Below are 576,716 nucleotides of genomic sequence, written 5' to 3' on the forward strand. Positions count from 1 at the left end.
CAGTTCGTTACGCAAAAAATAAGTCCTCGCATGGCTTTATTGATGGGAAAAAAAAAGGTATGGCTCTTAGAATAAGGTAACTCAAAAAGTTAATGATTTTTTACAAAACGTATTTTATTGTGCAAACGCCATAAGACGTAAAAAAAGATAAACATATGGTATCGCCGTAATCGTATCGCCCCGCAGAATAAAGTGAATATGTCATTTATAGCGCACGGTGAACGCTGTAAAAAAAATAGAATAAAAAAACAATAGTAGAATTGCTGTTTTTTAGTCACGGTGCCACTTAAAAATAGAATAAAAACTGATCAAAAAGTCGCATGCACCCCATGAAAACTACAATGAATTCCTCAACGTGTCTAGTTTCCAAAATGGGGCACTTTTGGCGGGTTTCCACTGTTTTGGCACCACAAGACCTCTTCAAACCGGACATGGTGCCTAATAAAAAGGAGGGCTCAAAATCCACTATGTGCTCCTTTGCTTCGGAGGCCGGTGCTTCAGTCCATTACCGCAGTACGGCCACATGTGAGATATTTCTCAAAACTGCAGAATATGGGTAATAAGTACTAAGTTGTGTTTCTCTGGTAAAACCTTTTGTGTTATAAAAAAAAATGGTATAAAAAGGATTTTCTGAAAAAAAAAAAAGTAAATTTCACCTCTACTTTGCTCTAAATTCCTGTGAAACACCTAAAGGGTTCATAAACTTTCTAAATGCTGTTGTGAATACTTTGAGGGGTCTAGTTTCTAAAATAGGGTGTTTCATAGGGGTTTCTAATATATAGGCCCCTCAAAGCAACTTCAGAACTGAACTGGAACCTAAAAAAAGAAATAAATTAGGCAATACTTCGCTTCTTACATTATACTGATAATGAGCCGTGCCCACCCCGAGATGACCCCAGTTTTGACCGTTTGTATAAACGGAGACCCCTATTAGACCGTTTCAGTGCCCGGTTTTCCCAAGCATACACCCCCTGGAATTTAATTTCTATTGATGAGTCCTTGGTAGATTTTAAAGGGAGAGTTCAATTCCGCCAGTACCTGCCGGGTAAGAGGGCAAGGTATGGCGTGAAGATGTATATGCTGTGCGACAGTGCATCAGGCTATACCTACAAATTTAGGATATATGAAGGGAAGGACACCAGTATTCAGCCCCCAGAATTCCCCCCCTTACTGGGAGTTAATGCAAAAATTGTGTGGGATTTGGTGCACCCACTGCTGGACCAGGGTTACCAACTCTACCTGGATAATTTTTATACCAGCGTCCCACTCTTCAACTGCCTCACTTCCAGAAGTCCTGCGGCACTGCTAGAAGAAACCTGAGAGGCCTCCCTAAGACTCTGCTTGGGCAAACACTCAGAAGGGGTGAGAGCAGGGCACATTCTAGCAGCAACATATTGTGTGTCAAGTACAAGACAAGAGAGATGCCACACCAGTACCCATGTACCTGTATGAGGTACCAGTACTGAGACCCCCAAACCAGACTGCATCCTGGACTACAATAGGTACATGGGAGGGGTGGACTTGTCAGATCATGTCCTGAAGCCCTACAGCGCGATGCGGTGTGGTATGAGAAGCTGGCCGGGCACATCATACAGATGGCATTGTACAACGCGTACGTGCTACATCGATGTACAGGCCAGACGATAACTTTCCTGGAATAATGTAGTTTTTAAAACGGGGTCACTTCTTGGGGGTTTCAACTGTACTGGTACATCAGGGGCTTCTGCATACATGACTTCGCACCAAAAAATCCCCAGTAGGCCAAATGGTGGTCCTTTCCTTCTGAGCCCTCCCATGGCCCAAACGGAAGTTTATCACCACAAATGGGGTACTGCCGCACTCAGGACAAATTGGGCAACAGAATGGGGTATTTTATTTCTTGTGAAAATAAGACATTTTCAGCCAAAACTACATATTATTGGAAAAAATAATTTTGTTTTAATTCCCAGTCCAATTCAAATAAGTTCTGTGAAAAAACTGTGGGGTCACAATGGTCACAACAACCATAAATGAATTCCTTGAGGGGTGTAGTATCCAAAATGGGGTCACTTCTGGTGGCTTTCCATTGCTTTGATACCTCTGGGGCTCTGAAAATGCGACATGGCACCTGAAAAGCAATCCAGCAAAATCTGGACTCCAACAAACACATAGCGCTCCTTTCCTTCTGAGCCCTCCCATGAACCCAAACACAAGTTTATCACCACAAATGGGGTATTGCCGCACTAAGGACAAATTGGGCATCAAAATGGGGTATTTTGTTCCCTGTGAAAATAAGAAATTTTGATCAAAAAATGACATCTTATTGGAAAAAATGTAATTTTTTTTATTTCACAGACCAATTCAAATAGGTGCTGTGAAAAAACTGTGTAGTCAAAATGATAACAACAATCATAAATGAATTCCTCGAGGGGTGTAGTTTCCAAAATGGGGTCACTTCTGGTGGGTTTCCATTGCTTTGATACCTCTGGAGCTCTGCAAATGCGACATGGCACCCGAAAGGCAATCCAGCAAAATCTGGACTCCAAAGAACAAATAGCGCTCCTTTCTTTCTGAGCCCTCCCATGGGCCCAAACGGCAGTTTACCACCACAAATGGGGTATTGCTGCACTCAGGACAAATTGGGCAACAAAATTGAGTATTTTATTTCTTGTGAAAATAAGAAATTTTGAGCTAAAACTACATATTATTGGAAAAAAAAAATTTTTTTTAAAATTCCCCGCCCAATTCAAATAAGTTCTGTGAAGAAACTATGTGGTCTAAATAGTCACATTACCCATAAATGAATTGTTTGAAGGGTGTATTTTCCAAAATGGGGTCACTTCTGGTGGGTTTCCATTGCTTTGATGCCTCTGGGGCTCTGCAAATGCGACATGGCACCCGAAAACCAATCCAGCAAAATCTGGACTCCAACAAACACATAGCGCTCCTTTCCTTCTGAGCCCTCCCATGGGCCCAAACGGCAGTTTATCACCACAAATGGGGTATTGCCACACTCAGGACAAATTGGGCAACAAAATGGGGTATTTTGTTCCCTGTGAAAATAGGAACTTTTGATCACAAATTACATCTTATTGGAAAAAATGAAATTTTTTTAATTTCACAGCCCAATTAAAATAGGTGCTGTGAAAAAACTGTGTGGTCAAAATGATAACAACAACCATAAATGAATTCTTTGAGGGGTGTAGTTTCCAGAATGGGGTCACTATTGGGAGATTCCTATTGTTTTGGCACCTCAACACCTCTTCAAACCTGGCATGCTGCCTAAAATATATTCTAATAAAAAAGAGGCCTCAAAACGCACTAGGTGCTTCTTTGCTTCTGGGGCTTGTGTTTTAGTCCACGAGCGCACTAGAGCCACATGTGGGACATTTCTAAAAACTCCAGAATCTGGACAATACATATTTAGTAGTGTTTCTCTCGTAAAACCTTCTGTGTTACACAAAAAAAATTGAATAAAATTGAAATTCAGCAAGAGAAATGAAATTTGCAAATTTCACCTCCACTTTGCTTTAATTCCTGTGAAATGCCTGAAGGATTAAAAAACTTTCTAAATGCTGTTTTGAATACTTTGAGGGGTCTAGTTTTTAAAATGTGGTGTTTTATCGGGGTTTCTAATACATAGGCCCCTCAAAGCCACTTCAGAACTGAACAGGTACCTTAAAAAAAAGGCTTGTGAAATTTTCTTAAAAAAAAGAGAAATTGCTGTTTATGTTCTAAGCCTTGTAACGTCCAAGAAAAATAAAATAATGTTCAAAAAACGATGGCAATCTAAAGTAGACATATGGGAAATGTGAACTAGTAACTATTTTGGGTCGTATAACCATCTTTTTTACAAGCAGATGCATTTAAATTCTGGAAAATGCTATTTTTTCATAATTTTCTCAAAATTTTGCAATTTTTCACCAATAAACACTGAATATATCGACCAACTTTTACCACGAACATGAAGCCCAAAGTGTCACGAGAAAACAATCTCAGAATCGCTTGGATAGGTTTAAGCATTCCGACGTTATTACCACATAAATTGAAATATGTCAGATTTCAAAAATGGGCTCTGAGCCTTAAGGCCCAAACTAGGCTGTGTCCTTAAGGGGTTAACATCCATTGTGGGGAAAATGTTTTAGGGGCTATTGAGGGACTATATACAGAATTATGTGACAATAAATAGTATTACAAGTGACAGCCAGCACGGTTTTACTAAGGACAGAAGCTGTCAAACCAACCTGATTTGTTTTTATGAAGAGGTGAGCAGAAGCCTCGACAGAGGGGCCACTGTGGATATAGTGTTTTTGGACTTTGCGAAGGCATTTGACACTGTCCCTCATAGATATCTAATGGGTAAATTAAAGACTATAGGTTTAAAAAGTATAGTTTGTAATTGGATTGAGAATTGGCTCAAGGACCGTATCCAGAGAGTTGTGGTAAATGATTCCTACTCGGGTTATAAGTGGTGTAGCACAGGGTTCAGTGCTGGGACCACTATTATTCAACCTATTTATTGGATGGGATTAATAGCACTATTTCTATTTTTGCAGATGACACCAAGCTATGTAATATAGTTCAGACTATGGAAGATGTTCGTGATTTGCAAGCGGATTTAAACAAACTGAGTGTTTGGGCAAATTAAGTTTAATGTAGATAAATGTAAAGTTATGCACCTGGGTACGAACAACCTGCATGCATCATATGTCCTAGGGGGAGCTACTTGGGGGGAGTCACTTGTTGAGAAGGATCTGGGTGTACTTGTAAATCATAAACTAAATAACAGCATGCAATGTCAATCAGCTGCTTCAAGGGCCAGCAAGATATTGTCGTGTATTAAAAGAGGCATGGACTTGCGGGACAGGGATATAATATTACCACTTTACAAAGCATTAGTGAGGCCTCATCTAGAATATGCAGTTCAGTTCTAGGCTCCAGTTCATAGAAAGGATGCCCTGGAGTTGGGAAAAAACACAAAGAAGAGCGACAAAGCTAATAAGGGGCATGGAGAATCTAAGTTATGAGGAAAGATTAAAAGAACTAAACCTATTTAGCCTTGAAAAAGACGACTAAGGGGGGACATGATTAACTTATATAAATATATTAATGGCACATACAAAAAATATGGTGAAATCCTGTTCCATGTAAAACCCCCTCAAAAAACAAGGGGGCACTCCTGCTGTCTGGAAAAAGAAAGGTTCAACCTGCAGAGGCAACAAGCCTTCTTTACTGTGAGAAAGGTGAATTTATGGAATAGACTACCGCAGGAGCTGGTCACAACAGGGACAGTAGATAGCTTTAAAAAAGGCTTAGATAATTTCCTAGAACAAAAAAATATTAGCTCTTATGTAGAAATTTTTTACTTCCCCTTTCCCATCCCTTGGTTGAACTTGATGGACATGTGTCTTTTTTAAACCGTACAAACTATGTAACTATGTAATATGTAACTATGAATACAAGGGGAACAAGGTACCTATTGTGTCACTCCTCCCATTTCATTTTGATTCTAAGCTCTTACGGGAAGGACACCTGCTTCGGCAAACCTATGTAATTCATTGGACCTTTTATTCTTCATAAACAAGGACTAAATGAAAAAATATAGAGTATAAGCCCGGAAATTTATTACGTGTCATTTTACTTAGTTTGTTGCTTCCCCAATTGTAAAGCTCTGCATAATATGTGGATGCTATATAAAGAAAGGTTATTATTATAAGTAAATGAAACACAATTACAGTCGAGATCTTTACATTTCTTTAAGGCTACATTCACACGACAGGAAAAAACGGCCATCACATGGACTTTCTCAAAACAATCTAGTTCTATGGCTGTATTCACAAGGCCATCTTTTTAACAGCCCCTGAATATTGGTTTTCAAAAAATTGGACATTAATGCAAATAAATTATTACAGCCCAAGAAAAAATTGCAGACCAATAGGAATACAATAGCAGCAAAAAGGAGATACAGGCAGCACATCCAAAAAAGCAAGGAACTTTTATCCACCCATGCAACGTTTCAGCTCGACAGAGCCTTTCTCAAGCATAGCACAGTACAAAATGTGACTAGTATTTAAGTGGTAACAGACCCAATTACAATATATAAGGCAATTAATACAAATACGTAAAAAACAGATATAATAAAAGTGTAATATGTATGTATAACAAAATGTACCAGACAGATCAAAGACGTCAGATATATGTGTGAATCGAAAACATGTGATAAACACAGTGAAGTATTAAGGATAGTCTTAACTATCAATCATACACAGATGTGAATAAATTGGTGAATAAATTGAAAAAATACCCTGAATAATTAAAAAGCCCAGTGATTCGACCATCAACTCGAGGTACCCGGCATCTACTAGTCCCAACTGCGCATGTCAGTACCAAAATGTTCTATTGGTTTCTTTTAGTACTGACATGCGCAGTTGGCACTAGTAGACGCCGGGTACCAAGAGTTGATGGTCAGATCACTGGACTTTTTAATTATTCAGGGTATTTTTTACCACTTAAATACTAGCCGCATTTTGTACTGTGCTATGCTTGAGAAAGGCTCTGTTGAGCTGAAACCTTGCATGGGTGAATAAAAGTTTCTTGCTTTTTGGATGTGCTGTCTGTATGTCCTTTTTGCTGGTAAAAAATTGGACGTATCCTATTTTTGTCTGTTCTCACGGCCAGACGACCACCATAGAATATCAATGGATCAGTCGGCAACGTTTGGCAAGTGTTGGCAAAGCTTTGTCCGGGGATTCCGCTACTGGCATCACTATCGATATATGGACAGCGATGTCAGGGGATCCTTCAGAGTGGAATCCCCAGCCAGAGCGTCGTCGAAACTATGGCTGGTGATTCTGGTCCTAGAGGGTGCCCCTGGCGTCACTATCTATATATGGATAGTGATGTCAGGGGATCCTCCTGGAGCGGAATCCACGGTCCTAGCATCGGCAACTCTCTGGCTTGGGATTGCACTCTTTGAGGGAGGCCCAATGGCACTATCTACAGGGGAGGGGGTGTAGCGTTATCCACAGCGTCGGGTATGTGATGCTATCTACAGGGAGGATGTCTGGCGCTATCTACAGGGGGCGTCTGGCGCTATCTAAAGGGGGTGTGGAGCTATCTACAGGGGATGTGTGGCACTATTTTCATTGGGGTGTGGCCAGGGCGGTACTTGGAGTTGGTGACGTCTCCGATAACGCAGCTTTTCCACCGCAAAAATCGCAACGTGCTAATTGTTGTGATTTTTACCTCCCCAGTGAATTCAATGGGGAAGACCTGCAACAGGAAACCAGTGATCCTGTAGCAAAAAATGCACCGCAGGTCAATTTCTAAATGTTTTTTTCGGTGGGTTTTTTCTGCAGCGTGTGGATGAGATTTGTTCATATCTCATCCACTTAGCTGCTACTGTATTATGGTTCACACGCACTGTTTTCAGACGTAATTCGGCATTTTACGCCTCGAATTACGTCTGAAAAAACGGCTCCATTACGCCTACAAACATCTGCCCATTGCTTTCAATGGGTTTTACGATGTTCTGTTCCCACGAGGTGTAATTTTACACGTCGCTGTCAAAGAAGTGCATGTTACTTCTTGGGACGTTTTTGGAGCCGTTTTTCATTGACTCCATTGAAAAACAGCTCCAATAACATCCGTAAAATACGCCCTGTTTTCAGGCCAAAACAGCTCCGTAATTTCAGACGTATTTTGCTACTGCGTGTGAACATACCCTTATGCTGCGGATTTTTCACAATGAAATCCGTTGCGGAAAATCCGCAGTGTTTACTCTACGTGTGGACATACCCTAAAATAAATGCTCAGTGCTACCCCATTAACATTCCCTCCCCTGCCCCCCACATGAACACTGGGGCCAATTTCCCCTATTATTGATCAGATCACAGTTTATTATTTTTTAGAAAAAATAAATATATGATTCGACGGTTTTATTTTCAATAAAATGGTTAACGAGGGTTATTTGGGGGTTTTATTTCAATAAAATATTTTTTCTGTGTTGGTGTTTTTTTAACTTCATTACTACTGCCTTAGTAATGGTGGCTGACTGAAAGACAGCGTTTATTACTAAGCCGGGGCTTGGTGTTAGCCGGTGAAGAGGCTAACACTAACCCCACATTATTATCTCGGTACCCACCGCCACCAGTGGTGACGGGAAGAGACGGGCACAATCCAGTACCCAACCATCTGAAGTGACGGTGCCACAGGCTGGTATTATTAGCCTGGGAAAGCCCAAAAACAATGTCTCTTACCACCCTGGTAATGCTAGCCTGCTACTGCTGTGTTGTATCTGGCTGGTTATAAAAATGGGGTGGACTCCATGTTATTTTTTGAAATTATTTATTTTTTAAAAAACGACTTGGGGTTCCCCCCATTTGTCATAACCAGCCAGATACAATAAAGCAGCAGCAGCCTAGCATTAACCAGGGTGGGAAGGCCCACTGTTTTAGGGCTTTTTGAGCCTGATAATGCCAGCCTTCGGCCGCCTCAGTGCCCGACCGTCACTTTAGATGGTCGGGTCCTGGATTGTACCAGGCTCTTCCTGGCATCCCTGGTGGCAGTGGGTACCGGGGTCATAATGGGGGGTTCACCGGCTAACACTAAGCCCTGCCTTACAGTAGTTATGGACGCTGTCTATCCGTTAAAAAAAACACAGACACACAGGAAAAATATATTTTATTGAAATCAAACCCACGTCACAACCCTCATTAACCAATTTATTGAAAATAAAAATGCAGTCATGGAAGTAGTCCTCGAATGTCCAAAAAACACAAAAAAAAACATTCGGATCATTAATAAGTAAAAAAACAAAACCATTATCATACTTACCTTCCTGGGTCTGTGACAGTAAACTAAGCAGTGACAGCTCTAAGCTGTCATTGGTTAGTTTGCATCACATTGTTCCAGGTTACCTCAGGTCATTGGCCCACTTTTAAAAGTAGGACAATGAACTTAGGTAACCGGCCACCAAGTAATGTAAACTAACCAATGACAGCTTAGAGCTGTCACTGCTTATTTTACAGAGCCTTGTATGTGGCGCAGGATCACCCGAGATGCGATAGAATTTTGGCGTATCTAGGGTGCATGTGCCACTATGAACTAGTGCAGGGACTCCTTCTGATACAAAGGAGTCCCCACGCTAGGAGTTACTAGTGTCGGTGGGGCTCCGCAATTACGTTTCCGTTGATGCAGGCCAAATCTTTTTCATCACGTCGCCTGCGCCACTAGAGGGCACCGAATGATGAGGAAGGGAACTAATTCCTAAGGACACGGATATAATTGAAGACAGTACATTACATTAGGGTTGTCACGATACCAGAATTCGGACCTTGATACCGATACTTTGTGTAGTAAAAAAAAGTTCTTCCATTTACTGATGTGAGGCACGTGGTGTGATGAATTTTGAACCTCCATGTGCCTCACATTAATAGATTAACCCCATCGTGTTTCTCACAGTCATAATGGACAACATTGGGTTAATGTGTGAGGCACATGATAGGGTTAATTACTATTAGGGCAGATTTACACGAACGTGATATACGTCCGTGCAACGCGCATGATTTTCACGCGCCTCGCACGGACCTATGTTAGTCTATGGGGCTGTGCAGACTGTCAGTGATTTTCACGCAGCGTGTGTCCGCTGCGTGAAACGCACGACATGTCCTATATTTGTGCATTTTTCACGCATTACGCACCCATTGAAGTCATTGGGTGCGTGAAAATCCCGCGCAGCACACAGAAGCACTTCCGTGGGACGCGCGTGATTCGCGCAACAGCAGTAAAACTATGATTGAAATCAGAAAAGCACCACGTGCTTTTCTGTTTACAAACATACAGAGTGTCATAATGATGGCGTCTGCGCGAAAATCACGCAGCCACGCATCATACGAGGGTGACACACGTGCCGTGTTTTTTGCGCGCACAAAACGCACACGCTCGTGTAAATCCGCCCTTAATGTGAGGAAAATGGAGGTTCAAAATTCATAACACCACGTGCCTCACATTAATAAGTGAAAGAAAGCAGTTTTTATTTTATTTTTTACAGCGTTCACATTATAAATGACGCTATAAATTTGTTGTGAAGGGTATTACGTCACGACGATACTGAATATGTGTATATGTTATATAGAGGTTTATTTTAATGTTTAATGTAGAAAATGCGTGTGTATTTTATTATTATTTTTTTTTATATAACATTACTTTATTTTTACTTTTTAAACGTTAATGTACTGGCATATATCCATATGCCAGTACATTAGCCTGTGTAGTGATAATACACAGGCAGTTGTTAGGACATACCTAAGTATGCCCTAACAACAGGAAATATGGTCAGACAGCCCTGAGGTCCTGTGACGTGATCCAAGGGGCATCTCCCTTCTCATTTTACTCTTGAATACTGCAGTCAGCTTTGATCGCAGCATTCAGAGGAATAGTGGCGGAGGTCAGAGGTTTCTCTGATTGCCGTTAGAGCGGGGCTGTGACTGTGTAATACAGCTGTTTCCCCGCTCCTGACAACAAGTGTGTGTGCGCGCGGTCAGCATAAGTTGATGCGACTAACGAGTGCCGGCACCGGCACTGAAGACTGAACATGGGGGTGTTTTGCAGTGCGCCTGCCATGTTCTCTCTCTTCAGTGCCGGCGCTCATAAGGCTGGGTTCACACGACCTATTTTCAGACGTAAACGAGGCGTATTATGCCTCGTTTTACGCCTGAAAATAGGGCTACAATACGTCGGCAAACATCTGCCCATTCATTTGAATGGGTTTGCCGACGTACTGTGCACACAACCTGTCATTTACGCGTCGTCGTTTGACAGCTGTCAAACGATGACGCGTAAATTGACTGCCTCGGCAAAGAAGTGCAGGACACTTCTTTGCAACCTAATTTGAGCCGTTCTTCATTGAAGTCAATGAAGAGCAGCTCAAGATTTACGAGCGTCACAGACGCCTCGCATATTACGAGGAGGAGCTTTTACGTCTGAAACAAGGCAGCTGTTTTCTCCTGAAAACAGTCTGTCTTTTCAGCCGTAAAAGCCTCTCATCGTGTGCACATACCCTTAGTGCAGCACTGTCTGCATCACCTCAAGCTGACCGTGCGTTCACACTTGTCAGGAGTGGGGCAATAGCTGTATTACACAACCGCAGCCCCGCTCTGACTACAGTCATGTATTACAATATTAAGATATGTGGTCATAGAGCTTAGTATCGAAATACATGAATTAACGGTATTGAACCGTTTGAGGGTGCACGGCATCAGAATAGTATTGATGCATCGTGCAACCCTACATTACAATACACAGAACATTTACTTACCTGATCTGCTGCAGTGCACTCCTGTCCTGCTCTGTCCTCGGTTCCCCACAGCGCTTCTTAGACTGAGTCTAAGAAACGCCCACTATTCTCAGATTGGCCACAGCTGCTCACTTGAGCAGTTCAGGCCAATCCACTAACAGAGGGCATGTCTTACAGCCTAAGGGGCACTGGTGAAGCGCCCCCCCCCCCCCTGCCCTGTGAGTGACCTAAACGCTGGCCAGAGAGGTCACAAGATAAGTTTTTAATTTAAAAAAAACAAACAATCCTGCAGCTGACCCTCTGCTAGGCACACAAGGCACTGCACCCCCAGTGCCTAGTGGCAAATACAGCCCTGGTTGTGGCACTATCTACATGGGCACTATCTGGAGGGGACACTTTGGCGCTATCTACATGGGCATTGTGTGTGGCACTATCTATGTGGGACTGTGTCACTTTATATGTGGGCACTGTGGAACTATCTACATGGGCATAGTGACACTATCTACAATGGGCACTGTGGCACAATGTGGGCACTGGCACTATCTACAGTGGGCAATGTGACACTATCTACAGGGGCATTGCGGCGCTATCTACATGGGCACTGTGGTGTTTTCAGTGGGTTTGCACAAAAAAAACCTGACAAATTAAATCCATCAGTTTTTTTAATGGCCATTAAAAACTAACAGACGGACTGGAAATGGATGAAAATTTGGAGGCACACGGATGCAAACGGCCATGACAGTTGATCAGTTTTTAATGGCAATTTTTTTTCACTGTCGTGTGAATATGGCCTTAGGGTATGTTCACATGCAGTGTTTGGGTATGTTCACACTGCTTATTTTCAGCCGTTTTTCGGACCATAAACGGCCCAAAAAACGGCAGACAAAACGGAAACATATGCCCAGTGATTTCAATGGGAAAAACGGCGTTTCGTTCTGACGGGGCTTTTTTTTAAGCCGCTGTTTGATAAAAATGCGCATAAAAAAATGCCCCTTAAAAAGAAGTGCCTGTCACTTCTTGAGCTGTTTTTGGATCCGTTTTTCATTATGTCAATATAAAAACAGCTCAAAAAATTGCCGCAAAAAACGCATCAAAAAACGTTTGTTGCTTGAAAAACGGCTGAAAATCTGAAGCTGTTTTCCCTTGAAAACTGCTCCGTATTTTACAGCCGTTTTTACTTAACATAACCTTACACTAAGGCATCATTTACACGAGCGTAATATACGCGCGTGCGAAGCGCGTCCTTTTCACGCGTGTCGTACGCACCTATATTAGTCTATGGGGCAGTGCAGACAGTGCGTGAATTTTGCGCAGCGCGAATGCGTTGCGTAAAACTCACGACATGTCCTATATTCGTGCGTTTTTCGCGCATCACGCACCCATTGAATTCAATGGGTGCGTGGAAAACACGCATGACACACGGAAGCTCCTGCGTTGGATGCGCGTTTTTCACGCATCACTTGTTATGTCCATGAAAGTGAGTTTATAAAGCTGGGCCAAACAAGCACAAACCAGGAAGTGCTTGAGTTTCCTCTGCGAGTGGGCCAGACTGAAAACTCCACCCAGACAACTGCAGGCATGCCGCGTGGGCTGGATGTGGAGAGGCTTATCAGCCTGGTGCAGGAGAAGGGCGAAATATGGGACACCCGCGCGGAGTCCTACCACGACCGCACGGCCAAGGAGGACGCCTGGGAGCAGATAGCCCAGGCGCTGTTTAGCTCCAAATGGGAGAGCAGCAGGACCCGCGACCGCACTAGGATGGGTGAGTACATGTCTTTATAAACGATGCAATGTCACCCCTATTGAAGTAGTGTGTCCCTATCTGTGTCTTTAGCTAAATGCCCAACTTACGTTTTGTGTTGCTGCCGCATCACCGTGTAGCATGTCATTTGCTGTGTAGGGACCCTCATGTATTTTAGGGCCAATTTCTTTGTGCGTTACCGCAATGTGTGACCATGTATTTGTTTTTCATCCTACAGTCCTGGATATAAAAACACACGGGCGGAGCTGCAGGGACCAGTTCCTCCGTGAGATTGGCGACAGAGGGCGAAGTGGGGATGGGGCTTCCCAAAAGCGGCCCTATATATACACGAAGAACCTGATGTTCCTCAAGGACATCATGGAGATGCGTTCGTAAGTAAATGTGCTATTGCATGCGTAAAATGTTTGTTTGCACAGGTCATGGTCGCCATCCAGCTTTTTTTGGGCAATTATCACTATTGGTTTCTCATTATGTTTTACAATTTCAGAACCACCGACAACTTGAACGACACCGAGGAGGAGAGTGACCTGCCAGAGTCTGGGCCGCAACCTCCCGGCAGTCGACTGGTGCCCCTTACCCCGGAGCCAACACCCCAGGACCCAGCCCCAGTAGAGTCGGCCCCTGCCGTACTCTCTCCGCCTGAGAACCCCCCCCCTGTGACAACCACCAAGACGCCGACGCAGTCAGCAGCCCGCCGCCGGGGGCCCAGGTGGATTCTCAGGTACTGGACTACCTTCGTCGAGCGGCCGACGGGGACGGGCAGGATTTCTTTGCCCGGGGAATTGTTCCCCTGCTGCGGAGGGTGCCTGAGGATAGGGTGGCACGCCTCCACTGCCCATCATTACCCTAATCGATTGCGCCACACCCCCCCACAATCCGCACCACTGCTTCACAGCTATCGAGCAGTGGCGCAGATTCACCGTGGCTAGCACCACTTCCAATTTCCCAGCCCCATACCACCCGCCCACCCCCAGCGCACGGCCTCACCCTTATTACCGACCCATGGCTCCCCCTTTCCCTGGACACAGTTTCCAGGGCCATCATCAGCACCACTATGCTGGAGAGGAACATCCTCAGCAGCTCCATGGCCAGCATAGTGGTGCTCAAATGCCCGCATACTCCTCCCCGGGCCACCAGTACCATCAGTTGTAAAAGTGCCTGTGGGCTGTGCGGAGCAATGCACATGTGTGAAGGGCTCTATAGTCTGCCCACATCCATTTTACACCATGTTGGTGTGTTGTTTATTTTATTTTGTTGTGTTCTTTTGCACCCCTTGTTTGCTGTGCATTCTAAACAGTAAAACGAGGGTGTTGACAGTTGTAATTGCGTGGTGTTTTTTCTTCAAACCCCTCCACACAATGATTTCCGCAAATATATTTGACTGTACACTCACACACTGCTGGGCTTGCCCCAAAATTCTTGCACACGTTCAATGAGGTATTAGTTCATCTTTAGGGGTTTGCCATTGTTTGTAAGAGATGTGAAAGTTGCCGTGCTGTCATGTGACAATAGCCACACAAAGGACAGTCGCAATTGGAGTAGCCTAAAATTTGGGCAACCATAATTCATTCTCATGCAAACAGTTTCAGGAATGGAAAATGGCACGATCAAACCCCAACAGATGTAAGCTCGCAACCCACGTCAAGGGTCCTCATGTATTGCGAGTCCCTAACACTAACGGCCCCTAACCTAAAACAACAAACACTGGCCACTTGGGACGTGTGGATAGAAAAAGCAAAAAAATATGCGACCCTTTAAATGACATCAAGCCCCCATGGTGCGGCTCCTGATGGGCTCTCAAAATATGCCGCCAAACTCTCCCGCACTCGAAGTCCGGATGTGAGAGATCTCCCTAGTGGAATAGCCGGGACAGTGTCGCTGTTGGCTGCATGTGTTAGTATATATTGTGCATCAAACGTAGCATCATGAATGCGGCAGAAGTTATGCAGAACTACACATTCTGCGGGGACAATTGCATTGTCGACAGAAACACCCGCCACCTGTTCGACATAATGCCAAAGGCACATTCCACACATCTTCGAGCTCGGCATAGGCGGAGATTGAACATGCGGCGACGCTCATCCAAGCCCCTTCTTGCAAAAGGCCGCATTACTTACCTTGTCAGGGCAAACCCCTCATCCGCAACTATGACATATGGGATTGGTGGGCCGCTGGAGCCAGGGAGGATGGTAGGTTCCGGCACCGACAGTTGATTATTCAAAAGTCGTTTACCCATTCTTAATCTTGATGAACGGAATATGCAGGCATCTGCAGAGCTTCCATACGAGCCTAAGTCAACAATTGTGAAACAATAATTTGTGTCCGCCAAGGCCAACAATACCATAGAAAAAAACTGTTTGTAGTTATAGTATCGCGAGCCACTGCGTGGGGGTTTCTTCACACGAATGTGTTTGCCGTCTAGGGCACCAATACAATTAGGAAATTGAGTTGCTCGAAGAAATCCCTCCGAAATTCGTAGCCACTGTTATGTCGTGGGATGAGGCATGACCGTGGTCTTTAAAGAGGCTCTGTCACCAGATTTTGCAACCCCTATCTCCTATTGCAGCAGATCGGCGCTGCAATGTAGATAAGAGTAACGTTTTTTTGGCCAAGTTATGACCATTTTTAAATTTATGTAAATTAGGCTTTCTAAAGTACAACTGGGCGTGTTTAAAGTAAAAGTACAACTGGGCGTGTATTGTGTTCGTTACATCTGGGCGTTTTTACTTCTTTTACTAGCTGGGCGTTGTGTATAGAAGTATCATCCACTTCTCTTCACAACGCCCAGCTTCTGGCAGTGCACAGACACAGTGTGTTCTCGAGAGATCACGCTGTGACGTCACTTCCTGCCACAGGTCCTGCATCGTGTCGGACAAGCGAGGACACATCGGCACCAGAGGCTACAGTTGATTCTGCAGCAGCATCAGCGTTTGCAGGTAAGTAGCCACAGCACAACACAGGTGGATGTTACAATGAAGGAAATGGTGGTCACTCCCAAAAGAAATTAAAAATGTAACGAATGGTAACTATTGCCTGTGGCCAGAAATCTAAAGGCAAGAGAAAACCAAAACAATAAACAACACATGTTAGGGCGGACTTGTAAAACATACAGCGTCCTTGAAGAAGTAACTGCAAGTGCACACATACCTCAAAGTCACAAGCAGGCGTTCCTCTGGGGAAATGCAGAGTCTCATGTTGGTATTCTGGTAGGTGATTCCAGGGCGAATCTGCGCAAGCAGAAGATCAAATGTGGACACAGAAATGCGGCAGAACGCTCGAAATTTTTCGGGGTGACGACGTAAGTCTTCATAGAGAGTATGAAAATGCCCTTTGGAGGTTCGTTGGGCCACAAGTGGATGAACCCAAATGCGACTTCTTCCACGCGTCTGGTGCTGCAGCATGGGTCGCCGTTCGCCAAAACGACGCAAAATCATCCACGCAAGAAGCACACGTGCAAGCGACTAAGAAGGCATAATTGTGGCTTTCAAGTCAAAACACGTGTCAACTGTTGAAACACACACTGGGGTTTCTGCAGAGGCTGCAATAAGGCGCACAACCTGTTTTCCCAGCAAGCAGGGGTTGGGCCAGCCGGCCTATTTGTAGGCTGGCCTCGCATTAACTACCCCTGCGTTAAAAACGCAACAACGCTGCGTATACGCATGCCAAACGCAATGGCAACACGCGCAATATGCAGCGTGTTTTATGCGCGCTAAACGCACATGCTCGTGTAAATAAGGCCTTAACCATAGTAACCAGAATGAAAACATCCAAGGTTTAAAACTGCTGGCTGTTTATAAAGACCTGGCAAATGTGCAAAATAGAAATAAGTTTATAATGCATTGTTGCCTCTTTTTTTTAATTTTTATTTTTTTATTTCATTACTGAATAGTTGTATTTACAAAAAAAAGGGTAAGAACTCCATTAAGGCCTCGTTCACATCTGCGTTGGGGTCCCGTTCTGATGTTTCGTCGGAGGTTTCCGTCAGAACGGGACCCTGAACAGACACAAACTGACACGAACGGAAACCAGAGGTTTCTGTTTCCATCACCATTGATTTCAATGGTGACAGAGCTGGTGCCCATGGTTTCCGTTTGTCTCTGTTGTGCACCGGACCTGTAGTCGACTGCGCTATTGCTTCCGGCAAAACGATGACTTTGTTACCAAGCCAAATTTCTCTAGCCTTTCATTATATGCGACACCTCCCATCCCATTTAATAATTGAGTCGCCAAGAGTAGTGGTCAGCAAATATACACTAGCCTAGCCCCTTATATTTGAGCTTGTAATATAAAGTGCTAAGCTGGTAGATATGTGCAGACCAATACTCGTAGCATAAAAACCAGAGCGTAGCGGAAATGTGGTGAAAATAACTCAGTTTAAAAAGTATTCCCCTTTAAAAATCCTGTGTTTGCCCCTGGTGTAGATTATGAAGAATTGAACACCTGCCTTTTTGTTCTTGAGAATCTTCATGTCTATTTATTGTGCACAGCTCTAATATTGGCACTAAATATCTGGCGTCTTGTGCTGTTAACAAAGCCAAGCAGGGCCAGCATGAATAATATGCATGAATCATGCTACAGCCTTTACAAAAATGGCCAAATAGCAGGTTTACTCAAGGACAGTACAGTTACATAACATATTGTATCAGGAGTCAGGACCCCATTTCCTAGAAAAGCTTAGATAGGAGTGGCGATGTGTCGGGCTGTCCAAGTCTTGTATAAAACAACTATTTTGTTTTTCAGCACTATGTGTTATAAATTGCTTTAACTATTGATTGTGAACATTTTATGCTCACGACCCTTAATAGGATTTTACTTTTAGGGTATGTGCACACACACTAATTACGTCCGTAATTGACGGACGTATTTCGGCTGCAAGTACCGGACCGAACACAGTGCAGGGAGCAGGGCTCCTAGCATCATAGTTATATACGATGCTAGGAGTCCCTGCCTCTCTGCAGGACAACTGTCCCGTACTGTAATCATGTTTTCAGTACGGGACAGTGGTCCTGCAGCGAGGCAGGGACTCCTAGCATCGTACATAAGTATGATGCTAGGAGCCCGGCTCCCTGCACTGTGTTCGGTCCGGGACTTGCGGCCGAAATACGTCCGTCAATTACGGACGTAATTAGTGTGTGTGCACATACCCTTACATGGAAAACAAATTGCTTCGAACAAACTAATTGGCAACAACAACAGAAAGAAAATCCATTCTAAACAGTGCCATGCTACTCTAGATATTTCACCAGTTTATCTATGTACAAAATACAGTCCTGTGCAAGGGCGGATATTTATGTGCACCCTATGCAGCTCCCCCCTCCATTACCGGGGTGGACAACGGAAAGTGTGGCGCTCATGTTTGTACGTTATACGCGTTAACCGCTTTTGGTGCTGACATCAACTACAGTGAACGAAACCATTGGAGCAGGCAGTGACCGGTTATTGCCCTGGATTTTGTTCAATTTAGCCAAAACATATCCCACTGTATGGCATATAGTGGGATATGTTGCCCGGGGAGTGGAGCTTTCCCAGGGCTGGAGTCCCTGGGCAAATCTTCTACTAGCACTCTGCTCAGCGTCTCTGGGGCTGTTCCTCATGTCCATATATGTAAGGCTTCCCACACACGAGCGTGTTCGGTCCGTGAGATACGGACCGTATGTTGTCAGTATTTCCGTGACCGAACACAGTGCAGGGAGCAGGGCTCCTAGCATCATAGTTATGTGTGATGCCAGGAGTCCCTGCCTCGCTGCGGGAAAACTGTCCCGTGATGTAATAACATTTTCAATACGGGACAGTACAATACATAACTATGACGCTAGGAGCCCTGCTGGCTGCACTGTGTTCGTTCCTCGAAAGGCGGCCGACATACGGTCCGTATATCATGGACCGAACACGCTCTTGTGTTTGAGGCCTAAGGCTTTGTTCACATCTGCGTAGGGATTGGTTCATGGGTTTCGTCTGACTTTTCTGTCAGGGGAACCCATGAACGGAAACCAAACAGAAACAAATGGAAACCATAGCTTTCAATGGTAATGCATCCGTTGCAAATGTTTTCCATTTGTCACTGTTCTGTAAGGTTTCCGTTGTTTTGAGGGAATCAATAGCGCAGTAGACTGCGTGGTTTTGATGCATTTTTTTTAATTGCACCTCAAACGCTACATGTAATATACCCTCCCCCGTACAAAAACTATAACTAAACTTTTCCCTCGCATAACATCTACAGCAAAGCCTCCCTACCCTACACAAATTAACCACAAGGGTCTCTTCACACGTCGAGGTCAAATCACATTTTTTTGCAACAGTTTTTATAAAATTGCTTTATAACCATGTCACTTGCCATGGTTTTGCGAATATCTCTGTAAAAAAAGAAAAAAATTAATATGACCGCAACCTATAAATATATGCTAAATAAGTTCCCCCACACATGACATTTACAGTGAAACCCCCCCTCCCCCACAAAACTATTTAAAGGCTACACTTTTTTTTCGGAGTTGCGATTTTTGCGGCGTAAATGCTGAGATTACACCACAAACGTCGCAATCCTTGGCTTTCTGTTGCGGGTTTTGCAACCCCATTGAATTCAACAGGGAAAAACCGCAACAGAAACAACCAAAATGCAACATAATTTGACATGCTGCGGAATTAATTTCTGCACCGCAGGTCAAGCAAATTATTAACATTTATAAAATGCTATTCTGCAAATGTGCGTGTACTGGCCCTTTAAGGCCATGCATGGGCGGGCACGCGCGCCCTGCGGGATACAGTGTCCGGACCAGGAAGTGCCAGTGTCTCCAAGGAGGGAGATGCCGCCGGGAACTCGCTCGTCCATGGCCGCGGACGTCAGAGGGAAAGTCAGGACGACGGTCCGCGGTCATAGATGTTACACCATGTAATAGGCAGTGCTGCACAAATCCTGGCTCACCCCCGCTCCGCGGCCGGCACGTAGAACAAGAGGAGAAGAATGTGAATTCTTCTTCTTCTGTTCTGTGGCGGCGGGAGTATCGTTGGCAGCGGCATCCGAGCTGTGGTCACACAGACTTGTCGTCCTTGTCTGCCGAGAGCTGAAGAGTAAGAGCTTGGGCACGCGCCCCCACACGCGGGCACAGCTCTGACGCCGCTGCCGACGATACTCCCACTGCCATGGAACAGAAGAAGAAGAATTCACATTCTCCTTCTCCTCTTCAGTTCCGTGGCGGCGGCAGAGCTCTGCGTGCACTCGCTCTCCTCTCCATATCTTGTCTGACAGTGAAGGAAAGACTCGCGAGAGAGATCACACAGCATAAGCAGCAGTGACACTGTCCGTAGCTGATTGGACAGTGTCACAGCGATAGTAACACACCCCATGTCATTTACACGCCCCATTGACCGTTCAGGGGGTTATTTACATATCGGCGCAAAATATAACGGCACCAATATCTAAATAACGGAGGAGGATAGGAAAAAAATGTAAAGTGAGTCAGGGTTTGTGCAGCCCTGCCCATTACATGGTGCACTCAGCTGCATATGTATGGGCAGGTGAAAGGTTCTCTTTAAACATATATTTTAGGCATTTTTGATGTATTTTTTTTTCCATGTCATCTATATTTAAAAATAATTCTGAAATCTTCCCGTTTTCACTCAGGCCACTAAGCCGCACAATAGACTGACACTTCCTGTTCTTCAGAGATCGCTCCTCAGCTGTTATCTCATTATCATCACAGGCAGGATTACAATGACAGGTAATACCTCTATATAGATAACACAGGATCCACCATTAACAATAGGTGATGCACACAGCTCCACTACTATACCTTCCTGCGCAATGACCTTTGCACAGGTCACAAAGCATGCCTAGAAAACTCTCCCATAGAAGTCAACAGGTCAGCTCCTGACTATTGTTTCCTATGGCTGCTGTAGAGCATATCTCTTTATGCTGATAATAGCATCTCAGGCAAGATGGCTACCCCTATAATCATGTACAGAAAAAATAATAGAAAAGTCTACAATCAAAAAATAAAAACAGATTAGAATAAAAAGATTATGCTTCAATATGTGGTTTTAATTAGGAAAAAATATAAATAAAGGCGATACATTTCCTTTAAGATTTGTGGTGATCACAAGCCGCGGGTAGCAGGCCTTCTGTGGCGCCCACTGCAGCAGGAATTACTGCTAACTGTGCGACCCCTAAGGCCGTCCCTGGCTGTATCTACATAAAAGGATGAGCAGAAACTTTAACCATATAATCCAGCTAGACAAGTTTTTCATTCTGCTGAAGGAGCTTTAAGGGGTCTATGAATATTTATGGCTTAAGAATTTGATATGTCTGAGGGCGGATGTACACGAACGTGTAATATGTCCGTGCAACGTGCGTGATTTTCACGCGCCTCGCACGGACCTATGTTAGTCAATGGGGCCATGCAGACTGTCAGTGATTTTCACGCAGCGGACATGCACGACATGACCTATATTTGTGCGTTGTTCGCGCATCACGCACCCATTGAAGTCAATGGGTGCGTGAAAATCACGCGCAGCACACGGAAGCATTTCCGTGTGACGTGCGTGATTCGCGCAACAGCAGTAAAACTATGAATGAAAACAGAAAAGCACCACGTGCTTTTCTGTTGGCAAATATACAAACAGAGTGTCATAATGATGACGGCTGCACGAAAATCACGCAGCCACGCATCATACGAGGGTGACACACGGAGCTGTTAAGTACCTTTTGCGCGCACAAAACGCCACGTTTTTTGGGCGCGCAAAACGCACACGCTCATGTAAATCCGGCCTGAGGACGCTTTTCCTGAGAAAAGGACTGTCTGGTCTCCTTTACCCAGCCGAAAGATGGCTGTGTGCTAACTGACTGTATTACAAATAAAGGGGGGATTCACACGAGCGTGTATTCGGTCCGTGCGGGCCGCGTGGTTTTCACGCGGCACGCATTGACCAATACAAGTCTATGGGGCAGTACAGACAGTCCGTGCTTTTTGCGCAGCGTTTGTCTGCTGCGCAAAATACGCGACAGGTTCAATAACTTTGCGTATTTCACGCATCACGCACCCATTGAAGTCAATGGGTGCGTGAAAACCACGCATGTCGCACGGAAGCACTTCCGTGCGAACTGCGTGTTTGCGCAACAGCTGTCAAAAGGATGAATGGAAACAGAAAAGCACCACGTGCTTTTCTGTTTCCAAGCATCCAAACGGAGTGTCTTTGCGAGGAGCGAACCCCGACAACCGAGGCAAACTTCACCGGGTTCGGCCAAACTCGTTTTGGCCGAACCCGGCAAAAAAATTTCCGGTCCGCGACGTCGGGAGAGATTCACTGTGCATGGTGCTGAAAGAGTTAAACTGTTTCAGCACCATGGACAGTGACTTGCGATCCCAAAATACATGAACCTGTAAAAAAAAACGAAGTTCTAACTTACGATTACTCCTGTCTCCTTCCTGCAGTCCGACCTCCCGGGATGACACTTCAGTTCAAGTGACAGCTCCAGCCAATCACAGGCCAAGCACAGGCTGCAGCCAATCACAGGCTGCAGCGGTCACTTGGACTGCCGCGTCATCCAGGGAGGTGGGGCCCGATGTCAAGAGAGGCGCGTCACCAAGGACGCGTTACCAAGGACGCGTCACCAAGGCAACGGCCGGGAAGTTCTCGGTAAGTAGGAACTTTATCTTTTTTTTTTACATGTTTTTCGCTGTTGTGTTCGGCATTCACTGTCGAGGGTGCTGAAAGAGTTAGCTCTTTCAGCACCTTGGACAGTGACGGGCGTCGACAAGCCTCATCTCTATGATGCCGGCTGCGCGAAAATCACGCAGCCGCGCATCAGACACGCATGACACACGCAGCTGTCAAATGGTTTTTGCGCTCGCAAAACGCCGCGTTGTTTGCGCGCGCAATAACGCAACGCTCGTGTGAATCTCCCCTAACTCAGGGGTCTCAAACATGCGGCCCGCGAGGCTGTCATCTGCGGGCACCGAAGTTCCTGAGACATCCTTGGGACATTAGAGGTAAAGAACTTCCGAAACCGACTCCTATTGATTTCAATGGGAGGCGGAAGCGGTTTTTTTTCTGCGGCGGTTTTTAACCGCTCGAAGTAAAAAAAAAGTGGCATGCTCTTTCTTGCCAGAGTAGAGTTCTGCCTCGGACCTCTCACTAAAATCAATGGGAGGTAGAGAAAGCGTTTTTCGCTGCGTTTTTTGCTCAATGCCCACAGGCGAAAAACGCCACCAAAAACGCTGCGAAAATCATGTCAAGAATTTGCAGCAAGATTTTTCTGCCTGCAAAAAAACTCTGTGTGAACAGGGCCTTATAGTAGTTCAAATAACTAATTGATTAGCAATAATTTTGTATTGTATCAAATTTGAAAGTAATTCGGCCGTCAACTTAAATTATTATCTATGTGCGGCCCATTAACCCGGCTGAGTTTTAGACCCCTGCTCTAACTGATATGCCCCAAACATAATTGTGGAAAAACTTCTCTAAGATTACGTAACGAGAGTTTTCTCTACTGCTGGGAATTCAATTTGAAAAATCTGTCTCCCTCAATAGACCCTGGTATAGAGTACATCATGGTTGAAAATATAAAGTAGGTTTCCAAAAGGGAACCCATTATTTGTGAGGCTCAGTTCAGATGCAGCGGATATATTTAGTTACATGCAGGTTTTGCAGCGGATTTTACAGCATGTATGCTGTGGATTTCACCCTTTGGGTATGTTCACACGAGGTCATTACGTCCGTAATTGACTCCGTATTTCGGCCGCAAGTACCGGACCGAACACAGTGCAGGGAGCCGGGCTCCTAGCATCATACTTATGTACGACGCTAGGAGTCCCTGCCTCGCTGCCGGACAACTGTCCCGTACTGAAAACATGATTACAGTACGGGACAGTTGTCCGGCAGCGAGGCAGGGACTCCTAGCGTCGGACATAACTATGATGTAAGGAGCCCGGCTCCCTGCACTGTGTTCAGTCCGGTACTTGCGGCCGAAATATGTCCGTCAATTACGGACGTAATGACCTCGTGTCAACATACCCTTTGCATTACAAAGTGTAAAATATATGGTGAAAATCCAAGGCAAATCCACAAGATAATTAAATTTAAATATCTGCAGCATGCTCTGAATTTTTTTCTTTTCTACTACTGTATTGTACTATAATTTGTTGCGTATTCGTCACCTCTAAATGTGGCCTTAGACCAGGGGTGGGGAACCTTTTTTCTGCCAAGGGCTATTTGGATATTTATAACATCATTCGAGGGGCGTACAGAATGATCAACTTAATAATGCCCCCCATAGCTGCCCCCACAGTATAATGCCCTATAGCTGCCCCCACAGTATAATGCCACCCATAGATGCCACATACAGTATAATGCCCCCATAGCTGCCCCATACACTATAATGCGGCCCATACAGTATAATGCCCCGCATAAATTATAATGCCCCTTATAGCTGCCACATGCAGTATAATGCCCCCTATACAGTATAATGCCCCCATAGCTGACCCATATAGTATAATGCACCCATACTGTATAATCCCCCCCCCCACAGTATAATGCCCCATACAGTATAATGCCCCCATACAGTATAATGCACCATAGCTGCCCCATACACTTTAATCCCCCATACAGTAGAATGCCCCCCCATAGCTGCCCCATACAGTATAATGCCCCCATACAGTATAATTCCCTCCATAGCTGTCCCATACAGTATAATGCCCCCATGCAGTATTTTGCCCCATAGCTGCCCCATACAGTATAATGCCCCCATAGCTGTCCCATACAATATAATGCCCACATAGCTGTCCCATACAGTATAATGCCCCCATAGCTGTCCCATACAGTATAATGCCCCCTCAACAGCTACTATATGAGCCCCCCTCCCATACCCAGTATAATGCCCCCATATGTATGTACCTAATAGAAAAACAATAAACATAATTACTTACCTATCCCCGTTCCCATGACGGGTGGAGGATCTTTTTCCTCTTCTGCACTGTGCTTTGAGTGACTCGGCGCAGACAGCCGCGATGACGTTACTATATCGTTCCTGCCTGCGCCAAGCCGCTTGCGGCACAGTGAATGCTGGAGCAAGGCTCCAGCATTGAACCCAACTGAACGTGCGTCCTGTGGATGGATATAAGCGAGACCAGCGCAATTGCGACCATTAAGACCCCTATAGCTACGCCACTGTCGGCCCAGGAGTGGACCAGTCCGGTCACCTGACCTCACGTCACTCACTCAGGTCAGGAGACCGGACTGGTCCACTCTTGGGCTGGCACGCACCAACCTCACTCAGACCGCTGCTGCCGCCGTCATGTTTGGCTCCTAAATGTGAGTGAGTAGGGCGGAATCACGGCGGGCCGGACCAAATCATCCCGCGGGTCGGACGTTCCTCACACCTGCCTTAGACCTATTGATATATACTCCATTACCAAATCCTGTTTAATAGGAAAGGAATTAAAGCTGTAAAAAGGGGTTGTTTGAGAGATTACCTTAAAAAGGGTCTGCTTTTTTCCCCAGAAACAGCTCCAATCTTGTCCATGGGCTTTGTCTGGTAACGCAGTCCCATTTAAGGGGCTAAGTTGCTATACCAGGTACAGCCCATGGACAAGAGTGGCACTGTTTTATGGAAGAAAAAACATTAAAAATAAATTTCTTTCTAATCTAATACAACCCTTCTTAACTTTAAATAATTCAGAAAGATTAGAATTAGGCCGGATTCACATGAGCGCTGCGCATCTCGGACGTGAAAAACTGCAGTTTTTCACGTCCGAGGTGCATCCGTGCTCTGCGCTGTGGGATGCGATGTCTCGCATCCCCCATAGATGAGAATCTATGGAGGGATGCGTGATCCGTGAAAAGATGGGACATGTCCTATTTTCCCACGGACCCTTCACACGGTCCGTTGAAACAACGGCTGTGTGAACGGCCACATTGAATAATTTAGGTCCGTGGGACGGCCGCTGTTTCAACGCCTGTCCCACGGACGTTTAACACATTCGTGTTCATAAGGCCTTAAAGGAACAATCAACATAGGAAATAAAAGAAAATTAGAAAAATATCCCAGAAATATCTCTTTTAATTTCCTCTCTTCCTTTGATCCTATTTTCTTATATTGCAATTAATACTGAGAAATATATAAAGAAATCTTATCTTTCTGTTCCGGGAGATCAGCCATTCTCCCCTACTTCTACTCACTGCATAGATCTGACAAACTCAGACAGCCACAGCATTCTATCTGCCTGGACTGTTGGCCCGTCTAGAGCCGTCACATCACAAAGAAAGCGGAAAAACACGGCTCTACTCTGTGAGGCGGAGCTCCAGCCGCAGGATTGGGGCCTGGGACAGCATGTGACATCGCTCTCCTATGCCCTTAGGGCATGGCCAGACGTGGCGGATTTCCTCTTGAATTCCGCAGCGGACACTCCGCAGCGTTAATCCGCAGCGGAGCCGTTTCTCCATTGACTTCCACTTTTATTTAGCAGTGTTTGTTTAGACGAGGCAGAAAATTCCGCTGCGGAGCATAGGCTGCGGAGCGGAATTTGGTGTCCGCAGCATGCAATGGCTGTTGCGGAGTTGTGGCGGACTGGTTGCGGACTCATGGCGGAATTTATCCATTGACTTCAATGGAGATTCTAATTTACTCACCTCCCGACGCCCGCAGCCATGGATCTGTGAGCGCTGGCCTCCGTCTCCCTCCTAGGAGATGCCAGCGCTCACTTCCGCTCCGTTCGGCTGGATCCCGTAGGGTGCGCGCGCACGCTCGCGCCCGGCCTTAAAGGGCCAGCGCGCGCAATTAGGAAATCGTCATCACCATCAACTGCCACGATTTCCTGGTCTATAAGAAGGCCCCTGGCCTTCTAATCCTTGCCTGAGCGTTGTTAGTCTTTCCCAGTCTGTCTCGCAAATGGTTCCGTAGTGTCTCCCGTTCCAGCTGTTACCCGTACCCTGTTACCGTTCCTGTATTCCGTGTTGTTCCTGTGCCTACCCGCGTTCAAGTGTCTTCTGCCACGTCAAGTGCCATCTGCCACGTCAAGTGCCATCTGCCACGCCAAGTGCCATCTGCCACGTCAATTGCCATCTGCCACGTCAAGTGTCTTCTGCCACGTCAAGTGCCATCTGCCACGTCAAGTGCCATCTGCCACGTCAAGTGTCTTCTGCCACGTCAAGTGCCATCTGCCACGTCAAGTGTCATCGGATACTGCCCGCCACGTCTGGCGCCACTTGCCGCACCTGCCTCCATCCGTGCTGAAGCCACAGCCACCGCCCGGACTATTTCAGGTACCCAAGCATACTGTCTGCCATTTACTTCTGCTTAGACTGTGACCTGGTCAGCTGCCTCCCCGCTACGGCGGAGCGGCCTAGTGGGTCCACATACCCTGTGCCCGTGACAGTACGCTCAGGCCATGGAACCCGCTGGCCAGCCCAAGACCCCAGTACAGAAGATTCAGACAGAGATGCAGGACCTCCGCACACGTCAGGATCAACTCCTTGAGGCGGTGAATTCTATCCTGGTCCGCCTGGATCTACTCGCTGTTCCACCCCCGGTTCTTCCCCCTGAAGCTGTTGCCGTGCCACTGCCTGTTGCTCCCCCTGTTTGTTCCAGATCCTCAGTTCCTCTGCCTCTTCCTCCTCGCTACGACGGTGACCCCAGAGCATGTAGAGGATTTCTCAACCAATGCACAGTGCATTTTAGGCTACGGCCTCATCTCTTCCCCTCCGAGGAGGCCAAAGTGGCATTTATTATCTCCCTCCTCGCTGGCAAGGCCCTCGCATGGGCAAACCCAATCTTGGAGCAACAAGGACCTGTATCCGCGGACCTAGCCTTGTTCCTGCAGTCCTTTCGTGCCGTGTTCGAGGAGCCGGGTCGAACATCCTCTGCCGCAGCCACTCTGCTGACCCTCAAGCAAGAGGGCTCCACAGTAGGGGAGTATGCTATCTCCTTCCGTACCTTAGCAGCCGAGCTGGCATGGAACAATGAGGCACTGGTGGCGACCTTCTGGCAGGGACTGTCCTCTCACATCAAGGACGAACTGGCAGCCCGCGACCTTCCTTCTACCTTGGATGCCCTCATCCTGTTAGCCACCCGGGTTGACATGAGAATCCGGGAGCGCTCTCAAGAGGTTCGTCAGGAGAGCCGGGCCCACAGACCAGCACCCTCTGCCCAGAGACCACTATTGTCCACTCCTAGTGCGCTACCTGAGGAACCCATGCAGGTAGGCAGACGCTCCTCTGGACTTTGTATGTATTGTGGCCTCAAGGGTCATTTTGTGCGCCAATGCTCACAGAAACCCAGAAACTCCAGTACCTAGGGTTGATTGGAGAGGCAACTCTAGGTGGAACATCTCCAAACGTTAAAACCTCTTCCAAATTGTCGATACCTGTGGCCATCGTCACCGGACAGGCATCACATCCTTCCTCCGCCTATCTTGACTCTGGAGCGGCTGCTAATTTTATCCACCAGGATGTAGTGGATCGGTTTCAACTACCCACAGTCCGTCTGGAGAGACCCCTGGCAGTTGCTTCTGTGAATGGTCTACCGTTGCCTGATCCGATCATGCTCATCACTGAGCCGTTGACACTACGGGTCGGAGCTCTTCACTCGGAACAGATCTCCTTCCTGGTACTACCCAAGGCTATCAATCCTATCCTGCTGGGTCTGCCATGGCTCCGTCTACACGCCCCGACACTCGACTGGAGTTCTGGAGAAGTTCTTCAATGGGGTTCCAGATGCCATAGCCATTGCCTGTCACAACTACTATACCTAAATGGAGGACACCAAAGGGCTCCCTAGAAGATACGTAGAGTATAACCTTTAAATAATGAATGTGTGGACTCACCAGGGAGCCGGGCTGCCTGGAGAGTCCACACATTCATTATTTAAAGGTTATACTCTACGTATCTTCTAGGGAGCCCTTTGGTGTCCTCCATTTAGGTATAGTATTGGCATTTTTTCTGTTTCTTTTGCAGATTCTGGGAGGTCCACCAGTATGGACTTTAAGGCCAGGGAAAAATCCTGGTTGACCAAATTAGATACGGTCTTTAGAGATGAACCCACAATGGGAGATCCTGACACCCGTGGAAATTCAGCTGCCGTTAAAAATAGCTTCAAATCACTGCTCCACAAACGCACCAAGACATGGTGGAACAAAGCGTTCCTAGAAAAATATATCCAAAGGGGTCTTATACCCAGGGGGTTACGGATTCAAGTATTCCCATCCCTTAACACATTAGATGACAGTTTCATGAGCCGATGGGAGGAGAACTGTAGGTTATCATCTCAGACCTTTATGGAGTTACTAATAGGTCTAGATAAGCAGTCTCTGGAATCCTTGGATAGTGAAATTGTAAGAGTACAGGCCCAATTACAATCCAAACTGAGTGATGATGAGTGGAATAACACTCTCCAACATCTTGACTCGGAAATGGACAAATGGGAGAAAAATATACAAGAAATTAAGAGTCGGAAATTCCAGCGAGACCTCAATGATAAGACCACCAACCGAATGTACAAGTGGCAATATGCCAAACAGAATCGGGGTGCTACCAGTAGATCTCCCTCAGTTTCCTCAGCGAGTTCCATGTCGGAGCCCGAGGACGACAACTTGAGAGGCAGAACAAGAAGTGGTATTGACTACAGAAGACAATATACATCAAATAAAAGGGGACGGCAGAGGTTCCGTACAGATGAGCGACGCATGCAACCCTATGACTTTGACCCCACGACGAGACAAAGAGGTGAAATCAGGCGAAATCAAATACCGGATAACCAACGCATGAAGGTAATCAACCTCTCTAGTCATCAATTGTCGCCTGTAGATATTGGGGTATTATCCAGGGGGCTGACATTTGCACCATCAAACCATTTTGATGCTTTTACAGCGGTGAAGGATCTGCACCTTTTTGCCAGAGGCCTGATCTTTAAGCGATGGTTCCACAGGAAGGATGACAACATCTTTAATACATCAGAGGAAAGAGAGGCACTCCAAGCGCTACAACAATTACTCAACGAACAAGAGAACCCATCTCCAAGTTTGATTCCGCAGGTAATTAGGAAAAGATCTACTAAATTTCCCCCATTCACCATATGCCCGGCAGTTGACCTATTTGTTAAACTAGTCTCTAAAGATCTGGAGAAGTTATCTACCGGTATTAGTCATGACAATTTGACTGCGGTTGAACGAAGCAGTCTGAAAAGATTGAAATCGCTCAAAGATATAGTGTACAAGCCGGCCGATAAGGGTGGCAACATAGTGATATGGCCGAGAGAAATGTATGAAAGGGAGGCGCTTCGGCAATTGAGGAATGCTACTTGCTACAAGAAATTGACTTACAATCCTCTTTCTTCCTTTAGCACCTCCCTTTCTAACATTTTGAGGGAGGCCGCAAACGCTGGCACCATCTCCACTGCCTTATTAGAATGTCTCATGGTACAGGATCCGGTGGCAGCAACTCTATACCTTTTGCCGAAGGTTCATAAAAATCCGAAACTACCTCCGGGTCGCCCCATTATTTCTGGGAGAAAGAACATCTGCGACAATGTCTGTAAGTACATTGACGCAAATTTGAAACTCATAGTGGAGACATTGCCATCCTATTTGAGAGATTCGGCGGATCTTCTTAAAAAACTGGAGGGGGTTCAATTAGAATCCAACATGCTGTTTGCCACTTGTGATGTCGAATCATTATATACGAACATCAGGCATCAAGATGGTCTACAGGCAGTGGCGTATTTCCTGAGGATGTCTGATATTGATTCTACGATGGCTCAATTTATCCTCACCCTCATGGAGTTTGTGCTCACCCACAACTTCTTTACCTTCAATGGATCCTTCTACCTACAGCTCCAGGGAACGGCGATGGGGGCGGCCTGCGCACCCTCATATGCCAACCTATTCCTGGGGCTGTGGGAGAGGGACCTTTTCCTCTCGGATCGGATATCATCAATGAGTCAAGTTGTCCTTTGGACCAGATTCATTGATGATATCTTTATCATCTGGCAGGGTACTCAAGAGGAATTCGATGGATTTATGGGTGAACTAAACGTTAATGATTCCAACATACGCTTAACGTGGAAGGTAAATCGTAATGCCATTGATTTTCTGGACATACTGATCAAGCGTGATGATGTCGGTTATGTTCAGACTGATGTACACCGGAAGGACACATCGGTCAACTCATACCTGCATGCTTCCTCGTCACATCCTAGACACATGATCAACTCGATCCCGATCGGCCAATTCCTAAGGATCAGGAGATTATGCTCTTCTAGGGATGATTTTGAGAAACAGGCATCTGACCTTAAACAACGGTTTCTGGATAGAGGCTACACTAAAAGATGCATTAATAAGGCATACGAGAGGGCATGTAGGTCCACGCGGATTCAATTACTCCACCCTGTCACCAAGAAATCAGATGATCTTAAAATCAGGTTAGTAACTACATACCACGATAGATGGGGGGAAATGCGGAAGTGTTTGTCCAAACACTGGTCTGTCCTACAAACGGACGGCATTCTATCAGAAATTTTGCCCCCGAGACCTGCAGTAGCATCAAGGAGAGCAAGAAATCTCCGGGACACGCTAGTTCATAGTCACCATCAACCACAATTGCCCAAACCAATTTTTGGGGCATCAAAACCACGATGGGGTTGTCGCCCATGTGGTCGATGCATAGCGTGTCCAAATATTGTCAGTGGAGATGATTTTGTGGACTCTTCGGGTGATAAAACGTACAAGATCACCTGGCCCATCAACTGCAACACAAAGGGAGTAATTTATTATGCATGCTGCCCCTGTCCAAAAATCTATATAGGCCTCACAACAAGAGAACTTAAATTAAGAACGAGGGAACACGTCAATAGCATTGAGGCAGCCAGGGGGACGTCTCCTGACAATATTGATCTTCTGAAAACTCTGCCACGACATTTCTTCCTGTACCATAATTGTGCATCCAAGGACCTGAAAATTAAAGGCATTGATCATGTGGAGCTTAACTTGAGAGGTGGTTCGCTAATGCAAAAATTATTGCGAGTAGAATCCAAGTGGATTTGGAAACTCAAAACACTACAACCAAAGGGTTTGAATGAAACCCTTGGGTTTGCAGCTTTCCTATAGGGGTGTGGGGATCTCTCACGGTGTTGTTTTGTTTTTAACCAATGTGTTATGTGTACAGTAATAGCCATTTTTTAACATATGACTGCTTTTAGTTGTTCTAGATTGCCATTTGTATATGGTGCACGTGCTGTGACACGACATTCTACTGACCTTCTGCGCCTATGATGACTTATTTTCCTCCACCATCCAATGGGTGTTCAACAGGCCGGTGTATGCTCTGTGGACCACGTATCCTGGCAGCATGAATCTTCATCCTGGCACAACACTTGAATATACCCACTCTGTATCTGTTCTAGCCTGTATGTCAGTTTTTTATTTATTTTCCTTTATTTTTTGGTTTGAGTAGATAACAATATGCTGTATCCATCTACGTGGGTATATACTATATAGCTGTTATTGTGATCTTTTTTCTATTGCACCACCACGGGTGTGGTATGACTGCTAGTTGTCAATGTTTCATGTCTGACAGACATTTTATGATGTACTAACCTCACAAATTTTATTAACTGGTATTTTTAACATTTTTACATTTTTTGTCATGTTTAGTGATGTGAAGTTATCAAGTGCTAGTTTTTGTATGTATGCAACAATTTGTGATAGATAAACTTGCACAAATTATATAAGGGATACGGGTGGGGGCACTTACGTTTTTTGCACTGATGGCAACTTCATCCTCGATGATGCTTAGGACATCTGTTTAATATTATATACTTCATCTATGATCGTTTTGTCACATGTTGTCATGTCCTTTTTATTAAAGTATTGGTCACTGCACAGTATGACCATTGTTTTATATTATGTGTACTTATCACTCATTATTATTGGTTTTGATATTTTTTTCGCATCACTCACTAACATGTACTTATATTTCACTTTTAATATTTCACACCCATATTTGTATGATTTCAGCCACCAAGTTTGTCATGTCACTTGTTCAGTGTTTACTGATTACGGCCTTAGTCTGTAAATTCCCTGGTCATTGCTTGCTCCTCGCTCACATGTCTCACATCCACTAGTTTATTACAACATATGGGCTGTCTTTGCAGTCCGTTTATAGTGCTGTCATCAATTACTAGCCACGATATGGCTAGCTATGTAACACATATACACGTATATGCATCAGCATTAAGGTGATTTATATATATATTGGCTTAATATTTACATTTATGCGGTTGTTTCTCACATGTTTTTCAATTATTTACACTATGTAATTGACTGTACTTTTTAATATATAGACAAATACACTTTGTATAGTTGTTAATCAATAATACGTGTATATCTCTACTACACGGCCATTGTAGTGTGTTGCATTATGGGCATATTGATAGACTGTTATATAAAATATATGCCATCTGGCAACAAACGCTGGGGTGCATCTGGCACCGCAACATGTGTAATTCGGTCTTTGGCATCGGTGATGCAAGCAGCAATGATGCGTAACACTCAAAACCATGGCTTTTTAGCCATTCCATACAGTATTTGGTTACATTATGCATTAGCTTTACACTTATGTATATTCTTTTTTCATTTATTTATTTATATTTTTCATTGACTCCTTAACATTACCTTTCGGTACAGGCCGATGAACTTTTACTTTTTCTTTTCTCCTTTTTATGCCCTTCCCCTCTTTCATTATACTAGCTAGGGAAAGGTTAGGGACAGCTATTCTCATTTATTTTTCATCTGTGGGTTTTTTGTTCTAAATCTCGGGTGCAGTTCTCATGGCGCGCCCCTAGCGGGCGCTGCGTGTTGTTGCCAGTATCTTCTGGCATACAACTAGTCTTACTGAGCGCATGCGCGATGTCGCGCTCCGGCTTCCGGCCTTTGGCCTCCTGTTCCTGACCCGGACGCCTGACACGTGGGTCCCATGCTGTCGGCTTCCGGGTCTGTGACCCGGATGCTCTTTTGCCGGTCCGTCAGATTGAGTGCATAGTCACTCGGCAACTGTATTTCTTTCCCCTTTGGGGATTGGTGGGGGGTCATTTATAAGGCCGTAGGTCACTTCATGACACCACCCCTAGACGAAGGCTTCCGGGCCGAAACGTGCGTCGGGGAGGACACCAGTCACGTCATTTATGGGTAAGTGATATGCATTCACTGTCGTATCATGACATTTCATGGAGCTGTAGTCTCGTAATTGCACTATTTATGGGCTTTGTCCCAGTTACTTACATTGAGACATCTTACAGCATACTCCTCATTACTGTATACATTACCCAGCGGTTTTTCAGTGTTTGATATTCGGCTGCTTGCACATTGATTATTATCAACACATTGTATTACAGCTGTGCCTTAGCCTATGTACACAGTGCCGCTTTCTACCCTTTTATTTCTGGTTGTCCATCTTCTTTCATGTGGTAATCATCTCTATGTTGTCATATATGTTTGTTCATTTTAATTGATCCATTAAACTTTCATTGTTTTACTCATTGTTCTTGTGCTAGACTCCAATTTATAGGTTTTATTGCCTGTCACAAGTCCGTCCTGTTGTGCCTCCTCTGCCTCAGTCACTCTCCGATCTACCTTCTCAGTATGCCAGTTTTGCGGATGTCTTTTGCAAACGAGAGGCTGAGACGTTGCCTCCACATCGGAATTACGACTGTCCCATTGAACTGGTTCCCAATGCTTCTCTTCCCCGTGGACGAGTATATCCTCTCTCCTTGCCAGAGACTTTATCGATGTCAGCCTATATCAAGGAGAACTTGGAGAGTGGTGTTATTCGAAAATCTTCCTCCCCGGCCGGGGCAGGATTCTTCTTCGTTAAAGAGAGAGATCGATCTCTCCGACCCTGCATTGATTACCGTGGTCTCAATCTGATCACGGTCAAGAACAAGTACCCGTTGCCACTCATTTCCGAGCTGTTTGATTGCATACGAGGAGCCAAATTTTTTTCCAAGCTAGATCTGCGGGGGGCCTATAATCTAATCCGGATTCGCCGGGGTGACGAATGGAAGACGGCATTTAACACCCGCGATGGGCACTACGAATACCTAGTGATGCCCTTCGGACTGTGTAACGCTCCCGCAGTAGTTCGTTAATGACATCTTCCGAGATCTCCTCTATACGTGTGTTGTAGCTTATCTCGATGATATTCTAATTTTCTCCCCAGATCTGATGACCCATCGGAGGCATGTTCGTCAAGTTCTTCTTCTTCAAGCCCTTCCTGGGCTATGTCATCTCGGATCAAGGCCTTAAGATGGACCCTGAGAAGCTAAAGTCTGTCCTGGAATGGCCACGTCCTCAAGGCCTAAGGGCCATACAGCGGTTCCTGGGTTTCGCCAACTTCTACCGGCAGTTTATTCCGAACTTTTCTTCTCTGACGGCCCCCAACTCTACCCTTACCAAGAAGGGTGTGAACGCCAAGTTGTGGACTCCAGAGGCAGAGTCCGCATTCATTAGCCTCAAGAAAGCCTTCACCTCAGCTTTAATCCTCCATCACCCTGATGTATCTCGGCAGTTTTCACTGGAAGTGGACGCTTCCTCTGTTGGTGCAGGCGCACTTCTGTTCCAGAGGAGCTCCAAAGGAAAGGCAGTAGTATGTGGCTACTACTCAAGACTGTTTTCCTCTGCTGAGCGCAACTATTCCATTGGAGATCGGGAGCTACTGGCTATCAAATTGGCCCTGGAGGAGTGGAGACCCCTTCTGGAGGGCGCTGCTCACCCCATCCTGATCTTCACCGACCACAAGAATCTTACTTACCTTCAGTCTGCTCAACGACTGAATCCCCGTCAAGCCAGGTGGTCACTGTGTTCTTCACCCGTTTCCAATTTCTGCTCCACTACCGTCCCGCTGACAAGAATGTGAGGGCCGATGCCCTGTCCAGATCATTTGAGACGGAAGACACGGTGGAGTCCCTTCAGACGATCATAGACCCATCCTGCGTTGTCACCGCCAATCCTCTGCAGCTTAGAAATATCCCTCCGGGGAGAACTTTTGTTCGGTTGGCAGACCGAAAAAGAATTCTCCGCTGGGGACACTGTTCTAAACTGGCTGGGCACGCTGGTGTCCGTAAAACCCAAGACCTGGTCGCTCGTCACTTCTGGTGGCCCACGCTACCTAAGGATGTTCTGGACTTTGTCTCTGCTTGCACGGTGTGTGCCTCCAACAAAGTGACTCACAGCAAGCCTGCCGGCCTGCTTCAACCCCTGCCTGTACCCAGTGCCCCCTGGCAGCACATTGCTATGGACTTCGTCATGGACCTTCCTCTCTCAGCAGGATGCAACACCATCTGGGTGGTGGTGGACCGGTTCTCTAAGATGGCACATTTTATCCCGCTGACCGGCCTACCCTCTGCTCCTCGACTGGCAAGTCTCTTCATTCTGCACATCTTCCGCTTGCATGGCTTGCCTCTTCACATTGTGTCCGACCGGGGGGTTCAGTTTACCTCCAAGTTCTGGAGAGCCCTCTGTAAACTCCTGGATGTGAGTTTGGACTTTTCCTCTGCCTATCACCCCCAGTCCAATGGGCAAGTTGAGAGGATCAACCAGGTCATGGAAAATTACCTCCGCCACTTCATCTCTTCACAGCACGATAACTGGGTACAGCTTCTTCCATGGGCGGAGTTTTCATACAACAACCACACAAGTGAGTCCACCACTTCCACTCCGTTTCACATAGTGTACAGTCAACATCCCAGAGTCGCTCTTTCTGTGTCGACTTCATCTCAGGTACCCGCTGCTGACTCTGCATATGGGGACTTCCTGCAAATCTGGCAACAGACCCGGTCCTCTATTTTGCTGGCGGTCGAACGCATGAAGCGAAAGGCAGATACTAGGAGAAGAGAGCCGCCTCAGTATCTTCCGGGGACTAAAGTCTGGCTGTCCTCTCGGAACATTCGCTTGAGGGTGCCCTCATACAAGTTCGCTCCCAGGTTCCTTGGTCCTTTCGAGGTCCTGCAACAAATTAACCCTGTCTCCTATAAGCTGCGGCTGCCTCCTACCCTCAGAATCCCTAACTCCTTCCATGTGTCCCTCCTGAAACCAGTGGTCCTGAACCGCTACAGCAAGATCTCTAGTTCCACAGTTGCTCCCAGCGGTCCTTCTGATGTATTTGAGGTAGAGGAGATCCTGGACCGCAAGAGAGTAGGAGGAAGGACTTTCTATTTGGTGGACTGGAGAGGGTTTGGTCCTGAGGAGAGGTCCTGGGAGCCAGAAGAGAACCTCAGTGCTCCTGCTCTTATTAAAAAGTTCCTCTCTCACTCTGGCCCCAAGAAGAGGGGGCGTAAGAGGGGGGTTTACTCACCTCCCGACGCCCCGCAGCCATGGATCTGTGAGCGCTGGCCTCCGTCTCCCTCCTAGGAGATGCCAGCGCTCACTTCCGCTCCGTTCGGCTGGATCCCGTAGGGTGCGCGCGCACACTCGCGCCCGGCCTTAAAGGGCCAGCGCGCGCAATTAGGAAATCGTCATCACCATCAACTGCCACGATTTCCTGGTCTATAAGAAGGCCCCTGGCCTTCTAATCCTTGCCTGAGCGTTGTTAGTCTTTCCCAGTCTGTCTCGCAAATGGTTCCGTAGTGTCTCCCGTTCCAGCTGTTACCCGTGCCCTGTTACCGTTCCTGTATTCCGTGTTGTTCCTGTGCCTACCCGCGTTCAAGTGTCTTCTGCCACGTCAAGTGCCATCTGCCACGTCAAGTGCCATCTGCCACGTCAAGTGCCATCTGCCACGTCAAGTGTCTTCTGCCACGTCAAGTGCTATCTGCCACGTCAAGTGCCATCTGCCACGTCAAGTGTCTTCTGCCACGTCAAGTGCCACCTGCCACGTCAAGTGTCATCGGATACTGCCCGCCACGTCTGGCGCCACTTGCCGCACCTGCCTCCATCCGTGCTGAAGCCACAGCCACCGCCCGGACTATTTCAGGTACCCAAGCATACTGTCTGCCATTTACTTCTGCTTAGACTGTGACCTGGTCAGCTGCCTCCCCGCTACGGCGGAGCGGCCTAGTGGGTCCACATACCCTGTGCCCGTGACAGGATCAAATACTTATTTCTCTGTGCACAATGCAAATAAATATATATAATTTTGACTATGTGATTTTCAGGTTTTTTTTTATATAATCTATCTCTCACTGGTAAAATTAACCTAGCCTAAAAATTCTAGACTGTTGATGTCTTTGACAGTGGGCAAACTTACTAAATCAGCAAGGGATCAAATACTCATTTACTTCACTGTATGTACTGAGCTCGGTTCTGTTGCTGTATATATGTACTGAGCTTGGTTCTGGGGCTCTATATTTGTATTGATCTTGGTTCTGGGGCTGTATATATGTACTGAGCTTGGTTTTGGGGCTGTATATATGTACTGAGCTTCGTTCTGGCGTGGTATATATGTACTGAGCTCGGTTCTGTTGCTGTATATATGTACTGAGCTTGGTTCTGGGGCTGTATATATGTACTGAGCTTGGTTTTGGGGCTATATATATGTACTAGGCTTGGTTTTGAGGCTGTATTTATGTACTAAGCTTGGTTCTGGTGTGGTATATATGTACTGAGCTGGGTTCTGTTGCTGTATATATGTACTGAGCTTGGTTCTGGTGCTGTATATATGTACTGAGCTTGGTTTTGGGGCTGTATATTTGTACTGAGCTTGGTTCTGGGGCTGTATATATTTACATTCTCTTAAGGTAAAAGTAGATGTTAAAATCTACTTTTACCTTAAGAGAAGGTAAATATATACAGTAAAAACTAAACCCCAAAAAACATGGAGGAATCAGTTTTTTCCAATTCACCCATTATATGGTACTTTATATGGTGCCAATAAAAACTACAACTCCTCCCGCAAAAAATAATCCTTCACACACCATTCCATTGACACAAAAATAAAAAAGTTATAAAGCTCCTGTCCACTTTAGTGTCTCAAAATATTCTGCTTTTTCTCTTCTGTATGGCTCATTCTGCTTTTACAGCTAATTCAAAACCGTTCCAGATCTATGGCTGCCTAAACAGAAATCTGCAAATATATATGGTACAGCGTCTTTAAAGTTCTGTCTTCGGAGTTCGGGGGGGGGGGGGGCAGACTTGAAAAAGTGCCCGGGGGCCCATGGTACCCTTAATCTGCCAGTATCTAAGTCTACCATAAAGAGAAGACTTAATGAGAGCAAATACAGAGGCTTCACCACAAGATGCAAACCATTAATCAGCCCAAGAGTAGAAAGGCTAGATTAGACTTTGCCAAACAAAAAAAAGCCGGCCCAGTTCTGGCACAGCATTCTTTGGACAGATGAAACTAAGATCAACCTGTACCAGAATGATGGGAGGAAGAAAGTATGGAGAAGGCTTGGAACGGCTCATGATCCAAAGCACACCACATCCTCTGTAAAATATGGTGGAGGCAGTGTGATGGCATGGGCATGCATGGCTGCCAAAGGCACTGGGTCACTAGTGTTTATTGATGATGTGACTGAAGACAGAAGCAGCCGGATGAATTCTGAAGTGTTCAGGGATATACTTTCTGCTCAGATTCAACCAAATGCGGCAAGGTTGTTTGGACGTCGCTTCACTGTACAGATGGACAATAACCCAAAACATACTGCGAAAGAAACCCAGGAATTTTTAAGGCAAAGAAGTGGAATATTCTGCAATGCCCAAGTCAATCACCAGATCTCAACCCAATCGAGCCTGCATTTCACTTGCTTAAGACAAAACTTAAGGCAGAAAGACCTAAAAACAAGCAACAACTGGAGACAGCTGCAGTAAAGGCCGGGCAAAGCATCACAAAGGAGGAAATTCTTCGTTTAGTGTCGTCCATGGGTTCCAGACTTCAGGCAGTCATTGCATACAAAGCATTCTCTACAAAGTATTAAAAAAAAAAACATTTTATTTATGGTAATGTTAACTTTTGAGCCCCTGAAATGAGGAGGCTGTGTAGAAAAATGGTTGCAATTCCTAAACGTTTCACAGGATATTTTTGTTCAACCCCTTGAATTAAACCTGAAAGTCTACACTTCAATTGCATCTCAGTTGTTTCATTTCAAATCCAATGTGGTGGCATGCAGAGCCCAAATCATGAAAATTATGTCACTGTCCAAATAATTCTGGACCTAACTGTATATCTATATATACATATATATCTAAGAACCTCCCTTTTGTAAGTAGATTTAGCTTTAGTGCATATTTATTTATATTTAGCGGTTTAAGTTACATTAGTGTTCGCAGTGTGCTGTCGCCATTTTTTTGTCTGCTGTATATTTGCAGTCACAGGTGTTCTTGCACCTGTATACACGTTTTGTATCATTTTGATGGAATGTGCTGTTCAATCTTTTGTTGTGTTTATGTGATCCATATATGTAGGGTTAGTGACTGCCTCCACTTGTTGTTCTTGCACTCCTCCCATTCTGCCCTGGGTGATTTTAATCAGTTCAATGCTGGTTCCTACCATCCCCAGATATATATGTAGGCTTAGTCCCAATTCTGGGTGTATGTGCAGAGTAGGTCCCCACCTTACAGAGGTCGCCTTGTCGTGGCAGGTGGGCAAACACTTTTTGATCAAAATGTGCACTAAGAACCTCCCTTTTGTAAGTAGAGTTAGCATGTAATGCATATTTATTTATATTTAGCGGTTTAGGTTACATTAGTGTTCGCAGTGTGCTGTCGCCATTTTTTTGTCTGCTATATATATATATATATATAACAGCATATCGGTAGCACTCTGACCCTATAGCTATGGATAGGATTAGGTACATTGGTTCTGCAGATTTTATCACATATGATAAGCTTAGATATAGGGCCCAGCTCGATGACATTGTGTCTCCTGCGTTGGACCCGGGAAAGGTAAGTATAAGAATTGTTTTGTTTTTTTATTTGTTACTAATTTTTCTTTGTGTGTTTGTGTTTTTTTACAGGTTCGGTTGTCGTACTACTTCGGATTCAAGGACTACCGTATATGTCGGCGTATAAGACGACTGGGCGTATAAGACGACCCCCAACTTTTACCCTTAAAATATAGAATTTAAGATATACTCACCATTTCGTGCAGGAGCGCTTCACTATGGCCATCGGCGGCAGGACCCAGGACTCTCTGTCTCTTTGAACTCGCGCATGCGCAGATAGGCTGCTTCATCGCGCGAGATCTGAGAGGCAGGGAATGAGAGGAAAGGGCGGGCCAGAGGATCTTACAGAGATGTTCCCTGGCGGCTAATACCGGCTTCCCTCAGATCCGTGGCGGATTCCGTGCATCCCGGGAGCCTGTGTACCGGACTGCAGGCTCACAAGGTAACACACAACCTGTTTGTAGACAATATGTAGACTAGGGATATCACGATACCAGAATTTGGACTTCGATACCGATACTTCGTTTAGTATTGCGATTTCAATACCAATTTCGATACTTTTGCCAACAGTAATAAAAAAAAAATTCTTCCGTTTTCTGATGTGAGGCGCGACGTGTGATGAATTTTGAACGCGCCTCACATTAATAGTAATTAATCCCATCATGTTTCTCAGTCATATTGGGTTAATGTGCGAGGTACGTGATGGGGTTAATTACTATTAATGTGAGGAACATGGAGGGTAAATTCATCGCACCTCGCGCCTCACATTAATAAGTGAATGAAAGCCGTGTTTATTTCATTTTTTTACAGCGTACACATCATAAATGATGCAAAAACATTGTTGTCCGCGCCATTACTGAATGTGTGTATTTTATGTATTGAGACTTATTTTAATGTTTATTGTAAAAAAGGTGAAGGTGTATTTTTTTTAAAATTTAACAATACTTTGTTTTTACTTTATTTTTAAACTTTAATGTACTGACATATATCAGATATGTGCCAGTACATTAACCTGTGGACGGATAATACACAGGCAGTTGTTAGGACATACTTGGGTATGTCCTAACAACATGAAATATGGTAAGACAGCCCTGGGGTCCGTCAATAGACCCTGGGCTGTCTGCCCATATATGGTATGGCCCTTGATCGCGTCACAGGAATTCCCTGTGACGCGATCCAGGGGCATCCCCCCTTCTCACTTTCCCCTGAATGCTGCAGTCAGCTGTGATCGCAGCATTCAGGGGAATAACGGCGGAGATGAGCGGTTTCTCTGATCTCCGCCGTTATAGAGCGGGGCTGCGGCTGTGTAATACAGCCATTGCCCCGCTCCTGACAGGAAGTGCGCGCGCGGTCAGCATGAGGAGGTGCGGCCGGCGCTGCACTAATGAGCGGCAGTTCAGGCACTGAAGACAGAACATGGGGGTGTTTTGTAGCGCGCCCGCCATGTTCTGTCTCCAGTGCCGCCGCTCATTAGTGCAGCGCTGGCCGCATTGCATCATCCTGACCCCGCGAACTTATCATGACTCAGGAGCGGGGCTGTGGCTGAATTACACAGCCGCAGCCGCGCTCCCATACATTCATGTGTTACTATACTGAGCTGTGCGGCTGCAACGTGCATCCCTAATGTAGACAATATCCGGCATATAAGACGACCCCACACTTTTGACATTTTTTTAAGGGTGTAAAAAGTCGTCTTGTACGCCGATATATACGGTACTTCGATGAGAGCTTTTTTTTATTCTCAATAAAATGCTTACAGAGGCTCTGTCACCAGATTCTCAAATCCTTATCTCCTATTGCATGTGATCGGCGCTGCAATGCAGATAACAGTAAAATTTTTTTTTTTTAAAACGTTAATTTTTGGCCAAGTTATGAGCTATTTTATATATATGCAAATGAGCTTTGAAATGGACAATTGGGCGTTTTTTTTTCGTTATGTCCAACTGGGCGTGTATTGTGTTTTTAACTGGGCGTGTTTACGTGTATGATGCTGATCAATCAGTGACCAGTCAGCGTCATACAATCCTCTCCATTCATTTACACAGCAGCGATGTGCAGCCACATACACAGAGATTAACGTTAATCAAGTGTCCTGATAATGAATACCCATGAAATCCAGCGTGGATGTCATGTGTATTCAGAATCCTGACACTTCTGACTCTTTACTTTGAGATTTCCAGCAAGGAAAACGAAATATCGTTTACCTCCGTAATCTCGCGAGAACACGGCCAGTTGAACATAACGAAAAAAAAACGCCCAATTGTCCATTTCAAAGCTCATTTGCATATATATAAAATATCTCATAACTTGGCCAAAAATTAACGTTTTAAAAAAAAAAAATTTTTTACTGTTATCTGCATTGCAGCGCCGATCACATGCAATAGGAGATAGGGATTTGAGAATCTGGTGACAGAGCCTCTTTGACGATGATTGTGTTTTTTTAAAATTTCAATAAAATATTTTTTCTATGTCCTTTTTGCAGCGGAAACCGCGTTGGAAACTGCTTAAAAAAACAGCCGAAATAGCCTCCAATTGATTTCAATGGAGACGAAGGCGTTTTTTTCCTGCGGAAAAAATCGCTCGCGAGAAAAAGAAGCGACATGCCGTTTCTTCGGGCATTTCCGTCTCTGACCCACCATTGACATCAATGGGAGGCAGAAAAAGCCTGAAGGAATTTCGAGGCAGAATTTTCTGCCTGCAAAAACCTGTGTGAACAAGGCCTAAGTCCCATTGTCATTCAAAGTTGCTTATCCTCGGCTTTTCCATGCTACTTATTGCAGTGGTGGATTTATTTTCATGGTGCAGACAAAAATACACGTGGAAAATTTTTCGTAGCATGTGAACTGGGTAACGGAAACCTCATATGCATGGGATGAAGAATCATCGGCATGTCATCGGAATCCGTATCAAATCCAACATATGTGAACGGGGCCTTAGAGTGAGTTAAAAAAAACTCGATACACACGATACTTATTACGTGCAAATTTGCCGTGGGTATTTTCATGCGGCAAATCTGCAGTGTAATACAGAACCAGCAAAGTAAATGAGATCAAGAAATCTCATCTACATGTTGTATTCTCTGCACAAAAATTGACCTGCAGTGCGTATTTGAAAATATGATACATGTCAATTTATCTTGCGTTTCTGCTTGCGAATTGTTTCTGACAAGTTTAAAAAAAAAAAAACAATCTGCAGCATTAGGCCGTGTTCAGACATGGCGTAATTTTTCAGCTGCAAATGTTGGTGCAGATTTGGGGCAACGAATCTGCACCAACATTTGGATATTTAAAAAACGGCTGCTACAGAATGGACTGTCCGCAGCGGAATTCAACAGCAAATCCGCCACGTCTGAATGTGTCCTTAAACCTGCACCTATTTCCGCATCTAAGGGCATGGCCACACATGGCGGAATTCCTCCGCAACTGTCCGCATCAATGCCGCACCTAATCCGGGTTGCGGATTACGGCTGCGGATCTGCACAAAATGTGCAGAAAATTGATGCGGACTGGCCGCTGCGGACTGCAGGAAAAGTGCTTCCCTTCTCCCTATCAGTGCAGGATAGAGAGAAGGGACAGCACTTTCCCTAGTGAAAGTCAAAGAAATTCATACTTACCGGCCGTTGTCTTGGTGACGCGTCCCTCTTTCGGCATCCAGCCCGACCTCCCTGGATGACGCGCCAGTCCATGTGACCGCTGCAGCCTGTGCTTGGCCTGTGATTGGCTGCAGCCGTCACTTACACTGAAACGTCATCCTGGGAGGCCGGACTGGAGACAGACGCAGGGAGTTCTCGGTAAGTATGAACTTATGTGTTTTTTTACAGATACATGTATATTGAGATCGGTAGTCACTGTCCCGGGTGCAGAAACAGTTACTGCCGATCGCGTAACTCTTTCAGCACCCTGGACAGTGACTATTTACAGACGTCTCCTAGCAACGCTCCCGTCATTACGGGAGCCCCATTGACTTCCTCAGTCTGGCTGTAGACCTAGAAATACATAGGTCCAGCCAGAATGAAGAAATGTCATGGTAGTAAAAACAATACGCTCCGCAGCACACATAAGATCTGCGGACTTCATTGCGGAATTTTGACTCTCCATTGAAGTCAATGGAGAAATTCCGCCATGAGTCCGCAACCAGTCCGCCACTGCTCCGCAACAGACAGAGCATGCTGCGGACACCAAATTCCGCTCCGCAGCCTATGCTCCGCAGCGGAATTGTACGCATCGTGTAAACGAACACTGCTAAATTAAAGTGAAAGTCAATGGAGAAACGGCTCCGCTGCGGATTAACGCTGCGGAGTGTCCGCAGCGGAATTTAAGTGAAATTCCGCCATGTGTGAACCCGCCCTAAATGTAAAAACCGCACCTAAAAACATATAAAAAAACTCAATTTTGATGCGGATTTTGTGCACCAAATTCCTCAATGTGTGCGTTAGGGCAAAGCCATACGTGGCGGAATTGCTCTTGAATTCCGCTGCGGACACTTCGCAGCAGAGCCGTTTCTCCATTGACTTCCACTTCTATTTAGTAGGGTTCGTTTAGACGAGGCTGAAAATTCCGCTGCGGAGCATAGGCTGCGGTGCGGAATTTGGTGTCCGCAGCATGCAATGGATGTTGGGGAGTTGTGGCGGACTGGTTGCGGACTCATGGCGGAATTTCTCCATTGACTTCAATGGAGATTCTAATTTCCGCAATGAAGTCCGCAGCTGTCATGCACATGTTATGTGTGCTGCGGATGCGTCTTGCTTTTTTGACATGACATTTCTTCATTCTGGCTGGACCTATGTATTTCTAGGTCTACAGCCAGACTGAGGAAGTCAATGGGGCTCCCGTAATTACGGGAGCGTTGCTAGGAGACGTCAGTAAATAGTCACTGTCCAGGGTGCTGAAAGAGTTAAGCGATCGGCAGTAACTGTTTCTGCACCCTGGACAGTGACTACCGATCCCAATATACAGCAACCTGTAAAAAAATAGAAGTTCATACTTACCAAGAACTCCCTGCTTCTGTCTCCAGTCCGGTTTCCCAGGATGACGTTTCAGTCTAAGTGACGGCTGCAGCCAATCACAGGCTGCAGCGGTCACATGGACTGCCGCATCATCCAGGGAGGTCGGGCTGGATGCCGAAAGAGGGACGCGTCACCAAGACAACGGCCGGTAAGTATGAAATTCTTTTACTTTCACTAGGGAAAGTGCTGTCCCTTCTCTCTTTCCTGCACTGATAGAGAGAAGGGAAGCACTTTTACCGCAGTACGCAGCAGCTAGTCCGCATCAATTTACTGCACATTTTGGGCAGATCCGCCGCAGAATCTGCAACGCAGATTCTGTGCGGCATTGATTCGGACAGTTGCGGAGGAAAACCGCCACGTGTGGGCATGCCCTTACAGAATTTGATAGGGATTTACAGCAAATTAACCCTTTACATTGCAAAGGATGAAATACGTTACAATTCTGCAACATAATAGGCATGCAGCTGATTTAACCCCTTCCCTCCTCAGCTATTTTTTTGATTTTCACTGTTGTTTTTCCTCCCCACCTTCCAAAAGCTATAATTTTTTTTATTTTTCCATCTATATAGCCATATGAGGGCTTGTTTTTTGCGGGACAAGTGGTTGTTTTTCATGGCACCATTTATTGTACCGCATAATGTACTGGGAAGCTGAAAAAATAACTATTTGTGGGGTGAAATGGGCAAAAAACAGCGATTACGCCATATTTTTTTTTTTACGGCATCCATCAGGCAGTAAAAACTACATATTCACCTTATTCTACAGGTTGATACGATTACGGCGATACCAAATTTATATCTTTTGTTTTATGTTTTACCACTTTTAAAAAAATAAAACTATTTGCTAAATTAAAAAAATGTTCTGTGTCGCTGTATTCGGAGAGCCATGACTTTTTCATTTTTCCATCAATTTAGCGATGTGAGGGCTTAAATTTTGCAGGGCAAGCTGTAGTTTTCACCGATACCATTTTGGGGTATATGCGACTTTTTGATCACTTTTTAGGAGTGCTAGGTGACCAAAAACCAGCAATTTGTGTGTTTTATATATATTTTTTTACGGCATTCACTGAGCGGGTTAAACAACGCTGTATTGTGAAATTTCGGATACCAGTTATGTTAACTTTTATTTTTTTTAACATTTGTTTGGGTAAAAAATGTGAAAAGGGGGGTTTGTTTGAACTTTTAATTCTTTTTTTTTTTTACTTTTTTTTATTAGTCTCTCTAGGGGACTTGAAGCAGCGATCCACTGCAATGACCATCCACTGCATGATATACTGCAACACTAATGTATTGCAGTATATCGTGATTCTGACAGTCTCCCTTGAAGCCCTGCCGGAGGCAAAGCTTCAAAGAAGTACAAAGATGGCAGACCTGGGGGCTTTCATTAGGCCCCCAGGCTGCTATAACAATCGTTGTTAACAGCTGATCGTGCCGCGGGGGGCGCGATGGCTTGTTTCACAGCGGCATTTAAGGTGATCTTTGATTCCGCCCTTTGCAGTGAGGTGTCGGATGCGTAACACAGTCGTCACCCGCTGTGTATGGGGCGAGCTCAGCCCGTGAGCTCGCTCTATACTTCCCATACGTTCCGAACCCTTAACACGTACAGTTACGTGATATCGCGTTAAGGGGTTATAAATCAGTAGCACGTCCTAAATTCCATGCAGATTTTTTTTTCTGCTGCACGTGCATGGGGTTTTGAAATCCCCATTCACATGAGTTAGGGCTTATTCAGACTAAGGCTGGGTTCACACGACCTATTTTCAGGCGTAATGGAGGCGTTTTACGCCTCGAATTACGCCTGAAAAGACGGCTCCAATACGTCGTCAAACATCTGCCCATTGCTTTCATGTCATTTTACGCATCACTGTCAAAAGACGACGTGTAAAATTACAGCCTCGTCAAAAGAAGTGCAGGACACTTCTTGGGACGTTTTTGGAGCCGTTTTCTCATAGACTCTATTGAAAACAGCTCCAAAAACGGCCGAAAAAACGGCGCGAAAAACGCAGCGAAAAACGCGAGTTGCTCAAAAAACGTCTGAAAATCAGGTGCTGTTTTCCCTTGAAAACAGCTCCGTATTTTCAGACGTTTTTGGCTCAGCGTGTGAACATACCCTTACGTGTTAATCGTCCGGGTGAAGGACGTTTTTTTTAATGGCCGTCACACAGCTGCATGTATTTCCATGAGGCTATTGACATGGTCGTTGCTTTAACGGACCGTGTGAAGGGCCTGTAAAAAACATGTCCTATTTTCGTGCATTTTCACGGGTCCCTCAATAGACTCAAGTCTATGATGGATCTGTGAAAACGGGTCCCGCACGGGTGCAAATCAGCCGTGAAAAGCGGCCGTTCTTCACGGCTGATTTCACACATGTCCGTCTGAATATAGCCTTATATTGTAATTTGTAGTGAATTTTCAGTGCTCAATTCACACCAAATATAGGATACAAGTAAGTGGCCTTATTCAGACGTCCATGTTCGGTTTGTGAAATACGGACCGTGTATCGGCCATATTTCCCGGACCGACCACAGTTCAGGGAGCCGGGTTTCTAGCATCACAGTTATCTATAATCATAGGAGTCCCTCCCTTCCCGTGGGAACACTGTCCCCGGTCCCATACTGAAAACATCAGTACAGTATGGGGCAGTATTCCTACGGAGAGGCAGGGACTCCTAGCATCATCGATAACTATGATGTTAGGCGTCCGGCTCCATGAATTGTGGTTGGCCTGGGAAATATGGCCGATACACGCTCCGTATATCACGGACCAAACACGGCTGTTTTTGCAAAATTTTTGCAAAATCGCGGCAAAAACGTGATTTGAACGCACTGTGAGAATATAGCCTAACAGCACTATTTTTTCATGTTTTGTATCCTTTTTTATGCAATGAACGTGGCACAAATCACGTGTTTTTTTAGTGATTTTTATATAATTGCGGCAAAACGGCGACATTTTTGCCGTGATTGCGAAAGGGTTGCGAGGGGGCGCCGACAGTCCTGGGGGGGCCCTTTTCTTCAGCCATGTGGCCGGGCCCCTGACGGTAGTACTACTAGTACTGCCCTGATCGCGGCCTTGGATGCAGCAATCTAAAGCGATCGCATTTTAGAGGTTGGTAGCAGATCACCAGCCGTGCCATGCAATCGCAAGGCTGCCGACTGCTGCTATGGCAACAAGAGGTCTAACAATGTCCTCCTGCTCTGCCATTACGGAAGCCGATTAGGCCCCACCCAGAGGCGAAGCCTAATCGGCTTGCTGTCAGTGAATGACTGACAGATCTAATACATTGCACTACATAGGTAGTGCAGTGTATTAGAAAAAAAATCTGACAGTTGGACCCTCAAGTCTCCTAGTGGGACTAAAGAAAAGTGTAAAAAAAAAAGGGAAAGACAAAGTTGTAAAAATTATAATAAAAGTATTCATGTAATCAAATAAAATACAATTGCCCTTTTTCACTTATCAAGAGCTTTATTATTGAAAAAAATAAATAAACCATACATATTTGGTATTGCCGCATCCGTAACGGCCGGAACTATAAAAATATTATGTTAATTATTCCACACAGTGAATGACATAAAAAAAATGTAAAAAACAATGCCCGAATTTCTGTTTTTTGGTTACTTTGCCCTACAAAAATTTAAATAAAAAGTGATCAAAAAGTCACATGTATCCAAAAATGGTACCTATAAAAACTATAGCTTGTCTCACAAAAAACAAGCCCTCATACAGCTGCATCGACGAAAAACTGAAACAGTCAGGCTGGGTTCACACGACCATGTTACGTCCGTAATGTACGGAACGTATTTCGGCCGGAAGACCCGGACCGAACAGACTGCAGGGAGCCGGGCTCCTAGCATCATAGTGATGTACGACGCTAGGAGTCCCTGCCTCTGCGTGGAACTACTGTCCCGTACTGTAATCATGATTACAGTATGGGACAGTTGTCCTGCAGCTGCAACTCCTAGCGTCGTACATCACTATGATGCTAGGAGCCCGGCTCCCTGCAGTGTGTTCGGTCCGGGTCTTCCGGCCGAAATACGTTCCGTACATTACGGACGTAACATGGTCGTGTGAACCCAGCCTTATGGTTCTAACAACATGGCGACAGAAAAAATACATTCTTTTTACAAAAGTAATTTTATTGTCCAAAAAGTCGTAAAACATAAAAAAGTGCTATAAATTATGTATCGCTGGAATCGTACTGAACCACAGAATAAAGTTAACATGTAATTTATAAAGCGTGGTGAACGCTGTATAAAAAAAACTATGCCAGAACTGCTGTTTTTCGGTCACCTTGCCTCCCAAAAAATAGGATAAGTGAAGTCGCATTTACCCCAAAATGGTACCAATAATAACTACAGCTCGTCCCGCAAAAAAAAAACAGCCCTCATACCACTACGTCTATGAAAAAATTAAATTAGTTAAGGCTCCAATAAGTCAGAAAATAAAAATATGCAGTTGTGCAGCCCGAGGGGAAAATTTCTTCTGTTTCAAGAGGCGATTTATCAAGGTCCTAAAATTAGGGAACCAGGAATGGGAGGGCCCAAACATATCTGCTGGAAGCGACGGTACCCGTATTATACCAGGACAACACTTTCCCAGCAAAATTCCCCAAACTGCAAAGGTGCGAAGTGTGGACCAAAAGGGGGATAAGTAAGGACATTATTTATCAGTTGGACACTGGCCTGTGCATAAAGGATTATTTTATTGTTTTTTTTTACCCCATTATTATACCACCTGACTATGCCCTTGATGTACTCTGCCCGGCTTACATATACCCCCACATTATAAATAGATACACCAGCAATACTACCAAGCAAAATCCACACTCCAAAAGCCAAATGGCGCTGCCTCCCTTCTGAACCCTACAGTGTGCCCAAACATCTGTTTACTTCCACATATGTGGCATCGCCATACCCGGGAGAACCCTTTTAACAATTTTTGGGGTTGTACAAGCTGGGCACGACATATTTGCCACTGAAATGGCATATCTATGGAGAAATTGCAATTTTTTATTTGCACCATCCGCAGCGCAATAATTTATGGAAAAGACCTGTGGGGTGAAAATGCTCACTACACCCCTTAATAAATGCCTTGAGTGGTGCAGTTTCCAAAATGGGGTCACTTCTCAGGGGTTTCTTTTATTATTTCACATCAGAGCCTCTGCAATTGTGAACCAATACTTTGCAAATCGCCAAATTAGGCCTCAATTTCGCATGGAACTCTTTCACTCCTGAGCCTGGTCCAATGTCCAGGCAAAAGATTAGGGCCACAAGTAGGGTGTTTCTAAAACCGGGAAACACAGCATAATAATTAGAGAGCTGTCTTGTTATTGGGGCACAAGCTGGGCACCACATATTGGCATATCTATGGAAAAATCCCATTTTCACTCTGCAACATCGAGTGCACACTAATTTCTGGAAAACACCTGCGGGGTTAACATGCTTACTACACCCCTAGGTGAATACATTGAGGGGTGTAGTTTTCAAAACTGGGTCACTTCTCGGGGGTTTTCACTGTTTTGGTCCAACAGGGGCGTGGGAATCCGACATAGCGCCCAGAAACCAATCCAGCAAAATCTGCACTTCAAAAGTCAAATGTTGGGGTTCTTTTTTTCCTATATTTCTGAGAAAATGAAAAATTTGGAGCTAAAGCTACGTCTTATTGAAGAAAAAGGATTGTTTTTATTTTCACTGCCCAATTCTAATAAAATCTATGAAACCCCTGAGGGTTCAAAATGCTCACTACACCCGTAGATGAATTCCTCAAGGGATGTAGTTACCTAAATGGAGTCACGTTTTGGGCGTTTTCACTGTTTTGAAGCAAAGGTGCTCTTTCCCTTCTAAGCCCTGCCATGTGTCCAAACAGCCGTTTATGATCACATGTGGGGTATTGTTTTACTCGGGAGAAGTTGCTTTACAAATTTTAAGGTGTATTTTCTCCTTTAGTCCTTAACAAAACCAGAAAAAAGAACAAGTCACGACCAGGTATTTGAAAAAATACAAACAATCTTTATTAAAGTCAATTAGACACACAGAAAAAAACAACATATAACAGTTATACATAATAAAATACCATAGACCCTCGAACAGAAACGGAATCCGAACATGAAAGCAGAGTGGCCCCCCAGATGTACAAATGGTCCAATACCTCCTATGAATGGCTAAAGTGCATACATATATATTACTGAGCAGGTGCTAGGCTTGGTACGCCCTGCACAGATGGACACATAAGTGCAATATAAAAAGTATATATAAAATGCAGTCCTAAGTATACATAACATGCAAGGCAATATAATATACCTACACCTACGTAGCAGGAGATGAAAGTAGGAGACCAGGACCGGGAGAGGGGACCTCTGCTTAACCCGACGCACGTTTCGCTGGTGCTTCGTCAGGGGTCTCCTTTAGTCCTTGTGGAAATGAGAAAAATTAGCTAAACAACATATTCTTTGCAAAAATGTAGATTTTAATTTTCACGGCCTACTTCCAATAATTTCTGAAATAAACCTGTGCGGTCAAAATGCTCACTATACCCCTATATAATTTCCTTGAGGTGTGTAGTTTCCCAAATGGGGTCACTTTTAGGGGATTTCCACTGTTTTGGCACCGCAAGAGCCCTTCAAGCCTGACATGGTGCCTAAAATATATTCTAACAAAAAGGAGGCCCAAAATCCTCTAGGTGCTCCTTTGCTTTTGAAGCCTGTGTTAGGGTATGTGCACACACACTAATTACGTCCGTAATTGACAGACGTATTTCGACCGCAAGTATACTTATGTACGATGCTAGGAGTCCCTGCCTCGCTGCAGGACAACTGTCCCGTACTGTAATCATGTTTTCAGTACGGGACAGTTGTCCTGCAGCGAGGCAGGGACTCCTAGCATCGTACATAAGTATGATGCTAGGAGCCCGGCTCCCTGCACTGAGTTCGGTCCGGTACTTGCGGCCAAAATACGTCCGTCAATTACGGACGTAATTAGTGTGTGTGCACATACCCTTACAGTCCATAAGCACACTAGGGCCATATGTGGGATATTTACTAAAACTGCAGAACCTGGGCAATAAATATTGAGTTGCGTTTCTCTGGTAAAACTTTCTGTGTTACAAAAGAAATGGATTAAAAATTAATTTCTGCAAAAAAAAAAAATGTATTTGTCAATTTCACCTCTACTTTGCTTTAATTCCTGTGAAACGTCTAAAGGGTTAAGAAACTTTCTAAATGCTGTTTTGAATACTTTGAGGAGTGAAGTTTTTAAAATGGGGTGACTTTTTGGGGCTTTCTAATATATAAGGCCTTAAAAGCCACTTCACAACTGAACTGGCCCCTGTAAAAATAGCCTTTTGAAATTTTCTTGAAAAATTTAGAAATTGCTGCCAAAGTTCTCAGCCTTGTAACATCCTAGAAAAAGAAAAGAATTTTCAAAAAACGAGCTGGTCATTAAGGTTTTTTTAGGCCCGGTCATTAAGGGGTTAAAAGAAAGAAGGATTTCAAAACAACAATATATAAATATCCCATAGAAAACAGTTGATTGACTCCTACTCAGATACGCAGATGACAAGATTTTTTTTTTTAAAGTTTAATTTATCTTTGGTATATCTTGCAATTGTTGGCATCCTGCTTTTCCTCTTCCAAATATATTTTTAGTTGTTCTCAGCTAAGCAAACTCAACCAGAACATGAATCACATCCAGCCCACAGATATGAAATGCTGTGCTTTGCAGAAATGACTGCCATAATGAAGACATAATTATTTGGTTAACCTTGCTTTTTTAGTAGAAAAACCTATGAAAAGAACATTTCAACACATCAAAGGATTGTGTGTGACAAATTATAATGCAACTAACTTATTAAGTGGCATGAAATGGCAAAAAGTTGCAAATCATTGCGCAAATATGGCGTGCGCCATAATTGCACCTTTATTACGCAGGGGCGTAGCTAGGGGGGGGGCAGGTGGGGCATGTGCTCCGGGCGCACCTAGGTGGTAGGGAAGGGGGGGGGTCCGTGGCAGAGCTGCTGATCGCTGCTGATAGGGGCCCTGTATGTTAGACACCAGCAGCAGCGATCAGCGTTAGGAAGAGCCAGGAGTTCATGCAGCAGCGTTCTGACTGGCGTCTGTGACAGCCCAGGAGTGGACCAGCCCTGTCACCTGACCGGTCACCCTTACCTCACTGGTCCACTCCTGGGCTGTCACCAACCCTAGTCAGAAGGAACTCTGCTGCTGCCTGCACCGCATGACCTCCTCTGCTCCTCCGGTGATTCACGTCAGGCAGAGTGGAGAGTGGTAGTGTTAGGCTACAGCTCTCCACTCTGTTTACAGTGTGGCGCTATTTACAAGGGGTGGGGAGTGTGGCGCTATTTACAAGGGGTGGGGAGTGTGGCGCTATTTACATGGGGGGTGGCGGGCTGTGTGTGCCACTATCTACTAGGGGAAGTGTGGCGCTATTTACAAGGGCGGGAGTGTGCCGCTATCTACAGGGGGGCAGCGGGCTGTGTGTGACACTATTTACAAGGGGGGCTGTGTTGGTGCTGTTTACAAGGGGGGCTGTGTGTGGCGCTATCTACAAGGGGGCTGTGTTTGGCACTATTTACAAGGGGGGCTGTGTGGCGCTATTTACAAGGGGGGCAGTGTGGCGCTATTTACAAGGGGGTCAGTGTGGCGCTATTTACGAGGAGCTGTGAGGTGCTATATACAAGCAGGGCTGTGTGACATTATCTACAAGGAGGGGCTGTGTTGCACTATCTACAAGAGGGGGCTGTGTGTGGCACTATCTACAAGGGGGGCTGTGTGTGGCACTATCTACAGGGGGAGCTGTGTATGGCACTATTTACAAGGGGGGGCTGTGTTGCGTTATCTACAAGAGGGGGCTGTGTGGCACTAGCTACAACAGGAGGGCTGGGTGGCACTATCTACAACAGGGGGCTGTGTGGCACTATCTACAACAGGGGGGCGGTGTGGCATTAACTACAAGGGGGACTGTGTGTGGCGCTATCTACAGGGGGCTGTGTGGCGTTATACACAAGAGGGGGCTGTGTGGGGCGCTATCTACAGGGGGCTGTGTGTGGAGCTATCTACAGGGGGATGTGTGGCGTTATATACAAGAGGGGGCTGTGTGGCGTTATCTACAAGGGGGCTTTGTGTGGCGCTATCTACAAGGGATCTGTGTATGGCACTATCTACAAGCAGCTGTGTGTGGCATTATCCACAAGCAGCTGTGTGTGGCCTCTTTCATTTATTTTCTTCTAATTTATTGTTATGGTTACTCCCTTATATAACTATATCGCTTGTAAAATGTACAAATAGGTTTATGCTCGAGTTACATTAAAAAAATTGTGAAAAAAAAATTACACCTCATTGATTGGTAGAGCAAGCAAACACGGAGAGGGGGAAGGAGATGTCGGGAAAGAAGTTGAGGGGGGGGGTAATCGGAATATTTGCCCCGGTTGCAGGAGAACCTAGCTACGCCTCTGTATTACGCCATTATACTGGCATGTTGCCGCAAATAGGGGGCTTAGTAACTGATTACAGATTTATTATTGAGTTCAATGGGAGCTGTATAAGGCCAGTTGTTGCCTCAGTTTTTTTGAGCCAAACACAGGAGTGGAGACAAAAGAAAGGAGATACATTAGTCTTTTCTTTATAACTTTACTTCCTTTTAGATCCACTCTGGCTTTGACTCAAAAGAGTTAAAAAAAAGTTAAAAACTGCAACAAAAACGGCATTAACACTATTTGTATGATCCTGGCATTAATGCATCTTCAGTAACTCTCTTTAGTGGCATAAAATCTTATTCACACAACGATGTTGAAAATTCACACAGTGGCATTGAAAATTGTGCACTTTTAAAGTCTGTCATGGATTGCTTTCCTAACAGAGCCATGACAGTTATGACAATTCCATTTTTAAACAGAACTCAGAGAATGCTGACAAATCCATTTCACTTATAATGCGTTCTGTCAGGTTTACGGCTTGGTTTTTTTACTGCAAGAATTTGATCTGTACTATACATTAGAATGCTGGCCAGCACAAAATTTCTTTGCTATTTATCAATCGGTGTGTATATGTATCTTCATGCCCCTTAATATTGCTTCCTCCAGCAGAGGCCTGAGATTTGAATCGAAAAAAATCAGATAACAATATAATGATATTGTCAGTAAACATCTACATGTGTCAACCCGTAACCAACAGTGCACGTACTATAACTACAGTATATTGTTTTCCTGGTCAGCTCTATTCTGTAGAAACCAATGACTAATATACAATCCCGTGGTAATCACAGCAAAATATGTGGATCCAAGTTGGGAAGAAGTTACTACATAAACAAAAGTGATGTACGTGAGAAAAGGCAGTTTTTATGGATTCCAGATGTAATTCAAGAACAATTTCAGCATTAAAAAAAAATCTCATTATCCCTAGTATAAAAAATACTTAAACAGCTGGAGCAATGATATCTATTAATCCCTCCTTTTGTAGTGTCCAGTTTTTTAAGTGTTTCATACCATTCAAGACATTCTGTCATGAATGCTGTGTTTATGGATGCACCTTAATATTGCTTTAGTAATATTTCACCACTTACAAAAAAATGACATTTACTGACACCAACAAATAACTTGTAGCTGCGATCTCCAGAAAAGCAGCTGCAGACACATGGGCATCCTCCTAAGACCAGGATTCTAAGGGGATTGTTGTTAGGGTATGTGCACACACACTAATTACGTCCGTAATTGACGGACGTATTTCGGCCGCAAGTACCGGACCGAACACAGTGGAGGGAGCCGGGCTCCTAGCGTCATACTTATGTACGATGCTAGGAGTCCCTGCCTCGCTGCAGGACAACTGTCCCGTACTGTAATCATGTTTTCAGTACGGGACAGTTGTCCTGCAGCGAGGCAGGGAATCCTAGCATCGTACATAAGTATGATACTAGGAGCCCGGCTCCCTGCACTGTGTTCGGTCCGGTACTTGCGGCCGAAATACGTCCGTCAATTACGGACGTAATTAGTGTGTGTGCACATACCCTTACCCACTGCTTGAACTCTGGAGAATGATTTCAGGGGGAGAAGCAAGTATTGGGGTTTCACAGGTCCCTTCCAAAAGTGTGTGGCTCAGATACACAACAGGGAAATGACCAAAGACTTTTACATAAAGTTTGACAGACAATAATTATAAAGAAAAAAAAAACGAATATGTATTTGGGCAGATTTTTCAAAATGTTTTAAGTGGAAAAACAGGCATGAGAGTATCCTGAAATGGACGCAGATGGAATTTATCAAGCAAAGTCTGCTAATGAAATATGAACTTTACATTTTGTCTTTCAAATGTATAATTCCAGCTAAGTGGCATGGGGGACCAGAGCCAGGTTAAGGGCGTCCATCATATGGAGCAGTTCTATTATGGGTCCCCTCCACCAACTGTAAAGGATCTGCCTGACACAGCTTCTGTGTCGACGCCCGTGGTTACTCACTCTGCACCTGCTCCTAAGTCTGGTCGAGTGACCCCTTCTTCCACCAATCAGCCTGGGAGGCTGAGGAGTGGGAGAGCCTATCACAGCCTGGCCAGACTGAGCTGCTCCTCCTTTGCCTGTGATTCTTTCAGTCTGTTTCCTGGCCCTGCTGCTGCTGCTTACTACTTGTCTTCTGCTTCATATTGACCCTGGTTTGACTGACTATTCTCTTGCTCTGCGTTTTGTACCTCGTCCACTCCTGGTTTGACTCGGCTTGTTCACTATTCTCCTGCTCTGCGTTTTGTACCTCGTCCACTCCTGGTTTGACTCGACTCGTTCACCACTCTTGTTGCTCACGGGGTTGCTGTGGGCAACAGCCCCATTTCCTTTAGCTTCTGTTACCCTTGTCTGTTTGTCTGTCGTGCACTTAGTGAGCGTAGGGACCGTCGCCCAGTTGTACGCCGTCGCTTAGGACGGGCCGTTGCAAGTAGGCAGGGACTGAGTGGCGAGTAGATTAGGGCTCACCTGTCTGTCTTCCTACCCCGCCATTACACCAACACCCAGTTTATGCCACAAATATTTGCCGTTAATCATACTCTCCAGCCCACCATTACATTCCAATAGGGACAACCCACCCTCCTGTATTAAGCCATATAAGTGCCCTCTGACTGTAGCATTACTAGTGGTTGCTCTCAGCACATTCGCCACCGCATATGTATTTACTCCAGGCACATTTAGCCTTGACATTTCCTAAGCTGTATTGGCTGAAAATGTTTTAGGATTGTCAGAGCCTTGATCCGAAATGTCTATGCCCCAAACAGTAAAATTATCAGGGACACCCGAAATCACTCCTATGTCACCCGACTTTCTAAGACATCATTCTTAGAATGGTGACAGATTCCGTTTAACCAATCTTCTGCTAGATAAACAACCCAAACTCTATCCTGATATGTTTTAAATACACTGATACATTGTAGTAATCTATGAAGAAATGAGGAAGATTTGAGGAACTGTACATGTATTGAGGACACAGAGAATTATCTAGACTTTATAGAATTGTATATGCCGTTTATATGTAATACTTTATTTAACTGTGTTTAAGTTTTTTTTATTAGACCTCCTAGGGAACTTGAACCAGTGATCTTTGGATCACTTGTACGATGTACTGCATTACTAATGTTTTGCAGTATATTGTAAGTCTGACAGGCTCCTATTAAGCCGAGCCAGAGGCAGGGCTTAATAGGAGTACAAAGATGGCAATCTAGGGTGCCTTCATTAGGTCCCAGGCTGGCATGACAACCATCGGTACCCCGCGATTGCACCGCAGGGGGCCAATGGAATGTTTGAGGGGCCGCCACCCGTTTTCTAATGCCTAAGATACCCCGGTCAGTATTGACCATGGCATCTAAGGGGTTAAATGAGCAGGATCCCTGAAGTGTCGGCTGTTACATACAGCCAAGATGGTCGTTCTATGGAGCAAGATCAGCCCGTGAGCCCACTTCATACTCCCCCACCTGACCTCCGCCATATATATCTGGAAGGGGTTAATCCTTACATTGCTAGGCTGTTTTATGGATTAGAGGGCAGACATATTTCAGCATATTTGTACATGCTGGTTAAATGTCGATAACATTTTATATGTAAGGCTCTCAAGTCAAATTTTTACTTTTTTTTCATTTGTATATCAGATTTTCAGGGCTTCATTTTCACAGCAATATTCTAGAAAGCAACAAAAACGAATTACTCTTTCCTAAATTTGAAGAGTTGGCCACCGTCAATTCATCTTGTAGAATCAGAAATACCCACTGGGATATTATCTCTAATTTACACACAAGGACATACACAAAAATCGTAGGGCTTCATAACAAAACTCAGAATGAGCCCCACTGAAACCTGAGAGCTCTGCCATGTACTGTGCCTTCATTCAATTTATTATCCACTGGTCCAAGTTTTAAGGTCCACAATTCTCAGCTGACTAATTTAACAAAATATTTGTTTCTCTGACTTGCTAGATAATATAATTATGCCTGCAAGAAGTCGCAGCTCTGGGGAGATAACTGCATATGGATTTCATATTTGTTGACACTACCTTAATGGAGCCATGACCAGTATAATGGATCTATTCATAAACGTATCCCATTAAATCCAGACGATACATTTGACTTTTAATGGTTTTCAGGTTTTCTGTTAATGTTCTGGTGGCTCTTAGAGCAAGAGTAGCAAGGCAAAGTATGGTAATCTTGCCATAAAAAACGCCAGGACCCCAATGTAAATGAAAAAAACAAACGCCATTGTGAACAGGGCCTTATACAGCTAGTTTTTAACTCAATAGGTTTTCTCTACCAGTCTTTCATTTAGTATGCTCATGTTATGCATTTAAAGCCCTCTCTATTTCAGATGTACAGTGCTATAAAATAAAAATAACCAAATAGAATAGTCCATGAGCTAATAGTCATGCTTATTGAGATATTGTAAAGATGACAATGATTTCCACCAATCAGAAGCAGTACTGCCCTCCCCAAAAAAAACAAATAGAACCACCCATGAGGTATTATACTATTCATGCTGATTGTGATATGATAAAGCTGACTTTGGATTTTACCCAGAGAACAGAACTGGTCATAAGTGCAGCCGCTGCCTGATCAGCGCAGTCTAAGTTCTGTCGGAGTTACTGTTTTGTGCAGTAGCTTTTATGTTCTTTGAGAACATGTCAGCAAGTTGAGATTGCAGAGGGAAGAGCAGAGCTACTGTAAAGGATCTGCCAGGCACAGCTTCGGGGTTAACGCCCATAGATAATCAGTCTGCACCTGCTTCTATGTCTGTGAGACTGACTCCATCTTCCACCACTTAGGGTGGCAGGCTTAGGAGTGGGAGAACCTATCACAGCCTGGCCAGACGGAGCTAGCTCCCGCCTTCCGTCTATTTGTACCTGCCTTTCCAGTTCCTCCTTTGCTTGTGATTCTTCTCGTTTGGTTTCCTGGCCCTGCTGCAGCTTCTTGTACCATTGTCCTTGCTTCATATTGACCCCGGCTTGCTGACTACTCTCCTGCTCTGCGTTTGGTACCTCGTACACTCCTGGTTTGACTCGGCTTGTTTACTACTCTTCTGCTCTGCGTTTGGCACCTCGTACTCTCCTGGTTTGACTCGGCTTGTTCACTTCTCTTGTTGCTCACGGTTTTGCCGTGGGCAACTGCCCCTTTTTCCCCCTAGCTCTGTGTACCCTTGTCTGTCGTGCACTTATTGAGCGTAGGGACCGTCGCCCAGTTGTACCCCGTCGCTCAGGGCGGGTCGTTGCAAGTAGGCAGGGACTGAGTGGTGGGTAGATTAGGGCTCACTTGTCTGTCTCCCCACCCCCGTCATTACATAATCACAAGCCAATACCTAGTCTACCCTGGTCCCTGACACCACTATGGACCCCCTTGAGACCCTGGCTCAGCAAATGCAGGGTCTCTCCCTACAGGTCCAGGCCCTGGCTCAGAGGGTCAACCAACCTGATGCTACCATGGTAGTCCCCCTCACCTCACCTCTTGAACCCCACCTCAAGTTGCCCGACCGCTTCTCAGGGGACCGGAAGACTTTTCTCTCCTTTCGGGAGAGTTGTAGGCTCTATTTTCGTTTAAAGCCCCACTCCTCAGGTTCTGAGAGCCAGCGGGTGGGTATAATTATGTCCTGGCTCCAGGAAGGGCCCCAAGAATGGGCCTTCTCCTTGGCTCCTGACGCCCCTGAACTTTCCTCCGTTGATCTTTTCTTTTCTGCTCTAGGACTCATCTATGACGAGACTGACAAGACTGCTTTTGCCGAGAGTCAGCTGGTGACCTTACGTCAGGGTAAGAGACCTGTTGAAGAGTATTGCTCTGACATTAGGAAGTGGTGCGTAGCTTCTCGGTGGAATGACCCTGCCTTAAGGTGCCAGTTTAGGTTGGGTCTGTCGAACGCCCTGAAAGATCTGCTAGTTAATTATCCCTCTTCTGACTCCCTAGACCAGGTTATGGCAATCCTCACTCCTCATGAATTCCGCATGGACCCCGCCAAGGTCCAGGCAGTGGCGGAATGGGTCCAACCTGCCTCCCTGAAGGCGATACAGTGCTTCCTGGGGTTCGCTAATTATTATAGGAGGTTTATTGCTAACTTCTCCGTCATCGCTAAGCCTCTTACGGATCTCACTCGCAAAGGTGCTGATCTCCTCCACTGGCCTCCTGAGGCTGTCCAGGCTTTTGAGGTCCTTAAGAAGTGCTTTATCTCGGCCCCGGTGCTGGTTCAGCCCAACCAAATGCAGCCATTTATCGTGGAGGTTGACGCGTCCGAGGTGGGAGTGGGGGCTGTCTTGTCCCAGGGTACCAGGTCCCTCACCCATCTCCGTCCCTGTGCCTACTTCTCCAGGAAGTTTTCACCCACTGAGAGTAACTATGATATTGGCAACCGCGAACTCTTAGCCATTAAATGGGCATTTGAAGAGTGGTGCCACTTCCTGGAGGGAGCTAGGCACCAGGTAACGGTCCTTACCGACCACAAGAATCTGGTTTTCCTAGAATCTGCCTGGAGGCTAAACCCGAGACAAGCTCGTTGGGCGTTATTTTTTACCAGATTCAACTTTGTGGTTACCTATAGGGCTGGGTCTAAAAATGTTAAGGCTGATGCACTGTCACGTAGCTTCATGGCCAGCCCTCCTTCGGAGGAAGATCCTGCTTGTATTTTGCCTCCAGGTATAATCATTTCCGCTATTGATTCTGATTTAGTCTCTGAAATTGCGGCTGACCAAGGTTCAGCTCCCGTGAGCCTTCCTGAGAACAAGCTGTTTGTTCCCCTGCAATTCCGGCTAAGGGTACTTAGGGAAAATCATGACTCTGCACTATCTGGCCATCCAGGCATCCTGGGTACCAAGCACCTCATTGCCAGAAACTATTGGTGGCCTGGGTTGCCTAAAGGCGTTAAGGCCTACGTCGCCGCTTGTGAAGTTTGTGCTAGGTCCAAGACTCCCAGGTCCCGACCAGCGGGCTTACTAGGTTCTTTGCCCATTCCCCAGGTACCTTGGACCCATATCTCCATGGATTTTATCACCGATTTGCCTCCATCTCAAGGCAAGTCGGTGGTGTGGGTTGTAGTAGACCGCTTCAGTAAGATGTGCCACTTTGTGCCCCTCAAGAAACTACCCAATGCCAAGACGTTAGCTACCTTGTTTGTCAAACACATCCTGCGTCTCCATGGGGTCCCTGTCAATATTGTTTCTGATAGAGGGGTACAATTTGTTTCATTGTATTGGAGAGCCTTCTGTAAAAAGTTGGAGATTGATCTGTCCTTCTCCTCTGCCTTCCATCCTGAAACTAATGGCCAAACTGAGAGGACTAATTAATCTCTAGAACAATATTTAAGGTGTTTTATCTCTGACTGTCAATATGATTGGGTCTCTTTCATTCCCCTCGCCGAATTTTCCCCTAATAACCGGGTCAGTAACTCATCAGGGGTCTCCCCCTTTTTCTGTAATTTTGGGTTTAATCCATGGTTCTCTTCTGTTTCACCTGTTAGTTCCAACAATCCCGAGGTAGAGGTCGTTCATCGAGAACAGTGCACAGGTTCAGAAGAACCTAGGAGGCGTCCCAGAGAATACAAAAAGCTCAGGCAGATAGAAAACGTTCTGCTAACCCCTTGTTTATGGTCGGGGATCTGGTGTGGCTATCGTCTAAAAATTTGCGCCTTAAGGTCCCGTCCAAGAAGTTTTCTCCCCGGTTTATAGGGCCGTACAAGGCCATTGAAGTCCTCAATCCTGTCTCCTTCCGACTGGAGTTGCCCCCATCTTTTCGAGTACACGACGTGTTCCATGCCTCCCTCCTTAAACGCTGCTCCCCGTCCTTGGCTCCCTCGAGGAAACCTCCGGTCCCTGTTCTCACCCCTGAGGGGGCAGAATTCGAGGTGGCCAAGATTGTGGACAGCAGGATGGTCCAAGGCTCCCTCCAGTACCTGGTCCATTGGAGAGGATACGGGCCTGAGGAGAGGACTTGGGTACCCGCTCGGGATGTTCACGCTGGGATATTGGTCAGGAGGTTTCACCTTCGTTTCCCCAGTAAACCAGGTCCACTTAGAAAGGGTCCGGTGGCCCCTCATAAAAGGGGGGGGGGTACTGTAAAGGATCTGCCAGGCACAGCTTCGGGGTTAACGCCCATAGATAATCAGTCTGCACCTGCTTCTATGTCGGTGAGACTGACTCCATCTTCCACCACTCAGGGTGGCAGGCTTAGGAGTGGGAGAACCTATCACAGCCTGGCCAGACGGAGCTAGCTCCCGCCCTCTGTCTATTTATACCTGCCTTTCCTGTTCCTCCTTTGCTTTTGATTCTTCTCGTTTGGTTTCCTGGCCCTGCTGCAGCTTCTTGTACCATTGTCCTTGCTTCATATTGACCCCGGCTTGCTGACTACTCTCCTGCTCTGCGTTTGGTACCTCGTACACTCCTGGTTTGACTCGGCTTGTTTACTACTCTTCTGCTCTGCGTTTGGCACCTCGTACTCTCCTGGTTTGACTCGGCTTGTTCACTTCTCTTGTTGCTCACGGTTTTGCCGTGGGCAACTGCCCCTTTCTGCACTTATTGAGCGTAGGGACCGTCGCCCAGTTGTACCCCGTCGCCTAGGGCGGGTCGTTGCAAGTAGGCAGGGACTGAGTGGTGGGTAGATTAGGGCTCACTTGTCTGTCTCCCCACCCCCGTCATTATAGCTACAGCCAGGAGAAGCAGAACATCCAAAGCCAGTAGTGTACACCACTGAACTATGGAAAATGCTTCATTGATGATGCTTATATTATCCTGTGAGAAAGTATATGACTGTGGAGATAATTTTCTTGCTTGGGTTTGAGGCCCCGTTTTAGAACAGCATGTATGTCCGTTGAAAACAAGAACCTGCAGATCTCTAAAAGCCTCTCTCGTTGACCTTAAGGTCCTTTTAAGAACAAGTTACATGTGCTAATCATATCTGGACTATAGATTTTTGTTTAACATGGTTGCTTTTTTCACTATGTAATATTAGAGTGGGGGTGCAGGTAAATAAATGGACCCTTTAGTATATTTCCTCTTGGGCAATTTACAACAATGAGTAGACAAAGTAACATAATAGCCTTGCTGCACACGACAGAGTGCCGTGTATAGAGTAATGCTGCTGGTACATAAAAGGCAGTAAACAGACTTTATTATTAGTCATTTTATAGCGTAGCAGTGGTACAGAAGCCGTAAGGGCCCTGCTAACTTGTATCCTGTCATGTTCATATTCTCTAATAAAGACTTTAAAGTAGTTGTCCATGACATTTAAAAGAATGGCTTCAAGCAGAGAATGTCAAAATAAGTATTATTCAGCCGGTAAATCCCCCTCTGCTCTAGCACTGCCGTTGCAGCACCACCGCCGCTCTGTTGCTCCCCTTCAGTTTCTGTTTCTGTCCAGCAGTGATGGCGTTCCGACTAATCGCACATGACTGCTGCAACCAATCGCACTCCACAGCAGTCATGTGCCCACCGTGCTACCATCACTGCCGTATCAATCACATGTGGGTAGTCATAATCTCATCACTGCTGGAAAGCAAGAAAGACCTTGGCTTTGGAGTTCCTCCATCGCCTTTCCCTGTCAATTGGGACCTATATTTTTTAATTATGCTTTGAGCCATTTATGGCAGTTCCAGCAGTACTGCTATAAATAATGAAGTCCTGAGACTTATTTGGTTGGGAATGTAGGGTGAACCATAACTGTTAGGGTATGTTCACACGCACTGTTTTCAGGCGTAATTCGGGCGTTTTACGCCTCTAATTACGCCTGAAAAATGCCCCTAATACGTCTACAAACATCTGCCCATTGCTTTTTTAAATGGGAATTATGATGTTCTGTTCCCACGAGCCTTTATTTTACGCGTCGCTGTCAAAATACGGCGCTTAAAATGACGGCTCGTCAAAAGAAGTGCAGGACACTTCTTGGGACGTTTTTGGAGGCGTTTTTCATTGACTCCATTGAAAAACAGCTCCAATAACGTCCGTAAAATACGCCGCAAAAAACGTGAGTAGTTACAAAAACGTCTGAAAATCAGGAGCTGTTTTCAGGCGAAAACAGCTCCGTATTTTCAGACGTATTTTGCTAAGCCGTGTGAACATACCCTTATGTGACCGTTCCATTAACTTCTATGAAGCGATATTTGCATAGCCTGGATATCATGAAATGTATTTCCCCCGAGGTACAAAACAGCCTTGTACTGTGCATCAAACAACAGTTGCTTAGTTGTTAATTAAGGAAACTAACCCTTTTTAATGATAATATTGACTGTGTTAAGGATCCAATATATTATAAAATTATGAACACCTCCAGTTTTCAGCTAGCTAGTTCTCCGAACACGTGGGGCAACATGTGGAAGACCGGATTTAAATTTAGTGAACGGAGCCGATGTAGGAGGAGGTAGGGTTAGCACCAAGAGTCTGTGCAAAACTGAAATGTAAATGCAGAAAGGTACATTTAGTATATTAATGTTTATATACTAACCACCCTCTAAATTGTGTTTTTAGATGTGTTATCCTTACATTTCGTTCTATAGAAGAATCTAATTAAAACTGCTTCTACCTGAGTGGGAAACAGCTAGGATTTCTAGATTGATGGCAATCCCTATAGTGACTATAATGTTCGTCAGTAGTTATGTAAGGGATAACAGCTCTGTAGCCAAGAACCTGAAGGGGGTGTAACTACAGGACGTTGTTCACACGGTGCAATTTGGTGCAGTTCTTTGTGGGCTTTTTTTCTTAATCAAAATCTGAGATTAAATCTAATATAGGGACTTAGAAAACTTTCTTTCATACTTCTCCTTTTAGGATCTAATCTTGTGTTTGGCTACACCGTGTGATCGAGGGTGCATTCGCACAGTGCAGTACTTGCAGTTCTAGGTAACAGCTTTCAGTTTTTCAAATAAACTTTTATAATGCTATTAATAACACACAAAAATATGCCATACATTGTGGAGGCAAACATCACCCAAATAAGAAGGGGATACTGTGCATGGACAGTGCTATGATTGGAGCTGAGTGGGGCCCAGCTACAGTGCCAGACACAGCTGCTTGAAAGAGAATGGCGTTATGTTAGGTACTGCAGTGAAGAGGCCACTGTGCTACAGCCTCCCCTCGTATCAGCAGATCACTAGGGTGCCCCAAGTTATTTTTGGAAAAACCCTTTAAAGATCCAAAATGATATAGTCATATAATGCCAAATAAAAACTATATTAACATGATGTTTTACATCAGTTTTTTTTTGTTGTTTTTTTTTTTAAAAACGAACAAACATATATATATATATATTTTTTTTTTTCTTACCGATTTTTTTTGTGGAAGTGACATTTTTTTTCATTTATATGTCAGACAGTTTAAAACATATGCTGTGCAAATGTATGCCTTACCATTTGGATGCGTCTGCCTTCGACTTCCATTGTATTAAAGGGAATGTGTCGCGAATTAAACCTTTTTTTTTTAGTAAGTTACTTATTTCTATTATATTTTTTACGGTTTTTGTTGTATTTTTTTTTCTTCCACATGGTGGAAAGTATTAAAAATTAAATAATAATTTGACATGTTTTCCTATGTTGGCCACCAGAGGGAGCACTTCCCAGAATTACAGCAAGGTGAATAAGGCAAAGCAACCTGACTCACAGCTGCCGTAAATGTGGGAAGGAATCTCACCCCCCCCCCCCTCCTACAAGCCAGGAAAAGGTGTCTTCAAATTACTAAGCAGTGTCCGGCTGCCATTTTGGGTGTGATTGTTGAAATGCAGCTCACAGAAGCTATAGGACACACCAAAAGGCTAAGGGTATGTTCACACGCTTAGATTGGGTGGTGATGCTGGAGGAGATTGTCAGCAGGATTGTATGGTGATGTTGGAGGAGACTGTCAGCAGGATTGTATGGTGATGCTGGAGGAGACTGTCAGCAGGATTGTATGGTGACGCTGGAGGAGACTGTCAGCAAGATTGGATGGTGATGCTAGAGGAGACTTTTTTTTACTTTTATACTAGTCCCACTAGGGGACTTCACTATGCGATCCTCCGATCGCTATTATAATACACTGCAATACTTTTGTATTGTAGTGTATTACTGCCTGTCCGTTTAAAACGGACAGGCATCTTCTAGGTCATGCCTCTGCCACCAAAGACTTGTAACACACGCAACTGTAAGGCACAAAAAACGCTGCATTTTTTGCGCACGCAAAACGCACACGTTCGTGTAAATAAGGCCTTAGAATGATGAAAGTGAAGTGAATGACTTTTCAGTTGACAGGTTCACATGGCATGTATTTGACACGTTTTTTTGAGGAATTTTACATGCCTCTCCTGCTAAATGTCTTTATCCCTACAGTCTCCTCCAGCATCACCGCCCAATACTGCTGACAGTCTCCTCCAGCGTCACCATACAATCCTGCTGACAGTCTCCTCCAGCATCACTGTCGGCAAGATTGTATGGTGACGCTGGAGGAGACTGTCAGCAGGATTGTATGGTGACGCTGGAGGAGACTGTCAGCAAGATTGGGTGGTGATTCTGGAGGAGACTGTCAGCAGGATTGTATGATGACGCTGGAGGAGACTGTCAGCAAGATTGGGTGGTGATGATGGAGGAGACTGTTAGCAAGATTGTAGGGTGACGCTGGAGGAGACTGTCAGCAAGATTGGGTGGTGATGTTGGAGGAGACTGTCAGCAGGATTGTATGGTGACGCTGGAGGAGACTGTCAGCAAGATTGGGTGGTGATGCTGGAGGAGATTGTCAGCAGGATTGTATGGTGACGCTGGAGGAGACAGTCAGCAAGATTGGGTGGTGATTATGGAGGAGACTGTTAGCAAGATTGTATGGTGACGCTGGAGGAGACTGTCAGTAAGATTGGGTGGTGATGCTGGAGGAGATTGTCAGCAGGATTGTATGGTGATGTTGGAGGAGACTGTCAGCAGGATTGTATGGTGATGCTGGAGGAGACTGTCAGCAGGATTGTATGGTGACGCTGGAGGAGACTTTTTTTTACTTTTATACTAGTCCCACTAGGGGACTTCACTATGCGATCCTCCGATCGCTATTATAATACACTGCAATACTTTTGTATTGTAGTGTATTACTGCCTGTCCGTTTAAAACGGACAGGCATCTTCTAGGTCATGCCTCTGGCATGACCTAGCAGGCATTTACTACAGGCAGACCTGGGGGCCTTTATTAGGCCCCCGGCTGCCATCGGAGACACAGACACTTGGTGATCTTATCGCCGGGTGCCGGTGGGATGAGGGGGAGCTCCCTCCCTCTCTCCAAAACAACTCAGATGCGGCGCCCGCTATTGTGCACCGCATCTGAGGGGTTAAACGGGTGAGATCGATACTTATATCGATCTCACCCGGCAGAGCAGGGACGCCCCCAGCCCTCAGCTACCTCTGGCAGCTGAGAGCAGGGAGATTTGACAGCTCCCTGCTCTGTTTATATTATTCTAATGCAGCGCCGTGGAATGGCGGCGCTGTAGAATAAAGCCCATTAATGACCGCCGTGAAAAGGCTTATCGGCGGTCATTAAGGGGTTAAAAGCAATATAATAATAATAATAAAAAAAAATCATGACACCTTCCCTTTAAATATGGTAAAAGTAAAAAACGCCCTTTTCTCTTCTGGAAACTGCTGCTATCTGGTGGAATATATTTGTCACATCACCCCTTGTGGATTTTATTTATTCATCTGTACTCCGATGCCCTCTAGTGGATTATAATTGTCACTTCTACCCTTGTGGAATATATTTATTCATCTATACCTTATTGCCCTCTCGTGGATTATTATTATTATTTATGTGGATTCTGCTGCTCTTTGCAAACGAAAATGTTTCATGTCTTATGTTCTGCTGCTTAACATCCTTTGGATGACATCACTGAGCTGGCATTTCAACATTTCTGTCTATTATTGTCATCAGGCCCTGTTGCGGTGTGTTGGGAGAGGAAATGTGTATTACCATGTGTATATATAAATATACATTCAGATTTGATATTGTCACGAGTGCCTTCTTATATTGTCCTTGAATTGTTGCTATGCAAAGGCATTCTTCCTGACATTTTATTACTCACAAACATACAAGAGACAACAAAGGCATCAGACATCATGATTACAGGTGAGACTTCGATAGTGTGGTTTAAGGCCTCATGCACACGAACGTTCTTTTGCGGCCGCAATTCCCCGGAAAATCCATGGGAGAATTGCGGCCCCATTCATTCCTATGGGGCCATGCACACGACCGTGGTTTTCACGGTCCGTGCATGGCCCCGGAGTCCGGGCTCATTGAAAATATTGACCGCGGCCATGTGCACAGCCCACGATTTGCAGGCGGCTTGCGGCTGTCACTCCGTGGCTGGCCGACCTGAAAATCACAGGCGTGCACATGGCTACGGTAGTGTGCATGAGGCCTTAGCCGGAGTTTCCCTTTAGGCTGGATTCACACAAGCATGTTTGGTCCGTAAAATACGGAACGTATTTCGGCCACAGATCCCGGACCGAACACGCTGCGTGGAGCCGGGTTCCTTGCATCATAGTTATCTATGACGCTAGGTGTCACTGCCTCTTCGTGGAACTACTGTCCCGTACTGAAAACATGATTATAGTACGGGACCTTTATAAGGCATATTTACATAATAGAAAAGCAATGGCCACTAAGGTCTTATATAAGCATAAAAAAAATGGGTAAGCAGCGATTACAAAGGTCAGGGGTCAATTGTGACTAGCAGTCAAAAAAGAAAAAACAAAAAAAAAACGGTTTTGGTGCTGAGTATTTGTGCAGTGCTAGGAGCAAGGCTCTATCATTTTAAGTGGCTGCATAAAACTAGTGATGGTTACAATAGTGGCTACTGTAGGACTAGTAGTAGTGGTTATGTAGAAACTGTAGAAACTTAGTGGAATCCTAAGGCCCTGTTCACACAGAGTTTTTTTGCAGGCAGAAAATTCTGCCTCAAAATTCAGTTTGTAATTTTGAGTCAGATTTTGATCTGCCTGCACGCCGTTTGCCGTGTTTTTCGCTCGCGCCCATTGAGCGCCACAGGCAAAAATACACTTTCTCTGCCTCCTATTGATGTTAATGGGAGGTCAGAGACGTAAACGCCTGAAGATAGGGCATGTCGCCTCTTTTTCCCGCAAGCGTTTTTTTCCGCTCGCGGGAAAAAAATGCCTCCACCTCCCATTGGAATCGATGTGAACAGGGCCTTATTCGAAAGCTTGAGTATTTACTATAGCAGCCAAAACTCTCATTGTTGCTCTGATTCACTCTCGTCTTGACTACTGTAACTCATTACCAGTCGGTCTTCCCCTCACTAAACTGTCGTGGAAATCAATGGCTCAAAATATATTAGACTGAAATTTATACGAGTCTAAACAGACTCTCAGGCCAGGCCCCATTATTCAGTATCCCAATTAGGATATTTCACCGATATATATCGAGAGAGGAGAAGAAAACACACAGACGCTGCTGATATGCTCAAAATACTCCTCTGAAAGTTTATTTCCAAGCTCAAACTGTAATACTGAAATTCAGAAGGGGTGTAGGCTTGAGGTTAACCAATCAGAGACAATGTGACAATATTTGAAATTCAGTAAAAAGCAGACAATAAGATACATCCCAGATACATCATTATAATTCTTCACACATTAGGTTTGCAGGTGGCCTTATCTCTCTTGGGCAGAATATTCCCGTGGAGATGGGGGAGACTCTCTTCACACACATATTTTGGCCCTCCCTTCTCACTCCCTGTTCCTTCTCTTCAAGCTTCGCATGGGAACCAAGGTCAAAGATAAAACATACGAAATCAACATTACTTGTATTAAAGGAACAATGACTTTCCTATTCACTACAAAAGAACCAAGACGGGAACTCCAGACAAGATGGCTGCTGCACGAAACTAAATCATTTAAACATTATCATAATCACTTTCACATAATACATATCTTAGTAATTCGGCATCCTGCTTGATAATTCATAATGTAATTTCATACAGAGAATATAAGCAAATAAACCATCCTTCACAAACCCCCCTTTTTCTCATATTAAATTACAGATATCAATAGGGCCACAACTAATATGATGCCATCACCAATGTCCAGTTTGGGTATGGGGTCCCACCAGTGTATTGACAAGTCCTGTACATCATCGTCCTCTTCTTCTCCTGTCTTCTGATTAAAACACTTGATACTGCTGACGGATTCACTCAGGTCTTTGGTCTTTACTTTGAACTTTGCTGATGTCATCAGGACCTGGTTTGGTCCTTCTCATCTGTCAGGCTCCATCTCTTTTAGTATACGTCACCAGGCTGTACATAGCACCTCATGCTGTGAGCCTGGGGTGAGATCCCACGTAGACGGATTAGTGGAGTTTTATTGTGACTACCACAAACCCTCCGTATCTATCCTCTTCCTCCGGTAAGTTACTTGTCTGGGCGGCTGCTTGGAATTGTGACACTGCCGTCAGTTCATGACAAACGCGTTGTATTTACTCCGGCTGTGCCTGCCGCACCTCAGTGATGGAGTTCATCGTATTAAAAGTCTTAGTTCATATTTACTGGCACTTGCCGGGGACCCCCAACCCTTGTCAATTGTTAAAATAAATACTAATCTGGTGCTAACATCTACGTAATAAAAAAGTTGTTCTAAGTACATACAATAACAATGTCATTTGCACTTGGTGTCACACTTCCACATGTTTATCTGACAAATGTCGCAAACCAATTTGTCTTACTCTAATTTGTATTGCATGGGAAGGCCTCTCAAGGTCTGTTCTCTTTGTGGGAGCCGGTTATGATAAGGTTGGCATCGGTCTGCCAGGACTGTTCTGTAGGCAAATCAAGCAGCTCTAACAGAATTTAGCAGCAACAGCTGTAAAGCCTGGGACATACCAATTAGATCTTACCAAATCGATCCTTGCAGTCTTGGGGCATATGTGAGGTCACACACCATCAATACAAGAGCTATCAAGAGTGCCTTGGGTGTTACCAGTTCACCTTCTCTTATCCGTCCACATTCTGTTAGAATCTGGTTCTCACGCCTTCCGCTCCCAGTTGGACTCTTCCTGTGGAGAACAAGCTTTTTCATTGTATAAACATTAATTGATCTTAATCAAATAATTAATGAATTCATTTTTCTGCTTTTTATATATATATATATATATATATATATATATATATATATATACACACACAAACACTGCACAGAATTTTCCTTTCACAACAACAACAACAAAAAACAAATAAATAAAAATGTTTTCAAATGGGAATATTCCACTTCTGTACCTTTTATCTGACGCCTCCGATAGTCAAATGCTAAGGCTGATCCAGAACTGTATATAAAACTTAACCTCAGTATTTAATATTCCCACAACTCTTCTTGAATACAGTTATTAACCCCTTCCCCCTGCTTGCATTCTGGGCCCTAATGTCCAAGCCATTTTTTACATTTTTCCATTGTCACATTCGAAGAGCTGTAACTTTTTTATTTTTGCGTCGGCATAGCTGTATAAGGTCTTGTTTTTTGCGGGACGACTTGCAGTTTTTATTGGTACCATTTGAGAGTAGATGCGACTTTTTGATCACTTTTTATCACATTTTTTTTAAGTCAGGATTAACAGAAAACAGCAATTTTTCCATTGTTTTTTATTTTATTTTTTACGGCGTTCACAGTGCGGGTTAAATAATGTAACAGCTTTATAGTCTGGGTCGTTACGGACGCGGCAATACCAAATATGTGTAACTTTTTTGCTTTATTGTAGTTGTTTTTAATAGTAAAGCATTTTGTAAGGGGAAAAAGTGGGTTTTTCATTTTTTTTGTTTCACTTTTTTTTTTTAATTAACTTTATTAAACTTTTTTACTTTTTTACTAGTCCCATTAGGGGACTTCACTATTCTCCGATCGCTATTATAATACACTGCAATACTTTGGTATTGCAGTGTATTACTGCCTGTCCGTTTAAAACGGACAGGCATCTGCTAGGTCATGCCTGCGGCATGATCTAGCAGGCATTCGCTCCAGGCAGACCTGGGGGTCTTTATTAGACCCCCGGCTGCCATAGAAGACACAGACACTCAGCGATTTTATCGCCGGGTGTCAGTGAGATGAGAGGGAGCTCCCTCCCTCTCTCCAAAACCATTCAGATGCGGTGCTCGCTATTGTGCACCGCATCTGAAGGGTTAAACGGGTGAGATCGATACTAATATCGATCTCACCCGGCAGAGCAGGGACGCCCCCAGCCCTCAGCTGCCTCTGGCAGCTGAGAGCAGGGAGATTTCACGGCTCCCTGCTCTGTTTACTTTATTCTACAGCAGCGACATAGAATAGCGGCGCTCTAGAATAAAGTCCACTAATGACCGCCGTAAAAAGGCATATCGGCGGTCATTAAGGGGTTAAATAAACTAACTTTGGGACAACATCTGGAGAACTGCTGACATCTTATCATTGTACATACACCAGGTCAATACTTGAGATAAGAACTATTTCCCTGAAGATACCGGCCGGGCTTCAGGCCCCCCCTGAGAACAGGTCTACACACACGAGCACATTGTCATACACTTCTACCTCGGGTAGTTGTATGTTCTGCAGTCGCTGGGACGGGTAATCTGGCCGGGCTGCACTTTTCACAGGTACCTTTGCTGTTTTACCTGTCATGCCATGCGCACATCATGCCGGCTGCTACAAACCTAGCGGTGGCGTTATTGTATCCAGGGACAAGCCAATTTACTGACACCTGGCTATACATACCCTTGTTGTCAGGTCTGTCTTCTCTTGCTCTCTCAATTGGCTTACCCGATGATCCAATAAAGTTCCTACTACCAATGGGCCCATAATTGTGGGCGATGCCAAAAGCGTACCTAGAGTCAGTGTAAATGTCGGCCGTCTTACCTTCTGCCAGGTTACAAGCCTTAGCGAGCACCTCCAGCTCTGCTCCTTGATATGAATGAGAAGGTGAGAGTGGTTTCTGGATGATTTACCTGGTGCCTCGTATCCTGTCTTGTACATACTGTATATGATCAAGTATTTCTACATTACACATTTACATTAAAAACCCATGTCACATATAGATAGAACATTTCAAAAGGGTGGAGTTTTATTTTTCCACATTCATCTGATGATCCAGGACACTTCTAAATCCCACCCCCATCAGGTCCTGTAAATACCTGATTAATACAAAAACAAACAAATTATGTTACTGAAATTTGGCATAAAATAAACAATGTTCAGACAATTTTTTTTTTGTTTTGCTTTCTCCCCCATCTAAATCTGTAAAGACTCATCTGTGGGTGACATCACCTCGCCTCCTGTGTAAATTTGCTGGAGGGGGATGGTTTCTTACACAATACCTCATATTGGGTGGAGACTACAGCACAGCATACCCAGTGCCATATTCACCGTTCTGGAAAGATCTGGAACCATCTACACAGAAATACCTCAAAATGTAGGTGACTGTCATACACATTTAATCTGGATTACTCATTGGGGTCTCATACACATTTTGTAGACCTCCTAGAATCAAATTCATTAATTCAAAACAAAATAAAACACAAAACAAAACTACCTGATCAGTCCCTTCACCATTCCCTCCTATTTGGACTCTGCGAAAGTAATGTAGCATGGTTCAAAACTACAGGTCAACATAATGACAGGCACTCTATCTGGGGGGCACTAGTTTAACCCCCTGTAATACACAACAGCCTGGAACAAAACAAAAAATGACATTCTCCTGACAAAAATACATTTTATCTTTAAAATGACTTGCAACCATTTACCTGTAAGACATCTCACATTTTCCAAAATAACATTTAGGCAGCACCATAGCACGTGCCTCATGTGTGAAAACAAAAACAAAACAATTGTAATTAGTTATTCAATAACACAGAAAATAATATATCTGGTAATATTAATTACTGCAAACCAATAAACTGTAAACAAGAATAGGGAACAGTGGGGGCACATACATTTTCAAGACCCCGTGTCTCACAATATCTGTATTTTAATTTACTTGAATCAACATCAAAACATTCCAACATTAAATCTTATCACATCATAACACATAAATATGCAGTGTAACTTTTAGCTTTTTACAAACATATCTAGTAGTCTGTAATATTTTTCTCGCTTAGTGTAGTTACAGACAACCGCGCGTGCGCAAAGATAAGACACATTCCATTAAAGAGTGGAACTTATTTTAACCCCATACACAAAATACAAAAAATTTTAGACATTACTTGTAAAGGATCTGCCAGACAAAGCTTCTGTGTCGACGCCCGTGGTTAGTCAGTCTGCACCTGCTCCTAAGTCTGATCGAGTGACCCCTCCTTCTACCAATGAGGCTGGGAGGCTGAGGAGTGGGAGAGCCTATCACAGCCTGGCCAGACGGAGCTAGCTCCCGCCCTCTGTCTATTTATACCTTCACTTCCTGCTCCTCCTTTGCCTGTGATTCTGTCGGTTTCCTGGCTCTGCTGCTGCTGCTTGTACTTTTGTCCTCTGCTCCATATAGACCCTGGCTTACTGACTACTCTCCTGCTCTGCGTTTGGTACCCCGAACACTCCTGGTGTGACTCGGTTTGTTCACTACTCTCCTGCTCTGCGTTTGGTACCTCGTACACTCCTGGTTTGACTCGGCTCGTTCACTACTCTCCTGCTCTGCGTTTGGTACCTCGTATACTCCTGGTTTGACTCGGCTCGCTCACTACTCTTGTTGCTCACAGTGTTGCCGTGGGCAACTGCACCGTTCCCCTAGCTTCTGTGTACCCTTGTCTGTTTGTCTGTTGTGCACATAGTGAGCGTAGGGACCGTCGCCCAGTTGTACGTCGTCGCCTAGGACGGGCCGTTGCAAGTAGGCAGGGACTGAGTGGCGGGTAGATTAGGGCTCACCTGTCTGTCTCCCTACCCCGGCATTACATAATCACAGGCCCATATACCTTTTCTACCCTGGTCCCTGACACAACTATGGACCCCCTTGGGACCCTGGCTCAGCAAATGCAGGGCCTCTCCCTACAGGTCCAAGCCCTGGCTCAGAGGGGCGACCAGCATGATGCTACCCTGGTAGTGCCCCCCACCTCACCTCTTGAACCCCACCTCAAGTTGCCTGACCGGTTCTCAGGGGACCGGAAGACCTTTTTCTTCTTTCGGGAGAGTTGTAAGCTCTATTTTCATCTAAAGCCCCACTCCTCAGGTTCTGAGAGCCAGCGAGTGGGTATAATTATGTCCCGGCTCCAGGACGGGCCCCAAGAATGGGCCTTCTCCTTGGCTCCCGACGCCCCTGAACTTTCCTCTGTTGACCTTTTTTTTTCTGCTCTCGGGCTCATATATGACGAGACTGACAGGACTGCCTTTGCCGAGAGTCAGCTGGTGACCTTACGTCAGGGTAAGAGACCCGTTGAGGAGTATTGTTCGGACTTTAGGAAGTGGTGTGTAGCTTCTCGGTGGAATGACCCTGCCTTGAGGTGCCAGTTTAGATTGGGTCTGTCGAACGCCCTGAAGGACCTGTTAGTTAGCTATCCCTCTTCTGACTCTCTAGGTTATGGCTTTAGCGGTACGTCTTGACCGACGTCTCTGGGAACGACGACTTGAACGTTTTTGTGCCTCCTCCTCTGGCTCCCCCATGATGGCTCCCGAGGTTCCGTTGCTTCGTTCTTCCACGGAAAACTCGGATGAACCTATGCAACTCGGGGCCTCCGTGTCTCCCCAACAACGTAGAGAGTTCCGCAGGAAGAATGGTCTCTGCTTCTAATGTGGGGATGACAAGCATCAAGTGAACAACTGTCCTAGACGTAAGAATAAGCAGCCGGAAAACTTCCGCGCCTAAGTGACCATCGGGGAGGTCACTTGGGCGCACAGGTATTTCCCGTGAATAATAAACCTAATAAGATCTTGCTTCCCTTTCAGGTCTCTTTTGGTGGTAGGTCTGCTACCGGCAGTGCCTTCGTGGATTCAGGGTCTTCTGCTAATATTATGTCTGTGGAATTTGCTATATCTCTAGCTATGCCATTGATTTATTTGCCTAAACCTGTCCCGGTAGTGGGTATCGATTCCACTCCTCTTGCTAATGGTTATTTTACGCAGCATACCCCTGTTTTTGAACTCCTTGTTGGCTCCATGCATTTGGAGCAGTGCTCTGTACTGGTGATGCAGGGATTATCGTCCGATTTGGTTTTAGGCCTTCCCTGGTTGCAGATGCATAATCCCACGTTTAACTGGAATACTGGGGATCTTACCAAATGGGGTAATGAATGCATGACGTCATGTTTTTCTGTTAATTTTATTTCTCTCCCTCAGGAGGTGAACACTCTACCTGAGTTTATTCAGGACTTCGCTGATGTTTTTTCTAAAAAAGTCTCCGAAGTGTTACCTCCTCATAGAGAATACGATTGCGCAATCGATTTGGTACCAGGAGCTAAGCTCCCTAAGGGTAGGATATTTAATCTCTCTTGTCCCGAACGTGAAGCCATGAGAGAGTATATCCAGGAATGCCTGGTCAAGGGTTACATTCGCCCCTCTACTTCTCCGGTAGGTGCTGGCTTCTTCTTCGTAGGGAAGAAGGATGGTGGTCTTAGGCCGTGCATCGATTAGCGAAACTTGAATAAGGTCACTGTAAGGAACCAGTATCCCCTTCCTTTGATTCCTGATCTCTTCAATCAGCTTCAGGGGGCCCAATGGTTCTCTAAGTTTGATCTACGGGGGGCTTATAACCTTATCCACATCAAAGAGGGGGATGAGTGGAAGACTGCGTTTAACACGCACGAAGGTCATTTCGAATACCTCGTCATGCCCTTTGGGTTGTGTAATGCTCCCGCGGTCTTCCAGAATTTCATAAATGAGATCTTAAAGGGAATGTGTTGCCAGAAAAACATGTTTTTTTTTTTTTAATTAAACATTTAGTGTGTAGGTGATTAAACATTGTTCACATTTTTTTTATTTTTTTCACGAGTCAGGAAATATTATAAATTAGATTCTAATTTATAATATTTCCCATTGCTGGTCACTAGATGGAGCTATTCCCAAAATTGCAGCATTGCAAAATTGGGTAAAAAGCCCTCGCTCTAGTGAGCTCTCAGCATCACCCCTCCTTTATCCTGGCTAGTGCCGGGATAAACGAGGGTTTTGAACGGTCTAACCTCCTACACTGTGTGTCGCCATTTTTTGAGCTAACACACAGTGTAGTAGGTTTACATACAGTAGTAAACGTACACAAACACGAACATACATTGAAATCTCTTACCTGCTCCTGCCGCCGCGGCTCCCTCCGGCCCGTCCGCTCCGTCTGCTGCCGCTGGTCCAAGTGCACAAGTCTGGAAGCCGCGACCGGAAGTAGTAATCTTACTGTCCGGCCGCGACTTCCGGTCCACAGGAAAATGGCGCCGGACGGCGCCAATTTCAAATTGGACTGTGTGGGAGCGGCGCATGCGCAGTTCCCACACAGACGGCGTACACAGAAGTGGATGGGACGGGAGCCGTTCGCAGTCCCTATGGGACTGTGGCTGCCGTATTCCATGTCTGTATGTGTCGTTAATCGACACATACAGAAATGGAACAAAAAATGGCAGCCCCCATAGGGAAGAAAAGTGTAAAAATAAGAAAAAGTAAAACACAAACACACAAATAAATATAAACGTTTTTAATAAAGCACTAACATCTTTAACATATGAAAAAAAAAATTGTGATGACACTGTTCCTTTAAGAGACTACCCGGGGGTATTTCTTGTAGTGTACCTTGATGACATACTTGTGTTTTCCAAGGACTGGTCCTCCCACATTGAGCATGTCAGGAAGGTGCTCCAGGCCCTTCGGGAAAACAAACTGTTTGCTAAAACCGAAAAATGTGTGTTTGGGGTGCAGGAGATACCATTTTTGGGTCAAATCCTCACTCCTCATGAATTCCGCATGGACCCAGCCAAGGTTCAGGCTGTGGCTGAATGGGTCCAACCTGCCTCCCTGAAGGCGTTACAGTGCTTCCTGGGGTTTGCTAATTATTACATGAGATTTATTGCTAACTTCTCGGTCATCGCTAAGCCTCTTACGGATCTCACTCGCAAAGGTGCTGGTCTCCTGCACTGGCCTCCGGGGGCGGCCCAGGCTTTTGAGGTCCTTAAGTAGTGCTTTATCTCGGCCCCAGTGCTGATTCAGCCTAACCAAATGGAACCATTCATCGTGGAGGTTGACGCTTTCGAGGTGGGAGTGGGTGCTTTATTGTCCCAGGGTACCAGGTCCCTCACCCATCTCCGTCCCTGTGCCTACTTCTCCAGGAAGTTCTCACCCACTGAGAGTAACTATGACATTGGCAACCGCGAACTCTTAGCCATTAAATGGGCATTTGAAGAGTGGCGCCACTTCCTGGAGGGGGCTAGGCACCCGGTTACGGTCCTTACCGACCACAAGAATCTGGTTTTCCTAGAATCTGCCCGGAGGCTAAACCCGAGACATGCTCGATGGGCGTTATTTTTTACTAGATTCAACTTTTTGGTCACCTATAGGGCTGGGTCTAAAAATATTAAAGCTGATGACACTGCCGCATAGCTTCATGGCCAGCGGAGGAAGATCCTGCTTGTGTTTTGCCCCCAGGTATAATCATTTCCTCTGTTGATTCTGACTTAGTCTCCGAAATTGTGGCTGATCAAGGTTCAGCTCCCGGGAACCTTCCTGAGAACAAGCTGTTTGTTCCCCTGCAATTCCGGCTAAGGGTACTCAGGGAAAATCATGACTCTGCACTATCAGGCCATCCAGGCATCCTGCGTACCAAGCACCTCATTGCCAGAAACTATTGGTGGCCTGGGTTGCTTAAAGACGTTAAGGCCTACGTCGCCGCTTGTGAAATTTGTGCTACGTCCAAGACTCCCAGGTCCCGACCAGCGGGGTTGCTATGTTCTTTGCCAATTCCCCAGAGACATTGGACCCATATCTCCATGGATTTTATCACCGGTCTGCCTCCATCTCAAGGCAAGTCGGTGGTGTGGGTTGTAGTAGACCGCTTCAGTAAGATGTGCCACTTTGTGCCCCTCAAGAAACTACCCAATGCTAAGACGTTAGCTACCTTGTTTGTCAAACACATCCTGCGTCTCCATGGGGTTCCTCTCAATATTGTTTCTGACAGAGGGAAACAATTTGTTTCATTGTTTTGGAGAGCCTTCTGTAAAAAGTTGGAGATTGACATGTCCTTCTCCTCGGCCTTCCATCCTGAAACTAACGGGCCAAACCGAGAGGACTAATCAGTCTCTAGAACAATATTTAAGGTGTTTTATCTCTGACTATCAATATGATTGGGTCTCCTTCATTTCCCTCGCTGAATTTTCCCTTAATAACCGGGTCAGTAACTCGTCAGGGGTCTCCTCCTTTTTCTGTAATTTTGGGTTTAATCCACGGTTCTCCTCCGTTTCACCTGGTGGTTCCAACAATCCTGAGGTAGATGTCGTTCATCGGGAACTGTGCACAGTCTCGGCCCAGGTTCAGAAGAACCTAGAGGCGTCCCAGAGCATACAAAAGACTCAGGCAGATAGAAGACGTTCTGCTAACCCCTTGTTTGTGGTCGGGGATCTGGTGTGGCTGTCTTCAAAAAATTTGCGCCTTAAAGTCCCGTCCAAAAAGTTTGCTCCCCGGTATATAGGGCCGTACAAGGTCATTGAAGTCCTTAACCCTGTCTCCTACCGACTGGAGTTACCCCCGTCTTTTCGAATGCACGACGTGTTTCATGCCTCCCTCCTGAAACGCTGCTCCCCGTCCTTGGCTCCCTCGAGGAAACCTCCAGTCCCTGTTCTCACATCTGAAGGGGTAGAATTCGAGGTGGCCAAGATTGTGGATAGCAGGATGGTCCAAGGCTCTCTCCAGTACCTGGTCCATTGGAGAGGATATGGGCCTGAGGAGAGGACTTGGGTACCCGCCCGGGATGTTCACGCTGCAGTTTTGCTCAGGAGGTTCCATCTTCGGTTCCCCAATAAGCCAGGTCCACCTAGAAAGGATCCAGTGGCTCCTCATAAAAGGGGGGGGGGGGTACTGTAAAGGATCTGCCAGACACAGCATCTGTGTCGACGCCTGTGGTTAGTCAGTCTGCACCTGCTCCTAAGTCTGATTGAGTGACCCCTCCTTCTACCAATCAGGCTGGGAGGCTGAGGAGTGGGAGAGCCTATCACAGCCTGGCCAGACGGAGCTAGCTACGCCCTCTGTCTATTTATACCTTCACTTCCTGCTCCTCCTTTGCCTGTGATTCTGTCGGTTTCCTGGCTCTGCTGCTGCTGCTTGTACTTTTGTCCTCTGCTCCATATAGACCCTGGCTTACTGACTACTCTCCTGCTCTGCGTTTGGTACCTTGTACACTCCTGGTTTGACTCGGCTCGTTCACTACTCTCCTGCTCTGCGTTTGGTACCTCGTACACTCCTGGTTTGACTCGGCTCGCTCACTACTCTTGTTGCTCACGGTGTTGCCGTGGGCAACTGCCCCGTTCCCCTAGCTTCTGTGTACCCTTGTCTGTTTGTCTGTCGTGCACATAGTGAGCGTAGGGACCGTCGCCCAGTTGTACGGCGTCGCCTAGGACGGGCCGTTGCAATTAGGCAGGGACTGAGTGGCGGGTAGATTAGGGCTCACCTGTCTGTCTCCCTACCCCGGCATTACATTACTGCTGTTAAAGATAAGAACATACAATATAGATCTGCTTTATTGTGGCCACTAGTTTCAAACTTCAGACATGTTACATTACACACATCACACATCACACAAATGTCACATCACACCCGTTCACATTACACTCCCCCTGTTTTGACCCACATTAGTCACTGCAATGTACCCGGCTGCTCCGTTTTCTTCACTCTTCCAATAAAAAATGTTACACCTGTATTTAAAATTGTTCTTTCTCACATCATCTTACTTGTAACCACCTGTAATCACCTACTTTGTCCTTTTAACTTCTCAACTTTCCACAAACCATTCTCTTTATCACATGCAAACATCCATTTTACAGCTGCCAGCTTCTTTAACAATTTTTTTTACAGTGTGTTATTTTGCCTTCACATGCTTTACAATTAAAGCCCCAGCTCCTTTTGCTCAATCTACTATAATGATGGCCGGGACCCATGCCCCAAAGCATTTTTGTCTCACTTCCTCCTGACCCCATGGTCGGACAGCAGTAGGGTGATTTCCGGTAAATCCCCCACCTCCAGGCAAACTGGCCACGTTTGCCGACAGATATCTCAGACCAGTCTATCTCCTAGACTGTCTTACCAATACGATATCAAAAGTCGTTCCTCCAGACATTCTAGCAGTAGGATCCCCTTTCCTCTGATCCCTCACTGTATTGAACATCAAGAACAGACAAAATGCTGTCAATCAACAATTACAAGAGCAAATTCTTCAACACAATCTATGGTTGTGTTCAGATAGAACCGGTATCTTTGGGTGCTCGAGATAGGGTCCCAACCCGGATGTAGGTTAAGAATTGTAGTCTGCACACCTTGATTGTGTTCAAAATTATATTTATTTGTTTCTCAGGATAAATGGCAGAGGCTATATGTGCAACGTCAACGTTTCGGTCGTGAGACCTTCGTCGGGCACTGAGGGACTTGATCGATCTGCGTGTGCAATGCGTAGTAGCGCTGCTACAAATTATTTACGGCGCACCCAGTAAGAGCGGTAAGCCGCCGTATATAATTTATAGCAGTGCTACTACGCATTGTACACGCAGATCGATCAAGTCCCCAGTACGGCTCAGTGACCGACGAAGGTCTCACGACCGAAACGTTGACGTTGCACATATAGCCTCTGGTATTTATCCTAAGAAACAAATAAATATAATTTTGAACACAATCAAGGTGTGCAGACTACAATTGTTAATCTTCAAGACAATCGACATTCATGAACCTCTATTGATTCAAGCAGGAGTTGGTCACATTCATTTATGCAGAACACTTGCTGCCGGGGTGTGTCTTTCGGTTCATACAGCCCGTGATGTAGCATATATCCCAAACTCTTTCCTCTAGCACTTTGCAATGGTTTCACATGCAAATTATATTTGGTAACATATATGTTATCTTCCCCGCTCAGCCGTTCACTCTGTGGGTTGTAGTTTAGGGGGCTGTTATGTATGTTGGTGATGATTTCTTTAGGGGCTCTGGGTCTGAGCCAATACCAATGTCCTTCACTGCAATTACTACTACGACACAGGTAGCACCTGGGGGTAAGTGTCAGGGTTATTCATTGAATACAGGATGTTATATTACAACGGTATTCAATCCAGCAGTCTGATGTTATTCTACTACAGACTTAATTACTTGGATGTTATTTTACATCAAAGTGTATATGCCGGATTATCACATGTGCTAGAAATCAGTCTGTACTGATTCCCACCTTATGCCAGTCTGGCAATGCATACAACTGGTTTAAGGACCCTTAACATATAAATGATTTTCTAATACAGTATTCAAAGTTTTCCCTGTTGCACTGGATTCTCCATTATCAGGACTTAACCATTGCAGCCCCTGTGGTACTACAGGATATTACTCACAACTATCAAACTTTTCTCTCACCTACAAACAGTCAGTACCTCCCAACTATAATCCCAGACAAACGGGTAACAGAACAACTATTAATCCTCAACAATTTTACACAACTAAATAACAAATGACGCACTACAACAGAGCAGCACAAGTTTGTTTTTCCTCACTGTCCAGACTACAATATTTTCATTTCAATTACTTCACATGTGAGTTACGACTTCTCTCCCCCATGCGCTACGTCACTGCATTCCAAAGGCGGAGGTCTTACACTTCTCACAATTTTTCTGGTTAACAATGTAATTGCTGGCAAAAATTCTCTTATGTCTTTCATATCAACAGTTTAAGATCACGTACACACCTGCAATCCTTCACCACACAAAAAAACTTCAACATACCTTTTTGGATCCATCTTTCAACCTACTGCTGAATAAGGGGCCCCGTCCAGAAGATGTGACGTCATGACAGCTAGATTCCAAGGCTTACGCAATACATGTGTGAATGGTGTAAGAATAAGCTCCTTACCTACCGCGTTTTTTTTGTAATTCACAGATGCAAAGCCAGACCTCTCCAGTGACAGCTTATCAGACGTGCAATCTCCCGGGTTTCGGCACCATTACTGTCATGGAAATCAATGGCTCAAAATATATTAGACTGAAATTTATACGAGTCCAAACAGACTCTCAGGCCAGGCCCCATTATTCAGTATCCCAATTAGGATATTTCACCGATATATATCGAGAGAGGAGAAGAAAACACACAGACGCTGCTGATATGCTCAAAATACTCCTCTGAAAGTTTATTTCCAAGCTCAAACTGTAATACTGAAATTCAGAAGGGGTGTAGGCTTGAGGTTAACCAATCAGAGACAATGTGACTATATTTGAAATTCAGTAAAAAGCAGACAATAAGATACATCCCAGATACATCATTATAATTCTTCACACATTAGGTTTGCAGGTGGCCTTATCTCTCTTGGGCAGAATATTCCCGTGGAGATGGGGGAGACTCTCTTCACACACATATTTTGGCCCTCCCTTCTCACTCCCTGTTCCTTCTCTTCAAGCTTCGCATGGGAACCAAGGTCAAAGATAAAACATACGAAATCAACATTACTTGTATTAAAGGAACAATGACTTTCCTATTCACTACAAAAGAACCAAGATGGGAACTCCAGACAAGATGGCTGCTGCACGAAACTAAATCATTTAAACATTATCATAATCACTTTCACATAATACATATCTTAGTAATTCGGCATCCTGCTTCATAATTCATAATGTAATTTCATACAGAGAATATAAGCAAATAAACCATCCTTCACAAAACTCTCCCCTCTCCAATCTATCCTTAATGCAGCAGCCAGGCTCATATTTATGACCAACCGCTACACCAATGCCTCTAATCTGTGCCAGTCACTGCACTGGTTGCCCATCCCCTTCAGAATAAAATTCAAACTTATTACTCTTACCCACAAAGCTCTCCACAGTGCTGCACCTCATTACATCTCCTCCCTCATCTCTGTCTGCCACCCTACTCGGGCTCTACGTTCTGCCAACGACCTTAGATTAAAATCCTCCATAATCCGAACCAACCACTCCCGTCTCCAAGATTTCTCTCGTGCTGCACCGTCCTCTGGAATGCGCTACCCCAGACAATTAGATTAATTCCCAACTTCCACAGTTTTAAACGTGCCCTGAAAACACATCTATTTAGACAGGGCTATAACATTCCCTAATCTGACTCCTTTCCATGGCCCTCCTTTTAGATTAGTCATCAGAATAAGATTCCCTCACACTCCTTCTCTTCATGTCCGTCATACATGGATACTGGCTGGTGACCGGCTCATGCAGCTTTATGTTACCACCCCATGTGTATAAAAATGGCTGGACTATTGTACAGAACAAATACTGTTACACTTTGTGTCTCCTTTATTTCCTCATAGATTGTAAGCTCTTGCGAGCAGGGTCCTCACTCCTCTGGTTTGAATTGTAAATTACATTTGTCACTATGTAATGTCTGATATTGTTTGTTTCATGTTCCCTCTAAATTGTAAAGTGCTGCGTAATATGTTGGCACTATATAAATAAAGATTATTATTATTAAAGATTATTATAGTAGAACATAAGAAAAAAATTAAAAATAAATGGAAAATAAATATTAAAAATATATTGAAAGATAAATAAATAAATGTACTATCTAAAAACATCTAAATTGTGTGTAAAAAAAAATGTATTTATAATTTATTCATACAAATAGTAGTAGTAGTAGTAGTAGTAGTAGTAGTAGTAGTAGTAGTAGAAGTAGAAGTAAAATGTGTGTATAGACAGGGATCTGGCCCTCTAAACATGACATGCATGCTGGCCAGGCAACCTGTGTGTACTTACATAGTATATGTATGGAAAACTATGTCATGAATTATTAAAAGTTGGAAATATTTTATTTATTTATATATATATATATATATATATATATATGTATATATATATATATATCATGTGAAGAATGGATATAATATACCATATTGTTAATATGTCTCTGCAACGTGTTTGACGTAATGCCTTGGGGAGATATATAAGTTAGGGATGGGTGGAGTGTCCCCTAATGTATTGGTAGTTTTGGAGGAAGAGAGATGTCTGCCAAAGAACCATGTATGTAGAGGGGAAGAAATATTGGTTAAATGATGGCTTCGGTGATCTCATTGAGTCCCTGAGGGACCAAGGTATTCTGTAAATCCAGTAGACTTCTCTGCGGCAGAGTACTTTGTATCTATTAGTCTGCTCTATAGAGATGTGGTCATTGGGGATGATGATGTAGCACCTAAAATTGCCACCGTGTTTTAAGGGGCAGTGTTTTGAGATGCTATGTACCATTACTTTTTATTGCAATTTGAATGATGCTTGTTGAGACGACTGTGTAAAGCAGGGGTCTCAAGCACGCTTTCCACAGGCCGCATGCGGCCCCTGGGGCTGTCATCTGCGGCCCGCGGGACACAGAGCCGCTAGACTCTGGAATTCCCTGACATCGCTGTCCACATATGAACAGCGATGTCTGGGGCTTCCCCAGAGCCGGAGTCCCGCGCAGAGCGCTAGTATCGGCTCTGCTTCGGGACTCTGTGGAATTCCCTGACATCGCTGTCCATATATGGACAGTGTGTCAGGGTCTTCCCCAGAGCGGAGTCTCGAGCAGAGCGCTAGTACAGGCTCTGCTCCGGGACTCTGTGGAATTCCCTGACATTGCTGTCCATATATGGACAGTGTGTCAGGGTCTTCCCCAGAGCGGAGTCCCGTGCAGAGCGCTAGTATCGGCTCTGCTCCGGGACTCTGTGGAATTCCCTGACATCGCTGTCCATATATGGACAGTGTGTCAGGGTCTTCCCCAGAGCGGAGTCCCGAGCAGAGCGCTAGTATAGGCTCTGCTCCGGGACTCTGTGGAATTCCCTGACATCGCTGTCCATATATCGACAGTGTGTCAGGGTCTTCCCCAGAGCGGAGTCCCGAGCAGAGCGCTAGTATCGGCTCTGCTCCAGGACTCTGTGGAATTCCCTGACATCACTGTCCATATATGGACAGTGTGTCAGGGTCTTCCCCAGAGAGGAGCCCCGAGCAGAGCGCAAGTACAGGCTCTGCTCCGGGACTCTGTGGAATTCCCCAGAGCAGGAGTCCCAGTGATGTCAGGACCACAGCTGGAGTCCCAGGAAGAGCCTACTATCGCTCTGCCCGGGACTCCAGCTCTGGGGTTGCCCCTGACATCTCTGTCCATATATGGACAGTGATGTCAGGAGCAGAGCTGGAATCCCAGGCAGAGTGCTAGAAGCGGCTCTGCTCCGGGACTCCAGCTCTGGGCAAGCTGATGACATCACTGTGGCCGCATCTGCGGAGGGCACTATGGCAGCATCTGCGGAGGGCACTGTGGCAGCATCTATGGAGGGCACTGTGGCAGCATCTACGGAGAGCACTGCAAGCATCCACAGAAGACTCTGCGGCAGCATCCACAGAGGGCACTGCGGCAGCATCCACAGAGGGCACTGCGGCAGCATCCACAGAGGGCACTGCGGCAGCATCCACAGAGGGCACTGCGGCAGCATCCACAGAGGGCACTGAGGCAGCATCTACAGAGGGCACAGTGGCACTATCTAAAAAGGGGCTGCCCAATCTTGACATGTGTGTCTGCCAAACGCTGCCAACTGAGCCGCCAGATTGCATTTAGCGACACTTAAACTGGAAAACTGGATTGTTGAAATAAGCACGTGGAGAAATATCTCAAATTTTAAACCTAGCGGTATTATTATAGTAATGTAGTATTAATTTTATAGTAATGTAGTATTATTATTATTATAGTAATATAGTGTTATACTAGTTCAAATAAGTAATTTATTAACAATAATTTTGTGTTGTATCAAATTTGAAAGTAATGCGGCCCGTCAACTTCCCATTTTTTCTATATGCGGCCCACTTACCCTGCCGAGTTTGAGACCGCTGGTGTAAAGGTTGAATGGTACAGTCTACATATTGCATCTTACAGATCAAGTTGAAGAGGTAAATAATGTATTGAGATTGACATGTCAGTCTATGTTTTAATTCAAAAGTTTCTTTAGTGGTTTGCATAGGAAGGTGTTCTGTTTGCGTAATATACTTAGACAGCAGAGGCATCGAGGTGTGCCACATTTGAATCTGCCTAATTGTAAAGAAATACAGGTTGTTTTACTATCACAGTGTTTGGTACAACTGGGTGCTGTAATGGCCGAGGTTGCGGACCGTCGGCTTTACTTACCAGCCAAGGTGGGAATTCTATGCCCTGGAGGATGACATTCGCTTCTAAAAGCATACTGTCACGTTGGGTACGTGTACCCACTGGGCCAAACCGCCTTAACGGTATGGCAGCAGGCCAACAGGACACAGGTTAGAGTCTATAGGTGTAACTGTGAGAGCTCAGACAGTAGCAAGACAGGCTCGGATGGGACTTAGGTAGCAGGCAGGCACTAGGCCTGGTTTACCAGGACTGGCGTGGTACTCAGCGCAGCACGACTCCAACTCAATACGGCACTTGACCAGGATAGCACGGGATACAGGTTACAGGTAGCAGGAACGGGAAACACTGGGAACTAGAAAACACTTAGGAGACCATTTGCAAAGACAGACTAGGGTAACGACAACAAAGCTCAGGCAAGGTTATATATTTTTTTGATGCTTTCTGGGTATACACCCTAGGATCTAGCCCAGGGGCCTCAAGCACGCGGCCCGCGGGCCGCATGTGGCCCCTGGGGCTGTCATCTGCGGCCCGCAGGACACAGAGCCGCTAGTGCAGATTCTGCTCCGGGACTCTGGAATTCCCTGACATCGCTGTCCACATATGGACAGCGATGTCTGGGGCTTCCCCAGAGCTGGTGTCCAGTGCAGAGCGCTAGTATCGGCTCTGCTCCGGGACTCTGTGGAATTCCCTGACATCGCTGTCCATATATGGACAGTGTGTCAGGGTCTTCCCCAGAGCGGAGTCCCGGGCAGAGCGCTAGTATCGGCTCTGCTCCGGGACACTGTGGAATTCCCTGACATCGCAGTCCATATATGGACAGTGTGTCAGGGTCTTCCCCAGAGCGGAGTCCCGGACAGAACGCTAGTATAGGCTCTGCTCCGGGACACTGTGGAATTCCCTGACATCGGTGTCCATATATGTACAGTGTTGTCAGGGTCTTCCCCAGATTGGAGTCCCGGGCAGAGCACTAGTATAGGCTCTGCTCCGGGACTCTGTGGAATCTTCTGACATCGCTGTCCACATATTGACAGCGATGTCTGGGGCTTCCCCAGAGCTGGAGTCCAGGGCAGAGCGCTAGTATATACATTGATAGTGATGTCAGGGGCTTCCCCAGAGCAGGAGTCCCAGTGATGTCAGGAGCATAGCTGGAGTCCCAGGAAGAGCCTACTAGTGCTCTGCTCAGGACTCCAGCTCTGGGGTTGCCCCTGACATCCATGTCCTTATATGGACAGTGATGTCAGGAGCCTAGTTGGAATCCCAGGCAGAGTGCTAGAAGTGGCTCTGCTCTGGGACTCCAGCTCTGGGCAAGCCCCTGACATCACTGTCCATATATGGACACTGATGTTAATGGCTTCCACAGAGTTCTGAGGCATACCCTATAATAGTGCTCTGCTCCGGGTCTCAGATCCCCTGACGTCAATGTGCATGGACAGTGACGTCAGGGGCTCCAACTGTAGAGGAATCCCCAGCCAAAGCGTCGGTAATGCTCTGGCTGGGGATTCCACTCCTAGAGGGAGCCCCAATGGAGCTATCTACTTGGGGTGTGTATGGCATTATCTGCAGAGGGCACTGTGGCAGCATCTGCAGAGGGCACTGTGGCAGCATCTGCAGAGGGCACTGTGGCAGCATCTGCAGAGGGCACTGTGGCAGCATCTACAGAGGGCACTGTGGCAGTATCTACAGAGGGCACTGTGACAGTATGTACAGAGGACACTGTGGCATTATCTAGGGGTTTGTTGCATTATCTACAGAGGGCACTGTGGCATTATTAACAGAGGGCACTGTGGCATTATCTACAGAGGGAACTGTGGCAGCATCTACAGAGGACTGTGGCAACATCTACAGAGGACTATGGGAGCATCTACAGAGGGTACTGTGGCAGCATCTACAGAGGGCACTGTGGCAGCATCCACAGAGGGCGCTGTGGCACTATCTCAAAAGGGGCTGCCCAATCTTGACATTTGTGAGTCTGCCAAACACTGCCAACTGAGCCGCCGGACCGCATTTAGCCACACTTAAACTGGAAAACTGGGTTGTAGAAATATCTTAAATTTTAAACCTAGCGGTATTATTATAGTAACGTAGTATTATTATTATTATTATTATTATTATAGTAATATAGTGTTATAGTAGATCAAATAACTAATTGATTAACAATAATTTTGTATTGTATCAAATTTGAAAGTAATGCGGCCCGTCAACTTCCCATTTTTTCTATATGTGGCCCACTTACCCGGCCTAGTTTGAGACCCCTGATCTAGCCCATATAGTTTACATATATACCAATTATTATTCCATATGTTTTGGCTATTAGATCCATGCTGTATTTTTGGTTAGGATACTGGATACATTGTTGAGCGTGGCACAGGATTTTGGTATCCCTATGGCAACGGACAAAACTGTGGGCCCCATACCCTTTCCTGATATACCTAGGTTTAGAGATTGACTCGTGTAAGGGGATCTGTCGTCTGCCAGCAGACAAGTTGGAAGACCTGAGGGCGGCGATCGGGCGTCTCGGGAGTTTGAAAAAAGTCAGACTTCAGGAATTACAATCGGTATTAGGGAAGTTAAATTTTGCTTGCAGAGTTATCCCTATGGGCAGGATCTTTAGCAGGCGCTTGTGCAGTGCAACGGCAGGTATTTCCGAACCGCACCATTTCATCAGAGTGACAAGGGAGCATCGGGAGGACCTGGAGGTATGGGGCTCGTTCTTAGCGTCTTTTAAAGGGGTTCCGGTTTTTCAGTCAAGTTTAGTAGATTCTGTGGAGTTAGGTCTACAGACTGATTCGGCTGCTAGTGTGGAATTTGGAGCGTTACTTGGCAGAAGATGGTTTGCGGCCAGGTGGCCAGCGGCATGGGATGGCTCCCCATTATTGAGGAATTTGACGTTTTTGGACTTGTTCCCCATCTTGGTGGCAGTTCACATTTGGGGTGATGAGTTTTGCAACCGGAGGGTGGTATTTCTGTCGGATAACATGGTAGTGGTGCATGCGGTGAACAAGTTATCTGCTGGGTTGGATCCGTAAGTTCGGCTTTTGAGGGTGTTGGTATTGCAATGTCTTCGCTTGAATCTGTTGTTCCGGGCGGCACATGTGCCCGGGGTATCGAATGTTGCTGCTGACGCTCTCTCCCGTTTTCAGTGGGCCCGGTATCGGATGGAGGCTCCGGAAGCCATGGAGACGGGGGATGCATGCCCAGCTCATCTGTGGAACATTGTCAAGCTGTGATGGGTGAATTGGTCCGGAGGTCGTAAGCACCGTCTAATTTGAGGTGCTATCAGAAGACGTGGTGGGAGTTTGAAGCCATGTCTCCTGGAGGGAGGCTGGCTTCTTTCCGGCCTGAGTCATTGGTCGGACTGCTTGAGGCCTATGTGGTTCACTTGGTTGGACATGGGGGTGTCGGCATCAGCCGTGGGAAAGCCGCTGACTGCTTTGGCTTTTTATTTTAAGTTATCCGGGAGACCGGATGTGTCCAAGGACTTTAGGATACGGCAGGCCCTGAAAGGATGGAACCGCCAGAAGAAGGCAGTGTATTCCAGACGGCCGATTACAGTGGTGTTGCTTAAGAAGTTGTTAGAGGTGTTGGGCGAGGTCTGTTCATCCAGTTATGAATCTTTAATGTTTTCTTTGTTTTTTTCTTGGGCCTCCTTTTAGGGTGGGGGAGTTGGTGAGTGTGAGTAAGTTTCGGCCAGGGGGGGTGTTGTTTGAGGATGTGAATTGTGATTCCGCTTCTGTGTTGGCTCCGGTTCTCCAAGACGGATCAAAAGGGGAAGAGAGAGTCAGTTTCGTTATCTGCCATCGAGGATAAACGAATCTGTCCGGTTTCTCTGTTTAAATTCATTCGTAGCATTAGGATTCCTGTCAGTTTGGGCCCTGTTTTTGTTCATTCTGATGGGTCCTTTCTTTCCTGTTTTCAATTTTTTGGCTGTTCTTCGGAAGGCCATTAGTCTTATAGGAGGTGAAGCAACGGAGTTCGGCACCCATTCATTTCGAGTGGGTGCTGCCACCGAAGCTTCTTGTTTGGGTTTAGGTGTGGACAGAGTAAAAGAAATTGGTCGCTGGAAGTCGGGGGCATATAAGAGGTATGTAAGCCCAGGGCGAGTGTGGGTGCCTGGCATGGATCGTTGGACACTCGTACATTTACTGGGCACATCGGAGAGCTGGAGTGAGGAGGAATGGGGAACGGCTCGGTTTTTCGATGGACCAATTGAAGATGCGGTGGTTCGGTTTCAGAGGTCTTCGTTGGGACACTCTGGTATCAGAAGTGTTCCGCCTGTCCCGGCTGGTTGGAGTTCCGAAGATATTGGTGCTACACTTGGGAGGCAATAACCAGGGAAAACTGTCTCAGCGAGACTTATTGAAGGCGATGAAGAGGGATATCGTTCGGCTACTGGGTCTTTTGCCAGGTGTATGTTTGATCTGGTCGGAGATGGTGACGAGGTTAGTGTGGCATCACGCCAGGGACCCACTAGAGTTGGCTAGGTCTCATGGCAAGGTCAACAAGGAGATGGTGGCCTTTATTCGGCTACTCGGGGGTGTGGGGGTGCGTCACCGCCTAGTGGAAGGGGTGTTGATGTGTTTGTTCCGTCCAGATGGGGTTCATCTGACAGAAATTGGTTTGGATATCTTTAAAGTGGGGCTGCAAGACGGCCTGGAAGAGGCCTTGGCTATTGGTGGGGGAGCGCAGACGGCATGAGGTGTCATACATCTGGCTCTTGGCAGGGGTAGTCAGCCTGGGGGGTGCTTTTGGGCAGGAAATGGAGTCTGAGCGCAGGTTCACTCAGTTGGTAAAACTGGGTGGGGCATGATGACTAACCCCTTCCAGTATGTTATTTAATTTACATGTTTATTTATGTTAACAAATCTAATACGGTTGATATGGCTAGATAAAGTTTTTTGTACACAGGTACAATTGTTTTACAATTTAATAAATAGCATTGGCCAAATTTATACCACAATAGGGTGTCTGTGTATTATTGTTAAAATGGTTATTAAGTGTCATGTATTGAGCAAGGTAGCCTGTATATTGGTCAATGTTCTGCACATTATACACAGCAGTGATCTCTCCTGTCATTATCTGCTGTGTACTGTATATATAATGTACATTAATGGATTGCTGTATTATTAATGTGAATGTTCTGTACATTATACACAGCAGTAATCTCTCCTGTCATTATCTGCTGTGTACTGTATATATAATGTACATGAATGGATTGCTGTATTATTACTGTGAATGTTCTGTACATTATACACAGCAGTGATCTCTCCTGTCATTATGTGCTGTGTACTGTATATATAATGTACATGAATGGATTGCTGTATTATTACTGTGAATGTTCTGTATATTATACACAGCAGTGACCTCTCCTGTCATTATCTGCTGTGTACTGTATATATAATGTACATGAATGGATTGCTGTATTATTACTGTGAATGTTCTGTACATTATACACAGCAGTGATCTCTCCTGTCATTATCTGCTGTGTACTGTATATATAATGTACATGAATGGATTGCTGTGTTATTACTGTGAATGTTCTGTACATTATACACAGCAGTGATCTCTCCTGTCATTATCTGCTGTGTACTGTATATATAATGTACATGAATGGATTGCTGTGTTATTACTGGTAATGTTCTGTACATTATACACAGCAGTGATCTCTCCTGTCATTATCTGCTGTGTACTGTATATGTAATGTACATGAATGGATTGCTGTGTTATTACTGTGAATGTTCTGTACATTATACACAGCAGTGATCTCTCCTGTCATTATAGGCTGTGTACTGTATATATAATGTACATGAATGGATTGCTGTATTATTACTGTGAATGTCCTGTACATTATACACAGCAGTGATCACTCCTGTCATTATCTGCTGTGTACTGTATATATAATGTACATGTGGTGGCAGGAAGGAGGTGAAGGGAAAGTGAGTCCTAATCTACCCACCGCCCTGTCCCTGCCTACTTGCAACGACCCGCCCTAGGCGACGAGGTACAACTGGGCGGCGGTCCCTACGCTGTCTAAGTGCACAGGAAAACAAACAGGGAACACGCAAGGGAAGGGGCAGTAGCCACGGAACGCCACGAGGAAACGGAGCGGCGAACGAACAGTCAGGACCAGGACGAAGTGAGTAACCCGAGCGGGCACGGAGACAGAAGCAAGCCAGGGGCAAAGCAAAGCAAAGCAAGTCAAGGAGAACTGCAGCAAGGCAGAAGCACGGCAGAAGCAGGCTGGAGCAAGCAGCAGTGGGGCCAGGAATCCAAAAGAATAACAAGCAATGAGGAAGAGAAAACTGCAGGTATAAATGGACAGGGGGCGGAGCTAACTCCGACTGACCAGGCCGCGATAGGCTCTCCCACTCCTGAGCCTGCCACCCTGATTGGTGGGAGCCGGTGTCAGTCTAAGAGGTCTGGCCTCAGGTGTCGACTGATTAACCCTGGGAGTATCCACAGACGTAGTGCCTGGCAGATCCTTTACAGTACTCCCCCTTTTATGAGGGGCCACCGGACCCTTACTAAGAGGACCCGGTTTAGTGGGGAAGAGAAGGTGGAACCTCCTGACCAATACCCCAGCGTGAACATCTCGAGCAGGTACCCAAGTCCTCTCCTCCGGCCCGTATCCTCTCCAATGGACCAGGTACTGGAGGGAGCCCTGGATCATCCTACTGTCCACAATCTTGGCCACCTCGAATTCCACCCCCTCAGGGGTGAGAACGGGAACAGGAGGTTTCCTAGAGGGGGACCAGGACGGGGAGCAGCGTTTAAGGAGGGAGGCATGAAAGACGTCGTGTATGCGGAAGGATGGGGGCAGCTCCAGACGGAAGGATACAGGGTTGAGGACTTCAATGACCTTATAAGGCCCAATAAATCGGGGAGCAAACTTCCTGGACGGGACCTTAAGGCGCAAGTTCCTGGACGACAACCAGACCAAATCCCCGACGACAAACCGGGGGTTAGCAGAACGTCTACTATCCGCCTGAATCTTTTGTGCGCTCTGGGACGCCTCTAGGTTCTTCTGAACCTGGGCCCAGACAGTGCACAGTTCCCGATGAACATCCTCTACCTCAGGATTATTGGAACAACCAGGGGAGACGGAGGAGAACCTTGGGTTAAACCCGAAATTACAGAAAAACGGGGAGACCCCTGACGAGTTACTGACCCGGTTATTCAGGGAAAATTCAGCAAGGGGAAGGAATGAGACCCAATCGAATTGACAGTCAGAGATGAAACACCTTAAATATTGTTCCAGGGATTGGTTGGTCCTTTCCGTTTGGCCGTTAGTTTCGGGATGGAAGGCGGAGGAGAAGGACAGATCAATCTCCAACTTTTTACAAAAGGCTCTCCAAAATAAGGAAACAAATTGTACCCCTCTGTCCGAAACGATATTGACTGGGGCCCCATGGAGACGCAGGATGTGTTTCACAAACAAAGAAGCTAACGTCTTGGCGTTAGGTAGCTTCTTAAGGGGCACAAAGTGGCACATCTTGCTGAAGCGGTCGACTACCACCCACACCACCGACTTGCCCTGAGATGGAGGCAAATCGGTGATAAAATCCATGGAGATATGGGTCCAAGGTCTCTGGGGAATGGGCAAGGGACGTAGTAGGCCCGCAGGTCGGGACCTAGGGGTTTTGGACCTAGCGCAAACCTCACAAGCGGCGACGTAAGCCCTAACATCTTTAGGCAACCCAGGCCACCAATAGTTTCTGGTAATGAGGTGTTTGGTGCCCAAGATGCCAGGATGACCAGATAGAGCGGAGTCATGGTTTTCCCTGAGTACCCTCAGCCGGTATTGCAGGGGAACAAACAGTTTGTCCCCAGGGACGTTCCCGGGAGCTGCACCCTGATCAGCCGCGATATCAGAAGCTAAATTAGAATCCGTGGCAGAGACGATTATACCAGGGGATAAAATACAAGCGGGATCCTTCTTGGAAGGAGGATTGGCCATGAAACTACGTGACAGAGCATCAGCCTTAATATTCTTGGACCCAGCCCTATAGGTAACCAAGAAATTAAATCTGGTAAAGAATAGTGCCCACCGAGCTTGTCTAGGATTAAGCCTCCGGGCCGATTCTAGGAAAACCAGATTCTTGTGATCCGTAAGGACCGTTACCTGGTGTCTGGCCCCCTCCAGGAAGTGCCGCCACTCCTCAAAAGCCCATTTAATGGCTAGAAGTTCGCGGTTGCCAATATCATAGTTACTCTCCGTGGGCGAAAACTTCCTAGAGAATTAAGCACAGGGGCGGAGATGGGTGAGGGAGCTGGTACCCTGGGACAAGACGGCCCCCACTCCCACCTCGGAAGCGTCAACCTCCACAATAAATGGCTCCTCTTGGTTGGGCTGAATCAGCACGGGGGCCGAGATAAAGCACTTCTTGAGAGTCTCAAAGGCCTGGACGGCCTCAGGGGGCCAATGGAGGACATCAGCACCCTTGCGGGTAAGGTCCGTAAGAGGCTTAGCGACGACCGAGAAGTTGGCAATAAATCTCCTGTAATAGTTGGCGAACCCTAAAAAACACTGTAACGCCTTAAGGGAGGCAGGTTGGACCCATTCCGCCACAGCTTGAACCTTGGCAAGGTCCATGCGGAATTCATGAGGAGTGAGGATTTGCCCTAAAAATGGTATCTCCTGTACCCCAAAGACACATTTTTCAGTCTTAGCAAACAGATTATTCTCCCGAAGGACCTGGAGCACCTTCCTGACATGCTCCACGTGAGAGGACCAGTCCTTGGAAAACACCAGTATGTCATCAAGGTACACAACAAGAAAATTACCCAGGTACTCTCTCAGGATTTCATTAATAAAATTCTGGAAGACAGCGGGGGCGTTACACAACCCAAAGGGCATGACCAGGTATTCGAAATGACCCTCGGGTGTGTTGAACGCAGTTTTCCACTCATCCCCCTCTTTGATGCGGATAAGGTTATATGCCCCCCGTAGATCGAACTTAGAAAACCATTGGGCTCCCTGAACCTGATTAAAAAGATCCGGAATCAAAGGAAGTGGGTACTGGTTCCTTACAGTGACCTTATTCAGGTTACGATAATCAATGCACGGCCTAAGACCACCATCCTTCTTCCCCACGAAGAAGAAGCCAGCACCTACAAGAGAAGTCGAGGGGCGAATGAAACCCTTGGCCAGGCATTCCTGGATATACACCCTCATGGCTTCACGTTCAGGACATGAAAGATTAAATATCCTACCCTTAGGAAGCTTGGCACCAGGCACCAAATCGATAGCGCAATCGTAATCTCTATGGGGGGGCAACACCTCGGAGGCCTCCTTAGAAAACACATCGGCGAAGTCCTGAACAAACTCAGGAAGCGTGTTTAACTCCTCCCGGGGAGAAATAGAGTTAACAGAAAGACATGACATAAGACATTCATTACCCCATTTGGTGAGATCCCCAGTATTCCAATCAAACGTGGGATTATGCAACTGCAACCAGGGAAGGCCTAAAACCAAATCAGACGATAATCCCTGCATTACCAGTACAGAGCACTGCTCCAAATGCATGGAGCCAACCAGGAGTTCAAAAACAGGAGTATGCTGAGTAAAATAACCATTAGCAAGGGGAGTAGAGTCGATTCCTACTACAGGGATAGGATAAGGTAAATCAATACAAGGCATCTTTAGAGACATAGCAAATTCCACAGACATGATATTAGCAGATGAGCCAGAATCCACGAAAGCACTGCCCGTGGCAGACCGGCCAGCAAACGAGACCTGAAAGGGAAGCAAAATTTTATTGCGTTTCACATTAACGGGAAATACCTGTGCGCCCAAGTGACCTCCCCGATGATCACTTAGGCGCGGAAGTTTTCCGGCTTCTTATTCTTGCGCCTGGGACAGGTGTTCAGTAGATGCTTGTCGTCCCCACAGTAGAAGCAGAGACCGTTCATTCTGCGAAACTCCCTACGTTGTCGAGGGGACATGGAGGCCCCGAGTTGCATAGGTACCTCCGAGTCCTCCGTGGAGGGGCGAGGAGGCGGGACCTCGGGGGGGATCGCAGAAAAGTCAGAGGGGAGCACACTGAAGCGTTCTAGCTGACGTTCCCTGAGACGTCGGTCAAGTCGTACTGCTAGGGCCATAACCTGGTCAAGGGAGTCAGACGAGGGGTAGCTAACCAGCAGATCCTTCAGGGCGTCAGATAATCCTAACCTAAACTGGCACCTTAGGGCCGGATCGTTCCACTGAGAAGCTACGCACCACTTCCTAAAATCAGAACAGTATTCCTCAACCGGTCTCCTACCCGGACGTAAGGTCACCAACTGACTCTCGGCTAAAGCAGTCCTGTCAGTCTCGTCGTAAATGAGTCCGAGGGCAGAGAAAAAACGATCAACAGAGGAAAGTTCAGGGGCGTCAGGAGCCAAGGAGAAGGCCCACTCTTGGGGCCCTTCCTGGAGTCGGGATATGATGATACCCACCCGCTGGTTCTCGGAACCTGAGGAGTGGGGCTTAAGGCGGAAATATAGTCTGCAACTCTCCCGGAAGGAGAGAAACGTCTTACGGTCCCCTGAAAACCGGTCAGGTAACTTGAGGTCGGGTTCTAGAGGTGAGGTGGTGCGCCCAACCCTTTGGGCCAGGGCCTGGACCTGTAGGGAGAGGCCCTGCATCTGCTGGGTCAGGGTCTCAAGGGGGTCCATGATAGCGACAGCGTAGGAGAAATGGTAGACTAGGTAAGGGCTTGTTATTCTGTGGTGGCAGGAAGGAGGTGAAGGGAAAGTGAGCCCTAATCTACCCACCGCCCTGTCCCTGCCTACTTGCAACGACCCGCCCTAGGCGACGAGGTACAACTGGGCGGCGGTCCCTACGCTGTCTAAGTGCACAGGAAAACAAACAGGGAACACGCAAGGGAAGGGGCAGTAGCCACGGAACGCCACGAGGAAACGGAGCGGCGAACGAACAGTCAGGACCAGGACGAAGTGAGTAACCCGAGCGGGCACGGAGACAGAAGCAAGCCAGGGGCAAAGCAAAGCAAAGCAAGTCAAGGAGAACTGCAGCAAGGCAGAAGCACGGCAGAAGCAGGCTGGAGCAAGCAGCAGTGGGGCCAGGAATCCAAAAGAATAACAAGCAATGAGGAAGAGAAAACTGCAGGTATAAATGGACAGGGGGCGGAGCTAACTCCGACTGACCAGGCCGCGATAGGCTCTCCCACTCCTGAGCCTGCCACCCTGATTGGTGGGAGCCGGTGTCAGTCTAAGAGGTCTGGCCTCAGGTGTCGACTGATTAACCCTGGGAGTATCCACAGACGTAGTGCCTGGCAGATCCTTTACAGTACATGAATGGATTGCTGTATTATTACTGTGAATGTCCTGTACATTATACACAGCAGTGATCTCTCCTGTCATTATCTGCTGTGTACTGTATATATAATGTACATGAATGGATTGCTGTGTTATTACTGTGAATGTTCTGTACATTATACACAGCAGCGATCTCTCCTGTCATTATCTGCTGTGTACTGTATATATAATGTACATGAATGGATTGCTGTGTTATTACTGTGAATGTTCTGTACATTATACACAGCAGCGATCTCTCCTGTCATTATGTGCTGTGTACTGTATATATAATGTACATGAATGGATTGCTGTGTTATTACTGTGAATGTTCTGTACATTATACACAGCAGCGATCTCTCCTGTCATTATCTGCTGTGTACTGTATATATAATGTACATGAATGGATTGCTGCGTTATTACTGTGAATGTTCTGTACATTATACACAGCAGCGATCTCTCCTGTCATTATGTGCTGTGTACTGTATATATAATGTACATGAATGGATTGCTGTGTTATTACTGTGAATGTTCTGTACATTATACACAGCAGCGATCTGTCCTGTCATTATCGGCTGTGTACTGTATATATAATGTACATGAATGGATTGCTGTGTTATTACTGTGAATGTTCTGTACATTATACACAGCAGCGATCTCTCCTGTCATTATGTGCTGTGTACTGTATATATAATGTACATGAATGGATTGCTGTGTTATTACTGTGAATGTTCTGTACATTATACACAGCAGTGACCTCTCCTGTCATTATCTGCTGTGTACTGTATATATAATGTACATGAATGGATTGCTGTGTTATTACTGTGAATGTTCTGTACATTATACACAGCAGCGATCTCTCCTGTCATTATCTGCTGTGTACTGTATATATAATGTACATGAATGGATTGCTGTGTTATTACTGTGAATGTTCTGTACATTATACACAGCAGCGATCTCTCCTGTCATTATCTGCTGTGTACTGTATATATAATGTACATGAATGGATTGCTGTGTTATTACTGTGAATGTTCTGTACATTATACACAGCAGCGATCTCTCCTGTCATTATCTGCTGTGTACTGTATATGTAATGTACATGAATGGATTGCTGTATTATTACTGTGAATGTCCTGTACATTATACACAGCAGCGATCTCTCCTGTCATTATAGGCTGTATACTGTATATATAATGTACATGAATGGATTGCTGTGTTATTACTGTGAATGTTCTGTACATTATACACAGCAGCGATCTGTCCTGTCATTATCTGCTGTGTACTGTATATATAATGTACATGAATGGATTGCTGTGTTATTACTGTGAATGTTCTGTACATTATACACAGCAGTGATCTCTCCTGTCATTATCTGCTGTGTACTGTATATATAATGTACATGAATGGATTGCTGTGTTATTACTGTGAATGTCCTGTACATTATACACAGCAGCGATCTGTCCTGTCATTATCGGCTGTGTACTGTATATATAATGTACATGAATGGATTGCTGTGTTATTACTGTGAATGTTCTGTACATTATACACAGCAGTGATCTCTCCTGTCATTATCTGCTGTGTACTGTATATATAATGTACATGAATGGATTGCTGCGTTATTACTGTGAATGTTCTGTACATTATACACAGCAGTGATCTCTCCTGTCATTATCTGCTGTGTACTGTATATATAATGTACATGAATGGATTGCTGTGTTATTACTGTGAATGTTCTGTACATTATACACAGCAGTGATCTCTCCTGTCATTATCTGCTGTGTACTGTATATATAATGTACATGAATGGATTGCTGCGTTATTACTGTGAATGTTCTGTACATTATACACAGCAGTGATCTCTCCTGTCATTATCTGCTGTGTACTGTATATATAATGTACATGAATGGATTGCTGTGTTATTACTGTGAATGTTCTGTACATTATACACAGCAGTGATCTCTCCTGGCATTATCTCCTGTGTACTGTATATATAATGTACATGAATGAGGCTGTAGCTGCCATCCACTTACTAGCAACCGCTCTACAGACTCACAGGAAGATGCTTGAATGACTCACAGCTCCACCCACTCTTCTTACTTCTCTGACCCGAACTGTATCTAGTTGGACGGGGCTGTGATGCAGCTCCCCTCTGATAGGCAGCAGTACCCTGTCAGATTACGCCCTCTGAATGACAGTAGCCTGTGATTGGCTAGTATTGAAACTGCTGATACCCGAGTACAGTCTGCAGCTGCCATCTGAGGCTGATGAGCTACAGAAGGGTAAGTGAGTGGACTGTGTGTATTTTGTGTTTCCTCTATTGATTTGCTATACAGTATATAAGTTGCTTACAACAAGATGCTGCACCACAGTCATTGCTGGGACTTGTAGTTCTACCATAGCATGAAAGTGACATTCTCCAGGGTAAAATATAGAGTTAGAGCATGCAGATGTGGAGTATTACTACTGGCCTGCAGACAGGGGCATAGCTTAAGGCTCATGGGCCTCGGGGCAAAAGTCCGTCTGGGGCCCCCCAATTTCTCTATATGGCTGGAAACAGCGGCCCGCCCTTAATTTTCGCCTGTATCGCTGGGTCTCTTAACTAACCCATCATTGTAGCACTAACAGTCAGGGGTGTTGCTAGAATCTTAAAAGATCAGGAGCACAAGCCCGAAGACAAATGTTTGTCCCCCCCAAAAAAAAATAAAAAAATTATAATTTAAATTTTTTTATATATTGGAGACATCAAATATTTAAAGGGATTTTCCCATCAGAGACATTTATGACATATCCATAGGATTTGTCATAAATGTCATATAGATGCGGGTCCCACCTCTGGGACCTGCACCTATCTTTAGCGCGGGGGCCCCCTAAACACTGTTCTACTGCTGCGTTGTGGCTCAAGGGTGTGATTTCTGACCATGGATTACGGAAACAGCGTAGTTCGCTGAGCTACGCTGTTTCCTTAACTCCCATATTTTTCCATAACTCCCATAGTAGTGAATGGCACAGAGGCAGCGTACCATGCGCACTACGCTGTTTCCGTAGCAACCCTTCCGTTCTATGAGACTTACGGAAACGGCGTAGCTCATCAAGCTTCGCTGTTTCTGTAATTCATGGTCAGGAATAACACGAGTCAGCCAGAGCACAGAGCGGTTGAACAGGGTTTAGGAGGCCCCGTTCTAGAGATAGGTGCGGGTCCCTGAGGTGAGACCCGCATGTATCTGACATTTATGACATATCCTGTGGATATGTCATAAATGTCCCTGATGGGAAAACCCCTTTAAGACTACAACCCCTATAGCTGCGATACTGTATAGGATTAGATACTTTGTCTCATCAGACAGTATCACCCATGATAGGATTAGATACATTGTCGCAGGATACAATATCACTCAATAGGCTTAGATCCTGTGGATCAGCAAACCTTATCACACATGATAAGATTAGCTACACCAGCAAAGTAGGCAGTATCACACGATAGTGTTAGATACCGCAGCTCAGCAGATAGTATCACACATGATAGGATTAGATACAGCCGCTCACCAGACTGTATCACACCTGATCGGATTAGATACAGCGGCTCAGCAGACAGTATCACACATAATCTGATTAGATACAGCGGCTCAGCAGACAGTGTCACACATGATAGGATTACATACAGTGGCTCAGCAGACAGTATCACATGAGAGGCTTAGATACATCGTCTCAGCAGACAGTATCACACTTGATTGGCTTAGATGCATTGGTTCATCAGATAGTATCACACATGAAAGGCTTAGATATATCAGCTTAGAAGACAGTATCACACATGATAGGCTTAGATAGAGGGACCCAGCAGACAGTATCACATATGATAGGCTTAGATACATAGGCTCAGCAGACAGTATCGCATATGGTCCCCCGCATCACGTCTATCCATATTTACTGTAGTGACTGGGGCCTATGTAAGTAAACTACACGGGTCCCTGTTACTACAGTAAGGGTATGTGCACACACACTAATTACGTCCGGAATTGACGGACGTATTTCGGCCGCAAGTAGTGGACCGAACACAGTGCAGGGAGCCGGGCTCCTAGCATCATACTTATGTACGATGCTAGGAGTCCCTGCCTCTCCGTGGAACTACTGTCCCGTACTGAAAACATGATTACAGTACGGGACAGTTGTCCTGCAGAGAGGCAGGGACTCCTAGCATCGTATATAACTATGATGCTAGGAGCCCGGCTCCCTGCACTGTGTTCGGTCCGGGACTTGCAGCCGAAATACGTCCGTCAATTACGGACGTAATTAGTGTGTGTGCACATACCCTAACAGCGTTCTTACCCTCTCCGCTCCCAAATCGAGTTCTCTTCAGCACTGGATCCTGACGCAATTCAGCGTCACAATGTTATGTGCGTCGCGCATGGAACGTTCTGATGCTGAACCAAGTAGGGATTCAGCAATGCGCCCAAAGATGGAGAGGACCCGACTTAGGAGCTAGGAGGGTACCTATATTGTTACTGTAGTAACAGGGGCCTGTGTAGTTTACTACATAGGCCCCAGTCACTACAGCAAATGTGGACAGACGTCATGTGGGGGGCCATGTGTGATACTGCCCGCTATCTAAGCCTATCAAGTGTGATACTGTCTGCTGAACTGATGTATCTAAGCCTTTCATGTACGATACTGTACGGTGAACCGATGTATCTAAGCTTATCATATGCGATACTGTCTGCTGAGCCATGGGTCCCCCTGGCTTCAGGGCCCTGTCACAACTGCGACCGATGCGACCCCTATATCTTCAGCACTACCTGTAGACTTTATTGTTTTAAGTTCAGTGATGGACCCCTAACTGTGTTCATGTCACTAAACGTTTAATCTGTGGTGACAATGCGATTGTTTCAGACATAAATAACAATGGTGCTGTATCGCTAGTTGTCATAAACTGTCCATAGATGTAATCATTATTGTTAGCGGTTGTTATTCCATCTATATTATGGCGCTACGTGATGGAAATCTGCTCTATCTGTCAGAACACACATCTTTAGACTATGCTCAAATGACGGATTTAGGGGCAGTAAAATCCAACGTAGATTTTAATGTACTCGCAGAGTTTTGACCACGCATTAGTCCAATTCATGGTTACTAATCCGCGTGTGGAAATTTGCCGCCTTTTTCATACGTAATCTACGTCAATAAGTAAAATGTCCCTTATCGCGGTTTCTAAATATACAGACTTGCGGATTACCCACTGAAATCAATGGGAGGCAGTAATATGTGCCGAAATCCCCATTAAAAAGATGTTGTCCTTATCCTTTAAAAAAAAAAAAATATCGTCTGTTAGGCCGGGTTCCCACGTAGTGTAAATGCTGCGGAATTTCCGCAACGGAATTCTGTGCGGAAATTCCGCTGCAATAGAAAATCTCATGCCCATGCTACGGAAAAAAGACAGCGTAAACGTTAATAAATTGACCTCAATGCAGAATTTAATTCCGCTGCATATCAATTTATGCTGCGTTTTCGTTGATTTTCTGTTGCAGGTTTTCTCCATTGAATTCAATAGGGATGCAAAACCCGCAACAGAAAGCCAATTGTTGCGACTTTTGCAGTGGAGTCGCAGGGAATCCGCTACAAAGATCGCAACTCAGGAAAAAAAAAAATATACTTACCCAGAAGTCTCTCCTTCTTGCAGTCCGGCCTCCTGGGATGACGTTTCATCCTATATGACTGCTGCAGCCAATCACAGGCTGCAGCGTCACATGGTCTGCAACTGATGGTCTGATGACTCCACTAGTCCTTATATACACTGTATTGTCTGTTTACATGCTTGGGAAAGGTCCCGTTGGACTGAAATGTTGCATTGTTGGGTGAATAAATTCCACTGATTTTTTTAAGTGCTGCCTTGTCTCTCGTTTTTGGATTCTGCTTTGGGACTTTGGATCAGGTTCCTATGAAGAGGGTATGATCTTTTTTTTTTCTTCCCAGTGCTTATTTCCGCTGCAGAAATTCTGTTTGAAAAACCGTACCACCATGTGGTGCGATTTTTCGGATGGAATTTACTGCAGGTTCCAGGTCAGATATGATGCGTGATTTTTTACGCAGCGTATCCGACCCGTGGGAACCCGACCTTAGCATTAAAAGCTACAATAACATCATTTAGTGAACTTTCCTGCGGCAATAGAAACGCGCAATATTTCCCACGATACCAACTACGTTGCATGGGGAAATATCTTTCATATTGGGAAATTGTTTTTTGTGCATGTCTCTATTCGACAAGTGTTTCATTTGCAACAAATATCTGAACAGAAAAAATCTCCCATGTTTGCCAACTCAATTTTTTTGTTCTTGACAACTAAGCCAAAAATGATGGACAGTAAAGATAATTAGTTCTATACATCTATAGTTCAGGATAATAGTATGGACACACCATGCTGCATTTACTGTGATCTGTACAGTGATGACAATCACAATAAACTGCACAAGCTCCTCCCCCAAATTAAAGTGCATCAATGTTTTTTTTTATTGACAATGGCCAAAAGTTCCCTATTTTTACAGACTGTCCATCAATTTATGGACGGTTGGCAATCCTGAGGCATACAGAAGTATAGTAGAGAGCCATTGTAGCTTGTGGGTGCGCTCTGTACGGCTCCACTGGCTAGTACAGTATCGTAATACGGCCTTGTACATAAGGCCACTTTCATACAGTGCAGTTTTGTTTTATGCTAAACACAAAAAGTATAACAGAAAGATGTATACTTTTTTTTTTTTTTGATGTGCTACTGATTTTGGAGTTAAAAAAAATGCATGTAAACTACGTACACAGTAACATACACATAAGCTTCTGTTGTGCAGAATTATGCCAAAAGTTAGAGTTGTTTTTTAAGGGTATTTAAAAGTGTATGCTATGTTTTTTCAGATTGTTTTTCTTATGATGCCAGACGGGTCCGAAGGTATGGGTGTATGTTTGCATACTTTTGGACAGTATGAATGTAGACTCAGACTAAAGTCCTTTTTACAATCACATAAATTCAAGTTATATCTTTTTTAAATAAAAGTCAATTAGAAAAGTGATTTGAAACCCTAAACTCAATGATTCAATAATAAAAAATAAAAAAATGCATTTCCATTCAAAGGTGTACATAGCCTTTAAGACATTATCAATAATTTTTCACCTGTCTGTCTGGACTCAACCCAGCATAATTATGCCATCTAGCATTTGTTTTTTACTGTTTCTGTCCCTTTGGTCTGTGGAACCAGAATGTGCCACCTTGTCACCCCTCTAAGCACGCCTAATTGGCAAAAAGTGCTCAGGGTATTTATTCACATAGAGGGCACATATTCTTGTGCCCCCTATTGGAGGGCTGTTTAGTGGGTTCTGATGCACTGACTGCCTTTTTTTAATAGAATATCTTATCATTGACTTTGAATTGATAGACCGGGGTATGCAAAGACTTAAAGAGGCTCGGTCACCACATTATAAGTTCCCTATCTTCTACATAATGTGATCGGCGCTGTAATGTAGATAACAGTGGTTTATTATTTCGAAAAATGATAATTTTTGACGGAGTTATGACCTATATTAGCTTTATGCTAATGACTTTCTTAATGGACAACTGGGCGTGTTTACTTTTTGACCAAGTGGGTGTTGTGGAGAGAAGTGTATAACGCTGACCAATCAGTGACAAATCAGCGTCATACACTTCTCTCCATTCATTTAGTCAGCACATAGTGTTCTTACTAGATCACTATGTGCAGCCACTTACACAAACACTAACGTTACTGCAGTGTCCTGAGAGTTAATAGACATCACTACCAGCCAGGACGTGATGTCTATTCAGAATCCTGACACCTCGGTAACGTTTGTGTGGGATTTACAGCACAGCACATTGATATCACGCTGGGCTGTCATTTACAGCCAGATCTCGCGAGATTACGCTTGCTGCGCTGTAAATCACACACAAACGTTAGCGAAGTTTCGGGATTGTGAATAGACATCGTATCCTGGCTGGTAGTGATGTCTATTCACTCTCAGGACACTTGAGTAACGTTAATGTGTGTGTATGTGGCTGCACATAGTGATCTAGTAAGAACACTATGTGCTGTGTAAATGAATGGAGAGAAGTGTATGACGCTGATTGGTCACTGATTGGTCACTGATTGATCAGCGTCATGCACTTCTCTCCACAACGCCCACTTGGTCAAAAAGTAAAACACGCCCAGTTGGGCATTAAGAAAGTCATTAGCATAAAGCTAAAATAGGTCATAACTTAGTAAAAAACAATCGTTTTTCTAAATAAAAAACACTGCTGTAATCTACATTACAGCGCCGATCACATCATGTACAATATAGGCCACTTATAATCTGGTGACAGAGCCTCTTTAAAGAAAAACTTTTTTTTTACAGAATTATTTACCTTTTTGTTCTGCTTCACACAGGTCTTGAACTCTGTTTTTTCTTTTTGTCATTAGCAATATATTGCCAGTGTAGAAGTGCATACATGAGAACCTGCTTGGCTACTATAAACCAAGTAGGGCACCTAGATGTTCTCATATAGGTGCCCTTGATTGCTTCAAGGGCAAAATGGGATTTCAAATAGGCAGCAATGTATTGGGGAAGATTTTTCAAAACTGGTGCAAAGGAAAAGTGGAGTGGTTGCCCATGGCAACCAATCAGGTTTCCGCTTTCATTTTCCAATGGAGCTCTGCAAAATGAAAGGTGGAGTCGGATTGGTTGCTATTGGAAACTACTCCACTTTTCCTTTGCACTAGGTTTGAAGAATGTCCCCCATTGTCTTTGTGGCCACTGGACGCTGTAGTATTTTCCTATTCACATATTTGTATTGCCATTTTTTACAATTTATCTTTTGTGGGAGACTTAGGCCCTGCTCAGGCAGAGTTTTTTGCAGGCAGAAAAAATCTTCCTCAGAATACCTTCAGTAATTTTGACACAGATATTGAACTGCCTGCACATATTTTTCCGTTGTGTCGTTTTTCACCCGTGCCTATTGAAGCTAATGCAATGACCGCGGGCAAAAAACGCAGCTACAAACGCTCAGAAACTAGCAACGTGTTTTTTTTCTGCCTCCCATTGATTTCAATGGGAGGTCAGATGCAGTAACTGCGGCAGGAAAGGACATGCCACTTTTTTTTCTGCAAGAGGCCGAAAGCAATCAATGGGGCTGATTTCGGCCGTTTTTTCGGCGCTGATTCCGCGTCAAAAATCTATGTGTGAACAGAACCTTAAAGCCTGCTGCATTTTGAAACTGAAGAAAAGGGTAAGTGTGATATTATATACGACTTTCTGTCTGTCACTGGAATCAAATCACTATACAGAAAAGAAACACATCACATGTGGAGTTTTTCTATATCTTGTTAGACACTAGATTTTCATCTGGAACATTTCCTGGAAGAAAATGTCAATGAGTAGTTATTAGGCTCTGTGCTCACTGGTGCTCTGTTCGGTTCCATCGGGGTTCTGGTGTTTTTGACAGAAAGACTAGCACACTCTATTCTTGCTGTACAAAACACTGGAACCCAAACAGAAACTGGACAATATAAGTCAATGGGATCCGTCAGGACTGGTGATCTGTGTGAAAACAATATGTCGTACCTTCCATGTCTCCATTAAGAACAGAAGCCATTATAGTAGTGTGACAGTGGCCTGTGTCTTTTCTGCTAATACAGTGGTGCTGTTCTCAATCACTTGGTTGTCCATGTGAAATACCCTGATTAAGGCGGCATGTGAAGAGCCTACGGCTCAGTAATACAGACCTGTACGGACTTGGTATGCTGCTGTACAGGCTCCATGCTGTTTGCATGAGGCCTAAAGGCTAAATCAGAACTAGTGAATTTTAACTCATACAGTTCACTACTAGATGAGAGAGGCCAGCCAGCAGGGATATCTGTATACATTTGTGAGGAAAAAATGGTGTCCTGCACCATTACACAGGTATTCTCCTCTAGAAAGATTTCTTCTCTGGGACAATACGTTGACTCATTGAAGCCCCATACTGCGGCACATAGTGTTTCTACGACTAAGGCTACATGCACACGACCGTTTGCATTTTGCGGTCCATAAACAAATAATCCGTAAAACACGGACATTACACGCATGGCATGCATGTGCTGTCTGTGGTTTTCACATCGCCATTTACTTGAATCGGTGAGACTGAGCCGCAAACCCGAAAAGGAATAGAACCTGCTCTGAGTTTTGCGACTCGGTCCCACAACCCCCACACAGATCCGTGAAAAACTGTGTGCTATCCGCTAAAAAAAACTGATAGCACACTGACAAAAACAACGGTAGTTTGCATGTAGTCTTAGTAATACGATACTGGAGGGATTCAATGTGATTTGGAGATTTCACGCTCTGTATACAAATATCCACATATGTTTACGTTGCATTTAAATCACATTATCCGCTTGATTTTTCTGCAAAATCAGCAAAAAACAGGATTTGACTGCACCGTGTATATAGACCCTTACAAAGTTAGCAATACTTTTAACCACTGGAATTATTTTTCATAAAAAACAAAACATGGATCTTGATGACATAATTCAATAATACCTTAGAATGTAATTTTATTATTTATCCCACAGTTTCTATTTATATCTTCCTTTCTTGTCTTATAGAAACATGGATGACCAGATTGATGTACAGTCTATGTCATCAAAATTACAGAACACATTGATCCAGTACCACAACATTCCAGAGGACACGTGGAGTGTGGCTAAGAAATCTGTAAGTGTCTTTCAAGTATTTGTCCTTATTTTATGGTATTTTTATGAACACTGTATAGAGTAGAGGGAAAGAGCATTAACCCCTTAAGGACACAGCCTAGTTTGGGCCTTAAGGCTCAGAGCCCATTTTTCAAATCTGACATATTTCACTTTATGTGGTAATAACGTCGGAATGCTTAAACCTATCCAAGCGATTCTGAGATTGTTTTCTCGTGACACATTGGGCTTCATGTTTGTGGTAAAATTTGGTCGATATATTCAGTGTTTATTGGTGAAAAATTGCAAAATTTAGAGAAATTTTTGAAAAAATTGAATTTTTCAGAATTTAAATGCATCTGCTTGTAAAACAGACGGTTATACCACCCAAAATAGTTACTAGTTCACATTTCCCATGTGTCTACTTTAGATTTGCATTGTTTTTTGAACATTCTTTTATTTTTCTTGGACGTTACAAGGCTTAGAACATAAACAGCAATTTCTCATATTTTTAAGAAAATTTCAAAAGCCTTTTTTTTAAGGTACCTCTTCAGTTCTGAAGTGGCTTTGAGGGGCCTATGTATTAGAAACCCTGATAAAACACCCCATTTTAAAAACTAGACCCCTCAAAGTATTCAAAACAGCATTTAGAAAGTTTTTTAACCCTTCAGGCATTTCACAGGAATTAAAGCAAAGTGGAGGTGAAATTTGCAAATTTCATTTTTCTTGCTGAATTTCAATTGTATTCAAATTTTTTTCTGTAACACAGAAGGTTTTACCAGAGACTTTTTCCCTTCTTGCCAGTTTAGGGAACTTCTGGAAAGTGTTGCCCTGGTACGATGCGTGTGGCCTCGCTTCCAGAAGTACTGGGTGCCCCCCCTTCCTGGTCCCTAAAAATTAGCTTCTTGATAATCACCTCTTGAAATTCCAGGAAAGTTCCCGTCTGGCCTGTACATCGACGTAGCACGTACGCGTTGTACAATGCCATCTGTACGATGTACATGGCCAGCTTCTTATACCACACCGCATGGCGCTGTAGGGCTTCAGGACTTGATCTGACAAGTCCACCCCTCCCATGTACCTATTGTAGTCCAGGATGCAGTCTGGTTTGGGGGTCTCTGTACTGGTACCTCGTACTGGTACATGGGTACTGGTGTGGCCATGTATTGTTGTCAATACAAGGACATCTCTCTTGTACTTGACACACAATATGTTGCTGCTAGAATGTGCCCTGCTCTCACCCCTTCTGAGTCTTAGGGAGGCCCCTCAGATTTCTTCTAGCAGTGCCGCATGCCGCAGGACTGGAAGCGAGGCAGTTGAAGAGTGGGACGCTGGTATAAAAATTATCCAGGTAGAGGTGGTAGCCCTGGTCCAGCAGTGGGTGCACCAAATCCCACACAATTTTTGCATCAACTCCCAGTAAGGGGGGGCATTCTGGGGGCTGAATACTGGTGTCCTTCACTTCATATATCCTAAATCTGTAGGTATACCTTGATGCACTCTCACATAGCTTATACATCTTCACAGCCCTCTTACCCGAGAGGGTACTAGCGGAATTGAACCCTCCCTTTAAAATGTACCAAGGACTCATCAATAGAAATACACTTCTCGGGGGTGTATGCTTGGGAAAACCGGGCACTGAAACGGTCTAATAGGGGTCTCCGTTTATACAAACGGTCAAAACTGGGGTCTGTGGGCACGGCTCATTATCAGTATAATCTAAGAAGCGAAGTATTGCCTCATTTATTTATTTTTTTAGGTTACAGTTCAGTTCTGAAGTTGCTCTGAGGGGCCCATATATTAGAAACCCCTATCAAACACCCTATTTTAGAAACTAGACCCCTCAAAATATTCACAACAGCATTTAGAAAGTTTATGAACCCTTTAGGTGTTTCACAGAAATTTAGAGCAAAGTAGAGGTGAAATGTAAATTTTTTTTGTCAGAAAATCCTTTTTATACCATTTTTTTTATAACACAAAAGGTTTTACCAGAGAAACGCAACTCAATACTTATTGCCCAGATTCTGCAGTTTTGAGAAATATCCCAGATGTGGCCCTAGTGCGGTAATGGACTGAAGCACCGGCCTCCGAAGCAAAGGAGCACATAGTGGATTTAGAGGCCTCTTTTTTATTAGGCACCATGTCCGGTTTGAAGAGGTCTTGTGGTGCCAAAAAAGTGGAAACCCCCCAAAAGTGACCCCATTTTGGAAACTAGACCCCTTGAGGAATGCATTGTAGTTTTTTGATCAGTTTTTATTCTATTTTTAGGTGGTGTGGTAACTAAAAAATAGCAATTCTACCATTGTTTTTTTATTCTATTTTTTTTACAGCGTTCACCGTGTGCTATAAATGACATATTCACTTTATTCTGCGGGGTGATACGATTACGGCGATACCAGATGTTTATAGTTTTTTTATGTCTTATGGCGTTTGCACAATAAAATACGTTTTGTAAAAAATCATTCACTTTTTGTGTTACCATATTCTAAGAGCCAGAACTTTTTTGTTTTTCCATCAATAAAGCCGTGCGAGGACTTATTTTTTGCGTAACGAACTGTAGTTTCGATCAGTACCATTTTTAGGTACATGCGACTTTTTGATCTCTTTTTATTACATTTTTTGGGAGGTGAAGTGACCAAACAATTGTGATTGTGGTACGGTTTATGACTATTTTCTTTTACGGCATTCACCGTGCGGGATAAATAACGAAATAATTTTGTAGTTCAGGCCGTTACGGAGGCGGCGATATCAATTATGTATAGTTTATTTGTTTGTTTATATATTTTTATTAATAATAAAGGACTGATAAGGGAAAAGGGGGGATTTTTACTTTTAATACTTTGAAAACTTTTATTTTCTTATTTTTACACATCTTTTTTTTTACTTTATTACTTTGTCCCACTAGGGGACTTGAGGGCAGGAGGCCCTGATCGCTATTCTAATACACTGCACTACATGCGTAGTGCAGTGTATTAGAACTGTCAGCTACTCACTGACAGCAAGCATAGTGGGTCCTGACTTTGTCAAGACCCACTAGGCTTCCATCGATGGCATAGCCGGACGCCATTGTTTGGTGTCCGGTTGCCATAGTCACCATCGCCGGCCGCTATCGTGTGGCAGCCTAACCCCTAAAAAGCCGCGATCTCTATTGAACGCGGCTTTTAAGGGGTTAATCAGTGGGGACACAGCGAGCGATCGGTCCCAGCTGTAGGAGCTGCGGCAGCTGCTGTATGAGACAGCAGCTGTCACAGCTCCTGTATGTGTCGGGAGAACGGCCGAAACGGCCATTACTCCCGAGACGTACTATTAGGTCATGGAGCGCGAACGATACAGCTACCATGACCTAATAGTACGTCCAGGAGCGGGAAGGGGTTAAGCAAAAAATAAAAAGCTTTGTGAGCCTTTGTCCTCATGTGGAGCAAGTTGTTACCCCCTGGGCAAGCAGCCACCTCTACCTGCAAAAAAGGGGATATCTGGATCAGACATACCACCAGACTTCACTCTTAGGCCCTGTTCACATGGCTGAATTTTTGCGGTGGAACCCGCTGTGGATTCCGCGACAAAATTCCGCCCAGTAGGACCTGTCCTATTTTTGGCGGAACGGCCACACGGTTCCGTTAAAACAACGGAAGTGTGCATGGCCCCATTGAAATGAATGTGTCAGGGTGCTATCAGTTAAAAAAACGGATAGCACCCTGAAGAAAATAACTGAAGTGGGCATGAGGCCTTACTGTGTATTCTTTGGCTCCGTATATGTGATAGTTGATGATCTTATTTTATTGTATTTTATAATCATTCTATATTTTTAATGGAGGTCAACACTGACTTCATAGTGAGCTTGTGGAAAGATTATACCTATATACATCAGCCAAGCTAAACTGGCAGAGCTGCAGTGTAAAGCATTGAGGAGAGATGGAGCAACAGCTTGAGCTTGTGATGAGACAGGAAATAGACTATTTCAGACACCCTTTAGGCACAGTAACCAAGCTGCAGGTACAAATCGTAACTCTGCCATAATGCAGCAGGACTAAAAATATTTCATTCTAAGTACACATCTGGACATCCGCTTACTTTATGCTTAACCTACACTCAGGACAGGACTTGCTATCTCTATTCTTTGAAGACGCTGTTCCGTATATATTTGCAGATTTCTTTTTTAGGGCATGACCACACATGGCGGAATTCCTCCGCAACTGTCCGCATCAATGCCGCACAGAATCTGCGTTGCAGATTCTGCAGCGGATCTGCACAAAATGTGCAGAAAATTGATGCGGACTGGCCGCTGCGGACTGCAGGAAAAGTGCTTCTCTTCTCCCTATTCAGTGCAGGATAGAGAGAAGGGACAGCACTTTCCCTAGTGAAAGTCAAAGAAATTCATACTTACCGCCCGTTGTCTTGGTGACGCGTCCCTCTTTCGGCATCCGGCCCGACCTCCCTGGATGACGCTCCAGTCCATGTGACCGCTGCAGCCTGTGCTTGGCCTGTGATTGGCTGCAGCCGTCACTTACACTGAAACGTCATCCTGGGAGGCCGGACTGGAGACAGACGCAGGGAGTTCTCGGTAAGTATGAACTTATATTTTTTTTTACAGATACATGTATATTGAGATCGGTAGTCACTGTCCCGGGTGCAGAAACAGTTACTGCCGATCGCGTAACTCTTTCAGCACCCTGGACAGTGACTATTTACAGACGTCTCCTAGCAACGCTCCCGTCATTACGGGAGCCCCATTGACTTCCTCAGTCTGGCTGTAGACCTAGAAATACATAGGTCCAGCCAGAATGAAGAAATGTCATGGTAGTAAAAACAATACGCTCCGCAGCACACATAAGATCTGCGGACTTCATTGCGGAATTTTGACTCTCCATTGAAGTCAATGGAGAAATTCCGCCATGAGTCCGCAACCAGTCCGCCACTGCTCCGCAACAGACAGAGCATGCTGCGGACACCAAATTCCGCTCCGCAGCCTATGCTCCGCAGCGGAATTGTACGCATCGTGTAAACGAACACTGCTAAATTAAAGTGAAAGTCAATGGAGAAACGGCTCCGCTGCGGATTAACGCTGCGGAGTGTCCGCAGCGGAATTTAAGTGAAATTCCGCTATGTGTGAACCCGCCCTTAGGCGGCCACAGATCTGACACAGTTTTGAATTAGCTGTAAAAGCAGAATGAGCCATACAGAAGAGAGAAAGCAGAATACTTTGAGTCACTGAAGAGGTCAGGAGCTTTATAACTTTTTTATTTTTACGTCAATGGAGTGGTGTGTGAAGGATTATTTTTTTGCGGGAGGAGTTGTAGTTTTTATTGCCACCATTTAAAGTACCATATAATGGGTGAATTGGAAAAAACTGATTCCTCCATGTTTTTTGGGGTTTAGTTTTTACTGTATATATTTACCTTCTCTTAAAGAGGCTCTGTCACCAGATTTTGCAACCCCTATCTGCTATTGCAGCAGATAGGCGCTGCAATGGAGATTACAGTAACGTTTTTATTTTTAAAAAATGAGCATTTTTGGCCAAGTTATGACCATTTTTGTATTTATGTAAATGACGCTTGCAAAAGTACAACTGGGCGTGTTTACAGTAAGGGCATGACCACACGTGGCAGTTTTCCTCCGCAACTGTCCGCATCAATGCCGCACAGAATCTGCGTCGCAGATTCTGCTGCGGATCTGCACAAAATGTGCAGAAAATTGATGCGGACTAGCTGCTGCGGACTGCGGGAAAAGTGCTTCCCTTCTCCCTATCAGTGCAGGATAGAGAGAAGGGACAGCACTTTCCCTAGTGAAAGTAAAAGAATTTCATACTTACCGCCCGTTGTCTTGGTGACGCGTCCCTCTTTCGGCATCCAGCCCGACCTCCCTGGATGACGCGCCAGTCCATGTGACCGCTGCAGCCTGTGCTTGGCCTGTGATTGGCTGCAGCCGTCACTTACACTGAAACGTCATCCTGGGAGGCCGGACTGGAGACAGACGCAGGGAGTTCTCGGTAAGTATGAACTTATATGTTTTTTTACAGATACATGTATATTGAGATCGGTAGTCACTGTCCCGGGTGCAGAAACAGTTACTGCCGATCGCTTAACTCTTTCAGCACCCTGGACAGTGACTATTTACAGACGTCTCCTAGCAACGCTCCCGTCATTACGGGAGCCCCATTGACTTCCTCAGTCTGGCTGTAGACCTAGAAATACATAGGTCCAGCCAGAATGAAGAAATGTCATGGTAGTAAAACCAATACGCTCCGCAGCACACATAAGATCTGCGGACTTCATTGCGGAATTTTGACTCTCCATTGAAGTCAATGGAGAAATTCCGCCATGAGTCCGCCACTGCTCCGCAACAGACAGAGCATGCTGCGGACACCAAATTCCGCTCCGCAGCCTATGCTCCGCAGCGGAATTTTACGCCTCGTCTAAACGAACACTGCTAAATTAAAGTGTAAGTCAATGGACAAACGGCACCGCTGCGGATTAACGCTGCGGAGTGTCCGCAGCGGAATTTAAGTGAAATTCCGCCACGTGTGAACCCGCCCTAAAAGTCCAACTGGGCGTGTATTATGTGTGTACATCGGGGCGTTTTTACTACTTTTACTAGCTGGGCGTTCTGACGAGAAGTATCATCCACTTCTCTTCAGAACGCCCAGCTTCTGGCAGTGCAGACACACAGTGTGTTCTCGAGAGATCACGCTGTGACGTCACTCACTTCCTGCCCCAGGTCCTGTATCGTGTCGGACGAGCAAGGACACATCGGCACCAGAGGCTACAGTTGATTCTGCAGCAGCATCAGCATTTGCAGGTAAGTAGCTACATCGACTCTGACAGCGGAGAGAAGAGAAACGTCTTCCCTCCGCCGTTAACCCTTTGAATGCCGCGATGAAAGCTGATCGCGGCATTCAAGGAGGGGGGACTGCACTTTGATTGCGTCACAGAAAATAACTGTGACGCGATAAAAGCCCAAAACTTGTATGGCCAGACAGGCCAGGGTCAGTTGAAGGATACCCTAACAACTGCCTGTGTACAATCAGTAACAGGTCAATGTACTGGCATATAGATTTATGCCAGTACATTACAGTTACAAAATAAAAATGATACATCCCTTTATGGGATTTAAAAAAAAGTTAAATGAATGTAAAAAAATTAATGATAAATATAAAGTAAAAAAAATACACAGAAACACATTTTTTTATAATAAATAAACTTTTTAAAATATAAGTCCCAAAACATGAAATAATATAGACATATTTGGTATCGCCACGACCGTAACAACCTGTACAACAAATGTATAACATTATTTATGATTATCGGTGTATGGTGTAAAAAAAAAAAATTTAAAACTGCATCGCAACTGCTTTTTTTCTGCATTTTCACCAAAATAAAAATTTATATAAGTTAAACAATAATGTATTTGCACCAAAAAAATAGTACCTACATAAAGTACAACTTGTCCTGCAAAAAACAGTCTCATACAACTACATCGTACAAAAAAGTTATGAGTTATGAGAATCGGGATGCAATGAGGGAAATATAAAAAAATTGTTCTGTCCTCAAGGCCAAAATTGTCCGTGTCCTTAAGGGGTTAAGAGAATGTAAATATATACAGACCCAGAATCAAGCTCAGTACAAATATATAGACCCAGAACCAATCTCAGTACATATATGCAGCAACAGAACCGAGCTCAGTACATATATACAGAAACAGAACAAATACAGTTCAGTACAGAGATCATTTGCAAATTCTGTTTAACTGCTGTATAAATTTGTACGACATAAAACGACAACTCTCAGTATAGCCTGAACAATAGTTAGTATATGCTGGGAGTTGCTGTTTAACAAAAAAATAATGCTACCATCCGTCATCTCGCTGCAGATCATACAGTGACTACAGTACTGATCAGTCAAAGGGAGAATAAACATTTACATTAAGTGACTCACAGGTGATGTCTCAGATTCTTTTTCATTCTTTTTCTCTTTTTTTCTCCATCCGGTCCAGACTTCTTCCGGCCACGGCCCATTTCTGCAGTTTGCAGCTCAGATTTCTTCAGCTCCTCACTTTTCCAACATTTCCGCACTTATAAATGAAGATTACATTTCTCATGATGCCACACTCTATGCTTCTAAATATAATAGTATCATACTGTAATGACAGGGATAGGGAAACAGACAAGTGAGCCCTAATCTACCCGCCACTCAGTCCCTGCCTACTTGCAACGACCCGCCCTAGGCGACGTGGTACAACTGGGCGACGGTCCCTACACTCAATAAGTGCATGAGAGACAACAGACAAGGAAACACAGAACAAAGGGAAACGGGGCAGTTGCCCACGGCAACACCGTCAGCAACAAGAGCAGTAAATGAGCCGAGTCAAACCAGGAGAGTACTAGGTGCCAAACGTAGAGCAGGAGAGTAGTGAACAAGCCGAGTCAAACCAGGAGTGTACGAGGTACCAAACGCAGAGCAGAAGAGTAGTCAGTAAGCCAGGGTCAATACGAAGCAGGGACAAGTAGTTCAAGAAGCTGCAGCAGGGCCAGGAAACCAACAGAGAAGAATCACAAGCAAGGAGGAACAGGAAAGGCAGGTATAAATAGACAGAGGGCGGGAGCTAGCTCCGTCTGGCCAGGCTGTGATAGGCTCTCCCACTCCTAAGCCTGCCATCCTGAGTGGTGGAAGATGGAGTCAGTCTCACAGACATAGAAGCAGGTGCAGACTTATTACCTATGGGCGTGGATACAGAAGCTGTGCCTGGCAGATCCTTAACACATAGACTGTGCCCCTGAATATAATAGTATCATACACTCCAAACATAATAGTGCTACACACTGTGATGAATATAATAGTACTATACACTGTACTCCTGAATATAATAGTATTATACAATGTGCTCCTGAATATAATAGTACTATACACTGTGCTCCTGAATATAATAGTATTATACACTGTGCTCCTGAATATAATAGTATTATACACTGTACCCCTGAATATAATAGTACTATACACTGTACCCCTGAATATAATACTACCATACACTGTGCTCCTGAATATAATAGTACCATACACTGTGCTCCTGAATATAATAGTACCATACACTGTACTCCTGAATATAATAGTACTATACACTGTACTCCTGAATATAATAGTATTATACACTGTGCTCCTGAATATAATAGTACTATACACTGTACCCCTGAATATAATAGTACTATACACTGTACCCCTGAATATAATAGTACCATACACTGTACTCCTGAATATAATAGTACTATACACTACGCCCCTGAATATAATAGTACTATACACTGCGTCCCTGAATATAATAATACTATACACTGTGCCCCTGAATATAATAGTACTATACACTGTGCTCCTGAATATAATGGTACTATACACTGTGCCCCTGAATATAATAGTACTATACACTGTACTCCTGAATATAATAGTATTATACACTGTGCTCCTGAATATAATAGTACTATACACTGTGATGAATATAATAGTACTATACACTGTACTCCTGAATATAATAGTATTATACACTGTGCTCCTGAATATAATAGTGCTACACACTGTGATGAATATAATAGTACTATACACTGTACTCCTGAATATAATAGTATTATACACTGTGCTCCTGAATATAATAGTACTATACACTGTGCTGAATATAATAGTACTATACACTGTGCCCCTGAATATAATAGTACTATACACTGTGCCCCTGAATATAATAGTACTATACACTGTGTTCCTGAATATAATAATACTATACACTGCACTCCTGAATATAATAGTAATATACACTGTGCCCCTGAATATAATAGTACTATACACTGTGCTCCTGAATATAATAGTACTATACACTGTGCTCCTGAATATAATAGTATTATACACTGTGCTCCTGAATATAATAGTATTATACACTGTGCTCCTGAATGTAATAGTACTATACACTGTGCCCTGAATATAATAGTATTATACACTGTACTTCTGAATGTAATAGTACTATACACTGTACTCCTGAATATAATAGTACTATACACTGTGCTCCTGAATATAATAGTACTATACACTGTACCCCTGAATATAATAGTACTATACACTGTACCCCTGAATATAATAGTACCATACACTGTACTCCTGAATATAATAGTATTATACACTGTGCTCCTGAATATAACAGTACTATACACTGTACCCCTGAATATAATAGTACTATACACTGTACCCCTAAATATAATAGTACCATACACTGTACTCCTGAATATAATAGTACTATACACTGCGCCCCTGAATATAATAGTATTATACACTGTGCTCCTGAATATAATAGTACTATACACTGTACCCCTGAATATAATAGTACTATACACTGTACCCCTGAATATAATAGTACCATACACTGTACTCCTGAATATAATAGTACTATACACTGTACTCCTGAATATAATAGTATTATACACTGTGCTCCTGAATATAATAGCACTATACACTGTACCCCTGAATATAATAGTACTATACACTGTACCCCTGAATATAATACTACCATACACTGTGCTCCTGAATATAATAGTACCATACACTGTGCTCCTGAATATAATAGTACCATACACTGTACTCCTGAATATAATAGTATTATACACTGTGCTCCTGAATATAATAGTACTATACACTGTATCCCTGAATATAATAGTACTATACACTGTACCCCTGAATATAATAGTACCATACACTGTACTCCTGAATATAATAGTACTATACACTGTGCTCCTGAATATAATAGTACTATACACTGTACCCCTGAATATAATAGTACTATACACTGTACCCCTGAATATAATAGTACCATACACTGTACTCCTGAATATAATAGTACTATACACTGTACTCCTGAATATAATAGTATTATACACTGTGCTCCTGAATATAATAGCACTATACACTGTACCCCTGAATATAATAGTACTATACACTGTACCCCTGAATATAATACTACCATACACTGTGCTCCTGAATATAATAGTACCATACACTGTGCTCCTGAATATAATAGTACCATACACTGTACTCCTGAATATAATAGTATTATACACTGTGCTCCTGAATATAATAGTACTATACACTGTATCCCTAAATATAATAGTACTATACACTGTACCCCTGAATATAATAGTACCATACACTGTACTCCTGAATATAATAGTACTATACACTGTGCTCCTGAATATAATAGTACTATACACTGTACCCCTGAATATAATAGTACTATACACTGTACCCCTGAATATAATAGTACCATACACTGTACTCCTGAATATAATAGTACTATACACTGTACTCCTGAATATAATAGTATTATACACTGTGCTCCTGAATATAATAGCACTATACACTGTACCCCTGAATATAATAGTACTATACACTGTACCCCTGAATATAATACTACCATACACTGTGCTCCTGAATATAATAGTACTATACACTGTGATGAATATAATAGTACTATACACTGTACTCCTGAATATAATAGTATTATACACTGTGCTCCTGAATATAATAGTACTATACACTGTATCCCTGAATATAATAGTACTATACACTGTACCCCTGAATATAATAGTACCATACACTGTACTCCTGAATATAATAGTACTATACACTGTGCTCCTGAATATAATAGTACTATACACTGTACCCCTGAATATAATAGTACTATACACTGTACCCCTGAATATAATAGTACCATACACTGTACTCCTGAATATAATAGTATTATACACTGTGCTCCTGAATATAATAGTATTATACACTGTGCTCCTGAATATAACAGTACTATACACTGTACCCCTGAATATAATAGTACTATACACTGTACCCCTGAATATAATAGTACCATACACTGTACTCCTGAATATAATAGTACTATACACTGCGCCCCTGAACATAATAGTATTATACACTGTGCTCCTGAATATAATAGTACTATACACTGTACCCCTAAATATAATAGTACTATACACTGTACCCCTGAATATAATAGTACCATACACTGTACTCCTGAATATAATAGTACTATACACTGCGCCCCTGAATATAATAGTATTATACACTGTGCTCCTGAATATAATAGTACTATACACTGTACCCCTGAATATAATAGTACTATACACTGTACCCCTGAATATAATAGTACCATACACTGTACTCCTGAATATAATATTACTATACACTGCGCCCCTGAATATAATAGTATTATACACTGTGCTCCTGAATATAATAGTACTATACACTGTACCCCTAAATATAATAGTACTATACACTGCGCCCCTGAATATAATAGTACTAAACACTGCGCCCCCTGAATATAATAATACTATACACTGCGCCCCTGAATATAATAATACTATACACTGCACTCCTGAATATAATAGTATTATACACTGTGCTCCTGAATATAATAGTGCTATACACTGTCCTGAATATAATAGTACTATACACTGTACTCCTGAATATAATAGTACTATACACTGTGCCCCTGAATATAATAGTATTATACACTGCGCACCTGAATATAATAGTACTATACACTGTGCTGAATATAATAGTACTATACACTGTGCCCCTGAATATAATAGTATTATACACTGCACTCCAGAATATAATAGTACTATACACTGTGCCCCTGAATATAATAGTAATATACATTGTGCTCCTGAATAGTATACACTGTACTCCTGAATATAATAGTACTATACACTGTGCTCCTGAATATAATAGTACTATACACTGTCCTGAATATAATAGTACTATACACTGTACTCCTGAATATAATAGTACTATACACTGTGCCCCTGAATATAATAGTATTATACACTGCGCCCCTGAATATAATATTACTATACACTGTGCTGAATATAATAGTACTATACACTGTACTCCTGAATATAATAGTACTATACACTGTGCTCCTGAATATAATAGTACTATACACTGTACTCCTGAATATAATAGTACTATACACTGTGCTCCTGAATATAATAGTACTATACACTGTACTACTGAATATAATAGTACTATACACTGTGCTGAATATGATAGCACTATACACTGTGCCCCTGAATATAATAGTATTATACACTGCACTCCTGAATATAATAGTACTATACACTGTGCCCCTGAATATAATAGTATTATACACTGTGCTCCTGAATATAATAGTATTATACACTGCACTCCTGAATATAATAGTATTATACACTGTGCCCATGAATATAATAGTACTATACACTGTACCCCTGAATATAATAGTACTATACACTGTACCCCTGAATATAATAGTACCATACACTGTACTCATGAATATAATAGTATTATACACTGTGTTCCTGAATATAATAGTATTATACACTGTGCTCCTGAATATAACCGTACTATACACTGTACCCCTGAATATAATAGTACTATACACTGTACCCCTGAATATAATAGTACCATACACTGTACTCCTGAATATAATAGTACTATACACTGCGCCCCTGAATATAATAGTATTATACACTGTGCTCCTGAATATAATAGTACTATACACTGTACCCCTAAATATAATAGTACTATACACTGCGCCCCTGAATATAATAGTACTAAACACTGTGCCCCCTGAATATAATAATACTATACACTGCGCCCCTGAATATAATAATACTATACACTGCACTCCTGAATATAATAGTATTATACACTGTGCTCCTGAATATAATAGTGCTATACACTGTCCTGAATATAATAGTACTATACACTGTACTCCTGAATATAATAGTACTATACACTGTGCCCCTGAATATAATAGTATTATACACTGCGCACCTGAATATAATAGTACTATACACTGTGCTGAATATAATAGTACTATACACTGTACTCCTGAATATTATAGTACTATACACTGTGCTGAATATAATAGCACTATACACTGTGCCCCTGAATATAATAGTACTATACACTGTGCCCCTGAATATAATAGTATTATACACTGCACTCCAGAATATAATAGTACTATACACTGTGCCCCTGAATATAATAGTAATATACATTGTGCTCCTGAATAGTATACACTGTACTCCTGAATATAATAGTACTATACACTGTGCTCCTGAATATAATAGTACTATACACTGTCCTGAATATAATAGTACTATACACTGTACTCCTGAATATAATAGTACTATACACTGTGCCCCTGAATATAATAGTAATATACACTGCGCCCCTGAATATAATATTACTATACACTGTGCTGAATATAATAGTACTATACACTGTACTCCTGAATATAATAGTACTATACACTGTGCTCCTGAATATAATAGTACTATACACTGTACTACTGAATATAATAGTACTATACACTGTGCTGAATATGATAGCACTATACACTGTGCCCCTGAATATAATAGTATTATACACTGCACTCCTGAATATAATAGTATTATACACTGTGCCCCTGAATATAATAGTACTATACACTGTACCCCTGAATATAATAGTACTATACACTGTACCCCTGAATATAAAAGTACCATACACTGTACTCATGAATATAATAGTATTATACACTGTGCTCCTGAATATAATAGTATTATACACTGTGCTCCTGAATATAACCGTACTATACACTGTACTCCTGAATATAATAGTACTATACACTACGCCCCTGAATATAATAGTACTATACACTGCGTCCCTGAATATAATAATACTATACACTGTGCCCCTGAATATAATAGTACTATACACTGTGCTCCTGAATATAATGGTACTATACACTGTGCCCCTGAATATAATAGTACTATACACTGTACTCCTGAATATAATAGTATTATACACTGTGCTCCTGAATATAATAGTACTATACACTGTGATGAATATAATAGTACTATACACTGTACTCCTGAATATAATAGTATTATACACTGTGCTCCTGAATATAATAGTGCTACACACTGTGATGAATATAATAGTACTATACACTGTACTCCTGAATATAATAGTATTATACACTGTGCTCCTGAATATAATAGTACTATACACTGTGCTGAATATAATAGTACTATACACTGTGCCCCTGAATATAATAGTACTATACACTGTGCCCCTGAATATAATAGTACTATACACTGTGTTCCTGAATATAATAATACTATACACTGCACTCCTGAATATAATAGTAATATACACTGTGCCCCTGAATATAATAGTACTATACACTGTGCTCCTGAATATAATAGTACTATACACTGTGCTCCTGAATATAATAGTATTATACACTGTGCTCCTGAATATAATAGTATTATACACTGTGCTCCTGAATGTAATAGTACTATACACTGTGCCCTGAATATAATAGTATTATACACTGTACTTCTGAATGTAATAGTACTATACACTGTACTCCTGAATATAATAGTACTATACACTGTGCTCCTGAATATAATAGTACTATACACTGTACCCCTGAATATAATAGTACTATACACTGTACCCCTGAATATAATAGTACCATACACTGTACTCCTGAATATAATAGTATTATACACTGTGCTCCTGAATATAACAGTACTATACACTGTACCCCTGAATATAATAGTACTATACACTGTACCCCTAAATATAATAGTACCATACACTGTACTCCTGAATATAATAGTACTATACACTGCGCCCCTGAATATAATAGTATTATACACTGTGCTCCTGAATATAATAGTACTATACACTGTACCCCTGAATATAATAGTACTATACACTGTACCCCTGAATATAATAGTACCATACACTGTACTCCTGAATATAATAGTACTATACACTGTACTCCTGAATATAATAGTATTATACACTGTGCTCCTGAATATAATAGCACTATACACTGTACCCCTGAATATAATAGTACTATACACTGTACCCCTGAATATAATACTACCATACACTGTGCTCCTGAATATAATAGTACCATACACTGTGCTCCTGAATATAATAGTACCATACACTGTACTCCTGAATATAATAGTATTATACACTGTGCTCCTGAATATAATAGTACTATACACTGTATCCCTGAATATAATAGTACTATACACTGTACCCCTGAATATAATAGTACCATACACTGTACTCCTGAATATAATAGTACTATACACTGTGCTCCTGAATATAATAGTACTATACACTGTACCCCTGAATATAATAGTACTATACACTGTACCCCTGAATATAATAGTACCATACACTGTACTCCTGAATATAATAGTACTATACACTGTACTCCTGAATATAATAGTATTATACACTGTGCTCCTGAATATAAAAGCACTATACACTGTACCCCTGAATATAATAGTACTATACACTGTACCCCTGAATATAATACTACCATACACTGTGCTCCTGAATATAATAGTACCATACACTGTGCTCCTGAATATAATAGTACCATACACTGTACTCCTGAATATAATAGTATTATACACTGTGCTCCTGAATATAATAGTACTATACACTGTATCCCTAAATATAATAGTACTATACACTGTAACCCTGAATATAATAGTACCATACACTGTACTCCTGAATATAATAGTACTATACACTGTGCTCCTGAATATAATAGTACTATACACTGTACCCCTGAATATAATAGTACTATACACTGTACCCCTGAATATAATAGTACCATACACTGTACTCCTGAATATAATAGTACTATACACTGTACTCCTGAATATAATAGTATTATACACTGTGCTCCTGAATATAATAGCACTATACACTGTACCCCTGAATATAATAGTACTATACACTGTACCCCTGAATATAATACTACCATACACTGTGCTCCTGAATATAATAGTACTATACACTGTGATGAATATAATAGTACTATACACTGTACTCCTGAATATAATAGTATTATACACTGTACTCCTGAATATAATAGTACTATACACTGTATCCCTGAATATAATAGTACTATACACTGTACCCCTGAATATAATAGTACCATACACTGTACTCCTGAATATAATAGTACTATACACTGTGCTCCTGAATATAATAGTACTATACACTGTACCCCTGAATATAATAGTACTATACACTGTACCCCTGAATATAATAGTACCATACACTGTACTCCTGAATATAATAGTATTATACACTGTGCTCCTGAATATAATAGTATTATACACTGTGCTCCTGAATATAACAGTACTATACACTGTACCCCTGAATATAATAGTACTATACACTGTACCCCTGAATATAATAGTACCATACACTGTACTCCTGAATATAATAGTACTATACACTGCGCCCCTGAACATAATAGTATTATACACTGTGCTCCTGAATATAATAGTACTATACACTGTACCCCTAAATATAATAGTACTATACACTGTACCCCTGAATATAATAGTACCATACACTGTACTCCTGAATATAATAGTACTATACACTGCGCCCCTGAATATAATAGTATTATACACTGTGCTCCTGAATATAATAGTACTATACACTGTACCCCTGAATATAATAGTACTATACACTGTACCCCTGAATATAATAGTACCATACACTGTACTCCTGAATATAATATTACTATACACTGCGCCCCTGAATATAATAGTATTATACACTGTGCTCCTGAATATAATAGTACTATACACTGTACCCCTAAATATAATAGTACTATACACTGCGCCCCTGAATATAATAGTACTAAACACTGCGCCCCCTGAATATAATAATACTATACACTGCGCCCCTGAATATAATAATACTATACACTGCACTCCTGAATATAATAGTATTATACACTGTGCTCCTGAATATAATAGTGCTATACACTGTCCTGAATATAATAGTACTATACACTGTACTCCTGAATATAATAGTACTATACACTGTGCCCCTGAATATAATAGTATTATACACTGCGCACCTGAATATAATAGTACTATACACTGTGCTGAATATAATAGTACTATACACTGTGCCCCTGAATATAATAGTATTATACACTGCACTCCAGAATATAATAGTACTATACACTGTGCCCCTGAATATAATAGTAATATACATTGTGCTCCTGAATAGTATACACTGTACTCCTGAATATAATAGTACTATACACTGTGCTCCTGAATATAATAGTACTATACACTGTCCTGAATATAATAGTACTATACACTGTACTCCTGAATATAATAGTACTATACACTGTGCCCCTGAATATAATAGTATTATACACTGCGCCCCTGAATATAATATTACTATACACTGTGCTGAATATAATAGTACTATACACTGTACTCCTGAATATAATAGTACTATACACTGTGCTCCTGAATATAATAGTACTATACACTGTACTCCTGAATATAATAGTACTATACACTGTGCTCCTGAATATAATAGTACTATACACTGTACTACTGAATATAATAGTACTATACACTGTGCTGAATATGATAGCACTATACACTGTGCCCCTGAATATAATAGTATTATACACTGCACTCCTGAATATAATAGTACTATACACTGTGCCCCTGAATATAATAGTATTATACACTGTGCTCCTGAATATAATAGTATTATACACTGCACTCCTGAATATAATAGTATTATACACTGTGCCCATGAATATAATAGTACTATACACTGTACCCCTGAATATAATAGTACTATACACTGTACCCCTGAATATAATAGTACCATACACTGTACTCATGAATATAATAGTATTATACACTGTGTTCCTGAATATAATAGTATTATACACTGTGCTCCTGAATATAACCGTACTATACACTGTACCCCTGAATATAATAGTACTATACACTGTACCCCTGAATATAATAGTACCATACACTGTACTCCTGAATATAATAGTACTATACACTGCGCCCCTGAATATAATAGTATTATACACTGTGCTCCTGAATATAATAGTACTATACACTGTACCCCTAAATATAATAGTACTATACACTGCGCCCCTGAATATAATAGTACTAAACACTGTGCCCCCTGAATATAATAATACTATACACTGCGCCCCTGAATATAATAATACTATACACTGCACTCCTGAATATAATAGTATTATACACTGTGCTCCTGAATATAATAGTGCTATACACTGTCCTGAATATAATAGTACTATACACTGTACTCCTGAATATAATAGTACTATACACTGTGCCCCTGAATATAATAGTATTATACACTGCGCACCTGAATATAATAGTACTATACACTGTGCTGAATATAATAGTACTATACACTGTACTCCTGAATATTATAGTACTATACACTGTGCTGAATATAATAGCACTATACACTGTGCCCCTGAATATAATAGTACTATACACTGTGCCCCTGAATATAATAGTATTATACACTGCACTCCAGAATATAATAGTACTATACACTGTGCCCCTGAATATAATAGTAATATACATTGTGCTCCTGAATAGTATACACTGTACTCCTGAATATAATAGTACTATACACTGTGCTCCTGAATATAATAGTACTATACACTGTCCTGAATATAATAGTACTATACACTGTACTCCTGAATATAATAGTACTATACACTGTGCCCCTGAATATAATAGTATTATACACTGCGCCCCTGAATATAATATTACTATACACTGTGCTGAATATAATAGTACTATACACTGTACTCCTGAATATAATAGTACTATACACTGTACTCCTGAATATAATAGTACTATACACTGTGCCCCTGAATATAATAGTAACATGCACTGTGCTCCTGAATATAATAGTACTATACACTGCACTCCTGAATATAATAGTACTATACACTGTGCCCCTGAATATAATAGTAATATACATTGTGCTCCTGAATAGTATACACTGTGCTCCTGAATATAATAGTACTATACACTGTACTCCTGAATATAATAGTACTATACACTGTGCTCCTGAATATAATAGTACTATACACTGTATTCCTGAATATAATAGACCTATACACTGCGCTCCTGAATATAATAGTACTATACACTGCGCTCCTGAATATAATAGTACTATACACTGTGCCCCTGAATATAATAGTAATATACATTGTGCTCCTGAATAGTATACACTGTGCTCCTGAATATAATAGTACTATACACTGTACTCCTGAATATAATAGTACTATACACTGTGCTCCTGAATATAATAGTACTATACACTGTATTCCTGAATATAATAGACCTATACACTGCGCTCCTGAATATAATAGTACTATACACTGCGCTCCTGAATATAATAGTACTATACACTTTGCTCCTGAATATAATAGTACTATACACTGTACTCCTGAATATAATAGTACTATACACTGCACTCCTGAATATAATAGTACTATACACTGTGCCCCTGAATATAATAGTAACATACACTGTGCTCCTGAATATAATAGTACTATACACTGTGCTCCTGAATATAATAGTACTATACACTGCACTCCTGAATATAATAGTACTATACACTGTGCCCCTGAATATAATAGTAATATACATTGTGCTCCTGAATAGTATACACTGTACTCCTGAATATAATAGTACTATACACTATAATATACCACACACTAACATTGCCCCCTGTAGATAGTGCCAGTTACAATCCCCTCTCTAGATAATGCCCCCTGTAGATAGTGCCAGTCACAATGCCCCCTGTAGATAGTGCCAGTTACAATGCCCACGTTTTTGGCCATCTTTTGACGTATATGCTGGGAAAAGCTCCCAAAATATACGTTAAACATAAGCTGTGACGGATGCCTATCAATTGCATCCGTCACCCAAAGGCAATAATGGTATCTGTATAATGGATACGTCATAACCTCTCATGACCCTTTTCATCATGTATCCGTTAAGCGGATACCAGTATAGACTATAGGTGACGGATGCTACGCATCCATCATTTATGGACTGTAATGGCAAACGTTTAACGGTTACGTCATGTAAAGGTATTGCGTATCCATTTAACGGATGCCTGTGACAGATGCCATACAGTGGCATCTGTCATCCATAGACTACCATGTTAAAAAAGTTTTTTTTTACTGGACTTTGCAGCAGGTAGTCCAGTATAAAAGTTTTTTTACTGGACTACGCTATTCCATACCTTTTTTTTTCTCCGCAGTATTCTGACATATACTGGCCAGACAGAGACGAAAAGGGCATTCTTTTGGACTCTGTCTGACAATGGACATGTACACAACATATGTGCTAAACGTAAACAAAAAAAAAACTTGATGTGAACAGGGCCTTAGAAGTATTACTTCTTTAAATGCCAGGAGAGCTTTCATTTTTCTGTGCTTTGATTTTTTTCCCCTCTTCTATAAGCACTTGCCCGCAATGGATTTTTATCAGTCTCTGACAGGTCTAAATACTTCAGTTGTGATGCCTGGTAATTTAACCTCATTGTCACATGTTTCAGATAAACTTTGCTCCTACATTCTTGTTAATTAGAGATTGAAAAAAAGATTCAGAATCTCAGAAATGGCCATGACCTATATGCTAGTAGTCATAAATACAGTTATAAATGTAAAGCTGTAAATGTGTTATTTTCCTGTTTTATCAGCATGCTCCTGCTATAACAACTCAGGTATTTGGACCCTATAAGGGCACGTTCACACGTGGCGGAATTGCTGTTGAATTTCGCTGTGGACAGTCCGCAGTGGAATTCTGCCGCGGCCGTTATTTTCATTTCTTTCTATACATTTTTAGGAAAGTTAGTTCAGACCTTGCAGAAAATTACTTTGCGGAAATTAGGCTGCGGTGCAGATTTTTCCCTCCACAGCATGCACTTTCCATTGCGGAGAAGAAGCGGAATTTCACTGCGGATTTCAGCCTTTGCAATGCAAAAACTGAAATCTGTGGCAAGTCCACTGTGATATCTGAAACGTCTGAATTACCTGTCAAATATGCAAATGTTGGTGCAGATTTGTTGCGTAATTGCCCCAAATCTGCACCAACATTTGCAGCGGAAAAATTCTGCCACGTCTGAACATGCCCTTAAGGAGAGCTTTATTTCCTGAGTGTTTCTCCAGAAGTAGTACACACTTTTGATAACATTATGCAGTTATTCGTGTCTTTTTAATCATGTACACAATTTATGCCATCAGATGCTCTTGTTCATGTAGAGAATACTGGTAAAAGACGCACTTCGAGTCCTAATTATCATACAACTTCCCTATATCAAAATGGTTCATGGGACATAGTCTGTTACAATGCTTAGGTTATGGACTTGGATCCCTCCATGGTAATATCTGTTTAGTCTTTAAATGGTCATACTTTGTACATGTTTTCCTCTTGGATACTATTTGGCTGAATTCACAAGCGGCAGATTTTGTTGCAGAAATTTTTGCGACAGAAAGTCCGTTCCATACATTATAATGGAACTAGCAGAAATCCATGCACCTGAATGAATGGAATCGATTTCTGCCACAAAATCTGCCACGTGTGAATCCACTCTTTTATTGATTTATCAAATTACTTTCTATGAAATTGGCCAGAGTTCCGACTAATTACACTGGGGCTGGAACCAAGGTGAGTGAATAGATTCTCTGTAAAGCGTGGCATAGCCCGGCATGGTCTTTTAGTCAGTCCATGGTGATTTGAGGTGTTTGGTTAGACATACATATATAGTGCACATATACTGTATATTTCCATTGCTGTATAGCCTGTGTGCACATAATTTGATAGCAGCTTTATCCATTACATTGTATTCTGTTTTCTGATTTTTTTAAGTAATTTGATGTACTAATATAGACCTTAACATCTCTGTTTTCTAGAGTGATGTAACAGTTTGGCGCAAACCTTCTGAAGAATTTGGTGGTTGCCTGTGAGTGTTTAAGAAGATGTGAAGTATTTTTCTTTTGCGGCGTATTCGCAGCGTTTATGCCGCAAAAATCGCAAAGGCGGAAAAAAACGAACAAACATACTTACCCGGAACGCCCTACTTCTCCGTGCAGTCCGGCCTCCTGGGATGAGGTTGTATCTCATGTGACCGCTGCAGTCATCCAGGGAGGCCGAAGCGGACATCAGAGGAGGGAGGGGGAAGTATGTGCGTTTAAATACGCAGCAGAATTTCCGTCTGAAAAATCACACCACAATGTGGTGCGATTTTCGGACGGAAGTCCTGCGGGTTACAAGTCAGATACGCTGCCTGGTTTTTACGCAGCGTATTCGTCCCGTGGGAACCCGGCCTAAGGGCATGTTCAAACGTGACGGAATTCTGCAGACACTGTCCGCATCAATGCCACACATAATCTGCGTTGCAGATTCCGTTGCGGATTTGGCTAAAATGTTAAGTAAAATGCTGCGGATTTGTCGTTGCGGATTCAGGTGCAGATCACACCCTGCTCTCCTTCAAACATTCCATCCCAGTCTGGGTATAGACCTCGACACACATAGGTCCAGCCAGAATGATGAAATATCCTGTTCCTGAAAGCAATCCGCAACGCAAGACACATTACATCTGCGGATTTCATTGCGCAATTTTGAAACTCCATTGAAGTCAATGGAGAAATTCCACAACAAGTACGCATCAAGTCCGCAACAGACAGTGTATGCTGTGGACAGAAAATTCCGCACCGCAGCCTACGGTCCGCAGCGGAGTTTTCCGCAACGTCTGCACGAAGATAACTAAAAAGGTGTGGAAACCAATGGACAAACTGTCTGCTGCGGATTTCCACTGCGGACTGTCCGCAGCGGAATTCCACAGCAATTCCGCCGCGTCTGAACGTTCCCTAAGACTTTTTGTAGTGCTGCTGAATAATTTCAACTACCGAGTGACTGCTGCAGTCCACAAGATTGCATACAATTCCATGGAATCATTTGCACTGCAGCTGTGGCTTTAGGGCATGACCAGACGTGGCGTATTTCTTCCGCCACTGTCCGCATCAATGCCGCACATAATCTGCGTTGCAGATTCTGTTGCGGCTCTGCCTAAAATGGGCATTCAATTGATGCGGACTAGCCGTTAAGTATTGAGGTGAAAGTACTTCCCTTCTCTCTATCAGTGCAGGATAGAGAGAAGGGGCAGCCCTTTCACTAGTAAAAGTAACAGAAATTCTTACTTACCCGGCCGCTGCCTTGGTGACGCGTCCCTCTCTTGACATCCAGCCCGACCTCCCTGGATGACGCGGCAGTCCATGTGACCGCTGCAGCCTGTGATTGGCTGCAGCCGTCACTTGGACTGAAACGTCATCCCAGGAGGCCGGACTGGAGGAAGAAGCAGGGAGTTCTCGGTAAGTAGGAACTTCTATTTTTTTCACAGGTTGATGTATATTGTGATCGGAAGTCACTGTCCAGGGTGCTGAAACAGTTACTGCCGATCGTTTAACTCTTTCAGCACCCTGGACAGTGACTATTTACTGACGTCGCCTAGCAACGCTCCCGTAATTATGGGTGCACACACGTAGTCACCCGTAATTACGGGAGCCCCATTGACTTCCTCAGTCTGGCTGTAGACCTAGAAATACATAAGTCCAGCCAGAATGAAGAAATGTCATGTTAGTAAAACCAATACGCTACGCAGCACACATAACTTCTGCGGACTTCATTGCGGAATTTTGACTCTCCATTGAAGTCAATGGAGAAATTCCGCAATGAGTCTGCAACAAGTCCGCTACACGTCCGCAACAGTCAGTGTATGCTGCGGACACCAAATTCCGCACCGCAGCCTATGCTCCGCAGCGGAATTGTCCGCAACGTGTAAAATAACCTAACTAAAAAGCTGTGGAAAGCAATGGAGAAACGTGTACGCTGCGGATTTCCAGAGCAATTCCACCACGTCTGGTCATGCCCTTATAGTTAAATATCGGTAAGTTGCGGAAAAAAAGCATAGGGCTGAGTTCACACATTGCGGATTTGTTGCAGATTTTGTTGCGGTTTTTACGCAGATATCACCCTTTTGCATTGCAAAGTGTAAAATCTGCGCTGAAAATCTGTGTGAAATCCGCGATGTGTGAACTCAGCCTAGGTGTAGCCCTGGCGTAAGAGATTAGTGGCTGCACGTGTAGTGGTATATCGAGGCTGCGCTGCTTTTTTAAGCTCAGTCTCATCTTTTTTTGTTACAGCTACAAAGTGGAGGGAGTTGTGGAAGATGTCACAAACAGAATTGTTGACTATATCCGACCGGGACCTTACAGGCTCCAGTGGGACAGCTTGATGACCACAATGGATATTATCAAGGATTTCCAACAGGTACCGCTGCTATTCCTGGAATATTAAGGGTAAGGCCCCTCGGAGCGGCATTGGCAAGGCCACCATGCATCTAACAGCTGTTTGGCGCTGCTGTCCAGTTGCTAATCAATAGCCGTGCTTTGTTGTGAGTAAAATGGCTTTTACCTGCAAAATCGTGCCGCCATAAAGGGTGTATTCCTTAATGGCCACACAATTTTGCAGATAAACAGCCACTTTACCTGCAAAAACGTGCGGCCATTAACAAGCAACTTGTGAGCGCTCAGCCTCTTAGTTTCTGTTCAGCTTTTTCTGAAAATCGATGTAGCGGTGTACGGACTCAATAGAAAGTCAATGAGCCCGTACTCCGCTACGTCGGCTTTCCAGAAAAAGCCAAACAGAAACTAAGTGGCTGAGTGGTCACACGATCGCTTCTGCCGCTTCGTTTTAGCGATTGGTGGGGTCTCAGTGCTCGGACCCCCACCAATCAAAACTTCTGACATGTCACTATGACATGTCAGAAGTTTGTTGAATATTTAGTTACCCGTTAAAGTGGATTTATATATATTTTATGCACCTTCCGATGTGTGCATTTCAGCCTCAATATTTGAGTATGAGGTTCTGTATCAGATGCATTTACATCAGTGCTTCTAGGGAAGAATTCGGACCAATAAACGGCATCTGAAGGAGCATGACGCAAATATTTTTTATGCAGACTCTATACCATTGTGGTTTTATATGGCGGTATGCATGGCCCCATTGAAATTAATTAACAATGTGTAATACGGATCCTACATATACAGATATGGGCATGAGGCCTTATAAATGTTCTCTCTTTGGGATCCATTCCTGATTTGGCTAAAGAAAAAGAGCCCTGACCATTTTATATTAAGAAGTTAATTAGCGCAGCATTTTGTACCTTTTGAAATTAAAAATAAAATAAAGAGAACAACTTCTCATGTGATTGCATGCTTCTTAGGGTATGTTCACACGAGGTCATTACGTCCGTAATTGACGGACGTATTTCGGCCGCAAGTACCGGACCGAACACAGTGCAGGGAGCCGGGTTCTTAGCATCATAGTTATGTACGATGCTAGGAGTCCCTGCCTCGCTGCCGGACAACTGTCCCGTACTGTAATCATGTTTTCAGTACGGGACAGTAGTTCCACGGAGAGGCAGGGACTCCTAACATCGTACATAACTATGATGCTAGGAGCCCGGCTCCCTGCACTGTGATCGGTCCGGTACTTGCTGCCGAAATACGTCCGTCAATTACGGACGTAATGACCTCGTGTGAACATACCCTTACAGTATACGGCAGGGGCCTCAAACTCGGCCAGGTAATTGGGCCACATATAGAAAAAATGTGAAGTTGACGGGCCGCATTACAAATTTGATACTAAATTATTGTTAATCAGTGATTTGAACTACTATAATAATACTACATTACTATAACAATACTACATTACTATAATAAGAGCGATAGGTTAACGGAAATTTGCGCATTTTCTCTACATGCTTATTTCAACAATCCAGTTTTCCAGTGTCGCTAAATGCAGCCCGTCGGCTCAGTTGGCAGCGTTTGGCAGACACGAATGTCAAGATTGGGCAGCCCCTTTTTAGATAGTGCCACAGTGCCCTCTGTAGATAATGCCACAGTGCCCTCTGTCGATACTGCCAGAGTGCCCTCTGTAGATACTGCCAGAGTGCCCTCTACTGCCAGAGTGCCCTCTGTAGATACTGCCACACATCCACCCGTAGATAATGCCACAGTTCCCTCTGTAGATAATGCCACAGTGCCCACTGTAGATAATGCCACCCCCCTAGATAATGCCACAGTGCCCTCTGTAGATACTGCCACACACCCACTCATAGATAATGCCACAGTGCCCTCTATACATGCCACCCCCTAGATAATGCCACAGTGCCCTCTGTAGAAAATGCCACAGTGCCCTCTGTAGATAGTGCCAGAGTGCCCTCTGTAGATACTGCCACACAGCCACCCGTAGATAATGCCACAGTTCCCTCTGTAGATAATGCCACAGTGCCTTCTGTAGATAATGCCACCCCCCTAGATAATGCCACAGTGCCCTCTGTAGATACTGCCACACACCCACCCATAGATAATGCCACAGTGCCCTCTATACATGCCACCCCCCTAGATAATGCCACAGTGCCCTCTGTAGAAAATGCCACAGTGCCCTCTGTAGATAGTGCCAGAGTGCCCTCTGTAGATACTGCCACACAGCCACCCGTAGATAATGCCACAGTTCCCTCTGTAGATAATGCCACAGTGCCTTCTGTAGATAATGCCACCCCCCTAGATAATGCCACAGTGCCCTCTGTAGATACTGCCACACACCCACCCATAGATAATGCCACAGTGCCCTCTATACATGCCACCCCCCTAGATAATGCCACAGTGCCCTCTGTAGAAAATGCCACAGTGCCCTCTGTAGATAGTGCCAGAGTGCCCTCTGTAGATACTGCCACACAGCCACCCGTAGATAATGCCACAGTTCCCTCTGTAGATAATGCCACAGTGCCTTCTGTAGATAATGCCAAAGTGCCCTCTGTAGATAATGCCACCCCCCTAGATAATGCCACAGTGCCCTCTGTAGATACTGCCACACACCCACCCATAGATAATGCCACAGTGCCCTCTATACATGCCACCCCCTAGATAATGCCACAGTGCCCTCTGTAGAAAATGCCACAGTGCCCTCTGTAGATACTGCCAGAGTGCCCTCTGTAGATACTGCCACACACCCACCCGTAGATAATACCACAGTGCCCTCTGTAGATAATGCCACAGTGCTCTCTGTAGATAATGCCACCCCCCTAGATAATGCCACAGTGTACTCTGTAGACACTTCCACACACCCATAGATAATGCCAGTGCCCTCTGTAGATAATGCCACAGTGCCCTCTGTACATGCCACCACCTAGATAATGCCACAGTGCCCTCTGTAGATACTGCCACACACCTACCCATAGATAATGCCGCAGTGCCCTCTGTAGATGCCACCCCCCTAGATACTGCCACAGTGCCCCCGGTAGATACTGCCACAGTGCCCCCTGTAGATACTGCCACAGTGCCCCCTGTAGATACTGCCACCGAGCCCTCTAGATACTGCCACAGTGCCCTCTGTAGATACTGCCACAGTGCCCTCTGCAGATACTGCCGCAGTGCCCTCTGCAGATACTGCCACAGTGCCCTCTGTAGATACTGCCACAGTGCCCTCTGTAGATACTGCCACAGTGCCCTCTGTAGATACTGCCAAAGTGCCCTCTGTAGATAGTGCCACACGCACCCCTTGTAGATAGTACCACACACACCCCTTGTAGATAGTGCCACATGCACACAGACACACCCTAATAGATAACTCCATTGGGGCTCCCTCTAGGAGTGGAAACCCCAACCAGAGCATTGCTGACACTTTGGTTGAGGATTCCTCTGCTTGAGGAGCCCCTGACGTCACTGTCCATAGACAGTGACTTCAGGGGATCCTCCTGGACTGGAATGTGATGTCAGGGGCAACCCCAGAGCCGGAGTCCCAGAGCAGAGCACTAGTGTAGGCTCTGCCCTGGAAGTCTCGGGAAGCAACTGACATTAGTGTCCATATATGGACAGAGATGTCAGGGGCAACTCCAGAGCTGGAGTCCGGGGAGAGCGCTAGTAGCGCTCTTACTGGGACTCCACCTCTGCTCCTGACATCACTGTCCAAATATGGACAGTGATGTCAGGGCAACCGCAGCACTACTAGCACTGGCTCTGGGGAAGCCCCTGACATCACTGTCCATATACTGACAGTGATGTCAGGGGATTCCACAGAGTCCCGGAGCAGAGCCTATACTAGCACTCTGCCCAGGGCTCTGGAGATGCCCCTGACATCACTGTCCATATACTGACAGTGATGTCAGGGGATTCCACAGAGTCCCGGAGCAGAGCCTATACTAGTTCTCTGCCCGGGGCTCTGGAGATGCCCCTGACATCACTGTCCATATACTGACAGTGATGTGATGGGATTCCACAGAGTCCCGGAGCAGAGCCTATACTAGCGGCTCTGTGTCCTGCGGGCCGCAGATGACAGCCTCAGGGGCCGCATGAGGCCCACGGGCCGTGTTTGAGACCCCTGGTATACAGCATGGATTTTTGTCTGCTACATGTGAACAGAGTTTGAAAAAACACCTGACATCGCTGTCCATATATAGACAGTGATGTCAGGGGATCCCACAGAGTCCCAGAGCAGAGCCTATACTAGCGCTCTGCCCGGGACGCCGGCTCTAGGGAAGCCCCTGACATCGCTGCCTATATATGGACAGCGATGTCAAGGGATTCCACAAGGTCCCGGAGCAGAGCCTATACTAGCGGCTCTGTGTCCCGCGTGCGACAGATGACAGCCTCAGGGGCCGTATGAGGCCCGCGGGCCGCGTGTTTGAGACCCCTGGTAAACAGCATGGATTTTTGATTGCTGCATGTGAATAGGGTTTGTAAAAAGACCTGCACTTAGGTCCGATACTCAATTGTATGTGAATCTACCCTAATATTCTGTATTATCAGAGTCTTAGGCTCTGTTCACACCGGCGTCCTGGTTTCCGTTTATAACAGAAACCATGACGCAGTGCAAGATCTTTCATATGAACGATACCACTGGCGTCCGTCGGACCATATTGACTTGTAATGGGGTCCATCAAGTTCTGTTGCAGTGTCCGTCGTTTTGAAGGGATCTGCGACAGAGGCTTTTAATACGCAGAGGTCAAAAAGGCCATATAAAGTGAAACAAGCATTCTTTTAATAAATAAAGAATGACAATGTTTGCCTTGCAAGGGTAAGTTCACACGTAGCGTAAATACTGCACATTTTCCGCAACAGATTTTTTTGCTGAAAATCCGCAGCATAATACAGTAGCTGTAAAGTGGATGAGATTGGAACAAATCTCATCCACACGCTCCTTAAATGATGAGCAGAAAAAACACTCAGAAATTGATCTGCGGTGCATTTTTTTAATCCACAGCATGTCAATTGTATTTGCATAATCGCGGCTCTTTTGTTGCGGGTTTTCCCCATTTGAATGTAATGGGGAGGTAAAACCTGCAACAAATACCAGATGTTGCGATTTCTGCGGCGGAAAAGCTGTGATTATGCCACAAAAAATGCAACTCAAGAAAAAAAAAACCCTTATACTTACCCAGAATTCTGTGCTTCTTCGTCCAGGCCGGCCATCTGGGATAACGTTTCATGCCATGTGATCTCTGCAGCCAATCACATGCCGCAGCGGTCACATGGGATGAAACGTCATCCCAGGAGGCCGGCCTGCAGGACGGCAGAGGGATGCGTCGTCATGGCTACGTAAGTATAAAACTTTTATAAAAATGTATTACATTTATGTGGAGTTTTCCGCAGCGGACGTTCTGGACGAAAAACTGCACCAAAATTTGGCACGGTTTTTAGTCCGGAATTCCCTGCGCAGCCCAGGGCGTATACGGTGTGTGCTTTTTACGCAGTTTATCCGACCTGTATGAACATAGCCTAAGGCAACATGCACATGTTACGTATTTTGCTGCAGAAAATATGCAGCAAAACCGCAGGAAACCACAAGAAATTTGCAGGAAAAAAAACGCACCTGAAGGTGCATAATTTAATGCGTTTTTCGTAAATGCAAAATAAATTGACATGGTTCAGATTTTAAAATCCGCACCGCAGGTCAATTTATGTGCGGGAAAATACAGCAGCGTTTACATGAGATTTCCTGGAATTTCATTGTCTAAGCAGCTACTGTATTACGCTGCGGTTTTGCCACATGCAAAAACGTGCGGCAACACCGAACGCAATATGCATCGTGTGCATTGACCCTAATAAATCTGCCTCAGGGATTTCATTCTAAACCTACCCTGTATATAAGATGATATAATATTTCCTAGTAATGGCAGTTGTTTATAACTGCTTTAATCTTTGGCTACTTATGTTTTTGCACAATAGGGTTGCTGTGTGATGCGCTACACAACTGCCGGACAACTTTTGAATATCATTTCCCCAAGAGAGTTTATAGACTTCTCCTATACCACAAACTATGAAGATGGCCTTTTAACTTGCGGTACAATTTCATTATTTTATATTCTTGATTCTCAGATTTTATTTTCACATATTTTAATCTGGACCTCCCTTGGTCTGTGTATTAGATCAAGAAATGATTCCTGGATCACCTTTAGACTCATTGGTTATGGGCAGTGTTCCAGTTTTCAGTTTCCTTAGTTCTGGAATTTCTAGGACCAACGAGATTTCAGACTGAACGAAACAGATAGTGATAATGAGTGGCAGTTCTTACTTCTTTTTGTAAAAACGCAAGGGAGTGCATACCACAAATACGCATTTGTAAATTAAACCTTAGTAGAATATTGAATCAGAGTTTGGTCCTTGTAAAGACAGCATGGCCCCCATCAGGGCAGTGTAGGTGGTACCGATTTTATCTGGCCCAATTAGTCATCTGGTTCCACAATGTGTTGTGTAAAAGCTCAATGAAATCTCATGTCCATGTCCCACTGTGTGTAGGAAGGGTATATAATAACTTTTATGCTTGAAAAATATTATTCCACTAGATGTTAACTAAATGTTAAAAAATGAGGACTAAGGGGTCGATATGGACACACACAGTGTTTGGGCATCTACTTGGCAAATGGAGTTTAATGTAGATAAATGTAAAGTTACGCATCTGGGTACGAACAATCTGCATGCATCATATGTCCTAGGGGGAGCTACACTGGGAGAGTCACTTGTTGAGAAGGATCTGGGTGTACTTGTAAATCATAAATTAAATAACAGCATGCAATGTCAATCAGCTGCTTCAAAGGCCAGCAAAATATTGTCGTGTATCAAAAGAGGCATGGACTCGCGGGACAGGGATATAATATTACCACTTTACAAAGCATTAGTGAGGCCTCATCTAGAATATGCAGTTCAGTTCTAGGCTCCAGTTCATAGTAAGGATGCCCTGGAGTTGGAAAAAATACAAAGAAGAGCAACGAAGCTAATAAGGGGCATGGAGAATCTAAGTTATGAGGAAAGATTAAAAGAACTAAACCTATTTAGCCTTGAGAAAAGACGACTAAGGGGGGACATGATTAACTTATATAAATATATGAATGGCACATATAAAAAATATGGTGAAATCCTGTTCCATGTAAAACCCCCTCAAAAAAAAGGGGGCTCTCCCTCCGTCTAGAGAAAAAAAGGTTCAACCTGCAGAGGCGACAAGGCTTCTTTACTGTGAGAACTGTGAATCTATGGAATAGCCTACCGCAGGAGCTGGTCGCAGCAGGGACAGTAGATGGCTTTAAAAAAGGGTTAGATCATTTCCTAGATCAAAAAAATATCAGCACCTATGACAATGTGTAGAAATCATCGCTGTGATTTGGACTGACATATTTCTTTGCTTACACAGGTGTTAGTATTGAACATGAAGATGTGAGACCACATTGCGTCCGTGGCTTTAATCACCCCTGCGGCTGGTTCTGTGTACCTCTCCAGAACAATCCTGAGTGCAGCTTACTGACTGGCTACATTCAAACCGACCTGAGAGGAATGCTTCCTCAGGGCACCGTGGACTTCGCTATGGCCGGCTCCCTGGTGAACTTCTACAGCGACCTCAGGAAGGCACTGAAGAAATCATAGACTTGAAGCAGAAGTCATCTACTCGGCATTATTGGCGGACAACCTACAGACAGTTCTTTAGACGAGATGCTTGAAAATTATTGTATAGTAATTGCATATTAACACTCACAAAGGGAAGAATATTTTTAAATGAAGAATGCAATTACATATATTTTATGAAATGTATTTGATCTAGCTGACTGAAATTCATTTTTTATCAGTTTGCTGTCCCATTTGCACATTTTTCTATGCATACATCCATCTGAATGTTATGATATATTGGCACTTAGGTTTTTAAAGTTTGCACCAGAAAACTAGAAATCAGATACAGAATTCAAAAAAATCACCCACACCATGGTGACATAGCCAGTTTGTGACTAAGGATGGGTTCACACACCCTATTTACGGACGTAATTCTGGCGTTTTAACCTCGAATTACGTCCGAAAATACGGCACCAAAGCGTCGGCAAACATCTGCTTATTAAATTGAATGGGCTTTACGATGTTCTGTGCCGACGGTCATTTTTTTTACGCGCCGCTGTCAAAAGACGGCACGTAAAAAAGACGCCCGCGTCAAAGACGTGCCTGTCACTTCTTGAGACGTAATTGGAGCCGTTTTCCATTGACACCATGGAAAAACAGCTCCAATTACGTCCGTAATGGGCGCAGCGAAAAGCTCCGTAATTTCAGACGTAATGGTCATTATTGTGTGCACATACCCTAAGGGCATGACCACACATGGCGGAATTCCTCCGCAACTGTCCGCATCAATGCCGCACAGAATCTGCGTTGCAGATTCTGCAGCGGATCTGCACAAAATGTGCAGAAAATTGATGCGGACTGGCCGCTGCGGACTGCAGGAAAAGTGCTTCTCTTCTCCCTATTCAGTGCAGGATAGAGAGAAGGGACAGCACTTTCCCTAGTGAAAGTCAAAGAATTTCATACTTACCGCCCGTTGTCTTGGTGACGCGTCCTTCTTTCGGCATCCGGCCCGACCTCCCTGGATGACGCTCCAGTCCATGTGACCGCTGCAGCCTGTGCTTGGCCTGTGATTGGCTGCAGCCGTCACTTACACTGAAACGTCATCCTGGGAGGCCGGACTGGAGACAGACGCAGGGAGTTCTCGGTAAGTATGAACTTATATGTTTTTTTACAGATACATGTATATTGAGATCGGTAGTCACTGTCCCGGGTGCAGAAACAGTTACTGCCGATCGCGTAACTCTTTCAGCACCCTGGACAGTGACTATTTACAGACGTCTCCTAGCAACGCTCCCGTCATTACGGGAGCCCCATTGACTTCCTCAGTCTGGCTGTAGACCTAGAAATACATAGGTCCAGCCAGAATGAAGAAATGTCATGGTAGTAAAAACAATACGCTCCGCAGCACACATAAGATCTGCGGACTTCATTGCGGAATTTTGACTCTCCATTGAAGTCAATGGAGAAATTCCGCCATGAGTCCGCAACCAGTCCGCCACTGCTCCGCAACAGACAGAGCATGCTGCGGACAACAAATTCCGCTCCGCAGCCTATGCTCCGCAGCGGAATTGTACGCATCGTGTAAACGAACACTGCTAAATTAAAGTGAAAGTCAATGGAGAAACGGCTCCGCTGCGGATTAACGCTGCGGAGTGTCCGCAGCGGAATTTAAGTGAAATTCCGCTATGTGTGAACCCGCCCTAAGGCTGGAATCACACATGCAGTGCTCGTGCCAGTTTTTTATATAGTTTTTTTAGCCAAAGCCATGAGTGGTTCAAACAGAAGAAAAAGTATAAAGGAAAGACTGATACTTCTCTCTTTTGTATCCACTTCTGTGTTTGGCTAAAAAATCTGCATCAAAAACTGCCCTAAAAACTGCATGTGTGATTCCAGCCTAAGGGTATGTGCACACATAGTGACCAAAAAGTCTGAAAATCCAGAGCTGTTTTCAAGGGAAAACAGACCCTGCTTTTCAGACGTTTTTTGACCAACTCGCATTTTTCGCTGCGTTTTTCACGGCGTTTTTTACGTCCGTTTTTGGAGCTGTTTTCATTGGAGTCTATGAGAAAACAGCTCCAAAAACGTCCAAAGAAGTGTCCTGCACTTCTTTTGACGAGGCTGTATTTTTACGCGTCGTCGTTTGACAGCTGTCAAACGACGACGCGTAAATAACAGGTCGTCTGCACAGTACGTCGGCAAACCCATTCAAATGAATGGGCAGATGTTTGCCGACGTATTGTAGCCCTATTTTCAGACGTAAAACGAGGCATAATACGCCTCGTTTACGTCTGAAAATAGGTCGTGTGAACCCAGCCTTAGGCCTGTTTCAGACAAGCGTATTTGTAAACGTTCGTAAGTCTTCTTTCACATGGCAGTATTCTGGTCAGTATTCTGCATCAGTATTTGGAAGCCAAAACCAGGAGTGGGTCCAAAATACGTAAAGATGTACAAATCTTTCCATAATACTTTTTCTCCCCGTGTAGGTTCCTCTCCTAGTTTTGGCTTACAAATACTGATGTAAAATACTGTCATGGGAAAGAGACCTAATACGGATCCGTAATACGGGCATATTACTGATGATCAGTATTGCATCAGTATAACAGATCCGTATTACCAATGGACTGTCTCTAGGCAGATTATTTAATTACATAAGACAGCCCTTTTGAAAAACGGATGCAATACGTATCACATAGTGACTAAATAAGGAAGCAGCCATATTTTCATCACTCTACATAGACTTTAATGGGCAGCTTCCATCTGCAACATGCACGTATTTTATACATTCATGTAAATAGCCTCATTTATTAACATTAGCTCTTTATTACGGTCCGCAAAAAACGGAGAAAACTCACTCGTCTGAAAGAGGCCTTAAACCGCTGTTTCAGAGCATTCAGCCTATATAGGAGTGCTTGGAATTAGTTGCTGTCGGGCTTGATGGATATTGTCCATGAATTATGAGTGGTTGATGGTTACGCACACAAACAGCTTATTTAACTTTCTGCATGTGACATACATTCTTTAAAGTGTGTATACTTGTATGTATATATATATATATATATATATATATATATATATATATATATATATATTACAGCAAATATCTGAGTTTGTACAGCAACTGCTGTTTATTTTTTCTTTTCCATGAAAGCATCTTTTTTTGCATGGGTTTTTATGTGGACCGAAAGCTTTCTTTCTTATTTACGACTGATTGGGATATCACCTTTATATCCTAAGCATTTCACTTTCAATTATAGTGGCATTTTATTGTGCCTGATATTTACTTTTATTTTTAAATTATATGAAATTATTTATAATATATAACTAACATGCTTAACTTTGGTTGTGCTAAATGTTTTACATCTCAGAGAAATGTTGATGTATTTTATTGGTAATATTTTGTAACATATTGTAAATGTACCCTTGGGTATTTAGTCATCAAATATAGCATCGAGCTTTAATGACCTCTTTACAGTTTTCAGTTCAGTTACCTAAATAGTGCATGAAAAAATCTCCTATTGGTATCTGGAAACCATCAACATGCAGGCTTTCTTCTGCTGACCGATCTTATTATGGTTTTATTTTTATTCTAATTATAATTTATATCTGTGTTTGGTACTCTGTTTATTCAAGAGATGTAGACGTGGCTTAGATTGGTTTATTACCACCTTAATCTGTCAGGCTAATACACACTTGAATGCCCCCTTTAACACTATAAATACCTAATATTAGCATCAGGTACTCATGATCTAATAATAAGAATAATTAAAATCTGTCAGCAGCAGGTGGTAACAGCAGACTTTTCTACACATTGCGCAGAGGAAACAAACACACAACTATGTATACACACCGACAAGGGTGACAAAGTATTATAACTATACTAAAATATATAGTCAATGTTAATTAAAAATGGAACTTCTCTTTAAAGTGTTAAACATTACATAAATTTGCTGGCTACAATGTTAAGGCAGACTGTTCTGTAGGTGCACGGAACTGTTGCAAATTATTTGGCAATGTTTATTTTTCATTCCAAATTAAACTTGAAAGTATACCTACACCCAAACGCTGAACATTCAATGTTGACTACAGATCTTTCCTTCCCCCAAGCAGTATTTACAGGAGACTGAAATGTAGATTGATTGCTTTAGCGGTTTATTATACTAAGAGAAGAATCTTTAATTTATTAGATTTTTTTTCTGGCCTCACGTACAATAGTGACTTTGTATAAACACCCTAGAAGTCTAAGGCCCTGTTCACACAGAGATTTTTGACGCGGAAACCGCGCCAAAAACGGCCGAAAATGCCTCCCATTGATTTCAATGGGAGGCGGAGGCGTTTTTTACCGCGAGCGTAAAAACCGTCTCGGGGTAAAAAGAAGCGTCATGCCCTATCTTCGGGCTTTTACGCCTCTGACCTCCCATTGACATCAATGGGAGGCAGAGAAAGCGTATTTTGCTGCGTTTTTTGCCCGTAGCACTCAATGGGCGCAAGCGAAAAACGCTGCGAAAATCGCGGCAAACGGCATGCAGGCAGGTCAAAATCACAAACGGAATTTTGAGGCAGAATTTTCCCCCTGCAAAAAAACTCAGTGTGAACAGGGCCGAAGTATGTGGCATGAGAAGTAAGTGGTGAATTAAGATTAAATTGGTTGTCCAGGACTAGAAAACATGGCTGCTTTCTTCCTAAAACAGTGTCACACCTTTCCACTGGTTTTTGTGTGGTATTGTAGTTCAACCTCATTCATTGGAAGCAGCCATGGTTTTCTAAGGCCTGATTTACAAGAGCGTGTGCGTTTTGCGCGCGCAAAAAACGCTGCGTTTTGCGCGAGCAAAAGGCATTTGACAGCTCCGTGTGTCATCCGTGTATGATGCGCGGCTGCATGATTTTCGCGCAGCCGCCATCATAGAGATGAGGCTAGTCTACGCCCGTCACTGTCCAAGGTGCTGAAAGAGCTAACTGATCGGCAGTATCTCTTTCAGCACCCTTGACAGTGAGTTCCGATCACAATATACACCAACCTGTGAATCAAAAAAAGACGTTCATACTTACCATGAACTTCCTGCTTCCTCTAGTCCGGTCTCCCGGCCGTTGCCTTGGTGACGCGTCCCTCTCTTGTCATCCGGCCCCACCTCCCAGGATGATACGGCAGTCCATGAGACCGCTGCAGCCTGTGATTGGCTGCAGGCTGTGCTTGGCCTGTGATTGGCTGCCGCTGTCACTTGGACTGAATTGTCATCCCGGGAGGTCGGACTGGAGGAAGAAGCCGGGAGTTCTCGGTAAGTCAGAACCTCTTGTTTTTTTTACACGTATATGTATATTGTGATCGGAAGTCACTGTCCATGGTGCTGAACCAGTTTAACTCTTTCAGCACCGTGGACAGTGACTGTCTCCTGCCGTCGCGTACCCGAACATTTTTTGCCGGGTTCGGGCCAAAACGAGTTCGGCCGAACCCGGTGAAGTTCGGTGCGCTCATCTCTATTTTGACACTCCGTTTGGCTGTTTGTAAACAGAAAAGCACGTGGTGCTTTTCTGTTTACATTCATCCTTTTGACAGCTCTTGCTTGAATCACGCAGTTCGCACGGAAGTGCTTCCGTGCGGCATGCGTGGTTTTCACGCACCCATTGACTTCAATGGGTGCGTGATGCGCGAAAAACGCACGATTATAGAACATGTCGTGACTTTTACGCAACGCACTCACGCTGCGCAAAATTCACGCATCGTCTAAACTGCCCCATAGAGTAATATAGGTGCGTACGACACGCGTGAAAAGCACGCGCGTCGCACGCGCGTATATTACGCTCGTGTAAATGAGGCCTAATCCTGTACAACCCCTATAACTGCAATCAAGCCAGAATCTTATTGTTTGATTGGATCTATTCTTAAAGAGGCTCTGTCACCAGATTTTGCAACCCCTATCTGCTATAGCAGCAGATCGGCGCTGCAATGTAGATTACAGTAACGTTTTTATTTTTTAAAAACTAGCATTTTTGGCCAAGTTATGACCATTTTTGTAGTTATGCAAATGAGGCTTGCAAAAGTCCAAGTGGGTATGTTTAAAAGTAAAAGTCCAAGTGGGCGTGTATTATGTGTGTACATCGGGGCGTTTTTAATACTTTCACTAGCTGGGCGCTCTGAAGAGAAGTAACATCCTCTTCTCTTCAGAACGCCCAGCTTCTGACAGTGCAGATCTGTGACGTCACTCACAGGTCCTGCATCGTGACGGCCACATCGGCACCAGAGGCTACAGTTGATTCTGCAGCAGCATCAGCGTTTGCAGGTAAGATCGACTTACCTGCAAACGCTGATGCTGCTGCAGAATCAACTGTAGCCTCTGGTGCCGACACGATGCAGGACCTGTGAGTGACGTCACAGGTCTGCACCGTCAGAAGCTGGGCGTTCTGAAGAGAAGAGGATGTTACTTCTCTTCAGAGCGCCCAGCTAGTAAATGTATTAAAAACGCCCCGATGTACGCACATAATACACACCCACTTGGACTTTTACTTTTAAACACACCCACTTGGACTTTTGCAAGCCTCATTTGCATAACTACAAAAATGGTCATAACTTGGCCAAAAATGCTCGTTTTTTAAAAATAAAAACGTTACTGTAATCTACATTGCAGCGCCTATCTGCTGCAATAGCAGATAGGGGTTGCAAAATCTGGTGACAGAGCCTCTTTAAAGCCGACATTGACATTAGATGTTTTTCACGGTTTATGAGTTTTCTGAGGAATCTGCTCCAATGTTAGATGTCAATTCTCGATACATTTGAGTGTCTCTTCCGGTGGAAAACAAATTGAACCCTTTGGATTAGTCTAGTTCATTTGTATTTTCCCTTTGACATAAGTGGAAGACATTTACAGCCGCTCACTTTATATCCCACAAAGTATACGTACACATTCAGACCAGCATGTTATGTCATTGGAGATATCTGTGATCGCTTGTATATGGCCAGCATATATGACAATTGCTAATGTCATTGACACCGTTTTTTTACCTTTATCGGGGGGTTTTAATGAGTTTGTGAAGTAGAGACTGGGGTAAGTTTACAAAAGATTACCTAAAAAACACGCTAAACTAGCTTTACAGGTAATTATTTTTAAAGGATCTATATGACAGGTAAAGACTGGATATCAGAAGTATATAAATTCATGTTTTATTGACGGAAAATGTAATAGATTGGGATATATATACTTGAATATAATATCATACTATCCTCCAGTATGCTGTAATATTGCTGCACGCCCTCTGTGGGCTGCTGTACATGCTCTGTCCGGTGTTGTATGTATGTACGTGTATATATATATATATATATATATATATATATATATATATACATATACTCCCCTAGAAGCAATGCTCAGTGTATACTGATTGACAGCGATTAACTCCTTATGTGTAGGCTACAAAAGAATTACTACCCAGTGTTATCTGTATATAGATACCTTGTACATTAAACAAAGCAGCTTGTTCACTATATACTGTACATTGTACAGCATCATTACAATGTAACATCATAAATATTACTTTAAAAAATATCTTTGGTTTCCAATGCCAGTGAAGGAATGCTTCTAGGAAAAAATACCTCCCTGCATACGTCATCCAATGGACACATGCCACAATTTTTCTCTGTCAGATTCATACGGAATCTAAATACGTAACTCTGTATGAAATCAGAGGAATGTAGGGGTACAGTAGAGGCATGATGGGTCTCACTGGCAGCCATATTAGTACAAAACGAAGCAATAATACAGCCATTTGCGTGAGGAATAACTGGAGGATGATTAGTCAATGAGTGACGTGGATGGGAGTTCAGTTCATCCAGTTATCTAACCTCAGAGGATAGCACCTTTGCCTTGCTGCCCTTAGGACCTGGCTTCCAATATAATCAGTGTATCGCCTGCTTGGAATAGTCTCTGTGTTTTCTCTGGTACCTCAGGGTATTCTGGTTTGTTAATTGGCATTGTGCTCGAGATAGGGACATTAGATTGTGAACCCCATTAGGGACAGGGACTCATTTGAGTGCATTCTTTATACAACAGGGTTACACAGACTTTTTTTTTGCTCCAAGGGCCACACTAGGAGTGGTACAATCTGACAAAGGCCACAATACAGTTTAAATGGGTATTCCCATCTGAGACATATCGACTGTATATGCCGTAAACATCTGATAGGTATGGGTTCCACTTCTGTAGCTTCCACTTATCGGCAGAATGCGCGTGCCCTTTTCCCCTGTTCGGGACTCCAGAGAGGAAGAGTCAAGGTGGTCACACATAAGCAGGGTCATCGCCTCTGTAGTTTAAGGGAGTTACTGCCATAAACTACAATGGGGAGAGACACATTCATACGCATAGAGATGGCTGGGGGCCGTATAAAAGACTGTGCAGCCTGTTATATAACATGGCAGAATATATCGGCCCCATATAAATAAGACTTATTTATATAACATAGTTTCTGTACCTTGAAAGGACATTTAGCCCTGAGGAATATAGAAAATGCTCCTATGTAATCGCTCCTGAAGGAGAAACAATATTGAAATCCGGACCATACACAAAATGCAATTGAAAAATGTTTTTTAAGATGCCTTTATACTGGACTGTATGAAACCAGCCTATTTGTTCACAACCCAAGACTATTCATAACCAGCGGTGATGAATGGTGTTTCTAGCATCATGTCAGAAATACAACAAATGACAGCTGAGTCCTCTGATTGGCTGCAGTGGTCACATGATGCTTGCATGTAAACAATCACCAGGAGAGCCAGTGCTGGATCGCCAGGGGAAAGAATAGGGTTGTTTTTTTAATTCATGTTATTTGCAGCCATTAGTAAGAAAATATTAGAAACCCGGATAACACCTTTAATACTTTATGTATCTATGTATGTCTCATGCGTTTTACGTAGGCTTTCCATGTTAGTATTTTGTTATTTATTTAATGTTTCAAAATGTAACATATTTATTAAAGTATTGCTCTTGATGATGTCTCTGTTAAGCTTTGTTCACAAAGTTTTTGTGCAGTTCACATTTGGCCATGAAGCATTTTATAAGGCCCACTTCAAATATGTACGAGAATCTAGTTTTGTTTTTCTCCGGCGTGGTACAGAAACACAAGAGGGAAACTGATCCCATACGTTGCATGAAGCGTTTTTCTATCAGGCTATTGACAACTTTTGTCGTCCGTTGCATCCAGCTCAGACATAAAACAACTTGACAGACACAACTGATATATGTAAACCTAGCCTTTCTTTGCAAGTACTTGGCTTTTCTCATATAATATGTATTCTAGCCTCAGAGCTGAATTCAAAATTATGCAGCTTGCTTCTAGAATCAGACAACCCATAGACACATTCCTAGAGATTAAGGCATGATCAGACGTGGAGGATTTGTAGTGGAAATCCGCTATGGACCGACTGGAAGAAATCCGCAGCAGACTTTACTACTTTAAATAGGAAAAAACGTATTGTTAAAAATAAAATTTGTGTTTTGTTGCCACATTCTGAGAGCCATAACTTTTTATTATTCCATTGATTGAGGGGTATGAGGGCTTATATTTTGCGGGGCAAGCTGTAGTTTCTATTGGTACTATATTGGCATACATGCCACTTTTGGATCACTTTTCAATCCATTTTTGTGGGAGATGAAGTGACCGAAAAACAGCGATTTTAAATTTTTTCTTTTTTATGGCGTTCACTGTGTGGACGAAATAATGATATATTGTAATAGTTCAGACATTTACGGACAATTTTAGTTACGTTAATTTTTTTTTTACATTGTGCCTGAAGGAAAATGGGAAAAGGGGGTTTCTTTGAACTTTTAATATATATATATATATATATATATATATATATATATATATATATATATACTGTATATATATATTATTTATGGAAAAAAATACTTTATTTTACTGTTTTTTACTAGGAGACTTGAACCAGCGATTGTTCAATCGCTTGCATGATTTACTGCAATACTAATGTATTACAGTATATCATGATACTGACACTCTCCTATGAGGCCCTACCTGAGGCAGGACTTCATAGCAGTGCAAGGATGGCAGACCTGGGGGCCTTCATCAGACTGCCAGTCCAAATTATACCAAACAATAAGGGGGAGCGTTTCAATGTTATGGGTGGATGCACTATTGACCGCGGCACTTAATGGGTTAAACGAACGGGATCCCGCTCGCTACACTGAATTGTTGGCTGTAAGATACATCCGACATGTTTGTTCTATGGAGCGGGCTCAGCCCGTGAGCCCGCCTCTTACTCCCCCATCCGACGTGCGCCGTGTATATACACTACCGTTCAAAAGTTTGGCGTCATCCAGACAATTTTGTGTTTACCATGAAAACTCACACTTATATTTATCAAATGAGTTGCAAAATGATTAGAAAATATAATCAAGACATTGACAAGGTTAGAAATAATTATTTTTATTTGAAATAATAATTTTCTCCTTCAAACTTTGCTTTCGTCAAAGAATGCTCCATTTGCAGCAATTACAGCATTGCAGACCTTTGGCATTCTAGCTGTTAATCGGGAGAAATTTCACCCCATGCTTCCAGAAGCCCCTCCCACAAGTTGGATTGGCTTGATGGGCACTTCTTGCGTACCATACGGTCAAGCTGCTCCCACAACAGCTCTATGGGGTTGAGATCTGGTGACTGCGCTGGCCACTCCATTACAGATAGAATACCAGCTGCCTGCTTCTTCCCTAAATAGTTCTTGCATAATTTGGAGGTGTGCTTTGGGTCATTGTCCTGTTCTAGGATGAAATTGGCTCCAATCAAGAGCTGTCCACAGGGTATGGCATGGCGTTGCAAAATGGAGTGATAGCCTTCCTTATTCAAAATCCCTTTTACCTTGTACAAATCACCCACTTTACCAGCAACAAAGCAACCCCAGACCATCACATTACCTCCACCATGCTTGACAGATGGCGTCAGACACTCTTCCAGCATCTTTTCAGTTGTTCTGCGTCTCACAAATGTTCTTCTATGTGATCCAAACATCTCAAACTTCGATTCGTCTGTCCATAACACTTTTTTCCAATCTTCCTCTGTCCAATGTCTGTGTGCTTTTGCCCATATTAATCTTTTCCTTTTATTAGCCAGTCTCAGATATATCTTTCTTTTTGCCACTCTGCCCTGAAGGCCAGCATCCCGGAGTCGCCTCTTCACTGTAGACGTTGACACTGGCATTTTGCGGGTACTATTTAATGAAGCTGCCAGTTGAGGACCTGTGAGGTGTCTATTTCTCAAACTAGAGACTCTAATGTACTTACCTTGTTGCTCAGTTGTGCAGTGGGGCCTCCCACTTCTCTTTCTACTCTGGTTAGAGTCTGTTTGTGCTGTCCTCTGAAGGGAGTAGTACACACCGTTGTAGTAAATCTTCAGTTTCTTGGCAATTTCTCGCATTGGAATAGCCTTCATTTCTAAGAACAAGAATAGACTGTCGAGTTTCACATGAAAGCTCTCTTTTTCTTGAGAGTTTAATCAAACCCACAAATGTAATGCTCCAGATTCTCAACTAGCTCAAAGGAAGGTCAGTTTTATAGCTCCACTAAACAGCAACACTGTTTACAGCGGTGCTAACATAATTGCACAAGGGTTTTCAAGTGTTTTCTAATCATCCATTAGCCTTCTAACACAGTTAGCAAACACAATGTACCATTAGAACACTGGAGTGATGGTTGCTGGAAATGGGCCTCTATACACCTATGTAGATATTGCATTAAAAACCAGACGTTTGCAGCTAGAATAGTCATTTAGCACATTAACAATGTATAGAGTGTATTTCTGATTAATTTAATGTTATCTTCATTGAAAAAAACTGTGCTTTTCTTTCAAAAGTAAGGAAATTTCTAAGTGACCCTAAACTTTTGAACGGTAGTGTATATATATATGTATATATATATATATATATATATATATATATATATATATATATATATATATATATATATATATATATAGCACCAGAACCAAGCTCAGTAGATAAATACAGCTCCAGAACCAAGCTCAATAGATAAATACAGCACCAGGACCAAGCTCAGTAGATAAATACAGCACCAGAACCAAGCTCAGTACATATATACCACACCAGAACAAAGCTCAGTACATATATACCACACCTGAACCAAGCTCAGTACATATATACAGCACCAGAACCAAGCTCAGTACATATATACCATACATGAACCAAGCTCAGTACATATATTCAGCACCAGAACAAAGCTCAGTACATAAACACAGCATCAGAACCAAGCTCAGTATATATATATATATATATATATATATATATATATACAGCACCAGGACCTTGCTCAATACACAAATACAACACCAGAACAAAGTTCAGTACATAAACAACAAAGCACTTTCTCCTCTCCAGCCGGTACTTCTGCCATATACAGGCCACAAAGCCTGGATACAACCTGCAAGGACTAAGAGCATTATGAAAGAAGTCACTTAAATATTGTTGTATTATTTATAACTCTGTCTTCATAGGTGAGACTCTCAAGAGATATAATCTCATAACCTGCTAACCTTATCAAACACAGGACTGAACACTACTATTATTCTTTTTACTTACTTGAAAGTATTCATGGACTAGCAACTTGATATAACCGGACAATACGTTTTTAGCCACATATTCCCTTTTCTCTCCCCAACCCACTTTCTTTGTTATATTAATAAAAATGCTGTTCAAAATCTTTAATAAAAACATTTTGTAAAAAAAATAAAAAGCTTACATGATATCTCGTGGAAGTCTCTGAAGTGTAACAAATGAGAAAAAAGCAGAGCACCAATGATTTCAATTGTCTGTTCTTTAAAATTTTTATGTTCGATTTTTAAGACTTCAACAAAATTACCTGTATTGGGTTTGTCATACCTCACCCTATTACTTTTGTGAAACAAAATTACAGGATCTGAGGTATCCAGGAGATTCCTAAAGAAAATACTAAACACTGCAGATCCTGTCACACACGGAGGGGTGAGGTCTAAAAAAATTATTTTCATGCTTTTGTTGCAATGTGTATTTTAAATCAGAACTCTCCAACAGCATTCAGAAGAAAACTTTTGTGATATGGATGGGTTCCCAAACAGAATTAGACCTTTTTTTCCTTGTCCTCAATGGAGTAGACCATGACATTAAATTTACCATGGAATCTTCTGGGTCTTTACAATTTCTTGACATGAGGGTGTTTAGAAAGGATAATAAATTGTGTACGGATTTGTGTAGTCAACCAACGGAGTTGTCATCTAAGCTCCATGATTGCATCCTTTCCTCTCAGCCAAATGTTGAGGGTAGAAAGAATTGTTCAGGACTCTCCAATACTTGAAAATAAACTTAATGACATGGCAATAAAATTCAAACGTTGTGGCTATCCAAAAAGATTGTTAGAACAAAAGAGATTGAAAGTTAAGGAGTTTCCTAGAGAAAATCTTCTGAAAAAGAAGACTTAGACCACATCACGTAGATTGGCATTGCTTTCAACTTATTCCCTCATGAGCAATGAGATTGCAAAAATAATACGGGAAGAATGGGGGATTTTAAGGAGTACTTACTATGAAATGCCGGAATTTTCTGTACCACCCCGTATGGCCTATCGTCAGCCCCAAAATCTTAGGCCCCGTCTGGTTCATGAGGATGTTGATTCTTCAATTAAAACTCATCAGACCTATCTTGTCCATAGAAAACAAGGTTGTTACCCCTGTTTGGGGTGCAGAAATTGTAGAAACATTGTTAGGAGTGAGGCTTTCACTCACCCAACTAATGATACGGTACATAAAATTAAACACTACTTGACTTCTGTATCTGATCATATCATTTATATTATTCAATGCCCGTGTAAATTATTGTATGTGGGTCAAACATCCTTAGAATGTAGATCCCGTATCAATAACCATAAGTCTACAATACGTACAAAGAAAACTGATCTGCCCTTATCTAAACATTTCATGGAAATGGGTCATGGGGAAAATTATTTCAAACTATTGTTGATCATGTACCGCGTCATAGACATGGGGGCGATAGATTTTCCAAATTAAAACATATGGAACTGGGATGATTCTTCAAGTTACTCTGTCACCACGTGGTCTTAATCTGGACTTCAAAATCTTCCCTAGTTTCTCAGGATGAGTTGCACTGTTGCTCTGAGGTGACTACTTGCCCCCTTCCCCTGTGGGTTCTGCTTACATGACTTCCTTTGTGTTCTTAAACGGTAACAGTGTAAAGTTTTACATATAGATAATTTTAGCATATTTCTAAAAAAATATATATTTTCTCTTTAGAGAACTATGTCCTCAAGTTTCTTCTCTGGGATCTGCTGAAAGCGCCTATTTACTACCTTGAATGTCCACATATTATCTTTTTGAAAAATATATTTGTTGAGGACTATCCAGTTGGGACTTTAAAACCTTGCCATATATGTCTATTATGCTATCTGTATTGTGTAATTTTTTACATTAAACCAGCCGGAAGATTACATATATAATATTCATAATGTGTGTGCATTATACATATATTCCCCAATATGTATGTCTATTTTTCATTCCTGTTTTTCTTTGATAGTACCTGATTATATATTAGGACATCCTTATGGAATGTACTGCGTATCCTATCCCAATGCTATGTTACATGGTGTGTAATGGTGATTGACATAGTAGTATATAGGGATGTACGATATATTACACATATCCGTGTTGTGGGTCTTATAATTAGACCACATCGACTGCTCTTTAGATTGACTATATACCCTAATCCATATTGTGATGTATTTTATGAACATCTCCTGATGGTCTTAATATCTTAATGTTATTTACTAGTTGTATATTGCCATCCCATCTTGGTGTATATCCCCACTATAATTTTGGGTTTTACCAAAATGGTGTATTTTATTCTATTATTCATTGATACGATTTGGGTGTCCTAATATGGTTATCAATTCCTTTGGATTTGTTTAATTGGTCGAGCCATGTCTATTCCTGATAGGTCTATATGTCATATCTGAGATGCAGCAGAGATTTCTAAGATGGCGCCCGATGTATTCAGTGGCACCATTGCACATGTGCAAGTTGGCGCGCGACGTAAAGATGCAAACAGGCGCTAGATTCAGGGCATTATGACGTGTGGACACATAGTGTGGGACGCTGACAGCCTTCCCAGCGATGGTGAAGTAACTCTTTTTAATTTATGTATGTTTTGTACACCGGGTGATATATTATTCCCATTTGATCATGTGTGTGTTACCAATTCTATTCATTGGCCTTATTTAAATGATATGACTAGAGCACTTTATGAATATTTCACTTTGTCAATATATTTTAATATATGTTTGTATATTTTCATATGATCCCAGTGAAGTTGGTTTTATATGAGACGTTGTATTTTTTTCACTACTTGCATATGAAATTCTCTTAACGAGACTTGTAAATGTGAACCATATATATGTGTGACCATTTTGTTACACTGTTATGCTGGATTCACACGAGCATGTTCGGTCCGTAAAGGACAAAAAGTATTTCGACGCAAGTCCTTGACCAAACACACAGCAGGGAGCCGGCTCCTAGCATCATAGTTATGTACAACGCTAGGAGTCCCTGCCTCGCTGCGGGACAACTGTCCCGTACTGTGATCATGTTTTCAGTATGGGACAGTAGTTCCACTGAGAGGCAGGGACTCCTAGCGTCGTACAGAACTATGATGCTAGGAGCCCATCTCCAAGCAGTGTGTTCGGTCTGGGACTTGCGGTCCTTTATGGACCGAACATGCTCGTGTGAATCCAGCCTTATGCTTGAGAAAGGCTCACACTGAGCTGAAACGTTGCACGTGGAATTAAACAGGATCACTCTTTATTTATTTATTTGATAGGGCTACCTCATTCTCTATATGTTTGTTACATTGAGGGGTCATTGGACTGCGACCCAAGAGGTGTGCACCCACCCAACTTGTCTTTCCAGTACTGCTGATCATTGTTTGTAAGTTATTAACTTAGATGTGATAGATTACAGGTGGATCCTGCATGTCAGAAACATGCAGGACCCGCTGTCACTGAACCCGTCAGTCCCGCGGACCTGACGGGTGCAGGCCTTTACCGCTAGATACAGCTGCTATGTATAGAGAATACAGAAAGCTGTATCTCAAAAAGTAAAAATAATTTTTAATAAAGACTAATTATAAAGTTGCACCAAACACACTGACTGACCTGCTATTAAAAAAAAATAAAAATGCACTATGCACTGCAAAGGTTTACATAGCCTTTAACAATGCTATCCAGTGTCCGTCTTGTGCAATGTATGAAGTCCTTGAACAGCAGTTTGATGGTGCATACTGTGGTGCAAAATTATTGCACGTTGCACGTTAGGAAGCCCAGAGCCCGCATCTATATGAACAACTTGCAAAACTGATATCCAATGACGGCATGGAAAGGAGTTTGCTGCTCACGGAGCAGGCACTCACTGGGGCAGTGCAGGGAGGATGGTAGTATGGAGGTTCAGGCTGATGAGGCAGCTAACTGGGTAACAGTTAGAAGGGAGAGAAAAAGAAAGCGTGTCAGGGAGGCTAGTCCTGATCTGGCACACCCCAACAAGTTTGCCAAGTTGGTGAATGAGGGGGATTTTAATTCAGGGGTAGCACTGCTGCAGCAATGCACTTCATCTGACAGCAAGGGGAACGTATACTCCAGTAAAGAGGGGAATAGGAGTTCAGGGGAGCCCAGACTGGTGCTGGTAGTGGGGGATTCAATAATTAGCGAACAGTTAGGACAATCTATCACGTAGAGCTGGATCATGGAACAGTGTATTGTGTTCCTAGTGCTCGAGTTTGACATATCGCTGATTGGGTTGATAGATTAATGGGAGGGGGGGGGGGGCTGGTGAAGACCCAGCTGTCCTCCACATATTGACACCAATACCAAAATTAGAGATAGGTGGAAGGTCCTTAATAATTATTTCAGGGACTTAGGCCATGTGCTTAGGGCAAGGACCTCAATTGTAGTATTAATGAAATACTACCTGTACCATGTGCCACTCCGGAGAAGCAGTGGGAGATTAGGGAGGTAGACAAATGGCTCAAGAACTGGTGTAGGAAGGAGGGTGTCACGTTGGGTGCATGGACCCACTGGGCCATACCGCATTAACGGTATGGCAGCTGGCCAACAGGACACAGGTCAAAGTCTATAGTTCAAATAGGTGTACCTGTGGTAACAGTAGCAAGACAGGCTCGGATGGGACTCCAACAGCAGGCAGACACCAGGCGTGGTGTAACAGGACAGGCATAGTACTCAGCGCAGCATGACTCCAACACAATACGGCACTTGAACCAAGATAACACGGGATACAGATAGCAGGAACGGGAACTAGGAAACACTAAGGGACCATTTGCAGAGACGAACATAGGTAAACGACAACAACGCTCAGGCAATGCAGGAAGGGGCAAGGCCCTTCTTATAGTCCAGGGTGCTAATGGGCTAATTTGGTCTTTAATTCAGGTGCGCACGCTGGCACTTTAAGAGCAGGCACGAGCGTGCGCGTGCACCCTACGGGACACGGCCGAGTGAAGCGGAAGTGAGCACTGGCGTCTCCTGAGGAGATGTGGGCCAGCGCTCACTGATCCATGGCTGTGTCCATCAGGAGGTGAGTAAACCTGACTGCCCACGGCCATAACAGAGGGATCTAGGTTCTTGAAAAACTGGGCATTCTCCTCTGTTGGTTACAAGCTCTTCAGTAGGAATAGTCTGCACCTGAATGGGGAGGGTGCAGCTGTGCTTGGAGAGAGGATGGCTAGGAGGTTGGAAGAGTGTTTAAACTAAGGATCGGAGAGGAATGCAACTACACATGTAGAGGGCAAGATAGTGTAGATAGAGAACTGGGACTTATTAATGAAACTGGGTGTGGAACTGAGGGAGAATGTAGAAAAGTAATTAAGGAAAAGACTAAATTAAAAAATTACCCAAAAACTCTAAAATTGTATGCTAACCAACGCTAGAAGCTTATGATACAATGATCGTATTATGCCAAGAATCGACTGGTGCGCAGGAGCTCGAGTGGCCTGCACAGAGCCCTGATCTGAACCCAATCAAACACATTTTGGGATGCATTGGAATGACAATTTTAAGCAGGACCTTCTCGTCTAACATCGGTTCCTGGCCTCACAAGTGCTCTTTTGGCTGAATGTCCCACAGACATGTATTAAGGTCTTGAGAAAAGTCTTCCCAGAAAAGTAGATGCTGTTACAGCTTCAAAAGCGGTTTCAACTCCATATTAACACCTATGATGTCCAATAAGCTCGAATAGGTGTGATGGCTACGTGTCCACCTACTATTGGGCAGATAATGTACCTCATGTAAGGGCATCTTGAAAACATGACATGATAGTTAATCTTGGTAAATCATGTATTCTTATGCTCTGTTGACATCTGCGTCAGAGGCTCCATCAAGAGACTCTGTCCCAGATCCGGTCCAAAATGCCCCAAAAAATAACGCAGCATGCTGCACTATTTTTTCTGGGAAAAACGGCAACCCAAAGGAACCCATTAAAGTAAATTAGTGCTATCGGGTGTTGGTGTCAGTCATGCAATGAATCAAGCACTTCCATTTTTTTCATTATTCTGCTCCTGTGACAGAGCAAAACAACGTAAAACAGAGGACAAATCTATACCACTCAAACAATGATACTTTTAAAAAAAAATAATTACCTAAGTACACCTGGTGCATTGTTGTTGATAATCAGTTGTATCATAACAGGATGCATTTTTATGCCAGGCAAACTTTGGCAATGTTTTTGCTTTTTGTATAATCATCTTGTTATTATGAAGAAATATATTACAGAAAGTTCGCTCACCGCGTTTCTGATGCGTTAGTTGGTACTTGTTGATTTTGTCCAGATGTTGCAGGTGCTTGAAAATACCCCCAACGAAGTCCTGTGTCGACAGCAGGTATACAAGGTAATGGAAGTGAACAATAACTAAGGACCCTAGCGGTCTGAAACGCGTGAGCGTGGTCCCGGGATTTTTGTTTTAATCTTTCTGTTTTAAATTGACCGAATAAACCAAAACTTTTACACCGAGTGCTGGATACACCTTACATTGTTCACTTCCATTATCTTGTTATTATATAAAGGATGGTTTTCTAAAATGATCATTGACCTTGGTCCTGTCATGTCTTAAGGTCGCCTGATTGGATAGAATTAGTCACAGGGACTTTGACTTCTATACCATGGTCATACATGCGTCTAGCTATCTTACATTGAAACATAATGCTAGGCTCTATTCACACTGGCATTATTCCCTTTCCTTTGGGGTTCCGGTATTTTTTATGGCAAGCATATAGCAGTCTGACGCACTATTCTTGTCATCAAAAATACCAGAACCCTGACAGACCCCAATATCAGTCAATAGGATCCATCAGGATTCTAAGGGTCAGTTTAGAAATGAATCCTTCATAGCTGTCATTGCTGTTATGAACAGAAGCTATAACGCTAGTGTGTATTATGGTAGTCAGGAGCATGTTCCAGCTATAGATCATTAGCAATATTATGTCATCCTTTACTTTGATGCATGAATTTTAAGAGTTTTAAGAATAAAAATGACAAACACAATTGCTGTATATTTTAATTAAAAAAGGGAAAATCTTAATAGTAGAGATGAGCATTCCAACGATAAATGCCAGCTTTAAACATAAATAGGTTACTATAGTCTCTTAAATAAAACCTGATATATTAAAAAGAAATGTACAAGAAGTAAAATTTCACTCTTTATGACTTTCTGCATCCACTATCGAGCTTCTTTAAAAATCCAACAAAGTTTATAGATAAATTCTATTCTGATTATAGTTACTGCACTTTTATTACTGTTGTTGCTTATTGTTTACTTATTAAGCATTCCATTTCTAGACAATTCAATGACCGAGATCTATCAAAGTGCTTTTTGGTTAATAAAATACTATATATAAAGTGTAATTATAAGGCATTCTTAATGCAAGCTATGTTAACGTACCATGTTCCAGCCCCTTGACCTATGGATTAATGTTATATTAATGGAATGTTACTATTCATTTTGTCATCAATGCATATTCTTGTAAACAGAAGTGATATGATGCAAGGTGATAAACATGTTCCTTTGAGATTCTTAATATCAATCCCGGCAACATGGTAAGATCGTGAAATGAGAACCTATACTAGTAGAATATCCTCTATAATGTCCATTACTTTTATAAAATTGTAAAATGAAACACTACACATTTCATACTTTATCTACAGTGTAGATACTATGCATATCGAGGTTATATTTCAAATAATATTTGCCCAAGTCATAGTTCATGTGTAGGTAAAGCACTACACCTTCCATGTCTCAGGTCAGCCATTTTACTATTTTGATAAGCAGTCACATGCATTGAACAAAGTACCACCAACTCGTGCATTAGCACCCCATGATAACACCTATCACAGGGCCATGCTAGTAAATCTTTCCTGCGAAGATAAAGATTGATGTAGCTGGTGCATGAAATGGCAGAGACCCGGACCCAAACATGAATGATGTTGATTCAAGATGCTCCTTCTTCTGCCTCTTTAGATTCTTGACTGGACACCACTTCACGTCCACCCTCTTGTACTGGAGATGGGTTTCTGCTTGTTTTATTGCTGTCATGACTGCTGTGGCTCCCAGCGCTCCCCAAACGAGTGGAGGCGACTACAGCTTTAACAGCTGCCTACGGAAAAAAAGTAAAGCTGATGATACTTTTAATTGCAGTAACATTATTACATGTCTGCAAAGACTAGAGGTCAAAGTTTCAATGTAGCAAAATACCACTAATGATGTAAATATGATATACATCTCCAACACCATATTAACATCAGCTTGTCCTCCATTATTTCAGAAGTGGCGTCTCCGCTTTTCAGAATCCCTGCACCACATAAATAACAGAATAACTGCCCACTGACACTTTAAGAAGGTTGTTAATCCCAGACTCAGGACACAGATACAATTGAAATCAATGGTGAAGCAGGGAGCCGTCAGCTCCACCATTCCACCATTCATTATGTAACGCCAGCCGCGGGCGGTTCGGCACAGACAGGCGCGATGCAGTGATGTCATCGCGCCTATTTGCGTCGAGCTACACAGAGCACAGACTGGAGGTGCAGAGGGATCTCCTCCACTTGTCGTGGGAACGGGGTTAGGTGAGTATTTATTTTGTTATTAGGCACTATTGGAGCATGAGACTGTGTGGGGGCAGCTATGGGGCATTATACTATATGGGGGCAGCTATAGGGGCATAATACTAATAAGTCCAACAGGAATGAATGGAGAGAGCCTTGCGCAGGTGCCGCAACCTCTCCATTTATTCTCTGTCTGAATGCAGAAAACGCCTCATCAGGCAGGATGGGGGTCAGGTTTCCGCTGTTCGGGAGATAGATGTGGCTTCCAGAGCTAGGCCCCGCATCTGCTAGACATTTATGGCACAGCCCAAGGATTTGCCATAAATGTTTCAGTTAGAAATAATCTCTCAGTACAGATACCAGCAGAGAGTGGATTAGGTTGTACACAGCACAGCAAGATAAATAGGAGTAAACCCATGGCAGAATCTGCAAGGGGAGGAGGGGGGATCACACAGGCTGTAGATAGGAAGGAGGGAGCCCACAGCAGAGTGTGCAGGAGGGAATCACACAGTCTGTCCTGTTGAAAATGGTTCAACCATTGGAAAATTTGGGATTTGCAGCATTCCTATAAGTGGTGTAGGGATCTCCCTTGTGGTGTTTTATGGTGTCCACTAATATATTGGTTATTCTTATTTTTAATTGTGTATATATTTTTTAGTTTCATTTCAGGTTACCATCAGATGATCCTATGAGTCCATTGTGATGTATTTGTCATCTTGACTAAATGGTCTGGAACATTACTCTGATATGATTGAAGAAAGAAGGCCTATCCTCGGTGGTCCCTACCCTTACCCTTTTCCTTTAGGTTTTTTATTTAATTTTTATCTTTATTTATATTTTTTCATCCATTTTTGACTCTCTATGCTTGCACCTTCTGCGCATCATCATGTTGTGCACGTGCACATGCACAAATTTGTTGCATATGATACACATACTGATACACACAATCTACCACCACAATGTTGATGTTCCTTAGCATTTTTTATAATATACTACTTACACATTTCATTGTTGCTAGTTTATACACATTTTTTGGTATTTTAGAGTTGCACTGTTTTACAAATTAGCTTAATAGAGTGAGGTATTATGCAGCACAGCATCTAATAGTCCCTCACTATTTATAGATGGCTAATACTGGGGGCTATCAACCCTGGTTATAATTGGCATATTATTCAAGTATTGCATGGTATGTCTTCATATGGCTATATTTACCCACTTAATATCATATTACTTTATTATATTTCACATACTCATAAGTTTATGCTCTAAACTTACAACTCTGCCCTTCACAGAGCCAAACAAGTCTATTTCACCTCTCTCATCTCCACACTATCTAATAATCCAAAACGCCTCTTTGATACTTTTCCCTCCCTCCTTAGTCCTAAAGTGCAGACACCGATCACAGATCACAGTGCTGAAGACCTGGCCACTTATTTTAAAATTGACAACATCCGGCATGATATTATCTCCCAGTCCCCTAGTAACATCGATCCCCTTCCCTCCCGCACTCCCTCTTCTTCACTTTCAGCATTTGACCCAATAACAGAAGAAGTCTCTAGGCTCCTTTCTTCTTCTCGTCCCACTACCTGTCCTAGTGATCCTATCTCCGCACACCTCCTCCAGTCCCTCTCCCCAGCTGTCACTAGTCACCTGACTAAAAATTTTAACCTCTCTCTTTCTTCTGGTATCCTTCCCTCCGCCATTATAAACCCATTACTGAAAAAAACAACTCTTGACCCATCCAGCGCTGCTTACTACCGACCAGTCTCTAATCTGCCCTTCATCTCCAAACTCCTGGAACGCTTAGTCTACTCTCGCCTTATCCGCTATCTCTCTGATAACTCAATTCTTCACCCCTTACAATCTGGTCTCCGCACTCTACACTCCACAGAGACTGCCCTTACTAAAGTCTCAAATGGTCTCTTGGCAGCTAAATCGGACGGTAAATACTCTCTCCTGATTTTTCTGGATCTCTCCGCAGTAGAGACTGTAGACCACAAACTCCTACTTAACATGCTCCACTATATTGGTCTTAAAGGCACAACTCCCTCTTGGTTTTCCTCCTATCTCTCTGAGCGCTTGTTCAGTGTGTCATTTGCTTGTTCTACTTCTTCTTCTCCTCTTCGCCTTGCTATCAGGGTTCCTCAGGGATCAGTCCTAGGTCTGCTCTTCTTTTCTCTCTACACAATGCATATTGGACAAACCATCAGCAGATTTTACTTCCAGTACCATCTCTACGCTGATGACACCCAATTATATGCCTCTTCCCATGACATCACCTCTTCTCTAATACAAAACACCAGTGATTGTCTGTCCGCTGTCTCTAACATCATGTCCTCTCTCATCTGAAACTGAATCTTTCTAAAACGGAGCTCCTAGTGTTCCCACCATCTACTAACCTCCCTAAACCTGATAACTCCATCTCAGTCTGTGGCACTACCAGGGCCGGACTGCCCATCTGGCAATATGCAAGATGGGCCGGTGTCCTCAGTGGGCAGCTCTCTCCTTACTCACTGGCCCCCAGCTTTTTTTTCCCCCTGAGCGGTGCACACTGCACACCATGCACTACACTGCCTACTAGTCACTGATTGTGTAGTGCAGCAGGTGCACTGTGCAGTTGCAGGCAGCCCGGTACCATCCCTCCAATGTCAAATGGGATTTTCCAGTGGGGCCACACTCTCTGCACTCACTACAACGCTCCAGAGCTTTAGAAGAGGGAGCAGTTATAGAAGCCCTGGTCCTTCTGTGGAGTCTGCTGGCTGCTTTTAAATGCAGCCAGGACTCTGTCTTCAGTGTGCTGCAGCAGTGGCAGGACCCATTGAGATTCTGTCTCCTCCTCCCTTCAAGGCTCCTTTCTGTAACGCAATACAGACTGCTCCGTAGTAGGCACTGACAAGAGGGGAGGGTAGTCTGCAGACAGAGCAGTACAGGAAAATAACGAGAGTCTTCTGTCCTCTACCCTCTTATTGCTGGTCTCTCCTGTCTTCCCCCCTCCCAGCTACTTTCTCCTGTTCTCTGCCCACCAAGCTGCTGATTTACTAATGGCCCCTTCTACCGCTGTCCTGGAATGTGGGAAATAGCAGTTGGTAATTGCCTCATCTTCTTAAAGCATAGCTAAACTTTCTAAAAAAAAAACAAACATATTTAAACTGCTATTATGTCCCTCTATGTGACTTCAAAGTACCTTTTTTGCAGCTTTTTTTCTTGTGAAACTGTCGACATCTATTTTCTCACACTTCCTGATTTTGGCCAGTTGCTAGGGGCGTGTCTTCTGCTACTGGAGCGCCTCTCACACACACTATAGTCCGGACAGTAGCAGAGCTGTCATTCTCCTCCCCGCGCTCTGCTACTGCCGGTTACAGTACAGTGGACAGGGGGAAGAGGGGACAGGGAGGGGGCGCCAGATCTGTGCTTCTTTAACTGGAACGCCTCTCACACACACTATAGTCTGGACAGTAGCAGAGCTGTCATTCCCCTTACTGCGCTCTGCTACTGCCGGTTACAGTACAGTGGACAGGGGGAAGAGGGGACAGGGAGGGGGCGCCAGACCTGCGCTTCTGTTACAGGAGCGCCTCTCACACACACTATAGTCTGGACAGTAGCAGAGCTGTCATTCCCCTTACTGCGCTCTGCTACTGCCGGTTACAGTACAATGGACAGGGGGAAGAGGGGACAGGGAGGGGGCGCCAGACCTGTGCTTCTGTTACTGGAGCGCCTCTCACACACACTATAGTCCGGACAGCAGCAGAGCTGTCATTCTCCTCCCTGCACTCTGCTATAGCTGGTTATAGTACAGTGGATGAGGGAACAGGGAGGGGGCGGCAGACCTTCGCCTCTGCTACTGGAGCGCCTCTCACACACATGATAGTCCGGACAGCAGCAGAGCTCATCACAGTCTCTTCCATGCGCTCTGCTGCTGCAGGTTACACTAAAGAAAACTGTGTAATGTATAGAGGCAGAGAGACCTTCCTGACGTCACGATGGGGGCATGCACATCTGACGTCAGGATGGGGCCACCACCCACCCGTACTCATAGGCAGCAGAATCCGTACACTGATACATTCAAACGGTGTACGTATTTCTGCTAGCAACAGGAGAAATACAAGAAATAAAACGTAGTAAAAAAGTGTCAGAGTGGCCATTTAAAACACATACACTACCGTTTAAAAGTTTGGGGTCACCCAGACAATTTTGTGTTTTCCATGAAAACTCACACTTATATTTATCAAATGAGTTGCAAAATGACTAGAAAATATAGTCAAGACATTGACAAGGTTAGAAATAATGATTTTTATTTGAAATAATAATTTTCTCCTTCAAACTTTGCTTTCGTCAAAGAATGCTCCATTTGCAGCAATTACAGCATTGCAGACCTTTGGCATTCTAGCTGTTAATTTGCTGAGGTAATCGGGAGAAATATCACCCCATGCTTCCAGAAGGCCCTCCCACAAGTTGGATTGGCTTGATGGGCACTTCTTGCGTACCATACGGTCAAGCTGCTCCCACAACAGATCTATGGGGTTGAGATCTGGTGACTGCGCTGGCCACTCCATTACAGATAGAATACCAGCTGCCTGCTTCTTCCCTAAATAGTTCTTGCATAATTTGGAGGTGTGCTTTGGGTCATTGTCCTGTTGTAGGATGAAATTGGCTCCAATCAAGCGCTGTCCACAGGGTATGGCATGGCGTTGCAAAATTGAGTGATAGCCTTCCTTATTCAAAATCCCTTTTACCTTGTACAAATCTCCACTTTACCAGCACCAAAGCAACCCCAGACCATCACATTACCTCCACCATGCTTGACAGATGACGTCAGGCACTCTTCCAGCATCTTTTCAGTTGTTCTTCGTCTCACAAATGTTCTTCTGTGTGATCCAAACACCTCAAACTTCGATTCGTCTGAACATAACACTTTTTTCCAATCTTCCTCTGTCCAATGTCTGTGTGCTTTTGCCCATATTAATCTTTTCCTTTTATTAGCCAGTCTCAGATATGGCTTTTTCTTTGCCACTCTGCCCTGAAGGCCAGCATCCCGGAGTCGCCTCCTCACTGTAGACGTTGACACTGGCGTTTTGCGGGTACTATTTAATGAAGCTGCCAGTTGAGGACCTGTGAGGCGTCTATTTCTCAAACTAGAGACTCTAATGTACTTGTCTTGTTGCTCAGTTGTGCAGCGGGGCCTCCCACTTCTCTTTCTACTCTGGTTAGAGCCTGTGTGTGCTGTCCTCTGAAGGGAGTAGTACACACCGTTGTAGGAAATCTTCAGTTTCTTGGCAATTTCTCGCATGGAATAGCCTTAATTTCTAAGAACAAGAATAGATTGTCGAGTTTCACATGAAAGCTCTCTTTTTCTAGCCATTTTGAGAGTTTAATCAAACCCACAAAGGTAATGCTCCAGATTCTCAACTAGCTCAAAGGAAGGTCAGTTTTATAGCTCCTCTAAACAGCAAAACTGTTTACAGCGGTGCTAACATTATTGGACAAGGGTTTTCAAGTGTTTTCTAATCATCCATTAGCCTTCTAACACAGTTAGCAAACACAATGTACCATTAGAACACTGGAGTGATGGTTGCTGGAAATGGGCCTCTATACACCTATGTAGATATTGCATTAAAAACCAGACGTTTGCAGCTAGAATAGTCATTTAGCACATTAACAATGTATAGAGTGTATTTCTGATTAATTTAATGTTATCTTCATTGAAAAAAACTGTGCTTTTCTTGCAAAAATAAGGAAATTTCTAAGTGACCCTAAACTTTTGAACAGTAGTGTATAACACAAAAAGGAGCCCAAATTCATTAATAAAGTATATTACAAAATATATTTATATTACACATGCTGCTAGGAAATAAAAAGTTGATCGAACGTTTAGTTATGCTTTAAGGTTTCCTACATGTCAGAGGTCCAGAAATCAGCTATCCGCAGAAAAGGTAAATGTGTAATGTGTGTGTAAATTATGTAATTGTGTTTAAATACTGTATATGTGTGTGTAATGTACACTACTGTTCAAAAGTTTAGGCGCTATATAAATAAAGATTATTATTATTACGTCTAGCACACACAAGCAAACACACACATACACATATATAACATACTTTTCACTTTCAATCATATATTTTTTGTATAGACACTTTTCCTTTAAATAAAAATGTGCTCATAGTTTGTTTCACGTATTTTGATAGTGTAAGTAATATTATATTTGACACTATTTTTTTTTACAGTGATAGTTTTTACACATCAAATACATATATATTTATTTTTTATTATATATCTTTTGCTCTTCTCACTTTATGACTATAGCAACTTGTCGTGCTGTTATAATATTGTAATAGAAAAACATCTGATATATTAACCAATTAAGGTATAGGGAGGGGATAGGGTCAGGTTATACTGTGTGTATTCATATAATCGGTGCAATTAAAACACCTTTGGTTGTTTTACTTTGTACCAATATTTAACATCGTTATTATACTATGTACTTAGTTAAATCTGCCAATGATAGGTGCTTTACTTTTTGAATTTGCATTTTTCTATAACTTGGCATGTAAATTTTTCATTTGGCACACGCAGAGTTAACCATGGTTTCATGTAACCATTTATTTGGTTACTCCCCCTCTGGAGGAACTTGTACAATTTCAATGCTCTGGTTTCTCGAGGAGGAGGGGTTTGACGCATGCGCACTCGTCGGCCATCAGGGGCGGCCTCCACTGTCATGTGATGGGCCAGACAGGTGACGCTTCTGCGTTGCGGCGTCTGTTGTCATCACTGACATCCCGGTTGTCAGTCCTCTGGACCAGACGGTGACGCGATGCGTCTCACACCGGCTAGTGCCGATTAATTTCACCTGCCACTGGTAAGTGGGACCATTCCTATTGGTCCACTTATATTTAAATACATCTCTGTGACTCTCTGGCACCACCCCCAGACGAAGGCTCTCAGCCAAAACGCATGTCGGGTGTGACGCCAGGCTGCCACTTACATTTTTTATGGGTAAGCCACCATTATGCACTAACATTTGCTAAATATGTACTTGTGCTTTATTGGACAACAGCACTTGGGTGGAATTGTGATATTATATTGGTATTGCTACTAGATGTGGGAGGTTGGATGGAGATTGGGATTGGACTATTCCCCTTTTTTTCCCCATCCCAACACTGTTAAATATGGTCACATAATATTAATATGGTTACATGCTGTGACTTAATCAGTCCAGCATCTTTGTCCATCTAAGTTTGCTGCTGCCTGGTGTCCATCTATCACACTATGGAAATAATTTCTGAATTTTATATATATGTGTTTTATATTCTTGTATTTAATACAATTTAGATTTTTCTATACTGCAATGGTGTTTCATAGACTCCATTTTGCTTTAGGTTATTATAAGATATATTTATGAGATAATTTTTGATGAGATGGAGGGGGATTTTGGTCGTTCTCCATATTGGTATAGTGTATGGCAGTGTAGAATGGGAGTAGAGCACACATGGCATAATCTGCATGGGTAGGAGGGAATCACAGACACGGAGAGCTTCAGTGTCCGTGTCAGCACAAGAGAGGATATCACACCCGGGTTGTATGTGTCTAGAAGGAGAAAGAAGTACAGGAATAAAACTGTGCTAGTAAATTAGATCTAGTGAAGGCAGCAGCATCCTGGATTTACAGAACTCATACCCAACATGTATTACTAGGAGAGAGACGCACCCCCTGAAAAAAGTCTAAAACTAAGAGTAAATTGCAAACTGTATATCAGGAATTTGATATTCAATGAAATAGTGAAGACTGCAGCCTGAAACTTAGTGCAACTTTTTTATCGAAAGATAACCCACTAACATAAAAATATTTTTTTTACCATGTCAAAGGAGTCCATCGCTTTAAGCGTCACAGACATAACAAAATAAAAACCTTACGCATAGTGTATGCCATGTAGATACCTTGAGCTTGCGTCTTGCATTGAACTCTTGCAGTTTCTTTTGAGCGTTGTCCATATGAGCAAAATTGGCAGCTTTGCCTGTGACCCAGGGGTGTTGAAGAGCTTGGTGAGTAGTCAAGCGTTTCTTTGGATCAAACACAATTAATTTTTTCACCTATAGTAAAATACATATTGGAAAAAAAGGTCTTAAAACATAATCATACTCATGTCACTACTTCATTATACAGGACATAGGGAAACTTGCACATATCGTATTAATCGGATGGCATTTTATTAAGAGGAGTCAATGCATGATGTCAGATGAGCAGTGTGAAAACATAATAATCAGAAGTTACACAACTGCTCTCCAAGGTCCTGAAAATCAAGACTAAGAATAAGTTGAACCCCCGAGTGCATTTATCTCACTTGTGACATTACTTTGAAATATATCTTAAAGCATTATACAACTTTACTCCCTAGAAGCTTAAATAATACAACATCTATGTCCACATGGAAATTAATTAAATTATGTCTCATTGTTCTAAATAAAACTACACAGTTAATTGATAATCAGATATAATTAGCCTGACTATATATGAGTACTCATTGGTTATGTGGTCAATGGTAATCTGATATACCAAGTATCCCAACACATGATGATTTGCCATAAACTACTATTGTCCATCTCTTCCACTTAGTAACAAACCAACGGTGACCATATGCAGCAATATATGAATAGAGTGCATGAAATGAATAAACTGTATTTAATAGAGAATTGCAGGAATGGTGTTAAACAGATTCCCTACGCTTGCAAAGGCTGCTGGGGGTTCACTCCTCCCTATCTAAGGCTTCGTTCACATCTGCGTCGGGACTCTGTTCATGGGTTCCGTCTGAGCTTTCCGTCAGGGGAACCAATGAATGGAAACCAAACTCAAACAAACTGAAACCATAGGTTTTCGTTTGCATCACTATTGAATTCAATGGTGACGGATCCGTTGCAAATGGTTTCCGTTTGTCACCATTGTGCAAGGGTTTCGTTGTTTTGACAGAATGAATAGCGCAGTCGACTATGGTATTGATTCCATCAAAACAACGGAGCCCTTACACAACGGTGACAAATGGAAACCATTTGCAACGGATCTGCCACCATTGAAATACGGTTTCCGTATGTTTCAGTTTGGTTTCCGTTCATGGGTTCCCCTGACGGAAAGCTCCAACGGAACCCATGAACAGAGCCCCGATGCAGATGTGAACGAAGACTAAGCTGCATAAAGTAACCTCTTCTTAAATAAATATTTCATTTGGCAGACCAATCTTCCTGCTTTGGAATGACTATAACCTCATATAACTAATCTGCTGAATAACTTTACCGAAACTGGCTCAGAGATGTAACTTGAAGCCCCTGGGCCTGAAAGCAAAGTCTATAATGGGGCCCCACCTACCATATGCCATTTATAATTCTTTGGCAGAGGGTCCCAGGTGTGACTGCTTCCCCTGCAACCCTATTGCTACTCCCCTGCCAGATGATCAGTTACAGTAGCACACTGTAACTGAGAAAGAGATTAAATAGGGCTATGGTAGGGCCATAATGGTGTAACTGTGTGACTGTATGCTATAGTTTCCAATTATCAAGTGAATAGGAGCCATATAACAAAATATTTACAGTCTGCTTAGTAGAAAAAAAGCAAGGAAAAAAAACCTTAACCCTTTCCCGCTGCATTCATTTTTCGGTTTTCACTTTAGTTTCTTCCTCCCCACCTTCCAAAAGCCATAACTTTTTTTTATTTTCCATCAATATTACCGTATGAGGGCTTGTTTTTTGCAGGACGAGTTGTAGACTTTCACTGAACCATTTATTGTACCATATAATGTAGTGGTAAACTGGAAAAACATATTTGTGTGGTGGAATAAGAAAAGAACAGCTATTCCTCAATATTTTGGGAATTTTGTTTTTACAGTGTTCACCATGCAGTAAAAACAGCATGTTAACTTTATTCTGCGGTTCAATAGAATTATGGCGGTACCGAATTGATATAGTTTTTTTATGCTTTACTACTTTTACGAGGAAAACACTTATTGTTACTGAAGTATAATTTGAGTTTTGTCGCCACATTCTGACAGACATAACTATTTTATTTTTTGAGTGGTATGAGGGCTTATGTTTTACAGCGTGAGCTGTAGTTTGTATTGGTACCATTTTGGGGTACATGACACTTTTTATTCCATTTTTTTGTGGGAGATGAAGTGACCAAAAAACAGCGATTCTGGCGGTTTTAATTTTTTACGGCATTCACTGTGCGGACTAAATAGTGATATATTGTAATAGTTCAGACTTTTACGGACGCAGCAATACCAGTTGTGTTCATTTTTTTTAAAAAAATGACATTGTGCTTGAGGAAAAATGGGGAAAGTTTTTTTTTTAGAACTTTTATATATATTTTATTTATTTATTAAAAAACTTTATTTTACTGCTTTTTACTTGCCCCCCCCCCAGGGGACTCGGAGGCATGGCTTTAAGAGGAGTAAAAAGATGGCAGACCTGGGGGCCGTTATCAGCCCCCCAGGCGGCCATGCCAACCAACGGCACCCCTCGATCGGGTCGCGGAGGGGCCGTTGGAACGTTACAGGGTTACTGTTTTTAGTCATTTAAATGGCGCGGTTGCTATTGACTGCGGCATTGAACAGGTTATACGAGCGGGATCCCGTCCGTTACCCTGTAGTGTCGGTTGTAACACACTACAGACACGCTTGTTATATGGAGCGGGCTCAGCCCGTGAGCACACTTCATATTCCCCCACCCAACGTGTGCCATATATATATATATATATATATATATATATACGGCAGATGTCGGGAAGGGGTTAATATATAGTATCTACAAGTTTATATTAATAATTAATTTTTTTACTGTACTTGCTCAAATATGGAACCAGATATTGTGATACAGTATATATTTATATATCTTAATATCGCAATATGAAGTTCAATAACATTTCTGATATTGTGCATCCATAACACATACATACACAGTCACCACACATGGATGCGCACATGCACAGTTAGGCACTGCAAACTTGGACGTGCACATACACATACAGCCAGTACAAACTTGTCACTGTGGCGTATCCCTTGGCAATCAGACATACTACAAAATCTTTGGACATTGTCCAATCAGTGCTGACTGTCAGACTGTGTGGGTACAAACCTCGTTTACTAGGAGAATTGTAACATCTAGTTGCCAATTTATTTATACATTTCCAGGAGGAATAAAAGAGGAACGGCACAACGCAGAGTTCTAAGAAATGATGCTCCAGAATTGTTGTTATATGGGGAATGAAGGTATTTACTAAAATAGACATCTCAGGAAAGGTCATCTTTAAAGTATGGAAATCTAATGGAAACCCAATCGTTTAGTTTGGCTTCAAGGCTAAAAGATACAAAGGTGGAAAACTTATTAAATGCATTGTCAGCAGAAACTATTTATCTCTTTATTTGTGCCTACTTCAGCGGGTATGTATTGCCCTTCTCACCTCTCGTAATGTATTGACTCCAGTAATGCCATCTATTGCACTTCTTTGTATTATGAGAGGATTATCTCACCTCAACTTCAACTAACAACAGAATTGTGGCAGGAAGGAATGACATTATTGTTAAGATATGTGTGAAGACCATAACAAAATAAAATAAAGTATAAATCCACTCCTCATTGTCCACATGATACAAATATTAACCTCTTATGGCAGTTGACGCACAGTTATGTCATAGTCGGTGTAACATCCATGGCCGCGGATTATCGGGATTACTCACGACCGCAGCCATGGTCTAGTGAGCGCTGGCCCGCATCTCCTCCCCAGGAAACACCAGCGCTCACTTCAGCTTCACTCTGCTGTGTCCCGTAGGGTGCGCTCGCACGCTTATGCCGGCCTTAAAGGGCCAGTGCGCGCACATGTAAAACATCATTAATTAGCTCATGATCACCCTGGACGCCCTGCCCTTTTACTCCTTGCCTGAGCGTTGCTCGTATTCCTCTGTTAGTCTTGAAAATGGTGCCTTAAGTGTTATCCTGTTCCCGTTGTTCCAGTGCCCTGCTACCTGTATCCTGTGCACGCTATAGTGTTGGAGTCGAGTTTTGCAATCAGCCAGTTCTGGTGTTTTACACCCCGTCTTCTGTCATCTGTCTCGTCTGAATCACCTGCCGTCAAGATCCCATCTGTGCCTAGCCAATGCTACTGTCTGGACTATCACAGGTACCCTTGTGCTTGGACTATATATATTAAATTGGTACACTGTCGTTTGGCCAGCTGCCATCCAGCTGCGGCCCAGTGGGTCCACACACACACACACACACACACACACAGATCGTGACAGTACGCTCAGGCCATGGACACGCTGGTCAACCCAAGACCATGACGACGTCCTGTAACCCCCAGTCCAATGGGCAAGTCGAGAGGATTAACCAGATCATGCAAAATTATCTCCGCCACTTCATCTCCATGCAGCATGATGACTGGGCACAGCTTTTTCCATGGGCCGAGTTCTCATATAATAACCACACCAATGAGTCCACCAATTCCATACTGTTCTTCATTGTCTACGGTCAACATCCACGAATCCCTCTTCCTGTGGCAGCTACATCTCAGGTACCCGCAGCTGACTCTGCATTTGGGGACTTTCTGCAAATCTGGCAACAGACCCGTTCCTCTATTCTACTGGCAGTGGATCGCATGAAGTGAAAGGTGGATACAAGAAGAAGAGAGCCGCCTCAGTATCTTCCGGGTACCAAAGTCTGGCTGTCCTCAAGGAATATTCGTCTGAGGGTGCCATCATACAAATTTGCTCCCAGGTTCCACTGACCTTTTGAGATCCTGCATCAAATTAACCTAGTCTCCTATAAGCTTCGGCTGCCTCCTACCCTCAAAATCCCCAACTCCTTTCATGTGTCCCTCCTGAAGTATGTGGTTCTGAACCGCTACACTAAAACTCCTAGTCCTGCAGTTGCTCCCAGTGGTTCTTCCAATGTGTTCGAGGTAAAGGAGATCCTGGACTTCAAGATAGTAGGAGGAAGGACTTTTTCTTTGGTGGATTGGAAGGGGTTTGGTCCAGAGGAGAGGTCCTGGGAGCCAGAAGAGAAACTCAATGCTCCTACCCTCATTAAGAAGTTCCTCTCTCGCTCTGGTACCAAGAAGAGAGGGCGTAAGAGGGGGAGACTGTAACATTCATGGCCGCTGACCGTCGGGATTACTCACCCTCCGGTGGCCGCAGACATGGTCTGGTGAGCACTGGCCCACATCTCCTCCCCAGGAAACGCCAGCACTCACTTCCGATCCACTCTGCCTCATAGGGTGCGTGCGCACGCTCACCCCCGGCCTTAAAGGGCCAGTTTGCGCACACGTAAAACATCATTAATTAGCCCATGATCACCCTGGACTATAAGAAGGGCTCTGCCCTTTAACTCCTTGCCTGAGCGTTGTTCGTATTCCTCTGTTAGTCTTGCAAATGGTCCCTTAGTGTTATCCTGTTCCCGTGCCCTGCTACCTGTATCCTTTATCCCGTGTTGTAGTTGTTCCTGTGCACGCTATAGTGTTGGAGTCGAGTTCTGCCATCGGCCACGTCTGCTGTGTTACACCACGTCTGGTGTCATCTGTCTCGTCTGCATCACCTGCCGTCAAGATCCCATCTGTGCCTGCCATGGCAACTGTCTGGACTATCACAGGTAATGGGGGCTCACAGGCATTTAGCCGATGAGCCAGGGACTGTTGCAGGGAAGGGATTAAGTGAGGCTGAGGAGTTGGCTCCCCTCCCCCTCTCTGTTACAGGGGTGAGTCATTTAGTAGGCAAGGGGGGAGTTAGAGGAGGAGAGGGGGCAGTTTTAGTGTATGGGAAGGGGTTATATAAGGGGCTGCTTACCTGTAGTGGGCCTCTTTGTCAGAAATTTTCTCAGACATGGATCGTGCACATCTCCTTCAGGCGCTGCGCGCCACTATCGCCGCAGAAGGGAGCGACTGGCTGTAGGCCCTGCTGAGGGAGTCAGCTGTGCCTGCTCCTACTCCTCCTGCCGGGCGGTGGCGTTCGGCTCGGGCCTCTCGTCCGCCGGTCCGGCTCTCTCTCTCCACTTCCGGCGGGGTGCGGTCGGCGGCGGGGGCTGCGAGCGCGCCGCTGATTCTGGTCCCTCCCCCGTCGGTGATGTCGCCTCCTCCGGTGCTTCCAGGAGTGTCGGCGGCCGTTGTGGGTCATGTGGTTCCCCGACACAGGTATGCAGGGGAGCCACGGTTGTGGTGGGCCTTAGGCCCCGCCCTAAGGACGGGGGGATTCGTGGGACAGGCCCTGGCGGCGGCCTCCATTTCTGCAGCTGCGGCTGCTTCCCCGGCGGGGAGCGTGCCGTTGCTATTTGCCTCAGAGGGGGGTTTTGTAGGGGAGGGGGAGGAGGGGGTAGATGAGTCGGGGGAAGATGGATCGTTTTACGGGTCAGAGCTTTTCTTTTCGGGCCGGTCGGCTAGGAGGGTGGAACGTCAAGCGGTGGCCCCAATCGCTGATGTGTTGCCGGTGCTGCCTGGGCCGGCGGCGTGGGGCAGCTGTGTCGGTGGCGGGCGTACAAGGAGAATGCCGGGATCGGTCCCATAGCAGGCATGGTGCGAGTAGGGCTGGGTCAGGGCGGCGCCACGTGTCTGGTCACAGTCGGTCTAGGAGGCATCGGCGTCGCCATCATCATCACCATTATAGGCGGTCTCCGTCTTACTCCTCATCGTCCGACGACTCCCGGAATAGCTGGCAGGCTGCAAGGAGCGGTCGCAGTAGGGTTCGCGCTGCATCCGAACGGGGGGACTCGGAGTCGGCGTTCCTCAGTGGGAGCGTCGGGGGTTGCTCCCCCTACGACTGAGGTGGTTTCGGTGGTCCTGGTTGCCACAACGGCTGAAGTGGGTCCGTCCGCGACAGGAGGTGCGTCAGCTGCTGGACACGGTGAGTATGCCTGCCTTAGGGCTTGGAATGCTGATAACATGTCTGCAAATGATTTATTGTCTGCTGTGCAATCTCTGGTGGCTGGGGCCGTATCGTTGCCTGTGGGACCGTCGTTGCAGGCCGCAGGGGCAAGGTCCCCGGTGGAGGCGTCCACATCTATGTCCACTCCATCGGTCCCCGCTTTCAGAGATTCTTATTTTTGTAGCGTGTCTCCGTTAGGTGCTCATGTGTCTGAAGAGGTGCGTGAGAAAATTGGGAAGAATGCGTATATTGATATTTGGTCCCTTTTGTCGGTTGATTCGTCGACGGTGGATAAAGAGAGTAGACTGGAAAGGGGTGTGTTGAGTAAGCCTAGGGGCGTGCGGTCTTTTAATAATTGGGTGCAGGCCTTTGCTATTTTAGGGGGGGTGTTTAGTCAGGCTGGGCCGGAGTGTGCGGGTCAGTTATTTGTGTATCTGGATACGATTTTTAGTGCATATATATCGCATGGCGGCTCGGCCTGGTGGCGATATGATGAGGAGTTTCGTCGGCGTCTGGCGCAGAGGCCTGAGGTGGGGTGGGATACAAAAGCGACTGATGTTTGGCTGTGCTTGATGATGACACAGCGCCTGTAAAGGATCTGCCAGGCACAGCTTCTGTGTCAACGCCCATAGGTAATCAGTCTGCACCTGCTTCTATGTCTGTGAGACTGACTCCATCTTCCACCACTCAGGATGGCAGGCTTAGGAGTGGGAGAGCCTATCACAGCCTGGCCAGACGGAGCTAGCTCCCGCCCTCTGTCTATTTATACCTGCCTTTCCTGTTCCTCCTTGCTTGTGATTCTTCTCGTTTGGTTTCCTGGCCCTGCTGCAGCTTCTGAACTATTTGACCCTGCTTCATATTGACCCTGGCTTACTGACTACTCTCCTGCTCTGCGTTTGGTACCTCGTACACTCCTGGTTTGACTCGGCTTGTTCACTACTCTCCTGCTCTGCGTTTGGTACCTCGTACACTCCTGGTTTTACTCGGCTCGTTCACCACTCTTGTTGCTCACGGTGTTGCCGTGGGCAACTGCCCCATTTCCCTTGCTTCTGTGTACCCTTGTCTGTTTGTCGGTCGTGCACTTATTGAGCGTAGGGACCGTCGCCCAGTTGTACCCCGTCGCCTAGGGCGGGTCATTGCAAGTAGGCAGGGACTGAGTGGCGGGTAGATTAGGGCTCACTTGTCTGTTTCCCTACCCTTATCATTACAGCGCCCATTTTCAGCCCGCCGCCCCCGCCTCTTCTCCTTCCGGTGGGGGTGGGGTTGGCGGGGGGGTTGGGGGTGTCCGTCGTGCAGGAGCCTGTTGGCTCTTTAATGAGGGACACTGTAGATTCTATGCCTCTTGTAAGTTCTGGCATGAGTGCTCCTCCTGTGGTGGTACCCATGCGGCGGTCAGGTGCTCTCGTCGGGTGGCGACAGTCGCCCGCCCTGCGGGTGTTGGTAGAGGGGAGGACGCCGGTGCGCGTGTCCGCGATGCTCCCGTGGTTAGACCGGTACCCCAAGATGGCGGAAGCCGCCCTGCTTAGAGTGGGTTTTTGTTATGGGTTCTTTATTCCGTTTACGGCGCAGGCGGACCCGGTTATGTCTAGGAATTTGAAGCCGTTATTAGGGAAAAGGAGGTGGAGCTTGGCCGCATCGCCGGCCCATTTGCTGCATTGCCCTTCCCGAATCTTCGGGTGTCGTCACTGGGGGTGGTTCCTAAGAAGGAGCCTGGAAAGTTCCGGCTGATTCACCATCTGTCCCATCCCAAGGGGCGATCGGTGAACGACGGGACTGACAGTGATTTGGCAACGGTCTCATATGTTTCATTTGATCGGGCAGTTGAATTGGTGTGTCGGGAGGGGGCGGGCGCCCTTATGGCCAAGTCTGATATTGCGTCCGCTTTTCGTTTGTTGCCTGTTCATGCGGATTGTTTTCACCTGTTGGGCTGTGCGTTGGAAGGGTTTTTCTATTATGATATGTGTTTGCCGATGGGCTGTTCAGTTTCTTGTTCGTATTTTGAGGTGTTCAGCTCATTTCTAGAATGGGCGATGCGGGATCTCACCGGTTCCTGGTCGGTGACTCATTATCTGGACGATTTTTTGTTTGTGGGGCCTGGGTCCTCGGGGCAGTGTCAGTTTTTGTTGAGGTCCTTTCAGTTTCTGGCCCAAAGCTTTGGGAGCCCCCTTTCTGAAGGAAAAAACGCAGGGGCCGGTGACGGTATTGAGTTTTCTGGGTATTGAAATTGATTCGGTTGCCATGGTCTTTCGCCTCCCGGCAGAGAAGGTGGTGAAATTGCGCGCAGCATTGGACATGGCTCTGGCTGCGCGTAAGTTGGAGTTGCGGCAGATTCAATCATTGTTAGGTCTGTTGGTATTTGCGGGTCGTATTATGCCCATGGGGCGAGTGTTTGCCAGGAGGTTGTCCTTAGCTACAGTGGGCGTTTCGGTGCCTTCTCATCATGTTCGGATTTCTAGTTCTGTTAAGGCGGATCTGCGCGTCTGGCGCACTTTCTTGGAGGACTACAATGGGCGTACGTGTTGAAGGACGTCTTCCATTTCCAGCGTGGACTTGGAATTGTTTACGGACGCGGCTGGCGCGGCAGGGTTTGGGGCGTTGCTCGGTTTGGCCTGGTGCGCGGAAGCTTGGCCTGATTCCTGGAAGACAAGGGTTGGTGTGCAAATTTGACGCTGTTGGAACTTTTCCCCATAGTGGTCGCCGTTGAATTGTGGGGGGCGCGCCTCTCCAACAGGTCTGTGGTGTTTTGGTCGGATAATATGAGTGTTGTTTTTGCTGTTAACCACCTTACTTCTTTCTCAGGTCCGGTGTTGGCTTTGCTCCGTCATTTGGTGTTGCGGTGCTTGCAGTGTAACATCAGTTTTCGTGCTCGGCATATTCCAGGTGTTCATAATGTTGTTGCTGATGCTTTATCTCGTTTTCGTTGGCAGGTTTTTCGCTCTCTTTGCCCGCAGGCAGAGCTGGAGGGAGCCAGCTGCCCGGAGTTCATGTGGAGGATGCTGGATCGCAGCTAGTGCCCTTGGTGAGGTCATCCCTGGCGCCCTCGACTTGGGCCACTTACGGTAATGCGTGGAAGGAATGGTTGAGCGCTGCGGCGGATAGACTGGTTGGGGAGGATCCGGTGCTGCGCACGACGGTGATGCTGGAATATCTGATGGATTTGCGCGGGCGGGGGGTTTTGGGGGTGGTGGCGCAGCGGCGTCTGGCCGGGGTGGCTTTCTTTTCTAAGTTGAAGAGGTGGTCGGATGTGACTAAGTCCTTTTTTATTTTGCAAGCCTTGAAGGGGTGGAAGAAGATGGCTTCTAGGCGGGAGTTGCGGCGGCCGGTGTCTTTTTCTTTGTTGCAGGAGCTTATAGGGGCGCTGCCGTCGGTGTGTTCTTCTCCATATGAATCTGTTTTGTTTTCTGTGGCTTTTTCGTTGTGTTTTTTCGGGGCTTTGCGGATTTCGGAGTTAGTTCCGATGGGGGCGGCGCGGCCGGGGGGTTTGCTTTTGGAGGACGTCGTAGTCTCCTCGGTGGGGGTTCGGTTGCGGAGTCGTCTCTCTAAAACGGATGTGTTTGGGTGGGGTTGTTGGGTGGCGCTTTGGGCAGTCCCGGGTCCGGTGTCGGCTTTCTTGGGGGTGCGTAGTTCCGGGGCCCAATTTTTGTCACACTCGGTTTTCTGCTATTTTTCGGAAGGCTTTGGTTCAGGTTGGACAACCGCCAGGGGATTACGGTACTTATTCGTTCCGTAATGGGCCGGCCACGATGGCCAGTGAATTGGGGTTATCGGATGCGGCTGTGAGGCGCATAGGGAGATGGAAGTCGGATTGTTTTGCTGGTTATGTTCGCCCGGACCTTATTTTGCACTAATTTCTAGTTTTGATTTTAGGTACCAGACCAGCAGTGTGGATAGTCGGGCACTCCTATGTGTTTTGGGCTGAGAGGAGGGCTGCCATACGCCCTGGGGGACGTTCGTTGGGCTTTGCAAGTGCTGAAGTCTACTGGAGAGGCATCCGGGGCCTGCGCTGGTTGCAGGCACTGCCCGAAGTGGTCGACATCAGCCGGCATCGCATGGTTCCAACTGTTTTACTGTTTCATCTTACAGGCAATGATCTGTGTTTGGTTCGGTTGGGGGAGTTGATCTCACTGATCCAGTCAGGTTTAGAAAGGTTCGCCAGCTTTTTCCCCCGGGTAGTTTTGGTCTGGTCAGAAATTGTTCCCAGGTTGGTTTGGCATGGAGCGCGGGACGTGAATGCCATTGAGCGGGCGAGGCGCCTATTAAACACCAGGGTGTCTAGGTTTGTCCGAGCTAGAGACGGGGTGGTGGTGCGTCATCGGGAGTTAGAGGGTGACAATAGAGGTTTGTTGTTGCCAGACGGGGTGCACCTAATGGAGATTGGGCTGGATATTTTCCTGTCAGGGTTGCAGGATGGGGTTGAGCAAGGTCTATTTTTGTTGGGGGTCGGTGGGCCGTGTAGTTGAGGAATACACGGTCACCTGGTGGCGGTAGTTAAAGGGGATTTAACTACATGTCCTTGGTTAGGCAGGCATACAGGTTGTTATTGACCTATGTTAAGGTCATTGCATTTTATATTTGGTAAATTTGTTATTTACATTTATTGTGTTAATAAAGCTGTGGCCGACCCCCGGGTCAACCCCACTTTAAAAGAGAGTTATGTGTCGGTGTGATGTTAATTTTAGTATGGGGAGGGGAGACTTATGGGTTAAATGTTGCTATATGCATACAGTCCCATTATGCTTGGACTATATATATTAACTTGGTACACTGTAGTTTGGCCAGCTGCCATCCTGCTATGGCGGTGCGGCCCAGTGGGTCCACACACCCACAGATCGTGACAGTCGGTAGGGTGTGCGCATTGGAGTGGGCTCACGGGCTGAGCCTGCTCCATTCGCCATGGGTGTCGTCTGTGTAATCTGAAATCCTTTCCTGGCCATTCAACTACTTAGATGCCATGGTCAATAGCGACCTCGGCACCTCAGCCATTAGACAGGCCCCCCTGTTACTCCATCACCGTGATTGCGGGATGCCGATGGATTTCATGGCAGTCATAAGCAGGGCTTAATAGGAGTTGGTAGCAATTACAATACACTGCAATAAATAAGCATTGCTGTTTATTGTACCAGCTTGCTCAAGTAAAACAATGTAAAAACAGTTAAATAAAGCTTTAGTAATATACCAAAAAAAATACTTCTCCTATGATGAATTTATTGCCAGACAAGATATAAACAAACAATTGATCTTTATTTCATTACATAAAGTATATCATTAAAAATATGAGACAGTAGAAAAATACCACAGAAAAATGTGTGGTTGAGGTGGTATAAATAAGTAAATTTAGAGGTTCTATAAGTAATTTACTAACATGATTACAAAGTATATTATACAAACACAGCTAATATTATATTCAGCATATTGGTAAATAACACAATAATTGGCTGTATACCGCTAAGGAGCAAACAGTATAAATACTACATCTATTATAGAGTACAAATACCTTTTCAAGGAATGACTCACATGAAAGTGCAAGTGCATTAATGGAAAAATACCTCCAGTCACCCAACGCACGTTTCGCAAAAAAAACAAAACATTTTTCTTATTTTTTTCCCTAAAGTAATGTAAAAAAATTAACGTAATTGGTATCGCTGCATCTGTAAAGGTCAGTACTATTGTAATGTAACAAAATTTATTCGCAGGGTGAACGGCGTATAAAAAATAAATAAACACCAGAATAAAAGTTTTTGGGTAACTGTAGCGCTCCAAAAAAATGGAATAAGAAGTTATCAAAAAGTCATATGTATCCCAAAATTGTACCAATAAAAACTACAGTTCGCCCTGCAAAAAAACAAGTCCTGACGCGAGTACATCGGCAAAAAATATAAAAATAGTTATGGCTCTCAGAATATAACTCAAAACTACCTTTTTTTAACAAATAGTTTTTTTAGGAAATATAATAAATCATAAAAAAAACTATATTAACTTAGTATCGTTGTAATTTTTTCAGTTTTCCGTTTATTAAATGGTGCACTAAATGGTGTTGTTAAAAAGTAAAACAGGCCTTCATATGGCTAAGTTGACGGAAAAATAAAAAAGTTTTGGCTCTTGAAAAATGGGGAGGAAAATACTAAAATGAAAAACCTAAAAATATATGCGTCTAGAGGTTAAAGGGAAAGCATTTGAGATCATCGTGCCTTATTCAGTGTCAACACACTAATGCATATTAGTGCGTTCTCAATGTGTTGCTCTCATGACACTATTGTAACTCCCATTTGCACAACAAACTCTCTTTTAGTCTGCTAATGAATGTATTTTCAGTAATTTAAGAGGTTTTCCCATCTTCCACCCATCAGAGCCCTCACCTATCGTTGATTCCTAGCCACTGCATACTACATGTACTTGAATTGAGAGGTGTTCGCACATATCCATGTCCCCAAGAGTCGCATCTATCTGCTATTTATGGCACCTCCTGTGATTATACCATAAATTCTTAAGATGGGAAAATTCCTTTAATACGTTAACATTTTTTATTATGTGTAAAATATTGCAATGATATATATATATATATATATATATATATATATATATATATATATATATATATATATGTATTTATTATATCTGTTGACGTGAGCTGCAAGGAAAAATGAAGGTACTTTTGCTCACCAAGTCCTTAGCATTCAGTGAGACATCATCCCACCAGGGGGAGACAAAGTCATAATCGCAGTTGAGGATTCTTTTGAACATGTACTGGTCTCCACGTTCATCATAAAATGGTTCAAATCCACAGAGTCTGTAAGGGGTAAGAGCAATAAACAGGTTATTATATTGATGAGATCATTAAAACAACAGAGACGATGGTCCCTGTTGTGTAGTTATTTTAACACTTTAGTGTACAATCATCATCCCAACCTAATAATTTATGTAACCAGCAGGCACATCTGTCATTATGAATGACTTCCTAATAAATTTGGGTGCTCCCTTTACTCTTAGAGCAGCCTAAATTTGTCAGGTTATAAAAAAGGTGTCCAAAGTATGGCACAGACATGCTGACCCATACAGTCTACAATGATTACTACAGTGTTCAGTTGAGGTGCTTTTTGTCCATCTTATTCCACAGATAACATATATTATGATGGCTGATGCCACTGCATTTGTCTGTTTATATGATATGTTTGTTGTACCATTCCTAGACCTATTACCTGCACTGTTGCTACCATATAGGGATACACATTTACCAAAGAAGTCTGCAAAATAGTAAATAAAACAAACAAAAAATAACAACAAAAACATAAGAATATTGTTCCATTGTGTCTTCAGAAATCAATATGCTTGTGCAAGCTTAAAGTGTGAATATATGAATTGTTGTGGTTATATTTATGTGTAGGTTCAGATAGCACCAGATACAGGGTGGAAGTGGTTTTGCACGGATAGGGGCCAAACCCAAATGATGAGTATGAAAAGAGAGTATTCGGCACACCAATTTGAAAAAAGGTAATTTTTATTTCATTTTTAATGCCAGTGGCAGAGTGCAATGTTTCGGTCAATACGACCTTCTTCAGGCATGGAGCCGTGCTGGGTATACTGGATGGACGAGTGCTTGTTGAAGTAATAGCGGCTGGACGCTTTGTCATGAACGCCATGACAAAGCAGCCAGCCGCTATTACTTCAACAAGCGCTCGTCCATGCAGTATACCCAGCACGGCTCCATGCCTGAAGAAGGTCGTATTGACCGAAACATTGCACTCTGCCACTGGCATTAAAAATAAAATTACCTTTTTTCAAATTGGTGTGCCGGATACTCTCTTTTCATACTGTTGTGGTTATAACCATGTCTGTCATCCTATTCATGTGAAACCTATTAGGGTTTCTATTAAGAAAAGCCACATTATGATGTGTTTTGTGGATTTTTCATAGTCAATGTGGACTAGACGGACAAGAACCGATATAGCGCCTGCTTATCTGCCTTCACTTCAGATACTATTGATCTTAGTTTGTCACATTCATTGGTTCCTATTTAATGTTAAAATCTGATACATCTTTTGTTTGGCCCATATAGTGTTTCTATGTAAACCTACAAAACATGCATTGTGTATAGTTATAATATGTGAGTAGTTGTAAACATACAGATCATATATAAAACAAGATCAGAGACATATTGTAAGCGGGATTGGGAAAATGGGGCAGCTTTATGTAGCAATGTACTTCCAACAGTTTTCAGGGATAAATACATGCAATTCAGGCCGAATGCCATATTTATGAAGCCCCTACTCTACTTTTTTTTTAGCACATAAGGATTGTGCAATAATGAATCTGGGGTACACTGGGGTGTACGTTGGTATTGATAAATCTCGCCCCAATGTGTCCCGACAAAAAACAAGTTAAGTGATTATATTAGGCCTAACAAAATATAGCCCTTATTCTTATTCAAATAGTTTGTGCATCATGCTCATCTGCAATTGCTACTGGATTGTTATGTGTAACTTAAATTCAACTGTTTAAAAGGTTAACATGTTATATTTACTGCCTGATTGGAATGAATTAAAATTAGATTTTAATAGTATAGTATAAAATTGGCTCATATGGCCCAAAAGTACATATGTTCAGGCTCAGACAAGTGGTCAGGGATAGGAGACGGTCTATTGAAGCGTCTGTCTGAAGACCAAAACTCCTCTTATAGTACATAGCCCTAACAGCCACTCGCTGAAAAATTGATTGTTCCAGCCTAACAGGCTCACAGCATATGGTCAAAGAGAGAGGGTGTATCAACAGTCCTGGTAGCAGACCGATATTACCCTTTAATGGTTTCAAACTCTAGGACCACAAGCTGAATGATTAATTACAACACTACGCGTTTCAATGCCACTGTTGAATGTGACAAATCATCAGGGATTGTTTCAAGTTCAGATTAAGTGCCGGTTAGCACGATTTTAGTGCTAACGTTATTCCTCCCGGCTCGTGCACGACTCTAATACAAATGGTGCGGCAATTTGTATTAGAGTCGTGCACGAGCCGGGAGGAATAACGTTAGCACTAAAATCGTGCTAACTGGCACTTAATCTGAACTTGAAACAATCCCTGATGATTTGTCACATTCAACAGTGGCATTGAAACGCGTAGGGTTGTAATTAATCATTCAGCTTGTGGTCCTAGAGTTTGAAACCATTAAAGGGTAATATCGGTCTGCTACCAGGACTGTTGATACACCCTCTCTCTTTGACCATATGCTGTGAGCCTGTTAGGCTGGAACAATCAATTTTTCAGCGAGTGGCTGTTAGGGCTATATACTATAAGAGGAGTTTTGGTCTTCAGACAGACGCTTCAATAGACCGTCTCCTATCCCTGACCACTTGTCTGAGCCTGAACATATGTACTTTTGGGCCATATGAGCCAATTTTATACTATACTATTAAAATCTAATTTTAATTCGTTCCAATCAGGCAGTAAACTTACCAATTCAGTGAACGAAACACAATATTATATAAGCAGCAATTTGTTAACATGTTAAAGGAACACTCTAGGAAAAAATTATACACTGTGTTATGCCTGGTACATGTACTAGGGGGCGGTATATCACACATAGGTTCAAAGAACACTATTGCATCGCCCCTTTAGGCCCTGCACTAAGCATAACAAAGTTCATCAGTTTTTCCTGGATTGTTCCTAAAAAATTCTTCGTAAAAGCACACAATGATTTCTATAATAAATCATCCAGTACCTCACTAATGTGTGATTGATATCTGTGTACACATGAGTTCTCTTAAATTACATTTTTTTTTAGTTTTATTCTTAATATTGATCCTAATGTCACAGCAACATCAAGGTTTTCAGGGATGACTAATACCACTCTGAATTATGGATCTATAACTGTTTTCGACTGTAAGTCGACATGTAAGTGGACAAAACATTTAAAAATCATCAGCCAGTGCTGTCTCTGCATCTTGGGCATCTTTTACGCTGTGTTTCCTTTGTAGATTTCACGTATGGATCGAGAAAGCTCTTGGCGCATACTCTATGTCAACCGTATAACCAAAATATAAATAATTGGAAAAAATAATGTTGGGGTTCCCCCCATTTTTCATAACCAGCCAGATACAACATAGCAGCAGCACGCTAGCATTACCAGAGTGGGAAGGACACTGTTTTTGGGCTTTCCCAGTCTAACAATACCATCACTACAGATGGTCAGGTACTGGATCGTACCCAGCTCTTCCTGAACACCTGGTGGCGGTGGGTTCTGGGGAAATAATGGGGGTTAGTGTTGGCCTTTTCACTGGCAAACATTAAGCCCCGCCTTAGTAATAGACGCTGTCAATCAGCCAGCAGCCATTACTAAGGCAGTAGTAATAAAGTTTAAAACAATACAGAGACATAGAAAAAATATTTTATTGAAATGAAAAACCCGCACAACCCTCATTAACCATTTTATAGAAAATAAAACAAGCCGTCATCTAAGTAGTCCTCAAATCCGAAGTAGTCCAACAATCAAAACCTATAAAAAAAAAACTCAAACACACCAAAAAAATTACGTTAAACAATTATTATACTTACCCTTCCTGGATCCAGCGCTGGAGCCCCAATGTCAGTGAGCTGTGCCCCAAATCTAAGACTATCATATGTGATAAAGTCTGCTGAGCCACTGTATCTAATCCTATCCATAGATATAGGTTCTTAGTGCTACAGACATGCTGTCTGCCCTGATTATAGAGACCTTAGCGACCCCTCTGTCTGCTAGTGCTGCATCGTTGGGTCACTTAGGAGACCGAGCGATGCAGCTGAAACTGCGGGCTGTTGGCCATGAGAAGTTGCCGTGGCCCAAGAAGAACTTTTGCATTGGGGCCCATGAGACATTAGCTACACCACTGCGACCCAGCCCCACCCAGGCTCCAGCCGCTGCCTCCATCTCCATGGTGACCTAGCGATGTAATGTTATGCCAATGTTGCATCACTACTTAATACTATACCTTACAACTTTCAAGTATCACAAAGAGGGACAACCGATGCGGCTCACGCATTTCTTCTTTTAAGCCCACCCAATCCCCGCCCATACACACCGGGTTCAGCCCACACAGTATCATGCTCTAGTAGTGCCTCCCACACAGTATAATACCAAATAACTGCCCTCACACTGTATAATGCCCCCATAGCTGCCACTAGGGCCGGCCTTAGGGGTGTGCGATCTGTGCCATTGCACAGGGCACATCACTCCAGCAGGTGGAAGGGGGTGCTGCGCTGGCTCCCTTCCCCTGCTTGTTTCAGAAGCGCCCAGGCCCGGTGACTCAGCAGCCGCCTTTTCGCCTGGGCGCTTCTTCACTCAGTGTCGTCGCTACCGCTGTTGCAGCCATAGTGGCTGCTAGCGGCGACACCGGACATGAGGGCACCTGTGCCGTCCTGGTCAGAGCGCTTGATGTCTCTGTCCATACATGGACAGTGACATCAGGGGCAACTCCTGAAGCGGAATCCCCGTCTACAGCGTTGCCGATTCTGTTACCGGGGATTCCACTCCAGGAGATGCCAGTGACGTCACTGTCCATAAATGGACACAGACGACAGGGGCTTTTCCTGGAGTGGAATTCCCGAACACAACGTCAATGCTGTGGACGGGGATTCTGCTTCAGGAGTTGCCCCTGATGTCACTGTCTATATGTGGACAGAGAAATCAAGCGGAGCACTCCAGGAGCGGATTCCGCTCCTTCAGGGAGCTACAGTGGTGCTATCTACAGGAAGGGGGGGTGCTATCTACAAGGGGGCTGTGTGGCAGTACCTACAAGCGGGCTGTGTGGCATTACCTACAAAGGGGCTGTGTGGCACTACCTACCAGGGGGCTGTGTGGCACTACCTACCAGAGGGCTATGTGGCACTACCTGCAAGGGGCTGTGTGTCACTACCTACAGGGTTCTGTGTGGCACTACCTACAAGGGGGCTGTGTGGCACTACATACCAGGGGCTGTGTGGCACTACCTACCAGGGTGCTGTGTGGCACTACCTACAGGGTGCTGTGTAGCACTACCTACATGGGGCTGTGTGGCACTACCTACAAGGGGGCTGTGGGGCACTACCTACAAGGGGGCTGTGTGACACTACCTACAGGGTGCTGTGTGGCACTACCTACAAGGGGGCTGTGTGGCACTACCTACAAGGGGGCTGTGTGGCACTACTTACAAGGTGGTTGTGTGGCACTACGTACAGTGTGCTGTGTAGCACTACCTACATGGGGCTGTGTGGCACTACATACAAGGGGGCTGTGGGGCACTACCTACAAGGGGGCTGTGTGGCACTACCTACAAGGGGGCTGTGTGGCACTACCTACCAGAGGGCTGTGTGGCACTACCTGCAAGGGGCTGTGTGTCACTACCTACAGGGTTCTGTGTGGCACTACCTACAAGGGGGCTGTGTGACACTACCTACCAGGGGGCTGTGTGGCACTACCAACAGGGTGCTGTGTAGCACTACATACAAGGGGGCTGTGTGGCACTACCTACAAGGGGACTGTGTGGCACTACCTACAGGGTTCTGTGTGGCACTACCTACAAGGGGCCTGTGTGGCACTACTTACCAGGGGCTGTGTGGCACTACCTACCAGGGGCTGTGTGGCACTACCTACCAGGGGGCTGTGTGGCACTACCTACATGGGGCTGTGTGGCACTACCTACAAGGGGGCTGTGTGGCACTACCTACAAGGGGGCTGTGTGACACTACCTACAGGGTGCTGTGTGGCACTACCTACAAGGGGGCTGTGTGGCACTACCTACAAGGTGGTTGTGTGGTACTACCTACAAGGGGGCTGTGTCACACTACCTACAGGGTGCTGTGTGGCACTACCTACAGGGCGCTGTGTGGCACTACCTACCAGGGGGCTGTGTGGCACTACCTACCAGGGGGCTGTGTGGCACTACCTGCAAGGGGCTGTGTGTCACTACCTACAGGGTTCTGTGTGGCACTACCGACAAGGGGGCTGTGTGGCACTACCTACCAGGGCGCTGTGTGGCTCTACCTACCAGGGGGCTGTGTGGCACTACCTACCAGAGGGCTGTGTGACACTACCTGCAAGGGGCTGTGTGTCACTACTGTTATGGAATAAATATATGTATAATGTATCTGGGGCCCCAAGGAGTGAAATGTTATAGAGGAGAACATGTGTTACAATAGAATGGGTATTTTAGAAAGGTTAAGAGAGGAAATAGTTTGCAGCTGCTCTGCTGTCCATTGAAATTGCGAACAGATGGCGGTCAATCACTTGACCAACCCCCCTAAGCATAAAAGGAAACCTAAGGGAATACCTTGTGTTCCACCAATGGGAAAGAAGGATGTAAGGATGTAAGGATTGAATATACAGATGACTCATATGTTATGGAATGTTTTTTGTTCTGACGCTATAAAAGCGACCACTACAGTTAAATAAAGTCAGAAGGATTTTTACTTTGAGAAACGTCTCAGTGTATCTGTTGCTTCTCCGAGCTCGCCCCCCCCCCACCTGATTTGAACCTGCATGGAGATCAAGGCGTAACGTGACTCAAATTGCGATCACAGAAATTGGCGCCCGAACAGGGACTTGACCAGAAGGACGGCACCCCACCTAGGGGATCTCCCGGGACTTGAATGGCGACCACCCGGACGAAGGAACGTGCAGACCACTGCTGCAGCAAGGTAAGAAGACTTAATTCTTACAAACTCTGCTCTGCACCTTCCTGTCTGGTAGGTCACCTTCCCGGTAGTACTCCTGAGGGATAGAGGGGCCACATGAGGGTATTTTTAGTGTAAAAATCTGGTCAAGTCTATATGTAATCCTACCCTCAGGATAAAGTGCCTGATCTCCATGACAGTATTTGTATGAATGTTGTAGAAACCCAGTTTTGTGTCACAAATGCATTTTAGAATAAGGAAATTGTTTTTGGAAAAAACTTCCGATAATCCGGCAAATTACCAGAAACATGTGTACATGCTTCAGGTGACTACGGGGATTATGATAGGCTAAATTTAAGCCCGGAAATCGAAAATTTTGTGCAATCTGATAATCCGGAAAAATGCCGAAAATGTGTGTACAGCATTGAGGTACTTGCAGAGATTATCATGCACTGATTTTCAGCTCAAAATTCCAGAATTTTGTGCAATCTGATAATCCGGCATGTCAAAAGAACAGCTTGATTTTACGTTTGCCTTGTTATTTGGATTAGGAATATTTGTCATGGTGCAGAGGGCACGTACTCGAGTGGTGTCTCAGACGAAGAAAGTAAGATAGTTATAAAAGGACTGTGAAAGGGAAAGATCCTCTGGCCAGAGTAGAAGAAGTACGGAAACTAGAACTGTCTAAAATAGATGAGAAAGAAATTCATCTGTCAGTAGCTAAAATCTGTAACAAAATAAGAAGTATCAAGTGGATAAGTAACTGTCGAAAATAGGCAAGAAAGAAATTTGCCTATCAGGAAACTTACCCCTTGAATTACTTAGGGTGTGCCAAAAAAGGCCACCACTTACAGTCACAAGATGAGGAACTTGGTGTTCCTATTAAGAAGTTTCGAGGGGATAAGTAACTGTCTAAAATAGGTGAGAAGAAATTCACCTATCAGGAAAATTACCCCCTACGTAACTTAGGGTCTGCCCATAGGCGACCACTTATAACTATGGGGAACTTGGTGTTCCTATTACGAGATGAGCACCCACAAGGACTGACAGCCAAACAGGCAGTAGCAGAAAGAGAAGGTAAAAAGGCAACGCAAGGAACGAATCAGTTAATGAAGGCATGTGGAATGGGAAAAGCGGGAAGATTAGATCGGGAAAAATATAGATGATATAATGAGCAGATCCTTTGTGGGATTATTGTTTAGTTGGTTGTAATTTGGCTCAGTTGGATAGTGAATTAGCAAGCACCTGTTAAAATGGTGTAAATTTATTAGGGGATTGTAAATCCAGAACCACACAGAGTCAAATGACAAAGCAGATTGGAGTAGATGGATTGTAGCATCTTTTAGAAAGCAACAAAGAGCCTACAAATGTATGTAATGTTAATAACACTGAAGTAAAAGTGCAGGAGGTTGTCAGAGGAAATTCATATATTATAAAGTAAAGTTTAAAGCAAAGGAAGCTATAGAAGTAGTAGTTGTTTTAATGTTGCAAATGACCTTATAGTAAATTCCCATACGATATAATTTAGAATCAACTTGTGTGATAAGAGAAGGGGGAGGTGGAGAACAGCTGCTGGTGAGATAAGAAATGTCATCTTATTCTTGAAATGAATGGACACAACATTAAATGCTGAAATAGATATTTTGTATGACTTTGTGTCATATTGTATGTATTAGAAAACAGGACCAGCCGACGCCCGGTAATGGCGTCCGTACCTCATGTTGAGGGTGTCCTCATTGTTGGTGGGAAACCCCCTGCGTACTGTGTTTCCAATGGGAGAGGCTGCCCCCCCCTGCCCCTGATGTGGCCACGCCCGGCCCATCCAAATCAGTATGAAATAATCACCTTGTTAATTTTGTCATTTGTAGTGTTTTTTCTATTTACAGAAGTTCCAGTCTAGTTCACTGATGAAACAACACGTCATCATAATATAGAGATGGTGGCCGTCAGATTGTACGGTTAAACATTAACGTAGATAATTCCTATACAATGGTGTGATGAATGATTGCAGATACGTATGTTGTTTTGCCGGCATTGAAAGTGTTAAGATTGTGAGAAGTTGTGAGAAGTTGTGAGAAGCTGCGAGTTTGTGACCCCCCTCCCTCCCCCCTGTAGTGTGCTGTGTTTGGGAGGAGGAGGGGGGCTGACTGGGTGCAGTCTGCAGGGCTGATGAGACAAAGGGATTTCAATATGCACTGCTGAGATATATATATATCAGTAATGTCTACAAACCTAAATAAATTTCTTCTCTTTTGCGCAAGCGCTGTTGGTTATAAAAGTTACGATATTTATGTGTTATGATGTGATCAGATTTCATGTGTTTTGATAATTCAGATGTATTAAACTACAGATACTGTGAGACACGGGGGTTTTGAAAATGTATGTGCCCCCACCGTTATACTGTTTATTGGTTTGCAGTAATTAATGTTATCAGATATAATATTTTCTGTTTTATTGAATAACTAACTACAATTGTTTTGTTTTCGATTTCACACATGAGTTATGTCATTGTAAAGATAAAATGTATTTTCCTTAGGAAAAAGTCATTTTTGTTTCAGGCTGTTGTACATTACAAGGGGTTAAACTAGTGTTATGTTGAGATGTAGTTTTGAACTCTGCTACATCACTCTCGCAGAGTCCACAAAGGGGGGAAGGGTGAAGGAACTGATTAGGTACAATTTTGGTTTATGTGTAAGAGACCATCCCCCTCCAGCAAAGTTACAAAGGAGGCAGAGGTGACGTCACTCACACGAGTTTTTATGGATTTAGATGAGGGAGAAGGCAAAACAAAACTTGTCTGGACATTGTTAATTTGATGTAAAGTTTTTGGGAATGTTTTATTTTTATTTGTTTTTGTATTAATCAAGTATTTGCAGAACCTGATAAAAGTGAGATTCTCAAAGTATTCTGGATTATCAGCTGAATGAGGAGGAGTTGTGTTTGGTAGCGGCTTGTGACACCAATCCATGGAGTACCTCTACGCAAGCATATACTTTGTACTGGACTGAACAAAATGGACATGCCACTGCAGTTCTCACACAAAGTCATGGACCACAGCAGCGCCCGGTAGCATATTATTCAGCTAGACTAGACATTGTGGCCCGAGGTTCCCCATCATGTGTGAAAGCTATTATTGCTGTAAATTCAATGTTAAACAAGGCCTCAGATTTGGTCCTGGCATTTCCACCACATGATATTACTGCTATTCTAACTCAAGTACAACCTAAGCATTTGTCCACTGCAAGATATTTGAGATTAATTTGTGCTCTTCTTCTTCCTGAGCAGGTTACTTTACACCGCTGTACTACATTGAACCCAGCTACCTTACTGCCTTTGGAGCAAGGGGGAGAAGACGTAGGTAAAGTATGGTCACAATTTTTGCCTGAAACTGATGAACATGATTGTATGGCCCTTATGGCCCAGGAAACAGTGGGGTTCGCACATGTAAGAGATACCCCACTCCAAAACCCAGACCTAATACTCTTTGTGGATGGTTCAAGGTATTGTGTAGAAGGATCTTTTCTTACAGGATATGCAGTAACCACCGAAGATGTAGTCCTAGAAGCAGCCTCCTTACCAGCGTCCCGCTCAGCACAAGAAGCGGAGCTTAAGGCCCTGGCAGCAGCATGCCAACATGCAGAAGGAAAGACAGCAAATATATACACTGACTCTCGATATGCTTTTGGGATTGCACACGATTATGGCCCCATATGGAGGCTAGACAGTTTTTGACCTCTGCAGGTACACCTGTAAAGAATGCAGACTTTGTAAAATACTTGATGGAGACCCTGATGTTACCCACAGAAGTAGCAGTAGTAAACATTAAAAGCTCACACTAAGGTGAGTTCACCAGAGACAAAAGGGGAAATGCCCTGGCAGACGAAGCGGCAAAGCAAGCAGCACAGAAGCTACCCGTGTTAGCAGCCGTATGTCAGATAAAAGATCCAGAGGAAACAAGACCAGCTGTAAGCCCGGAACTACTGCAAAAACTTCAAGGACAAGCAACAGAAGAAGAAAAAGACAAGTGGACGGCCCAAGGAGCAACGCTACGAAAAGATGGCCTCTGGCAATGCAAGAATAAACTGTGCCTGCCTAAGACAATGTTCCCAATGATGGCCCAAATAACACATGGAGCGACTCACCAATCAAAAACGGCAATGATGGACTTGGTAAACAAGGTGTGGTATGCCCCAGGGTTTAGTGTGATGGCCAGCAGTTTTACACAAGGATGCATGATCTGTGCAACACATAATATTGGAAGAACTGTAAAAGTACCACAGAAGCACACACCCAGACCTATATATCCGTTCCAGAGACTACAGATAGACTATATTCAATTACCAAAAGTCGGTACCTATGAGTATGTGCTTGTTTGTATTGATCTCTTTTCAGGATGGCCAGAAGCTTTTCCAGTCACCAAAGCTACAGCCGTAGCCACAGCAAAGAAACTGATCAACGAGGTGGTGTGCAGATATGGAGTTCCAGAGGTGATCAAGAGCGACAGAGGAACTCATTTTACGGGTGAAATCATGAACTATGTGTTGTCAGCTCTAGGCATAAGTCAAGCCCTACATACACCATACCATCCACAAAGCAGTGGGAAGGTTGAGAGACTAAATGGGACTCTCAAATTGAAAATCCAAAAAGCAATGGTAGAAACCGGGAAACCATGGACCGAGTGTCTACCATTAGCCTTGTTCTCAGTAAGATACACGCCCACAAAAAGAACAGGTCTCAGCCCATATGAGATCTTATTTGGGTCGGCTCCCAGATTAGGATGTTATTTTCCACAGGTGCTCCAAATGCAGTATGGTAGACTAACAGATTATGTATAAACGCTGAACAAACAATTGACCAAGGTGTATGCACAAGTCTTTGCTTCCATTCCAGGTCCTGATTCAGTTGACGTATAAGCTAGAACCAGGAGATTGGGTCGTTGTTAAAAGACACGTGAGGAAAAGTCTAGACCCAAGATTTGATGGTCCTTTTCAAGTCCTACTCGTTACAAGCACCTCAGTGAAGCTCGAAGGAAAGGCAAGCTGGATTCACGCCAGTCATTGTAAAAAGGTTCTTCAGCCAGAAGAATGAAGATCTTTGCGGTTGTTGCGGCGGTTGTTGCGTGTGCTCTTATACAAAAAGGCAGAACTGCTACTCCTGTACACGTAATCAGTACAGAATCACTGGAACAGTTCAGGACAGGGTGGGCGAATGCCACAGTGGATAGAAAGCAGGGTAACTACACCTGTAAGGCCAATGACAAATGTGACTACAACCGAAGGGACTTGGAGAAAAGGACCACATGGAGGGACTGTGTACCTTCACATAGACAAAACAGCCAACATTAGCATACAAGAAGAGACGGCTGTTGTTTTGTTGTTATGAACCAGATTTACAGTATCTATAGAAATATACAACCAGTAAAAATAGAAATGAAATGATAAATAAGACTTATGAAAGATGCAACAAGGAGAGGCTCAACTCTACGATTGTAATAAAAGAAACTGATGGGATGATATTATGTATGAATAATAGCCAAATAAGAAATAGAAGATATTTTGTATTCTTGATAACAATTTTAAGAGATAGTTTTAAGCCACATATAACAGTACAAAGTCTGGAAAGAATCGCACACACTTGTAAGAGCGCTGTAACCCAACAGCAGAAAAAGAATGTACACTTCAATATTTCCTTCCCTGAATCCCCCAGCTGTCATAGACAAAAAAGAGAATGGTATGACCCGCTATTAGGAGGGGCAGGAACGGGATTAGGAGTATTGAATGGTATACAGTTAGAAACAGTTATGAACAAATTAAACTCAGTGGGAGATGACACATCTACTGCATTAAGGATAGGTGCGTCATGGTTACCTACTACCTTTGCCATACAACAGAAAGGGTTAGCTATAGATGAACTGTTTTTAAATGTTTTTAATGAAAGTATGCTAACCGAATATAGAACATTACAGAATGTATCAACTTTTGTAAATTGGACAGTATGTACGCTTAAAACCATGTGGCAACAAGAACAGATGAATAATTTTAAGAATAAATTGTTTAGTAGTCATGTTAGGCAATGGACAGACATTCTGCCCATAGGAGAGAGAAATGATACGTGGTTATTGTTACAGCCGGAGTATACTGAGTGTACACCTAAATGGTGCGCAGGAAGACTAATAGCATTTCATGTGAAAAATCCTACTCTATTATGCAAATTTATTGTTATGCCAATGGTAATGATTGATCCGGTGACATTATTAGGACAATATTGGATGCCAGAAATAAAAGGAACACACATAGATTCTCAAAACAAAACGAGGAATATAGATTTGTGCCAGTTAACAGAGCAAGGATATGTATGTAATGAACAGTCAGGGATATATGAACCCTGTCTAATGCAGCACCAGGATAATGTATGCGCACTCACTATAATCCCAGAAGCTAACCTACAGGTTTATATTGAAGTAGGTCCACAGCATGTATGTTTAATAACTAACAACAAGCAGACCCTTAGCCAGTTTAATCTCATAGGACCATTTTCAGGATGTCTATACAATGTGACGCATTTGACTTGGGGGAACCAAACTATAGTGTTCCTGCCTACTTTAGAAGAAATAATGTCCACTGTATGGGTACCTGAACCTTTGCCCTATGGAAATTTTAGTTTGCCACTGGAAGAGTTAAAACAAGTGTTACAAAAGTCTAGAGACGTAAAGAAATTGATAGCAGCCCATAATGTAACTCTAAGTAAAGTGAAAATATTGGCTACAATAGCAGCTAGGGAAGTAATAAATTTATCGTCAGCAATAAAAGATGCCAGTGCCCATCATTGGTATGACATATTTACAGGATTTTCCCCCACTGCCACTAAGATACTGCATGTGTTATTCCAACCATTGATATGTTTCATAATATTGTTTATATTGCTTACATGTTTCAATTGTTATACATTTTGCAAAATAAGGGAAGCATTCAATCAGAGGCCTATACATTATGATGAAAGAGTGTTGTGAGATTACCCCACCTACATACCTGTGTGAATCAAGTGAAGAAATGGATCGAAGCCTTGCTATCAGGAGATAGAAGTAGCATTGGAATTTAGGTGTTGGTAAAATCACAAAAGGAGGGATTGTTATGGAATAAATATATGTATAATGTATCTGGGGCCCCAAGGAGTGAAATGTTATAGAGGAGAACATGTGTTACAATAGAATGGGTATTTTAGAAAGGTTAAGAGAGGAAATAGTTTGCAGCTGCTCTGCTGTCCATTGAAATTGCGAACAGATGGCGGTCAATCACTTGACCAACCCCCCTAAGCATAAAAGGAAACCTAAGGGAATACCTTGTGTTCCACCAATGGGAAAGAAGGATGTAAGGATGTAAGGATTGAATATACAGATGACTCATATGTTATGGAATGTTTTTTGTTCTGACGCTATAAAAGCGACCACTACAGTTAAATAAAGTCAGAAGGATTTTTACTTTGAGAAACGTCTCAGTGTATCTGTTGCTTCTCCGAGCTCGCCCCCCCCCACCTGATTTGAACCTGCATGGAGATCAAGGCGTAACGTGACTCAAATTGCGATCACACTACCTACAGGGTTCTGTGTGGCACTACCTACAAGGGGGCTGTGTGGCACTACCTACCAGGGCGCCGTGTGGCACTACCTAACGGGGCTGTGTGGCACTACCTACCAGGGGGCTGTGTGGCACTAGCAACAGGGTGCTGTGTAGCACTACATACAAGGGGGCTGTGTGGCACTACCTACAAGGGGACTGTGTGACACTACCTACAGGGTTCTGTGTGGCACTACCTACAAGGGGCCTGTGTGGCACTACTTACCAGGGGCTGTGTGGCACTACCTACCAGGGGCTGTGTGGCACTACCTACCAGGGGGCTGTGTGGCACTACCTACAGGGTGCTGTGTAGCACTACCTACATGGGGCTGTGTGGCACTACCTACAAGGGGGCTGTGTGGCACTACCTACAAGGGGGCTGTGTGACACTACCTACAGGGTGCTGTGTGGCACTACCTACAAGGTGGTTGTGTGGTACTACCTACAAGGGGGCTATGTGACACTACCTACAGGGTGCTGTGTGGCACTACCTACAGGGCGCTGTGTGGCACTACCTAAAAGGTGGTTGTGTGGCACTACGTACAGGGTGATGTGTAGCACTACCTACATGGGGCTGTGTGGCACTACATACAAGGGGGCTGTGTGGCACTACCTACAAGGGGGCTGTGTGGCACTACCTACAAGGGGGCTGTGTGGCACTACCTACCAGGGGGCTGTGTGGCACTACCTACAAGGGGGCAGTGTGGCACTACCTACAAGGGACTGTGTGGCACTTACCTACAAGGGGGCTGTGTGGCACTACCTACCAGGGGGCTGTGTGGCACTACCTACAAGGGGGTTGTGTGGCACTACCTAGAAGTGGGCTGTGTGGCACTATCTACAGGGGTAATCTGTGAGTGGGGGGCTGATGATTATTTTACGGTGAGTGGTGGGCTGATGGTCATTTTACTGTGAGTGGGAGGTTGATAGTCTTCAAGTGGTTTCCACCTCTCAGCTCCAATTAAAATTAATATGAGGCAGAAATTACCTGTGGCGCTCGTTTGGTGCTTTTTTGCCTGCGTTTTGCATTAGCTTCAACGGCTTAAAACAAAGAGCAAAAAAAATAAAAAATGGTCAAACAACGCTGTCAATTCAAAATCTGCATCATAATTCCTGAAGGAATTCTGAGGCAGATTTTTTTTGCATTACAAAAAACGCTGTGTGAACATACCCTGAGTCTGTAGTGCTTGTTTTCAGACGTTTTCTGTCTTTCTCAAAACAATTTTTAGTAGTGGTGCCCTGAGGAAATTAAATTTTTCCACTGGTGCCTCGAGTCCGAAAAGGTTGGAAAACTCTGTAATAGGCTACAGGATCATGCGGGGCTATGCGAGGATGCCGCCGTGGAGTAGCTCAGTTCGTCGTGGGAACGGGGCCTAGGTGAGTACAATTTTTTTGGTTTGGGGGCACTGTCTACAATGGGGAGGTTGGGGGCTTATGACACTGTCTACATGGGGGAGGTGGGGGGCTGTATGGCATGATCTACACGGAGGAGATGGAGGATTTTTGCACTGTGTACAGGGAGGCAGAATGGCACAATCAACGGGGGGGCACTATCTACATGGGGGGGGGCTGTGTGTGGCAGCCAGGGGAGGGGGCATTAAACTGTGTGGGGGCCACTAAGCGGACATTATACTGTGTAGCGGTACTAGAGGGGGCAATATACTGTGTGTGTGGTACTTATGGGGCATAATACTGTGTGGGCACAATTAGAGGACGAAATACTGTGTCCTTGCAGGGGTTATAATATATTATATTATGAAATATTATTATTATACTGTATGGGGGCACTAAAGGGGCATTATACTGTGTGGGGGCACTATATAGGGTATTATACTGTGGGGGGGCATTATACTTTTATTATGGGGAATTTTTTTATGATGGGGTGGGGCGCCGAAATATAATTTTGCATGGGGCGCCATCTATCCTAAGGCCGGCCCTGGCTGCCACCATACAGTATAATGCCCCCATAGCTGCCACCATAGCTGCCACCATACAGTATACTGCCCCATAGATGCACCCATACAGTATAAAGCCAACACAGATCTCCCCATACAGTATAATGCCCACACAGACGCCCCCATACAGTATAATGCCCACGCAGATTCTCCCATGCAGCATAATGCTCATACAGATGCCCCCATGCAGTATAATGCCCTAACAAATTTCCCCATACAGCATAATGCCCTATAGCTTACCCCATGCAGAATAATGCCCCCATAGCTGCCCCATACTGTATAATGCCCCTCATACTGTATAATGCCCACACAGATGCCCCCATACAGTATAATGTCCCCATAGCTGCCCCATACAGTATAATGCCCCATAGCTGCCCCCATACATCTTAATGCCCCCAAAGTTGCCCCCAAACAGCATAATACCACCATAGCTGCCACCATACAGTATAATGCCTCCTTAGCTTCCCCTAGTGACAGTGCCAGGGTAGTGACACAGTGCCCATGTAGATAGTGCCCATGTAGATAGCACCACAGTGTCCCCGGTAGATAGTGCCCCTAGATAGTACCACAGTGTCCATGTAGATAGTGCCCCCTTGAAGATAGCGCCATTGGGACTCCCTCTAGGAGCATAGGCCAGGGATTCCAATCCTAGAGGGAAGCCCTGATGTCACTGCCCATATATGAACAATGACGCCAGTGGCTACTCCTTGAGGGGAATCACCGTTGCCGACTCTGGCCGGGGATTCCACTCCAGGAGGAGCCCCTGACATCAATGTCTATATATGGACAGTGACCTCAGGAGTTTCCTCTAGGAGCGGAATTCCCGGCCAGATCATCGGCAATGGGGACTCCGCTCAATGAGCAGCCACTTAAAGTAACGCTGATCCCAGGGAGTCCTCGGTGAGCGGAGGAGCTGCCTCTGCTCCTCCGCTCTTAACTAATTCTGAAGTAGGGAGCTGATGGTTCCCAGCTTCAGAATTGGGTTCAACTGTCAGATACAGTTGACAGCGGGACATACCCTGGGACGGTTGGGAGGTATGCGTAATAAAAGGTTATTAAAAACCTAGGTGGAAGTCTTCAGGCCCCGCCACACTTTTAAAATATGTTTGCTGTGTGCTGCACATGCAAGCAAGAATAGAAAGCCGGCAGGGAGAACCAAGTCATGTATGTGTATGTATGTATGTATGTATGTATGTATGTATGTATGTATGTATGTATTCATGTATGTGTGTGTTTGTATATATAAAAAAAAAAAAAAAATAAAAAAAAAATATATATATATATATATATATAGTAGGTGAGAGGTGGTTGATGTTGTTCTTTATGATTAAAGGGAATCTGTCACCAGATTTATGCAGCATAAGTATTGACAGTAGAAAATATACAAGAGAAATTTTTCCGCCCACCACTCATTTGAAGTAAAGACGCCACATTCCACGATTGATCGGTGCACGGGCAAGAGAGCTACGTCAGGAGTAGGTAGAAATCCAGGGAACAAAGTTGGAAGTCCAGCACACGATATGGTATGAAAAAATACAAAACTGTTTATTTAAGTCAAAATTAAAACAAGAAATTAAAAATCCTGGTGAGAGAACGCTTACGCATTTCGAACTTTTCAGTTCTTAAACATAGCTATGATTAAGAACTGAAAAGTTCAATAAGCGTAAGCGTTCTCTCCCCGGGATTTTTAATTTCTTGTTTTAATTTTGACTTAAATTAACAGTTCTGTATTTTTCCATAAATATTGACAGACAACCTGATTTCAGGGGTCTGTCACTTGTCAATATGTTGTAGTTTTCATAAAATTACAGTTTACCAGTTGCAGCGCAAGCTGAGTGCAGCGTGCTACCCCTGCTGCTGATTGACAGCTTTCTCCCTATTACTGTGCATTGAGAACAAAGCTATCAATCAGCAGAGGTGGGTGGGATTATCCCGCAAATAATAAACATGGAAGACTTCAGAATCAGCGCATGCACATCATTAGGAGGACTCCTGGCTCGGTTCATGCTGAATTGGATAAACTGTGATTTTATGAAAACTACAGCGTATTGACGAGTGACACATCAATGAAATTAGGGTTTCCGGCACTAGTTTATGCTGCCATAGGATAGGGCAGCATAAACCAGGTGACAGATTCCATTTAAATTAGGTTCAAATAGGGCTAGAACTTTAAAAATAAAGGTAATTGTATTTGTGTTTACTGTACATACTGTGCCATTCCCACACCGTCAGTTCCTTATTAATACGGCGGCGACTGGCTACCACAATCACATGACATGAACACATCACAACATTGTGTAAGTAAGTTAAACAGAGAGTACTGGGGACAGGCGGGTACCTGCGGTGCGGGAATGGCACAGAATTACTAAGATAGGTACATTACAATTTTATCTATTTTCAACCTAAAGTCCTATTAAACTAATTTTAATATCTCAGTGGTCACTGCTTACTATGCTTCTCACTGACCATTTTGCTCTCTTCCCTCCCTTTAAAGGCTCAAACGGTAAACCCCCAATGGCCCTAACCAATCTCACTGTATGGTGCCCCGAAATTTTTGATAGCGGCCCTGCACTAAGAATAGCTTATACACTTGTAATTTGAGGTTGAGTGTGTGAAATGCTCTCACTTTAGATTATGCAGTATCATTCAGTGCTGCAGGGCATTTGGATTCTGGAATGAATTTTATTTTTTACACATAAGGTTTTGCTGAGAATGGAACAAGTGAGGACAAACTGTTAATATGGCTTTAAAATGCTCAAGAATACATGTAAGCTCATATGCATGGGGCTAAGTTCTACAAAGTGGTTTTGAGTGAGGAGAAAACCTGTACTGCATTTTCTGTACAGCCAGTGAACACCTTTAGCAGTCTCAAGTGTCAGAGGACCACACGCATGTAACGTGTGAAGAGCTAGCATGAGAGGTGACATGTGACACATGATAAGTCATAAGGAATTTGTGAGGAGTACTACTCTGAAAATAAATAGGGAATCATTTTGTCTATATCTGTTCTCTTATAGCCTGGCAGAATTATCAGTAGAGAGAGAGAGCGCTTCCTTTAATGACCGGAGTGCTTCTATTTCTAAAGACACCACATGAGTGAAGAATGAAGCTGGGTCACGTACATCATTCCTTATCTTCACTTGTCATTTCTAACATACTTCAATCTTTCCTTCTCATAGTGATAGTCTAATACCAGAATGCATATTTATAATATTAGCTCTTCATCGTGGATTTTGCAGGTTACTGCACGGTGAAGAGTTGGTCTCTAGGAGATATATTCTTGTGATTTGCTGTAGGTGGAGTACCATTTTGTTTGCATGGATTTTGAGCATAGACTGTCAATGTTGGCTGGTATGTATAATATTAAAGACCCCATCCTTCCTCCGAAATCTACAAGTCAACAGTAAATTCCAGTTATCAAATTGTCCTCCTTTGTCAAGCTAATAAAAATTATATTTAGTGTGTATTTATTTATTAGAAGGCTTGGTGATAACCAATATGGCAGCCATTAGAGCTCAAAACTGGTTTCCAAGCATCCTACATAGCAAATCTGCGAAGTTATGCAGCAACCTTAAGGCACAGGTTTACCTTTAGACAAGTTAGGGCCAATAGCTGCATTCCTCAACATTGAGACTCCGTTCACACAGGGCAGAGACGCTGTGTAAAGGTACACAGCATATACGCCGTGGCTGCCGCAGGGAATTCCGGCCAAATAACCAAACCAAATTGTGGTGCAGTTTTTCATCTAGAATGTCCGCTGTGGAAAACTGCATGTAAAAAACAAAACAAAAGCGCATACTTACCCTCTGACATCTTGCAGATTGGCCTCCTGGGATGACGTTTTATCCCATGTGACCGCAGCAGCCAATCACAGGCTGCAGCAGTCACATAGGATGAAACGTCATCCCGGGAGAACAACCTGGACGAAGAAGCACAGAATTCTGGGAAAGTATAAGATACTTTTTGCGGAGGAATCGCTGCTTTTCCGCTGCAAAAAAAACCGCAACCTCTGCTATTTGTTGCAGGTTTCACCTTCCTATTGAGTTTAATAGGGAAAACCCGCAACACAAAAGCAGCGATTACGCAAATACAATTGACATGCTGCGGATTAAAAAACCGCACCGCAGGTCAATTTCTGAGTGTTTTTTCCACTCATTCACACGGAGCTTGTGGATGAGATTTGTTCAAATCTCATTCACTTTGCTGCTACTATTTTCTGCAATGAAATACGTATACGCAGCATTTACACAACATGTGAACTCCGCCTGAAATTGCACCACCAAGAAGAGCAAGCCGTAAGGCACTGGCGTAGCTATAGGGGTCGCAGCGGTCGCAATTTTGACCGGGCCCCGAAGCCAGGGGGGCCCACGGCCCCCCGCACCAGATCAATAAAAAGTTACTATAGTAACTCGGGCCGCGGGCCCCTGTTACTATAGTAACATACTTTACTTACCTTCCTGGTTCCGGATGGCAGCGGAGGTCCTGACGTCAAGCGCTGTGTGCAGCGCATGACGTCACAGCGCTATGCGCCGCGCACAGCATCGAAACAACAGAACTCCCGCCGCGGCCGAAGAGGAAGGTCAGATAGCCCTGACTGGCGGGGTCTGACTCCCGGGACCCGCCAATCAGCTGTTTTGAAGGGGCCGCAGCACTCGTACGAGAGCTGCTCCCCTTCATTCCGGTCACACTGTGAATCGGTGTCGGCGATTCACAGTGTGGGCGAGTAGTGAAATGAAGGGGAAGCAGCTCTCGTACGAGTGCTGCGGCCCCTTCAAAACAGCTGATTTGCGGGTCCCGGGCGACACATCAGCTATTGATGGCCTATCCTGTGGATAGGCCATCAATGTTTAGGGACTGCACAACCCCTAAGCCTACGATGTATCAGGCTTAGGGGGCCCATGAAACAGGATCACAGATTGTGTGATCCTGTCTGCTGGGCCCTGTATCTAAGCCAATCACATGGCAGGCTTAGATACATGGCCCGTGCGTGATCCTGTCTGCTGGGCCCTGTATCTAAGCCAATCACATGGTAGGCTTAGATACATGGCCCATGTGTGATCCTGTCTGATGGGCCCTGTATATAAGCCTACCACACTGTAGGTTTAGATACAGGGCCCCAGCACACAGTAATCTTATACTGTATAAGATTACTGTCTGCTGGACCCTGTATCTAAGCCTACCACACTGTAGGTTTAGATACAGGGCCCCAGCACACAGTAATCTTATACTGTATAAGATTACTGTCTGCTGGACCCTGTATCTAAGCCTACGTTGTGGTAGGCTTAGATACAGGGTCCCACAGACAGTATCACACATGGGCCCTGTATCTAAGCCTAACACATGTATTACTAATCATTTTTTGTGTGTTTTCTTACAGGTTCGGTCGTTGGACTACGGCGGATTCCAGGACTACTTCGATGACGGCTTTTTTTTTATTATCAATAAAATGGTTAATGAGGGTTGTGTGTTTTTTTTTTTATTTCAATAAAATATTTTTTCTATGTCTTTGTGTTTTGTTTTTAAACTATATTACTACCGCCTTAGTAATGGCCGCCGGCTGATTGACAGCATCCATTGCTAAGGCGGGGCTTAGTGTTAGCCGGTGCAGAGGCGAACACTAACCCCCTTTATTACCCCGGTACCCACCACCACCAGGAGTACTGGGAAGAGCCGGGTACGATCCAGTACCTGACCATTTGTAGTGATGGTCGGCCACTGGGGTGGCCGCAGGCTGGTATTATCAGGAGGGGAAAGGCCAAAAACAGTGGTGATGCTAGGCTGCTGCTGCTTTATTGTATCTGGCTGGTTATGGAAAATGGGGGGGACCCCACGTCATTTAAAAAAATAAATAATTGGAAAGAACGATGGGGGGTCCCCCCCAATTTTCATAACCAGCCAGATGCAACACAGCAGCAGCAGACAGCATTACAAGGGTGGGAAGGGCCACTGTTTTTGGCCTTCCCCAGCCTAATACTACCAGCCTGCGGCCACCCCGGTGCCTGCCCGTCACTACAGATGGTCGGATACTGGTTCGTACCTGGCTCTTCCCAGTACCCCTGGTGGCGGTGGGTACCGGGGTAATAATGGGGGTTAGTGTTGGCCTCTGCACCGGCTAACATTAAGCCCCGCCTTAGTAATGGAGGTTGTCAATCAGCCAGCGGCCATTACTAAGGCGGTGATAATAAAGTTTAAAAAGATACAAGCACATAGAAAAAATATTTTATTGAAATAAAAAAACACAACCCTCATTAACCATTTTATTGAGAATAAAAAAAACGCCATCATAGAAGTCCTCGAATCCGAAGTCCAACAACCGAACCTGCAAAAAAATACAAACACACAAAAATAATCAGTAACACATAAAGAAGCAAAATTATTATTCTTACCTGTCCTGGGTCCAGCGCTTGAGCCGCAATGTCAGCGAGCTGGGCCCTGTATCTAATCCAATCATGTGTGATACTGTCTGCTGAGCTGTGTATCTAATCCAATCATGTGTGATACTGTCTGCTCAGCCACTGTATCTAATCCTATCATGTGTGATACTGTCTGCTGAGCCAATGTATCTAATCCTATCCATAGTTTATAGGGTCGTAGTGCTATAGATATGCTATGCTGTCTCATATACACACACTTTTTTTTGGGCGGACACATATGTATTGGGGCTATTTCCCCAGACATTTTAAGCCCTCAGGGTATGTTCACACGGCAGCGTCCGTTACGGCTGAAATTACGGGGATGTTTTCAGGAGAAAACAGCACCGTAATTTCAGCCGTAATGGCATGTGCAGGCGCTTGAACGCCGCGTCCATTACGGACGTAATTTTAGCTGTTTTTCCATGGAGTCCATGGAAAACGGCTTCATTTACGTCTGAAGAAGTGACAGCCACTTCTTTGACGCGGTCTTTTTTACGCGCCGCCTTTTGACAGCGGCGCGTAAAAAAAAATGACCGTCGGCACAGAACATCGTAAGTCCCATTCAAATGAATGGGCAGTTGTTTGCCGACGCTTTTGAGCCGCATTTTCGGACGTAATTCAATGCTAAAACACCCGAATTACGTCTGTAAATAGGGTGTGTAAACCCGGCCTTAGTGACGCCCTCGGCTGCTAGTGCTGCATTGTTGGGTCACTTAGGAGACCCAGCGATGCAGCTGAAAGCTGCGGACCGTCGGCCATGAGAAGTTTGCGGGGGGGGGGGGGGGGCCCAGTGAGAATTCTTGCATCGGGGCCCATGAGCCTTTAGCTACGCCCCTGCCGTAAGGTTATGTAAATCGAGGTAGTAGCAGGTGTTGCTAAAATCTGCAAATAATCACATTTTCAAGCACCTAGCTCTAATCTGCGGCATGTGGGAAGAGCAAAAAAGCCAGAATGAAAGCAAAGTTTTTTAGCCACATGAAACCTCAAATATCGTATCAAGTTGTGTTGGATGATTGTGTGATGCCTCCTGTTCGTAGACATGCCAGTTATCACCACTGGTTATCCTTAAACCAAGGTCTCTCAGTTCATCACTCCGGCAGATTGCTACGTGCCTAAGTCGAAATGTCAGCACTATTCAACGTTGCATGTACCAGAGGTTGAGCGATCAACAAATGATAATGACAGCAAGAGATGTGCAGAGGTGAACTTCTGCACGGAGGGATCATCTGATTGGAAAAATAGCACGTAGGGCGACAACCAGTGTCGACGTAAACCATCAGAAGGCGTTTGCAAGACGTCCAGCTACAGGTGTCCCATTAACCACATGCCAGCACTATCAAAGGCTACAGCAAGGCGGCAATAGAGGCTAAAATGGAAGTCCAGCCTCTTCAGCGGTGAGTCACGCTTTTGTCTTGGATGCAATCAATTATTGCTGGAGATTGGTCTCGAGACCCCCTGGGCAACGCCATGAAGAGGCCTTCACAAGGGAACATCACACCAGTACTACTCCCAGGATTTTGGTGTGGGGTGGCATAATGTATGGTAGCCAGACCCCTATAGTCTTCATTTCAGGTACACAAACATATTGTTGTTTACATTCAGAGGCTTAAAACCTGCTCAACTTAAGATGGCCATACACTTAACCCCTTCCTACCGGATCACGTACAGTAACGTCAAGAAAACTGGTGTCTTACCGCATTTTAACGTTACTGTACGTCATGGAGATGAAGCTGGCTCAGGAGCTGAGCCAGCAACATCACCGCCAGGTGACAGCTGTATGGTGACAGCTAGCCTCCGATCCGACCGATTAACCCCTCACATGCTGCGTTCAATAGAGATCGCAGCATGTGAGGAGTTTATAGCCACCGGCACCCCAGCAACGTGATCGCTGGGTTGCCGGTGGCTGCAAAGGCGATCGGAGGGCTAATGCTTACCTCCCGGTCTGCCAGTAACGGAATCCTCCTATGCCCCGTCGTCGGCGGGGCCCAGGAGGCTTCCGGTACCATCGGCAAGATGGCGCCGGCTCAGCTTCCGGCTCAGAAGCTGAGCCGGCGTCATCAGCAGTGGGTGTCCGCTGTATGTTACAGCGGACACCCCGATCTATCGCCAGGAACCGGAGCTAGCTCCGATTCCTGGCATTAACCCCTTCGATGCAGCGATCCATTGTGATCGCTGCATCCTAGAGGTTTGAAGAAAATCGGCAGCCTTGCCATGCGATGGCAAGGCTGGCGACTGTTACTATGGCAACAGGAGCCCTAACAATGGACTCCTGTCTGCCATTACGTAAGCTGATTAGGCCCCGCCCAGAGGCGGAGCCTGATCGGCTTGCTGTCAGTGAAAAACTGACAGTTCCAATACATTGCACTACATAGGTAGTGCAATGTATTAGAACATCAAACAAACAGTTGGACATTCAAGTCCCCTAGTGGGACTAAAGAAAAGTGTAAAAAAAAGTGTAAAAAAAGGAAAAATAAAAGTTGTAAAACATACAATAAAAGTTTCAAATAATAACACAAAACACAATCGCCCTTTTTCACTTATCAAGTCATTTATTATAGAAAAAAATAATAAAGCCATACATATTTGGTATCGCAGCGACCGTAACGACCTGAACTATAAAAATATTATGTTATTTATCCAGCGCAGTGAACGCCGTAAAAAAAAAACTCAAAAACACTGCCATAATTACTGTTTTTTTGGTCACTGTCTTCCAAAAATTGAAATAAAAAGTGATCAAAAAGTCACATGTATCCAAAAATGGTACCTAAAAAATCTATACCTCGTCTCGCAAAAAACAAGCCCTCACACAGCTCCATCGACGAAAAAATGTAAAAGTTATGGCTCTCACAACTTAGCGACAGAAAAAATACATTCTCTTTCCAAAAGTAATTTTATTGCGCAAAAAGTTATAAAAAAGTTCTATAAATTTGGTATCGCCGGAATCGTACTGACCCGCAGAATAAAGGTAACATGTCGTTTATAACGTACGGTGAACGCTGTATATAAAAAAAAAAGTGGCACAAGCTGGGCACGACATATTTGACACTGAATTGGCATATCTAGGGAAAAAAATTAATTTGTACCTTCCGCAGCGCAATCATTTATGGAAAAGACACGTGGGGTAAAAATGCTCACTACACCTCTTAATAAATGCCTTGAGGGGTGCAGTTTCCAAAATGGGGTCACTTCTCAGGGGTTTCTTTTATTATTTCACATCAAAGCCTCTGCAATTGTGAACCAATACTTTATATGTCGCCAAATTAGGCCTCAATTTTACATGGTACTCTTTCACTCCTGAGCCCTGTCGAATGTCCAGGCAAAAGATTAGGGCCACATGTAGGGTGATTCTAAAACAGGGAAACACCGCATAATAATTGAGAGCTATCTTGTTATGGTGGCACAAGCTGGGCACCACATATTGGCGTATGTAAGGAAAAATTCCCATTTTCATTCTCCCACATCGTGTGCACACGAATTTCTGCAAAACACCTGTGGGGTTAACATGCTCACTACACCCCTAGGTGAATACCTTGAGGGTGTTGTTTCCAAAATGGGGTCACTTCTGGGGGGGATCCACTGTTTTGGTCCCACAGGGACTTTGCAAATGCAACATAGCGACCAGAAACCAAATGCAGCAAAATCTTTACACCAAAAGCAAATGGCGCTCCTTCCCTTCTGAGCCCTGCCGTGTGCCCAAACAGCATTTTATGACCACGTGTGGGGTATTGCCGTACTCCAGAGAAGTTGCTTTACAAATGTTGGGGTTCTTTTTTTCCTTTATTTGTTGAGAAAATTAAAAATTTGGAGCTAAAGCTACGTCTTATTGAAGAAAAAGGATTTTTTTTATTTTCACTGCCCAATTCTAATAAAATCTATGAAACACCTGTGGGGGCAAAATGCTCACTACACCCCTAGATGGATTCCTCAAGGGGTGTGGTTTTCTCAATGGAGTCACTTTTTGGGCGTTTTCACTGTTTTGGTCCCTCAGTTGCTTTGCAAATGCGACATGGCCACCGCAAACCATTCCTGCTAAATTTGAGCTCCAAAAGCCAAATAGCGCTCTTTCCCTTCTAAGCTCCGCCGTGTGTCCAAACATCCGTTTATAACCACATGTGGGGTATTGTTTTACTCGGGAGAAATTGCTTTACAAATGTGGTGGTGCTTTTTCTCCTTTAGTCCTCGTGGAAATTAGAAAAAATTAGCTAAACCCACATTATCTTTGAAAGAATGACGATTTTAATTTTCTCGGCCTACTTCCAATAATTTCTGCAAAAAACCTGCGGGGTCAAAATGCTCACTATACCCCTAGATAATTTCCTCAAGGGGTGTAGTTTCCCAAATGGGGTCACTTTTGGTGGATTTCCACTGTTTTGGCACCGAAAGAGCCCTTGAAACCTGACATGGTGCCTAAAATATTTTCTAATAAAAAGGAGGCCCAAAATCCACAAGGTGCTCCTTTGCTTCCGAGGCCGGTGCTTCAGTCCATTACCGCACTAGGGCCACATGTGGGATATTTCTAAAAACTGCAGAATCTGGGCAATAAATATTGAGTTGCGTTTCAATGGTAAAAACTTCTGTGTTACAAAAAAAATAGATTAAAAATGAATTTCTGCAAAAAAAAATGAAATTTGAAAATTTCACCTCTACGTTGCTTTAATTCCTGTGAAACGTTTAAAGGGTTAAGAAACTTTCTAAATGCTGTTTTGAATACTTTGAGGGGTGAAGTTTTTAAAATGGGGTGACTTTTTTGAGGTTTCTAATATATAAGGCCCTAAAAGCCGCTTCACAACTGAACTGGCCCCTGTAAAAATAGCCTTTTGAAATTTTCTTGAAAATGTGAGAAATTGCTGCTAAAGTTCTAAGCCTTGTGACGTCATAGAAAAATAAAAGGACGTTCAAAAAATGATGCCAATCTAAAGTAGACATATGGGGGATGTTAATTAGCAACAATTTTGAGTGGTATAACTGCCTGTCTTACAAGCAGATACATTTACATTTAGAAAAATGCTAATTTTTGCAATTTTTCACAAAATGTTGGTGTTTTTCACTGGTAAATATTGAATTTATCAACCACATTTTTCCACTATCATAAAGTCCAATGTGTCACGAGAAAACAATCTCAGAATCGCTTTGATAGGTAAAAGCATTCCGGAGTTATTACCACATAAAGTGAAATATGTCAGATTTGAAAAAATGGGTCTGGTCCTGAAGGCCAAAATGAGCTTGGTCCTGAAGGGGTTAAGATAGCTGTCGGCCAACAACTAAATCTCCCAACTCCACAACAAACATGCATGCTCAGCTGAGTGTGCATGTCTTTTCAATGGGGAGAGGGGATTAGGCCGCTGCCAAATCCTTTTGGCAGTGGCTCATTTCCCATGAGAACAATGTTGAAATTCAACATGCCCGATCCTTATTTCCTCCAACATCTATCAGTGGGTTTCGGCCAACAATTTTTTAATGTTTTTTGGCATCTTTATACCTGCTTACACAGCTGATGGGCTTGTTACAAAGCATTAGTCTAGTTAATACCCTGTGATCTGGGAGGAAGCATGTGAGCGTGTGATGTCACGCACAACGGGTGTCGCCCCAGCATGCCAGATTGAGTGTCTGCAGGGAACGTGGAGGTCATGGTCTTTGTGGTGGAGGATGTCGGCATTGATTTGTGCTGGGTGTAGATCAGCCTCAGTGATCCTTGTGCCCCTGCGGCTTCAGATGTTTTAAAGAGGCTCTGTCACCAGATTTTCAAACCCCTATCTCGTATTGCAGCAGATCGGCGCTGCAATGTAGATTACAGTAACGTTTTTTTTTTTTCAAAAACAAGCATTTTTGGCCAAGTTATGAGCATTTTTATATTTATGCAAATGAGCCTTTCTTAAGTACAACTGGGCGTGTTTAAAGTTATGTCCAAGTGGGCGTGTATTGTGTGTGTACATCTGGGCGTTTTTACTTGTTTTACTAGCTGGGAGTTGTGAATAGAAGTGTATGATGCTGACGAATCAGCATCATCCACTTCTCTTCGTTACCACCCAGCTTCTGGCAGTGCACAGACACACAGCGTGTTCTCGAGAGATCACGCTGTGACGTCACTTCCTGCCCCAGGTCCTGCATCGTGTCGGACGAGCGAGGACACATCGGCACCAGGCGACAGAGGCTACATCGACTTACCTGCAAACGCCGATGCTGCTGCAGAATCAACCGTAGCCTCTGTCGCCTGGTGCCGATGTGTCCTCGCTCGTCCGACACGATGCAGGACCTGGGGAAGGAAGTGACGTCACAGCGTGATCTCTCGAGAACACGCTGTGTGTCTGTGCACTGCCAGAAGCTGGGTGGTAACGAAGAGAAGTGGATGATGCTGATTCGTCAGCATCATACACTTCTATTCACAACGCCCAGCTAGTAAAACAAGTAAAAACGCCCAGATGTACACACACAATACACGCCCACTTGGACATAACTTTAAACACGCCCAGTTGTACTTAAGAAAGGCTCATTTGCATAAATATAAAAATGCTCATAACTTGGCCAAAAATGCTCGTTTTTGAAAAAAACAAAAACGTTACTGTAATCTACATTGCAGCGCCGATCTGCTGCAATACGAGATAGGGGTTTGAAAATCTGGTGTCAGAGCCTCTTTAATGCTTCGTCTCATCTCCTGTCGCCTCCTCCTCCTGTTTGCTTGTCTATGCCAGACGATACAGAGATACTCTCTAAAGATTGGCCAGCTCTATGTGTGCACGCACATACAGCCCTGCTGATTACTTTTTTCAGCTGGAAACACTGAAGGACGAACTATGATGTTTATCTGGAAGCATGAGCTATGATCCCTGACATGTGTTGAACACTGGCAAGTAAATACTTTAATTTCTGTCCACAACCACAACTTGGGGATGGATTTATGCTTTATGTGTCAAGGTTGAAAGTTCCTGAAATAATAAATCCTCCGTTTATGACATTGTGAGAGTAAGGCCATACGGAGCGGCCCTGACACGGTCGCAATGCGGCCAACAACCGCGCTGGCACTATGTAGGCGCGGCTGTCAAATACCTTATTAAGGGGTATTCTGGTTACATGCTCATGCGCACTGCCGCTCCATTCATTCTCTATGGGAGCGCCGGAGATAGCCGAGTGCAGTGTTTGGCTTTTTCCGTCACTGCCATAGAGAATGAATAGGGGGTAACTTGTTGCAATCTGCAAAATCGTGCATCCATAAAGGGTGTATTAATTCATGGCCGCACGATTTTGCAGATAAAGGGACGGTTTACCCACATTAACGTGCGGCCACTAACAGGCTGTTTAACAGCTGCACCGAACATGGTGCTGGCGTGGTTGTTAGCCGCGTTGCTACCGTGTCAGGGCTGCTCCGTGTGGCCTTACCCTTTATACAAGTGGCATATGGAATCTATGAGACAGAAATCTCTGTTTTTTCCTTAAACACTTTAAGGTACTTTATCCTTCATCCGAAAATCAGTGGATATTTTTTATACCTAGTCCACAAAATAATTCTATCATTGGTGTTTGTTTACCATAGGATTTGGAAAAAGAATCATACTCAGCTGTGGCTAGTTTATGGACCAGGCTTATGCTATATATATGTGGAAGGCTGTGCTGAACACTAAGGCCTCACGATTATCCTGCTAATTACACCTCTGGTTAATTTATGTTACTTTGACGGTCTGCATCATCTTTTGGAAGACTATAGTAAAGTAGCAAAACTTTCAAGCCTGGTCCATTATACAATTGTATGTTTGGAGCTGTCTCTTTATTATAGGACTTCGAAAAATAATTCTACTTGACTGTGCTTAGTTCATGTTCCTCTTTGTGGTGCAACTCGAGCGGCCGCGGTATAAAGGCACAAACTAGACAGTGAATATGAGAACATTTTATATGATAGACTTAGATACAGGGCCCCAGCAGTAAGTATCCTTGTACTAGCATACGTTCACCCATCAAAAAAAAAATGTGTGTGTGTATGTGTGTGTGTGAATGTATGTATGTATGTATGTAATTGCTTTGCTTTGTTATGTGTTACTAATTTTTTTTGTGTGTTTAGGTTTTTTTACAGGTTCGGATGCTGGACTACTTCGGATTCGAGGACTACTTCGATGACGGCTTTTTTTATTCTCAATAAAATGGTTAAGGAGGGATGTGTGTTTTTTTTTTATTTCAATAAAATATTTTTTTCTATGTCCTTGTATTTTTTTAAACTTTATTACTACCACCTTAGTAATGGCCACTGGCTGATTGACAACATCCATTGCTAAGGTGGGGCCTGCCATTGCTGTGTTGTATCTGGCTGGTTATGAAAAATGGGGGGTCGTTTTTTCCATTTAAAAAAAAATAAATGACTTGGGGGTCCCCCCCATTTTTCCTAACCAGCCGGAAACACAGCAGCAGCATTACCAGGATGGGAAGGTCACAGTTTCTGGCCTTTCCCAGCCTAATAATACCAGACTGCGGCCGCCCCAGTGGCCGACCAACGCTACAGATGGTCGTCTACTGGATTGTACCCGGCTCTTCCCGGCACCCCTGGTTGTGGTGGGTACCGGGGTAACAATGGGGGTTAGTGTTAGCCTCTGCACCGGCTAACACTAAGCCCTGACTCAGTAATGGACACTGTCAATCAGCCAGTGGCCATTACTGAAGCGGTAATAATAAAAGTTTAAAAGAAAATACAAGGACAGAGAAAAAATATTTTATTGAAATAACAAAACCCACACAAATAAAATAAAAAAAAACATCATCGAAGTAGTCCTCGAATCCAACGTAGTTCAACGACCAAACTTGTAAAAAACAGACAAAAAAACTGAGCAATACATGTGGTAGGCTTAGATACAGGGCCAATGTGTGATATTGTCTGTTAGAACATGTATCTAAGCCTACCACATAGCAGGCTTAGATACAGGGCCCCAGCAGACAGTCTTCTTATACTGTATTAGATTACTGTTTGCTGGGGCCCTGCATCTAAGGGTATGTTCACACGAGGACGTCCGTAACGGCTGAAATTACGGGGATGTTTCAGCCTGAAAACATCCCCGTAATTTCAGCCGTAACGGCATGTGCAGGCGCTTGAACGCCGCGTCCATTACGGACGTAATTGGCGCTGCTATTCATTGGAGTCAATGAATAACGGCTCCAATTACGGCCAAAGAAGTGACAGGTCACTTCTTTGACGCGGGCGTCTATTTACGCGCCGTCATTTGACAGCGGCGCGTAAATTACGCCTCGTGTGAACAGACAAACGTCTGCCCATTGCTTTCAATGGGCAGATGTTTGTCAACGCTATTGAGGCGCTATTTTCGGACGTAATTCGGGGCAAAAACGCCCGAATTACGTCCGTAATTAGTGCGTGTGAACATACCCTAAGTCTGCTATGGTAGGCTTAGATACAGGGCCCATCAGACAGGATCATACATGGACATACATACATACATCCATGCATACATGCATAAATGCCCCCATATAGAGGTTAGTCCGTTGTTGTTCTCAGATGTAAAAGTCAAGTGAGACCTCAGTTTCTGCCCTGCCCCAGTTTATGCCCCCATGTGAAAGTTTTAGATCACAGGTTTGTGTCCCCGGCCAGTTTGGTGCCTTTGCTCCAATAAAAATAATTAAAATAAACTCACCTAACACGGTCCCGACTCCCATCACTGTCTTCTCACTGGCACTTGACTTAACAGATGACGTAATCGCGTCAGCGTGACATGTATACGTCATCTGCGCCGCAACGCTAGCTTGTTATGGATGCGAGAGACGGGGCCTCCGCTCTGCTTCTCTGCAATCTGCCACCACGCACCACGGATGGCTACAGTTCGTTTAAGCAGGTGGGCGGCGTAAAGCACCCGGTGGCCGAGTGGGCCCCTACAAGAGCAGTGGGCCCCGGCACTTGCCAGGATTTGCCGGGTGCTGACGCTGGCCCTGGTCTGGTCGCATGTTATATCTATGTGAAAGTCTGTGCTGAAGAAGGAAAGAAGGAAACGTTTCTCGCTTAAGTTGATAAATCGCTAAGTGAAGTATATTCTGGCAAAGTCAAATACAAATGTGCTGTACGAGACTTGAATAACCTAACATATCATTTTTTGTATTTCCACTTGGTTAAAACTTGGTATATGTTTCATATGTCAGGTTTATAGGGGGGAAGTATTCTTTTGTTTAAAGTAGATTCTCGTGTCTGCTATATGTATAAACAGTAAATATTCTCTTGATGATACGGCTAATAGAAAAACTAAACTGAATATGAAGGGTAGATTGTCAGATGCTGCACTGTCTCCATCAGAAAAAACTATACCTGAGTAGATCAGGGGCTGTACAGAAGAAAGCCCCAGAGGATGGTGGTGAGGGGAGAGGTGGGGTAGCGAGGGGGAGACAGTTGAAAGATATATCAGAGCAGATAACGCAATGTTTTGAGGCTGTAAACAGTATATTGTCAAAATTGGGGGGAATCAAGAGTGATTTGGCCCTAATAAGAACAGATATGAATGGGTTTAGAGCAGGGGTCTCAAACTCGGCCGGGTAAGTGGGCCTCATATAGAAAAAATTAGAAGCTGACGGGCCGCATTTCAACAATCCAGTTTTCCAGTTTAAATGTCGCTAAATGCAGTATATATGGACAGTGATGTCAGGGAATTCCACAGAGTCCTAGGGAAGAGCCTATACTAGTGCTCTGCCCGGGACTCCGGCTCTGGGGAAACTCCAGACATCACGTGTCCATATATGGACAGCGATGTCAGCGAATTCCACAGAGTCCCGGAGCAGAGCATATACTAGCGCTTTGCCCGGGACTCCGCTCTGGGGAAGACCCTGACAACACTGTCCATATATGGACAGCGATGTCAGGGAATTCCACAGAGTCCTGGCGCAGAGCCTATACTAGCACTCTGCCCGGGATTCCGCTCTGGGGAAGACCCTGACAACAGTCTCCATATATGGACAGCGATGTCAGAGAATGCCACAGAGTCCCGGAGCAGAACCTATACTAGCGCTCTGCCCGGGACTCCGCGCTGGGGAAGCTCCACACATCGCGTGTCCATATATGGACAGCGATGTCAGGGAATTCCACAGATTCCCGGAGAAGAGCCTGTATTACCGGCTCTGTGTCCCGTGGGCCGCAGATGACAGCCTAGGGGGCTGCATGCGGCCCGTGGGCCGTGCGCTTGAGACCCCTGGTTTAGAGTAAGACTTGATGAGATAGAAACTAGAACTAATACCATAGAAGAAACGTCACAGGAACTCTCAAAAGATTCAAAAGAGGCCCAGCTTTTGAATAACACATTTTTGGATAAAGTACTTGATCTGGAAAACAGATCAAGGAGGAGCACTCGGAGGATAATAGGATTGCCTGAAAAAGTGGAGGGGGAGGATACTGTGAGGTTTGTTAGAAAGAACACCTGTCAAATATTTTCCAGGTGGAACGAGCCCATCGTATCCCCTTTAATCCCAGGTAACCAGGGCTCCACCCACGGATATTACTGGTAAAACTCCTGTCTGCTAAGGATAAAGAGCGTATAATTCAAAAAGTAAGGAAAAAGGATAATATAATATATAATGGGGCTATGGTGATGATATTCCCAGACTATGCTGCTGACATACAAAAACAGAGGTCAGGTTTTATAGAGGTGAAAAAACAATTGAGAGCTGAAGGCATAAGTTATTCTCTAGTTTATCCTGCTAAATTACGTGTTATTTATGAAGGTTCCTCGTTTTTCTTTGAAAACCCAAGAGATGCCTCAAAATGGATGGAAAAATAAATTTAATGACTGATAGGGTAATAGTAAGAAAGGGATGGGATTGATTGCTAGAAGGACTGTGGTTGACACCCAAAAGTGTATGCTTAGGTAGAATCGGTTTAAAAACAGATATATGGGTGGTGGGATATTTGGGTGGTGGGATATTTGGAGGGAGAGACATCCAGGGCTGAAGGAATATTACACTATCATACTATTCTAAAACACATGTAGTATAACGAATAGATTATTGTTTTGGAAATAGCCGTGCACTGGAAATTATTAAAAAGATTGCGTTTGAAACTAAGGGGATCTCAGATCATGCACCTTTAGTAGTAGAATGTGTAATGGGTAATAACATAGGGTTGAAAATATATCGATTCAATCATTTTGGATTCAAGTAATTGATTCACTGGGTACTATTGAAACTGGGTTAGCTAAGTTTCTAACATTTAATAGGCACACAGCATCACAATTGATTGTATGGGATGCTATGAAGGCATATTTGAGGGGGGCACTGATCAGAGAAATTAGTCACTATAAGAAGAAAAATAAACAAGAGGAACTAGCCCTGAAGGAGAAAGTTAGTCAAAGTGAGAAAGTAGCTGTGTCCTCCTCATCCAGGGAAAAACTTAGAGTGCTGGCAAAAGGTAAAAGAAAACTATCAACATTATTTGGTTTTTAAAGCTCAGCAGGATCAACTCTTTATGAATTATGGTGTTGCTATAGAAATGGGAACCCCAGGAAAAAGTTTTGCTAGGATTATTGAATCCCAAAGAAAAAGTATATGTATCTCAGCTATAAAGAATGACAAGGAAGAAATTGTGGTGGGATCAGAACAGGTGGGATTGATCTTTCTCTCTTATTTTAAGAATATCTATCTCTCAAGGGGGAAGAGGTCTAAAGAAGAGAATGCTGAGTTTTTGATGAGATCAGGGCAGCGTATCTTGACTGTGGAAAAAAAAGAATGGTTAGAATCACCAATTTCCTTGGAAGAATTGGAAAAGGCCTTGGCTGCATCTTCAGATGGAAAGGTCCCTGGTTTGGACTCACTCCCATTTGAGATTTATAAAAAATATCGGGAAATCTTGTTGCCTGAACTATTAGTTATATATGAGGAAGCATTTGAGGTGGGTGTTTTACTTGAGTCTATGAGGGAAGCGATGATAATACTTCCAAAAGAGGGAAAGGATCCATTATCTTTGGGCGCATATAGACCAATCTCGTTAATGAATACAGATGCTAAGATGTTGGCTACGGTTCTGGCAACAAGATTAAAAGAAGTAGTGGGGGATCTAATCTACAGTGATCAGGCTGGTTTTATGATGGGTAGATCTACAATGGATAACTTATCCAGATTATACTGGAATATTCAGCTGATGTATTCAGTTGATGCCGGACAATCCAGGTGAAAGAGTAATATTGTCGCTGGATACAAGGCCTTTGATTCTATTGAGTGGGATTTTATGTGGGATGTGCTGAGGTATATGGGAGTAGGTCCAAAATTCCTAAAGTAGATAAAATTGTTATATACTGGAACAATGGCAAGGATATCTATAAATGGGACAATATCAGATCCATTTAAGGTTGATAGAGGAACTAGACAGGGCTGTCCCCTATCCCCTTTGCTCTTTGACCTAGTAATTGAGCCATTGGCAAGTTATATAACAAAAAGCCCGGAAATAGTGTGTTATAGGTATGGACGGGAGGAAGAGAAAATAACATTGTTCGCGGATGATATTTTATTGTTTTTGGGTACACACGATTCTATTAGGATTATCTTTAACCTATTTGATGAATTCAATAGAGTTTCAGGTGTGGTTATTAACTGGGGAAAATCTTCTATCTTACCGATTGATGAAAAAGAACATATTACGGGAGGGCAGTTAAAAATAATAGCAAAAAAAGTTTACTTTAAATATAGTGATATAAAGGAGTATGAAAAGTGAGAAGGTTCAGATATGGAAAAAACTGGATATAGGGTTGGCTGCAAGAGTGGCGCTGATTAAAATGATCTTATTACCATAAATTTTATGTTTTGATGAATAGTCCGATTTGGCTGCGCAAGTTAATAAGATTATTAATACAAAAACTGATAATGTTTGGGTTGGGGCCCTAGGATATAGATTCCCATTCTGGCAGAATCATAACATGCTTGAAATTCTGGAGTCTGGAATGGGGAGAAGATACAAGATTGAGTTTCCTTGTATATGCACACTATGGTATGGAAATTAGTAGCTAAGAGACTGAAAGCGGATAATTACTATAATGGTACGCCTATATGTGGGAATACAAATATGGGAGATGATTATTTTACTAATGAATATAAATTTTGGAAGCAGAAGGGGATATATAAATTAGGACAGATCCTTAACCCCTTCGCGCTCAGTGACGTACTATTCCGCAATGGTAACCACATCGTTCGCAATCCATGACGGAATAGCACGTCACGGGAGGAACGGCCATATCGTCTGAATAAAATAATAAAAAAACAATAGTAGAATTGCTGTTTTTTAGTCACAAAGCCTCTTAGAAATAGAATAAAAACTGATCAAAAAGTCGCATGCACCCCATGAAAACTACACTGAATTCCTCAAGGGGTCTAGTTTCCAAAATGGGGTCACTTTTGGGGGGTTTCCACTGTTTTGGCACCACAAGACCTCTTCAAACCGGACATGGTCCCTAATAAAAAGGAGTCCTGCCTAAATAAACGTTTAAAATGTCTTTATTAATTAGTATTTAAAATAGGGCACTCATGCCAATTTATACTGTGAATAGGCGTTTGGCAAAACAGAGACACAGTTCCCTGATCAGGTGTAAAAATAAGATGATGATTGTTACACCTTAGTGTCGATACAACACCCGACAGGAGTAGTGATACAAACCACTCGTCCGTTTGCCGCAACGATACAAAGTAGCTCAGTCCAATATGAATGTTCCACAGGCACCGATGCTAGGTGCACCAATTGAAACATGAACAGAGAACTTAGCAAAAATAAATGTGGTCTGTTTGCCACAAGTTAGCAATTTTGAGCAATCTCCCAACGCGTTTCTGAAACCCTCTAAACCAGAGGGGAACGTCCTCAGGGGTATTTGTAAATTGCGTATATTAGTTTGAGCAGCTACCATACAGCTAGCCCTGCCTAGCAGATGGGCGGAATGGAACGGACATAGCCAATTGGTGTATACTCTATGCTTGGCACATATTCACACCTACCCGTTTATTTATCAAACGTACGCATAAACCGCCTGTATTCCCCTAGTAACTACTGATGCTTTATGCATCTACCTGATAGGCGTCTATGTTACCATGGGCAGGCCCGATCGGTGGGCGTTACTTATACGCTGTGATACACTGATTGGCTATGTCCGTTCCATTCCGCCCATCTGCTAGGCGGGGCTAGCTGTATAAATCTTGTGAGAGTCTCTGGCGCGAGTCAGACCAGGCATTAGTGTCTCATTGCGCTCCTGAGAATACACGAATTCAGCCTCATAATATGTGCTGTATGGTAGCTGCACAAACTAATATACGCAATTTGCAAATACCCCTGAGGACGTTCCCCTCTGGTTCAGAGGGTTTCAGAAACGCGTTGGGAGATTGCTCAAAATTGCTAACTTGTGGCAAACAGACCACATTTATTTTTGCTAAGTTCTCTGTTCATGTTTCAATTGGTGCACCTAGCATCGGTGCCTGTGGAACATTCATATTGGACTGAGCTACTTTGTATCGTTGCGGCAAACGGACGAGTGGTGTGTATCACTACTCCTGTCGGGTGTTGTATCGACACTAAGGTGTACCAATCATCATCTTATTTTTACACCTGATCAGGGAACTGTGTCTCTGTTTTGCCAAACGCCTATTCACAGTATAAATTGGCATGAGTGCCCTATTTTAAATACTAATTAATAAAGACATTTTAAACGTTTATTTAGGCAGGACTTCATATTTTTCAATATTAAACGTATACTAATTATCCTGTTACCATTGGAATTTACTAATAAAAAGGAGGCCTCAAAATCCTCTAGGTGCTCCTTTGCTTCTGAGGCCGGTGCTTCAGTCCATTACCGCACTAGGGCCACATGTGGAATATTTCTCAAAACTGAAGAATCTGGGGAATAAGTATTGAGTTGCGTTTCTCTGGTAAAACCTTCTGTTTTACAGAAAGAATGGAATAAAATGGCTTTTCTGACAAATGAAAAGAAATATGTAAATTTCACCTCTACTTTGCTTTAAATTCCTGTGAAACACCTAAGGGGTTAATAAACTTTCTAAATGCTGTTGTGAATACTTTAAAGGGGTCTAGTTTCTAAAATGGGGTGTTTGATAGGGGTTTCTAATATATAGGCCCCTCAAAGCAACTTCAGAACTGAACTGGAACCTAAAAAAAATAAAAATGAGGCAATACTTTGCTTCTTACATTATACTGATAATGAGCAGTGCGCACCTTGAGATGGCCCCAGTTTTGACCGTTTGTATAAACTGAGACCCCTATTAGACCGTTTCAGTGCCCGGTTTTCCCAAGCATACACCCCCGAGAAGTGTATTTCTATTGATGAGTCCTTGGTACATTTTAAAGGGAGGCTTCAATTCCGCCGGTACCTGCCGAGTAAGAGGGCAAGATATGGCGTGAAGATGTATAAGCAGAGCGAGAGTGCATCAGGGTATACCTACAAATTTAGGGTATATGAAGGGAAGGACACCAGTATTCAGCCCCCAGAATGCCCCCCCTTACTGGGAGTTAATGCAAAAATTGTGTGGGATTTGGTGCACCCACTGCTGGACCGGGGTTACCACCTCTACCTGGATAATTTTTATACCAGCGTCCCACTCTTCAAGTGCCTCGCTTCCAGAAGTACTGCGGCATGCGGCACTGCTAGAAGAAATCTGAGAGGCCTCCCTAAGACTCTGCTTGGGCAAACACTCAGAAGGGGTGAGAGCAGGGCACATTCTAGCAGCAACATATTGTGTGTCAAGTAGCAGGACAAGAGAGATGTCCTTGTATTGACAAGAATACATGGCCACACCAGTACCCATGTACCTGTACGAGGTACCAGTACAGAGACCCCCAAACCAGACTGCATCCTGGACTACAATAGCTACATGGGAGGGGTGAACTTGTCAGATCAAGTCCTGAAGCCCTATAGCGCCATGCAGTGTTGTATAAGAAGCCGGCCGTGTACATCATACAGATGGCATTGTACAATGCGTACGTGCTACGTCGATGTGCAGGCCAGACGGGAACTTTCTTGGAATTTCAAGAGATGGTTATCAAGAACCTAATCTTTAGGGACCAAAAAGGGGGGGGGGCACCCAGTACTTCTGGAAGCGAGGCCACACGCATCGTACCAGTGCAACACTTCCTAGAAGAAGTTCCCCATACTGGCAAGAAGGGAAAAAGTCAAAAGAGGTACAAAGTCTGCTATAAGAGGGGGATAAGGGAGGACACAATATATCAATGTGACACGTGTCCCGAAAAACCAGGGCTCTGTATGAAAGAGTGTTTTAAAATTTATCATACATCCCTTGATTTTTGATCTACCCCAGTTTTACTTACCCTGATGCACTCCGCACAGCTTATCCACCTTATCTTTCCCATCTGAGCCTTGCTGTGTGCCTAGGCAGCTGTTAAGTCACATGTAGGGTATTGCCATACCCGGGAGAACCCACATTACAGTTTATGGGGTGTATGTCTCCGGTGGCACATGCTGCGCACAATATATCAGACACTGAATTGGTATATATGTATAGAAAATTGCAAATCTCACTCTGCACCACCTGCTGCGCATTATCTTTTACACAATACCTGTGGGGTCAAAATGCTCACTACACCTCTAGAGGAATGCCTTAAGGGGTGTAGTTTTTAAAACGGGGTCACTTCTCGGGGGATTCAACTGTACTGGTACCTCAGGGGCTTCTGCATACATGACTTAGCACCAGAAAATCCCCGGTAGGCCAAATGGTGGTCCTTTCCTTCTGAGCCCTCCCATGGGCCCAAACGGCAGTTTATCGCCACAAACGGGGTATTGCCGCACTCAGGACAAATAGGGAAACAAAATGGGGTATTTTATTCCTTGTGAAAATAAGAAATTTTGAACCAAAACAACATCTTATTGGAAAAAATGTTTGTTTTTTTTAATTCACAGCCCAATTAAAATAAATTCTGTGCAAAAACTGTGGGGTCTAAATGGTCACTACACCCATAAATGAATTCCTTGAGGGGTGTAGTTTCCAAAATGGGGTCACTTCTGGTGGGTTTCCATTGCTTTGATACCTCTGGGGATCTGCAAATGCGACATAGCACCCGAAAACCAATCCAGCAAAATCTGCAATCCAAAAAAACACAAAGCGCTCCTTCCGTCCGGAGTCCTCCCATGGGCCCAAACGGCAGTTTATCACCACAAATGGGGTATTGCTGCACTCAGGAGAAATTGGGCAACAAAATGGGGTATTTTTTTCTCTGAGAAAATAAGAAATTTTGATCAAAAATTACATCTTATTGGAAAAAATTTCATTTTTTTAAATTTCACAGCCCAATTCAAATACGTGCTGTGAAAAAACTGTGGGGTCAAAATAGTAACAACACCCATAAATGAATTCCTTGAGGAGTGTAGTTTCCAAAATGGGGTCACTTTTTGGGAATTCCTACTGTTTTGGCTGCCTTAAAATATATTCTAATAAAAAAAAAAAAAAAGAGGCCCAAAAATGCACTAGGTGATTCTTTGCTTCTGGGGCTTGTGTTTTAGTCCACAAGCGCACTAGAGCAACATGTGGGACATTTCTAAAAAATGCAGAATCTGGACAATACATATTTAGTAGTGTTTCTCTGGTAAAACCTTCTGTGTTACAGAAAAAAATGGAATAAAATTGAAATTAAGAAAGAAAAATGAAATTTGCAAATTTCACCTCTACTTTGCTTTAATTCCTGTGAAATGCCATAAAAAAACTTTCTAAATGCTATTAGGGGTCTACGTTTTAAAATGGGGTGTTTTATGGGGGTTTCTAATACATAGGCCCCTCAAAGCCACTTCAGAACTGAACAGGTACCTTAAAAAAAGGCTTTCAAAATTTTCTTAAAAATATGAGAAATTGCTGTTTAAGTTCTAAGCCTTGTAACGTCCAAGAAAAATTAAAAGAATGTTCAAAAAACTATGCCAATCTAAAGTAGACATATGGGAAATGTGAACTAGTAACTATGTTGGGTAGTATAACCATCTGTTTTACAAGCAGATGCATTTAAATACAGAAAAATTCTATTTTTTCAACATTTTCTCAAAATTTTGCATTTTTTCACAAATAAACACTGAATATATCGACCAAATTTTACCACTAATATAAAGCCCAATGTCTCACGAGAAAACAATCTCAGAATCGCTTGGATAGGTTTAAGCATTCCAAAGTTATTACCACCTAAAGTGAAATATGTCAGATTTAAAAAATGGGCTCTGAGCCTTAAAGAGGCTCTGTCACAGATTTTGCAACCCCTATCTGCTATTGCAGCAGATAGGCGCTGCAATGTAGATTACAGTAACGTTTTTATTTTTAAAAAACGAGCATTTTTGGCCAAGTTATGACCATTTTTGTATTTATGCAAATGAGGCTTGCAAAAGTCCAAGTGGGCGTGTTTAAAGTAAAAGTCCAAGTGGGCGTGTATTACGTGCGTACATCGGGGCGTTTTTACTACTTTTACTAGCTGGGCGTTCTGACGAGAAGTATCATCCACTTCTCTTCAGAACGCCCAGCTTCTGGCAGAGCAGACACACAGCGTGTTCTCGAGAGCGTTATGTTTAAATGGATCAAGCAGGATCCACCTATGGGAAATTGCTGGAGGAAATATGTGAGGAGGATGCTACAATACGAAAAAATCTACTACCTAGCAATCAGTAGGAAGGTAGATTTTGAGGAGTTGTGAGGAAATTGGTTGCAATAGGAGGTTGGATGTATTAATTCGTGGACAGGAGGGGTAGGGAGGGGAGGATAGAGAGATGGATATGTTGTTGTTTTTTTGTTGTTGTTTTGTTTGGGGATGGGATAAAAAAAAAAAAGTTGCAATACGGTAAGATAGACAAGGACGCTTCATACGAGTGTACCTGATCTTTATTAGGGAAATGTGCCGAGGCACAGAGTCCCAGTTTCCCAGCCACCAGTCGACTAATCGATAAGTGTCAGTAAAGGCAGTTAAAATATAACTTTTATTATGTATCAAACAGACAGACAACACTGAAAAGTTAAAATTATATCAAGAGACGGCCAGTATGTGTCGCAGGAGTCAGTGTGCATGCATCCAGTACAACGCTGGACGCAGTGAGAGAGACTGATTCGGCAGCTGCAGACTGCCGTACATAGAAACAGTCCCCCACGGGTGGAAGCAATGACTGGACCGTCAGTGATAGATTAAAATGGCGATAGCCCCCCCGACATGTTTCGCTGCAGAAGCAGCGTCCTCTTTAGCCCCGTGTTATCCCCTGAGGACGCTGCTTCTGCAGCGAAACATGTCGGGGGGGCTATCGCCATTTTAATCTATCACTGACGGTCCAGTCATTGCTTCCACCCGTGGGGGACTGTTTCTATGTACGGCAGTCTGCAGCTGCCGAATCAGTCTCTCTCACTGCGTCCAGCGTTGTACTGGATGCATGCACACTGACTCCTGCGACACATACTGGCCGTCTCTTGATATAATTTTAACTTTTCAGTGTTGTCTGTCTGTTTGATACATAATAAAAGTTATATTTTAACTGCCTTTACTGACACTTATCGATTAGTCGACTGGTGGCTGGGAAACTGGGACTCTGTGCCTCGGCACATTTCTCTTCATTGTCTAATTATCCCTGCCAGCCACTAGGGGGTCTCCTTTTTGCTTTTTGATCTTTATTAGGGGGACGTATATTTACTGTTTGTTTCCTGCTGTATGTTACTGTGAGGGGGACATCCTAATGGGACCCACTAGAATCAAAATATAAAAGGGATGATAATAATATAATGTTTTTGCACTCCTGGATCTACACTTGGTGCCTGACCTATGAAAAGGCCATAAAGCTATATTGCCTAGCTTATTTGGGCACCTTATGTTGTATTTGTTCACTGTATGATTGTATTATGTGGGCACTATATGGTACATAAGGGTGGGGGCATATGTAAGATAAAACAAAGGGGCGCCATCCAACCTAAAACCAGCCCTGAGATTGTACATGGGATTAATGTAATCTCTCTCTATTTCCTTTAAGGGGTTTTATTTTTTTTAAAATCTTTTTCACATAAAAAAAAATTAATAATAATAATATATAGAGAAAAGAAAAAGTCTAGATAAATGGGTGGGAATTTTTTTAAGGGTGGGTTTAGAGGTCTGAATGGATCCTTATTATGGGGAAAGGGTGTATTTTGATAGTATTGGTTTGGTACGGTGACAAAAGTCCCATTCCCATATCCCCTTTATAGATTATAAATGTATAGGAAGGAAATTGGTGTTTTTTAAGTGAAAAATAAAATCAAATTAAAAAAATACCCTGTGATCTAAAGGCTGGTTTCTCAGGATTCACACGCAGTAGATTTCGTTGCAGAAATTTGGGGGATTAAAAATCTGTTCCATTGACCTGAATGGGTTTGTTTCTGCAGCAAGCACATGAATTTCTGCAAGTTCCACTTTGTCCACATGATCTATATTATATTCCCTACACTTAAACTCAAAGATATAATACTTATCTTGTCCCATTTTTTTACAGTCCAATTTGCAATATTTCTTTCTAGAGTGTTCTTACATTATAAAATCTTTTCTAGGCATTCTACCTCTGTCTCTGCCGATCTGGATTGTATTTTGTAATGTCATGTGGCAGTAGATAGTATTTTTCCTAGACTTTAGCAGACCATTTAAGTTGTAAGTACTTACAATATATAGGTGATAATACCCACTGACCACATGTCCACTTCAGGTCCATAGGCACACCCCCTGAGAATTTCTGGAGCTGGAATCATAGAAAATAAATTACAAACGAAACCATTTAAAAGACAATATATAATTTGGGGGAAGGGGGTTATAGTTCCACATAAAGAGCAAATACAAAGGTGGCTTGCAATTCTGGGAGGAGAAAAACCCATAAGATCTAATTGGCCTAATTTGCCATGTGTAAAGTGCCAACCTTTGTAATCATATTCACTGCAGCACATACAACCATTTTTTTTTTGTTATAAACCCAATAATAAGATATTTGAAATAAAATACAATATGTATATATTTGTATCTGATTACTGTAAGCAGCAATCATATTACATTGTGTTGGCGTACACAAAACCTCTAATGCTTTGTCATACAAATTCAATGAGGAAATCATTGGAGGAGCAAAGGTGCTTACAAAACTTGTGGAAGTGCAGGGTTGTAGTATATGCGAGCAAAAATTTGTATTCTGGTACTTCTTTTGGTCTTTATGAGAAAAAAGAACAACAACTTTATACCTTGGCGTAAAATCCGAATCATGCAGAGGTATAGTGTGAGCCCATAGCAGTCTATGATCGCTTTAGTACTGAACCATACAATACAGATTGCCCATGTGCATGGCGTCAGACTGCAAAATAGTATACAGCATGTCATAAAATATTTATACCATTTGTACATTCTACTCCTGCACCACTATCTACCCCAACACAATATATGCGAGGTGACCGATTGTTTCCTTCTCACGACTAATGTGTTTGTTAATGGTTGGATCAGGGCTGTTGACCAGCAGGTATTCCATTGTGTGACCAGCTTAAAGGGAATGTGTCTCGAATTAAACCTTTTTTTTTTATGTGTCGTTACTTATTTCTATTATATTGTTTACTGTATTTTTTTTTCCATATGGTGGAAAGTATTAAAAATTAAATAATAATTTGACATGTTTTCCTATGTTGGCCACCAGGGGGAGCACTTCCCAGAATTACAGCAAGGTGAATAAGGCAAAGCAACCTGACTCACAGCTGCTGTAAATGTGGGAGGGAATCTCACCCCCCCCCTCCTACAAGCCAGGAAAAGGTGTCTTCAAATTGCTAAGCAGTGTCCAGCTGCCATTTTTGGTGTGATTCTGCAGCTGGCAGAAGTTATAGGACACACCAAAAGGCTAAGGGTATGTTCACACGCTCAGGGTATGTTCACACGTGCACGTCCGTTACGGCTGAAATTATGGAGCTGATTTCAGGCGAAAACAGCTCCTGAATGTCAGACGTAATGGCAAGTGCAGGCGTTTTTCGCAGCGTCCATTACGGACGTAATTGGAGCTGTTTTTCAATGGAGTCTATGAAAAACGGATCCAATTACGTCTCAAGTGACATGCACTTCTTTGACGCGGGCGTTTTTTTAAGGTGCTGTCTTTTGACAGCGGCGCATAAAAAAAATGACCGTCTGCACAGAACATCGTAAAACCCATTCAAATGAATGGGCAGATGTTTGCCGACGCTTTCAAGCAGTATTAATTTCAGCAGGATTCAGATCTCATTGACTGTTCCTTATTTGCTCTTTAACATCAGGCTGCAACCCCTTTGTTACCATGTAGAATTACAAAAAAAAAAAATGAAAAAAATTGCAGTCTGGTAAGGGGCATCTGAAAGAATTGCCATAATGCAAATTTTAGGACAAGTAAAGTTTTCCATTAAGATTTGTGCCTAACCCCGGGAAAAATATTAACATCTGATCGTCAAGAAGTTGTCATTTTAATGTGTCTCTATATCAGATAAGATGATAATTTCCAATGACCCTTTTAACATGATAGTTGTTACAAATGAAATCTATTCTTGCAGAAATCAATATAATCTTTCTGCCCTAAGAAGACTTCAAAGCCTTCTTATAAAACTAAGGAGATAAGTGATTAAAACCAAATTAAGATCATAGGCAAAGTGGCGACATTAGAAATGTGTACAATTAGGATTGTACAGTTAGTAACGGATCTGAGCTAATACATTCAAGGAGATGATGACTGTTCCAGCAATGTTCATATACTTGCTATTTATTTTACAGTACTGCGTAGTGGCTTGCTTCTGCACAGAATATCAGATCTTACATTTAGAATGCTACTTAATAAATGAGCAATATTATATTCATCAGATACATTGGACTAATTAGATGTGAACTACAAATGGATGAATCACGTGGAAGTTTATATTTACATTTACCTTTATTTAAAGAGCATCTGTCGCCTACACACATCAGTCCCTGCCAACCATGTAGTATATTATAAATCGTGCACACAGTATGAAAGAGGCATATGATCAAAATACTAGGCAACAAGGAGTGCGGCACAATGAAATGCAATGTAACATTAGTCACACCACTTATGGAGAGCCTTTACAGTACATCTTGGAAGCTCATTATATGCAGTATGGTACAAGTCAGGCATATCTTTACAATGGGTTAAAAATCACCAACTTTTAGAGATAATTTTTCCAGTGATCCAAGTATGCACCTTCATAGTAAAGCGTGACGGACTTTACTCATCCTCCGTGACCACGTACATGTCCAAATATATCCAAAGATCTAATCAGCCAATCAAGTGGCAGCAACTCAATGAACACAAACCTACAGACGTGGTTCAGAGGGTATTGTTCAGAACAAGACCAGACGGGGGGGGGGGGGTGATCTGAGGGACGTGACTGGAACAATTGTGGAGGTTTGAGTATGTCTGAAACCGTTAATTTCCAGTGATTTTCACACACAACGTACACTACAGTTTTGAGTGGATGATGCACAAAATGAAACAATGCACGGAACTGAACTTCACTTCTATGCGTTGCTTTATGGTTATAGCTTACACATATTCTAACTTCCAACAGGATAAAGCGCCATTTTACAAAACACATGTAATCTCAAAATAGTTCCATGAACAAGACAACGGACCACATTTACTAAGACTGGCGTATGATATTCCAGTCTTCGTGAAGGAATATTTGGCATCTCTTAATACATTTGGCCCATATTGAACTGTCTGAGAAGCAGAAAAATAAATTTACACCTGCTGTGAGTGACATCATTTGCACCATTTTCAGGCTTTCCACCTAATAAATTTGACTAACACTACACCTCGTCATAGACCACGGCCACTTTTCTTGTCACTTTTCAAATATGGCGACTGATGAGAAAAGCCCAAACTTTTTATGCTTTTTATTGCAGTTTACGCCAAAACCTGGATAATAAATGTGGGCAATTAGGTTCGCTGTACTCCAGTGGTCTACAGTCACCAGATCTCAATCCAAAACAGCACTTTTGGAGATTTGCAGCAATGTGCAGTGGACAAATCTGTAGCTTATATGCAGCATTCACTCCCATATGCTTCTTGTAGCTACCACCCAGCCTTACCCACTCTTCTCTGAATCAGATCTAATGTACACAATGATAATTGAATATGAAAATGTGATAATTTTATATTTAATTTGAGTGTTTTTTGGAAATCTGGTACTTAATTGAACATATCTAGTGCTTGAAGCCTTACACCCAAAATGTTAAAATTCAGACGGACTGCAGTTAATCTCAATATCTCATTTCCCCATCATGCTCGGAGCGGTCCAGGAAACTGAGATATAGGGATTTGTGTGTCAGGCTCTTCCCACTTGAAGGCCACTTTCACACGGCAGTATTTTGACCAGTATTTTGGATCAGTATTTGTAAGCCAAAACCAGGAGTGTAATATAAACAAAGCAGAGGTGCAAATCTTTCCATCAAAGTTTTTCTCTGTATATGTTCCTTGCCTGGTTTTGGCTTACAAATACTAAAAATACTGACTTAAATATGCAAGTGGAAAAAAGGCCAAAAGCTAATGATCAGTAAAAAAGAAGTGTTTCTGCGGGGTTAAGAAATAAAAATTAACTTTTGCCCCTGCAGAGCCATAATATTGTTAGTTAAAAAAAGGAAAGTCAATGAGATTGCCGGCTTTCCAGTGCGAGGACCCTGCTTATAAGGTCCCTACATATGAGTTTGAGGTTTGTCCATACAAGCCCTCTATGGGCTGGATACATGGGATATTGTACATCCATTGGGTAGCCCGTATAGTTGAGCTAGCAGTGATCTTATATAAATGAATAACACCCCTCTGATAGAAGTGATTGCTGTGATCAACCCCTTAGGGACCAAATCTTTACATTGTATATAGCATGATAGCAAATATGACCTTATATTGTCATTTACCAGTTTTTCCAAAGTCCGATACATTATAAAACATATTGTGTCCAATCTAGATGTGATCGTCTGAAGCTAAAATCACATTGTAATTGGACTCACTAAATACGCCATGAGCATTGTAGTTACCAGCATTTTTTTCTCATTAAAAAAATCAACTTCTCTGTACAATATTACATGTTCTGTTTTATTTAACAAAGAGAATGAAATATTGAATTAGTAAGGACTTAACAAAATTATAGGGGCATTTGGTTTGACAGGAATAAATAATTCAAACCAGGAAACAGATGAGTAATAAGCAGCCGTGGCCTCACTTGTGCATGAAAATCAAGTCTGTTTATCAGAAATTAGGCAGTGTGTAGAACAAAGTGAAATTTGCCAAAGGAAGATTTTAAAATAACAATGACTAAAACTTATTTTACTTTATTCATCATTGATAACAGGCATAACAATATGATACAAATAGTAACAATGTACTAATGCAACCAATCAGAAATTTGCTTTCAGTAAATTAACATGAGTAGTATCATCAGGCCTAATGCCTGGAGCAAATATGTTGATTTCTAGGTGCTGAAGCTTTTCTTATAGCAGTATGGTGGATCCATGGCTAGCACTGTGGCTTTACAGCACTGGGGTCTAGGTCGGAATCCTTGCGTCGGAAATTCCAAAAACATAATAAATCAATTGGCCCTAGTGTGTGTGTAAAATCCACTAGGTATGTGGACCCACTGGGCTACTCTGCCGTAATAGAGTAGCTGTTGGCCAGACAGGTATAGGACAGTCAATGGTAGATTGTACCTTGATAGCAGGTTGGTGCTGGATTATTGGAAGCAGGCTTATGCTGGATAGCTGTAAGCAGGCTTGAGCAGGATAGCTGGAAGCAGGCTGGTGCCGGATTACTGGAAGCAGACTAGTGCCGGATTACTGGAAGCAGGCTTGTGCTGGATAGCTGGAAGCAGGCTGGTGCCGGATTACTGGAAGCAGACTAGTGCCGGATTACTGGAAGCAGGCTGGTGCCGGAATATCAGAAGCTGACTTGTACTGGATTACCGGAACCAGGACTGGTCACGGATACTGGACTCGTTACGGACACTGGACTCAGTACAGGTCATGGACCCATCACGGACACTGGACACGGGATACAGGAATGGACACGCATAAAGGATAGCAACAAACACAGGTTACAGGGAACAGGGTACGGAAACCTTCGCAGACTAACTCTGGGTTAGAAAAAACATTGCACAGACACTAAGGAACTGGGCAAAGTTCCTCAAATAGTGATTCTTATATGCAAACTCAGCCCACGGAAGAAGCTGTACCCAGTTGTCATGTTGAGCTGAAACAAAATGGCGGACATAGTTTTCGAGTACTTGATTAATTCATTCCACTTGGCCATTGGATTGTGGGTGGTACGCAGAAGGGAAGTCCAGTTTTACGTCTAGAGGTTTACAAAGCGCTCTTCAGAATTTGGTCGTGAACTGGACAACATGATCAGAGGCAATCCATACAGACGAAAGATATGCTGAATGAAGAGATTGAAGGAGATGAGGGAAGACCAGACAGAGGGATAAAATGTCCCATCTTGGAGAAATGATAGACTACGACCCAGACAGTTGTGCATCCAGCAGAGGGAGGAAGATCTGTAATCCATGGCAATATGCTGCCAGGGACTATCAGGAACCGGCAGAGGTCAGAGTAGACCCGCAGGATTGGAATGTGCAACTTTGTTTTGAGCACACTTAAGACAGTTGGAGACAAAGTCCTGGACATCCTTGGGTAGCGTGGGTCACCAATAGCGGCAGGTGATGAAATCCTGGGTTTTACGAATGACAGAATGACCTGCAAATTTGGAGTGGTGACCCCAGGAGAGAATTTTCTTCCTGTCTTCAGGAGGGACATAGGTATTCCCTGGAGGAATGTATTTGATCTGCAGAGGAGTAACCGCTAATATGGGTGTCAATCATGTGCTGTAGATCCTCGTCATGGTCGGTTGTTTCAAACACGCGAGATAGGACGTCTGCCTTGACGTTTTTGTCCGCTGGACGTAAATTAAGTTGAAAATTAAACCTGGCAAAGAAAAGCGAACACCTGGCTTGACGTGGATTTAATCATTGTGCCGACGGTAAGTAGGTTCTTGTGATCTGTGTAAGCGACAACTGGGTGTGCCGAAACTTCCAATAATAAAGAGAATTGGATCTGACAATGATTGACCATTCACGGAAGCTACCACTAGAGGTTTCCCCAGAGGAGTTGTGGGCAAGTGGAGACGGTTTACTAAGGCCTGAAGAATGAAGTTTGCAGCCGCTCCAGAGTCCAGATAAGCAGAAACTAAATGTGATCCTTCACCAGAGGTGATTGTTATAGGAATTGAGAGTTTAGGAGAGAATTTTTCAGAAGACATCGGTCCACCTAGGGTAGTCTCCCCTATCAACCCCAGGTGCTGGAGTTTCCCGGCTTCTGGGGACATTGGCGCACAAAATTACCCTTGCAGCCACAGTACATACATAAGTAAGCAGAACGTCTGCGCTGCCGCTCCTGGTCAGACAGCCTGACTCTGTCCACCTGCATAGGCTCTTCAGGGACAACAGCAGAGGAAGGTAGCAGGAGCCTCTGAAAATTAGGAGTCGGAACATGAGCGATTTCCAGATGACTGGCGATGGTATTAACCATCTGTAGCAGCTGATCTTGCATAACTTGAATTACCGTCTTGGGTTTGTCAGCAGGGTCCATGGCCTGAGCAAACTGTAACTTCCACTAGGTATGTGGACCCACTGGGCTACTCCGCCGTAACAGAGTAGCTGCTGGCCAGACAGGTATAGGACAGTCAATGGTAGATTGTACTTTGATAGCAGGCTGGTGCCAGATTACTGGAAGCACACTGGTACCGGATTACTGGAAGCAGGTTTATGATGGATAGCTGGAAGCAGACTTGTACAGGATAGCTGGAAGCATGCTGGTGCCAGATTACTGGAAGCAGGCTGGTGCCAGATTACTGGAAGCAGGCTGGTGCCGGATTACTGGAAGCAGGCTGGTGCCGGATTACTGGAAGCAGGCTGTGCCGGATTACTGGAAGCAGGCTGGTGTTGGATAGCTGGAAGCAGGCTGGTGCCAGATTACTGAAAGCAGGTTGGTGCTGGATTATTGGAGACTGGCTTGTACTGGATTACTGGAGCCAGTACTGGTCACAGACACTGGACTGGTCACGGACACTGGACTCGGGATACAAGACTGGACATGTATACAGGATAGTAACAGACACAGGTTACAGGGAACAGGATACGGAACCTTTGCAGACTTACTCTGTGTTAGAAATAATGTTGCTCAGGCTCTGAAGAAGTGGGCAGAGTTCCTGAAATAGTATAGGGTGTGCAGTTATAGGCTTAGAGCAATATGCCCTACGGGCATAGGCTGGGGGAGAAGGAGAGAGCAAAGTGCACTGGCGTCCCTGGGCAGGGAGACGCCGGCGATGAGGACAAGAAAGCTGGCGGCCGTTGGGGGGAGTGAGACGCGCTACACTGCGCTACAGTGTGTCTGAACTTGGGAAATTAGAGTGTATGATTACAATCGTTGTACAGTGCTGCAGAATATAGTGATGCTATATAAGAAATTGGAAATAGATATAAAGAGAAACAACAGAATGACAATACATATTCAGGGCTTCAGAGAATTTCCGAATACTTGTCAGTGCTATACAAAACTGTTAGCAGACTTCAGCTTGATGTTTACGGCAGCCTATAGTATAGAATGATAAGCAGCTTGCTATGTATGTATGTATGTATGTATGTATGTATGTATGCTAACAAAAGAAACGAAAGATGCCTCCAGCTCACCTTGTTATATGGACTATTATTTTGGTCCTTGCGCAACGGGTCTTCGTGACGGCACACGATCAGTTGGTTATAAATAGAAGAAAAGGTAGATCCAGCGCTGATTGTATTTTAAAAAATAAACTCTTTCCAAGTTTTATTTCTATATTGTTTTAAAAAATTAAGATCATTGAAAATCTGGGTGATGGTGTCCTGTATTGCCAAAAGAATGATTGATGGGTAGATAGCCTACGCGTTTCGAACGCCGTCTGCGTTCTTAATCATGGCTTGTGATTACTGACTGTGAGTATTGGGTTTAAATGTCCGGAGTGACATCTGTTTTTTGATTGCGTTTCAGGAAACTTCCTATGATGGAACGCACACGTCAGTCCGTTGTTGTTTGTCTACATCCGGTCCTCAGACTCGGGATTCATTTTAATGGTAAGTATTATGGTCTTTTATTGCCGTTGTTATTGTTATTATTATATCACTTATTGTGTATATTTTCTTTTCCTCTAATCAGTGAGATAATTCATAAGCATAACTACCATATATTAATGCGTTTTGAATGAATGTTTGAGGGATCGATGTCTAGGGTTCATTTGCGTTTGTGAATCGCATGAAGTCAGTATAGTATGTATGATGGCTAAGTAACAATGAAAGAACCGTTAAAAGTTAAATTTTTATTAAAGGTTAAATGTGTGTAGAAGGCTAAAAAAGCATATATATCCATATTTTATTATTTTTTATTTTTTATTGGTTATTTGATATATATAGCTGGTTAAAACAGTATTAAATATTACTATTGAAAATAGTGATTTTTTTGGGGGAAAAACCTTGATAATGGAATATGATGTTTATGCTTATAAGAATATCTTTCATCAGTGTTATACAAAACTGTTAGCAGACTTCAGCTTGATGTTTACGGCAGCCTATAGTATAGAATGATAAGCAGCTTGCTATATATGTATGTATGTATGTATGTATGTATGCATGTATGTATGTAAGTATATATGTATGTATGTATGTATGTATGTATGTATGTATGTATGTATGTATGTATGTATATAGTCAGAAATGTGCCACTACTCGGTAGAATAGGAGGATATGTAGAGACTAAATCAAAATGTAAAAACTTTACTAAGACTCACTAAGTACATAGGGGATATTTAGATAATATAGTAGAACCGAAAAGTGGCTTTTGTTTTTAATCCTTTTGTGACCAGCCTATTTTGGCCCTTAAGGACCACATCATTTTTTTTAGTTTTTAGTTGTCTCGTTCCAAAAAACGTTACTTTTCTACTTTTCCATCCACATCGCCGTATTGTTTTTCTTGTGAAATTCTCGATAAGTTTGATGTGTCACATGACCCTCTTCCCATTGAAAAAACTAAAGTTGGATACAAAATGGCCGACTTAAAAATGGCCGCCATGGTCAACACCCAGCTTGAAAAGTTTCCCCCCTCCCATATACTAATGTGCCACAAACAGAAAGTTAATATCACCAACCATTCCCATTTTATTTAGGTGTATCCATATAAATGGCCCACCCTGTATATTATTCTAAACTGGAAATATATAACCCCAGCACACACAGAGATACGCAAAAGATCCAGATGCAAACAAATTTAAGTTTTATTGCAACAAAAGTTGGTAAAGTTGAGGTAGAAAGTGACTTGGTAAAGACGTTTCGGCCGAACCTCGGCCTTTGTCACGGTCGCTGTAAGACGATGTCACTGGTATGGGACACACAGGGAATATCCGGCGGACATCCCATACCAGTGACATCGTCTTACAGCGACCGTGACAAAGGCCGAGGTTCGGCCGAAACGTCTTTACCAAGTCACTTTCTACCTCAACTTTACCAACTTTTGTTGCAATAAAACTTAAATTTGTTTGCATCTGGATCTTTTGCGTATCTCTGTGTGTGCTGGGGTTATATATTTCCAATATTGTGGGATTCTCGTCCCTACCTTACTAGCACCACACCAATAGACTGAGGAGTGCATCCCAATATCTATTTTTTATTATTCTAAACTGACTGGGAGCTTATTAGGCTCTGCCTCTGGTGAGGCCTAATAGGCTTCTGTACATGGAAGATCAGGAGGTCATAGTTAGAAGCCTGTGCTGGTGAAAGTTTATATAAATTAATATCAATCTTAATTGCTGGTGAAAGTTTTTTTCAATTTAATTTTTCTTCTTGTTTAATCTGGTCTGATGTCTGATCAAGGGTCTGGAATCACAGGGTGGCAGTGTGTGACACTATCTACAGTGGGCACTGTGTGGCATGATCTACAGGGGGCAGTGTGTGTAGCACTATCTACATGTGGCACTGTGTGTGGCACTATCTACAGGGGGCACTGCGTGTGGCACTATCTACAGGGGGCACTGCGTGTGGCACTATCTACGGGGGGCACTGTGTGTGTGGCACTATATACAGGGGACACTGTGTGTGGCACTATTTACTGGGGGCACTGTGTGGCACTGTCTACAGAGGGCACTATGGCACTATCTACAGGGGCACTGTGGCACTATCCACAGAAGGCACTGTGGCACTATTCACAGGGGCACTATCTACAAGCAGCACTGTGTAGCTATGTCTAGAGTGGGCACTGTGTGTGGCACTATCTACAAGGAGCACTGTGTGGCACTGTCTACAGGGGGACTATGTGGCATTGTCTACAGGGGGCACAGCTTGTCGTGTGGTGCTTTATTTGCATGGAGCATTGAGTGTGTGTGCGCTGCTTTTTTTGTATAGGCACAGCCTATGGCACTATTTTCAGGGGGCACATAGTGTGGTACTATTTTAATGGGGCACTGTGTATGTGTGAGATGATTTTATTTATGGGCACAGTGTGTGACACTAATTGTATTCAGGGCACAGTGCGGGGGCGCAATTAGTCTAATCTGCCTAGGGCACCAAAATACCTTGTCCCTGCCCTGGCTGCAGGTACTGAAATTAAAGTAAGATGTTAGCAATTATAGCTAATGAGAGGAGCATCCTGGGGGTCCGTAATGCTGCCACAGTAAGGTTGCTACCTGCCTGGTAAAACATTGAAAGATTCACTGGGCTACCCTGCTGGCCAGTCCTTCCGAAACTATTTTATACATTGCTGCAAGAAGCATAAGACAGCTGGGGGGAAATAACTGGGCAGAGAGCCATGTGAATCTTTCAGCATAAAGTGTCCCTTCAATGTAGCTTTCCCGCACAACCTTAACATTGCACGGTGGGAGGCCAGGTTGCAATGACAACCATACAATGCCCATCGAGTATCATGCACGAGTCCTTTTTTAATTAATATGAATAGGACATGTGCACGATACTCACTGGGCATCGTGCAGTTGCCTTGGCAACCCAACCACCCAGGGTGCAATTGCGTCTCTCCACCCCTGATCTTAATATCGGAGCGGGAGAGTAACATTGGAGGGGCACTTTAGGGCAATGTTCACATATGCATCAGAGTCTCTGTGAGAAGCCTCAATCACAGATTCCATCACATTTGACAGGGAAAATACCTAGTATAGTAGTGTTGTAGCTTATGTTATAAATGGAAGCCATGATGCAGATGTAAATGGGGCCTAACTATATAGCCTTAGTTAAAATATAACTTTTATTGTTTAAATTAGAAACAAGTTGGAAGCAAGTTGCAGCAAATAGGGTAAATGGTTGTACAATAATTTGTTAGATTAAAATTTTTCCTCAGAGCTGGTTAGTCTAACGTTGGAGATCTGGTGTGTGTTAGGATCTCAGTGCGTCAGGCATGGAAGGCAGCTGCAGACTGCTCGGGCAGCCTCTAATATGACACAGTGGTAGAGTTCATTTGTTAGACCAGCAATGATTTTAAAAAAGCGCTAGCCCCCCCCCCCCCCCCCCCCCCGACATGTTTCACTGCCTCAGCAGCGTCCTCAGGGGATAATTTCAGGGCTATTACTCGCGCGTTTGATTTCCTCTTCCTTATATAGTGGGGAAAACACCTTTCATGGTGTGTCATCACCCTAAAGCAACCAATAGAGATTGTGAACCGGGACGAGCCTTCTCTGTGTTTGACTGGCACAGAGATCAACCTATCATATGTGGAGGCCGTTGTTCCGGACGTATGGTATGCTTAGCGCATGCGCACTACAGTTGAATCAGGTGATAGGATTTATGGCTATCTGGAGATCGTTATTATCATCGGACCTGATGGTAATGCCCGAGACTGATCGATACATTATATATACAGGTGCATTCTGTATTGCCGGCTAAATCTTAGTTTCTTATCAAGCAGTGGAGTTATTTGATGAAATAGGTAAATGGTTCCATAGATATATTTGTCTGTATGTACAGACAGGGATGTCATTGTTGAGATCAAACTCTAAGTTGCGACGCATGCGTGCCTTAGTTAGATCCGGACATAGAATTATGGTGTTAAGGGGAACCACTATTATCACTAAAGACGCCATAATAGAAGCATTCTGTGTTGCCGGCTAAATCTTAGTTTCTTATCAACCAGTGGAGTTATTTGATGAAATAGGTAATTGGTTTCATAGATATATATATGTCTGTATGTACAGACAGAGATGTCATTGTTGAGATCAAACTCTAAGTTGCGGCGCATGCGCGCCTTAGTTAGATACGGACATAGAATTATGGTGTTAAGGGGAACCACTATTATCACTAAAGACGCCGCAATAGAAGAGAGAGAAAAGAGTAAATGTGCTCTGTGTTCAGATGTACTGCATCTTATCGGCTGCGTCTACGTTCACCGGGATTTAGTGTAGATCCTAGGTTTAGAGGTAGTTGCATCTAGATGCATATATATTTGTAGAGATGACAGTGAGGTATGGCCTTTATTGGGACCACTACTCTCATCAGAGAATACCGCAACAGATAAATGCGCTGTGTGTACAGTCGCGTTACATATTATCAACTAAATTTAGGTTTGCCTGCTGTAGTATTGCTACTGTCAGTCACATCTATATTTACCCACATATGGTTAGATTGCTATGTGGCAGGTGTATTTTCTAAAGAAAGCCAGAATATGCGCCGTGTATGCCGGCGTGTAAAGTATTGACTACTACGTCTTAGTTTCTCATTCTAATGTAGTTATGCTGTTTAGGTGACTGTTTAAATGTATGTATACATCCAAGAACAGTAGTGGTACTTGAGGTGCTGACATTGGTGTCCATGGTGATGACACGTATAGAAGGAGAGGAAAATTGTCTTATTTTGAATTGTATAACGGCGGTGCGTTATAAGTCTGTTGTCAAGTTTGCTTGTTGAGTATGTTGATATATATTGATAATTGTATGTTTTTTGGAAATCCTGTATAACATACTATTAGTTAATAGGTAGTAGTTAGGGTAGATGTGTGTGGGAACAGTACTAGTGACTGTGGTAGTATAAGTAAGTGAATATCTGGGAAAATGATGTTGGTAGGGAAAGCTATGGAGAAATTTCTAAGTAGGTTATGGATAAGCTACAGGAAAGCAGCAAATGTGAAACCCTCATTGAGACCATTGGGACTGAGAGAATTGAGTCTGTGTATCCAGCGTGCCTCTTCTTGTAATAATTTTTTATCTAAGTTTCCAGACCTTGGACCCAGTTTTACTTGTGCGATACCCCAGAATTTGAGAGTGTTACTATTTCCTTGATGGAAGTATCTTATGTGCCTCGAGAGGGGTGTATCTTCTTGTGTATTAATGGTACTAATGTGCTTTGAGATCCTTCTTCTTAGTTGTTGGACGGTCTTGCCGATGTAGAGTTTTGGACATGGACAAGTGGCGGCATATATAACACCGCTACTCTGGCAGTTGATAAATTGCCTTATAGTATATTGTTTATCGTCCACTGGGTTTTTAAAGGTTTTGTTTTTTAGCATGTAGGGGCAGAAGGAACATTTGCCACAGGGGTATGAACCTGTGGCAGGTGATGGAAGCCATGTTTGACGAGGAGTAGATATTGTTGTATAATGGCTGTGCGTAAGATATTCTCGGAGGTTCTTGCCACGTCGATACGTTATACTTGGACTATTAGAGACTACCTCAGATAGGTCGGGATCTGCCTGCAGAATGGGCCAGTGATTTCGCAATATGTTCGATACAAGAGGTGAGCATGCATCAAAGTTTCCAATGCATCTGATCAGAGAGGGATGTTGGTCTTTGTTTTTTACTAGATGTTTGTTTCCATACAGGAGTTCGTCTCTCGAGACTGCTCTAGCTCTAGCGTATGCCCTATGTAAGGTCTTTTTGGGGTATCCTCGAGCCATAAATTTTTGAAAGAGGGTGTCACATTCTTGTTGAAAAGTTAGCTCGTCAGAGCAGTTTCGCCTTGCCCTAAGGTATTGTCCTATTGGTATCCCTTTTTTAAGGGCCAGTGGATGAAAGCTCCCCCAGTGAAGGAAGCTATTTGTAGCTGTTTCCTTACGATAAATGTCAGTATGGACACTCCCACCAGAGTCCAAGGAGATCTGAAGGTCCAAAAAATTAATTTGATTTGTGTGTATTTGGTGAGTGAAATGCATTCCAATAGTGTTGTTATTGATAATGTCCATGAAATTAAGAAAAAGTGTCTTGTCACCATCCCAAAAAACTAGTATATCATCTATATACCTGCCCCAAAATAAAATGTGCCTAGTGTAAGAAAGTAAATCTTCATTGAAAATTATTGTGTCTTCCCACCACCCCAGAAATAAACTGGCGTATGTGGGTGCGCAGATTGTGCCCATGGCTGTTCCTTTTAGTTGGTGGTAAAATTTACCATCAAAAAGAAAATAATTGTGCGTGAGAAGAAATTGGAGAAGAGAAATAGTGAAATTATTGTGTACGTGAAACTGTGTTCCTTTTGTGTTCAGAAAGTGCTGAACTGCTTTTAGACCAAGCTCGTGTGTTATATTAGTGTAGAGTGACTCTACATCTATCGTGGCTATTAGTGTGGTGGTGGAAACATTGATCTCTCGAATTCTGGTGAGAGTGTCTTTGGTGTCTCTAAGGAAGGATGGTAAGGCTCTGACGAAAGGAGATAGAATCTCATCAACGTATATACTAATTCCCTGAGTTAGATTGTCATTACCCGATACGATGGGTCTACCAGGGATTGGCCTGGTATTTTTATGGATCTTAGGTACTGCGTAAAACGTTGATAATGTTGGTTTAGCATTAACATAAATTTATATTCGTCCTGCGTAATTAGTTCTTTGGTCTTTGCCTCATTGAGGAGGAGATCCAGTTCCAAGAGAAAGGGTTCAGTGGGATTCCTCTCTAAGATAGTGTAGGTTGCTGTATCGTTTAGTAGTCTGTACACCATGGATGTGTAATCATCTCTATTTTGGATGACAATATTACCGCCTTTGTCAGATGATTTTAGTACGATCTCGTTGTTTTTGCATAATGCTTCTAAGGCGATCTGTTCCTTTTGATTTAGATTGTTCTTAATTCCATGGTTGTGTATCTTAAGTTTTTTGAGTTCTGCACTAACCAACCTAACAAAAATATCAATGTGTGCAAACTGCGTGAAGGGGGGAGTCATGTGTGATTTTGGTCTTAATGATGAGAAGGGACCTGTGGCTGTATAGCAGCTGGGAAATTTGGGACTTCTTTGTGCTCTGCACATTTATCTGTTTGTTCATTACAATCATCCCTGCCAGCTGCTAGGGTCTCTACCAATTTTTCTAACTATATAGCCTTTCCTGCAATCCCCCCCCCCCTTCCTGCAGCTATTTTATGCAATGCTGCAACTGGTGTGGGGCTGGACAGCAGGGAAACCTAGTGGATCATACAGATTAATGTGTATGAACACCCTAAAGGCTATACAGTTTAGATGGCTGTTGGCCCAACGCTCGTTCGGCTGACAGCTATTCCTTCCGCTTCCCCATGCACATGCACCCTGGGCTTGTATTCTCAATAAGGAGAGGGGACTAATCTCCCTTAAGAACAAAATGATCGGGCATTTTGAAATCCAACTGCTCCTTCTTTCTCCTGACATTTGCTGTCAGGGACAGTCGAGACACTCTCATACACATTAGATAGTCGGTCGTATTGCCGAAACCGGCAGGCTTTGACCGACATTCCTCTAATGTGTATAGCCACCTTTACCAAATCAATAGTTGCAAAACCCCACTCTGTGCAGAGCCACACCTCCAAAACCACACCCACTTTTTTACACGTGTTAACCTGGCCGGTATTTTTGGGTGACAAAGGTGTAAACCCTAATGGCAACCGATCAGGACATAATTGTGGGTCTAACAGAGGGAGCTCTTGACCGCAACATCTAAGGGGGTTAAACGGCCAGGATCCACGGTTCCTCTGTTCATGGCCATTTGAGCAGGATTACCATACCCGTGAATGGCATAGACTAGGTTGCCGTAAACAGGCGTATTAGCAGTCACTAATACAGTGCATGGCATCATAATCCCTAACCACAGCATACATATGGCACCTATAAACAAATACAATTTTATGTATGGCCTATAACAATATTTATCCATAATACTATCATTTATGTCATTTTTATGTTAAACAAATACCAAGAAAACATTTTTTCTTGTATTAGGCTATGTTCACACGGAGTATTTTGGGGGAGGAATATCTGCCTCAAAATTCCGTTTGGAACTTTGAGGCAGATATTCCTCTCCCTGCACGCCGATTTTCGCGGCGATTATCGCGCCGTTTTTTGCCCGCGGCCATTGAGCGCCGCGGGCATAAAACAGCGAGAAATACCCTTTCTCCTGCCTCCCATTGAAGTCAATGGGAGGTCAGAGGCGGAAGCGCCCGAAGATAGGGCATGTCGCTTCTTTTTCCCGTGAGGCAGTTTTACTGCTCGCGGGAAAAAGACGCCGATGCCTCCCATTGAAATCAATGGGAGGCGTTCTCGGGCCGTTTTTGCCGAGTTTTGCGTCGCGGTTTCCGCGTCAAAAAACTCGCCAAAATACCCCGTGTGAACATAGCCTTATTATTCAATTCTGGGTTGTAAATTTTGACCTTTCGGTTCCGGACAGATCTGCACAGGCTAATTTGAAATGGTATTATTTGTATATATTCATTAGACTATTACTCTACCATCTGTCATCACAGTAAAACCTGAGAGCATCATTTGAGGGAATATCAGTAGTAAAATACATAGTAAGCAAAGCAACATAGATTGAAATAAATTGTATGCAATATATTAATTCAGCTTCATAATAAGCATGGTGTATTAAGAATAATTTTATATCACTGGCTGATTAAACGATTGTAAGTTTCTATGAGCTATAGATCTCAATTAGAAATTTTCACAAAGCAGTTTCAGATATTATATATTTTTTTTTTAGGAATATTATTCTTCTTGAATTGAAAGTGTCCAAAAACTTTAGGCCTCATGCACATGACCTTAAGGATTTTTTCTGTCCACAAATATGGATCCACAGATACAGATGCACATCCGTAGCCGTCCGCAATTGCCATTGTTCCATATTTTGCGGATCATTTCTACAGCCTGGATACACGTCTGCAAATATACGGAAGGGTGTCCGTGACCTATAGAAATGAATGGGTCCGCAATTTCATCCGTAATTACCAGATCCGTAAGGCCCCATGCACACGAACGTGCTTTTGCGGCCGCAATCCCCCGAAAATCCACGGGTTAATTGAGGTCCTATTCATTTCTATGGGCCCATGCACACGACCGTGGTTTTTCAAGGTTGGTGCATTGCCGCAGAGCCCTGTCCAGGCTCATTGAAATTAATGCACGCGGCCATGTGCGCGGCCCGTGATTTGCGGGCAGCACGCGGGTGACACTCCGCGACCGTCCGACCCAATAATCACGGCCGTGCACATAGCTACGGTCGTGTGCATGAGGCCTAACTCTAGATTCTGACTGGTTGGTATCAGCAACGAAAGCACTTTTGATAAATGCATCCAACTGTTGAAAACGAAAAAATTATAGTGGCCTATGATATTGTTGAATTTGTTAAGCCCTGTTAATGCCATTGGAATAATACCAAAAATTCTGTTTGCCACATACAGTGCTAATCGCCTCATATTTTTGTCTTTTTTTTTGTTTTTTTTAAACACAATGCGGTCATAGGTAAAAAAAAAACATGTTTTCCCACTGTTCGAAATCCAGGTTTTAGAAGTAGTTTTGTACTCTACAAGTAGTTTTAGAATAGGAGTCCTGGCTACCACAGATGACAACTTTGGGAAGCTCACGGCAAACACTTCTGTAATAAACAGATCATGGAGTAAATTCTGTGACAATTTTTGATGCCATATAGTGTATATCTATCCCTGTCACCTATGACCACAAATCTTAATTTTATTAGAAATTTAATAACAGATCGTAAAGCTGCAAATGAAAACATATTTTACTCACCGCAATAGCCTGGGGTTCCACACACAGTCTTCATTGTCACTTGGTCATCAACAATTTTTGAAAGTCCAAAGTCCGCTGGAAAATAATAATAAGCCCAAGATTACTTCTAAACAAAATAGTTGATTCATATTTAAGATATTTTAGATGTTAGAGCTGCAAAACTCATAGCATTTAACAGAACTATTTTTGTTTCAGTGCGTTTTTATTGAACTATATAAAAATGTAAGGCATCAAATCTGTACAAGTGTGTAGAAATACAATTCAGTGGTCTTAGAAGCACCAGATGATAAGGGCCGTATTTAACACTAGGCACTGAGGTCCATGTGGGCTCGGGCCACACAGAATTATACTGCTTGGGCTGGTATTGTAGTAGTAAACAGCAGTTCCACATACTGTAAAAATGATTGACAGAGTATCAGCCGGGAGTATATCACATGACAAAGGGCGGGATGCTCCTCTTTCCTAGAAGCAAGAAACGCTGCTTATGACCTCCTTTATGACGCTGCATTTCTGCTGGAAACTTGGCCTGGCAGGGACAACAGGAGAAATGGGGAGGAGGCTAATGTTAGTGAACATAGAGGACGCACAAATTTGTTGTTGCAGGTTGGAGGCTTAGACTTGGAGCGACAAGAGGGGGTCAGAGATTTGGGGGAAATATGGTGGAGGCTTAGACTAGGGATGACAGGAAGGGGGTTTGAGATTTGAGGGAGACATGGTGGAGGCCGAGACTGGGGGGGCAGAGAGGGGCCTGAGATTTGGTGGAGTTATCGAGGAGGATTAGGCTTTGGGGGACAAGACGGGGTATGAGATTTGGGGGACATGGTAGAGGCTCAGTATGGTGGTATATTTCAGTTACTGTATCGTGGTATTATCCATTTATGCTATGGTGGTATTATTCAGTTACAGTATGGTAATATTATTGAGTTACCGTACGGAGTGTTATCCAGTCACGGTATGGTAGTGTTACCCAGTCACGGTATGGTGTTATTATTCAGTAATGGTATGGTGGTATTTTTCAGTTACGGTATAATGGTATAATCCAGTTATGGTATAATGCTATTATCCAGTCACTGTATGGTGGTATTATCTAGTTACGGTACGATGGTAGTATTGAGTTACTGTATGGAGTGTTATCCAGTCACGGTATGGAGTGTTATCCACTCACAATATGGTGGTATTATTGAGTTATTGTATAGGGTGTTATAAAGTCATGGTATGATGGTGTTATCCAGTCACTGTATAGTGGTAATATGTAGTAACAGCATGGTAGAGAACAATATAAGTTTTTTTTGCTTTTTAAATTAAAGCATAGGTAGGAGGAAGGAGAACCCTTCTGGGTGAACGGGTGACTGAAAAAGCAGGAAGCAGCTCCATGACAGTTTATGTGACTGATGATAGTAACTATCAGATAGCTACATCCTGTCACAAAATCTGAAGACAGGAGTCCAGAGCACAAAACAGCTGAGCTCTCTGGGGAAAGACTGGCCATGCTTACTACATATACAGTGGCACATATAGTACATAGTGCCTCTAGGAGATAATACCTATGTAATACAGGTAGTGATCGAGTAGTAGTTCATGAGAAAAACCTCTGTGTGCCTTTTGTGTAAATTCTGAGACATGGAAATACAGTATGGCCCTATGGAATTCTATGGATTTATTATGGGTCTGTACCACACGGCCATGTACATTAGCCCTAAGGATTCAGAAGTACTGTCAAGTTTTAATCTATGGCTGTAGGTGCATTGGAAAATATGTAATAGTATTTACACTACATATAAATTGAAGACATTTATTGCAAAATATGAGTTCAGGCAGCATACATGTTAGGCCTCCCTCACAGATTTGGCCGAGATTACAGGAGATAATAGCGCAGCGTTATTCCCTTGTTCTGCTCTTCTAGTGGAGCAGAACAATGGAACACACCGACACATAGCCTAAGTCTACAACTATGTAATTTCTGCACATGCTACTCCATTCTTTCATACTTTATAGACAACTATTTACAAAAACTCAATTACACTGGTTTAAGATGGCTACACAGCCCAAATACATGGAGTCATAGGGAGGTCTAAGTATGTTTCAGTACAATTGGGGGGAGGGTCCAAAGACCATAGAAATAAAAGCTAGAATGTGGCATCTGATACCAGCCTGTAAAAACATAAATTATCAATAAAAGCTTAGTCCTACAAAGGTATTATAGCAAAATTGTTCATATTAATAACAGATTGAAAGTGCCACCTACTGAAAGGAAGTACAGTTGTCTATGTCCATGGCATTACTTCCCGACTATACAGAAATCCCAACATCTATCTCTTAAAAGCTTATTGACCATTATTATTTAGACACGTATCAATCATAGTTAATGTATTTGAATAAGGTGATTGAACAGATAAATAAAAAACGTGTGCAAATTCTGTTCATTTGTTCAATTCTAGATGGACATATATACATAAACAGAAAATAAAACACAGAATTAAATATACATGGAAAAAGAGCTATAGAATGTGACATTAAAACCAGAAATTGCATGTCACCAATTTCAATAAAAGAAGGCATAGAAAATAACACAACGTCTGTGTTCCTGTAAATGAGCTAGAATGCTGTATCTGCTTTCAGCCATTCACTACAGGTATCCATCCATATATCACATAATATTAACATTTCTCTAGCAGCAGATGCCTATAATTGTACAGATTTCCTGTTCTGCAGAGATAGAACTCTTTTGACTTTTGACTTTCTGATTCACTTTATGTTTTCAGAAAACATAATACAACTTGCCCAGAAAAACAACTGCAATATCACTTCCAAAAAGCAGTGCAAGAAAAGTTCAAGGCCAAACAGATTACTTAGTTATTCACCCTGCACTAAAAGTCTTAAAGGCTATGTAAACCTTTGAAATCGTTATGTTTTTTTTTGTTTTTTTTTTAATTAATATGTCTATCAGTGTGTTTGGTGCAACTTTCTAAATACTTTTTATTAAAAATAATTTTTACTTTTTGAGATACAGCTGTTTTGTATCCTTTATACAGAGCAACTGTATCTAGCGCTGAAACCTGTATCCGTCAGGTATGTATAAACAAGAGAAAAGGAGTCCATAAATATCAGAATTTTGAGAAAATACAAAATCTTTATTATTAATCAAAACATGAGAATCTAAGGCTGGGTTCACACGAGCATGTTACGTCCGTAATGGACGGAACGTATTTCGGCCGCAAGTCCCGGACCGAACACACTGCACGGAGCCGGGCTCCTAGCATCATAGTTATGTACGACGCTAGGAGTCCCTGCCTCTCTGTGGAACTACTGTCCCGTACTGAAACATGATTACAGTACGGGACAGTTGTCCGGCAGCGAGGCAGGGACTCCTAGCATCGTACATAACTATGATGCTAGGAGCCCGGCTCCCTGCAGTGTGTTCGGTCCGGGACTTGCGGCCGAAATACGTTCCGTCCATTATGGACGTAACATGGTCGTGTGAACCCAGCCTAAAACAAGTCTTATAACTAGATCAAAGTAAATGTACACTTTGTCAGAAATATGTACAAATACTAGATAGCATAAGAAATCACATCTATATTATCTCAATCCAGGGATGTATCCATGTGGATAGGTATATGTCAGGAAAAGTGAAAGGCTCAAGTAGGAGCTTACACCCAATAAGCATACCCAATGTAATAAATGTATGTAAGAACCTCCATAGTGTGCTTACCCATATTTCAGTAGCGTGGTGGTGTGACCCAGAGGATAAGGTAGCGCCCAGGTTCAGTGTCGAGCTGTTACCGATCACATCTAAGTTCATAACTTAGATGTGATCAATAACAGGTGGATTCTGCGTGTCAGAGACACGAGGACCCGCTGTCACTGAACTGGTCATTCCCAAACACACTGATAGCCACTTTTTTACTATTTAAAAGGTGTATATAGCCTTTAAGATGCAGTTATGAATTAGGTACAGGTCTGGAAATTCAGGCTCATGCAGTCTATTCACTTGGTGCGGTCAAATTGCGTTTTCGCCAGTATTTTCATGAAAGCTTGGTAAAGTGCTGCATTTCTTATGCAATTTTTTAAAAATGGCAACAAAAAAAAGACAATATAACCGCATTATGTGGATATATTTTAAGAGATTAATCTTTGTTCATAGACCCAGTGTTCACAGATATAGATTCAACCTGAACTTATAATACTGTAATGCCCACAAAGTACCAACAAATATTGTTGTGTCACATGCCATACAGTGCCCAAATAATATTATCATTCATTGCCCAAATGCTGCTAACATATATTACGCACATAATACCAGTATAGGAGTCAGAATAATAGTGGCAGTAAGAATATATTAAGAAGGAAAAATCAAACGGCACTCACCATATTCCAATTGAGCTTGGTGCTTTAATTCATAAGTTAGAGGAGGACAAAACACAGGAGACACAGGTAAGACAGCCGGCCTATGCCTGTTTCTCGTCCTCCAGACGCTTTCTCAAGGCCTGCTGGGATTGAGTGCGCTCGCACTTAAATCCCCTAGCCGTACTTGAGTAGCAACTTCCGTTCTAAGTAACCGTTTACAAAATACAAACATTTAAATATAAACAATGTTACAACTCAATCCCAGCAGGCCTTGAGAAAGCGTCTGGAGGATTTCATTCTGGGAGAGGTTAGCAATACTAATATTATAATTAAAATAATCCTGAAATGCAAATCCTATTCTTTCATTTTGGGATGACTAATGAATATCTGAATAGCAGCTACGGCAGTGATGCATTATCGTTATTTTAGGATGTATAGATGCAGCTCTTACGTTACATGTGACCATATTTTCTAGATAAATTCAGATTAAGTTTGTGGGTAGAACCATGATATATACAGTCATGGACTCATGGGGAAAAAATGAAGGCGCTAGAATGGCTAAATCAAAGTCCAGACCTTAACCCCATTGTGATGCTGTGGCAGGATCCTAAAGGGGTCGTCCCATGATTAAGTATTAATTTGTGAAATTTGATCAGACAAAACAGAACAATTTTTCAATTGAAATAATAAAAAAAAAATGCTTGTGTCTAAATCTGTTACATACTTGTCCCAGAACATCAACCTTATGAGTCCAGTTCTAGTGAGAAGCATCTTCTAGTGCGCTGATTCTTATTGGCTGCCCTGCACAATAACAGGAATAACTCTGCTGCCCGTGTACGAGAAAATCTGGGTGGTGGTACTGAGCTACTAGGCATGTGTGTCCCCGTACACATTGGATTAAAGTTGTCCGAACCTGGCAATATTGGATCAGTTGATGATCTAATATGTGTGGGGGCAGCTGAAAAGAATGATTGGGTATATGGGATATAAAGCATGTCTACTCCTTTGTTCTTTTGGGAGATAAGTACTACCAGAGGTGCATGGCAGCAGTTTATTCCCTTCATCACATCGGTTACCAATGGAGCGTGCATGTTTATGGAAGAGTCAGGAAAGATAACGATCAGTCGAACGAGCATTCAGCTATCTAATGTGTATGGCAGGCTTTACACCATCTACTCAGGTATTATAGTCATTTTTGTCTTATGTATCAAGTATAACTCTTACTTTTGAGCCATGTAGCGGAAATGTACAGTTTAGACGGAAATGATATTATGACTTTGGTGAAGTGCCATATACTTTATTCAACTACGTTCTTTTTTAGTGCAAGCTGTTCCTTCAAGAGCACAGGGGTGGCATGAGGAGGCGTTTGATGGATGCTTAGAGCTTGTGCTTTCCACAGTTTCAGATTAATCAATGAAAAGAATTGTAGATGTGAGAGGTTCTTGAAAAGAGTAGGCTGTAAATATCTTTAAAATGAACTTTTAGAAAATGAAAATATGAGATATATACAAGAATGAGAGGAAGATCGAGGGAAACGATGCAGACTTGTTATGTATGAGATTTATTTAAATATCTGTATTGTTTCTTTTGAAACTGTAGCTTTGATTAATAAAATGTAATTTATGGTGGCTCTGTCACCACATTATAAGTGCCCTATCTCCTACATAATCTGATCGGTGCTGTAATGTAGATCACAACAGTCGTTTTTATTTTGAAAAACAATCATTTTTGAGCAAGTTACGAGCAATTTTAGATTTATCACAAATGCACCAGTGGGCACCGCACATATATTGCCACATACCCAAAAGCTACAGTAGATAGGGACGAAGAACACACACACGGGTATGTATATGGCAAAAAAGTCTATAGACACAAGAGATATAATAAAGCGTATCAATTTATTAACAAAAAATACTCCACAGAGACAAAGTAAAAACACTTGAAAAAGCAGATGGCTGATATAACTGGTTCAAATGGGGAATGCTGCCCTGATAAGCAGTCCAATATACAATCCTACCAAAAACAAGAACCTACCTCGATAACCGTCATGAAATGATAACAAAAAGTAAGGACACAAGTAAGAAGAATATTGCATCAGACCATATGAATAAAGTCCTAAAACGTTGTAAAGTGTCCATAAAGAGGGGTAATGGAGGTATAAAACGCCCCACACGTATCGCCACAACGTGGCTTCCTCAGGGGTACCATTATAGTGAGGTGGGGAGTATTTTATAAGGTGATATTTTAATTTTAATGATGAGTAGCTGTGTGCAAGAAGGGGCGCCCACACTTACCTCTTCCTCCTGGCTGCCAAAGATGGCCACCATTTGTATATGCAAGCCACCGTAAGAGGGTCATGCGCAAGCGCCGGAGACCGGCGCCATATTGTATGACACAGGGCTCCACGCATGCCCAGTGCTACTGAGAATCCCCACATCGCCCGTACGAACAGAGCCTCTTTAAAGAAGAACTTCCATGAAAATGATTATTCCTTTGCCTATTAGTAATGGGGCATCTTGTACACATGTAATTTTTATTATGCTAATACAGCCCCTGTTTGGGTCCCCGATGCGGTCACGTCATCCCCAGTCTGGCTAATTGGTTCACACAACGTCTTATGTATGGACCGGAAGTCAGTTTCTCTATGTAAGTCTATGAGATTGACAGTAAACGTTGAATGTGAATCTCATAGACCTACATAGAGAAACTGACTTATGGTCCACACAAAAGACACTGTGTGAATCGGCAGGTTAGACTGGCAATCACGTGACCGCACAGGGGTCCCGAACGGAGGCTATATTTAAATACTTAATGGATAGGTGACAAAATAGAAATTACATATGTATACAAGATGCCCGTTACTAACAGGCAAAGGAATAATAATTTTTATGGGAGTGTTTTTTTAATACAGGGTCAGACTGATCCTCTGGTAAGCCCAGGCTTTGTTACAATAATGGAAACCAAAGTCATGCAAAGGACATTCCCATTTGGGGTTGACTTTGGAGTAAATCGCTTACCACTAGGATTTATTTCTTATGAGATGATTCACAAATATTGTTTTTTTACCTTATTGATATGTCTCTTGTGTTCAACAATAGCAACAAAGTTTATTATGCAACTAAAAGGAAGGAATCCCAGTCTGACACTGAACACAATATAAATGGAATACAATATTTTAATGTTGTAATTGTGAAAAAGATTAACAATACAATATAGGTATTTTTCAAATGTTATAATGTATGCTGTAGTGTGTAGAGTGCCCAGGAGAAAAAAATTGAATGATTTTGCCCCCTACATGTTAATGACCAGTTCCCGAGTATAAGGCAGTTGAATAAACTGGTTCTTCCTGATGTCTACCGAGCAGCTACCTATTCTGGCTACCTTCACTAACTGGATATGTCACTTTTTTATGTGTCCATGCTTTTGAAAGTACTACTATACAACAAGATCTAGAAAGCATGTGGACGTAGAGGGTTAAAAGAACTGGGACTTGGGAGAATTTTTACTTTCCAACAAGACAGCAACCCCAAAATACAGCCAATCCTGGAAAGGGATGGATTAAAAACAACAATGTTAAAACAGTAAGGCCCTGTTCACACTGAGTTTTTTGGCACTGTTTTTGATGTGGAAACTGTGTTGGAAACTGCACCAAAAAAAACATTCGAAAACGGCTCCCATTGATTTCAATAGGAGGCGAAGGCGTTTTTTTTTCCCGCGTGCGAAAAAAGACACTCACAGGAAAAAGAGGCGTTATGCCCTTTCTTCAGGCGTTTCCGTCTCTGACTTCCCATTGACATCAATGGGAGTAAGAGAAAGCAGTTTTCATTGTGTTTTTTGCCCGCGGCACTCAATTGCAGCGGCCGTAAAACACCGCAAAAAACATGGCAAAGATAATGCAGGCAGGTCAAAATCTGCCTCAAAATTCCTGAAGGAATTTTGAGGCAGATTTTTCTGACTGCAAAAAAACTCAGTGTGAACTAGGCCTTAGACTCCCAATTATGTTGGAAGAACTGGAATTGGCAGTTTGTTTGTTTGATGCTAAATGCGAAGGCTCCTAGGATAGGTTCCCTATGGAAATTTATAAAACATGGAGAACTGCTTTGACAAAATTGTTATACACTTCGCAAGTAGCAGAAGAGATGGGCAGACTTCCTTCGTCAATGATGAAAGCACTCGTGTTGTCAAAGCCAGGCAAAAAGTCTGAATTCTGAGAATCCTACCGGCCCATTTCACTGCTTCCTACTGATGTAAAACTCTAGTAAAAGTATTAGCCATGCTTTTGGCCTCCGCTATTACTTTTGTTACCCATCTAGGTCAGGTCGGATTTATGCCGTCCAAATCCACAGCCATTAACATCAGACGATAATTTGTAATCTCCAGACGACCCCAGATAACTCAGGTAATAGAGCAGTATTTTTACTAGATGCTGCTGAAGCATTTGATAGCATTGAAGGAGATTATCATTGGGTCAGCCAGGAGAGGATGGGGTTTGGTTCAAGGTTCATAGATTGGATAAAGCTTATGTAGAATTTCACTAGGGCACATAAAGTGTCAGGATCATTTGGGCTTAGAAGAGGGACATGGCAGAGTTGTCGCCTCTCCCTACTTCTCTTCGCTATAGCGATAGAACCACTGGCTGCAAAGTTAAAGTAGAAACCTGAGATAATGGGCCTATGGAAGAAGAGGTGGCGCTGTATGCCCATGACCTGTTGCTGTTCCTGAGTGACTGAGAGAATTCCCTGTCTTAAAATATGACTATAATAAGTGAGTTTGGGCGATACTCCGGGATATCCATCAACTGGGACAGGTCAGCTCTGTTGCCCAATTATACGATAACTGGACCCTTACCAGCGGATGCAAACACAGTGAAAATAGTTCCCCAGTTACGATACATGGGAATACAAAGATTCCGCAAAGTTTACGATTACATGCCTCTTAACATTGGAAACACTCCAACTATTTATAGACAAAGGAGGTCTGTCTGTCCCTAACCCACAGGCCTATTTGTTGGCCACTCAATTACAATACTTTAAAGGGCAGGGGTCTCAGGAATTTCTGGATTCTATTGCAAGACTTTTAACACACACTCTGGGAGAGGGTCCTCTGCTAGCTTTGTTAGGGTATGTTCACACGATGAGAGGCATTTACGTGTGAAAAGACAGACTGTTAACAGCTGCCTCGTTTCACACGTAAATGCTCCTCCTCGCATTGTGCGAGCCGTCTGAGACGCTCGTAAATCTTGAGCTCTGCTTCATTGAGTTCAATGAAGAACAGCTCAAATTACGTGGCAAAGAAGTGCCCTGCACTTTACTTCTTTGCCGAGGCAGTCCATTTACGCGTCGTCGTTTGACAGCTGTCAAACGACGACGCGTAAATTACAGGTTGTCTGCACAGTACGTCGGCAAACCCATTCAAATGAATGGGCAGATGTTTGCCGACGTATTGCAGCCCTATTTTCAGGTGTAAAACGAGGCATAATACGCCTCGTTTACGTCTGAAAATAGGTCGTGTGAACCCAGCCTAAGAGGCACACAGATTTCGGTTACCACCAAGTGCTATGCCAACAATGTTGTTAATGCATAAAATATGGTGGAAGTGCAGAGAGTGGCAGGGTATCCATGGAGTCATGAAATGTACCCCTATTTGGCGTAAGGTGCATCTGGGGGGAAAATATACAAACTGGAAGGTTTTGAGATATGGGAACGATCTGAAAAAAGGCTTATAATACAGCTATATCAAGATTCTAACTTGAAACCCTTCCGACAACAAGCTGAGTTTAATCTCTCTAATAATCTATTTTATCAGTTGCTCCAGTTGCGGCATGCGGTCAACTCGCAGGCCAGATTGGGTTCCTTGAAGGTGTGCACCTGAGTGATTGCCAACTTTTTAGAGTCCCTAAGCTCCACTAAGGGGCTTAGCTCCTTTTTGTATGCACAGGTATTAGGTTTTATGTCACGGTCACCTCTGGACCATAATAGGGAAAGAGATTTTGGCTCGCTCTCTCTTGATGTTTGGAAAGAGATTCTGGCTAATATCCCAAAAATTTGTTTAATTGTGGTGCATCGAAGGTCCTAATTGTTTTAGGAATATAGGGTATATCGCACTACAGCCCTTCTACAAAAAATGGGCCTGCGCTCCGATGTCAGATGCCCTAGGTGCATAGACAAACAAGCTGACCTTTTCCACATGATGTGGGCATGCACTGCACTCAAAAGGTTTCAGAGGAAGTTATTTCATCTTCTCACTACAGTATTTCAAATTTCCCTGACCGATTGGTAGGCATCCTGGGTTATGTTGAAAAACTTCCAATGACAGAACCCCACAAGTTAGCAGTTAAGAAGGTTTTCTATCTGGCTCGCAAATTAATAGCGACCTAGTGACTACATCCAAACCCCCTGAGATGTACAGAATTATTAAATCATCTTAATGGAGTTATACGCATGAAGAAAGGATTTTATCTTGAAAAGGGTGCGATCAAGAAATTGAAAATGGTAATTGCGCCTAGCAACTCCCATTGTCAGACCTAAGAGGTACAGCCCTAAATCTGTAATGGTACCATTCTACTGTGAATTGCTCGAGATTGTTGCATTGTTGGGAAGCATAATTTGAGGTAGTTCCTACTTTTTCTATGCCTAACTGAGGTCCTTATATGGCTACTATGATACTTACATTAATTTACTGTACGTATTAACAACAAGATATGTTTATATGTATAGCTGCCCTCCCTCTTATGGGTTTGTAAGGAAGGAAGGAGGGAGTATTGTGCAATGTTTTGTTTTGCAATAGAATTTTGAAAAACTTCAATAAAACGTATTTGATTAAAAAAAAAAACCACTGCTAAAGTATTGAAGGGACCAAGTCAGTCTAAAGCTACATGAGAATTTGTAGAAGGATTTAAAAATAGCTTCCCGTCCAGTTCCCAATAATGATGCAATTGTTGCCTCTACCGAATAGTTATGCATTCTATTATTTTGTATATAATTGTTGTATTGCACTTCATTCACTTTGTACAGATGTTTTCACTTAAACAATAAGGATTTTTTCTGTTGATCAGTGTAAAAAAACAAAACATAATTATATCAACTGTGATTTAATGTTGTTACCAACAACACAGGATAGGAGATTTTGGGCCTGTAGAATAGACAATCCCTGGACAACCAGTATTACATGTTACGGTATGTGCACACGTAGTGACCAAAAACGTCTGAAAATACGGAGCTGTTTTCAAGGGAAAACAGCCCCTGATTTTCAGACGTTTTTTGAGCAACTCACGTTTTTCGCTGCGTTTTTCGCTGCGTTTTTGCAGCGTTTTTTACGTCCGTTTTTGGAGCTGTTTTCATTGGGGTCTATGAGAAAACGGCTCCAAAAACGTCCAAAGAAGTGCCCTGCACTTCTTTTGACGAGGCTGTATTTTTACGCCGACGCGTAAATGACAGGTCGTCTGCACAGTACGTCGGCAAACCCATTCAAATGAATGGGCAGATGTTTGCCGACGTATTGTAGCCCTATTTTCAGACGTAAAACGAGGCATAATACGCCTCGTTTATGTCTGAAAATAGGTTGTGTGAACCCAGCCTAACGTTTACTATTTGTTATCCACCGAGATATATAGTGACTATATGGTGCTCAATGATTTTACAGTACCAGTAGCTGATCATACAGTACTATATTCAGGGCTGACTGTGTAGTGTCAATGTCTTATACATAAAGTGGTAGGAATAAAGACTAGTTTCTTATACAAAGTGGTATTTACAGTGCGGTACTTAGATCTGGTCTCCTAGTGGTAGTTCCTGGTGGAAAATGGCATATACTTTGTGATGATGGGTCTAATGTATTTATATTTTAGGTGAAACTAATTAAATTAAAAAACTATAAAGTTTAAGTTCTTCCAATATCAGAAGTGACTGGAAAATTCTTTGTGCAACTTGTATGTGAATATAGAGCTCTTAGCAAGTTCCTTGGAGATATTGGCATAGATTGACTATACTTTTCAGAACTGTTAATTTAATAGCCTATGGCAATACAAGGAAATAGGATCTGGAGAGTCACGCTGTTTAACCTGCAGTAGGTGTTGCTGTCTAAGTACTTAGCAGAGAGTGGGCTCTTGAATAGGCGCTGACTCTACTGAAAACTCGATAAAAAGAGAATTTTGGACGAAATTTGTATTTCATCCTGCTGGCATGTACAAATAGAAGGTAATGTCTGCTCTTCCTTCTGGCAAACCAATTTGATTTCAATACAAATAACAAAGCTTGAATATCAATGAGACAATCACTGAATAGTCTTTTGTGAACGCTGCATAAAATGTAAAATGTTCTACAGACGATGCACGCCAACAATAACCGGGCTTAGACACACTTTATTTTTTAATGGCATATCATTATTTGCTTCACAATAGGAATCTTTTAAAATCAGTATAGCTTAGAGACTATTTGCATCCCCAAGATTATAGAGGTCAGCTGTACTTTCTTAAAGGGACAGTGTCATGATTTTTTTTTTTTATTAATTTATGTGTTTTTATTTAATAAAATATTATGGACCTTATTTTTTCACACACAATGTTTTTTTTATTAACACTTTCTTACTGCCATGTTTTATTTAATCTTTGTATGTGTCTCTTAAAAAAACATATACACAGATGGAATACGGCAGCACAGTGTATAGGACACAATGAACGTCTCCCGTTCATTGCCTCTGCCATCTGGCTCTGTACTGCGCAAGCGCAGTTCAGAGCGACCTAGCATAGAAGCTGGTTTGTAGGGGGAAAGCTGGCACCATTATGAAGACCGGCCGGACTGCAGGTAAGGTGTCTGCGTGTCTGTCCCTCTCTCTCTCTTACAGCCACACCTCTCGCGGCCCCCCTCGCGCAACCACCCCCGCACACCTGCTGTAACTGTGTTTGTGTCTGTGTGTATCAGAGCTGTGTGTGCGTGTGTATCAGAGCTGTGTGTGCGTGTGTAGCAGAGCTGTGCGTGCGCGCGCAGCAGAGCTGTGTGTGCGCATGTAGCAGAGTTGTGTGTGTGCGAGCGCAGCAGAGCTGTGTGTGTGCGCGCGCAGCAGGGCTGTGTTTGCGCGCGCAGCAGAGCTGTGTGTGTGCACGCACAGTAGAGCTGTGTGTGTGTACGCACGCAGCGAAGCTGTGTTCGTGTGCGCGCGCAGGAGAGCTGTATGTGTGTAGTGTACGGGTGCAGAAAAGCTGTGCTTGCGGGCGCAGCAGTGTTGTGTGTGTGCGCACAGCAGAGCTGTGTATGTGTGTGCGCGCAGCAGAGCTGTGTGTGTGTGCAGCAGAGCTGTGTGTGTGTAGTGTGTGAAGCAGAGCTTTGTGTGTAGTGTGCGTAGCAGAGCTGTGTCCTATTTTTGGGCGGCGGAGTATACACGGGCGCCACTTATCCTTCATAGCCGCTTATCAGCTGTTTTGAAGAATCAGTGGTGAGCACACCCCCACCACATACACAAATCCCCCAAAACATGCAACTGCGCCACACACAACCCCACCCCACTGTTCTTTTTTACGCAACACGTTTTTTAAAAACGCTTGCGTAAAAAACTAAAGGCTCACTTTCCCATTGATGTAAATGGGAAGCTTAATCAAGCGTTTGACGCTTTCTTCGCATGTTTTTTTACGAATTTTGTTCGCGCTTTTTGACGCATAATTAGGACTCCCATTGACTATGGGAACATTTGGCACGTATTCCATGCAAAGGAATTGACTCGACACTTCTATATTTACACAACGCGTTTTTTAAAAATGCGTGTGTAAAAAAGAGCGTTGTATGTACTAACAGCAAAATTATGGGTATGGGAAAAAAAAGAGAGGAGTGGGGCAAGAATGATAGATGTTAGGTTGCCTTCAATTGTTGTATGTATTGATACCGACAATTATAGGGAAAGAAATATCCAGTGCAGTATCCCCTTGAGTTGCACTGACCGAGTAATATTTTTATTTTTTATATTTATTTTTATTAGTATTACTGTGTTATGTTTTTCTTATTTCAAATCCCATTGAATTGAGACAACATCCTGTATGAATGGTTATGTCTACATCAATGGGAATAAAGAGGGGGTGCTCTTAGAGCTATGATTGTGTAACAAAAGTGCGTTGTGTATCTCATCTGTGAAGAAATACAATAATGCACCTGACCTGAGGCGTCGCTAGCACCAAGCATTCGGGGCCCAAGCCCCAGATCTTTGGCTTGGTGCCCTAAATCCCCAGGCGACTGCCACATTCAGTGGTGTAGCTACAAGGGTCGCAGTGGTCGTAATTGCGACCCGGCTGCGGCCCCCCGCACCGCGTCTATAAAAAGTTACTATAGTAACTGGGGCCTACACCGCGTTCCAAATTATTATGCAAATGTTATTTTTGACTGATTTTCCTAAATAGTCAATGCAAATGACAGTCAGTATAATCTTCCAGCCATCAACCGTTGGAGTATAATGCAAATTTTATTGAACAAATCTCCTAATGATAACAGATTTTTTTTTAGAAGTAAAAATCTCAAAATGCACGGTTTCAAATTATTATGCATAACAGAGATCAAAACATTTTAAAGGTTGTAAAGAGAACTAAAATGGTAATTTGTTGAATTTGCAGCATCAGGAGGTCATATTTACAGAAATCAAAAGCTCTTTCAATCAAAAAAAACTTAGCAGGCCAAGTTACATGTTAACATAGGACCCCTTCTTTGATATCACCTTCACAGTTCTTGCATCCATTGAATTTGTGAGTATTTGGACAGTTTCTGCTTGAATATCTTTGCAGGATGTCAGAATAGCCTCCCAGAGCTTCTGTTTTGATGTGAACTGCCTCCCACCCTCATAGATATTTTGCTTGAGGATGCTCCAAAGGTTCTCAATAGGGTTGAGGTCAGGGGAACATGGGGGCCACACCATGAGTTTCTCTCCTTTTATGCCCTTAGCAGCCAATGACACAGAGGTATTCTTTGCAGCATGAGATGGTGCATTGTCATGCATAAAGATAATTTGGCTATGGAAGGCACGGTTCTTCTTTTTGTACCACGGAAGAAAGTGGTCAGTCATAAACTCTACATACTTTACAGAGGTAATTTTCACACGTCAGGGACTCTAAAGGGGCCTACCAGCTCTTTTCCCATGATTCCATCCCAAAACATGATTCCGCCACCTCCTTGCTGACGTCGCAGCCTTGTTGGGACATGGTGGCCATTCATCAACCATCCACTACTCCATCCATCTGGACCATCCAGGGTTGCACGGCACTCATCAGTAAACAACACGGTTTGAAAATTAGTCTTCATGTATTTCTGAGCCCACTGCAACCATTTCTGCTTGTGAGCATTGTTTAGGGGTGGCCGAATAATAGCTTTATGCACACTTGCAAACCTCTGGAGGATCCTACACCTTGAGGTTCGCGGGACTCCAGAGGCACCAGCGGCTTCAAATACCTGTTTGCTGCTTTGCAATGGCATTTTAGCAGCTGCTCTCCTAATCCTATTAATTTGTCTGGCAGAAACCTTCCTCATTTTGCCTTTATCTGAATGAACCCGTCTGTGCTCTGAATCAGCCACAAATCTTTTCACAGTACGATGATCACGCTTACGTTTTCTTGAAATATCCAATGTTTTCATACCTTGTCCAAGGTATTGCACTATTTCACGCTTTTCGGCAGCAGAGAGATCCTTTTTCTTTCCCATATTGCTTGAAACCTGTGGCCTGCTTAATAATGTGGAACGTCCTTCTTAAGTAGTTTTCCTTTGATTGGGCACACCTGGCAAACTAATTATCACAGGTCTCTGAGATTGATTACAATGATCCAAAGAGCCCTAAGACACAATACCATCCATGAGTTTACTTTAAAAACTAATAATTAAATGTTTATGACACTTAAATCCAATGTGCATAATAATTTGGAACACGGTGTATGTAATAAAATACACGGTAACATGTTACTATAGTGATAACACTATACTTACCCTCCTCCTTCCCAAGCGCAGCGGAAGTCCTGACGTATTCTCGCGTCATGACATCACAGCGCTGTGCGCCGTGCATGATGTCACGATGCTGGATGGTGTCAGGACAACCACTGCACCCGAAGCCGAACAAGAGGGTAAGTGTAACATTACGGACTGCGGGGTCCTGTATCTAAGCTTACCTTGTGGGAGGCTTAGATACAGAGTCTAACAGACAGTGTCACACATGGACCTTGTATCTAAGCCTACCACATGGTAGGATTAGATACATGGCCATGTATGATACTATCTAATGGGCCCTTTTTCTAAGCCTACCACATAGTAGGCTTAGATATAGGGCCCCAGCAGACAGTAATTTTATACAGTATAAGATTACTGTCTGCTGGGGCCCTGCATCTAATCCTACCTTGTGGTAGGCTTAGATACATGGTCTAACAGACAGTATCACACATGGGCCCTGTATCTAAGCATACATGTGTTACTAATGGGTTTTTATTTGTGTTTGTGTTTTTTTACAGGTTCGGTTGTTGGACTACGTCAGAGTCGAGGACATCGATGAAAATTTTTTTAAAAATAAAATACTTATTGAAGGTTGTGCGTTTTTTTTTCACTTCAAGAAAATATTTTCTCTATGTCTTTGTACTTTCTATTAAACTTTTATTACTACCGCTTTAGTAATGGCCGCTGGCTGATTAACAGCGTACGTTACGAAGGCGGGGCTTAGCATTAGACGGTGCAGAGGCTAACACTAACCCCCATTATTACCACGGTACCCACTGCCACCAGGTGTGCCGGGAGGAGCCGGGTACAATCCAGTACCCGACCATCTGTAGTGATCGTTGGGTACTGGGGCGGCCGCAGGCTGGTATTATTAGGCCGGGAAAGGCCAAAAACAGTGGGCCTTCCCACCCTGGTAATGATAGCCTGCCGCAAATATGTTGTATCTGGCTGGTTATGAAAAATAAGGGGACACCCCTCATTTTTTTTAATTGATTAATTTATTTTTTAAACCCTATCATGTATAATACTGTCTGCTCAGACAATATATCCAATTCTATCCAGCGGTGTAGCTATAGGAGCCTTAGTCTTATAGATATGCTGTCTCCGATATGTATGTAAAAATGTATTTATTTTTCAGGGGTAGGTCGTAAATATGTCTTGTGCCCCCGATCTTTTAAGACCCTAGCAACGCCCCTGCACCTGACACATAGAAAATTTGGTTTTATTTGATCAGTTTCCTTCTGAAGAGCAAATACTACTTGTCACAATACTCCCAAAGGGCAAATCTGCCTAGCAATGCAGGGATATAGGAACAATAAAATTATCAATGCATAACTGACCAGATGTATTCTTTCAGTTTTCTTTAAAATATAGTTGACAACCACTATAGGAGCTATAATAGCTGACACTTCCTTTTGTCATTTTTAGAAAACGTAGAAAGAAAAAAATAGTTATAACTAAGAAATGTCTGGTTTGTTTTTTCCCGTTAAATCTTTGTTTACACTGAAGTTTTTTTCAGGCAGATTCCGGCATGGAAACCGACCTAAATCTGCAGGAAAAATGCCTACAAAAAAAGACCCTTTAATTTCAATAGAAAAGCGCCCCATTGTTCATACAGGGCGGAATTTTCTGATGCAGTTTTCCAAACACCATTGGTTTAAAAAAAAAAAAAAAAAAAAAGTGACATCACTTTTTTGAGATGGAATCAGCGACTATTTTGCCCTGTAGCTTCCCATTGAAGTCCATCCATCAACCTGTGCCACAAAACTTCATTGGAAAATGATTAAATGAAACCTTAAATCTGCTTTGCATTAAAAACCTGCTTAAAAGACGCATCTGTTTTACAGGTTGATTCCATGTTGGATTTTCCTGAATTAAGTTTACTTCGTGGGAACATACCCTAAGTATAAATATTCTAAATTGTTCTCTACATGTCCTGGCACTAGCGCTTTGGCGTACGTCCAAAAAAATTACTTGCATACACTGATGCGGTTCCAGAACTTCCTCTATGGCATAACCCTACATTACCATACATTCAGTCATTGACTGATGCACAGATGTGGCAGGATCTGGGCGTCACCCACCTGGGGGATATGTATGATAACGGTTTGATTCTTGCCTTCCTACAGATTAAAGAGACGCATCAAACTCCAGACTTACAATGTTTAAATATTTGCAAGTACGTCATGCTATACAAACTCAATTCCCACCTCACTCCTCACTCATATCTGCCTACCCTCTGATTGGTATACTAAAGTCTCAAGGCCCTAAAGATCTTATTTCAGCTCTGTATACCCATCTGATTTTGGCTAAAATTAATTCTGCTCCGCTTCCGGTTTTGACTAAGTGGAAGTTGCAGATACCAGACCTCTCTCCTGAGGATCTGGTTGACATTTTAAGCTCACACTTAACAGTATCCCCGGCTGTAAATAATAAGCTTATTCAGTTCTATATCATACATCAAGCTTACCTCACCCGGTGAGACTACACCGTATGGGCAGATTGCCCACATCAGCCTGCCATAGATGTGGTCAGCCAGAGGCAGATTTTTGGCACCTCATTTGGGAGTGTTCATTCATTGTGATATTTTGGACGAAGGTTTATGATATTATTATTCCACTATTACCTAGTCCTTTGTTGTTCTCCCCGAAAATAGCCTTATTGGGACTCATAGATGAGGAACACTGGACACGCCACACTGGTATTTTTATAAAGGAATCTTTATTTTTGGCTTGGAAAACTATAGCCATGCATTGGATGGCAGATACAGCTCCATCGATAGCCTCATGGAAATCGCTGGTCGATACGGTTGTTACTTATGAACAGCTGGTATATTCCCACAGAGGATGTCCAGACAAATTTCAGGGAGTGTGGGGTCAGTGGTTGGCTATCATGGCTGTTCCAGACGTTAGCCCTCTTCCCACTGTAGGGTAACTCAGCTTCCATGTCCCCTGATAAGGTATGATGCACTAGTATTTGTGACTTTGAAATGCGACATAGGCGACTTGTTATGTTTGTTTACTTGTTTTATTTTAACATCTGTAAAATACTTGGGAATATTCCTGCACTTTATTGTATGATTGGCAACTGGATGCTCTGTCATCGTTTTACATGTGAATGTATATTACTGTGGATATCTCACACTGTTTATGCACTGTCATTGCTGATACTGTCATGCATTATCCAATTGCCGTGATACTTTGTATGTAATATTTTGAATAAACGAACTTAAAAAAAAAATATTCTAAATTGTTGTTAAAAGATTTGTTTGGCAATTTTTTCTTATTCTCTGATGTGGTTCTTAAATAGCTACCACAGCCATACTGTTGCTATTGAAGTGTAACTAAATAGATTGCAGCAATGGATATCGAAGTGATTAATGTAAAATGCTTCTTCTTTATTGACCTACAATTTCATGCACTGAAACAACATACAATATTTAACAGTGCCTTTACGCACGATGGTTTTTCAAACGACTGACGAATGATGGGTGGTTTAAAAAAAATCATGGGCGAGGATCGGTCGAGAAACATTGTTGTCTAGTGACGGCTTTCACGAAAGCCTGCCCTAGGGAGCAACGCTTTGTGTAAATGTAATTGTTGTTACCTGCAGAATTTACATTCAACGATCGTCCCGCTTATAATGATATTTTTTAAAGAGGCATGATTGTTGAAGATTAGCGATAAAATATAGCTTTATCATTATTCGTTATTCTCCTTCATTCAGACTGTCCAATAATTGTTATGATTGCTCGGAAGCTAGATAGTCCTGATAATTAGCCAGTGTAAACAGGCCTTTATCCAAAGGTTTTCTTCTCCCTCATGCTGAGTTCAGAGAGGAGAAAACGGAATGCAACATGAAGCTAAAGCTTGTCATACACTACAGATTTTGGATAACCAAAAAGACCAATGTAGGTGTCTTTTTTGACATCAAGGTGAATGACAGACCCTGACGTAAGACAAATATCTGTGGAAAAGTTTACCTACCATGTTGGACTTTTTCAATCGTTGTTGGGTGCAGTCGTTGGAAAGTCATTCATGCCAAATGACAGATCTGCATCCCACCAATAAAAGCCCTGACCAGAACAAAGCAATCTCGATTTGTCGTTTTAACTTTTGTCGTTGTCGTCCAGAACGACAATCTTCACAGACCAACCATGAACTGCATAAGATATGATCAGGTGGACAAACCCTAACAAAAGCAGTGCAGTAGGAGCAAGTGATTGGATAGAGTTGCATAGTCAGGGGCTACAACAGAGAGGGGGTGCACTGGTTAGTATAACGCCGGATCACACACAGTTTTGATGCAGTTGTTGTGGCAGAATTTTAAGCAAAACACTGGCCTGGACACAAAAGAAGCCCTCTATACCAGGGCTTCTCAAACTTTTTTTCTACTTGGGCCTCACCAGTCAATCCATGGTGATACCGGGGTCTCACAAATAATCAAATACTACAGCACCGCACCGATATTACCTCCATAGCAGGGCGAAACAAATACCACTACGCAGTAACCATATTACACCCAGCAGCTCCAACCAAACGGCACCATGCAATGCACGTACTCAGCACGATAGTTTAGTAGTCTTGACTCTTCGTTATTGTGCCCTCATGCTGGAGAACTGGCGTGAATGAGCAGCTCCTCAATAGTGAGGCACGCTTACCTTTCCTTCATTTTGGATTCACTTCTAGGTATGGATCCAAAAATTGCGACAAAAACGGCATCAAAACCGTGTGTGTGATTCAGCCCTTACTCTGCATATCAATGTGGTCTGAGGACGCTTGACTCACAAACCTTACGGGCACTGTAAAGTAATGCATGTCCTTATTGTTTGTCACCCAGGACCTCTTGTCTATGTGGAGAACAAGCCCATAAATAGCTGAATAGAATATAAAAGACTTCACACAAGTAGACAACATGGAAACACACACACGCATATATATATATATATATATATAAATATATATATATATATATATATATATATATATATATTTCATAGTGAAATGTTCACAAGATGGGAAATGACGAAACTTTAAGTTCCTTCAGTTTATTATGTTTACTATTGCTTTTGACACTTTTTGTGAAATTTACTTTTAACAGATTTATTTTTGGTCTCATAGATGTTGTACTATTACCGGCACATTCTGCCGCTGTAGAGGATATTATCCAGCATAGCCTATTAAATTTATTGCCAATTAACAATAACAAACCCAGCGGTCATTAACATTCCTGTTTATAATTAAACAGTTTATTGTCAAACATTAAATGTTTTATTGCATTCAAACTAACTTTGTCCCTTCTGTCTAAACCACCTGTGGCATATTACCAGGGGAGAATGGGGAAAACTGGCATTCTACAAACGTAACAATTTAGGGTTGTGGAAGACTCCTCACATGCAGGCAGAAATCTCATAAAAACCAGTGGTTAAGAAGGAACAGTCAACCAGCTGCACAATTATATATTACTGCTTTTTGCTAGATTTGTTAAATAATTTGATGTATTTTTTCACTAAAAAAAATATTTGTTATTTTAAAGAGGCTCTGTCACCAGATTTTGCAACCCCTATCTGCTACTGCAGCAGATAGGCGCTGCAATGTAGATTACAGTAACGTTTTTATTTTTAAAAAACGAGAATTTTTGGCCAAGTTATGGCCATTTTTGTATTTATGCAAATGAGGCTTGCAAAAGTACAACTGGGCGTGTTGAAAAGTAAAAGTACAACTGGGCGTGTATTATGTGCGTACATCGGGGCGTTTTTACTACTTTTACTAGCTGGGCGTTCTGATGAGAAGTATCATCCACTTCTCTTCAGAACGCCCAGCTTCTGGCAGTGCAGATCTGTGACGTCACTCACAGGTCCTGCATCGTGTCGGCCACATCGGCACCAGAGGCTACAGTTGATTCTGCAGCAGCATCAGCGTTTGCAGGTAAGTAGCTACATCGATTTACCTGCAAACGCCGATGCTGCTGCAGAATCATCTGTAGCCTCTGGTGCCGATGTGTCCTCGCTCGTCTGACACGATGCAGGACCTGGGGAAGTGACGTCACAGCGTGATCTCTCGAGAACACGGCTGTGTCTGCACTGCCAGAAGCTGGGCGTTCTGAAGAGAAGTGGATGATACTTCTCGTCAGAACGCCCAGCTAGTAAAAGTAGTAAAAACGCCCCGATGTACGCACATAATACACGCCCAGTTGTACTTTTACTTTTCAACACGCCCAGTTGTACTTTTGCAAGCCTCATTTGCATAAATACAAAAATGGTCATAACTTGGCCAAAAATGCTCGTTTTTTAAAAATAAAAACGTTACTGTAATCTACATTGCAGCGCCGATCTGCTGCAATAGCAGATAGGGGTTGCAAAATCTGGTGACAGAGCCTCTTTAATCCCCATCTTTATTATACGTGTTAGTTACCTTTCCAAGTAATATTTTCCTGCCTATTGTAATTCCAATTTTCGGTGCCAGAAATACTTGGATATAATTTGGCATGCTTGACTATTGTTCAAATTCAGGACCGATAAAATTCAGGACAGCTGTAGTGTCATATTTATCATATGATTATATAAGGATTGCTCAAAAGACCAAGCATTTGGGTGGTAGTTGCTCTCTAAAGGCGACGTCTTACTATTTTTCTCTTTTTTAAATACAATGTACAGAGTTTTATAACCTAAATTATAATCAGTATAATAACACTCATGGTCATCTAATCTGCTGCTTAAAGGGGTATTCCCAGAATCGACAATTATCACCTATCCAGGTTATAACTGCCTGAGAGTTGGAAGCCCCATTGCTGTTACCCCCCACCAATCGCAAAAACGCCCTGTACCTATTTACTTCTCGACAGCAGTGAGGAGGGCATTGAATAGTGCAGCGGTCAACATGCACACTGCCGTTCCATTCTTTACGAGTGATTGAATCAGCCAAATACAGCGATTGTCTGTTTCTGTCAGTCTTATAGACATTGAATGGAGAAGCAGGTGCATGCTTGACTGCTCCATTCATGCTTCTCTTCACTTCCGAAAATGCAGTGAGGAGGATATGGAGATTTGGGACCTTCTTCCTCGCAATCGGTGGGGATCCTAGCGGTTGGACTTTAAGCGATCAGACAATTATCATCTGCCGTGTGGGACAATTCTGACTATTCTCAATTCTAGGACAACCCTTTTGAGGATTGTAGTAATGCTAGCAGGTTCAATTTATATTAGCAAAATAAGTGTCCATTCTCCCCTTAATTTTTTTCAACCCAAAACCGATCCTAGGGTCCCATTTTTTCATCTAGGAATGTTTTTCTTCTCATGTGATCTGTTATTACTTTTGGTTGAGAACAGAGAATGGAACCATGTACTGCTTGTGCCTATTGACCTTAAAAATATGAAAATCCTGTAAGATTCTACTGATGACAAACAAATGGCAAATATTAGGTATGAGAAAGATAAGAAAGATTTGATAAGTACAAATAATAAGTGAAAACAACCATATTCGACCAGCTGTGCCTGATACCAGTCAAATGGAGATAGCAGACAGCATTTATGAAATTACCATAAACATGATCATTGCTGGAGGTCCTTGATCATGCTTACCAATTTTCAATGGAGCATCTGGAGCTGGTGTAGCATAGAGCAGATTTTCAGGCTTGAGATCTCGGTGAACAATTCCATTTTCATGTAAATACTAAAAAAAATAAAATAACAAGTTAGTGTCTTTCATGTTGAATTCAAATTAAGGTTTTTCGACTGAAGTTAGGCCTTGTTCACATCTGCGTTGGAGGCTCCGTTAGAGGCCTCTGTTGCAGATTCTGCCGAAAATACCAACTGCGCTATTGTTTCTGGTAGAACCATGAACACCCCGACAGAAAGCCGACGAACCCCACTCTTGAGCCCCCCTGTTAGCTAGGGTAGAGAGCTGCAAACAAAGAGCAGTTATCGCTCTGGCAGACCCGGCTCATTAATGTATTACATTTTATATACATGCACTGTTGCTTTTTAAAGGCACCATAAATAAGTTATGACAAGCGATTAGAAATTATAGAATGAATATGTCTTTTTAATAGTAGAGAATATTTGTTCTCAGCTACAGCACTAGACATAGCTCGTGAGAGGAGTAATCCCTACCCTCTCTGACAACATTTCAGACAGGTCAGTGAAAAGTATGTCAAAGGATAATGATTTAGACATCTAGTAATAGAAGACAGTATGGAAAACCTTATGCTACAGAGATATCACTGAATAATGAAATGACATTTACAACCTTCCCCGAGCAGAGACCAATGCCGTCTCTGTAGTATCTATATTACTAATGACAGACAGCTAAACTTTGCAAATGTTTTAGAACAAGGATAGTTTCTGGATGACAACTACAGTGACACATAAAAATCAAAATTAATCAAAGCACAAAATTGAGTAAATATCTGTACAAGTACTGGGTGAGATTTCCCTATCAGCGGTTATCGACAGGAGATTTCTTAATAGTAAGTTGAAGTGATGAATTAAAGGGGTTTTCCGGTCCCTAAAAATTGATGCCCTATCCTCAGGATAGGCCATCAATAGCTGATCGCTCAGGGTCCGACTCCCAGGACTCCCCAACGATTAGCTGTTTTGAAGGGGGTGCAGTGCTCGTACAAGCGCTGCTTCCCCTTCATTTCTACTCTCTCACTGTGAATGTCGACACACACGTAGTGGCTATTCATAGTATTGCAGCCTTCTCCCATTGAAGTGAATGGGAGAAGGCTGCAATACTGTGAATCGCCACTACATCTGTGTTGGCGATTTACAGTGAGCAAGTAGAAATGAAGGGGAAGCAGCGCTTGTACGAGCACTGCACCCCCTTCAAAACAGCTAATCGGCGGGGGGTCCTGGGAGTCGGACCCCGAGAATTCAGCTGCCATCAATCTTTAGGGACTGGAAAACCCTGGTAAAATGGTTAGTAGACTTTAGTTTTCTGCAATAATGAATGACTCCATCCCATATTATGAGGAAATAAACTATGAAATTATGTTATATATATATATATATATATATATATATATATATATACACAGTGTATGTGTATGTATACATATATATATATATATATATATATATATATATATATATAGTTGCCTCAAAGTTAGCAAGAAGGTTTATCACCACTTTCTGATCATAGACTACATGTAAAATTGAAATTAATTTTTAACTACAGATTTTCTTTGTTTCGTCCTTTATTCTTTTCCTCATTCCTAACATTCAGAATTTTTGAGAATGAGTATGTTTTAAAGCAGTGCCCCTAAAATATCTGAGCATCTCAGCAGCATATTTCTTAGTCTTTGAGGGCCACAAGTTTATCATTATCTGACAAGTAATAAAATTGTCTGTGTCTGTCTGCAAATCTTTGAGGCCCACACTCTCTTTTTTGGTTGTCAGCTCCAAATTAATCAAAACGTATCAATCACAAATCCTTTGTAACCTTTTTAATAAACATAGAAATCTTTAGTTGTATTGGGAATTTAAAATGAGGCTTGTCATAAATCTGTCAAACCACTACTAAAATTGTAGTTAAAAACGCTCAGAGGGATAGATAAAAATTGTACAACTGAACAAAAGTGACATAAAAGATGTTTCTTTACTTTTTTTAAAAAAAAACTATGGTGCTCAGCATTCTGAAACCTGAAAATTAAGCATACGATGGAAATAAAGCAACAAGAAAAAATCTTAATAATAAAAATAACAATATATATATAAATATATATATATATATATATATATATATATATATATATATATATATATATATATATATATATATATATATATATATGTCACTAGACACTTTTGGAAATAAACTATCCTGCAGCTCTTCTCTTCTATATGAACGAGAAAGTTAAAATTCCAATGCACCGGTCCAGAATTCAAAGTGCCACTCTTTATTGGTCCATATGGACAGGATAATAAAGATTCAATGTTTCGACAGGTGCATTTTCCATATTTGCTGTACAGCTTGGGAGAAAGTGAAGCCTATGTCCATATAGCACAGTCTCAATTGTTGAGAGCAGGGCTCAGGATACATTTTCTCTTTTCATTTATGTTGTTCATGTTATAACTGGCCAAAAATGATCTTTCCTAGTGGAATATCAGAGTAAACATTGCAGCAAAATCCTGAGATGACTTTTGTATGACCAAGTCATATGAAAATAGCCATTTTGTCTAATCAGATGTATCACAATGTAATCTTGAGTAAGAATTATGGTTTTTAAGTCAGATTCTAAGATCTAAATATGTCACTAAACAAATATGGATGAAACATTTTCCACTTAGATGGACAACAGACGCATAAATCAGCAGTAGAACAGGTCGATAGCCCCATTGATGCACATCCATCTTGCTACCAATGGGGGCGAGCTGGCTTATATTAGCTAGGTAAGCCACATTTATGCCACTATGTTCATATTCTGGCTGTTAATGCTTTTGAGCATTGATACTGTTCTTTTTTTATCTTGAAATTATATACTTAGACTGAGGTTCTTTTGAAATTTTCAACTGCATTAAATCTATACAAATGTGCAGCTGTCATGATATTCAGCATCATTATAAGTATTACAAAACTGCAATGTCCAGTCCGAGTCCCTGAATCCCACCATCCTAAACATCTGTTCCTAGCATCTTGTATCATGTCCTCATGGCTCCCATATAGAACTCTGCGCTGCTAACCGGTTGAGACTTGGCCCTGTCCAGACTTTGGTCCGTGGATAAAGGCAGGGCATTCTTAAAAAAAAGATCTGTGCCAGCTATAAACCTGAACATTTTTATGTTACAGTTTTATGTTCTAGGCAAGTTGGGGGCTTCCTATTAAGTGTATTTGCAGCAGAAGATTATTTATTTAAAACCTTTATTTTTATCCCACTTGATTTGTCTACGGATCTTTATTCTAAAAATTTTAGAAACCATATTTCTAGATTTTCCGTTGTGGCTTATCAATCATTTGCATTGTGGGAAATATTACGCATTTTCACCGCCCCACATGAATTTTTCTTAGACGATAGTAAATAGATGACATGATTGTAGTATTTACCACTAATGAGCAAAAAAAATGTATAAACATGAACGCTAAGGCTGGGTTCACACGAGCATGTTACGTCCGTAATGGACGGAACATATTTCGGCCGCAAGTCCCGGACCGAACACATAGTTATGTACGATGCTAGGTGTCACAGCCTCTCCGTGGAACTACTGTCCCGTACTGAAAACATGATTACAGTATGGGACAGTTCCCTGCAGCGAGGCAGGGACTCCTAGCGTCGTACATAACTATGATGCAAGGAGCCCGGCTCCCTGCAGTGTGTTCGGTCCGGGACTTGCGGCCGAAATACATTCCGTCCATTACGGACGTAACATGCTCGTGTGAATCCAGCCTTAGTGTTCTAACCGATTTAGCAGATTTATATTGATCATTCCGATCATTAATGATTATCATTATGTCTATGGTCAGCTATAAATGTATGCTAAATTCAATAAGTGCAATGATTGCCTAAGTACAAAGAGTGGCTAATTTTTTGCCTTCCATCCCCCGGGATCAGAGAATTTGGTTTTGTTTCAGCATTTTAACTACATCTGCTTTGTTGGAAAAGACAGTAAAAGGGAGATTATTAAAGCGATTATCGTCCGATTCTGTAGGAAATTGACCGATTCTCTAGATATGTTGTTGCCCAATTGTGGCACTATTGACTATTATACGTGAAAATTGAATCCCTATATTTGGATACACCCATTTTACATTAAAATAATGTCTGCCCACTGACTATTCCCATTACTACAGAAACATGGTGTAATGTCGGGGATTGAGACAGACAGGTGAGCCCTAATCTACCCGCCACTCAGTCCCTGCCTACTTGCATGGCCCTTCATAGGCGACGGCGTACAACTGGGCGACGGTCCCTACGCTCAATATGTGCACGACAGACAAACAGACAAGGGTACACAGAAGCTAAGGGAAATGGGGCAGTTACCCACGGCAACACCGTGAGCAACAAGAGTGGTGAACGAGCCGAGTCAAACCAGGATTGTACGAGGTACCAAACGCAGAGCAGGAGCGTAGTCAGTAAGCAAGGGTCATATGAAGCAGAGGTCAATAGTAATAGCAGGAACAGCAGAGCCAGCAAACAAGAGAGAATCAGAGGCAAAGGACAAGCAGCAAATTAAGGTATAAATAGACCGAGGGCGGGAGCTAGAACCGTCTGGCCAGGCTGTGATAGGTTCTCCCACTCCTCAGCCTACCAGCCTGAGTGGTAGCAGATCGAGTCACTCTATCAGACCAGGGAACAGATGCAGACTGATTAACTACGGGCGTCGACACAGAAGCTGTGTCTGGCAGATCCTTTACAGTATCCCCCTTTTTATGAAGGGCCACTGGACCCTTCCTAGGTGGACCTGGCTTTTTGGAAAAACCGAAGATGGAACCTCCTAAGTAATACCCCAGCGTGAACATCCTGGGCGGGTACCCAAGTCCTCTCCTCAGGCCCGTATCCTCTCCAATGGACCAGATACTGGAGGGAGCCTTGGACCATCCTGCTGTCCACAATCCTGGCCACCTCGAATTCTACCCCTTCAGGGGTGAGAACAGGGACCGGAGGTTTCCTCGAGGTAGCCAAAGACGGGGAGCAGCGTTTCAGGAGGAAGGCATGAAACACGTTGAGTATTTGAAAAGACGGGGGTAACTCCAGCCGGAAGGAGACAGGGTTAAGGAACTCAATGACCTTGTACGGCCCTATATACCGTGGAGCAATTTTTTTGGATGGAACCTTAAAGCGCAAATTTTTTGAAGACAGCCACATCAGATGCCCGACCACAAACAAGGGGTTAGCAAAACGTCTTCTATCTGCCTGAGTCTTTTGTATGCTATGGGACACCTCTAGATTCTTCTGAACCTGGGCCCAGACTGTGCACAGTTGCCGATGAACGACATCTACCTCGGGATTGTTGGAACTACCAGGTGAAACGGAGGAGAAACGTGGATTAAACCCAAAATTAAAGAAAAAGGGGGAGACCCCTGACTAGTTACTGACCTGGTTATTAAGGGAAAATTCCACGAGGGGAATGAAGGAGACCCAATCATATTGACAGTCAGAGATAAAACACCTTAAATATTGTTCTAGAGACTGATTAGTCCTCTCAGTTTGGCCATTAGTTTCAGGATGGAAGGCCGAGGAGAAGGACAGATCAATCTCCAACTTTTTACAGAAAGCTCTCAAAAACAATGAAACAAATTGTACCCCTCTGTCAGAAACAATATTGACAAGAACCCCATGGAGACGCAGGATGTGTTTGACAAACAAGGTAGCTAACGTCTTGGTATTGGGTAGTTTCTTGAGGGGCACAAAGTGACACATCTTACTGAAGCGGTCTACTACAACCCACACCACCGACTTGCCTTGGGATGGAGGCAGATCAGTGATAAAATCCATGGAGATATGGGTCCAAGGTCTCTGGGGAATGGGAAAAAGAACATAGTAAGCCTGCTGGTCGGGACCTGGGAGTCTTGGACCTAGCACAAATTTCACAAGCGGTGACGTAGGCCTTAACGTCTTTAGGCAACCCAGGCCACCAATAGTTTCTAGCAATGAGGTGCTTGGTACCCAGGATGCCTGGATGGCCAGATAGTGCAGAGTCATGATTTTCCCAGAGTACCCTTAGCCGGAATTGCAGGGGAACAAACAGCTTGTTCTCAGAGAGGTTCCCGGGAGCTGAACCTTGATCAGCCGCAATTTCGGAGACTAAGTCAGAATCAACAGAGGATATGATTATACCTGGGGGCAAAACACAAGCAGGATCTTCCTCCGAAGGAGGGCTGGCCATGAAGCTACGCGACAATGCATCAGCTTTAATATTTTTAGACCCAGCCCTATAGGTGACCACAAAGTTGAATCTAGTAAAAAACAACGCCCATCGAGCTTGTCTCGGGTTTAGCCTCTGGGCAGATTCTAGGAAAACCAGATTCTTGTGGTCGGTGAGGACCGTTTCCTGGTGCTTAGCCCCCTCCAAGAAGTGGCGCCACTCTTCAAATGCCCATTTAATGGCTAAGAGTTCGCGGTTGCCCACGTCATAGTTACTCTCAGTGGGCGAGAACTTCCTGGAGAAGTAGGCACAGGGACAGAGATGGGTGAGGGACCTGGTACCCTGGGACAAGACAGCACCCACTCCCACCTCGGAGGTGTCAACCTCCACGATGAATGGCTCCATTTGGTTAGGCTGAATCAGCACTGGGGCAGAAATATAGCACCTCTTAAGGATCTCAAAAGCCTGGACCGCCTCCGGGGGCCAGTGGCGGAGATCAGCACCTTTGCGAGTGAGGTCCGTAAGAGGCTTAGCGATGACCGAGAAGTTAGCAATAAATCTCCTGTAATAATTAGCAAACCCCAGGAAGCCCTGTAACGCCTTCAGGGAGGCAGGTTGGACCCATTCAGCCACAGCCTGAACCTTGGCAGGATCCATGCGGAATTCATTAGGAGTGAGGATTTGACCCAAAAATTCTATCTCCTGCACCCCAAACACACATTTTTTGGATTTAGCAAAGAGTTTGTTTTCCCGAAGGGCCTGGAGCACCTTCGTGACATGCTCAATGTGGGAGGACCAGTCCTTGGAAAACACGAGTATGTAATCAAGGTACACTACAAGAAATACCCCCAGGTAGTCTCTTAAAATCTCATTTATGAAATTCTGGAAGACCGCGGGAGCATTACACAACCCAAAGGGCATGACGAGGTATTCGAAATGATCTTTGGACATGTTAAACACAGTCTTCCACTCATCCCCTTCTCTGATTCGGATAAGGTTATAAGCCCCCCTAAGATAAAACTTAGAGAACCATTGGGCCCCCTGAACCTGATTGAAGAGATCAGGAATCAAAGGAAGGGGATACTGGTTCCTTACAGTGACCTTATTCAAGTTTCGGTAATCGATGTACGGCCTAAGACCACCATCCTTCTTCCCTACGAAGAAGAAACCAGCACCTACCGGAGAAATAGAGGGGCGAATTTAACCCTTGGCCAGGCTTTCCTGGATATATTCTCTCATGGCCTCACGTTCGGGACAGAAGAGATTAAATATCCTACCCTTAGGGAGCTTAGCTCCTAGTACCAAATCGATTGCGCAATCGTATTCTCTATGAGGAGGTAACACTTCGGAGGCCTTTTTTGAAAAAACATCAGCGAAGTCCTCAATAAACTCAGGTAGAGTGTTCACCTCCTCAGGGAGAGAAATAAAATTAACAGAAAAACAGGACGTCATGCATTCATTACCCCATTTAGTAAGATCCCCTGTATTCCAGTTAAACGTGGGATTATGCATCTGCAACCAGGGAAGGCCTAAAACCAACAAGGACGATAATCCCTGCATCACCTGTACAGAGCACTGCTCCAAATGAATGGAGCCAACAATGAGTTAAAAAACAGGGGTATTGTAAAGGATTTGCCAGACACAGCTTCTGTGTCAACGCCCGTGGGCAATCAGTCTGCACCTGCTCCTATGTCTGTGAGACTGACTCCATCTTCCACCACTCAGGATTGCAGGCTTAGGAGTGGGAGAGCCTATCACAGCCTGGCCAGACGGAGCTAGTTCCCGCCCACTGTCTATTTATACCTGCCTTTCCTGTTCCTCCTTTGCCTGTGATTCTTCTATGCTTGTTTCCTGGCTTGCTGCTGCTGCTTGTACTACTCATCCTCTGCTTGTTATTGACCTTGGCTTTCTGACCACTCTCCTGCTCAGCGTTTTGTACCTCGCTCTCTCCTGGTTTGACTCAGCTCGTTCACTACTCTTGTTGCTCACGGTGTCTCCGTGGGCAGCTGCCCGTTTCCCTAGCTTCTGTGTACCCTTGTCTGTCTTGCACTTACTGAGTGTAGGGACCGTCGCCCAGTTGTACCCCGTCGCTTAGGACGGGTTGTTGCAAGTAGGCAGGGACTGAGTGGCGGGTAGATTAGGGCCCACCTGTCTGTCTCCCTACCCTGTCATTACAGGTATGCTGCGTAAAATAACCATTAGCAAGTGGAGTGGAGTCGATACCCACTACCGGGACAGGTTTAGGCAAATCAATCAATGGCATAGCTAGAGACATAGCAAATTCCACAGACATAATATTAGCAGAAGACCCTGAATCCACAAAGGCACTTCCGGTGGCATACCTGCCCTCAAAAGAGACCTGAAAGGGAAGCAAGATCTTATTAGGTTTCATATTTACGGGAAATACCTGTGCGCCCAAGCGACCTCCCCGATGGTCACTTAGGAGCGGAAGTTTTCCGGCTGCTTATTCTTACGCCTAGGACAGTTGTTCACTTGATGCTTGTCATTCCCACAGTAGAAGCAGAGACCATTCTTCCTGCGGAGCTCTCTACGTTGTTGAGGAGACACGGAGACTCCGAGTTGCATTGGTTCATCCCAGTTTTCCGTGGAAGAACGAAGCAACGGAACCTCGGGAGCCATCATAGGGGAGCCAGAGGAGAAGGCACAAAAACGTTCAAGTCGTCGTTCCCTGAGACGTCGGTCAAGACGTACCGCTAAAGCCATAACCTGATCTAGAGAGTCAGAAGAGGGATAGCTAACTAATAGGTCTTTCAGGGCGTTCGACAGACCCAATCTAAACTGGCACCTCAAGGCAGGGTCATTCCACCGAGAAGCTACACACCACTTCCTAAAGTCAGAACAGTACTCCTCAACGGGTCTCTTACCCTGACGTAAGGTCACCAGCTGACTCTCGGCAAAGTCAGTCTTGTCAGTCTCATCATAGATGAGTCCGAGAGCCGAAAAGAAAAGGTCAACAGAAGAGAGTTCAGGGGCGTCAGGGGCCAAGTAGAAGGCCCATTACTGGGGGCCGTCCTGGAGCCGGCACATATTTATACCCACTCGCTGGCTCTCAGAACCTGAGGAGTGGGGCCTTAGACGGAAATAGAGCCTACAGCTCTCTCGAAAGGAGGAAAAAGTCTTCCGGTCCCCTGAGAACCGGTCAGGCAACTTGAGGTGGGGTTCAAGAGGTGAGGTGGAGGGCACTACCTGGTTAGCATCACGCTGGTTGCACCTCTGAGCCAGGGCTTGGACCTGTAGGGAGAGACCCTGAATTTGCTGAGCCAGGGTCTCAAGGGGGTCCATAGTTGTATAGGAATCAGGGTAGAAAATGTATATGGGCCTGTGATTATGTAATGTCGGGGTAAGGATACAGACAGGTGAGCCCTAATCTACCCGGCACTCAGTCCCTGCCTACTTGCACGGCCCGTCCAAGGCGACGGCGTACAACTGGGCAACGGTCCCTACGCTCAATATGTGCATGACAGACAAACAGACAAGGGTACACAGAAGCTAAGGGAAATGGGGCAGTTGCCCACGGCAACACCGTGAGCAACAAGAGTGGTGAACGAGCCGAGTCAAACCAGACTGATTAACCACGGGTGTCGACACAGAAGCTGTGCCTGGCAGATCCTTTACACATAGCTTCATAACCTGTAGCCACCGGTTGGGTATCAAGTTGTTAATGATAGAAATAAATAAGAAAGAGAAGACAAAAGCGTTTGAGCTCAGATTGCCTAGTGTACAGGCTTGTAGCAAATGTTAACAGTTATGTAGAACCAATTTATATGACCAGAATTTAGCATGCTAGTGAAGATATTTATCATTTACAATCCAATCATAACATTGATTTAATACCTCTCTTTATATAATTATATGATGGTAATTCTAATTACAATATATGACTTGCTAAATTGTAAATCAATGGAGCTGGGGGACATATGAATGTAATAACTCTATGCCTTGATGTTGTAATTGCATGTTTTGACAAGATATAAATCCATATAAGAACGAAGCTTCCTATAACTTATCTGCCAGGAGAGTTATTTCTAGACATTTGGTCTGTTCTGCTCTGGCTGTAAACCCTTATGGAACACAGACAAATAAATAAACCTGTTCCTGGCTGAAACTCCAAAGATTTCTCTCTTGGGAGTAAAAAATATAATCTCAATGTAATTCTTACAGATTTTGTATTTCATTTTGAAGGTATGAGTTGTGAGTGTATAGTTACAGACTATTAAACTGCCTGCGGTAGGATTTATAAATGGTTTCCAAAACTACATTGAGCAGGGGGCATAACAGAAATAACAAGACAATAGCAAAACACAGAATGGGTTCCACTCCCCACTGAGAATTCTGCCAAAAGTACTATGGGGGGAATTTATTAAGACTGGAGTTTCTACGCTATCTATGAGCTGGCATACATTTGTACCATAATTGATGCCAGTTTGTGGCATAAATTATAGTAAATTTGTCAATCAACTTTTAGCCACACACATTTTGCCAAGCCACGCCCTTTTTAAAAAGTGATAAAAGTCACACATTTTTGCGCAAAACAGGCATGCGCCGAAGTTTGCAACTTTCTTTTAACCAAAGTGGCATAAACCTCATATCAAATTTTCCCTTTGTCTTTATTAAAGGCTATGTACACTTTTGCATATTTTTTTTTTTCAATAAATAAATGCTTTAGGGGATTGTAAACATTTTTTTAATTTACTGTTTTTAAAACTTTTTCCGATAAAACTTCTTTGTATACATAGAAGCTATATCATTCACTATAAGCTGATTCTTTCAGTTCAGCTAAACCCCTTGCCGACATTTGTCGTATGGATATGTCATGGAAAGCCAGTGCTTCCCGCCATTTGCCATATCCATAGGACAAATGGTGGATACTGGCTCAGAAGCTGAGCCAGTGCCATCATCCTTGGGTGTCAGCTGTATGTTACAGCTGACACCCTGCTGTAATGACGGAGACCGAAGTTAGCTCTGATTCCCGCCATTAACCCCTTAAATGCAGCGGTCAAAAGCGATCGCTGCATTATAGGTGTTTGCAGCTAATCGCCACCCCTGCAACAAAATCACCGGGGTACCTGTGGATACAATGGCAACCAGAGGCCTAATACTGGCCATCTGGTCTGCCTAGGAGACGAGGCCTAAAAGGCTTCTGTAGCCAACGGCAAGCTGAGGATAGGCCATAAATGTGTAGGGACTGGACAATCCCTTTAAGCCTAGAGGGCCCATGAGACAGGATCACAGATTGTGTGATGCTGTCTGCTGGGCCCTGTATCTAAGCCAATCACATGGTAGACTTAGATACAAGGCCCATGTGTGATCCTGTCTGATGGGCCCTGTATCTAAGCATCCTACATAAGCACATGTTAGGCTTAGACACATGGCCCATGTGTGATCCTGTCTGATGGGCCCTGTATCTAAGCCTACCATACGTGTTACTAATCGTTTTTGTTGTGTTTGTGTTTTTTTTACAGGTTCGGTCGTTGGACTACGTCGGATTCGAGGACTACTTCGATGACAGCGTTTTTATTATCAATAAAATGGTTAATGAGGGTTGTCTGGGTGGTTTTTATTTCAATAAAATATTTTTTCTATGTCTTTGTTTGTTTTTTAAACTTTATTACTACCGCCTTAGTAATGGACACCGGCTGATTGACAGCGACCATTACTAAGGTGAGGCTTAGTGTTAGCCGGTACAGAGGCTAACACTAACCCCCATTATTACCCCGGTACCCACCGCCACCAGGGGTGCTGGGAAGAGCCGGGTACGATCCAGTACCTGACCATCTGTAGTGATGGTCGGGCAATGGGGCAGCCGCAAGCTGGTATTATTAGGCTGGGAAAGGCGAAAAACTGTGGCCCTTCCCCCCTGGTAATGTTAACCTGCTGCTGCTTTCTTGTATCTGGCTGGTTATGAAAAATGGGGGGGACCCCGCCAGATACAACAGCAGCAGCCTAGCATTAGCAGGGGGGGGAAGGGTCACTGTTTTTGGCCTTTCCCAGGCTGATATTACCAGCCTGTGGCTGACCCGGTACCCGACCATCACTACAGATGGTCAGGTACTGGTTCGTACCCGGCTCTTCCCAGTACCACTGGTGGCGGTGGGTACCGGGGTAATGGGGGTTAGTGTTAGCCTCTCTGCCTGCTAACATTAAGCCTCGCCTTAGTATGGATGTTGTCAATCAGCCAGTAGCTATTAATAAGGCGGTGAAAGTAAAGTTTAAAAAAATACAAGGACATAGAAAAAATATTTTATTGAAATAAAAAAACAAACACAACCCTCATTAACCATTTTATTGAGAATAAAAAAAACGCTGTCATTGAAGTAGTCCTCGAATCCGACGTAGTCCAACAACGAACCTGTAAAATAACACAAACACACAAAAATAATTAGTAACACACAAAAAAGCAAAACAATTCTTATACTTACCTTTTCTGGGTCCAGCACTGGAACCGCAATGTCAGCGAGCTGGTCCCTATATCTAATCCTATCATGTGTGATACTGTCTGTTGAGCTACTGTATCTAATCCTATCATGTGTGATACTGTGCTGAGCCACTGTATCTAATCCTATCCATAGTTTGTAGGGTCGTAGTGCTATAGATATGCTGTCACACACACACACACACACACACACACACACACACACATACACACACACACACACTCAGGGGCACAGTGTATAGTGCTATTATATTCAGAAGTACAGTGTATAATACTATTATATTCAGGATTACAGTGTATAGTACTATAATATTCATTGTATGATACTATTATAGTTAGAAGCATAGAGTGTGGCATCATGAGAATTTTATCTTCGTTTACAGGTGCGGAGATGTTGGAAAAGTGAGGAGCCGAAGACATCTGAGCTGCAAACTGCAGAAATGGGCCATGCCCGGGAGAAGTCATCATAGAGGTCTGGACCGGATGGAGAAGAAAAGAGAAAAAGAACGAAAAAGAATCTGAGGTGTCACCGGTGAGTCACTCAATATAAATGTTTATTCTACCGGTGACTGATCAGTACTGTAGTCACTGTATGATCTGCAGCAAGATGACGGATGGTAGCATTCTTTTTGTTAAACAGCAACTCCCAGCATATCTTAATCATTGTTCAGGCTATAATGGGAGCTGTCGTTTTATGATGTACAAATTTATATGGCAGGGGTTTAACTTAATTTGCAAATGATCTCTGTACTGAACTGTATTTGTTCTGGTGCTGTATATATGTACTGAGCTTGATTCTGGTGCTGTGTGTGTGTGTGTGTGTGTATATATATATATATATATATATATATATATGTACTGAGCTTGGTTCTGGTGCTGTGTATATATATATATATATATATATATATATATATACAGTGAAGGAAATAAGTATTTGATCCCTTGCTGATTTTGTAAGTTTGCCCACTGTCAAAGACATGAACAGTCTAGAATTTTTAGGCTAGGTTAATTTTACCAGTGAGAGATGGATTATATAAAAAAAATAAAAAAAATCACATTGTCAAAATTATATATATTTATTTGCATTGTGCACAGAGAAATAAGTATTTGATCCCTTTGACAAACAAGACTTAATACTTGGTGGTAAAACCCTTGTTGGCAAGCACAGCAGTCAGACATTTTTAGTAGTTGATGATGAGGTTTGCACACATGTTAGATGGAATTTTGGCCCACTCCTCTTTGCAGATCATCTGTAAATCATTAAGATTTCGAGGCTGTCGCTTGGCAACTCGGATCTTCAGCTCCCTCCATAAGTTTTCGATGGGATTAAGGTCTGGAGACTGGCTAGGCCACTCCATGGCCTTAATGTGCTTCTTTTTGAGCCACTTCTTTGTTGCATTGGCTGTATGTTTCGGGTAATTGTCGTGCTGGAAGACCCAGCCACGAGCCATTTTTAATGTCCTGGTGGAGGGAAGGAGGTTGTCACTCAGGATTTGACGGTACATTGCTCCATCCATTCTCCCATTGATGCGGTGAAGTAGTCCTGTGCCCTTAGCAGAGAAACACCCCCAAAACATAATGTTTCCACCTCCATGCTTGACAGTGGGGACGGTGTTCTTTGGGTCATAGGCAGCATTTCTCTTCCTCCAAAAACGGCGAGTTGAGTTAATGCCAAAGAGCTCAATTTTAGTCTCATCTGACCACAGCACCTTCTCCCAATCACTCTCAGAATCATCCAGATGTTCATTTGCAAACTTCAGACGGGCCTGTACATGTGCCTTCTTGAGCAGGGGGACCTTGCGGGCACTGCAGGATTTTAATCCATAACGGCGTAATGTGTTACCAATGGTTTTCTTGGTGACTGTGCTCCCAGCTGCCTTGAGATCATTAACAAGTTCCCCCCGTGTAGTTTTCGGCTGAGCTCTCACCTTCCTCAGTATCAAGGATACCCCACGAGGTGAGATTTTGCATGGAGCCCCAGATCGATGTCGATTGACAGTCATTTTGTATGTCTTCCATTTTCTTACTATTGCACCAACAGTTCTCCTTCTCACCCAGCGTCTTACTTATGGTTTTGTAGCCCATTCCAGCCTTGTGCAGGTCTATGATCTTGTCCCTGACATCCTTAGAAAGCTCTTTGGTCTTGCCCATGTTGTAGAGGTTAGAGTCAGACTGATTAATTGAGTCTGTGGACAGGAGTCTTTTATACAGGTGACCATGTAAGACAGCTGTCTTTAATGCAGGCACCAAGTTGATTTGGAGCGTGTAACTGGTCTGGAGGAGGCTGAACTCTTAATGGTTGGTAGGGGATCAAATACTTATTTCTCTGTGCACAATGCAAATAAATATATATAATTTTGACAATGTGATTTTCTTTTTTTTTTTTTATATAATCTATCTCTCACTGGTAAAATTAACCTAGCCTAAAAATTCTAGACTGTTCATGACTTTGACAGTGGGCAAACTTACAAAATCAGCAAGGGATCAAATACTTATTTCCTCCACTGTATATAGATATATGTACTGAGCTTTGTTCTGGTGCTGTATATATATATATATATATATATATATATATATATATATACTGAGCTTGGTTCTGGAGTTATATATATGTACTGAGCTTGGTTCTGGCGTTGTATATGTGTACTGAGGTTGGTTCTAGTGCAGTATATATGTACTGAGCTTGGTTCTGGTGCTGTATTTATGTACTGAGCTTTGTTCTAGTGCTGCATATATGTACTGAGCTTGGTTCTGGTGCTGTATTTATGTACTGAGCTTTGTTCTAGTGCTGTATATATGTACTGAGCTTTGTTCTGGTGCTGTATTTATGTACTGAGCTTTGTTCTAGTGCTGTATTTATGTACTGAGCTTTGTTCTAGTGCTGCATATATGTACTGAGATTGGTTCTGGTGTTGTATATATGTACTGAGCTTGGTTCCGGGGCTGTATATATGTGCTGAGCTTGGTTCTGGGTCTGTATATATTTACCTTCTCTTAAGGTAAAAGTATATGTTAAATCTACTTTTACCTTAAGAGAAGGTAAATATATACAGTAAAAACTAAATCCAAAAAACCATGGAGGAATCTCAATTCGCCCATTATATGGTATTTTAAATGGTGCCAATAAGAACTATAACTCCTCCCGCAAAAAAATAATCCTTCACACACCACTCCATTGACGTAAAAATAAAAAAGTTATAAAGCTCCTGACCACTTCAGTGTCTCAAAGTATTCTGCTTTCTTTCTTCTATATGGCTCATTCTGCTTTTACAGCTAAATTAAAACCATGCCAGGTCTGTGGCCGACTAAACAGAAATCTGCAAATGTATGCGGTACAGGGTCTTCGGAGTTCGCGCGGGGGGGGGGGGCCAGACCTGAAAAAGTGCCCAGGGCACATGGTGCCCTTAATCCGCCCCTGATCCCATTATTATACCACCTTATTATGCCCTGATTCACTCCGCACAACTTACATATGCCCCCACATTATAAATGAAAACACCAGCAATACTCAAACAAAACTACTACTGTCATGAACAAATACACAGTAAACAGTGAGGTCCCTGTTCTTCCCAAACCCGACCTAAACGACGGCGCACAACTAGGCGTCGTTCCCTATACTGGTATAAGTGAAACCGACAAAAAGATAAGACAGAGACAGTACGAAAGGGTCACCTGGGAAGTACATGGAGGGAGACTGCGCCGCGGACAGGTCCGGGCGCAAAAGGCGGAGTCAGGCAGGCAGGGTCAAACCGGGAAAGTGCGGAAAAAACAAAAGTCAGAAGGCAAAGAAAAGTCAGGAGTCCAGCCGAGGTCAGGTCACAAGAAGTCAAAAAGCAAGTCGCTCAGGGCAGTCTGAAACAAGGGAAAGCACCAGGCAAAAGAAACACTAATTACAGACAAAGGCCAACTATCCCAGGCTGAACTAAATAAGGAGAGAGCGGGAGCTCAGGAACATCAGCCAGGCTTTGATTGGTCTGACGCTCCTGAGCTCCTATTGGCTGCAGACTGTCTCAGTCTGCCAGGCCGGGCGACGCCCGAGCGAGTAACTCTCGATGTCCTGGAGACCGAGGGAGCCGCAGGCAGAGAGTACGTGACAACTACCAAGCAAAATTCACGTTCCAAAAGCCAAATGGCGCTCCCTCCCTTCTGAGCCATACAGTGTGGCCAAACAACTGTTTATTTCCACATATATGGCATTGCCATACCCGGGAAAACCCTTCTAACTATTTTTTGGGGTGTGTGTCACCAGTGGCACAAGCTGGGCAGGTCATATTTGCCACTGAAATGGCATATCTAGGGAAAAATGTAAATTTTTACATTACATTATCCACAGCACATGCTCACTACACTCCTTAATTAATGCCTAGAGGAGTATATTTTATTATTTCACATTAGAGGCTCTGCAATTGTGAACCAGTACTTTGTAAGTCGCCAAATTAGGCCTCAATTTCGCATGCTACTCTTTTACTCCTTAACCTGGTCGAATGTCAAGGTAAAAGATTTGTTTTGGCATCACAAGACCTCTTCAAACCTGACATGGTGCCTAAAATATATTCTAATAAAAAGAAGACACCAAAATCCACTAGGTGCTTCTTTGCTTCTGAGGCCGGTGCTTCAGTCTTTTAGCACACTAGGGCCACGTGTGGGATATTTCTAAAATCTGCGGAATCTGGGAAATAAATAATGAGTTGCATTTCTCTGGTAAAACCGACTGTGTTACAGAAAAAAATGGATTAAATATGAATTTTTGCAAAAAAAAATGTATTTGTAAATTTTACCTCTACTTCGCTTTAACTCTTGTGAATCTCCTAAATGGTTAAGAAACATTCTAAATGCTGTTTTGAATACTTTGAGGGATGTAGTTTTTAAAATGGGGTGATTTATAGGGTTTGTATTGTATAGGCCCCTCAAAGCCACTTCACAACTGAACTGGACCCTGTAAAAATGGGCTTTTTTAAATTTTCTTGAAAATGTGAGAAATTTCAGCTAAAGTTCTAAGCCTTGTAACGTCGTAGAAAATAAAAGGATGTTCAAAAAATGATGCCAATCTAAAATAGACATATGGGAAATGTTAATTAGCAACTCTTTTGTGTGGTATTACTCTCTGTTTTACAAGCAGATACAGTGGAGGAAATAAGTATTTGATCCCTTGCTGATTTTGTAAGTTTGCCCACTGTCAAAGTCATGAACAGTCTAGAATTTTTAGGCTAGGTTAATTTTACCAGTGAGAGATAGATTATATAAAAAAAAAAAAAGAAAATCACATAGTCAAAATTATATATATTTATTTGCATTGTGCACAGGGAAATAAGTATTTGATCCCCTACCAACCATTAAGAGTTCAGCCTCCTCCAGACCAGTTACACGCTCCAAACCAACTTGGTGCCTGCATTAAAGACAGCTGTCTTAAATGGTCACCTGTATAAAAGACTCCTGTCCACAGACTCAATTAATCAGTCTGACTCTAACCTCTACAACATGGGCAAGACCAAAGAGCTTTCTAAGGATGTCAGGGACAAGATCATAGACCTGCACAAGGCTGGAATGGGCTACAAAATCATAAGTAAGACGCTGTGTGAGAAGGAGACAACTGTTGGGACAATAGTAAGAAAATGGAAGACATACAAAATGACTGTCACTCAACATCGATCTAGGGCTCCATGCGAAAACTCACCTCGTGAGGGTGTCCTTGATCCTGAGGAAGGTGAGAGCTCAGCCGAAAACTACACGGGGGGAACTTGTTAATGATCTCAAGGCAGCTGGGACCACAGTCACCAAGAAAACCATTGGTAACACATTATGCCGTAATGGATTAAAATCCTGCAGTGCCCGCAAGGTCCCCCTGCCCAAGAAGGCACATGTACAGGCCCGTCTAAAGTTTGCAAATGAACATCTGGATGATTCTGAGAGTGATTGGGAGAAGGTGCTGTGGTCAGGTGAGACTAAAATTGAGCTCTTTGGCATTAACTCAACTCGCCGTGTTTGGAGGAAGAGAAATGCTGCCTATGACCCAAAGAACACCATCCCCACTGTCAAGCATGGAGGTGGAAACATTATGTTTTTTGGGTGTTTCTCTGCTAAGGGCACAGGACTACTTCACCGCATCAATGGGAGAATGGATGGAGACATGTACCGTCAAATCCTGAGTGACAACCTCCTTCCCTCCACCAGGACATTAAAAATGGCTCGTGGCTGGGTCTTCCAGCACGACAATGACCCGAAACATACAGCCAAGGCAACAAAGGAGTGACTCAAAAAGAAGCACATTAAGGTCATGGCCAGTCTCCAGACCTTAATCCCATCAAAAACTTATGGAGGGAGCTGAAGATACGAGTTGCCAAGCGACAGCCTCGAAATCTTAATGATTTACAGATGATCTGCAAAAAGGAGTGGACCAAAATTCCATCTAACATGTGTGCAAACCTCATCATTAACTACAAAAAAACGTCTGACTGCTGTGCTTGCCAACAAGGGTTTTGCCACCAAGTATTAAGTCTTGTTTGCCAAAGGGATCAAATACTTATTTCCCTGTGCACAATGCAAATAAATATATATAATTTTGACAATGTGATTTTCTTTTTTTTTTTTCATATAATCTATCTCTCACTGGTAAAATTAACCTAGCCTAAAAATTCTAGACTGTTCATGTCTTTGACAGTGGGCAAACTTACAAAATCAGCAAGGGATCAAATACTTATTTCCTTTACTGTACATTAAAATTTAGAAAAATGCTATTCTTTGCAATTTTTCGCAAAATTTTGGTGTTTTTTTACAATTAAATACTGAATGTATCGACCAAATTTTACTTAAAGTACAATGTGTCATGAGAAAACAATCTTGGAATCGCTTGGATAGGTAAAAGCATTCCAACGTTATTACCACATAAAGTGACACGTCAGATTTGAAAAATAAGGCTGTCAGGAAGGTCAAAAGTGGCCACAGTGGAAAGAGACAAAACTTAACCACTTCCGGACCGCCCATAGACTATAAACGTCCGGACGGTCCGCAATTAACTCTGCAGGGCCGTTCTAGAACGTCCTGCAGAGTTAGCAGGTTTTCTGCTCCCCGGCGGCCTTTAACTCAGCGTGGTCTCCGGTCATGTGAAGGGGTTAATTGACGTCTCAGGTGAGAGCAGGTCCTGTGTGTCTAACACACAGGACCACCATGACATCGATCACATCTAAGTACATCAGCTGAATTGACGGAATCATAGGATACACAGAAGCTGAATTGGAAAAACTAGACAAAACTTAAAAAATGTTTAAAACTACCTACAACTTTGATTTAATGAAAAAAAAACGTTTTCAAAATTGTACATAGCATTTAAGGTTAATGTCAATCATTCTATTTTAGGTTTCAAATTACGTGCTAATTAATTTTATTATAGATATATGGATAGGGAAGTTCTGTTTTTCTGATGTGATGCATGATAGAATTCTGTATGTATGCAGCTACCGCTAGAGGGTGCTAACTGCATATGAATTTCTAGACTGCTAGTATCACACTAAAAAATGGATCTAGTAAATTCCCCTAGTGATAGCTTTAGTAAGCCCTTACGACAGTGTTATGGGAAGCAGGGAAATTAGGTAAGTTCAGGACACCCTCCCACTGTAGGTGCCATACCCTTACGGTAAGTATTCCACTGACTAAGTGTTAGAAGGCCAAAATCTGATACTGCTATTAATGATACAGAACCACAGAAGGGTGGAGTAGCATTAGAGGATTGGAGTTTTGGTAAATGGCCACTATTGTATTCTGATATAAAAACGGACTACACTTGGCCGGAGAAATTTTTATCTCAGTATCAAGGAACATTATATATTAGGTCATACAAGAGAGCAAGACTTGATGGTTCATCCCTTCATATGATTGAACACATTGCTGTAGACTACGTTGCTGTATGTTTCTCCAGTAAAATGATAACACGGACACATTATCAACAGATGCTGGAGATCATCTACTGACCACATTTCAATCCTGCCTAATTATTAAGTGTTTAAGCATTGAGAAGGTCATGGGCAAAAGGGCTCTTTAGGGTACGTCTAAACACAGCATAAACACTGCTGAATTTCTGCATTAAAAATCACAAGTTAAGTTCTGTTGCGATTTGTACAGCAATTCCAAAGCAGAATCATAAACGGGAGGGAATAAAATGTAAAAAAATTTTTTTTTACGCCATTCATCGTATGGTAGAAATGACATTTTAACTTTATTCTGCTGGTTGATATGATTACAGCGATACCAAATTTATATAGTTTTTAAAAAAATAAATAACATTTATTTTTCCGCTTAGTCAATGGAAAAATGTGTGAGGACTTGTTTTTCACGAAACGAGCCGTGGTTTTTATTGGTACCATTTTGGGGTACATGTGACTTTTTATTCAATTTAGTAAATGTTTGAGTCGAGGTGACCAAAAATAAGCAATTCTGGCGTTGTTTTTTATTTATTTATTTTACAGGGTTCACCACACAGGATAAATGGCGTGATATTTTTAAAGTTCAGGCCATTACGATACCAATTATGTATAGTTTTTATTATTTTTTTCTTATACTAAAGGACTTGATAAGGATAAAAAGACGATTTTTGGTTTTATTACTTGAAACTTTATTGTTGTATTTTTTTTTAACTCTTCTTTTTACTTTTTGTTACCTTTTTCTTGGACCCACTAAACTTGAAGGCCTAAACGTCTGATTGCTGTTATAATACACTGCACTATTTATTTATTCTTCACAGACAGGCAGCCTATTAGGCACTGCCTCTGACAGGATCATGAGGCCATTGTTACAGTGTTAGGATTCTGGTTGCCATAGCAACCATTAGCACCCAGCGATCGCCTTTCCACTCTCAACCACTTAGATTCCACAGTCAAAATCCCAGGGTAAATGGCATGGATTGGAGTTAGCTCCAAGCCCGGCCGCTGCAGCTGAAGCCCGGTTGTATATTACAGCCAACACCCACTGTGAATTGTGCGGACTCATCTCCTGAGCTCGCGATAGCCACGAACTGTAAGTATAAGGCAACTCGCGCTAACCGCTCTGCATCTATGATGGGTTAAAGAAGAAGTTTGGCCAACATTTATACTGTGTTATGTTAAGTGCAGGACATGGAAGGAGGCGGTGAATGACACCAGGATTCTTTCTTTGGTATTTTTTTGATGCACTCTTTCCTGCACTAGGCATACCACAGATGTAACTTTTGCTAAGAATATTCCTCAGCCACTCATGAATATATACAATTATTTTTGCTAAAATGGTTAGTTATAGAGTACAAATTTATAACATATACAAGACCATAGAATAAGATCCACATGTTATGGCAAAATACTTACAGCAACAGCTTCTAAAATTTGTTTCACTGCATCGGCAGCATCCCGCTCACTGTAATAACCCTTTTCCACAATTCTGCAAAGAAGCCAAAATATTGTTATTCAAATATATATAAAATGCCAAACAGAGAAGAATCTTTGTGATGTTGACAATTCATCAGAGTTGACACATTTAAAAAAAACAGAAAAAGTTTTTATTTATGAGGGATTTGGATAACAGGAGGATAGGATGGAGAACTGGAGGTTGTATTACTATGTGTCTCTCGTAATTCCAGTCCCAGCTACAATGGAGAGGAAGCTAGTGGTCAGGGTGTAATGCTGGATACAGGATCACTTGGGTGGTGTAATTTTATATGATTATTACTGCTGCTTTATTGACTTTATGTTTTCCATTTGGGTTCTTCTTTAAAAATCAGTTATTTCTGACACAAGAATGACATAACTTCTTAGTGTCTTAAGCTTGTCATCAGTTTTATCGTATGGAGCATCTTGTCTAAACAGTGTTAATCACAAAGACCATGCTCTCCCTTCGTATATTATATAAATTATGTTAAATATATTACAATAAAATTAATTAAACAATTAAATCCAAACCGATTTGAAAAGTTTTTGCCACAACGTTTATAGAGGCCAAAGAGATAAACCTGGAACTAACCTACAAAGATTCATTTATCATTAAAAACCTATGTGTTATCCTAACTCCGAGAGTTATCATGATGAATTAGCAGTACTGCCACAAATTCAATTCTGATACATCTGTTTTTACCCCAAAGCTGACTGTCTACTCAATCATTCTAAATCACAATGCAATTTAGGATTCTGTCAGGGGAATGGGTTGGCATACTTTTAATAGGAGTACATCATCATTATTGTTCACATTATAGGAATAAGTTGCAAATTAGAAAAGACTTAGGGGAGAATTTATTAAGACTGGCATTTCATATGCCAGTCTTAATAGGAAATAAGTTAGAGTAAGAAGCAACAAATGTATTAAGTAGTGCACACCTCTTAATAAATTTGTCAAATCTTCGGCTGTCGGTGCGCCACTGAAGGAAATCTACGCAGATTTCACCTATAATTTACGACAGTTTTTGCGATAAATTATAGTAGCCCAGGGCCACGGGTGGTCATGCCCCATTCCACTAAGCTCTGCTCATTGTTTAGAAAAGCAGCAGAATGTTTTTTTGCAACTTTTGAGCCGTTTGAGACTTTTTTACGCAAGAAAACTGGAATAGAAAAGTTGCTTTATTCCCTCCCTAGTGCTTCATTATAGTCTATTATAATGATAACTAATTGACTTGTATTCAGATTATATTTTTCTCTATGTTTACTACTGTAGATTATCATCAAATGTCTGACTTCTTTAAGGCCAGGATCACACACACAGTTTTGATGCAGTTTTTGGCTCAGGTTTAGCCAAACACAGGACTGGATACAAAAGAAAGGAGATGCATGAGTCTTTTCTTTATACCTTTCTTTCCTTTTGGAGCCACTTCTGGTTTGGCTCAAAAAACTGCATTAACCCCTTAAGGACGCAGCCTAGTTTTGGCCTTAAGGCTCAGAGGCCATTTTTCAAATCTGACATATTTCACTTTATGTGGTAATAACGTCGGAATGCTTAAACCTACCAAGCGATTCTGAGATTGTTTTCTCGTGACACATTGGGCTTCATGTTCGTGGTAGAATTTGGTCGATATATTCCATATTTATTGGTGAAAAATTGCAAAATTTAGAGAAAATGTTGAAACTATAGCATTTTTCAGAATTTAAATGCATCTGCTTATAAAACAGACGGTTATACCACCCAAAATAGTTACTAGTTCACATTTCCCATATGTCTACTTTAGATTAGCATTGTTTTTTGAACATTCTTTTATTTTTCTTGGACGTTACAAGGCTTAGAACATAAACAGCAATTTCTCATATTTTTAAGAAAATGTCAAAAGCCCTTTTTTTAAGGTACCTCTTCAGTTCTGAAGTGGCTTTGAGGGGCCTATGTATTAGACACCCCCATAAAACACCCCATTGTAAAAACTAGACCCCTCAAAGTATTCAAAACAGCATTTAGAAAGTTTTTTTTAACCCTTCAGGCATTTCACAGGAATTAAAGCAAAGTGGAGGTGGAATTTGCTAATTAAATTTTTCTTGCTGAATTTCAATATTATTCAATTTTTTTTCTGTAACAGGCAAAGGTTTTACCAGAGAAATACTACTAAATATGTATTGTCCAGATTCTGCAGTTTTTAGAAATGTCCCACAAGCCCCAGAAGCAAAGAAGCGCCTAGTGCATTTTGGGGCCTATTTTTTAATAGAATAGATTTTAGGCAGCATGCCAGGTTTGAAGAGGTGTTGAGGTGCCAAAACAGTAGGAATCCCCCAATAGTGACCCCATTTTGGAAACTGCACCCCTCAAGGAATTCATTTATGGTTGTTGTTACTATTTTGACCGCATAGTTTTTTCACAGCACCTATTTGAATTGGGCTGTGAAATTAAAAAAAATTATTTTTTTCCAATAAGATGTCATTTGTGATCAAAATTTCTTATTTTCACATGGAACAAAATACCCCATTTTGTTGCCCAATTTCTCCTGAGTGCAGCAATACCCCATTTGTGGTGATAAACTGCCGTTTGGGCCCATGGGAGGCCTCAGAAGGGAAGGAGCGCTGTGTGTTCTTTGGCGTGCAGATTTTGCTGGTTTGGTTTTCGGGTGCCATGTCGCATTTGCAGAGCCCCAGAGGTATCAAAGCAATGGAAACCCCCCAGAAGTGACCCCATTTGAAAACTACACCCCTCAAGGAATTCATTTATGAGTGTTGTGACCATTTTGACCCCATAGTTTTTTCACAGAACTTATTTGAATTGGGCTGGGAATTAAAACAAAATGAATTTTTTCCAATAATATGTCGTTTTAGCTCAAAAATTCTTATTTTCACAAGAAATAAAATACCCCATTCTGTTGCGCAATTTGTCCTGAGTGCAGCAATACCCCACTTGTGGTGATAAACTGCCGTTTGGGCCCATGGGGGGGCTCAGAATGAAAGGACCACCATTTGGCCTACTGGGGATTTTCTAGTGCGAAGTCATGTATGCAGAAGCCCCTGAGGTACCAGTACAGTTGAAACCCGCAAGAAGTGACCCCATTTTAAAAACTACACCCCTTAAGGCATTCATCTAGAGGTGTAGTGAGCATTTTGACCGGAGACATACACCCCATAAACTGTAATGTGGGTTCTCCTGGGTACGGCAATACCCTACATGTGGCTGTTATCAGCTGCCTGGGCACACAGCAGGGCCCATAGGGGAAAGACGAGGGGGGATAAGCTGTGCGGAGTACATCGGGGTAAGTAAAATTGGGGTAAATTATAAACCAAGGGGTGTATGATAAATTTTAAAACACTCTTTCATACAGACCTCTGGTTTTTCGGGACACGTGTCACATTGATATATTGTGTCCTCCCTTATCTCCCTCTTATAGCAGACGTTGCACCTCTTTTGACTTTTTCCCTTCTTGCCATTTTGGGGAACTTCTCCTGGAAAGTGTTGCCCTTCTACGATGCGTGTGGCCTTGCTTCCAGAAGTACTGGGTGCCCCCCCTTCCTTCTTGGTCCCTAAAGATTAGGTTCTTGTTAATCACCTCTTGAAATTCCAGGAAAGCTCACCTCTGGCCTGTACATCGACATAGCACGTACACATTGTACAAAGCCATCGGTATGATGTGCACGGCCAGCTTCTTATACCACACCCAATGGCGCTGTAGGGCTTCAGGACTTGATCTGACAAGTCCACCCCTCCCATGTACCTATTGTAGTCCAGGATGCAGTCTGGATTGGGGGTCTCTGTTCTGGTACCTCGTACAGGTACATGGGTACTGGTGGGACATCTCTCTTGTCCTTGTACTTGACACACAATATGTTGCTGCTGGATTGTGCCCTGCTCTTACCCCTTCTGAGTTTTTGCCCAAGAAGTGTCTTAGGGAGGCCTGTCAGATTTCTTCTAGCAGTGCCGCATGCCGCAGGACTTCTGGAAACGAGGCAGTTGAAGAGTGGGACGCTGGTATAAAAATTATCCAGGTAGAGGTGGTAACCCTGGTCCAGAAGTGGGTGCACCAAATCCCACACAATTTTTGCATTAACTCCCAGTAAGGGGGGCATTCTGGGGGCTGAATACTGCTGCCCTTCCCTTCATATATCTTAAATCTGTAGGTATACCCTGATGCACTCTCGCACAGCTCATACATCTTCACGCCATACCGTGCCCTCTTACTCGGCAGGTACTGGCGTAATTGAAGCCTACCTTTAAAATCTACCAAGGACTCATCAATAGAAATACACTTCTCGGGGGTGTATGCTTGAGAAAACCGGGCACTGAAACGGTCTAATAGGGGTCTCCGTTTATACAAACGGTCAAAACTGGGGTCATCTCGGGGTGGGCACTGCTCATTATCAGTATAATGTAAGAAGCGAAGTATTGCCTAATTTATTTCTTTTTTTAGGTTACAGTTCAGTTCTGAAGTTGCTTTGAGGGACCTACATATTAGAAACCCCTATCAAACACCCCATTTTAGAAACTAGACCCCTCAAAGTATTCATAACAGCATTTAGAAAGTTTATGAACCCTTTAGGTGTTTCACGGGAATTTAGAGCAAAGTAGAGGTGAAATTTACATTTTTTTTTTGTCAGAAAATCCTTTTTATACCATTTTTTTTATAACACAAAAGGTTTTATCAGAGAAACGCAACTTAATATTTATTGGCCAGATTCTGCAGTTTTGAGAAATATCCCACATGTGGCCCTAGTGCGGTAATGGACTGAAGCACCGGCCTCCGAAGCAAAGGAGCACCTAGTGGATTTTGAGCTCTCCTTTTTTATTGCACCATGTCCGGTTTGAAGAGGTCTTGTGGTTCAAAACAGTGGCAACCCCCCAAAAGTGACCCCATTTTGGAAACTAGACCCCTCGAGGAATTCATTGCAGTTTTCTTGGGGTGTATGTGACTTTTTGATCAGTTTTTATTATATTTTTAAGTGGCGCGGTGAATAAAAAACAGCAATCCTACTATTGTTTTTTTATTCTATTTTTTTTACAGCGTTCACCGTGCGCTATAAATTACATATTCACTTTATTCTGCGGGGCGATACGATTACGGCGATACCATATGTTTATAGTTTTTTTTATGTCTTATGGCGTTTGCACAATAAAATACGTTTTGTAAAATATCATTTACTTTTTGTGTTACCTTATTCTAAGAGCCAGAACTTTTTTATTTTTCCATCAAGAAAGCCGTGTGAGGACTTATTTTTTGCGTAACGAAGTGTAGTTCCGATCAGCACCATTTTTAGGTAAATGCGACTTTTTGATCTCTTATTATTCCATTTTTTGGGAGGTGCAGTGACCAAACAATTGTGATTCTTGTACGGTTTATTATTATTTTCTTTTACGGCGTTCACCGCGCGGGATAAATAACAAAATAATTTTGTAGCTCAGGCCGTTATGGACGCGGCGATACCAATTATGTATAGTTTATTTATTTGTTTATATATTTTTATTAATAATAAAGGACTGATAAGGGAAAAAGGGGGATTTTTACTTTTATTACTTTTAAAACTTTTATTTTCTTATTTTGACGCATCTTTTTTTAACTTTTTTTAAACTTTATTACTTTGTCCCACTAGGGGACTTGAGGGCAGGAGGCCCTGATCGCTATTCTAATACACTGCACTACATGCGTAGTGCAGTGTATTAGAGCTGTCAGCTACTCACTGACAGCAAGCATAGTGGGTCCTGACTTCGTCAGGACCCACTAGGCTTCCGTCTATGGCATAGCCGGACACGCACTTCACGTCACGCGTTTCACGTCAGCAAAATAAACTGAAGGAGGTGGTTTTCTTTTTCAAAATAATTTCTTTAGCAACTGTTGCATGAATCACACACAGCACACGGATCTGCGTCCGTGTGCTGTCCGTGATTTTCTCACACCTATTGACTTCAATGGGTGCGTGATGCGCAAAAAACACACAAGTATAGGACATGCAGTGAGTTTCACGCAGTGGACGCACGCTGCGTGAAAAACACGGAATGTCTGAATGGCCCAATTGACTTGCATAGGTCCGTGTTCCGCGCGTTGTTTTAACGCGCGTAACACGGACGTGAAATACGCTCGTCTAAATAAGGCCTAAGTAGGTTTTTATTTCCCCCTACATAGTGTCAGGCAGTCGGTCATCCCGTAATATGCCTCCATAGACTTAACATGTCAAGCCAAACAAGCATGTTAATAGGAGAATGTTACGTTTAATTGTTTGTAAAAAAAACTATATTTAGCATGAGAATTACACAGTTCAACCACTGACAGGGTTTTATATCGTTACAATGGCGCCTGCCAAGAGATGGGATAAATTACGCAGTAAGTGAACAGTCAGTTCCTTAAATTTGATGGGCAAGAGTAAGGATCTGAGTGACTTTGACCAGGGCCAAATTGTATTAATCAGACGACTGGGTCATTGAATCTCCAAAATGGCAGGTCTTATGGGGTGTACCCAGTATTCAGTGGATTGTACCTACAAAAAGTAGAGAACCAGTGAACCAGCGACATGGTCATGGGGGTCCAAGATTCCACAGAAGAGCTACGGTAGCACAAATTGCTAATAGAGTTAATGCAGAACACAGTGCATCGCAGCTTCCTGCGTTTGGGGCTGTTTAACTGCAGATCGGTCAGAGTGCCCATGCTGAATCCTGTCCAGAGCCTAAAGCGCCTACAATGGGAACGTGACCATCAGAAACAAATAATGGAGCAATGGAAGAAGGTGGCCTGGTCTGATAAATCATGTTTTCTTTTACATCACGTGGACAGCCGGTTGCGTGTGCGTCTCTTCCCTGGGAAGACATAGCACCATAATGCACTATGGGAAGAAGGTAAGCTGGCGGAGGCAGTGTGATGCTCTGGGCAATGTTCTGCTGGGAAACCTTGAGTCCTGGCATTCATGTGGATGTTACTTTGACACGTACCACCTACCTAAACATTGTTGCAGACCAAGTACACGCCTTCATGGCAATGGTATTCCCTAATGGCAGTGGCCTTTTTCAGAAAGATAATGCGCCCTGCCACGCTGCAAACAATTGTTCAGCAATGATTTGAGGAACATGACAAAGAGTTCAAGATGTTGACCTGGCCTCAAATTTCCAATTGAGCATCTGTGGGATGTGCAGTACCAACAAGTCAGATCCTCCTTGGAACTTACAGGACTTAAAGGATCTGCTGCTAAAGTTTTCGTGCCAGATACCACAGGACTTCTTCAAAGGTCTTGTGAAGTCCATGCCCAATGGGTCAGAACTGTTTTGGCGGTACTAGGGAGCTCTACACAATATTAGGCAGGTGGTTTTAATGTTATTGATGTATGTACTGTGAAACTTGCCAAAAGTGGCAATATCCAGTAATATAAATATTCAAACAGATAAACAATTAGAGTAATTTATGAAATTAGAGGCATATAGAGGGCTCTATGGAGACCCCATTATGGCTCCATACAAAGTAGAGCCACAATACTGCTGTGTGCATCAACCCTACTAACATGCTTAAAGGGAAGGTATCATGACTTTTTTTTTTATCATATTGCTTTTAGTTTGATTAAAAAAATAACATTTATTTATTTGTGTTCGTGTGTTCTACTTTTTACTTTTTTTTAATTTTTACTTCTCTATGGGGGCTGCCATTTTTTTTTTCATCTCTGTATGTGTCGATTAACGACACATACAGAGATGGAATACGGCACATACATCCCCATAGAGAATACGAACGGGAGCCGTTCCATTCACTGCAGCATACGCCGTCTGTGTGGGAACGGCTCCCACACAGACCAAAACGAAGCTCGTTAGCAGAGCGAAATCCGGCGCCATTTTCATGTGGACCGGAAGCAGCTGCCGGACATTAAGATGACGACTTCCGGCCACAACTTCCGGCCATATGCGAAGGCACAAGGAATAGGAGCGGAGGCGGCAGCGGCGGCAGGAGCAGGTAATTTATGTTTGTGCATGTGCTGTATTATTTTCGTGTGTGTTCGTGTTATACTGTCTGCTTAGCACTGTATCTAATCCTCCTATATTGTGCAGTCGCTCAGAAAATGGTGGCACACAGTGTAGGAGGTTTGAAGATTCAACCCCCTCCTTCTCCTGGCACTACCCAGAATAAGGGAGGGGGGATTGTGTGAGGACACTAGAGAGTGTGTGTCTACCCCAAATTTGCAGCATAAAGCAATGAGGTTGCTTTACCACATTGATCATGCTGCAATTTTGGGAACTGCTCCCTCTAGTGCCCAGCACATGGAAATGTTATAAATTAGAATCTAATTTATAATATTTCCTGACTTGTGAAAAAAATTAAAAAAATTAAAACAATGTCTAATCACTCAAATAATAATTGTTTAACTAAAAAAAAAAATAAAAAAAAATTTCTAGCAACACATTCCCTTTAACCCCTTCCCTCCTCAGCCATTTTTGGGATTTTCACTTTTGTTTTTTCCTTCCCACCTTCCAAAAGCTATAATTTTTTTATTTTTCCGTCTATATAGCCATATGAGGGCTTGTTTTTGCGGGACAAGTTGTAGTTTTTCATGGCACCATTTATTGTACCGCATAATGTACTGGGAAGCTGAAAAAAAATTATTTGTTAGGGTGAAATGGGCAAAAATCAGCGATTACACCATTTTTTGGGGGGTTTTGTTTTTATGGCGTCCATCAGGTGGTAAAAACTACATATTCACCTTATTCTACAGGTTGCTGTGATTACAGCAATACCACATTTATATGTTTTGTTTTATGTTTTACCACTTTTAAAAAAATAAAACTACTTCTAAAAATCTTTGTCGCCATATTCTGAAAGCCATAACTTTTTCATTTTTCCATCAATTTAGCAATGAGGGCTTAAATTTTGCGGGGCGATCTATAGTTTTCACTGATACCATTTTGGGGGTATTTGCGACTTTTTGATCACTTTTTATTTCATTTTTTTTAGCGCAATGGTGACCAAAAAACAGCAATTTGCGTGTTTTATATATATATTTTTTTTACGGCATTCACCGAGCGGGTTGAACAACGCTATATTGTGATAGTTCGGACTTTTAAGGATGCGGCCATACCAGTTACGTTAAATTTTATTTTTTTAACATTGATTTAGGGAAAAAATGTGAAAAGGTTTTTTTTTTGAACTTTTAATACTTCATTTTTTTTGGAACATAAAAAAAAACGTATTTAACAGTTTTTTACTTGTTTTATTAGTCCCCCTAGGGGACTTGAAGCAGCGATCCTTGGATCGCTTGCATGATATACTGCAATGCTAATGTATTGCAGTATATCGTGATTCTGACAGTCTCCTGCCGGAGGCAAAGCTTCAAAAGAGTACAAAGATGGCGGAACTGGGGGCCTTTGCTAGGCCCCCAGGCTGCCATCACAACCGTTGTTACCGGCCGATCGTGCCGCGAGGGGGGGGGGCACGATGGCTTGTTTGAGGGGGTGCTTGCCTGATTCTAACACTTCAAATGCCGATGGTAATGTTATGGTACTGTTAAGTTGTCCAATTACCTTTGAGCCCCTGAAATGAGGAGGCTGTGTAGAAAAATGGTTGCAATTCCTAAACGTTTCACAGGATATTTTTGTTCAACTCTTTGAATTAAACCTGAAAGTCTACACTTCAATTGCATCTCAGTTGTTTCATTTCAAATTCAATGTGGAGGCAGCAGAGCCCAAATCATGAAGATTGTGTCACTGTCCAAATAATTCTGGACCTAACTGTATATCCCAATATAGATAGATACAAATCAGCAACACTGGACACACAACTAAGGTGGGTTCACTCCTCCTAGATCACAGTCCAATGACCCTTCAACGTAGATAGAGGAAAGTGAGGCAGCACAACCAAACGAGTGAAAAAAGGGATCCGGTTTAATTCCACATGCAACATTTCAGCTCAGAATGTGCTCATACTGAGCTGAAACGTTGCATGTGGAATTAAACAGGATCCCTTTTTTCACTAATTCGGTTCTAAATCCCAATATAATATAAAAGTGGAACTGTGGATTTACAGCTCGCTGAATTTTGTAGCTTTTTTTCGTAACTTCAAGATTTAACAGGAATCAAGAGAATATAATCATTTGCATGTCTGTCAGTTCTATGAACAAAACACATCAATCTTACTGAGAGACATGATCATGACTTCATTTGGAGCTGGCTTTTATCAGGAGTCCAAGACTCTCTAACAATATAATGCTCTTTGCTAAGTGTCTAAGTCCCAGGGGTACTGGGTAAATGATGTTATTTGCAGATAGAGAAGTTCAGATTCTAATATGGTATTATCGCGAGTGGTTCTCACACCTGTTTATTTCTCTCATCCACCTAAATATGGACAAAAAAAAACTATCTTGAAAGTATAGTGAGAATTGGTTCATCACTCACCTATCAAACAATTCACCTCCAGTCACCAGTTCAAGAACAAGGCTAATTTCCATCGGTGTTTCAAATATCTCCTTCAGTTTTATCTGCAAGAAAATGACATTAAAAGTTCTTATTTTACAAGACATTAGAGGACGTGCACTTTTGCAATCATTTTTTTCTTGGCTGCAATTCATCAAAAATACTGTAGAAAATGAGGTCAATTTTATACCATTTTGTGTATTCAGATCTTATGCCGACCTATGTTTCTCCATGCTTACATACTGCAAACAAAGCCTGTGCAGTCTTATCCTTTATTCATGTGTAACTCCTCTCCCTCTTCCCCCTTTTCTAGCTAACCTACAGACAGTAGAGGAGGGGGCATATGGAAGGGAATAACATATGACTACAGAATCTGTAGTCTGTAACCATGGAGACACATAGGTCTGCCTAGGAGCTGAATGCACAAAATAGTAGGATATGTTTAATCGTGACTATTTGCCTCAAGTATTTAATTTTTTATTTTAAATGTTACATACATATGTCTAGGTTAGTTCATTACAGTATGGGTTAGTTCACACGTTACGTAAATAATGCGGTTTTTCTGCAACAGAACTTGTCGCGCAACATCCGCAGAAAATACAGTAGCAGCAAAGTGGATGAGATGAAACAAATCTCATCCACACGCTGCGTAAATACTGAGCGTAAAAAACGCTCAGAAATTGACCTGCGTGCGGAATTTCATTCCGCAGCATGCCAATTGTAGTTGCGTAAACGCTGCATATTTGTTGCGGGTTTTCCCCATTGAATTGTTGCATTTTTTGCGACGAGTTCGCCGCGATCTCGCTAAAAAACGCAACTCAGAAAAAAACAAATAGTCATACTTACCCAGAAGTCTGTGTTCCGCCCTCCAGCGTGGCCTCCTGGGATGACGTTTCATCCCATGTGACCGCTGCATCCAATCACAGGCAGTAGCGGCGGTCACATGGCATGAAACATCATTCCAGGAAGCCGGCCTGGATGACGTCAGAGGGCCGGCCTCCTGGGATAAAAAAGGAAGAATGTCACAGCACCGGAGACACAAGATATTTCCAATATAATGGGTGCAAGCCTCAAAAGAACCAAATCCAAAGTCCCATGGGTAAGATCTGCAAACAAGACACAAGGCAGCGCATCCAAAGAAAAGTGGAATTTATTCGTCCAGAAATGCGACGTTTCAGTCCAACAGGACCTCTCTCAAGCTTGAGAAAGATCCTGTTGGACTGAAACGTCGCATTTGTGTGTGAATAAATTGCACTTTTCTATGGATGTGCTGCCTTGTCTTTTGTTTGTGGGCCTCCAGGGAAGACGCTTCATCCCATGTGACCGCCGCTGCAGCCAATCACAGGCGGCAGCAGCGGTCTCCTGGGATGAAACATCATCCGAGGAGGCAGGCCAGCTAAGTGCTGCAGTTTTCCGCAGAGGACATTCTGGGCGAAAAACGGCACCACAGTTTGGTGCGCTTTTTCGCCCAGAATTCCCTGCGGCGCACAGGGCGGTTACACCGTGTGCTTTTATGCAGCGTATCCGCCCACGAGCGTGGGGAAACGTGACGTTTTTCACGTCTGAAGTACACCCGTGCGGTTTCCGTTCTCACAGATCCCCATAGACTTGAGCCTATTAAGGGATCCGTGAAAACGGAACAAAATAGGACAGGTTCTATTTTTCAACGGACCCTACATACGGTCTGTTGAAACAACGACCGTGTAAACGGCCCTATTGAAAAACATGCGTCTGTATTCAACGCTTATGTGAATCAGGCCTTAGTATAAGGGTATGTTCACACACAGTGTTTTCAGACATAATTCGGGCGTTTTACGCCTCGAATTACGCCTGAAAAAACGCCCTTAATATGCCTACAAACATCTGCCCATGGGAATTACGATGTTATGTTCCCATGAGCCTTTATTTTACGCATCGCTGTCAAAATACGGCGCGTAAAATGACGGCTCGTCAAAAGAAGTGCAGAACACTTCTTGGGATGTTTTTGGAGGCGTTTTTCATTGACTCCATTGAAATACAGCTCCAAAAACGGCAGTAAAAATGCCGCGAAAAACGTGAGTTGTTAAAAAAACGTCTGAAAATCAGGAGCTGTTTTCGCTGGAAAACAGCTCCGTATTATCAGACGTTTTTTCTCACTGTGTGTGAACATACCCTCAGTGTTTAGTTTATCCTCTTTTTAAATTAAGGTTAAAATATAAAGGATCTGAGCAAGGGAGGGCCTCTGCTCGAATCTGGGCTGCCACTCTGATAAGGTGACAACAGGGGTGTCACTACTATCTCACTGACATAAATGAACATGTAATATTTTTTTTTTCCCTCAATTGTTTAGTTAGAGAAAAACTAAACTTACAATATTCGGATGTGAAAGACGCAGAAGGACCCCAATTTCTGTTCTTACAATTTTCTTATCTACCTGTTAAGAAAACACAGGAACATAGTAAACAACGAATGGAGCATTAGAGATATTGAAATTACAAAATAGAATGGTTCATCTTCACACAATTAGTTTAGTTCAATACATGTATTGTGAATGAATGACCATAAAAGCCAATAATCTTTATTACATCCCAACTATTTAAACACCCGTAAAGCTGAAACCTTTCAGCCTAGCCCACTCATATTCATAGCTAAAGAAGGTAAACTTTCAAAGTTCCGCCTTCCTTGAAAGACGGGTTGTCATCCAGTTTTAACAGGATTCTAAATGGAAAATATGTCTAGTTAAACAGTGGTGAATCCCACTCACCCATTTCACTACAGACCATATCTAGAAAAAAAAACCTGTGTACAGCTGTAATGGAGACCATATTGTTTGTCATCCAGCAAATTTTTAACAGTTTAAGGGTATGTTCACACGACAACAGCTCGTGAATTTAAGACGTTTTTGCAAGTACTCACGTTTTTCGCTGCGTCTTTTACGGACGTAATTGGAGCTTTTACGGACATAATTGGAGCTGTTTTTCATTGGAGTCAATGAAAAACAGCTCCAAAAACGTCCCAAGAAGTGACAGCGACGCGTAAAATGACAGCTCGTCTGCACAGAACATAATAACACCCATTGCAAGCAATGGGCAGATGTTTGCAGACCTATTGGAGCCGTCTTTTCAGGCGTAATTCGAGGCGTAAAACGCCTCCATTACGCCTTATAAATGGTCGTGTGCACATACCCTAACTCTCCATTTGTTTGGAGGGAAATCATACTGTATTGAGTTGTTTTCTTTCAATGTAAGTCGCTAACTATTACTCCATAAGACTAAATTAGAAGTTTTACAGATGATTTTAGAACTCTCAGGCTGGGTTCACAGGACCTATTTTCAGACGTAATGGAGGTGTTTTACGCCTCGAATTACGTCTGAAAAAACGCCTCCAATACGTCGGCAAACATCTGCCCATTACTTTCAATGGGCTTTACGATGTACTGTGCCGACGACCTGTCATTTTACGCGTCGCGTAAAATTACAGCCTCGTCAAAAGAAGTGCAGGACACTTCTTGGGACGTAATTGGAGCCGTTTTTCATTGACTCTAATGAAGAACAGCCTCAAATTATGTCCGTAAAAGACGCCCCACAAAACGCGAGTACATGCAATTATGTCTGAAATTCAGGAGCTGTTTTCTCCTGAAAACAGCTCCGTAATTTCAGATGTAATTGCAGTTATCGTGTGCACATACCCTTAGGGTTCACACGCAGTGTTTTCAGGTGTATTTTGGGGCATTTACACCTCGAAAAACGCCTGAAAAGATGGAAGCTGAACGCCCACAAACATCTGCCCATTGAAATCAATATGAAAAACAGAATTTAGTTAATACGGGGCGTCTTTTTACGCCTCTGTTTTAAAAAACGGAGCGTAAAAAGACGCTCTGTAAAAAGAAGTAGCATGTCACTTCTTGAGGCGTTTTTTGGAGCTGATTTTCCATTGAACACTATGAAAAACGCCTCAAAAAACGCCTTCAAAGAAGCCTGAAAAGAAGCCTCAAAAGAAGCTCCAAATTAAAAGAAGCTTCATTTTCAGCTTTAAAAATGCCTGAAAATCAGAGGCTGTTTTCTCTGAAAACAGCTCCGTATTTTTCAGACTTTTTTGCTAAGCGTGTGAACATACCCTGAGCAATAAAACAAACTGTATTCTACATCAGGGGTGAACAACTAGTAGCACGCGGGTTGCATGTGGCCTGGAATAGCGTTCTGTGCCCCAAAAGTTCAGAAAAACACGGCAGTTCAAAGCAGCATTATTCTGATGCAGATTTCAGTGCAAGTCTTGGCTGACACTATTTACGGCGCAGGTTTTAGCTTCCTGCCTGTGCAACCGGGCAGCTGAATGTCGGGTCTCTGGCAGTCAGTGACTGCCAGGGACACCGAGGGGAAAATAGAAGCAGCTTCACTGCTTCTATCTTCTCTGATCTTTTCTACACAGCGCTCAATGAGTATGCAATATAAAAAAAAAAAAGGCAGCGGCAGCCTCTATTGGTCCCGGACTGGTCACATGATCGCTGGGTGCCGTTAGTGGCAGACTGCTGCTGGGTCTTACTAGACCCAGCACAGCCCTATTAGTGACAATAGTCACTATAAGGTCCAATGCACAAGGCCATGATTGCCGGCACGGGCAGCTGCCCGCATTTTTGACCTGTGCTTCCATACAAAGTATAGCAATTTAACTAACGAGTGCTAAAAATTAAAATACAAAACTAAACGTTGTCTGGACCTGAAGGCTCAAAATAGGTTAAAGACGATTTCTTTGAAATGACTCCCCCCACATCTAGACCAGATTTTTCTGCAACAGATTTTAAATTCTCCTATATTATGTGTATATTGGCCCCTTTCTTTGAGAGGACCACCCCTCTAAAAGACCATTTTTCCCGGCAATCTTGGGTGGTTGTCTCATAGAGGTTTCACTGTATTAGTATTCCCCAATTCTGGAGCTTCTTTTCTTATAACTCTGTGTAGTACCGTTCCTCTGTTATTCCTTCAGAATATTTACAAATAAATTGACACCCCCCCCCAAATGGTAACACTTAGTTGTCAATTTATTCATATATTTCTAAGAGGAATAAATTCTAAGAAAAGAAAAGATGCTCCAGAATTTTTATTTCATGAGGAAAAAAAGTAGTTACTAACACAGACATGTTAGGAGAGTTGACAGGTCCTCTTTAACACTACAATTTCCACATAAAATGTATACTGTGCAGTACAATAGACAGAAACCTCTTAATACACAATGCAGAAGACATAGCATTTAATGATTAGAGTACCCAAGGAGGGGAAATACATTGTATAAGCTGTTTCAAGCTTGCTGTGAGATCAGAATTACAATTGTGTTACAAACCAGAGCAATCAAGAACAAAAATAAGATTTTTCCTAAGCTACAATGTTCTTCATTTGTATTACTAGGGCACTTCCAGCTGCTTTCCATTTTATATTTCATGTCATTATATTTACTTCCTTAGAAACAGTACCAGCACACAGCTCCAAATTTTCATATCTTGAATAACAAAGGCAATCTAAAAAGAGCCAAGCTGGTACAATATAATTTGTTTGATTTACAAATATACATGTAACTGCTTCTATAGCCACACAAAATTAAACAAGCTTGATTTTTTGATCACTTTAGACTCAACCTCATGTTAAAAGCTGAATATACACTTGTGGCTGTAGGTTGGATAGTTTCAAGCTGGTTGTCATCACTATATGCAGAAACCAAAAGTGTCGGAGTGGTGGTGGTGGCGGCACCTAGCTTAGACTGCCCTAATCTCTTATGGTAGATTGGCTGTTATCTGTAAGGGTCAGGGGTTAGACCTCCAACTAAACTAAATTTTCCGTTTGTGGCTACAGATTGTTATCAAACATTCTGTGGGGTCAAAATCTGTTTGTTGGTAAAAATTATGTACATGAAGTTCAACCTCACAACTAGCTTGTCCAGAGAAAGGTAAACAAACGCCCTCAAATTAGAAAAAAAAAATCCTGTCTTACTTCATATTGCAGTTGGATATTTATCCTGGATGAATTTAGCATCATTCTCCTTGTTTATGAGAACTCTCAATGCCATTAGTCATTAGATACATGTCCATACAAGTCCTGCTATCTCTTAGGGTAGGGCATTTCCAAGTGTGACTGCTCTTACTCTAAAGAATCCTTTCCTACAGCGACTTGAGGGGGGCTCATGTCGGCAGCCGACACCCCCCCATATGCCCGATGTCGCCGCTAGCAGCCGTTGTGGCTGCTACAGCAGTAGCTCCGCTACTACGGGGCCCGCGCCGCCGAGCCTCTAACAAGTATGGGCCGGGTGACACAGGCCCTCTCATGCCCGTAGGCTTCGCTAGCACTGGAGGGGGGCCCCGGTGCTAGCGACAGCCAAATACATGCATCAGCGCTGAATGCCCGACCATTCAGCGCCTTACAATGACGCTGATTGGCGGGGGTAGTCATTCTGCCCCGCCAATCAACATCATTGAACGACGCATCGTTCAGCTCCAGCAGACCTGCTCAGAAGAGAGCAGGTCTGCATTGCCATCGGACTGCGCGGGAACGGGATCATGTGAGTATGTAATGTTTTTTTCTAATAAAACTGTGAGTGGCATTATCTATAGTGGGGGCTCTATCTATGGGGGGGTCGTCTATATGTGGGCCACTATATACAGAGGGGGTCTATATGTGGGGATGTGGGGCACTATCTACAGGGGTGTTCTATATGTGGGGATGTGGGGTACTATCTACAGGGGGGTCTATATGTGGGGATGTGGGCCACTATATACAGGGGGTCTATATGTGGGGATGTGGGCCACTATATACAGAGGGGTCTATATGTGGGCCACTATATACAGGGGTGGTCTATATGTGGGCCACTATGTACAGGGGGGGTCTATATGTGGGGATGTGGGCCACTATATACAGGGGGGTCTATAAGTGGGCCACTATCTACAGGGGGGTCTATATGTGGGGCACTATCTACAGGGGGTCTATATGTGAAGCACTATATACAGTGGGGGGAGCTATGTGTGAGACACTATACAGGGGCGGGCTATATGTAGAGCACTATCTATAGGGGAGCTATTTTTTAGGGCACTTTCTATAGGGGTGGGCTATATGTGGGATAGTATATACAGGGGTGGGTTAACTGTGAGGCACTAGCTACAGGGTGGCTATATGTAGGGCACTGCCTACAGGGGTGGGCTATATGTGGGGCACTATATACAGGCGAGCTATATGTGAGATTATCTAGAGAGGTGGGCTATACGTGGAGCACTGTCTATAGGGGAAGCTATATGTAGGGCAGAACGGTGGCTCAGTGGTTAGCACTATTGCCTTGCAGCTCTGGAGTATATAAGTATATATGTGGGCACTATCTACAGAGGGCAGTATGTGGGACACTATCTACAGGGGCTTCTCTGTAGGGCACTATCTACAGAGGTTCTATGGGGGTCACTATCTACAGGGGGCTATGGGGGCACTATCTTCAGGGGGCACGGTGTGTGTGTGTGTGTGTGTGTGTGACAGTGTATGGTACTATTATAATCAGGGACACAGTGTATGGTGCTATTATAGTTAGAGGTGCAGTGTATGGCGCTTTATTATATTTAGAGGTGTTGAGAATTTTAACTTCGTTTATAGGTGCAGAAATGTTTTAAAAGTGAGAAGCTGAAGACATCTGAGCGGAAAACTGCAGAAATGGGTCATGGCCAGTAGAAATCCATCATAGATGTCTGGACCGGAGGGAGGAGAAAAGAACTAGAATCTGAGATGTCGCCGGTGAGTCACTTAATGTAAATGTTTATTCTGCCTCTAATCAGCACTGTAGTCACTGTATGATCTGCAGCGAGATGATCGGTAGTATGATTTTTTTTTGTGAAACAGCATCTCCCAGCATATCCTCACCATTGTTCGGGTCATGCTGGGAGCTGTAGTTTTATGCCGTACAAACCTATACGGCAAGGGTTGCACTAAATTGAGCTGTATTTGTTCTGGTGTTGTATATATGTACTGATCTTGGTTCTGATGCTGTATGTAAGTACTGAGCTTTGTTCTGGTGCTGTATATACGTATGAGCTTGGTTCTGGGGATGTATTTATGTACTGAGCTTGGTTCTAGTGCTGTATTTATATACTGAGGTTGGTTTTGGTGCTTTATGTACTGAGGTTGGTTCTGGTGCTGTATATATGTATGGGCTTGGTTCTAGTGCTGTATTTATGTACTGAGCTTGGGTACAGTGCTGTATATATGAGCTTTATTCTGGTGCTGTATATATGTAATGAGCTTTGTTCTGGTGCTGTATATATGTACTGAGCTTGGTTCTGGTGCTGTATATATGTCAGAGCTTGGTTCTGGATTTATTATTATATAGGATATATTTATAATAACAAAATGGCAGGGCAGATGGAATTGTTCTCAATTCATTGTATAATTAATGGGAATCTGTCAGGTAGTTTTAACCCCTTGAACCACCACCATGCGGTAATACATGACCTGACAATATTTCCAAACATTCCCTTGTATGTTTTTTTCAGATGCAGCAAAATCTTTAAAATCCACTTTTAAAACGGCGCACACACTATATGCTAATTACTTATTAGAGGGTCATGGGGCGGTGCCAAAATCCTGAAGAGTCACAAACCCACCTTTCCATGTTTGATTGGCATCTCCCTGGCTGATACAACTTTCTCGGAATGCGCCATTGCCTTGTGGCACTATACACAAGGGGGGGACTGTGTGGCACTATACACAAAGGGGGGCTGTGTGGCACTATACACAAGGGGGAGCTGTGTGGCACTATACACAACGGGGCTGTGTGGCACTATACACATGGGGGAACTGTATGGCACTATTTACAAGGGGGAGGGCTGTGGCTCTATCTACAGGGGGCTGAGTGTGGTGCAATATACAGGGGTCTGTGTGTGGCACTATCTACTAAGGGGGGCTGTGCTGCACTATCTACTAAGGGGGGCTCAGTGGCACTATATACAAGGGAGGGGGGCTGTGTGGCACTATATACAGTGGGAGCTGTATAGCGCTAAATACAGTGGGGGCTTTATGGCGATATCTACAGGGGGGCTGTAAGGCACTATCTACAAGGGGGAGGTGGGGGGCGCTATCTACAAATCGGGTGTGACACTGTCTATAGGTGGGGCTGTATAGCACTGACTACACGGGGGTTGTATGGCACATTCTACAGGGGGCACTATATATAAGGGGAGCTGCTTGTGGCACCCAGGGGGGGGGCCCTGGTCAAGAGTTTGCTATAGGGCCCAGTCTTTCCTAGTTACGCCCCTGCTTTCCTATGTTAATGGTAGAACTGTTTTTTCTTTACACGTAAATGATATCTTCCAGTCCAGTAAATAAGTGTTGGTTGTTTATTTTATTTTTATTTTATTGTATGAAACTTTTCCCAGTATGGCCACATTTTCATATCTCATTCTCCATTCGTTGGGTTTATTACCAGGACAAGGACATTTAGAAGTTACTATGGTTTTTATAGTCTATTAGTTAGAGTACAAAAATAAGACAGCACTTGCTGTGTTCTAATTGAAACTTAAATGACACAATACCCAGCAGATCTCATTACATCTGCTACCCATGAATCCAGGGCAAAATTATAAACAGAACACTCAAAATATAAGTGCAGATATCCACAGGACATCCGACCATGTTTTGAACTAAGCACTTCATTATATTTTATCAAATAAATTCTTAACTCCTACTCAGCAATTTCTGCACCATTTACAGTACAGTAGCTAAGTGTTTTTATGTCTATAGATTTGCTTGAGAACATGACATTTATGTTACTTTTCTCATGCAATCTTTTGATTTAAAATAATAATAGTGGTAATAAACAACTATAACCTTACCTATATATATTATTTATTTATGTTACTTATATAGGGCCAACATGTTCTGCAGTGCTGTACAGAAGTTGTCATCACTCACTGTCCCCAATAGGGCTCACAATCTATATTCGCTAATGGTATATTTTTACATTGAAGAGGTTTTTATTAAAATACCCTATTTAGGCATTCTGAGTTATTAAGGAGGGTCCTTCGTTTGGGACCTTCACTGATCCAAAACAAAAAGTGGCTACAAAGGCTATCTCTCTCTTGTTGGAGGTTCCAGCACACCCATTAATTACCTGAACAGGGTATATAGCCTGTCCATTCATTGCCATCGTTTTGGAAACTTCTACTATACAACCCAATAACATGCAGAAGTAACTGTTATTTCCTGTGGTATGGACCTTTGGTGTAGAACACCTTGGGAACTTGCTTTTGGGGGTCCATAGTGAAAGAATTAGTGGCCCTTTTAACGTCCATTTAACGTATTGTTAAAATTTGCTTAGAGCTTCACATGAAAAAGATGTTTTAAAGTGTAATCCTGAAGATCGTTATTTTAGGAAATGTCCCAATTTTTTTAAACTAGTAAACATATGGATAATCGGATCATAAGCAGAACAATCCAAAAACATTTCCGGTACAATGAGAGATTGGACACAGTACATCCTTAGCTGTAAAAGCTTGTCCATTATTAAGTGTCCATCCATTAATATATACACATATAAATCTAAATTATTTATGTGCATTAGTGCTGGCAAATATAATTTGATAAGCTTGTGAGCCATCCTGAAATTAATCGTAGTAGCAGTATGTTGTTCTTCTTCAATGTGGGGTCGAGAGGTTAATGCTCCAGCACATATTATAATGCATCAAGGGCATATTGGAGACATAGCTATGTACTATGAAATATGTTCCAATATACTTAGTTACTGAATGACATTACCTTCCTGAACAAATAAACTAGTGTGATGTATGATGTTACTGATGATGTGTGTATGCAATTACTATTTTATACAAAAAGCCGAACAACTGCTGCCTGCAAGCATTGGATTGAAGATAGAAAAAACATGAAGATAGAAAAACCACCTGAATTAGAACGCTTAAAATACCTAATTTATTAATTAATCCATAAAATCTAGGCTAATATATTTCCTAAAAAGTTGAGGCTAACCAGGCAGAGAAGGTGGAATACCAACAGTGAGCAACTGATATATCAAATACCACGCTAATCTATTATTTTATTACGTCTCCTACCATCAGTACAACTGCTCCAGTACAACTGATGATAGGAGACGTAATAACAATAATAGTTGCACTGATGGTAGGAGACGTAAAAACAAAATCAGCGTAAAAAAAACAACTCCGTGTGAACTGGGCCTTAGTCTCTCGATACTAATCTGACAATTCTCTCCCCTGAACTGATAGAATATTTAAGATCATTGGGCAATTGGATTTGGGTCTATTTTGGTTAATTTTTAAGAAAAGAGATTATTAGACTATGTACATTATAAGTTATCACTGGGGTACATGAGACCAGAACCATTACTATATCACATGTGCAGGTTGTCCTCCGCTGCAAATAATTAGCTTGTCTGGCTCTCAAAATACATGATATATACCCAGAAGGAAATAGCGTGCCTATGTGTCTGGAAAGGCGACCCCACTGAAAAACAAAAATGTTTGGATTTTTTTCAGATTTCTTTCTGCACTTGGCTCATGGCCTACTCACCATTTTAATCACGAAACCCCAAATTAACTCAAACTTTAATATTGATCCAACATCAAGAGCAGGAGTGCTCCTTTATAGTGATGGAAGGGATTGCACACAATAGCTTGGGATCTTATCCCTTGCATTATGCCATGTAAATTTGGCACATTTGGGTAGATTTATCAAAACTGGTGCAGGAAAATAGGAGTAGTTGCCCACGGTAACCAATTAGGTTGTTGCTTAAATTTTGGCAAGGGTATCTGAAAAAATTAAAGGTAGTATCTGATTCCGTTGTCATGGGCAACTACTCCACTTTTGCCACGTTTTTACAGAACTTGAAGAAGTTGTCCGGTTTCAAATACATGTTATTTCTTGTATAATTGAAAAGTTATACAATTTTCCAATATACTTTCTGTAATAATTCCTCCTGCTTTTCAATGTCTCTGATTGTTGTTGCAGTAGGAACATTCATTATTGACTTCCAGTGGATAAAATCCTGTCCATGGTCATGTGATGGACACACAGGTGTACGGCTCGTTACAGTTACAGTATGTGTATCAGAGTTGTGTCTTCTAACAATCCCAGCCACCTGTGTGTCCATCACACGCCTATGGACAGAATTTTATCCACTGGAAGTAAGCATTGAAGGATCCTACTGAATGACAACAAGAAGAGATCTTGAGAAAAACCGTGAGGAATATACAAACAGTACACTACCGTTCAAAAGTTTGGGGTCACCCAGACAATTTTGTGTTTTCCATGAAAACTCACACTTATTTTGCAACTCATTTGATAAATATGACTAGAAAATATAGTCAAGACATTGACAAGGTTAGAAATAATGATTTTTATTTGAAATAATAATTTTCTCCTTCAAACTTTGCTTTTGTCAAAGAATGCTCCATTTGCAGTAATTACAGCATTGCAGACCTTTGGCATTCTAGCTGTTAATTTGCTGAGGTAATCGGGAGAAATTTCACCCCATGCTTCCAGAAGCCCCTCCCACAAGTTGGATTGGCTTGATGGGCACTTCTTGCGTACCATACGGTTAAGCTGCTCCCACAACAGCTCTATGGGGTTGAGATCTGGTGACTGTGCTGGCCACTCCATTACAGATAGAATACCAGCTGCCTGCTTCTTCCCTAAATAGTTCTTGCATAATTTGGAGGTGTGCTTTGGGTCATTGTCCTGTTGTAGGATGAAATTGGCTCCAATCAAGCGCTGTCCACAGGGTATGGCATGGCGTTGCAAAATGGAGTGATAGCCTTCCTTATTCAAAATCCCTTTTACCTTGTACAAATCTCCCACTTTACCAGCACCAAAGCAACCCCAGACCATCACATTACCTCCACCATGCTTGACAGATGGCGTCAGGCACTCTTCCAGCATCTTTTCAGTTGTTCTGCGTGTCACAAATGTTCTTCTGTGTGATCCAAACACCTCAACCTTCGATTCGTCTGTCCATAACACTTTTCTTTCCAATCTTCCTCTGTCCAATGTCTGTGTGCTTTTGCCCATATTAATCTTTTCCTTTTATTAGCCAGTCTCAGATATGGCTTTTTCTTTGCCACTCTGCCCTGAAGGCCAGCATCCCGGAGTTGCCTCTTCACTGTAGACGTTGACACTGGCGTTTTGCGGGTACTATTTAATGAAGCTGCCAGTTGAGGACTTGTGAGGCGTCTATTTCTCAAACTAGAGACTCTAATGTACTTGTCTTGTTGCTCAGTTGTGCAGCGGGGCCTCCCACTTCTCTTACTACTCTGGTTAGAGCCTGTTTGTGCTGTCCTCTGAAGGGAGTAGTACACACCGTTGAAGGAAATCTTCAGTTTCTTGGCAATTTCTCGCATGGAATAGCCTTCATTTCTAAGAACAAGAATAGACTGTCGAGTTTCACATGAAAGCTATCTTTATCTAGCCATTTTTAGAATTTAATCGAACCCACAAATGTAATGCTCCAGATTCTCAACTAGCTTAAAGCAAGGTCAGTTTTATAGCTCCTCTAAACAGCAAAACTGTTTACAGCGGTGCTAACATAATTGCACAAGGGTTTTCAAGTGTTTTCTAATCATCCATTAGCCTTCTAACACAGTTAGCAAACACAATGTACCATTAGAACACTGGAGTGATGGTTGCTGGAAATGGGCCTCTATACACCTATGTAGATATTGCATTAAAAACCAGACGTTTGCAGCTAGAACAGTCATTGAGCACATTAACAATGTATAGAGTGTATTTCTGATTAATTTAATGTTATCTTCATTGAAAAAAATGGTGCTTTTCTTTCAAAAATAAGAACATTTCTAAGTGACCCTAAACTTTTGAACGGTAGTGTATATTGGAAAATTGTACAACTTTTAATTATACAAAAAAATAACAATAATGTATAGAAACTGGACACCCGCTTGTTTTGTTGGGTAACACCTAAACTACCGTCTGTAAAAGATCTAACATTGATAAGTTGATGAATTGAGTAATTGAGTATTAACAATATTTATGATTTATAAAATTGCCGCAATTCAGACATAAAGGTTAATTTATGATTAACATTTGCCTCAATATTATGGATCATTTTCAGCTGACATCAAAACAAACTTGCTTTCATTAGTATAAGTTTTCTATGCAAACAGCGTCAACTTACAGTTTTCTTCAACATTTTTACTGCAAAAGGCTTCTGCGTTCCTTTTTGCCTGCATCTGTACACGACTGATGTTGCACCCCTAAAGGAAAAAGAAGGCGTAAGCTACTATGGTGGAATAATAGAAAGGTAACGGGTTACATGTTAGTTCATTAGGGTACAGACAGACTGATCATTTTCTTGAAGGTCAGAATCATCGTACAAAATATTTGTTCTGCATTGTAATAACTAAATATATGTATAAATGGAAACTAATGCTGTGAATGTCTTTGAAGGCTACATAAAAGGGCATTATTTTATTTTTTTTAATAAACATGTTAGTCAGCGTGTTTGGTGTCAATTTTTAATAAGCCTTTATTAAAAAGAATTTCCCTTTTTAAGATACAATTGTATCTTTCGTTTTGACATGAATCCGTCAGTTCCGCGTAACTGACTGGTTCAGTGTCAGCAGGTCCTCCGTGTTTCTGACACGCAAGATCCGCTGTCACTGAAGCCGTCAGTCCCGCAAACCTGACGGGATCAGGATTTAGTGCTAGATACAGCTGTTCTGCATAGAGAATACAGAGCAGCTGTATCTCAAAAAGTAAAACAATGTTTTAATAAAACCTATTTATAAAGTTACACTAAACACACTGACTAATCTATTTATTAAAAAAAAAAAATGCCCGCAAAAGTTTACACAGCTTTTAACATAATTCTTATCTGAGGCCCAAATAGTAAATGAATAGGTGTGGAATTGAATACCCTACCAACTCGTATACATATTCAGCTTGTCACTTTTCGTTCCTAGCTATTATAGACATCAATTCAGTTCTCTGTGACCGAGCAGAATCATTCACTCATGATCATTCATTAATGGACATTACATCCCTCAATACTCCCAGTACTGTCCCTCTTCATGAGCTACTGCTAGCTAAATCAGTGCTTAGCAAGAGTATATTAAAGAATGTGAGTATTGCTGGAATAAATATCATAGAGGAAATAACTGGATAGTGCATACTTTGTTAGACATGCCTATCATACTATGTTTCACACCTATAGATTTGGGTGTTATAATGTGTGTACATGATAGAAGGGGTACAATTCTCTGATAGGCTATGCACACCTTTCAAGCCCTTTTTTTTAAAATGTAATACCGTATATGTATTTTTGAATACTAGCACTTTTATTAAAAATGTTGCTTTATTTCTGTTTTGCAGATTTCATGTATCCACTATACATAGAAGCTGCAGAGCGAAGTTGTCAGCCGAATTAGTCAGTATTCCACCTCCCTCTTCCATGCAGTCCCTGACGTCCTCCCTATGCAGTTCAGCGTCATCAAATCTCATCCACATTTCAGCGATTCCGCCGCAAAAAACGTAACTCAGAATTTTTTTTCTCATACTTACCCAGAAGTCTGTTGTAATATCAGGATAGGGAGACAGACAGGTGAGCCCTAATCTACCCGCCACTCAGTCCCTGCCTACTTGCACAGCCCGTCCTAGGCGACGGCGTACAACTGGACGACGGTGCCTACGCTCAATATGTGCACGACAGACAAACAAGACAAGGGAACACAAAAGCAAAGGAATGTGGGGCAGTTGCCCACGGCAACACAATGAGCATCAGAGTAGTGGACGAGCAGAGTCAAACCAGGAGTATACGTGGTAACAAATGCAGAGCAGGAGAATAATCAGTCAAGCCAGGGTCAATATGAAGCGGAGGTCAATAGTAAAAGCAGGAACAGCAGTGCCAGGAAACAGGAGAATCACAGGCAAAGGACAAGAAGCAAATGAAGGTATAAGTGGACCAAGGGCGGGAGCTAGAACCGTCTGGCCAGGCTGCAATAGGCTCTCCCACTACTCAACCTACCAGCCTGAGTGGTAGCAGATCGAGTCACACTAGCAGACCTAGGAACAGATGCAGGCTGATTAACCACGGTTGTCGACACAGAAGCTCTGTCAGGCAAATCCTTCACATCTGTGTTTCTTCTTCCAGGCCAGCCTCCTGGCATGACGTTTCATCCCATGTGAACGCTGCTGAAGCCATTCACAGGCTGTAGTGGTCTCCCGGGATGAAACGTCACCCCAGGAGCCGGTCTGCTAGCACTCCCAGCTAAATGCTGCACTCTTTTGCAGCGGACATTCCAGGCAAAAAACTGCACCACAACTTGATGCGGTTTTTCACCCGGAATTCCCTGGAGCCACTAGGGCGGATATGCAGTGTAACTTTACGCAGCGTACCCACCCCGTGTGAACTCAGCCTTAAAGTATAAAGGATCTGCCAGGCACTACGTCTGTGGATACTCCCAGGATTAATCAGTCGACACCTGAGGCCAGACCTCTTAGACTGACACCGGCTCCCACCAATCAGGGTGGCAGGCTCAGGAGTGGGAGAGCCTATCGCGGCCTGGTCAGTTGGAGTTAGCTCCGCCCCCTGTCCATTTATACCTGCCGTCTTCCAGAATTTTATTAATGAAATTCTGAGAGATTACCTGGGAAACTTTCTTGTAGTGTACCTTGATGACATACTGGTGTTTTCCAAGGACTGGTCCTCCCACGTAGACCATGTCAGGAAGGTCCTCCAGGTCCTCCGGGAAAATAATCTGTTTGCGAAAACCGAAAAATGTGTGTTTGGGGTACAGGAGATACCATTTTTGGGTCAAATCCTCACTCCTCATGAATTCCGCATGGACCCTGCCAAGGTTCAGGCTGTGGCGGAATGGGTCCAAACTGCCTCCCTGAAGGCGCTACAGTGTTTTTTGGGGTTCGCTAACTATTACAGGAGATTTATTGCCAACTTCTCGGTCGTCGCTAAGCCTCTTACGGACCTCACTCGCAAGGGTGCTGATGTCCTCCACTGGCCTCCTGAGGCCGTCCAGGCTTTTGAGACCCTCAAGAAGTGCTTTATCTCGGCCCCCGTGCTGGTTCAGCCCAACCAAAGGGAGCCATTTATTGTGGAGGTTGACGCGTCCGAGGTGGGAGTGGGGGCCGTCTTGTCCCAGGGTACCAGCTCCCTCACCCATCTCCGCCCCTGTGCTTACTTCTCTAGGAAGTTTTCACCCACGGAGAGTAACTATGATATTGGCAACGGCGAACTTTTAGCCCTTAAATGGGCTTTTGAAGAGTGGCGTCACTTCCTGGCGGGGGCCAGACACCAGGTAACGGTCCTTACTGACCACAAGAATCTGGTTTTCCTAGAATCTGCCCGGAGGCTTAATCCTAGACAAGCTCGATGGGCGCTATTCTTTACCAGATTTAACTTCTTGGTTACCTATAGGGCTGGGTCCAAAAATATTAAGGCTGATGCACTGTCACGTAGTTTCATGGCCAATCCTCCTTCTGAGGAGGATCCTGCTTGTATTTTACCCCCTGGTATAATCGTTTCTGCCACTGATTCTGATTTAGCCTCTGACATTGCAGCTGATTCAGCTCCCGGGAACCTCCCTGGGGACAAGCTGTTTGTCCCCCTGCAATACCGGCTAAGGGTACTCAGGGAAAACCATGACTCTGCACTATCTGGTCATCCTGGCATCTTGGGTACCAAACACCTCATTACCAGAAACTATTGGTGGCCTGGGTTGCCTAAGGACGTTAGGGCTTACGTTGCCGCTTGTGAGGTTTGTGCTAGGTCCAAGACCCCTAGGTCCCGACCTGCGGGCTTACTACGTTCTTTGCCCATTCCCCAGAGACCTTGGACCCATATCTCCATGGATTTTATCACCGATTTGCCTCCATCTCAGGGCAAGTCGGTGGTGTGGGTGGTAGTAGACCGCTTCAGCAAGATGTGTCACTTTGTGCCCCTTAAGAAACTACCTAACGCCAAGACGTTAGCTTCTTTGTTTGTTAAACACATTTTGCTTCTCCATGGGGCCCCAGTCAATATCGTTTCTGACAGAGGGGTACAATTTGTTTCCTTATTTTGGAGAGCTTTTTGTAAAAAGTTGGAGATTGATCTGTCCTTCTCCTCCGCCTTCCATCCCGAAACTAATGGCCAAACGGAAAGGACTAATCAATCCCTGGAACAATATTTAAGGTGTTTCATCTCTGACTGTCAATTTGATTGGGTCTCATTCCTTCCCCTCGCCGAATTTTCCCTGAATAACCGGGTCAGTAACTCGTCAGGGGTCTCCCCGTTTTTCTGTAATTTCGGGTTTAATCCAAGGTCAGTCGGAGTTAGCTCCACCCCCTGTCCATTTATACCTGCCGTTTTCTCTTCCTCATTGCTTGTTATTCTTCTTGGATTCCTGGCCCCACTGCTGCCTTGCTCCAGCCTGCTTCTGCCGTGCTTCTGCCTTGCTTCAGTTCCCGCTTATCCTGCTTCGCTCTGCCCCTGGCTTGCTTCCTGCTCCGTGCTCTGCGTTTGTATACTCCTCTACATCCTGATCCTGACTGGCTCGTTCACCACTCCGTTTCCTCTCGGTGTTCCGTGGGCTACTGCCCCTTCCCTTGCTTGTTCCCTGTTTGTATACCCTTGCACTTAGTCAGCGTAGGGACCGCCGCCAAGTTGTACCCCGTCGCCTAGGACGGGTCGTTGCAAGTAGGCAGGGACAGGGCGGTGGGTAGATTAGGGCTCACTTGTTCCCTTCACCTCCTTCCTGCCATAACATAAAGTGTAAGCATTACGCCTCCAGTATTGGCAACCCCTACTACTAGGTGAAATTTATAGGGCAAGCCCCCTTTGCCTCATGGGGACAGCATGGTAAGTTACCTGTCAGAGTGTTGCTACCATATTCTGCTGTACGGTACGTAGCTGCAGAGTATATATGCATTGTATAAGTGCATCTTTAGATAGGGATTTGTGGACATTCCTTTTTTGTGCTCTGCTTGGCTCCACGATTATACGGACTGAAGTTCAACTTAATTCTGAAGACCCCTTGTCATGGTGGGGCCTTAAAGACACTTCAACAAACGTCACTGACATTACCACTCCCATGGCGACATCATTCTCTGTGACATCATCATATAAACTGGTGGCATACAAGGGACTGACCAACCTGTGTCGCTATCAAACTCTCTGATGATGGTATCATCAGTGCCATCAGGTAATAACTGACCCCTGTGACATCTTGACCCACTATTGAGCTTTTAACGGGATGCACCACCCCTCTGACATGAGCCAATTCTGCTCCCGCTGCAGTCGCTATGACTGTCTGGCATTACGGGTCCTGGTACTCAATTTATAAGATCAGCACCCCTTGACCCAGTGACATCACTACTATGCCTTCAGCTGTGACATTAACAACTGTGATGTCACTAGCCTTTTTAAGGTCCTAAAGGTGACAAGTCATACAACGTAGTGTAATGTAGGCAATGTAATGTATGTAAGGTCCTAAAGGTGACAAGTCAGACAACGTAGTGTAATGTAGGCAATGTAATGTATGTAAGTGTGTCTGTGTATGCACATATACATATACAACACTGTCTATGGACGCATTTACCTAACAGTGAGCTGTACGTAAGTCTCTAGTATTCTGGTATATGTCATATTCGGTACTGACAGGGTTAAATACCAGAGCTTATCTCCTAATTTGTAACCCTATCAGACATCACTTGTGCTGTGCCGGATTTGTCCTGTTTCAAAGTATTAATGCAAAGTTCTTGGAACAAGCATTTAATTTTAACAGTGACAAGGAGCTGCTGCTAGCATTGACTAGAGATAATGCCATGCAACATCTAAGAGACAAATGGCAAAGGCTATGGGTAGATCTCATTACATCTTCCTCCCACTCTGAAGCAGGATACATTTTTCCATTTTTATTAAGATTCAAAAACTGTGCCGGAAATGTCATGTAATAAGCTGACAACATTTGCAATATATTGCGGACGGAAACACACAATGGTTGCTTTAAAAAAACTATGCCAGTCCAATTAGTGCTTTTCCTGCCATTCAGAGGTTGCTTCCAATTCATTGAAAGACACTGTCACAGCAGTCATACCCGCGCCTACACTTGATAAGTGCCATAAATCTCCCTCATTGTAAAGGATTGTATACTCTTTACAGCATTACTTCATCCAACCATGTGATTTGAGTTGCAAAGATTGTCATTGTTACCAATTCAATAAGTCCCTATGAGTAGGAAGTGAGGAGAATTATATATAATCACCACCATCCAAATATATCATGATATTCAGAAAATATACAATGGGTAAAGTGGCATTTCCATCTATAAATGCAAAGAATAGAAATTTTGTACAAATCTTTGAGTTAAAACATATTTTGTTATGTGGTAGCATTAAAGACAATTTACTATGTGAAAATACATCAAAAGGGCAATACAGAGATCTTTCTAATGATCTTTTTACACCGTCTGGGGGATTAAGTAATCCCCCAGACGGTCATAACTATACCATCAGACATTTTATCAATTGTCAGAGCAGTGGCGTTGTATATGCCGCCAGATGCCCTTGCCCCAAATTGTATGTGGGCAAGACTATCCAAGAACTCAGGAGAAGGATCTCTAAACATGTTAGTACCATCAATACAAAAGAGGATACTCCCCTCTCCAGACATGTGAGATACGTCCATGAGGGCGATCCTAAAGCTCTCCAATTTTGGGGCATCACCCAGGTAAAACTGGGTCCGAGGGCTGGTAACCTAGACAAGAAGCTATTACAGGAGGAAGCCCGTTGGATACATAAGCTGAATTCTCTCAGCCCCAACGGACTCAATGAAGGCTTTACTTTTATGGCCTTCTTATAGATTCACCTTTGAATTATGACATTACTGTCAGACAGATAGTGGACTAAACCTAGTAACTAATAATTATATACATACACCTTGTTCAATAACTTCTGATGTATACCTACACATTTTACAATCATTTATAAGTTGTCAATGTTATCACTGATACTGGCATACAACCTAGTAATTTGATTCCTTCCTCCTTTTTTTCATTATTTCATTATGTGATGATGATCCACTCGAGATATGGCTATCCCTACGTTATATTCAATGACAACCACTAAATTTTTTCATTATGTATATATTTATTATCAATATTTATGCTTGATGTTCTTCATCTCTTGTTGTATGTCTTTATCACAATTTATGTTTATATGTGATTTCACACACATATAATTTATCACTGCTATACACCGATAGGGAAAGGTTAGGGAAAGTGTCTAATTAATAAGTTTAACAATTTATTCAAACCCACACACATGTGTATATACATTTATTTAAATATCCACGTATGCACTTTAAGTGTTTTTGTATTTCGCAATTCTTTGTATCTTTTTATATTTTTTTAATATATTTTTTCTGTTTTCTATATATCTATTCATTTGGTTGCAAGCCTCCATTCATGTTTGCACAATTATGTTTATGAAGTGTTATCCAGTCATACTGTGTTAATTATGGTTGACTAACATTATATATGAAATAGCTCTTGGTATGTGTACATCTGACTGCTGCATCCTTCGAGCAGTTTTTCATTTATTTTGTCCTCACTGTGTCTGTTCACGTCCTGCATCTGATTCTAACACAGCCTGCACTTGCCTCGGTGCTGTTATCAGATGTACGGCGTCTGTTGTCATGGTTCTATCCCAGCTGTGTCCGGATCACTGGTCACGTGATCTCACTCTCCAGTGCTTCCGGTTCCAGCACTATGGGTATGTTTACCTGCAGCGACGTCCTGTTAATCTGCTACACCGAGGCACAGCTGCTGCATTCCTCCGCTGTAGGAGATGATTGGTTGAGGGAGACCATAAGGGGACGGCATCTGTACTTCCAACAGCACCCCCAGACGAAGGCTTCCGGGCCGAAACGCGCGTCGGGGTGACGCCAGTGAGGGTGACCTGTTCCAAATGGGTATGAGCTCCGTTCCCAGCATGTGTTTACCTTCAGCAACATGAGTCTTGTATTTAGGCTATTACCATGGGTAGAGGTTATTTGCATCCATGGCTGCTAACACAGCCACAGCTTTGATTTGGTTATTGTGCCCTTTACCTATGGGGTCCAGCTGAGCCATTCAGTTATGTGCGTATTTTGTGTGCATATTATGGACATCTTTTTCTTAGTCTGGCTCTCGATAGGGGCCCTGACATTGGTATACACGCTGTAATTCACATGCATTCTGATTCTACCTTTTGTGGAGAGAGTTATACTGAGCTATTCTGCTGTTGAATATTACCTTGTTTTTCTGCTGTTAAAACAATAATTTTTGTTCTTTCATGCTGGCTATGTAATAGAATATGCACATCATATAAATGTAATACACTACTGATGTACCTTTGCATTTTTGTAGCCTAACAGTGTCGCCCATTACCCATATTTTCGGATTATATATGATATATACGTGTGATCTGGTTGTCTTTTCTGCACTGTGGAATTCATCTCTGTTTTTAATTCATGTAATATATTTTTATATGTATTTAATAAAGATATTTTGTTTTCAAATATTTTGGTGTGTCAGACTCCGAAGTTTAGGTTTGTCATTTATTCAGCGGGTTCACCGTTATTACCATGCCTTATTCCCCATAAACTAATATGTATTGGGTCATATTTGTGACTTGAATAAATGTATCCGGGGGATAACCTTTGTGGTGTTCTTCATATAGGTTTACTACTAACCACTACATGGTGTCCGTTCAAATTTCCAGCTGTTTGCATTATGTCCCGTTCTTACATTCTTACTGTCATCCAATCATACTAGTGGCCCCGCTGTATTACACATAGTGATCTATCTCCTTTCGTAATTACTATTGGTTCCTTCGTGCAGGCACTGATGTACTGTGTTTGAAGGACATCAGTGTACAATACCTCCATTAAGAGTAATACTCATGCAAGTTCTCTCCATCTCTCGTACTAACGACATACATACTCACATCTCGCATAGGAGACGGCGGTGGCATTTGCAGTCATTCGTTTGGACTGCTACACGCATGCGCGTGATGCGTGCGATGATTGGCTGCTGGTCTGATGTATCTCTTTGGCCATTCACTGTGTCAATCATTTGACATGGAGGCCCGACGTATGGGACGAGCCATGATTGGTGCTGAGGAGTCATGACACTTTCATGTGCAGCACGCACAAGTCTATATAAGGAGGAGGAAAACAAACGCGCGCTCAGTAGCCCCGAATTATCCCCTGAGGACGCTGCTTGTGCAGCGAAACATGTCGGGGGGGCTATCGCCATTTTAATATTAACTGACGGTTCAGCGATCCATCTTACTCCAGTGTGACAGCACGAGCTAAACGGCAGTCTGCAGTGGCCGAATCAGCTTGTCACACTGTATTGTAGCGATGTGCTACGCACACTCATTTGATCTCCTATGACAACGCTGGCCGTCCTTTGAAAACAATTTTAACTTTCTGTTTGTTGTATGTCTTTCATTTAGATACACTAATAAAAGTTACATTTTAATCTAAACAGTGGTTGGGAAATTGGGACCTTTGTGCTTAGGCATATGAGTTGTTGTTGATAATATATCCCTGCCAACCACTAGGGGTCTCCCCTTTGTCTCTCAGCTCATTGATCGGCACTCGTTTGCTCCTTTCAAAAAGAAGCTATGTATGGGGACGAGTACTCATTACTACAATCGCTTGTCCCCATACATTTCTATTATGTCAGAAGCACGTCTCCCTGTTTAAACAGGGAGATGTCCTGCCAACAATGATAATATTTTTGGCTGCATAAATGATATAATTAGCCGATGAACGAGCAATGCAGTGCAATGATCATGAATAATTGGCCTGTGTATAAGAGCCTTTTTGTTCACACGGTCAGGATTTGCAGAAGAGTGGATTTTCAGTGAAATCCATGGCAGAAATCAGCAGTGAAAATCAGGATTTCTGCCTTGAATTTACATACAGATTTGCATGCAGATGAGCTGCTTTTAAAGTGCAATGGAGCTAATCTGCAGCTTGTCTCTGTGGAATCTGTGGGAATAACGAACATGTTGCGCATTATACAATAATTATTCCCCATTGATTTTTTTTCGGAGCATGCTAATGGGGCATTTAAAAAAACATTCAAACGTATTGCCGACGGATTTGCAACAGATTCGTTCTGAATGTAGGAGCGAAATCCATGTATAAATGAGGACATAATCCGCAATATGTGGCTATACCCTAAAATTTATTATAAGTGCGCGTTAGAACAGTCGCTATAGTGATATATATGCATGCTCAGTGAATGTAAACCCACAGAATACGCATTTTGAAAAAAAAAAAGTAGTGTAGGCACCACTCAAATATGTAAATAATGCCTGATGCAAAGCGCAACACACCAAAAACATATCATGAATATCCTCAAAAAGACATAATTTGGTGTGTAAAAAGCACATATGCACTCATTTTGTAAAAAAACCTAACATTTTATTAGTCTACAAGATAAAACAACCAGGACACATAAAAACATTTAAAACTGTACCAGACCAGTACAAGTGTAAAACTGTATTTAAAGGCTATATACACATTTGAAAGGCATTGTTTTTAATAAAATTATCAATCAGTTTGATTGGTGCAATTTTATAAATACCTGTTATTAAAAATTATTTTTACTTTTTGAGATACAGCTGCTCTGTATTCTCTGTACAGAACAACTGTATCGTTCGCTAAATCCAGTTCCTGTCAGATCCATGGGACTGACGGGTCAGTGAAAGTGGGTCCTACGTGTCTCTGACACACAGGATCCACCTTTAATCTATCACATCTAAGTTCATAACTTTACATAGCCTTTAATACTAAAGATCGACACTTTGAGCATTTGGTCATGTCCTTGGGTCTCAATTTGCCTGTGGCTCCATCCGAAGTCCACAATATTCCTCCTGGAAAGCATTTTGTTCCTCCTAGCCAAAGAAAACTATTTTTTTTATTAAGTCATTCTCCTAAGTTCTCTAGACATCCTGGTATATGGAAAATTCAAAGTTTAGTCTGTCATCACAACTGGTGGCCTTCTCTGTCAAAGGACTGCAGGGTTGCTTCATCCTTTGCCTATTCCTGATTCTTCCTGGACTTATATCGCAATGGATTTTATTACTGATTTACAAAGTTGCTTTGGCTGTACCATGATCTGGGTCGGAGTTGACAGTGGAATGAACTGTGCCATTTTATAGAAACTATCTGGCCGACCTACTTCTACTCATCTGGCTGTTCTCTTCAACAAACACATATTTTTCTTGCATGGACTCCCTAGGCATATTGTGTCCGACAGAGGTGTGCAATTCACTTCTATGTTCTGGAGAACTCTCTGCAAGTTACTTGAGGTTAACCTAGATTTTCCATCTGCCTTCCACCCTCAATCTAATAGTCGAGTGGAATGTATCAACCAAGTTCTGGAGAACTTTCCCAGAAACGTTGTGACTCTTCAAGACAACAGGACCGGTCTCCTTCCCTGGGCAGTGTTTTCCTATAATAACCATATCGTTGAATTCACTGTCTTCTCCATTCTTTTTGGTGTACAGACAGCATCCCAGAGTTCCCCTACCGGATCCTAACCTCTCTGAGGTTCCAGCAGCCCACATCTCCAATGCTAACTTCCTGCGCAACTAGCAGGAGGTAAAGGAATCTTTAAATTAAGCTCATCACTCGCTTCAAGAAGAATGCAGACAAGAGGTGCATGATTCCTCCTCAGTTCCATCAGGGACACAAAGTATGTGTGTCCTCCAAAAATATTTGTTTAAAAACTCCCTGTTTCACATTGGCTCCTCGATTCTTGGGTCCCTATGTTGTCTTGAAGCAGATTAACCCTGTTTCCTACAAGCGCCATCTCCCTCAGTCTTTACGAATCTCTAATTCCTTGTGTCCATGTGTCTCTCCTCAAACCTCTGATGTTAAATCACTTCTCTAAAAAGCGTCCTTGTCCACCAACCTCAACCTTCTCTGCTGGTCCAGATGCCAAATTTGAGGTCAACAAGATCATTGACGCTTAGCTTCCATACTCTAGCTTGCTAATTGTATTCTCCTAAAACTTGTATTTCGATCATCTGTACTGACCCTACATAAACTTGTCTTCTCCTGTCTGCCCTCACCGTTTGCCTGTTTCTTGTAATTACCATCTGCTGCCTGTCTTGACTTCTGGCTTTGTAAAACGTAAGTGAATGTCTGCTGCTTGCCGTGGCCTACACTAATACTGGACTCGGCATCTTGCCTGCTGTTATTGTACCTCGTCTGTATATGCCAGCAGTTACCAACAAAGACTAGTCTAAGGGTAGTGAATTGGTGACACTAGCAGCCAAGCCCACATCTCCATACAGAGGTTAAAGTGTTAACACCTAGCTATCCATTAGACTCTGATCCCTAGTTTAGCCGCATGCCAAATCCGTTGGCAACAAAATGGGTCTACACCACCCTGTGTAGGCCTCCGTGAAAGTCATTACTTCTGTGTCCCTCGTCCCCATAAATAAATTATACTAAATCTTTTCCCACAAAACTCAATCTGCTCATTCTTCTCTATCACATTTCATCAGCAGATAAGTAAACATGTTCAACGTAACATGTTCCCCTTAACTGTGAAATTTTGTAAACTGTGGTTTAAAAGCAGTGCTGGTTTTATAGAACATGGAGACCTCAGCAACAAGAAAAGTTTGGCTTCTAGTCTGCATGTAATTTTTAAAGTTTTTGTGTAATTGCGGCCCACATAAAACCAAAGTGGCAAGAAAATACTGCAAGAAATAGCCCAAATAAAAAACATCATATATGTAATGAAACAGGGTGGGGAGACGACAGGTGAGCCCTAATCTACCCGCAACTCAGTCCCTGCCTACTTGCACGGCCCGTCCTAAGTGAAGGCGTACAACTGGGCGACGGTCCCTACGCTCAGTAAGTGTAAGACAGACAACACAAGACAAGGGCACACAGAAGTAAAGGGGAAGTAGGGGCAGTTGCCCACGGAAAACAGTGAGCAACAGGCAGTGGTGAACGAGCCGATTCAAACCAGGAGAGTACGTAGTAGCAAAACGGAGCAGGAGAATAGTCAGGCAAGCCAGGGTCAAAAAGGTTACAGCGGTCAATCAGGTAAATAGCAGGAATAGCAGAGCCAGGAAACCAGAGAATCACAAGCAAGGAACATGCTGCAAGTGACGGTATAAATAGACAAAGGGCGGGAGCTAGAACCATCAGGCCAGGATGTGATAAGTTCTCCCTCTCCTCAGCCTGCAAGCCTGAGTGGTAACAGATCGCGTCACTCTAGCAGACCTTGGAGCTGATGAAGGCTGATTAACCCCCGGTGTCTACACAGAACCTGTGTCAGGCAAACCCTTTACAGTACCCCCCCTTTTATGAGGGGCCACTGGACCCTTCCTAGGTGGGCCTGGCTTGTTGGGGAACCGAAGATGGAACTTCCTGAGCAATATACCGGCATGAACATCCCGGGCGGGTACCCAAGTCCTCTCTTCAGGCCCCTATCCTCTCCAATGGACCAGGTACTGGAGTGAGCCATGGACCATCCTGCTGTCCACAATCTTGGCTACCTCGAATTCTACCCCATCAGGAGTGAGAACAGTGACCGGAGGTTTCCTCGATGTAGCCAAGGAAGGGGAACAGCTTTTCAAGAGGGAGGCATGGAACACTTTGTGTATCTACGGGGGTAACACCAGCCGGAAGGAGACAGGGTTGAGGACCTCAATGATCTTGTATGGCCCTATATACCGGGAAGCAAATTTCTTGGATGGAACTTTAAGGCGCAAAATTTTAGAAGATAGCCACACCAGATCCCCGACCACAAATAGGGGGTTAGTAGAACGTCTTTTATCTGCCTGAGCTTTTGGATGCTCTGGGACGCCTCAAGGTTCTTCTGAACCTGGGCCCAGACTGTACACAGTTCCAGATGAACGACATCTACCTCGGGATTGTTGGAACCACCAGGTGTAGTGGAAGAGAACCGTGGATTAAACCCAAAATTGCAGAGGAAGGGGGAGACCCCGACGAGCTACTGACCCGGTTATTAAGGGAAAATTCGGCGAGGGGAATGAAGGAGACCCAATCATTTTGACAGTCTGAGATAAAACAGCTTAAGTATTGTTCTAGAGACTGATTAGTCCTCTAAGTTTGGCCATTAGTTTCAAGATGGAAGGTCGAGGAAAAGGACAGATCAATCTCCAGCTTCTTACAGAAAGCTCTCCAAAACAATGAAAGAAATTGTACCCCTCTGTCAGAAACAATATTGACCGGAACCCCATGGAGACGCAGGATGTGTTTGACAAACAAGGTAGCTAACGTCTTGGCATTGGGTAGTTTCTTGAGGGGTACAAAGTGGCACATCTTACTGAAGCGGTCTACTACAACCCACACCACCAACTTGCCTTAGGATGGAGGCAGATCGGTGATAAAATCCATGGAGATATGGATCCAAGGTCTCTGGAGAATGGGCAAAGAACATAGTAAGCCCACAGGTCGGTACCTGGGAGTCTTGGACCTAGCACAAATTTCACAAGTGGCGACGTAGGCCTTAACGTCTTTAAGTAACCCAGGCCACCAATAGGCTCTGGAAATGAGGTGCTTGGTACCCAGGATGTCTGGATGGCCAGATAGTGCAGAGTCATCATTCTCCCTGACCAACCTTAGCCGGAATTGCAGGGGAACAAACAGCTTGCTCTCAGGAAGGTTCTCGGGAGCAGAACCTTGATCAGCCGCAATTTCGGAGGCTAAGTCTGAATCCACAGAGGATATAAATATACCTGGGGGCCAAAAACATGCGGGATCCTCCTCAGGAGGAGGGCTGGCCATGAAGCTATGCGACAGAGCATCAGCTTTGATATTTTTTTAACCAAGCCCTAAAGGTAACTACAAAGTTGAATCTCGTAAAAAACAACGCCCATCGAGCGTGTCTCGGATTTAGCCTCCGGGCAGATTCTAGGAATACCAGATTCTTGTGGTCAGTAAGAACCGTTACCTGGTGCCTAGCCCCCTCCAGGAAGTGGCGCCACTCTTCAAATGCCCATTTAATGGCTAAGAGTTCGCGGCTGCCAACGTCATATTTTCTCTCAGTGGAGGAGAACTTCTTAGAGAAGTAGGCACAGGGACGGAGATGAGTGAGAGACCGAGTACCCTGGGACAAGACAGCACCCACTCCCACCTTGGAGGCGTCAACCTCCACGATGAATGGCTCCATTTGGTTAGGCTGAATCAGCACTGGGGCAACAACAAAGTTCCTCTTAAGGATCTCAAAAGCCTGGACCGCCTCCGGAGGCCAGTGGAGGAGATCAGCACCTTTACGAGTGAGGTCCGTAAGAGGCTTAGCGATGACCGAGAAGTTAGCAATAAATCTCCTGTAATAATTAGCAAACCCCAGGAAACACTGTAAGGCCTTCAGGGAGGCAGGGCGGACCCATTCTGACACACCCTGAACCTTGGCAGGGTTCATGCGGAATTCGTTAGGAGTGAGGATTTGACCCAAAAATTGTATCTCCTGCACCCCAAACACACATTTTTCAGTTTTAGCAAAGAGTTTGTTTTTCTGAAGGGCCTGGAGCACTTTCCTGACATGCTCAATGTGGGAGGACCAGTCCTTGGAAAACACAAGTATATCATCAAGGTACACTACAAGAAATACCCCCAGATAGTCTCTTAAAATCTCGTTTATGAAATTCTGGAAGACCGCGGGAGCATTACACAACCCAAAGGGCATGACGAGATAGTCGAAATGACCTCCTTCGGGTGTATTAAACACAGTCTTCCACTCATCCCCCTCTCTGATCCGGATAAGGTTATAAGCCCCCCGAAGATCGAACTTAGAGAACCATTGGGCCCCCTGAACCTGATTGAAGAGATCAGGAATCAAAGGAAGGGGATATTGGTTCCTTACAGTGATCTTATTTAAACTTCGGTAATCGATGCACGGCCTAAGACCACCATCCTTCTTCCCCACGAAGAAGAAGCCAGCACCTACCAGAAAAGTAGAGGGGCGAATGTAACCCTTGGTCAGGCTTCCCTGGATATATTCTCTCATGGCTTCACGTTCAGGACAAGAGAGATTAAATATCCTTCCTTTAGGGAACTTAGCTCCTGGTACCAAGTCGATTGCGCAATCGTACTCTCTATGAGGAGGTAACTCTTCGGAGGCCTTTTTAGAAAAGATATCTGCGAAGTCCTGAATAAACTCAGGTAGAGTGATCACCTCCTCAGCGAGAGAAACCAAATGAATAGAAAAACATGACGTCATGCATTCATTACCCCATTTAGTAAAATCACCAGTATTCCAGTTAAAAGTGGGATTATGCGTCTGCAACCAAGGTAGGCCTAAAATCAAATCGGATGATAACCCCTGCATCACTAACACAGAACACTGCTCCAAATGAATGGAGCCAACAATGAGTTCAAAAACAGGGGTATGCTGCATAAAGTAACCATTATCAAGCGGAGTGAAGTCAATACCCACTACCGGGACAGGTTTAGGCAAATCAATTAGTGGCATAGCTAGAGACATGGCAAATTCTACAGACATAATATTAGCAGCAGACTCTGAATCCACTAAGGCACTGCCGGTGGAAGACCTTCCATCAAAAGAGACCTGAAAGGGAAGCAAGATTGTATTAGGCTTCATGTTAACGGCAAATACCTGTGCAACCAATCGACCTCCCCGATGGTCACTTAGGCGCAGAAGTTCTTCCGGCTGCTTATTCTTGCGCCTGGGACAGGAGTTCAATTGATGCTGGTCATCAGTAGAAGCAGAAACCATTCTTCCTGCAGAAATCTCTACGTTGTTGGGGAAACACGGAGGCCCCGAGTTGCATCTGTTCATCCGAGTTCTCCGTGGAAGAACGAAGCAGCGGAACCTCTGGAGCCATCATAGGGGAGCCAGAGGTGAAGGCACCAGAATGTTCAAGTCGTCGTTCCCTGAGACGTCGGTCAAGACATACCGCTAAAGCCATAGTCTGATCTAGATAGTCAGAGGTGGGATAGCTAACTAACTGGTCTTTTAGGGCGTTCGACAGACCCAATCTAAACTGGCACCTCAAGGCAGGGTCATTCCACCGAGAAGCTACACCCCACTTCCTAAAGTCAGAACAGTACTCCTCAACGGGTCTCTTACCCTGACGTAAGGTCACCAGCTGACTCTCAGCAAAGGCAGTCTTGTCAGTCTCGTCATAGATGAGCCCGAGAGCAGAAAAAAAGGTAAACGGAAGAAAGTTCAGGGGCGTCAGGTGCCAAGGAGAAGGCCCATTCCTGGGGGCTGTCCTGGAGCAGGGACCTAATTATACCCACTCGCTGACTCTCAGAACCTGAGGAGTAGGGTCTTAATCGGAAATAGAGTCTACAACTCTCCCGAAAAGAGAAAAAAGTCCTCCGGTCCCCTGAGAACCGGTCAGGCAACTTGAGGTGGGGTTCAAGAGGTGAGGTGAAGGGTACTACCTGGGTAGCATCACGCTGGTTGAACCTCTGAGCCTTGGACCTGTAGGGAGAGACCCTGCATTTGCTGAGCCAGGGCCTCAAGGGGATCCATAGTAGAGTCAGGGACCAGGGTAAGAAAAGGTATCGGACCTGTGATTATGTAATGAATCGGGGTGGGGAGACGACAGGTGAGCCCTAATCTACCCGCAACTCAGTCCCTCCTACTTGCACGGCCTGTCCTAAGTGACGGAGTACAACTGGGCGACAGTCCCTACACTCAGTAAGTGCAAGACAGACAACACAAGACAAGGGCACACAGAAGTAAAGGGGAAGTAGGGACAGTAGCCCACGGAAAACCGTGAGCAACAGGCAGTGGTGAATGAGCCGAATCAAACCAGGAGAGTATGTAGTAGCAAAACGGAGCAGGAGAATAGTCAGGCAAGCCAGGGTCAAAAAGGTTACAGTGGTCAATCAGGTAAATAGCAGGAATAGCAGAGCCAGAAAACCAGAGAATCACAGGCAATGAACATGCTGAAAGTGAGGGTATAAATAGACCAAGGGCGGGAGCTAGAACAATCAGGCCAGGCTGTGATAGGTTCTCCCTCTCCTCAGCCTGCAAGCCTGAGTGGTAACAGATCGCGTCACTCTAGCAGACCTTGGAGCTGATGAAGGCTGATTAACCCCGGGCGTCGACACAGAACCTGTGTCAGGCAAACCCTTTACAATATAGTAGCCAAATTATATGTACTATCCCAGATAATACTCCCATAAAGAGCTCATATATCACTACTATATGGTCCCCACAACGGCAATTGAAATCCCAAATAATACCATCATACACTGATAAATAATACTAAGTGTTTTTAGTTTGCTCCTGGGGTTCTCATTCTCAGGCACCTCTCTAGAATATAACTTCTGTTCTTTACAGCTATGAATAAATATCCACACTGTAAACTGAACAGCCGACCCCCTTAAGTCCTTGTTCTGTATAAAACAAATTTTATTACACGTTTTATTAAACGAATCTCAAAGTGCAATCTATCACATTTTATATTTAGCCTTCCCTGTGCTAAATAATCTCACTAACTAAACAGATCTGTCATGTTTAAAATAATGATCCAGCTGCTTCATTATGAATTTGCAAATTCAAATTGTTGGCATTTACAGATGAATTGCTTTTCCATGAGTTTTCCACAGATAGCTTATCAGACGTGCATATAGAGAGATATATCTATTGATCGATCTATCTATTGCATATCTATCATAACTATCTATATATGTCATACCTATCATTCAATCTCATATCTATCTACAGAATCCATGTCAAACATACACTCCTCAACATTGAAATTACAACACCAAGAAGGACAAGCCGTAAGGTTATGCAAATCGAGGAAGTAGCAGGTGTCGTTAAGATCTGCAAATAATACATTTTACAGCACCTGGCTCTAATCTGCGGCATGTAGGAGGGACATGAAACCAGATTAAAAGCAAAGATTTTTAGCCACATAAAACCTCAAAAATTGGATCAAGTGGTGTGGGATGATTGTGCGATGCCTCCTGTTCGTCGACGTGCCAGTTACCGACACTTATCTCAAACTGAGAGGGACAGAATCATTGAATTGAGAGACCTTGGTTAATCACTCTGGCAGATCGCTACGCGCCTAGGCCAAGATGTCAGCACTGTTTAATGTTGCGTGTCCCGGAGGTTGGGAGAACAACAACAAAGTGGAATGACAGCAAGGGGTGGATCATCTGACTGGAAGATTGGTTCACATTCTTTGCCATGAATAAGAACACTGCACGTGTTCGAAATGCGTAGGCTCGGGCTCCAACCCGCACTATTCTCCACCTTGAGACTGCGTCTCTGTTCTATTTTTAATCTTTTTTCTACCAATAAAAGTGGGAACAGAGTATCCCTTTTAACTTCACACAGCGCTGGATCACCTCTTTTTTCCTTTCCTGCATTACTTACCGTGGGCCGTCGCGGGGATCCGAGCGAGGTGTTCATCTTGAGACGCAGAACCGGTGAGCTGGTTCTCCTTTTTCTACTTTCTGCATAGTGATCCATTCTGTACTTCAAGTGAAATTGGACATCACATCCCAAGCCTAGGGTGGCAACCAGTGTCGATACAAACCATCAGAAGGCGTTGGCACGATATTGGGCTATGAGCCAGACGACCAGCTACAGGTGTTCCATTGACCACACGCCACTGCTCTCAAAGGCTATCATGGTACACAGAAAGATGGCAATGGAGATCTATCCTCTTTAGCGATGAGTCCCGCTTTTGTCTCGAATGCAATGATAGCCTTAGATTGGTCTAGGGACCATATGGCCAACGCAATGAGGAGGCCTTTCAAAGGGAACGTCACACTGGTCCTACTCCATTATAATGTGGGTGGAATAATGTATGATAGCCGGACCCCTCGAGTCTTCATTTCATGTACACTAACAGCTCAGCGTTACATTGATTTGGTCGTGGTACCAGTGGTACGGCCATTTCTCCAAAGTGTCCCAGAAGCCATTTTTCAACAGGACAACACCAGGCCACATGTTTATTGTGCTTTTATGGGCAGCCTACATGGCCTACACATGCTACATGGCCTGCAGCGTCTCTGGACTTGTCTCCCAACGAGCACATCTGTCACGTCATTGGTCAGCAATTGCAAATAGCGCTCCAAGCAGCCGATCTTGATGATTTGCATGCCAAATTGCACTCAGCGTGGAATAACATTCCTCAGACAACCATTAGTAACCTCATTGATAGCATGCCAACGCGTGTAAATGTGTGTATTTCTGCACGTGGCGCTCATACTCGATACTGAATAAATCAAGAAGTTTGGAATATTTTTTTTTACCATTTTTACCATTTGCATATCATTAATATGTCTATCGATCCTGTGATTTCCACAATTCCAAAACTTTTCCTTCTTGGTGTTGCAATTTCAATGTCAAGGAGTGTATCTACCTATCTATCAATCTCATATCTACCTATCTATGTCATATCTATCTATCTATCTATCTATCTATCTATCTATCTATCTATCTATCTATCTATCTATCTGTAGCGTCCATGGCTGCGGGCCGTCAGGTTCACTCACTTCCCGACGCCCGCAGCCATGGATCCGTGAGCGCTGGTCCCCGTCTCCCTCCTAGGAGACGCCAGCGCTCACTTCCGCTCCGTTCGGCTGTGTCCCGTAGGGTGCGGGCGCACGCTCGCGCCCGGCCTTAAAGGGCCAGTGCGTGCAAATAGGAAATCGTCATCATCATCAACTGCCACGATTTCCTGGTCTATAAGAAGGTCCCTGGCCTTCTAATCCTTGCCTGAGTGTTGTTAGTTTTCCCAGTCTGTCTTGCAAATGGTCCCTTAGTGTTTCCCGTTCCTGTTGTTACCCGTGCCTTGTTCCCCGTTCCTGTTTCCCGTGCTTTGCCTTAGTATCAGGTCGTGCCACATCCTGTGTCGTCTGCTACGTCCTGTGTCATCTGCCACGTCCTGTGTCATCTGCCATGTCCTGTGTCATCTGCCACGTCCAGAGGAATCTGCCATGTCCAGAGGAATCTGCCCCTCCTGTGTCATCTGCCACGTCCAGCGGAATCTGCCACGTCCTGTGTCATCTGCCACGTCCTGTGTCATCTGCCACGTCCTGTGTCATCTGCCACGTCCTGTGTCATCTGCCACGTCCAGAGGAATCTGCCACGTCCAGAGGAATCTGCCACGTCCTGTGTCATCTGCCACGTCCAGAGGAATCTGCCATGTCCAGAGGAATCTGCCACGTCCTGTGTCATCTGCCACGTCTGGAGGAATCCGCCACGTCTGGCGCAACTTGCGGCTCCTGTGTCATCCGCCACGTTTGGCGCTGTCTGCTCCAACCATCTCCATCTGTGCCAGAGCTGCGGCCACCGTCTGGACTATACAGGTACTCTTGTGCGGGACATTGTATTTCTGGGGTGTCCTGTTGTTTGGCCAGCTGCATCCCCGCTACGGCGGTACGGCCTAGTGGGTTCACTAATCCGCTTCGTCACACTATCTATCTATCTATCTATCTATCTATAACAAATCTATTAATCAATCTCATATCTATCTATTTATCAATCTGTCAAATATTGGACCGTGTTGGCCACTGTGATAAGTTTGGTGCATCTTCAGAACGCCCGGTCTAAATTTATGCTGTCTAAATCTTAGACAGGTAAGTAAATCCGCCCTATAATCGACATAAAAAGTTGAGTAATTCAGAGTTATAGTTTGTATTATAGTCCAGAGTTGCATTTAAAATTCTACTGGGGGATGGTATGGTATCTAATCTACATAAAAAGTTGAGTAAATTAGAGTTATAGAATATTATGTATATTATATAGTATTTTGTCCTATCCACAGCAAAAATAAGTTTTTAATTTTGTCTCACAATTAATTTAGGCTGTATTCACATCAGCGTTGCCCTTCCATTGAGGGGTTACGTCGGAGGTATCCGTCGCGTTAACACCTCAACGGAAAAGCAAACTGAAACCTTAGCTTCCGTTTCCCTCACCATTGATCTCAATGGTGATGGAAACGTTGCTAATGGTTTCCGTTTGTCACTGTTGTGACAGGCTTCCGTTGTTTTGATGGAATCAATAGCGCAGTCGAATGCGGAACCCTGTCACAACAGTGACAAACGGAAACCATTAGCAACGTTTCCGTCACCATTGAGATCAAGCTAAGGTTTAAGTTTGCCTTTCCGTTGAGGGGTTAAACCGATGGAAACCTCCGATGGAACCCCTCAACGGAAGGGCAACGCTGATGTGAACAGGCCCTTAGACTTTTTGTTAAAAAGACTTGGAAAGATGAGCAAGAAACAATAACAATAAACTGTAACAAACAAGTTAAATCTGAAATAAATTATACATAGCATTCAGAAAGGAAGCCAGTTATTGCTGTACATGGTTCTACTCATTGATCACACCTATGCTTCCATAAACTAGACAGAAATTATTATTTAATAAAAATCTTCCCGGAGAACAATCTGGCTCTTTAAAATGTGCAATCTATCATAAGTACCAAGTGGTTCCACCGACAGTTGTGTTTGTGTCGCTTCATGCTGAAGCTCTTCAATATGGGAAGGACACTTATTTAATTCAATGGGAACTTCATCCAGTAACCACCAAGGATCAATATGAAAGGTCCAGTGTAAATATTATAGCACTGGCAGATACTGTTTACTCACAGCTAATAACCCTTTATGAAATACTTTAATGATGTTACATTGTATACTTGTATGTAACTACTTACCATTAGTCAATACTTTTCAATAAATCACAGCGAACACATTTCACTTTATCTTTTTTGGATTCTTCTGGAGATATTTACAATGTTTTTCAAAATATTAAAAGTATTAAGGTTTAAAAAGGTTTTAAAAATTCAAAGTGTTCTTCAATGCCCTCGGACCAGGGCACAACGCAGTGTTTTTAGCGTTCGAGGAAGGGGAGGGACTACTGAAACGTCTCAGCATGCCCTGGTCCGTGGCCGTAGGGGAATGATGATGGGACATTGCCTTGGCGTGAACTGTGATTAATGATTTGTAAGCACGAACTTTTAAACCGTTAATATTTTTGATACTTTGAAAAAGTTTGTACATATTTCAAGAATACAAAATACAAAAAATGTGTTCTGTATGATTTATTAAAATAAGTATGATACAGTTTTACAGATTTCCATGTACTTATCTAATGGGTCACAAACCAGACTATGGGTATTCTCCCACAGTTTGGTGTTGGGAAAAAGGAGCTGTGGAGATGTAATGTCGGGGTAGGGAGACAGACAGGTGAACCCTAATCTACTTGCCACTCAGTCCCTGCCTACTTGCACGACCCGTCCTAGGCGACGGCGTACAACTGGGCGACGGTCCCTACGCTCAATAAGTGCACGACAGACAAACAGACAAGGGTACACAGAAGCTAAGGGAAATGGGGCAGTTGCCCACGGCAACACCGTGAGCAACAAGAGTAGTGAACGAGCCGAGTCAAACCAGGAGTGTACGAGGTACCAAACGCAGAGCAGGAGAGTAGTCAGTAAAGCCAGGGTCAATTTGAAGCAGAGGTCAATAGTACTAACAGGAACAGCAGAGCCAGGCAAAGGAAGAGCAGGAAATGAAGGTATAAATAGACCGAGGGCGGGAGCTAACTCCGTCTGGCCAGGCTGTGATAGGTTCTCCCACTCCTCAGCCTACCAGCCTGAGTGGTAGCAGATCGAGTCACTCTATCAGACCCAGGAGCAGATGCAGACTGATTAACCACGGGCGTCGACACAGAAGCTGTGTCTGGCAGATCCTTTACAGGAGAACCACACAAAAATAAATTTTTACTGCAGTTGTGCAGCAATAGGCAATAATCTATGTTGCAACCCAGTTCTTTTGTGTCTTCTTCCAGGACTTCAATGTCATAATGAGTGTGATGCCATGTGATGTTGCACCATTACACTACAGTTTTGAAATCACACAACCTTATAACATTACATGACATAACATTTTTTAGAACATGGATGACAGCAGACGCAGAAGACCAGGCTTGGACTGGCCCACTAGAGAAACCGAGAATCCTCCAGCGAGTCCAGGCACTGACAACCATGGGCCGCAAAAGGTCTAACAAAAGACAACCCAATTAGATCATGAATTTAGAACCAATCATTTACCACTAGGATCTATTTCTAATAAGGTGATTCACAAATAACCACCTTTTAGACTTTATTGATGATATATCCTGTGTGTGCAATGATAAGAAGAAAGTGTAGAATGTTATCAAACGTGGACTTGCAAATATTCTGTATAGACGGAGGGTGGGTCCTCAATATAATTTCCTCTAATAGGCCTAAGAAACCCCAGTCCAACACTGCAGAAGACCCAGGAACACAAAGATGAGTATTTTACCATTCTCAGGGAAACTGTTCAGGATGCCTCACAGCAATGGAAGATGAAAGCCGAGATACTCTTTCATTGAGGTCCTGTTTTTACTCTATAAATATATTGGTTACAATGATGTGATAGTTGTTGGTAGGGGAAAATCGTGAGGGAAGGCTTGTCTTAAAGTGAAAATGCCGCTATTGATCGGCATAAGGGGGTGCCCATGCTAGCCCCAAGGTTTTACTTACATGGACCCTGCCAATCAGGGGATCCATGGGTGTTTTCTGGAGGCAGCTCCTGCAGCCTGTCTGTACACTTGGGTTCCAGGCAGTAGTTGTCATATCCCGTCCTGGGACTTTTATAGGAAGTGACTTACTGTGCACACATGCACCCAGGGGATCAGCTGCTGTTGCCGGGGGAAGACACATCTGCCCATACATTTCCCTTGCAGTGGAACGCATTAAAGGCTCTCAGTTTTGGCTGATAGAGGGGGGGGGGGGGGTCTGGTGCGGTGGACAGACCCTCTATTACATCCACATGTCTTAATAGGGCATATGGACGAAGGTTGTCCCGCTGGGGCAACCCCTTGAACTTTTTCTTGTTACACAATATCCACATACTCGTAAAATGAGGATAACAGGTGTAAATGTAAATTGATAACGGTTGTAATGTGATTTCTGTAATGAAAGGAGTAGGGATAGTAACTGATCCAAAATGGTTCTGTTGCTATGTTTTTCTCATGGGAGAAACCAGACAAATGTATTGTTTAAAATTCAAGAGCTATGTCCCAGACTGCTTCATAACTGCTCATAATTAATCTTTCAGCTATTATGGATATCAATGTTACTTTTGAACATGGCAGTAAATTAAATCAATAGCCATGGTTTTCCAAATAACAATAAGGAGCTAAATGGAAAATATATTGTTTTAGGCTTGTATTGTTAACATTATAATGCTGTTTAGAGAAAATTATATATGTCAGTTTTGGTTTGAGAAACTTTTGAAGAAATAAAAGTTTGTCTTCTGATTTTATATTCCCATCTTATAATATTGCATATCCTAGCATATCACTAGGAAAGGCAATATGATTGGTGGGGGTTTGACCTCTGGAACCCCTGCCAACCTCAAGAACAAAGGGAATGAATGACACCTTTTTCAGGAATTTGATTCCAGTTTTTATTTTTCACTTTAAGGTAGTTATGAAAGATGTGATCTAATATGTTGTTATAAGTAACTCCTCCAATTTTTATCTATGCTAGTTTGCATACAAACCCATGGCCCCATTAAAAATTTCATCTTTGTTTTCTCAATGGCTTAAAACATGTAAACCAAGAAAATAAAGTAATGTATTTTAGTAGAAGTTGAAGGATGTCATATTAGGTACTGGCAGACTCACTAAACAGTTTTAACTAGTTCTCCAATAGATGAATGACATAAGCTCATATTTACACTGGGAGAAAAATGAAACATTTTAGAAAAATCAATAAGTTATTGGTGAGTACTCCCTCTGTCCTCAGATATGAGAAAATTCCGCCTTGATTTGAGTTACCAGGAACGCATTGACTGGTTGCTAGGGAAGCAATAACTGACAACACTATATAAAAGGCTGTGTATCCCTAGCAACCAGGCTGTGTTAACTCAATCAGCTGTTGTAAAGCCAAAAGTGATTCCCTTGTATGAAACAAAATGTTTTATCTAAAAAGGTTCAAAGTCCTGTGCTGATTATATATCTTTATATCAGTCAGAGCTCCATTTTTCTTATACAGAGCTCCAAATCCTCTGCATTGACATAAATTTGAAACATAGCATGTTCGCTGTCTGCAGTAGCCACTAGATGGAGTTTAGGAGCTAACTGCATAGTGCTCCCTTTAGTGGTGGCCGCAGGTAGCCAGCATGCTATCTCTTAAATTCATACCTATGCGGGGATTTGGAGCTCTGTATCAGAAATAAAATAGCTCTGACACAAGATAAATTAAGAAATTAATCAGCACAGAATTTTGGGCCTAAAAACAAAATGATATAAAAGTTGTAGATTCACTTTCAGGAAAGATTTAGCAAATTACTTATACAATAAATTGAACATTAAAAAAGAAGTCTGAATAGGAAAAAATAAAGTTCATTGCTGCCCCTTCCCTAGACCTTTTCAAACGACCCCGTGAAAAGGTTGGGATTAATGGCAGCCTGCTACTTGCTGATGAATAGGAAAGGGCAAGCGTACATTACTTGAAATTGATTACACATCACAAGCAAGATGTGCTTAGTAGACTACACTATTCCATATAAAGGAAACCTGTAAAGATAAATGTATACCAGTGGTATTTTTTTTTTTAACATGGGAGCCTATGGGTGACAAATGCCACTGTATGGCATATGTCCCAGGCATCCGTTTACTTAATAGGCTTTTCAATAGCTTTTCATGACGTATCCGTTAAACGGATGTTATTATAGTTTATGGATGACGGATAAGTTAAATGATGCCTAGCAGTGGCATCAGTCATATAATGGCATCCTTTTAATGGATACGTTATGAAAAGGGTCATGAAAGTTCATGACATATTCGTTATATGTGTACACCTTACCCGAGAACAAGTCAAACGTAGGCATATAAACATGATGTGAATGGGGCCTAAACTGTAAAATGGTGTTCAAAAGTCAACATACTCCTACTGAACAAGCAAACGATAACAAACAGTATAAATCCATTCCTGCAAAACACGGTGACTCATCTTTTCATTTTGGAGTTATAGCTTTCTCGCAAACGTTTACTTTTTCAGCCTTCTACCCACACAGTATATTTTACATGGTTTCAACTTACATATTGTATAAAAAGGAAAATAAGTCTAGAAAAGTGCCATCTTAGTAAAAACTTTTGTAGTTCAGTATACACAGATGTATTTATAGATGTTGCAGCACTGACCACATGTATTGTTAACTAGCAGCCATGCACATTCATTCTAAAAAGGTGAGAGTACCTAAGGAGCAGGAGGAGGGAGCAGACAGAGAGAAAGAGACACAGACATGCTGCCCATACAGGTCTATGGAAAGGGGAGGGCTAAGCAGTAGCAGAGTGAGATAGATACACACAGATTTGAGGTAGCTTCCTGGTAAGTGTTACTGCCCCCCCCCCCCCCCCCCCGAGTGCTGGATTCTCAGCTACACTGCTCACATACCTCCAAATTTCATAAAGAGGGACAACTGAAACGGTGCGTGTAGCTAATTTTTTCCCTGTTAAGCCACGCCTCTAACCCCGCCCAATCCCACCCATACACACCCGGTTCAGCCCACACAGTATAATGCTCCCATAGAACCCCCTACACAGTATAATGCCCCGATAGCTGACCCCCCCACACTGTATAATACCCCATAGTGCCTTCCACACAGTATAATGCCCCCATTGCTGTCCCGACACAGAATAATACCCCGATAGTGCGTCCCACACAGTATAATGCCCCCATAGTACCTCCCATGCAGTATAATGCCCCATAGCTGCCCCTACACAATATAATGGCCCCATCATTGCACCCATACAGTATAATGCCCATACAGATGTATAGTGCCCCATAGCTGCCCTCATACATTATAATACCCTCATAGCTGCAGTGAATCACTGGCCTCAGCAGTCACGTGCCATACATGGAAGCATCATCGCAGCACGTGACCAAATAAGGATCTGAAACATCATATATTACAAATAAAAGGGGTTTCCCACAAACACATGTATTCCTAATCCACAGAATAAGGGGTTAAATGTGTGATCGCTGGGGGTCCAGACACTTTGGCCCCTTGCGATGAGGAGAATGGGGGACCAAAAGTCCGCCGATGTGCTACAAAGGAATGGACCGCTGGTGCTCATGCTCGGCCAGCGCTCCATTAATGGTCGAGCACTGTAGCGCCGAGCGACGTACTCACGCTGGGCACAGGCAGCTGACAAGTCTCGGTCTGACCACAGCCCGCCTGTACATAGCGCCAGACACAGCCCCCCCCTGTAGATAGCGCCAGACACAGCCTCCCTGTAGATAGCGCCAGACACAGCCCCCCTGTAGATAGCTCCCTGTAGGTAGCGCAACACAACCCCCTTATAAGAGGTAGCCGACCCTACTGCTGCCACTCTCCGCTCTGCTTTCACTCACCGTCAGAAGAAGGCAGGAGTCTTGCAGCGCCGTTCTCACTGATGTTGATGTCGGCCCGGGAGTGGACCAGTCCAGTCACCTGACCTGTCACCTGACTGATGAGGTCAGATGACAGGTCAGGTGACTGGACTGGTCCACTCCCGTGCCGGCATCGATCCCAGTGAGAACACCGCCGCAAGACTCCTGCCTTCTTTTGATCGCTGCTGCAGACGTCTGGCATGCAGGGCGCCTGTCAGCAGCGATCAGCTGTTTTGATACAGCTGCAGCGCCCAGCGGGACATTGTGCAGACCGCCCGGGACAGCGGTGACAAACTGGGACTGTCCCGCCGAATCCGGGATGGATGGGAGGCATGGGTGTCAGTCATGTGACCCACCACCCACACATCATGTGACCACTGGCATTTATTTAACACTGTCCAGGTATCTAACAGGTTACGAGTACATTATTGAGGAGCATAAACAATTTCTACCCACAGCAGTATCTCATCATGTCTGTCAGTGTCTGCGTGGGAGCAGCTCTTACATTGTGTTGTAGTTTTTTTGTTTTTTTAACAGTTAACCTTATTAACATGACAACATCACCTAGAGATGGGCAGCCATTTTATAAATCATCTAGAGATAGTAAATACAAGCACAGCTAAGTATTTGTTCATCATCATTCCACCATTACTTCTATTCTTTTAGCCCATGGATGTGTCCTCTATGTGTAGCCAGCACATGTATTACATGTGACCCTATTGCTAATTGAATATTAGGGGTTACAATGTGTGTGTGTGGGGGGGTCACATGTCTGACACCATGTTTAATCACATTCAGTTAGCCCATAGATGCATTACACAGGTCTAATCCGAATACCATTCTACCGTGAAGAGAAAGGGGCCTACTGCACGGTCATAAGAAAAGTATGTGAGCAGAATTTCAAATTCATGTATATTTAAAAACTATATTATTTCCTATGCTACAAATAACAAAATAACTGGACAACACCTTAAGGGTATGTTCACACGCAAACTCAAAAACGTCGGAAAATACGGAGCTGTTTTCAAGGGAAAACAGCTCCTGATTTTCCGACGTTTTTTAAGCCACTTGTGATTTTCGCTGCATTTTTTTATGTCCGTTTTTGGAACTGTTTTCAATAGAGTCTATGAAAAACGGCTCCAAAAACGTCCCAAGTAGTAACCTGCACTTCTTTTTCGCGGCCGTTCTTTTATGCGGCCGTTTTTCAAAACGGCCGCGTATGAAGACGGCCCGTGGGAACAGAACACTGTTTTTCCCATGGAAATCAATGGGCAGATGTTTGGAGGCGTTCTGCTTTCCGATTTATCGGATGTTTGGAGGCCGTTTACGGCCCGAAAAACGGCAGAGAATAAGAACTTACATTTAAACTTCAGATGTTTAGTTTGGTTTGCTCTTTGTTGCGAAGTACAGTAAAAAATAGTGTAGTACCGTGTTAGCCAGAAACAATATGCAATGTTAAATACTTTTGTGTCAAAAAAGACAAAAGTATAGAAGGTACGATACCTTCATTGGCTAACCATAAAAGTTCTATATGCAAGCTTTCAGAGCACACAGGCTACTTCTTCAGGCAGTTGCTGAAATTTGTGATATCACCATATCTAGATCCAAAAAGCCCCATGAGGCCTTCAGGAAGAAGAATATAATTTTCTATGAGTCTATGAAGGGATTTAAAAAAAACAACAAACAATTGGAATTCTATGATTCTACAGTTCATACAACATTCCAATTTGACCAGGCCAGACCGTCCTAACAAGTTTAGCACAAGAGCAGACCAAGATGCTCAAAGAAGTCTCTAAGTACCTAAAAATGTCATCATGGGACCTACAGGTAGCTCTCGCCACTATTCATGACAAAGTGCTCGAGTCTACCATCACAGTGGCTGCACAAATTAGATCTACAAGGAAGTGTGCCATGAGGGAACCTTTACTGCCCATAAATAATATCAGAGGAAGACTAAAGTTTGCCTATAAACACCTAGACAAGCACAAGGACTTCTACAACAATGTGCTGGGGAAAGTTGGCTGAAAAAAATGGAGATTTCTTGAATGACTCAGTAAACCGTGCATACAAGAAATCCTTAAACATCACACAGATGCAAAAAAAATCTCCTAGTTAATGTACTTATTAGTTGTAACAAACTCCTGCTGGACCTAGTGTCCAAAGGACACAATAGGTTTTGAAGTAACAGATCTTACCTCCATTTTGTACTTTGAAGCCCATGATCCTGGCATACACTCTGCCCAGAGTGCAGCGTTGCTTGCCCTGATCAAGGCATGTAAACTGGCAGAGGGAAAGATTGTAAATATATATACAGAATCCCGTTATGCTTATGGAGTTGTATATGATTTTAATTTTCCGTGGGAGCACAGAGGTTTCTTAACTTCTTATGGGTTCATTGTGAAGCATGCAGACCTCATACAGGAGCTGTTGGAAAAGGTAAAGCCACCTCGAGCCATAGCTGTTATCAAATGCCAGGCACATCAGCGAAAAAAAAAGATCCTATCAATATGGGTAATAACAGGGAAGATGAAGCCAAAAAGGCTGCTCTTCTGATCTTCCAAGAGTCCCCAAAAGATGAACAAAATCTGACAATGGGCACACTCATAACCTTGCAAAAACAGGCAGGTCCCCAGACACAAAATAATTGGAGGACCACAGGTTGGACACAAGTGGATACAAGTAAATGGAGGAACACAGGTTGTAAGCCAGATAATGGTGTTTGGAAAAATGAAGATGTTCCAGCTATGTATTAGTTTTTAACAAACTTATCTCCTCTCCCATTTCATGTTTCCAAAGGAGGAATGGTTGTTATTATAAGTACATTTTGGGCTGCACCAGGCTTCTCACAATTTGCCTTACAAATGTAACGTCTATGGCCACGGCCCGTCGTTCAAACTTACCCCCCGACGGCCTAGGCCATGGACATCCGAGTTGCTTGCAGCATCGTCCTCCTGTGAGGCGCCGGCACTCACTTCCGGGTATCGAGACTGTCTCCGGAGGGCGCACGCGCCTGCGCATGCACGGTCTTAAAGGGCCAGTGCATGCATAATTGCAGGAAGTCTGCAATCTAGCCGAGAATGCTACTGGGCTATAAAAGGGGCCCTGTCCTCTTATTCTTTGCCTGAGCGTTGTTCGTTACCCAAAGATTTTCTTGCTAATGGTCCCCTAGTGTCTTCCAGTCTCCTAGTGTTCCCTGTTCCTGTATCCTGTTCCCGTGCTATCCAGATCTAGTGCCGTGCTGAGCTGTTGCCATGTTGTGCCGCATTCCACGCCTGTTCTGCTACGCTACGCCTGACGTCTAGGCCTGACCTCTCGGCAAGTTAGAGACGTTCCTCCGGGAAGGACTTTTGTGCGTCTGGCAGACAGAGGAAGATTCCTTCGCTGGAGTCACAGTTCCAAGCTGGCAGGTCACGCGGGTGCTCGTAAGACCCAAGATCTAATCGCCTGCCAGTTCTGGTGGTCCACGCTGCCAAAGACGTCATGGACTTTGTCACCTCATGCTCGGTATGTGCTGCAAATAAATTTGCTCACTCCAGACCTGCCTGCCTGCTCCAACCACTGCCTGTGCCCGTTGCTCCCTGGCATCATGTCGCAATGGACTTTGTCACGGATCTCCCTCCTTCTGCGGGTTGCAGTGTGATCTGGGGGGTGGAGGGTTAACCAGATTATGGAGAACTATCTGCGTCACTTTGTTTCCAGGCGGCATGATGACTAGGTGCAGCTGCTCCCGTGGGCAGAGTTCTCCTATAATAACCACAATAGTGAGTCCACCACTTCCAGTCCATCCTTCATCGTCTACGGCCAACATCCTCGTATACCTCTTCCTATCTCTACTATGTCCCAGGTGCCTGCAGCTGACGCTACCTTCAGGGACTTTCTGCAAATATGGCAACAGACCCGATCTTCTATCCTGCTGGCGGTGGACCGCATGAAGAGAAAGGCAGATACAAGAAGAAGGGCTCCTCCTCAGTTTCTTCCAGGTCTGGTTGTCTTCAAGGAATATCCGGCTGAGGGTGCCGTCCTGCAAATTTGCCCCTAGATTCCTCGGACCCTTCGAAATCCAGCTACAGATCAACCCGGTGTCTTACAAGTTGCGGCTGCCTCCTACCCTCAAGATCCCTAACTCCTTCCATGTCTCCTTGCTGAAACCCGTGGTCCTGAATCGCTACTCCAGGACTCCTAGTTCCGCAGTGGTCCCTGGCGGCTCTTCCGGGACTTTTGAAGTAAGGGAGATTCTGGCCACCAAGGGGGGGAGGAAGGACGTTTTATTTAGTGGATTGGAGGGGGTTCGGTCCAGAAGAGAGGTCTTGGGAGACAGAGGAGAACATCGATGCCCCTGTCCTCATGAGGAAGTTTCTGTCCCGCTCTGGTCACAAGAAGAGGGGGCATAAGAGGGGGGATACTGTAAGTCTATGGCCACAGCCCGTCTTTCTAACTTACCCCTCGACAGCCGTGGCCATGGACATCCAAGTTGCTTGCAGCGTCGTCCTCCTGTGAGGCGCCGGCACTTACTTCCGGGTATCGAGACTGTCTCCGGAGGGCGAGCGTGCCCGCGCGTGCACGGTCTTAAAGAGCCAGTGCGCGCATAATTGCATGAAGTCTGCAATCTAGCCCAGAATGCTATTGGGCTATAATAAGGGCCCCGACCTCTTGTTCTCTGCCTGAGCGTTGTTCGCTACCCAAAGTTTGTATTGCTAATGGTCCCCTAGTGTCTTCCAGTCTCCTAGTGTTCCCTGTTCCTGTATCCTGTACCCGTGCTATCCAGATCTAGTGCCGTGCTGAGCTGTTGCCGTGTTGTGCCGCATTCCACGCTTGTTCTGCTACACTACGCCTGACGTCTGCCTGCAGCTTGGTCCCAGCCAAACCTGCCTTGCTGCTGTCTACATTGCCTCAGGTACCCTCTCTGGACTATAGACTCTGTACTATACCTGTTTGGCCAGCTGCCATCCCGCTACGCGGTTTGGCCCAGTGGGTCCACACCCCCCATCGTGACAACAATGGTGCATAAAATGCATGTTCTGTGCCAAGCACAATCCAGGCAAAATGACTAGGGTACAGATGAAACACCTTGTAAAATATGACTACCCATTTCAGAGACTGGATACAAACTCCATTCAACTACCTAAATGTGGTGTACTATGAGTATGTCTTAGTATGTGTGGATATGTTCTCCTCTTGGGTAGAAGCATGGACTGTTGCTAAGGCAACAGTTGTAGTGACAGCTAAGAAAATTTTATCTGAGATTGTGTGCAGATATGGCCTACGTGAGACGGTAAAGTCTGACCGTGGGACACATTGCACGGGGCAGATATTAGCAGAAATGTTGAAAGGGTTGCAAATTAACCAACATCCACATACTCCATATCACCCACAGTCATCAGGGAAGGTTGAGAGAATAAATGGTGTCTCGAAAAACAAGATAGCTAAAATCTGTGAGCAAACAAAACTTACTTGGGTACAAGCCCTACTATTAGATCTATTTGCAATGAGGCATACACTAAAGGGAATGCATGGACTTTCACCATTTAAAATACTGTTTGGCAGGCCACCGCTAACACGCCTTTTCTTTCCACAGGAATTATATGGACAGTATGCTTCTCTAACTGACTATGTTGTCCAGCTCCATAAGCAGCTGACTAATTTGCATGGCTTAGTCTTTTCTTCTTTACCAGACCCTCGAGACAAAACTAGAACTCACCACCTACAACCGATTCGGACGTGATAAGAAGATACGTGAGGAAATATCTGGAACCCAGATTTGATGGCCCATACCAAGTACTACTGACCACTCCTACATCAGTGAAAGTAGAGGGAAAACCCAACTGGATTCACGCTTCTCACTGTAAAAAGGTCAACTTTCAGGTCGGTGACGCAAATCTGTGCTAAAAGGGTGAGGCCACTCGGAGAAAGGAGGATTGACTATAGGAAAATGTCAAACAAGCATTTGCTGTCTTGCCTGTTCTTTTGTACCTTATGCTATTGTATACAGGTGAACGGAGAATAGTGGAAGAACTCTATTTGGGTTCTACATCAACAAACAGCCAAACACAACTGACGGTTGGATCTGTTCTCATGTTCCAGCAAATATGGCAGGATCCATGGGTATGTGGACCCACTAGGCCGCACCGCCATAGCAGAGTAGCAGTTGGCCAAACAACAGTCCTAGTACAAGAGTAACTTAGATAGTCCAGGCAGTAGCGGAGGCTTAGGCACAGATGGACTTGCAGGCAGATGACACCCTATGTGGTGTGAGACAGTAGGCGTGACAGGTGGCACAACACGACTCCAATGCTCCAAGGCACAGGAACAACTATGGCATGGGATACAGGATACAGGTAGCAGGGCACGAGAACAACGGGAACAGGATAACACTAAGGGACCATTTGCTAAGACTAACATGGGTAAATACAACAACGCTCAGGCAAGGAGTAAAGGGGCAGGGCCCTTCTTATAGTCCAGGGTGATCATGTGCTAATTAATGATTATTTTCATGTGCGCACGCTGGCTCGCACGAGCGTACGCACGCACCCTATGGGACACAGCGGAACGGAGCAGAAGTGAGCGCTGGCATCTCCTTGGGAAGAGATGCGGGCCAGCGCTCACAGATCCATGGCTGCGGCCGTCGCGGGTGAGTAATCCCAATGATCCGCAGCCGTGGATGCAACAAAATCATAAAGGAATCCTTTTAACTGGTGTACTAATATCAATGAATGACTTCAATCTCACAGAATATAGCTATGATGTTGAAATAGATCTAAATCACACTGCTCACAATGCTCTCTCAGACCAAGCAACATACTTAGAAATTGCTGGCTTACTAAATACATACACTATGTGCGTAGGGCCTATTTATGCTGATCACATAGCCAGAATAAAAGGGCGCATAGTCAATTTATCTAAGGTACACATTGGAGAAACAGATTGTAAAGATGCTATATTACTGTTCAATATGAAGTAGGAAGCAGTAAAATGTGATGAGGTACACGGTAATTGTAATAACCAATGTTGGTGTGCAACTATGACAGCAATACTAAAGTGCATGACAATATGAGAATATGAGATGGTTTCAAAGATGGTTGGGGAATCATGGTAAAATAGTTCCTATGGTGATAAAAGCAGGGCTATATTATATTTGTGGTAACAGAGCCTATTCTTGACCTCCTATGGGAGCATGGGGTAATTGCACCATAGGAAGAGTTGTTCCAGCCATCAGACAACGTCCAAACATCTCAGTTGCTGAAATTTATGACATTTATTCTAAGGAGACTAGATATAAACGAGAGTTGTTTACAAAAGCAGGTAAAGCTTGGATGTGTTTTCCATCTTGGACAGGCTGGGGAATCGAACTAGCGAATAAGTTAACAAATATGCTAGTATCATGGATAGGATAATTAATGAGACCACCAGTTCTATCCATGCTATCAATGAAGAGTTAACCCAAGTTAGGAAAAATGCCCTCCAAATTAGAATGGCTCTTTATTATCTGTTAGCAATAGAAGGTGGAACTTGTGCTGTTATAGATGAAGAATGGTTGCACCTGGATTGCACCTGGATTGAGAACTCACATGACCCGATAGAGGCACACATGAATAAAGTAAAGGAATTGCAGAAAAAAGCTAGAGATATATCAAAGGAGTCAATACCTATAAATGACTGTGAAGACAGTTAATATATCCAAGAAATAAACGACACATAGCACAAATTATGTACCATGACAATAAAAAAATAACTTTATTATATTGCACATAACAACATATTGGCCATCACAAAATAAAAACAGTAGTACACATAATTAAAAAGGAGAGTGTGGAGAAACAGCATAAGTAATCCCAGTTATATGCTAACACAATATGAGCATCATGTGATGTGGTCAAGTACAGAAATCTCCATCCAAGGAGGATGTATCATAAGCCAAATTGTAAAGCAAGAGTCCGAAACAAGGCCATAGATGTGTTATGCACCTAGCCAGAAAGCACAAAATTGTGCACACCTATGAGAATACAAGGCTAGGACTGTACAATTAGACCCAAAAACGGCCCTATTTCATGGGCTAAGAGAGCTGCACAAACCCGTGGATTGCATAGTGGATCACACACGAGAAATCTCCACACAGACCTCCCCCAACGCGCGTTTCGCCGTCAGCTTTCTCAAGGGGTCAATATATAAAAGGAGGGATGGAATCCCTTTTCCTGGTTGGGGTCTATTGGTGTTTGGTTTAACAATATGCTTTCTGGATTGCTGAAACCCATAGTGGTAGTGATGGAACTGATTGTAACGCTCTTAATTGCCTGGAAATTATTAATATGTTTCTTGTTGCAGAAAGGATGTGGATACATCTATTCCCTAGGCATGATGAAATCACAGCTACAGAGGTGATCGTCTGACAGCCGAGATCAACTACCCTCCTCTCCTGAAGACCCCTCAGCTGTTTGAGAGTAGGGTGGAGGACATCATCTCTGAATAGAGGGTCCCACAGATATAACCGATAAGTTTGAGCACCACCCTTAAAGAAGAGTTAATGCTCTGAGTGATTTCACCAGGGGATTTCTCCAGGGTGGTCCTTGTGTTGTGATGCACCTCTGGCCAGCTGTTGTCAACTTATCTGTATACTCTGTGAAGTACGGACTGTCGCATGAGCCGGTTTCCAGGATAGGCAGGATGATAATTCGTTAGTGAAATGCATAAAATATATACAGGTCCTTCTCAATGAATTAGAATATCATCAAAAAGTTAATTTATTTCAGTAATTCAATTCAAAAAGTGAAACTCATATATTATATAGATTCATTACATACAGAGTGATCTATTTCCAGCATTTTTTTCTTTTAATGTTGAAGATTATGGCTAACAGTTAAGGAAAACCCAAAATTTTGTCTCTCCGAAAATTAGAATATTGGGTAAAAGTTCAAGATTGTAGACTCATGGTTTCGCAATCTAATCAACTAATCAACACAAAACACCTGCAAAGGTTTCCTAAGCCTTTAAATGGTCCAACAGTCTGGTTCAGGAAGCTACACAATCATGGGGAAGACTGCTGACTTGACAGTTGTCCAGAAGACAGTCATTGACACCCTCCACAGTGTCAATGACACTGTTAAAGAAGCTGGCTGTCCACGGAGTGCTGTATCCAAGCATATTAATGGAAAGTTGAGAGGAAGGAAAAAGTGTGGTAGAAAAAGGTGCACAAGCAACAGGGATAACCGCAGCCTTGAAAGCATTCTCAAGAAATAAAAGGCCATTCAAGAATCTGGGGGAGATTCACAAGGAGTGGACTACGGCTGGAGTGAGTGCTTCAAGAGCCACCACACACAGACATATTCGGGACATGGGCTACAACTGTCGCATTCCTTGTGTCAAGCCACTCATGACCTAGAGACAACATTAGAAGCATCTTACCTGGGCTAAGGAGAAAAATGACTGGTCTGTTGCTCAGTGGTCCAAAGTCCTGTTTTCAGATGAAAGTAAATTTTGCCTTTCATTGGGAAATCAAGGTCCCAGAGTCTGGAGGAAGAGTGGAGAGGCACTCAATCCAAGTTGCTTGCGGTTCAGTGTGAAGTTTCCACAGTCAGTGATGGTTTGGGGAGCCATGTCATTTGCTGGTGTTGGTCCACTGTTTTATATCAAGTCCAGAGTCAACGCAGCCGTCTACCAGGAAATTTTAGAGCACTTCATGCTTCCCTCTGCTGACAAGCTTTATGGAGATGCTGATTTCATTTTCCAGCAGCACTTGGCACCTGCCCACACTGCCAAAAGTACCAATACCTGGTTTAAAAACCACAGTATCACTGTGCTTGATTGGCCAGCAAACTCGACTGACCTAACCCCCATAGAGAATCTATGGGGTATTGTCAAGAGGAAGATGAGAGACACCAGACCCAACAATGCAGACAAGCTTAAGGCCGCTATCAAAGCAACATGGGCTTCAATAACACCTCAGCAGTGCCACAGGCTGATCGCCTCCATGCCACGCCGCATTGATGCAGTAATTCATGCACAAGGAGCCTCGACCAAGTATTGAGTACATATACTGTACATACTTTTCGGTTGGCCAACATTTTGGTATTAAAAATCCTTTTTGAAATTGAGCTTATATAATATTCTAATTTTCTGAGATACTAAGTTTTGGGTTTTCATTAACTGTTAGCCATAATCTTCAACATTAAAAGAAAAAAATGCTGGAAATAGATCACTCTGTGTGTAATGAATCTATATAATATATGAGTTTCACTTTTTAAATTGAATTACTGAAATAAATTAACTTTTTGATGATATTCTAATTCATTGAGAAGGACCTGTATGTGAGATAATGATATTATCAAAAGAGTGAGAAATGTGAAAGAAATTAACTAACTCCACCATTTTTTTTAAATATCCTATACTTCCATTTTAACTTCAATATAAGAATGATACTTAGAGAGAATGGATTAATGTGGTTTTTGCTGTGTGAGGGAATTTTTGCTGGATAAAGAGTTGACTTGACAGCTTTTCAAAACTTTTTGGCTGAGTTCAAACGGAACGGATATGCTGCATAAAATCACCCATCATATACGTCCTGTGCACCGCAGGGAATGTGGTGACGTTTTTCGCCCAGAATGTCCACTACAGAAAACTGCAGCACCAGTCGGCCTGCTAGCATGCTGCCCTCCTGGGATGATGTTTTATCCCAGGAGAACGCTGCAGCCTATGAATGGCTGCAGCGACGGTCGCATGGGATAAAGCATCATCCCAGGAGGCCGGCCTTAAGACGTCACACAGGCCGGCCTCCTGGGATGACGTTTCATCCCATGTGACTGCAGCTACAGCCTGTGAATGGCTGTAGCGGTCACATGGGATGAAACGTCATCCCAGGAGGCCGCGGTGGAGGAAGGAACACAGACTTCTGGGTAAGTATCAGGCTTTTTTTTTTCTGAGTTGCGTTTTTTGCGGCGAGATCGGTGCGAACCCGCTGCAAAAAAACACAACTGCTATTTGTTGCAGTATCCCGCAAAAAAATAAGCAGCGTTTACGCAAATACAATTGACATGCTGCAGAATAAATTTCCGTACCGCAGGTCAATTTCTGAGCGTTTTTTCCACTTAGTATTTATGCAGCGTGTGGATGAGATTTGTGCAATCTCATTCACTTTGCTGCTACTGTATTCTGCTGCGGTTTTTCCGCAATTTCGGACAGAAAAAACAGAGCAATTCCGCTAAGTGTGAACAAGCCTTTATTCTGACTAAGGGAAAAAACAGAGGAATCAAGACTACACCCTCCACAGAAGATGATAAAGGAGAGATGAATACTAAAATAAAATAAATCCTAGATAATGAATTGGTAGAAAATATTGCAATGTCAAGAAAATATTCTGAATGTAATGTACCGTATTTTTCGGACTATAAGACGCACCTGACTATAAGACGCACCCAGGTTTTAGAGAACAGAAAATAGGAAAAAATGTATTATTTTACTTCTTTTACAAAGAAAAAACTATTGGTTAAAAAAAATTATTTGTTCAGTTTCACCACATTCTGAGAGCCATAACTTATATTTTTCCATCGTTTGAGGGGTGAGAGGGCTTATTCTTTGCGGAACGAGATGTAGTTTTTATTAGCACCATTTTTTGCTTCATACAATTTTTTTATCCGTTTTTTTTCATTCTTTTTAGCGCTATGGTGACCCAAAGACAACAATTCTGGGGTTTTAAATGTATTTATTTTTTACGCCATTCACTGTGTGAGTCAAATAATGCTTTATTGTAATAATTTTGGACTTTTACGGACGCAGTTACGTTTTTTTTTTTACTTTTAAAAAATGTTTACTCTCCTAAAAATGTATTTAACTTTTTTTTTTTTACACATTTTATTAGTTCCCCTAGGGGACTTGAACCAGCGATCATTAGATCGCTGGTACAATACACTGCAATACATGGATGAGTTACGGAAACAGCGTAACTCGCTTAGCTACGCTGTTTCTGTAACTCCCATAGTAGTGAATGGCAGTTACAGAAGCTGCGTAGCATGCTACGCTGTTTCCGTAACTACTATTTCGTTTTATGGGAGTTACGAAAACTGCGTAGCTCAGCGAGTTACGCTGTTTCCGTAACTCGACCATGTAACCAGGAAGTGGTCGGAAGACAGCGGAGCAGGGTAAGATAGAACGGGGTTCAGGGGGCCCCGTTCTAGTGATAGATGTGGGTCCCAGAGGTGGGACCCGCATCTATCTGACATTTAGGACATATCCTGTGGATATGTCATAAATGTCCTTCATGGGAAAACCACTATAAATGCCGTGGACGCTATTGACCGCGGCATTTAACTAGTTAAACGGCCAGGAACAGCGCGATTGCTGTTCCTGGCCGTTAGAGCAGCGTGTCAGAAGCGGACACCTGCAGTGTATGGAGCGGGCTTAGCGGGTGAGCCCGCTTCATACATCATCCCCTCCCCGCTCCATGATGTGCCGGCACATCACGGGTCGGGAAGGGGTTAAGTAAGGAGCGGTCTGGGGGCCTGATGCTGCCGGGTCCCTTGACTGCCGACTATAAGACTTAGAGACTTTTTAGCAAGATTTATCCTTGCTAAAATCTGCGTCTTATAATCCGAAAAATACGGTGTTTTATTTTGTGCAAACTCAAGAGAAAATATTATAGCTGATGTAGTAAAAGTTCAGTCTAAAAGCTGTATATAAACTCCCTCATTGTATGGAAGAGAGTATTTGACATCACATGCAAAGTGACATCAATATGACACTTCTTCTGTGAAACCTTTTCTTAAGAAAATAAATATGGATGAATCTGGAGCAACTGTTTGATGTTGAAGTATCCATAACAGTTGGTATAACACATAAACCATATGAATTCTGTATAAACACATGCAGTTTGCTATATAGTAAATACAGGGTTCACGTGTATGCAACTTACTTGATGCATATTACAAAGGTAAGGAGATAGAACAGTACCAAAACCTTGGTTTCAAAAGTGAATTTGCAGCACAACATCAGGACTACACTAAAGTATATCCAAATTGCAATGCTGGATAAGTAGTAATTAGAGAATTCGAAATGTAAACTTTATAGCCAATAATTACTCTACAAATGGCTGTTCTGAAATCCCATCTCTACAAAATGAAGATACATTTTGTTTGTTGCAACTAAAGACTTTGCTGGCTCTTAACATATTTGCAAAATTCCATTCACCGTAGAGACAGCGCGGGCTCTCCAACTGCCAAGCTGTCAACTAGAGGATCCCATTAAAATCTCTGGAGGTAAGTAGTGGCAATTATCAAGAAATTACATGCAAGTGCATGAGGGATGGGGTGTGCAATGTATTAATATTTTTCTGATTAAACTTTACTTGGTGATATTGTTACAAACTTCAATTATTATTAGGGCTGTTAAGGGTAATTGATATTTCAGATCATTAAAAGCATATTCAAGATTTACATTAAAATAGGGTCTTCATAGCATTATGGAGTCACCTAAGATTTACATTAAAGTTGTGGCGTTACGGAAACTTGCGGGCGACTTCAATGGCTCCCTATTGGAAAGAAAGTTTCAAGTGACCATGCAAAAATCGGCATATTTTTTTAAATCATGGGTGACTCTGTTTTGCCAGTTTATTGGGTAACTCGAATTGATTGATAAAATGTGAATTACGTTTTGTTGTAATCTCATCTGTTTTCTTATGTATATTTAGCATAAACGCCGGGAAATGCTACTGATGTATGGACAAAGGGTAGAATGAGTACTACATATATAAAATAAGTGTCCTTTTGGCATACATTCAGGCAGTGGTGTGTCAACATGCGTTTTTTTACTGTAAGGAAAATGTGGGCTGCTTCACTTTTCCATACAACACGCAAAAGAAAAAAAAAAAAAGGAAATGCAAGTCAATGAGTGACTTATGCAAGTGTTTGTCATACAGTGAGTGTATGTCATACAGTAAGTCAGGGCCATGACGAGATGTGAAAAAAAAACGAGATGTGAAAAAAAAACGAGATGTGAACAGAGGCTTACTTCCATGTTTCCATATGTTTTTAAAATATGTTTCTATACTTTTTTTTTCTTAACTTTTAACATAAAAACTAGACAAGCATATCAACAACATGTAATATACTATGTATTCATTGTTAGTTTGCTTTTCAATCTATGGTAGAAACAAGAAAAAATCTCAGGTAACTCACTCCACTAAATGTTCCTTTCTGTAGTCAGAACCCCTAAATTATATGTGTGCAGTGCTGTTTCACAATGATGAAATCAAATGAGGAGTGATGTTGTGTATGTTTTGGAACAGACCACTGCACACAGATAAAAAGGGATTCTGACTACAATATAAAACAGTATGTGAAGTCAGTAACCTGAGTTTTTTTTTAAAATATTTCTGCGAAGCACTATAAAGCACATAAACAACAATAGGTAGAGTATAATATTCAAATACAATTTTTTTTATTTTATACTTCTAAAATTACCTAATTTCTTTAAAGTGAACCAACACTGAACAATCTCCAAAATGTAGTAATGATTACCATTCAGAATATATTGAGAAACGGTTTACATATTGAAGAAAAACCCTTTTGAAAGGTTATCAGGGAGATTTCAGCTGATCATCGGGAGATGCTCTTTCTTAACAGCAATCTGCTTGGAATATGAGAGAGGGGTCTCAAGCGCTAGACCCCCTTCAATAGGGCATTTAAATGTATTTAGAAATAAGGGCCCGTAATGCATATATTGAAATCTAAACCTTTAGATATTTATACTGTATATCAAAAGCCAACAATTTTTTTTCAAAGCTTTTGCGCAGTTTTTGTATTTAATGAGTTTATTACAGTTTTCTGTTTAAAAATGTTCCAGAGAAACATGGTTAAATAAATTGCAAACTGGGAAAAGGGACATTGTGTAGGATGGATTCTCTATCAACAAGCCCACATATGTACAGTGTATAAATAGAACAAACAAACAGCTATATACCAAGCACACAAAACAGGAAACAAAGCAAGCTCATATAACATATTAATGTGTATATTTGTAATATATTTTGCACACAGCATTTGTTTCAGAGTTCACTGTGTATATATGGAAATTATTTTAACACCATGTAAAGAGCTTATTTATTGTGTTTTCAGTATGAATAGAATAGAAAATGTGTTCTTGAAAATAGCAGCAAAGCTTGAACTATTATGGTTAATATGGTCTAACCAACACTGCTCCGGGAAAAATGTGAAGCAGCAGTTTAGGGTTTTAACTATACAGGTTTATTGCATTACTAGGTTAAAGGGGTATTAAACACCTACTATAACAATTATTTCGTTAAATCCAGCATCAATCTGATAGGTGCTGGATTAACAGAAATTCTGGCATAAAGTATACTATATTGCTAAATGTATATGAACATCCTTTTTAATTTTAAGCCACACCCATTGCAAACAGGTAAATAAAATCAAGCACACAGCCATGCTGTTAAGGATCTGCCAGGCACAGCTTCTGTATCCCCGCCCATAGGTAATCAGTCTGCACCTGCTTCTATGTCTGTGAGACTGACTCCATCTTCCACCACTTAGGATGGCAGGCTTAGGAGTGGGAGAGCCTATCACAGCCTGGCCAGACGGAGCTAGCTCCCGCCCTCTGTCTATTTATACCTGCCTTTCCTGTTCCTCCTTGCTTGTGAATCTTCTCTGTTGGTTTCCTGGCCCTGCTGCAGCTTCTTGAACTACTTGTCCCTGCTTCGTATTGACCCTGGCTTACTGACTACTCTTCTGCTCTGCGTTTGGTACCTCGTAAACTCCTGGTTTGACTCGGCTTGTTCACTACTCTCCTGCTCTGCGTTTGGCGCCTCGTACTCTCCTGGTTTGACTCGGCTCGTTTACTACTCTTGTTGCTCACGGTGTTGCCGTGGGCAACTGCCCCGTTTCCCTTTGTTCTGTTTTCCCTTGTTTGTTTGTCTGTCGTGCACGTACTGAGTGTAGGGACCGTCGCCCAGTTGTACCCCGTCGCCTAGGGCGGGTCGTTGCAAGTAGGCAGGGACTGAGTGGCGGGTAGATTAGGGCTCACTTGTCTGTTTCCCTATCCCTGTCATTACACATGCAATCTCCAAAGACATAATTTCTAAAACCATGGGTGTTACTGAAGTACGCAGTGATGTTAAATGTAGTTGCAAGGATGCAACCTTTGCCCCAAGTCAGTTTGTGAATCTTCTGATCTGCTACAGTAGATCTGCTTTGGCCAACTATAAATGCTAATATTATGAAGTGGAAGCTCAGACACAAAGCTGTAGACCACGCAGACTCACAGATAATGATAAACAATTTACATATTGAAGACAACACCTTTTTAACTCCTTCGCGCACCCTGACATGCCATTACGTATGGGTGCGGGGGGTGATGTTTGGAGCGTGCTCACGCGCGGAGCATGCTCCATATGCTGCGGGTGTCAGCTGTATTTGACAGCGGACACCCGGGACTAACAGCCGGGAGCAGCGATCGCGCTGCTCCTAGCTGTTTAAGCCGTCAATTGCGACCGCAGCATCTGAAACGTTGAAAAGAAGGGGGGCGGCCCCCTCCGACAGCTCATCGCCACCCTCGCACCCCCGGAGTGGCAGGGCTTAACAGATGCCTGCAAAAATGATGATATACTGCAATATGTTAGTATTGCAGTATATTGTACCAGCGATTTAACGATCGCTGATTCAAGTCCCCTTGGGGGGCTAATAAAGTGTGTGAAAAAAACGTAATAAAAAAGTTTTTCGTAGTGAAAAAAAAATAAATAATATTAAAGTTAAAAAAAAATTTTTTTTCCCATTTTCCCCCTAAAGTAAAATAAAAAAAGTAAAAAAAAATTGCTATTGCTGCATCCGTAAAAGTCTGAACTATTACAATATAGCGTTATTTAATGCGCGCGGTGAACGCCATAAAAAATTTAAACCGCCAAAATCGCTGTTTTTTGGTCAACTTAGCTTTACATTTTTTTTTATAAAAATGTAATAAAAAGTGATCAAAAAGTTCTACGTACCAAAAAATGGTACCGATAAAAAATACAGCTCGTCCCGCAAAAGATAAGCCCTCACATCGCTCAATCGGTGAGAAAATAAGTTATGGCTCTCAGAATGCGGCGACACAAAACATTTTTTTTAACAAAAAGTTTATTCTCAATAAAAGTAGTCAAATATAAAAAAACCTATATAAATTTGGTATCACCGTAATCGTATTGAGCCACAGAATAAAGATAAGTTGGCGTTTTTACCGCACAGTGAAATCCGTAAGAACGAAACCCAAAAAACAATTGAGGAATTACAGTTTTTTCCATTTTCAGCCCGCAAAGAAATTTTTCAGTTTCCCAGTACATTATATGGAACTATAAATTGTACCAAAAGCAACTACAACTCCTCCCGCAAAAAAAACAAAAACTTAAACCACTCTATTGACGGATAAATAAAAAAGAGAAGTCCATAAAGATATGGTTTGACATGTTTGATGTGGAGAATCTCTAGTGGCTGCACAGGGCCCTCACTTCAACCCCATCCAAAACCTTTGGGATGAATTGGAACATAATTGTGAGCAAGAGCTTTTTATTCAACATTAGTGCCTGACCTCACAAATGCTCTTTTGTCTGAATGGGCACAAATTCATACAGGCTCAAAAATCTTGTCAAAAGCCTTCCCAGAAGAGTGGAGGCTATTATAGCCACGAAAGGGGGCCCAACTTCTTACTGACACCTAAAGTTTTGGAATGATATGTCCATCATGCCCCCATTCATTTGGCCATATAGTGTTTATATAACTTACTGGTTAGATTTGACAACATTGACAGACAAATCCCAAAATGGAATGTTAACATACAATCTGTTACTTTTTTCTATCTCTGCTCAGTCCTTTCCTTCTGGTCTTATCTAATTCCACGTTAAATTTCAGCTCTGTGTTAGAAGTAAAGTGCTGCATTATAAAAAATTCAGGATTATTGGATGCTGGTTTAAAATACATTTTGTTTTATTCTCTGGCCCATTAGAGTGGCGCATTATGTAATTTGTGGTGAAGGTAATTTTCCTACCGGTGGGTGTAATTGTGAGTTATCCATTCCCTTCTGGTCCTCAGCTGTGTCATGTGACCAGCAATAGGGCTCTACAACTGCCACAGGGTCTCATGTGTGGACAGGAAGTCAGTTTCTCTATTCATTACTATCACAGCCTCGATGTGAGTCTTAGGCCTCATGCACACTTCAGTTTTTTCCTTCAGGGTGCTATCCGTTTTTGTCACTGATAGCACCCTGAACCCATTCATTGCAATGGCCCGATGCACACTTCCGTTATTTAAACGGATCCGTTGTTCCGTTCCGTGCAAAGTAGAGCATGTCCTACTTTGCTCAGTGATTCAGTGACCGTGTGGCCCATAGAAGTCAATGGGTCAGTGAAAAAAACGGATGGCACACTGAAGGCTTCCGTGTGCTGTCCGTTTTTGACTGATCCGTTGCCATAGCAACGGCTGGGTGGGACAAAGTTCACAGACTCACAGTCTACAGTAGCCAGTCAGTTCTGAAGATGGATGTGGAAAGACTGATAGCATTGGTGCAGGATCACCCAGAACTGTGGGATACGCGCACAGAATGCTACCACGACCACTATAAAAAGGACGCCGCGTGGGAGGAGCTTGCCAAGGAGCTTTTGACACGCAGATGGCAGAAGGGAACTAGTGCCCAGCGTCACAAAATAAGTAAATGCACACATTGCACTGCTTGTTTTCTGAGCATGCTTTTCTTTTGTTCCATTGTATGTAATTCTCAGTAGGTAAACTTTACACACCCACAGTAATGTTATTTTCGCATTGACCTGCTGTCTTATAACATGTGCTTTGCAATCCCAAAATTCTGACCGGTATAGACTTTGCGCAGTTTCAAGTGTGTCAGAGGGTAGCGTAGACCTTGCACAGTTGTATTCTGTATTATTTCTAGTAGAGATGAGCGAACTTATGAAAAGTTCGGTTCGGCTAGTTCGCCGAATTTCACGAAAAAGTTCGATTCGGACCGAACTAGTTCTGAGCGAACCTCTAATTTCCGTGCGCCGAGCATGGTACTGTCCAGGGTGCTGATAGAGTTAATGGGCTGCACTAACTCTTTCAGCAACCTTGACAGTACCATGCTCGGTGCACGGAAAATAAAATTTTAATGTAATAAAAAAAATATATAAATACGTTCATACTTACATTCCTCCTGTCCGGCCTCCAGCGATGACGTTTCATCCATGTCACCGCTCGCTGCAGCCAATAACAGGCTGTAGTGGCGGTCACGCTCGTCACGTGACCGCCTCTGTAGCCAATCACAGGCTGCCGCGGCCTCTGCAGCCAATCACACGCTCCTCTCCTGAAATACTGTGCTGCCTTAAACTCTGTGGACAGGTCAGGATCCTGTTTCTTTTAAATGCTGCACTGTAGCTCAGCCTTATATCGTGGATCGAGCGGGTTCCCCAGCAGCATTTAAAAGAAACAGGATCCTGACCTGTCCACAGAGTTTAAGGCAGCACAGAGTATTTCAGGAGATGAGCACGGCCGGCCACGGGCAGCCGGTCATTTTTCCAAGCTGTGCTCCCATTATAAAGTATAGGAGCACGGCCCGTAAAATAAAAAAATAGAACATGTTCTAGCTTTTTAACGGCTCGGGCACCTTCCCGTGAGAAAACGGGAAGGTACCCGTGGCTAACAGAAGTCTATGGGCCCGCTATTTCGGGTCGTAATTACGACCCGTAAATCCAAAGTAAGCCAAGCAGAGTAATCTCAAACTGTTCTCTATGCTCTGAAAGCTAAGAAAACAGCACCAAAAACTTCTTGTAACCTTTCTATGGGTGTTTCCTGGGACATGTGACAGGTTCAAGTGAAGTTCACATCCGGTTTTTAAACGGAAACACGGAACGGAAACGGAGTGCACACGGAAACAAAAACGGACACACGGATCCATCAAAAACGGCCGCTAAAACGGTGATGGAAGTGTGCATGAGGCCTTATAGGAATGAATGGAGAAACTGACTTCCTGTCCACACATGAGAGGCTGTGGCAGTTGGAGAGTCCTATTGCTGGTCACATGACACAGCTGAGGACCAGAAGGGAGTGGATAATTTACAAATACAGCCACCAGTAAGAAGATTACCTTCACCACAATTTACATAATGCGCCTCTCCAATGGGCCAGAGAATAAAAAAATTGTAGGAGTGCTTCTTTAAATATATGTACTTACATTATTTTTGTAAATTGCAGAGTATTTAAAGCACGTAGATATTTAAGATTTATCTTGTCTCCATTTGCCATGTTTATTGTTCCCAGTAAGGAGGCATTTTGGGCTGGGAAGTGGCTAATTGTAATGTAATGTAGTGCTCAACAAGATCACTGACAGGAGTCCAAGAAAAAAGTTCGCCCCTGGTCACTACTTGATTTCCAGATCTGATAAATGTAATACCTTTTGAAAGGCTGCACTTTTAAAAGCTTAGTAGTTTGGGTTTTGCGACCCTTAAGAATCCTGCTACAGTACTATAACTACAAATATTCCTTTGGGCAAAACATTAAACATTTACATTTTATTTTGTACGTTTGCTTGTTTTTGTATTTCCATTGAATGTGACTACAATCAGCTTTGTTCATTTTATTCTCACTGGCTCAGTATCCTTCTCTTAGTATTTAGGTCACATACACTTCATTCCACAGGTGACGAAAGTTGACAGATTCCATAAGGTCAGATTCAGCATTACACAGACCTAACATCAGGCAGAAAACGATTCTGTTCTAGCTTTCTGCTGCCTCTCTTCATGCTTTCTTACTACACGTAGACAGGGGCAGATTGGCCATTGGCTGCATCGGGAGAAATCCCAGTGGCCCATTTAGGCCATGACAACAGGTGGCCAGGGTGGGATGCAGCTGGTTCTTCAGTCCTTCCTGAACTCAAGAACACGGATACAATTTAACAGTCTGGCGGGAGCAAGGGAGCCATAGGTACCCTGCCCCGCAATCGGTGCTTTGTCAAAGAGCAGACCTGGAAAGAAGAGACCAGGCCTGCATCGCTGGAGGACAGCGTGGGAATGGGCACAGGTGACTTTATCATGTTTTTTTTGTTTTAAATGCATGGTGTGTGCCACTATCTACGTCTACAGGGGGAATAGTATATGTGGAACAAACTACAGGGGACACAGTGTATGTGACACTATCTACAGGGGGCACAGTGTATGTGCCACTATTTACAGGGGGCACAGTGTGTGTGTCTGTGTGGTATTTTATTTTCAATGTGTAAGACATGTGGCACTGTAGGGGGCTCTTTATGTTTGTGGTGCTTTATTTTCTCGGGGCACAATGTGTGACACAATTGTATTTGGGCACAGTGTATGGCAGTATGAGAAGTTTGTTTTAGCTTATAGATGCAAACATGCTGAAATAGTGAGGAGCAACAGACATATGGGTGACAAACTATTCAGAGGTGAGGTGTAACTGGAATTTAGGCCACTGACATTAGTCAGTGAATGTAAATGTTTATACTCGCTCTGACTGATGAGTACTGTATGATCTGCAGCGGGATGATGGGTGGTACCATTGTTTTTTTTTGTGAAACATCAACTCCCCCCATATTATTAGCATTGTTCAGGCCATACCGGGAGCTGCAGTTTTACATGGTAAAATATTATATGGCAGGGGCTAACTTACTTTGAAAATTGTCTCTGTGCTGGTGCTGTATACATGTACTGGGCTTGGTGCTGGTGATGTATACATGTACTGAGTTTTGTTCTGGTGCTGTATACATGTACTGAGCTATTAATGCAAGTGAAACACACAATCGTTAGGCTTCAAAAAAAATGAAGAAATCCATCAGAGAGATAGCAGAAATGTTAGCAGTGGCCAAATCAACAGTTTGGTACATTCTTGAAAAAAAAGAGCTTGGTTCTTGTGTTGTATATATGTGCTGAGCTTGTTCTGGTTCTGTATACATGTACTGAGCTTGTTCTGGTGCTGTATACATGTACTGAGCTTTGTTCTGGTGATGTATACATGTACTGAGCTTTGTTCTGGTGATGTATACATGTACTGAGCTATTAATGAAAGTGAAACAGACCATCGTTAGGCTTCTAAAAATGAAGAAATCCATCAGAGAGATAGCACACATATCAATAACACTCTCCAGGAAGTAGGTGTATCAGTATCTAAGTCTACCATAAAGAGAAAACTTCATGAGAGCAAATACAGAGGGTTCACCACAAGGTGCAAACCATTAATCAGCCTCAAAAATAGAAAGGCCAGATTAGACTTTACCAAACAACATCTAAAGAAGCCAGCCCAGTTATGGAACAGAATTCTTTGGACAGATGAAACTAAGATCAACCTGTACCAGAATGATGGGAGGAAGAAAGTATGGAGAAGGCTTGGAACGGCTCATGATCCGAAGCACGCCACATCTTCTGTAAAACATGGTGGAGGCAGTGTGATGGCATGGACACGCATGGCTGCCAAAGGCACTGAGTTACTAGTGTTTATTGATGATGTGACTGAAGACAGAAGCAGCCGGATGAATTCTGAAGTGTTGAGGGATATACTTTCTGCTCAGATTCAACCAAATACAGCAAGGTTGATTGGACGTCGCGTCACAGTACAGATGGACAATGACAATGAAGTGGAATATTCTGCAATGGCCAAGTCAATCACCATATCTCAACCCGATCAAGCATGCATTTTACTTGCTTAACCCCTTCCCTACATCCGCCGTATATATACGGCGCTTTCGGGCAGTGGTTCCCGCAAAGTGCAGTACCATTACACTGCGGTGATAATGAGCTGAGCCCGCACCATCATCGTATGTTACAGCTGGCACCCTGATGTAACGGCTAGGACCAGAGCTAGCCTCCGATCCGTCCGATTAACCCCTCAGATGCTGCGTTCAATAGAGATCGCGGAATCTGAGGGGGTTTTTAGCCACCAGCACCCCAGCAACGTGATCACCGGGTTGCCGGTGACTGTAATGGCAACCGGAGGCCTAATACTGGCCTCCTGTTCTGCCAGCAACGGAAGCCTCCTATGCTCCGCACGGAGGCAGGGCATAAAAGGCTTCCGGTACCAACGGCAAGATGGCGCCAGCTCAGCTTCCAGCTCAGAAGCTGAGCCGGCGTCATCAGCAGTGGGTGTCCACTGAATGTTACAGTGGACACCCTGCTGTAACAGCAGGAACCGGAGCTAGCTCGGATCCCTGCCATTAACCCCTTAGATGAGGTGATCGAAAGCAATCGCTGCATCTTAGTGGGTTGTAGCAAATAGCCAGCCCTGCCATGCAATGGCAGGGCTGCCGACTGCTACTATGGCAACAGGAGGCCTAACAAAGGCCTCCTGCTCGGCCATTACGGAAGTCGATTAGGCCCCCACCCGGAGGCGGAGCCTGATCGGCTTGCTGTGAGTGAACAACTGACAGTTCTAATAAATTGCACTACGTAGGTAGTGCAATGTAATAGAACATCACTCAAACAGTTGGACCTTCAAGTCCCCTAGTGAGACTAAATAACAAGTGTAATAACAAAGTGTAAAAATAATAGTTGTAAAAAATAAAAGTTTCACGTAATAAAATAAAACACAATTGCCTTTTTTCCCTTATCAAAGCATGTATTATTGAAAAAAAAATAAAATAAACCATACATAATTTGTCACGTTGTCTTCCAAAAATTGAAATAAAAAGTGATCAAAAAATAGCGTGTATCCTATAAAAACTATAGCTCGTCTTACAAAAAACAAGCCCTCATACAGCTCCATTGACGAAAAAATTGAAAAATGTTATGGCTCTCATAACATGATGGCAGAAAAAATACATTCTTTTTACAAAAGTAATTTTATTGTGCAAAAAGTTGTAAAACATCAAAAAATGCTATAAGTTTGGTATTGCCGAAATCGTACTGACCCGCAGAATAAAGTTAACATGTAATTTATGACGTGTGGTGAACGCTGTATAAAAAAACCTATAAAACTATGCCAGAGTTGCAGTTTTTTGATCACATTGCCTCCCAAAAAAAAGGATAAAAAGTGATCAACAAGTTGCATGTACCCCAAAATGGTACCAATAATAATTACAGCTCGTCTCGCAAAAACACAGCCCTCATACCACTATGTACAGTATATGAAAAAATAAAATAAGTTAAGGCTCCTTTAAGTCGGGAAAGAAAAATATGCAGTAGTGCAGGCCCGAGGTGAAGATTTCTTCTGTTTCACAGGGCGATTTATCAGGACACTAAAATTAGGGAACCAGGAAGGGGAGGGCCCAAACATATCTGCTGGAAGCGAGGGTGCCCGTATTATACCAGGACAACACTTCCCAGCAAAATTCCTCAAACTGAAAAGGTGCGGAGTGTGGACCAAAAGGGGGATAAGAAAGGACATTATTTATCAGTGCGACACTGGCCTGTGCATGAAGGATTGCTTCACAGCGTAACACACGTCTATGGATTATTTTACCCCATTATCATACCTCCTGACTATGCCCCTGATTTACTCTGCCCAGCTTACATATGCCCCCACATTATAAACTAAAATACCAGTAAAACGCCAAACAAAACTACTACCAAGCAAAATCCACACTCCAAAAGCCAGATGGCGTTCCCTCCATTCTGAACCCTACAGCGTGCCCAAACAGCAGTTTACATCCACATACACTACTGTTCAAAAGTTTAGGGTCACTTAGAAATTTCCTTATTTTTGCAAGAAAAGCACAGTATTTTTCAATGAAGATAACATTAAATTAATCAGGAATACACTCTATACATTGTTAATGTGCTAAATGACTATTCTAGCTGCAAACGTCTGGTTTTTAATGCAATATCTACATAGGTGTATAGAGGCCCATTTCCAGCAACCATCACTCCAGTGTCCTAATGGTACATTGTGTTTGCTAACTGTGTTAGAAGGCTAATGGATGATTAGAAAACACTTGAAAACCCTTGTGCAATTATGTTAGCACCGCTGTAAACAGTTTTGTTGTTTAGAGGAGCTATAAAACTGAACTTCCTTTGAGCTAGTTGAGAATCTGGGGAATTACATTTGTGGGTTCGATTAAACTCTCAAAATGGCTAGAAAAAGAGAGCTTTCATGTGAAACTCGACAGTCTATTCTTGTTCTTACAAATTAAGGCTATTCCATGCGAGAAATTGCCAAGAAACTGAAGATTTCCTACAACGGTGTGTACTACTCCCTTCAGAGGACAGCACAAACAGGCTCTAACCAGAGTAGAAAGAGAAGTGGGAGGCACCGCTGCACAACTGAGCAACAAGACAAGTACATTAGAGTCTCTAGTTTGAGAAATAGACGCCTCACAGGTCCTCAACTGGCAGCTTCATTAAATAGTACCCGCAAAACGCCAGTGTCAACGTCTACAGTGAAGAGGCGACTCCGGGATGCTGGCCTTCAGGGCAGAGTGGCAAAGAAAAAGCCATATCTGAGACTGGCTAATAAAAGGAAAAGATTAATATGGGCAAAAGCACACAGACATTGGACAGAGGAAGATTGGAAAATAGTGTTATGGACAGACGAATCGAAGTTTGAGGTGTTTGGATCACACAGAAGAACATTTGTGAGACGCAGAACAACTGAAAAGATGCTGGAAGAGTGCCTGATGCTATCTGTCAAGCATGGTGGAGGTAATGTGATGGTCTGGGGTTGCTTTGGTGCTGGTAAAGTGGGAGATTTGTACAAGGTAAAAGGGATTTTGAATAAGGAAGGCTATCACTCCATTTTGCAACGCCATGCCATACCGTAGACAGCGCTTGATTGGAGCCAATTTCATCCTACAACAGGACAATGACTCAAAGCACACCTCCAAATTATGCAAGAACTATTTAGGGAAGAAGCAGGCAGCTGGTATTCTATCTGTAATGGAGTGGCCAGCGCAGTCACCAGATCTCAACCCCATAGAGCTGTTGTGAGAGCAGCTTGACCATATGGTATGCAAGAAGTGCCCATCAAGCCAATCCAATTTGTGGGAGGGGCTTCTGGAAGCATGGGGTGAAATTTCTCAAGATTACCTCAGCAAATTAACAGCTAGAATGCCAATGGTCTGCAATGCTGTAATTGCTGCAAATGGAGCATTCTTTGACGAAAGCAAAGTTTGAAGGAGTAAGTTATTATTTGAAATAAAAATCATTATTTCTAACCTTGTCAATGTCTTGACTATATTTTCTAGTCATTTTGCAACTCATTTGATAAATATAAGTGTGAGTGTAAAGGATCTGCCAGACACAGCTTCTGTGTCGACGCCCGTGGTTAGTCAGTCTGCACCTGCTCCTAAGTCTGATAGAGTGACTCCTTCTCCTACCACTCAGGCTGGGAGGCTGAGGAGTGGGAGAGCCTATCACAGCCTGGCCAGACGGAGCTAGCTCCCGCCCTCTGTCTATTTATACCTTCATTTCCTGCTTCTCCTTTGCCTGTGATTCTGCTTGTTTCCTGGCTCTGCTGCAGCTGCTTGTACTATTTGTCCTCTGCTTCATATTGACCCTGGCTTTACTGACTACTCTCTTGCTCTGCGTTTGGTACGTCGTACACTCCTGGTTTGACTCGGCTCGTTCACTACTCTTGTAGCTCACGGTGTTGCCGTGGGCATCTGCCCTTTTATCCCTTAGTTTCTTTGTACCGTTGTCTGTCTGTGTGTCGTGCACATAGTGAGAGTAGGGACCGTCGCCCAGTTGTACGCCGTCGCCTAGGATGGGCCGTTGCAAGTAGGCAGGGACTGAGTGGCGGGTAGATTAGGGCTCACCTGTCTGTCTCTCTACCCCGGCATAACAGTGAGTTTTCATGGAAAACACAAAATTGTCTGGGTGACCCCAAACTTTTGAACAGTAGTGTATATGGCATCGCCAAACCAGAGAGAACCCTTTTAACAATTTTTGGGGTGTGTGTCTCCAGTGGCACAAGCTGGACACGACATATTTGCCACTGAAATGGCATATCTAGGGAAAAAATTCTATTTTTACTTTGTACCATCCGCAGCGCATTCATTTATGGAAAAGACCTGTGGGAGGAAAATGCTCACAACACCCGTTGATAAATGCCTTGAGGGGTCTAGTTTACAAAATGGGGTCACTTCTCAGGGGTTTCTTTTATTATTTCACATCAGAGCCTCTGCAATTGTGAACCAATACTTTGTAAGTCGCCAAATTAGGCCTCAATTTAGCATGGTACTCTTTCACTCCTGAGCCTGATCGAATGTCCAGGCAAAAGATTAGTGCCCCATGTAGGGCGATTCTAAAACTGGGAAACACAGCAAAATAATTAGAGAGCTGTCTTGTTATGGTGGCACAAGCTGGGCACCACATATTGGCATATCTATGGAAAAATTCCCATTTTCCCTCTGCAACATCGAGTGCACACTAATTTCTGGAAAACAGCTGCGGGGTTAACATTCTCACTACACCCCTGGGTGAATACCTTGAGGGGTGTTTTTTTTTCCAAAATGTGGTCCCTTCTGGGGGGGGTTTCCACTGTTTTGGTCCCACAGGGGCTTTGAAAATGCGACATAGCCCCCAGAAACCAATCCAGCAAAATCTACACTCAAAAAGCCAAATGGCGCTGCTTCCCTTCTGAGCCCTACTGTGTGCCCGAACAGCAGTTTATGACCACATATGGGGTATTCCCGTACTCGGGAGAAATTGCTTTACAAATGTTGGGGTGATTTTTCTCTTTTTATTTGTTGAGAAAATGAAAAATTTATGAGCTAAATCTACATCTTATTGGAAAAACAAAATTTCTATTCTATTCACTGCCGAATTCTCATAAAAACTCTGAAAAACCTGTGTGGTCAAAATGCTCAATACACCCCTAGATTCATTCCTCAAGGGGTGTAGTTTCCTAAATGGAGTCACTTTTGGGGAGTTTCCACTGTCTTAGTCCCATAGGGGCTTTACAAAAGCGTCATAGTGCCAAGAAACCAATCCAGCAAAATCTGCGCTCCAAAAGCCAAATAGCGCGCCTACCCTTCTAAGCTCTGCCGTGTGCCGAAACATCAGTTTATAAAAACATATGAAGTATTGCCGTAATGGGAAGAAATTGCTTTACAAATGTTGGGGTGCTTTTTATTCTTTTATTTGTTGAGAAATTGAAACATTTTGAGCTAAAGCTACGACATATTGGGAATTTTTTTAAAATATTTTTCTCACTGCCCAATTCTAATAAAAACTATGCAATACCTGAGGGGTCTAAATGCTCACTTCACCCCTAGAAATAATTCCTCAAGGGGTGTAGTTTCCTAAATGGAGGCACTTTGGGTAGTTTCCACTGGTACCTCAGGGGCTTTGCAAATGCGACATGGTGCCAAGAAACCAATCCAGCAAAATCTGCTCTCCAAAAGCCAAATGGTGTGCCTTGCCATGTGCCCAAACAGCAGTTTATGATCACATATGGGGTATTTACATACTCTGGAGAAGTTGCTTTACAAATGTTGGGGGGCTTTTTCTTCTTTATTCCTCGTGGAAATTTTTTTTTAGCAAACATGACATTTTTTGGGAAAAATGTAAAAAATTGTATTTTCGCGTCCGAATTCATTTCCTTTGTTTTGGCATTACAAGACCTCTTCAAACCTAACAAAATAATCTAATAAAAAGAAGGCCCCAAAATCCACTAGGTGCTCCTTTGCTTCTGAGGCCTGTGCTTCAGTCCATTAGCACACTAGGGCCACATGTGGGATATTTCCTAAAACTGCAGAATCTGGGCAATATATATTCAGTTCCGTTTCTCTTGTAAATCCTTCTGTGTTACAGAATTTTTTTTATTAAAAATTCATTTCTGCAAAAAAATGTAATTTGTAAATTTCACCTCTAATTTGCTTTAATTCTTGTGAAACGCCTAAAGGGTTAAGAATATTTTTTGAAAACTTTGAGGGGTGAAGTTTTTGAAATGCGATGAATTATGGGGGATTTCTAATATATAGGGCCCTCAAAACCACTTCAGAACTGAACTGGTCCATGAAAAAATAGCCTTTTGAAATTTTCTTGAAAATGTGAGGAATTGCTGCTAAAGTTCTAAGCCTTGTAACGTCCTAGAAAGATAAACGGACGTTCAAAAAACGATGCAAAAATAAAGTAGACATGTGGGAAATGTTAACTAGTAACTATTTTGTGTGGTATAACTATCGGTCTTTCAAGCAGATACATTTAAATTTAGAAAAATTCAAATTTTTGCAAATTTTCTCTCAATTTTGGTGTTTCTCATAAAAAAATATTGAATTTATCGACTACATTTTTTCACTAACATAAAGTCCAATATGTCACGAGAAAACAATCTCAGAATCGCTTGGATAGGTAAAAGCATTCCAAAGTGATTACAACATAAAGTGACACATGTCAGATTTGAGAAATAAGGCTATGTCAGGAAGGTGAAAAGTGGCTACAGCGTGAAGGGGTTAAGACAAAACTTAAGGCAGAAAGACCCATAAACAAGCAACAACTGAAGACAGCTGCAGTAAAGGCCTGGCAAAGCATCACAAAGGAGCAAACCCAGCGTTTGGTGATGTCCATGGGTTCCAGACTTCAGGCAGTCATTGCCTGCAAAGGATTTTTTACAAAGTATTAAAAAGAAAATTTACTTATGGTAATGTTAATTTGTCGAATTACGTTTGAGCCCCTGAAATGAGGAGGCTGTGTAGAAAAATGGTTGCAATTCCTAAACTTTTCACAGGATATTTTTGTTCAATCCCTTGAATTAAAAATAAAAGTCTACACTTCAATTGCACCATAGTTGTTTCATTTCAAATCCAATGTAATGGCATGTAGAGCCCAAATCATGAAGATTGTGTCACGGTCCAAATAATTCTGGACCTAACTGCATGTGCTGAGCTTAGAATTGGGCAGTATATATGTACTGCGCTTAGTTCTGGTGCTTGATATATGTACTGAGCTTGGTTCTGGTGCTTGATTTATGTAATGAGTGTCATATCCGTGGCTGTGGTCAGCTGGGTCCCATAGGGTACGCGCGCATGCTCGTTCCCGCTCTTAAAGGGGCAGAGCGCAAACCGGACTTTAATGTTTTAATCAGCCCATGAGTGCCCTCGACTATAAGAGGGGCCCAGCCCTTGCTTCTATGCCTGAGCAATGTTTGTCATATCCTAGTTTGTCTTAGCAAATGGTCTCCTAGTGTTTTCCAGTTCCCTGTTCCTGTATCCCGTATCCTGTGCTATCCTGTTATAGTGCCATGCTGTAGTCGTGCTGTGCTGTATCTACGCCTGTCCTGCTGCTCCACGCCTGACGTCTACCCGCTGCCTAGTCCAAACAGAGACTGCCTTGCTACTGTCCGAGCTGCCACAGGTACCTTATACGAACTGTGAACTGTGACCTGCATCCTGTTGGCCAGCTGCTATACCGCCAAGGCGGTACGGCCCAGTGGGTCCACAAACCCAACGTGACAGTACGCTCAGGCCATGGACCCCGCTGGTCGATCCAAGACCATGACGACGTCACAAGAGATGCGGGCGGATATGCTAGACCTCCAGTCTCGACAGGACAAACTCCTCCAGGCCTTGGGGTTCCTCCGGACATTTCGCATGGTGTTTGAGGAGCCTGGACGAGTCTCCTCTGCAGCGGCTTCCTTGCTGAACCTACGCCAAGGAAACATCTCTCTGGGCGAGTACACCATCAACTTCCGCACCCTGGCGGGAGAACTGTTGTGGAACAATGAGGCCCTGGTGGCTACATTCTGGCATGGACTGTCTCCTAAAATTAAAGACGAACTTGCCGCTCGAGACCTGCCGTCTACCCTGGATGACCTCATCCTTCTGGCTGCCCGGATTGATAGAAGGCTCTGAGAACGGCTCCAAGAGGTTCGTCTGGAGGGAGGCCTTCCTAGTCTGGTCACTACCTTGCAGCAACCCCTCCCATCCTCAGATGCCGATCCTCCTATGGAGTCTGTGAGGATGGACCAATGTAAGCTATCTACCCAGGAGAGACAACACAGATGCACTTTGGGACTATCTTTATTGTGGCCTCGGAGGCCATCTTGTGCATCTGTGTCCCCAAAAGCCCCAAAGCCTAGGGTTGGTAGGAAAGACAACCTTGGGCAAAGAAGGACTCCCGTCTAAGTTGTCCATACCTGTGACCATAGTGTCCGATGAGAAAACGCATCAGGTCTCTGCGTATCTGGACTCTGGATCCGCTGCTAATTTCATTTGTAGAGACATGGTGGACCTTCTCCAATTGCCCACTACCTCTCTGGAGAGACTGTTGATGGTCGCATCTGTAAATGGACTACCTCTGCCAGACCCAGTTATAGCTGTGACCAAGCCGCTGAGGCTCCAAGTGGGAGCTCTCCACTCTGAACTTCTACCATTCTATGTCCTGTCGAAGGCCATTAACCCTGTGCTGCTCGGTCTGCCTTGGTTCCGACTACATGCCCCAGTCCTGGACTGGAACTCTGGAGAGGTTCTCCAGTGGGGCCCCAAGTGTCACAGCCGATGCCTGGTGCAGATTCGTTTGGTCCAGCCTCCTCTGCCTCGGCCATTGGCAGGATTGCCTGGTCATTATGCTGCATTTTCGGACGTCTTCAGCAAAAGGGAGGCGGAGACACTGCCCCCACACCGGGCGTATGACTGTCCTATCGAGCTGATTCCAGGTGCATCCCTTCCCCGTGGTAGGATATATCCTCTCTCCTTGCCAGAGACTCTGTCCATGTCCGCCTATGTTAAGGATAACTTGGAGAGGGGCTTCATATGGAAGTCTTCCTCCCTGGCAGGAGCCGGGTTCCCTGCGTCCTTGTATTAACTACCGGGGCCTCAACCAAATCACGGTGAAGAATAAATATCCGTTGCCGCTGATCTCTGACTTATTTGATCTTATACGTGGTGCCAAGATTTTTTCCAAACTAGACCTGCGTGGCGCTTACAACCTAATCCGGATTTGGCTGGGGGTGATGAATGGAAGACTGCATTTAACACCCGTGATGGAGACTATGAGTATCTAGTAATGCCATTCGGCCTGTGTAATGCTCCCGTGGTCTTCCAGGAGTTCGTTAATGACATTTTCCGTGACCTCCTCTATGTTTGTGTTGTGGTCTATCTTGATGACATCTTGATTTTTTTCTCCAGACCCTGTGACTCATCATGGACATGTCCGTCAAGTTTTGCTGCGGTTAAGAGAGAATCGTCTGTACACCAAGTTGGAGAAGTGCGTGTTTGAAAAAGATGCTCTGCCCTTCCTCGGCTACATTGTCTCGAATAGAAGTCTCAAGATAGATCCTGAAAGGTAAAGTCCGTTCTAGAATGGCCACGCCCTCAAGGCTTGAGGGCCATACAGCGTTTTCTGGGATTCGCTAATTTTTACAGACAGTTTATTCCAAACTTCTCCTCACTGACATCTCCTATCGCTGATCTCACTAAGAAGGGCATGAACGCCAAGGTGTGGACTCCTGAGGCAGAGTCTGCATTCAATAGCCTGAAGAGTGCCTTCACGTCAGCTTCTATCCTCCATCATCCCGACATTTTTCTACAGTTCTCGCTGGAGGTGGACGCATCCTCAGTCGGTGTTCCAGAGAGGTTCCAAGGGCAAGCCTATTTTATGTGGATATTTCTCTAAGCTCTTCTCTTCCACAGAACGCAACTACTCGATTGGGGATCGGGAGTTACTGGCCATCAAGTTGGCACTGGAGGAGTGGAGACATCTACTAGAGGGCGCAGCTCATCCCATCCTGATTTTTACAGACCACAAGAACCTCACCTATCTCCAGACGGCCCAACGGCTGAATCCTCGTCAGGCCAGGTGGTCGCTGTTCTTTACCAGGTTCCAGTTTGAGCTCCATTATCGCCCGGCCGACAATAATGTGAGGGCCGATGCCTTGCCAGGTCTTTCGACACAGAGGACGCCATGGAGATGCCACAGAACATTATTGATCCATCTTGCATTGTCTCTGTCAATCCCCTGCAAGTTGGGGACATTCCTCCAGGGAGGACTTTTGTGTGCCTGGCTGACCAATGCTCCCTGGCAGCATATAGCTGTGGACTTTATTACTGACCTGCCTCTCTCTGATGGATGCAGTGCTGTCTGGGTGGTGGTGGATCCATTTTCGAAGATGGCCCACTTCGTTCCTCTGACCGGACTTCCTTCTGCTCCTCTACTGGCCAAGCTGTTCATCCAACACATCTTCCGCCTGCACGGCTTACCGCAGCATATTGTGTCTGACCGGGGGGGGGGGGGGGTTCAATTCACCTTCTGGAGAGTCCTCTGCGTACTCCTAGGTGTAAAGTTGGACTTTTCCTCGGCCTACCATCCTCAGTCCAATGGTCAGGTCGAGAGGATCAATCAGATCTTGGAGATCTACTTACGCCACTTTATCTCCAAGCAACATGATGACTGGGTGCATACAACAATCCCACCAGCGAATCCACGCAGAAGACACCGTTCTTCATTGTCTACGGCCAACACCCACGAATTCCTGATACGTCCGAGGTACCAGCTACAGACACGGCTTTTACAGACTTTCTGCAGATCTGGCAGCAGACTCGATCATCCATCCTGCTGGCGGTCGACCACATGAAACAGAAGCCGGACACTAGAAGAGAAACTCCTCAGTTTCTTCCTGGCACAAAGGTCTGGCTGTCCACCAGGAATATTCGACTGGGGGTGCCGTCGTACAAATTTGCTCCCAGGTTCCTCGGACCCTTCGAGATCCTGCAGCAGGTCAACCCTGTCGCCTACAAGCTTCGGCTGCCTCTTACCCTCAGGATCCCGAACTCCTTCCAGGTCTCTCTCTTGAAACCAGTGGTTCTGAACCGCTTTACCAAGACTCCTAGCCCTGCGGTTGCCTCCAGCGGCCCTTCAGACACTTTCGAAGTTAAGGAGATCTTGGACACCAAGAGAGTGAGAGGAAAGACTTTTTATTTGGTGGATTGGAGGGGGTTTGGTCCTGAAGAGAGGTCCTGGGAGCCAGAGGAGAACCTCAATTCGCCTACCCTTCTGAAGAAGTTTCTCTCTCGCTCTGGCCCCAAGAAGAGGGGCGTAAGAGGGGGGATACTGTCATATCCGTGGCTGCGGTCCATTAGGTTCACTCTCCCCCTGATGGCCGCAGCCAGGGGTCGGCGAACGCTGGCCCCAGTCTCCTCCTCAGGAGACGCCAGCGCTCACTTCCACTCACCTCGGCCGGGACCCGTAGGGTGCCCGCGCATGCTCGTGCCCACTCTTAAAAGGGCAGCGCGCGCACCGGACTTTAATCTTTTAATCAGCCCATGAGTGCCCTCGACTATAAGAGGGGCCCAGCCCCTTGCTTCTATACCTGAGCGCTGTTTGTCATATCCTAGTTTCTCTAAGCAAATGGTCTCCTAGTGTTTTCCAGTTCCAATATTCCCTGTTTCTGTATCCCGTATCCTGTATCTAGTGCTATCCTGTTCTAGAGCCGGGCTGTAGTCGTGCTGTGCTGTATCTTCGCCTGTCCTGCTGCTCCACGCCTGACGTCTACCCGCTGCTTAGTCCCAGCCGAGCCTGCCTTGCTACTGTCTGAGCTGCTACAGGTACCTTATACGAACTGTGACCTGCACCCTGTTGGCCAGCTGCCATACCACCCAGGCGGTACGGCCCAGTGGGTCCACAAACCCAACGTGACACTGAGCTTAGTTTTAGTACTGTATATATGTACTGAGCTTGGTTCTAGTACTGTATGTATGTACTGAGGTTTATTAAACCAAAAAAGAGATCTTGATATCATGCAATTATATTAGTCAAAATACAATTTTATTAAATACATTTACAGTTTATTACACATCAGTACAAGAATACAAAAATAACCCCCCTCCCAAGTATATACTATAGACATTTAAAATATATTAAAAGAAAGCCAGGTGACTTCTAATATGATATCATGAAAATCGAACTAGATATCATGTGTGTTACTGTTTACACAGAATGCATCAGGTGCCAGGTGCCGTATCACACTCTCATCATGTCCTCCTCAGGTATGCTGAATTATCACCACTAGTAACTTTAAAACCTTGTGTATTACCAATTGTAATGTTATCCTTTTTTCTTACACCGTTTTGAAACAGGATCACTAGCATGGTCACGCTTTTTCTATAAGATTTGATATTCTATTTGTTCTAATAGATCGTGTTCTGCATTCTGTGTAAACAGTAACACACATGATATCTAGTTCGATTTTCACCTGAGGGGTATGTGTATTTTGTGAGGAGTTACCACTACTCATGATTCATGATATCATATTAGGAGTCACCTGGCTTTCTTTTAATATATTTTAAATGTCTATAGTATATACTTGGGAGGGGGGTTATTTTTGTATTCTTGTACTGATGTGTAATAAATTGTAAATTTATTTAATAAAATTGTATTTTGACGAATATAATTGCATGATATCAAGATCTCTTTTTTGGTTTAATAAATGTGAATATTGTGGTATCTTGAGTATAATGAACTAGCAAGAAATATATTTATATAGGTTATAATATGTACTGAGGTTGTTTGTAGTACGATATATATGTGCTGAGCCTAGTGTTAGGAAAACGCCTGTTCCCTTCAGATAACTATGACTACTGTTCTAGCTTCCGGGCGGTTCTGTTTTACTTTGAGCCTATCTCTTTTTCCTAATCCTTCTGCCTATCAGGTGTAGGGTTGTATTTATCCCTAGCTTCCTCCACCTGTGCTTTGTGAATTTCCTATCTGCAGGCGTTTTAATCAAGCTGCTTATCTATACCCTTCACCTTTGACTTCTGGACTTCTTGGACATTGACCTCGGCGTGTATTTGAATAACCCTTTTTTACCAATTTTGATTATCTGCTCCAGGCCGGTTCTGACCTCCGCTTTACCTGATATCCACTTGCACGGTTTTGGACTTTCTGTTTACCCTCTGGCTGTCTGGTTATCCTGTTCAAGTTTGCTTGCATTGCAGCTCTTATCCAACACTGAACTTTGCTAAGACAACCTGGGTTCTATGCAGCAAAGACCATCCCACCTTGCGGTCGGCTCTGGCGAAAACCTTAGCGTAGCCTTATACTCTGTTGATCAGATTTGTGACGCATTTGAGGTTGCAGATTTATTTGCGCGCTCTCTCCCGGCAGTCTCCAGCAGCCTTAGGGGAATTGCTCAACTTGCAATTCCATAACACCTAGTTCTGGTACTGTATATATATTATGAGCTTGGTGCTGGTGCTGTATGTACTGAGCTTGGGTGGTGTGGGAGCCCTGCCTAACGGTTTGCTGACCCGCCTACTTGTGTTTGTACTGCCTACAACATGAGGCCACTTTAAGATTTTCTTCCAGGGCCACTATAAGTTTCCAAGCCAACCCTGCACATAGAACATTTCAGTAAAAGATATGGCAATTCTGCATTATTGTTTTAAAATTACATCATCATTTTAATAAATAGTATACTGTGTATTTCCATGTATCCTCAACTCTCTGCCCTTACGAATAAAGTGTAGTACTTTACTAGGTTCCACAAATACATAACTACATTCAATAGACCAAATTAAAATGCTCAAAGTGGAGGGACAGCTACAATAGAACAATTGTTTTCAAATACAGTTGAATTTACCACATATATGTAAGTTAGGCATTTTTATGATGACAAAAGGTTATGTTTATTTTATTTATACTCCTTTTACAGCCTGGTCTTAGCAACTATCTGATACTTCTAAGAATAAAAATATGGACCAGATAGGTGTTGGGCATTGAAAAATATGCATGTAGGTTACAAGTGATGATGTGTATTCGCACAGTGACTAGAGCAGAACTAATGTTATTGTTATGTGTATGAGTTATCCCCATCTCACATATCTGGTATATCCATAAAACCCGACCTCCGACCCGGCTAGTGAGGCGACCGCCGATTCCTGGCAAGGACTTAAGTGGCCTTGCATGTGCACCTCTCTCTCCTTTCTGTTCTATGGGAGTTACGGAAACATTTAGCTCAGCCGCGGATATTTGTGGCCACCTCTCCACATAGTTCCCGAATGGAATCGGCGGCCGCCTCCGAGGATCACATCCAAGCGGCATTCTGCCGCTCACTCGCTCACTTCTCCTAATCCCTGGCCCAGTGGTGAAGCTGTGGCCGGGAATTACGCTCCAGGAGAAGTCCTTGACATATATGGACAGTGACATCAGTGACTTCTCCTGAAGTGGTCCCCTAATACTGAAGCGGAATCCCCGGCCCCGGCCTTCCGCTGCAAGAGAAGTTCCTGACCTTACTGTCCATATATGGACAGTGACGTCAGGGACGTGAAGTGGGAATTCCCGGCCACCGCTCCCAAATATGGAAAAATCCATGACGTTACTGTCTATATACAGGAAGGGGGGGTGCCATCTACGGGGATGCTACATGGACAGTGACTTCTGCTAGAGCGGTCCGCTGCTCCTGAACCGGAATCCCCGGCCACAGCGGCACGTGATTTAGCTCCAGGAGAAGTCCCTGACGTCACTGTCCATATAGTGACGTCAGGAACTTCTCCAGGAGTGGAATCACCGGCCACAGCTGTGTCAGGGAAGGCTGTGACCGTGGATTCCGCTTCAGGTCTCTGACGTCACTGTCCATATGTCTACAGTGACCTCAGGGATTTCTCCTGGAGCGGAATCACCGTCCGTTGTGGCCGGGGATTCCGCTTCAGGAGTAGGGAACCGCTCCAGGAGAATTCCCTGACGTCACTGTCCATATAGTGACGTCAGGAACTTCTCCTGGAGTGGAATCACTGGCCACAGCTGTGTCAGGGAAGGCTGTGACCGGGGATTCCGCTTCAGGTCTCTGACGTCACTGTCCATATGTGTACAGTGACCTCAGGGATTTCTCCTGGAGCGGAATCACCGTCCGTTGTGGCCGGGGATTCCGCTTCAGGAGTAGGGAACCGTTCCAGGAGAATTCCCTGACGTCACTGTCCATATATGGACAGTGAAGTCACGGACTTCTCCTGGAGCGGTCCCTTATAGTGGCACTATATACAGGAAGGGGGGGTGCCATCTACAGGGATGCTATGTACAAGGGGGCTGTGTGGTACCTACAGGGGGTTGTGTGGCACTACCTAGAGGGGGCTGAGTAGCAATACCTACAGAGGGTCTGTGGCAGTATCTACAGGGGGCTGTGTGTGGCATTATCTACAGAGGGCAGTGTGTGCCATTATCTACAGGGTGGCTGTGACAGTATCTACAGGGGGCTGTGTGGCATTATCTACAGAGGGAAGTATGTGGCAAACAGCCCCCACACAGCCTCCCTCCAGATAGTGCCACACAGCCCTCCTCTAGGTAGTGCCACACAGTCCCCCTCTAGGTAGTGCCACACATCCCTCTTGTACATAGCACCGCTGTAGATGGCACACACCTCCGTAGACGGCACCTCCCCGTAGGCACTACTGTAGGGGACCACTCCAGGAGAAGTCCCTGACATCACGGTCCACTGACCTTGTGGCCAGTGATTCCGCTCCAGGAGAAGTCCCTGATGTCACTGTCCATACATGGACAGTGTCTTCTGCTAGAGAGGTCCACTGCTCCTGAACCGGAATCCCCGGCCACAGCGGCACGTGATTTTGCTCCAAGAGAAGTCCCTGACGTCACTGTCCATATAGTGACGTCAGGAACTTCTCCTGGAGTGGAATCACCGGCCACAGCTGTGTCAGGGAAGGCTGTGACCTGGGATTTCGCTTCAGGTCCCTGACGTCACTGTCCATATGTGTACAGTGACCTCAGGGATTTCTCCTGGAGCGGAATCACCGTCCGTTGTGGCCGGGGATTCCGCTTCAGGAGTAGGGAACCGCTCCAGGAGAATTCCCTGACGTCACTGTCCATATAGTGACGTCAGGAACTTCTCCTGGAGTGGAATCACCGGCCACAGCTGTGTCAGGGAAGGCTGTGACCGGGGATTCCGCTTCAGGTCTCTGACGTCACTGTCCATATGTGTACAGTGACCTCAGGGATTTCTCCTGGAGCGGAATCACCGTCCGTTGTGGCCGGGGATTCCGCTTCAGGAGTAGGGAACCGTTCCAGGAGAATTCCCTGACGTCACTGTCCATATATGGACAGTGAAGTCACGGACTTCTCCTGGAGCGGTCCCTTATAGTGGCACTATATACAGGAAGGGGGGGGTGCCATCTACGGGGATGCTATGTACAAGGGGGCTGTGTGGTACCTACAGGGGGTTGTGTGGCACTACCTAGAGGGGGCTGAGTAGCAATACCTACAGAGGGTCTGTGGCAGTATCTACAGGGGGCTGTGTGTGGCATTATCTACAGAGGGCAGTGTGTGGCATTATCTACAGGGTGGCTGTGACAGTATCTACAGGGGGCTGTGTGGCATTATCTACAGAGGGAAGTATGTGGCAAACAGCCCCCACACAGCCTCCCTCCAGATAGTGCCACACAGCCCTCCTCTAGGTAGAGCCACACAGTCCCCCTCTAGGTAGTGCCACACAGCCCTCTTGTACATAGCACCGCTGTAGATGGCACACACCTCCGTAGACGGCACCTCCCCGTAGGCACCACTGTAGGGGACCACTCCAGGAGAAGTCCCTGACATCACGGTCCACTGACCCTGTGGCCAGTGATTCCGCTCCAGGAGAAGTCCCTGATGTCACTGTCCATACATGGACAGTGACTTCTGCTAGAGAGGTCCGCTGCTCCTGAACCGGAATCCCCGGCCACAGCGGCACGTGATTTTGCTCCAAGAGAAGTCCCTGACGTCACTGTCCATATAGTGACGTCAGGAACTTCTCCTGGAGTGGAATCACCGGCCACAGCTGTGTCAGGGAAGGCTGTGACCGGGGATTTCGCTTCAGGTCCCTGACGTCACTGTCCATATGTGTACAGTGACCTCAGGGATTTCTCCTGGAGCGGAATCACCGTCCGTTGTGGCCGGGGATTCCGCTTTAGGAAGGGAACCGCTCCAGGAGAATTCCCTGACGTCACTGTCCATATATGGACAGTGAAGTCTGGGACTTCTCCTGGTGTGGATTTCCCGGCCACAGCTTGGGCAACTCTGTGGCCGGGGATTAGGGATTCCGCTCCTACAGGGAGCAAAAAAAATCTCCTCCTCCTCACATGTACTTCGCACTGTGAGGATGTGAGGAGAAGAGAGCGAGCGGTAGAAAGAACGGCTGTCACTGGGAGCCATACGGCCGGGAGAACGGCCCAAAATAAGGCACGTTCCATTTTTTACTGGGCCGTCAAAAATTGGCCGTGTGAATAGCCCCATTTGGGGTCTATTGTTCCTAATGCGGCCATCACATGGCCGAGAATCAATGTCGTGTGAATAAAGCCTAACTGACACAATGCAGGCCTAATACCTGGCACTGTGACAAGGGCCTGCTATAAATACAGATATGGACACACGTGATTTCTTCAACTTTTTGTTTATTTGACAACTTATGCACTTTTCCAGGCACTTGAACTGAGGAAGCGGTATACAACTAAGGTCAAAGATGTCAACCTCACCGAAGTCCCACCTTAATCTATGTATGATGTGTGAGCATGTCCCTCATGCTCTCCTTCCGCTTGTGCCTTTGCGGGTCACCGTGGGGCTACCCACTACTTTGGCAGAATATAGCACCATGGGTCTTTGCAATGGCTAGCCACTACCTTCTTATCAGATCCGCTCAACGGTCACTAATCTTAAAACAGGTGACCTATTTGTAGACTTTACAGTATAGCATATTTAATTGATGTATGGCATATTCCCCTTACAGCACCATAAACGATGAAGTCCATACAACCTTATATGAATGTATATGCAATGCTCTCACAGGCTTTTAGCACCTGCTCGTTTCCCCATCCCCAGGCAGAGAGAGACCATTCTAACTGAGCTGAAGTCTTTTAAATTACATTAGACAACCCAAGACCAGGACTGTGAGGATGGAGTGAGAGACACCCTTCTATCCCCACTCCAACAATCAGGCCCTATTACCAGGTTTTAAACTAAACCTAATGTAGATAAATAACTTGTTTTCTCTGCTGAATTTACTCCCTTGTTGTATTAGATAGAAGAAGCCATAAATCTTGGAGAAATATAGACCCCTTCCACATCTTCTCCACACAGTCTGTCACAATACCTATATACACACACACACACACACACACACACACACACACACACACACACACACACACACACATGTTTTATCAATGTATTTATCACTGCTTATACTTAAAAATTGGGTCAGTCTGAGATGGTGGTTAAAAATTGTGAACTACAGAGCTGAATTTCTGTTTGAGAGGCTTTAGGATGAGTTTACAGACTTTTAATCTCCCATCTGATGGCAGCGTAGGAATCAGAAGTGAGAAAGCGCTGGATCCCCTTAAAGCCTGTGTAATAATAAAGTAAGTCCAGATGTACCATTGCCCTGGCAGTGATTCTGCAATGACATTTTCTAGAATTGTGTATTCTTTACATTTTCTTTGATATCCTATGTATGTTGTTTGCCATAAAAAACAAACGAAGATGAACTTTCCTGAAGTCAGCTTTGGTCATATACACAGAGATCTTTGCAGTTTGAATAATGATCTAATATTTTTTTATTGGAATAATTATTTAAAAGCACTAAGGCTATGTTCGCACTGTGCTTGCAATGTATGATGTAGGTACGGTATACGGCGGGAAATACAGTGAAGAAAAACAAGGTATGCCAATGCATACAATCCTGGCGGATGCCAAAAGGTCTCTTGGCATTCGTCGAGTAATCGAAATATATGTATAATGCAAACGTAGTGTTAATCTAGCCTACCATGCTAATTTTGTGTTGCTTTTTTACTATGAAAGATTTTTCCCATTAATCAGTATTGCAATGGTAGTATTACCAAGTAAAGGAATAGAAAATAAATCCATATAAATGTCCAATAAATTGTGAGAACAATGAAACATATGTATATCAGAGGGAAACAATAGTTCTATTACTATAAACAAACTGAAAGGTACAAATAATCAACTGATCGAATAGCTTGATAGTGTTGTGATTTGTAAGCTATGTGTTTCAGATATTCTTTATGTATACTTAAAAAATAATAAAGTAATAGAATGTCTCTGCAGGGACGTGATTTGATCAATAGCATTGTAAATAGTAATAGTCAATATGGATACTGCTACCTTTATTGTTATCAGCGTATCGTATTGTATCGCATTGTATTACAGTGTACATTAATCTGTGAAAGTACTATGTGTAATTTTATTCCTCATAAGCTCTATCAATGACAGAATCCATAGTATATCATTCACAATAGTAGTTAGAATTTAGAATTTGTCCATAGACATTAGATATTATATATGTTTAATAAGTCACCTCAGATATGTGAAGCCACTCTTCTCCCACTCTTAGGCTGGATTCACACGAGCGTTGCGTTTTTGCGCGCGCAAACAACGCGGCGTTTTGCGCGCGCAAAAACCATTTGACAGCTGCGTGTGTCATCCGTGTCTGATGCGCGGCTGCGTGATTTTCGCGCAGCCGGCATCATAGAGATGAGGCTTGTCGACGCCCGTCACTGTCCAAGGTGCTGAAAGAGCTAAATCTTTCAGCACCCTCGACAGTGAATGCCGAACACAACAGCGAAAAACCTGTAAAAAAAAAGATAAAGTTCCTACTTACCGAGAACTTCCCGGCCATTGCCTTGGTGACGCGTCCTTGGTGACGCGCCTCTCTTGACATCGGGCCCCACCTCCCTGGATGACGCGGCAGTCCAAGTGACCGCTGCAGCCTGTGATTGGCTGCAGCCTGTGCTTGGCCTGTGATTGGCTGGAGCTGTCACTTGAACTGAAGTGTCATCCCGGGAGGTCGGACTGCAGGAAGGAGACAGGAGTAATCGGTAAGTTAGAACTTCGGTTTTTTTTACAGGTTCATGTATTTTGGGATCGCAAGTCACTGTCCATGGTGCTGAAACAGTTTAACTCTTTCAGCACCATGCACAGTGAATGTCTCCCGACGTCGCGGACCAGAAATTTTTTTGCCGGGTTCGGCCAAAACGAGTTTGGCCGAACCCGGTGAAGTTAGCTTCGGTTGTCGGGGTTCGCTAATCGCAAAGACACTCCGTTTGGATGTTCGGAAACAGAAAAGCACGTGGTGCTTTTCTGTTTACATTCATCCTTTTGACAGCTGTTGCGCAAACACGCAGTTCGCACGGAAGTGCTTCCGTGCGACATGCGTGGTTTTCACGCACCCATTGACTTCAATGGGTGCGTGATGCGTTGAAAACGCTGAATCAACGGACATGTCGTGAGTTTTTGGCAACGGAGCAACGCTGCGCAAAAAACGCTGCCATGTCTGCACGGCCCCATTGACAAATATAGCTACGGGCAACGCACGTGAAAATCACGCGCGTTGCACGCGCGTATTTTACGTTCGTCTGAATAAAGCCTTAGATGTAAGGATTCTCCAACAATCTAACAAGATGACCAATCTTAGTGAGATGGGGAAATATGCTCTGAAAGGTATTTGCAAATAGTGATTTCTCATGATATGAAGGGAAAATGTAACATATTGTGGGAAATATCATATCTTTAGTGTTCCGAGTGATTGGACAGATTTTCATGGGTTGGAAACAATTGTTTTTAGTGTCATAAACTGAAGTATTGTGAAATCGTTTGGATAGATCAAAATAATTTTTACGTCTATGGCCAGCTCTACTCTGAACCAAATGAGCATGTTAATGGGGGCATCACCATTTTATGGCCCTTGATTACATTATGTCTATTATAGTGGTTTAAACACGGGAAAGGGCAAAACAACTAATTAAATAGAAGTCTTAAATAAGGGATGTTGGAAAAAGAAGTCACTGCAGTGAAAGGTACTAGACACAAAGTTATCAGCCAAAGTCAGACTGGAAATTCCTCTAGCCTGTATTCTAGCCCTAGTCATTGAGTGGAAGCAACAGTCCGCGGTGAGAGGCTTTCATAGAAATAGCTGGGGTCTGGTGTGTGTACTTCCCTTCCTCACTTTAAGGGCAGATACAGACGGACGTTGCGTTTTTGCGCACGCAAACAACGCAGCGTTTTGCGCGCGCAAAAACCATTTGACAGCTGCGTGTGTCATCCGTGTATGATGCGCGGCTGCGTGATTTTCGCGCAGCCGCCATCATAGAGATGAGGCTAGTCGACGGCCGTCACTGTCCAAGGTGCTGAAAGAGCTAACTGATCGGCAGTAACTCTTTCAGCACCCTCGACAGTGAATGCCGAACACAATATACAGCAACCTGTTAAAAAAAAAGAAAAAGTTCGTACTTACCGAGAACTTCCCGGCCGTTGCCTTGGTGACGCGTCCTTGGTGACGTGTCCTTGGTGACGCGCCTCTCTTGACATCGGGCCCCACCTCTCTGGATGACGCGGCAGTCCATGTGACCGCTGCAGCCTGTGCTTGGCCTGTGATTGGCTGCAGCTATCACTTGGACTGAATTGTCATCCCGGGAGGTCAGACTGGAGGAAGAAGCCGGGAGTTATCGGTAAGTCAGAACTTCGTTTCTTTTTACAGGTTCATGTTTATTGGGATCGGTAGTCACTGTCCATGGTGCTGAAACAGTTTAACTCTTTCAGCACCCTGGACAGTGACTATGTCCTGACGTCGCGTACCGGACATTTTTTTGCCGGGTTCGGCCAAAACGAGTTCGGCCGAACCCGGTGAAGTTCGGTTCGCTTGTCCGGGTTCGCTCATCTCAAAGACACTCCGTTTGGATGTTCGGAAACAGAAAAGCACGTGGTGCTTTTCTGTTTACATTCATCCTTTTGACAGCTGGTGCCCTGTTTCAATGGGTGCGTGATGCGCGAAATACGCAGAGTTATTGAACCTGTCGCGTTTTGTACGCAGCGAACAAACGCTGCGCAAAAAGCACGGACTGTCTGTACTGCCTGATAGACTTGTATTGGTCGATGCGTGGCGCGTGAAAAGCTAAGGGGGGATTCACACGAGCGTGTATTCGGTCCGTGCGGGCCGCGTGGTTTTCACGCGCCACGCATCGACCAATACAAGTCTATGGGGCAGTACAGACAGTCCGTGCTTTTTGCGCAGCGTTTGTTCGCTGCGTACAAAAGGCGACAGGTTCAATAACTCTGCGTATTTCGCGCATCACGCACCCATTGAAGTCAATGGGTGTGTGAAAACCACGCAGGTTGCACGGAAGCACTTCCGTGCGAACCGACTGAAACAGCGCGCCAGCTGTCAAAAGGATGAATGTAAACAGAAAAGCACCACGTGCTTTTCTGTTTCCGAACATCCAAACGGAGTGTCTTTGAGATGAGCGAACCCGGACAAGCGAACCGAACTTCACCGTGTTCGGCCGAACTCGTTTTGGCCGAACCCGGCAAAAAAATGTCCTGTACGCGACGTCAGGACATAGTCACTGTCCAGGGTGCTGAAAGAGTTAAACTGTTTCAGCACCATGGACAGTGACTACCGATCCCAATAAACATGAACCTGTAAAAAAAAAAGAAATTCTGACTTACCGATAACTCCCGGCTTCTTCCTCCAGTCTGACCTCCCGGGATGACAATTCAGTCCAAGTGACAGCTGCAGCCAATCACAGGCCAAGCACAGGCTGCAGCGGTCACATGGACTGCCGCTTCATCCAGGGAGGTGGGGCCCGATGTCAAGAGAGGCGCGTCACCAAGGACGCGTCACCAATGCAACGGCCGGGAGGGCAGATCTCGGTAAGTACGAACTTTTTCTTTTTTTTTAACAGGTTGCTGTATATTGTGTTCGGCATTCACTGTCGAGGGTGCTGAAAGAGTTACTGCCAATCAGTTAACTCTTTCAGCACCTTGGACAGTGACGGGCGTCGACTAGCCTCATCTCTATGATGGCGGCTGCGCGAAAACCACGCAGCCGCGCATCATACATGGATGACACACGCAGCTGTCAAATGGTTTTTGCGCTCGCAAAACGCTGCGTTGTTTGCGCGCGCAAAAACGCAACGTCCGTCTGTATCTGCCCTAAGGGTAGGAACACACACAGCGTAAACACTGCAGATTTTCCACAATGTATTAATTGCGGAAAATCTGCAGCGTATAACAGTAGCAACAGTGTCAGAGAGATTTTAACAAATCTCGTCCCCACACTGCGGAAAAATGCAGCTGAAAAAAACGCACATAAACCAGACTGCAGAAAGGTACAATTAAGGAGGCATACAGACCAGAACTATGGGGGGGGATCAACCCATAGTTCTGGTCTGTATGCCTCCTTAATTGTACCTTTCTGCTCTCTGTTTTTTATACTACTTTGCTTTGGATGGTTTCTATCCATATTCATCGTATTACTTATGTACCAGTATTTGCATGCACTATTTGCACTTTACTATAGAGGTTGTGGGTATCCTTTTTCTATGGGTAATGTTACTGCCAATGTACTTATTTTTAACGATTTTGTCTTTCAATAAAATATTGTCTATTTTTCGTTAATAATGGTTCATGTGTGAATTCTTATACAGGTGTTCATAATCGTATATCACACAGTTCACTTGGGTTGCTATATGCATGTATTAGCCTAACTATCTTAGTAGGTGTTATCATATATGGACAGTGACAATGACGTGAGCTGAAGTTGTGGAGTCCCCTGGCAGAGCATCAGCTGATGCTTTGCTCGGGGACTCCAGTAGTGCTGCCGACGTCATTGTCCATATATGGACAGTGACGTCGGCAGAAGTTGTGGAGTCCCCAGGCAGAGCATCAGCTGGTGCTTTGCTCGAGGACTCCAGTACTACTCTGCCAACGTCATTGTACATATATGGACATTGATGGTGACGTGGGCAGAAGTTGTGGAGTCCCCAGGCAGAGCATCAGCTTATGCTCTGCTCGGGACTCAAGAAATAGGTAATGTGACAGCCCTTGCGGTCATGTTCACGAACAGCACATGAAGCAAGAGCACAGTCACGTGGGGCCGTGTCGGTGCTTCATCATTTTTAGAAAAGCTCCAGCACTTCTGGGAGTAATTCACGAGGTTTGAACTGCACCATTTAGCACAGAATTTTTAATTAAAGTATATTAGTAAGTTACTTAGTTTCACATAAATATATTATTGCAATGCAATTTTTGGTCCCCGGATTACCCCTTTAAGGATGCAGTTATTTTGGGTCTTAAAGATTTTATTTATTTTTTTAATCTACGCATTCTCAAAGTTATAACTTTCAGAATGCGTACGAGGGCTCTTTTTTTAGGAATACCCCTTTATTTTTTGGGGGGGAGTGAAAGACAGCAATGCCGCCATTGTTTTTGGGGTTTTATTTTAACAGTGTTTACCTTGCAGTATAAACAACATGATGAACTTTATTCACTGGGTCGATACAATTACAGGTATAAAAAATGTATATTTATTTTTTTTGTTTTGTTTTATTTATTTTTTACTACTTTTGCACAATAAAAACGCTATTTTTTTTATCATTTGCTAATGTCTTTCCACATTCCAAGAACCCCAACAGTTTTTCTTTTATAGTACAATATAGAGGAAGTATTAATTATAAAACTTAGCTTTTATTAAGCTTGAATAAAACATGGAACATCACATGTTCTGTAGTGAAATATGTACTGACATACAAACATATAAGTATCGAAGAGGCAGCGGTATATATCACTAAGCTTTGTGGACTGTATTACTATCTAGCATGCTTAGTCTTGTAGTACTACTGTGCTGCACTATATCTGTCCTATCTATTATCAGGTCTGCATTCAGACCTGATAGACTATCTCAAAGCCGGATAACCTAATCTGCCTAAATTAAATTCTGAGTGCAGTGAGCAACTCCACCTCCTACGCGTTTCACCCTATTCTGGGTTCGTCAGGGAGACGTCAGGAGTATATGTAATCGGACTCATTGGAGTTTGGCAGTGGCAGCAAACGCTTCATTTCCGCGTCTTTTTGTGTATCAGTAAGACCCTCCCCTTCCGGAGGTTCGGTCGTCCGATAGCAAATCACTGACAGGTTCACTTGTTTCATCACCCTTCGTGATTTCCAGCATCTTATTGGACCGATTCTATTTCCATCATCAATGGGATGTTTATGCATCATCCCTATTGGTCTAGAGCTCTGTCAGTCACTGTGCCGATTCTGAGTATTCGTTCCCATGTAATATATTATCGCAGTTAGTTCAATCATCAAATCTGAGACAAATATCTAGGAGCTTCAATAATATTTAATATGTCCATGTGTGTTATCTCCTCAGTGAAAAATGTTATAATATACACCTAACGGTTTTAGGTAGCACCGTTAATGGTGATATCTAGCTGCCATCTTGGCTCAATACATTCTGATGTAGATTAAGATAAGTTTAAGACGGGGATATAATATCGTACTATAGATTATCTTCGAATAAACATTAGTCATACGGATACGGAACCAGCCTGTCAGTCGATATCTGGGAACGTTATAAAAAAAATTCTTTCTATCGACATTGCTTTATGAGGGCTTGTTTTTTGCAGGACGAGTTGACGTTTTCATTGGTACCCTTTTGGACTTTTTGATAACTTTTTATTCTGTTTTTTGGATGAGCAAATAACAGCAATTTGTAACGAAGCCAACTGGCCACAAAACAGAAACAAACAGATAATCAAAGTTAAGAAAGCTATGGAGCACGTATAACAATACTGACAGGCAGCAGGAATACAAGAAACAAGGACTCACTGAATGCTAACAACATTATAATGTCAGTCAGGTGTTGATAACTATGGAAGATAGAAGATAATAGTCAGATGATGGAAACCCAATGAATGATGATTGATGATAACATGCCAATCCTAAGAAGCTCTACCAATATCTATCCCTGGATTTGTCCCTAAGCACTGACCCTAACACCAGACACCACTAAAACTCACTATCCTAACCACTGACTCTAATGAAGACCCAAATCAGCAGACACTATACCTAACACAGCACCAGGAACCAGATCCAAAACTCAGTAAAATAAAGTTAACAGAACAGGCAACAATAGAAACATGATAAAACTGAACAACTAAACAAGACCAAACACTAAAGCAAACAAAAACTGGGGAAATACAAAACAGAGGTGGAAAACATAAGACTAGGCTGTAACACTTGGTCAGAATAGCAAAAGCAAACATACCTAGCAAACTCTATAGGTGACACCCGACTGCTGAGACCAGGTATTCTTATGGAGAGGCACACCAATCAGGTCACTCTCTCTAAATGAGCCAGTAGCTCAACACAGTGTCGTCATCTGACCTACACTGATTAATCGTCTGTGCAGCAGTTGCTTTAGCAACTGCCCCAGCTGTTGCTTAATAGCTAGGAGATGATGAGTGTTCAGGAGCAGACCTGCTGCTCATAGCACAGTTCTGGTATTATTTTTTAGGGGTTTTTGTTTTTTACGGCGTTTACAGTGTGGGATAAATATCTTTTTTTTTTATATAGTATGGGTCATTGTAACGCGGCAAAACAATTGTGGGTTTTTTTGTTTTGTTTTTTCACATTTATATTTTTTCCATTAGAAAGCATTTTGTAAGGGAAAAAAGTTTTTGTTTTTTTTTATACATTTTCTGAAACTTTTTTTTTAGGCCTATGGGACTTGAATAGCAGATCTCCTCATTGCTTCTATAATACATTGCAATGTATTTTACCTGTCACTCAGGCAGCCTAACAGATTCTTGTACGTAGCAGACCTGGGGGCAATTTTAAGGGCCCTAGCTGCCATGGCAACCTATCGGCACCCAGCAATCGCATCGTGGGGGTACCAATGTGCTTACAGATTGCGCCTCCACTCTCTGTAAAACCACTTAGGTCGGTATCTAAGGGGTTATACTGCCAGAATGAAGCCATTTGGACTTTTCCCTGCATGCAAAATTTTCATTAGGTCTAGCTGATATCTGTGTACTGTCCCCTAGTGATGCAGGAACAGACAAGTTGGTCTTTCGCCAGTTGTTCTTGAGTGTACATGTAACTGTGAAAGGTAACGTTGAGCCACTGCTAAGATCCAGAGGTGCGGCAGATTCCATGGGTTTACTCTACAGAAAGTGTGGTGCAACCCAATGACTCTCTGCTGGAATTGGGTATGGCATGTGGTAGGGGGTGGCTCCGTGTTTGGTGATGCATGGTGGCACGGCAGAAGAAAACTGGTGATGTTAAGCCTGTAACACACTACCTGTCACAACTAGTTTATGGTGGGACTTTCACTTACAGACTGTCCCAAGTTGCCGTTCTAATACCAACAATTAAAATAAATATTGTTTCATTAGCCTGTTGTTCGCTGCCTCATCTGTTTTAAATCTTCATTAAAGAGGCTCTGTCACCACATTATAAGTGCCCTTTCTTGTACATCATGTGATCGGCGCTGTAATGTAGATTACAGCAGTGTTTTTTATTTAGAGAAACTATCAATTTTGACTGAGTTATGAGCTATATCGCTATTTGCAGTCACATAAACACACTATAACGCTACTCATGTGTCATGACAATAAATATACATTACCTCCAGCCAGGACGTGATGTGTATTCATTCTCCTGACCACTTCTGTAGCATCTGTGTGATTTAGAGCACAGGGAGATCTCGCTGTGAATGACAGTTTACAGCATAATCTCGCGAGACTACGCTTGCTGTGCTGTAAATCACACAGACGCTACAGAAGTGGTCAAGAGAATTAATACACATCATGTCCTGGCTGGAGGTAATGTATAGCTCCAATCCCTGCCATTAACCCCTTCGATGCAGCAATCGAAAGTGATTGCTGCATCTTAGTGGTTGCTAGCAGATCGCCAGCCCTGACAGGCAAGCAGGACTGGCGACTGCTGCTATGGCAACAGGAGACACAATGGCCTCCTGCTCTGCCATTACGGAAGCCGATTAGGCCCCTCCGGGAGGCGAAGCCTAATTGGCTTGCGGTCAGTGAATAACTGACAGGTCTAATATATTGCACTACGTTAGGTAGTGCAATGTATTAGAAAAAAAACATCAGACAGTTGGAACTTCAAGTCCCCTAGTGGGACTTGAAAAAAAGTGTAAAAAAAAAGTATAAAAAAAAGTGAGAGAAATAAAAGTTTGAAAACAATAAAAGTTTCAAGTAATAAAATAAAACACAATCACCCTTTTTCCCTTATCAAGTCCTTTATTATTGAAAAAAATAATAATAAACCATACGTATTTGGTATCGCCACGACCGTAACGACCTGAGGTATCAAAATATTATATTATTTATTGCACGCGGTGAACAGCGTAAAAAAACCTGTAAAAAACTATACCAGAGTTTCTGTTTTTTGGTTACTTTGCCCTATGAATATAGGAATAAAAAGTGATCAAAAAGTCGCACGTATCCAAAAATGGTACCTATAAAAACTATAGCTTGTCTCGCAAAAAACAAGCCCTCATACACCTCTGTCGACAAAAAAATTAAAAAGTTATGGTTCTCACAACTTGGCGACAGAAAAAATACATTCTTTTTACAAAAGTAATTTTATTGTGCAAAAAGTTGTAAAACATAAAAAAGTGCTATAAATTAGGTATCGCCGGAATCGGACTGACCCGCAGAATAAAGTTAACATGTAATTTATAACGCATGGTGAACGCTGTAAAAAAAAAAAAAAAAAAAAGCTATGCCAGAATTGCGTTTTTTTGTTTACCAGGCCTCCCAAAAAATAGGATAAGAGGTGATCAAAAAGTCGCATGTACCCCAAAATGGTACCAATAATCGCTACAGCTTGTCCCGCACAAAAACAGCCCTCATACCACTACGTCTATGAAAAAATAAAACTAGTTATGGCTCCAATAAGTCAGGAAATAAAAAATATGCAGTTGTGCCGGCCCGAGGGGAACATTTCTTCTGTTTCAAGAGGCGATTTATCAAGGACCTAAAATTAGGGAACCAGGAAGGGGAGGACCCAAACATATCCGCTGGAAGCGACGGTGCCCGTATTATACCAGGACAACACTTTCCCAGCAAAATTCCCCAAACTGCAAAGGTGCGGAGTGTGGACCAAAAGGGGCATAAGAAAGGACGCCATATATCAGTGCGACACCGGAATGTGCAGAAAGGATTGCTTCACAGCGTAACACACATCTATGGATTATTTTATTGTTTTTTTACCCCATTATTATACCACCTGACTATGCCCCTGATGTACTCTAGAAACTAAAGAGAAAGAATGATCGATTTGAGGTACGTGAGATTACAAAAAATTTACAATTTTTATTAAATAAAGACAATGGACAAGTTAAAAGATGGAATGGAAGATAAGTCACACAATAAAAAAGAGACGTCAAATCAATCATGAACCAAATATAGTTATTTGGTCAATGTGTTGAAATCAATAAGCAAGGTACTATAGCAGCAAAAGGGTAAATGAGATCATACCAGGCTGCAGCACATGTTATGCATATGTTTAGTAAGATGGTGGCGATTAAGGTAAGTATGAAGAAAACATATATAAACAGCGCCAACAAGTTACAATAGTATGAAGCAAGGTTTAAATGTGCAGAAGCCGGTTTTCAAATGGATTCAGAGAAAATTAAAAGCAATATTAAATACAAGCTGCTAAAGATGGCAAATATTTGTTCAACATACCGATAGACATTGTGGTACAGAGAGAGGACGTCTACACCCGACGCGCGTTTCGGCACTTGCCTTCGTCATCGTCCCTGATGTACTCTGCCCAGCTTACATGTACCCCCACATTATAAATGGAAACACCAGTAATACTCAAACAAATCTACTACAAATCCGCTCTCCAAAAGCCAAATGGCGCTCCCTCCCATCTGAACCCTACAGTGTGCCCAAATAGCAGTTTCCTTCCACATATATGGCATCGTCATACCCGGGAGAACCCTTTTAACAATTTTTGTGTCTCCAGTGGCATAAGCTGGACATGACATATTTGCCACTGAAATGGCATATCTAGGGAAAAATATACATTTTTAATTTGCACCATCCGCAGCGCATTCATTTATGGAAAAGACCTGTTGGGTGAAAATGGTCAGTACACCTCTCAATAAATGCCTTGAGGGGTGCAGTTTCCAAATGGGGTCACTTCTCAGGGGTTTCTTTTTATTATTTCACATCTGAGCCTCTGCAATTGTGAACCAATACTTTGTAAATCGCCAAATTAGGCCTCAATTTTGCATGGTACGCTTTCACTCCTGAGCCTGGTCGAATGTCCAAGCAAAAGATTAGGGCCACATGTAGGGTGTTTGTAAAACCGGGAAACACTGCATAATAATTAGAGAGCTGTCTTGTTATGGTGGCACAAGCTGGGCACCACATATTGGCATATCTATGGAAAAAAATCGCATTTTCACTCTGCAACATCGAGTGCACACTAATTTCTACAAAACACTTGCAGTGTTAACATGCCCACTACACCACTAGGTAAATGCATTGAGGGGTGTAGTTTCCAAAATGGGGTCACTTCTAGGGGGTTTCCACTGTTTTGGTCCCACAGGCGCCCAGAAACCAATCCCGCAAAATCTGCACTCCAAATGGCGCTCCTTCCCTTCTGAGCCCTGCCGTGTGCCCAAACAGCAGTTTATGACCACATATGGGGTATTGCCGTACTCGGGAGAAATTGCTTTACAAATGTTGGGTTGTTTTTTTCCTTTATTTGTAGAGAAAACGAAAAATTTTATGCTAAAGCTATGTCTTATTGAAGGAAAAAGGATTGTTTTTATTTTCACTGACCAATTCTAATAAATTCTATGAAACATCTATGGGGTCAAAATGGTTACTACACCCCTAGATGAATTCCTCAAGGGGTGTAGTTTCCTAAATGGAGTCACTTTTTGGGTGTTTTCATTGTTTTGTCCCCTCAGGGGCTTTGCAAATGCGACATGGCCTCCGCAAACCATTCCTGCTAAATGTGATCTCCAAAAGCCAAATAGCGCTCTTTCCATTCTAAGCCCTGCCGTGTGTCCAAACAACCGTTTATCACTACATGTGGGGTATTGTTTTACTCGGGAGAAATTGCTTTACAAATTTTGCAGTGCTTTTTCTCCTTTAGTCCTTGTGGAAATGAGAAAAAAAATCACTAAACCTACATTTTCTTTGAAAAAATGTAGATTTTAATTTTCACGGCCTACTTCCAATAATTTCTGTAAAAAACCTGTGTGGTCAAAATGCTCACTATACCCCTAGATAATTTCCTTGAGGTGTGTAGTTTCCCAAATGGGGTCACTTTTGGGGGATTTCCACTGTTTTGGCACCGCAAGACCCCTTCAAACCTGACATGGTGCCTAAAATATATTTGAATAAAAATAAGGCCCCAAAATCCACTAGGTGCTCCTTTGTTTCTGAGGCTGGTGCTTCAGTCCAGTAGCATGCTACGGCCACATGTGGGATATTTCCTAAAACTGCAGAACCTGGGCAATAAATATTGAGTTGCATTTCTCTGGTAAAACTTTCTGTGTTATAAAGAAAATTGGATTAAAAACTAATTTTTGCAAAAAAATATGAAATGTGTAAATGTCACCTCTACATTGCTTTAAATTCCTGTGAAAAGTTTAAAGGGTTAAGAAATTTTCTAAATGCTGTTTTGAATACTTTGAGGGAAGTTTTTAAAATGGGGAGACTTTTTTGGGGTTTCTAATATATAAGGCCCTCAAAGCCACTTCACAACTGAACTGGCCCCTGTAAAAATAGCCTTTTGAAATTTTCTTGAAAATGTGAGAAATTGCTGCTAAAGTTCAAAGCCTTGTAACGTCCTAGAAAAATAAAAGGATGTTCAAAAAACGATGCCAATCTAAAGTAGACATATGGGGAATGTTAATTAGGAAAAAATTTGTGTGTTATAACTGCCTATCTTACAAGCAGATACATTTAAGTTGAGAAAAATGCAAATTTTTTCAATTTTTCGCTAAATTTTGGTGTTTTTCACATTTAAATACTGAACATATCGAGCAAATTTTGCCAGTAACATTAAGTCCAATGTGTCACGAGAAAACAATCTCAGAATCGCTTGGATAGGTAAAAGCATTCCGACGTTATTACCACATAAATTGAAACATGTCAGATTTGAAAAATGAGGCTCTGTCAGGAAGGTCAAAAGTGGCTAAAGAGGGAAGGGGTTAATCATGCCTGGGTGTGGCTAGTGAAATTGAACCCAATTGTCAATTGAATTTGGTAACTGGTTGATTTATTAGCTAAGTGGGCAATTACTTTTTCACATAGGGCCAGGTAGGGCTGAACAGCATTTTTCTTTCAATAAATTAAAACATAATTTAAAACAGCATTTTGTGTTTACTTGGGTTCTCTTTGTCTAATATTAAAAGTAGTTTGTTGATCTTAGCCATTCATGGTGACAAATATGCAATTTCACAACACTGTAACTAAAACTATTGTATACACTACCAGGTCCAATTATGTTTTGTATATGGCACGTGATTTGTATATAGATTTATATTGAGGTTTAGGATATCTTTTTTTAGTTTTAAGAAGATTATGGTTAAAAAAAATCAGGGATGTAAGCCAGGATTTGCAAAACGTCTAAAGATTACAGTTTGGTTAAATATTAGGACACAATATGCCATGTATCAAGGGTAGTATGTATGCTTCAGCAGAGTCTGTTGTACTACTTAGCTCGAAAATATATATATATTTACTGCACAACTTCTGCAATGATTGTAGATGGTTATGTGGAAATATTTGAGTAATCAAGGAGCGGAAATTTTTCTGTTCTTCCTCAGTTAATAATGCCCTTTAAGAAAAAATATTGCAGAGAAAAGATACTCTTTAGATTTAGTGTCCCTTTAAGTACAGCATACCTTTTATAATACGTTATACTTTCTATGATCCAATGCTATCTTCCTTCTGAAATACACTATACTATAATTAAGAGCACAAACTACACCTCCTAAGATGTATATATTCTATAATAAACAATCTTTTCTAAGACTAACTACACCTACCTGAGCAAAGTATATTTCTTACACTCCATAAAAGTAATAAATAAAAGCATGGGGAAATAGTGTGTTTTTTTATGACCTTGCTTTTTAGAGAATGTGACAAATGACCTCTGAAATCTTCACTATATTTTTACTACACCGCTACATACATTATTTCTACAACACTGCTGACTAAAATCTAATGTGAAAGACACTATCTAATAGGAAGCCTGACTCCAAAATGTTGCTACAGTATAGGTGATATATATATATATATATATATAGTATATAGCAATAGCATATACTGTACTAGTGACCAAATTATAGTAATTCTAAGAATTCTACCAACACATACATACAATACATACACACAAGGAAAGGAACACTTACACTAGACAAATGGGAAATTTTTTCTTTACAAAGTAGGAGAGAATTTTTTTGTTTATGTTTCTATTGTGTTAAATGTGTTAAAGTGATGTGAAAAACGCAGACTTTTTACATTAATGATTCCGGCTGTTTTCCTAATGGGCAGACAAGAATGGCAGGCTACTGTGATCTTACCAGTTAGGCTGGGTTCACACGACCTATTTTCAGACGTAAACGAGGCGTATTATGCCTCGTTTTACGTCTGAAAATAAGGCTACAATACGTCGGCAAACATCTGCCCATTCATTTGAATGGGTTTGCCGACGTACTGTGCAGACAACCTGTCATTTACGCGTCGTCGTTTGACAGCTGTCAAACGACGAGGCGTAAAAATACAGCCTCGTCAAAAGAAGTGCAGGACACTTCTTTCAGACGTCATTTGAGCCGTTCTTCATTGAACTCAATGAAGCACAGCTCAAAATTTACGGCTGTCAGAGAAGCCTCGCAAAATGCGAGGAGGAGCATTTACGTCTGAAACGAGGCAGCTGTTTTCTCCTGAAAACAGTCTGTCTTTTCAGACGTAAATGCCTGCTATCGTGTGCACATACCCTTAAAGAGAATACTAGGTGTTCCAGGTATTTTTTTATAATTAAAATCAAAGTATAAATGGGTTGAAATGGAAAGTATCTATTTTTACATATTTATATCTAAGATTTTTCTGGGATTTAAATTCACGTATATCTTATGTATATTGGTCCTTTTCTTTAAGAGGACGACGCCTCTAGAAGACCATTTTGTACTGCCCTTTTAGGTAGTCATCTCAAATACTGGCAAAAGGAAAAGAGAAATAATGTGAGCAGGGACATAAACCAGGTCCAGGGTAGGTTCTTAGATTATCATCAGCATAAGAATGCAATGGGACTCATTATGGCATTTTCCATCCTATTACTGCAATATAGCGAAATGCTTTTCGTAAAAGTTTTTTTTTGCAATGCTTTCACCTCTCTTAGAAGGAACAGATGAAGTGAAATGGGGTTAAACCCATTAGTGAGCTGCTCAAGATGTCAACTATCAAATAAATAATCATTCTCAAAATCAATATGCTATTAAGCCTTCATTACACTGGTGGGGAATTGAACTGTCATCTCTCACATTAGTGCAAATTTATTTTCATAAGCTCTATTTTCTGATCCGTATGCCAGCCAAATATGAACTGAGAAACCACAGCAAAAATATGGGTTTATTTTATCTCATGGTTACATATTTAAGTAGGTTGAAAGACAACATATGTCGACCAAGATCAACCTTTTCTAATCCTGTGTACGATTGAAGCTCCTGAGATTTCCCCTTATGTATACAAAAGAAGATAATACAGTGGTGCAGGGAGAATTCTGTGTATTGTCTCAGTTTTTAATATTAGGTAGTAATAACTCTCAAGTGCATTTATAAAGCCTTTAAAATGTATGAGGTGAATAGCAATATAATTCAATGGTATCCATAATCTATGGTAAAAGCATTTTGCAAGCTTTGGCTTGAGCACCAAACAACTCATGAGGTGTAACTTGAGGCTCCTGGGCACCAATGCAAAATCTGTAATAGGGACCCCCACCATATGCTATTTATAATACTGGTGTCGTCTCATATGGTAGAGGGACTTTTGGTAGGCGGCCCCCCTCAGGCTCCAGGACCCTGTTGTGACTGCTACATCTACACCCCCTGTCGTTGCTCCCTGTTTCTTTGTAATGTTTTTTGTATTTTATTGTGTTTTAACATTAGAACAAGTTAATGATATAATATGAAGCATCATGATGACTATAGCAATATTACACAGTGGCACAAAGCCAAGGGGCAAATATTTACAACATACACTGTTTATAATGAATACATAGATGACAGATGACCGTAGTAAAAGGAACCTATCAAGGACAGAAGGATTAAAGCTATGTAGAAATATTTGTTGGAATTTTTGGTTCCTAAACAATCGCAACAATTATTGCCCACTGTAAATGCACAAAAAGATCAAACGATAAAACTGATTTTGATCAAAATAAAAAATTAGAAATGATTAGATCATTAGAAGTTTAAGTAAACAATACATATAAAGCAATGATCGAACTTGCATTTGGAAATGCTGACCTATGTACAATGAATGTTCTGCTGGGAGAGTCCATCAAAATCTCGTAATGATTTCTCAAACCACCTTTGGAAAGGTGGAAAAAGAAGGGAATGATAGGGGCAGCGCACAAACGGTATAGAGTGTCCTATCCATTGATATCAGAAGACCAATACTATAAATAATGAATGTTAGTAGGAAACCCTGTGACAGAGACAGAGTTAGGCCTCGTTTACACGAGCGTGTGCGTTTCGCGCACGCAAAAAACACGGTGTTTTGCGTGCGCAAAAGCCACTCAACAGCTCCGTGTGGCCTCAGCATATGATGCGCGGCTGCGTGCTTTTCGCGCAGCCGCCATCATTATGACAATCCGTTTGGATGTTTGTAAACAGAAAAGCACGTGGTGCTTTTCTGTTTTCATTCATCCTTTTCACTGCTGTTGCGCGAATCACGCGGTTCGCACAGAAGTGCTTCCGTGTGACATGCGTGGTTTTCACGCACCCATTGACTTCAATGGGTGCGTGATGCGCGAACAGCGCACAAATATAGAACAGGTTGTGAGTTTTTTGCAACAGACTCACGTTGCACAAAAATCACGGACTGTCTGCACGGCCCCATAGACTATTATAGGTCCGTACGACACGCGTGAAAATGACGCGCGTCGCACGGACGAATAACACGTTTGTGTAAACAAGCCCTAACGCTTCAAGTTTACAGCCCCATTGCCTCCTTTCCGTGTAATGAGATATATACAACTTTAAATAATAATCAAAATTAAAAAAATATATATTTCTATATATTTTAAACCTATGAGTGCATTTAAAGAGGCTCTGTCACCAGATTATAAGTTTCCTATCTCCTACATAATGTGATCGGCGCTGTAATGTAGATAACAGCAGTGGTTTTTCTTTTGAAAAACGATCATTTTTGAGCAAGTTATGAGCTATTCTAGCTTTATGCTAATTAGTTTAATAGACAACTTGGGCGTGTTTTACTTTTTACCAAGTGGGCGTTGTACAGAGGAGTGTATGATGCTGACCAATCAGTGACCAATCAGCGTCATACACTTCTCATTGTTCCAGCCCAGTTTCTTTCACTGCACAATCACGCTGTAACAATTGGCTGGAACAATGAGAAGTGTATGATGCTAAGAAACTAATTTGAATAAATCTAAAATTGCTCATAACTTGCTCAAAAATGATCGTTTTTCAAAATAAAAACCACTGCTGTTATCTACATTACAGCGCCGATCAGACTATGTAGGAGACTTATAATGTGATGACAGAGCCTCTTTAAATATCTATGAACAGGAAGAAGCCAAGCTGTGAGGCTAGCAGATAATTTACTACGCAAACAAAATACTTTAAAGAGATTTTTGCATTTGTCGCCGTGAACACAATGGCTAATATTTTATTAGTGTTTAAAAAACAATCATTTTCCATTGAGGAGCATTAGTATCCCCTTACGTCTCACCAGGGATATTTACCAGTAAGCTGTGTAAGGGCACATTGAAGAATGCTTGTACCAGCACATACATCACCATCACCTGTAGGGTTACTGCATTTGCCAGGAATTGAAAACCAAAGTCATTTCCATATTATAATTAGAAGACTTAAGGTTACTTGCATTAACTGAAAACAAATTTGCATTCAGTATTTAGTCAGTTTCTGCAATAATCCCTGCACTTGTCTCCACTGCATTTGAAATGGTAAAATGATTAAAAAAAAATAAAAAAAATAAAGATCAAGTTACGAAAATATGTAATCAGGCAGACGATGGTATGTGAGCGGGTGTTCTACTATGACATGTGCTACATACTGTATATACTGCATTTATTTTTAGTGGATGGTCGGTGTGAATGTAAATTGTCAGTGGAAGAAACCATTAAAACTGTCAAGAACAGAGATGGTCTGAAACATGAATAGCAGGTAAAAAAATAAAAATAAATATAATTTTTCAGATATATCTTTCCACTGATCATTTACAAATGTTCTCTCCCTTCCTGAAGGGCTCATGCCCGTGACTGTATTATGGTTCTGTACATCCTCCGAGTTACATGAAGCCGTAATTCTGCACCAATGGCACATTTATGGGGTCATACTGTACTCCCATTTCTCTCCGATTTCATACATACTTCTTCACTTCCCGGAGATTGTAATAATCTTTGACATTTCTCTGTCAATTGTCTCCCATTCATTTCAGATGCCATAAAGCACACACACACCCTGCTGTACTTACTAAACAGACAATGCAGGAAGAGAGTGTGTACCTCTGATATAACCTCCCGATGGAAGTATTATAAAAATAATAAAATAAAACACTAAAACTGTTTAAAAAAACCCAGAACACATTATTTCTCTTCAACAGACACAAATCTAATCAATTAAAGTAAAATTAAATAAATGACAAATTCCCTTTAAAGTGTAGCTAAATGTTTGACAAACTTCTGACATGTGATAGAGACATGTCAGAAGTTTGGATTGGTGGGAGTCCGAACACTGAGACCCCCACCAATCACTAAAACTAAGCAGCTGAAGCGCTCATGTGACCACTCAGCCGCTTCGTGTCAAGTTCGGCTTTTTACGGAAATAAATGTATCTGAGTATGGACTCAATAGAAAGTCTATGAGCCGGTACTCCAATACATCGGCTTTCCGGAAAAAGCCGAACAGACACAAAGCAGCTGAGCGCTCACACGAGCGCTTCAGCTGCTTTGTTCTAGTGATTGGTGGGGGTCTCAGTGCTCGGACTCCCACCAATCCAAACTTCTGACATGTCTCTATGACATGTCAGAAGTTTGTCAAACGTTTAGCTACACTTTAACTAGATTGTAGTTCAGGCTGATACCCTGCCAAAGTGGAGATCTGCTTCCCCAAAGACTTCTATATGGGGAAATGCATTTGGGCATTTGTGGGGTTGTTACTTTATCTTCCGGTCCTGGTCCTCAAGCTGTACTTTAGATCCTGCAGCACAGGTCACTTTAAGACATCTTGGGTTTCGCAGGCATTCCTTTCCTTTTTTATATATAGCTGGAATGGATACTAAAGAAGGCAAACAGGGAATGCTTCCATTCGGCAATTAGAAGCCTGGCCTCTAACTGCACAATCTACTCTTACTCACGGTGCAAATAGTGGACTGTTAAAGAAGCTTTCTGGTATCATATATATTTTATAATAAACAGTTCTGCAAATAATCTACGTGTGTAAATTTTTCATAGTTTTTAAGATGTCTGCTTGCAGTCACTGAATGCAAACATTCTGTTTATATCCGGAGGCTGAAAACTTGATCTTGTTACACTAAAAAGTGCTCTGATGCACTGTAACATGCCATACAGCTTTATCAGCAGGATAAGATCAGGACAAGTTTATAGTCTCTGAGTGAAAGCAAAAAGATCAACATAGTAAGTTGCATGACTTTTGAATAAGCTATATTGACATAAAACATGAAAATCCCTATAATGATCGATTCTAGGTGGTGCTCATATAGACGCACACATACTTCTACCATTATGACTGACAAGAAGCTTTCATGCAGATAGTCAATGAGTCTATGGCAACCAAAGTAAATTCCCTTGGCATGGTTAAAACTTCTCTATACATGACATGATTTACATTGTGGTTTGTAAACTAAAACGTATTATGCAAAGAATGGAAGTATTTTATGTTATAGATCCTTCTGATTGCATATACGAGGGTGAGTCAAAAATTATCTGCATTCCGGTTACATTTCTGTTGGCCGCACTATCTTATAAGCGCTTTTCGTATGAGGTCGGGTCTCCCCAGTCACTGCTGTGCAGGTTTGAACGTGTTACGTCTGTTTATTTGTGACTGCGGTGCGAGAAACAATGGTTTCCCCACTTGTGATTTGCACAAAAGCAGCGTGCAATGATTCGTTTTTTGTGATCTGATGTTTTTTTTGTGCTTATATTTATCAAAGACTTTGTGCACAGTATAGAGAAAGTGTTTTGTCACGAAGAAGTGTGTATGAATGGATAGAGAAGTTCAAGGAAGGTCGCACAAGTGTCAGCCATGAAAAAGGAGCCGGACGCCCATCCACGACTGATGACAACATTGAGCGTGAACGAGAACTGATTCTTTTGCCCTACGAGGACGAAGATTCACGTCTGGTGAAGAGGTGAAGACAGCGGTGCATTTATGGCTCGAAGCTCAGCCTAAAAAACTTTTTAATGTGGGAATACGAAAGCTTGTTGACAGATTGACAAAGTGTATTGAAAAACAGGGAGATTATGTCGAAAAATTATGTATTGGTCTTTTCTGAATGTCGATTAAAATAAATTCTACAGCCAAAGTGCGGATAATTTTTGACTCACCCTCGTATATTAGATTGTTGCTAAGAATGAGTTAAATATTTGTGCTTATACCAACCTTACAACCTTGCTAACACCTCACTGCCCCTTATTACCAGAAGGGAAATAGTACAGGAACAGTTTACTTTCCGCTCCATGAAAATCACTGGCATGTGGAACGCAAGGGGTACAGCAAGATACATCTCATCTATTAATAAAAGATCATTATTTTTTTAGAGGATCTTTTATAACCTGTTTGGATGAGACCATTTTTTCTGGTGTACAGTAAAAGCAGTTCTTCCAACACAAGCATCTATCACTCTAAAAACAATAAAGTATTCTTCTGCCGCAAGGATGGATGAAGCTTATTATGCAATTCATCTCATTAATTCCTACTATATATTCAAGGACAAGATATGCAAAGCAATTACAGCCAGGAAACAGCTTCTTTTTTTTTTTTTTAAATCTTTATTTAAAGAGACTCTGTCACCACATTATAAGTGCCCTATCTCCTATATAAGGAGATGGGCGCTGTAATGTAGGTGACAGTAATGCTTTTTATTTAAAAAAAAACTATCTATTTTCACCACGTTATTAGCGATTTTAGCTTTATGCTAATGAGTTTCTCAATGGACAACTGGGCGTGTTTTACTATTGACCAAGTGGGCGTTGTACAGAAGAGTGTATGACGCTGACCAATCAGTGACCAATCCGCCTCATACACTTCTCTCCAGTCATTTACTCAGCGCATAGGGATCCTTTTAGATCCCTATGTGCTTTCTTATACTAACACATTAACGATACTGAAGTATTTAGACAGTGAATAGACATTCCACGGGATTTCTATTCACAATCTCTGCACTTCGTTAATTTTTCTATGGTAGTTACAGCAGAGCAAGCGTAATCGCAGGGTTACGCTGTAGATGACAGGTTACAGCGAGATTAACCCCTTCGCGCTCAGGTCAGTAATAGTACGTCCTGCTAAGTAGAACGTTCGCGCTCAGGTCAGTACTATTACTGACCTGAGTAAACACGGCGCCATCTTTCCCCGGCGCGTGTCTGAGCTGTGATACCTGCTGTTTCCGACAGCAGGCTATCACAGCTTAGTGTGCAGGGACCGATCGCGGTGGTCCCCGCCGATTAACCCCTTAGAAGCCGCGTTCAATAGCGATCGCGGCTTCTTAGGGGTTAAGCTGCCATCGCCGGCCTGCTACACGATAGCGGGCCGTGATGGCTACTATGGCAACCAGAATCCTAACAATGGACTCTGGCTACGCCATCGACGGAAGCCTAGTGGGTCCCGACAAAATCAGGACCCACTATGCTTGCTGTCAGCGAACAGCTGACAGCTCTAATACACTGCACTACGCATGTAGTGCAGTGTATTAGAATAGCGATCAGAGCCTCCTGCCCTCATGTCCCCTAGTGGGACAAAGTAAAAAAAGTGTAAAAAAGTAAAAAAAAGTTGTGTAAAAATAAGAAAATAAAAGATTTAAAAGTAATAAAAGTAAAAGTCCCCCTTTTTCCCTTATCAGTTCTTTATTATTAATAAAAATATATAAATAAACAAATAAACTATACATAATTGGTATCGCCGCGTCCGTAACGACCTGAACTACAAAACGATGTCGTTATTTATCCCGCGCGGTGAACGCCGTAAGAGAAAATAATAATAAACCGTACCACAATCACAATTGTTTGGTCACTTCACCTCCCAAAAAATGGAATAAAAAGAGATCAAAAAGTCGCATGTACCGAAAAATGGTACTGATCGAAACTACAGTTCGTTACGCAAAAAATAAGTCCTCGCACGGCTTTCCTGATGGAAAAATAAAACAGTTATGGCTCTTAGAATAAGGGAACACAAAAAGTAAATTATACTTTACAAAATGTATTTTATTGTGCAAACGCCATAAGACATAAAATAAAACTATAAACATCTGGTATCGCCGTAATCGTATCGCCCCGCAGAATAAAGTGAATATGTCATTTATAGCGCACGGTGAACGCTGTAAAAAAAATTGAATAAAAAACAATAGTAAAATTGCTGTTTTTTTAGTCACCACGCCACCTAAAAATAGAATAAAAACTGATCAAAAAGCCGCATGCACCCCAAGAAAACTACAATGCATTCCTCAAGGGGTCTAGTTTCCAAAAAGGGGTCACTTTTGGGGGGTTTCCACTGTTTTAGCACCACAAGACCTCCTCAAACCGGATATGGTGCCTAATAAATTAAATTAAATTAATTAAATGTCACCTCTACTTTGCTCTAAATTCCTGTGAAACGCCTAAAGGGTTAATAAACTTTTTAAATGCTGTTGTGAATACTTTGAGGGGTCTAGTTTCTGAAATGGGGTGTTTGATAAGGGTGTCTAATATATGGGCCCCTCAAAGCAACTTCAGAACTGAGCTGGAAACTAAAAAATAAAATAAAAATGAGGCAATACTTCGCTTCTTACATTATACTGATAATGAGCCGTGCCCACCCCGAGATGACCCCAGTTTTGACCGTTTGTATAAACGGAGACCCCTATTAGACCGTTTCAGTGCCCGGTTTTCCCAGCATTCACCCCCGAGAAGTGTATTGAAAGGGAGGCTTCAATTCCGCCAGTACCTGCCGGGTAAGAGGGCAAGGTATGGCGTGAAGATGTATAAGCTGTGCGAGAGTGCATCCGAGTATACCTACAAATTTAGGATATATGAAGGGAAGGACACCAGTTCTCAGCCCCCAGAATGCCCCCCCTTACTGGGAGTTAATACAAAAATTGTGTGGGATTTGGTGCACCCACTGCTGGACCAGGGTTACCACCTCTACCTGGATAATTTTTATACCAGCGTCCCACTCTTCAACTGCCTCGCTTCCAGAAGTCCTGCGGCATGCGGCACTGCTAGAAGAAACCTGAGAGGCCTCCCTACGACTCTGCTTGGGCAAACACTCAGAAGGGGTGAGAGCAGGGCAAAATCTAGCAGCAACATATTGTGTGTCAAGTACAAGACCAGGGAGATGCCACACCAGTACCCATGTACCTGTACGAGGTACCAGTACAGGGACCCCCAAACTAGACTGCATCCTGGACTACAATAGGTACATGGGAGGGGTGGACTTGTCAGATCAAGTCCTGAAGCCTTACAGTACTTCTGGAAGCGGGGCCACAGGCATCGTACCAGGGCAACACTTTTTAGGAGAAGTTCCCCAAACTGGCAAGAAGGGAAAAAGTCAAAAGAGGTGCAGAGTCTGCTATAAGAGGGGGATAAGGAAGGACACAATATATCAATGTGACGCGTGTCCCGAAAAACCAGAGCTCTGTATGAAAGAGTGTTTTCAAATTTATCATCCATCCCTTTATTTTTAATTTACCCCAGTTTTACTCGCTCTGATCCACTTCGCACAGCTTACCCCTCCTCATCTTTCCCCTCTGAGCCCTGCTGTGTGCCCAGGCAGCTGATAACAGCCACATGTAGGGTATTGCCGTACCCGGGAGAGCCAACATTACAGTTTATGGGGTGTAGGTCTCCGGTGGCACATGCTGGGCACAATATATCGGACACTGACATGGCATATATATAGAAAATTGCAAATCTCACTCTGCACCAACTGCTGCACATTATCTTTTACACAATACCTGTGGGGTCAAAATGCTCACTACACCTCTAGATGAATTCCTTAAGGGGTGTCGTTTTTAAAACGGGGTCACTTCTCGGGGGTTTCAACTGTACTGATACCTCAGGGGCTTCTGCACACACGACTTAGCACCAGAAAATTCCCAGTAGGCCACATGGTGGTCCTTTCCTTCTGAGCCCTCCCATGGGCCCAAACGGCAGTTTATCACCACAAATAGGGTATTGCCACACTCAGGACAAATTGGGCAACAAAATGCGGTATTTTATTCCTTGTGAAAATAAGAAATTTTGAGCCAAAACTACCTCTTATTGGAAAAAATAAATTTTTTTTTAATTCACAGCCCAATTCAAATAAATTCTGTGAAAAAACTGTGGGGTCTAAATGGTCACAACACCCATAAATAAATTCTTTGAGGGGTGTAGTTTCCAAAATGGGGTGACTTCCATTGCTTTGATACCTTTGGGGCTCTGCAAATGCGACATGGCACCCGAAAACCAATCCAGCAAAATCTGGGCTCCAAAGAACACATAGCGCTCCTTTCCTTCTAATACCTCCCATGGGCCCAAACGGCAGTTTATGGCCACAAATAGGGTATTGCCGCACTCAGGACAAATTTGGCAACAAAATGGGGTATTTTATTCGTTGTGAAAATAAGACATTTTGAGCCAAAACTACATCTTATTGGAAAAAAGTTTTTCTTTTTAAATTCACAGCCCAATTCAAATAAGTTCTGTGAAAAAACTGTGGGGTCTAAATGGTCACAACACCCATAAATAAATTCCTTGAGGGGTTTTGTTTCCAAAATGGGGTCACTTTTGGTGGGTTTCCATTGCTTTGATACCTCTGAGGCTCTGCAAATGCGACATGGCACCCGAAAACCAATCCAGTAAAATCTGGACTCCAACAAACACATAGCGCTCCTTTCCTTCTGAGGCCTCCCATGGGCCCAAACAGCAGTTTATCACCACAAATGGGGTATTGCCGCACTCAGGACAAATTGGGCAACAAAATGGGGCATTTTGTTCCCTGTGAAAATAAGAAATTCTGATCAAAAATGACATCTTATTGGAAAAATTGTCATTCTTTTAATTTCACAGCCCAATTCAAATACGCGCTGTGAAAAAACTACGGGGTCAAAATGGTAACAATAACCATAAATTAATTCCTTGAGGGGTGTAGTTTCCAAAATGGGGTCAGTTTTGGGGGATTCCTACTGTTTTGGCACCTCAACACCTCTCCAAACCTGGCATGCTGCCTAAAATATATGCTAATAAAAAAGCACCACCAAAATGCACTAGGTGCTTCTTTGCTTCTGGGGCTTGTGTTTTATTCCACGAGCGCACTAGAGCCACATGTGGGACATTTCTAAAAACTGAAGAATCTGGACAATACATATTTAGTAGTGTTTCTCTGGTAAAACCTTCTTTGTTACAGAAAAAAAATAGAATAAAATTGAAATTCAGAAATAAAAACGAAATTTGCAAATTTCACCTCCACTTTGCTTTAATTCCTGTGAAATGCCTGAAGGGTTAAAAAACTTTCTAAATGCTGTTTTGAATACTTTGAGGGGTCTAGTTTTTAAAATGGGGTGCTTTATGGGGGTTTCTAATACATAGGCCCCTCAAAGCCACTTCAGAACTGAACAGGTACCTTAAAAAAAAGGCTTTTGAAATTTTCTTAAAAATATGAGAAATTGCTGTTTATGTTCTAAGCCTTGTAACGTCCAAGAAAAATAAAATAATGTTCTAAAAACGATGCCAATCTAAAGTAGACATATGGGAAATGTGAACTAGTGACTATTGTGGGTGGTATAACCGTCTGTTTTTCAAGCAGATGCATTTAAATTCTGAAAAATGCTATTTTTTCTAAATTTTCTCTAAATTTTGCAATTTTTCTCAAATAAAGACTGAATATATCGACCAAATTTTACCACGAACATGAAGGCCAAAGTGTCACGAGAAAACAATCTCGGAATCGCTTGGATAGGTTTAAGCATTCCGACGTTATTACCACATAAAGTGAAATATGTCAGATTTGAAAAATGGGCTCTGAGCCTTAAGGCCCAAACTAGGCTGCGTCCTTAAGGGGTTAAGCTTGCTCTGCTGTAACTACCACAGAAACAGTAACGAAGTGCAGAGATTGTGAATAGACATCCCGTGGAATGTCTATTCACTGTCTAAACACTTCAGTATGTTAAAGTATAAGACAGCACATAGTGATCTAAAAGGATCCCTATGCGCTGCCTAAATGAATGGAGAGAAGTGTATGACGCTGATTGGTCAGCGTCATACACTCCTCTGTACAACGCCCACTTGGTCAATAGCAAAACACGCCCAGTTGTCTATTGAGAAACTCATTAGCATAAAGCTAAAATCGCTAATAAAGTGGCGAAAATAGATCGGTTTTTTAAATAAAAAGCACTGCTGTCACCTACATTATAGCGCCAATCTCCTTATGTAGGAGATAGGGCACTTATAATGTGGTGACAGGGCCTCATTAATGTTTAGTATATTTTAATTTTCCTGTATTCAGTAAAGGCCCATTATAAAAACCTTGGTTTAAAAGAGGATTTTGAGCTAAAATATAAAAATGGTCATAGACTAGTAAGGCAGAAGTAAAGTTTGGTGATTATATTTCTTTTACTTACAGAAATATTGTCTTTTTTATTCGTTTTAGGAGATATTTTCACAAAAGGGACAACAGGAAGTGCAGCCATCTCGGTTGTTACTATTGAATTTGTTTCTCAGAAACGAACAATTTTTAAATATTTTGTCGTCATGTTCTATTAACAACAAAGTGACAGTTTTACCATCAGTTGCTGAGAAGCTAATTTGAATGTGAAAAGAAATATGGCCGCACTTCCTGTTGTCACTTTTGTAAAAATGGCCACCACAATGAAATAGAAAATTTCATTATATGACTTGAATTCTGCATTATTTAGCGGTTTTCCCCTCTGCAGGCTCTCTCTCTCTAATTCTCTGTTTTCTGTGCTACTGGGCAGAGCCCAACTGCTATCATGTCTCCTATACACTGCACATATAGAGAAGAGAAGAAACCTGCTCTCCTATCTCTAGCTATCACATACACTATATGGACACAAGTATTGGGACACCTACACATTACACCTACAGAAGCTTTTACGACATCCCATTCTAAATCCATAGGCATTAATATAGAGTTAGTCCTCCCTTTGCAGCTAAACCAGTTTCCACTCCTCTGGGAAGGCTTTCTACAAGATGTTGTAGTGTGTCTGTTAGAGTTTTTGCTTATTCATCCAGAAGAGCGTTTGTGAGGTCAGACACTGATGTTGGAGGAGAGGACCTGGATCACAATCTCCGTTCTTGTTCATCCCAAAAGTGTTCGATGGGGTTGAGGTCAGGGCTCAGTGCAGGCCAGTCAAGTTCTTCCACATCAAACTCACCCAACTATACCTTAATGGATCTTGTGCACAGTCATGCTGGAACAGAAAAGGGTCTTCCCCAAACTGTTCCCACAAAGTTGTCCAAAATGTTTTGGCATGCTGAAGCACTAAGATTTCCCTTCACTGGGATAACCACTGAAAAATAACCCCATAGCACTATCCCTCCTCCACCAAACTTTACCGTTGGCACAATGCAGTCAGGCAGGTAACGTTCCCCTGGCATTCACCAAACCAAGACTCCTTCATCAGACTGCCAGATAGATGAGCGTGATTCGTAACTCCACAGAACACATTTCCACTGCTCCATCCGACGCTTGGCATTGTGCTTGATGTAAGGCTTGCATGCAGTTGCTCGGCAATGAAAACCCATGCCATGAAGCTCCTGGGGCACAGTTTTTGTGTGGATGTTAATGCCAGAGGAGGTTTTGAACTCTGCAGTGATTAAGTCAGCAGAGCGTTGGCGACTTTTATGAGGTGTGTCCCAATACTTTTGTGTATATACATATGTATTATATTTCTGTGACTATAAAATCAAAATCTTTATCAAAGACAAAAAAAACAAAAAAAAAAAAACACTTTTACTAATGTGCCCCCAGGACTTTTGCCAACTCAAGGAGAAATATCTCTATATTAGTGCATTATAAAACTTAGATTACTCTCTCTCTGGGCTGGTCTTGTTCGGTTCTTTAGGGTGGCACAGTCTCCAATGATTTATTAATGCAATACTAGTTTCATAAAAATAATATTTCAACAAAATATAATTCCTCTGGTTAAGTTCATTGTCAAGCGTAAAGTAAAAGGTAACAGGAACAGATATTCTTCACTTCAATCTGTTCATTCTTGTAGGTTTATTTATCCCATGGAGCGCCAATTGATCACAATGAAGTCCAGATCAATGAGCGCGTCACATTTTCACTGCATTCATGTATCTTCTTTATATGGGTTAAATAAAGATTAAATATCTCAAATAACTGAATACATGTACAGCGGCTGACAGCTGATCTTTGGGGCCGCAGCTATTTATTTACATGCCACTTTTCTAGAGATGCAATGGACTTCTTGTATGAAACTGAATCAGAAAACAGTAACCCTGTTGCCCATAGCAGCCATTACGAAGCCATGTTTCATACACTAAAGTATACATTTCATTTACAATGTAAATCATGGTAGATAAATGGCAAATTATTTTTCACTTATTATTATTACATAGAACCAAATGACTCATCAACAAAACTTGTGCCACTAAGCGATGCATTTAATGTTAAAATGATTTGAGATCCATGGTAAGCCTCTAGTGCGCAAAACTGTGCATCTAAACGTGAACAATGATGCTACATCTGGATGGTAAAATATTCCAACAGAATCAAGGTTAACTCAAACAGCATGAAGAACGGGCAAATTCAATTTCACATAGAAACCACTGTGCTATGTCCTACTCTGTAGCTCCAGAATCTTCCAATAAGTCTCCGGTGCTAGGAAAATGGCCTTGTTACCTTTTGACTTTGACTAACTTATGAGTGCATGTGTACGAGCAAGTTTACTTTGAAAAGAATCAAAAACTAACTAGAAATAAAAAATATCAAATAGAAGTGATAGCATGATACCATCAGCCGTGACATTTTTTTGTTAAAACCTGAAAATGGAATAATGTAGGATTATTGAAAGTTTTTAGATATCTTTATATACATTATATCCCATCCATCAGAAAAACATTATTTTCAGACAAGATGAAAATAACAGAAACTTCAACAGATGCTCGATGGACCCTTTTAATAGGATATGTCAGTCACCGTTTGGATCCGTCATGAATAGGGGCTATTAGCCTGTTTACAGCGTGGCCCCTCATGGTAACACGGCGACCCCCCCTTTTTTTCCTCCTGTTTTCCTTCAGTTCCTTTTATGGTCATTAATTAAAGGTCATTTGGTTTAACCCTCTTTTTCCCCTATTTTTATTTGGTACTTACCTGTATGAGGTCAGGTTCAGGTCAGTGGTGCCCCACCCACTTGGTCTTGGCACGCACAGGTTCTGGAAAATTGCTATGTGGCAGGAAAATCTGGTGTTTTCATTGGTTCCCTTTGGTAAAGAGGCGGGAATTTTGAATATATATTCCAAGGTTTTGGAGTGGTCTGCTGTCCGTCCGAGTTGGATGAAGAAGAGAAGAGGAACATCATTGCCCCGCCCCCCCTCCCTTTTATTGTCGCGGTATCTTGTTAGTGGGGGGTTAGTTGCCCAGTTTATGGGTGGACAAGGTCATGAATAGTATAATATTTATTGGTTTTTAATATTTATTAAAATATTTGGTATTTATTACAAGTTTAATACTTATTTATTCTACAGGGTGGGCCATTTATATGGATACACCTAAATAAAATGGGAATGGTTGGTGATATTAACTTCCTGTTTGTGGCACATTAGTATATGGGAGGGGGGAAACTTTTCAAGCTGGGTGTTGACCATGGCGGCCATTTTGAAGTCGGCCATTTTGTATCCAACTTTTTTTTTTTTGTCAATGGGAAGAGGGTCATGTGACACATCAAACTTATCGAGAATTTCACAAGAAAAACAATGGTGTGCTTGGTTTTAACGGTACTTTATTCTTTCATGAGTTATTTACAAGTTTCTGACCACTTATAAAATGTGTTCAAAGTGCTTCCCATTGTGTTGGATTGTCAATGCAACCCTCTTCTCCCACTCTTCACACACTGATAGCAACACCGCAGAAGAAATGCTAGCACAGGCTTCCAGTATCCGTAGTTTCAGTTGCTGCACATCTCGTATCTTCACAGCATAGACAATTGCCTTCAGATGACCCCAAAGATAAAAGTCTAAGGGGGTCAGATCGGGAGGCATTTCTTCTGCGGTGTTGCTATCAGTGTGTGAAGAGTGGGAGAAGAGGGTTGCATTGACAATCCAACACAATGGGCAGCACTTTGAACACATTTTATAAGTGGTCAGAAACTTGTAAATAACTCATGAAAGAATAAAGTACCGTTAAAACCAAGCACACCATTGTTTTTCTTGTGAAATTCTCGATAAGTTTGATGTGTCACATGACCCTCTTCCCATTGAAAAAACTAAAGTTGGATACAAAATGGCCGACTTCAAAATGGCCGCCATGGTCAACACCCAGCTTGAAAAGTTTCCCCCCTCCCATATACTAATGTGCCACAAACAGGAAGTTAATATCACCAACCATTCCCATTTTATTTAGGTGTATCCATATAAACGGCCCACCCTGTATTTATTATGTAACCCCTTAATAAATACTGCAGCCATTTTATTCCATCTGCATTGTCTCTTGGTCTTTATTTATTAATTACGTTTTTAGTATATGTGTGTTTGGAAGGTTGGGTGGCGCTTGTGTTACCATGACTGGCTGCACCACCCATGGCAGCAATAACTGCAACCAAGTGCTTTCTGTAATTTGACATTAGTCGGTCATATTGCAGTTGAGGGATTTGAGAAGAATGGGCTAAAATGATAAGTAAGGGTTCATTGCTGCTAAAAAATAGTACAACCAGTTATAAAGCGGCAATTTCATTTTTCACTGTTATTTGTCTACTCAAGCTCCCTCTATCGGATAATGCATTTAGTTAAAGATCCGAGAGCCGGGGTGCATGTTCTGACAGAACTTTAAAAACACTAGGTTAACATAAGGGGTTATTCAGAGAAATTTGTGTTTACAATTTTCCTCTATACTATATGTAGTAGCAATTTTATATATTACATTTACTTAGGGTAATTGGTTTGGTGCAAGTGCTATAGCCATCACTCATGGGGAAGCAATTTTTTCAAAAAGGCAGCGATGTTACACGTATGCCGGAGGTCTAAACAGGAAAATATATAGTTTCCGTGAAGCTTTAGGTTGGGCCCCCAGAATCAATTTCACTGGTGGGCCCTAGGCACTCAAGTCTGAGTCTGTATTGCACTTTTGCTTAGGCACGGTACAGTATACTATTTTTGCCATGCATGATGATGGTGGCAGCCATGTTATTTAGGCATCTGTATAGAAGTGTTATTTGGCCAATATATGGCGCTGTATGGTACTTGTAGTTAGGTAGTTTGGTATGGTTACTTGTACGCTGCATTGCAAAACATGATAGGAAGTGGCAACAGAATTTACAGGACAACATCCATGGTAAGGCTGGCCCTGGCTTCAGATTATATTGATAAGCGGCATGGTTTTTGTTAATTTATTGATTGGAGGGACCTACGGCACCAGAACTGTTGTGCTTATAAGCTCTGCCCACATGTATGCCTGCCCTCTGCCATATTAATGCTCCCATCAGTTATTGATCAGAAATAAGCAAAAAAGAGGTAACAAAATAAAGACATAAGCTGTTAAATGACAGTGTTCTGCCACTATATAGAACATCCTTGTTACTATATTGCATTTCATTTCTGTTGGAAAAAGCCTTAGGGCACGATGAGACAAACATTTTGGCTGCCTTCCCAGGCAGCACATTCATGTCGTGTTTCTAACAAGACATCATGCCAATGCAAGAACCCTGTATTATCATTTTAGAGGTTTGGGAGATACAGAGAACCCTGAGGATCAGGGGGGTAAAAGGTTAAAAAGAGATGGGATGTACTGATAGCTGGTTCTGCTGTTTTATATTCATTCATGGTAACTACTGTTGGACTGTGGTGCTAGTGGACACAACAATATTACCTTGCATGGCTGCACCCCATTGGACAGAAGTAATAATTCACATTAAAATTCAATACATCTGCAATGCAACCATTTTTTGTGTTTTTTGTGTAGGAACCCCCCATAGACAACAATAGCACACAATGGTTGTGTGAACGGATATGGGAAAGAGGGGGATGGAGAACTGCATGACATATCAACGCTACAAGGTTGAGGCTATTGTGTTGAAGTAGATGTAGTCCTATCCGACTGGATGTCACCTGCAGAAGAGAGGAAATCAGCTGAAGTTATGATAGGGGTCGGTGAGAAGATAAAAGGACATGGTAAGAAAACGATGGACGGCTACATGAGGAATATTACAGTGCAGGGCTGGGCTCCACGGTGACAATTTTTCCCATAAGAAGTTGCTATTTTACCGCGACTTGCAGGGAAAATTATGTTACCACGTGAAGTCCTAGCCCAACATGTGGGGATGAAGAGGCGAATAAGCCACTTATGAAGAGATGCTTTACATTTATGAAATGTGCTGTAAATCCTTAGATAGAGTGAACCCAGCCTAAGTGGTGTATAATCTCATTTTAGTCACCATTAACATCATCTCATTCATTCAGCCATTATTTGCCAGCATCCCAAGGGCTACAGGGATTATAAATGCTATTCACAGTTTTTCATATAAATAACAAAAGTTAAGCTCAGACTCTAGTCAAATATATGGGAATTACCCAGATAAAGATCCTTTATACTGATTTCAGTACATTGCTATAATATTCTAGACTTTAACATGTGGGATGGAAAAAATACACCATAATATATAGTCAATTATATAGATCAAGACTTAAATAAATTGTCATAGTGAGTATTTCCATCTAAAAATCTCAGAAACAGCTCTGTGAATTGCCCTTGTCTGATAAATTGGTAATAAATCTGTTCAGTCATTTATTCGTTATATCTGTTTCTCAGAAAGCTGGATGGCAATCACTATATGGCTGTTATTTCAGTTTCCACTACGTTTGGCAACCAGATTTCCATACCGAATCCATACTGAATTGCAAACCCGCCTAGTGATGTTAATACATGGGAATTACATTGATTCTTGAAAAGGGTTAAGATGGGTTTGATCACTAGATTTTAAAATAAGCTGTGGTCAAAAGTAACACAACTGTCTCATAAACGAGTCATAAATAAAGTTTGACAAACATATTCTCTAATTATAATAACCGTGAAATATACTTATCTGACCGATTCCTCTCCGGTCACCCACCCCCGGTCGTGTGCACCCCCTGTAGATTCTGTTATTTGTCTATGTTCACTGATGTGACATCCATTGTGACAACAAGTCAGATGATGACCACATTAGTCAACTGATTACCAGCACAATGGAACAACAGGAGAATCGGGGTCACACGGGACTGGTGACATGGGACCACTGCGTAATCGGTAAGGTTGCACAGTTAGTTATTTTTAAATTTTTTAACCCAAATGCAGGAAGTTTAAAATCCAGGACGAACCCTTTATGCCGGATTCCCACACAGCGTTTTGCTGCGTGTTTGTGCATTTTTTGCTGCGTTTTTATGCACTTTTTAATGCGGTCAGATGTTACATTAAATTCTGTATTGAAATATAAAATGCAGTACATAGAACTGCCTTTTGGTTTGTGGCGTTTTTGAGGCAATTTTGTGGTCAGTGGAGTTTTTCTCCAAACGTAGCATGCTCTGGGTATGGCATATTTCCAGGCGTTTTCTCATAGGCTTCACTGTAGGACTTAAAAAACGGCAGAAAAAAAAGCATGTACAAAATGTCACCAAGTGAAAAACGCCACCAAAAGCGTCACTAAAATGTCATAAAAAACGGCACGTTACATTTTAATAACGCTAGCGTAGGAATTGTTTTTTTATGCAGTTTAAATTGATAAAATAATTCTGTGTGTGAAGGAGGCCTATATGTATTTCTATTTAGTGAACTGTTCTGTTTCAATATGAGGATAATACTTGATGCCATCATTATTGCCATAGGGCTGCATATTTCTTTTGTCTTTATGGTGTACCCGCACTGTGGAAGTAACTTCTTTCACTTGCCACATGTCAGTGTGAATCATCTGGTGGACCTAGAAGTGAGAAATGAATTCATTTCCTTCTATCTGTGTCATTAGAAATCAGGCCAGCTATGTTACAGAATCTGAGAAATATGATGTGTTAGTTTCTCTCAAAATGTGATAATTTGAAATAACTTGTAAATGAATTAAGAACACTTTATAAATCACATAGCCTCCCTTTTTACAGTATGACGAAGCTTGTATTTTTTTAGCCAATTCTTAGAACAAGATGTTGAATGCTAGTCTTGAAGGGAAAAAAAACAACAACTTTAAAGGCAATATAGCCCATTAATGCCCTGTTCACACAGAGTTTTATGGCACTGATTTTGAAGTGGATACCGCTTCGGAATCAGCGCCAGAAAACAGTCTAAATCGCCCCCATTGGTTTTAATGGGAGGCAGAGGCATTTATCTTCCCAGGCGGCTTTCGTTTCTGCGTTTTTTTGCTCACGATCCTTGCATTAGCTGCAATGGCCAAGGGCAAAAAAAATAAAAAAAATGGGCCAAAAAAGTGCAGGGAGGTCGAAATCTGCCTCAGAATTCCTGAAGGAATTTTGAGGCAGATTTTTTCTGCCTGCAAAAACACTTAGTGTGAACTGGGCCTAAAGCTACTGTATCGATGACCCCCCAATGATATGTGCTAGTTACTGTTTGTACAATATTCATCTTTTACCTGTGGCATATTTTTAGCTAGTTTTCCTTAACAAACTTCCTAACCAATAGAGGAAAAATCCAGAGGCCTAACTTGAGCCCTTATGAAAAATTTGTAACAGGGCTTCTACCATGTGCTATTTCTAAAAATGGTGTCGTCATACAGATGTAGAAATTCTTAACGTGACACTGTGGCGCAAAACTTTAACTTGAGTTTTTCAATTGATTTTGTTGTGTTAAGTAATAAGTTATCACGCTGAATGCAAGTTATCGGGGTTAAGTTTAAGATTGCTACATTTGTACGTGGCAGATAAAGATGTATATATAAAATAGCAGAAAGAAGCCCACTGGTCTTCATTTTATTTTATAGAAATTGTCCACTATAGCACAGGTTCTTTTGGATAGAAGATAAATAGGAAAATTCTCTGGCCGATATTTGTGTCTGCGTCATAAGAATGTCAACATTGGTTACTGATTCGGTTATAAGAGTTGCACCTTAACGGGGTTGTCTCACCATTAACCCCTTAATGACCAGACCTTTTTACGCGTTAATGACCAAGGATTATTTTTTTGTTTTTCACTGTGACATTCCAAGAGCCATAACTTTTTTTATTCCATCGACATAGCCGTTATGAACTTAGGTCTGATAGTTTACAGGTATATAATGGGTGTCAGAGACACGCAGGACCCACTGTCACTGAACCTGTCAGGTCTGCAGGACTGAATCATTTAGTGAATAGCACTAGATACAGCTGCTTTGTATAGAGAATACAGAGTAGCTGTATCTTAAAAAGTAAAAATTATTTTTAATAAAATGTATTTACAAAGTTTATTAACACACTAATACACATTTTTATATATAAAAAAAAAAAACACTTTCAAACATCTACATAGCCTTTAAAGGCGATGTTCACCTTTTAAATCGTTTTGTTTTTTTTTTATAAAAATGTCTATCAGTGTGTATTTTGGGCAACTTTCTAAATACTTTTTATTAAAAAAATGGTTTACTTTTTGAGATACAGCTGCTTTGTATACTGAGCAGCTGTATCTGGTGCTGAGACCTGAATCTGTCAGATCAGTGGCACTGGCAGGTTCAGTGTCAGTGGATCCTGCATGTCTCTGACACGTAGAATCCACTTGTTATCGATCACATCTTAGATATGAAATTAGAGGTGATCGGTAACAGCTCGTTCCTGAAACCGTCAGTGCCGTTGACCTGACGGATACCGGTTTCAGCGCTATATACAGCTGCTCTGTGTACAGGATACAAAGCAGCTGTATCTCAAAAAGTACAAATAATTTTTAATAAAAAGTATTTAGAAAGTTGAACAAAACACACCGAGATTTTTATTTAAAAAAAACAAAAAACGATTTCAAAGGTTTAAATAACCTTTAAGACATTTACTTACGTAGTGCGGTGCGACCTGGTGTACAAAATGTATAGCAATATGTATGTCCATCTAATGAGCAGAGTGCTGGTGTACACGCATACTCAGTCACACTCCCCAAAGCCAGTTCACTGAATAGTCATCCTCTGTTCACTGTGGAGCAGCCAATAGAAATAGCTTTCTGCCCTGCACCAGTCTTTATTGTTTTTTAGAATTATATTTTCATTGTTTTCTAAAGGAGTACATACTGTGGAGTGACACGGTATATATCTTCACTCCTCTGGATACCATGTTACCTATCTGCAGGGATTGTAAAAGATTCAGCTGCCAGAGGTAGAAGGAGACTGGATCTAATGAGAGCCCGTCCATCAACCGCACAGATTAGCAGCAGAACCAAGGGAGACACTGCACAGCACTATTGGGACAATCCCTTCAAAAAAACGTGTTTGTAAAAAAATAAATAAAGCTGTGTTAGGCTTCGAATGGTTTCTGTTTGTCTCCGTTGTGCAAGGGTTCCGTCGTTTTGACGGAACCAATAGCGTAATCGACTATGGTATTGATACCGACAAAACAACAGAACCCTTACACAACGGAGACAAACGGAAGCCATTGGCAGCGGATCCGTCACCATTGAAATCAATGGTGATGGAAACGGAAACCTACGGTTTCCTTTTGTGTCTGTCAGATGCAGATGTGAACTAAGCTGATGTGAACGAAGCTTTAAGAGCCATTATTGTATAGTGTGAATGACAGCACACAATGATAGCGCACCACATGGGGGTTTTTTTCACACACATTTATCTATGATTATAACTGTCTGAGATCTTCCTATGTCAGACAATTATGCTCCTGAGCTGGTAGTTCTCGTGTAACTGAATCCAGGACATAGCTAAGTCACATCAGTCATTTCTTCATCTATGGAGCTATAATTTAGTCTAAGGAATCATAAAAAGAATCAAACAGAGGAATTATATAAAGGCCTGGTTCAAGCTCTCTGCTCCTCTCTTCATTCTCTGTGACCCCTTTAAAGTTTTTACACTGATTTCAATGCATTATCTGATCTGGCAGCCTGAGTGAAAAGTCGAAACATATGACATTAGTCTTGTATCGTACAACAACCAGTGTTTTAGTAGAGCATCCCGAGAAATATTTCCACATGAGATTTTGAAGCAATCACTGTTAGAAAATCCATTTAGCTAGCTTTATTGAGCATTAAGGGAGCTAACATTGTCCCAGAAACTGTGGATTTATTTTCCTTGTACCCAGAAAAAATTGCAACTGGTACGTTTTCCTTAAAGAGAACCGGCCATAAACCACTATAAAGGTTTTATAGGGGCCTAAAGGTCATTTTAGAACATATCCATGTATAGCAGCAGTAATAAAGCGCACCTTAGAAAAAAAAAGTTTTACCAAATTCTGCACCATATGCAAATTACTATCAATGTGTCCGCTGGGCGCAAGCCCGCTTCTCCTTGCACTGTTCCCTGCAAAAAGATGTCAATCAAGCCTAGATGGTAGAGAATGCTGCTGGGATCACAAGACACTTGCCAGCTAAAGAAATGCTCAGCAGACACTCCGGGAGTCATTTGCATACGGCGCATGAGTTGGCAAAATAAATTTTTCTAAGGTATACTTTATTACTGCTGCTATACATAAATATGTTCTGAAATGTTTCTCTAGCCCCTAAATAGTGGTTGTAGCTAATGACAGGTTTCCTTTAAAAAATTAAATACCATTAAACTGTAGTTAAAGCAATTCCCTGTTTGCTACATAATGAGGCAAATTTACTAATACGGTTTAACTTTTAGACAGCGTAAACTTAGACAAGGCTGTCAGAAAATTTGGGGCATCTTTGGTGCATGCTGTATGATATATTTGGGGCATCTTGCTAGACATTCTTGACACTATTCTCTTCCTTATACCACCTATGAGTTGGCTTAGTTTACACCAGTTTTATGTGGCTAAATTTTGCCGCAAATTTGGCACACAGTGCTGAATTTTAAGCAACACCCCTTTCTGCTTGACTCTTTTCTTGATTAGCCTTGCCGCCTCATCGAGCGTGTCGAAAAAAGTGTATAAAACAGTTAATAAAATGTGGCGCATAGCATATACGCCAGAACTGTCTCAATTTGAATAGTAAATCTGCCCAATTGTCCCTGCAAAATATCATACATAAGTGTATCAAACAGATGCAATGCATTGTATAGCACATTGTTACTCAACCTACGGCTTTTCAGCTGTAACTACAGCATGCATGATGGGAATTGTAATTTTGCAAAAACTGGAAAGCCACTGGTTAGCGATCACTGATATAGATGATAGAACTTTCTTTAACCATTCTAGTCAAATGGTGATCAGCTGGGAAGGAAGTCAAGTGGATACTTGAGAACCTGAAGTACCACAACCTACAAAATGTGGAAAGGGGTTGCCTTTATGAAACAGCCCCTTTAAAGGGAATGAGTCGATAGAAATTTAATTTTATTTTTTCAGTTAAACAGTTAGTATTTAAGTGATTAAAAATTTAAGTGATTTAATTTTTTTAATTTTTTCACATGTCAGGAAATATTATAAATTAGATTCTAATTTATAACATTTCCATGTGCTGGTCACTAGAGGGAGCAATTCCCAAAATTACAGCATTGCAATGTGGTAAAGCACCCTCTTTGCTTTATGCTGCAAATTTGGTGCAGACACACATGCTCTAGTGAGCTCACACAATCCCCCCTCCCTTATCCTGGCTAGTGCCAGGAGAAGGAGGTGGTTGAATCTTCTAATCCTCCTACACTGTGCATTCGCTCAGAAAATGGCGGCACACAGTGTAGGAGGATTAGATACAGTGGTAATCAGACAGTATAACACGAACATAATACACACATCACATACACAAACATAACTTACCTGCTCCTGCCGCCGCTGCTGCCTCCGATCCTACTCCTCGCGTCTTCGCTGCCTGGAACGTATGTCCGGAAGCCGTGACCAGAAGTAGTCATCTTACTGTCCGGCCGCCGCTTCCGGTCCACATGAAAATGGCGCCGGATGTCGCTCTGCCGAAAACCTTCCTTTTGGATTGTGTGGGAGCGGCGCATGCGCCTTTCCCACACAGACGGCGTACACTATATTGAATGGAACGGCTCCCGTTCGCATTCTCTATGGGGATGTATGTGCCGTATTCCATCTCTGTATGTGTCGTTAACAAACTCTGTTTGTCTGTGCAATGCAAGCATTTTCTGAAGAATGACCTGTCACTATGAAAGAAGAAAATCTGTTTACCTGAAAATAACTGCAAAAAAGTATTATCATATTTTTGCTTATTATTATTAAATATATTTGCTGACTGATCCCATTTATTATTCTTATGGTATTTATTCATTTCTTTGCACATATGATGTTACTACATTCATATTTAGGTGAATATATGTTTAAGTCTTAGAAGCATCACACACCATGTAGTTTACTAATACACGTTCTAGGTCCACAAAAGCCGCTACATTGTAAAGCAGTACTAGATAACTGTTGAACAGGGGTAGTAATACCCCCTAGTATTTAACCTGTAGCCATGTTGGGAGTCAAGGGACACATCCGAGCAACCCATTTTGTGATAGATTAACCACCACTGTTTTAAAACCATGACAACAAAGTCAGCAACGGCCATTATCTGGAAAGAAGTCGGCTTTGTTTTAAATTTTCAGTCGATATTTGTAGTACTTGACAGTATATGGTGCAGTCAGTCGTTACACAAATGATAGTTCCGTGACAGAATGTTCCACACTGAAATATAGTTCATCCTTTGCCCGATGTCATTGACCATGTATGGCCAGTTCGAACTGTAACGGTAAATTGGAAGTAAAATGTATATCGCATAACTATCGTTCACAAGATGAACGTTCAACAGTTGTTTAACCATCGACCTACTTCTGTCTAATCTATATAGCTACCTTTATTGGTTGTTTATTTAAGAATCTACCCACCCATAATAATAGACCCAAGTGCAAAGTGTTTGTTTCTAGGTCAGCTGTAAATGGGGTTGTCTTCTGCTGGATCTTTGGGGCTCATTATTGCGTCATAGCCTGGGCCCACCGGAAGATACTCTGTTACTCCGGTGGGGGGGGGGTCACTCCGGCTATGGGTGTAACATATTTAAACATGGATTATGAAATGGAGTTTCTTTATATTCCAATGATTTTAAAATCAAATATCCCTAATTTGGTTGTTTCGCTGGTTAATAAAGTACAAGCAGATTTATCCTGCTTCTTTACTCACTCTTCATCTATATACCATGTAGGAGTATATTAAAGCATAAAACGTCTTTGTAGCCCATTATAAATGTGTATATTATTCTTCAAGTGGAATTAACATAATAGCACAATTTGCAGGTTTGTACATTTGATATTTGCTTGCAGAGCGTTAAAAGGTGTGATGTGGAGGTGTAAAAATGTAAATCCTGAGGAAATAATGGCACAAGATAACAGCATTCATTATAAGTATGAACAACTTTAACTTTCTAAATCTATATTCCTATCACAGCTGGAGTTACGAAAAGCGCTTTGTACAATTTGTCTTTGAAAGTTTGTGTTTTTTTTTTTATGATACTCTTTAGGGAGATCAAACCCCTGAATTTTGTTCTTAGAATTTGAAAGGAGCCTCTATTTCTATATTTCTATTTCGAACAATGCATTTATTCAGTTAGGTGCAGACTATCAACTGCTTGAGATACTAAGCTATTCTGCAATATCGTGCAATTTGAGTAGATGGAAATAATTTTTTCTAAGATATCAGAATATAGCCCTTCTTGTTACTGTTTAACCCCCAACTCTCCAACTTTTTAGCTTCAACATTGGGGCCCCATGGTTATTAGCTGATAAGTGCTGGAAAACTGATAACCATAGCTCCAACAGAACCGATAAAAACACAGGGACATATACAAAAACACCGAAAAAGGCCATACTTACAAATGGACACAGCCAGGCCAGAAATGCTGATGAAAGGGCGAGCAGGTGCTTTAAATAATAATAGCCACTCCCACTGGTCTTGAGGGGAGTGGTGTGTGGTGCATGGGATGTGTAGTAAGAAATAATAAATGAATAGTGTGTGTGCAAGTGTAATACTATAAGTGAAATATATTCGCTTCTCTTGGACACAGCCGGGTCTTTGATGCTGGGAGAGCATGGTGTGTTGTTGTTTGGCATAGCAAGCAGGGTAGCCCGCTCTATGAATTATCAAGGCGTCACAAATAGGCTTCTACCTGGCTATACACGTTGTGCCTCATGACGTACACACTATCCCTCCATGTTTCACTCACTTGCACCCCATTATCCATTTATTTCCATTGAGGCACTTCATTTATTACTGCCCCCTATATTTCACTTATAGTATTACACTTGCACACACACTATTCATTTATTATTTCTTACTACACATCCCATGCACCACACACCACTCCCCTCAAGACCAGTGGGAGTGGCTATTATTATTTAAAGCACCTGCTCGCCCTTTCATCAGCATTTCTGGCCTGGCTGTGTCCATTTGTAAGTATGGCCTTTTTCGGTGTTTTTTTAACCATAGCTCCAAGCCAGAAATGTGCTCAAAGCCATTGCCCTACTGTACTGCAAACCAACATTTTCAGTTCATTTTAGTGTCATGAAATAGTTCGTTTAGGCTGGTTTAAATACAGGCTCATTGTTTTCATGTATAAAAAAAAAATAATTGAGCGGAGATCATAACTTCTGAACAATACCTACAACTACTTTAGAGGACTAAAGTAGGACATTTAAAGCAAATTAACGTTTGGGCCAAAATTCTTCCTTGTATAGATAAAATGTGATCCGGACACTGAGACCACCACTGATCACTAGACAATATGTGCTGCAGTGTGACTGAAGTAGAAAGGGGCTGATAGGAGCCAAAGGGGAAAAATGAAGGCAATCTGAAGAGCAGAAAAGACCCTTCCTTCTAGCAATCAATGCCCAGACAGATCACCAATGCTGTCTTCTGGAATGTCTCTATAACAAAAGTAGGGTTCAAAAATAGGGACTATACCCCAAAAAAAGGATATGGCAGGTACAGTATGTATGAGGCATTGACAATCTTGGTAAACAATATTGAGTATTTTTACAGGTCTGCTCTTGCACACGACCGAGTTTGGGCCGTGAAAAACGGTCCGAGTGTCGGCTGGATTTCCCGGCCGGACCGCAGTACAGGTGAACGGGACTCCTACCATCATAGACATTTATGATGCTAGGAGACCCTGCCTTCCCGCGAAACTACTGTTCCGTACTGTATCATTTTGTTCAGTATAAAACAGCAGTTGTGTGGGAAGGCAGGGGCTCCTAGAATCATAAAATGTCTATGATGGTAGGAGTCCCGTTCACCTGCAACATGGTCGGGCCAGGAAAACCAGCCAACACTCGGACCGTTTTTCACGGCCCGAACTCGGTCGTGTGCAAGAGGTGTTTTTAAGAATTGTATGAAGGGGGCAGCACTATTTGATACTGATGGAATTAGTGATTGATGCCACGAGGCACAGCATCAATGCCTTCTGCCCAAGTAAACCTCATACGTTCTTGTATTTTACATATGCTAGATCCATACATAAAATTTTGCTACCTTTTCTTGCAGAAATGAAATACAATGGATTTGATAAGATGTAATTTAGTGGTAATTGCTTGTTTGTAACTGGCAAATGTTACTGGTTCCTGGATACCTGTTTATGTGTCTTTCTGTACAGTGTATTTACATGCTGCATTACTTGTCTTATAATGGGAAAATTGGTTTCGGTCTGTGTGCTCCAGTTTTTATTTTTAAGCACATTTGACGTTCTAGTTCATGGTCATGGTTTGCACTAAAAGCTCTAGAACTGAATATTTTAATCAATTATTGATGATTTCTTTCTGAAATTCAGCTTCACAGCGATTTCCTTTTTACATTTCACATACTAGATGTACTATGAATAGCTAAATCATTACTGGAGGTGTATGATCATGTAGGTTAGATATATTGAGATATCCATTATTTAAACACTGCGGTACAGACTGTGCTATATAATGGCACTTTCATCTTATGTTAACTCCTCAGATTGTGCCCTATAAGTCAACCTAAATTTACAGGACACGTATAAGTTCTGGAAAATAAGCACATTAGTGGTTTCAAAGGTTTTATTTTCATAGGACATGTTATAATAAATGCAAAACAAAATATAAATGTTCCCCTAATCACTTTCTTCATGTGACGTAACATACAGTTAAAGTGGCTGTCTTAGAGAAAATTCCTTTAAAACTGGCCAGACATTTCCCCTGCAGCCGCTGTTGTGGGTGTAATATAGTATTACATGGTGGCCCATAATGTAAGAAATGGACGGCTCAAGTCTGCCAGAGTGGCATCTGCTATTACAGTTCAGCACTACCTTCTGTTTAATAGAGGTGGAAGAGGGAACCCTGTCAATGACACCCAAAAGCCCTGAAATAACTTATAAACAGGGTTTTTCTCCATAAGAATTAAAAAAATAAATATGAAAATAACTTTTTAGGACAATCACGCCAAAGGAAATGAAATGTGACAATGCATTACAATATTATTCAACACTACAAAGACTAGATGAGGGCTAGACGGTGTAGGCCGCATTAACGGGAGGTGATTTAATATAATTTAAAAAAAAAGGTTGATTTTATTTCTTTTTTGTACAGTAAATTGAATGCTGTGTCCCAGCTGCTGATAATCCTGGAGTTGCCAGGGCATGATACATATTTACTGTTTTGGTGAGGGAACAGAACTTGTCACCATTCAGCACCGCCCTGTAGAAGGAAGCGGTTGATATATATAATATAAAAGAGGTAAAGAAGTCGTATAAGATTAGAAAAAAGGGTCTGCTTTTCTTTTTTGTAGAAATAGCGCTACCGGTCCATGGGCTTTTTCTGGTCAGTCCGATTCTCTTGAGTTAAAATACCAGACACAGCCTATGGACCTTGTGTTCTAATCTGAATATATCGAAAAGATATTGGTATGTAAAGATAGCAAAAAAAACGGATTATCTGCACAAAAGGTCAATATCAGTTGTATCAGTTGTATCAGATCTGTATATCATATCTATGGCCACCTTCACGGTCTTCATTCAGACACATTACTGAGCACAGTGGACGTCTAAATGAAGTTGGGATTTTTTTTTACTGTTGCAGTGGTAAATTTCTCCATATTAAATCAGTTAAATACCTCAACAGGGAATATACAATGCACACAGTTTATCTATTCCCAAGTGTTCCCATATTGCATTGCTACAAGCATTCTGTATCGCCTGCTATTTGATATGCACATTAAGAGCTTTAATTTGGCAGCTGTGTATTCTCTTTTAAATAAAACATACTCACCCATATTCTCTTTGTGTAAAATTATTTTTTAAAGTTCCTAGCAGTGAATTTAAAGAGGCTCTGTCACCAGATTTTGCAACCCCTATCTCCTATTGCAGCAGATCGGCGCTGAAATGTAGATAAGAGTAACGTTTGTTTTTTTTTTTTAAAACGAGCATTTTTGGCCAAGTTATGACCATTTTTATATTTATGCAAATGAGGCTTTCTAAAGTACAACTGGGCGTGTTTAAAGTTATGTACAAGTGGACGTGTATTGTGTATGTACATCTGGGCGTTTTTACTTGTTTTACTAGCTGGGCGTTGTGAATAGAAGAATCATCCACTTCTCTTCACAACGCCCAGCTTTTGGTAGTGCACAGACACAGCGTGTTCTCGAGAGATCACGCTGTGACGTCACTCATTTCCTGCCACAGGTCCTGCATCGTGTCGGACGAGCGAGGACACATCGGCACCAGAGGCTACAGTTGATTCTGCAGCAGCATCAGCGTTTGCAGGTAAGTAGCTACATCGACTTACCTGCAAACGCCGATGCTGCTGCAGAATCAACTGTAGCCTCTGGTGCCGATGTGTCCTCGCTCGTCCGACACGATGCAGGACCTGGGGCAGGAAATGAGTGACGTCACAGCGTGATCTCTCGAGAACACGCTGTGTGTCTGCACTACCAGAAGCTGGGCGTTGTGAAGAGAAGTGGATGATACTTCTATTCACAACGCCCAGCTAGTAAAAGAAGTAAAAACGCCCAGATGTACATACACAATACACGCCCACTTGTACATAACTTTAAACACGCCCAGTTGTACTTTAGAAAGCCTCATTTGCATAAATATAAAAATGGTCATAACTTGGCCAAAAATGTTCGTTTTTAAAAAAAACAAAACGTTACTCTTATCTACATTGCAGTGCCGATCTGCTGCAATAGCAGATAGGGGTTGCAAAATCTGGTGACAGAGCCTCTTTAATGCATTTGGATAGAGAATGAGTGACTGATATACTAAGAGCTATGAATAGCATCAACATCATCACATTGGACTTGAGTGCCGGAATGTGGCCTCCTTTTGTTTTTTCATAGGTTCACAAATGCCAAGTAACTTCAGTCCATTTATCGGTTTCATAACGTAGATCCTAGAAAGTGATGATATTCTGTTATTAATAGACAATCACCATCACCGGTTACTTAGTATCATCTTAGGGTAACCACAAAGACTGTATCCAGCCTGCTATAAAATATGCTAATATGGTCATCGTGATGTCACAGTTGTGGAATAATGCAAATAGGGATATCACAGCACAGGAATGTTATAGTACAGTGATAAAAATGCATAGTGACATCACAGCATCGGAATAATGCAAATAGTGATATCACAGCACAGGAATGTTATAGTACAGTGATAAAAATGCATAGTGACATCAAAGCATTGGAATAATGCAAAAGGATTGTCACATTATAGGGATAATATCACAGTACAGAAATAGTGCATGGCTGTCCGTATACTTTTCCCACCTTCACACAAGCCATAAAGTTCAGTGACAAAATTCTGTCCATCTGCAGCTGCCAATAGAGGTACCGTAGGAGCTGGCAGGTTTTTTTTTAATGGAAAGTATATATATTGTATGCAGTAAGCATCCCTACTAGTGGTGGCTATACAGGGGATTTAGAGCTCTGAAAACGAAAATCTGAGTTCAGACTCCTACAAAGGCTATTTACTGAACAAAAGAATGAGGGATCAACAACAATAAAAAATATCAGGGGATTCATTTTCATAAAGCCAAATCTATGGGCTTGTCCACACGTAACTGAATTTCTGCAGACATTCCGCTAAAACTAGCAGACATTCCGCTGCGGAAAACCTGCACCATTTCCTGCGTTTTGTACTGCAGAAAATTGTGCAGATTTTTATGCTTTTTTTTTTCAGGTCTGTGAGATGGTGATATCTCTTCTGAAAAACGCAGCAATTCAGTCCACTTTCGGCAGCAGGAATTGACATGCTGCGGAACTAAAAAAACGCACTGCCGGTGAATTTCGGGACAAAAATTTTACGCGATTTGTTAAATGCCACCCACTTTGCTGCTACTGTATTCCGCTGCGTATTTTCAGTCCGCAATTCCGGACGGAAAATGCACAGAAATTCTGTTACGTGTGGGCAAGCACTAAGACTTTTGGAAAGATTTAATATAATCAGTTTCTGTTAGGGATATAATATTATATGCATGGAAAATACATGTGCAGCTATAACTACAACAATTCAAAAAATCTTTACTTTTCTTAAAAACAGAGCACTCTGGACTGAATGTTAATGTTGTGGAATATATAGAGCAAATCATTAGCCAATCAATCAATTATCAGCTTATGAAATTACAGAGGTGTGTCATTGGTTTTATTCTTGTACATTTAGGCCTAGTTCACATAAAGGTTTTTGGTCAGGCATAAAAAATCTGCCTCGAAATTCCTACAGGACTTTTGAAATGCAAGTGTTTTTTTGACGCTTTTTTTTTTACCCGTTTTTTGATGTGTTCTTTTTCAGGCATTTTTTGCTAATAAATCAAATGCAAAAACCGCATAAAAAGACTTGATTTTAATGAAGGTTTAGAGGCAGAAACCGCTCCAACATAGGGCACGACACCAGTCAAAAAACGCCTCTACCTCCCATTGAAATCAATGGAGGGAGATTTGGGGAGTTGCTTTTCCCTCTGTCTAAACCACGCACTCTTTTCTTGCCACTTCCGGAAAGTGTTGAGAGAAGTAAAATGTTGCAAACTTTATTGCAACTATTTTCACCTTTTTTTTGTATGAATCGCAATATACTCATTGTCACACCTTGATTCAGGTCCAATGTCGGGCCACAATTAATTGGGGCATCTGCCTAAGCTGATTATTTACACAGTAGGACATTTTGCAATGATAACTATATTGAGGAGATCTATCAATAGTCTCATAGGGTGCATGCATGTCAGGGAAAATGGTACAAATTTCTCACATTATCTAGATAACACATAAGGCATGACAAATGTCGTGTAACTCGCTACGCATCTTAGACGCTTTTCCTTATGCCTACTCATGGCTGGCGTATATACGATGGCGCACATCAGTAATAAATTAGGCATTTTTTATAAATCCTCTTAAACACAACCTTTTTTTGACACTTTTCAAAACATTTAGGTAGGTGTAAAAAGTGTTTAAAACACAAAATACACAAAAATGTGCAAATGCAGTCCAGTTTTCTTGGAGCCATTTCTGATACAATGTTGGCATGACTTGGTTAGTTAATTTCTCCCAATATTTCAGGAAAGAATAGCTCCCACTGGAGAATATAAAACTTTGCTTTTTGCTCGAAATATTTTTTTCTTTTTATATGCGATAATTGCAGAATAGAAAAAACGTGATTTTGATTATATGGGTATGTGCACACGCAGTGTTTTCAGCCGTTTTTCGGGACGTAAATGTCCCGAAAAACGGCTGAAAAATCGGAAGCAGAATGCCTCCAAACATCTGCCCATTGATTTCAATGGGAAAAACGGCGTTCTGTTCCGACGGGCCGTTGTTTATGCGGCCGTTTTTCAAAATGGCCGTGTAAAAAGACAACCGAGAAAAAGAAGTGCATGTCACTTCTTCAGCCGTTTTTGGAGCCGTTTTTCATAGACTCTATAGAAAAACAGCTCCAAAAACGGCCGTAAAAAACGCAGCAAAAATCGCGAGTGGCTTAAGAAACGTCTGAAAATCAGGAGCGGTTTTCCCTTTTTTATTTTGTGTGTGCACATACCCTAACAGTTACAACTTACCAGTAATCATCACTACACATGAATGAGATCCTAAGGATTCTTAACAATCTGACCATAAATTACTTTACAATAATAGTAGCAGGGGCAAAACTAAAGGCTCATGAGCCCTGGTGCAAGAATTCAGCTTGGGGCCACCTACCCCTCCCCAACACCACAAGACCAACAGCCCTTATAGATGCCCACACAGTATAATGCTCCCATAGCAACCCCCACACAGTATAATGCTCCCCGTAGCTGCCCCCATACAGTATAATCAGGGGCGTAACTAGGAAAGACTGGGCCCCATAGCAAACTTTTGACTGGGGCCCCCCCCTCCCCTGGGTGTCACACAACCCCCCCTGTAGATAGTGCCTTTTTTATAGCCCCCCCTGTAGATAACACCATACAGCCCCCCCTGTAGATAACACCATACAGCCCCCCCTGTAGATAACGCCATACAGCCCCCCTGTAGATAACGCCATACAGCCCCTCTGTAGATAACACCATACATCTCCCTGTAGATAGCGCCATACAGCCCCCACTGTAGAGAACACCATACAGCCCCCCCTCTAGAGAACGCCATACAGCCCCCCTGTAGATAACGCCATACAGCCCCCCTGTAGATAGCGCCATACAGCCCCCACTGTAGAGAACGCCATACAGCCCCCCCTGTAGAGAACGCCATACAGCCCCCCTGTAGATAACGCCATACAGTCCCCTCTGTAGAGAACGCCATACAGCCCCCCCTGTAGATAACGCCATACAGCCCCCTTTGTAGATATCTACAGAGGGGGCTGTATGGCGTTATCTACAAAGGGGGCTGTATGGCGTTATCTACAGGGGGGACTCTGTATGGCGTTCTCTACAGGGGGGGCTGTATGGCGTTACCTACAGGGGGGCTGAATGGCGTTCTCTACAGAGGGGGCTATATGGTGTTCTCTACAGAGGGGGCTGTATGGCGTTCTCTACAGGGGGGGGCTGTAAGGCGCTATCTACAGAGGGGGCTGTATGGCGTTATCTACAGAGGGGGGGCTGAATGGCGTTCTCTACAGAGGGGGCAGTATGGCGTTCTCTACAGCTCTACAGGGGGGCTGTATGGCGTTATCTACAGAGGGGGCTGTATGGCGCGAACGCCATACAGCCCCACCTGTAGAGAACGCCATTCAGCCCCCCCTGTAGAGAACGCCATACAGCCCCCCCCCTGTAGGGAACGCCATACAGCCCCCCCTGTAGGGAACGCCATACAGCCCCCCCTGTAGGGAACGCCATACAGCCCCCCCTGTAGGGAACGCCATACAGCCCCCCCTGTAGGGAACGCCATACAGCCTCCCCTGTAGGGAACGCCGTACAGCCCCCCCTGTAGGGAACGCCATACAGCGTCCCCCCTCCCAAAAAAATGAGACCTACAGTGTGTCCTACAAAAGACATGTATCCCCTATCCACAGGATAGGGGATACATGTGTGATCGCTGGCATTGATAGGGAGAACGGGGGACCGAAAGTCCCCCAAGTTCTCCATGACTAACCTCTGACTTCCGGAGTCTGCGCAGCTCAATAAAAATGAAAGGAGCGCTGGTCACGCATGCGCACAAGCGCGACCGGCGCTCCATTCATTTCTACAGAGCTGCCGACACAGACCCCGGAAATGCGAGGTTTGTGATGGAGAACTTCAGGGGACTTTCAGTCCCCCGTTCTCCTTATCGCTGCCAGCGATAACACATGTCTTTTGTTTAATGGCAGAGCGGGGAGATACCTCCCTGCTCTGCCGTAGTGTTAAGTGGCGTCGCGCTGTAGCAGCCATAGCGGCTGCTAGCGGAGCCTCCGGCCATGGTGGGGGTCCGTGCCGGCGGGCGACACGGGCCCCCTCATGCCACGGGCCCCGTAGCAGCCGCTACGGCGGTAGTTACGCCACTGAGTATAATGCTCCCATAGCTGCCCTCCACACAGTATAATGCCCCCCATAGCTGCCCCATACAGTATAATGCCCCCCATAGCTGCACCACACAGTATAATGCCTCCCATAGCTGCCCCACACAGTATAATGCCCACATAGCAGACCCCATACAGTATAATGCAACCCATATCTTCCCAACACAGTATAATGCCCCCCATAAATGCCCCCATACAGTATAATGCCCCCCATAGCAGCCCATACAGTATAATTCCCCCATATAGTATAATGCACCCATAACAGACCCCATACAGTATAATGCCCCTCATAGCTGCCCAACACAGTATAATGCCCCGAATAAATGCTCCCACACAGTATAATGCCCCATAACAGCCCCATACAGTATAATGCCCCTCATAGGTGCCCCACACAGTATAATGCCCCCCTTAGCTGCCCCACACAGTATAATGCCCCATAGCTGTGTCCCCACAGTGTAATGCCCGCATAGCTGCCACTATATCAGCCCCCCATACAATATAATGCCCCCATAGCTGTGCCCCCACAGTGTAATGCCCCCATAGCTGCCACAATATCAGCACCACATACAGTATAATGCCCCCATACCTGTCGCCCCACTGTGTAATGCCCCCATAGCTGCCACCATATAAGCCTCCCCAATACAGTATAATGCCCCCACAGCAGACCCCATACAGTATAATGCCCCTTATAGCTGCCCAAGACAGTATAATGCCCTCATACCTGTCGCCCCACAGTGTAATGCCCCCATAGCTGCCACCATATCAGCCTCCCCAATACAGTATAATGCCCCCACAGCAGACCCCATACAGTATAATGCCCCTTATAGCTGCCCAAGACAGTATAATGCCCCCCATACAGTATAATGCCCCTAAAGCAGCCCCACACAGTATAATGCCCCTCATAGCTGCCACCATATCAGCCCCCCCATACATTATAATGTCCCATGTGCAGAATAGAAAAATAATAAAATTACTTACCTATCCCCGTTCCCACGACGGGTGGAGTAGGAGATCCTTCTCCTCCTTTGCCCTGTGTTATGAGTGACTCGGCGCAGACATGCGTGATGACGTCACTAAATCGCGCCTGTCTGCGCCGAGCCGCTAATGGCTTACGGTACAGTGAATGCTGGAGGAAAGAGCTGTCAGCTCCTTGCTCCAGCATTAAAGTCAACTGGATCTGCGTCCTGAGGATGAATATACAGTTGGACCTCGGTGAGTGGTTCGTGACCCCCCGGAGGTCTTCACACGACCCACCCGGGGGGGTCGCAGCCCACAGTTTGTAATGTGTTATATCGTGCAGTTTGTGTTTGCAGTGGAGAGAAGAGAGGGGGGGCTGTAATTTATAGCCCCCCCCTCTCCTCCCTCCAACTCAAACACAGACAGTACAATACAACACACATACATTACGGGCCCCCTCGGAAGCTCACCTGGAGTCCTCCATGCTCTTCCGCACCGGCACTTCCACAGTGGCTGGGTGTACCATGTGACTGTGACTTCTACAGTAGCCCTGCCTGTAACCAGGAAGTGCCCGCGTCACGGCACATAAAGAATTAGTATTAGTGCGCTGTCTGGTAACGGGGGCCCTGTGGGACCCCCAGGCTTAGGGGCCCGGTCGCAAGTTCGAATGCTGCGACCCCTATAGCTACGCCACTGAACTGTAGTCATTACCGTTGTGGTACTTAAAGGGGTGTTCCCCTTTGCATTTTGAGCATAACAATTGTAAATGCCAAAAATGTCTAATCGCGAGGTTCAATAAGGCTTCGTTCACTTCTGCGCTAGGGCTCCGTTTTGACGGAATCAATAACGTAGTCGACTATGGTATTGATTCCGTCAAAACGACGGAACCCTTGCACAACGAAGACAAACGGAAACCATTGGCAACGGATCCGTGACCACTGAAATCATGGGGATGGAAACGGAAACCTAAAGTATGTTTTCCGTTTGTGTCTGTCAGGGCTCCGTTCAGACGGAACGGAGCCTTAGCGCAGATGTGAACGAAGCCTAACTTGGACCCATGTTGCTGAATGGTGGCCTTGTATGCTCTGTTACTCTCCAGAATAGCAAATGGGAGATATATATTTAGCCGAGCTCGCTTTGGTTAGGGCTAATTTCACATCTGCATCTGTATTTCCGTTATTTTGTTCCAGAATAAGGAAAATAATGGTGCCAGATCTGTCAAATAACGGATACCAACGGCGACTGATGGACCTATCAACTCCAATAGGTTCTGTCGAGTTACCGTCATGGTGTCCATAGTGTTACCCCCAACAAAAAACATTAGGGGACTGTCAAGAAACCCCCATGGACATTAGACTGTACACAGACTCCGTCTAAATGACCCCTTAGCAATGTAATGCCTATGGCTAGCTTGAGGAAGTGTAACCAAGCCACTCGTAGTTATTAGCAAACATTATCTTCACATCTTCTGAAGTTATGCAGGCTTCATTATCAATAACTGAAATCAAACATAAACCTGATGGTATAAATACTGTACACACTCGCTCTATGGAATCCTGATTCTTATCAACTGAGTAGCAAACACCACAACTCCTGACCAAATAATACTCCCATATACACAAGATTACAGAAGATGCCCAAATAGCGTATCCACAACATTGTAGAAACTGAGTCATACCTTCAGGCAATAATACAGGTTTATGTTCAGACACTGTTGTTGAATACAGATATAATCTGTGTGCAGTTACTGTTAGCCAAAGTCTTAAGGTATTTACACACCAGAACTCTGCTTACAGGCACTGTCAGACATTTGAACTCCTCTTTACCATGTTCCTCTTCTACAGTTAGTTATATTCACTGCGACCATTGCAATTGTGGCCTTTGCCAGATCAATGGAAACGAGTTTAGTAGTATATTAAGTTTTTATACCTTCATGCCAATCATACAAGCGTAGTGTGGTACTTATAGTACATAGTGCACTGAAATGTTGCTTTTTCAGTTCATGTATGTTTTGCTTGTTGTTTCTTGTGCAAAAGTTTCTAGGCAGTTGTGCAAAAATTCTGCAAAGTAAGAATGCTTTCAAAAATAGAAGCGTTAATAGTTTTTTTTTTTATCAATTAACATTATACAAAGGGAATGAACAGAAGAGAAATCTAAATCAAATCAATATTTGGTGTGACCACCCTTTGCCGTCAAAACAGCATCAATTCTTCTGGGTACACTTGCACAAAGTCATGGATTTTGCAGGATTTACTGTAAGGCCACACGGAGCGGCCCTGACAAAGCCGCAACGCGGCCAACAACTGCGCTGGCACTATGTAGGCGCGGCTGTCAAATACCTCGTTAAGGAGTATTCCAGTTACATGCCCATGCGCACTGCTGCTCCATTCATTCTCTATGGGAGCGCCGGAGATAGCCGAGTTCGGCTTTTTCCGGCGCTGCCATAGAGAATGAATAGAGGGTAAGTTAATGTAATTTGCAAAATCGTGCGGTCATAAAGGCTGTATTAATTCATGGCCGCACGATTTTGCTAATAAAGGAACGGTTTACCCGCGTTAACATGCGTTTGACAGCCGCACCAAACATGGTGCCGGCGTTGTTGTTAGCCGTGTTGCAACCGTGTCAGGGCCACTTCGTATGGCCTTACCCTTATTAGTTGTATGATTAACCAATTTTACCACTAAATATAAATAAATATGCATTACTGCTAAATCTACTTACAATATTGTTTCATTTTGCTGGAATGTGCAGTTTAAATTTTTGTGTTCTTTATGGGATTCATATATGTGGGGTTAGTTACTTCCTCCATTTTTGATCTTGCACTCCTCCCATTCTGCCCTGGGTGATTTTAATCAGTTTAATGCTGGTTCCTACCATTCCCAGATATATGTAGGCTTAGTCCCAGTTCTGGGTGTATGTGCAGCGTAGGTGCCCACCTCAGAGGTCGCCTTGTCGTGGCAGGTGGGCCCAGACAATTTGATCAAAATGTGCGCTAAGAACCTTACTATTTTACTATTGTAAGTAGATTCAGCAGTAATGCATATATATTTATTGGCTTAGGTGGCATTAGTGTTCACAGTGTGCTGTCGCCATTTATTTGTGTGCTGAGTATATATATATATATATATATATATATATTGTGACAGACCATGTGGAGAGGTTGTGGATGGGGTCTATATTTCCTCAAGATTTGTCTTCTGCTATCTGAAAACAACCAGGGACTAAATTCAGCAGAGAATGTGGTTCTCCCTCTGCAATAGGTTTTGTCTAAAACCTGGAAAAGGGCCTGGTTGTTGGAGTGGGGAGACATGGGTGGGTCCCCACTCCATCCACACAGTCCTGGTCTTGGGCTTTTTTAACTATTAATCAGGGGTCAGGTGTGATAGCCCTTTAAAAAGGCTGCAGTTCAGTCACACTCTCTCTCAGCCTTGGGAGAGGAGCTTGTGAGAGCAAAACAGACTGCATTCATAACAGGTTGTATGGTCTGCATGGTTTATGGTGCCAGGCATTAGGCCTGCACTGTTAGTTAGGATACCTGACTGTATAGTTAGTGCCGGACAGGCATAGAGTTTTCTTTTTTGTTTGTTTTCTTTTTATTTATGTACAACCTGTACATAAAACTGGTTGAGGCCAGTAGTACCACATCTTTGCTGTGCGGACTGAAATTTACTGGCGTGTTTGATACCAAGTGCCCGTCTACCCCAGGAGACGACGGTCCCGCTACCCAATCCCCTTACTATATATATATATATATATATAACACGACCATAGAACAAAGTAACGGCACCAGGACTTTAGAGAAGATGAAACACGGTAGATTTATTCACCTCAAGTGAGCGACGTTTCGTTACGTCATAGAACCTTTCTGAAGCTACCTGTGACGAACCGAAACATCGCTCACTTGAGGTTAATAAATCCACCGTGTTTCATCTTCTCTGAAGTCCTGGTGCCGTTACTTTGTTCTATCATCGTTATATATATATATATGTGTGTGTGTATATATATATATATATACACAGCACACAAAAAATGGCGACAGCACACTGCGAACACTAATGCCACCTAAGTCACTAAATATAAATAAATATGCATTACTGCTAAATCTACTTACAGTAGAAAGATTCTTAGCGCACTTTGTGACGCTACTTTGTTCTATGGTCGTTTTATATTCAAGTTGGGGAACTGATTCATCCTCTGGTAACGTGCACAGGGCCTAATGTTTAGGTGTGTTGGAGTGCTGTGTTCATTTTTATCTGGATTGTATCTGTAGTTTTGCCGGAAGCAATAGCGTAGTTGACTACGCTATTGCTTCCGGCAAAACGAGTCCGGTGCACAACAGAGACAAACGGAAACCATGGGCACCGGATCCGTTACCATTGAAAATTAATGGTGATGGTGATGGTTTCCGTTTGTCTGTCCCGTTCTGATGGAAAGCTCTGACGGAACGTCAGAACGGGACCCCAACGCAGATGTGAACGAGGCCTAAGTTGTTGTAGGAACCAAAGTGACCAAAGACACAGTCAGGTTTTTTTTGCCCTGCTTTACATATTATGTAATTACAGCCTTAGAATATTTAATAAATAACAGTAACAGCAAAGTCAATTATTTTGCAAATATTCTGCTTTTATTTTCCACTGCATGTTAATTTATGTAATTTATTTTCCCTAAACGCTTTGATTTGCATAACTTCAAAGCAGAAAAACAAATTTGATTAAAAATAAATAAGACAGTAATTAATCCCATGAATACAGTGCTGCTTAAAGTAGTATAGTAATGTAATTTATGCTCTAGAACCAGGATCAAATCATTTGGTGAGGAGTAAAGGTCCAATTTCAGCCTGACAGTTGTTGTTTTTTAAAACAAAAAAATAAATTTACAAGTATATTTCAAATGTAATCTGTATGCGTACAAGTGCTCTCCCAAGATGGTGAGCGTGAGAAAGTGTCATGTATATATCCTACTACACGGTACAGATTGATAATAGGCTTTTACACTGTCCAGTATGATAATACTGTCCTGGTCATCACTAGCTCATTTATAGACTGAAGAAGCCTTCGTGGCATTCCAGTGCAATACCCAGGGAATGCCACCGATCTGGACTGTTTTAAAACATAGTTAATTTTCTTTCCATACAATTTACTTAAAGGGGTTGTCTCATCTTGACAATCTTGAATGGCCACATGTAATAATACATTCCACCTGTAGTGGCCGCTGCAAGAAAACTAAGAAACTGATGGCAACCTTCCCCAGCAAAATCAACTGTTCGGGTTCTCAGGATCTGGACTTATGTTGATCAGATGATTGCCATGGCAGCTCTCATAAGGATTGTCTGTGAGGCGACAGTCACTGTAAGGCTGGATTCACACGAGCACATTACGTCCGTAATGGACGGAACGTATTTCGGCCGCAAGTCCCGGACCGAACACACTGCAGGGAGCCGGGCTCCTAGCATCATAGTTATGTACGATGCTAGGAGTCCCTGCCTCTCCATGGAACTACTGTCCCGTACTGAAAACATGATTACAGTACGGGACAGTTGTCCGGCAGCGAGGCAGGGACTCCTAGCATCGTACATTACTATGATGCTAGGAGCCCGGCTCCCTGCAGTGGGTTCGGTCCGGGACTTGCGGCCGAAATACGTTCCGTCCATGACGGACGTAACATGCTTGTGTGAACCCAGCCTTAGGGTATGTTCACACGCTGAGTCAAAAACGTCTGAAAATACGCCGCTGTTTTCAAGGGAAAACATCTCCTGATTTTCAGCCGTTTTTTAAGCCACTCGCGATTTTTATGGCGTTTCTTATGCACGTTTTTGGAGCTGTTTCTATAGAGTTCATGAAAAACTGCTCTAAAAACGTCCCATGAAGTGACCTGCACTTCTTTTTCGCGGTCGTTTTTTTACGTGGCCGTTTTTAAAAAAACTGCCCGTCGGAACAGAATGCCGTTTTTCCATTGAAATCAATGGGCAGATGTTTGGAGGTGTTCTGCTTCCAATTTTTCGGCCGTTTTTCGGGCGTTTACTGCCCGAAAAACGGCCGAAAATAGGCCGTGTGAACATACCCTAAGTCTATATGTGTAATTGAGGTATAAAGGTCATTGCAGGTTGTAGGTACTCCTGGAAGAAGTAAATAATTATCTCTACTGTCCTGCAAATAATGACACCTGTATCTGGAGAAGTGGAAGATGTTTACATTGCTCTTATGCAATTTAGTCCTGTTTCATTTCTGTGATTTTTTTTGTGTCAAGACATGATAAAGATGGCAATCACAGTAAAGGAATTTTGTGAGGTATTCCTTGTACAAAAGTCTAGACGTCTTACAGATATGCAAAACCATAATCTAACCAAATCTATTTTATATCATGAAGCTGCACATTGTATGTGAAATATGCACATAAAACATTGTAACTGAAGCCTAAAGCTGGCCATACACGTGAAATAACTGGTCAGCCGAAGGCTTGTTCGGAAAAAAACAAATTCTTCCCAATGCACGAGAGTGTAGTGCCTGTATGTTTATTTAAAGAGGCTCTGTCACCAGATTTTGCAACCCCTATCTGCTATTGCAGCAGATAGGCGCTGCAATGTAGATTACCGTAACGTTTTTATTTAAAAAAAACGAGCATTTTTGGCCAAGTTATGACCATTTTTGTAGTTATGCAAATGAGGCTTGCAAAAGTCCAAGTGGGTGTGTTTAAAAGTAAAAGTCCAAGTGGGCGTGTATTAGGTGCGTACATCGGGGCGTTTTTAATACTTTCACTAGCTGGGTGCTCTGATGAGAAGTAACATCCTCTTCTCTTCAGAACGCCCAGCTTGTGACAGTGCAGATCTGTGACGTCACTCACAGGTCCTGCATCGTGACGGCCACATCGGCAGCAGAGGCTACAGTTGATTCTGCATCAGCGTTTGCAGGTAAGATCGACTTACCTGCAAACGCTGTTGCTGCTGCAGAATCAACTGTAGCCTCTGGTGCCGATGTGGCCGTCACGATGCAGGACCTGTGAGTGACGTCACAGATCTGCACTGTCACAAGCTGGGCGTTCTGAAGAGAAGAGGATGTTACTTCTCATCAGAGCGCCCAGCTAGTGAAAGTATTAAAAACGCCCCGATGTACGCACCTAATACACGCCCACTTGGACTTTTACTTTTAAACACACCCACTTGGACTTTTGCAAGCCTCATTTGCATAACTACAAAAATGGTCATAACTTGGCCAAAAATGCTCGTTTTTTTAAAATAAAAACGTTACTGTAATCTACATTGCAGCGCCGATCTGCTGCAATAGCAGATAGGGGTTGCAAAATCTGGTGACAGAGCCTCTTTAAGTAGGGCGAAGGGAATAAGCCACTGCCAAGATCCCACTGGCGGTGGCGTATCTTCTGTGGGAACAAAGGATTGGGCATGTGGAAATCCAACATGCTTGATCCTTCTTATTCCCAGCATCCATTGTTGGGGGAGAGTCAGTAGGCCTCCATACACATAAGATTGTTGGCCGATTCTACCGAAATTTAGTTTTGTCTAAAGTGTTTGGGCACTAAAACCTGAAGATTCAGGTGTGATTGTAGTTAACCCTTAGGCTACATTCACACGAACAAAGCCCACCTCGGACGTGAAAAACTGCAGTTTTCCACATCAGAGGTGGACCAGTGTGGGACGCGTTGTCACGGATCCCCCACAGACTAGAGTCTAAGGAGGGATGCATGACACGGAGTAAAATAGGACATGTCCTATTTTTCTATGGATCGACTGTTCACACGCTCCGTTGAAACAACGGTCATGTGAACGGCCCCATTGAAATACATGAGTCCGTTTGACGGCCGTTGTTTCAACCGCTGTCACACGGACGAGATTCACGTTCGTGTGAATGAGCCCTTATATTGTAGACATCTATGTCGTGTCACACTCACAGGAAGATGAAATGATAAGATGCTTGGTGAGATCCTTATATAGTAGAGATTCTTTAGCTGTGAGCGGTTTATTTTTCTTCTATTTTTTTATTACTTTTTGGAGATAATAACAGTATCATAACAAACATAATGAAAATGTTTTAAAATTAATTTAAAACTGTGAGCTACATCCATTAAAAGTTGCTTAGATTTATCCATAGAAGAATCTCAGACAAAAAAATCTAGTCAAGTGTAGACACTATTAGGGAAGACATTATTAAGAGTGTGCAATGTCCACCACCTGTAGAAGCTTGCAGAGAGTAGTCCACCACCTGTAGAAGCTTACATAGAGAGTAGTCCACCACCTGTAGAAGCTTACATAGAGAGTAGTCCACCACCTGTAGAGGCTTACATAGAGAGTAGTCCACCACCTGTAGAGGCTTACATAGAGAGTAGTCCACCACCTGTAGAGGCTTACATAGAGAGTAGTCCACCACCTTTAGAGGCTTACATAGACAATAGTCCATTACATGTAGAGGCTTACATAGAGAGTAGTCCATTACCTGTAAAGGCTCAAATACAAAGTAGGTGACAATCAATTGCTGTAGATATGAAACAAACAGAATGAGAACCATGTAGGGTGTTAACAAAATCAATTCGGCAACCATAAAATTGTGGAACACCCAAAGATTTCAACTATTGAGCTAGCAAATCAATCAGCAGCAGGAGACTGGCAGAGCATAGAGGAGAAATCACAAAGGTGAATAAGGGGTGGCATGGTGGAGAAGGCCCCAGAGTCCATCTCACAGCATGTCAACTTGTAATTCAGGTTTCCTTACCCACAAGACAATTCTGGGGAGTTGGTGACCTCCTGCAATATTTTTAAGGAAAGCTCATGGTCCGATATGGAGATTTCAAATATAAATTAACAGTTGAATGCAAGGCTCAAAGGAGACCCCTCCTGCCCAAGTCCAGCCATGCCCCACCAAGAGAGTGATTTTTACATTGGAGTGTTATTGTTTTTTAGGAAAGTAAAACGCGTCCTCACCACTCTATAGGCTAAAGCAGCTCCACAGAGTTAAGAACTTACCACCAAAATCCCATTGCTCAGGTTCCTGGACCATTGTGAGTGTGCATAAGGGGTGTATAAGTGTTAACCACTAAAATGTCCGGTTTTGTGTGTAGTTCGGCTTCAAGACTTTAGATTAAGCTACATGAAATAATATTTCTACAGCAAAAAGTATTTCACACAATCGTTCTAAGAATGAAGCATAGTAAGCAGCTGGGCAATTGGAAAGGCCCGGTGGTTTAGGGGACCCACTGACACCACCGCCCCTCTACTGCTCCATATAGACAACAGGGCCCAATAGTGGACCCCCACCTAGAGCATTTGCAGAGCGAATGCTTTCCAGGCTGAATAGGTGAGCGTCTCGCATTGAGTGATGTCAGCCCAGAGGCAACCTCAAGCCACCCTGGTTGAATGTTGTAAATTGTTCCGGAAAGTGCCATGATGTTTATTACATTTGCTGACATGTCTTTTATTGTTGTTGGTTGTCTAACTGTTGAACAAAGCATCTGCAGCCTCTAATAAGAAGACAAAAGGGTAAAGTTGGGAAACAGGGCCTGTTTTGTTTCAGTTACTCTAGTAGCATTTTCCTGTCCCCTATAACAATCCACCTTGAGCCTGATTTTTTTTTTCCGTTGTTTGAATCAATGAATATTTTCACGTTAATAATGTTTATGTCGTGTCCAGTGCTTTTATTTAATACATATATTTACTACGACAAACCCATTTACATTTGTACACTACGTACATTAGAATTATGCTTTTATTGCAGGTTATGGCATGACACAAGGGTCTAATGTACGAGTCATTGTACACAAGAGAAAAACACACACACACACACACACACACACACACATACACATATATATATATATATATATATATATAATATATTTAAAAAAATGGCATATAAAAATTAGATCTCCACTATATTTGTAAATTGGTACCGTCTACATTTTACAGGATTTCCTCCAGTTCAAGTTGTGAAATGCTCATTATGTGTGGTTGAACTTTTTAACATTTGTTGCATACACTGCCATTTTCAGTGGCACTGTAACAGAAACGACACCTTTGATATAGAACCCCTTTATTTTGACCATAATGAAATCATATTCTTACATAATATTTGCTATAGAAGTTACAAAAAGGCATTTACATACGGATGTAGCATCTTTATCTTGACTCTGATATCACACAATAAACGCCATTGAAAAGCCATTGAAATAGTCAAGTTAAAGTTGCTTTACACTGTGTATTTAATGTGTTAAAAGTCAAGCTAAAGATGGCTACATAGACCTATTGCCCTGATGGCACAAATTCATATATAGTGTTATTACATATTATTTTTCTTCCACTTCCAACCTGTTAAATACACAATATACGCAAAAAAACACCATAATATCCTTAAATCACAACAAATGATCAAACATTAATTTCCTATCTAACATTGCCATTTATATCATCAAAATCAATGACAAAAATGACACAATCTCTCCTGCATATAATGAAGAATTTTCTCCCTAACACTTACATGATTAAAACAGGATTAGGATGATAATATATTATAATAATAGCACCAATGTACAGTCACAATAAATATATATATATATATACACATACATATACATGCCTTCTCAAGTTCATTGTTCCAGATCAGACAAAGTGTAGATAGTGACCTCAAGAAGGTGGAGACAACATCTGATCTCCAACAGGGGGCAACAAGATTAATCCTATGTGATCCACCTGCTGTGCGACAAGGTACGATCACAGCATAACAATGGCTTATATCTATCTAACCTCATCTAGTGAAAGCTGCACAGCACAGATCTCCATGTCAGCCAGACCCAATGTAATGAGACGTGTGTAATAGCTTAATAACAGGGGGACGGCAGATCCTGGGCAGATCCTTGGCTGCTGTCCTGAGATGTGGTGTGAATAAGAATGCATGGTGTCTCCAAAGACTTCAGCTATTATTACAATCCATGCTGGTGATGATCAGCACTGCTACCAGCTCCTGCCATCCACACAACATCTGCCCTCTCCTCTCCTGCTTGCTGCCCATTCATGAGAACACATAGGATGAGATATTGAATAATGATTCTTGGAACTTCCATGCGGAATGAGACACATGGCTGCTGTGTGTGCAGGGGAGACAAGCACCGCTGCATCCACCAGACATGATCTGCTCCACTTACCGTCCCAGCTCGGACTCCAGCTCGTAGTAATGGGCCAAGGTGTCCTTGTTGGAGCCATCGATCCAGTAATCCGGTGCAGCGCTGCCAGACCTGGAGGAAGAGGAGGAGGAGGTAGAGGAGGATGCTGAGGAAGACGACGAGGACGAGGAGGGGAGAGTGACTTTCAGCATCTCGGGGAGGTAGAGGAGGACAGGGCTGTCAGGAGGGGGAATGAGATACAGGCACTCAGCTCAGCTCCTCAATCAATAGAGCACAGATCCCAGCCAATGGGGTAGCAGCGGCAGAAGGAGGCAGGCTCTGTGTGTGCCCGGGATGAGACACCCTGCTGCTGAGGGACTGCCACCCAGTGCCCTCAGTTTGCTTGTGAGTAGTGGGATGCAAGGAGGGCAATGCTCACAGAGATGTCACAGTGAGGCTGTGCCTGCTGCGCACTGATGCCCCCACACCAGCCCAGGGATTTTCAGTGTGCAGCAAAGCCAGAGGTATTTATAGGCACACTTGGAGTTTGTTTAGTGGATGTGCTGCCATCACTACCACTGTGTGAATGGATGAAGATATTATTCACTTCATATAAAGGAAGGGGGGGGGAATATAAAATATACAAGGGTTTAGTGTTGTATCAAGAAAACAAGCCACAATAGCCAGGAAAAGCTCTACATCAGGGAGATATAAGCAGTGTCTATAGGATCAGAGCAAAAACACCATCCCTCAATGGGTTAATATGAATAATAGAGTAGACAGGGAGGGAAGGAAGTAAATCACTGCTCCAGACTACACTCCCTGTGATTACTGTCCCTCTACTCAGCTGTCCCTGGGGAGGCAACTAGTAATGTCTCAGCTGACCAGTCCCTCCATTGATCTCTCCCTGGGGGATGCTCCTCTTATCTCTGATCTTTCATTGAGCTGTCTCTACTCAACAAGATCACCAAAACCTTAGTGACATCCAAAGTGGTAAAAGATAGTACAAGAACGCAGCTACAGTATATAGTCTGCTCAGCAGCATATAGCCGTGATGTATAGCCAAAAGCACCTGCACATATACCAAGTATTTATGAGCACAGTGCATCCCACATTAACCAGCCCTCTGCAGAGCTCCAATGCACTTCTTCCACGTCACCAACTCCTATTATGCTAACTAGAGGGAACCTCCACCAATTGGTAGGGGTGAGGTTGCCCCGCCACCGTTTCCAAAGGGATGCTCTATGTGTAAAGTGACACCGGCTTTAGACAGATCAAACATTAAAAGGTTTTCCAAGCTAATGAAAAAAACAGAAAAGTACATGTACTGTATGTGTCTGAATGGTCACTAGGTGATGCCACTATATATAGCTCCGAAAGAATTATTTTTCCTTTTCACTATGTTGCTCAGCTCTCTGCAGCACCATTTTATTAATTTTGCTAGGGCTTTCTGTGGACAGGATTGCTACGTAAAGGACTACTGTTCCCATGATTCCTGTCCTCTCTCACAGACATTACCTCTATGTACAGCTGCCTGCATGCCCCTCTAATTCAAGGTGAAAGGTAAGGCCCCATGTACACGACCGTAATTTTGATCCGCAATTACGGATCCATAATTGCAGATCAAAATACGGATACATTAATTTCTATGGCGCACGGACATCTTTCCTTATATTTATGGGAAGGTGTCCGGGTCGCAGAAGGGATCTGCAAAAAAATAGTACATGTTCTATTTTTTGAATTTACGGACCGTGCTCCTATATTTTAGAATGGGAACACAACCCGCAAATGCGGGTGACTATCCGTGGCCGTCTGTGCCCGTAATCACGGACCGTAATCACGGACCGTGTTTACGGGCAGGCCCTGTGCAGGGGGCCTAATGCTGTAATAACTCACTGTCTGCTACTGAGACACAGATCTCCTATTCTTCTACTCACTAACTAGCACGTTAAACAGGATTCCCTCCAAGACAGGTAGGTAGGGAGCAGTAAATATAAGAGGCATGTGATGTGTGAAGTCCTATACTACAAGGAGGGGGAGAGGGGAGATAACCACATGTTATGTGTACAGGAGGTCACACAAGCAGGAGTTAAAAACCATGAGCATGGTCATGTGTCTGCATGGAGATGTTCTGCCAATAACGATAATATTTTAGGCTGCAGAAACTATACATTCACCCAATGAATGAGCGTTTGCTCGTTCATTGGCTGATCGTTGCCATGTTTACACAGGGCAATTGTCACGTTGGGTTCGTAGACCCACTGGGCCATACCACCTTGGCCCATGGCATATACGCACTGGGCCGTACTGCCATGGGCTGATACTTCATTAAAGTCTGGTGCGCGCTGCCCCTTTAAGAGCGGGCACGAGCGTGCGCACGCACCCTACGAGATCCGGCCGAGGTGAGTGGAAGTGAGCGCTGGCGTCTACTGAGGAGGAGACTGGGACCAGCGCTCGCCGACCCATGGCTGCGGCCGTCAGGGGGAGAGTGAACCTGACGGCCCGCAGCAACGGACATGACAGTATCCCCCCTCTTACGCGGGGGGCTTCTTGGGACCAGAGCGAGAAAGAAACTTCTTCAGAAGAGTAGGAGCATTGAGGTTCTCCTCTGGCTCCCAGGACCTCTCTTCAGGACCAAACCCCCTCTAACCCACCAAATAAAAAGTCTTTCTCACTCTCTTGGTGTCCAAGATCTCCTTAACCTCGAAGGTGTTTGAAGGGCTGCTGGAGGCAACCGCAGGGCTAGGAGTCTTGGTAAAGTGGTTCAGAACCACCGGTTTCAGGAGAGAGACATGGAAGGAGTTGGGGATCTTGAGGGTAGGAGGCAGCCGAAGCTTGTAGGCGACAGGGTTGATCTGCTGCAGGATCTCGAAGGGTCCGAGGAACCTGGGAGCAAATTTGTATGATGGCACCCTCAAACGAATATTCCTGGAGGACAGCCAGACCTTCGTGCCAGGAAGAAACTGAGGAGGTTCTCTTCTCCTTGTGTCCGCCTTCCGTTTCATGCGGTCGACTGCCAGCAGGATGGAGGATAGAGTCTGCTTCCAGATCTGCAGAAAGTCCCTAAAAGCAGTGTCAGCAGCTGGCTGCACATACTGAACAGGAAGAAACAAAGTCCATAATGTCCTTAAGCAGCATGGGCCACCAGAAATGATGAGCAATCAGATCCTGAGTTTTACGGGTCCCCGCATGACCTGCCAGTCTAGAGGAGTGTCCCCAGCAGAGGATTCTTCCATGGTCAGCCAGGCGCACAAAAGTCCTCCCTGGAGGAATGTCCCCCAACTTGCAGGGGATTGACAGAGACCATGCAAGACGGATCAATAATGTTTCCTGTGGAATCTCCATGGTGTCTTCTGTCTAGAAAGACCTGGACAAGGCATCAGCCCTGACATTCTTGTCGGCCGGGCGATAATGGAGCTCAAACTGGAACCTGGTAAAGAACAGTGACCACCTGGCCTGACGAGGGTTCAGCCTTTGGGCCGTCTGAAGATAGGTGAGGTTCTTATGGTCCGTAAAAATCAGGATGGGTTGAGCTGCGACCTCTAGTAGATGTCTCCCCTCCTCCAGAGCCAATTTGATGGCCAGTAACTCCCGATCCCCAATCAAGTAGTTGCGTTCTGCGGAAGAGAAGAGCTTAGAAAAATATCCACATAACCTTGACTTGCCCTTGGAGCCTCTCTGGAACAGGAGTGCACCAGCACCGACAGAGGATGTGTCCACCTCCAACGAGAACTGTAGAGAAACATCTGGATGATGGAGGATAGACGCTGAGGTGAAGGCACTCTTCAGGCTATTGAATGCGTACTCTGCCTCAGGAGTCCACACCTTGGCGTTCATGCCCTTCTTAGTGAGGTTAGGAGAAGTCAGTGAGGAGAAGTTTGGAATAAACTGTCTGTAGAAATTGGCGAATCCCAGAAAGCGCTGTATGGCCCTCGAGATCCATCTGGGGACCTCGATTCGAGACGATGTAGCCCAGGAAGGGGAGAGCATCTTTCTCAAACACGCACTTCTCCAACTTAGCGTACAGACGATTCTCCCTTAAAGGACCAGTGTCACGAAAAAAAAATTTTTTAGATCAACTTTGATTTTAGTGTGTTATTAAACATTTTTTTATTTATTTGTGTGTTTGTGTTTTACTTTTTTTTATTTTTTCACTTTTTCTTCCCTATGGGGGCTGCCATTTTTTTTACCATTTCTGTATGTGTCGATTAACGACACATACAGGCATGGAATACGGTACATACAGTCCCATAGTGAATGCGAACGGGGCCCGTTCCATCCACTATGCTGTACGCCGTCTGTGTGGGAACGGCGCATGCGCCGCTCCCACACAGTCCAAGTTGAACTGTGCGACGTCCGGCGCCATTTTCCTGTGGACCGGAAGTCGCGGCCGGACAGTAAGATTACTACTTCCGATCACGGCTTCCGGACTTCTGCACTTGGAGCGGCGGTAGCAGACGGAGCGGACGGACCGGAGGGAGCGGCGGTGGCAGGAGCAGGTAAGTTATTTCTATGTATGTTCGTGTTTTAGTGTGTGTTTACTGTGTTAGCTCAAAAAATGGCGACACACAGTGTAGGAGGTTTGACCGTTCAATCCCCTCGTTTCTCCCGGCACTAGCCAGGATAAAGGAGGGGGGATTCTGAGAGCTCACTAGAGCGAGTGAGTTTTCTCAAATTTTGCAGCATAAAGCAATGTGGTTGCTTTACCACATGCAATGCTGCAATTTTGGGAATTGCTCCATCTAGTGACCAGCGCTGGGAAATATTATAAATTAGAATCTAATTTATAATATTTCCTGACTCGTGAAAAAAATTAAAAAAATTAGAACAATGTTTAATCACCTATACACTAATTCTTTAACTAAAAAAAATAAATAATTTTTTTCTAGCGACACTTTCTCTTTAACCGCAGCAAAACTTGACGGACATGTCTCTGATGCATCATAGGATCTGGAGAAAAAAATCAAGATATCATCAAGATAGACTACTACACATACATAGAGGAGGTCACGGAAAATGGCATTAACAAACTCCTGGAAGACTGCGGGAGCATTACACAGGCCGAAGGGCATTGCTAGATATTCATAGTGTCCATCACGGGTGTTACATGCAGTCTTCCATTCGTCACCCTGGCGAATCCGTACACGGGGAAGGGATGCGCCAGGAATCAGCTCGATAGGGCAGTCATAAGCCCGGTGTGGAGGCAATGTCTCCGCCTCCCTCTTGGTGAAGACGTCCGAAAATGCAGCATAATGACCCGGCAATCCTGCCAATGACCGAGGTAGCGAAGGCTGAGCCGAACGAATCTGCACCAGGCATCGGCTTTGACACTCAGGGCCCCACTGGAGAACCTCTCCAGAATTCCAGTCCAGGACTGGGAAATGTAGTCCGAGCCAAGGCAGGCCCAGCAACACAGGGTTAACAGCTTTGGATAGGATATAGAACTACAGAAGTTCGGAATGAAGTGCTTCCACTTGGAGCATCAGCCGCTTGGTCACTGCTATAACTGGGTCTGGCAGAGGTAGTCCATTTAGAGATGCAACCGTCAACAGCCTCTCCAGGGGTGTGGTGGGTAATTGAAGAAGATCCACCAGGTCTCTACAGATGAAATTAGCAGCGGATCCAGAGTCCAGTATGCAGAGACCTGATGCGTTCTCTCGCCAGACACTATGGTCACTGGTATGGACAATTTAAACAGAAGTCCTTTCTTACCCAAGGTTGTCTCTCCTAGAAACCCTAGGTGTTGGGATTTTTGGGGACACAGACGCACAAGATGGCCACCGAGGCCGCAATATAGACAGAGTCCCGAAGTGCGTCTGCATTGTCTCTCCTGGGTAGATAGCTTACATTGGTCCATCATCACAGACTCCTTAGGAGGATCGACATCTGAGGACAGCAGGGGTTGCTGCAAAGTAGGGGCCAGACTAGGAAGGCCTCCCTCCCGAGGCGTTCTCTGATCCATATATCAATCCGGGCGGAGAGAAGGATGAGGTCATCCAGGGTAGATGGCAGATCTCGAGCGGCAAGTTCGTCCTTGATTTAAGGAGACAGTCCATGCCAGATTGCAGCCACCACGGCCTTATTGTTCCATAACAGTTCTCACGCCAGGGTGCGGAAGTGGATGGCGTACTCGCTCACGGAGGTTTCTCCTTGGCATAGGTTAAAGAGGCTCTGTCACCAGATTTTCAAACCCCTATCTCGTATTGCAGCAGATCGGCGCTGCAATGTAGATTACAGTAACGTTTTTGTTTTTTTCAAAAACGAGCATTTTTGGCGAAGTTATGAGCATTTTTATATTTATGCAAATGAGCCTTTCTTAAGTACAACTGGGCGTGTTTAAAGTTAAGTCCAAGTGGCCGTGTATTGTGTGTGTGTACATCTGGGTGTTTTTACTTGTTTTACTAGCTGGGCGTTGTGAATAGAAGTGTATGATGCTGACGAATCAGCATCATCCACTTCTCTTCGTTAACACCCAGCTTCTGGCAGTGCACAGACACACAGCGTGTTCTCGAGAGATCACGCTGTGACGTCACTACCTGCCCCAGGTCCTGCATCGTGTCGGACGAGCGAGGACACATCGGCACCAGGCGACAGAGACTACATCGACTTACCTGCAAACGACGATGCTGCTGCAGAATGAACTGTAGCCTCTGTCGCCTGGTGCCGATGTGTCCTCGCTCGTCCGACACGATGCAGGACCTGGGGCAGGAAGTGACGTCACAGCGTGATCTCTCGAGAACACGCTGTGTGTCTGTGCACTGCCAGAAGCTGGGTGTTAACGAAGAGAAGTGGATGATGCTGATTCGTCAGCATCATACACTTCTATTCACAACGCCCAGCTAGTAAAACAAGTAAAAACGCCCAGATGTACACACACAATACACGCCCAGTTGTACTTAAGAAAGGCTCATTTGCATAAATATAAAAATGCTCATAACTTGGCCAAAAAAGCTCGTTTTTGAAAAAAAAACACGTTACTGTTATCTACATTGCAGCGCCGATCTGCTGCAATACGAGATAGGGGTTTGAAAATCTGGTGACAGAGCCTCTTTAATCAAGGAAGCCGCTGCAGATGAGACCCGTCCAGGCTCCTCAAACACCATGCGAAAAGTCCAGAGGAAGCCTTGGAATTCACGGGTCTCTGGTCCTTGTCTCTCCCAGATAGGGTTCGCCCATGCAAGGGCCTTGCCAGTATGCAGGCTGAAGTGGATCTGGCACTGGTTCAAAAATCCACGACATGTACCTGCGTCTCCATGATAGCGGTCAGGAAGTGGCAAAGAAAAACGCGGGTCAACACTGCCAGGAGGTGTAGTCTGAGGATCAACACTGTCAGGAGGTGTAGTAGAAGGAACGACATCTTGTGCCTCCTGCCGACGTGCGAGAATGTTCTACGCCTGGAGGAGTTGGTTCTGTCGAGACCGGAGGTCTAGCATATCCGCCCGCATCTCCTGTGACGTCGTCATAGTCTTGAATCGACCAGCGGGGTCCATGGCCTGAGCGTACTGTCATGTTGGGTTCGTGGACCCACTGGGCCGTACCGCCTTGGCGGTATGGCAGCTGGCCAAAAGGGCGCAGGTTAAAGTCTATAGTTCGTATAGTGTACCTGTGGCAGCTCGGACAGTAGCAAGGCAGGCTCGGCTGAGACTAGGCAGCAGGCAGACGTCAGGCATGGTGAAGCAGGACAGGCGTGGTATTCAGCACAGCACGACTCTGGCTCAGCACGGCACACGACCAGGGTAGCACGGGATACAGGGTACAGGAACACACTAGGAGACCATCGCATAGACAAACTTAAGGTACGACAACAACGCTCAGGAATAGAAGCAAGATGCTGAACCCCTCTTATAGTCCAGGGCACTCATGGGCTGACACTTCATTAAAGTCCGGTGTGCGCGCTGCCCCTTTAAGAGCGGGCAAGACCGTGCGCGCGCACCCTACGAGATACGGCCGAGGTGAGTGGAAGTGAGCGCTGGCGTCTCCTGTGGAGGAGACTGGGACCAGCGCTCGCCGACCCATGGCTGCAGCCGTCAGGGGGAGAGTGAACCTGATGGCCCGCAGCCACGGACATGACAGCAATGATTGGGAGCGAGCGTTGTGTGAATGCTCGTTTGCCGATAATTGGCCGATGTAAAAGGGCCCTTAACCCCTTTCCGCAAATTGGCGTGACTGTACGTCCTGATTGAAAGTGCATTCCCGCAATAGGGCGTACAGTCACGCCATGTAGATGAAGCGGGTACAGGAGCTGTGCTCACTTCATCTTCAGTGGGTGTTGGCTGTAATATACAGCTGACATCCAGCTGCAACGGCGGGGATCGCAGTTATCGCCGATAGCCGCTGTTTAACCCCTTTATTGTGACAGTCAATAGCGACTGCCGCATTTAAGTGGTTGACAGAGGGAGGGGTTTCTATACCCCCCCCTGCGAACGATTGCGGGTGCTGATGGTTGCTATGGCAACCAGGAAGCCTAGCAATGGCTTCCTGGTCGGCCAGGTATGGAAGCCTATTAGGTCCTGCTCAAAGCAGGACATAATAGACTGTTAGTTGAAGAATGACAGTTACAATACACTGCACTACATAAGAAGTCAGTGTATTGTACAGGGGATCAGAAGAACAGGTCTTCAAGTCCCCAAGTAAGTGTAAAAAAAAAAAGTATAAAAAAGTAAAAACCAAATGTTGAAGAAAAATAAATAAATAAAAAGTTTTAAGTAATAAAAACAATAATCGCCCTGTTTCCCTGATCAAGTCCTTTTATAATTGGGAAAAAAGGGAACAAAAACTATACATAATAGGAATCGCCACATTCAGAACAACCTGAACTATAAAAATATAATGTTAATTTTTATAAAAAACAATGACAGCATTTATTTTTTTGGTCATCTTTACTAAAAAAAAAAGTAACTCCCTGTTCCTTCCTCCAGTCCGGCCTCCCGGGATGACGTTTCATCCCATGTGACTGCTGCAGCCAATCACAGGCCAATCACAGGCTGCAGCGGTCACATGGACTGCCGCGTCATCCAGGGAGGTCGGACTGAATGTCAAAAGAGGGACGCGTCACCCAAACAACGGCTGGGGTACGTATGAACTTCTTTTACTTTCAATCGCTGCGGAAACTCTGTCCGAAAGGGCTGCCCCTTCTCTCTATCCAGCACTGATAGAGAGAAGGGGCTGCCGTTTAGTGCAGAGAAAACGGGTCCATAAATACGGGTGGAATACTGGTGACAACGGACCCGTATTTACGGGCACGGGTCCGTAAATACTGGTGGAGTACGCGTCGAATACTTGTGACAAAGGACCCGTATTTACGCCAGTATTTACGGGAGGAAAAAAATACGTTCGTGTACATGGGGCCTTAAAAAATGATTTTTTTTTGAGAAAAGAGTATTTTGTACGCCAAAATGGAACTAATAAAAATTACAGCTCATTCCACAAAAAAACAAGCCCTCACACAGCTCCATCAACGTAAAAATAACACGTTATAACTTTCAGAACTCGATGATTCTAAATGACGGCCCAGACTAATGTTTGAGGTCCAGTAGTTTTTTCACTAAAAACCCCACATCGTCATTTGCTAGACACCACAGGTGTATCCCGTACATGCTGCAGAGATGAGGACACTTTAGGGCCTTGTGCTGCTTATCGGGCATAGGGCTTATTCAGACGAACGTATAATAATACGTCCGTGCAACGCGCGTGATTTTCACGCGCCTTGCACGGACCTATGTTAGTCAATGGGGCCGTTCAGACTGTCCGTGATTTTCACGCAGCGTATGACCGCTGCGTAAAACTCACGACATGTCCTATATTTGCCCGTTTTTTGCGCATCATGCACCCATAGAAGTCAATGGGTGCGTGAAAATCACGCGCAGCACACGGAAGCACGGAAACACAGTAAAAACTATGAATGGAAACAGAAAAGCACCACGAGCTTTACTGTTTACAAACATACAAACAGAGTGTCATAATGATGGCGGCTGCGCGAAAATCACGCAGCCACGCATCATACGCTGCTGACACATGGAGCTGTTATGGACCTTTTGCGCGCGCAAAACGCCACGGTTTTTGCGCACGCAAAACACACACGCTCGTGTGAATCCGGCCTTATAGTGAAGAAGTCAAAGATTAGGCAATACTGGAGCGCAGATATACTATATATATATATAATACCCAAAAAACCTGGCCTGTGCATAAGGGATTCGTTCATAGCGTACCACACCAAGCCATGGATTATTAATTTTATTATTCAGTCACCCCATTATTACATCATTTTATTATGCCCTGATGTACTCCGCCCAGCTTACATATACCCTGATGTGCTCCGCCCAGCTTACATATACCCTGATGTACTCCACACAGCTTACATATACCCTGATGTACTCCACACAGTTTACATATACCCTGATGTACTCCTCACAGTTTACATATATCCTGATGTACTCCACCCAGCTTACATATACCCTGATGAACTCCGCCCAGCTTACATATACCCTGATGTACTCCGCCCAGCTTACATATATCCTGATGTACTCCCCACAGCTTACATATACCTTGATGTACTCCACCCAGTTTATATATACCCTGATGTACTCCGCTCAGCTTACATATACCCTGATGTACTCCGCACAGCTTACATATACCCTGATGTACTCCGCACAGCTTATATATACCCTGATGTACTCCGCACAGCTTACATATACCCTGATGTACTCCTCACATAAAGAAAAATAAAAGGATGTTCAAAAAATGATGCCAACATAAAGTGGACATTTGGGAAATGTTAACTATTAACTATTTTGTGTGGTATTACTATCTGTCTTACAAGAAGATGCATTGAAATTTAAAAAATGCTGATGTTTGCAATTTTACACAAAATTTTGGTGTTTTTCACAAATAAGTAATGAATTTATCGACCAAATTTTACCTCTGATATAAAGTACAATTTGTCACGAGAAAACAATCTTAGAATCGCTTGGCTAGGTGAAAGCATTCCAAAGTTATTACCACGTAAATTGAGACGTCAGAAATAAAAATTGTTTCTCCATCATGTAATCCAAAAGTGGCTGCGGCTGGAAGGGGTTACCCCTCATGCAAGCGACCCTTGTGCCATCCGAGTGGCAACCGATAGTCTTCACGGACCCATTCACTTTAGCGGATGAATCATGTCCGTGAAAACTGACCCGATTCTCCGATCCGAGGAAAGATAAGACATGTTCTATCTTTCCTCGGATCACTGACAGGACTTGGGCGACGCACACGGTGGTGGGCATTAGGCATTAAAATGTACCTTGGATTATAAAATATCTTTCCATAAATCAATAGTAGATAAGATAAGAAACTTTTTAATATATCTTCCTCCACTTATCACACTCCTCCCCTGCAAGTCTATGAGAGCCCCGACCCCTGCAAGTCTATGAGAGCCCCGATGTGAGTCTCACAGACTTGCATACAGAGACTGACATCTAGTTTCTACAGTTGACAAATTAGGATCTGGGTTGTTAGGGTATGTTCACACGCTTAACCAAAAACTTCTGAAAATACGGAGCTGTTTTCAAGGGAAAACAACCCCTGATTTTCAGAAGTTTTTTGAGCAACTCCCGTCTTTCGCGAGGTTTTCGCAGCGTTTTTTACGGCCGTTTTTGGAGCTGTTTTCAATAGAGTCTATGAGAAAACGGCTCCAAAAACGTCCCAAGAAGTGTCCTGCACTTCTTTTGACGAGCCGTAATTTTACGCGCCGTATTTTGACAGCGACGCGTAAAATGACAGCTCGTCTGTACAGAACATCGTAAGACCCATTGCAAGCAATGGGCAGATGTTTGCCGACATATTGGAGTCGTCTTTTCAGGCGTAATTCGAGGCGTAAAACGCCTCCATTACATCTGAAAAGAGGTCGTGTGCACATACCCTAAGAGTACAGATAACTTGACCCCCATGAAAGTCCAGAGCAGAGTGGTGGCCTGTGAAATATAGCACCAGGTAAGTCACTATACAAAATGCACACTAACTTTTCAAACAACTTATGCTTATTAATAGCCATCCTGATACGGATCAATTTTGTAATTTACTTACTGTAAAAGTTTAGTTGTTTTAGCCATGTTTACTGACGGACTGCAGAAGGTCTATCTATCTATCTATCTATCTATCTATCTATCTATCTATCTATCTATCTATCTATCCAGTGAAAGAAATAAGTATTTGATCCCTTGCTGATTTTGTAAGTTTGCCCACTGTCAAAGACATGAACAGTCTAGAATTTTTAGGCTAGGTTAATTTTACCAGTGAGAGATAGATTATATAAAAAAAAAACCACAGAAAATCACATAGTCAAAATTATATATATTTATTTGCATTGTGCACAGAGAAATAAGTATTTGATCCCTTTGGCAAACAAGACTTAATACTTGGCGGCAAAACCCTTGTTGGCAAGCACAGCAGTCAGACTCTTTTTGTAGTTGATGATGAGGTTTGCACACATGTTAGATGGAATTTTGGCCCACTCCTCTTTGCAGATCATCTGTAAATCATTAAGATTTCGAGGCTGTCGCTTGGCAACTCGGATCTTTAACTCCCTCCATAAGTTTTCGATGGGATTAAGGTCTGGAGACTGGCTGGGCCACTCCATGACCTTAATGTGTTTCTTTTTGAGCCACTCCTTTGTTGCCTTGGCTGTATGTTTCGGGTCATTGTCGTGCTGGAAGACCCAGCCATGAGCCATTTTTAATGTCCTGGTGGAGGGAAGGAGGTTGTCACTTAGTATTTGACAGTACATGGCTCCATCCATTCTCCCATTGATTCAGTGAAGTAGTCCTGTGCCCTTAGCAGAGAAACACCCCCAAAACATAATGTTTCCACCTCCATGCTTGACAGTGGGGACGGTGTTCTTTGGGTCATAGGCAGCATTTCTCTTCCTCCAAACACGGCGAGTTGAGTTAATGCCAAAGAGCTCAATTTTAGTCTCATCTGACCACAGCACCTTCTCCCAATCACTCTCAGAATCATCCAGATGTTCATTTGCAAACTTCAGACGGGCCTGTACATGTGCCTTCTTGAGCAGGGGGACCTTGCGGGCACTGCAGGATTTTAATCCATTACGGCGTAATGTGTTACCAATGGTTTTCTTGGTGACTGTGGTCCCAGCTGCCTTGAGATCATTAACAAGTTCCCTCCGTGTAGTTTTCGGCTGAGCTCTCACCTTCCTCAGGATCAAGGATACCCCACGAGGTGAGATTTTGCATGGAGCCCCAGATCGATGTCGATTGACAGTCATTTTGTATGTCTTCCATTTTCTTACTATTGCACCAACAGTTGTCTCCTTCTCACCCAGCGTCTTACTTATGGTTTTGTAGCCCATTCCAGCCTTGTGCAGGTCTATGATCTTGTCCCTGACATCCTTAGAAAGCTCTTTGATCTTGCCCATGTTGTAGAGGTTAGAGTCAGACTGATTAATTGAGTCTGTGGACAGGAGTCTTTTATACAGGTGACCATTTAAGACAGCTGTCTTTAATGCAGGCACCAAGTTGATTTGGAGCGTGTAACTGGTCTGGAGGAGGCTGAACTCTTAATGGTTGGTAGGGGATCAAATACTTATTTCACTGTGCACAATGCAAATAAATATATATAATTTTGACTATGTGATTTTCAGTTTTTTTTTAATATAATCTATCTCTCACTGGTAAAATTAACCTAGCCTACAAATTCTAGACTGTTCATGACTTTGACAGTGGGCAAACTTACAACATCATCAAGGGATCAAATACTAATTTCCTTCACTGTATATATATATATATATATATATATATATATATATATATATAGGTGTGTGTGTGTGTGTGTAACAGCAGGGCCATTGCTAGGGTCTTAAAAGATCAGTTGTGCCCTGAGACATATATTTAGCCCCCCCCCCCCTGAAAAATATATTTTTTTTTACATATATGTCGGTGATAGCATGTCTGTAAGACTAAGGCTGGATTCACCCGACCATGTTACGTCCGTAATGGACGGAACGTATTTCGGCCGCTAATCCCGGACCGAACACAGTGCAGCGAGCCGGGCTCCTAGCATCATAGTTATGTACGATGCTAGGAGTCCCTGCCTCGCTGCAGGACAACTGTCCCGTACTGTAATCATGTTTTCAGTACGGGACAGTTGTCCTGCAGTGAGGCAGGGACTCCTAGCATCGTACATAACTATGATGCTAGGAGCCCGGCTCCCTGCAGTGTGTTCGGTCCGGGACTTCCGGCCGAAATACGTTCCGTCCATTATGGACGTAACATGGTCGTGTGAATCCAGCCTAAGGCTCCAATAGCTGGAGCTGGATAGAATTGGATGCATTGCATCAGCAGACCGTATCATACATAATAGGCTAAGGGTATGTGCACACGAGAACTGTCTTTTACGTCTGAAAAGACAGACTATTTTCAGGAGAAAACAGCTTAGTCGTTTCAGACGTAAAAGCTCCTCCTCGAATTATGCGAGGCGTCTTTGACGCTCGTAAATCTTGAGCTGCTCTTCATTGACTTCAATGAAGAACGGCTCAAATTACGTTGCAAAGAAGTGTCCTGCACTTCTTTGCCGAGGCAGTCATTTTACGTGTCGTCGTTTGACAGCTGTCAAACGACGACGCGTAAATGACAGGTCGTCTGCACAGTACATCGGCAAACCCATTCAAATGAATGGGCAGATGTTTGCCAACGTATTGTAGCCCTATTTTCAGACGTTAAACGAGGCATAATACGCCTCGTTTACATCTGAAAATAGGTTGTGTGAACCCAGCCTTAGATACATGGCCCCAGCAGACAGTATCACACATGATAGACTTAGGACTCATTCAGACGAGCGTGAATCTCATCCGTGTGCTGTGCGTTGAAATAGCACACAGCACACGGACATGTTGATTTCAATGGGGCTATGTGTTTTCATGCAGCGAATGTCCGTTGCATGAAACTCACTGCATGTCCTATATTAGTGTGTTTTCACGCACCTAGCCGCCCATTGAAGTCAATGGGTGCGTGAAAACCACGGACAGGACACGGACAACATCCGTGTGCTGTCCGTGTTTCACGCATCAATTACGTTGAAAAAAAGTTCTTGCAAGTGCGTGAAAAACACATGCCACACGCAAGGCACATTGATGCAAAATGCAATGCACATGACCAAATTTACATGCGTTTTCTTTACTCTCATAAATCTGTCATGCTCGAGTGACTGTAGCCTTAGATACAGGGCCCCAGCAGTAAGTATCCTAGGTAGTCCCACATACTTGTCTCAGCATACTTGATAGGCTTAGATACATGGCCCCAGTAGACAGTATCACACATGATAGGCTTAGATACATGGCCCATCAGATAGTATCACACATGATAGACTTAGATACAGTGCCCCAGCAGTCAGTATCACACATGAAAGACCTACGATACAGGGCCCCATCAGTAAGTATCCTTGCACTAACATATGTCCACCCCCCTAAAAAAAAATTGTGCATGTATGTGTGTGTGTATATATATATATATATGAGACAGCATATCTGTAGCACTCTGACCCTATAGCTATGGATAGGATTAGATACAGTAGCTCAGCAGACAGTATCACACATGATAGGCTTAGATATAAGGCCCAGCTCGCTGACATTGCGGCTCCAGCGCTGGACCCAGGAAAGGTAAGCATAATAATTTTTTGCTTTTTTTATGTGTTACAATTTTTTTTGTGTGTGTTTTTACAGGTTCGGTCATTGGACTATGTCAGATTCGAGGACTGCTTCGATGACGGCTTTTTTTTTATTCTCAATAAAATGGTAAATAAGGGTTGTGTGGGTTTTTTTATTTCAATAAAATATATTTTTTATGTTGTATTTTTTTAAACTTTATTATTACTGCCTTATTAATAGCTGCTGGCTGATTGGCAGCGTCCATTACTAAGGCGGGACTTAGTGTTAGCCCGTGCAGAGGCTAACACTACCCCCGTTATTACCCCAGTACACACCGCCACCAGGGGTGCTGGGAAGAGCTGGGTACGATCCAGTACCCGATCATCTGTAGTGATGGTCGGGCAATGGGGTAGCTACAGGCTGGTATTATTAGACTGGGAAAGGCTAAAAATAGTGGCCCTACCCACCCTGGTAATGCTAGCCTGCTGCTGGTATGTTGTATCTGGCTGCTAATGAAATGGGGGTGGGGCTATGTTGTTTCCAATTATTTATTTAAAAAATTGGCCCTGTATCTAAGCCTACTATGTGGTAAGCTTAGATACAGGGCCCATCAGACAGGATCAGACATAGCCATGTATCAAAGAATACCATGTGGTAGGCATAGATACAGGGTTCATGTGTGACACGGTTTGTTAGACCCTGTATCTAAGCCTACCACAATGTAGGCTTAGATACAGGACCCCAGCAAACAGTAATCTTATACTGTATAAGATTACTGTCTGCTGGGACCCTGTATCTAAGCATAGCATGGGATAGGCTTAGATACAGGGTCCATGTGTGATACTGTCTGTTAGACCCAGTATAGATACAGGACCACAGCAGACCATAACGTTACACTTACCCTGCTCTCCGGGTGCAGCGGATGTCCCAAAACCATCTGGCGTTGTGACGTCATGACGCGAGAAGACGTCAGAATTTCCGCTGCGCTCGGGAAGGAAGACGGGTAAGTATGTGTCGTTACTATAGTAACAGTGGCCCGTGTATTTTATTACATAGGCCCAGGTACTATAGTAACTTTTATAGATGCGGTACGGGAGGCTGCGTCGCAACTGTGGAATGTATAGAATACATGGTAGGCATTAGACTTCTCCCACTAGATCAGAGACGACTGATAATTGGAGACAAAGCCTGCAGTGGGGAAAACTACTAAATAATGCAGAAAACAAGTCATATAATGGCCAGAAATAGTGTTATTCCTCATGTACACACAGATGACAGCTTATTCTAAAATGTTACCTGAAAAGTTAGGTACACTTTAAGACTATAATGGGTCAGGCATTGACAGGGTAGTGACATTCATGTGGCACTAGACAGACAGCTTTCCTACTTCCGGAGGAGAGCTTTATGTCCACTGTTCTGTCATCCTTTTTGTATATATTACTAAATATATGGACGACAATCCTCAAAACCAAAATGTATGAATTGTTTGCACGGTGTTATTTATTATGTTTCACAAAGACGCCACTGGTGCCTATGCTCGTAAACTGTCGAGATTTTAACTGTTCTTTCAATTTTCTCTCAAACTAGGTTTTTGATCTTTTTGGAGGTAATGAATGGCTATGAATCAGCCAGTTCAAGAGATATAGGATGGTAGGAAGAGGATGATACCAAGGTATTAATAATTAGATACAGTTACTTTGCGTTTTACTCATGTTTTAGGTGAGATAGAGTTCACACATTGTGGTCAAAATGCGCTTTGTTTTCCGTGACCACGGCAATACAACTCCATTTTCCCGTGGACGGAGCAAAAAATGCGTTTTGACCGCAATGTGTTTACCCAGTCAAAGTGCCGTGGTCTATTCCAACATGTGAATATGATTTTCAAAGCAAAATTAGCAGTACACCCTGGTATAAACTGGTGCCAGAAGGATGTTGGCCCTAATGTCGCCAATATAGCAGTAATACAGTACTTTTAAAAAAAATATATGTTTTATTTAAAATGTTTCAGACAGGATAAAAAAGGGCAGACAATAACATAGTATGTATGTATGCACAAATAAAATAAATCACGTTACATCACATGGGATACAGAAAAAAAAGAGAAAGGAGTAATCAGCAACATTCAAAACTTTTGTAGTACTTTTCATTTTTTAACAACTCTTAAACATCAATAGAACCTGTTGTCTATGCCATTAGAAGGCCACAAATGTATGAGAAGAGTAGGCAAGAGGAAGAACAGTAAATAAAGAAGGTCAGTGACACGTGTCATTAAACAGAAGTTATGGTTCACCCACATCAAAAGTTCCGGAAGTATCCTACCAGGGGCCCCATATTTTAAAGAATTTATCCGGACATCCCCTATGCTGGTATATCAATCGTTCATAGGTTACTACTGTATTTACAAGATCCTCCCACTGTGCAAGAGAGGGCGTGTTATCAGCCATCCAGCGGAGGGCTATGGCCTTCCTAGCCAAAAACAAGGTTTCTTTAAAAAAAAATTTGCATGAAGTGCAGCCACATCTCGTCATCCAATTTACCAAGTAAAGCAATCTTAGGGTAAATGGGTACAGGGGACGGTAAAAGGGAGGAACGGAAGTCACATATTTGCGTCCAAAAGACAGAAATATACGGACAGTCCCACATAAGATGACAGAAATCTGCATCCAGACAATGGCATCTGTGACATTCTGTTGTGGGTATTCTACCCATTTTGTACAGTCTAATAGGGGTTAAATAGGATTGGTGTACAATATAAAGCTGTATCAGTTTATTATTAATTGCTGGGGAAACCGACATATGAGAACTAAACACTGCAAATTTATCATCTGGGGTAAGATCTGAAATCTGCATCAACCATCTATCAAGAACAGGTAATGGCATCGAAGTTAGCTTGGAAGAGAATAAATGAGTATATGGTGCTGATATGAGGCCCTTAGGTCCCTGTGACTTCAAAATACCAATAAGGGGATAGTCAGATATAATACTAATGTAAGGCGGAAACTGAGAGTGGATGGCATGACGAAGCTGGAAGTATCTATACCATTGTATGTGAGGGAAGTTGTTAGTCTCTCGTAACTGCATAAGTGTAAAAAAGGAGCCCTCAGCAAAAACATCCCCAACCCTCCGCACACCCAAGTCTGGTATACCCAAGAGCTGCGAGTCTGGTATACTAAGTAGGGAAGGCAGGGTAGGATTATTCCATAGAAGTAGGTCCGGGAGAATATCATTATAATGCAACATGGTTTTAGCAGTGTGCAATACTGTCAAAGCTACTTTATGTAAGGGGAGTTATGTCGTAGACCTCATATACTGAGGGTACTCTAAGTACCTAATAAGGGTGTGTCCAGCCACCAGAGAGGAGTAATACAGTACTTAATGCTCGTGTAGACAGAACGTGAGATCTCGCGATAACGAGCCTGTAGGCATAACGAAACATACACTGTAAGCAGCTTTTTTTAATAAAAAAATTCTAATGACATGTATATAGTAAAGAATTTTTTTTTTTATTAAGGGGCTAATGTTTTTTATTTTTTTTTAAATAAAACAAGTACCCTATTGGTGGTGATAGGTACATTCTAAGAAAATATTGGGTAGTACAAAAGTCACTTTTAAGGATCTTCTTTTGCCTCACATGGTACACATACCGAGAGCTTAACCCCTTCGCGCACGACGACGTAATAGCACGTTGTAGTGCGGGGGTGATGTATGGAGCGGGCTCACGCTCTGAGCCCACTCCATATGCTGCAGGTGTCAGCTGTGTTTTACGGCTGACATTCGGGACTAATGGCCAGGAACAGTGATCGCGTAGTTCCTGGCCGTTTAACCCCTCAAATGCTGCCGTAAATCGCGACAACAGCATCTAAGGCGTTAAAAAGAGGGGGCAATCCCCTCCGACAGCTCATCGGCCCGCCTCAGCGCGATCACAGGGTGCCAATGGTTATCATGGCAGCCCAGTGGCCTAATGAAGGCCCCCCTGCCTTCACTCTGCCTCTGTTAAGTTAAAAAAAACTTTTCCCATTTTTCCTCTTAGGCCTCATTTACACGAGCGTGTGCGTTTTGCGCGCGCAAAAAAACGCTGCGTTTTGCGTGCGCAAAAGGCAATTGACAGCTCCGTGTGTCATCCGTGTATGATGCGCGGCTGCGTGATTTTCGCGCAGCCGCCATCATAGAGATGAGGTAGTCGACGCCCGTCACTGTCCAAGGTGCTGAAAGAGCTAACTGATCGGCAGTAACTCTTTCAGCACCCTCGACAGTGAATGCCGATCACAATATACACCAACCTGTGAATAAAAAAAGACGTTCACACTTACCATGAACTGCCTGCTTCCTCCAGTCCGGTCTCCCGGCCGTTGCCTTGGTGACGCGTCCCTCTCTTGTCATCCGGCCCCACCTCCCAGGATGACGCGGCAGGCCATGAGACCGCTGCAGCCTGTGATTGGCTGCAGCCTGTGCTTGGCCTGTGATTGGCTGCAGCTGTCACTTGGCCTGAATTGTCATCCCGGGAGGTCGGACTGGAGGAAGGAGCCGGGACTTATCGGTAAGTCAGAACTTCTGTTTTTTTTTACACGTATATGTATATTGTGATCGAAAGTCACTGTCCATGGTGCTGAAACAGTTTAAGTCTTTGAGCACCGTGGGCAGTGACTGTCTCCTGACGTCGCGTACCCGAACATTTTTTGCCGGGTTCGGTTAAAACGAGTTCGGCCGAACCCGGTGAAGTTCGGTGCGCTCATCTCTAATTTGACACTCCGTTTGGATGTTTGTAACCAGAAAAGCACGTGGTGCTTTTCTGTTTACATTCATCCTTTTGACAGCTCTTGCGTGATTTTCGCGCATGCAACGCAGGACCGTCAGTGTGGCATGCGTTGTTTTCACGCACCCATTGAAGTCAATGGGTGCGTGTTGCGTGAAAAACGCAAGAATATAGAACATGTCGTGAGTTTTACGCAACGCACTCACGCAGCGCAAAATTCACGCATCGTCTAAACAGCCCCATAGACTATTATAGGTGCGTACGACACGCGTGAAAAGCACGCGCGTCGCACGCGCGTATAATACGCTCGTGTAAATGAGGCCTAAAGTAAAGTAAAAAACAATCAAAATTGGTATCGCTACATCCATAAAAGTTACAACTATTACAATATACCATTATTTAACTGTAAAAAAAATATTTTTTGGTCACTTTAGCTTTTTTCAAAAATGCAATAAAAAGTCATCTAAAAGTTGTATGTACCAATAAAGGGTACCAATAAAAACTACAGCTCGTGTTGCAAAAAAATAAGCTTGCACACCGCACAATTGACAAAAAAATAAAAAAATGATGGCTCTCAGAATGTGGTGAAACATAATTTTTTTTTTCTAACAAATTGTTTTTTCTTTGTACAAGTAGTAAAATATAAAAAAAACTATATAAATTTGGTATCACTGTAATCATACTGAGCCGCAAAATAACGTTTATTTGTCGTTTTTACCGCATGGTGAAAGCCGTAAAAACGAAATGGAGGATGACAGTTTTTTCCAATTTCAGGCCGCAAATAATTTTTTGGCAGTTTCCCAGTACATTATATAGTACTTTAAATAGCACCAGTAGAAACTATAACTCCTCCTGCAAAAAATAGGCCCTCACACCACTCTGACAGAAAAATAAAAACTTTATGGCTCTTGGAAGGCTGGGAGTGAAAAACAAAAATTAAAAAGTAAAAAATGTCTCAGTTCTGAAGAGGCTAAGCTTTTGTGACTAAAGGTTCACAGTCTCCCGTTGCACATGCTAGACTAAATAAGTCTTTAAAGGGGAATTTAAAAACTTGGTTAAAATTGAATGATTATTTTCATGGAAATACAATTCTGAATTTACAGATGTTGTTGCAATTGAATTATACCAAAAAACAAAAACTCCTGCTGTATTAGTGTAAGGGCACAGTGGTCAAAAATATTGTTTTTCTAGAATTAGAACTATTAGAGACACCCATCTAGTAGTGCGTTGGACCTCCAGTGACCTTCAAAACAGCAGCAATTCGTAGTGCCATATATTCCACTACGTGCTGAAATTGTTCTACAGGAATATTTGCCCACGTGGATAGAAAAGATTCTTGCAGTTGCCGCTAAGGCGTCCTTCTGCCATAGGGTAAACAGCTGACATGAAAGGATGACCTTGGTCACCCACAATGCTTAGGTAAGACCTACTGTTAAAACTCGTACACAGGCACAAAACACATCCACAGGTATCAGAGGACCCAGTGTGTGCCAAGAAATCATTACTCCACCAGCCTGAAATGTTGACATCTGACAGAAAGGGTTCATTGATTGATTCACGCTGCTTCCGCCAAATTCTGACCCTCCCACCAGCATGAAATCTGGATTTATCTGACCAGGCGATGTTTTTCCACTGCCCAGTGATCCAATTTTTGCTTTCTTGCCCACTCGAGTTTTGCCTTTTTGTTTCCCTTAGGCAGAATTGGAACTGGTCCTCTGCTGTTATAGCCCATCCCTGCTAAGGAATGATGAGTTGTGCATTCGGACACATTAGTTGGAGCTCCAGCGCTGTATTCGGCTGCAATTTGCTTGACTTTGCACCGCTTGCTCGTCAGAACGATTCTTAACATCCTCCTCTGACCCCTTTCGTTGACGAGTTGTTTACCTCAGCAAGAACTCCTTTTCGCTAAATGTTTTTCCTCGATCACACCACTCTCTGTATACTCTCAACACCATTGCATGAGAAAACCCCACAAATTTGGCAATAGTCTAGCATTGATGATCACGCCTTGTTTGTAGTAGCTCAGATCGCTTGATTCTCCCATTCTAATGTGGTTTTACACTGAAACTGACCCATGGAAAACTTGCTCACTTGATTTTATGCTGCACTGCTGGGTCAGGTGTCTAATTTTCATACATGGAAGCAGGGGCGTAGCTAAAGGCTCATGGGCCCCGATGCAAAAGTTCTTATTGGGCCCCCCCTGCAAACTTCTCATGGCCGACGACCCGCAGCTTTCAACTGCATCGCTGGGTCTCCTAAGTGACCCAACTATGCAGCACTAGCAGTCAACGGCTGCTGCTGTGCTGTATCTGGCAGGTTATGAAAAATGGGGGGGACCACACATCGTTCTTTCCAATTATTATTTTTTTTTAAATGACGTGGGGTCCCCCCCATTTTTCATAACCAGCCAGATACAATAAAGCAGCAGCAGCCTAGCATTACCAGGTTGGGAAGGGCCGCTGTTTCTGACCTGTCCCAGCCTGATAATACCAGCCTGCGGCTGCCCCGGTGGGCGCCCATCGCTACAGATGATCAGGTACTGGATCGTACCCGGCTCTTCCCAGCACCCCTGGTGGCAGTGGGTACCGGGGTAATAATGGGGGTTAGTGTTAGCCTCTGCACCGGCTAGCACTAAGCCCCACCTTAGTAATGAATGCTCTCATCCAGCCAGCGGCCATTACTAAAGCGATAGTAATATACACCACATTCCAAATTATTATGCAAATGTTATTTTTCGCTGATTTTCCTAAATAGTCGATGCAAATGACAGTCAGTATAATCTTCAAGCCATCAACCGTTGGAGTATAATGCAAATTTTATTGAACAAATCTCCTAATGATAACAGATTTTTTTTTAGAAGTAAAAAAACTCAAGATGCACTGTTTCAAATTATTATGCACAACAGAGATCAAAACATTTTAAAGGTTGTATAGAGAACTAAAATGGTAATTTGTTGAATTTGCAGCATCAGGAGGTCAAATTTACAGAAATCAAAAGCTCTTTGAATAAAAAAACAACTTAGCAGGCCAAGTTACATGTTAACATAGGACCCCTTCTTTGATATCACCTTCACAATTCTTGCATCCAGTGAATTTGTGAGTATTTGGACAGTTTCTGCTTGAATATCTTTGCAGGATGTCAGAATAGCCTCCCAGAGCTTCTGTTTTGATGTGAACTGCTTCCCATCCTCATAGATATTTTGCTTTAAGGATGCTCCAAAGGTTCTCAATAGGGTTGAGGTCAGGGGAACATGGGGGCCACACCATGAGTTTCTCTCCTTTTATGCCCATAGCAGCCAATGACACAGAGGTATTCTTTGCAGCATGAGATGGTGCATTGTCATGCATGAAGATAATTTTGCTACGGAAGGCACGGTTCTTCTTTTTGTACCACAGAAGAAAGTGGTCAGTCATAAACTCTACGTACTTTGCAGAGGTCATTTTCACACCGTCAGGGAACCTAAAGGGGCCTACCAGCTCTCTCCCCATGATTCCAGCCCAAAACATGACTCCGCCACCTCCTTGCTGACGTCACAGCCTTGTTGGGACATGGTGGCCATTCACCAACCATCCACTACTCCATCCATCTGGACCATTCAGGGTTGCACGGCACTCATCAGTAAATAACACGGTTTGAAAATTAGTCTTCATGTATTTCTGAGCCCGCTGCATCCGTTTCTGCTTGTGAGCATTGTTTATGGGTGGCCGAATAATAGCTTTATGCACACTTGCAAACCCCTGGAAGATCCTACAACTTGAGGTTCGCGGGACTCCAGAGGCACCAGCGGCTTCAAATACCTGTTTGCTGCTTTGCAATGGCATTTTAGCAGCTGCTCTCCTAATCCTATTAATTTGTCTGGCAGAAACCTTCCTCATTATGCCTTTATCTGAACGAACCCGTCTGTGCTCTGAATCAGCCACAAATCTTTTCACAGTACGATGATCACGCTTAAGTTTTCTTGAAATATCCAATGTTTTCATACCTTGTCCGAGGTATTGCACTATTTCACGCTTTTCGGCAGTAGAGAGATACTTTTTCTTTCCCATATTGCTTGAAACCTGTGGCCTGCTTAATAATGTGGAAAGTCCTTCTTAAGTAGTTTTCCTTTGATTGGGCACACCTGGCAAACTAATTATCACAGGTGTTTGAGATTGATTACAATGATCCAAAGAGCCCTAAGACACAATACCATCCATGAGTTTAATTGAAAAACTAATAATGAAATGTTTAAAGACATAGAAAAAATATTTGATTGAAATAAAAAAAACCCACACAACCCGCATTAACCATTTTATTGATAATAAAAAAAGCTGTTATCAAAGTAGTCCTCAAATCCGACGTAGTCCAACGACCGAACCTGTAATGACAAGGTAGGGAGACAGACAGGTGAGCCCTAATCTACCCGCCACTCAGTCCCTGCCTACTTGCAACGGCCCGTCGTAAGCGACGGGGTACAACTGGGCGACGGTCCCTATGCTCAGTAAGTGCAAGACAGACAAAACAGACAGGGGTACACAGAAGCTAGGGAAACGGGGCAGCTGCCCACGGAGACACCGTGAGCAACAAGAGTGGTGAACGAGCCGAGTCAAACCAGGAGTGAGCGAGCAGGAGAGTGGTCAGAAAGCCAAGGTCAATAACAAGCAGAGGATCAGTAGTACAAGCAGCAGCAAGCCAGGAAACAAGCATAGAAGAATCACAGGCAAAGGAGGAACAGGAAAGGCAGGTATAAATAGACAGTGGGCGGGAACTAGTTCCGTCTGGCCAGGCTGTGATAGGCTCTCCCACTCCTAAGCCTGCCATCCTGAGTGGTGGAAGATGGAGTCAGTCTCACAGACATAGGAGCAGGTGCAGACTGATTGCCCATGGGCGTCGACACAGAACCTGTGTCTGGCAAATCCTTTACAGAACCTGTAAAAAAAACACAAACACAACAAAAACGATTAGTAACACATGTGGTAGGCTTAGATACAGGGCCCATGTGTGATACTGTCTGTCAAGGTAGGCTTAGATACGGGGTCCAGCAGACGTTTTACATATGGGCCCTGTATCTAAGCTTACCATGTGGTTATGTAAGATGCTTAGATACAGGGTCCAGCAGACAGTAATGTTATACAGTATAAGATTACGGTCTGCTGGGGCCCTGTATATAAGCCTACCGTGTGGTAGGCTTATATACAGGGCCCATCAGACAGGATCACACATGGGCCATGTATCTAAGCCTACCATGTGATTGGCTTAGATACAGGGCCCAACAGACAGCATCACACAATCTGTGATCCTGTCTTATGGGCCCTCTAAGCCTGCTACATCGTAGGCTTAAAGGGCTTGTCCAGTCCCTAAACATTGATGGCCTATCCTCAGGATAGGCCATCAATAGCTGATGGGTCGAGATCCGTCTCCCGGGACCAGCCAATCAGCTGTTTTGAAGGGGCCGCAGCGCTCGTACGACAGCTGTTTCCCCTTCATTTCACTTGGTCACTCACAGCCCCAGCCCCGCGGCCCCAGTTACTATAGTAACTTTTTATTCATGTGGTGCGGGGCGGGCCGCGGGCCACCCTGGCTTTGGGGCCCGGTCGCAATTGCGACCGCTGCGACCCCTATAGCTACGCCACTGCATTGCAGCTCCAACCATGAAATGGTCAGTGTCTCGAATAGAGTGGACATTCAGTGTATATCCGATTGTGATTATTATTATTAATTTAGATAATAACGGTTTTGTGCAGTGTGAATTTTAACATAGTGTTGATAGTCAGAAATTTGAGTGGCTTTAAGAGTGATGTAGCAGATTCCCTTTCTCAATCTTAGTGGGGCAGATCCAAGTACAGACACTGAGGGAGTCCATTGCCCTGTATATCTGTTAAGGATCTGCCAGGCACAGCTTCTGTGTCTACGCCCATAGGTAATCAGTCTGCACCTGCTTCTATGTCTGTGAGACTGACTCCATTTTCCACCACTCAGGATGGCAGGCTTAGGAGTGGGAGAGCCTATCACAGCCTGGCCAGACGGAGCTAGCTCCGCGCTCTGTCTATTTATACCTGCCTTTCCTGTTCCTCCTTGCTTGTGATTCTTCTCGTTTGGTTTCCTGGCCCTGCTGCAGCTTCTTGAACTATTTGACCCTGCTTCATATTGACCCTGGCTTACTGACTACTCTCCTGCTCTGCGTTTGGTACCTCGTACACTCCTGGTTTGACTCGGCTTGTTCACTACTCTCCTGCCCTGCGTTTGGTACCTCGTACACTCCTGGTTTGACTCGGCTCGTTCACCACTCTTGTTGCTCACGGTGTTGCCTTGGGCAACTGCCCCTTTTCCCTTGCTTCTGTGTACCCTTGTCTGTTTGTCAGTCGTGCACTTATTGAGCGTAGGGACCGTCGCCCAGTTGTATCCCGTCGCCTAGGGCGGGTCGTTGCAAGTAGGCAGGGACTGAGTGGCGAGTAGATTAGGGCTCACTTGTCTGTTTCCTTACCCCCATCATTACAACACCACTATTTCTTTGATTGGTTATTACGTACTGTTTTGTATTCTTTAACCCCCAGGCGCACCACGACGCAACTGTACGTCCCAGTGACCAGTGTCTTAGCGCACAAGGACTTACATTTACTGTGTGGTTCCCGGTGCACACTGCCGGTGGCAGTGTGCACCGGGAACTGGGAGGACAGCTGTTCCCAACAGCTAACACGCCCCATTCACCGTCATTGGACCCATAAAAGCGGTCCAATGCCGGAGATCTATGTAATCGGCGGATCTGACAGATCCACCGATTACATAATTTCTGCAGATAAAGTGTAAAACTTGTAATTAGTCCCGAAACGGTTACTATAGACACCCCCCCCCTCCCTACCCGATGCCTCATGTGACCAGCAATGGACCAATAGCAGTGGCCATTGCCGGCGATTGCCTTGATAGGTGGGTCTGAACAGACCCGCCTATCATAGTTCATTCTCAGTCGAGGGCGGGTAAAGGGCGGGTAAAACCCCCTCCCCCGACAGCTAACACTCCCCAGTCACCGGCATTGGACCCGTAAAAGCGGTCGAATGCCGGCGATCTATGTAATTGGTGGATCTGACATATCCACCGATTACATCGTTTCTGCAAATAAAGTGTTGAAAACTGTTTCTGGACTTGAAATTAATCTGGAAGCAGTTACTATGGGACGCCCCCCCTGTCCCATGCCCCATGTGACCGGCAATGGATCAATAGCAGTGGTGATTGGTGAGTCACCCAATTACAGTGCGTTTTTCACCCAGGGCGGGTAAAAAATACCGGACACAGGCTCGGATCTCTTAGTTGGTAAAGAGAAGTTGGAGAGATCAGAGCCTGTGTTGTGTTGTGTGCCCCACACAAAGTGAAAATCAGAATCAACCCCTAATTTCCCTCTCCCCTGTTCCTAGTGTGTGACCCCACACACCTCCCAGTGTATAAGGGAGATTTTTTATTTATTTTTTCATCCAATTTGTTAGCGTCAATCCGTAGCATTATAGCGTTAGTTGTCAGTTGGTGTCAATCCGTAGCGTCAGTTGGTGTAAATCCGTAGCGTCAGTTAGCGTCAATCCATAGCATCAGTTAGCATCAATCCTTAGCGTCAGTTAGCGTCAATCCATAGCGTCAGTTCGCGTCACTTGTCAGTTAGTGTCAAACCGTCACTGTCAGTCTCGTGACTTGTCAGTTAGTGTCAATCCGTCACTGTCATTCTCGTCACTTGTCAGTTAGTGTCAATCCGTCACTGTTAGTCGCGTCACTTGTCAATTAGTGTCAATCCGTCAGTCAGTCTTGTCACTTGTCAGTTAGTGGCAATCCGTCACTGTCAGTCTCGTCACGTGTCAGTTAGTGTCAATTCGTCACTGTCAGTCTCGTCACTTGTCAGTTAGTGTCAATCCGTCACTGTCAGTCTCGTCACTTGTCAGTTAGTGTCAATCCGTCAATGTCAATCTCGTCACTTGTCAGTTAGTGTCAATCCGTCACTGTCAGTCTCGTCACTTGTCAGTTAGTCAGCGTTCATGTCAGTTAGTAAGTGGTACTAAGTGTTATAAAAAAAACAAAAACAAAAAAACAACTATTCGTGTTTAGTGTTTTCTGTGAAAAAAAATAAAAAAAACGTAGTGTGTCAGTGTTAGTTAGTGTTTAGTGTTTTAGTGTGAAAAAACAAAAAAAAATCTTTGTTATACAACGTAACATTGTTACAGATACGTGTGTATAAACTACATATATATTTACACACAAATTAATAAAATGGCTGAGAAGCGTTACACCGCTGAAGAGGCGTATGCCATGATCGCATCCGATACGGACTCAGCAAGTGGTGAGAAACCACAGTTCTTTCTCTCGTCCTCCTCCTCTAGTGACAGCGAGGAACCTCCTCGTACTCACAGGAGGGTTAGTGCCCAGTTTCTGCCTGACCCTGATACTGCCGTTCTGCCAGACCCTGGTACTGCCAGCAGTGATTGGTCACTCCCAACCAATTACACCCCCCAAATCCCAGAATTTACTGCTGCGGCAGGAATTCATGTGCAGACGGAAGGACTTCCTGTAATTGGATATTTCGAATTGTTCTTTACCGACAATTTGATAGAGCTTATGGTGGGCCAAACCAACCACTACGCCCACCAATTTATAGCCGAACACCCAAACTCGTTTTATGCCCAGCCCAACCGTTGGCAACCAACTAATTGTGCAGAAATGCAAAAATATTGGGGGTTAGTCCTCAACATGGGTCTCACTAAAAAGCCCAAAGTGAGATCCTACTGGTCCACGGACATTCTTTATCATTGTCCATTGTACAACAATACAATGACCAGACCCCACTTTGAGGCAATCCAAAAATTTCTGCACTTTAGTGACAACTCCCTATGCCCCCCCCCCCCCGTATGAAACCCAATTCCGACAGACTTTTTAAAATTAGGCCCCTCATAAACTTTTTTTCCCAAAAGTTTTACGAAATCTACACCCCCGACAAAGAGATTTCAGTTGATGAATCCCTGGTGCACTTCAAGGGTAGGCTGAAGTTTCGCCAATATTTGCCCAATAACGCGGCACGTACGGGATCAAGGTCTACAAGCTGTGTGAGTCTGAGGCCGGATACACACATGCTTTCCGGATCTATGAGGGGAAGGACAGGACAATACAGCCCCCAAATTGTCCCCCCGTACTGTCCACAACAGGTAAGATAGTGTGGGACCTCCTACACCCACTGTTAGATCAGGGGTACAACTTGTACTTGGACAACTGGTACACAAGTGTACCCCTGTTCAAATGTCTAAAAGACAAAAAAACTGTGGCATGTGGGACGGTCCGAAAAAAACTGTGGCACCTTCTCAAGACCCTCATCGGCCAATCCCTGCAAATTGGAGAAAGCAGGGCATTGCTGCAGGATGGGGTCCTGTGTTTGAAATACCGGGATAAAAAAGATGTATGCATGCTGACATCTATGCATGATGCCAGCTGCACCCCTGTCCCCACACGTGGATTCACAACGTCCACAATGAAGCCTGTGTGCATTCAGGCATATAATAAATTAATGGGGGGTGGGGGGTTGACCTGAATGACCAGGTGTTAAAACCGCATAGTGTCATGCGGGAAAGCAAAATTTGGTACAAAAAATTGTCAGTGTACCATGTACAGATGGCACTGTACAATTCATTTTTAATTTTCCGTAAAGCTGGCCACCCGGGTACCTACTTGGAGTACCAAGAAAAAATTATAAAATTTATATTGCTTGGAGACGAGGTGGGGGAAAGATCTGCTGCTTCTAGTAGTTCTTGCCGTATCGTTCCTGGGCAGCACTTTCCAAGTGAAGTGCCTGCAACACCAAAAAAACGGCGGGCACTAAAAGCGGGTGCCGTGTCTGTGCAAAAAGGGGTATCCGTAAGGATACCATATATCAGTGCGACACCTGTCCATCAAAACCCGGACTCTGCATGAAGAACTGCTTCCGCATCTTCCACACCTCCCTGGATTAAAACAAATTATACTTTTGAAACCCCCACACCTCCCTTTATCATTCTGGTCTTTTACCCATTTTTAAAATTGGACACTAAAAAAAAACGTGTAACAAAACTAAAAACCCTCATTATACCCCTAGATGAATACCTAATACTATAACATATGTGTATGATCTGCACAATTTTTTAGGCCTATGCTTGTGGCTAAAAATCATCCAAGTAAAAATAAGGTCTCAAAATCCTTGTGATGCTACTTAACTTTCAGGGACTGCTATGTATCCAGACAACATATTTAGACCACTTTGGGGGTATTTCTAAAGTCAGAAGAAAAACCCCAATAAATATTGAGGCGCTTTACTTCACTTATATGCTGTGTCTGAAAAATCTGCCCAAAATAATGGTGCATTTGTAAAAAATGTAACATTTTATTTTTCAAGCCAGAAAAACTATGGGGATCATAAAAGTGATCACACCCCTACATAAATTCTCTGAGGGGTGCAGTTTCCAAAATGTGGTCAGGAAAAAAGTAGATTTTCATCTTCACAGTCTATTTCCACTAAATTCTGCAAAAAACCGGTGGGGTGAAAATGCTAACTATACCACTAGAAAAATTCCTTGAGGGGTGTAGTTTCCAAAATGAGGTCACTTTTGGGGGGTTTCCACTGCTTTGGCACCACAAGATCTCTTCAACCCTGACATGGTGCCTAAAATATAATTTAAAAAAAAGGAGGCCCCAAAATCCACTAGGTGCTCATTTGCTTCTGAGGCCTGTGCTTCAGTCTATTAGCACACTAGGGTCACATGTGGGATATTTCTAAAAACTGCAGAATCTGGGCAATAAATATTGAGATGCGTTTCTCTGGTAAAACCTTGTGTTTTACAGAAAAAAATGTATTACAAATGAATTTCAGCCAAAAAAAATTAAATTCAAAAATTTCACCTCTACATTGATTTAATTCCTGTGAAACGCCTAAAGGGTTAAGAGACTTTGAGAATGCTGTTTTGAATACTTTGAGGGGTGCAGTTTTTAAAATGGGGTGATTTATGGTGACTTTCTAATATATAAGGCCCTCAAAGTCACTTCAGAACTGAACTAGTCCCTGTAAAAATAGCCTTTTGTAATTTTCTTGAAAATGTGAGAAATTGCTGCTACAGTTCTAATCATTGTAACGTCCTAAAAAATTAAAAGTATGTTCAAAAAATGATGCAAACATAAAGTAGACATATGGGAAATCTTAACTAGTAACTATTTTGTGTGGTATTATTACTGTCTGTTTTACAAGCAGATACACTTAAATTTTAAAAATGCTATTTTTTCACATTTTCTCTAAATTTTGGTGTTTTTCACAAATAAATATAAAATTTGTCGACCAAATTTTTTGACTAGCATAAAGTACAATATGTCATGAGAAAACAATCTCAGAATCGCTTGGATAGGTAAAAGCATTCTGGAGTTATTAAAACATAAAGTAACACATGTCCGATTTGAAAAAATGGGCTGTGCCACAAGGCCAAAACAGGCTGCTTCCAGTGGCGTAACTACCGCCGTAGCAGCCGTAGCGGCTGCTACGGGGCCCGCGGCATGAGGGGGCCTGTGTCGCACGCCGGCATGGGCCCCCACCATGGCCGGAGGCTCCGCTAGCAGCTGCTATGGCTGCTACAGCGCGACGCCACTGAACACTACGGCAGAGCAGGGAGGCATCTCCCTGCTCTGCCATTAAACAAAAGACATGTATCCACTATCCACAGGATAGGGGATACATGTGTGATCGCTGGCATTGATAGGGAGAACGGGGGACTGAAAGTCCCTTGAAGTTCTCCATCACAAACCTCGGACTTCCGGGGTCTGTGTCGGCAGCTCCGTAGAAATTAATGGAGCGCTGGTCGCGCTTGTGCGCATGCGTGACCAGCGCTCCTTTCATTTTTATTGAGCTGCGCAGACGCCGGAAGTCAGAGGTTAGTCATGGAGAACTTCGGGGGACTTTCGGTCCACCGTTCTCCCTATAGCTGCCAGCGATCACACATGTATCCCCTATCCTGTGGATAGGGGATACATGTCTTTTGTAGGACACACTGTAGGTCGGATTTTTTTGGGCGTTGAGGCTGCATGGTGTTACCTACAGGGGGGCTGTATAGCATTACCTACAGGGGGGCTGTATAGCGCTACCTACAGGGGGGGCTGTATGGTGTTACCTACAGGGGGGGCTGTATGGCGTTCTCTACAGGGGGGGCTGTATGGCGTTCTCTACAGTGGGGGCTGTATGGCGTTCTCTACAGTGGGGGCTGTATGGCGTTAGCACCATACAGCCCCCTCTGCAGATAACGCCATACAGCCCCCTGTAGATAACACCATACAGCCCCCTCTGTAGATAGCGCCATACAGCCCCCACTGTAGAGAATGCCATACAGCCCCCTCTGTAGATAACTCCATACTGCCCCCTCTGTAGATAGCGCCATACAGCCCCCTCTGTAGATAACGCCATACAGCCCCACTGTAGAGAACGCCATACAGCTCCCACTATAGAGAACGCCATACAGAGTCCCCCCTGTAGATAACGCCATACAGCCCCCCTCTAGATAATGCCATACAGCCCCCTGTAGATAACGCCATACAGCCCCCACTGTAGAGAACGTCATACAGAGTCCCCCCTGTAGATAACGCCATACAACCCCCTTTGTAGATAACGCCATACAGCCCCCCCTGTAGATATCTACAAAGGGGGCTGTATGGCGTTATCTACAGGGGGGGCTGTATGGCGTTCTCTACAGAGGGGACTGTATGGCGTTATCTACAGGGGGGCTGTATGGCGTTCTCTACAGGGGGGGCTGTATGGCGTTCTCTACAGTGGGGGCTGTATGGCGCTATCTACAGGGGGGCTGTATGGCGTTCTCTAGAGGGGGGGCTGTATGGTGTTCTCTACAGTGGGGGCTGTATGGCGCTATCTACAGGGGGGCTGTATGGCGTTCTCTAGAGGGGGGGCTGTATGGCGTTCTCTACAGAGGGGCTGTATGGCGTTATCTACAGGGGGGCTGTATGGCGTTATCTACAGGGGGGGCTGTAAAAAAGGCACTATCTACAGGGGGGGTTGTGTGACACCCAGGGGAGGGGGGGGCCCCAGTCAAAAGTTTGCTATGGGGCCCAGTCTTTCCTAGTTACGCCCCTGGCTGTGTCCTAAAGGAGTTAAAGAACTGTTAGTGCTCAGGCTATGTTCACATTGCTTTTGCAGTGTTTGTTTGGTGTATGTGCAGGCAACACTTGTGGTGCATACACCGCCAAAAGAGTGTACTTCTGGCATCCGCCAGGCAGGAAAACATCAATATACCTTTTATTAACTGTATAGGAAACATGGTCTTTTTCGCTTTCCTATCCAGTATATGTTGGTGTTTTTTTTTATTTTTTTTAAATGGGTGCATATACATGACATATGCCATTGTATGGCATACAGTGGAATACGCCGAGAGAGTTCTCCAGCAAATGCATTGAACATAAAGCCAAACTTATGAGCCTTAGGGATGGCGTTCAACTATTAAATTGAACTAATTTTCCTTTCCTAATAAGTGTTTTAAAATGTTGAGATTGAACGGGTTAATGTTCTCTTATACATTTAGAGTAAAGCGGTAACAGAAGCAGCTAGTTTAGGTCTAAGCAAGTAGGTAATTCAAGTTGGGACTTGCATAAATCTCTTACAGGTCGACAAATTAAGAAAACATGAAAGCATTCTCATGGTTTTCTGATATGAATCTAAATCCTTAATCATTTTGATTAAAAAAAAAACAGTGCTTTTGTCCCCATTCAAAGATAGTCCATTTCTCATTGGATATGGCAGCAGCAGGAGTTTTATTTTGTATATTGTTGTAATATAAATTTATATTACGCCATATTTAGTAAACATTCACATCATGTTTTTGGTCTATTTTTTTGGTCTATCCAGGCATGGGGCAGTTTTTCATACTAATGACCTATCCACAGGATAATTCATCAGTATATGATCGGTGGGGGTCCGACACCCGGACCATGCATCGATCAGCTATTCCGGCTGCCTCTGGGCACTGGAAGTTTTGCAGTGGTCGGTGTTGGAAGCAGAAGGCTCTGACCAAAGTATATGTATAGTCGCACAGATATATTTTCAAGCGTTTAAAAAACCCACACCCTATATTTAGACTTCCATCCAGTGTTACACATTTAATTAATTATGAACCCTGACCTCTGAGCTTCTTTCCAAGAGCTCTGGCCAGCTATTAAAGGCACAATGAGGATTGCTTTTAGTCATTGTGTTTTTAGCCTGAGGAAGAGACCGGTTCGGTCTTGAAACGCGTTGCTTTATTACTTGAAAACACGTTAAATAAATTCAAAAAAACGTTATACTACGGACAACCTCCCTTTCTTTACCATTCGATCTCATCATATGGAAATTTGAGGAAACATCCAAGGTTATTTACAGAGGAACGGCACCACGAAACGGGATTTAATTTTTCTTCTCACTTTGGATCATATTGCCAACGGAACCTGTGTGGATCTCTGTACGAACCCTGGGCTGCAGCATTCCTATACTCTATTTACATGTCAGGGCGTTGTGCTCCGAGGTGAGCACAACTTTATTATTGTAATCACCATTACAAAAATTCCCTGAGATGATGCACTATGTGCGCCGTATATTTTTTGCTTTTTCCTAAACAGTTATCCTGTGGATAGGGCATCAGTATGAAAAACTGCCCCATGCCTGGACAACCCCTTTAACGTATATGCCAGGAAAAGCTCCAAACATATACGTTATTTTGGGACAGATACCTTAAAGTGGTATCCTTTACTTATAGGATAGCGTATACATCATGAACTTACATGAACTTTTCATGACGTATGTGTTAAACGGATGCGATAATAGCCTATGGGTGATGGATGCCACTCAGGGTTGCCAATCGTCCATAAATTCCTGGACAGTCCGTAAAAATAAGTTGTTTTTTTCCAGTGTCTGTGAAAAAAATTGATGCATCCGTGATTTTTTTAAGTTGAACGAGTTTATGCCTATTATTGGGATTGTAATTATCATTGGTTTAGAGGTCAGAGTATATGCTCCTAATGTTTTCATATCACTATTCTAAGCTATAGACATATATTACTTGTAAGCTTTATGATTCATTGTGGTTTTACAAATTGTCCATAAAAACTGTTTGCTGTCCGTGATTTTTGGATAAGTTGTCCTGATAAAACAAAAACATATTAGGTTGGCAACCTGGATGCCATTGGTAAGTATCCATCACAGGCATCCGTCACCCGTACTCTATGATGGAACCCGTTTAATGGATACATCATGAAAAACTTATGATGTATACGTTTCATGAATGCCTGTGAAGTATGTCACAGTGACATATGTGTAAAAACGTACCCATGTTAAAAAATTGTATACAGCGCGGTATGTATACTTTTCCTGCGGGATTCCATTGTATGGAATATCCTTGTCTACTACGCTATTGCATACCAAAAAAAAAAAGGTATACCAACATATAGCCTATGAACACGTTTAGCGTGTACGCCAGGAGCTTTCTCAACTACACGCTAAACATAGGGTCATAAAGTGATGGAAACATGGCCTTAATTACATGTACATTATTTCTTTAGGTTCTTAGAAGTTAAATATATTGATAGTCTAGCATTCTATTGTAATCTGGGCTCAAAGGTGCCTGATGTTATTCTGATAACTCTGCCTCAGTTACATAGTTTGTACGGTTGAAAAAAGACACATGTCCATCAAGTTCAACCAAGGGATGGGAAAGGGGAAGTGGGATAGGAAAGGGGAAGTAAAAAATTTCTACACATAGCAGTTAATATTTTTTTGTTCTAGGAAATTATCTAAGCCTTTTTTTTTTTTTTTTAATCAATAGATTTTTATTGAACATTTTTCCAACATACAAAATAACAAAATAACATACAAATTGCATTCCAAAGCTAACAGTGAGCAATACTTGTATTCTCTTACAGATATAAGACAAAAGAAGTCATATCATACAGAGAGATAATGCAGTATATACATGAATTAGAACCAAGTCTCTCATCCAGTGTCTTAGCCCCCCCCTGTGTCTCATATTCTATGGCATACCTCTACCTTGTATCTTCTAGTTAGCGAAATTATAGACGCTGTCCAACCATGGACCCCAATCTTTCTCATATTTAAGGATAGAGTGCCCCCTATGTGCCATCATTTTCTCATATGAGCATGTACTATTAATATGGGCAATAATTTCCGTTAAGGGAGGGATTGTCTGACTTTTCCAATACCTGGTTATTGCTAATTTGGTCTCAATAAATATATGCGCTGCGATTACTCTGTAGTCTCCCGGAATGTCCTCAAGATTCAGAAAGAGCAATGCTAACGATGATGAAGGGTCAACTGTAATTCCTGTAATATCATATAGCAACTTAAATGCAGCCTTCCATAGATTTTTGAGAGACGGACAGGTCCATAAAATATGCAATAGCGTCCCCCTACCCCCACAATTCCTCCAACAATGGTGAGAGGCGGTCGGGTATATGCGCTGGAGTTTATCTGGAGTGTAATACCAGCGAAGTATTGTCTTCATTACCGACTCATAATGAAGAGTACATTTCAAATGTTTCGCTATAAATGTAAGTGCATAAGACCACTTTTGTGCTGAGTATTCTTTTGTAAGTTCCTTTTCCCAGGCCAAGAAAGGGGAAGATTTTTCAAATATACTCTTAGATCCCATAAGGTCATAAATAGGACGTAGTCCTTTAAGACGCGTCCCAGTTTGAGCCCATATTTGGAATATCTCTTTGTTTGCTGTGACCTCAAATGGGCAGTCCGTTTGCAACAGATGTCTGATTCTAAGGAATTTATAAAACTCAGTGTTTGGGATACCAAACTTATCGTGTAAGCAGCTAAACTGTACCACTTGGTTATTTTCGAAAAATGATGTCATCTGTGTCAGACCCCCCCCTTTCCAAAGTCGGAGATCCAAATCAGTGAGAAGAAACTCTAGAGTTTCTATCGGCGAATTGGGGAGTAGAGATAATGAAGATGTGTTACACAGCGAATGGAATTTTACCCAGTTTTGTATAGAAGTGGATAGAAAATATGGCAGAGATATCTTTGGAGATTTTGGGTGTAATTTTACAATTAAAAGGGCCTTTAGATTATGTATAGGTGATGTTGACATTTCAATTTGTACCCAATGTTGGGAGGTATCTCCTTCCCACCAGTATTTCAATTGCGATATCTGAGTGGACAAATAATAGTGATGGATATTAGGTAAACTTAAGCCCCCTTGTTTTTTCCCTTTATTCAATAAACGAGCGGCTATGCGTGGTCTACTTTTTTGCCAGACATAGGAGCTTACCAACCTGTGTGCTTTATTAAAAAAGGACAAGGGCATTTTAATCGGTAAAGTCCGAAACAGATATAGTAACTTTGGAAGTACCAACATTTTAAATGCCGCGATACGACCTATCCACGAAACTTCATGTAACTCCAATTGTTTCAAATCTACTTCTATTTGCGCTAACATAGAACAATAATTGACTTGGTATAGCTGTGAGACTTTAGGAGTGATGTTTATCCCCAAGTATTTAATATGTGATTGTTGCCAATCTAACGGAAATTTCTCCCGCATATATTCCAGGTCCAACAATGAGCAATTTAGGGGTATAGCTTGTGATTTTCCCATGTTCACTTTATAAAATGCTATTTGACCGAATTCCTGGATAATCTCAAATGCAGTTGCTAACGACTTTTCCGGCTGTTCTAGGGTTAATATTATGTCGTCTGCATAAAGGGAAATGCAGTGGGATCTATCTCCTATTTTTATCCCGTGAATGTCCTGATGTTGTCTAAAAGCCTGTGCCAATGGTTCTATAGACAGAACAAAAATTAAAGGCGATAGTGGGCACCCTTGTCTTGTCCCATTCGTTATCCCAAAATCCTCCGAAAGCGCACCATTAACAAACACTTTTGCCGATGGACTGGAATATAAAGCTTGAATTGCCGTTGTAATAGATCCTTCAAATCCCATTTCTTCTAAAACCGTGAACACAAATGACCATTTAACCCTATCGAAGGCTTTTTCAGCATCTAGAGTAACCATAACAGCTTTAGTTTTTTTCCTATTTACATAATCTAAAATATTGAGAACTCTCCTAGTGTTTTCCGGAGCCTGTCTTCCTTTAACGAATCCGACTTGGTCTCTATTAACTAGTATTGGAATTACCTCCGACAAGCGGTTTGCCAATACCTTGGCATAAATTTTTACATCCGAGTTAAGGAGGGAAATGGGCCTAAAATTTTGTGGTGAGTCCGGTGTTTTGCCTGATTTGGGGAGGGTCACTATCACTGCACTCAGCATTTCCTTTGGGAAAGTCCCCTCCGAAATGGCATGCTTTAGGGTTTCAAACAGATGCGGGAGGAGAGTTTTTTCAAAAGTTTTATAGTAGATACCAGATAGCCCATCTGGTCCAGGGGCCTTGTGTAGCGGTAGGGAACGAATTATTTTGGATATTTCCCCCTCCGATATAGGGAGGTTTAAATCTGCCAACTGTTGGGAAGATAAACGTGGAAGTTTTAGATCTCTTAAGAAATCTCTGACAGCCTGTCGGGTCGGTTGTGGATTTGTCGTATGTGATTGCAAATTATAAAGGGATTCATAGTATTCTTTGAACTTTTGTGCTATGTCTCCAGGTGAGTATATTTTAGTGTTTCTAATTGGATCTTTAAGAAAAGCTATCTTACTCTTGATATTCCTGGCTTTTATTCTGTGTGCCAAGAGTTTACTGGCTTTGTTATCCTGTGAGTAGTATTGAGCTTTGACAGATTGTAAGTTTTTTTCATATTTGTACATCAAACAATCCTTCAATTTAATTCGGAGGTGTCGCAGTTTCTCAGTGTTAGCTGGGGAGGTGTCAGTTTTATTCAGGGCCTCTATATTACGTATTTGTGTCATTGTATCCTCGAACTGCCGATCCCTCTCTTTCTTTGCTCTATGCCCCCATTTTATAAAAAGGCCTCTCATGTATGCTTTGTGTGCATTCCACAGAACAAATGGATCCTGAACAGAGTTTACATTCAATAGAAAATATTCCTCTAGGCCTTTGCTCAATTCCTCCTTATATTTAGGATGGGACATCAGATACGCATTGTTTCTCCATAGGAAATGTGTTTGTGAGTTATGGGTATCCTTTACACATATGGTAATAGCTGCATGATCTGACCATTTAATCAGCTCAATAGAGGATTTGTCCACTTTTTGTAATAGCGAACGCCCTACCAGAAATAAGTCTATGCGAGAATAGGACTTATGTACCGATGAAAAAAAGGAGTAGTCTCTTTCCGAGTCGTGTTGAATGCGCCAAATATCATACATATCTTCCCTTAGTAAGACAGGGGCTAGAGATTGGGAATGTGTTCTATGTTCACTCGTGGAATCTATTGATGGGTCATGTATGGTATTGAAATCCCCACAAATTACCAATTCCCCCCTCTTAACTTTGTTGATTTTACGAAATAATTTATTTAGAAAACGGATTTGGTGTGCGTTTGGGGCATATACAACTACTATGGTGAATACCACATTGTTCAATTCTCCTATCTGGATGATATATCTCCCTCCCGGGTCTAGAAAGGTCGAGATAGGATTAAATGCGACTGTATTTCGAATTGCTAGAAGTACCCCTCTCTGTTTCTTGGTGTGGTGAGAAAGAATAACCTTGGAGAATTGAGGATGTTTTACTCTATGTGCATCTTGTTCTAGTAGATGGGTCTCCTGTGTACATAATATGTCGCATTTCAAGGAAAGAGCTTCTCTCCACATAAACGCTCTCTTATGTGGACTATTTAAACCTTTTACATTTAGAGAGACAAACTTAATCATCGTAATGTATTAGGATCTCAAAAATGTGTGTAAGCGGTGTCTTCTTGTATTCCATTAGTCCCTCAAACTTTGTATATTGAAGTATATGGAAGGATAATATAAAGCACTCTAACCTTACCAAACATAATATTGCATATATCCATACAAGTGACCCTATATCCGGTATGTTAACTTCACATTTCATCACTGTACTAGTCACGAAATATCGTACACATATAAACACATTTAGGTGTCTATTGACCCATAAAATAGAGTCACACCAGCCACACAAACATAAACACATATACAGCTGAATAAGCTGTTGAAAAATAGTGGGACAAATTCTCAGGGCTCGAATCCCAGAGACAGTCCAGAACTCCAAACGGCAACTGTGATACATTATATTATGTTATTGGCTCTTCAGCGATGTGGTCCCTTTTTTGTAGGCACCTTTTGCCACTCTTGCTCCAATCGAGAGGGGTATCCCCCCCCCCGTTCTTCTGTGATCTCCGGAATTGGAAGCTTTTTAGATTGCAGGAACTTTCTTCCTTCCCCCAATGTAGAAATAACTTGCAGTGTTCCATTCTGGCGTACCAGAATTTTTACAGGGAATCCCCACCTGTAGGCGATGTTGTGCTCTCTTAAAATTGCAGTAATAGGTGATAGGTTTTTTCTCATCCGAAGTGTGGCTGCTGATAGATCCGCATATAACTTGATATGCTGATATGGTGTCGGTATATCCCCCAGTGTCCTAATCGCTGCCAGCAAAGCCTCCTTAACGTGGTAGTAGTGGATCCTGATCAGAACATCTCGGGGTAAAGTGTCCGGTAGGTGTTTCGGACGCGGCACTCTATGTGCCCTATCGATTATGATATCTGTATCTGAACTCTTCGGTAGAATAGCCATCATAAGCGCTTGCACATATTTAGTAAGATCAGCAGGCAGAATATCCTCTGAGATACCTCTAATTTTCACATTATTCCGTCTAGACCTATCTTCCAGGTCTATGACCTTAGCTTGTAACTTTTCAATCTCTACGGATAAGTCAGAGTGTGTATCCACTAGATTATTATGTGAGGCAGCGAACTCTCCCATCTTGTGCTCAATATGATGTATCCGTTGCCCCAGGCCTTGTAGTGTAGCTGTAATAGGAGCCAGCAAGGCAGTGAATTCAGTATGTATAGAGGTACTAAACACCGTCAGCATCTCTTTCATCAAAGTGCCCGAGGCCGGGCCATCAGTAGTTGGTATGTCTCTAAATGCTTTTATCATTAAAGACGGCCCCCGGGATTGAGATTCTCTCTCTCTTACCTCTGAGCCTCGTCGAGCTTGCTCCTTTGTCCTATGCTGCCGCACTTCCGGACTGTGTGAAGGGGAAGATGGCGTCGACCGCATGGTGTCTTCATCTCCGGTTTCTTCCAGGGACTCCGCAGCCAGAGGGCTGTATCGGGATCCCGAAATTATCTGCTGCGCAACTCCCCGGGAGTCTGCTATGGTAAGTGGAGATCTTTTTGCGCTTTGGTGAGAAGCAGAGGAAAGTGACGATGCTGCTTTTCCCGGGCTTAAAGTGAGAGGATAAGTAGTGAGGCCTGCAGCCTCGTCCTCTCCCTCTCGGTCCTTCTCGAAATAAAAGTCCAATTTGCCCTGTTGTTTCAGGCCTTTCCTGCCTCTCGTCATCATGAGTAGTTCTGTCTACTTTTGGGTCTCTAAGAGAGTATTAGAAGAGCCGTGCGTTATAATTAGCTTTGTCTGTTGCCGGAGCTCCGGGATCAAGCTGCCATGTCTCTCGGCTGCCAAGCCACGCCCCTATCTAAGCCTTTTTTAAAGCCATCTACTGTCCCTGCTGTGACCAGCTCCTGCGGTAGGCTATTCCATAGATTCACAGTTCTCACAGTAAAGAAGGCTTGTCGCCTCTGCAGGTTGAACCTTTTTTTCTCCAGACGGAGGGAGTGCCCCCTTGTTTTTTGAGGGGGTTTTACATGGAACAGGATTTCACCATATTTTTTGTATGCGCCATTCATATATTTATATAAGTTAATCATGTCCCCCCTTAGTCGTCTTTTCTCAAGGCTAAATAGGTTTAGTTCTTTTAATCTTTCCTCATAACTTAGATTCTCCATGCCCCTTATTAGCTTCGTTGCTCTTCTTTGTATTTTTTCCAACTCCAGGGCATCCTTTCTATGAACTGGAGCCCAGAACTGGACTGCATATTCTAGATGAGGCCTCACTAATGCTTTGTAAAGTGGTAATATTACCTCCCTGTCCCGCGAGTCCATGCCTCTTTTGATACACGACAATATTTTGCTGGCCTTTGAAGCAGCTGATTGACACTGCATGCTGAAATTTAGTTTATGATTTACAAGTACACCCAGATCCTTCTCAACAATTGACTCCCCCAGTGTAATTCTTTATCCAGTAAAATAGAGAATAATAGGTCTGCCAAGTAAATTATTGTAAACCAATAATAAGCTGTGTGTGGGAGTACGTATATTTTCAAAACCCTGTCTCTCACTTTATTAATGTAACGTCTATGGCCACGGCCCGTCGATCGGTCGTTAACTCCGACGGCCGTGGCCATGGACAGCTTACCTGCCTGCAGTGTCGTCCCCCAGTCAGGCGCCGGCACTCTCTTGCGGATTCTGAGTGTCTCCGGCGGGTGCGCGCGCCCGCACGGCCTTAAAGGGCCAGTGCGCGCGTTTTTGTAAAAACTGTAATCTGGCCCAGGATACCCTGGGCTATAAAAAGGGCTCTGCCCTTTCCCAGAGTGTTGTTAGTTTTCCCGTTGTTCGTCTTGCTTATGGTCTCCCAGTGTCTTCGAGGCTCCAAGTGTACCTTGCTCCTGTATTCCGTATCCCGTATCCTGTTTCCGTGCTACTCGTGCTATTGCCGCGCTGTGCTACCTACCGTGCTACAGTCTACGCTACCCTGCTACGCCTCACCGAACGACTTCCCACCGCCTGGTTCTGGACGTGTCCGCCTCGCGACTGCCTACGATTGCCTCAGGTACTCTCGCTGAACCATTGAACTGTGTACTTTCCGGTTTGGCCAGCTGCCATCCCCGCTACGCGGTACGGCCCAGTGGGTCCACACCCCGCACCGTGACAGTACGCTCTGGCCATGGACCCCGCTGGCCAATTCAAGGGCTTGTCACCCTCCCAAGCCATGCAGGCGGATCTGCTGGATCTCCGAGCTAGGCAGGACCAGCTCCTCGTGGCCGTGGACTCTATGGCGAAGCAGCTAGGGACGCTAGTTGCCTCCATTCCTGCTTCTATGCAAGTTCCTCAAGCCGAACCTCCTGTTGCTCCTCCTGGCAGTTCCTGTACGGACCCTCGGTTCTCGCTGCCATTGCTCTCTCGGTTCGATGGAGACGCCAGTGCTTGTCGGGGGTTCCTGAACCAATGCCACATTCATTTTACCCTGCACTCTCGGGCATTTCCGTCAGATGGAGCCAAGATAGCATTTATCATCTCCCTCCTGACCGGCAAGGCCCTGGCATGGGCTAACCCTATCTGGGAACGTCAGGGACCCGAGACTTCCAGGAGTTTGCACGAATATTCCGAACCGTTTTTGAGGAGCCAGGGCGAGTCTCATCAGCCGCCACCGCCATCTTCAACCTTCGCCAAGGGGACAACTCCGTGGGCGAGTATACTATTCAGTTCCGGACTCTGGCAGGAGAGCTATCCTGGAACAATGAGGCATTTGTGGCATCCTATTGGCATGGCCTGTCGCCCGAGATCAAGGACGAACTGGCTGCTCGAGACCTGCCTCCCGCGTTGGACAGCTTGATTCTGCTTGCCACACGGGTTGACATAAGGCTGAGGGAGAGATCCCATGAGGTTCGTCAGGAGCGCCGGCGCCCTAGACTGGCGCCCAACTTTCAGCAACCCCTCTTGCCTGCTTCTATCGCTTTGCCCGAGGTTCCGATGCAAGTTGACCGACTAAAATTATCGGTCCAGGAGAAACAGCGCAGGCGCACCTCTGGACTGTGCTTATATTGCGGCCTCGCTGGCCACGTCGTGCGTCTGTGCCCTCACAAGCCAAAAAACCCCAGCACCTAGGCTTGGTTGGAGAGACAACCCTGGGCGTCAACACATTGAAGCAAGAACTCTCCTCCAAACTATTTATCCCTGTAAACATCATTGCTGGCGAGAGGTCTCATCAGGTCTCCGCATATCTGGACTCCGGCTCTGCAGTCAACTTCATCTGCCAGGATCTTGTGGATCTCCTACAGTTACCCACTATCCCGCTTGAAAGGCCGTTGATCGTTGCCTCGGTGGATGGACTGCCATTACCAGACCCAGTTGTGTCCATAACCAAGCCGTTGAAACGCCAAGTGGGAGCCCTTCATGCTGAGATCATCTCTCTGTTCGTCCTGTCCAAGGCCGTCAACCCCGTGCTGCTGGGGTTGCCTTGGCTTCGTCTGCACGCCCCCGTCCTGGATTGGAACTCTGGAGAGGTTCTCCAGTGGGGCCCGAAGTGTCTTGACCGCTGTCTGAGTCACATCCAGTCGCCACAGCCCGCTCCTCTTCAGTCGTTGGCAGGTTTGCCCCTCTGCTTCTCTATGTTCAGCGATGTCATCAATAAAAAGGAGGCCAACACCGGGCATATGACTGCCCAATCGACCTGGTTCCGGAATTGTCTCCTCCTCGTGGTAGAGTGTATCCTCTCTCCTTGCCAGAGACCCAGTCCATGTCGGCTTACATCAAGAAGAACCTGGAGAGGGGTTTCATTCGTAAATCTTCATCCCCGGCCGGAGCAGGGTTCTTCTTTGTTAAAAAAAAAAGATGGATCATTACGACCTTGCATCAACTACCGAGGCCTAAACCAGATCACGGTGAAGAACAGGTATCCTCTGCCTTTAATTTCTGAACTGTTTGATCGCATACGGGGGGCAAATTTTTTTTCTAAACTGGACCTGCGGGGGGCCTATAACCTGATCCGGATTCGTCGAGGTGACGAGTGGAAGACTGCCTTTAATACTTGTGATGGGCATTACGAATACTTAGTCATGCCCTTCGGCCTGTGTAACGCTCCCGCAGTATTCCAAGAATTTGTCAATGACATTTTTCGTGATCTCCTGTATGTTTGTGTTGTATCTCGATGACATTCTGATTTTTTCCCCAGACCCAGTAACTCATCAAAGTCATGTCCGCCAGGTGTTGCTCCGTCTAAGAGAGAATCGACTTTACGCCAAATTGGAGAAGTGTGTGTCCGAGAAGAAGTCTCTATCCTTCCTGGGCTATATTATCTCAGATTAGGGTCTCAAGATGGATCCCCAGAAGGTAAAGGCTGTCCTGGAGTGGCCACGCCCCCAAGGCTTAAGGGCCATCCAACGCTTTCTAGGATTCGCCAACTTCTACCGACTCTTCATCCCCAACTTCTCATCTTTGACAGCACCTATCTCCACCCTCACTAAGAAAGGTATGAATGCCAAGATGTGGACTCCGGAGGCTGAAACCGCATTTGAATCCTTAAAGAAAGCCTTCACATCTGCCTCCATTCTGCACCATCCGGACATATCCTTACAGTTTTCGTTAGAGGTGGACGCCTCCTCGGTGGGTGCTGGTGCACTGTTGTTCCAGAAAAGACCGAAAGGCAAGGCCGTGGTATGCGGCTACTATTCCAAGCTGTTTTCTCCCGCAGAGCGTAACTACTCGATTGGGGACCGGGAGTTACTGGCCATCAAACTGGCTCTGCAGGAGTGGAGACACCTACTGGAAGGCGCGGTTCACCCTATCCCGATCTTCACGGATCACAAGAATTTGACCTACCTACAGACGGCCCAGCGGTTGAATCCTCGTCAAGCCAGGTGGTCGTTGTTCTTTGCTCGGTTCCGGTTCGAACTCCACTACCGTCCCGCCGACCAGAATGTGAGGGCCGATGCCTTGTCTAGATCTTTCGAAACCGAGGACCCCATGGAATCTCCACAGAATATCATTGACCGATCCTGTATCTTCTCTGTGAATCCCCTGCAAGTCAGAGACATTCCTCCGGGTAGGACTTTTGTGCGTCTGGTTGACCGAGGAAGAATTCTTCGCTGGGGTCACAGCTCTAAGCTGGCAGGTCACGCGGGTGCTCGTAAGACCCAAGATTTAATCACCCGTCAGTTCTGGTGGCCCACGCTGCCCAAAGAGGTCATTGACTTTGTCTCCTCTTGCACAGTCTGTGCAGCAAATAAAGTTGCTCACTCCAGACCTGCGGGCCTGCTCCAACCACTGCCTGTGCCCGTTGCCCCGTGGCAACATGTCGCTATGGACTTCGTCACGGATCTTCCCCCTTCTGCGAGTTGAAGTGTGATCTGGGTGGTGGTGGATCGATTTTCCAAGATGGCTCACTTCATCCCGTTGACCGCTCTGCCGTCTGCTACGCGGTTGGCTGACCTCTTCATACAGCACATCTTCCGTCTGCACGGATTGCCTCTGCATATTGTCTCGGACAGAGGTGTCCAGTTTACCTCGAAGTTTTGGAGAGCACTCTGCGGGCTCCTTGGTGTGAAATTGGACTTCTTTTCGGCCTATCATCCCCAGTCCAAAGGGCAAGTCGAGAGAGTTAACCAGATTATGGAGAACTACCTACGTCACTTTGTGTCCAGGCGCCATGATGATTGGGTGCAGTTGCTCCCGTGGGCAGAGTTCTCCTATAACAACCACACCAGTGAGTCGACCACATCCAGTCCATTTTTCATCGTCTACGGCCAACATCCTCGTATACCTCTTCCTGTTTCTACAATGTCCCAGGTGCCTGCAGCCGACTCCACCTTCAGGGACTTTCTACAGATATGGCAACAGACCCGATCTTCTATCCTCTTGGCGGTGGACCGCATGAAGAGAAAGGCAGACACAAGAAGACGGGCGCCTCCGCAGTTCCTTCCAGGGACTAAAGTCTGGCTGTCCTCTAGGAATATCCGGCTGAAGGTGCCGTCATGCAAATTTGCCCCGAGGTTCCTTGGTCCCTTTGAAGCCCTGCTACAAATTAACCCGGTATCCTACAAGCTGCGGCTCCCCCCCACTCTCAGGATTCCTAACTCCTTTCACGTCTCCCTGCTAAAACCGGTGGTCCTGAACCGCTACTCCAGGACTCCTAGTCCCACAGTGGTTCCTGCCGGCCCATCTGGGACTTTCGAGGTAAAGGAGATTCTGGCTACCAAAAAGGTGGGAGGAAGGACATTTTATTTGGTGGACTGGAGGGGGTTCGGCCCAGAAGAGAGGTCTTGCGAGCCAGAGGAGAACATCGATGCCCCTGTTCTTGTTTCTCTCTCGCTCTGGTCCCAAGAAGAGGGGCGTAAGAGGGGGGATACTGTAACGTCTATGGCCACGGCCTGTCGATCGGTCGTTAACCCCGACGGCCGTGGCCATGGACAGCTTACCTGCCTGCAGCGTCGTCCCCCAGTCAGGCGCCGGCACTCTCTTCCGGATTCCGAGTGTCTCCGGCGGGTGCGCGCGCCCGCGCGTGCACGGCCTTAAAGGGCCAGTGTGCGCATTTTTGTAAAAACTGTAATCTGGCCTAAGATGCCCTGGGCTATAAAAAGGGCTCTGCCCTCTTGCCCTTTGCCAGAGCGTTGTTAGTTTTCCCATTGTTCGTCTTGCTTATGGTCTCCCAGTGTCTTCCAGCCTCCCAGTGTACCTTGCTCCTGTATTCCGTATCCCATTTCTGTGCTACTCGTGCTATTGCCGTGCTGTGCTACCTACCGTGCTGTGCTACAGTCTACGCTACCCTGCTACGCCTCACCGAACGACTTCCCACCGCCTGGTTCTGGACGTGTCCGCCTCGCCACTGCCTACGATTGCCTCAGGTACTCTCGCTGAACCATAGAACTGTGTACTTTCCGGTTTGGCCAGCTGCCATCCCCGCTACGCGGTACGGCCCTGTGGGTCCACACCGTGACAATTAATCTCTAAACAGTCTTAGGATTGGGCAGGAGTTTCTCAATATCTGTATTTTAATTCATGTGAATTAACTTCAAAACATTACAACGTCAAATCATATCATAACACATGAACATGCAGTATTTTGTAATTTTACTCTCTCTGCGTACTAAGTACAGAACAGCGCATGTGTAGAGATAAGACACACTCCTTCACGCTGTAACCAGCCAGGCGTCCCCGACACTCGACTATCTCAGAGAAAATGGGCAACAGGATAACACTCCTCTTGATCCTTAACAGTTTCTACACAACTGCCAAATAATAAATGAAATTTCCAACAGACCTATAATACACAAATCCAAACAGTACAGTTCATTGCAGGTTCACTCTACAAACATTCAGCTTTCTCATCTTACACACAGACAGTTGGATGCAATGGATTCACACTACCTCTGCCCAAGTTTTTTAATTGTCACTTTAAAAGTTTCCTGTCAACAGTCCACTACGTCCCTCACTGCATTCCAAAGGAGGAGGTCACTCACTCCCTTCTCACAACATCCGTTCTAACAATCATCTTAACAGTTTCAATGCTGGCAAAATACATCCTCTCATACCATGAACCTCAAGATTTACACATCTTCAACAACAACTCAAGATAACGTATGCATCTGCAATCATTCATCACGTAAAAGTTTTAACATTTCTGGATAAATTACTGTGTTCAGGAGATTGTGAAGTCATGACAGCTAAATTCTAGCCCCGGCAAAACATGAATGAAAAAGGTTTGTGTAAGGCCTCATGCACACAACCGTAGCCATGTGCACGGTCGTGATTTCCGAGTCGGCCGGCCGGCCATGAAGTGACAGCCGCGAGCCGCCCGCATATCGCGGGCTGTGCACACGGCCAGGGACATTATTTTCAATGAGGGCGGACCACAGAACACAGCCGTAATAAGGCTTGTCTGTTCTTTCTGCGGTCCGGGCTCCGGGGCCATGCACGGACCGTGAAAACCACGGTCGTGTGCATGGCCCCATAGGAATAAATGGGGCTGCAATTCTCCCGTGGATTTTCGGGGGAATTGCGGCCGCAAAAGCACGTTCGTGTGCATGGGGCCTAAGAAGCTTCTTACGTCCATTTTTAAAAAAAAATTTTTTTTTACTGATGCAATACCACCCGACATCCAGTGACTGCTATCAGACGATTAATCTCCCGGGTTTTGGCACCAAAAAATGTTGACACAACAACTGAGCCAAAATATATTAGACTGAAATTTGTATTGGGTATTTCAACCGATACCCGCAGTGATTTATACAGTTTCAAATCATAGGTCATAGGTTATGGATATATCGGAGAGAAGAGACACAAACTCATTGTTTGTATGCTCAAAATCCGTCTCTGACGTTTATTCATCAAACAATTACAATAATATTTTTTGAAGTAGGAGCAGCTTGATTCCAGCCAATCGTTTACAATATGACGTTAATTTGGATTTCATTTAGCCAATAGCATATAATGACAATATGTTTTGTCCTGAACCAATCATAGGCTCAGGAGGCGTTTTAAATGTAAAACCATGAGTTCCCAAACTATACCACGTCATAGATGCTAGGAGTCAAACTATCCCCTCCCTTATAGTAAATGAAACTCTTCTCCAAGCCTAAGAGTCAGACTGACCCCCTCCATTAAAGTAAACAATGTCATTCTCCAGAGGCTTCAAGGATGATCGGCTCCTTATCACTCAAAAATAGATAAATATTCATCTGTATTCGCCATACCAAGTGAGAGACTAAATATAAACATTCACCTAAAGAACAAATAACATAGAATTGTTTCAAACAATGCTGATATAGATATATTAGCCTTAAGGCAACATGATTAATCTCAAAATGGATCCTTCAGGCCACAAGCTGGATTCCAGATATCCAAAATGGACGCCACCATACAAGATGGAGTCTATGAAAATGTAATCATTTAAACATATTCTAATCACTTTCTCACCATATTTTATTTATGCGACCATCCATACATAAAAAAAAAAAAAAACTTTAAATATTCCAGTGTTCACACTGCTCATTAGAGCAATCACAATAAGGTGACAAATCCTGTTTTCTGAAGTTCACTGATCAGTTTTGCTGTATAGACTGGGACAAGGTCAGCAGAGGGCGGGGGATTTAATGACAGCTCTATTGTACTGCTGAAGGCCTAGATAAAGCAGGATAGTAACTGTAATGTGTGTGGCTGCGGGTTGTCAGCTCCAACCTCCCCCTGACAGCCATAGTCACGAGTTGGTAAGCGCTGGCCCCAGGCCCCTCCTCAGGAGACGCCAGCGCTCGCGTCCACCCACCTCTGGCAGATCCCGGACCTCATGGATGAACTTTGACCCGTGAGTACGCTGGACTATAAGAGGGGTCCAGCTCCCTAGTTCTATGCCTGAACGTTGTTGTGTTTCTTAGTCTGTCTATGCAAATGGTCCCCTAGTGTTTCCTGCTCCCAGTGTTTCCTGTTCCTATACCTGCATCCCGATCTAGTGCCGTGCTAGCTATGGTCGTGCTGTGCTGGATACCACACTTGTCTTCTTCTCCACGCCTGACGTCCACCTGCTGCCTAGTTCCTGCCAAGCTACTGTCCGTGCTGCCACAGGTACCCTATATCCTACAGACTCAGACCTGCACCCTGTTGGCCAGCTGCCTTACCACCAAGGCGGTATGGCCCAGTGGGTCCACGGACCCTTCGTGACAGTAACACTAGACACACAGAAAGAAATAAGTCTTTGTATGCATATCCCCGGTCATTCCCTGATCTCCAAAGGGAGGGGGCTGTATGCTATATCTTCCAGGAGACCGTATTCTATGAAATTTCTCTCTGAATTAACTTTGATTCATTGTTGCATAAAAGCGCGCACACACACTGCTGCACTGTCCATACAGGCAATACAGAAAGGAAGTGTCTCTGATATGGCTGCCAGCAGAGAAGTTTTTAAAAATATCTACATTTTTATAAAACACATATGTACATGACTTTAGTTTCATTAAAGTCTGTAAATTAGAAATAATCTGGGATAAATGCATGCTAAATAATTAGATCAATGTATTTTTACGATATTATCAAGTTATGGAAAATCCTATAAACATTTGTGCTTATTTGTGTCATCCATTACATCAGCCCTTATACAAACACATACAAAAAAAACACGTTAAATCAAAGGACACATTTACTGGTTTATATCTTTAGGGATATATATATATTTTTAAAGTGCCAGTATCATTGCAATATTTCCAAATTGCAATCTGCCTGTGACAGATGCACAGCACAGATTGCAAAAAATATATATCAACTATCAGGTTCAACTGTTGATGCGCTTTCTTTGCCACTATGGTTTCAGTGATTTATTGGAAGAATTTTTCCAATAAATCACTGAAACCATAGTGGCAAAGAAAGCGCATCAACAGTTGAACCTGATAGTTGATATATATTTTTTGCAATCTGTGCTGTGCATCTGACACAGGCAGATTGCAATTTGGAAATATTGCAATGATACAGGCACTTTAAAAATATATATATCCCTAAAGATATAAACCAGTGAATTTCAGAATTGTACTAGGGAGAACTACATGACATTTATATACTCAGTGAATCAAAGGACACATTTATTTTCATTTACCCAGTGAGGATTACAACAGGTAGCTGCTTTGCTTTTTAGATGATCAAAACATGAATAAATGAAATCTTGTCCGAGTTGTCTTGAAGATTCTGTATCATCTTCCAAATCTTTTCACAATTCATTCATGTTAGCATAACTTTGAGGTTATTTCATTAAACAAAGCAGCAATACTGGCTGGTCTATAGAGACTTCACAACCCAAACCGTTGTGCGACCTTGTTGAGAGAAGATGTGAGGCTACTATCCCTGGAAACAGTCACAGCTTGAAAGTGATATGATTTTTTCAGTATTAGTCTTCTGAGGATTACGGACAAGTCAGTTTTATCTCAGAATGAACCCAAATAATTCTACCCACAACACAGATGTCACTTATTTCTTCAGGATGAGTAAAAGGAAATAGATTACCATTGATTTATTTTGCGTCAAACAAGATATGTTTAATAGTTTTAAAAAAGATGAATTCCCTATTAAAATGTTATATAGTTACATAGTTGGTACGGTTGAAAAAATACATATGTCCATCCAGTTCAACCAAAGGATGGTAAAAAGGGAAGGGATGAAACCAAAATTCTACACATTCACATAAGAGCTACTTTTTTTTTGTTCTAGGAAATAATCTAATCCTTTTTAAAGCCATCTACTGTCCCTGCTGTGACCAGCTCATGCGGTAGACTATTCCATAGATTCACAGTTTGTCACAGTAAAGAAGGCTTGTCCCCGCTGCAGGTTGAACCTCTTTTTCTCCAGACGGAGGGAGTGCCCCCTTGTCTTTTGAGGGGGTTTTCCATTGAACAGGTTTTCACTATATGTCTTGTATGGGCCATTCATATATTTATATAAATTAATCATGTCCGCCCTTAGTGGTCTCTTTTCACGGCTAAATAGGTTTAATTATTTTAATTAGTTTAGTTGCTCTTCTTTATATTTTTTCCAAGTCCAGGGCATCCTTTCTATAACCAGGAGCCCAGAACTGCACTGCATATTCTAGAAAAGGCCGCACTAATGCCTTGTAAAGTGGTAATATTATATCCCTGTCCCGCAAGTCCATGCCTCTTTTAATACATGACAATATCCTGCTGGCCTTTGAAGCAGCTGATTGACATTGCATGCTGTTATTTAGTTTATGATTTACAAGTACACACAGATCCTTCTCAACAAGTGACTCCCCCAGTGTAGCTCCCCCTGGGACATATAATGTATGCAGATTGTTGGTACCCAGATACATAACTTTACATTTATTTACATTAAACCTCATTTGCCAAGAGGATTCCCAAACACTTAGTGTGTCCAAATCCGCTTGCACTTTACGAACATCTTCCATAGACTGAACAATACTACATAGCTTGGTGTCATAAAAATAGTCCCATCCTCTATATCATTAATAAATAAGTTGAATAATAGTGGTCTCAGGACTGAACCCTGTGATACACCACTTATAACCAGAGACCATTCAGAGTAGGAATCATTGACCACAACTCTCTGGATACGGTCCTTGAGCAAATTCTCAATCCAATGTCAAACTATACTTTCTAAACCTATAATCCTTAATTTACTCATTAGACATCTATGAGGGACAGTTTCAAATGCCTTTGCAAAGTCCAAAAACACTACATCCACAGCGGCCCCTCTGTCTATTCTTCTGCTCACCTCTTCATAAAAACAAATCAGGTTGGTTTGACAACTTCTATCCTTAGTAAAACCATGCTGGCTGTCACTTATAATACCATTTTTTGTCACATAATCCTGTATATAGTCCCTTCATAGCCCCTCAAAAAAAATTCCCACGATGTATGTTAAGCTTACTGGTCTATAATTACCCGGGGAATACCTAGAGCCCTTTTTGAAAATAGGCACCACATTTGCCCTGTGCCAGTCCATTGGCACCATACCAGTCACTAGAGAATCTCTGAATATTATGAAGAGGGGGGCAGAAATAACTGAACTTCTTTAAGAACTCTAGTGTGTAAACTATCTGGTCCCGAGGCCTTGTGCACATTTATTTTATTTAACTTGGCTTGGACCATATCTACATTCAGCCAATTAACTATATTAGTTGTTGTGTTAACAGCACTGGCACCGGCTACATCAGCTGCTCTTTCTTCTGTTGAATATACAGAGCTAAATAACCCATTTAGTAACTCTGCCTTCTCTTGATCCCCTGTGACAAACTCCCCATTACCACTATTTAGGTGTCCTACATGTTCAGACCTCGGCTTTTTTTCATTTATACACTTAAAGAATTTTTTGGGATTTGGTTTGGTATCCTTGGCTACCTGCCTTTCATTTTGTATTTTTGCTGAATTTATATACTTTTTTGCAGATTTTATTAAGCTCTTTGTAATTTACAAAGGCTACAGCTGTACCCTCAGTTTTATATTTTTCAAATGCCCTTTTTTTTAATCGTATATTGCCCTTTATACAGAAGGTGTAAGTCATGTGGGGTTTAATTTTAGTTGTTTATACTAGTTACCTATAGGAATAAATTTTGCACTACACCGCATTCCAAATTATTATGCAAATGTTATTTTTCGCTGATTTTCCTAAATAGTCAATGCAAATGACAGTCAATATAATCAAGCCATCAACCGTTGGAGTATAATGCAAATGTTAATGAACAAATCTCCTAATGATAACAGATTTTTTTTTAGAAGTAAAAAACTCAAAATGCACTGTTTCAAATTAGGGTATGTTCACACGGCCTATTTACGGACGTAATTCGGGCGTTTTGGCCCCGAATTACGTCTGAAAATAGCGCCTCAATAGCGCTGACAAACATCTGCCCATTGAAAGCAATGGGCAGACGTTTGTCTGTTCACACGAGGCGTAAATTTACGCGCCGCTGTCAAATGACGGCGCGTAAATAGACGCCCGCGTAGAAGAAGTGACCTGTCACTTCTTTGGCCGTAATTGGAGCCGCTATTCATTGACTCCAATGAATAGCAGCGCTAATTACGGCCGTAATTGACGCGGCGTTCAAGCGCCTGCACATGCCGGTACGGCTGAAATTACGGGGATGTTTTCAGGCTGAAACATCCCCGTAAATTCAGCCGTTACGGACCCCCGCCGTGTGAACATACCCTTATTATGCACAACAGAGATCACAACATTTTAAAGGTTGTAAAGAGAACTAAAATGGTCATTTGTTGAACTTGCAGCATCAGGAGGTCATATTTACAGAAATCAAAAGCTCTTTCAATCAAAAAAAAACTTAACAGGCCAAGTTACATGTTAACATAGGACCCCTTCTTTGATATCACCTTCACAATTCTTGCATCCATTGAATTTGTGAGTATTTGGACAGTTTCTGCTTGAATATCTTTGCAGGATGTCAGAATAACCTCCCAGAGCTTCTGTTTTGATGTGAACTGCCTCCCACCCTCATAGATATTTTGCTTGAGGATGCTCCAAAGGTTCTCAACAGGGTTGAGGTCAGGGGAACATGGGGGCCACACCATGAGTTTCTCTCCTTTTATGCCCATAGCAGCCAATGACAGAGGTATTCTTTGCAGCATGATGGTGCATTGTCATGCATGAAGACAATTTTGCTACGGAAGGCACGGTTCTTCTTTTTGTACCACGGAAGAAAGTGGTCAGTCATAAATTCTACGTACTTTGTAGAGGTCATTTTCACACCGTCAGGGACCCTAAAGGGGCCTACCAGCACTCTCCCCATGATTCCAGCCCAAAACATGACTCCGCCACCTCCTTACTGACGTCGCAGCCTTGTTGGGACATGGTGGCCATTCACCAACCATCCACTACTCCATCCATCTGGACCATCCAGGGTTGCACGGCACTCATCAGTAAACAACACGGTTTGAAAATTAGTCTTCATGTATTTCTGAGCCCACTGCAACCGTTTCTGCTTGTGAGCATTGTTTAGGGGTGGCCGAATAATAGCTTTATGCACACTTGCAAACCTCTGGAGGATCCTACACCTTGAGGTTCGCGGGACTCCAGAGGCACGAGCGGCTTCAAATACCTGTTTGTTGCTTTGCAATGGCATTTTAGCAGCTGCTCTCCTAATCCTATTAATTTGTCTGGCAGAAACCTTCCTCATTATGCCTTTATCTGAACTAACCCGTCTGTGCTCTGAATCAGCCACAAATCTTTTCACAGTACAATGATCACGCTTACGTTTTCTTGAAATATACAATGTTTTCATAATAATGCTTAATAATGTGGAACGTCCTTCTTAAGTAGTTTTCCTTTGATTGGGCACACCTGGCAAACTAATCACAGGTGTCTGGAGATTGATTACAATGATCCAAAGAGCCCTAAGACGCAATGCCATCCATGAGTTTAATTGAAAAACTAATAATTAAATGTTTATGACACTTAAATCCAATGTGCATAATAATTTGGAACACGGTGTATAATTATACAAAGTAGATTTCAAGATCTCCCATTTATCATTTGTACCATTGTTTGACATTAGTTGTTCCCAGTCTATGTCCTGAATTGCAACCCTCATCCTGGGAAATTGGCCTTCTTAAAATTAAGTGTTTTTGCCCTCCCAGCCTGTGTTTGTTTTTTACAGTATAGGTAAAATGTAACTATATTGTGATCACTGTTACCGAGGTTTTTTCAACCAGTGCAAAATACATATCAAGTTACATGCTCATCTATTTCCGTCAGATCAGACCAAAGTAGCCTTCAGTGTCTCCCTGTTGTCTGGCAAGGCCGAATCCTATCTGAGAACGTGAGGGACCGGAGTCTTCTAATCTGCAGTTTTTTATAGACACTTTTTGAACTGTTTGAGGAAGCTGGCCGTACTTCTTTAGACGCTGCTTTGCTTCTGTCATTACATCTAGCAGGTTCGACTGCTGGAGAATATGCCATCACATTCCATACCCTCGCAGCATAGCTTGCTTGGAATAACGAGGCCCTGGTGGCAAATTCTAGCAAGGATTAGCCATGAGGTCGTGATCTCCCTTCTACTCTGGATGTCCTGATTCTATTGGTTACCCGCATATACCTGAGGTTCCGGGAATGCTCTAGAGAAGCCCCCCAAGAGGAAAAAAAAAGTCTCCTAGACTGGCGCCTAACTTTCAAAGACCCCTGCTACCTTCTACTACTACCTTCGAAGAGCCTATGCAAGTTAACCAGGTCAGACTAAGAGCGGCAGCACAGACGTTCTGCTAACCTGTGTATGTGCTGTGGAAGAAAGGGTCATTTTGTGTGTTAGTGTCCTCAGAACTCGGGAAACTCCAGCACCTAGGGTTGATAGGAAAGACTACCCTAGGTGAACTAAAAACCTCTGCAAAATTCTCTTCTAGACTCTCGATTACAGTCTCTATTTTCATGGGTGAAGCATCCCAATCTCTGCCTATCTGGATTCTGGAGTGGCAGGGAACTTCATACACCAGGCCTTAGTAAACCATCTCCATTTACCCACAACCCTTCTAAAAAAACATCTAGTGGTGGCTTCAGTGAATGGACATCCATTGCCGGATACAATTCTCTCCATCACTGAACCATTGCGATTACAAGTGGGGCGCTAAACACAGGACAAATAGTCTTCTATATTCTACCCTGAGGCTATTAACCCAGTCCTACCTCGGCTTCGCAAGCATGCAGTAATCAGTGACTGAAATTCTGGAGTGGGGACCCTGTTGTCAACACAACTGTCTGCCTGTGGCTTGTCCTGCCCGACCTCCAGTGTCTCAGTCTACCTCCGCAATATATGCCTGTTGTACAGACGTGTTCAGCAAGAAGGAGGTTGGGACCTTGCCTCTGCATCGTCCATACGACTGTCCAATCGAGTTGCTTCCTGGACTTCACTTACCTGTGGACGGGTATATCCTTGCTCTCTGCCCGAGACTCAAGCCATGTCAGCCTATGTCAAGGAAAACCCTGAGAGGGAGTTTATTAAGAAGTCAAATTCTCCAGCCGAAGCTTGATATTTCTTTGGAGAGAAAAAAAGATGGGTCCATCCGGCCTTGAATAGACTATTGTGGTCTGAATAAGATCACTGCCAAAAATAAGTACCCCTCACAGCTGATCTCCGACCTCTTCGATAGAATCTGTAGAGTCAAGATTTTCACAAAGCTGGATCTATGTGGGGCTTTTAACTTGATTCGTATCCGTAAAGGTGACGAGTGGAAAACCGCATTCAACACCAGAGACTGTCACTACAAGTATCTTGTGATGCCCTTCGGATTATGTAATGCTCCAGCTGTGCTCCAGAAATTTGTGGATGACATATTCCGGGATCTATTGTATGTCTATGTGGTGGCGTATCTGGACGATATCTTGATCTACTCACCTAATCTGACGACATACCGGAAGCATGTTCGCCAAGTCCTGTCGCGGTTAAGGGGGAACAACCTATACGCCAAATTGGAAAAGTGCATGTTCAAAAAGAAATCCTTGCCCTTCCTGTGGTATATAATTTCCGATCATGGACTCCAGTTGGATCCAGAAAAAGTAAAGTCGGTCCCAGATTGGCCTCATTCCCAAGGTCTGCGTGCTGTACAGAGATTCCTGGGATTTGCACATTTCTATTGACCATTTATCTCTAATTTCTTGTCACTGACTGCTCCTATCTCTGCCCTAACCAAAAAGGGGGTGAATGCAAAAAGTTGGACCCCTGAAGCAGAATCTGCATTCTTTAAGCTTAAAAAGGTCCTTTATTTCTGCCTCTGTTTTTCATCATCCAGATGTTTCCTGACAGTTCTCATTGGAGGTTGATGCCTCTTACGTTGGTGCTGGAGCACTTCTCTTTCAGAGAAACTCTAAAGGAAAAGCTGTTCTCTGTGGCTTCTTCTCTGGCTTTTGGCCATCAAATTGGCTCTCGAGGAGTGGAGCCATATATTAGAAGGTTCTGCACATCCAGTAGTCATCTACACTGACCACAAGAACCTCACCTACCTACAGTCAGTACAGCGTCTTAACCCACGTCAAGCCAGGTGGTCACTGTTCTTTGCCAGATTCAATTTCCAACTCCATCTTCACCTAGCTAACAAAATACGAAAACATATGACCTAGAAGAGGATTCTTAACATATAATTGACACTTCCTGCATTATTCCGGTTAACCCTCTGCAGATCAAAGAAATTCCTCCTGGGGAAATTTTTGTTCGTCCTACAGAGGAAGAATTTTTCCCTGGGGTCACAACTCCAAATTGGCAGCTTACTCGAGCATTCGTAAAACTCGTGACTCTCTCTCATCGGTGGCCCACGCTACCCAAAGATGTTTTGGACTACGTTTCTTCTTGTACCAAGTGTGCCAATAATAAAATTTGATTCCAAACCTGCGGGCCTACTCCAACCTCTGCCAGTTCCGAACAGCTACTGTTTTTACCGATCTTCCTTCCTCTGATGGTTGCACCACTATTTGGGTTATTGTTAACCGTTTCTCCAAAATTGCACATTTTGTTAATCTATCCGGCCTCCTCTCAGCTCCTCGCCTGTCGAGTCTATTTGTTCAGCATGTCTTTAGTCTGCATGGATTGCCACTACATTTAGTGTCTGATCGGGGCGTCCAATTCACATACAAATTCTGGAGAGCCCTGTGTAAACATCTGGACGTGAAATAGGACTTATCATCCGCAAGCCAACAGCCAAGTTTAACAAATTAACCAAGTGCTTGAAAATTATTTCCGTCATTTTATATCTGCTCAACATGACAACTGGGTACATCTCCTTCCATGGTCTGAATTTTAATATAATAATCACACGAGTGAATCTACTGCTAACTCTCCATTTTTTTTATTGTCTACAGCCAACACCCTCATGTTGCTCTTACGGTGCCTGCTTCATCTCAAGTTTCTACAGCAAATGTTTCTTACGGAAATTTTCTCCAGATCTGGCAGCAAAGTCTGCGATCCTGCAGGCATTGAAGAAGTGCACTGATGGGGAAAAAAAAGGCCAAGTCCCCAGTTCCTTCCCGTGTTAAGGTCTGGTTATCGTCTAAGAGTATTTGCCTAAAGATTCCCTCCTACAAATTTGCTCCTCGGTTGCTTGGTCCCTTTGAAGTCTTGCAACACATCAATCCTGTGTCATATGAGCCATTTCAAAAATGCCTTCATTGAGAATGTGAAACGTTGTACTGGATGTTTGGTGAATAAACCCACTTCCCTTTGAGTGCTGCTTCATTTTTATTCTTTGATGCCCTATTATAAAGACATTACCAGTATTTGTCTTAGCTAGTTCTGGCAGCCATGCCAGACTATATACGCTACAAGAATTAGGGAGGGTAACAGAGGGGTGCTGTCATAGGTTAATGAAAAAACGATTACTTGTAAGTAATCAATATTTCACCCTTTCACCTATGACAGCACCCCTGGAGATGTACATTACAAGTCAAAATTGAGGGTGGGACCACAGCTTGTAGTACCTTTCTGCTAAAGGCCAAGTCAGAGGCTGTATGCAGTTGAGATTACTTTAGGGAGAAATCCCGGTAAAGTTTTTAGGATGACCCTGTCATTTAATAGTAGAGTATATGGGGGAAAAGCAGAAAGGGCCTGAATCTCACTCACTCTACGGGCCGATGTAATGGCTAATAAGAACGTCATTTTGAGCATCAGCATTTTTATGGTTATAGAGTCTAGTGGTTCAAATGGTGGATTTGTCATGGCCTGGAAAACAATATTTAAGTCCCAAAGAGGAACTGAGGATCTAATCTGAGGCTGAAGTCTAGAGGAGGCAGTCAGGAATTCTGCCAATCTGAAGTCAAAAAAGGAACATAGTGCGGATATCTGAACTTTTAAGGTGTTAGGCTTAAGGTTCTTATTTAATCCTGCCTGGAGAAAGTCTAATTATCAAAGGGATTCTGGTTTGTTTAGAGGATTTATGTTCACCCCTGCAAAAATTATGAATGCTTTCCAGGTCCTTAGATATATTTCAGAGGTAACCTTTCAGAGCTACATCGACTTACCTGCAAACGCCGATGCTGCTGCAGAATCAACTGTAGCCTCTGGTGCCGATGTGCCCTCGCTCGTCCGACACGATGCAGGACCTGTGAGTGACGACACAGCGTGATCTCTCGAGAACACGGCTGTGTCTGCACTGCCAGAATCTGGGCGTTCTGAAGAGAAGTGGATGATACTTCTCGTCAGAACGCCCAGCTAGTAAAAGTAGTAAAAACGCCCCGATGTACGCACATAATACACGCCCACTTGGACTTTTGCAAGCCTCATTTGCATAAATACAAAAAAGGTCATAACTTGGGCAAAAATGCTCGTTTTTTAAAAATAAAAAAGTTACTGTAATCTACATTGCAGCGCCTATCTGCTGCAATAGCAGATAGGGGTTGCAAAATCTGGTGACAGAGCCTCTTTAAGGTTGCTCCCTCCGAAGGAGACTTACACCTTCCAGGGCACCCCTCGGGAAAAAAGGTAAGACCTTGCAAGGGGGCCTGCAACCCATGGAGAAGTGCTTCTTTCCTAACAGGACGATCCCATCCGGATAACAAGAAACTTGACTGGGTGTGTGGAGAGGTGTGTCCTTTTTTATATCTTCAGGTTTCCTGTCCAGCAAATGGGATGTCTCTGCAGGGGTGCTGTCATAGGTAAAAGAGTAAAAAAAAAATGGACATTAAAAACTCATCAACTGTCAGTTTTTCATGGCCGTTTTGCATCAGTGTGTCTCCAAACTTTCACTGGCTAGAGCATCAGCAAGGCTCTGGCCGGGGATTCCGCTCCAGGAGGATCCCCTGACATTACAGTCCATATATGGATAGTGACGCCAGGGGCTCCTTCATGGCAGAATCCCCGGCAACCCTCTGGCCAGAGTTTCCAATCCAGAAGGTGCCCCTGACGTCACTGTCCATGTATGGATAGTGACGCGAGAGGTTCCTCTAGGAGCTGAATCACCAGCCAGAGTGTCAGCAATGCTTTGGCCTGGGAGTCCATTACAGGAGGATCCCGACGTTACTGTCCATATAGGGACAGCGATGTGAGGGGCTCTCTCGGAGCGGAATCCCTGCCCAGAGCATTGCCAACGCTCTGGCCGGAGATTCCTGAAGTGACGTCAAGAGCTTTCCGCCGGGCTCAGCGCTTAAAGTACCGCTGTGCCCTGGGAGTCCTCAGTTTTTAACGGCCGTCCCAAGGATTGATTCCTGAAAACGGACATTAAAAACTGATCCATTAAGTTCTACGGGGGTCTGTCTGGCCGTGAAAATATCCTATTTTTTTTATGGAACCGGACGTGTGAATAAAGCCTTAGAACTACATTGTCCTGAAAAAGGCCATGTGACAGCCGTAAAAAAAAAAAGCAATCGGCCGTCTCACGTCGTGTGCATGTAGTCTTAATGACCAGCTTATTTTATAAAAGTCCAGAGATAGTCCAGGTGTACCAGCCTTGGCTTCATCTAAGCACGGAGCATGTGCAGAACGTTGTTGGACTCCTCTCAGGACTCTGCTTAGTCATTTACATTCAGCACGCACTTTATTAGAAGTTCTTTTTAGCTAAAATGCTTAAATGTACCCTTTTGGAGAGGGGCATGTTTAGGATGCTATTACCCAGTGTAAAGACATGCTGATGGCTTAGAGCCCCAAAATCTAGTGACAGGTTCCCTTTAGGCCTTATTCACACGAACGTGTTTAACGTCCGTGATACGGACCTATGTTAGTCAATGGGGCCGTTCAGACATTCCGTGATTTTCGCGCATGTGTCCGCTGCGTAAAACTCACGATATGTCCTATACTTGGGCGTTTTTCACGCATCACGCACCCATTGAAGTCAATAAAATCACGCGCAGCACCCGGAAGCACTTCCGTTTGCCACGTGTGATTCACGCAACAGTAGATCAAGAAATGAAGGGAAAAATAAAGCCACTTAATTTCTTTTTCTAAACATCAAAACCGCGTGTCATAAGGATGGCATATACGTGAAAATCACGCAGCAAACACTTGACACACAGAACTGTAACGCGCAAACGCAGCTTTTTTTGCACGCGCAAAACGCACACGTGCGTGTGAATAAGGCCTTAATGGAAAGGTGTAAGGATTTTTTTTATGAATGTGTTTTTATTTAATAAAATATAATATTTCCAATATTTATTTTGTCACAAAAAATTTTTTTTACATTTTCATGTATTTACTATTCTGGGGCAGTCATTATTTATTTCATTTGTGTATGTGTCTCTTTACGACACATACACAGGTGAAATATAGCAGCTACAGCAGGCCATACGAACGGCTCCCGTTCAGATTTCTGCTGCATCGCTAGTTCCCGTCCCAGTTCATTGACCTCCGGTTTCTTTTGTGGCACAGGGAGAAGACAGATCTCTGCTGTAAGTCAGTATAAGGGCTTGTCCAGAAAAACGCAGCAGAATACAGTAGCAGCATAGTGGATTTAACAAATCTCATCCAGATGCTGTGTAAAATTTCCGAGCCGGAATTGACCTGCGGTACCTATTTTTCGGACCGCAGCATATCAATTCCTGCTACGGAAAGTGTGCAGAATTGCTGAGTTTTTCAGAGATCTCTCCATCCCCTAACCGATAAAAACACAGCAGTTTACGCACCATTATCTGCAATAAAAACCACAGGAAATGGTAAGTTTTTTTATTTTTCATATTACTAACTTTTTTTTTGTTTTGCAGGTTCCGCTGGTCCTATCTAATTATTTTTTTTTTAAATAAATAAAATGGTTAACAAGAGTGTTGGCGGGCGGGTAGTCTTCATTTCAATAAAAAAAATATTTTCTTATGTCTTTTTTTTTCTTAATACTTTACTAGTGCCTTAGTAATGGCAGTAGTTTGACAACATTCATTAGTAAGGCAGGGATTAGTATTAGCCAGTAAAAGAGCTAGCAGTAACCCCCATTATTACCCCAGAACCCACCACCACCAGTGGTATCGGGAAGAGGTGGGTACAATCCAGTACCCGATCATCTGTATCGATGGTCAGGTACTGGGGCAGCCGCAGGCTGGTATTATAATGCGGGGAACGGCCAAGAGCTGTGGCCTTTCCCACCCTGGTAATGGTAGGCTGCTTTATTGTATCTGGCTGGTTATGAAAGTAGTTTTTTTTTAAATCAATAAATAACTGACGAAAATGAAGTGAGGTACCCCTGATTTTCATAACCAGCCAGATACAACATAGCTGCAGCAGGCTAACATTAGCAGGGTGGGAAGGGCCACTGTTTTTAGCCCTTCCCAGCCTAATCATACCAGCCTGCAGCAGCCCCAGCCATCCCTACAGATGGCCGGGTACTGGATTATACAGGGCTCTTCCCAAAACCCCTGGTGGCGGTGGGTACCTGAGTAATAATGGAGGGGGTTAGTGATAGCCTTTTTTACTGGCTAGCACTAAGCATTGCCTTAGTAATGGACGTCGTCAAACAGACAACTGTCATTACAAAGGTGCTAATAAAGTATTAAAAAACAGACACACAACTCCCTGTTCACACAGATTTTTGGCACAGAAACCATGTCTGAATCCGCACCGTAATATCCCCGAAACGGCCCCACATTGATTTCAATGTGATGCAGAAGCGTCCTCTTCCCGAGCGGATTTTGCCGCTCGCGGAAATAAAAATAAAAAAAGGCAGCGTGTCCTTTCTTGCCACAGTTTCCGCCTCTGACACCCTTTTGAAATTAATGGGAGGCAGAAAAAACCCACAGCGCTCGTTTCCAAGGTCCTTGCATTAGTTTTAATGGTCGCGGGCAAAAACCGGACCAAAAAAAAAAAAAAAAGCGCTGGCAGTTCAAATTCTAGATCCAAATTCCTGAAGGTTTTTTTTTCTGCCTGCAAAATACTGTGTGAACAGGGCTTAAGAGTGTATACATTAGTTTTGCCACGTTTTCACCTGCATGGCAGAAAAATGCATGCGTTTTTTACGCCAATTTTTCCAATGCTGTTTTCGGCCGAACGGCGAAACCGCACGGTGTGAATACACCCTTAAAAAAAAAATTCTATTGAAATAAAAAAAAAAAACAACAACTTACCCCCAACAACCCTCAGTAACCATTTTATTTAAAACCAAACATGTAGATCCACATAGTCCAAACAGTCCAGCGGAAACTGCAAAAAAATAACATTAAGTTAGTAATATGAAAAATAAAGCCGTACCTACAACAGACTTCTGTCTTCGCCGTTTTTAAAATGCAGGCTTTATCGCGTGAAATGCGAACGCTTTCTGCACGTCTTTTGGCTTATCATTAGGACTCCCACTGACTATGGGAACATTTGGAGCCTATTACACACCAAAGACTTGACCCGACGCCTTTTTTACACAACGCGCCTATTTAACAACTCTCGTGTAAAATAGTGTGCTGTATGTTCTAACAGCACGCTTTACTATTGCTGTAAAAGGGAAGCTTAAACAAGCGTTTTTTTTTGCGCAAAAATCGCGTAAAATACACATCAGTTGACAGGTTCCCACGGCAAGTCATTCACCACAGGGTCTTCCCTCTTGACTCATCATTCTCAGCCTTTTGGTGTGTTCTATAGATTCTGCCAGCTGCCTTATACAATCTCTTCAAAAATGGGAGCTGAACACTGCTTAGCAATTTGAAGACACCTTTTCCTGGCTTGTAGTTAAAAAAAAAAAAGGAGGGGGGGGGGGGTGAGTCTCCCTCCCACATTTACAGCAGCTGTGTGTCAGGTTGCTTTGCCTGATTCACCTTGATGTAATTCTTGGAAATGCTCCCTCTGGTGGCCAACATAGGAAAACATGTCAATTTATTATTTAATTTGTAATACTTTCCACTATCTGGAAGGAAAAAACAATACACCAATAAAAACTTTAAAAAATAATAAAAATAAGTAACTTGCCTGAATTTTTTTGTAATTTGCAACACATTCCCTTTAAAGGCCAAGCTATTTTTTTTTGTTTTTCATTGTTGCATTCCAAGAGCTGTTACTTTTTTAGTTTTCCACCGACCGTTTTTTTGCGGGACCAGTTGTATTTTTAATGGCAACATTTTAAGTTTACATATTGTATAACTTTAACCCCTTAATGACCAGCCTATTTTAAACCTTAATGACCAAGCCATTTTTTACGTTTTTCCATCGTCGCATTCCAAGAGCTATAACCTTTTTATTTTTGCGTCGACATAGCTGTATAAGGTCTTGTTTTTTTGCGGGACAAGTTGTACTTTTTAATAGCACCATTTTGGGGGACATTATTTATTGATTGACTTTTATTAACTTTTGGGGGGGGGGGGGGGGGGGAATAGAAAAAAAACCCTGAAATTTCGCCACTCTTTTTCACGTCTTAAATCAACGGCGTTTACCGTGTGATATAAATAACACAATAACTTTATTCAGCGGGTTGTTCCGATTGCAACGATACTAAATTTGTATCGTTTTTGTATGTTTTACTACTTTTACACAGTAAAAATGCATTTTTTTTCAAAATTATTTGTTTTTGTGTCTCCATATTTAAAGAGCCGTAACGTTTTTATTTTTTTCGCCAATGCGGTTGTATGATGGCTTTTTTTTTGCGGGAAGACTTGTAGTTTTTATTGGTACCATTTTGTAGTAGATGCGACTTTTTGATAACTTTTTATCACATTTTTTTTAAAGTCAGGATTCACAGAAAACAGCAATTTTTCCATAGTTTTTTTATTACATTTTTTACGGCGTTCACCGTGCGGGTTAAATAATGTAACACATTTATAGTCGGGGTCGTTACGGACGCAGCGATACCAAATATGTGTAACTTTTTTACCTTATTTTGTTTTTTGAATAGTAAAGCATTTTGTAAGGGGAAAAGCTGGGTTTTTCATTTTTTTTCAAACATTTTTTTTAATTAACTTTATTAAACTTGTTTTTTACTAGTCCCATTAGGGGACTTTAATATGCGATTCTCCGATTGCTATTATAATACACTGCAATACTTTTGTATTGCAGTGTATTACTGCCTGTCCGTTTAAAACGGACAGGCATCTGCTAGGTCATGCCTCTGGCATGACCTAGCAGGCATTCACCACAGGCAGACCTGGGGGCCTTTATTAGGCCCCCAGCTGCCATTGGAGACACTGACACTCGGCGATCGTAATCGCCGGGTGTCGGTGGGAGAGAGAGGGAGCTCCCTCTCTCCAAAACCACTCAGATGCGGTGCACGCTATTGCGCACCGCATCTGAAGGGTTAAACGGGTGAGATCGATACGAATATCGATCTCACCCGGCAGAGCAGGGACGCTCCCAGCCCTCAGCTGCCTCTAGCAGCTGAGAGCAGGGAGATTTGACGCTCCCTGCTCTGTTTACTTTATCCTGATGCAGCGCCGTAAAAAGGCATATGCATCAGAATAAAGCCCGTTAGTGGCCACCATTAAAAGGCGTATTGGCGGTCACTAACGGGTTAAAAAAAAACAAAAAACACACATGTTGAGTGTTTGAGTGTCAGCACAGATATAAGCATCATAGTTGTGAAGATCATATGTTGTTACATAGGTATTCTAAAGGTTTGAAGAAATATTACCAATTTCATAAAGAATAGCCACAAAATGTATAGCAGTGACAAAAACACAGACTACAGTCAAAAACTTTTTTTTATTTAAATATATATGTTCTTTGTTTGACCAGCAAGCAATGTACTGGTTTGGTGTGTTCTTGTATCCACAATAGACAGGGATATAAAACAAATACAACCTTATGTACCCATTGTGCTGTGTATTCATGTGACAATATGGTTCTAGCCACAGTCACGGCTATTAAGAAAATACAATATAAAAACAATTAACAATTGCCATTTCAAACGTATGCTAGTTGAGGATTACCTTAAAACATACTGACACCACACTATTTTCATTCTTAGGGAGAAAATTCTTGAATATGGCCATCTAAATGTACCCCAAGACTGGACAAATATGGTTAACCAGAATAATACGAGCGTGCATTATCCCACACAGATTCTCCAACATGCTAGAAATTCTGAAGTGGTAAATACCATCCCCAGTTTCTTATAGAAAAGTGTAAGATTCATTGCACGTAGATCTAGGAGTTCTTGCTGGCAAACACACAAGGACTACTGTTTGATTCTAGAATGAGCAACAGTTTCATCTGTACACAGCAAGTCCTGTTTCACAAATTTTTGCTTTGGCAGAAAAACATCCCATTTTCAAAACTGTGAAATTTGATCATTTTACAATAAAGCACTTTTCATGTAGTTTAACACACACAAGCTCTGGTTAAACAGAGTCTGCATGTGAAGCCAGGTCTCTTCCAGATGCGCCGATAATACGGAAATCTCTTCTAATAACGCTGCTTGTGAGGAGATAAACCGCAGGTGAATCTGAAAACAATGCAAATAACAAAATGTACGTGAATGAGGACCGGAACGATTACGCAGATTACAAGTTATCAGACACCAATGACCAAGGTCAGCATTGTGTTAACTTACTTAAACTTTGCCCAGACAGAAGTCCCAGCTAATCTAAAACATCTGAAGAATGTAAATGCCGAAGTCGTTATTTTTTTTGTGATGAAAAGCTCAATGATCCTTCATTTTTTTTTAAATCTGTGGTACGGCTTCTGTGCCAGCATGATAATCAAATAGTGTAACCCACCGTATAAGTGCCAACTCTGTTTCCAAAAAATGATGAAATGGCCTACTCTAACATGTAAGATATTGGCAACCATAACCAGATTCATGTATTATATACTATAATACACTAGTAGTAACTTTTTATGCGCTCGTTAATCTGTTAAAGTATCATAAAAATTGAGCAACAGATTGCAAAACATTTTGGGACACTCCGATCCTGAGTCGCAGCCCTTAAAATATCCTAGAATTGCATTCAAATTCTGCAGTTTGAAGAACATTGTCGCAACGATTATCTTAAAGGAACAGTGTCACCACAATTTTTTTTTTAATATGTTAAAGATGTTAGTGCTTTATTAAAAACGTTCGGATTAATTTGTGTGTTTGTGTGTTACTTTTTCTTATTTTTACACTTTTTCTTCCCTATGGGGGCTGCCATTTTTTTTTCCATTTCTGTATGTGTCGATTAACGACACATACAGACATGGAATACGGCAGCTCCAGTCCCATAGGGACTGCGAACGGGGCCCGTTCCATCCACTAACATGTACGCCGCTGTGTGGGAACGGCGCATGCGCCGCTCCCACACAGTTCAATTTGAAATGCGCGCCGTCCGGCGCCATTTTCCTGTGGACCGGAAGTCGCGGCCGGGCAGTAAGATTACTACTTCCGGTCGCGGCTTCCGGACTTGTGCACATGGAGCAGCGGCAGCAGACGGAGCGGATGGACCGGAGGGAGCGGCGGCGACTGGAGCAGGTAAGGGATTTCTATGTATGTTTGTGTTCAGTGTGTGTTTACTACTGTATGTAAACCTTCTACACTGTGTGTTAGCTCAAAAAATGGCGACACACAGTGTAGGAGGTTACACCGTTCAAACCCCTCGTTTCTCCCGGCACTAGCCAGGATAAAGGAGGGGGGGATGCTGAGAGCTCACTAGAGCGAGTGCTTTTTACCCAATTTTGCAGCATAAAGCAATGTGGTTGCTTTACCACATGCAATGCTGCAATTTTGGGAATGGCTCCATCTAGTGACCAGCAATGGGAAATATTATAAATTAGAATCCAATTTATAATATTTCCTGACTCGTGAAAAAAAAAAAAAAAATTAGAACAATGTTTAATCACCTACACACTAATTGTTTAACTAAAAAAAAAAAAAAACATGTTTTGCTGGTAACACATTCCCTTTAAAGCAGTTTTTACAATTATGCTTCGATGCAAAATTGCATGGAGGCGTCCATGAGTGTAAAATGGTATGTGGAATCTTTACAATGTATAAAGTCTCTACCTTCATAAAATGTATAGGTATGGGGGTAGAATACACGTTAATTTTTTTTTAGAATTCAGGGTTTTGTGTATGTCATAAGTGTGTAAATTGTCACAGCAGAAAGTGTTAATTATATATATTAATTTAGTTTTTAATACTCCAGAAAACGATGGTACTTTTCCTGCTGCAAATCCGGAGTCTGGCTCATTCCTAAGCTATCTTTATTAGCCTGCCACCGCCTGTGAGTGATTGACAGCCTTCTGTGTATCTTCACTGTTAATTAGAAGTATACCTTGTTTGAGTATTTAATATATGAGACTTGCGCCACTGTGCAGCCATAGAACAGGCAGCAAATATAACGTAACAGGTAATAAATCACAAAGTAAGTTTGCAAAATAAAGATAGCAAGTGTATTTTTAAGTAAATTTTTGATTTCTAAGCGAGTATTTTGTCAATGAACACGCAAAATAGAGATTTGTGCAAACATACAACTATAAAAGGCAAAACACTTACCTTTAAAAACAGTGCTAGGTATGCCTGGGCTAGCTCAAAATCCATTTTCGTTTCCAGCATTTTCTCAATCATCTTTAAGAAACTTTGCATCACCTCTATAGACCCGCCACCTTCTGGAGCCAGGTTCCGTATCTCCGTTTCAATGCTTGAAGGCCCCAACTCTTTTATAGTTTTTAGTGGAATGTCATCTGCAAAAACGAACACACATATAACTTCTTACAGCTCAACTCTGTAAGTTCAGTTGGCTTCCACAAAAATGGACAATAGAAAGTAAGGGATTTGAACTTACAGTTGTTATGGTCAAGGGATTCCGCAAGCTGAACGCAAAAGGCAGATTTCTGTTCAAGAACTCCAAGATTCACAATTTTGGACTAAAAATTAGTTTACAAAAAAACAAAACAAAAGAAAACCAGTTACTTTCACATGGCAAACTGGTAATAAAACTTCTAACATTTTTTTATATGACGACTACTTTTAACATTCCTAATGGGAATATACTATACATACCCATGTGCAATCATGATATCTATATTGTTTTATTTTTCATGGAAAAGCAAGAAACCTAGAAGATAACTTACTTGAGGCGCTTCATCCTGTGCTTCAGAACCAAAACGTGGGACAAGTCCAGGCAAGGTAGGAATGAAAAAAGGTGCAGACTTTGGTAGTTTTGGAGGCTCTTTAGGTTTGTTTCTTCTCTGATAAAAGAAAAGCATTCACAGTTGTACGGTATGAGCCTACTATTCAGCTTGGTGCAATCCGCTTTCAGCATTTATGTAAAGTTCCATTTATCATGTGAAAGCAGAAAAAAATGCAGCTTTTTAGATCCACTTGCACTTCTGCCAATGACATTAACCCAAAAAGCTATGATTCTTTTCTATTAGGAGCTCCAAATTTAGTTATGGAAACGGTCCCTGTACTACAGATTTCACATTGGCCACATTCAGAGGACACAGTACCTTGATGACATCAAGGTTTAAGAGGTTCTTCCACCTTGAATCAGGCAGGAGCGATAGGGTCACCAACTGTTCTCCCAGTTGGTCAGGTGACTCATATTCCATCATGTCCTCACTGGCATCTTCTATTTCAACTATGTCCTCTTTATCCAAGGAAAAAATAAAAGGATCACTAATATTCCACCATAAATCAAATACCAAAAGAAAGACAAGATGCACATGTCACCAAGGCTATGTTCACACTGTTTTTCCTGTAGGTTTGACATATAAAATCGCTTACCCCCGAGAAAGCTCCCGTTCCAGGACACAGGTAGTGAGGGTACTGCAATTTCGACAGGATGTCGGGGAGCAGTGTCTGGGCGACAGGATGCTAGCACCCACCCCTCCCATCCCCTGGGCTGCCCTTCTTAACAGGTTCCCGACCGCTGGCCATATTTATACGGCCAGCGGTCAGGGTCTCTGAAGTCCGCCGTATAGACTAATTACGGCGGCACTTCAGAGACTGTGCACGCGCGATCGCGTGCACACAGCTCTATGCCCTGGCTGTTGCTAACAACCATGGGCAATGGGCAGAATGTCAGGGGCCAATCTTTTGGCCCCTGAACATGTGATCGCTGTGACAACCAATCACAGCGATCACATGCATTTCTGCGTATAAAACAGTGTGCACGCGATCGCGTGCACACAGCCCTGTGCCCACGCTGTTACCAACAGCTCTGGGCACTGGGCAGAGTATCAGGGACCAATCTGATGGTCCCTGAACATGTGGTCGCTGTGAAAACCTATCACAGCGACCACATTTATTTTATTTTGACTTTTCTGGCAGCAAATCTCCTGCCTCTTTTCTTCTCCTCAAACATTGTTTCAGTTTGAGGAGAAGAAGAGACTCGGGAGAATTGCTGCCAGAAGATTACAGTTACAGTTACACAAAAAATACAGTTACACTCTAAAACATTCTCTGTATAGATAGATTTCTATCTATCTATACAATCTATCTATCCATCTATCTTTTTTTCTATCTACCTTTCTTTCTTTTATTCTATTAGAATAGGCAGGTAGGGAGTATATAATTATATATATATCCACATATATATAATATATATAGCAATAGCGGTTTATTTTTTTTGTTAGCGGTAGTGTAGATATATATATAGCAGTTAGTTTGTGTGTTTTATAAAAAATAAAAAAAATAAAAATTGGTTTAGTTAGTGTTAGTGACGTTATGGCGAGGAAGTTGTTTAGTGCCGGAGGCATACGCCATGCTGTGGTCTGAGTCGGAGACCGCATCAGAGATGGCGTGAGAGATGGAACCTGTTTTGGGCAGTGACGATGACAGCGTCACTTCAGGTTCATCTTCAGGGGACGTTGTCCCTGATGTAGTTGAAACTACAGAACATGAAAGCGCAGAGCCAAGTAGCGCTGTAGCACGGGACAGCCTGGTCCCTCCAGTCCAGGCTCTTGTATGGGCACCTGCCCCATATTTTGGGCCTAGAATCCACAGATTTACTGCCACTCCTGGCATAACCGTTGACAATACAAATTTTGTCCAAATGGATTACTTCCATTTATTTATAACGGACGACATCCTAAATCAGATTGTCCACGAAACAAATTTATATGCCACTCAATATATAAGGCAGAAACCTTCATCCACCCATGCCATAGATTGGACGCCCACCAATTTGCAGGAATGAAAACATTTTTTGGGGCTCACCCTAAATATGGGTATTGTCAAAAAGCCCTCCATTAGGTCTTACTGGTCAACAAGACCCGCCCAAGCCAACCCCAGTATATTCTGCAGTAATGCCCAGGTCTCGTTGAGACAATAATGCGGTTCCTCCACTTCAACGACAACGCACAGGCCCCCCCAAGTACCGATGCAAACCGGGATTGGTTGTTCAAAATTAGACCACTGATAAATTCCCTGAATAATTTATTTCTGCAACTCTACACCCCTGAGCAGAATGTAAGTGTGGACGAATCCCTCCTCAACTTTCATGGCAGACGTAGCTTTTGCCAATATCTACCTTCCAAAAGGGCAAGATATGGCGTTAAGCTTTACAATTTGTGAGAAAGCGGGTCAGGATATACCACCGCCTTCAGGATTTATGAAGGGCGGGACCGCACATTTATTAAATGTTCCTGGATGCCCCCCTGATCTTTCCACCAGCAGTAAGATTGTGTGGGAGATAATGCAGCCTCTGCTTCACAAGGCGTACCACCTGTACTGTGATAATTTTTATTCCAGTGTGCCCCTGTTTAGGCATTTGCATGCTGCAAGGACTGGGGCATGTGGTACCATGCGCAAAAAACGAATTGGTTTTCCACAGCAATTAGTGGGGAAGCGCATGGTAAAGGGGGACTCCTGTGCTTATGCATCTGAGGAATTGCTGGCGGTCAAGTTCAGGGATCGCAAAGATGTGTATGTGCTAAGCACGATTCATACCGCAGGAACAGTGGCAGTGAGGGAAAGGGGGGCAACATCGGACAAGCACAAACCAGTGAGCGTGTCCGAATATAACAAGTACATGGGGGGGGGGGGGTGGATTTAAGCGACCAGGTTTTACAGCCCTATTTAGTAAAGCGAAAAACAAAAACCTCATACAAAAAAGTGGCCATTTATCTGTTACAGGTGGCCATCCACAATTCATTTGTGCTCTACAAAAAAAAACCAGAGGCAGAGACACATACCTGGATTTTCAGGAGAAAATTATTGAAGGCCTCATATTTGATGTTCAGGACACCAAAGAATGCCCCCAGTCTGAGGATGTCACGCGACTGACTGAAGGACACTTCATCAGTCGGATTCCCCCAACACCAACCAGAAGCAACCCTCAGAAAAAGTGCCGCGTCTGCAGAAAAGACGGGCACCGCAAAGATTCCCGATATTTCTGCCCATCATGTCCCCCGCAACCAGGCCTGTGCATTGAGCCATTTAAAAAATACCACACTGTTCTGAATTATTAGATTTTAGTTAATTCGTTGAAAATTTATTTGCCCTACATTACATTTTTATTTTCCCCCTGATTTTACTCCAAGGGTGAGGGAGGGAATGGGTGGGGGGTGGATGTCATGTTTGCATGTTTTCTAAAGTTCATCTGCTGGAGAGCTCCATTTGCATAATCCTGCAATTTCTTATTTTAGAAAACCCAAAAAAATATATTCCCATTATACCCCTAGATGAATATTTTGGGATTTCTGCTTCAAGAGCAGATATTTTGGAAGTGTTATAGAAACTCTGTTGAGTTTTGTAAAACCAGCTTTGAAAAAAAGCGATTTGTGAAATAAGCTTCTTCTATCGTCCGCCCTCCTACTTCTCTATGTGATAAATAAGACACACATATTTGGTATCCCCATGCACAGGAGAAGTGGCAGAATGTGAAAGGAGATGAATTTTGTCCGTGGTCCATTCTGTGTGTGAAAAATGCTGGTATAAACTGACGCATTTGCTAAAAAATTGCTAATTTTATTTTGTTCCATCTTATTCAAGAAACTTTCAGAAGAAAACTGGACTGTCTAAAAATATGATAAAACCCTTGAAGAAAACCTTGTGGGGTCTACTTGTGTGAATGAAGTAATTTATGGGGTGATTCTAATGTTTCAGCAGCATTAGACCCCCCAGAACCAGTATGCTGCTATAAAATCAAGTGCAAAATTCCTGGACCGAAAAGGCCAAAAAGCCTCCTTTTATGCCAAGCCCTGGCACATGCCCGCACAGTGAATAAGGCCCACATATTTGGTATCCCCATGCACGGGAGAAGTGGAAGAATCTGAAAGGAGATGAATTTTGTCCGTGGTCCATACTATGTGTGAAAAATGCTGGCATAAACTGACGCAATTGCTAAATTCTTGCATTTCTTTCCAATTTTGCCCACTTTAGAGAAAAAAATAAAAATGATATATACTGACAAATGCCACTAAAACAAAGCCCTATCTGTCCTTTAAAAAGAGTGTAAAATTCAAAGATGAACTTTATTCACCTGCAGCGTTATAGTCATCTAAAGAAGCGCATAGCAAAATTGTGAAGTTTGCTCTGGTCATTTAGATGTAAAACAGCCTAGTCCTTAACCGGTTAAACAAGTGCAGGCAAGAATTAACAAAGCAACTATCCCCCTTTTAAAATCTTCAAAGCATCTGAAGTCCCTGGGTGCTTATCTCTGCCTGGGGAAGCTTCATCTCTGAAGATTCCCTGAGGTAGCCCCAGTGACATAACTGTCCATATATCGAGAGTTACCTCACTAGGACCACTCTTAGGTTAGCTCCAGTAACACAGCTTTTCAGTGCTGGGGACTTCAAGCTGCTTTGAAGTTCTTGAAGAGGGTGACTGAATCCCAGCACCCTCCCTTCCAAGCGAAAGTAGGATTAAAGCCCGCAGCCCACATTCACAGTGTGGCCCGACTACTCCCATTTCAAGATGTTCAAAGCAGCCGGAGTCCCCAGCCAGGGGGAGCTGTGTCACTGGTGCTTCCCTTGGGTAGCCACACATATGGACAGTTACACCACTGAGGCTACCTCAGGGTAGCTCTAGTGACATAACTGTCGACATATGTGCAGTTATGTCACTGGGCCTACCCCAGAGAAGACCCACTGACGTAGCTTCTCAGGGAGCAGAATAGCAACCGGGGACTGCTGCTGCTTTGAAGATCTTGAAGGGGGAATACTCATGCCACCGTGCAGGTGGTTGCAGGGTTCTACAGAGCTCTTGACTGGAGTGGAGACTGGGTCTGACGTTCATGGACAGTCATCACTGGAGCTTTTAGACATAGCCGCTAAACAAAGGCGGTGATGGATGTCATACAGTGACATCTGTCATCTATAGATTATGATGGTATCCATTTAACGTATACCTCATTAACGTGAGAGTTCATGACTTCTCCGTTAAACGGATACCATTATCTCCAATGGGTTGCCACTGTATATTTGTCACAGCCTCCATTTAACGTATACATCGGGAGATTTTTCCGACTGGATACGTTAAAACAGAGACCATAATGCAGTGTGAACAGGGCCTTAGTATGAATAACGGCCTCTTACCTTCAACCTCATCGGCTGCACCAGGAAGCATCACCACAATTGGCTCATAGTTTGATGGTAGAGGGCGTAAGGAAACCAAGGAGAACAAAGATTTGTTTGACCTATTTTCAAAATATAAGTATGTAATGTTTAAATTAGAGTCCTGCATATAATGCCCATTTATAGTCAGACAATAATAACATCACACAAAGATAATTAGCAAGGGTTTTCCTCTTTTACAAGCAGACATTTGAATGGCCGAATGATGGCACATTATGCCACCTGACAGCACATGCCATTAGTAAAAATGTGAACGTATTGTTAGTAGACAAAAAAAAAAAAAGTATGATAGTTGTATCATCATCAAAATGGTACTGCATCACAATATGAGGCAGGTTAAAACTAAGGGTATGTGCACACACACTAATTACGTCCGTAATTGACGGACATATTTCGGCCGCAAGTACCGGACCGAACACAGTGCAGGGAGCCGGGCTCCTAGCATCATACTTATGTACGATGCTAGGAGTCCCTGCCTCGCTGCCAGACAACTGTCCCGTACTGTAATCATGTTTTCAGTACGGGACAGTTGTCCTGCAGCGAGGCAGGGACTCCTAGCATCGTACATAACTATGATGCTAGGAGCCTGGCTCCCTGCTCTGTGTTCGGTCCGGTCCGGTACTTGCGGCCGAAATACGTCCGTCAATTACGGACGTAATTAGTGTGTGTGAACATACCCTAAGTCAGCAGGAGGGATACTTAAGGTCTTTTTACACTAGCCTATTTTGGCTGGTACAACGCCCGTCTGCTCCTTTCACAAGGAGCTAGTATAGAGACGAGCGCTCGTTACTCGCTACACAGGGAGATGTGCTGCAGACAACGATAATATTTTCGGCATTTAAAACGATAGTCAATAAATGAGCGTTTGCTCGTTAGTCAGCTGTTCGTTGCCCTGTTTACACAGCAATTCCGTGAATGCTCGTTTGCCCGTGGGCCAGTGTAAAAGTGCCCTTCGACATCAGTTTTATTCTTCAAAAAACGAACAGACGTTCAAATGGGTTAAAATCTGGTCCATCAGATAACATGAATAACTTTACAGTATTTCCTGTAAAAGGGTTGTCTTCCTTAGAACCATGGGGCCTCCAGATCTTGGGGTCATTTTAAGCATACCTCCCAACCGTCCCGGATCCGGCGGGACAGTCCAGGTTTCTCACCGCTGTCCCGGGCGGTCTGCAAAATGTCCCGCTGGGCACTGCTTCAGAACAGGTGATCGATGCTGACTGCAGCAGCGATCAGAAGAAGGCAGGAGTCTTGCGGCGGTGTTCTCACTGGGATCGATGCTGGCCCGTGAGTGCACCTGACCTGTCACCTGAGAGGTGACTGGTTCACTCCCGGGCCGGAAGACTCCTCCCTTCTTCTGACGGTGAGTGACGTCAAAGCAGAGCGGAGAGTGGCAGCAGTAGGGCCGGCTAAGCCCTTATTCACACGACAGGGTTTCCCGGCCGGGTTACGGCCGTTCATAAAACGGCTGTCACACGGCTGCAGTAGGAACAATAGACCCCTAATGGGGCTATTCACACGACCAATTTTTTCGACGGCCCGGGAAACCTGGCCATCAAAAAAATGGGACATACCCTATTTTCAGCCGTTTACCCGGGCCCCATAGAAGTTTATGGGGCCGGGTAATACACGGCCATCACCGGAATGTGTCCCGAGTGACGGCCGTGTCTTCGGTCGCTCGCGCTCTCTCTCCTCCTCCTCACAGAGCAGAGTGCATGTGAGGAGGAGGGTCTTTTTTTGCTCCCTGTAGGAGTCGGAAACCCCAATCCCCGGCCGGGGATTGGGGATTCCGCTACAGGAGGACTGACTACACTATCCATATATGGACACAGCGACGTCACTCACTTGTGAAGCGGAATCCCCGACCCTGTGGCCGGGGCTTCCTCTCCAGGAGAAGTCAGTGACTTCTCCTGGAAGGGGGGGGGGGGGGGCTGTGTCTGGAGCCATCTACCGGGGGGCTGTGTCTGGAGCCATCTACCGGGGGGCTGTGTGTGGAGCCATCTACCGGGGGGCTGTGTGTGGAGCAATCTACAGGGGGGCTGTGTGTGGAGCAATCTACAGGGGGGCTGTGTGTGGAGCAATCTACAGGGGGGCTGTGTGTGGAGCAATCTACAGGGGGGCTGTGTGTGGAGCAATCTACAGGGGGGCTGTGTGTGGAGCAATCTACAGGGGGGCTGTGTGTGGAGCAATCTACAGGGGGGCTGTGTGTGGAGCAATCTACAGGGGGGCTGTGTGTGGAGCAATCTACAGGGGGCTCTGGTGGATGATTTTTCCATTGACCGGTAGCAGAGCTACACAACTGGAAAAAAAAAATCCCCATCATGTAACTCTGCTACCTGTCAATTGAAAAGTCATCCACCACAGGGTCTCCCTCTTAACTTTCAATGTTCTCAGCCTTTTGGTTTGTCCTGCAACAGCTGGCACCGTGATGAGCAAATGTTATACTTAAGATAGGAAAAGTAACATAAAGACGATATAACCGGATCCATAATGTCTGTGATATCCAGACAGACTAGAGAGCCGCAGTGACAATGTGCGCGTGTTATTTGCAGAAGGATCTGGCCGTGATTTGATGTGTTTATGTGTGCTATTGGGCGTGGTTAAGGGCGTGGCTTAAAATGGCCCTCTTTTCCGAATTCAAACGTTGGGAGGTATGATTTTACGGCCGTCTAAAACCGGCCTTATTTTGGTTTTAATAAGTGCATTGTGAAACATAACATACCATAAGTAAATAGCGAGGTCATCTACATGGGCAGTTGTTAGGAAATCTCCTGTGGGGGACATTGTGAGACTCACAACAGGTGAATCCAGCAGAAAACAGTCTATGAGGCTGTAGAAAACATGGAGTAAAAAAAACCAACTAAGTTAAAATAGAAAAACAAGTAAAGCATGAGACAACAATTTAAAGAAAACTTCACTTACCCTATTAATATTTTTTGATCAACCTATGCATTTTCCTTTTCACAAATACAGCTCAGTTCTCTAATGTGACAGAAAGACTGTACATCAACTACTGACACAATATTGGGGGCTAACTCAATAGTAACGCAAACGCTTTATAACCAGCAATATGCAGTGCTGCACGTAATAAATGGGATACAAGCTAAAAACAAACTGTGCACTTACTGTAAAAAAGGAACTACAAAAGTAGCAAGCCTAATACAAAAGCAGATTCTCTTCAACCAAGGAAATCAAATATTTAACAAAAAAAATTCACTTTGCCGCTATTGGACCCATGTAACTGGCTAACAAATTTAAAAAAAAAGTCATATCATGAAATACATTGATGCCAGCATTGGTATAAAGCAAATAAACTCTGTAGAAGTGATAAAACGCACAGTTACGACTATACTGTAGGGTACATACACACTATATATATATATATATATATATATATATATTTTTTTTTTTTTATTTTTTTTTTTTTCTTCTCTATAGTATAAAAGATCAGGGAATTTTGAACTGTAGGTTTAATATGTGTATCAGGTTTCCTAGAGAAGAAAAAAAACAAAAAAAAACGATTTTGTTGCCTATTTAACATGCATAAACTCATTCCACAATAACATTATTATTATTTTTTTAACTTTGCTTTTTTTTTTTTTTAAATAAAAATTTGCATCTAATTATAGGGAAAAAGGCATTTTATCTTAGGCTCTGTTCACATCGATGTATACGTTGGGAAAATCTCCAGACATAAGCGCCGTACACACGTAGTATCCCATGGTTTATAATTTAAAAAAAATAATTTAAAAAAAAGACATATACTAGCCAAACAAGTGTCTGTCTGGCATACGTCAGGTACATAGAAGTCTATGGATCCGTTTACCGCATATGCCAGGAGAGTTCTCTACGGCTTAAACCGAATGTACACGCACGTAATGGCTGCAGGTTATTTATTTAAAAATGAAACACTCTTCAGTGACATTAAGTGGCAGGGAAAGATGGCTACCAATACTGGTTACTAAATCAGTGCAAGGCTCTGTTCTGTGACAATCTTACCATCCAGATGGGAAGTCCCATACTTTAACCGTGCAGTCCATAGATGCAGTCAGTAGCCAACGGCCATCGGGGCTGTAAGTCTTCAAAGAAACATCAATTAAAATTACATTCAGAAGAGTGTTCTCTTTCTTGCAAAGTAAATGAGAATGTCCTCACCATATCATTTATCTTTCCGTTGTGTCCTGGGAACCGTCTCACCAGTTTGCAAGTTTCAATATCAAAAACATTAAGGCTGAAGTCATCCAGGGAGACTGCCAACATACCGCTGTTATAAGTAAAGTGTATTCCACAGAGGATATTGAAGATCTTAAACATATATACATTTTTTTTTATAAAGCCTTCGTTCAGTGTATGTTTACCGTACAAAACGTTGGTGTGATCGAATTTACTTCATCTACACTCAAAAGTCTGGCCATTCACACAAATTTCAATCCATAACGAAAGAAAATGTTACATCATAACTTACCTTTCTCTATGGAGCAGGGTAGATGTAGGAGAAACTGGAATATCTAAAGTGTGCATTAACTGTTTAGACTTAAACTTCCAAAACTTGAGGAGCTTGTCACTGCCCAGGGTGATGGTCATCTGGTTTAAGCCATCAACTACAACCCCTCTGATCGAGCCTTCATGAGCTGTAAAAAAAAGAGCTATTTAGTACATGAAATAAATTTTTCATAGCCGGAGATATGTAGACAAATGTGCCTATTCGTTATATTAAATAACTAATCTGACCACAGGAGGTTGTAGGTGCTGGCCTGCCAATATAAATGTGTGCCATCACATTTCAGTTCTTGTCAAAAAGTAACCAAGCTTTCGCAAAACTTTTGATATGTCAGAGACATAAAATTTTTGGATTAGTACGGGGCTGGGTGCGGAGATCCCCCACCATCGCTTAAACGAAGGTGCAGAAGCGATCTGCACCTTCGGCTGTGTTAAGGCTCATAGACCGACACTACGTGAGCCCGTCTTCAGCCTGACGAGGAGCATCGACCAAAGTCGAAGGCGCAGAGCACTCAGCTGAGCTTTTTTGATCCCTTTATTTCAGTGATAATGGGGGTCTCCGCACCCAGACATGAGCAAAGATTATCGAAGTGGAATCTATTATAAAGTTGTATTTGCCACATTTAAATATAGGCAAAAATTCAGATCAATATTTCTGCCTCCACTGACTTACATTCAGCAAATACAGCTCCGTAATAGACAATTTGCCCATGCATGAAAGGGGACTAGACGATCCAATCAGGAAAATTTCATCTAGAGTCGGTGTAATGGCACAATTAACTTTTTAGGACATGATCTTAACCCCTTTCAAAACAGCGCTGTAATAGTAGTGTGGAGACCCGGTAGTTTCTGCACCATGCCGTACTATTACAGTGCCGGCTCACGAGCTGTAACATTAAGCGGACAACCTGTTGCCACGGCCCGAAGACAACTCCGATCCCAGCAGTTTTACCCCAGAGATGCCACGGTCCTATATATAAACATAAGAATTTAAACAAACTGTTTTTACTCTTTTTTTAGTCCCCCTAGGGAACTTGAACCAGGGATTGCTGGATCGCTTGCACAATATACTGCAATACTTATATATTGCATTATACTCTTCTTTTTTTTTTTTTTTACCAGATCCTATTAACCCCTTAAGGACGCAGCCTAGTTTTGGCCTTAAGGCTCAGAGCCCATTTTTCAAATCTGACATATTTCACTTTATGTGGTAATAACGTCGGAATACCCAAGCGATTCTGAGATTGTTTTCTCATGACACATTGGGCTTCATGTTCGTGGTAAAATTTGGTCGATATATTCAGTGTTTATTGGTGAAAAATTGCAAAATTTAGAGAAAATTTTGAAAAAATAGCATTTTTCAGAATTTAAATGCATCTGCTTGTCAAACAGACGGTTATACCACCCAAAATAGTTACTAGTTCACATTTCCCATATGTCTACTTTAGATTGGCATCGTTTTTTGAATATTATTTTATTTTTCTTGGACGTTACAAGGCTTAGAACATAAACAGCAATTTCTCATTTTTAAGAAAATTTCAAAAGCCTTTTTTTTAAGGTACCTCTTGAGTTCTGAAGTGGCTTTGAGGGGCCTATGTATTAGAAACCCTGATAAAACACCCCATTTTAAAAACTAGACCCCCTCAAAGTATTCAAAACAGCATTTAGAACGTTTTTTAACCCTTCAGGCATGTCACAGGAATTAAAGCGAAGTGGAGGTGAAATTAGCAAATTTCATTTTTCTTGCTGAATTTCAATTTTATTCATTTTTTTTTCTGTAACAAAGAAGGTTTTACCAGAGAAACACTACTAAATATGTATTGTCCAGATTCTGCAGTTTTTAGAAATGTCCGACATGTGGCTCTACTGCGCTCGTGGAATAAAACACAAGCCCTACAAGCAAAGAAGCACCTAGTGCATTTTGAATCCTCTTTTTTATTAGAATATATTTTAGGCAGCATGCCAGGTTTGAAGAGGTGTTGAGGTGCCAAAACAGCAGGAATCCCCCAAAAGTGACCCCATTTTGGAAACTACACCCCTCAAGGAATTCATTTAGGGTTGTTGTTACCATTTTGACCGCAGTTTTTTCACAGCACGTATTTGAATTGGGCTGTGAAATGAAAAAAAAAAGTCATTTTTTCCAATAAAATGTCATTTGTGATCAAAATTTCTTATTTTCATAGGGAACAAAATACCCCATTTTGTTGCCCAATTTGTCCTTAGTGTGGCAATACCCCATTTGTGGTGATCAACTGGCGTTTGGGCCCATGGGAGGGCTCAGAAGGAAAGGAGCGCTGTGTGTCTGTTGGAGTCCAGATTTTGCTGGATTGGTTTTCGGGTGCCATGTCGCATTTGCAGAGCCTCAGGAGGTATCAAAGCAATGGAAACCCACCAGAAGTGACCCCATTTTGGAAACTACACCCCTCAAGGAATTCATTTATGGTTGTTGTTATCATTTTGACCCCATAGTTTTTTCACAGAACTTATTTGAATTGGGCTGGGAATGAAAACAAAATTTTTTTTTTCAAATAATATGTAGTTTTGGCTGAAAATTTCTTATTTTCACAAGAAACAAAATACCCCATTCTGTTGCGCAATTTGTTCTGAGTGCCGCAATACCCCATTTGTGGTGATAAACTGCCGTTTAGGCCCATGGGGGGGCTCAGAAGGAAAGGACCACCATTTGGCCTACTGGGGATTTTCTAGTGCGAAGTCATGTATGCAGAGGCCCCTGAGGTACCAGTACAGTTGAAACCCGCAAGAAGTGACCCCGTTTTAATAACTACACCCTTAAGGCATTCATCTAGAGGTGTAGTGAGCATTTTGACCAGAGACCTACACCCCAAAAACTGTAATGTGGGTTCTCCCGGGTATGGCAATACCCTACATGTGGCTGTTATCAGCTGCCTGGGCGCACAGCAGGGCTCAGAGGGGAAAGACGAGGGGGATAAGCTGTGCGGAGTGCATCAGGGTAAGTAAAATTGGGGTAAATTATAAACCAAGGGATGTATGATAAATTTTAAAACACTTTCATACAGAGCTCTGGTTATTCGGGACACGTGTCACATTGATATATTGTGTCATCCCTTATCGCCCTCTTATAGCAGACTTTGCACCTCTTTTGACTTTTTCCCTTCTTGCCAGTTTGGGGAACTTCTCCTGGAAAGTGTTGCGACCCTGGTACGATGTGTGTGGCCCCACTTCCAGAAGTACTGGGTGCCCCCCCTTCTTGGTCCCTAAAGATTAGGTTCTTGATAATCACCTCTTGAAATTCCAGGAAAGTTCCCGTCTGGCCTGCACGTCGACGTAGCACGTACGCATTGTACAAAGCCATCTGTATGATGTGCCCGGCCAGCTTCTTATACCACACCGCATGGCGCTGTAGGGCTTCGGTACTTGATCTGACAAGTCCATCCCTCCCATGTACCTATTGTAGTCCAGGATGCAGTCTGGTTTGGGGGTGGCCTTTCCTTCATATATCCTAAACCTGTAGGTATACCCTGATGCACTCTCGCACAGCTTATACATCTTCACGCCATACCTTGCCCTCTTACCCGGCAGGTACTCGCGGAATTGAACCCTCCCTTTAAAATGTACCAGGGACTCATCAATAGAAATACACTTCTCGGGGGTGTATGCTTGGGAAAACCGGGCACTGAAACGGTCTAATAGGGGTCTCCGTTTATACAAACGGTCAAAACTGGGGTCATCACGGGGTGGGCACGGCTCATTATCCGTATAATGTAAGAAGCGAAGTATTGCCTAATTTATTTATTTTTTTAGGTTACAGTTCAGTTCTGAAGTTGCTTTGAGGGGCCCATATATTAGAAACCCCTATCAAACACCCCATTTTAGAAACTAGACCCCTCAAAGTATTCACAACAGCATTTAGAAAGTTTATGAACCCTTTAGGTGTTTCACAGAAATTTAGAGCAAAGTAGAGGTGAAATAGACTTTTTTTTTTGTCAGAAAATCCTCTTTATACCATTTTTTTTTTATAACACAAAAGGATTTACCAGAGAAACACAACTCAATACTTATTGCCCAGATTCTTCAGTTTTGAGAAATATCCCACATGTGGCCCTAGTGCGGTAATGGACTGAAGCACCGGCCTCCGAAGCAAAGGAGCACCTAGTGGCTTTTGAGGCCTCTTTTTTATTAGGCACCATGTTCGGTTTGAAGAGGTCTTGTGGTGCCAAAACATTGGAAACCCCCCAAAAGTGACCCCAATTTGGAAACTAGACCCCTTGAGGAATCCATTGTAGTTTTCTTGGGGTGCATGCAGCTTTTTGATCAGTTTTTATTCTATTTTTAGGTGGCGTGGTGACTAAAAAACAGCAATTCTACTATTGTTTTTTTATTCTTTTTTTTTTACAGCGTTCACCGTGCGCTATAAATGACATATTCACTTTATTCTGCGGGGCGATACGATTACGGCGATACCATATGTTTATAGTTTTTTTTTATGTCTTATGGCGTTTGCACAATAAAATACGTTTTGTAAACAATCATTCACTTTTTGTGTTCCCTTATTCTAAGAGCCAGAACTTTTCTATTTTTCAATCAATAAAGCCGTGCGAGGACTTATTTTTTGCGTAACAAACTGTAGTTTCGATCAGTACCATTTTTCGGTACATGCGACTTTTTGATCTCTTTTTATTCCATTTTTTTGGAGGTGAATTGTGATTGTGGTACGGTTTATTATTATTTTCTTTTACGGCGTTCACCGTGCGGGATAAATAACGAAATAATTTTGTAAATCAGGCCGTTACGGACGCGGCGATACCAATTATGTATAGTTTATTTGTTTATATATTTTTATTAATAATAAAAGGACTGATAAGGTAAAAAGGGGGATTTTTACATTTAATACTTTTAACTTTTTTTTTACTTTATTACTTTGTCCCACTAGGGGACTTGAGGGCAGGAGGCCCTGATCGCAATTCTAATACACTGCACTACATGCGTAGTGCAGTGTATTAGAACTGTCAGCTACTCACTGACAGCAAGCATAGTGGGTCCTGACTTTGTCAGGACCCACTAGGCTTCCGTCTATGGAATAGCCGGACGCCATAGTTTGGTGTCCGGTTGCCATAGTCACGATCGCCGGCCGCTATCGTGTAGCAGGCCGGCAATGGCAGCTTAACCCCTAAAAAGCCGGGATCTCTATAGAACGCGGCTTTTAAGGGGTTAATCAGCGGGGACACAGCGATCGGTCCCCGCTGTAGGAGCTGTGACAGCTGCTGTACGAGACAGCAGCGGTCACATCTCCTGTATGTGTCGGGAGGACGGCCGAAACGGCCGTTACTCCCGAGACGTACTATTAGGTCATGGAGCGAGAACGATATAGCTACCATGACCTAATAGTACGTCCAGGAGCGGGAAGGGTTAAGGTACTTAATAGGAGCAGAAAGATGGCAGACAATTGTTTAGTACTGGTTTTGCACAATAAAATCCGTTTTTAACCCCATGCCGACATTTGACACACAGTTATGTCATAGCCGGCAGGGGGAAGTAAGATGCGAGCGCACATATAAAAATTTGTTATTGCCGTAATGTTAAGAGGTGAACGCCGTGAAAATAAAACACAACAATGGAGAAATCGCTGTTTGGTTTCCCATTGCAGCACACAAGAAATTTTTTTTGCAGTTTCCGAATGCATTATACAATAAAATGGTGCTACAAATTGTCCTGCAAAAAAAAAAGCCCTCATACGGTTAGGTCAACGGAAACCAAACAAAAAAACTACAATTAAAAACCAAAACGAATAAAGTTAACATGCCATACGCTGCAAAAATACATCCTACAAATGTTAGTGGAATTCCTGTTTTGTTTTTTTACAACGGGAGTTAGATTTGATCGGTATTACAGAGCAAAAAAAAATTAAAATACATTTAATAAAGGTCTATTAGAGTAATGTTTAGAAGAATATACATTAACCCCTTGTAGACAGCCAGTTTTGGCTTTGTGGACATAGCAGATTTGAAAAACAGGGCTGTGTCAATACATGTGGTAATAACTTTGGAATGCTTTTACTCATCCAAGCGATTCTGAGATTGTTTTCTCATGACATATTGTACTTTATAGCCGTGGTAAAGAAATAAAAATGAAAAAACCAACAATAAAAAGTTTATTGAAGTTTCATTAAAAATAAAACAAAGTCTTGTCATTTTGTCACTAGGGAAAACAAAATGAAAACATAGCATAACATCGTATAGGTTTGCAAAATACATACAGCATGACATCATAATTCTGCAGTATGTACACAAGGAAAACAAAGGGTCAGCAACATGAACACTGAGAAACACGGACGTGAAAAACTGATGCCCCACGGAAACCACATAGACCTGAAATACGAAAAAGAACGCGTGCGTCTGAACAATGCCTAAAGGAGTTGTGCGTTCCACCTAAAAGTAGAAGTGGACCCTACGTAAGGGGTCCAGTCATCTGCAGAGAAGGATCCACTAGAGGAAAAGCTTGATGTTACCAAAAAAACACACACAGTCAAGGGGACTATATAGACACAGGAGGGACAAAGGATCATCAAATAAGGGGCAGCAAGAAAGAATGGTCCAGGGGCAGTTAAACCATCTATCCCAAATCCAGTGAAACGTAACTTCTTTATTTCTATATTTAAAATGTAAACTTAAGCATAAATGAAGCAAAACCAGTCACTGATGTCAGGGGAGAGTGCAAGCCATCAAGAATTTAGCGACAGTTTTTGAGCAACATCTTGCATTTTGGAGAGCAATGCCCTTTCAGGCACAGAGGGAAATTACTCCAGATCTATAATTAACAGACAAATCTTGGGGTCAACTGGAACTGTGACACCCATCAAGTCATGGAGAAACGTGCGAATCTGCTCCCAGTACCCTCAGAGAACAGGACAGGTCCACAATAAGAGAAGCCAGAGGTCCTCCTACACTCTGGGCACAGGTCTGGGAAATATGGCTTAAATTTGCTCAGCCTGCGAGTTGTCATGTATGCTCCCTTGCAAAATATAGATCTGCGACATCAGCTCGCTATAATTTGGGGATACTTGTTTCGGGTAAGCTAAAGCCAGTGACCACTCATTAGTGAGATTTTCCAGTAAGTCCTAGCAAGAAAGGGACCTCGCTTGAAGCGAAAATAAATCCTTGTAGAGGAAATTGCATGTCGGCCAGGGGACGTTATCAGGCTTTTAGGGATGGGAATAGAGGCCTTTTGCAGGGAATTCTGCTTGTCTAAATTGGAGATAGGGGAGATGAAAATCATTGCGGAGAAGAAACTTCTCCTTGAGTTGCTGAAAGGATTGAACTACATCCTCCACAAAAACACATCCCACATAAAAGAATACCCCTTGGGCTTATCATCTAGGGACACTAGGAGGGTCAGTAGTTCGGAGAGAAATCAATTATGCCCCAAGGGTGTATAGGCATCATAGCCTGCCGAATAACAAAGTGATCAAACCGCTGACCAGACTAATAATGGTCTAAGGGTAGGGTGCTCTGTAATATTCACACAGGCTGCCCACCACCCACAAAATAGGAGGTGAGAAGGACAGGTATCTCTCTCTGGATATGGGGAGACAAGCAATTATAAGAACCTGTGTCTTTCTTGATGAAGACACTAGGGCAGGGGTCTCAAGCACGCGGCCCCTGGGGCAGTCATCTGGGGCCCGTGGGACACAGAGCAGCTAGTACAGGCTCTGCTCCGGGACTCTGTGGAATTCCCTGACATCGCTGTCCACATATGGACAGCGATGTTTGGGGCTTCCCCAGAGCGGAGTCCCGGGCAGAGCGCTAGTATAGGCTCTGCTACGGGACTCTCGGGAAGCCCCTGACATCGCTGTCTACATATGGACAGCGATGTCTGGGGCTTCCAGAGAACTGGAGTCCAGGGCAGAGCGATAGAAGTGGCTCTGCTCCGAAACCCCAGCTCTGGGCAAGCCCCTGACATCACTGTCCATATATGGACACTGATGTCAGTGGCTTCCCGAGAGTTCCAGCGCAGAACCTATACTAGTGCTCTGCTCCGGGACACCGGCTCTGGGGTTGCCCGATATCACATTCCCATCCAGGAGGATTCCCTGACGTCACAGTGTATAGACAGTGATGTTAGGGGCTCCAACAGCAGAGGAATCCCCAGCCAAAGCATCGGCAATGCTCTGGCTGGGGATTCCACTCCTAGAGGGAGCCCCAATGGAGCGATCTACCTGGGTTGTGTGTGGCAGCATCTACAGAGGGCACTGTGGCAGCATCTACAGAGGGCACTGGCATTATCTAGGGATATGTGGCATTATCGACAGAGGGCACTGTGGCACTATCTAAAAAGGGGCTGCCCAATCTTGACGTGTCTGCCAAACGCTGCCAACTGAGCTGATGGACTACATTTAGCGACACAAACTGGAAAACTGGATTGTTGAAATAAACACGTAGAGAATTCTCTAAAATTTTAAACCTAGCGGTATTATTATAGTAATGTAGTATTGTTATTATAGTAATATAGTGTTATTGTAGTTCAAATAACTAAATTGATTAACAATAATTTTGTATTGTATCAAATTTGAAAGTAACACGGCCCGTCAACTTCCCATTTTTTCTATATGTGGCCCACTTAGCCGGCCGAGTTTGAGACCCCTGCACTAGGGTATACAGGACAATTGGGAAACCCAATAATACAATTTAAAATCCGGTAGCGCAACCCCACCTGTTTCCGACGTTATAAACAGATGCCGGTTAGCCAAATCTCTGAATTTTGTTAGCCCAGATAAAAGATGAAACAATCCCCTGCAGATTCTGAAAAAAGTGGGCAGATATACAAGTAGGAGAGTGTAAAAGGACATACAACATTTTTTCAGGGGAACTATTTCTTATGGCCAACTCTAGCAGGCAAAAAGAGCATCAATTTATACCATGCCTATGTCCATTGACGGGTCAGGCAAATAGAGGGAAGATATTCAAGGGGAAATAATCTATGACGCTTCTCGTGCTCGTGATTTTCACGCCCTGGTATGTAAATTCAGTGTAGACCTGGAAAGGTTGGGAGGAAGACGAAAGGCTAGGGACAGTAGGATCAAGCGGTAGGATAAAAGATTTAGGCCAATTGATAAAGAGCACAGAATACAATCTAAATTCCAAAATTAATCGTAACACCGTTGACAACTATGTATCTGTATCCGCTAAGTATAACAAATTATCATTGGGATAGAGGATAACTAACTCATTCACTGGACCCAATTGCAAACCCATCACCCAGTAACTAAGTTGTTCCACTAACCGTTTGATAGCCATGGCATAGAGTAAGGGAGAAAGTGGACATCCATGTCTGGGGCCCCTTAGTGGGGGGCCAAGCCATTTACTATGAAAGAGGCAGGTCGAGAGGTAATATAATAATGTCCCTTTGATAAAACTTGAGGGAAAACCAAACTTTTGAATGTGAACTCACCCTAAGATAGTAATACCATACACAATAGTTATTAATTAACACTTCCCATAAGTCTACATTATGTCGGCATCATCCCAAGGACATTAAAAAAGAGACTTTAATTTCTCACATTTTCAAGAAAAAAAACTCAAACCTTTTTTGGTAGGAACCAAATCTGTTCTGAAATCGCTTTCAGGGGTATTTACATCAGTCAGAACCCCCCCCCCCCCAATTCACCTCATTTAAAAACTGCTGCCCTTAAAGTATTCAAAGCAGCATTAAGAAAGTGTCTTAACCCTTTAAACATATCACAAAATGGAGGTGAAATTTACAAATTTCAGTTATTTTGCTGAAATTCAATTTTAATCCATTTTGTTTCTGTAATATAGCAGGTGTTAACAGAAAAACTCAACTCAATATATTTGTTGCCCAGATTCTGCAGTTTTTAGAAATATCCCATGTGGCCCTAGAGTGATACTTCACTGAAATATAAACCTGAGAAAAGAAGGAGCACCTTGTGAGTTTAGGGTCCCTTTTATTAGAATGTATTTTACACCCCCAAAAAGACCCCATTTTGGAAACTACACCCCTGAAGGAATCTATCTAGGGGTATAGTGAGAATATGAACCCCACAGGTTTTTTGCAGATCTTATTGGAATTAGGCCACGAAAACCTACATTTTTTTTAATTTTCAGAATGGATAAAAAAGGAACACATTTGCACTACAACTTCTCCAGAGTATGAAAAAACACCAATTTGTGGTCATTAATGACTGTCTGTACACACAGCAGGGCTACTAAATCTTAACTTAATTATGAAGTTGATAGACATCAGGTATACCATTAGGTTAGAATAACTAGTTTGAAACGTTAGCGTCCATGAGGCAGAATGGATTTTGAAATGTAAGGCGATGGGACGGTCAATCAGATTGACTGTATCAATCTTAGCCCATTTCTCTAGACGTATGTTTTAAAAAAACTTGATTGATTGTATATTTATTAACAGTGAAAATTTACTGTATAGTGCGGGATTGACGTAGGTAGATGAATGGTTTATTATGTGGGTACGTCCCTACGTAGTTAGGACCATAATGAGGAGTGAACGCAAAATGGCCATTGCCATTGGAATCTCACATCCTATAGCCTGCTGCTTTTATGCTGTATATTTAAGACATTTTGATCAATAAAAGGACTGATAATGGCGAGTGCCGCAGTACTCTTCGTTTCTTGAAAAATTATCTATCTTAATACAGTATCCATATTTTAAAAAAAATCAACACACACAAACACTTGCCTTTTTCCTTTCCATAACAGCCTCTGTGAATTCCAGACTGGATGTTATATACATCCACATTACCAGTTGACAATCCAATCACAACAAAGTTACCACAGCTTGTAATTTCTACGGCCTGCAAAGTAAAATCAATATATTATATATTTACATATCCTTAGTTTTTGGCTTTTAACCCCTTAATGACCAGCCTATTTTAGACCTTAATGACCAGGCTATTTTTTACGTTTTTCCATCGTCGCATTCCAAAAGCTAGAACTTTTTTATTTTTGCGTTGACATAGCTGTATAAGGTTTTGTTTTTTTGCGGTACAAGTTGTATTTTTTAATAGCATCATTTTCAGGTACATTTTATTGATTAACTTTTAACTTTTTTTTTGGGGGGGGGGGGGGGGGGGGGAGATAGAAAAAAATCAGAAATGTTGCCACTCTTTCGCGTCTTAAATCTACGCCGTTTACCGTGTGATATAAATAACACAATAGCTTTATTCAGCGGGTTGTTACGATTGCAACGATACCAAATTTGTATAGTTTTTGTATGTTTTTATGTTGTATTTGTTTCTGTGTCCCCATATTTGATGAGCCGTAACGGTTTTATTTTTCGCCAATGCAGTTGTAGGAGGGCTTTTTTTTTGCGGGAAGACTTAGTTTTTATTGGTACCATTTTGGAGTAGATGCGACTTTTTGATCACTTTTTAATCACATTTTTTTTAATGTCAGGATTCACAGAAAACAGCAATTTTTCCGTCGTTTTTGAGTTAATTTTTTACGGCGTTCACCGTGCGGGTTAAGTAATGTAATAGATTTATAGTCGGGGTCGTTACGGATGCGGCGATACCAAATATGTGTAACTTTTTAACTTTATTTTGGTTTTTTACTACTAAAGCAATTTGTAAGGGGAAAAAGTGTGTTTTTAATTTTTTTTTTATTAACTTTTTTACTAGTCCCACTAGGGGACTTCACTATGCGATCCTCCGATCTTATCGCCGGGTGTCAGTGGGATGAGGGGGAGCTCCCTCCCTCTCTCCAAAACCACTCGGATGCGGTACACGCTATTGAGCACCGCATCTGAGTGGTTAAACGGGTGAAATCGATACGAATATCGATCTCACCCGGCAGAGCAGGGACGCCCCCAGCCCTCAGCTACCTCTGGCAGCTGAGAGCAGGGAGATTTGACAGCTCCCTGCTCTGTTTACTTATTCCGATGCCGCGACGTAAAAAGTCTATGGCATCGGAATAAAGCCCATTAGTGACCGACGTAAAAAGACTATGGGCCGGTCACTAACGGGTTAAAGTGGCTACCTTGCTAGGGGGAACAATACATCCTTTTGCCTAATAAAAGGTACTTCCCTTCCTGTGTGTCATATATTCACTAGCACTAAGCCCGGCATATCAATAAGTAAGCAATAGAAGCATGTGACTGCTAGGCTAAGAAACCAAAAGTGAAATATTTATTGAATTACACTTCAAATAAGAACAAGCGAATATATATAGTATGGTGCATACATATACACCTATTTGCGGGACGACCTGAAGTTTTTACTGGGAAACAAACAAAATGCTTTGTGGGGTGGAATTGGAAAAAAACGGATTCCTTCACGGTTTTTTAGGTCTCGTTTTTACAGCTTTCACCGTGCATTAAAAACCGACACCTTAACTTTATTCTATGGGTCGACAAATTTTTGATACACAGAAGTATTTTAATAATTTCACAAAGAAAAAAAATCTATTTGCTAAAAAAAAAAAAAAAAAAAAATATTTTGCGTAGCTATATTCTGAGAGCTAGAACTTTGATTTTTCAATGGAGCAATATAATGGTTCTGACTTTTACGGACGCGGCAATACCAATTAGGTTTCTTTTTTTATATTACTTTAGAGGAAAAATGGGTGTTTTTGAATTTTTTTTTATTTTTGTACATTACAAAAAATTTAACTATTTGTTAAATTCTTTATTAGTCTCCCTAGGGGACTTCAACCAGCAATCGCTGCAGTATAATGTGTTTTTTTTACCAGCTCCTATTAATGGCTTAAAAGGGGATGCGAGATGGCAGACCTGTGGACATTTACTAGGCCCCTAACCTGCCATGACAATCATAGGCACCCCAAATCGCTGACAAGCAGGGAAGAAAACAATTTTTATTGTCTGCTATGCAGTGTAAGGCTGGATTCACACGAGCATGTTACGTCGGTAATGGACGGACATATTTCGGCCGCAAGTCCCGGACCGAACACAGTGCAGGGAGCCGGGCTCCTAGCATCATACTTCTGTACGACGCTAGGAGTCCCTTCCTTTCCGTGGAACTACTGTCCCGTACTGAAAACATGATTACAGTACAGGACAGTAGTTCCACAGAGAGGCAGGGACTCCTAGCGTCGTATATAACTATGATGCTAGGAGCCCGGCTCCCTGCACTGTGTTCGGTCCAGGACTTGCGGCCTAAATATGTTCCGTCCATTACCGACGTAACATGCTCGTGTGAATCCAGCCTTACAGAGGATGACTATGCAGAGAGCTGGCTTTGGGGAAAGTGACTGAGCATGCGTGTACACCATCACTCAGCTCATTAGGTGGACATGCAAACTGCTATACACTCTGAACACTAGATGGCGCAATACTTTGTAAGGAAAATGTCATAACTTCACTAGATCATTGTTTTTAAGAGGCTCTCACCAGATTATAAGGGCTCTCTCTCTTACATAATTTGATTGGCGCTGTAATGTAGATCACAGCAGTGGTTTTTATTTCGAAAAACAAATAATTTTGACGGAGTTATGACCTATTTGAGATTTATGCGAATGACTTTCTTAATGTGTGATTAAGTGACATCAAGCGTGATCTTGCAAGATCACGCTGTGTGTGAGTAAATGAATGGAGAGAAGTGTATGACGCTGATTGATCAGCGTCATACTCTCCTCTGTACAACGCCCAGTTGGTCAAAAAGTTAAAACTCGCCCAGTTGTCTATGAAGAAAGTCATTAGCATAAAGCTAATACAGGTCATAACTCCGTCACAATGAATTGTTTTTCTAAATAAAAACCACTGCTGTAATCTACATTACAGCGCCGATCACATTATGTAAGAGAGAGGGCACTTATGTGGTGACAGAGGATCTTTAACAGCATGATGTAAATAGCAAACATTGTTCATTAATTATGACCTATACAATGAATATGATATTTAATGGTGGGACGTCCCCTTTATATAAAAAAAAAAAAAAAAAAAAAAAAGGGTATATGCCACTCCAAAGAAGCTTTACACTGCATCTACATAGAGATCAATGTACACATTACATCCATGTAGCAGATAATAAGGAAGGGCTTATTTCGGTTGCCGTCTATTAGACCATTAAATTCCTTTTATACATTACACCAGTTTGAACACTTCTCGGGTCTGGCAGTTTAACCACAACATTTACCATAACATTGCTACTTTCATTACATTTTCAGAACTTTAAAGTATTAAAAACCCAGCTAAATCTCTCGCATCTTTCTAAGGACATGGCTGTAAACACAGGTCTGGTTTCTTTAAAAAAAAACACAAAAAAAAACGCATATTACATTTTAAAATCCTACAACAGCAAACTGTATTACGCTAAAAATGACCCATACTTACTGTGGCATGTATGTCTTTCGTTTTAGTGTTTATGAGATTTGGGGGCTTTAGCTTGTGGGCTCCCATAGTGGATCTAACAAAATTCCATGTAGTACAGAATAACTTGCGCTGGTGACATGCAATAATCCCATCCCAGTCACTCTGCCGTGCGGTCTCTGCCAAATAATACAACAACATAAGCACATCCGTAGATCTGAACATAATGGTCAGTAGAGCAGCTTGTATGGGCGCATTTATGGAAGCCAAAATCAGCGCTATTCCAGAAATTAGACATTTAGACCCCTGCAAGAGACTAGCCATTTACCCCCTTACAATCTCAACATTAGACCACAAAAGGGAGGACATTTAACCCAAGTTTTCTAGCTTAATTTGAACTTTGAAACAAATTCTCTAGTCCAGTTTAACTACAATGGTTTCCTTTAGGCCCTTTTCCGCAGGCCAATGATCGGGCAAATGAGCATACATATAAACACTCATCACATTCATCAGCTGATATGCTCGTTTACGTGCCCAAAAAATGGTCGGTAGTCTGCAGGACACTTCCCTGTGTAAACAGGGAGATGTGCTGCCGACATAATGGAAATGTATGGGAAAAAAAATCTAGTAACGAAAGATTGTCCCCATACATAACCGAACAGTGCTCCTTGTGAAAGGAGCAAACGAGCGCCGATCAACAAGTGGTCGCGTTAATCGGTGCTCGTTTTCACAGCCCATATCATGCCGTGGTAAAAGGACACTTAGGTACTGGAATTCCAATTTTCAACTGTTCACTTCTACCTGCAGAATAAGCCGTTTCTATATTTTCCATAGAGCATTTGCCCCATCCACTGCATACAACTCTTCCCCACTCCACATGCAATATGCCATCAATCATTAGAAGTACAAAACACTTTAAATATAAAAAAAAATATAAAAAAAAAAAAAAAAAAAAAAGCAATTCTTAATGCACAAAAATGTTACGCTTAAAAAGAATACATACCAGACGCAAACGATACAACCGGAGGCAGTCTTAGGGATTTGCAGCGAAGTCCAACTTTTTTCGCTTTGGCTTTATCTACTGATCCTATTAAAAACAAGACAATACATTGCTAATTTAGAAGTAGCTAAAGCCCCCATTAAGTTATGTTCATACAGAGTTTCTTGCAGGCAGAAAATTATGCCTGGAAAAATTAGCTCCGGTTTTGTAGGTGTTTTTTGACGCGGTCTTTTACCTTTTCCTTCAACAGGCAAAGGGAAAAACCGCGAGCGGTTTTTGACATGACACGTCGGTCGGTCGTGACGTTTTTTCCGTCTCCCATTGATTTCAATGGGGTTTTTGAGGCGGAGAACGCCTCAAGATAGGACATGTCGCTTCTTTTTCCCACGAGCACTTTTAACTGCTCGCGTGAAAAAAACGCCTCCACCTCCCATTAAAAACAATGGGGGGCAATTTCGGACATTTTTTGCAACGGTTTCCGCTGCAAAAAATGTGTAAGAAAACTGTGTGAACAGGGCCCTTCATTGGCCGATTTAGCGAGCGCCGAACATAGTTAACCGGCGCTCGTTTGCTCCTGTCACAAGGCGCTGTGTATGAAGACGTGCGGTCGTTACTCCGATCGCTCATCCTCATACATTATCATCATGTCGGCAGCATGTCTCCCTGTTTACACAAAGATGTGCTGCGGACAACGATAATATTTTACTTTTTTTAAAACTATACGATCAGCCGATGATTGAGTCTTTACTCGTTCATCTACTGATCGCTGCCCTGTTTGCACAGAGCAATTATCGGCAACGTGCGTTCTGTGAACGCTTGCCTGCCCAATAATCACCCAGTGTAAAACCCCCTTAACAAAAGATGTTTTATCTTATAAGGGGTTTGTCTCATAATATAAATTAGTAGCATACCACTAGGGTATGCCACCAATGTTCAATTTATAGTATATGACCCTCCCCCTCGTGACCCGCCAATACCTAGAACGAAGTAGCAGCGGCACCATGAAAGTGCTGTGCCACTTCGTCTCCACTCTTCACTTTTTCAAAAGCAAGGACAAGATAAAAATTAAAGGAAATAGATTCAGGTTTCCCCAGAAGACGTGGAATTTATGCACAACGATAGTAAGCAATTAACTAAAAACTATTATTGTATTTACATTAACTTACCATGACCAAGGCTTTTACTGTATCTGTCATGAATTGTGGAAAATGAATGCATGGTTCCATCTTGTGCTGCAGGAAGGAGAAGAAAAAAAAAATTACTTTTATAATCCATCATCAAATGAGAAAAAGTTTAATAAAACCAACAGGCCTATGGCAGAACAAAAAATGAATGGCTTACCTGCGCTAAGGATTTGTTTTCCATCCTGTCCATGGTATCGAATTAAAGTGGGTGGTGCACTGTGGCCAATACGGAACCTAAGCAAACGACCTTGGCCTGCAGGACCATCAAAAATCCATACCTGTTTAGAGAACAGGTGAGAAACTTATTAGGGAGTTTATTAACCTTTCTATGCCAGCTTTCTGGTGTAGATCAGTCACAAAAAAGTCCCAAAAGTCACCATTTGCATCGAAAATAGCGACTTTACCTTTAGCCGAACCCCCGCCGTGGTTTACAAAAACTGTGCGGAGCAACAGAAGACCAATAAATTTAATATACACCCGAAATTGGGAGAAAAAAAATTAGAGCGAAAATCAGCTCCTAGCTAGAATACATTTCACTCTGTGGGGCATAGCAAGCGTACAGACTCATGCCAGGCCTCTTACTTTGTACCCCCTGATCAGACTACCACACTCATTGATAAAGATATATGTATACATCGCCTCTCCACCACTCTTCTTCGCACTGGATCACCTTAGGCTCTCGCTACTGGCTGCGGCTCATACAACGTATTATGGCTGGCAATGTCGGGACGTTTTATGTGACTCAGTACTCAGAACTTTGAGTGCTGTGTTGCATATCAGGCCCTGACGCTCCACCAGCGACAGGAGCTCGTATGAGTCACGGCCGGTAGTGAGAGCCATAGGGAAACTGGGGGAAAGTTGCGAAAAGAAGCTGTGAGGTAAGAATCCATTTTTCTTTTTAGTTTTATGTCTGATGGGGTGGTATGGATGCGGAAAGATGCGATTGATTTATTAAGAGATGTGAGCATCCTAATAAATCTGTAGATTTCTGCTCCACTAACTCTGCGCCATTATGCTCCTCAACTACACAGAAGGTTCATTAAAAGGGTATTCCATTTTCAGCAAATACATTTTTGTATTTCTGTATAATGAAAAGTTAGTGTATTTAAAAAAAAAATATATATATATTTTCAAGATCTCTTCTTGCAGCCATTGAAACTGAACTTTCATGGTTTACTCCCAGGGGATACAATTCTTTCAATGGTTATGGAATGGACACACAGATGCTCGGCTCACTGGAACACATTTATTTGCTAAAACTGGCATACCCCTTTAAAGAGATATTAATCATGGTTTTTATTACCCGTATGGCATTATCAGCACCATTGGTTATGAGAAGAGGTTCTCCATGAACATATGTTAAACCTGCAATAGCAGTTGAATGAGCCCCCCTCATCTGGCTCATAAGTTTCTTTTCTTCTAGATCCCACAGCCCAATGTGGCCAATAGGGCTCCCAGCTGCCATTATTGGATGTCCATCTAAAGCAGAAGCAAGGAAAGAACATATGAATAACATATGGCTTTCAGCATTGATAGGAATCAGTAAGGGAGAAGCCGTAATATCGGAATGCTAAGTGACACATTTTATTACCACCTATGAATAATAAGGCTGAAGCGTTTACTCACCTGTGCGAAAGGATATTGCAGTAATAGGACCCCAGTCTTGCTGAAAAGTCATTAAAGTTTCATCAAATTTAATGTTGTGTACTACAATTTTACCACTTGTCAAACCAATAGCCACAACATCCACTGCTGGCGCCTAGAATTGGGGGGAGAGAAATAAAGTAATAATTATAGAACTATATGACTATATAACTCATGCAGTTCAGAACGGTAAGTTATAGAAAAAAGGGAATACAGTTACTTAAAAAGTGTCAGTCTAGTTATACTCTACCACCACCCAAGCTAACATCGGGCGTGAAGTACCACGGCGGTACAGTTGCTGCGGAAACCATGCGGCGCATGGAGTGTATTGTGCACGGGACAACTACGTACCCCTCGGATTCCTTAAGCCCCAGTTAATGGCATCATTTGCATTTGCTCACTCAATCTGATGCCTTATTTAAAGAGGCTCTGTCACCACATTATAAGTGGCCTATATTGTACGTGATGTGATCGGCGCTGTAATGTAGATTACAGTTGTGTTTTTTATTTAGAAAAACTCATTTTTGACGGAGTTATGACCTATATTAGTTTTATGATAATGAGTTTCTCAATGACCAACTGGACGTGTTTTACTATATGACCAAGTGGGCGTTGTACAGAGGAGTGTATGACGCTGACCAATCAGCGTCATACACTTCTCTCCATTCATTTATACAGCACGTAGCGATATTGCTATATCGCTATGTGCAGCAAAATACACACACTATAACATTACTGCAGTGTCCTGACCATTAATATACATTACCTCCAGCCAGGACGTGATGTGTATTCAGAATCCTGACCACTTCTATGCACTTCTCTGTGATTTACAGCAAAGCAGGCGTAGTCCCGCGAGATTACGCTGTAAGGTGTCATTTACAGCGAGATCTCGCTGTGCTGTAGTTTCACATAGACGCTACAGAAGTGGACCGGATTCTGAATAGACATCACGTCCTGGCTGGAGGTAATGTATATTCATTGTCATGACACTGCAGTAATGTTACTCTGTTTATGTGGCTGCACATAGCGATATAGCTATATGCTGTATAAATGAATGGAGAGAAGTGTAAAAAACACGCCCAGTTGTCCATTGAGAAACTCATTAGCATAAAGCTAATATAAGTCATAACTCCGTCAAAAATGATTGTTTTTCTAAATAAAAAACACTGCTGTAATCTACATTACAGCGCCGATCACATCATGTACAATATAGGCCACTTATAATGTGTTGACAGAGCCACTTTAAGGGCCAGAAAAATCCACATGGAAGGTTTCAGACCAACTGTTCCCTATACGAACAATGGGAAAGTAGTAGTCCAAATGTGAAAAAAGACAATTGGGCTAGAAGATACAGTTGCGGAACTTAAAGGGTATGTTTTACTAAAAAAAAAAAAAAAAAAAAAAAATTTTTTTTTTTTTTTACTTATACATAGAACTGAAACCTGTATCCGTCAGCTACACGCAGGACCTTCTGTCACCTTCAGGTTTCAGGGCAGGATACAGCATCTATGTATCCAGGATAAAAAGGGGTCTACAAAAGGTTTCTATAGCCTTTAACTATTCAGCCACTAACATTTATTACTTGTTCCTCTGGCGAACAATTTTAAAAGGGGTTATTTCACACAGGACATTTACAGCCACCCGTTTCTCCTCACTGCACGACCGCAATGAAGAGGGGTTTGAATGGAGCGGAGGTCACGCATGCACCCTGACACTCCCTTCAATGTCTATGGGGCCGACGGAAATAGCCATTCACAGGAACATGATTCTACATCTGTAATAAAACTAAATGGGCGTACTTCGATTGCATTCTTAATACTTCCTTATGAAATCACACAGAATATTTAGTACCAGTCAACAAACCAATACCAGCTAAAAAGAGTAAAAAAATAAAATAAAATCGAGAAACATTATATTTACCTGCTGGAGAACAGTCACTCCTGTTTGCCAACCGGGAAAGGTAAACAAAAGTTTGCTGAGAGAGAAATTGTGATATTTATTTTAAAATGTATTACTCTATCAAACTATATACACACATTATACAGATAATCTTCTAACCTCTTCAAAGGTATTGTCCTAGTATATAATACAGTATCAAAACACTAATTTCATCTACTAAGTATTAAGAAAACGTGAGCTCTTTCCACAAGGATTGTACAAAACAGCATGAATAGCTTCATATTAATAATTGCAACTCTTTCAAACAGCGGTATCACTCAAAAGAACACAAGAAACATTTCGATAAAGGTAGTAAAAAAATCAGGAGTGGAACCTAAAAAACGAAAAATATTATGGAAACATTTATACTTCTTTTGACACCCTCATCTGGTTTTGGCTTAGAAAAACTGAGGAAAAATACTGACCTGTGTGAATGAGGCCTTCACAGGAAAAAACAGCAGTCGCACGGACGTTTTCAGAACAATGTAGTTCTATGCCTGTATTCACACAGACCGTAAAAAATAGGACATGTCCTATTTTTGGCCGTTTTCACGGCCAGACAGCCCCCATAGAAATCAATGGATCAGTTTTTAAAACTAAACTTTTTCAGGAATCAATCCTTGCGACGGCCGTGGAAAAACGATCCTTGCCCTCACAAGAGGACTCCCCTGGCACAGCGATACTTCAAGCGCATAGACCAGGAAAGTCCTTGACGTCACTGTTCATATATGGACAGTGATGTCAGGGCTTTCAACTATGGAGTCCCCGGCCAAAGCATCACAAGCTCTCTGGCCCGGGACTCCCGTCTTGGGAAAGCCCTTAACGTCACTGTCCATATATGGGCAGTGACGCTAGGGGCTTTGAGATGCCAGAATCAACACTCCGCCCCAATGGCGCTATGTTTAAGGGGGGTATGGCGCTATCTAGATCGGCACAGTGTGTGGCACTATCTACAGTGGGCACTGGCACTATCTACATGGGAACTGGTGTTTTCAGGGGGTTTGGACAAAAAAAAACCCTGACAAATTAAACCCATCAGTGTTTTCTTTTGGGGTTTTTTTTTTTTTTTTTCAATGAAAAACGGATGGCAAACGGCCATAAAAAAAGGACAGACTGACTGGATGAAAATTAGGACACATCCCAATGCAAAACAGCCATGAAAAACCGACAGTGGATCAGTTTTTAATGGCACATTTTTTTTTCTTTAACTGTTGTGTGAATGTAGCCTTAGGGCTCATTCAGACGAGCGTAATACTCGTCCATGTGCTGTGCATGGAAATCACTCATAGCACACGGACCCATGCAATTCAAATGGGGCCATTCACACATGCGTTGCTTTTCATGCAGCGTGTTCGTTGCATAAAACTCACAGCACGTCCTATATTGCCGTGTCGTTTTTTGAGCAGCCTAAACGGACAAGCTCGTGTGAATGTAACCTTACATTGTGACAACAGTTTTCAGGTTAATGCAATGTAAAAAGTGCTCACCTGACACCACTGAAATGCTTCTTAAAGAAGCGGCCATCAACATAAATACTAATCAATATCTACTGTCAAACTGCATAAGGCCACTTACATACAGCATTTGCATCAGTATTTATAAGCCAAAACCAGGAGTGGAAAATAAAACATAAAAAGTAGAATGGAAAGATGTGGACCCAGCTGTTATCGATCACATCTAAGTTCATAAAATAGATGTGATCAATAACAGGTGGATCCTGCATGTCAGTCACCAAAGACTCGCTGTCATCGAAGCCGTCAGTCCCACTGACCTAACGGATACCGGTTTGAGCGCAAGATACAGCTTCTATCTATGCAGGATACATAATAGCTGTATCTCAAAGTTAAAAAAATATATTAAAATGTTGCTTCCTATGATAGTAACCCGGGTGTGTTTGGGAAAGGGAATATAGATTGTAAGCCCCATTGGAAACAGGGACTGATGCGAGTGATATTAACAGGTTCCCGACCGCTGGCTGTATTTTTATGGCCAGCGTCTCTGAAGTCCGCCGCATAGACTAATTACGGCGGCACTTCAGAGACTGTGCACGCGCAATCGCGTGCACACAGCTCTGTGCCCTGGCTGTTGCTAACAGCCATGGGCACTAGGCAGAGTGTCAGGGGCCAATCTTTTGGCCCCTGAACATGTGATCGCTGTGACAACCAGCATTTCTACGTATAATACCGTGTGCACGCGATCGGGTGCACACAGTCCTGTGCCCACGCTGTTACCAACAGCTCTGGGCACTGGGAAGAGTATCAGTGACCAATCTGATGGTCCCTGAACATGTGGTCGCTGTGAAAACCTATCACAGCGACCACATTTGTTTTATTTTGACTTTTCTGGCAGTAAATCTCCTGCCTCTTTTCTTCTCCTCAAACATTGTTTCAGTTTGAGGAGAAGAAGAGACTCGGGAGAATTGCTGCCAGAAGATTACAGTTACAGTTACACAAAAAATACAGTTAGGCCTCATGCACACGACCGTATTTTTTCCCACCCGTAAATACGGGTCCGGTGTCACACGTATTCCACCCGTTTTGCACCAGTATTTACGAACCCGTGCTCGTAAATATGGGTCCGGTGTCACACGTATTCCACCCGTATTTACAAGCACGTTTTTGGCGGCAAAATAGCACTGCACTAATCGGCAGCCCCTTCTCTCTATCAGTGCAGGATAGAGAGAAGGGACAGCCTTTTCTGTAATAAAAGTTAAAGAAATTCATACTTACCCGGCCGTTGTCTTGGTGACGCGTCCCTCTCTTCACATCCAGCCCGACATCCCTGGATGACGCGGCAGTCCATGTGACCGCTGCAGCCTGTGATTGACCTGTGATTGGCTGCAGCGATCACATGGCCTGAAACGTCATCCAGGACGTCGGGCCGGATGTCGAGAGGGACGCGTCACCAAGGCAACGGGCGGGAGACCGGACTGGAGGAAGCAGGAAGTTGCCGGTAAGTATGAACGTCTTTTATTTTTATTTTTTACAGGTTTATACTGATCGGTAGTCACTGTCCAGGGTGCTGAAAGAGTTACTGCCGATCAGTTAACTCTTTCAGCTCCCTGGACAGTGACTATTTACTGACGTCGCTTAGCAACGCTGCCGTAATGACGGGTGCACACATGTAGCCACCCGTTATTACGAGAGCTCCATAGACTTCTATGGACTGTCCGTGCCGTTATTACGGCCAGAAATAGGACATGTTCTATCTTTTTTAACGGAACGGGCACCTTCCCGTGAGAAAACGGGAAGGCACCCGTCGCCAATAGAAGTCTATGAGCCCGTTATTACGGGTCGTGATTACGACCCGTAATAACGGGAGTTTTTACGGTCGTGTGCATGAGGCCTTACACTGTAAAACATTCTCTGTATAGATAGATTTCTATCTATCTATACAATCTATCTATCCATCTATCTTTTTTTCTTTCTATCTACCTTTCTATCTTTTATTCTATTAGAATAGGCAGGTAGGGAGTATATAATTATATATCCACATATACATATATATAGCAATAGCAGTTTATTTTTTTGGTAGCGGTAGTGTAGATATATATACCAGTTAGTTTGTGTGTTTATATATATAAAAAAAAAAGTTTGTTTCGTTAGTGTTAGTGACGTTATGGCGAGGAAGTTGTTTAGCGCCGGAGGCATACGCCATGCTGTGGTCTGAGTCGGAGACCGCATCAGAGATGACGTCAGAGATGGAACCTGTTTTGGGCAGTGACGATGACAGCGTCACTTCAGGTTCATCTTCAGGGGACGTTATCCCTGACGCAGTTGAAACTGCAGAACATGAAAGCGCAGGGCCAAGTAGCCCTGTAGCACGGGAGAGCCTGGTCCCTCCAGTCCAGGCTCTTGTATGGGCACCTGCCCCATCTTTTGGGCCTAGAATCCACGGATTTACTGCCACTCCTGGCATAACCGTGGACAATACAAATTTTCATTTATTTATTACAGACGACCTCCTAAATATCATTGTCCACTAAACAAATTTATATGCCACTCAATATATAAGGCAGAAACCTTCATCCACCCATGCCAGCGATTGGACGCCCACCAATTTGCAGGAATTAAAAAAATTCTTGGGGCTCACCCTAAATATGGGTATTGTCAAAAAGCCCTCCATTAGGTCTTACTGGTCAACAAGACCCGCACAAGCCACCCCAGTGTATTCTGCAGTAATGCCCAGGTCTCGTTATGACACAATAATGAGGTTCCTCCACTTCAACGACAACGCACAGGCCCCCCCCAAGTACCGATGCAAACCGGGATCGGTTGTTCAAAATTAGACCACTGATAAATTCCCTCAATAATTTATATCTGCAACTCTACACCCCTGAGCAGAATGTAAGCGTGGACAAATCCCTCCTCAACTTCCATGGAAGACTTAGCTTTCGACAATATCTACCTTCCAAAAGGGCAAGATATGGCGTTAAGCTTTATAAATTGTGTGAAAGCGGGTCAGGATATACCACCGCCTTCAGGATTTATGAAGGGCGGGACCGCTCAATAAATGTTCCTGGATGCCCCCCTGATCTTTCCACCAGCAGTAAGATCGTGTGGGAGATAATGCAGCTTCTGCTTCACAAGGGGTACCACCTGTACTGCGATCATTTTTATTTGAGTGTGCCCCTGTTTAGGCATTTGCATGCAGCAAGGACTGGGGCATGTGGTACCATGCCCAAAAACTGAATTGGTTTTCCGCAGCAATTAGTGGGGAAGTGCATGGTAAAGGGGGACTCCTGTGTAGGGATGTCACGATACCAGAATTTGGACTTCAATACCGATACTTCGTTTAGTATTGCGATTTCGATACCAATTTCGATACTTTTGCCAACAGTAATAAAAAAAAAATTCTTAAGTTTTCTGATGCGAGGCGCGACGTGTGATGAATTTTGAACGCGCCTCACATTAATAGTAATTAATCCCATCATGTTTCTCATAATGGGTTAATGTGCGAGGTACATGATGGGGTTAATTACTATTAATGTGAGGAACATGGAGGTTAAATTAATCGCACCTCACATTAATAAGTGAATGAAAGCCGTGTTTATTTTTTTACAGCGTACACATCATAAATGATGCAAAAACATTGTTGTCCGCGCCATTACTGAATGTGTGAATATTTTATGTATTGAGACTTATTTTAATGTTTATTGTAAAAAAGGTGAATGTGTATTTTTTTTTTTTTTAATTTTAACAATACTTTGTTTTTACTTTATTTTTAAACTTTAATGTACTGACATATATCAGATATGTGCCAGTACATTAGCCTGTGTACGGATAGTACACAGGCAGTTGTTAGGACATAGTTGGGTATGTCCTAACAACATGAAATATGGTAAGACAGCCCTGGGGTCCGTCAATAGACCCTGGGCTGTCTGCCCATATATGGTATGGCCCTCGATCGCGTCACAGGAATTCCCTGTGACGCGATCCAGGGGCATCCCCCCTGCTCATTTTCTCCTGAATGCTGCAGTCAGCTGCGATCGCAGCATTCAGAGGAATAACGGCGGAGATGAGGTTTCTCTGATCTCCGCCGTTATAGAGCGGGGCTGCGGCTGTGTAATACAGCCATTGCCCCGCTCCTGACAGGAAGTGCGCGCGCGGTCCGCACGAGGAGATGCGGCCGGCGCTGCACTAATGAGCGGCAGTTCAGGCACTGAGGACAGAACATGGGGGTGTTTTGTAGTGCGCCCGCCATGTTCTGTCTTCAGTGCCGGCAATCATTAGTGAAGCGCTGGCCGCATCGCATCATCCTGACCCCGCGAACTTATCATGACTCAGGAGCGGGGCTGTGGCTGAATTACACAGCCGCGCTCCCATACATTCCTGTATTACTATACTGAGCTGTGCGGCTGCGCAGCTCAGTATCGAAATACAGGAAATAGCGGTATCGAACCGTTTAGGGATGCACTGTATCGAAACAGTATCGAAGTTTCGATGCACCGTGCATCCCTACTCCTGTGCTTATGCATCTGAGGAATTGCTGGCGGTCAAGTTCAGGGATCGCAAAGATATGTATGTACTAAGCACAATACATACCGCAGGAACTGTGGCAGTGAGGGAAAGGGGGGCAACATCGGACAAGCACAAACCAGTGAGCGTGTCCGAATATAACAAGTACATGGGGGGGGGGGGTGGATTTAAGCGACCAGGTTTTACAGCCCTATTTAGTAAAACGCAAAACAAAAACCTGGTACAAAAAAGTGGCCATTTATCTGTTACAGGCGGCCATCCACAACTCATTTGTGCTCTACTAAAAAATCAGAGGCAGAGACACATACCTGGATTTCCAGGAGAAAATTATTGAAGGCCTCATTTTTGATGTTCAGGACACCCGAGAATGCCCCCAGTCTGAGGATGTCACGCGACTGACTGAAAGACACTTCATCAGTCGGATTCCCCCAACACCAACCAGAAGCAACCCCCAGAAAAAGTGCCGCGTCTGCAGAAAAGACGGGCACCGCAAAGATTCCCGATATTTCTGTCCCTCATGTCCCTCACAACCAGGCCTGTGCATTGAGCCATTTAAAAAACACCACACTGTTCTGCATTATTAGATTTTAGTTAATTCGTTGAAAATATATTTGCCCTACATTACGTTTTTATTTTTCCCCTAATTTTACTCCAAGGGTGAGGGAGGGAATGGGTGGGGGGTGGATGTCATGTTTGATGTTTTCTAAAGTTCATCTGCTGGAGAGCTCCATTTGTATAAACCTGCAATTTCTTATTTTAGAAAACCCCAAAAAATAAATTCCCATTATACCCCTAGATGAATATTGAGATTTCTGCTTCAAGAGCAGATATTTTGGAAGTGTTATAGAAACTCTGTTGAGTTTTGTAAAACCAACTTTGAAAAAAGGCGATTTGTGAAATAATCTTCTATCATCCGCCCTCCTACATCTCTATGTGATAATAAGGCCCACATATTTGGTATCCCCATGCACAGGAGAAGTGGCAGAATGTGAAAAGAGATGAATTTTGTCCGTGGTCTATACTGTGTGTGAAAAATGCTGGTATAAACCGACGCATTTGCTAAAAAAAAAGCTAATTTTATTTTGTTCCATCTTATTCAAGAAACTTTCAGAAGAAAACTGGACTTTCTAAAAATATGATAAACCCCTTGAAGGAAACCTTGTGGGGTCTACTTGTGTGAATGAAGTCATTCATGGGGTGTTTCTAATGTTTCAGCAGCATTAGGCCCCCCAGAAAACAGTATGCGGCTATAAAATCAAATGCAGAATTCCTGGACCGAAAAGCCTCCTTTTATGCCAAGCCCTGGCACATGCCCGCACAGTGAATAAGGCACACATATTTGGTATCCCCAAGCTCAGGAGAAGTGGAAGAATGTGAAAGGAGATTAATTTTGTCCGTGGTCCATACCGTGTGTGAAAAATGCTAGCATAAACTGACGCAATTGCTAAATTCTTGTATTTTTTTTTCCAATTTTGCCCACTTTAGAGAAAAAATAAAAATGATATATACTGACAAATGCCACTAAAACAAAGCCCTATCTGTCCTTTATAAAGAGTGTAAAATTCAAAGATGAACTTTATTCACCTGCAGAGTTATAGTCATCTAAAGAAGCGCATAGCAAAATTGTGAAGTTTGCTCTGGACATTTAGCTGTAAAGCAGCCTAGTCCTTAACCGGTTAATATATGTGCAGTTCTGCAGAATACGTTAGAGTGTGTTATATAAACAAAAGAAATAGAAAGTAGAATAGAATAATGATGCATTGAATTGGTTGCAAAAATGTTTTGCTTACTTGGATTTCACATTCCACAACTGAAGACTTCCCTGCTGACTTCCCATCAGAATTTTATTCAAGTACGTGCTTGGATGCATTATTGCAGAAATTGCAAAACTGCTTTTGTCAAAATTCAGCTGTAAATATTCCTCTGTGGGAAAAAGAAGATATAACATCTTTATAAAATATAATGTGCAAAGTATACACACTTTGCCATTTAAATCTTTATTGACCAGCCTAATCCGGCACTTAAAGGGAGTGTCACCAAAGTGTCCATATTATACTAGTAACAGGGAATTGTAGAGGAGACTAAGCGGTTTCTACAGTTGATTTTCAATTTTTGCTCAATGCCTCCTTGGTAGAGAAATCAGTTTCATTCACTTTATGCTAATATACATTTAGGTGCAACCCCCCCGTTCACCACTGCTCCTAAATGCTCTTATGTCGCTCACCAGTTCAACCTCCCTCCCTTCTTATATTGATTGACAGGGACCAGGCAGCGTAATCGATGCGTTCATGCCTGGCCCATACGGACTGTAACGCGCGCGCGCCCCTGCTCTTTACTCGGTGCATGCGCAGTAGTGCCTTTAAAGACAAAGCAGTTTTTTACAATTTTTCATGGTCTCATTCCAAGAGTCCGTATTTTTGTACTTTTCCATTGACATAGCCCTATGAGTTCTTTGCGAGATGAGTTGTAGTATTTATTTATACTACTTTGGGGTACATATGACTTTTAGATCACTTTTTCAAGTTTTTTAAAAGGCAGGATGAGCAAAAAAAAAAACAAAAAAAAACAAAACAGTAGTTCTGCCATTATTTAGTTATTGTTTACGATGCTGACCGGGACAAAGAATGTGATGATTTTTGTAGCTCGGGTTGTTAAAGGGAATCTGTCCCCAGCGTAAACATGGTGATCGATTCTAGAAGACTTAGAGAAACAAGAAGTCATTACGCCACAGGTATAATGAAAAATTAGCAAATTTTATTAGGGACATACAATACAAAATACAAACATATAAAATTCAAAGAAGGATCCGAATAAAAGAAGGAACGCAGTGTAAGGGCTTCAAGAGAAAATGAAAGTTAGGGTATGGAGCCCACCACAACAAAAGTTCTCTGGCACAAGTTCGCTATCAAATATATATAAATATATATGGTATGGTCTGGATGGTATAGTACATAACTATGGGTTAGTAATAATGGCAAAATATACATAGGGAGGAAAGTCACTCTGAAGCCATATGTATCCAAAATAGCTGTAGTATAAAGAATTAATTACCATAGTTGGTTGTACATGTAAGTATAGACAAAAAGCCAAAAGTATCGTAATAGGGCTTAAGTTGCCAGGAAAAGACCATCAAATGTCCATTGCCTGTATAGATCAAAAAGAATCTACACAGGGCATGAGAAGTGAATGAAGGGAGGCTTACCCATAGAAATGACTGTTGTAAAACGCCCCAGTAACATGTCTGCCTCCAGATATATTCCATCAACTCTTTTGAGTACTTTGGTGGTGTCTAACATATGATGGTAGGCACTCGACTAAAGGTTTCAAATAAAAGTCGATAAACTTGCACACTGGTTCACAGAGACCACCAATCCCTGACACTATCGGATGGCCAGGGGGATCCCTGATGTTTTTATGAATTTTGGGGAGAAGGTAAAAAGTGGGAATTTTAGGGAATTCCACCACTAGACCGTCCAATATTTTTTTAGGGATGATTCCTTTTTCAAAGGCGCTATTCAAAATTTTTATTAGGTCCAAAGTAAAAGTACCTATAGGATTATAGCTCAATTTGCAATATGACTCTTTGATCGGCAATTGACGGAAGACTTCTTTCTCATATTGTTTGGCTGGCCAGACCACAATGTTTTTACAACATATACACAATTTTCCGTTGTGGGAATTAACATCATATCAATATAATCTCCATACTTCCAATTATATCTACCTCGCAAATATAGAACACAGCTTTATACTGACCTAAACATCTCTTCTTGTCCTGGGGTTGCGCATGCTGCGAGTGAACCTGGGAGCCTCGCCCTGGTTCTCCGATAAATCTCTACACTCGCACTGTGTCTGCCTGGTCTCCATGGACACGCGTCCTCGGGGGCACGCAGGCGCACTGCGGGTGTGACGACGGAGGACAGGGATCTCGCGGCTCAAGTCAGGTTCCCGCGCATGCGCCGTTGGACCAGGAACCGGAGGATAGACACCGGAGTCCTACACTCCATAATTAATTTAGTTGTATTTAAAGCATGACATGGACAGCATCTAAAACACTACCCCCTGAGGAAGCCAGATTGGCGAAACGCGCGTCGGGGCGCAACCTTTTCAGGCTGCAGTGTGGGGCGTTTTACAACAGTCATTTCTATGGGTAAGCCTCCCTTCATTCACTTCTCATGCCCTGTGTAGATTCTTTTTGATCTATACAGGCAATGGACATTTGATGGTCTTTTCCTGGCAACTTAAGCCCTATTACGATACTTTTGGCTTTTTGTCTATACTTACATGTACAACCAACTATGGTAATTAATTCTTTATACTACAGCTATTTTGGATACATATGGCTTCAGAGTGACTTTCCTCCCTATGTATATTTTGCCATTATTACTAACCCATAGTTATGTACTATACCATCCAGACCATACCATATGCGATCTATATTTGATAGCGAACTTGTGCCAGAGAACTTTTGTTGTGGTGGGCTCCATACCCTAACTTTCATTTTCTCTTGAAGCCCTTACACTGCGTTCCTTCTTTTATTCGGATCCTTCTTTGAATTTTATATGTTTGTATTTTGTATTGTATGTCCCTAATAAAATGTGCTCATTTTTCATTATACCTGTGGCGTAATGACTTCTTGTTTCTCTAAGTCTTCTATTGTGTAATGAAGTCTGCTATATTACTTATACATAACTGAGGCACTTGGACATTTGTCAATGGTGCCTAACCCCTTACTGAACCTGGTGAGTCTTTGTACTTAAATGGTGATCGATTCTATTTAAGGACACTGCAAAACCAATTAGGTGTATTTTTTTTCCCTAAAATAACGTTCTTTTTAATTTTGTTTTTTAGGTAAAGGCTTTTATAGGTTTCCGTTCATGGCAGACCTGGAGGCTATTGTTATGCCTCCAGCTGCCGTGGCAATCCATTGGAACCCTGCTATTGCATCATTAGACCGCTGAGCACCCGCTCCTCACAGAACGGGACACCTGGGCAGGGCATAGACTGGGCATTTGTAAAAAGCGTATTGGCAGTCACTAAGGCATTAATTGGCTGCTAGTACAAGCCTGATGTAAAAACATTACACATAATATTAGGCTCTGTTCACACTTGTGACATAATTACAATTTATACTGAAAAATATAACGCATAGCTGGATCACACAATGGACCTTACTATTTTACAATGGGGTCCATCACGGCTCCCATCAAATCTGCTGGCAGTGTGTACATAGCCTCCATTTTGTGACATTATGGCGATAAATAATTGCTCAAGTCAGAATATATATATCTTTCCTTACCTTGTGATTGGACATCCCAAATAATGACAGTATTGTTAGTATCAGCAGATATTACATGGTCGCCAAAAGGCAGCACCAGATGAATTTCTGCATCATGACCTTTGTATGTGTGGACAACCTGAAAAAACAATCATGAACATGTGAAAAAAGTTTACGTAAGAAAAAGGCCCTGTTACCCTATACAACATCACCCATTCAGGGTGCCCTCTACAAAACGATAGATTTACATGTTAGAGATAAAGGAATATTTTCTTGAAATTTAGAATACAACTCTCTCCAACATAGGCTTATTTAAAGTGTAACCACCATCTAAAATAGTTTTCCCACAAATCAAAAGTGAAAGCGGCGATAAGAAACTTTGTAATATATCGAGTTACAGAAAAAAATGACTTTCTACACCTATAGCAGCCTCCTCTCCCCCACTGATCACTCTCAATTCACTGGTAAAATACGTATTCAGTGAGGCAATGGTGAAGGCAGATTCTCAGCTCACTGAGGGATCAAGCTGTCTGCTGCCCATAGCCTGTCTGTGGAGAGGGACGGGGTGAGGGTTATTATGTGTACTACCGCATTAGATGGAGCTTGACATGATATTTTTTTATTGGTTTATGTATGTATTCAGTCAGAAAAAAAATGAACTATTTGCTTCAATATGTAAGTGGAAACATTAGGAGAAACGGTATGGCTCCATAGATTTCTACGGGTGCGCTATTATGGCTCCATACAAATAGGCACTTGTACAGAGCCATAATACGGCGCTTCGCACTTACTGCAGACAAGGAGAAACCAGAGTAGAATATAAAACTTCCTCCTTAAATATTACTGGCTGCTTTATAAATGTAGAGCAGGTAGAGAGAACAATTCTGTCAATGGGGAACCACAACAAAGAAACAGGAGATATTCTACAAACCTCTTTATTCCTAGCAAATGCTTTAAGGAGATTTCCATAAGAGGCAAACACCAGCATCCGGTCCGCAGCAAGACAACTAATATTTTCTGGAAGTGCATTGCCTGAAAGTGGGTAACCAAATTACATTATTGGAATGATGACAGAATGCAAAAAGGCTTAAAAAAGTTAAAATTAAGTTTTAAGTAAAGGAACATATAACCTCAATATTTCAGTGTCAGAAAGCTTATGGTATGAAACTGAAAATATACATATATATGCTTGAGAAAGGCCCGTGTGGGCTGAAACGTTGCACTGACGTATGGGTAAATAAACCTTTTTTTCACTAAATTGTAACCTGTGCCTATTCGTTTGGAAAAACATAAAATATATATATATATATACATACACACACATGCCACTTAAGCCCATGTCTACACGCCCATAACTTTGCGTTATCACCAGAACTGAAGAGAGAAAAAAAAATCTCTACGTAATCTCGATGCCAATAAAAATACAAGTCATGAAGTCGCCAATTGCCCTGCTCAGACACAGGAGGCGATTAGATTTAACGGTTTATGGTTAACGGTTTCCCTGTAGTAGGGAAAAGAAGACCCGGAGAGTACATATTCTCTCTCATTGTTAAGCGGGTGAGAACATGAAGAAAAATTCCTCCTACATGCACGAGTGTAACTGGCTGTTTCTTCCGGATGCCACTTGCATCCCCCACTCCCAACCCTCCCTTAAAGAGACAAAACCTTTTTATCCTGCTCCCTGACTTAAAACGTGTGCTATGCCATGCAAATATTCTGGGCTTTATTAGGATATCAAGATCTAAGCTCTAGTGCGTATATTCTGGCCGCAGCAAGCGTTCAAAGTCATGGCATATTACATACAACCTTGACAGTGAAAGGGTCTCTGGTTGGGAATACTCCTTCACAGATGGTCTTTCTAGGTAATCCTAATACTAATGGGGATCAGAATTCCTGTGGTGTTCTAGAGTTCTAAGCAGAGGTGGTCGCCTTCTGTTATAGACATACATACATACATACACGCACGCACGCACGCACGCACATTATACAGCAGACAAATGACAGACGACTCTTACATATAGTAGGCAAGAGGAGATTAGTCTAGTGCCTCTGGTGCATATCCCTAAGCCTTACACATAAAGATATCTCTATTTATAAAGAAGGATCAGTAAACGTACAGTATCACAGCAGTAAAACAAATGAGTTGGAAAAAATAGTGACAAATATTTAACCTGATCTTTATAGCTTTTTTAAAACTCTAAAATCAATCAATCTATATACTTACTAACAGCAACTTGACCAAGCTTGTTCACCTATATATAAAAAAAAAGGGGGTTAATGTTTTGCCTTGAATGTTTTTATGTTATATTAAAGGGGCTGTACATTTTTTAAGCTACTTCCACCATTGTCTGGTACATACTTTTGTAGGGAATAAAGAGGTTATGGGAAAGTGTTGCTGGATTTCTTATGACGCTACATATCTGGTCAGGATGTATCCAAGGAAGGCCAGGTTGTATACTTCAATAAGTAAGGAAGTATCCAACATCATACACTCTTCATGGCAGGCATTACCATATCCATAGGACAAACTGGCAGCTGGGAGAACATGGACCATTGATGCCAGACCAAAGCAGAAGGAGATGGCTAATGTTTCTCATACATAGACTTCACTTTAAGAGGCGCTAAGAAATTCTCTACATTTTTTGCCTTTAAAATATAGGTTTATTTTTTACAATTATATTATTGGAAATGCTCCAAGTAGCTGCAGGGACGAACATTATCTACTGGAAGACCGTCAAACTCCTTGTACAATCAGTAGACGGTAGTCTACAGTGCGTGAATAAGGGCCTGTTCACATCAGCGTTGGCTTTCCGTCAAAGAGGCTCTGTCACCACATTATTAGTGTCCTATCTCCTACATAAGGAGATCCGCGCTATAATGTAGGCGACAGCAGTGCTTTTTATTTAAAAAAACGATCTGTTTTCACCACTTTATTAGCGATTTTATATTTATGCTAATTAGTTTCTTAATACCCAAGTGGGCGTGTTTTTACTTTCGACCAAGTGGGCGTTGTAGAGGAGTGTATGACGCTGACCAATCAGTGACCAATCAGCGTCATGCACTTCTCTCCATTCATTTAGGCAGCGCATAGGGATCCTGTTAGATCACTATGTGCTGTCTTATACTAACACATTAACGATACTGAAGTGTTTAGACAGTGAATAGACATTCCACGGGATGTCTATTCACAAACCCTGCACTTCGTTACTGTTTCTGTGGTAGATACAGCAGAGCAAAGCGTAATCTCGCTGTATCCTGTCATTTACTGTAATCTCGCGAGGTAAATGACAGGTTACAACGAGATCACGCTTGCTCTGCTGTAACTACCACAGAAACAGTAACGAAGTGTCGGGATTGTGAATAGATATCCCGTGGAAAGTCTATTCACAGTCTAAACACTTCAGTATCGTTAATGTGTTAGTATAAGACAGCACATAAGGATCCCTATGCGCTGCGTAAATGAATGGAGAGGCGTGCATGACGCTGATTGGTCAGCGTCATACACTCCTCTGTACAACGCCCACTTGGTCTAAAGTAAAAACACGCCCACTTGGGCATTAAGACACACATTAGCATAAATCTAAAATCGCTAATAAAGTGGTGAAAATAGATTGTTTTTTTTAAAAAAAAGCACTACTGTCACCTACATTATAGCGCCGATCTCCTTATGTAGGAGATAGGGCACTTATAATGTGGTGACAGAGCCTCCTTAAGGGGTTCCGTTGGAAGTTTCCGACGGGTGAACCCCGCAACGGAAAGTCAAACAAACCACAGCTTCCGTTTCAGTCACCATTGATCTCAATGGTGACGGAAACAATAGCAGAGTCGACTGCGCTATTGATTCAGTCGGAAAAATGGAAACCTGACGGAATGGTGACGAACAGAAACCATTAGCAATGTTTCCATCACCATTGATACCAATAGTGACGGAAACGGAAGCTGTGGTTTCCGTTTGACTTTCCGTTGCGGGGTTCACCCGACAGAAACCTCCGACGGAACCCCGGAACGGAAAGCGAACTGTGATGTGAACAGGCCCTAAGATAGAGGCAACAAAGCGGATAAGATCGCCAAATGTGACAATGAACACCAATAAGATACAAATTCAGATAAATGACCATATTTAAAGGGGTTCATTAAACATCCACAAGTAGCACAGGTGCGCCCTCACTCTCCCAGATGCTGCGATCATCGCTGATCAGAAGGAATACTGACCTGCTGCTTGTACTGTCAGCTAATGGAACACATGGAGAACATGTGGCTACGACACGGCTTATAGACAACCTGTCACAAGTCTATGCAGGCGTTGTGAAACTTCAACTCATGCAATCAATGATGAGCTCAGGCACCGGCAATGCCCACAGTACATCATACTCACATTATACGTCAGGAAACTCTTTCCCACTGCGGTGACCAAGTAAAACTCCTTGTGCTTCTTGTGATAACGCACTACGTGAGGTATGTGGTTACTGTACATGCCCACGGACCTGTACCCGGTGAATAAAACGCTTCCCCGCCCTCCTTTTTCTGTCGCCATGTCTTGACAGAGCAGCGACTCGGCTACACCGTTACAACCACGTGTGGACAGGCTGAAAGCTCCACAACACAGAACCGCACTAGAACTTCCGGGTGAGAGTGGCACACTCTAACACTTCCGCCCCGCAGTTCCCCTGCACTTGTGTTCCAGGATGTGCTAGTTCCTAGGAGATATCTGTGTCACACGTGGTTTCCGCATTAATTTGGGCATATTGAAGCAATATGAGGTGGTAGTAGCTGAGATCACAGTAGTTCGTGGCCCCGGTATTAGTTATTGATTCATCTTATTTATGCAGCTACAGAACAAGGGCTGTAGTTTTCTTGTATGCGCTTCCATAAAACAGGACATGATTAGAAGTGTGGATGATTGTCAGGTAATAAAAAACGATATATAGTACATATTGTCCATGTAGGACTGGAAGTGCAGAGACTATGTTGGTCTAAGAGCCACATTGCATGATGTTGGATTCCATTATTAGGAAAGACTGCAATAACATTTTGCCATAATGCATATTGTCGTGGAAGTCAACGGCTCAAAATATATTAGACTGAAATTTAGACCCAGACACTCACACCAGGAACTTTATCCAGCATCCTAATCAGGATATTTCATACCGATTTATATCGAGAGGAGAAAAAAACACACAGACGCTGCTGGTATGCTCAAAATACTCCTCTGGGGGTTTATTGCCAAACTCAATTATAACAATATCATTCAGAAGGGGTGTAGGATTGAAGTTAACCAATCAGAGGCAATGTGACAATATTTCTTAATCAGCCAATTACAGACACACAATACATTCCAGATACATTATTATTATAATTCTTCACACATCAGGTTTGCAGGTGACTTATCTCTCTTGGCAAGAATATTCCTGTAAGATGGTGGAGGCATTCCCGCATGCATATTTGCCACCCTCCCATCTCACTCCCTGTCCCTTCTCTCCAAGCCTCGCATGAGAACCAAGGTCAAAGATAACTAACTTTAATAACATACAAAATCAACATTAGTATACTTGTCTTAACCCGTTAGTGACCAGCCCATCGTGTTTCTACGTCGGTCACTAACGGGCCTTATTCCGATGCCATAGACTTTTTACGTCGCGGCATCGGAGTAAGTAAACAGAGCAGGGAGCTGTCAAATCTCCCTGCTCTCAGCTGCCAGAGGCAGCTGAGGGCTGGGAGCGTCCCTGCTCTGCCGTGTGAGATCGATATTAGTATCGATCTCACACGTTTAACCCCTCAGATGCGGTGCTCAATAGCGAGCACCGCATCTGAGTGGTTTTGGAGAGAGGGAGGGAGCTCCCTCTCTCCCCCACCGACACCCGGCGATACGATCGCCGAGTGTCTGTGTCTCAAATGGCAGCCGGGGGTCTAATAAAGGCCCCCAGATTCGCCTGGAGTGAATGCCTGCTAGATCATGCCTCTGGCATGACCTAGCAGATGCCTGTCCGTTTTAAACGGACAGACAGTAATACACTGCAATACAAAAGTATTGCAGTGTATTATAATAGCGATCGGAGAATCGCATATTATAGTCCCCTAGTGGGACTAGTAACAAAGTGAAAAAAAAGTTTAATAAAGTTAATTTTAAAAAAAATGTGAAAAAAAATGAAAAACTCAGCTTTTCCCCTTACAAAATGCTTTACTATTAAAAAAACAAAATAAAGTTAAAAAGTTACACATATTTGGTATCGCCGCGTCCGTAACGACCCCGACTATAAATCTATTACATTATTTAACCCGCACGGTGAACGTAAAAAAATGAATAAAAAACTATGGAAAAATTGCTGTTTTCTGTGAATACTGACTTTAAAAAAATGTGATAAAAAGTGATCAAAAAGTCGCATCTACTACAAAATGGTACCAATAAAAACTACAAGTCGTCCCACAAAAAAAAAGCCCTCATACAACCGCATCGGCGAAAAAATAAAAACGTTACGGCTCTTCAAATATGGAGACACAAAAACAAATAATTTTGAAAAAAAAGCGTTTTTACTGTGTAAAAGTAGTAAAACATACAAAATCTATACAAATTTGGTATCGTTGCAATCGTAACAACCCGCTGAATAAAGTTATTGTGTTATTTATACCACACGGTAAACGGCGTAGATTTAGGACGAAAAAAGAGTGGCGCAATTTATGCTTTTTTTTCTATTCCCCCCCCAAAAAAAAGTTAATAAAAGTTAATCAATAAATAATATGTACCTAAAAATGGTGCTATTAAAAAATACAACTTGTCCCGCAAAAAACAAGACCTTGCACAGGTATGTCGACGAAAAAATAAAAACGTTATAGCTCTTGGAATGCGACGATTGAAAAACGTAAAAAATAGCTTGGTCATTAAGGTCCAAAATAGGCTGGTCATTAAGGGGTTAAAGGAACAATGACTTTCTTATTCACTACAAAAGAACCAAGATAGGAACTCCATACAAGATGGCCGCTGCACGAAATTAAATAATTTAAACATTATTTTAATCACTTTCACATCGTGTAAAGAATACAAAATGGAAAATACATATCTTAGTAATTCGGCATCCTGCTTTGATAATTCATAATGTAATTTAATATAGAGAATATAAGCAAATAAACCATCCTTCACAAACCCCCCTTTTTCTCATATTAAATTACAGAAATTATTATTATGATTATAAACCTCAAACAATATATCAATAGGACCACAACTAATAATATAATGCCATCAGCAATCTCAGGTTTGGGTATAGGGTCCCACCAGTGCATTGACAAGTACTGTACATCGTCATCCTCTTCTGCCTTCTGATCTTCACTGACTGTCTCCCTTAGGGTAACCCACACAATTATGATGTCAAACAGTACGGTGGTGTCCAGTGGGGGATTTATTATTACCCTCCTCCTGGTCACTTATTAAAACACTTGGATACTGCTAACGGGTTCACTCAGGTTTTTGGTCTTTGCTTTACTTTGACCTTTGCTGATGTCATCAGGACTTGGCTTGGTCCTTCTCATCTGTCAGACATGCCGTCTCTTTTAGTATACATCACCGCGCTGTACTGTGAGCCTGGGGTGAGATCCCACGTAGACGGAGTAGTGGAGTTTTATTGTGACTACCACAAACCCTCCGCATCTGTCTTCTTCCTCCGGTAAGTTGCTGGTCTGCGCGGCTGCTTAGAATTGTGACACTGCCGTCAGTTCATGACAAACATGTTGTACTGGCTCAGGCTGTGCCTGCCGCATCTCAGTGATAGGTTCATCATGTTAAAGTCTTTTAGTTCATATTTACTGGCACTTGCTGGGGACCCCAAACCCTTGTCAATTGTTTAAATAAATGCTAATACAATAATAATGTCAGGCCTTTAGTGACCAGCCTATTTTAGACCTTAAAGAGGCTCTGTCACCAGATTATCAAATCCCTATCTCCTATTGAATGTGATGGGCGCTGCAATGTAGATAACAGCAAAGTTTTGTTTTTTTTGAAAAACGATAATTTTTGCCCAAGTTATGACCAATTTTATATTTATGCAAATTCGATTTTCAAATGGACAACTGGGCGTGTATTGTGTTCTTACCAACTGGGTGTGTATTGTGTTTTTACCAACTTCAAATTCAACTGTACGCCTGGAGCTGTGGTGTCTTCTCTCTTCCGATGCCAAGGTTGAAGGACCTGTGTGTGAAGTCATCATTCCCAGCCAGCTTCTTTCACTGCAGACACAGCGTGACGTCACCCACAGGTCCTTCAACCATGGCGTCGGAAGAGAGAAGACACCACAGCTCCAGGCGTACAGTTGAATTTGCAGCAGCATCACCATGTGCAGGTAAGCATAGTAAACTCCCTAGAGACGAGCATATTAACCTTTTGGACGCCTTTCAGCCGATGTATCTTCTTTGTCCGACGACAAGGTTGAAGGACCTGTGGGTGACGTCACGCTGTGTGTCTTTAGTGAAAGAAGCTGGGTGGGAACGATGAGAAGTGTATGAAGCTGATTTGTCAGCGTCATACACTTCTATTCACAACGCCCAGTTGGTAAAAGCACAATACACGCCCAGTTGGTAAGAACACAATACACGCCCAGTTGGAAATACGAGAAAACACGCCCAGTTGTCCATTTGAAAAGCTCATTTGCATAAATATAAAATTGCTCATAACTTGGGCAAAAATGATAGTTTTTAAAAAAACAACAACTTTGCTGTTATCTACATTGCAGCACCCATCACATTCAATAGGAGATAGGGATTTGAAAATCTGGTGACAGAGCCTCTTTAATAACCAAGCCATTTTTTACGTTTTTCCATCGTCCCATTCCAAGAGTTAGAACTTTTTTATTTTTGCGTCGACATACACTACCGTTCAAAAGTTTAGGGTCACTTAGAAATTTCCTTATTTTTGAAAGAAAAGCACAGTTTTTTCAATGAAGATAACATAAAATTAATCAGAAATACACTCTATACATTGTTAATGTGGTAAATGACTATTCTAGCTGCAAACGTCTGGTTTTTAATGCAATATCTACATAGGTGTATAGAGGCCCATTTCCAGCAACCATCACTCCAGTGTTCTAATGGTACATTGTGTTTGCTAACTGTGTTAGAAGGCTAATGGATGATTAGAAAACACTTGAAAACCCTTGTGCAATTATGTTAGCACCGCTGTAAACAGTTTTGCTGTTTAGAGGAGCTATAAAACCGACCTTCCTTTGAGCTAGTTGAGAATCTGAAGCATTACATTTGTAGGTTCGATTAAACTCTCCAAATGGCTAGAACAAGAGAGCTTTCATATGAAACTCGACAGTCTATTCTTGTTCTTAGAAATGAAGGCTATTCCATGCGAGAAATTGCCAAGAAACTGAAGATTTCCTACAACGGTGTGTACTACTCCCTTCAGAGGACAGCACAAACAGGCTCTAACCAGAGTAGAAAGAGAAGTGGGAGGCCCCGCTGCACAACTGAGCAACAAGACAAGTACATTAGAATCTCTAGTTTGAGAAATAGACGCCTCACAGGTCCTCAACTGGCAGCTTCATTAAATAGTACCCGCAAAACGCCAGTGTCAACGTCTACAGTGAAGAGGCGACTACGGGATGCTGGCCTTCAGGGCAGAGTGGCAAAGAAAAAGTCATATCTGAGACTTTAAATTAACAGCTAGAATGCCAAAGTTCTGCAATGCTGTAATTGCTGCAAATGGAGCATTCTTTGACGAAAGCAAAGTTTGAAGGAGAAAAATTGTTATTTCAAATAAAAATCATTATTTCTAACTATATTTTCTAGTCATTTTGCAACTCATTTGATAAATATAAGTCTGAGTTTTCATGGAAAACACAAAATTGTCTGGGTGACCCCAAACTTTTTAACGGTAGTGTAGCTGTATAAGGTCTTGTTTACGGGACAAGTTTGTAATTTTTAATAGCACCATTTTAGGGTACATAGAATTTATTGATTAACTTTTATTAACTTTTTTTGGGGGGGAATAGAAAAGAAACTGCAATTTCGCCACACTTTTTTGCTTCCTAAATTTACGCCGTTTACCGTGTGGTATAAATAACACAATAACTTTATTCTGTGGGTTGTTGCGATTGCAACGATACCAAATTTGTATCGTTTTTGTATGTTTTACTACTTTTACACAGTGAAAACGCTTTTTTTTCAAAATTATTTGTTTTTGTGTCTCCATATTTGAAGAGCCATAACTTTTTTATTTTTTCGCCGATGCAATTTTATGAGGTCTTTTTTTTTGCGGGACGACTTGTAGTTTTTATCGGTACCATTTTGGAGTAGACTTTGGAGCGACTTTTTTATCCAATTTTTTTTAAGGCTGGATTCAAAGAAAACAGCAATTTTTGCATTGTTTTTTATTTTATTTTTTACGACGTTCACCCTGCGGGTTAAGTTTATAGTTGGGGTCGTTACGGACGCGGTGATACCAAATATGTGTAACTTTTTTACTTTATTTAGGGTTTTTTTTTAGTAACAAAGCAGTTTGTAATGGGGAAAAGTGGGTTTTTAAATTTTTTTTTCCACTTTTTTACTAGTCCCACTAGGGGACTTCACTATGCGATTATCCGATCGCATTTATAATACACTGCAATACTTCTGTATTGCAGTGTATTATGCCTGTCCGTGTAAAACGGACAGGCATCTGCTAGGCCATGCCTCTGGCATAACCTAGCAGGCATACACTACAGGCAGACCTGGGGGCAGACCTAGGGGCCTTTATTAGGTGCCTGTGGGATGAGAGCTCCCTCCCTCCCTCTCTCCAAAACCACTCAGATGCGGCGCATCTGAGGGGTTAAACGGGTGAATATCGATCTCACCTGGTCGAGAAGGGATTCCCCCAGCCCTCAGCTACCTCTGGTAGCTGAGAGCTGGGAGATTTGACAGCTCCCTGCTCTGTTTACGTATTCTGATGCAGCGCCGTAAAAAGGCTATTGCATCGGAATAAAGCCCGTTAGTGGTCGCCATAAAAACACTATGGGGCGGTCACTAACCGGTTAAACTAAATGAAACAAACACCTTTATATAAGAAAAACGTCTCTGTCCCAATGGATAGGGCACCTAGAAGATGTGTACTTACTGGGCACATTGTATTTGGTGTTACACTTTTCAGCAGGATTTGTACCTTGTTTTGAGCCGATTACCTGGAACAGCTCCTACTCACAGAAATATACACAGATTCCACATGTTTATCTGACAAGTGTTGTAAACCAATTTTTCTTACTCTAATTTGTATTGCCTGGGAAGGCCTCTCAAGGTCTCTTCTCTTTGTGGGATGTGGGTATGATAATAAGGTTGATAAAGTTGGCACCGGTCTGCCAGGACTGTTCTGTAGGCAAATCAAACAGCTCTAACAGAATTTAGCAGCAACAGCTGTAAAACCTGAGGCCTACGAATTAGATCTTACCAAATCAATCCTTGCAGTCTTGGAGGCATATGTGAGGTCACACATCATCAATGCAAGTGCCATCAAGAGTGCCTTGGGTGCTACCGCTTTACCTTCCTTTATTCGTCCACAATCTGTTAGAATCTGGTTTTCACGCCTTTCGCTCCCAGTTGGACTCTTCCTGTGGAAAACAATCATTTTCATCGCATAATCATTAATTGATCTTAATCAGATTATTCAATATAATTTTTTTTAAATAAATAACATCTTTATTGTAATGATAGGGGTAGGGAAACGGACAAGTGAGCCCTAATCTACCCGCCACTCTGTCCCTGCCTACTTGCAACGACCCGCCCTAGGCGACGGGGTACAACTGGGCGGCGGTCCCTACGCTCAGTAAGTGCACGAGACAAACAGACAAGGGTACACAAAGCTAAGGGAAATGGGGCAGTTGCCCACGGCAACACCGTGAGCAACAAGAGAGGTGAACGAGCCGAGTCAAACCAGGAGTGTACGAGGTACCAAACGCAGAGCAGAAGAGTAGTCAGTAAGCCAGGGTCAGTATGGAGCAGGATCAAATAGTCAGGAGCTGTAGCTGGGCCAGGAAACCACTTGAGAAGAATCACAAGTGGAGGAACAGGAAAGGCAGGTATAAATAGACAGAGGGCGGGAGCTAGCTGAGTCTGGCCAGGCTGCGATAGGCTCTCCCACTCCTAAGCCTGCCAGCCTGAGTGGTGGAAGCTGGAGTCAGTCTCAGAGACATAGACTCAGGTGTCGACTGATTACCTATGGGCGTTAACCCCGCTGTGCCTGGCAGATCCTTTACAGTACCCCCCCCTTTTATGAGGGGCCACCGGACCCTTTCTAAGTGGACCTGGTTTATTGAGGAAACGAAGGTGGAACCTCCTGACCAATACCCCAGCGTGAACATCCCGGGCGGGTACCCAAGTCCTCTCCTCAGGCCCGTATCCTCTCCAATGGACCAGGTACTGGAGGGAGCCTTGGACCATCTTGCTGTCCACAATCTTGGCCACCTCGAATTCCACCCCCTCAGGGGTGAGAACGGGAACAGGAGGTCTCCTCGAGGGATCTAAGGATGGGGAGCAGCGTTTAAGGAGGGAGGCATGAAACACGTCGTGTATTCGAAAAGATGGGGGCAACTCCAGTCGGAAGGAGACAGGATTGAGGACTTCAATGACCTTATACGGCCCAATAAACCGGGGAGCAAATTTCTTGGACGGGACCTTAAGGCGCAAGTTCCTAGACGATAACCACACCAGATCCCCGACCATAAACAAGGGGTTAGCAGAACGTCTTCTATCAGCCTGAGTTTTTTGTACGCTCTGGGACGCCTCTAGGTTCTTCTGAACCTGGGCCCAG

The 576,716-nt window shown here is 43.0% G+C and overlaps 3 protein-coding genes across 6 annotated transcripts; 1 reads left to right on the plus strand and 2 right to left on the minus strand.

The window, feature by feature from the left end:
• The first annotated feature begins 102,051 nt into the window (after positions 1–102,051).
• On the plus strand, positions 102,052–144,498 carry STARD4 (StAR related lipid transfer domain containing 4). 2 transcript variants are annotated; one of them, XM_075854829.1, is made up of 6 exons: positions 102,052–102,123; positions 110,456–110,564; positions 133,403–133,452; positions 135,692–135,818; positions 141,779–141,893; positions 143,238–144,496. In XM_075854829.1, exons 2-6 carry the CDS (start codon positions 110,460–110,462, stop codon positions 143,465–143,467), a joined length of 627 nt encoding a protein of 208 aa, XP_075710944.1. In that variant the 5' UTR covers positions 102,052–102,123; positions 110,456–110,459; the 3' UTR covers positions 143,468–144,496. The 2 variants fall into 2 exon arrangements, with proteins under 2 accessions (XP_075710944.1, XP_075710945.1); XM_075854830.1 differs by lacking the exons at positions 102,052–102,123; positions 110,456–110,564; positions 133,403–133,452 and having other exon boundaries at positions 135,770–135,847; positions 143,238–144,498.
• An 18,525-nt stretch (positions 144,499–163,023) lies between these two features.
• CAMK4 (calcium/calmodulin dependent protein kinase IV) lies at positions 163,024–452,779 on the minus strand. 3 transcript variants are annotated; one of them, XM_075836731.1, is made up of 11 exons: positions 452,239–452,779; positions 319,531–319,609; positions 307,727–307,789; positions 305,359–305,441; positions 294,924–294,996; positions 272,919–273,009; positions 249,048–249,122; positions 230,668–230,743; positions 186,129–186,255; positions 172,513–172,665; positions 163,024–164,133 (listed from the first exon to the last, which is right to left on the minus strand). In XM_075836731.1, exons 1-11 carry the CDS (start codon positions 452,406–452,408, stop codon positions 163,969–163,971), a joined length of 1,155 nt encoding a protein of 384 aa, XP_075692846.1. In that variant the 5' UTR covers positions 452,409–452,779; the 3' UTR covers positions 163,024–163,968. The 3 variants fall into 3 exon arrangements, with proteins under 3 accessions (XP_075692846.1, XP_075692848.1, XP_075692847.1); XM_075836733.1 differs by lacking the exon at positions 452,239–452,779 and adding an exon at positions 327,007–327,113; XM_075836732.1 differs by lacking the exon at positions 452,239–452,779 and adding an exon at positions 326,878–326,987.
• A 66,551-nt stretch (positions 452,780–519,330) lies between these two features.
• Positions 519,331–568,578, minus strand: WDR36 (WD repeat domain 36). The gene is made up of 23 exons (XM_075836735.1): positions 568,326–568,578; positions 566,175–566,202; positions 564,882–564,982; positions 563,972–564,089; positions 560,463–560,595; positions 552,677–552,731; positions 550,739–550,871; positions 550,416–550,591; positions 549,270–549,390; positions 549,095–549,160; positions 547,932–548,015; positions 546,953–547,107; positions 543,344–543,458; positions 532,611–532,776; positions 532,301–532,409; positions 532,145–532,224; positions 530,868–530,975; positions 528,107–528,207; positions 523,076–523,215; positions 522,698–522,814; positions 522,409–522,490; positions 522,120–522,307; positions 519,331–520,091 (listed from the first exon to the last, which is right to left on the minus strand). Exons 1-23 carry the CDS (start codon positions 568,482–568,484, stop codon positions 519,942–519,944), a joined length of 2,685 nt encoding a protein of 894 aa, XP_075692850.1. The 5' UTR covers positions 568,485–568,578; the 3' UTR covers positions 519,331–519,941.
• Between the last annotated feature and the right edge of the window lie 8,138 nt (positions 568,579–576,716).

Source organism: Rhinoderma darwinii, chromosome 1, assembly GCF_050947455.1.
Source record: "Rhinoderma darwinii isolate aRhiDar2 chromosome 1, aRhiDar2.hap1, whole genome shotgun sequence".
Classification (NCBI taxonomy): Eukaryota; Metazoa; Chordata; class Amphibia; order Anura; family Rhinodermatidae; genus Rhinoderma; species Rhinoderma darwinii.

What these genes read in the sequence shown, in the direction of transcription:
- STARD4 (XM_075854829.1), top strand. Translation starts at nt 110,460, where the DNA reads ATGGATGACCAGATTGATGTACAGTCTATGTCATCAAAATTACAGAAC. An exon ending in GAAGAATTTGGTGGTTGCCT is followed by an intron (nt 133,453 to 135,691) that starts GTGAGTGTTTAA and finishes TTTTTGTTACAG; the next exon opens with CTACAAAGTGGAGGGAGTTG. An exon ending in TTATCAAGGATTTCCAACAG is followed by an intron (nt 135,819 to 141,778) that starts GTACCGCTGCTA and finishes TTTGCACAATAG; the next exon opens with GGTTGCTGTGTGATGCGCTA.
- CAMK4 (XM_075836731.1), bottom strand. Translation starts at nt 452,408, where the DNA reads ATGCTGAAAGTCACTCTCCCCTCCTCGTCCTCGTCGTCTTCCTCAGCA. An exon ending in GTCTTTCACATCCGAATATT is followed by an intron (nt 305,442 to 307,726) that starts GTAAGTTTAGTT and finishes ATTTTCTTGCAG; the next exon opens with ATAAAACTGAAGGAGATATT. An exon ending in ATGCAAGACGCAAGCTCAAG is followed by an intron (nt 164,134 to 172,512) that starts GTATCTACATGG and finishes TTTTTTCCGTAG; the next exon opens with GCAGCTGTTAAAGCTGTAGT.
- WDR36 (XM_075836735.1), bottom strand. Translation starts at nt 568,484, where the DNA reads ATGGCGACAGAAAAAGGAGGGCGGGGAAGCGTTTTATTCACCGGGTAC. An exon ending in GCTTGGTCAAGTTGCTGTTA is followed by an intron (nt 564,983 to 566,174) that starts GTAAGTATATAG and finishes ACCCACTTTCAG; the next exon opens with GCAATGCACTTCCAGAAAAT. An exon ending in ACCTAGCACTGTTTTTAAAG is followed by an intron (nt 520,092 to 522,119) that starts GTAAGTGTTTTG and finishes CATTGTTTTCAG; the next exon opens with ATTCACCTGCGGTTTATCTC.